General features: G+C 44.4%; 3 protein-coding genes, 1 non-coding gene and 1 pseudogene across 8 annotated transcripts in view; 3 read left to right on the top strand and 2 right to left on the bottom strand.

Moving 5' to 3' along the window:
- Positions 1-124,574: 124,574 nt before the first annotated feature.
- Rxylt1 (ribitol xylosyltransferase 1) lies at positions 124,575-139,719 on the top strand. Of its 2 annotated transcripts, XM_028869592.2 has the most exons (6): positions 124,575-124,860; positions 125,686-125,841; positions 129,535-129,637; positions 133,764-134,078; positions 136,077-136,247; positions 139,286-139,719. In XM_028869592.2, exons 1-6 carry the CDS (start codon positions 124,680-124,682, stop codon positions 139,701-139,703), a joined length of 1,344 nt encoding a protein of 447 aa, XP_028725425.1. In that variant the 5' UTR covers positions 124,575-124,679; the 3' UTR covers positions 139,704-139,719. The 2 variants fall into 2 exon arrangements, with proteins under 2 accessions (XP_028725425.1, XP_028725426.1); XM_028869593.2 differs by lacking the exons at positions 124,575-124,860; positions 129,535-129,637 and having other exon boundaries at positions 125,753-125,841.
- Positions 139,720-146,880: 7,161 nt separating this feature from the next.
- LOC114693344 lies at positions 146,881-146,987 on the top strand. The gene has a single exon (XR_003734535.1). It is a non-coding gene; the product is annotated as a U6 spliceosomal RNA (small nuclear RNA).
- A 6,848-nt stretch (positions 146,988-153,835) lies between these two features.
- Positions 153,836-155,489, bottom strand: LOC114693336 (annotated as a pseudogene).
- A 14,487-nt stretch (positions 155,490-169,976) lies between these two features.
- Srgap1 (SLIT-ROBO Rho GTPase activating protein 1) lies at positions 169,977-439,320 on the top strand. Of its 2 annotated transcripts, none has more exons than XM_028869595.2 (22): positions 169,977-170,478; positions 297,756-297,951; positions 304,175-304,337; positions 336,186-336,248; positions 361,592-361,774; positions 362,255-362,383; positions 377,268-377,489; positions 380,069-380,170; positions 393,129-393,326; positions 394,199-394,283; positions 401,449-401,476; positions 404,020-404,122; positions 407,879-407,939; positions 408,095-408,172; positions 410,260-410,394; positions 420,994-421,099; positions 424,185-424,409; positions 426,770-426,849; positions 430,330-430,510; positions 431,318-431,452; positions 431,589-431,928; positions 438,130-439,320. In XM_028869595.2, exons 1-22 carry the CDS (start codon positions 170,412-170,414, stop codon positions 438,508-438,510), a joined length of 3,261 nt encoding a protein of 1,086 aa, XP_028725428.1. In that variant the 5' UTR covers positions 169,977-170,411; the 3' UTR covers positions 438,511-439,320. The 2 variants fall into 2 exon arrangements, with proteins under 2 accessions (XP_028725428.1, XP_028725427.1); XM_028869594.2 differs by lacking the exon at positions 404,020-404,122 and adding an exon at positions 404,639-404,672.
- A 29,523-nt stretch (positions 439,321-468,843) lies between these two features.
- The window catches only part of C18H12orf66 (chromosome 18 C12orf66 homolog), a 16,272-nt gene continuing 5,115 nt past the window's right edge, over positions 468,844-480,000 (bottom strand). Inside the window, exons 2-4 of one of the 3 annotated variants that reach the window (XR_003734527.2) lie at positions 478,841-479,126; positions 471,169-472,876; positions 468,844-471,125 (exon numbers count right to left, since the gene is read on the bottom strand). Coding sequence is in view for 2 of the 3 variants with exons in the window: in XM_028869597.2 (XP_028725430.1) it covers positions 472,060-472,876; positions 478,841-479,126 (1,103 nt within the window). In the remaining variant the exon portion in view is untranslated. Of the gene's footprint in view, positions 472,877-478,840; positions 479,127-480,000 lie in introns of all 3 variants that reach the window. The other 2 variants (XM_028869597.2, XM_028869598.2) reach the window with 2 other exon arrangements.

Below are 480,000 nucleotides of genomic sequence, written 5' to 3' on the forward strand. Positions count from 1 at the left end.
TTCTGACATTCTTAGGTGTCCCCTGTGAAAGGGTCATTTGACTCTCAATGGGGTCGTGACCCACAGTTGAGAATCTCTGCTCTATGCATTGGTGCCCATGTAGTAGATTAGCCTCTGACCCCATGTTCTCAGTCTGAATGACACTGATTATTATACAAATATCTCTGTGTTAAGAAGAAAACACTGTAATCTACAATCGGCCCTAACGAATGAGCTAACCTCCATTTGACAGAAAAACAGGCCTTTTTTTACTAACCACACAGTAGGTAAAAACAACACCCAAGCATCATGATGTGGTGTTTCAAGAGAAATGCCTCCAAGGGAAATGACATGTAAAAAGTCAAAGAAATGTTTCTGAAACTGAATGCAAACGCTGGACAAAAAGCAACCACCAAGCTAATGTCAGAGAAGTCTGTTGGGAATTCTGATTTGCTGTGTTTTACTACATGAAGAAACACACTCTTCAGACTGGGAGAAGATTCCTAAAAATGAAGTCATTTGAAGAGAAGCAGTCTTTTACCCAGATCATTATCTAGTACCAAAGGCATCTTGTAGAGACAAGATATACCTTTAATGGGGTGTTAGTGGAGGTACCCCATTAAGTTTATCAGAATTTCCATTAATGACTATGTTCAGCTCCTTCAGTTGCCTAAAATTATATAACTCCTTTATTTGCAGCTGGAAATTCAGGAACATTTCCAGAATCAGATGCAGGTTTCCTCATTTCACCCAGATCCCGCAAACCCATTATAATCTTACGTAAGACAAACGAATGCATTCTGCGGTTGTTCTAAATCCTGCAGTGCATAGACTATTATTGTCCAGGCCATTTTATGACTGGTTAATCTTATAATATGTGGACTTCTTTGATCTTTTGAGTTATAAAGATAAAATTTGACACATTATCTTATCTTGCTGTGTTCACAGTGAGTGTTACATAAAGTTCTCTCCAAAGCCCATCTCATGTCCCAAGCTTTCAAAAACAAAGGATCATAGATGCATTTTAAAATGAGGAATGGCATCCCATCTCATTTTGATTAATGTATCAAATTTCATTTAAAACAAGGGAGAAATGCCATGAGTGGTGTGTGGTGGTAATCTAATTGTACTGAAATGTGATTTTGATTGTATGTTAATAAATAAAGTTGCCTGGGGGTCAGAGCTATTAGAGCCATAGCAAGAGTGTGGCGGTGGTGGCACAAGCCTTTAATCCCATAGATCTCTGTGTGTTCAGGGATACAGCCAGCATTGGAGACATACGCCTTTAAGACCTAGGGGGCTGTACATTCAGACAGTGACGAGGCAGTCACGTGTTTGGGTTTACAACCAATGAGAAGGCAGAACAAAATACTATAAAAAGATGAACAGACAGGATATAGCTCTCTTTCAGGAAGCTGGGACACCGCAGGAGGAAGGGTGAGATTTTAGCTCTGAGCTCTGACCTCTTGGCTTTCTCTTTTACATTGTTTCTGTGTTTCTTATTTAATAAGACTGTTGGATACATCTACAGTGGTGGCCCACACCTGTAATCCTAGTGCTGGGGAAACTGAGGCAGGAGGATCAGGAGTTCAAAGCCAGCACCAACTATTTAACAAGCTTAAGGCCATCCTGGCTATACAAGGGTGTTTTTCTCAGAAACATTAAAAATGAGAGAAAGAGACAGACAGACATAAAGAGAGACGGACAGATGGGGGGCTTTCTTGCTAACAATAAAAAGCAGGACTTGTCACTTGATTCTTAAGTCTTCCATCCTGTATAACAATGATGCTTCAAAACACAAAATGGAAAATGGAATGTTAACTAAACACACTAGTGCTTCGAAAGAAGGAAATTGTGTTTTCTCTCGACAGTCCCAGTGAACCTTCAGGGTAATGTGGTTGTAATAGAAAACTTAATAGCTAAATGGTTTGAATTGGGAAGAACTCCACAGACTTCTTGAAGGTGTGTGTGTAGTGAGGTGAGATAATATAAAGAAAATTCAAAGATAAATACAAATGAAAAGCTATTCTTTCTGTGAATCTCCCTTTTGAATGTCTCATTTACTATATTGAGGCTCCATGTCTGCTTTTCTAAAATATCATAAACATGTTTTTCATTTTTTTATTAGCTGTAGATAACATGTACCAAAGACGAGAACACGGGATTTAATCCTCCCTTGGCCATTAACTAGCTGGGTGGCCTCAGACCTCACTCTCTTGATCTCCAAGTATAAATATTCATAACATATCTTCATAAGACCAGAGGACTGTGCCAAATTGTCTCCCAAGGTCTTCCTAACTTTCTCAGTTTTGTTTTTATTAAGATTGACCTCTAACTCACTGTGGAGTCAACACTGGCCTTGAACTCTTGGTCTTCCTGCTTCCACTTCCTGGAAACTGGAATTAGAGGCATGCACCACCACATCTGGCTCTAACCCTCTAACTCAAACTTATTTCTACATTTGATTTACTGATTCTCTATGCATCTGAGTTCAAACTATTCCCTGAGCTTGCCGTCAAAATTTACAGAGAACATTTCCAGTATTTGTCATGTGGTAAAGTTGGAGACAACAGTTTTTCTGGTGTAAACTCTTCCAGAATCTCTTGTTTTGGTCAGGTCTTTGTAGTCCCATTTTAAGGCAACTGGCTCTGTGGTTTGGCTCACTAGGCCAAAAGCATCCATTAAAGAAGTCTACTGTCAAGGGTCATTGTCTTGTGTCACTAAATAGGAGGATATGCAGAAATGTCGTAGCTGTAACCAGTGTTTGGGGGTCCAAATTAAGAGGAGTAGAATGTGTTTCTGAACTAACAAGAAATTTTATTAGTACTGATCGCCAGCAGCATAACCCAAAGGCACACAGACACCAAAGAAGAAGTTTCTCTGTGTGGTTTTGGTGCCTGTCCTGGATCTCGCTCTGTAGACCAAGCTGGCCTCGAACTCACAGAGATCCACCTAGCTCTGCCTCCTGAGTGCTGGGATTAAAGGCGTGCGCCACTACCCGCCCGGCGATGGTGGCAAGTTTGCTTTTATTTCCCACTTCTAATCTGTCTCCGAAATCTCTAACACTACCTCCTGAAGAACCATTCCCTAGCTCCGACAGCAATGTCCATACGACCTCACACCCCTGCTCTCTTCTCTAGACAGCGTAAGGTTTTTCACAAGGAAGGTCTCTAATTTTCAGCCAGTCCCCATTATTGATTCCAGGACACCTAGCCACTAGGTAAAGGTTAACAACTGAACTGTCACGAATGCCTGCCAGAAGATGGAAAATCACTTTTCTCCAATAGAAAGAAAATGGATAGATCAACCACCCCAGGATAGGCAGACTTCACGTCCAGGAGTGGTTGACTAACACATAATGGACTCCGCAGTGTTTTTTTGGTGTGTTTTTATTTGGTTATAGTTTGGTTCCTCCCTCCCCTTTGGGGGCATTTTGTTTTTATTTTGTTTTCTTGGTTGGGGGGGGTATTGTCATATTGAATTATTTATTTATTTATTTGTTTATTTATTTATTTATTTATTTATTTATTTTGAGAAAGAACTTCAAGTTGGATGAGTAGAAAGGGGGAGAGGGTCTGGAAGAACTTGGGGGAAAGGAAGAATACAATTAAGATATATTTAAATTTAAAAATTGTTTTAAATAAAATATAAAAAATAAAAACAAAATGCTTCTAACTCTAATGGGGGAGGTAATACTTTTTTTTCTAGATTCAGAGTCTAACTTCCTCATTTCCATCATGTCTGACCAACCCTCTTGCCGAACAGAAAACCCATCAGGGTCTGAGTGTTCACAGTAGTCCTGCTGCCCCTGAGTTCTTCCTGTGAGCATCCCTGTTTCCTCCTTCCCTGGACAAGCTCCAGCTCCATCTTTAAATGTTCTGATGGTCCTCACTCCTCTCCTCGGCAGCCTTTATTGGTCCCTAACCCCCTGAACTGTAGAACTGTATAAACTGAATAAACAGGCTGAAGGTGACCAACTCCACTTACATCTAAGATGTCAGTAATACCTTGATCACTCACTTTGCGTTTTTAGTTGTTGTTTTGGGGGTTTGGTTTGGTTGGTTTGGGGGGGGTTGACTTGTTTTTGTCTTGTGGTTTGAGGGATTAAATCTAGGGGCTTCAGTTGAACATGTGAGTTTTACCAGTGACCTACATTCCCAGCCTTTTCCTATCTCCTTCCTTCCTCTCTTCCTCTCTTCCTCTCTCCCTCCCTCCCTCCCTCCCTCCCTCCCTCCCTTTCTTCCTTCCTTCCTATTGTATGTGATCTATGTGTATGTATTTGCATGGCCTGTGTGTGTGCATATATATATATATATATATATCCCTGCAAGTGTACACACACACATATACATGCTTATGAAGGCCTCAGGGACCTTCCCCTATTATTATTTATTACATTATTAGAGACAGAATCTCTCACCAATCCAGACATGAATTGCCTAGACTGGCTGGCCAATGAGGTCTAGGGATCCACTTGACTACCCCCCCACCCCCAGTGCTAGGGTTACAGACATATGTCACTATGCCCAGATCTAAATGAGTGCAGGGAATCTGAACTTGGGTCTTCATGCTTGAGTGGTAATTGCTTTTACTGGCTGAGCCATCACCCCAAACCCCTGAAAAGCAATAATCATGATGGACATTTCTGACACTAATAATCTATAGAGGAAAAAAGTGGGGTCAGCAGAATCCTTCAGGTACCCTGAAAGACGAGACATTTAATCAACCAGGGTGGCTAGAGGTAATCACAGTGAGACACTTTCCCCAGATAAATTAGGTCTATTTTTGGTTTTGTTTTGACAAGGTCTGATTGTGTAGCCCATGCTGACCTCACTCATGTGATCCTCCATCCTTGGCGTCCTAAGTGATGGCATTACAGATGCGCCCCCACCGCTCTGAGGTGGTAGACGAGTTCTGATGGGAAAAGGACGTAGTAGCTGCAGCCTTGCTTCAAGCAAACTGAGAAAAGAGAGAGAACTGGCCTGAATCTGTGAAAGTTGGACACCAGAATATAGACTCTCGTACCCATAGAGACTCAAGTAGGATGAACACTGGTGGCGTCCTACATGTAGAAATTCAGTAATGAGACATTTTCTTCCCCAGTTCCCTAAGGATGAATACCCCTGAACTTGCTGTTCAAAAAGAAGTCAAGTTTTGAAGCGCATGTGTGGACCTGGGCCCTGATGCACTGTAGATACTGCCCTAAGAGGAACTGTCTATCTCTAGCTCAAAGGTGTACTTACAAAGCAGAGATTTCTTTACTAAATCACAACAGGAGAAGCCACAAGAATCGTCTAGATGACAAACTTCCTTTGGGATTCTTTCCAAGTTGTCCCCGTATTTGCAATTTCCAAGATGAAGAACAGGAATGAAGTCCAGTGTTGGGAACATCTCACCATCAACTTCCCAGTTTCCCTGCACACATGGACACCCATGGCTGCCTTACCTCTATGCTTTTTGCCCTCTGCTCTTGTCTTCTGGAGCCACTGTTATTTTACAAAGAATCTTCCATCCTCCATCACTCTGCAGATTGAGGTTATATGAAATAAAAATACAAGAAAGATCTAGAAAATGAATGCATTAGGGTAGCTGGAGATAGCAAACAAGTGGGGGAGAGGGAGAGAGAAGGGGGGAGGGAGGGAGGAAGGGAGGGAGGGAGAGAGAGAGTTTTAAAAGTGGACTTGGTTTAGTGTGGGCCAGCATGTGCTGGGGATTCAGAAAAGACAAGCTTGAGTCGCAAGACCAGCTACTGAGGTAGGTTGACAATGCATTTCTAGCATAAGGGCCAGGAGTAGAGACTCCAGAGTTAAGTGTGGAGGTGGAATACAGAAGCCACCTGCTGGAGAAGGGCTGTTGCTCAACAGAGAAGAGGCTATTGTCCTATTCAGGCTTTGAACTCTTTGGAGGGACCTGCCACATTCATTACAGAGAAAGCAATCTGTTTACTCAACGTTCTCCACTTGAAATGTTATTAATGTCAGCCAAACAGCTAAATCTGATGGGATGGGCCTGTGCTCCCAGCTACATGGGAGGCTGAAGTTGAAGGATCATAAATTCAAAGCTTGTCTGGGCTACTGGGTTTGAGTAAGTTAGTGAATCCTGGCAGCAGCAGAGGAGAAAGGGAAGGAGATGGAGTCAGGGTCATCATTCACTCCTTGTCGCCTCAGCATCTGTAGCCATTGCCACCAACTGTGCTGATCCCTCATAACATCATAATTCTACCAAACATGAAACAGCTATTCCCATGTGCAAGCAGCAGGGCACCGATGCTTCTCTAAAAGAGGATGTGAAATCCTTAGATAGTGATTAATCGACCCTTTGACTCCTCAGATGGTGGTTGGTCTTCCCTTTGACTCCTCAGATGGTGATTGGTCTTCCCTTTGACTCCTCAGATGGTGATTGGTCTTCGACGGTGATTGATCTTCCCTTTGACTCCTTGGGTGATATTCCTTCTATCCTTTGATTCCCTGACCCGTGAATCACAGGATGAGAGAAACTGCAGCATATGCAGGATGCTGATTCGGAGCATATGCACCTTCCCAGAGGAAATTTTCCTGCCCTTATAAGGTATTTCCACCTTAATGGCATTTAAAACCTCCCGAAGCTGGAGTTGTAGGAGGTTGTGATCTAACCACTCATTGTGCGTTCTGGAAACCAAGTTCAGGTCCTCTGTAAGATCAGTACACACTCCTAACCAGTGAGCCACTTCACCAGCCCCCTTTCTTAATTATTAAAAATCCTTCTCTATCTTTTGTTGGAATTGATTGACATGAAACACAAGTGTCTTCATACTGTTCACTCATTCCTTTGCAAACAATGCCTTCATTTTAGTAGTACACAACTTTCAAGCCTGGAAATTCAAGCTACACTGTAATTCAGTCACTGGTGGGATGAGATTTTCAGGTTAGTTTTTAACCACCCAAGCCCTGTAGTTTTGGAAGGTAAGGGCCTCTTTCAGGACAAACCTAGTTACTGAAGAAGCAGTCAGGTATGAAATCCAAATCCCAGAGTTCATTCATTTCCTTCCTCACTCCAGGGCCATCATCTAGTATTCAGAAACAATCATATAATATTATATTTGTTAAGGGAAAAGGTTTTAAAATACCATACCTTGTCTGATCATGCCATGGACCAGCAGTGCTCCGTTTACTACTGGAAATAAGGCCATTAGTAGCTCTGATCAGATCAGATTAGGGAGCAAATTCAAGTCACCTCAGAACCACTCAGAACCACCGAAGTCTCAGTAAGTCAGACTTCTTCAAAGAATCAGAGCTGATAGGACAAATGTGTGTAGACGAGATGCACAGACTGATACAGAGAGATTTATATATTTATACAAAGAGATTTACCATAAAGGTTTGCATCATGGAAACAGAAAGGTTCGAAGTTCAAATTCTTCAGTAAGGGCCAGCAAGCTGAACATCAAGGAGAGCCAAAAACAGGTACAGCTAACAATTGCTAGAAAAGTCACTCGAAGAAGATCAGTGCATATTCTATTCAAAACTTCAACTGACTGGATGAGGCACCATTATCTTGTTCCTTCTTAGTATGGTCTATTGTCTTTCTGACTTGTAATTTCTTCATATCTATCTCTCACCTCTCACTGTGTTTTCCATTTGGACAACAGAAGCCAAATTTTTGAACTGCCTAGGGCAGCAGTTCTGAACATCTGCCCCAAATGTGCTGAGTGATAAAACATAGAGGAAGCAGAATAGTTAAATTGACATTAGGAATGCAAAATTAATCGTAGTGGCATTCCTACTGAGCTGTCCCTGGTCTGGCTCCAGAGAGTAGCACCTAGCCCTAATCCATCTCTTTTTTTAGCAGACACCTTTTGTTTCCCTTGTTGCCCTCTATGTGAATCCTGTCTTGGAGTTTCCCAAGGATACAAAGGCCTATGCAAAACTTGATTCAGGAAACCTGGAAAACCGAGGTACCCGAGAAATTGAGGAATTTGCACTTGGCTTTGTATTCGTGGGGGCCCCTTTCAGGTTGTTCTGAGCATATGGAAACTAACTGGCTAAACTGTATTGGAGAGAACTAAAACTGCCCTAGGCGAAGGGTTAGTGCTTCTGTACTTCCAGGCTGGACCCCCCTGCAGCCATGATAGGCTAAATTCATTCTTAAGATGCCTCCGTGTCTTCATTCCACAGACCCGCGGTGAACCCACACACTCGTGTAGCGACCACACAGCTACAAATAATGGCATGTGCCACAGTGTGCATGCATCTCAAACCCGCAGGGTGAGTGAGCAGACAGACATCGAAACTACACAGATGTGGTTAATGTGTGTTGCTAGGAGTCAGAGCTTCCTGGCTGTGAAGTGAATTAACAGGAGCATGGAACACTTAGTGGGATGCTTATAAAACTCAGTTTCTCGACCTGTATGTTCCTTCAATAAAGATTTATGAAGCTATATTCCTATAGTCTATACATACCTTTGTACTTTATAATATACAACCCAGAATGTGAAAGCTAAGAGATTGTAGCCAGCATGGTAATCTATTCTATAGACAGAAATATAGGAGGAAAATTAAGACTGACTTGAAATACTATCAAGAATGTGGAGACATGAAAACTGTTCTGTTTTTAGAAGTCTTTGAAAAACATTTTAGCTTTATCTTTTAAGGTTGAACATGTACGTACACTACAACCCAATAATTCCATTCTTGAATCTGAGACTATTTGTGCATATCCACTTCAGAAAGCATGTGCAAATGCTCGTAGAGGTTTTATTTTTGAATTAAAAAAATAAAATTAAGCCGGGCGGTGGTGGCACACGCCTTTAATCCCAGCACTCGGGAGGCAGAGGCAGGCGGATCTCTGTGAGTTCGAGGCCAGCCTGGGCTACCAAGTGAGTTCCAGGAAAGGCGCAAAGCTACACAAGAGAAACCCTGTCTCGAAAAACCAAAAAAAAATAAAATAAAATTAAAAAAGACACGAAAACATTTGGGATGGCTCAGTCAGCAAAAGAAGGTAGGTTAAAAAAAATATGTGTCCATATAACAGCCACAAATACAAAAGAATATGACTGCTCACAACAACAGAGATGATCTCATAAACAAAATATTATATTTAAAAAAAACAAGTCAAAGAAGACTATATATAGTTGGATAAATCAAAAGTCTCCAGTGTAGCAAAATGAAGATCCCCACAGTCAACAAAGCCTGAAAAGAAGATGAAAGGAGAGGAAAGATACATCCAAAAGATTAGCCACCTTCAGGTAATGGAGGAAGACACAGCCAGGCTGTCAGAGCATCCTTCCAGAATTTTTTATTTATTTGTTTGTTTGTTTTATTAACTTTTAAAATTTATTTTACATAGCACCACAGTTTCCCCTCCCTCCTCTCCTCCTTTTCCCTCCTCCCACCTCCCATCTACCCCCTCTCCCTTCAGAAAGAAGCAGGCCTCCCATGAGTTGGAACAAAGCATGGCACATCAAGTTGAGGCAGGACCCAGCTCCTCTACCTGCATCAAGGCTGGGCAAGGTAATCCAGCATGGGGAACAGGTTCCCAAAAGCCAGCTAAACACCAGGGACAGGTCCTGATCTCACTGCTAGGAGCCTTACAAACAGACTAAGCTACAGAACTGTCACCCACATACAGAGAGGGTCTAGGTCAGTCTCATGCAGGCTCCCTAACTGTTGGTCCTGAGTCCATGAGCTTGCAGGAGCTCAGGTCAGCTGTCTCTGTGGGTTCTCCATCATGACCTTGACACCCCTGGCTCCTACACTCTTTTTTTTTTTCATTTTATTTATTTATTTTTATTTTATGAACATTAGTGTTTTGCCAGCATGCATGTCTATGTGAGGGTGTCAGGTCCCCCTGGAACTAAAGTTACAGACAGTTGTGAGCTGCCATGTGCGTGCTGGGAATTGAACCTGGGTCCTTTGGAAGAACAGTCAGTGCTCTTAATGGCTGAGCCATGTCTCCAGGCCCCCTCCTCCCTTTATTCAGCAGGACTCCTGGAGCTCGACCAAGTGATTTGTTGTGGACCTCTGCATCTGCTTCCATCAGTTACTGTATAAAGGCTCTATGATGACAGTTAGGGTAGTCACCAACCTGATTACAGTAGATGGCCAGTTCAGGCACCCTTTCCACTATTGCTAAGAGATTTAACTGGGGTCATCCTTGTGGATTCCTGGGGATTTCCCTGGCATCAAGTTTCTCCCTAACCCCAAAATAGTACTCCCTTCAAGATTTCTCTTTCATTACTCCTTCCCTCCTCCCTACCCCCCACCTCAACCCCCAGCTTACCCAAGAGATCTCTTCTATTTCCCCTTCCCAGGAAATCCATGAATCCCTCCTTGGGTCCTCCTTGTTACCTAGCCTCTCTGGGGCTGTGGATTATAGGTTGGTTATCCTATACTTCACTCCTAATATCCACTTATGAGTGAGTATATACCATGTTTGTCTTTCTGGGTCTTGGTTACCTTACTCAGAATGATTTTTTTCTAATTCCATCCATTTGCCTGCAAATTTTATGGGGTCATTGTTTTTTTACAGCTGGGTAATACTCCATTGTGTAATGTACCACGTTTTCCTTATCCATTCTTTGGTTAAAGGACATCTAAGTTGCTTACAGATTCTGGCTATTATGAATAATGCTGTTATAAACATAGTTGGGCAAGTGTCCTTGTGGTATGATTGAGCATTATTTGGGAATATGCCCAAGATTGGTATAGCTAGATCTTGAGGTAGATTGATTTCCAATTTTCTGAGAAACCACCATATTTATTTGCTGTGGAATAATCTGTCTGTACACTGTAAATATGTGTTGCTCTCATTGGTCAACAAAAAATATGTGTTGGTCTCACTGTCAAAAAAAAAATAGGTGTATGGATTTCTGTCAGGATCTTTGATTCAATTCCATTGATCTGCTTGTCAGTTTTTATGCCAATACCAACCTGCTTTTATTACTATAGCTTTATAGTAGAGCTTGAAGTTAGGGATGGTAATATATCCAGAATAGTAATTCCATGGTGAGAGGTCAGCACAACATGAGGAACTGTATTAAAGGGTCACAGCATAGGAAGGTTGAGAACCACTGTGCTAGAGGAAACAAATGGTTATAGAGTGAATCTAAAGACCCTGTAGTTGCTATGCCCACCTGGAAGACTCTCACATGGCTGCCCCAAGATGTCAGCTGTCATCAGTGGAAGATTGTTCAGAACTGTGCAGCTACCATGGCTGAGCTGAGGATGTTGGCTCTGGTTGGAGATCAGCCAAGACCGTCAAGACCTATCCAAGCATAGTAATTCCTGGTGCAGTAAAGTCTAAATGCAAAGGGAGCTCAAAACAGGGAAATTCTTGGGACCTCTTTAGGTAGAGTCTAACCTACTTTGTGTCTCTCCTCTAGCCCAGGTAGAAAATTCAGAGAGTTAGCGAATGCAGTTTCCAAGCTCCAGCTGTGATTAAGAGTCTAGCCTGAACTAAGTAGCACTTCTTTAAGGGACCTCAAGACCTCCCTTCTGAGGGTCTTTCTGAGTGCCTGAGAACAGGGAACTGTCAGCCTGTTAGCTTCTGCTGATGTTGCCATTATTTGCCCACCTACTGAGCTTTGAGAACATTACAGACTTCTCCCTTTTGCCCTTATGTGTTTGCTTTTTGTTTCAAATTATTTTATCATGATGTGGAGAAAGGAGAAATGTTATAGACAAGTTCTCAACTAACATTCGCTTCTGACTTTTACACGAACAATAAATATGATTGAATCAAGAAGGTGAACTACATATTCCTACATGCCACAATTCATTTTAAATCTGAGATATAAAAGAAAATGTTGGAACACATGTTGCAAGGATAACTTGCACAATATGAAGCATATTGTGTTTTATTTAAATGTAGTTCATTCTGTGGGTTGCAATTTTTTTTCCTTTAACTTTGAAAAACATTCAATTAAGCACTGGATTGTTCCCAGAGGCCAGGGCTTCCAGCTGCGGAGATTATGACCATTTCCTGGATCATGAAGCTGGAATACAGCCAGACACACAGTCCTACTAAAACAGCTCCTTGCTGCTGGTGTAGAAGCACCCATGTGAGGAAGGCACAGTTTGTGTGTGTGTGTGTGTGTGTGTGATCTTTAGAGCATGCATATCCTTTGTAAGAAATATTATCTATTCATAAATAAATAGCCTATTTCTAAAGAGGCCAACGTTATTGTATTAATTTTATAAACATAGTTATACTCATGAGACATAGTATAATAATTCTATACATGTTTAATAACCAGACAAAGCACCTAGCATTTCCATGTCCACAAGCATTATTTGCTTGCACGTGAAACTTTCTACATCCTCATCATTTTACAAATAAGCGTGTGTGTGCATTAGGTGCACATGCATGTTGATGTGAAGGCCAGAGGACAACATCAGTTTGTCTGCCTCAGTTGCTTTCTACTTTACTTTTGAGACAGGGTGTCTCGATGAACCTGGAGTTCATTGACTCAGCTAGACTGGCTGACTAGCAATCCCCAGAGATCCTCCTGCCTCAGCTTCAGTGGTGCTGGGGCTATAGATGTACACTGCTGTGCTCAGTAGGCTTTTCGTCTGCTCTGAGGTCTTCATACTTACACATGAACTTTATTGACTGAGCCTCACCCATCCCAGCCCCCTTCACCGCCATGAAATACAAATAGATAGATAGATAGATAGATAGATAGATAAATAGATAGATAGACAGATAGATGATAGATAGATGGATAGATGAATAGATGGATAGTTATGCTACAAAACAGTAGAACTAATTCCTCTTGCAAATGTTTTTCTAAGTTGATTGATTGCCTACAGTGTGCCAGACATTGCTTTGGGGTTTTCCCAAGAAATTACTCTAGGAAAGAAAATATTGCATCCATGAAAGCATAAGATGGTATGATAGGGTGAAAACAGTGTTATTCGGCAATCATAGAATCAATAAAGTGCCTAAAGCCTGTTTGATTATGTTGAAGGAATTTCAAGAGAGACTAGAACTAGATCATGGAGAGAAAGTATCCTGACAATAAGGAAAACAATACAGTTTTAATGTAAGGTGAAGTCTCTACAGTCTGTGGTCCTAGCAGTATGGGGAAGTTAAGATAGAAATAAGTTCATGGGTGTGCTTGCTGGGTAATATTTATTCTCTCATATTTTGGAATAGGATTCTAAACAGTCTTAAAGGTTGAGATATTTCCCAAGCTCCAGAGCTTTGAAAGGTCAGCACGGCAGACCGCAGAGTTTGTTGCTAGGTCTGACAAATCTCTATTTATCACATCATCTGTACGATGTAAGTTTTGTCACGGTCTTCACCCTGGATGTCCTTACCTGCTTTCTCACTGATAGCTGTAGACAATGGGCCGGGATGTTCTCTAAGATGCCCTCCAGTGCTAACTGTGGAGCACCTCCACCAGCTGATGTAAGTGATTCCACTTTTCCCTTGAGATGATCAACCAAGCCATAGGCACGACTCCATCCTTCCATCAGTTTATAACCACGAAAGCTGCCTGGAATTATGAAACTTCCCATGGCTCCCAGATCAAAAGAAGACAATTTCTACCGCAAAGTATTTCTGGCTGCTTTACCAATCATTGGCACACTGCTATGCCTAAGAAAACACAAGCCACATACCGTAATATTTCACTGACTTTATAAAACCCCCAAATCTATATCTGTAGTCAAAGATGAACTTTGAATACATAAGAAAAGTGAAATCTACACAACAGAAGCTTCATGTGCTGAGTTCTGAAAGTAAATTGCTTATAAAGTTTTGCTAACAAAGGTAGGTCTGAGTAGGTAAGTACATCTTGATCTCACTAAAAAAAATACATAAATAATCTGCCTATAAATGGGGAAAGGCTTCAGATTTTTAAATATTGAAGGGAAGTAATGGGCTTCTTAACTTTGTGGCATAATAAAGGTTCTATGAGGAGATAAGTTCACTTCAAGAACTCCTTTTTAAAGATTGGTGAATTTGTCCTCATAAAAATTTTGAAAAAAAACAAAAACATGTTTAGGTGAACTCAAAACTTAAAGATTTATAACTACTGAGAAAAATACTAGTACCACTTTCATAAACAGATGGAAATGTGTTTTTATAAAAAAAAAGAGTAAGGAGACCAATAGAAGAGCAGAGAAAATGTACAGGGTGGAAAAAAAAACAAAAACAGCTAAACAGTGCCTGGGATGGGTCGGCACCTACACAGCCCACGTGCCCAGCTTGTAGGAGATGCCCCTGGTTTACATTTCCAGCACCACCTGCACACACAAAGACACCGCAAGTGTTGACATGTGAGAAAATAGCCATTCAGACCAACGATGTGGCACTTGGGTGACTAATTAATCATTTCAAATTCCTCAGTTCTAATACACTCAGAAGAACAATTCATGTACGCATCAAAAGGGAAACTACGCAAGGACTCTGTGTTTAGACTCATCCTTCACGGCTTATGGGACTTTGATAGATTTTATTTTTGATAGACGATGGTTAGAGCTAGTTTTCTGTCACGTGTGGTTGCTGGCTGCCTCTCGCATGCTACTGCCTCTCAAAAGCACCAATAACAGTTAATGTAGAAATAGTTTTAAATATGCAGAGGATTATTTGTGATTATCTCATGAACATGTTTTTAAATCTAACCACTGAATGAAATGAAAGCTTTTTAAAAGGGAGAGAAATGGGGCTTGGGGAATATGGAGAGAGGCAGATTATAAACAGCAGCTTCCAGGTATGACATTAGTGAGGTTCAGATTGCATCGCCCCAAAATGTAGCACACTGGCATTTGAGAAAAGAGAAGTTCAGGGAAGTCAGGCTGACTCCCTCCCTCCACACACCCATGTCCTTCTCCCATGGAGCAGATCCTGAGGCTCCTCCAATAGGTGCTCCCCCTACATGGAGGAAACACATCTTCCCTTCTGAAGACAGAACAGAGTCTGAGTGTGGGGTTAGCTTTTGTCAATCTGACACCAACTGGAGGCTCTTAGGGAGAGGAGCTGCATCTGAGGAAAGCCTCCATCTGATTGGCCCGTGGGCATGTCTGTAGGGGCCTTTTTAATTGTTGTAGGAGGGGCCAGCCCACTGTGGGCAACACCATCCCTTGCCAGGTGGGCCTGGACCATATTTTTAAAAAGTAGCTTAACAAGCCAGGGGAATGCAAGCCCATATCATCATTCCTTCATAGTTTCTGCTTCAGCTTGCCTCAAGCTCCTGCCCTGACTTCCCTCAGTGATGAACTGTCATCAGGAAGTGTAAACCAGATAAACCCTTTCCTCCCCAGTTGTGGTGTTTATCACAGCAACAGGAAGCAAAGGAGAGCTTTGATCAAGTAAGTTTGTCAAGTCTCCTCCAGTTTATGACCACGAGATAACCTTCTTTGATCTAATCAGACTTTTCTATGACTACCCACTCCATCACCACACCCAGCAAAACAAAATACAAGGATCAAAGCACATCTGGAGTCTTCATTTCTTTATGAAGAGTTCTGTAGGAAATGAAGTTTACATTAATTTATGTGCATTCTCCTGTTAACTTGGCTTTTGTTACGTAGTCCTCAGCTGTGAACAAAGGATGGGCTTGTATAGGTGAGAAAGAGGAATCTTCCCTGACTTACAACATTTTCAATTAAAAGTCATAACGTTGAGTTTTCTTCATGTTATTTTGAAAAGTAAGAAAACAAATATTATACATAATTTAAAAATTAATTATAGCTCATATCCAAAGAGTCATGTCATATTTTTCATTAATCCCAGAAAAGAAAACTTTTTGGATGAGAGTAAAATTAAAATCCAGCAATGGAAAATGTGCAATTTATTCTCAGTAAGGAGTTGAACACTTTTTTCTGCTAAATTTGGGGTGTGGAAGAAGAATTGAAAGAAATAAAATCTGGAAGGTTTACTGGTGTCTGCAACATCAAAGTAACTTTGTCTACATCCTATGACGAAATAAGATAACAAGACCATTAGTGAAAAGCATGGGCTGAGCAGTCACAGCTCACACCTTTGATCCCAGCACTCGGGAAGTAGAGGCAGATCTCTGAGTTCAAGGCCAGCCTGGTCTACAGAGAGAGTTCCAGGACAGCCAGGGCTACACAGAGAAACCTTGTCTTGAAAAATTAAAAGGCATAGATGATTTAGGCTCTGTCATCCTTGATCCATGCAACTGATCCAAACATGGAGGAACAAAAGGTAGACAGATAGACCAGTTAGAGAGCACTGGGTTGATATAAATGAGAAATAGCATGGCTGGATTTAGACAGAGGCACCGGAAATGAGGAGATATGGTTTACTTCATTCGTGTTGAAGGCAAAGTGTTGTGACGACTCAGCATGAAAATCCAAAGGCGTGAAGAACGTTGTTATCCCTCTTTTACAAATAAGGACTCTGGGATGGAAAGGTCCGGGGCCTCATTCACAGTCACATAATGAAGACCTAATAGATGTCGGGGAGAAGTGTTGGTAACTGATGAGTTGTGAGAATAAAAGAGATGAGTAAAAGATGTTGTCACCTGACAGAGTTGAGTAGTCAAGCTGGCATAAGTGGCAGGTGAGGAGGCTGAGCTGCTCTGGGCGGCTGATGTCTACGTCACTACTGGACTTCAGTAATGTGCTATTGATGGGATAGTTGGTTGACAAGTCAAGCAGTCTGTTAAAAAAGAAAGAGCGAGAAAACTCTAGGTCTTAGGAGAATGATCAGAGAGACATATGGAAAGTTCTAATATAATGAAGACACAAGAAATAAAGAATAAATAGGTCCAGAAAAAAATCAAAATTATCATATAGAGATAGTGGATAAAAAAAAGAGCAGAAATACATAAACAAATTTTTATTGCTTAGTAAAAGCATTAGTAGATATTTTCTATATTTTCTAAAATAATCCATGGTAAAATAAAATAATCCAGATGTTGAAGTTAAGATGATTAACATCTCTGTTAAACAGAGAGGAAGTAATCACTCAGCTCCATTCCGTGGCCTCAAAGTCTTCCTTTTTGGCTGCATTTAATTTCAGCTGGAGAAGGGCAATAAATCAATGGAAATCTGTTCCCAGCTCTGTGTAACCATCAGTGGGTCCTCTCCATGACTCAAAAACAACATGGGAGGGTATGGACATAGCTCAGTGTGGAATGTTTGCTGACCACATACGTTACACTGGGCTTGAGTCCACAACAACAACAAAAAAGTTACGGATGATTTGGAAGCACAATACGCGGACTTTAATTTAGTCTTTGTTGAATTATTCCATGTGTAAATGGCTGTCTGTGATGAGTGAAATCATGTGAGAAACGCCATGGCTGGGAATCTCGGGTGATAGCTGCCATGTCTGGGCACAGGGAGAAAAGCAGTTATTTCTACAAAGACGGTCCAACCCATGGAGGTTATTGAGAAGGAGGTCAGCATCATTGAAGAGTACGGAAAGATCCCGTGGACCTCAGTGCTGCCTTCGCTGTTTGGGGAACCACACAGAGATCATTTCTATGAAAAATTATGAATATCTAGTTAATCGAGGTTATTGTTTTACTTGAAGAGTAAAAGGAAAGTTGACTATTCAATTTAACTTGCTTTTTGTTAACTTTCTCCTATCTACTTCAGTGTAAGCTTCTATTACCACTAAAAAGAAAAAAGCCTGAGATTACCAACTTAAAAGGAAGGAAGGGGGCTCAGTTTCAAAGGCATTCTATTTAGCCCCACTGCTTTGGGACCACAATAGCACAAACATCAGAGCAAGAGAGTGAGCAGAGGAAGTCTTCTCAGCTTCTGATGACCAGGGAACAAGGAGAGAGGAAGAAGAGGGGCCTGGGATCCTAATATCATCTTCACAGGCATGCACCCAGTGACCTAACATCTTGCCACCATGTCACATGTCTTAAAGCTTGCACCATCCCTCCATAGTACCACAGGGGTAACCTCTAAGAGCATTTGATGATTCTCAAAGGCAGGTCAATAGAAGAAGTCTTAAAGAACGTGCAGAGATGACTGGCCACACTAGTGGAAGCCCATGAACTGTGGACTGGTGGCTGTGGAGCCCCCATGGGACTGGACTAGGCCCTCTGGATATGGAAGATGGTTGTTTGGCTCGAATTGTTTGGGGGGCACCCAGGCAGGGGAATCAGGATCTGTGCCTGGTCTAAGGGCAGGCTTCTGGAACCCGGTGCCTGTGGTGTGACACCTTGCACAGCCTTGGTGCAGTGGGAAGGGGCGCGGACCTGCGTAGGCTCAGTGTGCTGGGCTCTGCTGACTCCCCATGGGAGACCTTGATTTGGGGATGCAGGGTGGCTTGGGAAAGAGGGCTGGGGGATGAGAGGAGGGAGGAGGGGAGACCTATGGATAGTATGTGGAGTGAGCAGAAAATTTCTTAATAAAGAAAAATGAAAAAAAAAAAGAATGTGGCTCAGAAATGCCTTCCATATAAATGATGCTGCTTCATAACAGTTTGTATCAGGTGAGGGATAAGATAATAAAATGGCAGCTGTCAAAACCACTACTGTAACATTGTATACTGAGTCAAAACCACTACTGTAACATTGTATACTGAGTCAAAACCACTACTGTAACATTGTATACTGAGTCAAAACCACTACTGTAACATTGTATACTGAGCACATCCAGGGAGGGGAATAGAATTGGACACCCAAAAAGCGCCACAAAGGGAGGGCTCAAATAAGAAGCCCTATGACCCAGCAGAATGAGCTCAGGGGCACTCAATAGAGGTCGGAATCTAGCTGTGGCACTTCCTGTGTGACTTGTGAAAGTTCCTTAAGCCCTTCTGCAATGACAACCAAGATTAGGAAATTTCAGTACTAAGATGTCTGGCTGATACTGTGAACAAATTACTGTTAACATTTACTCATCCTACAGACTTCGTGGGAACAGGGGGCGGCGCGGGGGAGGGGGGATAGAGAATGGGGACTAATGAGAAGAGCAGTCTTCAGACGAAGGACCAGTGCTGAAAAGGTCATTATTTAAATGCCTGCAACAAAACAAAGCACACAATGCTGTATTGTGGGACTTAATAAATCGCTATCATTAGGCAATAGCATTCTCACAGGAGTTAATAGATCATTTTATCTTTGAAAATCTGTAAATAGTCACTGTAGCAAAAAGTAGAGAGAAGTGGTTTTCAGGGGAAAAATGGGCTTCTAAGTGCTATGCAATGTGTGCTTATGAATAAAAATGACGTGTTTTGGGGCAACAAGTCTGGGTGTTTGTACAATAAGATGGTAAATCTTCATTTCCAATTATAAATTTTCACACACACACACTTAAAGCTTTTCCAAAGACCTATTAACATTTTGGCTTGAACTGCTAGCTTCCTCGTGTGATAAGACAAATCCCCATCATTGAGAGTTCCTAGTCTGTGGTGCTCTATTATGGTAGCCCTAGCAAATACATACACCTGTGAACTTCATTCCTTACAAGGACTCACGTCTCAAGCCATCGTTATTTGTGAATAATTGGCAGCTGCCTGGACTCTTTAAAAAGACACCTAGACAACAAGCAATGACAGTTTAGAAGGCAGTGGAGCTCGTGATGTGTTGACCAGTCTAGACATGGACTTGTGTCATGAACAGAAAGGCTAGCAAGAGTCGGGAGAGATTCGTAGTACAAAGCCTTACATCATTAAAGTGATAAAATAGTGAGATATTTCTGCAAAAGTAAGAGGTTACCCATGTGTACAGTGAAATTTATCATAGCTTCTAGCTGTTCTTGTTGTAATAAATATTGAGATTAAACCAGTGTACCTGATCCTTATACATCTTGTAATCTATGTTACAATTAGCTAGAAATCCCTCTAGACACCTCTCCCTTCTCTCTATGAAAAAAAAAATAATAATAAGAGCCTGTGTGTCCATGTGGGATCTCATCAGTCATGTTGATCTTCTCTTTTGGTCTGATGTGGCCTCTAATTATATCACTAAAAGATACGCAATTGTCCTAAATGACAAAGTGCATCCTCTTCATTGAAGGCCGCCTTTGTCTGTGAACTTCCAGCTGGGATTCCCACCAGCATAGGTTCTGTCTTTGTATGATGATTCTCTGAAGTGAGTGAGAAGATTTCCTGATAAGTCGGGTTTCCTTTGATCATAACTCTGCCCAGCAGTCCAGTCTGTATCAATCCTGAGCACAAAAATGAGTCCCCTTGTTTCTTCCAGCCTCCCATACTGTACAAAGCCGGTATGAATAAATGCTCATGGCTTTTCTTCTCATGTTCATCGGCTGCTTCTTAAAGACATCCGTGCCATGAACCTAGCTAGGGGTGAGAAGTCTTCCCTCTCCAGCATGTTCAGGGGGTACACATGTCATAAAACTTCTCTACCTTTAGCCTCCTCATCTGTTTTAGTAGGATGTGTGGAGGGTAAAGAGACAATTTCCTGTCCTGTTCTACACAGTTAAAACAGTGAACCCAAATGAAGAGCATGGGCCTGTGCCAAGCCCTAGAGAGTCAGGGAGGATGGCAAGTTCCATTTCTTTCCACAGTTCGTGGGGAAACTGAGGACCTGACCACAAGGACCTGACAAAATAAAATTTAAAAAAAAATAGAAAGATCCTTTTTTAAAGACCTCTAGTAGAGGATAAAGAGATGAGAAATGTTCCCACCAGGGTTCAGACAGTGCCCTGAAAGACAACCCTGTGGTATTCCCTTCTTACCTCTGCTGGCCAACGGTTCTTCCTCCTGGGAACACGGCTTGTACTGTTAAGCCTTGCAGTTGGACAGGTCTACATTCACTCCTTACATGACACCCTTCAGGTTCCTGGACTCATATTGCTATTCTAACCACTTGGTATTTAGCAACATTCTGAGGTATTAGTGCATTTCCCCATAAATGCAAACTTTGACGTGTGCTTATTTCTTTTTACAAGTTGTCTGTCTGCAGAGTCCTAGGCTAGAGGTCCAACTCTGGGGGTCTCAACCACTCAGGTGTGGCCACTCATCCAAAACCCAAACAGGAAACAAGGACCGTCCATCATTATGGCTATGCCAGTTACCCAAGAAGACCTCTGGGACTGTCTGCAGACAACGGACAGAAAATCTTGAAAGTTACTATTTTTCTAGTCGATTTGTTGCTGGAGGGCTTCTCTCCAGGTTCCCCAAAACCCACAGTCCCACAATCCACTTATAAAATAATCACTCAGACGCTTATATCACTTATAAACTGTATGGCCGTGGCAGGCTTCTTGCTAACTGTTCTTTTATCTTAAATTAACCCATTTTTATAAATCTATACCTTGCCACGTGGCTGGTGGCTTACCAGAGTCTTTACATGCTGCTTGTCCTGGCGGTGGCTGCAGTGTCTCCCCCCTCAGCCTTCCGCTTCCCAGAATTCTCCTCTCTCCTTGTCCCACCTACTTCCTGCCTGGCCACCTACTTCCTGGCCATCAGTGTTTTATTTATATAGAACGATATCCACAGCATTTGGGGGTTGAGTTTACTGACACAGGCCCTGAAGAACATTAAATGGAATATATATATACACAGGGAAACTGCACCCATGAAATTCCAACAATATTACCGCCTAGACAAGACCTACTCAATTTCAACACCAATTGACATGCCAAAGTGGATGTGGGGAACCTCACAAGCCCCCCACCCTTCAATGATGGCTGAGACAAGGAGAATTAGTCTTCTCCAGAGACGAGCTCCCTGATAGGTTATCCAGTCTGAAGTAGTCATCTCTAAGGGCACATGCATACAAGGAACACTAAATGGACTGAACAGGCTGTATTTATATATACATAGGTGTATATAGTATATGTCTATACAATAATTAAAGGAGAGGAGGTCGTGAATTTCAAAGGGAGAAGAAGAACACGAGGAATTGGAAGAAGAGAGGGGTGAAAATTCTGTAAATGGAGTACTCACGTATGAAATTCTGAAAAAATTTTAAATAAAAAAGTGGTAGCTTAAAACAGGGACCAGTCTGATTCTCTCTTCCTTTTGTGCATTTAATTAAATTTATATTCTATTATAGAAAAAACCCACTAGAGCTGAAGCCTCATGATTATTGCATTTTATTTTCCTACAATTCATAGATGCATGGATAGGGCTCAGCTGTTAAGCTTGTAAGAGGAATTAAAATTACACATCTACTGAGATTTTAACTTTGCAACCAAATAGCAAACACTCCTGGGAAAAGTGTTAAATAAAAGATGGAACAAATTCATAGCAAAATTCCAGGAAAAGATTTTTAGTTACTGTCAGTAGGTGTTGGTAAGCCTTCATTGTTCATTTATCTATGATTATATAATATTCATCTAACTAAGCTCAACAGGCAGAGATTTGCCTTCTCCAGGTAATAATGCATAATAAACAATGTATTTGATAAACTCCCTGATTTCTGACTCTCTCTCTCTCATTTCTGTGGTTATGAAAGTTTCTGTAATTGCTTCCATGTTGCACCATATTCTTCCAGGGTAGTCCTAGTCCATGTTCCCAGGCCATGGTCATTCATATCCAGCACAGAATGAACCCTCTTTTCACTTTCTGGGGCCAAAGCTGTATCTTGCAGGATAGGGTTATTTTTCATTTTCTTTTGATTAAAGTTCAACTTTACTATGTTTCGATAGTAATAATTAACCATACAAACACAAATGACTTCAATCAAGATGTATGCTCACCCTCACGTGTGGCTATCAAGTAACCTATGGTTAGTAAAATAATGAACGCAATTTAGACACATGAATAAGCCATGTCACCAGAATATGTAATGAAATATTAAAATGTAAAGTATGAAAGTTATATACCCTACAGAGAAAAGCAACTCTTCCTTTTAAACCTTGCTTAGAAATGTCGGCCTTCTCATACAGACATCACGAATACATAAAAGGTCTTCAGAAAAAATTTGTAAACCCCAAAGGAGTGGTTCTAGAATTAGGGCTCTAAGACCATCTTGAACTGAAACAAAGAACAGGGTTGGGGTGTGATGGTGCAGATAATGGGGTGGTGACGAAGAGAGGTGTGATAAACAAGGACAGTACTGAAGTACTGAAGCTGCTTCATTGGTAAGAATGTCTCCAGATCTCAGCCATCCCGCTCTTGGCGGATGGAGGAGATTCCCTCACCATCTTTGTGGATGTTCATTTCCAGTACAGAGTGAGCTTCTTTGTTTACAGAGTTTCTCCTGTACCTACCAGTTCTCACAATAGTAAGTTTATGTTTTAGGGGGTGGCATCTTCTGCCCTCCTGTACCAGCATCCTCTTTCTGAAAATAACAACAACAATAATTCTTGTGGGCCGCAAGAATGTATCATAGAGATTTAGCTGTGTATTAAAGCTGAACTTTGATCGGCCAAGGGTCTGTCAAAGGCAAAGCCATTTATTATGAATGTTTGGTGTTACAACCCAGCCTTTAATATTCCAGCTGTTTTCTGCTATGAAATCCTTGTGTGCCCAGACCTATTGGTAAACAGTTCACCATCCCAGACCTGCTGAACCTACTAAGTTACTAACTGCCCTGCTGAGCTTAGGAGACAAGCTAGTGGGAGACACATACCTTTGTTTCCTGTGCTAATGAAGCTCAGACCATCCCCTTTGCCTTGAGGAGGCCTAGTGATTCTCTAGAGCATTTTGACTGAGAACAGACGAGGTTTTTACATATCAAGGTGAGAGATAAAACAGCATTCCTGAGGAGGCGGGGACTGGTGTGTCCAGGGAAAGAAAAGGCAGGCATTTTCTGTAGACAGGGGACAGAACAGCATGGCGAGAGAGAAGAGAGGATGACAGAGGTTCCTAGAGGGTAAGGAGATCTCTGAGTTCCAGGAGTAAAGAGCAGCAGAGATGGAGAAAGAGGATACAGAGGATGAAGATGAGGCTGGAAGCATAGGAGTTTAGTCGTTAGCAGCACTATGAGCTAGGGAACTGGACGGAACTGCAGTTATGGAGACAGGATTTCATCCCAGAGAAATAAAGTAGACGGATATAGAGCTCGGTATGTCTAGAGTTATTCCTGCTTTGAATGCCTGGTGGAACTATAGCTGAATTGATAGAATTTTGTCTTAGAGGAATAAAGTTAACAGTCATAAGAACATAGTGTACGTAGACTTTTTCCCTGATATCCCACGCCAGACATGGCAAAGCCCCCTTGGACCCTGGGGAATCAATAAATAATAACAGAAGGGGCTGGGGAGATGGCTCAGTCGGTAAATGTGCCTGTTACACAACCAGAAGGACCTGAGTTTGAGTCCCCCAAACACACATTAAAAAGGCAGATGTTAGCCGGGCGGTGGTGGCACATGCCTTTAATCCCAGCACTTGGGAGGCAGAGCCAGGCGGATCTCTGTGAGTTCGAGGCCAGCCTGGTCTCCAAAACGAGTTCCAGGAAAGGCGCAAAGCTACACAGAGAAACCCTGTCTCGAAAAACAAAAAAAAAAAAAAAAAAAAAAAAAAAAAAAGGCAGATGCTGCATCTGTGAGCCAGCTCTGGGAGAGGGAAGTAGAGACAGGCTGATCCCAAAAGCTCATTGGCCATCCAGTCTAACCTAATCAATGACCTTTCATTTCGATGAGAGAGAGAGACTTTGTCTCAAACCCTAAAGTTGGGGAAAAGCATCCAGTGTTAGACGCAGTCTCCAGGCCCACAGGCACACCTATGCACACACCTGCACCACACATGAAAGTAAAATAAAAGAAAGGTGTTTGTAACACAAATCTTAAATGGTCTTACTAATTTAAAAAAACAAAACAAAACAAACAAAAAAACAGAGTCAGATATTGGGGTGAAAACCAAGAGATCAGAGGAATAGACAAGCCATAGCCAACCTCACCTCACCAACTCCTCAGCTGATCCTGTTTCCTCAGACTGGAAACCCCTGAGTCCTCACCTGGAAGGGATTTCAGATGAACTGCTTAAAAGCCTCTAGTTCCTGGTCCTCACACCTTATATACCTTTCTGCTTCCTGCCATCACTTCCTGGGATTAAAGGCGTGTGTCCTTCCCTAGCCAAGACATGAGATCTCAAGTGCTGAGATTACAGGTGTGTGCCACCACTGCCTGGTCTGTTTCCAGTGTGGCCTTGAACTCACAGAGATCCAGATGGATCTCTGCCGCCCAAGTGATAGGATTAAGGGTGTGTACCACCACTGTCTGGCCTCTATGTCTAATCTAGTGGCTGCTCTGTTCCCTGACTCCCAGATAAGTTTGTGAGGGTACACTATATCAACCACAGGTGTTCACTTTAGGAAGTGTTCAGAGAGCTGTTAAAAGGCAAAGCCAGAAAACCCTCCTAGTGCTTTGACCCTTTAATACAGTTCCTCACGTTGTGCTGACCTCCAACCATAAAATTATTTTTTTTTATTATTTTATTTTATTTTATTTTATTTTATTTTATTTTATTTTACAATACCATTCAGTTCTACATATCAGCCACGGGTTCCCCTATTCTCCCCGCTCCCACACCCTCCCTTACCCTCAGCCTACCCCCCATTCCCACCTCCTCCAGGACAAGTTCTCCCCCGAGGACTTCTATCAACCTGGTAGACTCAGTCCAGGCAGGTCCAGTCTCTTCCTCCCAGACTGAGCCAAGTGTCCCTGCATAAGCTCCAGGTTTCAAACAGCCAACTCATGCAATGAACACAGGACTCAGTCCCACTGCCTAGTTGCCTCCCAAACAGATCAAGCCAATCAACTGTCTCACCTATTCAAAGGGCCTGATCCAGCTGGGGGCCCCTCAGCCTTTGGTTCATAGTTCATGTGTTTCCATTCATTTGGCTATTTTTTTCAATAATTGAGTAGAACCAAAATTTATTATAAGCCACAGTCGTCCTAGGGACCTCCATGCTATATATATAGCATCTATGGTTCTATGGGCTGTGGTCTGATTGTTCTTTATTTTATATCTAGAATCCACTTATGAGTGAGTACATACCATGACTGTCTTTCTGGGTTTGGGTTACCTCACTCAGGATGATTTTTTTCTAGTTCATCCATTTGCCTGCAAATTTCATGCTTTCATTGTTTTTCTCTGCTGAGTAGTACTCCATTGTGTATATGTACCACATTTTTTCCATCCATTCTTCCGTTGATGGGCATCTAGGTTGTTTCCAGGTTCTGGCTATTACAAATAGTGCTGCTATGAACATAGCTGAGCATGTATCTTTATGGTATGAATCAGCATTCCTTGGGTATATGCCCAAGAGTGGGATGGCTGGGTCTTGAGGTAGTTCGATTCCTAATTTTCTGAGAAACCGCCATACTGGTTTCCACAGTGGTTGTACAAGTTTACATTCCCACAACAGTGGAGGAGTGTTCCCTTTGCTCCACATCCTCTCCAACATTGGTTGTCATTGGTGTTTTTGATCTTAGCCATTCTGACAGGTGTAAGGTGGTATCTCAGAGTCGTTTTGATTTGCATTTCCTGATGAGTGAAGATGTTGAGCATTTCTTTAAATGTCTTTCGGCCATTTGTAGTTCTTGTTTTGTGAATTCTCTGTTTAGCTCTTTAGCCCATTTTTTAATTGGACTGTTCAGTATTTTGATGTCTAGCTTCTTGAGTTCTTTATATACTGTGGAGATCGATCCTCTGTCAGATGTGGGGTTGGTGAAGATCTTTTCCCATCTGTTGGCTGTCTTTTTGTCTTATTGACTGTGTCTTTTGCCCTGCAAAAGCTTCTCAATTTTGAGAGGTCCCATTTATTAATTGTTGTGCTCAGGGTCTGTGCTGTTGGTGTTTTATTTAGGAAAAGGTCTCCAGTGCCAATGCGTTCAAGAGTGCTTCCTACTTTCTTTTCTATTAAGTTTAGTGTAACTGGATTTATGTTCAGTCTTTGATCCACTTGGACTTGAGTCATAAAATCATTTTTGTTGCTACTTCATAACTCTTATTTTGCTACTGCTATAAATTGCAATGTAAATATCTGTGTTTTCCAATGCTCTTAGGGTACCCCTGTGAAAGGGTCTAAAGGTTGCAGCCCACAGGTTGTGAACCACTGTTCTACGGGTTACTGGAAGTAGGCAGCCTTGAAGTGGCTAGCACTACATCGGTGTGGCATTGTCTCAAACAATCAGAGCTTTGTTAGAGAAATAACCAAGGGGCCAATCCAGAGAGGCTGTTTCATGGTTGTTGTTGTTCTTAAACCTGGTTTACACAACAAATCACATTTCTCTAGTAGCTTGAAGGGGGAGGAGTAACCGTTTTTCATTTGTCCTAAACTTATTTCTCTGGCATGGCACCGTAAGACATTCTGCAAAAGCATCGGCTGCAGCCTGAGGGCTGGTGACTCAGCCATTAAAAATGGCATGGACAGGGGCTCTGAAGTGAGACCTGGGCTGTGACTTCAGGAAATTGCTTAACATTTCCACCTCTCGCTGTCTTCCTCTGCAAAATGACAGTCATAGCTCCTGAGTTGACAGAGCTCGGATGTGATTACATCACACCGCCGGCCTCGGCTCTCACACTGTACGCTTTCATTTCCTCTCCTTTCGGCATCATTTTTGGTTCCACTCTGCTCCCTTCATTTTCCTCGGTCCCTCAGATTCTCAACGAAGAACTTAATAGTCAAAGTCCGTCTTCATTTAGCAGCCCCTTAGGGCACCACAGCGAGTTCAGGAGATGATTGCCACCACTTGTCAACAATATTGCAAGTGTCTGGAGATGGAGAGATTAGTCTTGACCCGAGGACGCCTGATAATTACCACGAAGTTGGACTGCTTGTGTTTGTTACTGATCCATCACTTCAAAGTATGGAAGCTCTTGCTTGCAAACCCTCCTCCATTCAGAGGGTCAGACATGAGGATCGCAAGTTCAAGGCCAGCCTAGGATAGAAATGAGGAAATAAGGATCCGTTGTTACCGATTTTGCTCATGGCTGAGGCGACGTTTGTGTGCGCTCAAATGCATGCGGGTGCCAGGATGTGCGGCTGTTGCCTCTCTTACCTATAGGAGAACATTGGGTAGAGAAGGAGTGACTGACCATTGAGAGGCCTGCCCCTGCAGAGCAGCTGAGAAACCTCTCATCTTCAAGCACAAAGTTGTTTTTCCCTAAGCATCCTTACCCTCTCTCTCTCAATCAAACACACAACACTCCACTCCACTCCTCGGTCCCTTGAGATATTTCTGTCACATCAATGTTCCCTTTTGCAAAGAGGTTTCTATCCTCTGCATCCATGGAAATTACCCTGTGTATCCCTTGAAGTGAGAACAGTGCCAAAGGAACTCATTAATGATACTTGAATCTGTCTGGGCAGCTGGTCGGGTTTCCTATCCTGTTTTTTTTTTTTTTTTTTTTAAAGCTGTTTCATTTGTGACTAAAATTTCTCTGAATCCCATTCACTAACTAGAGAATACTTTGAGTGCCAGCTGAGGGCTCCATCCTAGATGGGTTTGATTCTAGACAGGAGTCACATGGAAAGGAACTCGAGAAGTTGTGGCATTACAGGTTTTCTCCCTAGTCATCAGAGACTGGTGGCAAATGAGTCAATATGAAAATAAACATCTTCAAAGTTTGGTATATATATACATAATATATATTATATATATATATATATATATATGTATGTATGTATGTATATAACCAAATATGTATATATGTGTGTATATATACTATATATGTATGTATATATATACTATATACATATATACACACATATATACATATACATATACTATATATATAAATATACATATATATATGTGATATATATATATATGTATATATATATATATATTTAGTCACTAAGTCTAATGAAAGAAGCAAGGACGAGTGTTGGGGAGGAATAAGAGCAGGAGATTTCAGGGCCTCTGCTCTTCCCTCACCAAAGCCGAAGTGGGGTACTGAATAGAGCTGTAGATACAGGAGATGTGGAACTAATGACCCACATCTGGAGAGAGCACCAGAGAGAAGAGAAACTGTGGGGATCCCTGGGCTCCAGCCTATTTCAGGAATAAAAGAGAATATTGGTTTGTGGTGTCTACAGATAGTTTAAGACATTTCCACCAAGCACTGTATTCCCCAAGATAGTTCACCAAAATTTGGAAATGCCAAGAGTCATGATTATAGGTAGATCAACAGGTCAAAAAGTCCTTGTGGTTGAGGCTTAGAGTTTGTCGTTGAGAAAAGCACTTAACTTAATTCTAACCCCCACGGGTCATGATGGGAATAATGCCGATGTCAGTTTAGGAAGCAGAAGTCACTCCTACATTTATGCAAAACACTGAAATAAAATGGGAAAACACTAAACAATTAAAGGAACTAAAATCCACAGTAGCCTAATTAACCTTCAGCACATACAAAACCCCATACAAAATTGACTTCTAAATTGCCAGTCCCTGCACACCCTTTATGACCTTTACAGAGAAAAGATCTGCTCTCCAGCACCCTTTGGACTCACACAAAGCCACAAACAAGTGCAGTGAGTGTGTGTGCACCCACACCTCCCACCTAGAAAATCAACACTTCTGTGCAGTTGATTAACTCTCCGTGTCAAGAGGGAGGGTTTTGCAGATACAAGTGGCTTTTATAATCAGTTGTGTCCTGGGTGCTTTTCCAGTGGGTTTTCAGGCAGATGGTTTGTTGGAGTCATGGTGTAGACTCATGTACTCTCCTCTCTGGGCTGGAGCTGGGCAAGTGACAGACAGTGCCATGAGCTGCAGTGGACCCAGAAGCAGTAGACACAGCCCCGTGCGAGTTGGATTTTTGTTTTGTTTTGTTTTGCTTTGTTTTAAAGGCTTCAACACATGCTTTAGCAACCTTGAGAGACAAGATTGGTGGACTCTTGGATGTGAGCGAACACTGGCCATGTGATTGGGACAGGCAGTGGCTACGTTATTGTAAAGATCTGCACCTGCCGGCAAGCTCGGACCATTGCTGAGTCCTGGTGGCCCAATGGTTAGAATTCACACATACGAAGCACGCGTAAACTTTAAGTGAGACTCTAGGCCCTTTGCCTATAGGTGCTTATGGTCTGTCTATGTTCATATCTCCAGCTATGTCGTGACCTTGAAAAGTCTACGCCTTTTCCTTAATTATCTGAACATTTACAGTCCAGTGGTTTCCCCTGCCCTGGGTTCCAGCACAGCATGTTATACAGTCATCAAATGGACATCTCCACTGCATTAAAAAAAAATAATATATTCTAACATGAAGTATGCAAATACAAAACGGATGTGTGAAGGTCAGGAGAAGGTGAGCATTATCGTGGAATATTTAGCCTTTGACTTTCAGTCTTCTCACTTCTTCCTTCCCTCTCACAAATAAAGATTATCCTCCGCAGTTCATGGCTAGAACTAACCAACTATTATTGATGGCAAGAATATCTCGGGGGTCTCATTTTGCACAGCAATGACTTATTAAGGTGTGATATCTCTTATACAAATAATGTGCTGTGTTGTGGGTAGCTGTTCCAGCTTTGACCTGGAAATACTACCCCCACTGAGGCTTTGATAACTGTCATGCCTACAAGGTGGGGCTGAGACAGGAGCCCTGAAGACCCGAGAGGATGTGCCAGCTCTTGGTTCCTGGACCCTGGACGCTGGAGGTAGACCGAGCAGAGTTCTCCAGAGAACACTGCTGGACTGCGCTACACCTTTCCCGGGCCCTGTAACCTAATCCTTTACTTGTAAGTGACCCCACAAAATAAACCTCCCTTTTAACTACGTGGAGTGGCCTTAATACTACAACCAATAGTGCTGTCTCAAAAAACAGCCATTTGTGAGTAAAAGTGCGTGTCTTGTTGCTTTCTTTACCCATGAGCTCCTAGTAGCCGCTACGTTGCATGCAATGCACTTGCCCTGTTCGTGTTCCTGGGAAAGACGGACAAAGATACTGAGCTCACAAAGCCTGGGGTTCAAATGAGCGACGAGAAAAAGACAGACGGCAAAGGGGCACGTGTGCAGAACCGTGCACAGATAGAATATATTGTCCTGTAGTGCTTATCGCTGCTCAGAAACACAACAGGGCAGTAAGACAGGGAGTGACTGACAGGTCGGAGGAGGTCTGGGGCTGTCACAGATATGACCCATAGGAGAAGTGTTCTCAGAAAAGGTAAGGGCTGCATTACACATAAATGTTGAAGAAGAAAAGTCACATGAGACTGCCCCGCGACCAGCGGGATGGAAGTGAGAATTGCAGAATCAGGAAGAAACGGGTCCGTGGAAGTTGGATTTTGAGATAGAGTTGTACAAACTTTGCATCAAAGATGGCCAATTCGTGGGTGGCCAAGGAATGAGCAGGCTCCAAAATGGACTCCTGTGTCTTCCTCACATGCCACAGAGAAAGAAGCGTCGCCAGTGCCACACTTCATGTTCCACACAGCAACGTTGCAGTTCCTTCGTATCAGAAACCTGCGCCTGGATGTGGTGAGCGTGCACATCAAGATGGGTGTGTGCTGTACATGTGTGTCATGTCACAGGAGTTGCTTCCCAGTCTGGGGTCGGGAGCTTGATTTTCTGAAATTAGCTGAGGATGGTGGGCTCAGCAGGTGACGTCACCTGCTGCTGAATCTGAGACCTGAGTTCAATCCCTGAGACTCATGTGAGAAGTTTAACTGATTCATGAAAGTTGTCCTCTGACCTCTACACGTGGTGGGCATGCACACGCACACACGCACACTTTCTAAATAAAGTGGTGAAAGATAACTTATGACCCCATACTTTGAAATAAGAAATGCATACTTTTCCCCCAACATCTACCCAGTCCACTAGAGAGAGGGTCCATTCTGAATATATAGGAGGAGTAAGTATCTATTAAAGCCAGGAGACTGAAACCAAGGTTGGATAAAGCACAGGGACATATAGCCAAACAAATGGAAACACGTGAACTATGAACCAAAGGCTGAGGGGCCCCCAGCTGGATCAGGCCCTCTGAATAGGTGAGACAGTTGATTGGCTTGATCTGTTTGGGAGGCAACTAGGCAGTGGTAGCAGGTCCTGGGCTCGTTTGCATGAGTTAGCTGTTTGAAACCTGGGACTTATGCAGGGACGCTTGGCTCAATCTGGGAGGAGGGGACTGGACCTGCCTGGACTGAGTCTACCAGGTCAATCTCAGTTCTCAGGGGAGGCTTTGCCCTGGAGGAGGTGGGAATGGGGGGTGGGCTGGGGGGAAGGGGACGGGAGCAGGAAGGGGGAGAACAAGGGAATCCGTAGCTGTTATGTAGAACTGAATGGTATTGAAAAATAAAATAAAAGGGAAAAAAAGCCAGAAGACAAGATTGGATACAGCCCATCTTCTTGAATAGTCCATATTCTCTGACTGGTCCCTTCTGTATCCATGTTGTTCCTGCATGATGGAGATCACGGTTCTTGTTCCCTTTCTAATTACTAGGTACTTGCTCAAATGTCACATAAAGAATGACCTTCTTCCATTGTGTCACAGAAGGTGCTATTTTCTCCCAGTTCTCAGCAAAACTCTCGCTAGCAATTTCTTATTCTTCTGTGCCACACTTCCTTGATGAATACAGCAATCAGCCTAACCTTTTAGTACAAAGGCAACATCCACATTAGTGCCCATTTGAGAGTGGAACAGCCATGGAAAGTGGAATGCAGACACTGGCTGGCAGCCGTTCTCCGTGCTCTCTGGCTTCTAGGCTCACGTGTCCACAAATGAACCTTCTCATGCCCCTCTGTACCATGAGCTATAGCAAACGCCCTTTTAGAATGTAACCGAAAGCTATGCATTCACACATAGGTTCATAAAACATTTGATGTATACATCAGAGGTTCTTACGCTTTTTCCACTCATGACTCTCTTTTTTTTGCACAAGAAATTTCTACACAAACTTTATTATATAGGTAGATAAAATGTGTCAATCAAACATGTTCTGATGATAATACATAAATTTATTTAAAACAGTCCCTCATGCATATCCTTTTACCAGTTACTAAAGAAAGCAAATTTGCAGCCAGGTGTTGGTGGCGCACGCCTTTAATTCCAGCACTTGGGAGGCAGAGTCAGGCAGATCTCTGTGAGTTCGAGGCCAGCCTGGGCTACCAAGTGAGCTCCAGGAAAGGTGCAAAGCTACACAGAGAAACCCTGTCTTGAAAAAACCAAAAAAAAAAAAAAAGAAGAAGAAGAAGAAAGAAAGCAAATTTGCATGCTGACCAGATGGACATGCCCATTTATTTTACATAAATAAACTGTAGCTAAATGTTTGATATTGTGGGACATAGAGCATTTCAACATTTTTTTCAGAAAAGATCAACTTTTTTTATTTTCTAATTGCCAATGCTACCTTGCATAAATACGTAGTATAAAAAAAGTATACTTGGGCCATTTCAGAAATCTGTCCTAATCCCAAACCAAAATTCATTGGAGATTTTTAGGATGCTCAAGTCAATGGCTTAAATAGCATTTTAAAAAACTCAAACATTCTAAAACAGTACACCCCCAAGATACAATAAACTGATATACGCATGCTAAGGAATGAGATGACACTAAGAAAACATTTAAAAGTCTTCGTTTTTCAGATGAAGCCATTGGTGTTTCTATCAGAGTAGAATGAATGAACCACCACTGCTCATAGCACAATAGTCTCAAATCAGAGCCAACATGTTTCAGGCAATGTTCACTGGTGTTGTGTCATAACAGTGAGAGAAGTACATGCATAGGATGTTCAGCCTGAGGCTGAAGAGAATCCATGGGCAAGAGCTGGCAGAAACATTGTGGGTCCTTTACATGTTTAGCTTTGAATTATTTGTTTTGTATTTTGAGCGTTTCAGAAACGTTTTGCTGTTGCTGTTTCTTTTCACAATACCCTTGCTCAGTCATGTGACCTAATATGCTGTCATGATCCACAATTTTACAAGCTGTGATACAGATGATAGAGAAAGATAGATCCATCTAGAGAGATGATTGGTAGATATATCGATAAATCAATAATGGTTAGATTGACAAATAGGTACATAGGTGATAAAGAATAACAATTTGGAGAGCTATTAAACAAACAAACAAACAAAAACAAAAATGTAGACCAAATATGGATAAAGGTGCAGCTGAAAATGCTGTGGTTACAAAGGATACAATACTGCATATATATATATATTAAAGACCCTGCAGTGAGCACACACTTCCTAGACGTGAAAACCACAGTTCTGAAGTGAAAACTTGATACGGCTGAACACACTAAAAAGCATCACTGAAGCCAATGGGCTCTGGAAAGATTTGATCTGTGCATCCTCATTGCTTATGCTTTCATAATTATGTCTATTTCAGGGGACATGCTTGCTGTTCCAAAATCCGTCTGCCGACACTCCGTGATTCACTTTAACGTGCCCTCCAGGTTGCAATGGTGTGTCTGTGCCCTTTAGCCTTGGGCGGAGCACACTCACAATGCAGGCACTTCACCTGGACAACATGGGTTGTCTCCTAGGCAAATCGAAGCCTCCCCAGACGGAGGTCTGAGTAGGTACATCCAGAAACCAAGAATACATCCCCAGTTTCTTCTTGTCCCCTCTGCCACAAGCGCTCTTACACTTGTCTTCTGTGTCCAGCTTCTGTTTCATTCCTCACTCCTGGACGGTGTCACTCTGTCTCATATCTGGTCATTAGTACAATATTCAGATCATCTGTCTATTTTGTACTTTAAACTGTCTCAAACTCTGTCTCATATCTGGTCATTAGTACAATATTCAGATCATCTGTCTATTTTGTGCTTCAAACTGTGCACCCTGAGTCACCCTGTGTCTTGAGATATAACTGAAACTCCCTGAGAATAATATCAGTTCAACCACTCTAGGTCCACAATGGTCTAAAAGGACTTTAGTCATCATATTTTCAAAAGACTCCAGTGGGGGAAGGCAAGCTCTTCTTCATTCTCTTTCAATACTTTCCTCACCAGTGTGAAGTTTGCTCTCACACACATATGCACACATACACACACACACACACACACACACACACACACACACACACACACACACACCATAATTAAATCATTCTATAAATAAGATATCCTAATGCGATGAAGTTGGGTTTTTGTATTTGTCATCCTAGAACCTTTGGTACCTGCTAAAGGTTAAAACATACCAGGCCTGATGTTTTCAACAGCCTGGGAAGATTTTAATGAGGAAGTGGAACCTTGGGACTGGTTTGCAGGGAGAGAGTATCTAGGACACCAGGACCATAGGTGGGTGCGCTTTCTGTGTGCTCAGAATCAAGCTTCTATTTCTGTCCCCAAGTTTTCCTTCATTTTGCTGCAGTCCTTTATTTGTAAGAAGTACAGACTTAAATGAGTCCAATTTTTAGGATAAATTATTTGTACAAAGAGGCTGGAGACAGTTAGTCTAATTGCCGCTCATTCAGGCAACATGGTTTCCTAGGAAGGGAGCTTGGGAGCCAGCATTGATTAGGCACCTGGACGTGTCAGGAGCATCACAGACATTATCTTAATTCCCCAACAACCATGGAAGGACATTATTATGGCTGCCAATTGAGCGAGAGGCAAATTAGGCAAGGTCACGGATCTATTAGTGGTTACAGCCATGATTCAAACCAAATCTCTCTCACACCTCATTTTGTGTATTTTTTTTTTTTACACTCTGTTTACAGAAGACTTAATACAGGCAGCCAGACCTGAGTTCTGCCCTCATTAAAATTCTCAGATCCAGGAGATGTCTGTTTATTCGGGTTCACGTTCTGTGCATCTTCCTCCTAATCATCATCCTGGGCTCTGACCCCGTCCCTTATCTTCTCCACTGTTCATTGTCCGTATGGCGGTCATCGCGGGGGTTGCATCTTTGACATTTCCATCATTGTATCAAACTCACAATTAATAGCTAGTGTGTGTTGGTGCTTCTGAAGTTGAAGAATCGGGTGTTTCGACATTGTTCCCACTGTCGTCTTCATTCATGCTAAAGGATATTCATTTTTAATCGTTAACATTTTTAGTTTTAGTTTTAATTTTTGACCGTTAACTTTTTATTAATTTTTGAGCACTGAAGTATTTTTATTTTAATCTTTAAACCTATTTCCTTTATTTTTGAGATTATAATGACATCATTTTCCCCTTCTCTTTCTCCATTCAAACTCTCCCATATACTCCTTTTTGCCCTTTCAAATCCATGGTTTCTTTTTCATTAATATATATATATTCCTAAATGCATAAGTACAGCCAGCTCAGTCAATATAATGTTTCTTGCATGTATGTTTTCAGGTCTGATCATTTCACATTGGATAACCTAGTGGTGAGCACTTCCATAGGTAAGACTGTTTCTCCCACTGGTAACATTCCTTGGTTGCCTGTGGTTGTTTGTGTAGAGTTGAGGCCTCATGAGTTTTCCCTTAGCATGTCTCTTGTTCTAGTTCAGTTCGTGTGCAGGCTGCCATGTCAGCAAGACTTCATGGGCGTAGCTTCTGACCTTACTAGAAAACACACTCTCACAGCAGACTCCCTTTCCCTGGCTTTTACACACTCACCCATTCCACAATGATCCCCAAGCCTTCGGTGTGGGGATTGTATTGTAGAGACACTTCTTCAGCCATGTCCATTGCTTCCCTAGTCACAACATCTGTGAAATGGAACCTAAATGTCCTTCAAATGATGAACAGATAATGAAAATGTAGTATATATACTCTACCAAATACTATTCAACCGTAATGTAAAAGTGAAATTTGAAAGTAAATGGATAGAACTAGAAAAGATCATACTGAGTGAGGTAACCGAGACACAGAAATACAAACACCACACGCTCTCTCTCGTCTGAGGCCCAAAACACAGCGCCTTTTCACAAAAAAAAAAAAAAAAAAAAAAAAAAAAAAAAAAAAAAAAAAAAAGCCCACAGAGCCCTCGGCCATCCCCCACTGGCATGTTAAAAAGACGGGCGACAACAACCACGAAGCGGGAACACCTGACACGCGAAAGCAGCCAGCCAAAAGGAAGCCGATGGATGGTCCGAAGGCCAGGGTGGGCTACCAAGTGAGTTCCAGGAAAAGGCTCAAAGCTACACAGAGAAACCCTGTCTCAAAAAAACAAAAAAAAAAAAAAAAAAAGAAGAAGGCAAGGCCTCCCATGGGGAGGCACATCCAGTAGAGGCAAGTCCAATCCCCTCCCCCTGCCTCAAGGCTGCAGGAGGTGTCCCATCATAGGTAGTGAGCTCCATAAAACCCACTCATGCACCAGGGATGGATTCTGATCCTATTGCCAGGGGCCCCCCAAGCAGATCAGGCTACACAACTGTCTTGCCATGCAGAGGGCCTAGCCCAGTCCCATGCAGGCTCCACAGCTGTTGATCCAACTTTCATGAGTTCCCACTAGTTTGGTTTGGTCATCTCTGCAGGTTTCCCCTTCATGATCCTGATGCACTTGCTCATAGAATCCCTCTTCTCTCTCTTTGACTGGACTCCTGGAGCTCTGCCTGGTGTTTGGCTGTGGATCTCTGCATCTGCTTCCATCAGTCATTGGAGAGAAGCTCTGTGATAACAGTTAGGGTGTTCACCTATCTGATCACTGGGGTAAGCCAGTTCAGTTCAGGCACCCTCTCCACTATTTCTAGTAGTCCAAGCTGGGGTCATCCTTGGGGATTCCTGGCAACTTCCCTAGCACCAGGTTTCTCTCTATCCCCATGATATCTCCCTCCATCATGGTATCTCTTTCATTGCTTTCCCACTCCATCTTGGTTCCAGCTCGACCATCCCATTCCCTTATGTTCTCACCCCCCCATCCTCTACCCTCCATTGTCCACCCCTCATCCTCAGTTTACTCATGAAGATCTCATCTATTTCCCCTTCTGAGGGCAATCCATGTGTCCCTCTTTGGGTCTTCCTTTTTAGCTAGTTTCTCTGGAGTTGTGGGTTGTTGTCTGGTTATCCTTTGCTTTACATCTAGTATCCACTTATGAGTGGGTACATACCATGTTTGTCCTTCTAAGTCTGGGTTACCTCACTCAAGATGATATATTCTAGTTCCATCTATTTGCCTGCAAATTTCATGATGTCATTGTTTTTCTCTGCTGAGTAGTATTCCATTGTGTATATGTACCACATTTTGTTTATTCATTCTTCAGTTGAGGAGCAGCTAGGTTGTTTCCAGGTTCTGGCTATTACAGATTATACTGCTATGAACATAGTTGAGCATGTATCATTGTGGTATGATTGAGCATTCCTTGGTAAAGCTGGGTCTTGAGGAAGATTGATTCCCAATTTTCTGAGAAACCACCACACTGATTTCCAAAGTGGCTGTACAAGTTCACACTCCCACAAACAGTAGCAGAGTGTTCCCATTGTTCTATATCCTCTCCAACATAAGCTGTCTTCAGTGCTTTTTATTTGTTTCTGCAATCACTTGAAATTAGGACTAAAAAGCACCTTGGGATTTCTCCTGATGTGCTTTGCTTTCATTTTATACTGCTGGGCAGGGCCTGAGTTTACAGGAGCTCTTCCAACATACTGAAGATTTGAAGACAGCAATCTTTAAGATATCACAGCTTGGCCAGCTGTTGGATTTGATGTTAGAGTGTAGTTGTAAATAAAAATAACAAGATCTCACCCCTGTAGATTTATATAGTCTAATGAGAGTGGTGTTTTTCTAACTTAAAAATAAAGCCCATCATATAACCACCACTATGAACAAAGTATATAGGAAAGGGGTTGACCTCAGCATGAAAGACCCTACCTAGAGAAGCTTAACATAAAGTGGGAGGTCAAAGAAGGTCCCCTTGAGAAGATAAAAGTTGAGCTGAATTTCATGAGGAATTACCGACTGCTTTCTCTTTCATTGTCTTTTATTTTCCTTGTGTTTATTCTTCAACATTATCGATGAGTTAAAATAGATTTTAAAACATTGAAAGTAGGGGCTGGAGAGATGGCTCAGAGGTTAAGAGCACTGACTGCTCTTCCAGAGGTTCTGAGTTCAATTCCCAGCAACCACATGGTGGCTCACAACCATCTATAATGAGATCTGGTGCCCTCTTCTGGTGTACAGACATACATACAAACAGAACACTGTATACATAATAAATAAATAAATCTAAAAAAAACCAAAACATTGAAAGTAAGCTGCCAGGTGCTAGTGTGCTACTTAACAATGCAATGGAGGCAGAGGACAAATTCTCTTGACTGCTACATGAAGCCACCCACATTCATGTATGAACCACCCCAGACTCAGTGGTTCATGACAGCCAGCATGTGTTCGCACTTCCCTGACGGTTGTCTCTCAGGTTCAGCTGACTCAGGCTGGATGTGGCTAGGGACTCTACTTCACACTGGACTGGCTTTATTCCTCCTGCTTCCCTGTAAGACAGCAAGCAGGGCGATGAGATGGCTATGCTGCTTGTATCTCATGCTTCTTGGATCTGCAGGCCATGTGAGCCTGTTTTTCACATAACAATGTAAAAAAAAAATGCAAGGAGGGAATCAGAAATATGAGGGGTCTTTTAAGTCCTAGTAGACTCAAAATTTTCACAGTTGTAGTTCTTGCCCTGATTCCATTGATGAGAACAAGTCAATGGCTAACCTCAAAGCCGAGGAGAGGAGAAGCATAATCTACAAATTAAGGGGCTCCACCAGGAACGCAGATGGAAAAGGGCAAAGTGCTAGAGTTAGTAATTTGACCTCTGCAACTGCTATGCATTTCACTAATAGATGCATACCTGATAAGATTCTGTATCTGCAATATGTCCCATTGAAATAATTGGCTTCAATAAATTCATGGAAGCATGGTTTAAATATGTGCTGAGTATATTAAAGACTTATGATTGGTAATCATGAATCACCTTCAAATGATAAGAGTCCTAAATTATAATTTACACAGCAGCTATTTGTTGTTAGTATGAGTAACATAACTTCTAAACAGGTTATCACTGTGATTGAACTTATAAAAACACTGGTTAAGCATTGCAGAGAATACTAGAAAATATGAGAGAGAAAAAAAGGCACACAAGTTTGAAAATGTATCCGAAATTATGTATCAATATCCCAGACAAAATTAGCAAACACCAAGCATGTATATGCATTCTCTGAAGGACAAAGACAATGGGATAGACATGTGATGGATGCCAGAAGTGTAGAACATTAGTATAGAGACAGGCTGTGCTGTACAACCAGTCAACTAGATCTTCATGGAACTCAGGAAAGACATTACTGTAGATTGAAAGGTGAGTCCCTGGCACAAGCAGGATTTGTACAAGCTGAGATTACATTTGAGAACAACCAAACAGAGGAACTGGAGTCAGCAAATGCACATGGTTACATTTCACATATCTTAACCAAAAAGCATAGGGAACTAACTGCCCAGGGTAGATAGTTTCTTGGAAATAATAATGTTGACAGCAAAATAGCTAGTCATATGTAGTGCATACTGTGAGCTGGGGACTCTTGGCGTCTTTTACACATACTTTGATGTCATGAAGGTACCATTTAAATAAATATTATGCAATTGGTTACGAGGTTTTTTTTCTATGATATAAACTAGTCTACTGGATCAAACAAGTAGAGTAATGACTTTACTAGCTAGCCTTTGGTTGTTCATGTGTCTCCGAGAGTGTTCTAAAGACTTTGTGTAAGCTAATAAATTTACTTGAAACTTCAGAACTTTAATTTCCATGATCAACTACACCCAAATAACTCTTATAAATGGAGGAAAAGAAGTAAAAAGAAATCAACTCTATTGGCATACAATCAAACATGGAATAAACATGATCATATAGTAGGGACCAGTGAGTGATATGTTTGTCAGGGAGAGAAGAAAGAGTGGCACAAGAGAAGAAAGGAGAGAGGGAGGGAGGGAGGGACAGAGAGACAGACAGATAAAGGGGGACAGAGAGAGAGATTCTAGGGACTTGTCTAATAACGTTATGGTGTTGAGAAGCTTTATAGTCTTCCTTAGACAAGGTAGGGAACCTGGAGACCCCGTCTGGGTACTGGATGGCACGTGAAGTTGACACATTAATTAACACAGGGGTGAAAAGAGCTTTGAATCTGCTCTAAGTTCTTATTCAAGGACCATGGCTGAGTAGCAGTGTGACCTTGGGAGATTCGTTGACCTTTCTAAACCCAGGAAGCGAACATGAGTTTGTTGATATAAGACAACACATACAAACACAGTGCGGGCCCATGCTAGATGAGTACAATGCTCTGGCTTCTAGCTAAATACATGCTTCTCTAATCACCTTAAAGCTTAATTATGTATAACATGGGCCTGTTTTGAATCCCTATGGTGTTGTGGTAGCCAAGACAATATCACGAAAGAAAAACTCCATGGCAATTCCTTGTATATGATCCAAATGGAAGGGCTTTGGAGGAGGTTGGGGGGCAGTGGAAATCAAGCCCACATCCTCATACAAGCTACGTACTTGGCTAATACTCTACTACTGAGTTATACCCCCAGCACTTATAAAGAAATTCTTTAATTGAGATGAACTCCAACTATGTCTCCCAGGTTGTCTAACCTTTTTAAAAACTAAAGAACCACTCAAGAGGCGATCTCCTCTACTCAAGAGATCTTCCCTACTCAAGAGATCTACTCCATTCAAGAGATCTCCCCCACCCAGGAGATCTCCCCACTCAAGAGATCACCCCTACTCAAGAGATCACCCCCACTCAAAAGAACTCTCTACTCAAGAGATCTCCCCAAGAGGCAGGAGAAGTAGGTGTCTACACTTAAGAATACTGAAAAGAACCATAACACTGGGAGTGATGTATTTCATAGCATTCTCTCATTCAAGAGCAGAAAAACACACTGCAAGCCAAATTAGAGTTTCTGATTGAAGGAAAACTCGAGGCAAGAACTGCATTTTCACTTTATAGTTAAGCAATAGAAAAAGGATATATCAAGAAAAAAGTAAAACCATGTTTAGTTTAAAAGTGGGGACCAGATTAAGTCAAGCAATATTGAATATTTGATCTTATTTTAAAAAGCATTTGTTTTATATTTATTTGTGTGTGTGTGTGTGTGTGTGTGTGCGCGTGCACACACGCACGCACATGCACACAGATGCCCAAGGGGATCAGAAGGAAATTGGATCCTCTGGAGCCAGAGGAACAGGTGATTGTGAGCTGCTCAATCTAAGTGTTGGAAACCGAACTCAAGTCATCTGAAAGAGCAGCAAGCAGAGCCATCTCTCCAGCCCCTCATATTTGATTTTTTTCAGACTATGTTGGGTAACAAGGCTGTTGTGTGCTGACTAATATCTGTCACCACTGTTGGCTGGATACTGTGTGGAGGGGGGCAGGCTTTACAGCTGGATGTGACTGTAGAAACCAGGGGGCCTGCTGAGTGCCCCCACTTGGCAGGTGACAAACTGAAATCACGAAGGTCAAACTCAAAGTCACATGGAAACAGCAGAAGGTGGAGCCTGCATCCAGATGCCTGGACACATTCCTGCTCCACTATTCATGAAGCAACTACTAAAAACGTATTTCAAAAATAAGAATATTTAATATAATTTGGATTACCTGAAACATATACCAGCTTTGTGACCTCATGTAAATCATTTGATTGCTCTTGGCCTCAACTATACCACAACTATAAATAACCAATAACCAAATAACCAAAATATTTCATAGATTCTTAATAAAATTCAATAAAGTAATGGATGTAAAATATCTATAAATTATCTAATGCAAGGTCTTGAACTGATAGTTCAAGGTATTTGGTTAGCCTGGACTATTTTGGTTTGGTTTTATTTTGTTTTAGTTTTACTATGTAGCCCTGGCTAGCCTAGAACTCACAGAGATCCACCTGCCTCTGTCTCCCAAGTGCTGGAACTAAAGGCATGTGCCACCATATCCAATTCTGGACAGTTTTCAGAAATTTTTAAAAAATAGTTTAAATTTTCAAAAATCAATATTTTTCATATAAAATATAGGCGTTGAGTTTATGTTTAAAATTGAGAAAGTCTGGCAGGTTAAAATTTACCTTTTCGCATAGCCATGATTAACCAGGTAAGAATTACTAGCCCATCCCTCTACAGATTCATTCAGTCTCTATTTCTGACAAATGATATGTCAGGGTACAGACCTGGCCCTGGTTGGTATGTAAAATTCAAAGTTTTCATTGAACATCAAATTTTATTGTAATTTACCCATTTGGGCCTTGATGCTTAACACAAATTGCTACACACGTTTCATGGACTCAAGTAGAGTAAAATTAACATAAAAAGAAATATAGAAATTAAATGGTTGAGTGTCAAAGAAACACTTAAAAAAAATTCTTGCAAGAATTATTCCTGAACATTACACCCCAGCGTCATATTTACTGAAGATTAAACTATGTATAAAAGAATGAGACACTGGCATACCTTGCTCCTCCAAGTTTGTGAGCTAAATGCTGCTCTTGGGTGATGGAGAGAATTTTCTCACCCGCACTCAAGGAACCAATCAGGGTGCCAGCATGTCTTCAGCTCTGCAGCACCATCTCCTGGTTTCAAACAGCCCAAGACCAGCGTGACACCCATTAACAGGGAAATGTACAAAGCACAAAGGAAAAATTGCTCATCTCTTTCAACTGTAACATGGTTGGTTTTTCTGTTGCTGCATAAACTTGATACTTGAAAAATATCTTCCTGAAGCATAAATGAAATGAACTTTTACAGTGTAAAAATATTACCAAGTGTCTATAAACATGGACTCCATGATCATTGAACTTGATCAAAACAATGTTTCATTTTCAAGCAGACTGTGAGTTTAGAAAAACACTACAAAACTTTCAAAAGATGACCTCTTTAACCCACATGGTTTGAGTGACTAGAATTCTTTGTAAGGGTGCAGAAATATTAGATGTGTGGTACACCTAATTTGTTAGCAACCAAGAAGTTCTTCCTCCACTGGTCATCCAAGTGAAATACACACCTATGCCAAGAAAGAACCGGAAGAAAACAGTGCATACCATTACAAAAATTATTTATTTACTGGTGCTAAATATTCTATTTAATTTTTCCCCTTTGCATTGGAGGAGAAAAAGCCCCCAGTGGTCCCATTATGTGAATGACTAATGAGGAAGCCATTTCTGCTAGCCGATCTCTGATATGTGGGAGGGACTAAACAAAAAAACTCTATTTTAAGTTATTAAGAGGTGCTTGTTATCACAGCATTGTGTGACTAGTTCTGACTGGTATAGATATGCAAGATGGGGCTTTTTAGCTGGTTCTTTGAGTTTAAGGAATCTAGCAGAGATTGTATTTTCTTTTATTTCTTATCTGTTGATATTGGACAATCTCTAAGATGAAAAGTATACCATGATAGAAGGAAATATCCATCCTGATATATATCCAAGTATGATTAGCCTTGTTACATTGAAGACCAGCAACCTATGGAAAGATGAGAGTATTATTAGCAAGGCTGTGTTGTATGCACCTATGTCATAGTCAAGCTAGCAACTCCACTCCTGGGTCATTCCCCTAAAGAATTGAAATCAGGGGCTCAAAGGCATAATAGCATGCCAGTGGTCACAGCTGCCATTATTCACAATATCCAAGATGTAGAAACAACCTGTATGTCTGACAGAGGACAAGTGGGTTAACACAATGTGGTATATACACACAATGGAATATTCCTCCTTGAAAATTAAGAAAATGTTTCAATGTGCAACATTTGAAGTATGTATAAGATATTATGCTAAGCAAAATAAAACCATTCAGAATGACAAAAACCACATAATTTCCTTTACATGGGAATTTAAAATACTCAAACTCATAAAATTGGAGAGTAGAATGGTGGTTACCAGTGACTCCAGAGGAGGGAGAGATGGAAAATTCCTAATCATGGAAAACAGCTAAATTTCCATCTTGGAAGATATAAGTAAGATGCCATTATACTCTGTTTCATTCATTAACTAATCAGGGCATTCACTATTAACTTCAGATATCATCTTTTCCTTGACATACATTTCATTTTTATTATGTTTCTTGCCTCTCTGCTCTTTAATATGATTTGTTTTCTTCTCAGTACTATGGTGGATTATTATAAATGTATATGTTTTAATATTTGATAGTGAAAGTTCCCACACAAAATTCTTTCTCAAAATATTCCGGAACATTCTTATCCATTTATTCTGCCAGTCAATTTTAGAAACAGTTTCATGACTTCAAAAGAAAAGTTAGTCTAGATTAGTATTAGAATTATATTAAGCATATAAATTATATTGCCAAAAATCGCATTCATGAAATAGTTGGTCTCCTGGGCATCCCTACTGGTATTAAATTCTAAGTCATTTTATTCCAGCTTAAGACTATTTTTGTCAATCTACTAACTTAAAATTAAAACTTCCCAGGGAATATTTCACAGTCCCGCCCAAAGTCTGAATGTACTTGGCCATTGTCATTTCCTTCTCGTTACAGCAAAGTATAGCAATAGATAATCATAATAATCATATGGTCATATATGGCATCCTTTAGGTTGGCCCAGCATGCTCTTCTGATCATCAAAATTCAGTTGTTCCATGTTCTTTGAACTTGACATGTGCCATAGTCAAGGATTCCACTGATGTGATGAAACACCATGACCAAAAGCAAGCTGGGGAGGAAAGGGTTTATCTGGCTTACACTTCAGCATCACTGTCCATCACTGAAAGAAGTCAGGACAGGAACTCAAACAGGGCAGGAACCTGGAGGCAGGAGCTGATGCAGAGGCCATGCTCCTCATGGTTTGCTCAGCCTGCTTTCTTATAGATCCCAGGACCACCAGCCCAGGGACAGCACCACCCGCCATGGGCTGGGCCCTCCCCCATCAATCATAATGAAGAAAATGCCTTACAGCTGGATCTCGTGGAGGCTTTCCCTCAGCTGAGGCTCCTTCCTCTCTGAGGACTCTAGCTGTGTCAAGTTGACACACAAAACCAGCCAGCACAATATGTAAAGAACAGATCAAGCTAAAAACCTAAATTCAAGTCATTGAACAGTTCTTAATTTGGAGGATTTTAAAAATGACTGATGGTCTCCTTTAGTTTTTTCTTTACACTGTGAAGCTGTAGTTCTCTGGAAAAACCTTGGCTGACTGAAACATCGTGAGTGTGCAGGTCTGGAATGTTGTAGCTTAAGAATCAAAACCATTCTGTGCTATCATGAGTCCCTGAGAAAACAGCCATTCACTCTCAACCTCTGAATACAGTCTAACTATCTGCTTTGATTGTTGCTTGCTTTCTCGCTTGGTTTTGAGACAGGGTTGTTGTTGTTGTTGTTGTTGTGGTGGTGGTGGTGGTGGTGGTTCCCCAGAGTGTTTTTAAACTCATGATCCTACTGCTTCAGCCTCTCAAATGCTAGGATTACATGTGTGCACCAGCATGTGTGGTCCCATAGGACTAATTTTTTCACAATACTGGGTGAACCCCTCAGAAGTCATTAAGCTTAGAAAACCTTCATCCTTCACCAACTCTAAAGTTAAGAATGATATAAAATAACTCGTGAAGCCTGTAGGAACGACTGGCCACTTTGTTCTAGCCAGCCTACCCAATGTGCTCACCAATGTATTTGTCGAAATTTTGATTTATGGCTTTCTTTGCTCTTTGCCTATAAAAGTTTACGTCATCTCTTCTACAGTTGAACATGTCATTACATTCCCAAGTCACAGTAACTCATATTTGACTTAAAATAAACTGTTTTCTTATTTCCTCTAAAGCAGAGTTGTTATTCTATATTAGCTATGTGAAACTTGGAATGTTTTTACACTGTTTTGACTTTCTCATGATCACTTTGTATTTCTTTCTCATAATCCTACATAGTAAACAGATCACTCTAAGGGTTTCCCATCATGCAACCTGGGCCACATTTGCTTTATCCCAAGTCAGAAAAGTCTAAAAGGTGAGTAATCCAGAACGATGTATAGCAGATACAACTTTCCTGATGAATGCCTGTTGTTGCCACATCCATAAAAAGAGCTTCCTAAGAACTGGACCCACAAAAGCCCAAGAATGAATTAGATGTCTTGCTTCCCAAGTACTCCAAATCCCCAAGCTTCTTTGTGGCTATTTGACTTCATGTGTGCCATGCCATCAAGTTTTGGATCACTCTCATCAAGGAAAGGCTTCCTACGGTATTCTGTTCAAGATGCACACATAAAGGTAGTTCTGTGACTGGATTTGATCAAGTCAGGTCAAGCGGAGCCACTCTAAAAAGGGAATGTCTCACACACTTAACATAAAATTATGTAGTGTGAACCGGTAGGACAGGAATGGACTTTACCACTCCTCCAGACAATTGATACAGAATTCTTTTTAAGCCTTTCAGGTCATCACTAACACTTCAAGGTACATTTCCAGGAACAATGAATATAAAAGCCATCCTCTCCGTATTAGAAAGTTCCTGATTTCCCCACAGAAGAGCAGCTTTAATTCAGAACCATAAATTTATTACCCACAGAAAACACAGACGGAATTACACACTAGCTGGATTCATTGGAAGGTTGTATCTCTGAGCTCTGTTCCCGGCCCTGTCGCTTCTTAGCTGTGTGTGTACTTTGGAAATTGCCCGGTTATTATAAGCCACTGTGTGTGCATCTACCTGGCAAAAGAAACAGTCACTTTCTCATACAGTTTCTGTGAAGGCGAATAAGCAATGGACATAAAAGGGACTTTTTAAACTGTAAAACGTGGTGTCTATATGTTATCATAAACTACCTATTTATCTCCATTAAAAAAATAGACATTTACCCTCGAAAGCCGTATAAGATAACACAGGATGAAATTACTGTCTTTCAGAAATTGTTAATGAACTCTGTAAGGAACATTAAGAGTAGATGCACCTTTAAATCTGTCAGAGTTCTATTATCATCCCTCTCTGCCCCAGCATTCATTTTATTTATTCTATTTCATTACTGTATGTGTTCTACTAATAGCTGAACTCATTATACTTTATTAATTGCCCAAAATTCAGAATAATAGTGGAAATATAGAAATGTCTTTGTCTCTTACCCATGTATCTATGCATCTGCGCCTGAGAGTAACTGCATCGGCTGCTTTTCTCATTGTGGTGATAAAACATCCGAAAGAAGGGACTAAGAGGAGAAGGAATTACTTTGGCTCATGGTCTGAGATGGCACAGTGTCACAGCCAGGAAGGCATGGTAGCAGGAAGCTACTGTGACAGAAAGGGGATTAGGGAATTGGCTATCTCACCATGAAAGTCAGGAAGCAGATAGCTTGGACAAAACAAGGATAGGGCAATAGCCCTGTGCCTGATATCCAAATCCATGTCCAACAGGGTCTACAACCTCCCAGACAAGAGCCACCAACTGGGGACCAAATGTTCAGCCTACTGGGGTCATTTCACATTCAAACAATGGCGTCCCCCTCCTGTTTTCTATAGGCCCCTGGGCATCTCATACAGCAAAGCGTTCAGTCTGTCCTCAAAGGTCCCCATAGTCTAATAGTTTCGTTTGTTCCAAACTCTAAAGATTCTTGAGACTCGGGGGAATCTCTTCACTATGAGCCCCTGTAAAACCAAAAGTCAGGTTTCCTATTTCCAGTAGACAAGAGTACACAGAAAGCAACCCTAGTCCCAAAGGGAAGAATGTGGACATCACTAGGAAACGCCACACCACAGCAGGGCCAAAATCCATCAGAGCAAACACCAAACCCTGGAGCTCCATGTTCAGTAACCAGGGCCTGCGGTGACATCACTTGGTGTGCCCGTGGACTTTGAATTTAAGTGCTTCCCTCCGGCTCTGCCATCTGCTGACATGTGGGCTCACTCCTGGGCCAGCAGCACTCAGTACCTACAGCCTCTTCAGCAGACTTCACGCATTGCTAATATCTACCACATCTGGAGGGTTTCACTGCATCTGAGACTTCACCTTCACAATGCCACACACAATGCTGACTCGGGAGGTCCATGTCTGCACCTGCATGGCTTTTTAGAATACTGGAGCGCGAGTCTCCACCAACCCCATAATTCTTTCATGTTGCATGCTTGGAAATCAGCATCGCATGAAAAATGTCAAATTCTGCTGCCAGCTCAACATGAAGCCCACCCCTTCATAGCAGCTTTCTATAACCTCCTTATCTGAATCTGAAAAAAATACACCCTTATGTAGACTTCCTTGAATACAGTACACTGTCTTTCCAGGAACACTCCAGCCCTTGCTGGAGAGGTCTCTCTATCAAAGCACCTTTCCTGTTGTCCTAGTGAGGAGTGACGAGTTTCTCTTTAATTGCGCTGATTTATTTAACAGCACAATGTATTTGTATCAAGCTTTATCTGCAGCTACTTTGTCTGCAACTTTAAACTCCTTTGTACTGCCTTCTTTGCCAGTCTGAAACTTCTCATCTTTCTACTCTATCTTTAGTCTTCGAATTGAAACATACTGGTCCATTCCTTTTCTAACTCAGCTTCACTTAATTGCCAGGACCCGGACAGAAAAGAAGGTCGACTCTTGCCAGAACACAATGTGAATGGCTTTCCAGCCTTACTTCCAAAGAGCCCTTGTTCCCCTCTGAAACCTCAGAGCACATTTCCAGGGCTTCTCTAGCCCTTGGCTCTACATTTTCCACACGTCTCCGATAAAACAATTCTGAAGGCAGACATGTTCATATTTCACACTTTGAAGCAATGACATCATGTTGTCATCATCAATTTTCTGTGTTAGCTGCTTCTCTTGTTGCTGTGATAAAATACTTGACAGGAAAAAAGCGAAGATGGGGGTGGGGATGAATTCGCTCTGGCTGGTAATTTAAGAGGACAGAGTCCACTGTGGCAGAGGAGTGATGGGAAATATTCATTCTTGCCATTGATGTGTGTGTGTGTGACTAAGAAACTGAATTTCTAATCTTACTTAATTTTCATTAATGCAAAAGGCCATGTGTAGTTATTTGCTATTATATTAGAAATCACAGGTCAAGAATCATATGTGCATCTATGAATTTATGCGTGTATGTATATGCATACATTCAATGCCATTCATCACGTGGGGCAATTTTAGGTTGAGGAAGCATGAGCAGACACATAGTGAACCTGAACTGAGTCCTAGAGTCATACAGAATGGGAACTCAAGCAGCATTTCGAAGGAGATCTGTGTGTGAATTGGGTACATCAACCAAATCCATCAGTACTGACAGAAAAAGAAACAAGGAGGAGGAACACTATCCATCACATCACTCAAAATCAGGGAGGCTTTGTTTAGTTTCACTCATTCAGAGATAATGGTCCATTGCTCTAGAAAGTGAAAGTGATTGTACAGAAAAATGAAATATAATATGATATATAAAGGAGGCTGCATTTCATTCCGAGTGAATAGAGGAAAGGAAAAAAAAAAACCACAGAGAATTCTTTAATCTCTGCTATTCTGACCCCTGAACCAATGTGAGGGCCTATGTGGCTGAGCTCTTTAAATAGCTAGAAAAGAATTTGTTATGAACTTGAAAAAAATCAAGCAGTCTTTAGAAAGGAAGCTCTCTATTGAGATATGGCAACTTTCTATTTTAAAAAATGGCATGTGGGAAAGAGAGACACCCTTCACTCAATAATTTGTCATTGTGTGTGCATCATGTTTATTACTGTACTTTAAGAAGATATCATTATTAACTAAAAGTATTGAGGGCTGTATGGTGGTATTCTATTTGTACTGAAATGTGATTTTAATTGTATGTTAATAAATAAAGTTGCCCGGGGGTCAGAGCTATTAAAGCCATAGGTGGCGGCGGCAGCGGCGGCAGCGGCGGCAGCGGCGCATGCCTTTAATCCCATAGATCTCTGTGTGTTCAGGGATACAGCCAGCATTGGAGGCATACACCTTTAAGACCTAGAGGGCTGTACTTACAGGCAGTGACTAGGCAGTCACATGTTTGGGTTTACAACCAATGAGAAGGCAGAACAGAAAGATTATAAAAAGATATACACACAGGAAATAGGTCTCTTTTGGAGAGCTAGGACCACCGCAGGAGGAAGGGTGAGATTTTAGCTCTGAGCTCTGACCTCTTGGCTTTCTCTTTTACATTGGTTCTGTGTTTCTTATTTAATAAGACGGTTGGTTACATCTATACCGCTGGGGTATAGATCAATGATAGAGTATTAGTTTGTGTGAAATCCTGGGTTTAGCCACTAATACTACAGTTTTTATTTTTATTTATAGAGAAGAAGCTCTGTTTACTTTTCAATTTTTAACAAGTCTCTGCCTACGATTTTTAAGTAAGGTGGTCTGCTTCATTCAAACATCTTTTTAGTAAGATTTATTTTGTTTTTAATTACATGTGTGTGGCGGGGGAGATGTGCATGTGAGGACAGGTGCTCACTGAGATCAAAGATGCCACATCCCCCTGAAGGTGGAGCTACAGGCATCTGTGAGCCATCTGAGGCAGCTGTTGGGAACTGAACTCAAGTCCTCTGCAAGCAGTACCTACTCTTAACAGCTGAGCGATCTCTCTGGCCCTCAAACATCTTTGATCAACTTGGCGCAGACAACATTATTTTGTCTTAACTATCAGCTCACCTTACTTTTAAGCTTTTTCTAAGCCCTGACAGACTCTTCTTGGTGGCCCTTCTTTACATTTGCTGGATTGTGCCTATAGATTGAAGAGCAGTTATGAAATACTACATTTATATAAAACAGAGAGTACAGAGACTCCAATATCTGGTGAAATGAGCAAATTCTTCCAGGTCTGGACATAAAAGACTTATACAGAGAACCGATGGGATAAGATGAAAACACACCATAACAGCTTTATGGGAAGAGAGAGCTAAAGTCCAGAAGTGCAGCAATCGCCAACCCATAGTTACTTTACCATTTTTTAACTGTCAAATAGAAAAATGATAGTCTAGTTTTTAAATTTCCATATTCCTAGAAGCCTTGGACGAACGCTTACTTCTCAAACTTCCAGGCCTCCACCATCAAAGCTGTTATCTTTCATGTAAAAGCTGCCTCCATGTGACCCAGCTACAGAGAAGAGCTGGTGTAGGGATGAGCAGCAGACTCCATTCCAAGGACACAGAGAGAGGAAGGGCTTCGGAAACTCACAAAGGATATGGTAGAACCTTAGAGAAGAATGAGGAGAAAGAGGAAGGGGAGGAGAGGAGAAGGGGAGGAGGAGAGGGAGGAGGAGGGAAAGGAAAAATAGGTGATGTACTGAACGAATCCAAGTCCAACAAAGCTCAGGGCTCATAGCTTCCCACTGCTGGCGTTGGTGGTGGAGGAGCAGAAGTCCCATCCTAAAGACAAGCCAGATGTCTCTGGCAGTCCCACCCTCCGGACAAGCACACAGCCCTCCAAAGCCTCAAGTCTAGCTGTAGGTTCTGAAAAACGGATTCCTCAGGTACATGGAGCAATGGGGAGGAACTTCATCTCCTGGCTCAGAGTCCAGTGCCCAGCCTCTGACTTCAGAGACATCTGGTTTACAGCAGAGCTACCTTGGGAACCTGAGGACAGAGAATAGCCACACGTCACGAGCCCCAATTTAACTTGTACCAGCATCAGAGTCAGACACAGCCCTGGGAGGAAGTTGTACAGAGCCAGGGAGAGCAAGGGACGAGGACACTCACAAGCTGGAAAGTGCCGGTGTCGGGGGGTCAGGCTCAGGCATGGAATCCACAGGAGAGGGCAGCTCTGTCTGCACTGGCCATTGTGGATTGAGACTTCACCAGCAGAGAGCCGCTTTCGAGTCTCAGTCCTGAGCCTGTGGTAGGGGGTAGCCAATCTCTGGAGCCACCGACTTCTCACTGTTATGGACAAAATACTTTAAATTGCATCAAGTACTATAATTTATGCCTGGCTTATCAGCCACCATAGGTAAGTAAGTGTTATCAAGAAAACATGAGGACTTTTGCCCCAACAGCCAAGGGCATGATTTACCAGGCTTGAGAGCGAGAAGGATGGGGGAGAATTCTCAGAATTCAGGGCAGAGGGACATGACTATGAAATCTGGAACATGTTTAATCCAAACTTATTTGCAGAAAGTGAAAGACAGCTTATAAGCATTAAATGTAAGTGCACTCCTCACGGATGAGGAAGGACTGAGGTAAGAGTCGGATGTGAGCCGATCTGTGGGGACGCCTCAGACACACACACGATGTGCTGCCATCCGAAGACTGGAGTGCAGCCTGAGAGAAGAAACGGGGAAGGAATGGACATCAATAATTAATATCTGCTGGTCAAGTACCAGATGGTTCAATTTTATCCTGCCAACTTCAAATGTTGAGTGGTCCCTTCCGTCTGCTTACACGTACATCAGGATTTGTCCTGTATCTCAGTGTCCCCAGGAGATACAGCCCAAGGCACAGGCTGCACTCTTGGCACAGTGTCTCCTGAGCTGGCCTTCTATTCTGATGAGCCAGACTTCATGACCCAGAAACATGGAGCAAGCCTCGGAGCTTTCTCCCGTACAACCAGGGTCCTCTGTTTTCATTCCAATAGTTTCCAACGAAGTCCCACCAAGCCACCCAAACAAACATCGGCCACTGCTTCGATGTCTTTTTGCCCCATGAACCACACGGCTGCATCTGTTCCCTTTCTTCTCTGAGGCCTCAGCTGAAATGTCCCTTCATCAAGATTAATCCACCTGGATTAAAATATATCTTCCATTCTATCTCATAACGTTTCCAAAACTGTCCCTCTCTGGCCATGCCACCATATTTGTCCCCAGAGCCTTGTGACTTCCCGGGCTCTGTTACATTGTTTTACAGTATATGAGTGTACATATGAATCTGTGCGTTGGGTTGACTGGCTCTTCTACAAGTCCATGAAAGTAGAAATTGTGTTTTATTCATTATTATGGCCCCAACAATTCTAGGCACCTAGTAGACGATAAACATTGATTGGATAAATGATTAATCACATTTAACTAGTTAGAGAATGGGGTTGGTTTTTTTTTTTTTTTTTTTTTTTTTTTTTTTTTTTTTTTTTTTTTTTTTTTTTTTTTTTTTTTTTTGCCACCAGTTCCAAAATCACTGCTCTGGGGTGGAGTCCTTATTCTATCTTTTGATGCTTCGTGTCTGACTTTGTTAAAAAGAGAACCATGGCTGCCAAGTACACATAAACTTTGAATCATTTGAAGTTACTGTCTTGGCCTTTAAAACATCAACAACTCGGGAACAGATGGCGCCATACCACTGGATTTTTAAAGATATGGTCTGTTAGCAAGTTTTAGTTATGAAACTTGGAGTATCTTCATCATAGAGGGAAATTTAATTTTTTTTCTTGAAGCTCAACTTTTTTTTTTTTCTTTGGTAAGGAAAAATGGCATCGAAAAGCAAGTCCCAGGGCTCGAGAATTGGGGGTGTATCTGGGTTGGCGATGTGTTCATGTAGCATACATTAAGTCCTGGGTTTGATCCCTAGCACTGGATAAACTGGGCGTAGCAGCACGTGCCTGTAATCCCAGCACTGGGCAGTGAATGCAGAGATCAGAGGGTTGTGGTAACCCTTGCTGCACATCAAGTGTGAGGCCAGCCTAGAATAAATGAGACTTTGTCTCCAAAAGGAACAGGAAGAGTAACACGAAACAGAAGAGGAAACAGGATTTGAAGGAGAGGGAGATAGCAAACAATAGTGGGATTTTTAAAAGCATATAATGAATATTTTCTGGTGATATAGAATCAGAGAAATGCAGAGTCTCTGATCTGTGAAATAAGAGAACATTGGTGCCCATGTCACAGGTTGGTAAACACAGAGCATCATGTTCCCCTCTCTCACTAAAGAGAAACATTAAATTGTATCATAATGGTAAGTACATTTGGTTTGTTTTATCTCCCCTTTTTCCATTAAGTAGAATCATCAGAGCATTGTCTCCAGCATGGTTTCACAGTCAAAGCACACCTGCCTGTTGTTTTCATTATGTGTACCTTCTCCTAACTGACAAGAAGGAGAGATTTGAGTAATCATCATTACAGGGTACACAATAAATTCTGTACTGCTATCACAAGCAGGGGTCCTAAACCCAACTTAGTACTACTCAGACCAACAACACCAGGGAAGAGAACCCCTTGTTCACAACCCATGCACCTTTGGGCTCCCTTTAAATCAGGGGTTCTCAACCTGTGGGTCACGACCCCTTTGGGAGTCAAACAACCCATTCATAGGGGTCATGTATCAAATATCTTGCATATCAGACATTTATATTACAGTTCAAAACAGTAGCAAGATTACAGTTATGAAGTAGCAATGAAAATAATTTTTATGGTTGGGGGTCAGCACAACATGGGGAACTGTATTCAAAGGTTGCAGCATTAGGAAGGTTGAGTGAGAACCACTGCTCTAGATGAACATATCCAACATCATCTGATGAGGAAACCCACAGCAGAACGGCCTTGATTTCCCAATACCAGACTCCTTTAAAATTCTCAGCATGCTATTTCGATGTTTTTCCCAACATTTCCCCAGAAAAAGAACATGTGTGTATTTAAATAGTTGTCATTAACACTGTCTGGATAAAAGAAGAAATTTGTATTCCTTTCTTGCAATTAACAACTTTCTCTTCTCTTTGGCTTCTGACATTTTGCCAGTTTGCTGTTTCCAAACAGGCAAGTGCTATTCCTATCTCCCTTAGTTAGAGGACCTCTTCAACCTGAACACTAGACAAGGGTTACTGGGCTTCCACTATATGTCAATCAGAATGAGAGATGGCCAAGCACTAGACAGGCAGACTCCTGCCTTTGTGGTGCTTAAACTTTAACAAAACAGAGGAAGAGAATCAACAAGCAGGTAAGCATGAAAATTATGATGCCATCAAGCAAACAGCTAGTTGTCTTGATAATGAAAACAGGGAGGAACAAAATTAGGAACACTGGCTGTGAATGGCCTTCCAGAGAGATTTGAAAATGCAAGGACAATAATAACCAGCCACACAGAGGGTAGAGAGTCGTTCTGATGATGAACATAGAGTCCACAATGATGCAAAGCAGGAAAAGCCTAGGCTGAAAAAAGAACACATCTGGATTTCTTTTTCAGAAGTATATACTGGGGTCTTTTGCTCATTATTCCACAGACTGGTCTTATAATCTTTAGCAACCAAGTAATGCAAATTAAACCCATAACTGGGTTACATTCTACTACTAGATGATTGGCCAAAATCTTAAACTATTGTTTTGTTCTATTTTGTTTTCTGAAAATGTGGAATAAACGGAATCTCTTATTCTGCTTGTTGGCAAATGAATAGGTATAACTACTTCAAAAAGAGTTTGATGGTGCATAGTTGAGTGTGTGTGTGTGTGTGTGTGTGTGTGTGTGTGTGTGTGTGTGTAGAACAACCATTCATGAGCATGTATAGAGGCATTACCACTGCACCAAAATGTGACCATTCAAAAACCATCTATAGGGAAAGGGATGAATTATAACATATTCTAAAATGTAATACTACATAACTAAGAAATGTATCAATTGTAGTTATGAATGAATGCATGGAAGACTCTCACAAAACCTAATATTAGTATCAAGAAATAAGATACAAAATATAAACCAAGTGATTTCATTTATCTCAGTGACAAAAGGTAAAAACATAATTTAAACAGAGGTTGTTAAAAGTATAAAGAACTGCTAGAAATGATCATCATGGCAGTGTGGTGGTTATCCCTACAAAGCAGAAGGTATCATACTGAGGAGAGGGTTTCTGGGACAGTGGCGAGGTTGGTGGAGGGGCTTCATCTCAGCATCAGAGGGCATACAGCTACGGCAAGTACTCTGCTGTGCCAGTAGCTGGGTGGCACTGAAGGTCTTTTTGCTTATTGGATCACTTGTTCGCTTCAACCAACAGCTATCTTCGTTTTATCTGTTTTCTCTTTGATTCCAGATACCAGACTTTTAAAATTTCAGTCCCAAGAACGCCTTGCCAGGAGATTCCTTTTAGAGGATGCCAATGAAAAACAAGAGGCAAAAAATAATCCAGAGCTATTGCTGCCTTTGGCCCAATGGGCACAGGCCTGGGCCTCGGAGGGCAGCCCCTTCATAGGTCACACACTTGATGAAGATGCCAAGATCAGTGAGGGCAGTTTCCCAGGGTCTCTGCAACTTTCTGGTTTCCCGAAGGCTAGTGGCAGGTTCCTATGGCTGCCACTCCCCCATGTTTTCAGATCCACTCCCACTCAAGTAGCTAGAGACCTTTGGTTTTGGCTTACGTGTAGTTATGTTTCAAAAACTTTCGAAGTAAAACTGGGGTTCTTTTACATAGTTTAAGGTACCAGTTGCTCATAGTGGTGACATTCAATGCTTCTATAACTTCTATATGCTTCTAATCTAGGCGTGTATGACAATATAATTTTTTCTGAGATGTTATCTTATTTAATGCTGTATTTCTCATTTTACACAAAAATTAATCTCTAAAAACTACAGAATATGAATTTAGTGAAACTTCACAATTTAAAATGTCCTCTTTTCTTCAATCATTTCTACCAATATACCGATAGGCAAGCTTTATTGGTTTCTCCATTTTGTAGCAAATAAATCGAATGTACCTATATCATAATTTGTATTATTTCAGTGAGCAAAACACACAGTGTCTCAGGCATTTCTATACTTTGGTAAAGTGAGTGTCTCAATCTACATTAACTTAAGATAGTCCTCCTGATATTCTAAAATGTCAAGTACATTTGGCATATATATTAAGAATTGTAAATAATTTAAACTTTTTGACCTGATTAAATCTAGTAAGCAAATAGTTTTTGTCTACAAAGTAGTGAATTTGGACAAAATTGTGTGTGTATGTACATACATGAATGACTGAGTGTTTGTCTGTCTGTGTGTCTGTGTGTGTCTGTGTGTGTGTGTCTATCTGTGTGTGTGTGTCTGTGTGTCTGTTTGTCTGTGTGTCTGTCTGTCTCTGTGTGTGTTTGTCTGTCTGTGTGTCTGTGTGTGTCTATCTATGTGTATGTGTCTTTGTGTCTGTCTGTGTCTGTGTGTCTGTCTGTGTGTGTGTGCACGCGTGCGCCTGCGCATGTGCACGCTTATATTATTTGCTGACTTAGATTACTGAAATTGAATTCAGATTTAGGTGCAATATAGTTTCAGAAAATTTTTTTTTTGCTAACAAAGGCATACACTGAGAGAACACTTCCCGGGAAGAGAACAGAATGGTCAAAGTAATGCCTGTCCTATTTGTCCCCTACATACTTCCTGCAGGGCATCTAAGCCAGGTCCCACTTTGAAGAGTGAGAATCACCAGGACTATTTCTTTGCATGCTTGGCTTTGCCATCAGGCCTCAGGTTTATTTTGATCTCCTTCTAGTTCAAAAAGAAAACAGAACATTTTATTCATCCTCAATGCAAAATTCTGATCCAATGACTTTGCCTTTTAAACAGCATTCTTTTTATTTTATTTTATAATTTAATTTAATTTTACATATCAGCCACAGGTTTCCTTGTTCTCCCCCTCCCCCCCCACCTTCCCCCAACCCACCCCTATTCCCATCTCCTCCAGGGCAAAGACTCCTCTGAGGATTGATTGAGTTCAACCTGGTAGATTCAGTCCAGGCAGGTCCAGTCCCCTCCTCCCAGGCTGAGCCAAGTGTCTCTGTATAAGCCCCAGGTTTCAAACAGCCAACTCATGCACTGAGGACAGGACCTGGTCCCACTGCCTGGATGCCTCCCAAACAGATCAAGCTAATCAACTGTCTCACCTATTCAGAGGGCCTGATCAAGTTGGGGGCTCCTCAGCTATTGGTTCATAGTTCATGTGTTTCCATTCATTTGGCTATTTGTCCCTGTGCTTTTTCCAATCTTGGTCTCAACAATTCTCGCTCCTACAAACCCTCCTCTTTCTCGCTAATTGGACTCCTGGAGCTCCACCTGGGGCCTGGCCGTGGATCTCTGCATCCGGTTCCCTCAGTCATTGGATGGGGTTTCTAGCACAACAATTAGGGTGTTTGGCCATCCCATCACCAGAGTAGGTCAGTTTGGGCTGTCTCTAGACCATTGCCAGAAGTCTATTGTGGGGGTATCTTTGTGGATTTCTGGGGACCTCTCTAGCACTTTGCTTCTTTCCTATTCTCATGTGGTCTTCATTTATCATGATCTCTTATTCCTTGTTCTCCCTCTCTGTTCTTGATCCAGCTGGGATCTCCCGCTCCCCTAAGCTCTCTTTCCCTCGACCCTTGCCCTTCATTACCCCCACTCACATCCAGGTTGTTCATGTAGATCTCATCCATTTCTGTGTCATTGGGGGATACCTGTGTCTTTCTTGGGGTCCTGTTTTCCAGGTAACCTCCCTGGAGTTGTGAGTAGCAGTCTAGTCATCTTTGTTTTACATCTAGTATCCTCCTATGAGTGAGTACATACCATGTTGTCTTTCTGAGTCTGGGTTACCTCACTCAGGATGATTTTTTTTTCTAGATCCATCCATTTGCCTGCAAACCTCATGATGTCATTGTTTTTCTCTGCTGAGTAGTATTTATTCCATTGTGTATATGTACCACATTTTATTTATCCATTCTTCAGTTGAAGGGCATCTAGGTTGTTTCCAGGTTCTGGCTATTACAAACAATGCTGATATGAACATAGCTGAGCAAGTACTCTTGTGGTATGATTGAGCATTTCTTGGGTATATGTCCAAGAGTGGTATAGCTGGATCTTGGGGGAGATTGATTTCCAATTTTCTAAGAAAGTGCCATATTGATTTCCAAAGTGGTTGTACAAGCTTGCATTCCCACCTGCAGTGGAGGAGAGTTCCCCTACTCCACATCCTCTCTAGCATTTAAACAGCATTCTTTGTCTTAACTAACACCCATTAAACCCATACCTTAGATAATAGCAATTCTGACTCAGTTAAACATCAGAATTTTTTCATAAAGTACACAGAGAGAGAGAGACAGAGACAGAGAGACAGAGACATAGGCAGAAATAGTTAAGATGCCAAAGAGTATGCCCTCTGCACTCTGGTAGTTAGTCTGACACATTTTTATGCAGTTATCTGTGGCCTGCTCTCTGGCACTCTTTTTCAGGCACTTGAGAGAGCTGAGTTCCAAGCCTATGAGTCAGTTTCGATGCTAGCAGTGTTTAAGGAGTAGCAATTGCAATATAAGAATTATGAACTGCTGAACACAATGCTAGAAAGTTCTTTAAGGATATTTCGACCAGGGTAGTCACCATGATCATATACAAAGGTTTCGCTGGTCCCATCCCTGTAAACAAGGGCCTTAGATCTTAAGTGCATTGCTCTAGAAAATGGCAAAGCCAAATGATAAAGCAGGTGTGCTGGGATCCAAATCCTCTAAATGTTTCTGGGCTACTGTAGCCCACTGCTACTGAATGGTTCCACCACCGCATCTGTTACCTAAGGCTGCTGTAGCAAACAGCCATATATTTATGGGTTAAAATCACAGAATTGATTCTCCTACATATCTTAAGGCTCCTAAGCTCAGTGTCATATTTCCAGGTTGAAATCAAATGTGCCCCAAAGGCTGTACATTCTTATGGTTCTTGTGGCTCCTTGCCAGCTTCCCCTCAGCTTCCAAGAGCTTTTGACATTCCTGACTCATGGCTATATCACTTCAGGCTTTGTTTCATCCTTTTACAAAGGCATTTAGGGCATCCCTGGGTCATCCAGGATAAGCACCTCATCGCAAGATCCTTAACTGAATCAGATCTTTGACGATCCTTTTCCCACACACAATCATGGTTATAATTTCCAGGAAGTTGGACATGCTATTTGGGCACCATTAATCAACCCAGACTGCACCAGCTCACATTCCGACTCCAACCAGGGGGAAGGTGGGGTGGGGATAACAATAAAAATAAGGGCATGAAGAGCAGAACTCTACTCTACCAAAATGATAAGTGAAGAGAACTCAACAGACATCAGAGATAGGGTACTTTTGCATTAATGGAAGAAAACCCCAACATTTATTTTACCATACAGGAGATAATCAGAAAACACTTGCTAAATCAAAATTATCAAAATACAAGAAAAGTAGAATATCAGTAGCAAATTATGCTACTTACTGATGAAAAGCTTTAATTTTTTTAAAGAAGTAAACAATTCTAAGGGTTTAGATTTTAAAGTAATAAAGATGGATTGGGAACTTAAAGACCTATAAAATTGTAAGTAATGTTAAAGTATATTTAGTAATTTATAAGAACACTATTATAAAGACTGTATGGCTTGTTTCCCTCATTATAAAGAAAAGGCATTTATTCTAATCACCTCCCATGATTTAGACTCAACAAGTAAAGGATTTTTTTTATGACTATGTTAAAACAGTATTCTCAAACGACTAATTTATAAAATAACTTGAAATTTACATGCATACATAATAAAACTATTCAAAACAGACAGAGAGTGTAAGAGTGCCTATACTCCATCAGAGTGCTGGTGGAATGTGTTTGATTACACTCAGAAAATCCTAACATCAGAAAGTGGCGGCAAATGTTAACTGTTGGGATAGCGATAGTCTGAGTCCTCATCAAAGATACTTAGACGGAAAGAAAACTCTGCTATCCTGGGAAGCCATAGACATCAGTTCTCATTAGCTTCTTGCTTTAGAGAAGTCTGTCCCTTTCTCAGGGATCAAGTGGGCGTGGCCATAATTTATGACAGTGAGCTAAGCCAGATAATTAGATGATTTCTTTCCAGTGGGAATATCCCTGAATAGACAACCCAGAAGAACATGAGTCACTACCATAATAAGAGAAACTACGTTACAATTTTGAAAGAAGTACAGTTCGGGATCTTATGGAAATGGTTACAGGACAGAACAAAGGAGGGTTTGCGTTAACTTAATGAGACTTAGAAAGAATAAGAGTAAAGGGCAGCCTCTGATCATAGTAGAGGTTTAGGGGATGCAAGTGAGCTCACTGTGGAAGAACAAAGTGAACAGAGAATGTATGCATACTTCTCACTGGGTCCTCCCTTATCAGTTCCTGGAGCATCGCTCTGTGCCAAGGTAGCTGTTTCGTCTGAGATTCTGGTGAAACAAACCAGTACATCTCAGGCTTAAGAATCCTTCCAATTTCACAATGTATTTACTGACGACAGAGATGTGGGGAAAGATGTGATGATCCCCACATTGGTGCAAAACCAGACAGGAACACTAATTTGCTACCACTGGGGAATGAAACAAAGTCTCAGATATCTGAAAACATTCAAGTGTTTAATAACCTTTGCAAATTACAAAATTTGAAAACTACCTTATAGAGAACGTATCTGTGGGACACTGAGATCTGGGGTCCTAGTTTTCAGAAATACCATACTAGGCCACATCAGCAAAGAACTAATCTTGAGGGATTTTATTACATCCATATGTGACACTCTTGTACAGTAACCAAAGCCAAAATGTGAACATAGCACTTAAAATAGGTTTTGTGGGAATGCTGTGAGTGCCAGTGGCATTTGGAATGGTGGTATTCAGTTAAATACTGATTTACCATGGGAATACGAATCAACCACTCACTCGTTTGTTAATGTATAACTTTTGTGAAAATATTTCACAGATATTAATACTTCAGTTTAGGTTCTGATCCTTCCAGACCTAAAATACACCACGAAAAACTACTGGCACATGCAAGTTTGGATGCCACCAAAAACTAGTGTTTGAAATGGAGCAGGCATTTAAGCAAACTTTCCAAGGGAAGCACAATGCAAAATAATAGCGAAATCCAGGCTGACTTCATTTGTGAGCAAGCTTAGTCAAGCTGAGTGGCACCCATCACTCAGTCTTGAACTGCCACTATATTTTTTGCTTGGATTAAATTTTTCTGTGTCTTTCAAAAAGCAAATCAAAGTGAAATGACATGTCAAAATTAGATAACCACTTGCCAGTGAAGTTACAATGAAGAGGCTGATGCTGAGACCGTGTAGCTCACCTTTTTGTGTTATTTGACCTATTTCTATGAAAGCTGCATGTACATTAGGATGTGCTGAAGTATGCATCTGCACATGAATTAATTGTGGATCTCCACCCCAGGATGCATCAAGGGAACCTTCTCAAGACACCTCAAAGCAGACCTCATTCTGGCCTTCTGCTTTCCCTGCAAATCTGTGGTTCTCAACCTATAGGTTGTGACCCCTTTGAGAGGGTCTTGTATAGAGTATCCTGCCTCTCAGATATTCACGCTACGATTCATAACAGTAGCAAAATTACAGTGATGAAGTAGCAACAAAATAATGTTATGGTTGGGGATCCCCCACAACATGAGGAACTCTATTACAGAGTCGCAGTGTTAGGAAGGTTGAGAACCACTGTACTGCATACTGGATCAGTAAATGTCAGGACAAGATCAAAAGTTATGAAACTCTCATTCTGAATGAAATAAATTTTGCTAAAAGGTAAATTTCTCTCTTTTTCTTTGATTTTGGGCAAGGATTAAAAGTGGATTACAGTATAGTATTAAACCAATCCCTAGTGACTTATCTCTACACCCATTAATGTATCTCTCAACACCCATCAGAGAAGCTTCTATTCTATTCTGTATTCTCCATCTTCTGAATTCCATTTTCCTCAAAATCAAAACATACTCCACTAACTTGGAAATTTTACAATTGCGGCTTTTCGACACACTGATTTTTTTTCTACACAGAGATGAAACAAAATCTTGGGAGTATTGGTTCTTTGTCTGTAACAGGATGCTTACGACTGAGTTTCTGTTTTAAAGTGAGCCGCTGAGCCAGGCGGTGGTGGCGCACACTTTAATCTCGGCACTCAGGAGGCAGAGCCAGGCGGATCTCTGTGAGTTTGAGGCCAGCCTGGTCTACAGAGCAAGATCCAGGACAGGCACCAAAACTACACAGAGAAACCCTGGGAGAGGGGGGCAGGGGAGGGGGGGAAGCCACTGAAGACTTCTTCCTGATGATTGCATTTTTCCATTGTTGTCAGTTTACAATAACACTTTGCTCTCCTACCCTCTTATTCCTCTGTGAAATTAACTTGATAGCGTGCCCTTCATAAACTCATTTGGGCATTCTATTCTTACTATTTAGGAGACTATTCTGAAGATTTCTTTCTATTTTATGTGCATGTGTGCTTTGCCGGCATGTATATAAGGGCACAGCATGTGTGCCTCATGCCCACAGAGGACAGAGGAAGGTAAGGTCCCCTGGATCTGGAGTTGTAGATGTCCAATCTTTGATACCGATATCACTTCCCACTCAACAAACATTTCACTAGACTAATATCAAGGATTTTTTTTAAGTAATTGCAGTTTTTTAAAAAGATGTGCATGGCTTCTTAAAATCAATATTGCCAAGATAATATCCACCACAGTCATCCCCCAGGAAGCATGGGTTTTCAATTCTTGTGTTGTTTCATGATTCCTCTTTATTCTTAAATATATGTATGCTGCTTCTTCTCTGTGTACTGGCTTCATCATTAGGTTTTGATTGCTTAGTGTGGTCCCCTTCACCTCCGTCCCGGTCGCCACCATCCTCGTGGGGCCATAGTTGGTGCCTTAGTTGCGGTGAGCTGTAAGTGTTGGTAGCACCATGAGTGCGCTATCTTTGGTTTTTCTGAATTATGTAGCAATTTCTCTCTTTTTGGAGATTTTAAATTAAAACATAATTATAGTTACAACATTTTCCCCTTTCCCTTTCCTCCCTCCAGACCCTCCCAAGTCCCTTCCCTACAACTCTTTCCATGTAGATCCCTCCGCACTCTGAAAATGGTAGCTCCTTTTCCATTCATTATTATTGTTACAGACATATGTATGCATATGTGTGTGTGATAGATATATAAATATAACCTGCTGAGTCCATTTTTGTTGTTTGTGTGTATATAATGTTCAGAGATGACCACTTTGTATTGGACAACCAATTGGGGGCTTATCCTCCACAGAGGCTAATTCTCTCCCTCTCAGCAGTCATTATTTGTCTATAGTTCTTTGTCTAAGGGTGGGACCCCAAAATATTGCCCCCCTTCCATGTTAGCATATCTATATTGCCTTTGTTCTGGTCTTGTTTGGGCAGCCATTTCTATGGGAGACTGTTTCACAGCAGAATCCTGGTATCTGGCTCTTACAATCTTTCCAGACCATCTTCTGCCAAGTTCCCAGAGCTGTGATGCAGAGCTGTGATGTAGATACATCCACTGTGGCTGGGTTCCCGGAGCCACAGACACAGACCTGTGACATAGATGTATCCATTGGGACTGGGTTCCTGCAGCCATGGACGCAGAGCTGTGATGTAGATAAAACCATGGGGCTGGGTTTCCCAAGATCCATGGTGTTGTTTTTTATTGTCCTCCTTACTGGACGCTCCTATCTCCCTCAGTCAGGACTCACCTTGAGCCTCAACATGGCGGCCGTCCTGAGCTTCCCTGTGCTACATTCTTAGTTTCCTTCACCTTCGGTCTCCCTGTCTCTGATTTTAGTCTCTCAATTTGTTAAAGCATTTAAATAGTAATTCTTTAAGAGTAAGGTAGAGAGGAACTAAATGTTGGAGTTTTTACATATAAAAATACTTATTTTTCCCTCCTCATACTTAATTGGAAGCTTCTTGAGGTAACACCCTAGCTTAATAAAGCCTTTTCTACTTTTCCTCTGTTTTCTCGTATTGACATGGAAACATCTGATAAATAAATGCCAAAAGGCCACTTGTTTATTTGTGTTCCTTACCAGCATCTTTTCCTTGAAGCTTGTAGGCCCTACCTTAATTCTTCGCAAGTTCACACGATGTGAAACTAAATGTGGCTCTTTTGATTATATGTTGTCTTGGATACTTGGTGTGACCCATAAGTCTTGACATGGGTGCATTAACCTTTTGGAAATTACCTTGTTGTTGTTTTACATTCTCTCTGTTCCTGTTATTGCTGGTGGTCAGCTCTTGGCCCTCCAAAACCCACCCTCAAAGTTCCCTATCTATTCTTACTTATGTTTCAACTTCTGTGACATGTGATCCATCCTTTACACTCACCTAACCAATCTTCTATTGAATCTTCTGTTTTGCTTCTGGTGCTTCTTATGAAGAATTACTTGTTCTTTGGTTGGTTCTTTTTCAGGACATGTTTACAGCAATCTCCTCTCGTTTTGTATTTATTCTCAAGAGAAAGTCTCGCCCAGGCTGGCCCAGAACCAGGGGTCTTCCTGCCTCAGTTTTCACTATTCTGGCATAGCGTTGGGCACCTTCATGCCTGCTATTGTTCATAATGTTTGTATTTCTCTTGAGGACTATGTTTATACAGGCATCCAGCATTTCACAGTAATCTAATTATTTTACTTTTTAACTTGTTTTTTTTTTAATTTGCTGTACCCACCCTCTAATCCCAAACCACTAAAAATATCTAATGGTAGTTCATTAGACATTTATATTTAAATGTCTGGCATGAAACCACATTTTGAAAGCTCTACATTCATGGATATAGCTTTAGTCAATCTATTAGCTTGATTGTGGCTTGAATGAACTCAACCAGTCATTGCCATTGAGGTGCCCCAAATATTAGAAAATCTTTTCTCAAGAAAATAACATTCCAACCTCATGTCTAGGGATATAAGAATACCAGAGAGATTAAGGACAAGGCTTTTATCAAAAAGGCAAAAGATAACAAGTGTTAGTAAGGAGATGGACAAAGGGAATCCTTGTGTACTCTTAGAAGCAATATTAATTAGCACAGCAATTCTGTAAAGCAGTGTGGAAGCCCCTCAAAAATTTGAAATAGTTCTACAGCAATCACACTACTGGTTATGAAGCCAAAGGAAGTGAAATTAACTGTCAGAGAACTGTCTGAACTCTTGTATTTAATGTAGCATTGTTCTGAAGAGTGAACATATAGAAGTTAACAACCATTAACTAATGACCTGGATGAAGAAAATACGTTGTTAATAGACAATCTACAAACTTTGTACCAGCTAATGGTATTCTACTGTACAGTGATGAAAAAGTAGTACACATTCACTAAAACTGTCCTTCACAGCTTGAATTGTGTCCTTTCCCAGGCTGCTAATATGCAGTACAATATTCTCTTTTGCTAGGAAAGAGCAGTTTGCAGTTTCCAGGCACATAACCATGAGGTCAACAATCATTAGTAAGCAACAATGTACTATGTTGCTAAGCTCTGATGCACAGTAACATGCTTAAATACATTTTATGGTATTTTCAATAAACAAGGATCTCTAACACCATTGTAAGTGAAGGAGCATCTGTATGTGCAACAGGTTACTACTGTGCCTTCTTCATTGCTCATAAAGACGTCACTTCTGAGAACTGCAAAGACTTCTTAATGCTGAAGACATTTGCAATTGTTATTGATGTTGAGTGCTTAAAGAAAAAGTTATAAAACAGGCAATTCGGAGCCAAGAAGATGTCTCAGCGTGTGAGGGTGTTTGCTGCACAAGCCTGATAAGCTGAGTTTGAGGTCTGGGACCTAAAGCTGTGTTCAGTGATGTGCATCGATAATCCCAGCACTCCTAGTATAAGATGGGAAGAAGAGACAGGAGAACTGACTGGAAGCTTATGGGCCGGCTAGCCTAGAGTATGACCTACGTCAGAAACAAGGGAGTCTGTCCTTCCACAAGGTAGCAGGCAACACCCAAGCCCTAAACACTGTCTATTCACCTCCACACACACATGTCATGGCACACACACACACACACACACACACACACACACACACACACACAAATAACTTTTAAAAATAGAAGAAAAGAAAAATAGGACTTTGCATTTCCCTGTGTGGTAATGTTAATAACAACCTTAAAGGCCAGTATTTACAGCCAATTAATATGTGATGACATGCATGGATCTTAATTTACACACTAGTCTTAAACATTTTACTTCACAGAAGACTTAAGACCTTAATATTCTGGTAATGTACTAATCCTCAACTCTGATTCAATCTTGATTTCTATCTTGATTCAATCTTATTACACCTGAAATGACTAAATAAAAACAGAACTTCCATTCCTAAGCTGAATCTCAGTATTCTTGCATACATTTTGTCATACATGTCTATAAATATAAGATAAACAATTAGTCTATGTTTTTACTATGTGTATGTATACACTTATACATTCAACACTTTGACCAACAAGGCAAGGAGTCTATTTCACACCTCCTCTACCTATACACTCAGAGCTCTGTTCTATATATAGCCATGTTAGTCAATTTTCTATTACTCTAAATAAATGTCTGAAATTGAGTGACTTGACTTTAAAAAGAAGTTTATGTGGCTCATAGTTTTGGAGTTTCAAGGGCTGAGGTCCTCATGGTGATGACATCACTGTGGCAGGAGCACGTGAACAAGGAAGGGACAGAAAGTCAGAAAGAAGTGGAGGGGCCAGGCTTGTTTTTTTTAATAACAATCTTCTCTCAAGAATGACCCATGACATCCCACAAAACTACTTGAATTCATTTCAATGCCCTAAGGACCTCCTAGAAGACCTGGTCTCTTAAGACTCCAACCACTGCTCCATCACCAACAGTGAGGACCACACCTCTAAGATACGAAATCTTGATGGACAAATTCCAACCCTATCTATACCATAGCAACATTGTATCAATAAAATAAGAAGGATCACATTTCCACTGTGCTCTTCATCAGTAACTGTAGCGCGGATCTTAAAAGGTCTTATTAACAAAAACAAACTCAGCCAGGTATTGGGGTGAACACTGAAAGATCAGAGAAACAGAACCAGCCACAGCTAACCTCACCTCGCCAATTCCTCAGCTGATTCTTTTTCCTCAGACTGGAAGCCTCTGAGTCCCCATCTGAATGGATCTCAGCTGAACTGTGCTGCTCAAAAGCCTAAAAGCTTAACTAGGCCTCTAGTTCCTAGTCCTCATGCCTTATATACCTTCCTGCTTCCTGCCATCACTTCCTGGGATTAAAGGCGTGAGTCACCACGCCTGGCTGTTTCCAGTGTGGCCTTTTAACTCACAGAGGTCCGGATGGATCTCTGCCTCTGGAATGCTAGGATTAAAAGTGTGTGTGCCAGCGTTTTCTGGCCTTTATATCTAGTGGCTGTTCTGTTCTCTGACTCCAGATAAGTTTATTAGTATTCACAATATATTGAGGAACACAATATCACCACAAGTAACACTGTGGATGAAAGACAGGGGAGCAGCAACTTCCAAGGAGCGAGTGTCACAGATGTGCTGTGTATGGAGCCACTTCCCCAAACAGAACCTTGAGGTGATAACAGACTTATTTAGGGTCTCTGTACACGAGCCGCCCACACAGGCTATCCGAGCCCCATGTTTCTTCGGGGTTCAGCTGTGCTCACTCACCTGGCTCTCAGCTAATGCAGAGAGCTTCCTCTGGGGGAGGTCAAGTGGGTTGGCTCAGTCGTAACATCACAGCAGTGGCTGAGAACAAGAGATGTAAAGTCAACCGAGACACGTGCTTGCCAATGTTCTCACGCTGTGTTTGCTGGCATTCCACTCATGCCCAAAAGACGAGGTCTGATGCCTGTCCTCGACCAAACTCATGTCGTCCATGAAGTAAGAGACATTTTCAAACGTTCAAGCACCCCTTAACTTTTACCCACAATTTGTCTTTAGAAAGGTAGACTAGGAAATGTTCCCTAGCAAGAAGAAAAAAATGAAGATTGTGGATTGTAAGAAATAATCACAAGAAAAACAACAAAACAACGGCATTGCCACCCCAACTGACGGGAGCCCTTACTAATTAAAGCGGCGCGCACAGAAGCTCTGAATTCGAGTTCAAAATACTTATGAAATCACAGGTTTGAGCTGCTCCTTTAATCACCATCCAGCAAGGAGTCATTCTCCACTTGAACAGCTGTCAAACATCTGTTTAGGTCCTACTATAATTTGACCAACGATAATTCGGTGATTTCAGCTTGAGAATGTTAACTGTATTTAAATATGTGTTGATTTTGGTATCTCGTTTTTAAAACGCTTATGTGCTAACCAGCTGATCTTTATGTGAATTTTAGTAAATCAAATAAGAGGGGGAGAAATGTATCTGACATCAAATCGTGCCCGTGGTTAACATTTTAGAAGACAGTAACCTCAGAATAATGTCAACAAAAAAAATCTGAAAGCAGACATCTTTATAACAAAAACTCACAATTCTCCAGACATTAAGTGGCCAAAAAAGATCAATAAGCTGTTTGCTCCAAATGAAACAACGAAGCTGAGACATATTTACAATGGAAGAGAAAAGGTGTGTTGCCTTGTTGAAATTAGCACAGCCTTTAAGGTCTCCACCACGGGGGCTTCCTGTGTACACAAACTTTTTCTGCGTCCACTACTACCATCTAAAAATTCAACATATCCCTTCTACATTTATTTATTATTTTGTATTTATTCATCTAGGGGGAGGTTGAGACAGGGTCTCAGTCTGCAGCACTGGTTTGCCTGGAATTTGCTATGTTGACCAGGCTGCTCTTGAACTTAAAATAATCCTCCTGCCTCTGCCTCCAAATGCTGGGGTTATAAGTATGAGCCAGTTTACATGACTCTCAGTTATTAAAATGATAGAGCATGAAGGAAAAGGAGAAGGTCCTTATCAACAGTGGTGGACAGCTGTCACAGCTACTCCCTAAAAATCTCAGATGCACAGTTACCTCATACACATGAGTAGAAAATTGGACATCCTCAGAAATTCGCCTTGGGTTGGGTCCTCACTGGAAGCTGCGTCATAGTCACATGTTGGCAGAGGAGCTTATCACACTAGAGGGGAAACACTGATACCCAGGGGTCCTGAGTCTCAACCAACTCCTTAATTGGATACGTCATAGCATAGCTCTAACCTGACTTCATTTGTTCAAGTTCGTACGTACAACAAAGGTGTCGAGAGCAAATACATGATGGCTGTTATTTGCCAAGCTTGCACTGTACAAATCTGTAATGTAGCCAAGAGGTCATTCCTTATCGTCTTAATCTTTCTATACTCAATATTAAATCTTTCCCCCTCTGGGGACTCATGCTTCCTAATGTAGGCAGTTTTCGTTTAGTTCATTGTTCACTTAGGATCTTCTAGACTCTAGAATCTTCTGGACTCTAGAAACTGGAGCTTGAGGCTTCCATCGCAATGCCCTTGAGGTCAATGCCTGTGGAAATCAACCAAGAATTTTATCTTTTCCTACTGGGAGAGGGTGTGGTTGTTGTATTTGTCTTTTGTTGTTGTTTACCTGTTTTGTTTCTTGAGACAGGGTTAGCATGTACCCAAAATGGCCTGGTAATATAACTGATGCTAGCTTTGGATTTCTGATATTCCTCCCTCTACCTCAGGGTGCTAAAATGTCATGTGTCACCATGCACAGAAACAATTTTGTTTTTCTGTTATGCGGCTGTCCTCTCACAGATACCATTTTGCACTTAGCCAGAATGGAATTTTCCCAGTGCCCTCTCAGATGCTTCATAATCCGATGGCCAGGGAGCCAAAGAGTGGCTGTAATTTCTATATCACTAACTAGTTTCACTGTTACTGTCATCATCTGGCCCTGAAAACTTCAGGGGAAAAATTTAGAACTCCCATCCCCACAGAAACACATCAACAACATGCCTCCATTCTGAAAGAGTATGTCACACATCTGGAAGTTTCATTCCAGCCTTTCAACTTCAGAAAACTTATTATGATGACAAATTCAGATGTGGGGGAAAGTTTCACAGTCCTGTTATTTTTAATAACTGTGTGGCTTTTTCACCCAACATAGACCTATACTGCAAACTCAAGGTATGATAGAACACGAAGCATCCAGTATGTATCAGTAGCATACTGTCTGATGGGGGTGGGAAATGAATAATCCATGGTGGAGCACATGTCCAACAATGCTATTTTTTTTTTTTTTTTTTTTTTTTTTTTTTTTTTTTTTTTGGTTTTTCGAGACAGGGTTTCCTGGAACTCACTTGGTAGTCCAGGCTGGCCTCAAACTCACAGAGATCTGCCTGGCTCTGCCTCCCGAGTGCTGGGATTAAAGGTGTGCGCCACCACGGCCCGGCCCAACAATGCTATTTTTAATAAATGTGTAGAAGTCAAAATTTCTATGCTAAATGCCAGTTTGTCTCCAACCTGAAGACAACTTAAAAACTGTGCTAAATTGACAGAGATTTGACTACTAAAGATTTGGATTTTTCATTCAATATAGACCAAAAAAGAAAAAGGTAAAAATCAGTGGAAGTCATTAGCTGTGGAAACAATTTAGACCTGAAACAGAATGTAAGTTTATATTTCCCTTTTGATGACCAAGGCAAAGCAAAGCATTAGGAAGGTTTTGGTACACTGATTTAGTTTAGTTTGTCTTGACAGAATGCCATTTTGCAGGCCATCTTTCATTAAGCAGGATGGTGCAGTTAACTGTCTTAATTGTGGCTAGGACACAATGCCTGTCATTGGAAATGTCAGTAGCTAGTTATGATTATCATTATTTCTGCTTCAGCTATACAACCCATAAAAATTTATAAGGCTAACCACACTATAAAGTTTGCAAATCAGTTTGCAAGTGATATTTCAAAGTAATCCTTAAATTAGAAGACAGCTTAATTAAAGTTTAGAAGCCCACACATCTGAAAACAATTGAAAATTTGAAAAATTGCATTGAAAAATTGAAAAATCTAATGCCCTTCCTGAATTCAAGACATATTTAGAGCCAGAATACTTTAGTGGATATTATCTATCTATTATATTTTATTTAAAACACAAATCATAAAAAGCAACTGATAGCAGAAATAATTTTTGTATGAACACCAAGAACCACTATATCAATAGGCCATCTCTTCCCACTGAGACATGGGCAACCTCTTAAGTGAGCTTTGGAATGATGTGTTTCCAGCATACAAAAGGCAGAGGCAATTGTAGATGACAGTCAAACACATTGGTTTTTTTCCCCACACTGGGTCTCTGCTCCTGCTCTTGATCAGTTTTGGGAAGAAAAGGGAAGGAAGAAAAGCAGAGGAGAGAGGGAGGGAGAAGGAGGAATGGGAGAAGATGAAAGCTGGATAAACCTAGCAGTTCAGGTCTTCTTGAGGAACAACGTAAAATAACATGAGTTTCAACGGCCCCTGTGAAGTGTAAGGATTATTTAATAAAACAATGTGAAAAGTTAAGTCTCTCAGCAGAAACAAAAAAGACAAAGAAAGCCCACAAGATTCACATCCTGACTTGTTAATAAAGCGCGTCTATCATGAAGCGCCCTTTCTCTGGGGCTGTTCACTGTACCAATCTGGACAAATGCACAGACTGACTCACTGGGTTGTTTCCAAGAAGAATTAGCTCAGCCTTTCAAAACAAGTTCATAGGAGAACTTGCTTAGAAATTCTGTCGAGAGAAACAAGACCTTTGCAAGATGGAGGGGGTGTCTGAAGATGCAAACCACTGAAGCCATCGCCAACTTTAGGGCTCTGTTGTCAGGGAAGTGAGAGAACACCTTGTAAATCTCTAATACAGAAACAACATTCTCCTAGAGCAGTGGTGCTCAACCTTCCAAATGCTGTGACCCTTTAATACCATTTCTCATGTTGTGTGACTCTCCCAACCATAAAGTTATTTTGTTGCTACTTCATGACTGTGAGTTTGCTACTGTTATGAATCATAATGTAAATATCTGATATGCAGGATGTATTTTCATTGGTACGAATTGACCCAAAGGGGTTGTGATCCACAAGTTGAGAACCACTGCTCTATTATGAAATACCATGAGGCAAAGTCCAATTCTAGAAAACAGTCCCAGTGAAAGTAAGAAATTTCTAAGACCACAGACAATGCCTGTTTCTCAACACCAGGAAAGCCTAATTATAACAAAACTATAAGGTCCATGATAGCAATATCTACTGAATGACTGCCATATTTGCAAGGCATTGTGCCCACTTAATTTATTTCCTTCTCAATTTTAATACTATAAGCATGACTCAATTCCCCCCCTTTTTTTTCATTTTTTGAGACAGGGTTTCTCCGGTGTAGTTTTGGTGCCTGTCCTAGACCTCGCTCTATAGCCCAGGCTGGCCTTGAACTCACAGAGATCTGCCTGGCTCTGCCTCCCGAGTGCTGAGATTAAAGGCATGTGCCACCACTGCCCGGCTTGATTCACCCCATTTTTTAAAAGAAATATCAAGTAATATGGGGTAAATATGCTACATGCCTGATAAGCAAACCCCCAAATCTATAAAGCTTAACACTAGAAAGGCTTATATTACCTGACATTCCTATGCAGATGGATTTGTTGAGTGACACTTGATGTGGTCATGAAGGGATTCACAATATTTCTGCAATATTTACAGATCCTTGGGCCTCAATCTGTGGATCACATCACTTCCATGTGTTTCATGGGCAAAAACACAATCACATGGTCATGTCTAATGTTAAGGACAAGTAAGAAATGAAGTCCAATGCCCAAAGAAAATAACATAGAAGGAGCCTATGTCTGTCACCAAACAACTTGATCACAGTCATAGAATTGGTGACTACAGAGGGGGGGACCTGATCAGTTTAAATTAAATGCCACATGACAGAGAACATAGTCTTTCCCTTTGCAGAACTGATCGTCTATAAATCCAGGGCACTAATTATACACAAAGGTAAGATTTCAATTCTATGGCATCTAGTAAAATAGAACGGTGTGGGCTAGGAACACTCACAAAGAGTATCTGGGATGAGGGGTAACACCAGAATGAAATTCTGTAGGATGTTTTCAAGAGGCAAAGGAAGCCGTGGGAGGCAAGGTCTACGAGTAGGACGGAGTCAGAATAGCAGGTATGGTTGAAGAGAAACAAACCCAAGACAAAGAGTTGAGGATGCTTATTTTATATGGCTATTTAAAAAAGAAAGAAAAAAACACTGCCTGGAGATGGGCAACTTGTGAAGAGGTTTATTTGACTCCCATTCTAGTTGGCAGGGTGCAAATGATACAGCATTGGCATCGCAGCAAGAACCCGCTGCCTGCATCACACCATCGTGGAAAAGGCAAGAACGGGCAGGAAGTGGCTACATGTGGAGGAAGCTCCGGTGAGAACTGGGGAGCAAGGCGGCAGCAGGAGGGGCTAGCCTGGGTCTTCTTCCTTTCCCATTAGCATGTATTAGTTAACATAACCGTGGTTTCATTAGGCCATTTTCATACACGTGTACAAAGTATCTTGATCGTAATCACCCCCATGGTCCTCTCTTGTCCCCACTGATTCCCTTTCTCTCCTCAGCTCCTCCCACTTCGGTTCGCCCACACTCACCTCTCTGTGATGCTGTGAGTTTAGTTAGAGTTGCTTACAGGGATCTAGGTGAGGGAATTGATGCGCACATGGACAACTCACCAATGGGTACATCCCTGAGAAGATGGTCTCTCCCCTAACTTCCACTAGCTCCTCCAGGAGGGGTGGAGCCTCATGACCCCCTCCGTCCTCCAGGATGGAATTTAATGGGCCAGATTTTGTTCCGGTCTTGTGCAGATAATCAAAGTAGCTGTGAGTGCATGACGATGGCTGTGCCCTGCCCAGTAGACAACTTCCTATCCCTTCCTCCAGCACCGACAATTTTTCTGTCCCCTCTACTGGGAGCCTTGAGGGGGACAAATGTCCATTTATGGCTCATCATTCAACAGTCACTTGTTTTCAAAACATTGACCAGTTATTACTCTCTGTAATCACCACTAATCACTGCAAAAAAGAACCTTCTGTGACCAAAGATTGGTACAGCACGAATATTAATCTACGGACAGAAATAAAAATATTTAGAAAATAACTAGACAGGAATAGCATGTCTATTTAGCATGAAGAAAAAAAAGACAGTACTAACTCCCTCACTAATGCCTATAGGACCTGCTTAGGCACCGCTTTCTCACCAACTTTACAGTTCCAAATGTGAATCCCCTCCTGTAGAGCAGACCTCAGATCCAGTCAGTCTTGTCTAACGCTCTCTTGTGCCAAATAATGCCCTTTTACTAGACCTATGTCATTCCCGTGAGGAAGCACTTCTCCATCCAAGATGGCAAAGCACCCATCACCTAATTATCTTCCTCTTGACCGAGCCTCTTAAAAGTTGCACCATCTTGGAGCTGGAGAATTGGTTCAGCTGTTAAAAGCACTTTTTGCTGTTGCAGTGGACCAGGGTTCAGTGCCCAGTGGGTCCAGAGCCATCCATAACTCCAGTTCTAGGGGATCCCATCCCTTTTTTTTTTTTTTTTTTTGAGCTCAATAGGCACCAGGCACAACTGTGGTACACATACATACATACATACATACATACATACATACATACATACAGGTAAAACACTCAAACACATAAAATAAATAAATCTTTAAATTTTTGTAATAAATAAATATACATAAAGAAAGAAAGAAAGAATTCCACACTCAACACTATCACATTGAGGACCAGGCTTACAGGACATAAATATTTTTTAGAAAAACCACATCCAAATGATAGCAGGAAGTAAATGGACCTTATAATAGGTCATATTAGTCAACTCTGTGTTCATCTTCAGAAGAAATGTTTTCACGGTTTTCAGCAGAAAATTGGATTGACTAAATCTGTTCATTGAAAGTATTGATCTTATGCATTCTAGAGACGGATTGATATGGTACCCAGTGGCTGCAAAGGCACGTAGGAGACAAGTAGATAATCAAATGAAAGCTGACAGGAGCTTTGACCAGTGCTGGGGTGGGGGTGGGGTGGGGGATGGAAGGAAGAAAATGAACTTGAGAAATCTTGAGAACTAAAGTATACAAGTCACTGTGACTGGGTAGCTAAAGATTCTATCTAGAGGACAGAGATTTACCAATAGTATCATGATGAATCCAACAACATAACAAAGTAGATTTGCTCAAAGAATTTATGGTATCTTTTATACAAAACAGAAACAAATATATATCATTTTAAAATCAGGACTTATTACTAGAAAATATTAAAATAAGTATGTCTCGTCAGCCCCTCTTTTCTTCTGTGTTTTCTTTTCCTCTATGTTTCTTTAAATACCAGCTTCCCCTGTGCTGAATCATCTTTTTCTTTTTTATAAGATCCTAATGTTTTGTGTTTATTGCTATTTTGAGGAGAGGTCTGCACTGTTTTTGAGTCAAGGTCTCACAGGCTAGCCATGATCATCCTGCCTTGGCCTCTGCAGATCCGAGATTGCAGATGTGCACCACCATGCCCAGCTCCTAACACTGTAATTTAAGGCAAGAAGTGCATGTGAGATCTAAACCCGTTTATAGAATCTATAGGAGAAAATAAACAGCATCCTTTAGTTGCATCTGGCTATTCTAGACAGATAAAATCGGGAAATTGTGTGAATGGAAAATGAATGGGAAGAAAATTTCTCTAATTTTGTTGTGATTATCAAAACTGAATTTGTCATCCTTTGTGTCCTTCTAAATAAGTACTGCAATGCTCCGAAGAACAATAAAATATATAACTTCTTGTCATATTTTGGCAATGGATATGCAGAGTCATTTGGGTCATGGCTATGTGATTCAGAACTGACCCAAACTGATTTATGTTATATTCACATTGAACTGCCTGACTCTTCATTATTTGCATGTATGTCTGTAGGAGGAGGATTGCTGAAAATTCGAGGCCAACCTTAGCTACAGAGTGAGTTCCAGGCCAGCCTGCACTATACATTGAGACACTCCCTCTTCTTTCAAAAAATAAAAATAAAGACAGTGAGACACTGTCTGGAAATAAGAAAGTAAAACAAGTTAACAATAAAAGTAATGCATGCTTCTTGGAAAAAAATCAAAACACATCAGAAAACCATAAAAAAAGAAACTATGTTACGATCCACCTAGCTTACCATTGGTTTTGGTTCTTTTCAGTAGAGCTTGGTTGGACATCTGAGGAGATAAATCTTTAGAGCACTTCACTGACTAATTCTCGAATCTTTTCATGTGCTGTCAAACTGTCATCCAGAAAATGGCACCAGGCACCTTCTCTGCGTGATGCAAGAACAGCTGCTTCAAATATCCCAGACTAAGAGCATCTTTACATCAACAAACATCCTCACAACAGCAAACCTGTAGACACCAAGCACACAGACAGCACAACTTCTCAGAATCTCTAGTATTCAGGAAAGCTGTTCTGGGAGATGAAGTTGTAGCTATGAGGACTGACCTGATGAAACCCCAATAACCTCGTGGAGCATCTCAAGGCCTTAGAACGTAAAACAAGAACAAGCCAAACTCAAAACTAGCAGAAGGAAAGAATAAAAATCAGGACTGACATTAATGTATGGAGAATAAAAGAATAATACCAAGTATCAATGAAGCAAAGAGACTTTCAATAAATTGCTTTTAAACTGAATTCAATAGCATGCTTTAAAAAAATCATATGTTATCATGATATACTGCTGGCTTCATTCCAGGTACACAAGGGCAGTTAATTATAAATTAGTAAACATACTACAACATATAAATACAATCATTATCAAAAAATCACATAATAATATCATGGATATAGAAAACACTTTTGACAAAATTCAACAACTCTACATGATAAAAAAATACATGAGAGAATCTGAAATGGAAGAATTGCACCTCAGATAATAAAGTGCATATATGATAAATATATCCAGCATTATACTGAAAAAAAATCCAGAAGTGATAGTGTTTCCTCTGAGATCAGGAATAAGATAAGGATATCTATTCTCTTCATTCTTACTCAATACCGCTTTAAATCTCCGCAAGAGCAATATAATGGCTTGAATGAGAATGGCCCCTTTAGGATCGTGTTTGATTAGTCCCAGGTTGATGGAACTGTTTTGGAAAGATTGGAAGTGTGGCCTTGTTGGAGAAGGTGTGGCCTTGTTGGAGAAGGTGTGGCCTTTTTGGAGGAGTATGTCACTTGGGGTGGGCTTTGAGGTTTCCAAACCCACACCAGGCCTGGTGCTTCTATCTGTCTCTGTCTCTGTCTCTCTCTGTCTCTCTCTATCTCTCTCTCTCTCTTTCTCACTCTCTCTGCTGCCCAGGGATCAGGATGTCTCAGTTACTTCTCCAGCTCCATGTCTGTCTGCTTCCCACTCTGATGATCATAGACTAACCATCTAAAATTGTAAGCAAGTCCCTGATGAGGTGATGCCCTGTGGTGGTTTGAATAGAAATGGCCCCCATGGCTCAGGTATTTGAACGCTTAGTCATCAGGGAGTGGCACTACCTAAGAGATATTAAAGGAATTAGGAGGTGTGGCCTTGTTGGAGGAAGTGCGTCACTAGCAGGTGGGCTTTGGAGTTTCAGAAGCCCAAGCCAGGCCCAGTGGCTCTCGCTCTTTCTGCTGCCTGTGGATCCAGATGTAGAACTCTTAGTTACCTTTCCAGCACCATGTCTGCCTGTGTGTAGCCATGTCCCTGCCCTGCTGCAAATAAACTAAACCTCTAACTGTAAGCAAGCCTTAATTCAATGCTTTCTTTAATAAGAGCTGCCATGGTCATGGAATCTCTTTGCAGCAATAGAATAGGGGCTAAGACAAGCAATAAGGCAAGATTTTAAAACTGTATAAACAAGGCTGGAGAGATGACTCCATAGTCGAGAACATGTAGAACTCTTACAGAGGATCCAGTTCACAAATTAAAGAAGAGTTTGTTGTGGCTCACAGTTTGAGAATAGTCCATTATAGCAGAAAAGTCATGTTGCCATGACTTATTCCTTACTTCCTTACATTTTTAGGTTTCAAAACAGACACCAGGCCCAGTCTCTCTCTCTCTCTCTCTCCTCTCCTCTCCTCTCTCTCTCTCTCTCCTCTCTCTCTCCTTTTTCTCTCCTCTCTGCCTGCTGCCTGGGGATCAGGATGTATGTAAGGAAGCTGGTCACCATTCATCTCCATTTTATTCTGTTTGGGACACCATCCCAAGGAATGGTGTCACCCACATTCAGGGCGGGTCTTCCTTCTTCAGTTAAACCTTTTTGTGTTGCCGTGGTGATTCTAAGCCCAGTCAGGCCAACCATGACGATTAGCCATCATATTTTTCATAGGCCTATTCACAACAGACAACTACAGAATCAGTCTATGTGCTCACTAATGGAGTCCCGATAAAAGAAGATACAGTAAGGATACTCAATAGAGTATTAATCAATGGTCATCCCTAAAGAAGAGCAAAATCATGCCATTTGCAGGAAAATAAAAAGAACTGGAGATTGTAATGTTAAGGGAAATAAACCAGAGTACCCTTACATAAATAAACTGTAGACGAATTTCTAAATGGTCTTATTAAAATAAAAAACATGGAGGCAGAAATTTGGGTTAAAGCCTTAGAGAGATCAGAGAAAGCCATCAGCCAACCTTACCTCACCAACTCTGCAGCTTCCAAATGTGAGTTACTTCCTGTCTACCCACACCTTTATTGCCTTGCTGTTCTGCCCTCTCATTGGCTCTCTTAGCCCAGCTACCTCACTACTTCTTCCTACACAGCTCTGTCACTTTCTGTCTGTCTGTCTGTTCCAGACCTCCAGGTCTCTATGGTTGGCACTGGGATTAAAGGTGTGTGTCACCACACTTGACTCTGTTCCCTAGTGTTGCCTTAAACACACAGAGACTCTGCCTGCTAAGTGATAAGATTAAGGGCGTGTGCTGCCTGGCTTCTTGTTTACTTAAAATGGCTGGCCTTTTCCAGGCAAGCTTTATTTATCAAAGCACAAATAAAATATCACCACAATAAACCATATAAGTATCACATGTTTTCCTCACATGTGTAATATAGAAAATAAAAGGCTCAGGAGTGGTGGCACATGCCTTTAATCCCAGCACTCGGGAGGCAGAGGCAGATGGATCTCTGTGACTTCGAGGCCAGCCTGGTCTACAGAGCGAGATCCAGGACAGCCACCAAAACTACACAGAGAAATCCTGCCTCAAAAAAACAAAATAAATAAATAAATAAATAAATAAATAAAAACATCAAAATAAAATGAGGCAGAGATAAAAGAATGGCTCAACAGTTAAGAGCACTGGCTGCTCTTCCAAAGGACCTGGGTTCAATTCCCAGCACCCACATTGACAGCTTATAACTGTCTGTAACTCCAGTTCTGGGAGATCCAATGCCCACTTGTGACCTCCACAGACACCAAGCATGCACGTGGTGCACAGACATACATGCAGACAAAACACTCATACACATAAAATAAATAACACAGTTTTAAAACTTAAAGTAAGATGGGCTGTTAGGGGACAGGAAAGGACTCAGTGGGAAAAGGAGAGAAGACAAATGGGAGGGCTATGAAGGGGTGTATGTGTGATCAAAATAAATCGTGAAAACATCACAATGAAACCCATTATTTTACACAGTTATTATAAATAACTCAATAATAAAGAATAATAACCAAATTCAAAGACTAAAGTAAAAATGAGCAAAAAGACTAATGTCTTTAATGTATCGGTATCCTTTATAAACACTGTACAAGTCCCATGCATACACAGACAGTCCAAAGGAGTATAAAAACGTATGAACATAAAAATGACAGAGACTAACAGAGTGACAACATATAAGAAAAGCCTTAAGTCTGCTAGTAGTGAGAAAAACACAAACGAAAGAGAGTGTGGTCCCAATCTTTATTCACAGTCTCAGGAGAGTTGTAGAAAGTGTTCCTGAGACAAATGCAGAGGAAAGTGTGATTCTGTGTGTTGGCAAAGTTTGCAGAATTTCATCCCTAAGGAAAACAACTTTTCAAGCCATTAAAATTAAAGCTGTATATAATCTGTAACTTAGCAATTGTGCTCCTGGGAATCCACCCCATAGATATGAAAGATAGTTTGTGAAAGCATGCTTGTAGAGATGTTTATTGCAACATTAATCAAAAGCGCATAGGCATGGAAACAAAATGCCTATTGTTCACAAATGACTGAGGAGCATCACCTAAAAGGTTTTTATATAAACATTATAAATAACAAGCCAGTATGTCACATGATTCAAAGCAATTTAAAGGAGGTATTATTGAGTCAAAAATCAAGAAGTATCAAGTTGTATGAAATGATATTTGTGGAGAGGAACACAGAGGGGAAAGATAGCCTCATTTAAAAATCCTGTATATTTGAACAGTGTGGTGTTATGAGAGTTCAAATAAACTATAAGTTGATTCACTGGCCAGCTTCATAGGATTGGCTGGACTGATTCGTGCTAGTGTTACCTGTTATCCAGGAGATGGGTGGAGGAACTGATGCAAGGGATGAAGGAGAGGGGTGAGAGAGAAACGAGAGAGTGGGTCAAGACTCAAATATAAACTGATCATAATTTATCATGTTCCTAGCTAACACTCAGTTTATAACAAAGATTTTTAAAAAAAGCTTCAAAATGCTTTTATAGGAATTTTACAAACATGTTCCATGAAAGAAAATGTGATTTGGAGTTCCCAAAGTAGGTTAAATCTCTAAAGAAATCTTTAATAAATTAACTTGCAAAGCAAAAGAGAAATGGCATTAGCAGCACTAATTTTAACATGCATGATTTATAGTCCATTCGCAATGATTAAATTAAAATGGTAATTACAAATTTCAATACTAAGATGTAGGTCGAGACAGGCCCAGGCTTAATCAAAAAATTATGTTTAGACCTTCTGTGTCTGAGTTAATTGATATTTTTAATGGAGATGCCACATAAGATATGATAGTAATACAATTCTGAACAAAACTCGAGCTACAGAATTCTTTATCTTCAAAGTTACATGTGTCTGGCTATTGAAGACAATTTGAAAAGAAAATGGTACTGAGAATGTCATCTGAGCTTTGTAAGAGCCAAGCACAGTGTGGGGGGTGAACCTACGGAACAGAAGGTCTTGAGGGGCGAAGCTAAACAGTGAATGGGAATCCAGAGTGTACATCTTTTAAGATGGTGGCATTAATAATAGTAGTGTGGCAATAATATAGTTCATTCCTCAAAATTTGCCTCCAGCTCTCCTGTGTTTCAAATATGGATGTTAGCTATCTAGACCTCTAGAACTGCACTTACTTAGAAGTATATGTCACAAAACAAAATAGACAAAGACAAACATTTTGCTGCTGTTCTGTGACAGGACAAGCGTTCACTCACTTGCTTCATAAGTCTGAAAACTGGAGTCATGGCACCACAATAGAGACATTGTATTTATTAGATGGTGAAATTTTCTCTGTGTCTGATCGTTTTCTGAATTTGCTCACCGCCATCTTGAAAGGCAAACAAGAAATCTTTTTCAAAGGGGGCATTATGATGTGTACGTTAACGGACAGAAGAAAAACGGCATCCCTTGGAGCCAGGCTCTGTGATCCTGGAATAAGTCTGTTCAAGCTGAGTCCAGGGCACTCACTGAACCTCCCTGGAGACAAATTGAGCAGAGGGCACCCTGACTTTTCTGTGGAGAGTGGACAGAGAGGAGAATTCAAATGTCACTGAGCTTCCTTTCTCTGAGTTTCCAGTAGGGAGTCACTACTTTGGGGAGCTCGATCTTCCAGTGCATCAGCAACTCTCATGATGGAAAACAAACCCGCATCCCTAAAATTGACCAAGGAGAATGCATGGTGCTTAGTCAAAGTCAACTCCGTTTTCCCCAACACCTTTGGCAAAACTGGGTTTTACTCTGACCTCGGAAAACTTTAGGCAAGGGATATAACTCTGATGGTCATTTTTTTTTAACCAATAAAGCATTCCCATCATTCCTAGGCAACGCATTGTTAGAGTTTAGTTAACGATGCTCAATCAAGCGAAATACTTCAAATCTCCCTGAGCGTGGACCATCTAGGAAAGTGGGATAATCTATCCCCCACCTTCAAGAAGATTGCTGATCAAGTTTATGGCCATAGAGGCTTCTAGTTTGATGAGAGAAAGAGACCAAAAAAAAAAAAAAAAAAAGTCTTTCTTGGCTTGATACCACTTGCCATGACTGGATTCCTCTATAGTCCTATCTCATTGGCTCCTTCATCTTTCTTCCTTTTGGGGAATAAAAGTTCTTCTGATTGGTTACTTTCTCCTTTGATCCTGGAGTATCTACCATATAGCTCCAATTACCATCCTCTGTTCTGCCCTTTCTCTATTCAGCTCCTGAATGGGATAAATGTAATCCCACAGATGGAAGAAAGTAACACATGTGTGCAAGCACACACACATACCTTGCACACACACACCATGCACACCCATTGGTCTTGGGGAGAGGATGGAAGACTTACCCTACCCTCTCTGTCAGAATAAGAACAGCTCTCCCACTTGGAATCTACTCAATATCCAACCCCCTAACTCACCTGTAAGAGTAGGCCTGTGCAAATCCAATATGGCAACTTCATATTTCTTGCTAGAATGTAATGTCTATCATTTGGAACCTTCACCAAGACAGAAGCCAAATTAATTCCATTTGAACATCTTATGTTTTTGCTTGAGTAAGCAAAAGTCTTGTCTAACTTGTATTTAGTACCTGCTGTGTTCTGATGCTCGTATGTAAAGTATTGTGTGTGTTTTGAAAGTTGGTTTGGGATTTTTAGTGGTGGTGATCCAACCTTCCAATGAGACTGATATATTTTAAATATTATACTAACCATTTCGTTATAAGATGGCAATAATCATTTGGTCAATTAATTTAACCCCTTCTGATGAGGTCAATGATCACTTATAATTGTTTAAAATGGGTACCAGTCTTCTTTACTCACTAAATGGCTAGCAGCAAACAGGGATTTTGGTGTTGTAACAACCAATCTGGTAGCCTGCAAATGTTGGAAATAGTACAGAAAAATGGAATAAATTAGAGAACAGCAATGTTCTACACATTTGGGCTACATAGTCCATACATTTTATGACTCATGTTTGTTTTCAACAAGTACACAGAGAACTATAGTGTCTGGAGAAAAGTGATGAACAACCATGGTTAGAAATTGAGGATCCAGGAGAACACTCGGGAAGGACTAGCCCAGCCAAGGTTTTCATCCTCAGGACCTTTTTCGTTGGCCCTCATTGTACCACCAAGTGGCCTAGAATCCAAAGACCCCTTATCCGGTCTCTTAAATTTTTTGGAGATATTGGCTGCCTTGATAGATATAGACTCCTGCCACTGATTGCGAACATTGAGTAAGTGGAATTAACCAAAGGCGAGAATCACTTATCTCAGACATTTTTCCTAATTCTAAATTCATCTTGATTACTCTTAGAACTCAGTCCACTGGAAAATGCCCCTTCTTTCTGCCCTGTGGTGACTGGATAGTAATCAGAAAATTACGTTTTTGCTATTAGAATCATCTGGGAACTTATTAAAATTCCAGCACTGAGGCTACACTCCAAACCAACTCAAAGTCCCTAGAGTGGAACCAGGCAGCTGCGTGCGTGCGTGCGTGTGTGTGTGTGTGTGTGTGTGTGTGTGTGTGTGTGTGTAATCTCCCAAGTGATTCCAATAGAGAACCGGGGTAAAGAATCTGTGCTATGAAGGAAGTGATGCTGGACTTTGATGAAAATAAGCAAGGACAAATGGGGATGTCCTTCCCTGGGAATGGGAAACCAGTTCCCATCACTAGTGTATAACACTTTCAAATATCTAAATAAGAAACCAATTTTATTAAATATAAAAGCATCACATTTTTAAAACATGTTGCAAAAAGGTTCCTTGCAAGACCAACCATCTCTTTAAATGATATTTCCTTTTCTACTCATTAACAAGGGCTACGTTTTTACGAGTATAACTAGCCGAGTATCCTAATGCTTCTCCCTGCTTCCTGAATCACTGATCTTCTTAGCATGTCACTGCTAGCATGCTGTGACCTCCTTGCTCTCGGGATGCCCAGTGCCATGTAGAATAAAGTGTCTTCATCTTACCCGCTCGAGTTTCCCTCACACTTGCTGCTCTCACTCCTCCCTTGCTTGTGGATTCCACGTTCACTCTGCCCATCTCTGCTTCTGAAGCCCTTTGCCCACAGAGTACCTCTCCACATTCCTCTTATCTTATTCACACACCGTGTGTGCATGTAAGTATAGGTATGTAGGTAGATTCAGACAGACAGACAGATAGATGATAGATAGATAGATAGATAGATAGATAGATAGATAGATAAGATAGATAATAGATAGATAGATAGATAGATAGATAGATAGATAGATAGATAATAGATAGATAGATAGAAGATTTGGATGAGAGAGAGAAAAGATAGATAGGCAGGTAGGTAGACAGACAGACAGCTAGAAAGATTCCTAATATATGTATTGTTTTGATATTTAAGAGTAGAAGGGACCTAAATTCACATTATCATTTCTCTCTTTTCTTATTCAAGTTAATACATCATGCAAATTTCCAAAAAGGGGAAGTCTGGAAAGAAGCATGTTCCTATAATCAAAATAAGACTTCACAATCATAAAATAATATGAGATAAACAAAATATATGTAATTAACATAACCAAAATAGTTGTCTTGTGCAAGTTATGAAAACCAAACCTAAAAAGCATTGCCTATGGGAGAAAAAATTCACACAAAGACTTTAACTTTAAAAATATTCAGTCCCTAGGCCCTCTGCATAGTGAGACAGTTGTGTAGCTTGATCTGCTTAAGAGGTCCCCTGGCAGTGGGATCAGAATCCATCCCTGGTGCATGAGCAGGCTATTTGGAGCCCACTTTTATGATGGGACAGCTCACACAGCCTTGAGGCAGGGGGAGGGGGTTGGACCTGCCTCTACTTAATGTACCTCCTCATGGGAGGCCTTACCTTCTTGTAGGAGGGAATGGGGGGTGGATTGGGAGGGGGAGGCTGGAGGGACAGGAGGAGGGATCTTTGATTGGTATGTAAATTAATTAAAAAAATTCTTAAAAAATTCAGTCCCACCCTAAATAAATATTGATCTACAGAATTATAATAGCTGATTATGTTCATAATTATGGAGTGTCATGTGTATGTATGCTTTATCAGTGGGAACATGTTTGCAGACGGGATTTAGAATGAAGTTGCTATTCAGTTTTCACATCATACTAGGAGGTCCACTTTGGGAAATATATTATAAGAAAACAACTCTGAATCTGAGACAAAAATATCTATATAACTATTTTTTCTGGCAATATCTATTATAGAAAAATGAGAGCAATTTACTAACTCTGAGTAAGGGGGTAGACCCAAAGACCACATATGACAGAGAGTAGATAGGATAATGTCGGCGTGGGTAGAGGGGGAAGTGAGAGGCAGAAACAACAAAAACACACGTTGTTTGAGAATGCCATAGGAAACTTAAGCTCATAAAAATTAATTCATTAATTAAAAAGAAACAAATTCACTATTCTACCTTCAGAGATACAGACATATATACATATATGTATGTATGTGTGTGTGTATATACATATACATACATACACACACACACACACACACACACACACATATATATATATATATATGATGGCCTATGGCATGTATACCTTTCCATGATCATGCAATCAATAAAATCTATGTTATAAAATGAAATATTAAGTCATAATAAAGACTGGAGGGCTGATTCACATAACATGAATTAAACTTGAAACATCAAACAAACAAAGAAACAAAGAGCTGAGAGATGGTTCAGAGGCTAAGCTGGCTCGGCACCATGAAGACGGGCACAATCCAACATTCACCCATGACCCCTAGAGCAGGAGGCAGATGTGGGGGTCAACAGGGCTTTCTGGCTGCCAGCAAACCGAAACCTAGCGTGTTCAGGCTCAAGGAGAGACACTGCCTCAAAGGAGCAGGTGGAGAGCAATAGAGGAGGGAATCCAGTGACCTCCTCTGGCCTCTGTGCACAGTTACATATACAGGTACATGTGTGCACATACATGTACCACACATACCACACACACACACACACACACACACACACACACACACACAGAATCCATACAATCTTTTAAAAGCACATGCTTTATAATTCCAGTCCACAAAAAGAGAAAACAGGTTAATGGTTATTAGAGAGCAAGGGACTGGCTACTGCTAATAAGTATAATGTTTATTTAGGGGCTAAAACTTCTGGACTTAGAAACATCAGTAATAACTGATCTCATCAAATTGTGTTCGTGTAAATGGTGGATTTTATATGATCTGTTTCATATGGTATATTAATTATCTGTATTATGCCAATATTGACTATACTTACATAAAAATTGAGGAAAAGAAGAAAATTATATGAACATTATAAAAAAATTCTCCTAAATATAAACAAAATTCAACAAGATGGAAAAAAAACTTTTATATAGCAGAATGTAGGAGGAAATAAGAACTGGAAATTTAATTACACAAAGGTGAAATATCTTTATTGATATAAAACCAGCTTGATGGTAAGTTGTATCTCATGGGCATTCCCGGAATGAACCCATAAAAGGATTGATTTAATCTTCCTGAACAAATGACCACGCAAACTTCAACTGCTCTGAGAATCACACTAAAGTACTGAGGCAAGTTGCCTGAGGAAACAACGTAGTGTGGCTGCATTAGTTTAGGCATCTACTCTGTGGCTGAGTTAGGATGTCGTTTGCATTCACTAAATATTTTAAAGTGATCATTAGTGCCTGACAGACAAGTCCTCAGGTCCCTGGTTAGTCTAGGTAACTGTCAGAAAGAATGCTTACTGAATGTCCCAACACCATAGGGATGGTCAGTGCCATGTTGTTCGTAAGCCTGAGGGAACAGTGTCCATATCACACCCATACCTCTTCTGTCAGTCAGTATTTCTCCATCTTTGATAGGAGTTATTCTTTTGATCCAACTGGGAAGTCTCAGTGTCCTATCCTCTAGAACCTCCTATACCCCCGAAAAGATCCAACCTTCTTCCTCAATGACATAAGTTAAATTTTCCCTGGAGTAAGAAGAAACTAAAGCCACCATATTCTCTTTTAGCTGACACTCACATCTCTCTGTTCAAGGTGTCGAAGAGGATGCAAATGCAATGAAGCCCACTGGCTCCACCCATAGCCCCACACCTGTATGTTGTGATTTATGAGAAACTGCACACGGTTATTGAATCAGAGAAATCGTATCCTCTGTTGATTATGAATGCCTACACAGATCACTCCCCAAATGGAATGGCATAGAGCCAGAAGAAGTAGCTTGTATTTCCTGTTTGTGTCTAAAAGGCACACTGTATTTAACTTCACCTGTTACTAGAAAATTATTTATCAGAGTACTGTATCTAAACTTGCCTAAGCCGTACAAGTCCTAAAATTGAGAATTTTGTGGATTTTTTTTTTTTGGTCAATAACACATCTTTATTTTTTTAATGCCCTTTTAGAGAGTCCCCTCAGCTTTCCAGACATATTATGATTTGCCAAGGCCAAAGAGAGAAACATTAAGTCAACATTTCCAGAAATCACAAAGTAAAACTGCTCCTGCCGTGATATGAAGAATTTGACAAATGAATGGACAACACATGCTGTTGTGTCACTTTTATCTTGAGGGCTTTATGAGAAGTTGTGACATCACCAGACAGGCATCAGCCTTATTCCCGAACTTTCACCTACTGGTACTAAATTAATAGATTTAAATCTTCCATGCTGTATTAAGGCCCCAAGATGTATCTTAAAGAATGGAAGAGTAAATGTTGAACCCAAAATGAAAATTTCTGTAGGAATAATAATGCATTTCATCCATTATTTACTAGTAAGTAAAAGGCTCACTGTTCAAACCAGAAGGAATACTTTCCTTCATCAGAGATCATGCCCCTGGATGCACATGTAGGTTCATGTATGTCAGTTCTCAAGTTTCCCAATCCACTAAACAAGAGAGTCCCTTTTTATACTGATGTGTATACATAGGCATGCATACACACATTGTATGTTTATGTCTTTATGTATGTGTGTATGGGTGTATAAATTTTCCTTAAGTATGATATTAGTCACTTAATCAGAATTCTCTTGAGAAACCTAGTCAAGAGGATAGATGCACATATAGAAGATAGATAGAAGATAGACACAGACAGACAGATAGAAGATAGATGGGCAAAACAGGTAGATTTGTTGTTAGAAATCGGCTCTTACAATTAAGGGGTCTGAAAAGTCCCCAAATCTGACAATTACTAATAACTAGGCAGGCAAGTCTCCGAGTGGGAAGTTGGAGATCCCAGAGAGCTGGGTGTATATTTTCTACCAGAATCCAAAGGCCTGAGAACCAAGTGAACTAATGATGAAGCTCCCTTGAGGCAAGCCAGTGAGGAAGCTGAGGAAGAGTCTGTGTTTGGGGTTCAGTTTGATAGCAGTAAGAGACCAGTATCCCAGTTCAGAACCCAGGCAGGAAGAAGAAAGGACCAACAGCTCCTATTGGTTATTATTGGAATAACCATCTGCTTTCCTCAGACTATCACTTACATGATAATGCCATTAAAAAAAACTAGCATCATGGACACACAGAATAGCATCTGAGCCAACACAGTTAGGGACTATCTAACACACTGGTCAATGATGGACTGTGTATATGTTGATGGTCTCAAACCACTGCAGTGAAGCTAAAAGCTTCCTATGCCAAGTGGTTTAATAGTTGCCATGGTGTTGCAAAGCAATGCATTAACCATGTGTCTATGGAGGTGCTGCTGCTCACAAACCCCCTGTGTGGGAAGCTCCTCCCTTGGGAGGCTTCCCATCAAGCAGTAGCTACTTGCTTTCTTTGCACTGGAAGTACGACATGAGTATTTTTCTTTTGTTATTCAAATCCCTGGGAAAATTAACTCTCAGCTGAGTTATGGAAGTCTGGTGTCTCAGAAGCAAAGATTCCTTCCAGCAGAGATTTAAATTGATAATTATCTGCATTGAAGTACCCTTTAATAACAAAACACATGTATAAAAATGCAAATTTATTTTGCCTATCCACTATGGGTGGAGAAAATCTTGCTCTGTTGTTATAAATTATAGTTGTCCCTTCTTATCTGTGAGGAACATGTCCAGTTTCACTACCTGAAACCATGGTTACAGAATCTGTGGAACCACAATAGTCTCTCTAAGACACAGATGGCATGGAGACCAATGGGCAGTTATGTGTACAGTATAAATATACTGGAAAAGGGGTGGTTGATACCCCAGGAAGAATGGAAAAGAAAGGTATGAAGTTTCATCACACCAACTGGAGCCACAAGCAATTAAAATTCATAAGTTGTCTATTTCCAGTGTTTTCCAGTTCATATTTTTGGATTGTGGGTAACTGACACCATGGAAACCTCGATTATGGTGAGACCACGGCAGAAGCATGTAAACCTAGAAACGTGCCCTGTGGCTTCTCTGAAGCAGTCTTTGAGAACAAAGATTTACTTTATTTCTTAACTGTGCGTATGTGTGTGCTGTGTGTGGACGTGGGCACGGGTATGCAGGTGCCAGCAGAGATATCAGACCCCTCTAGAGCTGGGGTTACAAGTGGTGGTGGGCCACCTTCTGCAAGAACAGCACACATTCAGGACTGCTTCAGCCATCGCTCCAGCCCTTCCCTGAAGCAATCTTAAAATATCAAGAAAAATCCCTGTTTTCCTTGTATAAAATTATGAGTGCGTATGTAGGTAGCACTTCCAGTTTCTCGTGTAATCTATTATTCATGATTAAATCCACAATAAAGTTATCCTTTTATTTCTCCCATGGAAATAGACTATCATATACTATTGAGTACCATTTGTTTGCATTACAGGCGTTTCATATTTGGCTTTCAAATGCATTTTGTGAGGGGATCAAGATGATGAGAAGTGCATCCTACCACATTTTCTCAATTTGCAATGAAGTTATAATATGAAAGTCCCTGATGCTAAGATATACAATGATGTAAGACAGGGCTAAGATTCTTTGCCGGGGTTTAAGAAGAATGAACTTTTTAACTTCTGAGTGGCCTAAAACACGCTCTTTAATTTTATCTTGCACCTGTCTTTCATTTGTGAAGTAAAATTAGTAGAACCTACTGTTTGGTGGATGTAGATGTAATTTTAAACAGTCTTATTAAATAAGAAACACAGAGCCAAATAAAGAGTTAAAAGCCCAAGAGGTCAGAGCACTAGTGAACAGCCTTTAGCTCATGCTGTCCTTCCCCTGAGAAAGAGACCTACTTCCTGTGTGTCTGTATTTTTTAATTGCCTTTCTTTTCTGCCCTCTCATTGGCTGTAAACCCAATCACATGACTTCCTCATCACTGCCTGTCTATACAGACCTCCAGGTCTCTAAGGTTGGCACTTGGATTAAAGGCACGTGTCACCAAGCTGGCTGTGTCCTTGAACACACAGACTCTGCCTGCCATGTGATCCAATTGAGGGAGTGTGCTACCACTGCCAGACTTCTGCTAAATGGCTCGCTATTTTCTCTGACCCCCAGGCAACTTTATTTATTAACATACAAATAAAATATCACCATTGGTGAATGCATGCTTGCTTGTTTAGAATGTGCAAGGCTCTGAGTTCCTACCCCAGCACTTCAAGAAAACAGAAACCTTTCTAAAGATAATATAAGGTGACAAATATAAACTGTTGTGCACACTGTCAAAATAGCTAGATGGAAATGATGGACAGTCATGGAGCAACCCTCTCAATGTCATGAGCCCTGAGATCTTGAGTGGCAGATGCTTGTAGCTCCAGGCTTTAAAACCCACAGGCTCATCACTCTACATGTAGAGACAGGACACTTAATGTTCTGGGCTTTGCATGCCAACAGCCCAGCATCCAGTGGTTAGCATTTCAGCTCCCAGACTTGGGTTATCAAACATTTAGTTCTTAACCTTCAGCAGTACTCACCACTGTATAACTGGAAAGGGGTATGGCATGCTGCCAAACAGATTGCAATTCCACCAGTTACATACAGCCTTGCATGGGAGTGTGTTAGAGTCCTGGAGAAGTCGCACAGAAGACCATCATGAATGTAGGCAATCAGTAAGAGCATTCATTATCTCGAGAAAGATTCCAGCATGCTGGGGCTAACCATCCTACACAAAGGCAAAATGGCAATGACCCTGAGGGGGATATGTGGGCTCCTTTTAAGCACAGGAAAGGGGAGGTCCTAGGGCAGCTAGGTCATTTCAGATATGATTGGCTTGAGCAAGTGACAATCGCATTTATACATTCTAATTGGCCAGAGCTAGTTAAGGGCTGGTCAGGTCTACAGTTTTCCATTTTGGGGCAGGCCTGGACAAGTTCCATGCTTTGTCCTTGTTTAGTTGTTACCTTGAGGTATTGACTGTGTAGGCTGGCTGGCCTAGGACATGCTGACTGTGAGGGCTAGCTCAGGCCTGGTACTGCACGTCCCAGACCTCCTCCTCCTTGCTGTTGGGGTGTCGGAGACTGATTGTTCTTTGTTGGTGGCTCTTCCTCAGAAACTGCTTGCTCGGTCTCAGGACACTGAAATTAAGGCCTGATCTCTGAAAGAAGACTGAGCAGCCTGTTATGGTGTCCGCCCGGTCCTCTCAAATGTGCAACTTCCAGTTCCACCCATCATAAAGCCTTACATCAGCTGCAACACAAGTCTCGCCCATGGGCCAAACATAACCCCACACTGCACAATTGCAAGCTTTCTGGTGAGTCACTGGAGAAGTGCCCTGCCCCCTCTCAGAATAGCTACAGCTTGAGAAAGGTCATCTAGAGTTGACCAAGACTTGTCCTTTGGCGGGAGTGGCCTTCAGCTCCCTTCCCTAGAACACTACTTTCTGTAAATTCTGTGAGCGCATACATGACTTTCATCCAGAATCATGTTTCTGTTGTTTATAACCGAAGACCCCACCAATATATCAATTCAGTTTCGTCAGTGTTTTCTCAGAAGAGGCACTACAGGAAAACCGTGGTAGCCACAAAGTCATAAAGCATGGTACCCATTCCAGACTCACTGGGAGGAAAGAACATGTTTCATAAAATAAATAACAGGTAAATAAATAGCTGAATAAAACAGTAAGTAATAAGTGCCGAATGAGAGACAGTAACAGTGTCCCATAGAATTTCAAAGGAGAAATGTGGTTCTGAGAGGTAGCAGTGCTTTGTTGCGGTAAAATATGGAATCTGGGATCAAACGATAGGCTTTTAAGCCCCAACTCTGCCCCTTCTTACTTTGCTTCTGCATATCTTTCAATGACTCCGGCCTCTCTGTTCTGTTGTATCAAATGAGATAATGGAATTGAAAGCGTGCTGGAACCTCAGACCCCCAACACAGGCATTAGTTGCTGATTACAGTTCTGCAACTGGGCCTGGTCAGCAATTTCCTGACTTAAATTATTCTATGCATTATAGCTAACATTCACTGCATACCTGAACTATACACACACACACACACACACACACACACACACACACACACATCTACTAACTATAAATTTTGAGTCTTACAACACAATGTCGTGCATATATTTATTTCTCTTCTAAAACTCAGAAAACTCTGACCCCTGCCCATTTGGTGATTTGCCAAAGACTTAACAATTAGTAATGTTCAGTTCCAGGATTTCAACTGCATCTGGCTGACTTCCAACTCTACATCATTTCCACAAAATTCTGCCTCCCTCAGTACTTTTCGGAAGCATAATATTCCAAAATTTTAATACTCGGAACAAAACATGCTAGGCACATGGGCTTCTCCACTCTGATTTCCTAGATGTGACAACATCCTTTTGACAGCCACCCAGACCTTACTTACACTGATCATCCCTCAAACAATCCTTGTCAGTCACGAGAAACATGGGCTTTGGGGCAACATCATTGGGGGCAAAATGGTCCAGATTTCCAGATGTGGTTCCAGTTGGGGAACAAAGAAAGTATGTCACCTCCAAAAAAAACATAGGTTAAGGAGGAACTCTGTCAAGTCACAAAAACTCTACGCTTCCAAGATGTGTGTCTGCTTGATTTCCTCTTCCCTCCAACTGAATGAAAATCCAGTACAAGCTCAGAAATCAAGACTCCCAACTGAGAAAGATAAAGATCACCAGGTGAACTACAGCAAATGACTAACACAAAGTCTTTAGCTCAGATTCAGAAAGACACCACAGGAAGTCACCACAGACCCAATTATAAAGGACATGAGAGTCCAGAGTCCAGGTATTTTTATATTCCCATAGCCATATTTCCACAGGTATTTTTGTTGTTGTTGTTGCTGCTGTTGCTGCTGCTGGTGGTGGTAGTGGTAATGGTAGTGGTGGTGATGGTGGTGGTGGTGTGTGTGTGTGTGTGTGTGTGTGTTGAGTTGGAGGCCTAGGCTTTTCCCAAAAGTCTCTATGGATTGTAATTCTCAGCTTTCGAGTCGATCCAGTACAAATATTTCTTAGCTGATTGACTCATGTCTCAGAGCCTTTCTCCCCTGGATCAACTTTATATTGCTGCTAATTAGTTGCTGCAACATTTCTTTGTCATTCAAATACTTGAAATGGCTAACAATACAGCTATTTAACAACAAATCATATGAACTGCGCTGTACTGCTTGTCCCTTGCAGGTATAAAAATCTCAATTACTTAAGGACACACCCTCCCATTTTACTGTGTTACACTGATTGCACAGTTGAGCAGAGTAACAAGTCATTGCTTAAATTTCCTGATTAACATCAAACTGTTTCATGTATTAAATAAGCCAGTAATGTATCACCACAGAATTTAACATAAATACCATGGATAAAGATTTGTGGTTCCCATGCTAGGTATCACAATGGGTTCAGAACTAAATTTAGTAACCATCTGACTTACACTGTGAGAAGCAGTGGACCGTGGGGAGTGAAATGCCTGTTTTTAAAATCCTCTAATACTTGTCAGAGTCCATGATATTCACACATCAGATTTGCTCACAGTTATAAGCAGTAGATTGACAGTTTTGGGTACTGCTTTCATATGGAAAGATGAGGGCAAATATTTTTTATTTTATATTAATATTTAGTTCACCTTATTTATGTTTAAGAAACTTTTATCTGAAGCAATTTTATACGTTTAGAATACCTGCAACAATAAAATCTACCTCCTTACATGGATCTAATGTGAACATTTTACCCCGTGTGTTGTACTGCGTCTCTTTCTCTATGGACATGTGTTTGACATTAACATTTATCTGTTGTTCTTAACAGCTTTATGAAATTCTTCCCTGTTTCATTTCTTACCATTAGAGTCTTTAAAGATTTGATATAAGCCATGGGCTATGTGAGTCTGCTTTCTAAAGCAAATAATTCTTTGGGGGCAGGTTGTTGTAAGACTGTACAATTATGTGTAGACGAATTTCTAAACAGTCTTATTAAATAAGAAACACAGAGCCAAATATGGAGGTACAAGCCATAGAGATCAGAGCAATAGCCGCCAACTAACCTTAGCTCACCACGTTGCCGTAGCTTCCCAAGCAGAGCCTCTTCCTGTCTAACCTGCGCCTTTATTGCCTTCCTGTTCTGCCTTCTCATTGGCTCTTAGCCCAGCTACCTCACTTCCTCATCACTGCCTGTCTATACAGACCTCCAGGTCTCTATGGTTGGTACTGGGATTAAAGGCGTGTGTCACCACACTTGACTGTGTCCTTGAACACACAGAGACTCTGCCTGCCATGTGATTGGATTAAGGGCGTGTGCTACCACCGCCTGACTTCTGTTTATGATTCACTATGACCTCTGATCTCCAGGCAAACTTTATTTATTAACATACAAATAAAATATCACATTTCAGCACAAATAAAATATTACCACAATTACGGTCATGTTCTAATTTCAGGATGTTTGCTTTTTACATGAGCACATAGAGTAACGGCTTTCCTGGTGGCATTCTCACACATACTTAGTTTGGCCTGACCCCTGCCCTACTCCCCCAAATCCTGCATCTCCCTTGCCCCTCCCCCGTCTCCACTTGTGTCCATCCATCCTCAAGAGTGTCCCTTCCACTTTCATATAATATTTATTCCCTCTCATTTACAGTCTTTTTTCCCACTCTCATGAGCCACGATCTAATTTTCTGGCCTCTGGCCACACTGACTCCCATATGAATATACATATATAAAAATTAGAAGCTAAGGTCCACATCCAAGAGAGAACACAAATCTATCTTATTTTAATAATACAGTCTACGATAGTTACCCTTAGAATTTCTTTTCAAATACCTAAGTGATGACTGATTTTCAAAAAGTTGAATTCTCACTATAAAATCTAGCGTACAGGCAAAGAAGAAATGGGCAGTAAAGATGAGCTGTGTGTTGTGTATTTGCTGAACTCCTGCTCAAGACTGCTTCCTAACCTCTGGACCATCAATTTACATGAGGTTTAATCATCGCCCAATACCACATCCTCTATAAAGTAGCATTGATCTATGAGCATAATTTCAATAAAAGATGTTTTTCATTTATTTAATGTTCCAGCTTTGAGTTACCTATATATGGGTTTATTAGCTTTATAATCATCTTTTCACCTACAATTTTACCAAATAATCCGTTAGCAACTAAGAGTTTATACAAATCAGGGATCTTGCCTGGTGCTTTGGGCTCAGGACCTCTCTCCATGCAGCAACCAAGGTGTCAACGGCAGCGAGCATCATTCAAAGGCTACTGAGGAAAAGACCTGCTTCTAACCATCCTCCCAAAGTCGCCGGTAGGACTCAGTCCTTCAAGGACTGCTGTTGAAGGCCTCCTTCAGTTCCTTGACACCTGGGCCTCTGTAAGGCAGCTCACAAGACAGTAGCTTGTTTCCATCAAATCAAACAAGTGTTGAGAATCAACCATGCTGAGATGGATGGACACCAGATCTCTCTGTGCTAGAACCTCTGAACTGATCGACTGTCACTGTTCTTCTGGGAGCAATCACCAGTCCAGCCCACACTCAAGGGAAGAGGATTACACCCAGGCATGAGGCCCCAAGATCGGGAGTCATGGTACAATCTGCCTTTTATATCCACCAAGGACAATCCCATATCCTGTACTCAAAGTCACACTGAAGATGCTTAATATACTGGAAAATGATGAAAGTTTTTTATTTACTCTGAACTCAATTATGTAAGATGAATTGCTAAATGGTCTTATTAATAAAAAATAAAAAAAACAAAACCCAGAGCCAGATATTGGGGTGGAAACTGAGAGATCAGAGAAGCTGAAAGAAGACAAACATGTTCTTACTGCTAGGAAATCCTCAGCCAACAGAGCTACTACCTGTATACCCACACCTCTAAACCTTTCTGTGTTCTACCATCTTACTTCCTCTCTCAGCCCAGCTATATCACTTCCTGTTTGTCTGTACAGACCTCCAGACCTCTATGGTTAGTGTTGGGATTAAAGGCATGTGCCTCCATGCCTGGCTCTGTTCCCAGTGTGGCTTTGAACTCACAGAGATCTGGGTGGATCTCTGCCTCCCTAATGCTAGGATTAAAGGCATGTGCTACCACTGCCTGACTTCTATGTTTAATATAGTGGTTGGCTTTTTCCTCTCATCTTCATGCAAGCTTTATTTATTAGAGCACAAATAAAATATCACCACACAATTATAACATAGACTTTTAGTGTCTATCTCTCTCTGTTTCTTGTTAGCTGCTCCCATACACAATTCATGGTTTTTAAGCAGCTCAAATGCAATACCAAGAGGAGTTAGAATATAACCTAAGCATCTTCTTCTTCTTCTTCTTCTTCTTCTTCTTCTTCTTCTTCTTTTTTTTTTTTTTTTTTTTTTTTTTTTTTTTTTTGCTTTTTAAAGACAGGGTTCCTCTGTGTAGCTTTGCACCTTTCCTGGAACTCACTTTGGAGACCAGGCTGGCCTCAAACTCACAGAGATCTGCCTGCCTCTGCCTCCAAGTGCTGGGATTAAAGGTGTGTGCCACCACCACCCAGCTGCTAAGCATCTTCTTGAAATAAAAGGTTAATAACTGGGTTTCGTAAATAGAATGACAGCCCTAGGTCAATTAAAATATGGTATACAGATTGAGTTTTCCATTACTCTTGTATTATTGCTTTTACTATTTCTGCTAGTCAAATTTTAATGCCCAATTTTAATAAAAAGAAATTGGGATTATGTAATAGGGTGATATAGGAGAAACAGGGTATTCTGTGTGGTAAAATTTTTACATTTAATTACAAGTACTTTCTTGCCACTCAAGGAAAAGGGAGAGATTATACAGAAAAAAAGGAAAATGGAAAGTCACTCTTTGGGACTCTGTCTTTCCAGTGCTGCCTTTCTCTTTCAACTGGCCAAGGGTGTCACATGTGATCTAGAACACTCCCACCAGTGTCAGCCATGGATGGATGTCACGTATCCTCTGGAACACCCCCATCGTGTCTTTTAAGAATCAAGATATCCCTGAAGAAAAATCAATGGTTATATCATTTGACATACATGGCAGTATTTATTATACAATCAATGGTTAGATCATTTGACATACATAGGAGTATTTATTATACGATGTACATATGAATAGCCTTCATGCTTCACCAATGTGTGTGATACATGAAGCTCTTTCCCCCTACTTTCCACCCTAGAAAATGAAGAAAGTGTGATCAACACAGACCCAAATCTGTCAAAGGAAATTGTATATTAGGATATTATAACTAAGCAGAGTCATAGCCTAACCCAACAAAAGCTTGTCTCTTCTTCACCTTGGTATTCGCTGCCTCACTCAGAGGAGGAAAACCAAACCCTGCCACCATAAGAAGAGTCACCGTTGGCTCCCACAATGAAACTTTCCTACATGGAATGTCTGGAACAACCGAAGAAACAGACTCAGTGTCTTAGTTAGGGTTTCTGTTGCTGTGAAGAGACACCATGACCTTGACAACTCTTGTAAAGGAAGACATTGAATTGGGGCTGGCTTATAGTTTCAGAGATTTGGTCCATTATCATCATGGTGGGAAACATGGCAATGTACAGGCAGACTGCTAGAGAAGGAGCTGAGAGTTCTACATCTGGATCCCCAGGCAGCAGGAAGAGACAGTGAGCCAGCTAGGCCTGGCTTGAGCTTCTGAGACCTCTAAGTTGGCCCCTCATGACACACTTCCTCCCACAAGACCACACCTACTCCAACAAGGCCACACCTACTCCGACAAGACCACACCTACTCCAACAAGACCACACCTACTCCAATAAGGCCATACCTCCTAATAGCTCCACTCCCTATGGGGCCTCTAGGGCCATTTTCCTTCAAACCACAACACAGGAACTTTATCTAACTTCAGAACAGGCACAGGGCAGTTTTAGGACAATCTGCTAAGGCAAACCTGTTGCAACAGGTCATCTGGCAGAGGGAATTAAGTGGAAAGCCTTCATCTATCTTCAAATATGAAAAGTAGATCATTTCTATCTCTATCAACGCTCGTCTAAAAACTATAAATGTCAACAGGCTTGTGTCAGTTTGTATGAAAACAAGATCTTCCACGTATTTATTTTTTTTTTGACAGGCATTTTTCTCAGCCCTTGGGCTCAGTGAAATAGTGTGTCCTCTACTTATTAGTCATTGTTCAGAATGCAGAGGAAAATATTGAGAAAAGCTTGGCAAGTCAGCTTATTATTTACTATATGGTTTCAATAATCATAACTCTTAACATGCACTGGTACTTATATAACTCAGGCATTTGAAAAACAATGTCTTAACTGTAAGTAACTCTGAGTTTAGTTCCCTGTCCTCTTCAGGGAAAGGCATTGTTATAGGAATAATAGCAAGTGCAACTTCAAAAGGCTTTTTTTTTAACTGCAGAGGAAATAGTCATCTCCATTGTTGCCATACCCAGGGATGCTGCAGATCAAATTCATCCCCTGCCAGTCGGCTTCAATTTCTCCTTCTAATATTGCACACATTTCTTTTCTGGGCAGAGATCAAAGCCATAATGTACCTTCCACTGGAGTTTACTCATGAATCCAAAAGAAAACCCAGTGCACAGACTGACTGGGAGTTCTTGAATCGTAAATGAATAAGCTGCTATTCTCTGTATATTCTACAATGGCAGAAACCAGAACTTCAAAACTTTTACAAATGAGGTGAATAATTGTCTTGAGAAATCACACCAAGAAAACTGACTCGGAAGCATTTCTTTTGGAAGCTCATATCCTAACATGTTACTTATTGATACTTTATAATTTAAAAAAGATAATTTTTCTATACACTTGCACTACTGCTGATCTTTATTTATTTATTTATTTATTTATTTATTTATTTTTGCCAGCTGGTAAAGAGTTTAAATATGGATAAGCCCACTTAAGACATGAATAACAGTCCCAAATCATCCTGAAAATCTACCTCACTCACTGATTGTCACCTGTAATCTCAGCACTTGGAAGCTGAGACAGAAGGATTACCAAAAAGGCCAGCCTGGGCTACAGAGTAAATTCCAGGGTGGTACTGGCTGCACACGGTAAGGCCCTGTCCCCAGAGCAAAAGGACCAAAAGGGATCCACAGATAGGGGTGTCTCCTTCAGCAAAACAGAGTTCTGAAGTAGGATGCTGCAGGCTCATGTTCTCTGTCTTTAGCCTACCGAAAACAAACAGGAGGGACAGTAAATACTTGTAGATTGTTTGCTATGCAGTGTTACCACAACAAAGACTGGTTTCTACAGAAGCAAGTCCCTACAAATGAGGCCTTGGTGGAGCAAACTTTAAACCACATTGAAGGGGCTGGAGCTGGGAAACTGTCATATGCAACAGATGAAACATTTCCTGAAGTTATCACAGGCTTTGCCTTTCTGACTTAAGGTCACTTTCTAGATTTATTTATTTGACTTTGTGAGTATGAGTGCTTTGTCTGTGTATATGTGTGTGTACTAGGTGTGTGCCTGATACCCACAGAGGTCAGGAGAAGGCATTGGATCCCTTGAAACTGAAGTTAGGATGGTTGAGACACAACATGAGTACGGGGGTCCTCTACAAGAAGCAGCCAGTGCTATTAACCACTGGGCCATCTCTCCAGCCCTTAAGGTTACTTTTTGTGGTGAGGCTGTTGCTCTTTCTAGACCTGTGGATTGGCCTTTTGTGGCGTGATTCGGAAGCGACTTGGTTTCCTACCTCGCAGTGCTGTGGCTCCTTATTACATATGCTCCTCGATTTACAACGGGTTGTATCTCAATAAGTCAAACCTAAGCTGAAAATATTTTAAATTTAAAGTGCACTAATATACATCACGGCTTGACAACACTGTGGTATTTATGCCGAGGTGGCATGGCTGGCTAGAGCTACCCTTGCTGTCTAGAATCTTGATAGGTGTTGTGTGTTACTATCCTGAAACAAAGATCAGACTTCACGATTCACAGTAGGTTTTCTCCTTTATACATACATATCACTTTTGCTTCATCATAACACCCAAAATTCACCATTGGAAGCATCATTAAATCAGAGCCACGTGTGTTGGTTAGTTTTGGGTCAACTTGACAGAAACTGGAGTCATCTGAAGAGAGGGAACTTGGGCTGAGCAACGCCTCGCTTAGACTGGTTGAACTGTGTGTGATAATGCTGCCTCCTTCTCCAGCCGTATGCTGTAACCCAGCCTTCCTGTCCAACTCGGTATAATACATACGAGGAGAGATTCCAGGATGCGGAGGCTTCTCCATCAGAGAGCCCAGTCCACAGGATCCCAGCTTTCCCGTGTGTCCACGTGTTTACCCTTTCTTCATTCTGTTGTCGTCCCCGAGTCAGGTCAAGTCCTTGAAACCCCTGCAAGGACGTGGCATTTTGTAAATGAGCTCCTCGTCCTAAACGCAGTGACCTTGCTTGTCTCTATTGAAGCACTTCAAGAGTTTGGCCACATAGACGAACGCAGAGATTGAAATTGGGGAGGACTAAAAAGATGAAGAGAGATGGGGGTGAAGAAATGGAAATCCAATTTCAGGCTCCCCGGGAAGTCTAAGTTGAAGCTTTGAGGGTTAAAAAAAGAAGCAGAAAATAAAGGCAGACAGAGCACAATGCTGTTTCCGTGGCTACGGTCACAGTCGCCATCCACAAACTTCACGGCTTAAAAATAACAGCTTCATTATTCGTGATGGCTGGCGTGAGGCCGCAGTTCAAGCAGGGATCCACGGAGGCTGCTCTCCTCCGGGCTCACAGAACTCACTGTAATGCTGAAGGTTAGGACCGCAGACTCTGAGAGGGCCTCACTCACATCCGGGGATTTGTGCCGGTGTCAATCTGCGTGCTCTGTGTCTGCCTCTCCTTCCGTGGTCTGTGGATAGAGAAATGCATGTCACACTTTGTACACCTCACACTACTCTGGGCTCTGTCGATAATGAATAACCGCATGACACTTCCGCAGTGGGTGATAAGTTGGGTCTATTTTTGGTATATTCCTGGGGAAAAAAACGTGAAACTTGAGCACCAAATAGATGGCAGAAAGCCATCTGCAGAGATTGTCAACCGCATGTATGTGGCCGCTCCCATCCACAGGTGGAGTCTGTTTTCTTTCCCTTTGAGCTCATTTGTGACTTGTTTTGACCAATAGGATGTGCAGCGATAACAAAGAAATATTTCTAAACAGTTAACAATAAAATAAAAGTTTCAGTAATTTATGACAAAAATTGTATTATCATATTGTCTCAATAGATAATAATATAAAGACATTTTAATGAAAATCTAATCAATGTCTGCCAAAAGGCGCTCTAGGGGCACATTTGACTCAGTACCTTCTCGCAGTATTGATTCTTTTCTGTGATTTTTTTTTTTTTTGGTTTTTATATTGATCCATTCATTTTTATTTTTAAAAATCTCTGCAAAAATTGCTGAAACGATAGGTGTGTAAAACTTGCACTAACCCCAGTCATATGTATTTATTTAATCCCACCCTGACGGTCTGCTGCTGTTTGTCTCCATTTTGTAGCAGAGAAAAACCAAGGGAACGCTTACGATCCCAGACATAGCAAATGGTTAAACCTGGATTTGAACCTAAACAGACTGATGACTGAGCCTACGTCTTTCTCCTTCGGTCTTTGCGGTTCATCTCTAAAGATAAAACTGGTCCACTGCCCTGAAGGAATTCGAAAGGCAACAGTGAGCCCAGACAACAAATGTCAGTATAATGACATGTGATAGACATGCTATACAAGCTAAAGATTGCATCAGAGAATTTAAATGTCTAGGATAATAGGGAAGGGTTCAAAGAGAAAAGGGCGCCTACCTGGCAACAGTGAAGCTTGCAATGTTGTCTTAGGGTATCTGCCGAGGATTGGCCCTGTGAGACCCCGTACTAAAACCCACAGATGCTCACATTTTCATGTTAAAGGATGCAGCATTTACGTCGCTTCCCCATATATTTTTTTCACTCCAGATGAAGTGAACTCTGTTTCTCCATAGCTGAAAGTGACGAGGGAATGGTGTTAATTTAACGGTAGGACAGGGGAAGAAATGTGAATAGGAAATCCTTCCAGTCACTCAGCTTTGATGAGGTTCTCCATACCCCAAGAAACTGATAAAGGAAGCAGATTATTTCCTGTGAGATCTCCTGGGAATAGTAAAACAGGCTCGTTGAAATTTAAGTTTTTGAAATAACACCGAGCAAAAGGCATATTACTCAATCAGATTTAGTCAAGCAGGTCAGTGGCCCAGCATTAGTAGTTCTGTTTACTGCACTGATTTTAGAAAAAAAGACATTAGAAAGGGGTGATTAATGAAAACAAACGGCTTTCTAAAGGTGCCAAAAAAATGAAGTGAAGACAGATCTGAACGACACGGAGAAAGTGCTCCCCTGAAAAATGAGTACGACACCACCTTCCTCTGTGGGTCGCCAGCTTCACCTTCACCCGGCCAGACCTGCTCAAAGTCCCGGCCAAACCTGCTCAAAGTCCAGGTCCTGCTTCAGAGCACGGCTCCCTTGCCTCATGATTCCCTGGCGGCTTCTCTGTGTGCTCCCCCAATGAACTGTCATGGCTCATTGTCTTTAATTTAATTTGTATTCATCACCCCCACCATGCCATGTACCTTTTATATATATTCTTGGTACTCCAGCGCCCATGAGAGGAGATGTTCTAAGACCTCCCCCAAGTACCTGCCTGAAATTAGAGGTAATATTAACATACTGTTTTATCCTAGATATAAATGCCCTTGATAAAAAAAAAAAAAGCTAGGCATAATAGGAGATTTATGACACCGTTAATTAAATAGAGCAATTATAAGAATATACTGTGGGAAAAATTAAATTTTATGGACTCGTTCTTCGTGGAATTTTCCATTTCGTATCTTCAAATCACTGTCAATGGCAGCTAACGGAAAACAAAACATAAGGGGAGTGTACTAAGCCTTTCCTCAACAGAAACGGAGAAGGAGTGGATTGGGCCTTGGGAACAGAGAGGGGGTGGGGGAGGGGCTGAGAGGAGAGAAGGGAGGGGAACTGCAGCTGGGGTTAGATAGATAGACAGATAGATAGATAGAGAGACAGATAGATAGATAGATAGAGAGAGAGAGAGAGAGAGAGGATGGATGATGATAGATAGATAGATAGATAGATAGATAGATAGATAGATAGATTTTTTTCAAAGAAAGGTCGTGCAAAGATGTTAACTAAAATTTGATTTAAAATTTCAGTAGCAAAATCCAGAAAAGCCCAGACTGGAAATCAAGATTAGGGTTGGGTTAGCATAGGGTCATTCAGCTGACGGCTAAAGTGTGGAAAGGGGATCAGAATGAACTGAACTATTTCAAAATGCGTATTACTCGGCGGTGGGATCAAAGTGGAGATGCATTTACACCTGTGGTCGAGACTCTTGCCAGCAGGGAATAGTGGAAGTGGCCCCCAACCCCACACTCAGAAGACTGAAGCAGGAAGACCACAAGGTCAAGGCCAGCCTGAGCTATGTTGGGAGACCCTGTTGCAGAAATGATGAAGAGACCAAGATCTCCTGTTTGTGCCTCTCTGGAAGCTCTGAGGAAATGAAGACGCGGAAGTGTGGGCGGGACATTCATCACAGACAGCAAATGCTACAGAGGTCTGGGAAGTATTAGATGATAGACTTGCTATGAGTGTATGACATAAGGGGCCCAGCATAGGCTTAAACATTAGACAAATCATTTTTACTTCCTGAGGTGTTATAGTCATAACTAGAAATGCTGATTTTTTAAAAATGTGCATCGTCAAAGAATTTACTTCCTAACACAGAATCCCATCCCGACCTCACGTCTCTAGCTACACCTCATGCAGCCCTCAGGAGTAAGTGAGGGCTTACTTACTTGTGCAGAAGACCTCTTGCACATCCACATGTCTGGGACAGTGCCTCTTTGTCTGGGAACCTATAGCAGCCAAGTGCCCCCAGCATAGCATGCAATTTACTGTGCAACAATTTCTAAGCTTTAAAATTACTATTTTTCATTTTCTTGTTTTTAATTACTAGATATAATTGCTCATAGTAACAGGGGAAACAGTACAGAGAAGTACGATGAAAAATTAATAAGTTTCTCCCACTGGCTCTTTATAGACTTAGTGCATTGTGGTTAATTTACTCCATTTTAGCTCTGGTTGCCTGAGTCAAGATGCAGGACTCTCAGCTCCAGCACCATGTCTGCCTGCACACTGCCATGCTCCCTGCCATGATGATAATGGACCGAACCTCTGAAACTGTCAAGTGGGCCCCCTCAATCAAATGTTTGCATTTATAAGAGTTGCTGTGGTCATGGTGTCTCTTCACAACAATAAAAGCCTAAGACACAAAGCAAGTCTCAACAGACACAAGAAAACTGAAATAAACCCCTGCATCCTGTCAGACCACCATGGATTAAAGCTGCATTTCGACCACAGAGAGCCTACAAACGAAAGGAAACTAAATATCTCTCTATTGACTGAATTACCACTGTGTCAAGGCAGAAATCAGGAAAAATTAAAGACCTCTTAGAAGTCAATGAAAGAGGGATTCTAGGAGCGAGGGACATCAAGATCATGTTGGGAAAATCTACAGAGACAACTGAACCAAGCTAGTGGGCACTCATGGAATTTAGACCAACAGCTGTGGAGCCTCCATGGGACTGGACTAGACCCTCTGCATAAGTGAGACAGTTGTGTAGCTTGATCTGTTTAAGGGGTCTCTGGTGATGGGCTCATGATCCATCCCTGGTACATGAGCTGGCTTTTTGGAGCCCATTACCTATGCTGGGACACCTTGCAGTGGGGAGGGGCTTGGACCGGCCTCAACTGAATGTAGCAGGCTTTGCTGACTCTCCATGGGAGGCCTTACCTTTTTGGAGGAGAGGAAGGGGGGAAAGGCTGGAGGAAGGAGAAGGAAAGAGAGGGAGATCTGTGGTTGATATGTAAAATGAAAAAAAAATTTCTTAATAAAGAATTCAGTGAATTCTTTCTTTTCTTTATTAAGGGGGTTGGAGGTATGCTGTTAGAAAAGCTACTTTTCTGTGCAGTGCTTTTATCTGTAGGAAGACTGGTTGGCCTCTGTGAAACTGTAAAGTTAGACGTGTTCACCTACCTCTGCAAGAGCTTTAAGGCAGTAGTGACTGATTGCAGTACAGTTTCTAAGTCAGTACAATATGAGTTCTTCAATTATTTAGGAGTTGGGATTTCTGCTTACCACAGCTAAATTATTATGGTCAAGAAACCACATATTTGAATGTAGTCTTTAAAACTGGCTCTGCAGTTACTTAACTAGAAATGCTGATTTAAAAAAAAAAAAAAAAAACCTCTGGGAATGATGAGGTGGTTTGGGGATTAAGAGCACTTGCTGCTCTTACAGAGGACCAGAGTTCAATTCGGTCAGCTCACAACTGCCTCCAGGCCAGGGAATCTGACACCTTCTTCTGGCTTACAACAGTTCCTGCACACACATGTGTATACACACAGATGCATACACATAAATAGAAATAAAATGAATTTTTAAATAATCCTTTACAAGTTGGCTTTAAATATACACAATTATTCAACTGTATATATATATATATATATTTAAATATCTATTTATTCAAATACATATTATTCAACTTAACTGTGTATATTTAAGTACCTATCTACTAATAATATATGTATTTATTTATATAAACTATATTATAACATGTGCATATATAAAGTTGAGTTGCAGAGGTCAATTTTGTTTGAAATACTCTGTATCCATGAGTTGCTAGGCAGATCTAGGTTTTGCTTTGGGCATAAGAAGATGGGAAGGAAAAACAAGAGATGGTGGAGGAAGGACACGGAAGGAAGCAGATTCACGAACGGCTTCATGTGTCACTGATAGTGAGGAGGACAAGGCTGGTGCCGTACTGACAAGATGCCGAGCAGGGGTGGTGGGAGAGCACTCTCCCCAGGGTTTGGTGCAGATGCAGTACCTCGGAGCTCCCAGCATCACTAACAGGGGGCCTAGAAGCTGTCGTTTTCTGCGTGGGTGTGCACAAAAGAAACGGTGTCGAGGCAGCACGGTCAGCAGAGATGGCGAGAAACTGAAGTGAATTTATTCAGCAGAGCATTCCGAGAGGGCTCCTCACTCCTCCACCCGAGAACATCAGAAGCAACCATCGGCTGAGACTACAGGGTGGCAGGAACTTGGAAGAGCAAGAGGCTAGAAGAGCTGATGTCCCTGGGACACAGACAAGCCTTGTTTACACCCAAGGGCTGGCAAAGCCTGTGGGTGACAGTACAGGTAATCAAACCATAGTCAAGAGACCTCAGTCAACCTGCCAAGGGTTTGCCAAGATGAAGGCACAGCCAGCGCCAGCAACCCTCCTGGTCTCCCAGCACAAATACGGGGTTGCTAGTGGGACAGAAAGTCATTTCCTCGAGCCTTGTACAGTCCTGTAAGTCACTAATAATGAACGCACATTTTTTTTTTTTGGTTTTAATTTGGGTAACTGGAAGCCCCTGTATAAAGAGGGTTTATTCGTTATTATATTGACCTAAACCTTTACATTTTCAATTCAGAAAGCTCTAGTTAGAATTACTGGATTTTGACAGATATTCAAATAAATTAATTAGTATGTGTCAAATCAAATAACACCTCACCAAAATAATTTTAATAATCACAGAATATGCATGATGGCATATCCAAAACCCAGGAGTCCAGGAGGACGATGCAGGAGGATTGGCAGTTTGATGCCAGTCTGGGCTGCATAGCAAAACCAAGTCTTAAAACACAATTAGATAAAAAATGAAATAAAATAAAAAATATTGTTACAAAAAGCATAATTCACTGAATAATTATTGTGTAGGCTCAGCGCTAGTGATGTATTATCTAGTTTATTCCTTCCTCAGCTCCATGGCATAGGAAATGTTACCTTTTTAAACCTTCAGATAAGAAATAAAACCCAATATTTTGAGCCTATGCCAAGGTCAGACTCAAAGAAATGACATCACTCAGGTGGCTGGGCTTTTGATCTCTGTACTTTATGGCTTTATAAGATGAGCCTTGTTTTCATAGAGGAAAAAAATATTAAACACTTTTTATGTCAAGAAGCATCAGTCCATTGCCACCCTGTGTTAGAATGTGACTTGGTGATGGGGGAAGTCTCCGTAAATCCCTGTGAAAAGCACATGGCTCAGCTCAGAGGCTCTTGCTTTTCTAGCAACTGAGTCTGCAGACTCTTCTCGTCATTCTGCTGACAGCTACCTCTTCCAGGTCCCATCATGCCTCCCTCTGGTACGTTCCATTCTGCCTCTGTATCTGGTAGTTTCGTCATGCCTCCATGTGGTAGGTTCCATCATGCCTCCCTCTGGTAGGTCTCTTCTAATTTCCCATTTCTTGATTGTTGAAAGAAGCATAATGAAGTCTGGGAAATCACTGGCAAACATAGTTGAAGTGCACACAAATGGAGAATAGATGTCTTCTCTCTGAAGAAGTTTTATGCACTCTTCTAGGCTGAATAAAGACACTTTAATGTTTGGGTTAAGTGGCATAACTTTTTTGGCTGCATATAAATTTTTATTGACTAGTTTGTGCTACCCACCCAGTGATTTTCATGAATAAATGAACTGCTGTATGACAGAATGTCAGGTACCCAAAATCCAAGTCCAGGGACCAAACACAATCATCCCATGTTAGGAAGCTGAATTATATGACTATGTTATCATGGTGCCATTTATAAGAATGAAGAATGTAATAATTATCCAACTAACCAAATATAAGAAGTTAAATTATGAACATCCTCATAATGGGCATCCATGCGGTGTAGGGAGCTACTGAAGTTGTAAGTGAATGAGCATTCTTTGGCACAGACACAGACAAACCAAGTACTCCTGTGCCTCAGTCCATGAGGGTGGCAAAACCTTTCCTGGGTAAGCCTCAAGAGCGGTGGTAAAGCCTTCCTTGTGTCTCAAGGCAAATGTTAACAGTGTGTGCAGAAAATGTCCACCACAGCTTTCTCCTGTTTATGTTTATGGCCTGAAGACTGCTCCCCAACAGAGACTGCTCCACTGAGGTTAACTAAGTCTGCTTCCTTATTCAGCTGTACCTTATAATAACCCTGCCTCTGTGTTTATCTGTATGTACTAACCCCACCTCCATGTTCAGCTGCGTGCAATAACCCTGCCTCCTGGTCAACAGTATAGAATAAACATACTGAATTTCCAGGGGGCTGTGGTCTCTCCATCAGAGAGCCCAGACTGACCAAACCCAGATCTTCCCATGTGTCCATGTTTCTGCCATCTCTTCATTCCCTCAGCACCCTGATCAGGGTTCTAGGACCCGAGAGCAGCAATACAGCATTAAATAACTTATAAAGCGCTAGTTATGGCATGAGGAAGTATTATGTGATCAAAAGTAGCTAAGAAGTGCTTGAAAATAGTGCGACAGAGTGATGATGGTTAGCCTATACTGAGCACCTTCTGTACCTTGTTTTCTTTAGTTTTTCAAGACAAGGTTTCTCTGTGTAACAGCCCTGGCTGTCCTAAAACTTGCTTTTCAGACCAGGCTAGCCTTGAACTCACAGAGATCCACCTGGCTCTGCCTCTCGAGTGCTGGGATTAAGGGCGTGCGCCACCACCACCCGGCACACCTATTGCATCTTAAACCTCCTTCTCTTGAAAAGGTGTCTTACCTATTGTAAGAACTGTACTTAGAAAACACGACCAGAAACTCACCAAAAGTATTGGAGAGGGACTGGCCGTGGTTTATATAATCCTGCGAACTCACGGAGCGAAATCTCCATCACAGAGGTAAACCTTCCCAGAGAAGAAGACTGGAAAAGCAAATACTTACCACTTAAGTAATCTATAGATCGTTTGCCCTCCCACCAAATTAGACTAATACCATTTGCATTTCAGAATTTTCCATTTCTATTCTAATGGTTTTACATTTAATAAGCAACATTTTGCTCATTAGGAAAACATTTGTATCTTTAAACTGATTTTATTTTCAGAAACTCTCCAGGTCGTGCAAAACAGCACCAGAGCAGATTTTTGTTCTCATCTACCCTGATAAAAGCCACAAAAGTTGCCAAGAGGATCACTTTACAGTTTCTCATGTATTTTTACTGATCTCTGAATAGCCAATAAGCAAAACTCCATCCTTATGCTCTTCTCTTCATGAAACTCCTTCTTGTAGAATATAGTTCAAAAAAAATTTTTTTAAATACTTGACACTGGCAAGCGCATACGCAATCACTTACCCTTTGCCACTATAAAATCTTAAAACATCTGATCACCCTGCTTTTGGGGGCAGGTGCTGTGTATAAAAAGGAAGAACCACCAGTTCTGAGGCCAAATACATGAAGCGAACTGTCTCACAAATTAGCTGAAATTGTTCCCGCAAATTTGCTCTCCTTGAATAAATTTAGTTTCTTATTCTGTCCTGTGCCGTTCTCCAGCACAAGTCAACGCTGCTTAGCAACAAGCCCGATTGGCGCTTCCTGTTAGATGGACCAGGTTGATTACCCCTGAACCACTTAAGTCAATCCACAGAACGCCAAAAGAGAGACAACCGGCCATTGTCTGCTTCCTGAATTGTGGCAATCGTGACAGTAACACCTACAAAGTATTCTGGCCAAAACTCAAAAATCTGGATGTGATCTCTCCTTCTGCGGGTTTGGAATTTTCAGTTAACAGAAAAGTGATAAGGAATATAAGCGTGGTGTTCTCAACGCTGAGAGGGCCCAAAGCAGAGCTAGCTGCCAGCCCTACCTCTGTGCCTGAGCAAGAGAGAGCTTAGCCGCTCACAATGGAGTGCTCCATGTTGCTTCCTGCCACGGTCAGCTGCGGCGCCCAGAGCAAATGGGCGCTTCGATCACTTAAGTGTTAGGAACTTGTTACTGTCCCTGCCAGTAGAGGGAAGACAGCTTCTAACTCCGCCTTTTTGTGACACTGGTTTCTGATTTCGGGGTTTAAATTTATATATATTATTTATATTATATAATATATATATTATATATATATATATATATAAATCTTACATATCAGCCACGGATTCCCCTGTCCTCCCTCCTCCCACCCCTTATCATGAGATCGAGCCTAGATCACAAGCTGACCCCTCATTCCAATACAGACTCGGAAAGTACATATTTAGTGTGTGTGTGTATGTGTGTGTGTGTATGTGTGTGTGTGTGTGTATCACAAAATCCTATAAAAAAAATTCTCTACAAAGCAAAGAGTTTAGGCATTTGACAAACAACATAAAAAAAGATCCCTGAAACTATTTATATAGTTATATATACATATATATATATATATATATAATGCAAATATATAAAATGCAAACTCCTTAGTCTCATCATTTGAATGTAACCCAGGCGACTTTTTCTATCTTGAGTCCATCAATCCCTCCTCATATTCTGCAATCAGACAACCTAGATGACTCACAGCTAGTTTAGGAAACTCTCTCTCTCTCTCTCTCTCTCTCTCTCTCTCTCTCTCTCCCCCCTTGCTAACGTTAGCTCACCTCTAGAACATCAACTCTGCCCCCACAATCTCCTGCCGTTTCAATGCTTGAGCTTTCAGTCACTGTGCCCACGACCGTTTCTGTGTTTTCCCAGTCTACTATGATATGCTTTCCTGTACACACGTTTCTCTGACATTTCACTGAAAGCCAACTACCATTTGTTTGGAGTTACAATATTTCTCTACTTGTTTGAATTCCGTATGTATGATACTCCAAGCATTTTTAGTGTTTTGTATGGATGTGATGTATGTGTGTGTGTGTACATGTTTGCCTATGCACACATGTGTGTGCATGTGGAGACCAGAGAGCCACGTCAGGTGCTTTCCTCCACTGCTCTCCACCTTAATTTTGGAGACAGCCTCTGTCACCCAGCTTGTGAGCACTGGTTCAGTGAACTGACTAGCCAGAGATCCTCGTATCTCTGTCACCTCAGCACTAGGATCACAGATACATGCCCCTATCCCTAAGCATCTTAGGAACGCCTAATGCTGGGCTGGGGAAACGGCTCAGTGAGGAAAGGGCAAATGTAAAGACTTGAGTTCAATCCTCAGAACCTACGTAAAAGCCAAGTGTGGTTACAAAAGCCTGAAACTGCAGCCTCAGGGAAGCAGAGCCAGACGGATCTCTGTGAGTTCGAGGCCAGCCTGGTCTACAGAGTGAGATCCAGGACAGGCACCAAAACTACACAGAGGAACCTGTCTCAAAAACAACAACAACAAAAAAATCGCCTTTGCTTATAGATCCAACGTTCAACACGTTGGAGTTTTCAATTTTTGGCAAGAGCAATATGCAATGATAAAATAAGAATTCAGCAAGTTTACCTTCACAAACCCACAATCCAACCAAGACTTCACAAACTGTTTCCAGATTTCTCCTTTCCCAGATTTCTTTCTTAAATATTTGTTTCACTTTTGATTGTGTATAATAGGGGGTGTGCATGTGAATGCAGAGGCCGGAGGTAGGCTGTCGCTCTAGTTATAGGGCGGTGTGAGCTGCCCAAAGTGGGTGCTAGAAATCCAGCTCCTCTGCAGAAGTAGGATATGTTCTTAGCCATTGAGCTCCATCTCCAGCCCCCATTCCCTGATTTCTATAAAGTCAAGATGTAACTGAAGGTCTTTTTCTCAAGGCTTTATAAGGTTTTCGGTGTCTATTTAATGCCTCTTATTTCTGTTAAAATAAATTTCTACAACCTCAAGTTCAAGCATATAAATAGCCTTAAGGAAAGTTATATTACCCTTGGGACACAACCATTTTGAATTAAAAAAAAAAAAAAAAAAAAAAAAAGGCCAGTTTAGACCAAATAGAAACATGCTACCAGATTTCAAGGCTTTCAGGAACACTTTAATGCCTATTGATTTGAATTGGAGCACAGACCACAATCTATATTCAGAATTTGCATTTGAAGGCATAGAGGGACCGATTTTGCCATTGCCCTGGTCAGCGAGCAGAGTCAAGTGGCCTGAGTTGTTTGAGCAAATTATACTACTTAAGAAATTGTAAACAGCCGTGGGGGGGGGGGGGGCGGCGGCGGCGGGGGGCGGCGGGGCGGCGGCGCACGCCTTTAATCCCAGCACTCAGGACGCAGAGGCAGGCGGATCTCTGTGAGTTTGAGGCCAGCCTGGTCTACAGAGCGAGATCCAGGACAGGACAGGCACCAAAACAACACAGAGAAACCCTGTCTTGAAAAAACAGGAGAAGGAGGAGGAGGAGAAGAAGAAGAAGAAGAAAATAAGTAGTGAACAATATAAAATACTGTAATTCTCAAACTACCTGGGTTGCCAAGGATTCAACAGTAATTCTAGAACCATGTTCCCCACAGTCTCCTCCCAGAATTGACTTCACTCTGGACGTGGGAGTACTGGCAGACATCAGTAGAGGTATTCCTGTAGAAAAGGAATCCTAACTCAGTGTTTCCTAAAGTCGGTCACTTGTGCCACTTTTTATTTTTTTAGGTATCACCTAAAGTTTCAAAGTCTTTTGTAATTTTTTTTTTTTTTTTGGTAAAATAGCTCAAGTTTTTGTAACTTCTTTTCTTTTGAAGACATGAATGCAGGGGGATGGTGGCCTGGCAAGAATTAGAAATAGATGCACAAAGCTGCTGCTGAAAAAAAAAATGTCTCTATCTTTGACACTGATACACAGCCCAAAAAAAATCCTGGAGACCCCACACTCCTAATACAAAACAGAGGGCTATCAAAATGTCCTGATAAGCCAGCAGCACAAATTCACCAACCCCACAAGGATGACGCCATGTTTTCCCTCATCACTTTCTCCCGTGATGAACCCTGAGGCATAATGGTCTTCCTCACATCTTGGCGGCAACTTCCCTCTGCTCTCATTCAGAGCATCGTTCCCCAGGGTAACAAGACATCAACTGCTCTTCAGTGAAACGTTGTAAGGCATGCTTTGGGTCCAAGAGGCAAAGCCAGTCATTTCTTGTGCCGCTGAAATCCTAACAGTCTCGACAACATTGACCTCACCCAACAAAACTGTCTGCGGATAATGAGCAAAACAGTTTGTGAAAAAGCAGTTAAAAATGTCTACTACATTAACAGAGTCTCAATTTCCCTCTGGATTGGATTTGTGATTTGAAAGCATTTATAAATCGAATCACATTTCCTGTCACTTGCTTTAATTACAAGTTACCCGAGTGCAGTCGTTGTATGGAGCCTAACTACTATAACCAGCTTCTTGTCTGCATTTCTCAATGATTTCCGCTGGTATCCGAAGTTTATAACTTCATAAGGAAGGCAGAGAAGTAGAGTATGTCTACCTTCTGTTCTCTGCCGTGCCATAAGACACAGTCATACTATTCCTGACATGGTTCTGAGAGGATATTTAAAATACAGAAAGCATCCCATCCCAAAAGCACTCGGAACACACTGCTCTGTGCATCATGGTTGCATATCTTTTCAAACAATCCATTGATTAAATAGATGAACTCTTTATAGCCTACAATAAACAGAAAGAGTTCAGTTCGGCTTCACACTCACCAGTCCGTGCCTGAAGCATTACATTCTGTTCTGGTCCCAGTACCATGTCTTTAATTAATTTTTTTTTTATTTTAAACAATCTTTATTCAAATAGAGTTTATATACTCAAAGTTTATCCTTGAGCATTGACAGGTTTTGACAAATACACACAGCTAGGAACAACTCTCCAGCCTTACCAACATATGTGTGTGTGTATGTATTAAGATTAGATGGTGTGAGTGTGTGTGTGTGTGTGTGTGTGTGTGTGTGTGTGTGTGTGTGTGTAGGTGGAGGTGGAGGTGGGAGCTGAACATGGGCTATGAATGTGACTGCAAACTTGAGATACTGTTTTTGGCATGCAATCCTATCAGCTGGAGGACCAGTATGGAGACTGAGCAGGTGGTCCAGTGGTTAAGAGTCCAGCTCAAGGCATGCAAAGGACCTGAATTCAAATCCCAAATTTAAAAACTACATCTAGCAGCACACAACCACCAACAACTGCAGTTCCAGAGAATCCTATGCTCTACTGACTTCACTCACTCACACACACACACACACAGAAACACAGACACACACACACAGACACACACACACACACAGAGACACACACAGACAGACAGACACACACACAGAAACACAGACACACACAGAAACACAGACACACACACACAGACACACACACAGGCACACACAACAGACACACACACAGACACACACAGACACAGACACACACACATAGACACACACACACAGACACACACACATAGACACACACACAGACACACACACACACAAACACACACAGACACAGACACACACAGAGAGACACACACACACACAGACACACAATTTAAAAATAAAGCTCTTTTTAAGATCAGTAGAGACTCACATAATCATCTCCACAATTGGTATAGACAATAACTGATATCTCAGGTACCAGTCTTCATATGCATACATATTATGGTATCTGTCTTCAGTAATTTAGGCCTTTCTTTCTCATTTTGTTCTCATATTTAAGCAATCAGATCCTAAGCATGCTTTGAGTTGGACCTAAGTTATTTCCCATTTTGGAACTATCATAAGATGAAAACTTTATTTTCTTCAGCAACTATCCGTTGCTAGCTATAGAAATAAGACATACTGTATTTCTCAGTGGCTCTTTCTCAAAGTATAGGGGAATGATTTGACATTATGTCACGTGAGGAATAGTCCAAAGAACTGGAAATGTTTTCACACTAGTAGAAGACTTGGGTAACCAAGATAAACTATATGAGTTAGCTTCTGACATCTGCAACATTTTGGTAGGGATCACCAATGAAACTGATCCTGTCCACTACAAAATTATAAAAACAAACCACAAGTCTGGGAGTAGATTAATAACACGGAAATTTAGTCAGAAGCCCCAGAATACTCACTTGGAAAAATCAAGCTGTCATCATTAAACCTTGGGGCATTTCTGGAACTTTTCATTCAACCACCAGTGTTTTTTGTCTTCCAACGTGTCAGGAATAACTGACAGAGGGAGGTGAATCTTGGTGCAGCTTGGTGTGACAGGAAGTTAGTGCCCAGAGGTCCCAAGTGTCCTGTCCCTTTGTGTGAGAGCTTCATATACACATCACAAAGATAAACATTGCTTCTAGAATTCAAGGTTGAACTTCTGCAGATACACAGAGCAGAGTCTGTGATAACTGAACGTAGTATAGTTCCCACAACAGTATTTATTACACAGCCTTGTCTGTATATGAAAGGAACAGACATTTTTATGGAAATAGACCACTGGCGATAATCCTCATCTTGACCTGCATGAGCAAGCTCAAACTACAGAATATCTCAGACCTACACAGGTCCCCTCCATCTCTAGCAAGACAAACTGCCCTAACTTTTTTTTCAGATCCAAACTTGATTGTCAAACGTCTTTCTTCTAGATGACAGGCAAGACCAGGCATATTTTGAGGCTTGTTCAAAAATAAGATAAAAGAGCTTTGTTTGTGTTGAAAAATGAATCGGCATCAGAAGAGCTGTGGTGACATGTTGTACAGTCAGTGCATGTCACACCAGCAGAACTGGAAGTGACAAGTGACCTTGGTTAGTAGCATCTATATCACTGCGACAAGGCAGCGTCCGTGTAGACATCTCAGAGAACCAGGGGCAACGGTACTTTTCCTGGGTTGTAACCAGGGATGGCGCATGGAAGACATTACCACAGCCAACCAGGGTAAAGGAGGAGGTAAATTGCAAGCCTCATGGGACAGGAGACATTTAGCAGAAACAGCAAGAAGGGGACACACCCCAGCGCACAGCTGATGCGCCAACCCAGATACATCTTTCTTTTTTCTTGTCACTTTGATTCCATTTTGACCCTCAATTGAAGTGACCTGGAAACACAGCTTGCTCATAAAAGATGGGCCACATTTATGAACAGTTATCTTTAATAACAAACCCAGAAATTCTCTTTGTAAAACTTCTTTTTTTTGAACTCAAAACGAACACCATCAATTCATAGATACATAAAACACCCAACTTTTGTAATATATTTTTAAAAGAAAGAACACCATCAATTCACAGATACATAAAACAGCCAACTTCTGTAATATATTTTTAAAAGAATGTTAGCGTTTATGTTAGGACATATCCGAAATCTCTGCTACATAAGTAGCGTTGATATATTTAAAAGTCTTCCTGCAGTGCCCTCTTCTGTTCACTATAGATAAGTGCAGTTTCCCATCTGCCCTTTAGAATAACCTATCCTGGCAGTGTTGTTTGATTGCGAACTTTATAAAGAATGTTCAGATAGTTTACTTCTAGTAAATTTTTTTTTGCTCTGTTAAGAAGCTACTGTGTCAAAGAAAAGAGCACGAAATCAATTACAAAGATTATTTATTTTTCCCCCAAACCCCAGGATTTATGATTTTTAAATTTAAACTGTAAGGTTGGAACGTATACTTTGAACACCGTTTCTCCAGGTCGACTGTTACCCATCTTACACCTACATAATACCTGTTTGTAGGACGACCTATGTCACTAAATATTAATCAAAAACTGCTCAGGGTCGACTTCAGGCAATGAGCAAGAGGAACCTACCAGAGTCTGCTGTCTTGCAGTCTGCTGTTAGCCCTACAGAGGTGGGAACACACATTGTCATTTTCATATAAAGATGTTTCATTTGAGGAAGAGCTCTGTTTGCCCAAACCTAGTGCCACATTGCTAAAATAAGTGATGAAGATGTGAGGTGGTAAAAAACTAGTTGTTGCCTACACAGATGTTTAAGAACATTCTCCAGATTCCAAATGTCTTCGAAATAAAACGCAACTCAATTACTGAATGTTGGCCTTGAGAGCCAATATTAACTCCATATCTTGATGATGCCACTGAATTCTGTTTTTTGGAAATGAAATGGTTTGCTCTGGGGCAATCTTTAACATCCTCAAAACACATTTACAGATCAACTCTTTTGACTCCTAAATCCCATGTGTCACCAAATTGTGTGTATATTTTGCTATACTAATATTCAGGATATTAGTTGTTTGGTTCTTGCCAGTTGGTTCTCCAAATATAACTGTATCAGTCAGAGCCAGCTAAGCAATGCTGGGTCACAAACAATGTAAAACCTTTAGAGTAGTGGTCCTCACCCTTCCTAATGCTGTGACCCTTTAATACAGTTCCTCATGTTGTGGTGATTCCCCAACCATAACATTATTTTTGTTGCTACTTCATAACTGTAATTTTGTTACTGTTACGAATCGTAATGTAAATATCTGATATTTCCGATGGTCTTAGGTGACCCCTGTGAAAGGGTCGTTTGATGCCCAGAGCTTGTGACCGGTAGGAGGTTGCGACCCACAGGTTGAGAACCACTGCTCTAGAGGCTTACAAAAAGTGAGGCTTGTTTCTTTTTGACTCTGATCATCACATTTGACCTCAGCTCTTCAACAGAGGAATCCTGTTCCTGATCATCAACCACACAGTTAGCAGGGAACAGGCGCATGCAACCTTTCCTGGAAGCACAACTGCTGTTATCTACAAAGTCGACGCCCTACAATATAGTTGCCCCCCCAACCCCTGCTGCCGCCACCTCCGAAAAAAAAAAAATCTTGTAATGTTTTGAGTAAGTTTACAGTTCTGTGTTGGACCACATCTGTGGCCATCCTGAGCACAGCAATCATGAATCACAGAGCATTGCTAAAACTCTGCCCCAAAGTGCCATAGATTGGTCCTGTTTTAAAAGTATTAGCCAGAGCAACTTATATGCCACAGATGAGATCAACCAAGAGGACAGGTACATAAAGATTCTTCTGGGAGGATGGAAAAATGCTAACAAGACTAAAATACTCTAACACCACAGGTACTGGAAAATAGAATGCATTGTAGCAAATCAATAATTTGGTTGCTCCCGGGTCAAAATGCCAGTTATTATTACCAAGAGGATGGGTAAAAATAATTTAATGTGTGATTTAAATTTGAACTTGGCATTGGAGAGATACAGACTAAAAAGCCCCCCTCCTGTTGACAACATTTACAAAAGGTTATTGTGCTGCTGAAGCGGACAGAGCTCCTCAGACATGACTACAGAAAATAATTAACTAAAGAAAACTCATATGACAAAACAATCAAAACTGAAACAAAAAGGTCAAATACGCATGAAAATAAACAGCTTAACAAAAGATATCGGGAAGATCCCAAGCCTGCAAAATGGCTCCGTCAGTAAAGCGCTCCCAAGAGAAGCAGAGGATCCCAAGTTTAGTCCCAGGACACAGCAATCCCAGTGCTGGAAAGGCAGAGGCAGGGGGATCCCTGAGGTTCCCTGGTTGTCCTGGCTAGTTTTAGGTCAACTTGAAACAAGCTAGGGTCATCTGAAGGGAGAAAGCCTTAATTGAGAAAATGCCTCCCTAAGATTAAGCTGTAAGACATTTTCTTAATTAGTGATCGATGGAGAGGGCCCAGCGTATGGTGATTGGGGCCACCCCTGGGCTGGTGGTCCTGGGTTCTATAAGAAAATAAGCAGAGCATGCGACAAGTGCAAGCCAGTAAGCAGCTCTCCTCCATGGCTTCTGCATCAGCTCCTGCTTCCGGGTTCCCACCTTGCATAAGTTCCTACCCTCACTGCTTTTGATGATGGACTGTTATATGAAACTGTGAGAAAAATAAAACCTTTCCTCCACAACTTGCCTTTTAATCATGGTGTTTCGTTGAAGCAGTAGAAACCCTAAGAAAGGTCCATAAACAAAGGATTCAAGGTTTTATAAAAAGTCCATCAGCAGCTGTGTGTGTGTGGTGGCGCACGCCTTTAATTCCATCGCTTGAAAGACAGAGGCAGGAGGATCTCTGAATTCAAGGCCACCCTGGTCTACAGAGTGAGTTCCAGGACAGCCAGAGCTACACAGAGAAACCCTGTCTCCAGAAACAAACACATATGAACAAGTCAATCAGCACCCAAATTATTCTTTAAATGTAACAAAACTTCCACGGCAACTCTAGAGGGTTTTAAGGGAAATGCCGCAAATTCTAAACTTAACGGAAAACTAAATGAAATGAGAATTGCTACAGTTTAAAGGTTATCCATCTTCACTATTAACCGGGGAGATGAAAAATATAACACCATTTCAATCATCACATTGACAAAAAGCCTGACCACAAAACCTTGACCATGTGGTAACTAAAACAGTACATACTATCTCTCCTATTTTCCTCTTCTAGGCCAAAAAAAAAGAAAAGAAAAGGAGAGAGAGAGAGAGAGAGAGAGAGGAAGGAGGAAGGAAGGAAGGAAGGGAGGGAGGGAGGGAGGGAGGGAAGGAGGAAGGAAGGAAGGAAGGAAGGAAGGAAGGAAGGAAGGAAGGAAGGAAGGAAGGAAGGAAGGAAAAAAGACAAGAGCAAAAACAGCACTTTCAGAATGTGGCCACTCTAGTGGGTAGCTGTTCTAGCTCTGACCTCGAAGCACTCACTGCCCCTATGACCTGCCCCTGGGGCGTGGCCTAAACGAGACCCCTTAAGTCCTGGGAGCTGCATGTGCTTGCTCTCTCTTGGCTCCTCGTGATCCTGGATGCTGGATTGCAGACCAAGTCAGAGCTCTCCAGAAAACCACGCTGGACTGCACCTCATCTCTCCTAGATCCTGTCACTGACCCCTTGTTGGCTGTGAGTTACCCCTGAAATAAACCTCTTTTAGTTCCCGGATAAACGACGTGGAATCGCCTCGTTAATTGCCGCGATGGGCCACTGCCAGTGAGGAAACGGTGGATCTCTAGGTTTTCCTTATGATGAAGGAGCGGTGAAAAGATTAAGCCAACTGTCCAATCGAAATTAGGAGAGAATAGCAAACAGGCAAACACAGAGCAAAATAAATAAAAACCAATGCACGACGTAATAATTACCTAATGGTTTAGACATATAAACCCAAATATTGAGAGGAGAGATAAGAACAAATAATAAAGTGCCCGAATTGAATCTAAATTTTGAAAACCTAATTTGAGAAGCCAGAGGATCCCATGTACAGTGGCACACAGCTGCAGTCTCGAACTTGGGAAGGGGAGGCAAGAAGTCGTCCTCCACCAGTTTGCATTTTTCAGGCAAACCTGAGTGATGTGAAAGTGGAGGTTGGGGGAGGAGGAGGAGGAGGAAGAGGAGGAGAGGAGATGGAGGACATCCCTTGATCATTTTAACTCTAGTGGACTAAAATGTAGTCTTAAAAAAATGAAATTTCCAAAACCAGACTCAAAAAGATTATAAATATGAATAAATAAAGACAGTGTTCCTAAGGAATGATCCCCACGAGTAGTTCTAGTACTCCTGAAAAGCCCAATCAAATTTTGAAGGAGCTAGACATCATCAGACATCATTGTCCATGTTGTCAAACCTGATTCAGTGTAGCAGAGTATTATTGTAAGGTGTGTTACTTCTGTTTATGTTGCATTTGTTGAACTCTGTGAAGCCGTGTTACTGTGCCTGTCTAAAACACCTGATGATCTAATAAAGATCGGGACGGCCAATAGCAAGGCAGGAAAAAAGAGGCGGGGCTGCCAGGCAGAGAGAATAAATAGAAGGAGAAATCTGGAAAAGGGAAAAAGAGGAAAGAAGCAGTCCTCCAGAGAAGGACTCCAGGGGCCAGCCACCCAGCTACATAACCTGCAAGCCACAGAGTAAAAATGAAAGTAGGATTTACAGAAGAGAATGAGAAAAGGCCACAGGCAAAAGGTAGATGAAATAATTTTAAAGTTAAGTAAAGCTAGCTAGAAACTAAGCCAAGCTAAGACCGAGCATTCATAATTAAGAATAAGTCTCCGTTTGTGATTTATTTGGGGGCTGGGTGGCACTCCCCCCCCCCAAAAAAAAAAGAGCAGAAAACAAACAACAATCCAGGAACATTTTTTTAAAAAAGCTGGAGTGTTATCTGGTCCAGCCAGCGGATGCTAACAACCTTGACATAAAACAATAGTAGGATCTAATGACAATTGAAAAGAAACTTCAGACTAGTGAATAGGCATTATTTTTCCTTCGTTTTTTAAATTTGTATTTTATGGGTGCAGCCATGTAGGCTTACGCGCGCGCGCGCACGCGTGTGTGCGGGTGGAGGTCAGAGCCAACTTTCCAGGAGTTGTTTCTTTTCTTCCAGGGTGGGATCTGGTTTGTGGGACGATTGTTTTCACTAGCTGGGCCATCTCACAGGCCTGTGGATGCCCACTGTTAATCAGAAGTTATCTACTGTCCCGGTTTGGTTAAGGAAAGCATTACGTTTGGCTCGCTATTTTCCAAAGCCAATAAATTTCTAGAGTGTCTTCGCTTATACTTACCAGCATTCTACGCAGAAAACCCCCTCTTGCTGGGTATAACGAACTTAACATACACATTTTACACACCCGTTGATTGTGTCCAGGGAAACAGCGCAAACTCTCCCGCTCTACGCTCAGCACACATTGGTTGTGGGGTATCAGGAGGTGTGGGGTTTGTCCCCCGCCATCAAGCAAGGGATGGTTTGCAACGGACACCAGCGAGGTGTCCTCTAAGTTCTGGCATGTTCTGCGTGGTGATCACACTAAAACTCACAGGCTGAAGGTTCAGTCCCCAGGGCAGCCCGTACTCCAGACCCAGCCGCAAACCCAGCTACAAAGGCATTTCCATGTTCCCATCCCAGTGGATTTGCTAGAGTGCCTGGCAGAACTTGGGGTAACCTAACGCTTACCTTTACTGTTTCATTTTTAAGGGGATGCAAGAGAGGCGTCCAGTTGAAGACCTAGGTGGGGTGCGGACTTTGAAGAAAGTTGAGAACAAGAATCCCTGTCGTCCACCCCTGTACAGGAGAGGTGCACCATCCTCCAGGCACACGGGTGACTTTGTGGACCTTCCTGGAAGCCGCCCTCAAGCGCTGCAGAATCCTGTCCTGTGGAGATTTTTTTTTAATGTCGTTCATTGATAAGGTATGATTGAGGGATGGACGATCATACGCAAAAATGATCGGACTAAAGCGGTCTGATCTAACGCTAATGGACTGAGTGGAGAAGCCAGCCGGGCCTGTCTAGAGTTTTCTTTTCAGCATGCCTGCAGCACTCCGTCTTCCTGGACGTGGAAGTGGAAGTTGTGAGGGCTACTGTCCAGCAAGGCGGGTCGGAGGCGCTCTCAGGGACCAGCTCCAGGTCATCCAAGTGGGATGAGATCAGAGCTCCTGTGTCTGTGGTACCCGAGGAGGAAAAAGAGCAGCTCAAGAGGGAAGGGCCGAGAGCTTGTGCCTTCGGAGACCTAAAGCGCCCCGCCAATTCTAACAAAAATGATGCGTGGTGTCCCTGTAAGTTGGGAAATAACTAACGGGGCTGGAAAGATACACACAGGCATGCGTGGATGTATCCTAATTTCACAGCTGTCCTTAGTGACCTGGGGCGGTGGAACAGGAGGCGGGGCCTGCAGGAGGCTGGCCCAGGAGGAGGCGGGGCCTGCAGGAGGCTGCCCCGGAGGAGGCGGGGCCTGAGTGAGGCTGGGGGTAGTAGGCGGGGCCTGCAGAGGCTTCCCCAGGAGGAGGCGGGGCCTGAGTGAGGCTGGGGGTAGGAGGCGGAGCCTGCAGCAGGCTGGCCCAGGAGGAGGCGGGGCCTGAGTGAGGCTGTGGGTAGGTGGCGGGGCCTGCAAGGAGGGCGCCGGGAGGAGGCGGGGCCCGCAGGAGGCTGGCCGGGGAGGAGGCGGGGCCCGCAGGAGGCTGCCCCGGGAGGAGGCGGGGCCTGCAGGAGGCTGTGGAGGCGGGCCCTGGCAGGTGGACGAAGAGGAGGCGGGGCCTGCCGAGGCTGTGGGTAGGAGCGGGGCCTGCAGGAGGCTGAGAGGAGGCCCCTTCCAGGAGGAGGCGGGCCTGAAGGAGCGGGCTGCGCAGGCGGGGGGGCTGACGGCTTTAGGCGAGGGCCTGCAGAGGGGAGGAGGCGGGGCCTGCAGGCCTGCGGGGCCGCAGAGCTTCCCCAGGAGGAGGCGGGGCCTGCAGGACACCGCCCCGGGAGGAGGCCTGCGTTTCAGGGGCCGTCAGGCGGGCGGTCTGTCTTGAGGAAGGGCGGGGCCGAAGGAGCCGGGGGCGGGGCCTGAACGGTGCAGCCAGGGCTGGCCCACACCCGGGCCGCAGGCCCGAGCCGGGGCTTTTCCTGAGGACGCCGGGCCGGGGAGCGGCAGTGGGATGCGGCTGACGCGGACGCCGCCTGCTGTGCTCGCTCTCGTCGCCCTGTACTGCGTCTTCTCCATCTACGCCGCCTACCACGTCTTCTTCGGGCGCCACCGCCGTGCGCCCGCCGCGACCTCTCGGGGCTCCAGGAAAGCGGCGGCGGCGGCGGCGCAGGCCAAGGAGAGGCTCGGCCGAGGTAGGGCAGAGGCGGCGGGGGCTGGGGCGGCGGGCGAGCCACGCGCGCCCCCGGGCTCGCCCTGGGATCGCTCGGGCCTCGGTGCGAGCCTCCCCCTCCGCCTCTGGAGCCGGCTCTGGGTTCGGCTCGGAGGCTTTTCTCACCCCGGTCCAGCTCCCTGCCCGGTCGCCACCCGGAGGCTGGAGGCGTGCACGCCTTTAAATCCTGGAGTAGACCCTCGCTACGCCTCCAAGGCCGGAGGTTTGCAGGAATGCCGCGGGCGAGCCGCAGATCACCGCCCGGTTTAAGGCATCTCGACCCATGTTAAGCACGGTCCTTTCTAATCATGAGGCTTCAGAAGGCCGTGCTTTCTATTTCCAGCTCCGAGTCCCATCTGGTATTTTGACATGTTTGGGAATGGCAATCCTTTTCCACCCCACCCCTGCTCAGAATTTTTGCCCAGTTGTGTTATGACACTGGTGGAGACGGCGTGCTAAAGTTAAGGTTTTTACTAGTAGCTTCCTTATATAAAACCGGTGAACAGTTCCAGAACTAAAACGTGTAGCTTGATATGTGTTCTGCAGGTGTTTCTAAAGGTTTGTGGGGAAGACATACTTGTTCTAGCTCACGTTAAAAGTTTTTAAATCTTTAACAGAGATGTTCAGTAAAATGTTGGTTTCTTTTATTTTCCTTTTTTTTTTTCAATCGTATGCCTCAAGTTCGATTGTTTGTCTCTGAAACTTGAAGGTGAAACTAGTCCCCTCTAGCATCTCACTCAAATGACTTGACTTTGTACCAGCTGTTATTATTTCTCAGTGGTAAACGCAGTCACTCTCTTTAAAACAGAACGGTCAGCTCTGGAGAGTGAAGAGTGGAATCCTTGGGAAGAAGATGAAAAAAATGAGCAGCAACACAGAGTTAAAACTAACCTGCAAATATTAAACAAATCCACAAAAGAAAAAATAGAGCACAGGGTCCAAATTTGGGGCAAAGCTGCTATTGGTAAGTTAATGCAAAGAGGAAAAAACATACATAGGTAATGTAAAATGTGGACTGTAGAGGTATTGAATTGACTAGAGTATTTATTTCATCGTTTAATGAAAATACGTTCTTTCACCTTTTGTCAGAATTTCATTTGTCTTTCCCCTTAGGTAACAAGTATGCAAATGCTCCCATATTGGTTATTTACATTTGTGAGTAGATACAAAGTAGATTGTGTAGCATCATTATATTGTAACTCATGTGCTCACTGAATTTTCATTCATCTGTAGTTAATGGTCACTTGATATATATGTGTAATATGTGGGCCCTCTCCTTAGTGAGCAGACAAGTTTAGGAAATGCTAAACAGGGCAGTGTTCAACAAGGTTCTTCATTGCAAGCCTTCCTTGGTTTTTAATATGTTCACTGTGTCCAGTGAGGGGATACAGTATATAGTTAATTAAACTCTTAACATGTACAATGCTGACCTCAGTTCAATCCCAGCACCAAAAATAAATAAACAATAACCTTGTTCAAAGAGCTGCCTTATCAGGAGTCTAGTGTTCTAGGATATACATTTCGCTCAGATAAGAGAGTAAGGCCCTCCGTGATTGAGATTTTATATATATATATATTGTATATATTTATAGTGTACGATACTGATAGGGTGATTAACATTTGCATTGTGAAATTGTCAGCAGGCTATCCATCATATAACATTTATTTTTGGTGAGAACATTTAAAATTTAATCTCTCAGAAACAGCAAGTATACGGTATAGCATTAATAAGTACAATCATAATATTGTACCTTAGATCTCCAGAGTTAATCCAGTCTATATTAATGAAACCTTAGGCCCTTTGACTGGCGTTTCCTCATTTTACATAGTCCCTCTTACTCCTGCAAACACCTTCTGTAGAAGAGGCTCATTTGAACATGAGTTGGACTGAACATAAGGTGAGAGATGTAGTTGGAAGTAAGTACAAGACGACAAAAGGGTAATAATAATAATAATAATAATAATCCCTCGCACCTGACTTGTGGTATTTCATAAGTTTGTTTATGATGAGTTACCAAAACGACATCTGGAAGATTCCTGCTATACCTGGATTTGTAATGACTCAATCTTCATAGTCTGGAGGGATTTTTCTGGTGGTGGAGGTTGTGGTGGTTTTTCTGTTGTTGTTGTTGTTGTTGAATTTTAAATTAAGTACTGATTTCTTCCTGTAAGTCTCCATGTTCTCATTCTACTTTAAATTTTAGATGGGAGTGGGTTTTCATGTCTTTAGACTTTATTTGGTCCAGTAAGCATCATAGCGGCCCTTTATCAACCACTTCTTTCATCATCAGCATCTACCCCATGTGGTCATAACAGACCAGTTACAGAATTCCCATTAAAAGGGGAACGTGTGTGTAAAAAGGAGTCCTTGGTGCAAACACATTGGAAACTGAGGGAAATCCCATGAGATTTTTCTGCCTCGGGTGATCTCCGGCACGGCTTTGTCCTCTGTCCCCTCAGCTCCGCCTTGGGAGCCGTCCTTCCATCTGCGTGAGGAGCATCGTGTGTTAGCAGCTCAGTCGATGTATCAGCCTTCCCTGCTGGTGAAATTTTTGAGCCAAAATGGACTCATTCGTTTCAGCCTCTCTGTCACAGCTGATCTAGGTGGCAGGACTCCTAATAACACAGCGTTCTCTAAAACTTCGGAGGTCTCTTGTGCTTTGTCACAAGAATTCACTCTATTAGGAATAGAACTCCCCGACACATCTTTCCTGGATAGTCTCGTCTCGATTTCTGGCATCTGCTAAGGTGGCTGAGGAGATCCACAAGTCACATGCATTATCTCTTCCAACAGCCTCTTGTGCTGGTGACTATTTTAATTTCGTTTGAGGCACTAACAGAAAGTTAATTACAGCCACCACATCTTCGGCTTCTCCACAGCATGGTTTTCTGACAGGAAATGTGGCTTTTTCATCTCTTTTAAAATCTGAATAGTCCAGAACGTTCCCATTATCAAATCCTGTTATCTTGTTGCTTGACATTTCATCCCTCAGTCGCTCTTTCCTCCTGTATTTTACTGTAATCATAAAAGAAGAACAAAACCAGGCAGTCAATACTTTGCTTAGAAATCTCTTCAGAGCAATGCCCGAGTTCATCACTTACAAGTTCCATTTCACACATACACGGGACACAGTTCGGCTAAGTCTGTGACCCTTGTGCACACAGGTCCCCTTTCCTCGTTTCTAGTATCACAGTCCTCGTCTCCTTACACGCTCAGTGTCCCTTTGAGACGCACGTTCCGCCAGCAGTCAGCGTGTGACAGTCTGCGTGTTCATCAGACAGTGTCGTTTTTCTCTCCTGTGTTCCTCACTCTCACCTGAGTCTTCCTCATGAAATGAACTCTGAGCATCTGCATTTCTCTGTGCTCTCTGTTTAAAGCATGTTCTAGTGTAGACTTGGTTCAAAATCATTCTCTTCCAAATTCTTCCAGCCACCCCCATGTCCCTATTTCAAAGCCACCTCCACACTTTCTTGTTTTGTTTTGTTTTTGTTTTTTCGGGACAGGGTTTCTCTGGGTAGTTTTGGAGCCTGTCCTGGATCTCGCTCTGTAGACCAGGCTAGCCTCAAACTCACAGAGATCCGCCTGGCTCTGGGATTAAAGGTGTGCATTACCACTGCCACCTGGCCACTTCCACACTTTTAACTCTTTGCTACAGTAGCACCTCACTTGATACCATGTCCTGCTCCCAGAACACATAGTTTTCCATGGCTGCTATAGTGAACTACTGTATTTCATGATTCAAAACACTTCAACTTTACTTTCTGCCTTTTCAAGGGGAGCGTTTCACATGTCTCTGGAATGCTCACCGTCTCAGCACCTTAGTCACACTGAGACACTCTTTTGCTGTGTAAGATAATATTCACAAGTTCTAGAGATGAAGATAATGGGCATGGAGAAGGAGGGAATTATTCAGCCTGACACATTTGGAAGCTTAATCTGATTGCCCAAATTCTAAAACTGGTGGTTAGGGTGACTTTAGTAACATGGCATAATGGGAGTGGAACAGAATACGTCTGTCAGTGTAACTGACACAGTGTTCTCAAAGGTGTTGTATGCTAACGTTACCTCGTGAGTGCTGCTGACCTTGTCCACTCTAAGAGCTTTCATTCGGATGACACCCAGACCAAGCGTCGTGGTTGTCCTAAGGAGAAAGGATGAGCTGCCATTTGTCTATGAGGGGATCGTGCATTCAGGGATGTCTGATGAAATGGGGAGGCAACATCCCCTTGACATCCTGAATGTGTGGTATACTGATGAGCTCCTCTGGCCTCAGCGCAAAATGTTTAGTCCCTCCAGTTACAATATTAAGTTAATTCTAAAAAGGACAGTAATTTAGTTTGTAATATACATTTTTTTTTTCAAAATATGATGGTCAGTAAGGGTTCAGTGACATTAGGGGTTCCTCAGTGTAAAATAAAAGATTCTGTTGTCTTCACTGCAACCCACTTTTAACACATACAGCCACTGAAGTCTGTCCCTTGTACAGTTAGTTGCCATATTGCCTGAGGTTTTGCTTGGTAGCACTGCTCGCCAGCAGACGACAGCAGGAAACTTCTAGGCTCATAGTCAAAATAGCAAGAAACAAAAGATACATTTCTTGGACATGCTAAACTGGATAAGGCAGCAGATGTTTCTGTTTTCTTCCTTTGTTACCAGGCTTGTATCTCTGGGAACACATATTTGAAGGCACTCTTGATCCCGCTGATGTGACTGCTCAGTGGAGGGGAGGATATTCAATTGTAGGAAGAACACATTACAGGTATCAGTTAGACAGCATTAACCTTGTGCTACTACATGATGATTGATGTAACTCCTAGAGGGAAATAGACTTTTGTACATCACTTCCATTTCAGCTTGGGAAAAATACAGAAATAAATCTTGTGGCTATGTGTTCATAGTTCAAGCTTCATTAAACATTTTCTTATTAAATTGGACATTACAAAATAATTTGGGAGGGAGGATTGTACCACTGAGGTACATTGGTACTTGCCTGCCGTGTGCAAGGCCTTGGGTTCTGTCCCCACTACTGAAAAAAAAAATGAAATAAATTTGGGGGAGTCTTATTTCTGTTTTGTTTTTAGCTGATGATTTGGAAAACTTCATATTCTGTATTTTATACACTTGACTGGTAAATGAATATTTAATGTTCTTTGCCTAGGAGGACTAACATGTAAACAAGTATTACTTTCATTATTTTCTTTTCATTAATAGATATATTAGCCTTGTAATATTCAGATAGAATCCAACTTTTATTTATTAAAACATTTTATGTCATATCTACTATGATATGTTTAATGATCTAGATTCCCAGTTTTTGCAAAATTGAGAACTCTTTCTATTCTGATTTTTAGATTCTGTAAAATGAATTCATTGCCTAGACATTTAGGGGTTTTACTTTCATTTAATTTACCTATCACTATATAATTTCTTAATTGTTAAATAGAATTAACATGACTTTAACTAGAAAAATTGTAATTTTGATATGAAAGTGCTATTTCCATTTTGGTTTTTACTGGGGTAAACATGAGTTGTTTTTACGTGTCTATTTCTTGTGACAGTTCTGTTGTTGGGGTGGGTGTCAACAAGAGATTCTGGGGTTTATTGCAAATCCAGTCTTTTTCCACATAAACAAGAGAGGAGAAGCTCTCCTTGACTTAGGTTCATTTGAACCTTCACCGCTGCCGTGGTTGCCGACTTTACAACACTTGGCAGGTTTATTGCACTTGGCTGTGTTTTCTAGCCGTGTTCCTTAGGAGGAGGGTGGTTCCGAGTGGAAGGCAGGCCAACCGTGGGCATTCCTTATGAGGAGCTGTAGGCCTGTGTGTTTTCAGTAATGTTTTATTTAATGTTAGTACGCGAATGTAATGTGTTTGCCCCCCAGCCAGCCTGCATTGCCCACCTTCCAGTTCCTTCTCTACAGCTCCACCACTCTCCCCTCCTGACTTCATGTGCACATGCGTCCACATGTGCACTCTCTCTGTCTCAGTCTTTGTCTGTCTGTCTCTCTCATTCTCTTGCTCTCACTCTCTCTAATTCAATACCCACTGAGTCCATTTAGTGATGCCTGTACATGAGACAATCTGCTGGAGCATGGGTAGCTTCTCAGGGCCCAAATCCCTGAAGAAAAATGGCTCTCTCAGTCAGTCTCTCTCTGTCTCTCTCTCTCTCTCTGTCTCTCTCTCTCTCTCTCTCTCTGTCTCTCTCTCTCTCTCTCTTCCTCCCTCCCTCCCTCTCTCTCCCTCCCTCCCTCCCCCAGTAGTAACTACTGCCAGTTGATTTTTGGGGGAAACGGTTTCTCGTGGGAGTTCAATGATTAGGATAGGCCGGCTGGACAGTGAGACCCAGGGCTACACCTATCTCTGTGCTATATGTAGCTTTTCACGGTGGTGCAAGGAATTGCACTTCCGTCCTCCGGCTTGCAAGGCGAGCACTGAGCTTCCTGACCCATCATTTCACGAATCCTCTCAGAGGAGTGATGCTTAAGGAGTAAACAGATACTTATACTTGTTGCTCTTTGTAGATCATGTGTATATTCCTAAGCGTTACAGTATTTCGATTTCACTGTTTGAAAGTAAATGTGTGACTGGACATGGACCTCGGTGGTAGGAAGGCTGTTCTAGAATGTGCAAGGCTCTCAAGGTTCAGTTGCCAGTACCAAAAAAAAAAAAGTGAATGTTTATTATGTGCATAAGTAGCATCCTTAAGCTTACAGTTATGTGCTATTACCACAGTGATAGAAAGGGGATTAAAGTAGACACTGTTAATTCTCAAGAAAGGCTAAACCCCAGTTTACCCTTCTGAAATTTTTATATGAGATTTTATGTTAGCATCAAAAAACAGTGCTATTTCCTCTTAGAGAACTGTGCGTTCAAGTGCTGTAACAAAAATTTAAAATATCTTATTAAACAATGAAGAGTAGTATATAATTTATCCAAAATTAACAAACTCATGGAATTGCAAGTTGTAAGCTCGATCAAGTTATGTAGATACTAATGATTTAAATGATTTCTCTGGGCTCTCTAAATTGAAGTATTTACTCTGAAGACATTTTTCTTTTTTCTTTTCTTTTATTTTATTTATTTATTTATTTTTTTTTTTTTTGGTTTTCTGAGACACGGTTTCTCTGTGTAGTTTTGGTGCCTGTCCTGGATCTCGCTCTGTAGACCAGGCTGGCCTCGAACTCACAGAGATCCACCTGACTCTACCTCCCGAGTGCCGGGATTAAAGGTGTGTGCCACTGCTGCCCGGCTTGAAGACATTTTTCGATTGAGGCAAGCAGTGTGAAAAATATATTGAAAATTGTAAGTTGTGATGCTTACTCATATGCTCACTTACCTAAAAGAGTAGATTACCTTTTAGAATTCTACACATGAGCTCTTTAGATACAATTATTCTGAGGACATTAATGAGTTTTCACGATAGACACTTCAGTGATAACCTTAGTTAACTAAAACATAGCATTCAACCTGTATATTATACTAAGCCATACAAAAGCTTTATTTTATAATGTTAATATGTAGTAGGAAAATTCAGCAGTCTTTATAATCTCATGTTGGAAATGCAGTAGCAAGGAGCTGGAGATGCAGCTCATTAGTGGAAGGCTTTCCTAAAGCGCACAGACTCCAGGCTTGCTTCCCAACACCACGCACACAGGGAGCCGTGGCACGCTTTCTTCCCGCACTCAGGAGGAGGAGCAGAAACTCGAGGAAAAGCAAGGCCATCCAGACTTACCTCCCTTAACTCCGAGCCCCGGCGTTCTCGGGTGACAGAGCCTTTACCTGCGCTGAGCACGCTGTGAGGTGATCTCTCCTAGTCCCACATCTGTGCACACCATCTTTGTCTTCCAGGACTGCCCTTCCCAGGACTGCCTTCCTTTCCTTCCTCTCCCCCTGCGCTCCTCATCCTCATCCTCCTCCGTGCTTCCCAGACAGTTGTGCACACTCACTGTTTCCCAGCTGCTCATTTCTTCGCACTTCCACTAAAGTTCAAAATACTTCCGTGGCAGTGATTGTTTGGGGCAACATAGGACAGTGCGAGTTTTGACGGTGGAGCATGTTTATTCCTCTTATGAAAACCTTTTAAAAACTGTATTCAAACAAAGAACTACAGCGTATTCCCACATGCTAACCACTCACAACATATTTCAGCTGTCATGAATTCTTTTTATTTCACTTTCCTTTTCAAAGAAATGTTTCCAATGAAAGAAGACCTTTCTTTGTTTCCTAGTCCTTTATTCTTCGTTCTTCAGAGAGAATTGCTGTTAAGAATCTGGTGTCTGTTCTCTCTCAGAGTTTTACATTTCTGCTGATAGAAGCGTATAAGTATTATTTTTTTCAATATGTACTTTCATAGTTACATAAAATTATACTTTAAGGGCTGGGACGATGGTAAAAATGGTTGCCTCAAAGCCAGACAACCTGAGTTCAACCCCAAGACCTGCATGGTGGCAGGAGAGAGCCAGCTCCTGCAATTTGTCCTCTGGCCTGCACACACACCTTGGTGCACATGCATGCATGCATGCATGCATGCGTGTGTGCATGCATGCGTGCGTGCACACACATGTACACAAATCATTTTAATTGTGTGTTAAGCATATCCTGAAACTTGATATGTTTTCCTTTACATTATATTTTGATACCTTGCCTTCAGTGAAGACATGAGAATCCCACACAATCATTTTCATATAGTAGTTGAATTTTACATCCAATGCTTTCTATTGATCTGTAGCCCTGTCCTAGACTTATTCAGAAGAATTTGTATTATACAAATTTCATCTCTAAAGAGAGTATGAATTAGATCTCATTCTGGATTTTATGTAAATTGATTGAAATTTTCCTCTGTTCAGTTTTGTTTATCTCTTGTTTGTGGTGCGTTGTTTTCTACAGTTTCATCACTGGCCCAGCAGTACTTCCAGGCTACTTCTCCATACATGTGGACAACGTGGTCCTGGTTTTAAATGGAAGAGAAAAGGCAAAGATCGTCCATGCCACCCAGTGGTTACTTTACGCACAGAATCTCATGCGAACCCAGAAGCTGAGGCATCTGGCTGTTGTCTTGCTTGGAAATGAGTACTGTGACAATGACTGGATCGTGCGGTTCCTCAGAAGAAACGGAGGCTTTGTGGACCTGCTCTTCCTAACCTATGACAGCCCCTGGATTAACGGTGTGGACGTTCTCCAGTGGCCTTTAGGTGTAGCAACGTAAGTACGAGATAAGATTGTGCGTCTCTAGACCCCAAAGTCTGATTTCTCAATCAGGAACAGGGTGTTTTAAACGGTGCTGGGCTTACAGAGGATGAGGCCAGGGGCCATCTTTCCTACAGTCCAAATGAGTGTGGCCTCGTGCCTCAGTGACAATAGTGAGCAGTTGTTGTTGTTGTTGTTGTTTGGAGAGTATTTTACCCTCCTCTGAGGAGAACTGATGAGTACTTTTTTGTTTTCAAATGAATATAGGATCAATTTTTAAGCTTATTAGAGTCCTAAAGAGATGTTTAACAGAGAATGAACACAGAACCATAATTTCTAGTGAAAACAAATACTTTTGTTGTAATATTTTCATATAAAGAATACATTTACCCTTGGGTTGTGATTTGCTGACTTTATATAAATGTCAACTATAAAAGCAAAGGTTAATTCAATGATAATTTAAGTTCTTAATATGTAATCATTCCCCAGGTTAAAAATTTGGAAAACATTTTTTAAACTTTTTATAGATAGGTTTTTAATAGTAAGCAAACTTTAAGCCAGGCTCCTTCTAATATATAAACTTTCTGAGGGCAGGAATTTTCTTCCCTGCTCTAAAAGTGTACGTGAAGAGCTACAGCAATAGCCCAGCAGTTAAGAACACTCCTGCTCTTGTAGGGGACCCAGGTTCAGTTCCCAGCACCAACATGGTATAGCTTACAACTGTGTATGATTGTATTTCCAAGGAATCTGACACCCTTTTCTGAACTCTGTGGTCACATGGCTACACATGGAGATGAGCAGGCATATGCCTATACACAGAAATGAAAAATAAATTTTAAAGTAGTGCTTATACACTGTAGGTACTTAATTATTTGTTGAGTAAATGAATCATCTCACCAGTAGTCTTAAATCAGACATTCATTATGTCACTGGTTACCACCATTTGTACCCTCAGGCTTAGCTCTATTTAGCTACACAGATGTCACCAGAGAAATACCATTGGCACATTCCCACCCTGACATGTACAACATTTCAGCTGAATAGGTTTGGGCTAAGACCAGTCTTAAAACTTCAAAGACTTGTTAAGTATACCCACCCTTAAGACCTTCAGAAAAATCTATTCCTTGAGAAGAGCCTATATTTATAAAAATACTACTTTTTCCACTTTGTATGACATCACCTATTTGTATAATAGAAGATAGAAACATAGTAATTCTGGTATTGCCAGATCCGTCTTGTCCCCAATGAGGAAAGATGCAGTACCAACTGGAAACTTTTGGTTGTCTCAACTAAACAGGAGGAAATTGTCACAACTGCCATCAAATTGGGTAGATCCCAGATGTCTTAGTCATTGTTCAGTCCTGGGAAGAGACACCATGACCACAGCAACCTTTATAAAGGAAACCATTTAATTGGGGCTGGCTTATAGTTCAGAGGTTCAGCCCATTATTGTCAAGGTGGAAAGCATGGTGGCATGCAGGCAGATGTGGTGCTGGAGAGGTAGCTGAGAGTTCCACATCTTGATCCACAGGCAGCAGGAAGTAAACTGAGACACACTTCCTCCAACCATGCCACACCTCCTAATAGTGCCATTCCCTATGAACTTATTGGGGCCAATTACATTCAAACCACCACACTAGGGATGTTGTTAAACATGGCACAGTGTACAGGACTCTTCTAAACAAAGAATTATGTGACCCCCAAATGCAATAATGGTCTGTACAGCGTAGTCACTTGCAGTCAGTGACCCACATTACTTGTAGTCAGCCTCCTTGGTGTATACAGATTTTATTTGTTGTTTGTCATAATATACTTGCAAACTCCTTGGAGTTAGCTTGTCAGAGCTCATGACTGTAACAGTATATTTTCTTTTTAATGGATAAATGATGATTTTACATCTGTGGTGGACAGTGTGTTTAGAAATCATGTTTTAAATGTCCTTACTATACATAACCTAACAAGCCAGGCTGTGGGATGATCCTACCTACAATAATTCATAGCTTGTTTTTATAGATACAGGAAGTTTCCTGTGGCTGAAGCCAGCTGGTCCATGCTTCATGATGAGAGGCCCTACATATGTAATTTTTTAGGAACCGCCTATGCAAATTCATCAAGACAGACACTCCTGAACATTTTGAAACAAGATGGAAGTGACAAACTTTGTTGGGTTTCTGCAAGAGAACAGTAAGTTCTATATTGGTGTGCTTCCTCCTGTTGCTCTCCAATCTGAGTGTCACTTTGAGAATCACTGGTAACTCCACTTAGTCTACTGTCCTGTCAGAAGCTACAGTGGTAACTAAAGCTGAGAAACTGGCTTCTCTCTCATCTTCTACATGGTAATCCAGGAGGTGTTGATAAAGTAACAGAAGTCATTTTGCGATCATTTCTTTTGCTTTTAAATAAACACATGGAATACAAAGCAGAGGGCCAGGGAACAAACGCCTAAAAGATATGCTTCTCGATCTAGAGATTTATTTTTAATTGTGACAGAAATCGCCTTCTAGATGGATGTCATTACTGTTAATGTAACTATATTAAATTCATCACCCAACAGTTGCCAAACAACTCTCATATGCCAGAAACCATTGTATCATGATAATGTCAACAAAAACAACACACAGGCCCATTGCACTTAAGTGTTCATTGGAGGAGACAAGTGAAATGTAGCGTGTGTCAGAAGATGATAATGCCATGTAAGCAAAGAGTTAAGCAGAAGAGGACTGGGTGTGAAGAAGGAAGCATTGGTTTTCAGATGGCCCAGGAGAGCACCAGTAGAGGGCTACATGAAACACAGGCCTGAAGAGGTGCAGGGTCCGCCTCGTGCTGGCATGGGACAGCAGTGTCCATGTAGAGGGAGGAGCAAAGGTCATAAGGCAGGATGACGGGCTGGTATGAGGGGATGAGTGAGGGTGGTATAAAAGAGGAAAGGCCTGCCAGAGGAATAATGCGAATAAAATGGTTCTCATTGCGTTGAGCTAGAGGTCAAGTAGTACCCTCTGTGCCCCTGCTGCTTCCCGACCATTCTGTCCTGCCCTCCCGAAACCCCAGTTCTTCAGTCTCATGCCAGCCTCTGCAGCAATGAGCCTTGGGCTTGCCACCCTAATTCCTTAAAGTCGCTTCAACCCAAGACAAGATGTGTCCAATCTGATCTGGGTGGTGAGACTTACCAAGGGTGACAGTAACCATTACCCAGGCTATCTGAGAATCAAAAGTACCCTGGGAGCACTAGTCGACCCCAGATGTGGGCCAATCAGTTTCACAGAACATTCAGAAGAGACTCTTGATGATAGGATAATCATAATCCTCTGTAACTGTAGTAGAGTAAAGTTTGTCAAGTCTTAAGAACACAGGTTAGAGGGCTGTTAGTTAGGCTTGCTAGTCTTATTACCCATACTATCCATCAGTTCAGTCGCCCCAAGTCCAGATAAACGGATGACCACAGAAAGTACAGGAGGGAGAAAGAGGACCGTAAAAATGAAGCCAAAACCATGACAAGACAAACGGGACATGAAACCAGACTAAGACCCTCAGGTGGGCAGGGGGACGTCTCGCTTTTTGCCCTGGGCCAGAGAATATTGGGATGCACCCCCATCCCAGATAGGGATCCCACAAAACAGAACCAGATTATGACTCACCAGGAGGCCTCCGTGGATGCTTGCTGCTTTTCTCTGCAGGAACATTCACCCCAGTAATCCTTGAACTGAAGGCAGCCTCGGAACCTTGGAACATCTCAAGACATGTGCCTCCTGAGGCAGCCCCCAGGCCCCTGGAGTTCCAAAGCGAAGGTCAGGGTTTAGAATTTGGGTGGTTGGTCTGAATGTCATGGGGCTCTTCAGAAAACGTTAATCCCGATGGCAAGAATAAGACTGCTACCACAACTGAAGCCAAATTTGAAGCAAGCTTGATTTCTATTGGGGTGCACCGGTTAAAGAAAGGAGCCCCGAGTCTATCGCTTGTGTCCCTTTTAAGGAGTAAAATCACGAGTAGTTTTACAGAAGGGAGACAATGGGGCAATAAGGAAATATAAAAGCCTTAAAAAAAAAAAACCTCATGTGGCCACCCTCATCTAGGAAACCCCCCCTGCTGGTCTCACCTGCCCACCCCATACCTGCACTTACGCTCCTGCATGAATTTGCACAGTTTGGAAGCTGAAGAACTCCACACTTGCCCAACTTCCTCCTAATGTATCCTCCCTCCCTCTTTGAAGGTTGTTTTATACCTTCTCTGTCCTAAATTCTCAACACCTCCTCCTCAGTCCCCCCGACTTTAAAACCCATGCTTATTTCACTAAGAAAATACAAACAGAACAAAATGCTTGGCTTCTAAGTGAGTTCTTACTTAGCTTCTACACGTGTTATGAATTATGCATAATTGGGGAACCCCCAGCTGGCCACACCAGGGTACCCCAATCGTGAGAGAAAACTTGCTGGCATGCGGTGCAGATGCAGTGGTGGGCACATGCGGTCTCACGACCTTCAGCCTGGTCTCTTCTACATCCTTCTCCACATCTGCATAGCCTGCCTGTCCGCATCCAGCTCTTGGGTTCTGAGCGCTCAGCAATGAAACGTTCTCTAGTCTGCTTGAGAATGCCACCCTGCTGCTTCAGACCCTCTCTTCTTCTCTGCTTTAATTTTCCTCACAGATCTTCAGACTTTCTAGAAAATGTCCCGACTTTAACTCAAAGACTTAATGTCCACTACTAGACTGCTACACAGGATAAGACAAGGAGGAAAGAACCCAGCACTTGGGAAATACAGGTTGGATGAATACTACCCACTCAAAAATTGATCACCAGATATTTTAAATATATAACAATAAAACATTCAAATTCTTTTTTTTTTTTTAAATTGTTTTAGGCAGTCTCATGTAGCACAGGCTGGCATCAAACTTATTGTATAGGCCAGGATGACTCTGAACTCGTAATTCTTCCTACACCTACCAACTCCTATGATTACTGGTGTCTACAACCATACCCAGTTTTTGGATGGATGATGATCAGTACTAGGTCTGAATGCTACCAACTGGGCTATATACACATCCCCCGATTCTTTAAAAGTTTTAAGAAATATATTTGGTCCAATGTTTTCAGTGTCTCTTACATTTATCATCTCTGTATTTGTTCACAATTTTGACAATTGACATTAAAAGGTTTCCTTCAGAAAAGATGCCATAGGAAAGTAAAACCCTACAGCGATTTCTTTGTTGTTTGTTTAATTTTCTAGGTGGCAGCCTCAGGAGACAAATGAAAGTCTTAAGAATTACCAAGATGCTTTACTTCAGAGTGACCTCACATTGTGTCCTGTAGGAGTGAACACGGAATGTTATAGGATATATGAGGCCTGCTCCTTTGGCTCCGTTCCTGTAGTAGAGGATGTAATGACAGCTGGCTACTGTGGAAACACATCCACTCACCACAGGGCACCTCTGCAGTTACTCAAAGCCATGGATGCTCCCTTTATCTTCATCAAGAACTGGAAGGAGCTTCCTGCTATTTTAGAAAAGGAGAAGACTCTAACTTTACAAGAAAAAATTCAAAGAAGAAAAATGTTACTTCAGTGGTACCAGCACTTCAAAACAGAGCTAAAGTGGAAATTTACTAGTATTTTAGAAAGTTCATTTTTTATGAATAATAAAGGTTAATCATATCTAATACTAAGAGTGTGCTCATAAGTGTGTATATTTATAGTGTTTGCCAAGGTGCCTTCATCCACTGTGTTATATAACAGACCAGATGTTCTCCTGTTTGGCTATTACTATGTATAAGATAAAAGAGATGGTAGAATTTTACTCAGAGCTGGCAAGGTGATTGAGTGGGTAAAGGTGCTTGCTGCCAAGCCAGATGACCTAAATTCAGTCCCCAGGAAGCACCTGATAGAAGGAGAGAAATGAGTCTCGCAAGCTGTCCGTGACCTCTCATTAGCATGCGCAGTCTTCAGATAAATACCGTACTCAGATTCGGTTCTACCAAGATGAGCAAGTCCACCTTTACTAACTTTTTTCATTGTCTTTAGCCCACATTAGGGACTGGAGAGTTGCCTCGGTGGTTAAGAGTGCCTACTCCTCTTTCATACAAGCTGAGTTTAGTACCCAGCATCCACGTCAGGCATTCAACCATCACTAAGTATTTTTCCATAGGCCCTAACACACTCTACTATCCTCCATCGACACCTGCAGACAAGCACACATGAAATAAAAATAAGAATTAACATAGAGTACTATCTACTAGGACTGACGTTGGATGTGAGAGTTATAAGGATAGATGGCTACCAATGGCTACAAAATTACAGTTCGATAGGATCAATGAATTCAACAGCTCTATTGTGCAACATGATGATTACTGTAATGCTATAATTGAAAAGTGCCTGAGTGGATGCTATGTGCTCTCACAAAAGTCTTAACTCTGAGCTAATGTATATATTGATTAGGTGCGTATGGCCAGTCCACAATGTATATATTCTCATCACTTGATGAACACATTCAGTTTTATCTCTGAGTGTTAAAAGTAATAAACTCTGGGGAATCAGCATTATCTGCCAAAAGACTGGGTATTGCAGTCCGGAAAAACAGATTAGAAACTGCAGTCTCCTTGACATTGCGGCAAAGCTCCTGGCTGAATCAAGTGGGAGAATGTCTATTTGCCTCATAGTTTCACACTTCCGCAGTGTACCAAAGTCAGAAGGAAGGGAGGGAGGCATTCCAGGCAACAGAAACGTGAAACATCTGTGGTGATATTTTATCTGTGCTTTAATAAATAAAGTTTGCCTGGAGATCAGAAGAAGTAGCAAGCCATTCTAAGTAAACACAAAAGTCTGGCAGCGGTAGCACACGCCCTTAATCCTGTCACTCAGGAGACAGGGTTCTATGTGTTCGAGGCCACGCTAGGGAACAGAGCCAAAAGTGGTGGCACACACCTTTAATCCCAGTACCAACCATAGAGTCCTAGAGGTCTGTACAGACAGACAGAAAGTGACAGAGCTGTGTAGGAAGAGGAAGTGAGGTAGCTGGGCTAAGAGAGCCAATGAGGGCAGAACAGCAAAGCAATACACTGCCTAACCTATAGACAAGCGGGACACTAGAGAATTGACTGCCTCTCTTTGTCTTGCCAAGGTAGGCCAGTCTCCCAGGCTCCTCAACCACAGAAACTCTTGGATCTTCTGGGTCTGTCAGCTGAAGGCCAGTTCTGCCCCGTGTGGCAGTTAATGAGTTAATGCTGTCTGGTGTGACCACTGAAGACTGAAACCACTTGGCTTCCATCAAGATCACCGAGATGGACTAGGAGGAGCCTAGAATTATCATCCAGGTAGCTGGTAAGTCTCTGTCATTTTAATCAATACCGAGGCCATTTGGTTTATACTTCCTATTCAGATTTATTCTTCTCAGGTCTCTGGTCCGTGTTGACGGCTAACTGTGGCTTCATCAGTTTAGTAGCAGCTGCCTGATCCAATCGTTTCAGATATGGAAATCAGGCCTTGCTGCTTCTAGAGCCATTAGGTCCGCTGGTGAGAGAAACAGATACAAAAACAGGTTTCAATGTAACTTTTTACTATTTATTTAAAGAAACTTGCTTTGCAACGACTGTTCTCAGAAAGCAACCATTTCGGTCTCATGAGAAATGATTGGGTGGGAAAAAAAAAAAAAACCGATCTGAGGATATGGGAGTTTAAGTAAGTTGTAAACGTTCAAAAACTAGTTTAAGATATATAAATGCAATTTGTGAGGGCCTGAGAAAATAATTTAAGATTATATAAAAAGTAAAACTTAAAGATGATACATGATTCCAAGACTTCAAAAATTCAGAATTTTAAGATATTAATCAGTGGAGTTCTGATACTTAAAAGTGTTTCTCATTATGCATAAAACACATACATGTATATATGTGTTAGTTCAGTAATATTCTGTTGTAGAAGTTGGCATGTACACTGTGGAGTATGTAACGACATCCCTGTGCTCTGTCCACTAGAGGCCAGAGTGACAACTCCCTGAGGTTGTCCTAACCAATAATAGTCTAGTCGTTATCAAATGCCTTCTGAGCTTGTGCTGAGAGAGAACTACTAATCTCACAACTGGACTTACAAAACACCAAAATTTTCATGTTCTTATCTTCTACTATATAAATGAATGAAGCAATATTCTGTGAAAAAGTAAAATATTTCAAGATGTTTTACAAATACAGGCTCTTCTCATGGAATAGATTTTTCAGAAGGTTTTAAGCATGAATCTACTTTACAACGTCCCAAGACCAGATCTATCTCAAACCTACTCGATGGGATCTCTGTACAAGCAGAGGTGTGAATAGGTGTCCTTAGTGTGGTATCTGGGGACATCCATGCAACTCACTGGGCTAAGGCTGTACATCGTGGTAACCAGTGAAATGATAATGAATGCCTAATTCAATCAAAGGCTCTACCAGGGAGGCACTTCATTTACTCACCAAGTATTTATTGTCACCCCATGAAGCACTTTTTTAGAGCAGGGAAGAAATGAGACACAAATCTCCGGGTTAGTGGCGGCTTATTGTAAAGGCTACTTAGTGTTCATTCAAAACCTATGACCAGAAAGGTGAAAAAGAAAGAAATTCTCGTTCAGTAGGAGGAGAAGGATTAGATATGGAGGAAACTTAACTACCGTCAAATTAAGTTTTCCTTTTATAGATGAGATTTGCATAAGTTCATCACAGCTTCACGCCTGAGGATATAGTGTGGTATCTCTAGAGGTTCAAGAGAGGGTAGGGGCGGGGCTGGGGGGTGAGTGTACCAGCTCTGGAGGGAGAAGTATCCTGGCTGTCCCAAGCCAGGCAATACCTTACAGCTCTGTTCTGGTGGGGGGTGGTTTTCCCTCAGGAATGTAGCTCTTCTCCTGCTCTCTGGGGAGAGCCATTGTAGCTCCGCTCTGCCAAGGAGTTTCCGGGTCAGAAATGTAGCAGTTCTGCTCCTGCTCCAGCTAAATTGTTACCTCTCTGCTTTGCTCCACGCCAGCGAAGTCGTTACCCCAAACTTCATTCCAGAGATTTATCGGAAGTGAGGAATCCAGGAGAACGGCTGCCTCTGCCAGGGTAGAAAAAGACAGCTTCAAACTGATCAGGTTCAGGGCGTAGAGAGCGTTTCTTAGGGGCGGAGCTTTTCTGCGGTGAAGATTTTCAGGGTGGGAATTGGTCAGATTTCAGTCCCTGGACTTGGAAACGCTCAGCTATTGGCTGGATTCCATGCTCAGGGATTGGTTGGTTTTTACGCTCAGGGATTGGTTGGTTTTGTGCTGAGTTGGTCAGGGGCAGGGTGTGTTTCTTTGGCTCTGGTTTCAGGGTCAGGGTGTGTTTCTTTGGCTGGCCCTTTTACCCTTTGTGGGAGAGGAGAAGGCGGGAAGTGATGGTGTAGTTCTATTTCAATTAAAAACTGAGGGAGACCGGCTCCCTCTAATTCTCCCAGGGTACTCTTGAGCAGGGATCAATGAGGAATGTGTAGATAGAAATATAGAGGAGAGAGACAGAAACACAGAATAGCCTCGGGAGGGCCTGAGTCAAAACCCACCGGCCCCTTCTGTCTCTACTAAAGGGCTTTTTAAAAGGAATGCCAAGGGGTGGAGTGAAAGACCGCCCCCCAGCACAGCCAAGTGCAGACCATCCCAAACACCTGGTGACCATGCACGTGGTCAAGCCGTCCTCTAATGCAGCCCTGCTGGGTAAAGCAAGCTCAGATCTCACCAGGAAACCTTGTAGGCTCCCACCAAAAAACATTTTTAAAATGAAGAAAAAAGTACTCATTACTATAAACTACACAGACTTTTGGCTCATTTTTGTTTAAGCCTCTCTTCAGGAAGATTTTTTTTTTTTTTGGTTTTTCGAGACAGGGTTTCTCTGTGTAGCTTTGCGCCTTTCCTTGAACTCATTTGGTAGCCCAGGCTGCTCGAACTCAAGAGATCACCTGCTCTGCTCCGAGTGCTGGATTAAAGGCGTGCGCCACCCGCTGGCTTCAGGAAGATCTTAATAACCTTGATAATCTATACTACATCTTTCCTAAAAATCAACAACAACAAAAGACACTTTTCAGTTCTCCTTGGGAAAGAGTAAAATATTCTAAAAAAGCTCAGTTTTTGTTGTATTTATACATATTTATGCATACACATACACACATAGATTGTATGTAACAATAATAAAAAAGAAGCTATCAGTTAGGGGAGTACAGAGGAGGGATTCAAAGTGGTAGCTGGGTGCTGAGGAGGAAAGGGAGGGGAAAGAGACATAATTCTAGTTCAACATATTTAAAAATAATAAGTAAAAGTAATAACTTACTTGAAAGGCTCTTCTTCATTTTTTTTTTTTTTTGGTTTTTCAAGACAGGGTTTCTCTGTGTAGCTTTGCGCCTTTCCTGGAACTCGCTTTGGAGACCAGGCTGGCCTTGAACTCACAGAGATCCGCCTGCCTCTGCCTCGAGTGCTGGGATTGAAGGCGTGCGCCACCACCTTGGCCTTCTTCATTTTTAAATCTCTGAATTTTTTTTAAAACATCCACATGATCCCATTATAAAAGGAAAATCTGCCGGGCGGTGGTGGCGCACGCCTTTAATCCCAGCACTCGGGAGACAGAGCCAGGCAGATCTCTGTGAGTTCGAGGCCAGCCTGGACTACCAAGTGAGTTCCAGGAAAGGCGCAAAGCTACACAGAGAAACCCTGTCTCAAAAAACCAAAAAAAAAAAAAAAGGAAAATCCAAGCCTATTAATGACATTTAACTAGATCAACTCTTTTCATAAAGCACCCAAGAAAACTCAAAAAGTGACATGTGAAAACATCACTATTTTCACAGAGGCACAAGGCCATACTCTTTTGGCCCCTGGCCTCATCCTCTGTAAGCCCAGCACCATTTAAAACACCCTGTTCCTGATTCAGAGCATCAGACCTTGGGGTCTAGGGATGCACAATCTTATCTCGTACTTACGTTGCTACACCTAAAGGCCACTGGAGAACGTCCACACCGTTAATCCAGGGGCTGTCGTAGGTTAGGAAGAGCAGGTCCACAGGGCCTCCGTTTCTTCTGAGGAACCGCACGATCCAGTCATTGTCACAGTACTCATTTCCAAGCAAGACAACAGCCAGATGCCTCAGCTTCTGGGTTTGCATGAGATTCTGTGCGTAAAGTAACCACTGGGTGGCATGGACGATCTTTGCCTTTTCTCTTCCATTTAAAACAAGGACCACGTTGTCCACATGTATGGAGAAGTAGCCTGGAAGTACTGCTGGGCCAGTGATGAAACTGTAGAAAACAACACACCACAAACAAGAGATAAACAAAACTTAGTATTTGTTATCAAAACTTCCAATCACTCCTGTTCATTCTAGAAATGATATTTCTGCAATACCAATTCTTTTGGTTGACATGACAGGGCCTTGAATATACCAGGCTAGCATTTCAACCACTGACATCCATGTTCAACCACATATTTACCTTCATGCAATATAATTATTATACATTTAGCACTCTGTATATGATCTAGAATGAATTTAGCTCAACAGAGGCCTGAGGAGAAAAGAAAAAAATAACCATTAGTAATGATCATTATCAGAATCTGTTATTTTTATTTTTCATGTATGATTACTCTGAAATGATATGTGATGAAGCGGATAGGAAACAGTTCAAGAAGCAAAACGCCTTCTTCATAAGCATGAAGTCCTGAGTTCAAATCCCAACACCTCATAAAAAGCTGCTCTTGGGATGGGCTTAGTGAGTAAAGGTGTTTGTCAATAAGCTTGAACCCTGAGTTCAATCCCCAACGCCCACACTGCAGAAGAAGAGAACCAGCTGACCTCCGCATGTGTTCCTACACACACACACACAAATAGATCAGTAAACAATGTGTTTTTTCCCAAGGCTTTGGTGACATGTGCTTATATTTCCAAGGCTGGGGATATAGGAGTAAAATACTTGGGGCTCACTGGGCTGTGTGTGTGGTAATTTGTTATGGCAGCTACAGGAAACTATGGTTATGTGGGAGGATTGTGGGACCTGGAAGTGAAGTGCTATTATAGATACTTAAACCTGGGGGATTGGCTTTGGCATTGGAAAATGAGGGAAGGCTGGAAGAATTCTGAAGAGTAAATACATTAGCGTCTCCAAAGTGAAAAAAAAAAAAAAAAAAAAAAAAAAAAAAAAAAAAAAAAAAAACTGACAGAGTAAATACATTTTAAAGGGGGATCTGTTGTATTGGCTTATGGATACAACTCAGGTAGTCCGACCATGACTGTGGCACTCTGGAGAGGTCGTGAATTTGGATTGTTTACTGCTCTAGTTGGCAGCAGAGCCTGGGAGAGCAGGGCCTATTAACAAGGCAGACTAAAGTCTCATGCAGTAGCCCTCTTCGTTCAGAGCATCAGACAGTTTATACTCTGAGTGTTAAGAGTCACCTGAGTAAAGTGTACAATCACAAAGACGAGATACTTGTGACAAAAACATGTTTTTCCATAGAGGCACATGAACAAATAACAACAGCCAGTTGTAATGAGTAATCTGAAGTAAACTCCTATCCAATACAGCTGGGAGGGGTACAAGAGCACATTCCAAGAACAACCCATGTCATGGGGGAACGGAGATGACAGGACTCGTCTTATTTACTTGGTGTTTTCTCACAAGGTCTCAGAAGTCTTGCACAGCTTCGTTCATGGACCATGTCCCTGTACTGCATGTCTTAGTTTACCACAAAAATGCCGACAGATTGGTGGAGAGCTGCTGGTCTTCAGTCTATGTAGGTATCCTGAAGAAATTTGGTTCTAATATTGGTAAAGGGATGCAGCAACAAGGACAGATGGACTTGCCGTCAAGATTGAGGGACAGTGCTCACTTTGGCATCACATAAACTAAAATTGGAATGATACAGAGAAGATGAGCATGGCCACTGCACAGTGATGACAAGCAAATTCATGAAGCATTCCATAGTTTTAACCAGAGAAGAAACAGAAACCAAGGGTTAAAGTACCCACCCAACAAAGGCAAGACCAGATATTAGTACCTAGAATTACAATCTTCCCAATCCACGCCAGCCACAAACCCTTAATCCACCTGAAAGATATGCTCAGGCAATAGTGGCACAAAGCTTATAGGAGCAACCAACCAATAACCAATTTGACTTGAGGCCCACCCCACAAAATGAAAACCATACCCAACACTGCTTGGGGGACCAAGAATCTGAAACTAGGCAGCCCAGGGACCTATGATAAAACCAAATAATACTGGTCTAATAAAAAGAAGAAAAAAAATGTAGTAATAAAATGACTCCTCATGATATTCTGCTATATTCATAGATTAGTGTCTTGCTCAGCCATCATCAGAGAAGTTTCATCCTGCAGCAGATGGGAACAAATATAAAGATCCACAGCCAGACATTATACAGAGAGGGATACCTTGAAACACTCAGTCCTAAAAGGTATGTCTCTGTCAAGCCCTTACTCACAGAGCTCAAGGAACCCATTAGAAGAGGAGGCAGAAAGATGTCAGAGATGGAGGACACCAAGAGGACAAGACCTTCTAAATCAACATGAGCAAAGCTCAGAGGAACTCACGGAGGCTGAAGAAGATGTACAGGGCCTGCGTGGGTCTGTGCCAGGTCCTCTGCGATATATATTATGGCTTCCCATTTATGGGATTCATGAGTGTGCGAACAAGTGGGTCTCTAGTTCTTGTGCCTTCTCTCGGGCTCCATCCCTTCTGTTGGTCAGTCAATCTCATCTAACTTTGATGTGATAGTTTTTGTCTTATTGTATTTTGTTTAGTTATATGAAAATGAATGAATGAAATATGAAAACATAGCCCCTCCCCCACCACTTGTTTCTCCCATTCAGCTCCCCCGCCTCCACCCCATCCAAAACCTAGCCACTAGGATGAAGCTTAACAACTGAGCTGTCACTTCAACCTTTGGAGAGGGAAAAATCAGTTTCTCCAGTGGAGGGACACTGGGTAATTCGACTACACCAGTTCAGGCCTCATGTTCAGGAGTAATTAACCAACATATAACAGACTCCGCGGTGTGTGTGTGTGTGTGTGTGTGTGTGTGTGTGTGTGTGTGTGTGCGCGCTTTTATTTGCTTACACTTTGATGGTGTATTATTTTGTTTTCTTGGTTTGGGGTGGTCTGTTGTATTTGTTTTTTGTTTGTTTGTTTGTTTGTTTTGTTGTTTTGTTTTGTTAAGAACTTAAAGTTGGGTGGGTAGGGAGGGGGAGAGGATCCGGAAGGACTTGGGGGAGGGGAAGCATATAATTGAAATATGTTTAAATTTCAAAATGGTTTTTAAATGACAACAACAACAAAAAAGAGTTCGGGCAAGCAGACAAAAACAACGTTTCTTTCTTCTATGTCCTTGTACCTGGGCTGTCACCAGAAGGCGGCACCCACATTTAGGGTGGCTCTTCCTGCTTCAATTAATCTGATCAATAAAATCCCTTCCATGAGAGCCAGTGGCTTGTTTGAATTGATTTCAGATGCAGTCAACTTAACAACCGAGGTTAGCCATCACAGCATCGTTTTCTAAAGAAAGTCTAGATCAGACTAATTTGAACAGACTGCAGGGGAAATGCAGATGCTCAGAGTTCGTTTCGTGAGGAAGACTCAGGTGAGAGTGAGGAACACAGGAGAGAAAACCAACACTGTCTGATGAACACGCTGACTGCTGGCGGAACGTGCGTCTCAAAGGGACACTGAGCGTGTAAGGAGACGAGGACTGTGATACTAGAAACGAGGAAAGGAGACCTGTGTGCACAAGGGTCACAGACTCAGCCGAACTGTGTCCCATTGGAATGTACGTGTAAAGTAGATTCTATAATTGGTGACATCATGTAAGGAACTGAAAATTTCTAAACACGGTGTTTAAAATGTGGACTAGTCTCTCTCTCTCTCTCTCTCTCTCTCTCTCTCTCTCTTTCTCTCTCTCTCTCTCTCTCTCTCTCTCTCCTCCCCCTCCCTCCCTCCTCCCTCCTCCTCCTTCTCTCTCCCCCCTCTCCCCCTCTCCCTGCATGCTGATTTTTAGTAAACTATCAGACAGAGGAGGGGGTGGAGAGAGGAACCCTAAGCAGTGACCAGCACAGCGAGATGTCCCCACAGGTGTAAAGTGACATAACTTGGAGAGAACAACAGACACCTAACTAACTGGACTTAAGCCCTTCTCAAAGGAAGGAATTCATGCCAGACACTGAACCCAGCCAACCACCATGGCTGGGGAAGCCATGGAACCTAGAAGAGAAAACTCCTGCCACGACCCCAAACCAGCATCATTATAACTGCACCGTAAACACTAGTACAACAGCTGGGAAAATGTGCTCTGACGTCTTCATTAAACAGTGGTGGCCACAGCACAGCAAGCTGCCTGCTAGTGCAGCACATCTTACATTGCTTTTGCACGATTTCCCTCGTTACACTAACTTAGCAATGGCAGCTTTGCCCCAGGTTGGGGGAGCTGGGCCACCCTGTGCATTCCCACCATAGTGAGGACCACCCTGCGATCCTGAGCTCAGGGCTGCCTAAGGAGGCCGAGGAGAAACGGTGCATCCTGGGATGCGGGACCTGAGTCATGCCCCCAGCTCTGAGCTCCAGTGCAGGCCAGCTTCTGGGCACAGAGCCTCACTCAGGCCCTGCTCTGCCCCTTCTGTTCCAGCCTGACTCAGGCCCTGCCTTTTAACTCCCCACAGCCAGACGCCTTCTCTCAAACCAGGCTCCATCCCCACGCGGCCTCTCTCAGGTACCACCCTGTGCCCTCTAGACTCACTCAGGCCTGCTGCTCCCTGCGAAGCCTGACAACCTGAGTTCGATCGCGGGAGCCCTAAGTAGAAAGAGAGAATCAACTCCTTGGAGTCTTCATCCGATCTCCACTTGTAGGTTGTGGTGTGCGCACTTGCACACACACATACACACACACTTGCACGTGATTGTGCACACATTTGCGCACACACACACTAAACAAATGTAAATTTTAAAAATTGTTAAGAGAAGCTGGAGAGCTGATTTAGTGGTTTAAAGCCCTTGTTGCCCTTAGCAGAGGACCCGAGTTCAAGTCCCAGACCCCCAAGGTGGCTCACAACCACCATAACACCAGTTCCGGGAATCTGACATGTTTTTCTGACCTCTGCAGGTGCCAAGCATGCATGTGGTATACATGTATATACATGGGCAAAATATTCATTCTCATGAAATAAAACATATCTAAAGAAATACTTTTAAAATGTTTTTAACAACGCTCTCCTGTGCCAGAATGAAATAATGAGTCCATACTTTGTGTGATAAAATTAATATTGGATAAAATAAGTAAGACAAACAAATATTAATAATTCTTCTGAGTCTACAGAATAATAAAACTAGGAAATTTTAAAAGTATCTTTGCTTTTGGTTAAAGTTCATATATTCATATTGATTAATTTTTTAATTACTTAATCGTGACAGCTTTTAAAACAGTAAACATTCTTTTTTGGGCAATAACAAATTTCAACTGCAGAAAATAGTTGATACAGTAAAATTAATTCTTTTTTTTCTCTTTAAAACATCCAATCTCTTTAATAAATCCAAAATCTTTTTTAAAAGTTCAAAGTCTTTCAGCCGTGGGCTCCTGTAGAAATCAAAATTAGCCAGGCATGGTGGTGCACACCTTTAATCCCAGCACTCAGGAGGCAGAGGCAGGTGGATCTCTGTGAATTCAAGGCCAGCCTGAACTACAGAGTGAGTTCCAGGACAGTCAGGGCTGTTACACAGAGAAACTCTGTTTCAAAACAAAACAAATCAAAATTAATACCTTCTCCCTTCAAGAGGGAAGAACCAGGGCACAGTCACTATCAGATCAAAGCAAAACAAACACCACCATGTAATAACTCAAGGTCCAGTTATCTGGAATTCACTCACAGCCTTCTGGGCTTCTCCGGGAGGGTTGGGTCACTTCTCCAGCTCTGCCCTCTGCAGCACACACCGTTTGTCCTCTGGGTTCTAGCCGGCTCCTCTGCTGCTGTTGTTTGTGGTGATCATCCCATGGCAAACTGCTGGAGTCCCCTGCTACAACTGGGCTGCACTTTCACCAGTAGCCTCTCTGGGGCGCTCACAGTGCCAAGCCTCAGCTGCCCTCCATGACCCCTTCACACCTTCAAAACCAGTACCACCTGGATGACACTACCCGGTTCAGATGACAGCACAAGGTACAGCCTCGTCCACTTCTCGACCACAGCTTCTGGGTGCTGACTCTGAGGGAACACTTCCCAGAAGGCTTCCTCTCAGTGATGCTGGTTCTTCTTAATCACCGCTAATTTCTTAGCTCCAGCAAGTCAGCACCAATTGACCCAGTAACACAAAGACTGCACTTCAGAGGTGCTGGTCTCTTGTTAATCATGCTGACTCTTCAGCCCCAGCTGACCAGAATGACAGACTCTGAATTCAAAATAGCAAACAGCCCTGATAAAGTCTTTACACATTATAACATAGTAAAAATGGCAATCTTACCAAAAGCAATCTACAGATTCAATGCAATCCCCAACAAAATCCCAACACAATTCTTCACAGACTTGGAAAGAACAATAGTCAACTTCATATGGAAAAACAAAAAACCCAGGATAGCTAAAAGAATCATGTATACTAAAGTAGCGTCTGGAGGCATCACCATCCCTGACCTCAAGCTCTACTATAGAGCTATAGTAATAAAAACAGCTTGGAACTGGTATAAAAATTGACATATGGACCAATGGAATCAAATTGAAGACCGAGACATTAATCCACACACATATGAACACCTGATTTTTGATAACCCCAAAGTATACAATGAAAAAAAGAAAGTATCTTCAACAAATGGTGCGTGGCATAACTGAATGTCAACATGTAAAAGATTACAAATAGATCCATATCTGTCACCATGCACAAAACTCAAGTCACTCAACATAAATCCAGTTTACCCTGACTTGATTAGAAGAAGAGAAAGTAGGAAGTACTCTTGAACGCATTGGCACAGGAGGCAAATGGATGGAACTAGAAAATATCGCCCTGAGTGAGGTAACCCAAACCCAGAAGGATAAATATGGTGGGGAGTGTTAGTGTGTGTATGTTTGTTTGTGGGTGGGTGTGAGTGTGTATGACACTTGTGAGTGTGTGTGAGAGAGTGTGTGTCTCTGTGAGTATATGTGAATATCCAGTTGTGGGGGGGGTATGAGTGTGTGAGTGTGGGTATGAGTGTGGGTGAATGGGTGGGTATGAGTGTGTGTGGGACTATGTCAGTGTGTGTGGGTGTGTGTATATGTGGTTGTGTGTGAGTGTGGAGGGGTGAGTGTGTGTGTGAGTATGAATGTGAGTGTATGTGTATGTGAGTGAGTGAGAGTGTACGCATGAAGAGTGGGGGGGTTGTAACAGTGAGAGGGTGTGAGTCTGTGTCAGGAGGAGGGTTGTATGTGTAATGTGTGTGACAGTGTGTGTGTGAGTATGTGTGTTTATGTGTAAGAGTGTGTGTGATGGTGTGAGAGTATGTTTGTGAGTGTATGTAAGAGTGTGTGTGAGTATGTGTATAAGTGTGTGTAAGTGTGTGAGTGTGTGCACATGCATGGACTTGCCTGGCCATGCACTGGGAGTCCAGAGATCAGCGCTCCTGTTCACTTTAGACTGAGGCTGTGCATGCTGCAGCTCACGGTGCTGGCGTGCTCTGCTCTGCTGAGCGGCTCCATCTGCTCACACCCAGGACAGAGTGAAGAGCTCACTAGTGTTCTCTTTACATACCGGGGCTCAGAACAGAGAGCAACCACTGACACACAGATGTGTGAACAGACTCAGACACACTGATGGATTCCGCCCTGGGTAACTGCTTCCCAGTTCTCTCCGACACCCTCATCACACATGGAAAGACCGTCAGGCACAAAGTGTGTTCAGACAACACTCAGCTTTATTCAATCAAAACTCCATGAACACAAATGTAAGATTTACAATTCACAGAAAAATTGACTCCAAGTTTCAATATAAAATATACTTTTGTACATTTGCAATATCAACACTAGACACCATTAAGTCTACATTAATAGTAGAGGTAGAATGTGTATACTAATGACAAAAACATTTAATTTCAGCTTCTTATATACAAAATATACATTTAATGGCTGCAAATTGAATATTTTATGAATAAACAGTTTAGCACAGCACTCAGAAGGGTGAGTCTTATGTTCACGACAGCCTGCATGTAATCTGCACATTCGCCATGACAGTCACTTCATGTCCAAGAATAAAACAGATCTCCTTAGTCCAGGCAAAGTGTCTTGAAATGTCTGTGAAACTTTTGCCGATGCTCCTGGATGGCCCAAGTCCTGGGTCCCATGGTCACAGTTCAGAATCCTTTCACACTCCTGCAGTGCCCCACATGAGTGACAGACAACCAGCCTGATTCATAGCACAGACTGGCAGTCAGATTGGCATTGCTTTCAGAAATCAATAGTTCAAACAAGCATTTGAGAATTAAAAAGCTCAGGGAAAGAACTGCTGCCAATTAGGTAGAACTTGTGGATAAGAGCAGCAAAATTGATAAGCCATGAAAAAAAAAGGACGAATCCAACATTGACCTGAGTGGCAAATAAAATCTTTAAAGCAGCATGCTTGTGAGCATGTTTGATTTTGCTGGTCAAATAGTTTATAACTTGTGGGAGTACAAATATGTATAGGTTGCATCAGATGCAGCTCTCCCTTGCTCCAGAGAAAAGTGGGGCATCACCCATTCTTACTCACCCTGTCTGAAGGACGTGAAGACTTACAGTCCATGAAAGAATGCAGAGCAGCCTGAGCAGCCAGGGGGGGCCCCTACAGTAAGCGCTTGTGCAGGATTTCCCACACCATCTTCTTCCTGAACAGAGGCATGTGCTGCTGAGAGAAGGTGAGGCCTGGCCTCTGGAAATATAATCTGCGTATTTACAGGTAAACATTCCACAATCGCTCCCACCCTTTGGAGCTGTATTGCCTCCACTCCAAAGGGTGCAGATCAATATTCCTTCGGGCTTTGCTCTCGTCCTACAGGTACTGAAAAATCATCTTGAGGACATCTGGTCTTTTCTGTCCCATCGAATCCAGGTAGACAATATGCTTCTTTCTTAGGTCTACTACCACCAGGCTCCAGTGCACATCCAGGTGAAACGGAACCAGAATAAGTTCCTTGGCGAAGAAGTTTACTGCCTGGGGGGCGTACCACCTCCACATCCCAGAGTTTCTGATCAATCAGAAATAAATAAAATTTATAGCAGAATCTGCGGAAAAAGAAGAAAAAAAGGATACTCAGATGACTTTAATTCGATGTTTTGCCAGGTTTATAGAGACGCAATGAACAAAGACCTCCTCCCCAGCACCAATGCAGACATCTCGAACCTGCACTCAGCCGTGGTCCTGATCTCTCTTTCGGACTGTGGAAGCACGAGGAACCCGAAATGGCTCCCACCTTCCTTTTGACTAACCTGTAGCCTCCACACTTGAATTTGGTGTATTGAATGCATGAACTGATGGGTTTCCTTCATTTTGGTTTCTCTCCATGAGAAGATTCATGTAAAACTTGACTTTATCGTTGAGCCACTGGGTCTCCTTCAGTGTCTGGATGTCTACTCAAGTAATTCGAAGTTTGAAGGCACAACTCAAGATCTCATCTTCTGGCCCTGGGCCTAGGGCACTCCTGATTTCCTTTTCCATGTCTGCTGTGACATCAGGGCCATGGTCCAGTCCTCTGCCCTTCTCTTGATGTCAAGAGCCTTTTCCTTGGCCTCAGGTATTGGGATTTTGTTGTTGAGAATGCGGTTGCTGACACTGTCTGGGCCAATTTGGACCTGGGCTCCTCCCAGAAAGTTGGGCTGGGGGTGGTGTCCCTTGCTGTCATTGTTGAGGTTTGTTCCAACTATCTCCTCTGTATTAGAAATTTTCTCCTCTGAAGACCTCTTCTCACTCTTGGTGACTGACCTTCTCTCGTGACAGCACAGGCAGATTGCTCTGGCTCAGAGTGAATTGGTTCAGATCTGTGAATCTGTCCCTCCACACGGCCTTTGATCTTCTTCGAGGTGTCCACAGGGCTCGTGTGAGCACTGTGAGGGTCAGAGCTCACATGATCACCGGGTTGAGCAACAACCCGGTACTTTTCCAACAGCCTTCGGTACTTTTCTTTGTCATGTTCCTGAACACCTTCCTCTGTGTTGCAGCAGGAATGTTTGCGACCCTTCCCACCATCCACAGACTTCACCTCAGTCAGGGCCTCTTCCTGAGAGTCTTTGGCGCACTCTCCGGGCTTTAGCTGTGATCGATCCTCTTCCTGGGGTTTCCGTATCTGACCCTTGCCGGGCTCTTCACACTCAAGCTCAATTTCACCCTGTTCCTGTTTCACCCTCCTCCTAGGCTCGGCTGGCTCTTGAGTCTGCTCATCGGTTCCCCACTCTTCCTGGCGTTTCCTCTTTTGCCCTTTCCGGGGGTGTTCGGGGCTCATCGTTTCACGCTGCGGACGAGGTTGCCACCCACAGGGACCGACTGCATTGCCTTTGCTCAGGTGTCTGCTGTCTGCTGTGGTGCAGCCTTCTGATTTCCAAGTCCAAGTGCAGGTCCGCCGGAGTCTTGGTGGGTGCTCTCGGGTTGTTGTCTGAAGGATCACTTAGTCCACTCGGAGGCATTTTATCGAAACTGGGCATGTTGGTCCAAGATCAGCTACTGCAGGGTAAAAAACGCTCCTTTGGACTATGAAGACAGATGGCGGGGGACGGTATCAAAGGGTACTCCCCTCTTGGTGAATAATCAATTTAATCTTGTCTTTAAGGTGGCGATTCAACAGCCCCGGTGTAAAAAAACAAAAAGAAACCCAAAAACTTTGTAGTTCAGGCTCTGCCTTTTGTCTTGGGGGCTCCAAGACACAATGAGCCTCTGTAGACCCCAAAATTGTGGAAATCACAGTGAATGTGGGAGACAGTCGCTCAAAAACACCGGACCGCAGGAGCGCAACCAACGCACTGGAGGTAAGACTTCTGTCTCCTCCACCTGTCGCCTTGGCTCTGGCCTTCCAGGTTGCGCTGCTGCTTATACACAGTTTGACGCATTCTTGAGTTGAGGCCCCGCCCATTATCATCATCCGGATCAGGGGTCTGACAGCTTATTTCCATCCTTGGAGTTCCTATTGGTCTGTGCTCGGCTGAAGAACACCCAATCAGAACTCAGGAGGGCAGAAGTCTAGCTCTGTCCTCAGAACTGGCGAACTACTGGGAAAAACCGTAGATTCACTGCATTTCACAGTTCTGAAGGGTAGAGTCTAGGAGAGAGGCTTGGATCCTTGGAAGGATTTACGCACATCTCCTTTCCCCTCTGCTGAAGAGAGTAAGGTCAGGCTCAAGATGGGTGTAGGTGTGTGGTTTGTTTTGGCAAAAATGTAGCTCAGGCATTGCGTGTTTGTATAGGCAGAAACTAGACGCCAATGCAAAATCCACCTCACTCCCTCTTTCTAGCCCTTCAGGGGATAACCCTGCATCAAGGTGAATTCTGGCCAGCTCCGACCTGAGTGATCAAATATCAGTGAAAGCTAAAGGGATAAACTTTGGATTTGTTGGGCACTGAGATGTGAGGGATATTTACTGTCTTATCCTAACTATGGTGGTTTGAAAGAAAATGGCCCCCAAAGGGAATGGCACTATTAGGAGGTGTGGCCTTGTGGGAGGAAGTGTGTGACTGTGGGGGTGTGCTTTGGGGTCTTTTTTTTTTATGCTTCACTCAGTGTGACTATGAATGGACTTCCTGTTGCCTGACTATCAAGATGTAGAACTCTCAGCAACAGCACCACATGCTATGGGTCATGATGATAATGGACTGAACCTCTGAAACTGTGAGCCATCTCAATTCAATGTTTTCTTTAGTAGCATTCCGATGGTCATGGTATCTCTTCACAGCAATTTAAACCCTGTCCAAGACAAGTACCTTGCCCTTTCCATGACCCTTGACTCTTAGGGAAGAGTCTCCTCTTCTGTCTAATGTGGTTAATGGTGGAAAACAAAATAGAATTACTCTTCCATGACTTGGAGTCCAGTGTTTCTAGCATTAGTAAATTAAACTTATTTGAAAGGGACATTTACACAGGGACGTTGTGGCTCCTCTCAATATGCTTAATAATTACTATGGACGTTACAGCTCTGAGACCTGGTTCACATGAACTAACAAGAACCATATCCTGCCTCTCCTGCTGTTTTTTTGGGAGTGTTGATTTGAACATGAGCAAGTCATACTCCAGAGCATATTTTCAACAAATGTATCCAACTTCATCCCATCAGCAAACACTAAATCAATAACCATCAATACAGCCTGTTCTTTAATATTTTGTTTTTTTGAGACGATTTCTCTGTGTAACAGTCCTGGCTGTTCTGCAACTCAGAGAGATCCACCTGCCTCTGCCTCCCAAGTGCTTGAATTAAAGGCTTGTGCCACCATTGCCTGCCTCCATGTTTTGTATTTTATGATGGGGTTGGGACACAGAATCAGGTCCTTGTGCTTGCAAAGAAAGCACTTCACAGCCCAGCTCTTTCTCCAGCCTGAGACTCACTCTTCTTCCTTGCTGTTCTGGGCAAGAAAATAACAATAATACGAGGGGCTTGAGAGCTCTCTCAGTAGTTATGAGCCCTTCTTTTGTAAGCTTGAAGATCTGAGTTTGATTCCACAGCACCCGAGTAACAAGTCAGGCATGGCTGAACACACATGTCAGCCCCACATTGGGAAGAGAGACAGATGAACCCTGAGAGCTACCTGGGCAGTCAGCCTCACCAAAATGGCGTGCCTGACTTTAGACAGTCAGGTGGACAGCAATTGAGGAGAAAACCTGATGTTCTCTGTTGCTGGAGAGCTTCTCTCCAGGTTCCACCAAGCCCCGCAGTCCCACAATCCACATATAAAATAATCACTCAGACGCTTATATTGCTTATAAACTGTATGGCCGTGGCAGGCTTCTTGCTAATTGTTCTTATATCTTAAATTAACCCATTTCTATAAATCTATACCTTGCCACATGGCTGGTGGCTTACCGGCCTCTTTACATGCTGCTTGTCCTGGCAGTGGCTGCAGTGTCCCTCCCCCTTCTTCCTGTTTCCCCAATTCTCCTCTCTCCTTGTCCTGCCTATACTTCCTGTCTGGTCACTGGCCATCAGTGTTTTATTTATATAGAGCGATATGCACAGCAGTTCTCCTCTAGTATTTGTATGCAAATCTACACACACACACACACACACACACATGCACGTGCATCATCATAATCACTTATGTGCAGACAGTCACATACAGACCAACTCAACTCTTCTTCCAAATTGGGCTAAGCCCTATCCAAAGAGACTGAGCCATGAAGAGAGGGTAGGCACCAAGAGAGGCCAGTTGTGGCCGGAGAGCTTTCTTGGTGTCCCCCACGCACACCACACAGGGAGTTCCTCGCTTTGTTTGCCTTGTCTGCCACTTCTGGTAGTGTTGTCTTGGGGCAGACACATCCTATCCTCCTGAAGACTGTCTGCCTTGGCTCATTAGTACTCAACTACAGCAAGTTAGCAACACTAGAAGAAGCAGGATAAGGGTACTCCAGCTGAAAAAAACTGGGCTCTGATATCGTTCTGGTAGCCCATATGTACATTCCCCTGCCAGGACAGACTGGGAATTTTACTGCTGACGAAGATTTCATCAGGATCTTCCCTAGTCTGATTATTTAGGATCCTCTAAGTGCTGTATTAGTCAGGGTTCTCTGGAGCAACAGAACTTATAGAATGAATATGTGTATGTGTTGTTTATCAGAATGACTTACAGACTTCAGTCCAGCTAGTCCAACCATGACTACCCTATGAATGGAAGGTCTAAGAATCCACTAGCTTTTCAGTCCATAAATCTGGATGCCTTCAGTGGATGCTGGAGTCCTAAAGAAGCCAGCTCTAATACCAGGGAAGGGAGGCCTCAGCAACAGGATAGATGAACTTGCCAGAGAGGGGGGGGAGAGGTAAGCAGGAAACAAGCAAGGGCAAGATTTGAAGATGTCACCATTATTTAGGGTGGGTCTTCCTACCTCACATGATCCACTTTTATGGCAAGCCTTCCCATCTCATATGATTCAATCAAGAAAAATTTCCCTTCATCTGGAAGTGGTCAGCTCACCAATTCATTGCCCAGTGTCAAATGGTCAGCCCTGAAAACATACATACAAGTAATATTATAAGGACTGAGCAGTATATCCTGCTCAGTGTGTGTGTGTGTGTGTGTGTGTGTGTGTGTGTGTGTGTGTGTATCTGCATGTCATGAAAATCAATGGAAGAAGAGACCATGAATTTGAAGGAGAGTGGGAAGTGGGGGTAAATATGGGGTAAATATGAGGGTATGTTGGGAGGTGTGCCTAGCTGCTTGAGTTGATTCCAGATGTAGTCAAGTTGACAAACAAAATTAGCCATCATATATGATAGGTGCACACAATGAAAGTTTTTTTTCATGCAAAGAAAAATTATGGCTAAGTATGGAGACAGTATGCCAAGTGAAATAAGCCTGATAAATGTTATGTTATCTCACTTAAAGAGATGTAAAGTGAAAAATCCCAGGCTCATGCAAATGGAGACTACAATAATGGTTGCCCAGGTTTGGGGCAGGAGCAAGAGGAGGAGATGATGGTCAGGTCTGCACATTTGATGAAGGTCTACCAGGAAGGTGTCACACTGCAGGGTAACTGTGGTGAATAAAGCTGTATCGGAAGGGCCCTTCGGGTCATAAAACCCAGCTCATAGACAGCACCACCTGCCAAAATGAAAATAAAGACCTAATCAAAGTGCACAGTTTTGGGAAATTCTCTAAATGTGCTAACCCTGCTTTCAGCTTCTGGAGTTTGCTTCTGGCTAACTGTTCTTAATTGAAGTATGGCAACCTAGGATTTTTTTTTTGGGGGGGGTTGGGGATGTTTTTATTGATTATTTGGAAATTTCACATAATGCACCAGGGTCACACTCACTTTCCAGTCATCTTAGGTCTACCCCTCATCCTTGTGACTTCCCCAAAACAAAAGAAGAAAAAGAAAAGAAAGGAAAAAATACCCAGTCCAATTTGTGCTGCCCATTTCCTCACTGGAGCATGGTCTAACTCCCAATGGCCAGCCCCTTAAAGATAGCCAACCCTTGGACTGTGAAGAGCTACACCAGCCTCCTTCTCACAGATTTTAGGAGTGCTCTTCAATGGCTTCCTGTCTAGGCTGATTCTCTTTTTTGTGGGGGAGGAGTTGGGGGGAAGGTTGTCATAGAAACCATCTATGTCTCCCAACTGTGAGTCTGCACTCATTGGTACCACTGCAAAAGAAGCTTCCTGGCCTTTCACAATCAAGGGCAGCACAGATCATGGACTTCCCCATGGATCCTGGCTATTCACTGAGTAGAGTACTGAACATGAAAAACAAAATGAAGAATTATGAAGACACAAGGGAGGGACAAGACACACCCTGAAGATAGGCATGTGACACTTGTAACTCCAACTTTCACTTTTATCTGTCTTTTACTGTCTTGTACCATTCATGTGAAATATCTTCTGGCCCCATTACCTCTCTTATATATAAATTCATTCATTATAAAAGAAACCAATGGAGCTAGAGAAGTTGTTCAGTGGTTAAAAGCACTTGGTGCTCTTTCTAAAGACTCAAGTTCAATTCCCAGAACCTACAACTTCCAAGGGATCTGGTGGCCTCTTTTTTTAAAAAAAATTTAGTTAGTTTATGTATTTGAGTGCTCTATCTGCATGTATGACTTTATGCCAGAAGAGGGCATCAGATCTCACTGTAGATGGTTGAGAGCCACCATGTAGTTGCTAAGAATTGAACTCAGGACCTCTGGAAGAGCAGCCAGTGCTTTTAACCACTGAGCCATCTCTCCAGTCCAACCTGGTGCCCTCTTATGGCTTCTGTGGGCACCAGGCAGGCACGTGGTGCACAGACACACATGCAGGCAAAACACCCACACTCATAAACTAAAACATTTAAAGACAGTGTGGCAGCATGTGTCTTTAATTCCAGCACTTGGGAGGCAGAGGCAGGTGGATCTCTGTGAGTTTGAGGCCAGCCTGGTCTGCAAAGTGAGTTCCAGGACACCCAACATAGTTACCCACAGAAACTCTATCAAGAAAGAAAGAAAGAAAGAAAGAAAGAAAGAAAGAAAGAAAGAAAGGAAAGGAAGAAGGAAGAAGGAAGAAGAAGGAAGAGAGAAGGAAGGAAGGAAAAACAATTTTTTAAAATGTTAAAGTAGGCAACAGTCCATTCCTATTTCATTATGACTTGCAGTATTCAACAAACAAACAAGCAACAACAACCATAACAACAATAACAGCCAAAACCCATCAAGGCTCGCTCGTAGAAGCTTCAGCTAAGGACTATCTAAAGGTCCAATCTCTGAAAACCATAGAATAAAACTCCTGTTTCTTCCACGGTTTCTCTTTTGAGACAGATTCACTGTGTAGCTTCCATAGCTAGTCTTTGTTGTCGACTTGACTACATCTGGAATGAACTAAAACCACGGTTCTGGGTACACCTGTAAGGGATTTTTCTTGACTGGATCACTTGAGATGTGAAGACCCACCTTAAATCTGGGCCATCCCTCCTGGTGACAAACTATACAAAGGACATGGAAGAAGGATGCTTTTCCTCTTTGCCTGCTTGCCCTCAGTCTTATTGGCAGGTTCATACCTGCACTGGTATTAAGGTCTACTTCTTCAGGATTCCAGAATATACTGAAGACCAGCTGAGATATCCAGCCTTGTGAATCAAACAACTATTGGATTCTTGGACTTTCCACTGTGAGACAGCCATTGTTGGAATAGTCAGACCATGGCAGGTAAGCCACTCTAATAAACCCCTTACATATATATATATATATATTCATTCTATCAGTCCTGTTTCTTTAGAGAACCCTTCCTAACACAGTAGCCTAGGCTGGCCTCTAACCTGGGCCATCCCTTTTCCTTCTGGGATTACACATGTAATCCACTCACATCTCCACCCTCTTATTCACAATGGGGACTGAATTTTCCCCTTTAGGACCGCCGCAAGTCCATTTTCAAAGCCCAGTAAGCAAATATATCTTATAATTGTATTTACTCTTACCATGAAAATGGGATGTCACAGAATATGATAAAAAAAAAAAGGAGGAATTAATTAGACCATGCACCCAGTCTGTGTTACGCTGCCACTGAACACTTGTGAAAACCTGTGGAATACAAGACACGGTGTGCAATCCAATACAGACCAGGAGCTTCAGTCGATATGGATGCTGCCAGTGGTCAGGGCTCCAGGCCAAGTGTTTCTAGGATCTTGATCCCTTCTTCAAGGATGAAATAAAGGCACACAGAGATTGCAAAGTAGCAAAGATACTTGACTCAAAAGCCAAGTGTTAGTACTGATGAGAAAGAAACCTGCTGCCAAGAGTGATAGCAGGCTGTAGGCGTGAAGGTACACAAGCGCCCCGGTTATTATTTGGGGCTTCCTTTTCTGGGGTTCAGGAGGAGGAGGAGCTTGTGCTCTAGTTACCAACCTTAGACTTTCATCACTGAGCACATATCGATGCAGCCAGTGAAGACTCAGTTCACAGCCTGTGTCTCTAGGGAAAAGCTGAGAAAAGCCAGCAGCCTCCCTACCAAAGCAGACGGCAAAAGAGAGCCCAGGCTGTCCTCCACTTCCTAAAATACAGGCAAGAAGGGATCCGCATTTGCCAGGACATCTTTTTGTCACATTTCGCTCTATGCCTGTACTATTCCGCCTTTCATTCTGACGGCTGAATTGCAGGTGACATTTCTGGTCTGGCCTAGCTTTTTCTGTCTTCCATTGAGTGCTAATACCATCTTTTTAAAATAAGTGATGGGGTCTAATATTTTCATCACTAAGGGCTCATGGGATATTCCTATTCCAGCTACATTGTGCAGCAGACGCATGGGACGCTCTGGTAGAAGTCTAAAAGCGGGAAATGGTTGTCCGACTGAGAGGCTCGCCGGCGTAGGTGTTCAGAAGTTACGGATAGGAGAGGAGAGCAGGCAGAGCTGTTGTAATTGTGAATTGTGCGAAATGGAAGCGGGTGATTCTGAGCACATGCCTGGAGCTATGACAAAGCAGCTTCTGTTCGAATGAAACGAGGGTTAAAATCCTCATTATTTCAGCTTTAAATACTTCTCTTGAATATCAGATTCAAGGTTTTGGCAGGAGAGCAGAGCTGAATCATCCAGTTGAACATTTCAGAATAACGATTCACTTTTTTTTTTTTTCACGTCGCCGCTGAATACCGTCCCTTCCTTCACTTTCTGCCCTTTTCTTCCGTCTCGCCTCGGGTCTCCCACGCCATCAGTGCAGAGCTTCATGCAAACTCCCTGTTATGGTTTTGTCCTGTGCTCTTTCCTGCCCCAGAAAGCGAATCAGAATGGAGTTGATAAGACTTTTTATCAGCTTGTCTTTCCTTCTCTGCCACCTCCCCCTCCCCGTCACAAAACAAAAATGGGTGCTTACATCATTTCAACAAGCTACTGTTACTATGACCCTGGTGTCTTTTAAAATAGTGACTGACATTTCTGGACCTGGATCCTCGATAAGCACATTGGACTAATCCAGCCTGAGCATCAGTTTGCTCTAAATCTGGGCAGGGGTCAACACAGCTTTGGGACAAGAGGGAATTGTTGGATATTGCATTTTGTTTACAGCAGCCAAAGAGGTGCTGGGTTCATAGTTCATTCAGCTGGACTACATGGCCATCTCTATGTTCAGAAATAATCAAGCATTAGGAGTGCCATGTGGTTTAGTCTCATAACTACCCAGTAAATATTGATTAGAATTGAGTTGAAGAAGCTGGGCACAGTGATTAACACCTGTAATCCCACACTTAGGAGGCTCAGGCAGGAGGATTGCCACAAATCCAAGGCCACTCTGGGCCACATACGAAACACCTGACCAGCCAGGGCTACCTAGCAACACCCGGTCTCAAACACCACCACCAAAAACAATAAAAACAACAAAAAAACAACTCCCAAGCTCAAGGCAGTAAATAGATTTTGTTCTGCGGAATATTTGAAATGGCGTACAGAAAAGGCAGAAAAACTTATTAAACAAACACATTACATCAAATCGATTCTCAACTATCACCGGAAGTTCCAAGATGAAGATAAATAGGATCGGGAAGCAGGCCCTGACGTCTTCTATCTCAGCAGTGGCCTTAACCTCCTGTATGAACATAGTCTCAGTGGCACTGAAAACAGCCTGTGTTTCCCTAGCACATAGTATGTGCCAAGATTTGGTGCTAAGTGCTTTACACACATGACATTTAATCCCCATCATAAACCTATGAGGATTATTGTTTCAATCTTACAGATGAAAAGGCTACAATGAGAATTTTTCTGAGGAAACAATGTTTCTTAGAGACACATTAATTGGAAAAAAAAACAGTCTGGACAACATCTTCACCATCACTCCAGTAATAAGATTCTTTTATAAGGATATTCTTGTAATGTCCTTTAGTTTTGAGCAAAGATGCGCACGAATAGACTCACGTGGAGAATTTCTTTCCACTCAGTCTTTGGACCTTATGGTTTCTTTGCTCCTCAAAATGGCTTTTATGCCAGTGTCCCTGACATGGCCTCCTAGAGCTCACCAGAAATTCAGAATCTCAGGCTTCCCTCTGACGGCACCAGGAATGCATTAGGACAAGATCTCCAGGTGGCCGGTGTGCACATTAGCATGGAGAAGTGTCACTTTAAGTGTGGTGTGTCTGAATTTTAAACCGACTCTGAAGTGGTTCTGATGTTAGGGATCAATACTAACTAAGGCCACACATTATAAAATGTCCCAGGACTTGATCCCAAAGTGCAATCAGCCGAAAGCCTAAGTGAAACAGTTTGTTAAGTCAGGGGTTTCAGGGAGTCCAGACAGTACAGTATGTATGTTCAGAGCACTCTGTGTCCTGAGCTCAGGCATGATCCATGAATATCTGTGAGCATACTGCAGGGCTTCACCTACTTTATTTTTAACCCCTCTTGGGGGGGGGGACACGACAAGAATGTCCCCTTTCATTGAAGGGGAGTCCCAGAATAGTTCACACCAGATATGAAATTCACTGAAGCCAAATTTACAGCTAGGAAAATGTATGCAAACTTGGCAACGGCTCTACATTTCCACCCACTATTTTAAAAAGTTGTTCCCGAGTCTGGGAAGATGGACCAGCTTTGGCCAAGGGCCCACTCTGAAGGCATGCGGACCTGACTCTGGAGATTCTCAGTGTGATGGCCTGTGTCTGTCATCCCACCGCCAGGAAGGCAGAGTCAGGGGAATCCCTGGGCCCACTGGCCAATCAGTCTAGCAAAATGGGTGCACTCCAGGTTCAGAGCCAGGCCGTGTCTCAGAAAATGAGGTGCAAAGTGATTGAGGATGTCAATCAGATGATGTCAACATAGTTCCTCCACAGGGGTAGGTGCATATATACACACACATGTGTATGAAAATACATGTGTGCACGTACACACACACACACACACACACACACACACACACACACACATACACACGCCGTTCAGTTATTTACCACTGAACCAAAGCTAACACTTCAGTAAGTGATGCTTTGTGGCTGCCAGGCCCCTGGTGAACATTTGCTCCAGGGGCAAATGGTCAGATGGTAAATGAAATTCTATTTATGGAAACTTGGACCATCCAGAAAGGGCAGGAATCTCACCATGGGCAAATTGTTAATAACTTTCCCCTGAAGAGAAGCAGCAGAGGACTAAGGAAATAGCCACCACCAGGTGGAGCAAGGTCACAGAGAACTGATGTGAGAATCAAACCTCAGGTGACCTATCCAACCCGGGTCACCTGGCTTTCCAGGCTTTAAATCCCGGCTATTCACCACATTCAGGGTTGGGAATAAGTTTGGTTCTCAAACATGAGAAAGATAACTACAATGACGAGATGAGAAACAGATCCATTGAAATAAAACCAGGGTAAGAACAGCTCTTCTTGGTGGAAGTGAACCCACTTCCTTCCAGAAGCAAGGAATTACAGGCCCACGGGAAACAGTAGACTGTGGGAAAGAAGACACACTCCGGATGGAGGAAGATGTGCACTGGACTTACGTTCTTGCGAACCTCAGTTACTGAACCTTTTGTCTCCAGATTCTCATTTGTCATGCGAGGGCAGTAGTGCCCACCTGGCGGGGTTCTTGTGAGAATGTATGCAAAATGCTCGCATTAGAGAGTAATGTTCCAACATAGTATCAAGCCGTGAACACTCAACAATACTATATTGATGGTTGACTGGACGCTGTGATGGTTTATGTTGTCAACTTCTAGGTTCTAGAAGCATCCAGAAGACAAGCCTCTGGGCGAGTCTGTGATGGATTATCTCGATTAGGTTAACTGGAATGGGAATACCCACCTTAAACCTGTGTGGCTCTATTCCATAGGCTGCGGCCCAGGGCTGATCAAAAAGGTAAACAAAAGGCTGAACCTGAGCATTCGACCTTCTCTGCCACTCTACAGTGGACAAAATCCCTCAAGCTCCCGCTGCCATACCTTCCCCCAGGAAGGACCGGCCCTCCAACTGGAAATCAGAACGAGTCCTTTATCTCTCTTGTGGTATTTGTCAAGATATCTTATCCCAACAGGGAGATAAGTTTGTAATACAGGTACCATGATGTAATCAAAGAAGGGTACGGTATTTTCTCTGATTTTTAAAATGTTTTCTATTAAAGTTGATTAAAACTGGGTGTGATGGTGGAGGCAGGAGGATCATCTTGAGTTTGAGGGCAGCTGGGCCACATAGCAAGACTCTCAAAAGCAAGAACAACAGCACACAGATAATTAGAACGGATTATAATGATGATGGTTTGCACCTGGTGTGTACAAAAGCTTTTCAGCTGGCTGTTGGTGTTGTAGGCATGCGCTTACTATGGTACCAAGGGTGGTTTCAATCTCCTGAGAGGAGTCGATTATCCTTTCTTAATCTCTAGATATCTTGAACTACAGGCCTGTGGTGGTTTGAATGAGGATGGTCCCCACAGGTTCTAGTGTTTGAGTGCTTGGTCCTCTCTCTGTCTCTTGGTAGTTCTCAGCTGCTGCTCCAGCCCCGTGCCTGCCTGCCACCATGCTCCTCATCAGGGTGGTCATGAACTTGCTCTCTGAAACTGTAGGCAAGCCCCCAGTGAAAGGCTTTCTTTCCTAAGTGGCCTTGGTCACGGTGTCTCTTCACAGCAACAGAACAGTGACTAAGATGAAATTTAACCAGGGGCCCTTCTGTTGAAGAATTTTAAAGAATTATCTCAGTAAAAGCTTATTTCATTTCAAGGATCTAGGAACTAGCACATTTTAAAAATGAAGAAACTGAGGTCTAGGGAGGTACAATGATTTTATATATATATACATTTATATAGTGAGCCCACTGTGTCTGGGGCTCAGTTCTAGGCTCTGGCAACAATTCCTTTCTAATGGCTCCGTCTCTTCTACCACATTGCTTTTCTCAGTACAAATATGGAATAAACTCCAACAGCACCATGGGTGATAGGAATTCCAGTCAGATTTGAAGGAACCCCATGGAAATGTGACTTTGATTGCCAGGCACATGGACCACCTGCCTCGGGGTCTCCCTCTCCCATCCTTCTGCTCTGCCAGTAGTTATGACAATGTACCAACCTAACCGTGACACTTCTCTACTTAAAAGGCTCCCTGCTGTCCAAGGACTGTGTCTGGAAGCTCAGTGTGGCACAGGAGGTCCCTCTCGGTTGGCTCTGAGCTTCCTCTCCAGCTTCTGCAGGGGACGTTCCGGAGCTTCGCTGTGTACTGGTTCCTAAGTCAGATCCACATGCAGTCAGGGCAGCCCAGACCCGAGTTCTAGACACAGAGGGCTCCGTGGGGAGTCCTAGTCCACTGCTTCCTTGGTATCTAATCTTCCTTAGTCTAATCTCCTGGGTAGGAAAACAGAAAAACATGCTTGGGAGCTGGAGCTCAGCTGGAGCGTGCTTAGCTGGAAGGCACTAAACCCTAGGTCTAGTCACCAGCACTGAACAGTTGTGGGGGCATCTGCCTGTAATCTCAGCATTCAGGGTAGAAACTGGCATCAGGAGTTCAAGGTCATCCTCATCTACATGGCAAAATTGAGGCCACCCTGGGCTACTTGAGATCTTATCTCAAATAAACAAACAGAAGTTCAAGGCCAGCCTGGTCTACTGAAGACCCATTGTGTCCAAAACAAAAAAGAGCCTTCCTCTTACATTCTGTTCTGTTACAGAATGGAATATCACTAAAAATTTAATCGATGCAAAGAACGATTTTAAAATGCCACTGCATATATATGGCATCTGCATATGTTTAAAAATTTTAAGTATTTTTCACCTTCTATCCCACCTAGTATTTGAGTGCATCTCTGGAGATCTTATTTGCAGTTAGCCAGAGTAAAATATGTCTTTTTTCTGGAATGCATCTTCTCCTTCTCACCAAGATTACCTATTACTTACTAGTCAAACTTTAAACTCAGGAGCTGGGGGTGTAGCTCAGGGATAGCCTTGCATGTATGAGGCCATTGGTTAATTCGCCATTACTGCAAACTAGCAATTGAAGTCCTGTTCCTCTGTGATTTCTTACTCCCCAGCTGCCTCATGCACATAGTTCATTTTTCCTTCGTTCTGTCTCCCCAAACCCTATACTTGATGAGAGTATTTTCTCTACAGCATTACCACACTGCCTGTAATTATTTATTTATGCAGTGTGTGGTGAGATCCCTTAGGACAGGTGCCTAACGCCGATCCCCCCTGCTCTTAGCTTGTGTTTGGCCAGCACTAAGAACTAATGTTTATCACTGACTACGGGAATGAATGATCAGAGTCTAAAAGTCTCCACGACCTTTAGATCTCTCAGTGGAAACATTTTGGCAACAGGTATGCCTTGGCCTTTGATAAATCAGGACCACAGCATTTAGGAAATTAATTTGAGAGGATCCAGGAAAGGTCCTAAAGGGTAAACACAGCTGGGTGAAAGCTAGCAACATCCTAAATGTGGGTGATTCCTAATATACCACCCTTTCTCTGCCATCCTAGCACCGAGCTGTATCTAGGATGGAGAATGTGTTGTGTCAAGAAGTTTTCCTCGCTGCCTGAAATGTAGAGCTTCCTTCTCCGATTTTTAACAGGGAAGTCCTTCGCCATCCAGTGTTCAGTTTTCCTCCTGGGGTCCAACATCTTGGGGTCCATTACGGTGACACCCAACTCTGGACTTCAACTACTGAGCATGGCCAGAGCCCAGTTGGAAGGCGGCAAGGGTTGGGGGAGTCTGTTCCCAAGTTCAGAGGGGTCTCCCAATGTCGCCCACCGGGCAGAGCCCGGGCAGAGCGGAGGCGCAGGGGGCGACGCCCAGGGTGGCAGCCTTTGGGTGCGCAGGGCCCCGCTCGGGTTGGCCACAAGGAGCATCCATCTTCCAGGGCGAGGGCGGAGAAGGGGTCGGCCCAGGAACGCCGTCCCCCCCCCCCGGGCGACAGGACCCCGCCTCTCCTAAGTCCACGCGGCCGGCAGCAGCAGCAGCAGCAGCAGCAGCAGCAACAGCAGCCGCCCTCTGCGAGCGGTGGGCCGAACGCGCGTCGAGGACTGGGCGGCCGCCGGGCGGGGGGCGCGGCTCCGGGTGCGCGTGTCGTCGCGGCCGCCAGGGGGCAGCAGCGGCCAGTGGGCGGCGGAGAAAGAGCCCAGGAGGCGCCGGGCGAGCGAGGCGGCAGAGGACCCTCGCGGCGCCGGCTCCGGAGACGCCAACTCCACCGGGGCTGAACCGGGCGCGTCCGATCGTCGCCGCCGCCGCCCTTCGAGTCCCGCCGAGAGGACACGCGTGGGGACTGCCATCCCTTCGGCCTGCCGGGCGTCGGCAGAGGCGGCGGCATCCCAACCAAGCTCAGGGCGCGGGGCGCAGGCAGGAAGGGAGGCGGCGGTGGCCGGCGGGGCGCGACCCCCGCGCGCGCGCGGGTCTCAACAATGGTGCTCCGCGCTGGCGCGATCCCCGCGTCCGCCCCGCGGCGGCCGTAGAGGAAGCGGCCGGGAGACGCCCCCCCTTCTCCCCGCCCCAGCCACACACGCTCGCCCGAGTTTGCGCGGCTCGCCTCCCCGGCTGGGGCTCCGCTCGCCAGCGCCCAAGGCGGCTCAGCCCCGGAGCATGGTGCCGGCGCCCGGCTCTCTCTAATCGCTCCTCTCCCTCCTCCTCCTCCTCCTCCTCCTCCTCCTCCTCTCGCTCCTCCCGTCCCACCCGTCCCTCCCGAGGGTGCTGCCTCCGGCTTCCTTCGGCGAGAGGGGAGTGAGTGCAACTCTGTGCCTCTCCAAGGAGACGGGCGACTGGCCGGTGACCACCCGGCAAGAACTCGCCCCCCATTTGAAAGCCAGCCCGGAACAGCCGGAGAATGTCCACCCCGAGCCGATTCAAAAAGGACAAAGAGATCATAGCCGAGTATGAAAGTCAAGTGAAAGGTAAGGGTGGGAGCGGCCGCCTCGCTCCTTTTGTGTGCCTTCCCTTGTCATTGTGTTCCTGGAGTTCCCGTGTGTAACTTGGTTGTCTGCGTGGGCGGAAGGTGGCGAGGGGACACAGCTCGGCTCCTGGCTGACCCCCCACCCCACCCCAGGGCGTCCTAGAAGCCGGTCTTAACCTGATCAGACCCACTGGGACAGGATACCAGGTGGCTTCCCCAGGCTGGAGCTCCCACCTCCAACACTGAGACAACTGGCTGGAACTTAATCACCTTCAGCTGGCGATTTACTCGGCCAGGCCGGCAGCGCCCAGAGTTCCTGCCTGGTTGTCATCATTACCATCAACCCCCCCCCCCTTTTTTTTTTTTTGATGTGAAATCATTGTCACGGCATATTTTTTCTATGGAGTCATTTGGTAGAGTCTGAACGCTGAGTGGCCGGGCGCTTCCCCGAGCGAAGGCTGTTTCCGACAGGCACACTTTTCCCTGTTCATTTAGTAGGGCGAGTCCCCTTTTATAAAACAGCTCTCTCAAAGCCTTGCCAGTTAAACCTACAGCGACTCCTGGAATCTGACTCCTCCTTTGGAGCAGGAATCGGGTGCCATCCTTCACACTCACGGGAGGATATTGCTTTATCATTTGCTGGAGGGCGCTTGCATATGAAATGAAGGCGTGAGTATAGGAATAAGTAGTTTCAGTCCATTTGCATAGTCAACTAACGAAGGCAACCCAATTAAGGTGGATCAAGTCTTTCTTACTTTCTGTGCTTCATACTTTTAAAAATATTTTTTCCCCTCCAATTCAAGTGTTTTGTTTGGCGCTGGGGAGTTTTAATAAACATCTGTGTGTTTGCTGCCCCCGCCCCCATGTGTGGTCTCTCTGTATGTTTCCTGAGGAAGACAATGGATGGAGTGTTGGGATCTCTGCTGTTCAGTGGTGCATTTAATGCAAAGTTCAGAAAGATTGTTCTAGCAACACCTATGTTTATATACCCTGCTGTGGCGGCTGAGGCAACCTTAACTGCGCCTGCCTGGGGAAAGGCTGGCGCCTCAGTGTTCTTTTGTGTGGTCAAGTTGGGAAAAGGCTTGGGGACCTGGAGAGGACATGGGACCAGGGAATCCTGGGTCACCTGAGTGGGAAGGTGACTTGAGACCAAGTTACAGTCAAACCGGACACACGTTTCAGGGCTGACCTTTAGAGTGGTTTTAGGAACACAGACTTCTTTCTGCCTGTCATGAAGATCACTCCCATGAACTCTTTAGCGTTGATGTCCAAGTTACATCAGCAGAGAATTATCTCCTCCTCGTCAGGTAAACTTTCTAATGAGGATAACAGTTTTCCCCAGGGCAGTCTAAAACCTTTCATTCCCAGGAAGGGCTCCTGCTCGCAATCACCATTTTCCTGGGCAGGTTTTCCACATGGCTCTTTGTGGCGGGTCTTCCAGAAGTGGCAGTCTGGCTTTCTGACTGCTTGGAGCCCCCCTGGCACGATTCACTCCCATAATCCTCTCCTGATCGGGGTGTCTCACTTTAGGCCATTTGACTGTAATTGGCCCCTTCTCTGAAAAAGGAATCGATGACAGGTTTGAATATTACCTTAATTTCTTCGAGGGTGTAAGTTCTGTGATAGGTGATAACGTGAGTATCTGAGAGTTATGCACCTTCTTTATTAAAGATCCAGCCAAATGGGATTTGTTACAATGTATCTGTCAAATCTAAAATTAAGCAAAAATCATGAACATGAAAATTCTTTCTGAAATAATTTAGCCCCACAAAATGTGACCTTTGCCTATACTCCCTTCCACCGTCCACACCCAGTTCTAGGTTTAGGACTTTAGTGAACCTGCCCTGCCTTGCCTGGCCCTGCCCTGTGGCCAGACTTTATCCAGTCCCTAGGAACCTGGCTCACTGTACTCATATGCAAACGTGGGAATTGGGTATTTTAATTCAGTCAGGTCACTCCCAGCCACAGATTCACCTGTGTTCCTGGGCAAAAGCTAGAGTGTGAGAGATGACAGTTCACAGTGCTGAAAGCCGGCTGTCCTGGGAAGCAGACCCCTTAGGAAGGAGAGCCGGAGAGAGAGCACCACCTCTGGGCTCCTAACCTCTCCGCTTCCCTGCTACCTCGTGAAGGGGTGTGCAGCCGGGCACCAGGCTGGGATTTAGATTTTCGATTGTGGAATAACCTACTCTTTTAATTCCAGCTAGCTACTTCCTCTGATGCTAAACAAAAGAAGCCGGCCTCTTCCATTGCTGGAGGAAAAACCGGGCTTTGGTGGAGAATTAAGTCTGTTCCCAATGAATGAAGCCCATGTGTGAATTCTGGTAGCTTAGGTGAGCGAATGGATGATTCTGAACCATTTCCATTAGAGATGATTTTTTTTTTTCTTTTCACCTTCCAACTTAGAGCCCAAGACTCTGGGGTATTGTTCTTTCTTGCTGTCTCCCACTCCCCTGACAACAACTGGATTTACCTCAGAATTCCTGGGATAGTATTTTGATCTGACAGAAAACTCAGCTCCTAGATTTCATCGCTGTGGCTGCCTGCAAAGGTTCTGAGAACAAGACTACCTGGGGGTGGTCCTCAGTCTCTGGTAATAATGTGTAATTTCATGTGTGTGGCCATAACTGCATCTAGTTCTCTCATTGGTGTTGGGTAGGTCTCTTGTTTGTCTCTGGGGTGTGGTTTTTCTTATCTATGATGAATTTACATTTTCTCAGTCCTTAGGGTCTTTGAATCTAATTGAAGATGTCATGAAAATTCATATTAATTGCTTCATAAAATGTTCAAGCTTTTCACTTTTTTTTTCTCTTCTTGGCTGTCCTGATATGGATGGGATCATCTTTGCTTTTAATTTTTTTTTTTCCGTAATGAGTCAATCGAGTTCTTGGGAAATCCCATTATAATTCAATAAAGAATATGGAAAACTAAAACCATGATCAGACAAATATAGAAGAAATTTGTAAGATGAGGTAGGAGTTATCCACATAGTTAAAGAACAGTTCATTCCGGCGCAGGAGCATACCAAGCCACGTTGAAAGACCCGTGTTAATTTGGAGTAGAGGGTCCAGCCATGTCATGTTGGTTAGTCAGCATCTCAAACCCAGAATCAAGAGAGCACTTGGAGTGGCTGAGGCAGAGACCCTATTTTTTAGAAAAAGGAAATAAAGAAAGGGCAGGGGAAGAGAGGAGAAGGAAGAATGGATGAAGACAGAATCCAGGGAAAAAATGTCTTTGGGGGTTGGGCATTCAAAAGCAAGCATGGTGGATAAGTGTATGAAATTCCAAACGGCTAATGTCTACTCGTTATCGCCTCTGGCAAATGAGCAGTGAAAAGATTGATTGGCTAACAGGAGCCTTGGGGATTACCTGGGGGTCTCTCTGAGCAACCTCGGTAATTCTGTAGAGAAAGGATCGGGGAGTCACCTAAGTGAAAACCCAAAGCGAGAAGTGATGCGTTTTATGAGGTGAAATTAATGAGACACGTCGGTTTTTAGTAGCGCGCATTGGTTGTTCAGAATGGACAGCCGTGGCTTGCAGCATCTCCTAGGATGGCAACCTGACCCCAGCCCCCACATTCTGCTCTGTGGGACGTGTTCAGGAAGGACCGGGAAAATCTGTTGTCCCTTGGCCTCTCTGCTACCTGAGCTACACAAAGTACACTTCAGTACCTCATGGAACATAAGGAAATAGCAGTTTAAGATATGAGTCCATGTCGTGCCGTGGGCTTTACAAGGGAGGTTAAAAAGCATTAAGTGTTCTTAGAATGGTCATGGAATCTGCTTTACCGTTGCCATATATAACCTGGGAAGGGACAACTGTTTCAGTTTGGAGCTAAACGTTTATGGTTGGGAGGGATTTCAGACATGTTTTTGACCAACCCAGTCATTCATAGGACGTGGGGAGGCCTCCTGACCGCTCTAGAATTGTATATGACTGGGACTTCCTTGAGACTAGAATCGGGGTCCCCCTCATTTGAGGAGTGACCGTTTGCTTTCAGGTCTCTCTCAAAGTAGATGGAGGCAGGATACTAACCCACTGAGGATTTAGTCACTGAAGGACTCGCAGTTGAACCAAAGGGAGTCGGGGGAGGATGAACAATTCAAGTTAGTAAATGATCTCTAACCGGGTGGTTTTTTTCCCCCTCCTCGCCAAGATCATTTCAACAGACCAGCACTGGCCCAGAGAGCAGCTTCACGGGGTGGCCTTTAAGGTCAAGAAAAGCAGCGTGGTGAATGTGCACACCCACACTTGGCTTGCTGTTTGGTTCAAACGAATGGCAGTGACTATCATGGGCTTGCTTACCTGACTAACTTTCCTAGCTACAAAATCCATTGACCGACACTTGTGGAGGTCATTTTGAGCAAAGCGTGTCCTTCTGCAAGACCGTGAAGGTTAGGGTCCGACACGAGGTGGGAAACCCCAGCTCCCTCCGTCTCCATTGCTTTGCCCCGCCTGGGTTGACCAGGGGGAGCCAGGCTGCCGGTTTCGGGTTTTGGAGCAGATTGTGTCAGACTTTTCTTTTCCACCTTCCTCTTCTTCCTACTCCTGCCTTTCTTTGTCTGTCTCCTTTTTTTTTTTTTTTTTTTGGCTGGCCTGGAACTTCCTCTAACCGAGGATGACTTCCAACTCCTGATTCTCCTTGCCTTCGCCTCCCAAGAACTGCGATCACAGATGGGGAGCACTGTGTTGTAACATTGTTCCCACCTCCTTAGTCTTCCTTTGTTCACGCTACTGAGTTGATCCATGTAAACAAGTAATCATAAACCGCGTTTCTTGTCTGCTGCTTTTGATAGATACTTATGTGAAAACATTGTTACTTCTGGATCCAGAGTTACTTTCTAATTTATTGACAACCTTCCAGCTCAGCCCTGTGGACATCTCCTGGGAAGAGATGGGGCACCGCGTTCTAAGTGCAGGCTTGGTGGTAGCTATCTGCCTCGCTACTAATTACTCTTGTGACATTGAGGATGCAATCTCTTCATCTACAGGACAGGGATAATAATAGGACTGCCTTGTCTTGGTGAGGCCGTCATGGGGGTGATTTGTGGGAAATGCGTAATGCAGGCTTGGCATACAGTAAGTGCTCAATAAATGTTTGTCATTGTCACTGTATAATCATTTCATTTGTGTCTTACCTAACTCTTGTTATGCTCTGATTTAAATAACCCTTTTGAAATCCAGATACCTAATCTCCAATCTCCCGACCTACATGGATTGTATGCGCGGTAGCTTTCAAATTAGCCTCAGAAAGAACACGGACCTTAGAATGGAAGTGTTTCCTGGGGGAGTTAAAAATAGGAATTCTATGGGCGTGAAAGATCCCAGGCTCTTTAGAAAGGTTGGTTTATTTATTTTTATATATGTGTATGTGTGTGCTTGCTTTGAGTTTATGTATACCACGTGTATACAGGAACCTGCAGAGCCCAGAAGAGGGAGTCAGATAACCTGGAGCTGGAGTCACAGGCCATCCAGTGTGGGTGCTGGGAACTGAACCTGAGTCCTGTGCGAGAGCAGTAAACACTCTTTTTTAAAAGAAAATCAGATTTTTACGTTTTATTTTCCGTGTATTGGTGTTCAGCCTACATGTGTGTCTGTGCACCACCTGCATGCAGTACCTGCGGTTGCCAGAAGAGGGTGCTGGATCCTCTGGACCGTGAGTTGCAGATGGAGCCATGTGGGTGCTGGGAAACAAACCAGGCCCTTTGCAGTGCCCTTAACCACTGAGTCGACCCTCTAGCCCCACAAAGCGCTGCATAAAGGTGGACTTTGTTCTGGGTCATTACCTTTTTTTATTCAAGGGCACAGAACTAGCTCTAAAAGTGATTTTTCTGAGACTGGGCGGCCATATTTGCTTAGGACTTTGCTTTAGAGTTTTCTCTCTTTCTGTTTAATGGTGCTACATGGAAAATAAAAACTGGAGGCCACTCACTGGGATTACCTGTGAGTGACAGCATTCTTGCGATGTCAGTAAAGTCACTGACTTATTTCCATAGTGTCTGAGAAAGGACCTCACTCTGCATCCTCGGCTGGCCTTGCCTTCGCTCTGTGCCATACATGGCTTAGAGACTGGATCTTCATGTCTCTGAGATGTGAGATTACAGCACGCACTACCACACCCGACTACTTTTACAGTCTATGCATATTTTTTATTTGATAAATTAGTTTAGAAATGAGAATTTCATTCATTGCCAATTTGCTTCTGATTCACTCGAGAGCAATTTCTTATAATGTCATTGTTGATTCAGCTCCCCAACCCCCTGTCCCCCCCCCTTTGTATCAGGGCTTCATGAAACAGTTACTGAATGAAGAGAGTAGAATGTAAAATAAAAATTCATTTATAGTCCAAATTAGCATGGTGATCATTCAGAATTAGCTAGAGTTCCCCCACCAAGTATGACTACAACATTAAGTAGAATTAAAATTGTTTTGTAACTTCTTTAGAAAGACTCAGGGCTGCGGATAGTGTCAGTGTCTTAACAGTGAGTAATGGCTGAGTAGATTTCATTGGCGTTGACTAATTTGTACACGTGGAGTGTTATGCAGTCACTGATAATGGTTTTTGAATAGTAGTTATTACATGGTGAATTATAACAGTTGAAAAGAAAAGGTCTATAAAAGGATGGTGATGCGAGTCATAGATAATCATAACCAGAACTAACATTATTGGGTACTTAGAGTGTGGGGTTGCCATTGTGGCCTCTTCCCATGGGGAGACACACTTCACAGGTACACAAAGAACCGTCATGGGCAGGAAGTAGTTAGTTACTTGTTGGGTAATGGCTCTTCGATCCTGCATTTGAGATCCTGCTATGCCCTTCCCACACTTTGAGACTTAATGCTGGAATACCAAGTTCAGCCTCACTTTCCTGGAGGAAGAGGGTGGGCAAAGGAAAGTATGGTCTCTGTGTTGGTGACAGTCAAACTTACCCACAGGGACTTCCACACCTCTTGCTTACTTATGACTCGGTGACACGCTTCAGTTCTTTACATTGAGTTTAGCTAGCAGGAGCTGGGTGCAGGGTGGGTGGTGGCGGGGCTGGGGTAGTGGGGGTGGCGGGGGTGGGGGAGCACACTGTCCCTTTGCTCCCCCCTTCCCCCCATGCCTCCTTCTGAAACATACACGAGGTTACAGACTGTGATCATTGACAGTTAAAGGAGTAAGAGGAAGATGATCTCTGGGTACCAGATATGGCCAGTGTCATAGAAATTCCCATGCTTGTCTTTGGGGACATACTTCTCTTTTTCCCACTTTTACCCAACAGTTTAGAACTTAGTATTAATCATTTGTTTTCTTTAAAGGCTCACTATAGTTTTTATACTTTGCATTTTTTTTTTTTTTTTTTTTTTTTTTCTGAGAGAGGGTTTTTCTGTGTAGCCCTGGCTGTCCTAGAATTCACAGGCTGACCTCGAACTCAGCGATCCACTTTCCTATGCCTCCTGAGTGCTGGGATTAAAGGTATGCACCACCACCGCCTGGCTAAATTTTTTTATACCTTTGATATATGGTACATTCATATATGAAGAATGTAGAGTTGTTTGAATATGTACTGAGTTTTTAATGGTATTGAGGAATTATTAAATTTTGAAATGTGGAATAATATAAATTTGGCATATCTAATAACTATCTTTTAAGGATATATGCTTTGGTATTTACGGTTGAAATTATGACATTGAAGTTTTATATGTGAGATTCCTCACATTTCTGCGCATGCGTGTGTGCGTGTGTGTGTGTGTGTGTGTGTGTGTGTGTGTGTGTGTAATTTTCCTAATATGATATTTAAAGGTAGCTAAGGCTGTAGGTGTCAGTGACAAAATGTTTGTCTGGTTTGGACAAGAACATAGTTTTTATCTCTAGCACTAGAAATAAACCAGTATATATTCTTATGACATCCATTTTTAAGTTAATATTATGTCAACACTTAATAATATCAGCACCTATAACTTCATTCCTACCGGAAATATTCTCTGGTATATAGTATTACAGTAGTACATGGAAATACCACACGCTGCTTGCTCTTTCCATGTTACATTTGAACTGTTTGTAGTTTTGCTGTCCTGAATAACAATAACGTACCAAATGCTGTATGTGTCTGTTAGACTTACAGGATTTATGTTCTTACCAGGGGAGAATGGGAAGACCAGACACATGAAAAACATGTAGAATTGACCACATTAGTTAAGGCACAGGCTATACTGTTATAATAAGGAGAAAGAAAGGGGGACGTGGTGGCACACTTGGGCGGCAGAGGCAGACAGAACTCCATGAGTTTGAGGCCAGCCTGGTCTACATAGCAAGTTCTAGGACAGCTAGGGTTACATAGAGTGACCCCATCTCAAAACAAATGAACAAAACCCTATAAAAAAAAACAAACCTTGAAACCCACAGACCTAAATAACAACAATAATAAATAACAACAGTGCCTTAAAATATAGATGTTTCTATTATTATTATCATCACTATCATTATTGCTATTTTGAGACAGTCTCCCTCTAGCTCGGGTGGCCTGGAACATACTTAGTAGCCTAGGCTGGTCTTGAACTCACAGCAATCCTCCTCCCACAGCCTCTATAGTGCTGAGATTAGAAATGTGCTGTCCCCATGCCTCACTAGAAGCCCCTTTCTAGTTCATCTAACTGTGCAGGTGTTTAGTTCAGGCCACGAGGATCCATTAAATTACCCAGTCTTCCTTTACTTTGTAGTGCTACCAGAGCCTAGGAGATTGAACATGGTGCCTGTCTGAAACCAGGTCTTGAATATGTATGTATTCTGGCTTGTGGCAAGGGAAAAGCAGGTACAAGGTTTTGAAATCCAACTACTCATAGGACATATAAATTCCTGATGTAACTGGTAAGAACTGACAAGTCATATGGCCATACCTTGCTGCAAAGGAGGCTGGGAAATGTAGTCACCTGTCATAGCTAGATATCCTCATAGCTAGGCATAGGCTAGTGACCTCAAAGGAGAGAGCCAGCTTAAGAGTAAGACAGGCAGTTGCCAGGAAGACACATGTTTAAAGAGGCAGTCTTCAGAGTGAAATGGTATTTTGTCTTAATTTGTATGACTCAGATTGCTAATGAGAGAAAATCTTTTCACATATTCACGGCCTATTTGTTTTCGTAGCTGAAGTACTTACTCATGTCTTTGCCTCTTACTGATTTGTGAGTTTTCATTTCTAATACGTTCTTCATATTAGTCTGTTGTCTGTTACATTACAAACATAATTCTCTCAGCTTCTAGCTTATGTTTTGACATTTAAAAATTATGTTGCTTGGCAAACCGAAGTTATTTTGATTTGTTCAAGTGTCAATTATTCTGACTTAATTTTTTTGTTGTTGTTTTTTTTGTTTTTGTTTTTGTTATTGAGGCAGGGTCTTAGTATGTAGCCTTGGCTGGCCTGGAACTTGCTATGCAGACCATTCTGGCCCCAGAATTACAGTGATTTTCCTGCCTCTGCCTCCCCAGTACTTTGACAAAAGATAGGTGTGTACCAACACGCCTAACCTTAATGTTTATGTTGGTGTTCAAGTAACCCTCTCCTACTCTGACGTCAGAGAGACATGTACCTTTATCATTGTTTTTCCAAATGTTCTTCACTTGCTTTGGATATGGAAGGGTTTTTTTTGTTGAGATAGGGCCTTACCATGTATTCCTGGCTGTCCTGGATCTCACTCCTTAGACCAGGCTGGCTTCAAACGCACAGAGATCCGCCTGCTTCTGCCACCCGAGTGCTGGGATCAAAAGTGTGCACCATCACACCTGGATAATATGGAAGTTCTTAATTGAGCTGAGATTTATTTTTGACATTGTGGACATTAAGGATATATTTTGTAGGTTTTTAAGTATGGACAACTTTCTTTTCTTCATTTCTTTAATACATGTGTCTTTTAAGGATTTATTTTTCTATTGTTTATAAATTATGTGTGTGCATATATGTCTGGGTGGGTGTGTATGCACATGGGTGCAGGATCTCGAGGAGGCCAGAAGGTTCTGAGTACCCTGGAGCTGCAAGATGTGAGTGTGGGGAACTGAACTCAGGTCAGTGTGCACTCTTAACCACTGAACCACCTTAGTCAGGTGTTTGAAATGCATGATTATTTCTGGCCACTCTTGTGTTTCAATTGTTAATGTCTTCTTATACCAGTATGACACTATCTTAATTACTATACTTTTTCTTTTTTTTTTTTTTTAAACAAGGTCTCATGTGACCCAGGCTAACCTAGAACTCTGGCCAGATACATAGCCTTGGATAACTGAGTTCCTGATCCTCCTGCTTCCACCTCCTAAGTGCTGGGATCCCAGGCAGGCACCACCGAGCTACATTCAGTAGGCCAATCTTCCCTCATTGTTCTCTTCCAAATACATCTTATTTTTGTTTTCTTACGACACTGGAGATAAAACCGATAGCCTTGTTCCCGCTAGGCAAAAACATGACCAATGGGTCACCGTTCCCAGCCCTCAACACCTTTTAGCGTCTGTTCCCCTTCCTTGAAAAGTCATTGGCCTTTTAACTGAGACAGCGGGGCATGCGTTATAAGTCAGCCGGGGGGCCGTTAGCATCTGTGTGGCTGTAGCTCCTCCTCTCCATGGGATGAAGGTCACCCGTGTAGCTGATTATTTAAAATATCTCGCTGTAAAGTTTCACGTTTCATGTGCTGCTGTTACATTGCCGCCAGGATCCCGTCTTTCGTCCTCACGAGTGATGGTGCGATCTCTTTTAAGACTGTCTTCTGGCTGTTTCTGTGACAGAGAAGTGAAGTCTCACCCGATGAGGTGCCCAGCTGTAGTTGCAGCTGTTGGGAGGCTCCGTCAGGCTATGTCGGGTTTGAAGCCATCCTGAGCCACGTGTCAAGACCAACCACACCAGGGAGGACAAGAAAAGGAAGGAAGTGGCCTCTGCCCTATTGATCTGGCTACTCTGTTAGTCTGTTGCCATTTTTATGGGGCTCAGAAAACAATACCCCAAACCCCATAGTGCAACACAAATTGCTAGATGGTTTTATTTAATGAAAAACCCAGAGCAGATACTGGGGTGAAAGCTGAAAGATCAGAGGGAGAGAAGAAGCCACAGCCACAAGTTCTTACTGCTAAGAAATCCTCAGCCCAAGAGAGCTGTATTCCCACGCCTATATTCCTTTCTGTGCCCTGCCATCTCACTTCCTCTCTCCGCCCAGCTGCATCACTTCCTCTTTCCACCCATCTCTATCACTTCCTGTCTGTCTGTACAGACTCTCCAGACCTCTATGGTTCTCTAGTGCTGAGATTAAAGGTATGTGCCACCACGCCTGGCTCTGTTCCCAGTGAGGTCTGTGTGACTCTCTGCCTCCCAAATGCTAGGATTAAAGGCGTGTGCTACGCCTGCTTGTTTAATTAGTGGCTGCTTGTCCTCTGATCCCCAGGCAAGCATCATTTGTTAGAGCACAAATAAAGTATCACCACACCATAGTATGGTCACTTTGGATTCTGTTAATTTCTCTTTCGATTTCTAGTACAGAGAAAGACCTTTTGACTTAGAAAAGATCCCTTCCCAGGAGGAACCATGATGGAACCCCATTCATTAGCCGGGCAAGACAGGCTTTCCAGAAAGGAGCTATAAGGCTGTCCTCTCTGGCGTCCATGCAGACTTTTCTTTTTTTTTTTTTTTTTTTTTTTTTTTTTTGTTTTTTCGAGACAGGTTTTCTGTGTGCTTTGCGCTTTTTCCTGGAGCTCACTTGGTACCAGCTGCCTCGAATACAAAGATCGCTGTCTGCTCAAGTGCTGATTAAGGCGTGCCCACCCGCATGCAGACTTTTCATCTGGTCTTCTGAGGACTTCCTGAGCAGCTTTGTCTGCCTTAGGAGGCAACATTCATTCACCTCTGTAATACCTTTCTTCATCTGTCTCATGGCTTGTGGTTACCTTCTACTCTTCCAATCTTTTGGTCCTTTCTGTTGCTATGAATAGCTTGGTTCATCTAATCTGTCTTGAAGGCACGTACTTGGTTTATAATTCCCAAGCTATGGTTGGTTTTTCTCCTGGGTACGTTAATAAATTCTGTTACAAGCATGTATCACCCAGGGCTTCATGTATGCTGGGCAAGCACTGTACCAACCATATCCTCAGCCCCCCACAAAAACCATTTAAAAGTATTTTACACTCAGTGCACAGGGGCCTATATTTTTATGATAGGAAAATATGATATCATAAAAAATCTATTTAAAATATGTGAAAATGGACACATTGCTCTAATAGTCCAATTTTTAAAAACCGAGTTGAAGAAATAGAAAGTGTAAATAATCCTATCATGATTGTATTAGTTTTTTTATTGTTGTTGTTGTTGTTGTTGCCATAATGAAAGGCCAGAGGCTGGGCATTCTATGAAGGAAAACAATTTATTAAGCTCACAGTTCTGAAGGCTCAAGCATGGTGCTCCTGGAGAGGAACTCACAGGGAAGGCCTCCCTGTCGTGGAACAGAGGGCTCTGTACGAGAAGAAATCATAGTTAGATCGGAAGGCAGAACGAGAGGATGGTTTGCTTTGTTGTCGTGACCCCTCTCAGGCATCTACTCAGGTAGGTTCCACATACAAGACTCCACTGCTCTTACGCTCACATTCAAGACTCCACTGCTCTTGTGCTCACATACAAGACTCCACTGCTCTTTCTTACGCTCACATACAAGACTCCACTGCTCTTATGATCACATTCAAGACTCCACTGCTCTTACACCAGGTTCCAATTCCTCTTTCCGCCCATCTCTACACACAGCCACACTGGGGCTCACCCCGTCTCTGTTCATTGCCTCGGGTTCCTGCTTTTTCTCCTCAGCATCACAGACAGTGGGTGGCTCCTTCCCGGTCATGTGGTAACAGAAAGCGGTGAGTTTGCAGATGTGGACACTTGCAGAGTTTTATGGACACTTTCAAATGTGTTACCCAAAGTCTGTCTTTGGAAGATTTCCAGGCTGCCACCCCCCCTCCTTTTTTTTTAAAGCTCTGTAGAGCTTTAATTATACACATCTATCTGTGTTCCTCAGATACCTGATCTATAAATAAATATCCACCTTTTTGTAATTAGGCCCGCATTTTATTTAAGTTTCGGTTGGGCATCTCATTTCCTGTTGCGGTCCCTGGGATCACATCATGAAGTAATGTACACAGAGCATTGTGTGCTGTGACACACTGGTTCCTCTCGTTGTTTCTGTGGCCATTCATCTTTTGCATGTTCCTGGCATTCTCCCTAACAGCAGGACACTCTGCAAGAAAGAAGGTTAGCCAGGTTTGTACCTGTTGTTTGGGGCGTGGTGGGTCAGAGCACAGCCTCGGGGTTTAGATTGCTAAAGATGGGCATCCTGGCCCACTCACTCTGCGACCGTTTACCCTGGGGGTAATTTGATAGTAATACCTACTCCAGAGTGCTGTTGAGAAGTAGCATGTCAAGCAAGCGAGCTGGCTAAGTGGAGTAAGGACCACCTTACCAAGCTGATGAACTTGGAGTATTGGTTGGAGTGGTGTTTGCTCCGCCCACGAGTGAGTCACGAGCAGGAGGCACCGCCCACTTCAGGCCCTATAGCCCAAGGTCATGGGCAGAGCAAATACCACTACAAAGGGTAACCCTCTTCAGGTTACAGAAGGCTGTGACAGAGGGACCCAGCGAGAGGACTAAGTGTCCCCTGTGTCCTGGATGGTCTCCCGGAGCCGGATAGAACTAAGGGGCTGTAATGAAGAGCTGGCCTTAGAGCTAGACCTACACCGAAGAAATGTGATGTCTGTTTTTAAATGCCCCACGTGTGTGACATTTTTACCCTCTTCTCTTAATTTCCCTCCCTCTCCTCTGCCCTCTCCTCCCTCCCTCCCTCCCTCCCTTCTCTCTTCCTTCCTTCCTTCCTTCCTTCCTTCCTTCCTTCCTTCCTTCCTTTTTCCCTCCCTCTCCTCCCTCCCCTCTCCCTCCCTCCCTCCCTTCCTTCTTTTTTCTTTCTCTGACATAGTTCCACCATAGCCAAACTCAATATATAGCTAATGCTAACCTAGAATTACTGATCCTCCTGCCTCCACCTCCTGGGCGGTGGGCTCTGTCGCACTTGGTTCCGCTCATAACTTTCATGATTATTAAAACACTGTGCACGGAGATCTTCAGCTTATGCCTCTCACCGTGAGGTTGACCATTTTAGAGTCTAACGAGGTAACAATAGATAAGAGTCACCGCAGCAAAGGACACCCCGGAGCCACGCCCATTCAGCACGAGAGACCCAGCGAGGAGCCTGGTGCCAGGCCCTCATGAGCTGAACAAAGGGATGGGGCTTGGGCTTCTAGGGCAGGGGAGGTGTTGGCAAGGCTCGGAAAGATGCACCCAAGGACAGGTTGTAGTGCTTATGACATCACCCAGGAAGCCTGTGACTGTTTCTGCCTGGGCCAAGTGTCAGACCCCTGTCTCTCCTTCCTGTGAATGGCCTTCCTAGCCGAAAAGGAAGTGTCAGAGAGAGGAACTTTTGTACCCATGGGTTATTAAGGCATTTAGATTCCCCTTCCAGAAGGTCTGTCCTTCCTGGTCAACCCTGTGTCAGGAGAGGCCTGTAGTTTCTCTGAATAGCCAACTTGAAACATGCCAAGAGAAGTGTCTTAGGGTACCATGTGAAAGCATCTTGCCCCCTACAAATACAGAGTTGAGTAAATCAGAAAGTAAGTTCTCTTCTCTGCAGAGATAACCACGGTGACTATTTTGGAATATAACATTCCAAATCACATCATTCGTATTTATTTATTTATTTATAGACCAACAAGTCTCACATTGTAGCCCAGGCTGGCCTTGAACTCACAGCATAGCTCAAACCAACTTCATACTCACCACAATCCTTCTGCCTCAACCTCCCTCAAGCGCTGGGACTCTAGGCATGCACTTTCATATCTGACTTGTATTCATATTTATAAAGTATTTGTGGCGGTTTGGATGAGAAACGCCCCCCCCCCCGTAGGAATATTGGGATGCTTAGACCCTAGTTAGTGGAACTGTTTGGGAAGGATTAGCAGGTGTGTCAGTGGGGGTGGCTTTGAGGTTTCCAAAGCCCACGCCAGTCCCAGTCTCACACGCTCTCTCGCTTCCTACCACCTGCGGATCAGATGTGAGCCCTCAGTTACTGTTCCAGCAGCAGCATGCCTGCTTCCATGCCCACCATGCTCCCCACCACGATGAAACCAGCCCTCTGAACCTGTCAGCAAACCCCCAATGAAGCGCTTCCTCTCAGAGTTGCCTCCGTCATGGTTTTCCATCACAGTCGTAGAACAGTAACTAAGACATATTCATCAAATAGATAGGGTCTTTTGTAGGGTATTGAATATCAATGTGTTTGATGTCTTTGTGTTTGTTTTCTTCTCGATGATATATCATGGTTCTCATCACTATGCAGACATGGTCAGTAGTTTGGTACTGGTCAGCAGACTGCTTGTCCCCAGTCTGTGGGAGAAAAAGGTAAATCAAGACACTGAGTTCTTTCTTTCTTTCTTTCTGCCTTTCTTTCTTTCTTTCTTCTTTCTTTCTTTCTTTCTTTCTTTCTTTCTTTCTTTCTTTCTTTCTTTCTTTCTTTCTTTCTTTCTTTCTTTCTCTCTCTCTTTCTGTCTGTCTGTCTGTCTGTCTGTCTGTCTGTCTTTCACGTGCATTGGTGTGACGATATCAGAGCTCCTGGAACTGGAGCTACAGACAGTTGTCAGCGGCCATGTGGGTGCTGGGAATTGAACCCGGGTCCTCTGGAAGGACAGCCCATGCTCCTAACCCCTGAGCCATCTCTCCAGTCCCCAACACCGAGTTCTTTATCTAGATAGTCTTGCTATAAATGAGCGTAGGCTAAAGCAGAGCTGAGAGATCTATGCTGTGGTGTAAGCTCCCAGCATAAAGGAACAAGGTCCCCAGCCTGTGAGTGGTACCCACCTGTACCATCATCCTCCTAGTGGGATGATGGTGGCCACCTTCCCGTCTGAATCTGCCAATCTCCATCAGTTTCTGCACACAGGCTTCCTGTAACAAGGCATCACACTCCTCAATGGAGATCTTGGATGGCCCATTAACCATTATGGGAGCTCAGCTTTTCAATCTGAATAGCCAGGATGATGAGCAACCTTGTTTTCTAAGCTTATTGTGAGATGGAGGTCAGGGCGATCATGCCTGTAGAGTCGAAACCATTTGGGATTTCAGTAAATGCTCAGGAACAGGGAGCTGGTGTGATAATACTGCTATTTAATACTATCAGAAGCTGTGGTCTACATTAGTGACAAATCCACTTCCTTCATTTATGGCGTGCTTGTCTCTAAGAAGTAGATATGTGCATGCACATGCTTTTGTAAAGCAGGATCTTCCTGTGCAGCCTGGCTGGCCCAGAGCTCACAGAGATCTACCTCTGTCTTCCAAGCGTGGGCATTAAAGCCATATGCCACTGAGCCTGGGAAGTTACACATTTTAAGGAACTTTTTTCCCTCCCTTGTTGCTCATTTTGTTTGGTTTTCGGAACCCAGGGCCTTGAACATGCTAGGCAAGTGCTCTGCCAGCCACATCTTGAGGCCAGGACACACCACTCATCTCTACAGAGGTTGAAATCACGTACTGGGGTTTAAACTTCACAGAGCAAACACTGAAGATGTAGAGCTTTAATAGTTCCTGAGAAATATAATGGGGACCCGTTCAGTCCGTCAGCAGGAGCCACAGTGAGCCCGTCTTTCCAAAGAGTTCTTAGTCTTTCTGTGACTTCTACCGACGAGGGGGGATACCCTTTATCGGTCGCCGGCATCGTTATTAACGGGGAGCCTGAGAACTAATGAGGGTTATTTTCTCTGTGTATGTGATTGCAGCAATAGATGGGAATTGCCCCGCCAGCAATCTCCCCTAGCCGCTCATTCATTAAGAGTTGCCAAAAATAAACCATCCACCAACCAAATGAAGGGAGCCTTCCGTCAAGCCACGCGTCCATCGAACGCAGAGTCTTTTCCAGGGCTTCTGGGTGGGATGCGCTGGTGTCGTGTCCGAGTGCCGCTGTCATAGAACAGCACAGACCAGGTGATTTCCTGAGAGGCAAATTCATCGGCTCATGGTTCTGGAGATGGGGAGTCCACGATGGCTTGGGGCCCCAGCTTTTACTGCTTCATCTTGTGCTGGTGTGATGGTGTTGTTGGTGGTAGACGCTTAGGTGGAGACACAGAGGGAGGGGAGGGAAGGGGGATAGGAATAAGCATGTGTACAGACTGGGGGATGAGAATTAAGCTTCACCTCTGTGAGGAGTCTCCTCCCATGATAAAGCTGTTGGCCCACTCAGGAGGACATGGCTCCCATGGACCAGTCGTTTCTAAGAAGTCCAACCTCTAAACATTTGCATCTGGAGAGGGGGAAAAAGTCTTGGCTTGTTTTTCTTCTTTGGCTGGGGCCGGGACTTTAGGGAGCACCTCTTAAGAAGCACACCAGAGTGACCCAGAGTGACCCAGAGAGCTGTTCTAAGCTGCTTGCTGGGCCGTCCTGAAGTCCCCAGAAGTCTCCAAGTCATGCTGTCCTGGCGAGTCCGGGTCTGTACTAGAGACTCTTGGCTGTAAAAAATCAAAGCAATGGTGTGGATTCCTTAAGTGAGTCGGTTGAGATGGTGGTTCCCCCTCAACTTCCACAAGCTCAGGTCTGCCCTGTAGCAGCTGCTCTAGTTCCTCTAAGTCAGTGGTTCTCAACCTTCCTAACGCTGCGACCCTTTAATAAAGGTGACCCCCCCGCAACCGTAAAATTATTCTCGCTGCTACTTCGTAACTGTAATTTTACAACCGTTATGAATCGTAATGGAAATATCCGTGTTTTCCGATGGTCTTAGGCGACCCCTGTGAAAGGGTCATTGGACCCCCGAGAGGGTCACGACCCACAGGTTGAGAACCACGGCTGCTAAGTGGCCATCTAGTCGACATGGCAGTTTGATATGGAGTGCAGTGCCTCTCCTGGCTTCTGCCTTGCTTCCCTTCTTCCCCCTCCACGTCCATGCCTTATTTCTTCTTCTCCTTGTTAAAGATCCTTTTTCGCATCGTGTACCTGACTAAATTGAAAATTAAAGTAGGGATCATTTGAGGGGTCCCCCTGTTACCTGCATATAACTGAACAAAAGCAGGGAACTTGGGCATAATGTCCTTTATAGAGAGGGCTTAAGCTTTTTCTACGTGTCACCTCTGTCCCCCCGCCACCCCCAATACTTTTTTTTATGTGATCCCGGAGATGCTAGTATACAAAACAGGTGTACAAATCAAATGATGACTACTAGCAAGTCGTAGATAATTCTTAGGGGTATATATATATATATATATAATTTATTATCCATGGGATAAAAATTTCATACTAATGAGATGGATGTGAATGTTTATTTTTATATACAGAATTAGATCTTGGCTGCAGGATATGGAACTTCCTCAGTGTTTTTCGGCAGAGATAGATACTTGGATTTTTATACTCACCAGTGCTGAGATAGTTGCTTGGCATAAATACATAATACTAAACGGCAGAAGTATATGCTTCGGGTCGTTGAAATTGGTGGGGATTCTGTCCTAACAAGCCCTTAATGTTTTCCTTTTGTGACACTCAGAGTCAGCAGCTCAGGAAGCAATTGTTGGGTTCCCCATTTTCGTTAATGAGATTTCTTTTCAAAAACAGCAATCTGGGGAAGATTTATATTTCTATTTTATGTATGTGAGTGTTTGCCTGCTTTTGTGTGTATAGATACAGCCAGCGTGCTTGGTACCCACAGAGGCCAGACGAGGGTATAGGATCCCTTGGAACTGGAGTTACAGACTGTTGTGAACAGCCCAATGTTGGTTGCTGGGACTTGAACCAGGGGCCCTCTGCAAGAGCAGCCAGTGCTCTTAACCTCTGAGCCATCTCTCCAGTCCCCACAAAAAGCGTTTTCTAAAACCGCATATCCTAAACAGTGTAATCCAAAACTATACTGACTTGGTACTTACAGGCTGAGGGGTGACAGGTAAAAAAACAGTGACAGCCACAGCAGTCGATAGCATGTAGCTGTCTTGAATCCGCGCTGATGTGTTTCAGGCACCGTTCATTGGTGCCGTGTATAATGTGTGTGCAGAATGAAGTCTTCAGTGAAGTAGACCATCTAGAGGCCGAGGGGAACATCATATTCATCCCTGTGTTCGGTTTTGAATGTATTTCGGTCATTGCATGTCCAGAAACCTTTGCTTGCTGCCAAGATTTTCATGATTCCCCACATGAATCCTCACACAGCCCTCGTGGGGGTCATGACTCAGAGCTGAAGAACCTGGGCTCTGTGGGTCTTTCTCATCAATGTCTTCCGCTTTCCTATTCTCACTGCCAAGTCTTAAGAGACTTGACACTAGACTCGAGAACAACTCAAGTGTAAGTGTTTTGTGGCCTATGGCTCATTTGAGGGGCGCTGTTCTAGAAAGAGGCAATTTTATTTTATTCCGTGAGAGCTCTCCGTTGATTTGCTTTTCAAATCCTAGGTCCACGGCAGTTCGTGAATCGCTTTAGCAACAATTACATGGGAGTAACAGTGCATATGAGGGTTAGCGCTCGAGTCTCGCGATGGAGAAGAAGCGTTTCAACAAAGATCCTTGAAAATTCTCAAGCCAGCCAGGCGCAGTGGCATGCCTGCCTTTGGTCCCAGCTACTGAGGGGTCTGAGACAGAGGGCTTGCCTGAGCTCCGGAATTCAAGCCCAAACCTGGGTGACATCGTGAGTGAGACTCTACCGTGCACACTAGAGAAAGGACAAGAAGAAAGAAGACAGCAGGAGAGTGGGGGAGGGGAATGTCACCAAGAGCTGCATCCAGTGATCCTCAGCAGCCAGGCATGAACCCACGTTTCACTTCATCCGTCCACCGGGCCAGTTTCCAGCTGGAAGAAGGAAGAGTTGTAACCCTTTCCCCCTCCCCCATGCCAAACAAACGCATGTGGACGTGGAATTAAATCTCCCAATCCATTAAGTGTGCTTATGACACATTGCCATGGTGGTGTTGACCGGTTTGAGGTTCTTTAGTGATGGTGCAGCTAGATGCCATCCATTCTCTTGCCCATTCAGCGGCTGTCCAACTCCTGCTTTGCCAAAGGTGGGCTCCGCAGGGGCATGGCTGGGCAGAGCTGATTATCCACCCTCCTGGACTACATGACGTGGCGCCATCACCCACAGGGTCTTTCATTTCACTGACAATAGTGGTCATCTCTGACATAGGCAAACGCCACACCCAAGGCTCCTGATTTGGCTTGCAGTGTTTGCGAGGCAGTGTCTGTTGAATAAAAAACTTGTAAAGAAAGACGTGCCCTTTTCTGGCTCGTATCCTAGCATTATAGGTGAAGAAGTAAACAGAGACTCGCAGCTCATTAGAAGCATCTTGAAATGACTTGAGGAGGGTTGGTTCTGCCTGGGGGAGTGTGCGGCACACTCAGGGAAGGCACTTGATCTAACTTTGATGGGTGAGTGGGTGTTCCCTTGGAAAACGAGGGCATTCCAGGTAAAGAAGAGGCTCCAATGACTCTCAGATATTTCCTTTTTAGGAATCATTAGCTTGACATTTTAAGCGTGTGCAACCGAGGTAAGTGTGGAAAGGCAGTCCTGGCATAGTTAACAGCCATCACGTGTGTGTTGTGTGCCTGGCAAAACAAGTGTCCTTTACCCACGTTGCTTAAATATCACAAGAAGTGCAAGAAGTTGAGGTAGAGCCTGCTTTCCAGATTCGAGTGTGGTTGAGGAACGTTTAATTTGCTAGGGATAACACAGTTAGCGAGAGAGTGACCGTTAAGTTGCATTTGCCCTTCTTGAGTGCCACAGAAGTGGTTTAGGTGTGGTCTGGAGACAGTGGGGAGCGCCTGAGAATGATGGAGTAAGAGAGGAGAATGTACGGGCTAGACTCAGAAACTCTGAGCAGAGGGAGGCCAGCTTTCAGAGTCTTTTTATACTCTTCATTAGCATGTTGGAAGACTCGGTTCCATTAACGACCATGGCAGTAGAATTCTTGACAGATGGGGGTGGGGGGGGATAGAAGATATGAAATTACAGGGAAGGAAAGAAGTGACGGATCCATCAAGTGTACAGATTGGAGCATGAGCCACACACACAGTGATGTGCTGGAATAGCGCACGCGTGTGTACACATATGTGTGCACAGGTGTGCATGCAGGTAGAGATCCTAGGACAACACTGGGTGTCGTTCCCCAGGAACACCATTAGCCTAACTTATATTTGAGGACAGAGTCTCTGACTGGCTTGATGACTGGGCTGAGCTGGCTGCTCAGGTCCTTATTCCTGCAGAGTAAAGAGCTTTATTGACTGAGCCATCGTCCCAACCAAGAATAAAGTATTATGTGGTTTTATTATTTATTTTAAACGTTTTGGGTACGTTCATTGTGTGTGTGTGTGTGTGTGTGTGTGTGCGCGTGCGTGCGCGCGCGCGCGCGCGCATAGATCCTTTTATATCTTTGTCAGACGTCTTCCAACATCACATCTCTTCAAAGATGAAATCTTTGTCGGCATCTCTTGTATTTAACTTTTTCCCCCAGTGAGACCAGCCACTCATTTCCCACCAGCTTCCATGGCTTTGAGAGACATGAAGCTCTTAAGAACTCAAGGCCAGACAGAGGATGAGGGGCATCTCATTATGAAATCTGGTGTTTTCCCAAAAGCACTACTGAGTCAGTTGGGAATGGTGGGTTGTGTATGCTCTCTCTTCCTCTTCCTCGTGGCGTCTTTTGGATTTGTTGTTGTGGTTAGCACTTGGTAAATGCATCCTTCCGTCTCCCTTTGGGTACCGTGTCTACACCATACTCTGCGAGCTAGAGCACTAGTTCACCTATTTGTCCACCATATTAGTGTTTAGGTGCCTCAATGTGCAAGCAATCTGAGGAAGAAAGTCTTCAAGACCTCGCTTCCAGCTGGAGGGGTTTGCATTAGAGAACTCCAGGTTTTTGTTGTTGTTTTTTGTTTTTTATTTTTCTAGAAAAATGTCAATTTGCCTCTTGAGCTTTTCTAAATATAAATCCCTATTTAATGTAATTAAGCTGTCATCTGAAAATAAAACAAAAAAACCATTTAGCCCTAACCAGAGCTCTTTGCTGCACAGGCTGACCGCACACAATGAGGTGTGATTTTTTTTTTCCTTCTCAATTTGTATTTTATTTTTAAGAATTGTATTTGATATAGCTGAACATGTAGTAGGGTGCTCAGCCCAATTTCTCATTAGGGGTGGAAGTGGAAGCTGGCAGAATCTTTTGGGAATATAATTAGAACATTTCATTTCACTTTCTAGAAGCCCTATGAGTAGCTCACTGGTAGAGCATGTGCTTACCGTGACTGAGGCCCTGGACTTGAGTCTTCCACCCCAGCACTTTTTGTAGTCTAGAAAGGTATTTGGGGAGGACAGTAGGGATATCTTTGGCTGGGAAGGACCCAAAATTCTCTGAAAGGACAGTCTCTGGTTGATCTTAAACATTATCTAAAGTCTCTTAGCCATGTGTAGTCACTCCCTAAGACTCACTGATAAACTATAAAACTCAAAGTTGCCAGCTGCTGTTTGTAAAGCCAAACGATAAGAATTCCCTTCATGAAAATGTGCCAACAGAAGTAGCTATTGTTTAAAACATCACTGTCGTGTTTACGGTATCTCCCCATGACCACTTTGCAGGGTAAGTCTCAAATGCTTGAGATAAAGTTGACAGTAACATGCTTTCGGGAAGAAATGTGGATATTTTTACACAAAACCACCATAATATTTTAGAAGAGCCTTTTTTTTTTTTAAATAAAGATCTCTTATTTTATAGAGCTAAATAGAGAAGACTGGAAATGTAGGAAGTGTCATTTTTTTGAAACACAAGAAATTGACAAGTGCTAACTTAAGAACGCACAGTTGAGGGAGATGGCATCATGAACTTGGCTTTTGAGCTCCGAGAGACCTTCCCATCCCTTTGATCGCAATCCGTGGCGTCTCAGAAACAGTGTTGTACCATCCTCGGATAGAAGAGAATAATCAGGAACTTAATGCAATCAGAAGCCTTGAGACTGTTATGGGAAGCAGCATTTGGCAAAGCCCACCGATCTCCTGTAAATGGAAGTTAATCTCATTTATCAGTCGCTGGTGCTATCTTTATTACAAAATTTGCATATTGATGACCCCATAAATATGTTTAACAGTAAAATTACAGTGTTTATGGAACTCAGCTTCTAAAAAGCACACACCCCTTTGGTGGAGAAGAATTATGTTTAAAGACTGTGAAATTCCAGATGCTTCTACCGTTTCGAAGTCTTGCGTATCCTGCGGGACAAGTGGCCTCCTAGAGCTAACTGCTCTGGCAGGTAGCGGGATGTATGAGAAAACTTGACCTCAGAGACAGATGTGATTCAGACAATCTAGTTTGTGCAAAAGTAGATCACCACTAGAGCACGATTAGCCTTTTGGGGCCAGGTATAGCTCACCCCATTTTAGTTGACTGATCCACACAGCTGTGCTTGTAGCCTGTGGTGGTTACGTTTTTGTTACCTTGACGGGAAGGAGAACCACCTGGGAAGGTAAAACTTCAGCTGAGGAATTGCCTCCAGCAGACTGGTCCCCGGGCACGTCTGTGGGGCATTTTCTCAATTGATGGTTCCTGTGGGGGAATCCAGCCCACTGTGGGTGGTGCTAACCCTGGTCAGGTGAACCTGGGTTGTATAAGAAAACAGCCTGAGCAAGATTAGGTAGTTGGTGGTGTTCTGTGGTCTCCGTTTCAGCTTCCTGTCCTGGTTGGCTTCCCTGGGTGATGAACTGCAAATTGTAAGACTTGCAAGCCCTTTGCTCAAGTTGCTCTTGGCCAGTGTTTTAACCCAGCAGTAGAAAGCAAACAAATATAGATACTGTTTGGTTTCTTTGTTTTCTTTTACTTACATTTATTTCTTTCTCTCCCCCCCTCCCCTCTCGTGTGTGTGTGTGTGTGTGTGTGTGTGTGTGTGTGTGTGTGTGTGTGTAGTGTGTTAGGAAAACTTGACTTCTTTGCAAAGGTAAACCTATGAAAAGGTGTTAAAGGTATTTTCCCCCTCTGGAAGGATTAAAATATGCTTGTTGTCCTGGAGAATATGATGTAATTGGAAAATACAGTTCATATTTGACTTCAAAAAAGAAAAGAAATAAAGTCTGTAACTGAGATGTGTCTCGGTCATTTTCCCCCTCTCTGTCCTTTGTTGAAGTGGACACAGGGACTTATTCAAGTAAGTAGCTCATTGGACAGGTACAACATTGTTCTCGGAGCTGGGGCAGGATCATTCTCATCCTCAGCCTGCTTCCTTTGGAGTCCCTTAAAATAGTAAAAAAAAAAAAAAAAAAAAAAAAAAAAAAATGTCATTTCCTAAAATTGGGTACAGAGTTTTTAAAATACTTTACCTTTGAAGTTAATTCCGATGGGTAGTGTTTTCGGCTGCTGAAAGGTTCCTGGGAGGGTGAGCTTTGGGTCACCATGTTGAAGCCAAGCTCTGCTTTACAGCAGTAAGGGCAGCTACCATTATCCAGCTTGGGCCTCGGGACCTCGTTGCCGTGGATGGGGAGGATGACTGAGAGGTGCCAAGGCCGGTCACCAGCCCCTCCTTTGGGCAGTGGACAGGACAAGCACCCAGTGAGCCAGCCAGTCTCTTTGTAACAGTCTCGCTGTAACAATGTTAAAGCTTTGCCCCATCAGGTACCGGGGATGGGTGGTGGGGGGTGGGTGGGGGGTTGATAAGGCTGTAAAGCTAGGGCGGGCAAATTCTGTAAAGAGCCAGAGAGTGCATACTTAAGGACTGGTGGGCTAGTCTCTGTCAGTCATAGCTGTGCTAAAATTGTTGCCAAGACCAGGTGTAGATACTTTGTAACTTTAGATGGTGGCCGTGTTCTGCTAAGACTGTTTCTCGTGGGAGCAGACTCTAGCCTGCGGACGCCCAGTGACGAATAGAGCATCTCCTCCTTCAAGTTCCTGGTGAGTTCTTGTCCTCAGCCTCGTAACTGTGTTTATGTGGTTCCTCTATTCATTTAAAATGGGGGGGGGAGGCAGGGCTCAGCTCCTGAGTCAGATAAACCCAATCAACTGTTGCTCTCCAAACTCCCAGGAGGCCCCTGGGCATGATGACCCCCCACCTGCAGTCCCAGAACTTGAGAGGTTGAAGCGGGAGGATTGTTACAAACTGAAGGGCAGCCTGCAGGACACTGGAAGACTCTTTCTTAGGCCAAGGAAAACAGAACAAAGTAACCTTGGGTGACAGTCATGTTGTGGCTGTTCAAAAAAATACTTTGTCATTTTTGTTGTTGATGTTCTTTAAAACAAGTGAATTAAAATTAGACAGGGTCTCATGTATCCTGGACTAGCCTGGAATTCACTGTGTCTCTGAGGATGACCTTGAACTTCTGATCTTCCCGCTGGGATTGGAGCGGTTACAGGTGTGGTTTGTCATGTTGGAGATTGAACCCAGGGCCTTATGCATGCTGGCTAGTAAGCAGTCTACCAACTGAGATTTCTGCGTACTTATATACTAAGAATTATTTGGAGTTCTGCCTTTTAGACTGTGGTAAACTAACTTCTTCTTCTTCTTCTTCTTCTTCTTCTTCTTCTTCTTCTTCTTCTTATTATTATTATTATTATGCTCCGATGCTTCCATAAACTGTAGTAAAATTAATATAAAAATTAAATAAGCAAAGATACTCAGCTATACAAGTCCTTGGTTTTTTCAATAAAACACACACACGTTTCTTTTTAAAAACATTTTCATTACATTTATTCATCTTGTATGTGTACATGTGCCCATGCAGGGGTCAGAGGTCAACTTTTGAGCACTGTCTCTCTCCTGACACCACAGAAATACTGACTATTGAACTCAGGTACCAGATACTTTACTCACTCAGCCATATTGCCAGCCCGAGAAACAAGGTTTCTGAAGGCTTGCTCTCAGTTTTTCTGATTTCCTTAGCAGGCTGGTACAGGTCATGGGCCACACTTGTATAGCACTGGATTGACAGGAAGCAAGTTCATGGGAATTCATTGACTATGCTATACCAGTCACCCCTGGATTGAATTAGCCACTGACCAGATGAATTTATCCCCTCTTTAGTAGATAAGTGAAAGGTATCCTTGACCCCAGCACATCTTTATTCAATTGCACTCTCCAATGCTGGGTTGTTTGTCTTGAGATACCTGAACATTTTTATGGAGACTAGGCCTCAGCAGTTCGGTCCATACAAAGGTGGCCCTGGCTGGCAGCATCTCAGTCAACAGGGAATCCCATGGGTCCCAGCCCTGAGAGTCCACATCTCACAGGTTGCAGGTCTGTAGACCGCGGGTCCTCTCCCCTCCCCATTCTTTGTTCTGCAAACATCCCCCATCACCTCTGTTAAGCCCTGTATTCTATTGCCGTTGTCTTCTCTGGCTCCCTCATAGATCCATGGCTTTGCAAAGAACAGGGGATACCTTCTCCTCTTTCTGTCTTCTTGACTCTGGCAGACCCTAGGTACACCCTGAAAAGGTGCTGATGTGTGAACGAATGAGTGATGGTGCTTTCCAGGCCTCTCCCCAGCCCGACATCCTTTATCAGGGCTCTCTTCAGTCAGTGAGGATCCCTCTCAAAAACATAACCAGCTTGGACTTGGGGGAGGGAAGGGGAGGAGTCACTCCCGAAGAACACATTGGCTGTCAACACTCTTCCAGTGCCGTAACCCAAACAAGGGCTGTGTATTTTGGGAAGTCAAGTGCTTTTCTCTCCCCTCGGATGCCTGACAGCCTTGGAGGGGGGCAGCCAGCATGGTGCCACACTCCCCCCAGACCTGTCACACTCATCTTCTGGAACCTATCAAGGGCACACCTCCAGTTGGTTGAAAGCCAAGGCCCTTGAGCTCTTGAGAATATAGATAGTGGGTTTGTGGGTCAGACAGAGCGATGTGTGGATGCTGGGCTGGGCTGGGACATATTCAGTGTTTGCATGAATATGACTGATCGCTGGTGTAACCATCCTTGCCTATTTCATGATACATACACTGAATGATAACTGTGAGGGGAATCGGAGAGGGTTTTAGGATTTAACTTGCATTGTAACAGGCATCTGAAAGGAAACAACATCTTCCCCAGATAAACTGAAGAGTCTCTGGGGGGCTTAGTCTTTTTGGTTTTGCTTTGTTCGGGGGAGAATGGTAAAGTTAATAACATATCGACTAACCACTGGCTTGGATCGTGATGTCTGGATTTCTCTCCCACCTTTCTGGCCTTGTTTAGGTTACTAAACAACTATTTCTCTTGCCTGTGGAATGGGATAGAATATTTTATCATGAAGTTACATATTATAATTCGTTGAAAGCCTTCAGTGGTGCCAATATTTCTTAGCATGTTTTATTATCACTTGATGTGCAGAGATTGCTAGTATTAGAGATGTTTTTGGAAAGAAATGACTCCCTTCAGAGAATCAATAACAGTTGTATTTGGAAGTTACTTATGTGTGCAAAATCTTAATTTGACATATTTCTGCCTTTCTCACATTCTTTATATGCATTAGCTTCTTATTTGGAAAGTTAGTTTTGACTTATAAATACTTAAAATTAAAAGGTGGTTTATAGTTTACAAAATAAGTCTCACACCTGTTATTCCAGAAATCAGGAGATTGAGACTGGAGGATTGTTGGGAATTCAAGGCCAGCTTGGGCTACATAGGGAAATCCTGACTCAAAAACAACAAAATTACCCCCAACTTTGGTAAACAAACAAACAGAAACACATGGAAATTCTAATTCAATGGAGTTAAATTTAGAAATGTAGTGTTGGGGGCAGGGGGTTACTTGGTTGATCAAGCACTTGCCTTGAAAAATTATGAAACCTATCAATATAAAAAATAAAAAGTTAGTATAGAGTTGAGTAGATAGCATAAATATGACTAAGCAAATACATGTATTTTTGATGAACTATTGTAGTGTTGTGATTCAAGCCCCTCCCCACTTCCCTCCACTTTCATTGTTTGTCATATTACTGTGATATTTTTATGATTGAATAATTTAAAAGGCCAAACTTAAGTTGTTCTCTCCAATTGGTTAAAATAATAAGGCAGGGCACACGCCTTTAATCCCAGCAGCACTCGGGAGGCAGAGCCAGGCGGATCTCTGAGTTCAAGGCCAGCCTGGACTACCAAGTGAGTTCCAGGAAAGGTGCAAAGCTACACAGAGAAACCCTGTCTCGAAAAACCAAAAATAATAATAATAATAATAATAATAATAAGGCAGTAAAAATCATACTGAATCTGAGCATATCAAACATATAGCAACTTTGTTTGTTTTACTGATAAAATGTTGGTTGAAATCAAGTGATTGCTTTGTGAATTAACTTCCTAGATGGCTAAGAACAAGCAGGGTCCCCACCCAGACTGCTCATTATCCAAATATTAATCATTAGACAGGACCAGGAGCGGTTTCTTTGAACTGCCTCCTCTCCACACTTGTAGGCATTTCATGAAGGACCCTTGCAAGGCCAGAGAGAAGGCCACAAGGCAAGCCTCTCTTGTGGCCCGCGATGAGGGGATCAAGAGCATGTGTGGGCTATCTAGTTACAGCCCGTGGACAGGCTTCCCACGTGACCACAGGCACAGAGATAGCCTGGCACACACCTGCCATGCAGGGGATGCGGGTCCACCTGCCAGCCCTGTTATTCCTATTTAGTGTCAGTCCGTAACAGGCTTTTCTCATTTTACCCCAAATGTCTTCATTTTGGGGTGACACTGTCCAAACGGAAGGATGTGACAGAGCTTCTGGGGGGTGGGATGGAATCTGCCTTCGCTTACTCTACTGCAGCACTGTTCTGTTGGATGGGTCCGCCCTTGGCCCACCCCGGGCCACCCCCAAAGCTGCCCTTCACCCTCCACACTGTTATAATAGCAAAGGCAATTGACCGTGCTCAATCTTTTCACCAGAAAGCGAGAAGCAAGCCTGGTTAGTGTTCGAAGCGTCAGTAAATGTTCTTGTTCTGATAGCCAAGCGCCTTCCCAAAGAAAACACTCACAGATAATTCTGACTGCAAGCAGGTGACATTTGCACAGACAGAGCTGTTGGGCATGTAGGAATGCTTGTGGTACCATGGTGTGGCCTCACATTTGTAGCCCTCCCCAGGACTTGCTCGCCGATCAGCAAGTGTGTGTTTTCTGTGACATTTCCTTGAAGGTGTATAGTTAGAAATATGGAGAGCATTAGTCACCAAGAGTTTTATATTTCCGAGTTGAATACTGCTGTTGGTTTTGATGTTATTACAGTAGACTTTAAAAAAAATCTTTAAAAATATTACTATGCCTGTGTGGGGGTGGGGTGGGGGGTGAGGGTACACATGCCACAACACGTATGTAGAGGTGAGAGGCAAACTTTCAGGAACCTTTCACTTTCCGTAGGTTCTGGAGCTTGAACTCGGGTCCTTAGGTTTATGCTGCTAACGTTTAACCTGTAAGCCATCATGCCAGCCCTCCAGTAGATTTTTCACATGTGATTTGTTTTTAATTGCATTTCTTTATCTTGTTTCTATGTCTGTGTGTGTGTGTGTGTGTATGTGTGTGTACACATGTACACGTGTTTGTAGGTGGCCCGTGTGTGCATACGGAGGTCAGAGAACAACTTGTAGAAGTTGGTCCTCTCCCTCCACCAAGTGGACCCGAGGGGTTAAACTCAGATTGTTAGCCCCTATGGCAAGTGTCTTTACCCAGTGAGCCAGCTCACCAGCTCTCCAGAAGATTTGATTTTACGGAGACCAGCAGGGATGTTCAGCTTTCTCCTGATACTATGTTACCTCTAATAATTTGGCAGAGAAAAACAAAGAATTTGGTAGAAAGAAACATTTTACTATTTTAAATGCCAAGGTGCCTGAACTGCTGGAGGTGATGTGTGGTTTAGGGAAGTGTTCTGGCTAATCCAAATTAAGATGAGTCAACTCTGTTTTCTAGGCATATGATATAATGGGAACAATCTAATCTCTTTTCACCGAAAGAGGCCCTAAATTTATACTGTTTTAATTTGAGGAAAAGTAAGAACACTTACTTACAAGTCTGTTGAATTAAATTAGAAATATTTCAAAAAATCCTTCAGAAGAAAAGAGTCGACAGGAAACGGCTAAATGCCCTCCTTCAAGACCTTGGGTTGTGTGGAGATACGGGAAGGCGGCTCACTTCCGGTTTCTCCATGGAGTTGTCCAGGGAGAACCCAGTCCGCCAGGGAGGGTGAGGGTAAGAACTTGCTGACGTGAAGCCAGATGGAAGCAAGGGATGCTGGCACTGATGGACAGGGAGGAGACGGAAGAAGAAATCTGCCTAAACCCTGCTCCCATCCACTGGGGACCACGGATTGGACATGGAGGAGGACAGAGAAAGTTGGGTGGCCAAGAAGAGAGACTGAAGTAAAGGATACACTGGGCTTCCCTGTGTCAGGAGTGGTGGCACCTAATGTCCAAGTCCCTAGGGCAGCTACCCACGGTCACCTGGGTCATCAGATGCTTAGGTTCCATGCTTAGAAGCAAGTCTGACCTTGGAGTTGTCTCAGCACCTCACCCTGTTCCAGGGGATCACGAGCTTTGATTCAGACCCTTGAACCTGCTTTGAGACGAGCAGGGGTTCTCCCAGCCTGTTTTGAAGGCCCCTGGGTTGCCTTTGAAGATGTCCTGCCCTTCATCCCTGTGGCTCACCAATACCTTCTGCTTCAGAACTTGCAGGTAACGTCCCGAGAAACTCCGTGTGTTCTGACAGAGTCCTGCCATTTCGTCTCCCACCAATGGCGACCTGTACTTCCAGCTGAGGCTGGTTCAGTGTGGAAGTTTTTCCGATGGTCTGCCAGGCCAGCCTTTGTGTCCTCTTTAGGTCTGTTACCTACAAAGTTGTTGATTGCCCCGTCCAATTTGGGTGGAGAGATGCACACCAATCCGTGTCGCTTCGGTTGGCTCCCTCATCCTTCTCTTTTTTTTTTCTAATATTATTATGTATACAGCATGTATGACTGCAAGCCAGAAGAGAGCACCAGATCTTGTTACAGATGGTTGTGAGCCACCATGTGATTGCTGGGAATTGAACTCAGGACCTCTGGAAGAGCAGTCAGTGTTCTTAACCTCTGAGCCATCTCTCCAGCCTCATCCTTCTCTTGTCGGTCACGAGCACAGTGTCTTTCCCGTTTCCCTGTGATCTTTTCTCTAAGCACAGTGACCGGGACTTCCGGTTTTCACACACATCCCTTCAGATCCATGGGGAGGTTGAGGTGTTTTCTGTTGCCCTTAACACTGTCCAGTTTTTGTATAGCCCTCTCCTTATGTCTGATACAGTTTCTGCCTACAGAATTAGCTGCTGCTTGAAGCATTAGACTCAGAGCCAACTTAATCTGAAGCCTCCCCCCCCCCCCCGTTCCCAAATTGATTCATTATAAAGCATGATAGACCAGATCACAGAGCTGGTGATATCCAAAGCGTCTTGCATTCCGGAATATCGTATTCTCCCACGGCAGGATCAAACTGGACAAAAGCTTTGCCTTTTGCTAGAACTGATTTCCTGCATAGAATGGTGTTTTGTTACTACCAGTAGAAAAAAAAAATGCCTGAAAGTACCATCATCGTTGTTACATCAGCTCTGCCAGAACACAGCACCGCCTGCCAGTGGGATTCTGGATGTCAAGACTTGAGCTCATATAGTTAAGAAATTCTGTTGCAGAACCATAACGTCTCACACGGTCCACAGTGCAGCTCATGGCCAGATCTTATCCTCATGTCCTTGATGTCTGTATGACTGGCTGTGCCATACTATAGTCAACACCAGGCAGCCATTATGGGATGCGGATGGAGAGGGTCAATGAGGCACAGGCCTGGTTATGAAAGAGACGCCATGCCAGCCTACCTACAAATAATTCTTCCCTTTTTAAAAACTTCTTTGTTTCCTATGGTCCTTGAGCCCACACCCATCATGGGAGTACATTCTCTCCCATCCATCGGGAAGGCTTTCAGTGTACACAGGACAGGAGGCGTGGCAATAGCCATCCCGTGCTCATGGCAGCACCCCGGTGCCCAGGCCAGGGCCAGGCCCGGAGTGGGTGGTCATTGCCTCCACCCATGTCCGTGTTAAAAAAGGAACATGCAACAGACAAAGCCACATTTGTGGTCCCGTAGACTCACACAACATTACACCCTGCTGACTCATCATACAGTCCAGCAGGAAAGCCTTGAACTCCTTCCAGAATTCTTCCGGGAGCACTTGTGGCCTGGGCTCCGATCCCTGCCCCACCCTTCTCCTCCAGTAGATTGGGAAGTGGTGTATCTCGTGTGAATTCTCCAGTCTAGGTCATAAGTCACGGGAGCAGCTGCCGCTGTAGCTGGGAACCGTGATGCCATTCGAGTGCGGAAAGATTCGCTGCGTTAGAAACGTTGGAATGTCATACTGCAGCACTAATGTGTGGGCAGAAGACCAGTGGCCTTAGAGAGTTAAAAAGAACCTTAATTGTTCCTGAGTGGATGGGGTGGTGGACAGTACAACTGACCACCAAGCTAGAGCTTCCCTGTGAGGACAATAATTAGTGCTTGACAAGTCTATGCAGCCACGTCCAATCTAAGCACCTAACCCGTGCCTGGCACGTAGGCATGTAAGATGTATTTGCTGAATGAGTACACATGGTAAATGCTCCAGTTCTTAAGTAGAAGATAATCGAAATTGAAAGCGTAAGAATGTCCACTGGTCATTTCTGGGGGATCGTTGGCTTTATTTGCTATTTCTTGACCTGACTTCCTAACTGGTTTTTGCAGTGGCTACTCCATTCATTCCTTTTCCAAGTGGCTCCAGACTCGGATTTATGCTTCTCGGATTTGCAGGCACGCTCCAGCATCTGCTTCTGGGGCCACAAGTACTCTCAGGGCATCTCTTGCCCTATGAGACACAGGAAGCCAGCCAGAGCTGTGTGACCGTGAAAAGAGGGAAGGGCCTGGTGTGTCAGGAGCCCTGCTGATACTTCAAAAATAAATGTTGACAAATCGAGGGCCAGGGGCCGGGGGGGGGGGGGGGGGCTTGGTGGGGGATTGCAGGTGAGCGGCACACACAAGTAGAGTTTGTCTTTACGGTGTCTGTTTTTCCTTCTTCCGATTGCTACAGGACCCAGTAGCAGAAGTTTGAATTTGAGTTCCATAGTAGAAAAATGAAAATCGACGTTAATTTCAAGGACTGTGGTTTGGTTGGTTGTGGGAAGCCAGAGTAGCTGCTGAACATGGCACTGAAGCTGTTGAAAGCGACGCAAGGTTGAGCTCTGTGTGACTGAGCCGAGGGTGTGTCTTCTCCCTCGCCCCCAATGGTAGCCAGCTGCGGCTAAGATGAGGAGGAGGAGGGAGAGCAGACCCGATCTGGGTGGCACCACCCAGCCCTTCAGGGCGACTCGAGGTCCCCTCAGGCACTTGTCCTCTTGGAGGCTTTCTGCAGAGTCAGGAGTTTCCTGCTCTCAGGGCTCTCAGTGTGGAACTGGTTACATTGTAAGGCAAGTATCCCCAGTTTGGGCAGTCTTCACAAGCGGCTCCCACAGAACCTGGTTTCCACCTAGTGTCCCCAACGCTCAGTCTCAGGGATGACTTTCTTGACATCCTTTTCTAGAGGGAGCTCTGAGTTCTCCTGCTAGGATGAGGCAAAACCTCTGCTTAGGGCCATGAGGCGGAAACCAGCCGCTGTGTTTTCTTTTGATGGAGCCCTTCCTCGGCTGGGGAGCCAGACCTCACCCGATGCTTCTTTCCGGCTCTCACATTCAAGGTTTCGGTTCGCTTATCCACGCTCTCATATCTCTGCCAGGCATCCCGACAGCCAACCCCTGTGCCCTTCACCTCCTCCCCTGAGCTGTTTCCAGAGGACATTGGCCTTGCTGTCCCCAAAGCAGAGGACAGTGCTCATCACTGCTGCTCCTCTAGCCCGCCCGTACACTTGGGCGTGGCTCCAAGGAACCCAGTCTCTTGTCTCCTCTTGCCCGCCATCTCCAAGCCATGTGATCGTCATGCCTGTCTCCCCTTTCTCAGGAAGTTTTTCGTGACCCCCATCAAAGCCGATCACTCTTCCTATTGCTCCTGATCGTGGGGCCCATTTCTTTCTTCCTCGGTACCTACAGGTCTACAGTGGGGTGGGATAACCATACCTCTTCAGATTCTTGGCACATAGTCAGTCTCTCCTTTTAGAATTTCTGTGGATGGGATGCATGTTGAACTGATGGAAATTACACATAATTTTTTAAAAAATTTGGAGCATATTAGTATATTCAGAAAAAAAATATTGCCAGTAGGGGCAGCTCTTAAATGTTTCCAGGTGCCTTCAAAACTCGATCTCTCTCTGTCTCTGTGTCTCTGTCTCTCTGTCTCTCTCTTTGTCTCTCTCTCTCTGTCTCTGGTGTGTGTGTGTGTGAGAGAGAGAGAGAGAGAGAAAGAGAGAGAGAGAGAGACAGACAGAGAGAGAAATATCTTAGGTGTCCTTCCTCAGGTGCCGCCCATCTTTCTTTTTCTGAGACCCCACCTTGAAGAAAACTGTCAGCCAGAGCCATGAAAGCTGTTGGAAGAAGTTCATTCCAGAAACTCTGATAGACATTCCTTCCCCAAATTCAATCACATCACTTGAAACAAACAAACAAAAAGAATGTTACTGTCAAAGTAATACACATGCGTAATTATTCTGTGTGTATGCCGGTTCATGTGTGACTTTGTGTGAGCGTACATGTGTGTGGAGGCCAGAGGTCAACCAGTGGTGCCATTCATCAAGTACGGTCCAGTTTTTATTTATTTTTTAATTTTCTGTGACAAGCTCTTTCACTGGCCTGGAACTTGCAATGTAGGCCAGCTGGCCAGGGAGCCCCTTTTTGCCTGTCCCCTCAGCACAGAAATGGCGTGCGCCACCGTGAATGTTTTGGTTTTTAAATTATTTTACTTGAGAATTTCATAATGTATATAATGCATTTTAATGAAGTCCATCCCCCGTTCCCTCACCTCCAGCTCCTCCTCTAGGCCCCCTCATCACTATTCTCTCCTAATTTCATGTACCTTTTTTTTTGGTTTTTCGAGACAGGGTTTCTCTGTGTAGCTTTACGCCTTTCCTGGAGCTTACTTTGGAGACCAGGCTGGCCTCGAACTCACAGAGATCCGCCTGCCTCTGCCTCCCGAGTGCTGGGATTAAAGGCATGCGCCACCACCACCCAGCATCATGTACCTTTAAAAAAAAAAAAAAAAAACAAAAACAACCCACTGAATCTTCTCGGTGCTTTCCCTATGCACATGGCTGCAGGGCCATCTTTTGGAACATAGGTAGCCTCTGAGGGGCCACAGACCTGAAGAAAATCCACTTTTCCCCTCCCAGAAACCATCAGTTGCTTAGAGCGCTTCAACCAGCTAGGGTGGGACATCCTGCCGCCCCCTCCGATCCATGCTGTGGCTTTTGTTTGATCTGGTGTGTGCGGTCCTGTGAGTTCACGTGAGCACCTGCCCCGTCCTGTCTGGATAACATTCCTCCACCGTAGGCATCACTTCTTTCTAACCTTTCTAACCCTTCTGACCTTTCACAAGGATCCCTGAACCTTGGGAGGAGGGTGTGATATTGATCTTCCATTTAGGGCTACATGTGTGGCTTTTGTATGAGGGTTGAACTTGGGTCTTCTGGATTGCAAGATAGTTTATCTATGGCACCATCTCCCCACCCTAGTCTAACAGTAAAGTGAATAACCATATGAGGAGATAATGTTTTCCTCCGTCCCTCAATTTGTGAGCTAGAATGCCAGCCATGTTTCTTCAACGATTATAGTCTTTCTGGTGGTGATTCTGTCTCTGAATCCTACAGTTGGATCTTTCACGGGGATAGTGAAAAAATGGCCGCTAAAAGTGGAGAATCAGGGTTGAGTATAGGAAGGTGGGAATAAGAAGTAGGGGTCTCAATATGATTAAATACATTGTATACAATTCTGAAAGAATTATTAAAAGTATTATATTAAAATGAGAGTGATAATCTATGCAACAATGAATTAGTGTCGATGTTGCTTTTTTTTTAATTTTTTTATTTTACTTTATTTTTAACCAAACTCTTTATGAAAGTTTCTGGAAAAGTATTCTAGACCTATTCCTTTAAGCCAGCATATCGTTTCTCTTATTTATGGTTGTGACTGCAGTGTGGGGGTTGAACCCAGAGCTTTGCACACGTGAGGCAAATTCTTTACCAGAGCCAACACCCACCTCCACCCCCACACCCCACCCCCTCCCGCTTCCCATGTTCTTTGCCCCTTATGGGTACACCGTATGGAAAATTTATCGCACCAGATTTACAAAGCCACATTAAACTCTTCATGGGACTCTGTAAACCTCCAACTTACTCTCTCTGATGGCGGACTCAGAAAGCAACTGTGTCTCCACCCTGGGCCAGCCGGCGTTCCAGGAAACGGTGTTGAGGAGGGGGCATACTTTTTTTTTTTAAAAAAGGGGAGGGGCATGGTCTACATGCTTCGGGTCTGAGAGCAAAGTGGCTGCCTGTGGTAGAAAATCAGTTGGTAGGTTGCGAATTTAACGCATTTAATTAAAAGTACTACGCTAAGAGAAATTGTAGCAATTATATACCATTAAGGTAAGTGGTGCCGGGGCTTTGAAGCTGTTTGCCATGTCCCATTATTTCCCTTGATTGCATGCCGGGATCTGAGGTGGAGCTGAGCCATCCGTGATGCGGCAGGGATGCTGTACGGTAAATCCTGCCATCAAATTAGCATCTTCGGGATTCTTTGCTACCCACCTCAACTATTGCTAAGTGAATCCAGTCGTTCACAGTGAACGGTGTTTTCTGAATGTGCTGTTTTCTGTGCCCCCCACCCCCCCAAGTCAGACACTGCTTAGCTTATTGAAAAAGTGCGTGCTACATATTCAGCTTAAAAAAAAAAAATGGGGTAATGGTTGTGAGCTTCAATGGGGCTCATGTCTCAAGCTGAAGTAAACGAAGAAGGAAATTGGAGATCTGAGAATAGTCCTGTGTGTGTTATCATAAGAAGCCCTGGCTAGACCGACCATACATGGCTTAGAACATTGGAAGGGTGGCAGACAGCAGGGGACACCTGGCTGAGAGCGCAGAAATGCACGTTTCTGTCTTAGCACCCCTCCCCTGCAAGGGACAAGGACTTCAGTGAAAGGAAGAGCACTTCTGGACATGATTTCACATTTTCTTGAGCTCTCTCGGGGTCAATCATCAAGTTGAAAAGGCTTCCTGAGTGCCTATGGCATATCTGACGACTGGAATTTGACCGATGAAAATGCCTAGCCATGAATGGCTAGCAATCCTCATTCTAGAGAGGAGAAACCAATACTAAAGAAGCCAAGAGAATTGCATGAAAGTCATTGTTCTGGCTAGTTTTATGTCAACTTGACACATCGTATAGTTATCAGAGAGGAAGGAGCCTCAGTTGAGAAAATGCCTCCATAAGATCAGGCGGTAGGCAAGCCTGCATGGCATTTTCTTTAGTGATTGATTTGGAGGGGCTCAGCCCATTGTGGGGTCACCTCTGGGCTGGTGGTCCTGGGTTCTATAAGAAAGCAGGCTGATGGAACCATGGGGAGCAAGCCATTGAGAAACACTCCTCCATGGCCTCTGCTTCGGCTCCTGCCGTTGGGTTCCTGTCAAGCTTGAGTTCCTGCCCTGACTTCCTTTGTTGATGAACTGTGATGGGTAGAGTGAGCGGAATAAATGTTTGCCTCCCCAGGTTGCTGTGGTCAGGGTGTTCCATCTCAGCAATACTAACCCACCTAGGATAGTCGCCCTCTATGCGACTTAGGCCATAGCCTTGCACAACTGTCTGCGGCATTTTGTTACTATTAGATCTGAGCATTTCTGTGCATTTTAATAGCCATTGTTCCTTAGAACTTTGTTACTAGAGACACATCTGCATTATCGTGGGGTCTTTCACAGGGGTAGGAAACAGCCATTTGTTCATTGAAATAGACATTTTCTGAGGACTAGCTCAGTTCCAACATTATCTCTTTTTTAAAAAGATATTCTTGGATAGAGTGATTTTTTTTTTTTAAAGTCAGTGTTCAGACAAAGACAAGAGCCTCTCCTTGTCTCTTTGAAATCCGTAACTTAACCCATAGGGAAGCTGTCAAGCCTTCAGAGAAAATAGATTTCATGATGTACAGAAAGTGGGGTTGAACGCGCCAGGGAACTTTTGGCCCTGGGCTATCCAGTGTCACAGCAGTTAGCTGCATTTGACTATTTAGGTTGGGATGTCTGCCTCGACTGTTTCTCTCTCATCTTAATTCTTCTGAGATAAATTTTCTCACTGAACCTGCAACTTGCCAGCTCACCTAGACTGGCTGGCCAGCCATCTAGCTGCCTCTACCTTTCAGCACTGGGGTCACAGGGTTTTTAACGTGGGTTTTGGGGATCAGACTCCGGTCCTCAAGCTTGTACAGCCATTTCTGCAGCCTGGTCCAAGCTCGTTTGATCAGACTTGGGCCTCTGAGCACTGTAATGGTTAAGACTGTTCTTTATCAGTCATTCGTGATGTTACCTCTGTGAGCCTGTCTCGTCTGTAAATGACACAGTTCCGAGGAAGTGGAGCATATGACCCTGAGTTACAGGGATGAAGTGATCTATTAGCCTGGTCTAGAGCCTAGTTCCTGGAACACAGTAAATGCTCAGTTAATCATTCTTGTTAATAATAATGGAATGATAATTCAATGGTGCCTCAAATAATACCCATGCGTAGTGCCTATTTATAGTACACCAAACTCACCACAGAACGTCCTGGTGGAATGATCAGCTGAGAGGAGAAAGCCCAGGTGATGGATTTTGAGCATCAGAAGAGAAGGTATGGATGTCATCAGGAAGTTTGAGTTCTTCTAGAGAGGGGCCTTCTCGCATGGCTATACTTGGTAACTCAGTTGGGGCGGGGGCCAGGCCTGTGTTTCCTTTGAGTTTGCTGTCCTGGATACAAAGTCTTGGCAGAAGCAGGCAGGTAATGTCCACGCATCAAGTGGGCTGTGGATGGGAGACTGCTGTGTGGGGAAGGCTTCATCAATCGGACAGCGTGGACTCCAAGGGACCTCTGTCTATTGCTCTGCCTGAACTACTTAAACGGTACGAGAGACGTGTTCGTAAGCCCAGATGTTTCGGTGAAATCTCCAAACGCTCAGTGCTGGCTGAGTTTTTGTTTAAAACTCTGTGTCTGGCATACAGAATGTGTCTGGGGATAAGAGTCGATCGACATCTAAACCACTGTTGCATGGTTTCTTGCTTAAAGCAGCATGCATGCCCCAGGATCTTGCTAAAAGTGCAGACTCTGTTAGTAATTTGTAATTGCTTTTTTTTTTTTTAAAGATTATTTATTTATTATGTATACAGTGTTCTGCCTGCATATACACCTTCATGCCAGAAGAGGGCACCAGATCTCATTACAGATGGTTGTGAGCCACCATGTGGTTGCTGGGAATTGAACTCAGGACCTCTGGAAGAGCAGCCAGTGCTCTTAACCATTGAGCCATCTCTCCAGCCCCCTTGTAATTGCTTTAATGGGAGTGGCTATAGTCAAACTCCAAGAAAGCCTTCGTTCTGTGATCAAATTCATCGAGAAAGTACTTCTTTATGAATTTGATTCTCAAATTGTTAACTTGATCAGATAATGCTGTGTCCCCAAACACAGCCCAGGAGATCTTCATGGGAGCACACTTCGTGAGTGTCAGTGTTCTGGACCGTAGACTGCTCTCTCGGACCTCTCTCTCTCTTAAGAGGGATCGGATCGTAGGAGAGAGAGAGAGAGAGAGAGAGAGAGAGAGAGAGAGAGAGCGAGAACTGGTTGTTCTTACACAGAACCTAGGATTGGTTCTCAGCACCCACATGACCCCTCACAGCTGTCTCTAAACTCCTCTTTCAGGGCCTCCAGTGCCCTCTTCTGACCTCTGTGAGCACTGCACGCACATGGTGCACATACGTTTGTGCAGGCAAAACACACACGTAAAAATCACGTATTTTAAAAGTGGGATCTTAGTTAACATTGGGAAGGAAGTCATAATGTTAAGTCACTGATAATCCTTTTTAATGTTAATGACACATTTGAATTGTCCATTTTGACAGTGTCAGATTTTCTGCATTCATTGATTGATTGATTGATTTGATTGATGAGACAGTTCCAGGCAAGTTTGGGGAAGAGTGAGACCCTAACAATGTGAGCCAGCCTGTCCTTAAACTCATAGGTGATCCTCCTGTCTCAGCCTCCAGAATGCTTGGTTTGAGGTCTTGTGCTATCATGTCCAGATTCTGATTTTCTGTTTCAACATGAAAGATCCTATTACCCCCAAGCTTCTCACTAGAACGAATATACTATTTGGCGTTGCTCTCTGTAACAATAAATATGGAGACGTTTACTTTTCTTGGGGAATTAGGCAACTGCATGTGCTAGCACAGGACTCTGCTGCCAGATGTAGAGAGATGACTGTAAGGGGAGCTTTGAACCTGTAGCGGTGGTGAGGAGAACACCGTTTGGACATTCAGCTTCTGCCCTCAGTGTCTCTGCTTCTGCAGTGTCAGAACAGCTTTGTCCTTTAGAACAAGGGGATATTTTTACCTTATCAATAAAATCTGTGCATGGCCTACGGCAGGAAAGCAAACTTTCTTGAAAGAAATTCATGGAACCTCCTCTTTACACCGTAACTTGTACGTGCACTCAGGAATTCTTTGGGTAGCACCCCCAGTTCCCCTTGCCTGCTCTTTCCAGTGTGTCTTAAAATAGCACGATTTCCCACAGTCCTGTCACCACGCTGTAAACTGTTGCTGCAGTAGATTTCATTTAGTTGCATTTTCAGGTGTCTGCGTTCGGAGGCTCCATTCGAGGACATGGTTAACGCAGATCTTCTGGGGATTTCAGTTTGGTTAGCATTTGGATTTGGGGGAGGTTTGCTTCCCCCCTCCCCCAAGGTACTTTAAGATATTAATATAGAAATCAGAGAACGAGATGGTACAAAAGATCCACTCACTTGAAGCAGAATACCTCTCAAACACTCAGGAAATGAAAGGCTTGAGTGTGTCGGGGGCGGTGGCTGACACACTCAGCCCAGCTGCTTCAGAGTGATAAGAAGGCAGAGCTCAGTTTATGCCAATCTTGGGTCCGAGACCGAAGCTTACTCCACAGAGTTGGTGGGGGAGGGGAGAGGAAGAACTTCCTGCGACATACAGCTAATGTGGGTCTTTCCCAGGGCACAGATGCAAAGCTTTGAGTGTGACGCATGCTCACCAGGGGAACTACAGCAGGATTTCCTGTGCTGGGAAGGGAAGCGGGTTGGAAACCTTTCATTCATTCAGAAGCGTAGAGGCCAGTTTGACAGAGAGCTTGGCTCCTTGGCTATGGAATCCGTCACAGTGTGGTCACACACTGCAGTCCGCCCCAGGGATCGCATTTCCAGGGTGCTCCATTAGGTATCCTGTGCCCAGTCATTTAAACCATCTTTTTGTTAGACTTATGTATTTCATGGGTCAGTGTTTTAGCTGCAGATATGGATGTTCACCATGTGTGGGCTGGGCTTGGTGCCAGGAGAGGTCAGAAGAGGTGTGTTGGATCCCCTTGAACAGGAGTTATGGATGGTTGTGAACTACCTATGTGGGTAATTGAACCCAGGTCCTCCGCCAGAGCAACAGAGACTCTTAACCACTGAGCCATCTGCCCAGTCCCCCCCCCACTCTAAAACAGTAATATTGTTGCTTTCAGTGAGGGTGTTGTTTTCTTGGGCATTTAATGTTTTCCCTTCTCATAATTTCAAAATGTAATTCTGGCAGATGAATGGACATGTTATTGGACCTTTCAGTGTCTGTTCTGAAAGAGGAAATCTCTTCAAAAACTCTAGGTTCTGAACTGTAATGCTGAGGATGTCGGGAGTTTCCCATCACGTGGGCAATACAGAAAAGTGAAGGAGTTACCAGAGCCAGTGTGGCGCTCCAGTCTGGAATTATTTGAAAGAACTGTGAACTAAGACCCACAACAAAAAGCATGAAATGTTGATTATCTTTCAATGTTATATTAGTTCATCACTTTGCTGTTGATACTGTTTCGGACTTTTCGTACACTTAATCAGGCCTTTGTATTTTATTTTAAACAGAAAAAATAATTTGAATCCACACACCTTTTGACAAAAGGAGTGCAGAGGAAAGCTTACTTGATTTCTTCGAATTATCGTGAGCCGATGTAGTGGTTGTTAGAAGACATTTACAGTGTTTCATTTCCTCCTCCTTCATCAAAGAAAAAATTGATGACGTCACACCGCTGACACCCTCTGTTGACATTAGTCATGGCTGTTATTAATAGCTATACTCTGTGCTTAGGACAGACCCAGTAAGGGGCCGTGAAGTGACTTCTTACATAACACATTTAAAATACCTTCGTTCTGGCACGTCAGGCTTTGGAAAAAGTCATTAATAAATGTGAGTCACCGAACTCAGGGCAGAGACAGTGTGAGTGACAAAGGACTTCCGAAGTCTCGGGGCAGCTCCCAGCTCCCAGCAGAAGGTAGAGACCGGTGGGGAAGAAAACACAGAATAAAGGTGGTCTAAAAATTGTACCAGAGGATGCCCCGGTGTCTCCAGGGCATTGTCTTCCCTCCCGGCGGCAAATAAAAGATGGAGCTGTTCTGTAGCTTCAAGCGGCGCTTCATCTTTTCACTTTTTATTTAAATTACAAAAGAAGTTATTATTTGTAATTTCGCAGTCATACCTGAAAAACTGTCATGCATAGTTTAAAAAAAAAAAGAGGCTCTAGGCAGAGGACTTAGTGGTAGAGGTAACCAACCCCATTCATTGGTGTTTATAGATGTGACACCCAATTCTTAAAATTAGAGATAATCACAGTCTGCTGATTTGGATTACGGCTATGGGACTGTCCTGTCGTTTGGTTGACAGACAACTTAAAGATGCTCTTTACTAGTTACTGACCCAGGTGCCAAGAACTCTTAAGGACACAGTCATCACAGTCGCTCTTTAGAAGCACAGCTCCTTACGTGGTTCGTTCCTGCTGCTCCATACTGAGAGATGAGGAGCCCTAGAACATCCGACTCCATTGATGGGAAAACTCTTAGAAGACTAAAGAGTCACTCCTACGTGGGCCCTGGGTTTCACTGTGCAAGTTTTTTTTTTTTTTTTTCTCTCTCCAGTTCCCCAGAATGTCAGCTCCCTTTGCCGAGTTCTATGGTCTGGTCTCACAGTGGTCCACTGAGTACACGCCTCTCTGGCCTTTCCGGCAGTGTATTGCCCTTTACTGTGTGGATAGTATGTGAGCTTGAAGGCCCAGCAAGCTCTCACCTTGTCTGTGCACATCATCATCATCATCGTTCTGCTGGCTCCTGTTCACACTGGGCTCCACTAGCCCTGCACTAGGCACGGTTGGTATCCCTCGGTTCAGCCACTTACCACATACGACTTGCAAGGTGGGCTTGTTTCAGTTTTGTTGAGAGCTTGGATGCCCAGCTGTCCCGGGAAGAAGTCTGAACTCTGGCATGAAGTATGTGCCAAGAAAGGACCTGAGATCTAAACTTTATAAATGCTCATAAAGGCATATATCCCACAGGAGGAATAATCGAACTTAGATGCATCGAAGTATTTTGACTTGTGACTTCGCAGGGTTTATTTGAATATTCTCTGCCATGCTGGAAGTCTCTTAAAGCTGTCTTCTGTAAGAAAGTGAAACGTGGAAGTTGGAGAAATAGCTCGGTGGTTAAAAGTAGATACTGCTCTTACAGAAGGCCTGAGTTCAGTTCCCAGCACCTTGGCTCATAACCCACAAAAATTTCAGCTCCATGGAATCTGACAGTTTCAGCCTCCATTGGCACCTGCACTCAAGCGTACATACTGCCATACAGAAACATACATAATTAAAAATAAATCTTAAAAAAAATATTAAATCATGCATTGGTCGCTCACTGGAATTAGCTTGCATATCTACCTTGGTTGGCCTTTGTAGTTTCTGAAAAGTCAAGAAATATCCCAAAATATCGAGAGTCTCCTTCATCTGAAATAACCACCCCCCAGCCCCCAGTGAACTCCAGGGGACAGGAAATAAATGAGCTCATTTTTAAAGAGCCATGGAAGAGGCAGATAACACCAGCAACATACTGCAATGTTTACTGTGTTCCGGGCACTGTTCCAAGAGTAGTGTTAACCCTTGAAGAACCTGTCTGAGGTCCCTTCTCTAGCGATGAGGGAGCCTAAGTCCAGAGGTGACGTAACCTGTTTCAAGCTGTGCAGCATGCACGCAATTCCAGAAAGATCTGCCTCGGGGAAGCGGCGGCTACCGGCACCTGTGACCACTGCACTTTGCTGTCTCTACAGAGGGACCAGAAGCACTTGCTCAAGAAGAGTTCATCCCTAAAATGACAGCCCAGATTTGACCTTAAAGAAGGTAAAAACAGACCCATGGCTTCTTTTGGTCTGCTCAGTTTGCATTTAATTGGCCCTCAACTTTGAAACGAGTCCACCACTTCACGAAGACAGTGTGGCAGATCCAATGGCTGGCAATGAGTTTGCGTGTTTACAAAGACTTGGAGCTGCTTACTATCTCCGTCACATTGGCTCGTTTCCTGGGGAGGTGGGAGCCCCCTTCTTCCTCACCACACCAGTTTCTCCTGTGGATGGTGTCTGGACTTCTCGTTCGGGCCCTTTTGTGTCTCTGTCAGTCTTGATCTCCCAGTTAGATTTCAAACGTTTTAAAGAGAGCACGGCCTTATTATTTCCCATGGAAGTGTGACATGGCATTTAGGACAGTCATCTTTATGTTACTTGTATTTGGAGACTAGGATGACCTTGAACTCCTGATCTTCCAGGCTCCCCCTCCGGTACCAGTTTACAGAGATGTGTCACTATGTCCAGCTATCAGAGCAATTCTTTTTTTTTTTCCCTTGCCAAGTAGGATTTTAGTAAGTACTGCGTGCCTAAAAGGATATTAAGGTAAAGTCATGAATAAATAAATGTATGTGGGCAAAGTTACGTATGCAAAAAAGAAAGAATAATATAATGAATCCCTGTGCACTTAAACCCAGGTTTAACAACAGATTTTAAAATTATGAAATATACATGACATGTATGTATGTATTTGTATATTTGTGCATGTGCCTGACTGTGTGTCCATATGCATGTGTGTGTATATATGCTTTGTGAGTGCATGTGCATATTTGTGTACTCACGTACACATATATTAGGAATGACAATGTAAAAATAGAGCCCGTGTTGGAACCACCTGGCTAACAACACAGAATGCTTTCAACACATCAGATGTCCCTGGGGCACTTTCCTGCCTCTCCTGCCGGAGATAACTCCTGCTCTGAATTTTGTAATTAATCACTGTGTCAGGAATCACGTACCAACACCCCAAACACCCGTGTGCCTTTTTCCTTTAGTTCTACAACACCCTAGTCATTGCTGCAGCTGGAAACGTTGCTTTTACAGACCACATCTCCCAGCTTCCCTTGGCTGTTGTTGGTGATCTCGTAACTCAAGTTTGATCACTGTGGTATGAATAGAAAGGAGACAGACAACTCTCATGTGTGTCCCTAGGCCAGATGGACCCTTTTCCCCTCCTCTTCCTTTCTTATGGGTTGACAGGGGTAGTTTCATCCTTCCAGATCAAGAGGGTGAACTGTGCATGGGATGCCCTTAACCATGTGACTTCTCATCTGCCTGGGTGACATTCCCACACAATGCACAATTTGGAAAAGAATATATTTGACAGAGTTATACAGTCACATGCTCAAAGTCTGAAAGGCATTATGATACAGAGCGGTACCTATACATTTCCTGCTGCTTCTTGCTCCCCGCCCCCTAAAGCAGTGGTTCTCAACCTGTGGGTTGCGGGTCGCCTAAGGCCATCAGAAAACACAGATATTTCCATTACGGTTCATAACAGTAGCCAAATGACAGTTATGAAGGAGCAACAAAAATAACTTTATGGTCGGGGGTCCCCACAGCACGAGGCACTATATTAAAGGGTCACAGCGTTAGGAAGAGTGAGACCCGCTGCTGAAGCCAATAGTACAGTCCTTTCCTTTCAAACTCGTCCAGGGAAATTTCTGTAATGATGCATATTTTAGTGCAATTGGATTACAGAAGTTGGAGAATAGTTATGGTGCCTAGATAGGAATAGATGTAGACCCTGCTTTGGGTCATGCTCCTGAGTTTTAGTGACAATTCTGATATGGTTTGTACCTTACTCTAGGGCTGCCAAAAAAGACTTCTGAGAAGTATGTTCTATGCAGTTATAAAATAAATTGCCATGGTCGTTTGTCAAAATTGGCTTTGGTCACAGAAAGAGATAGTGGCCACGTGTGTCCAGGTTATCTGATGACTAATCTCAATCTCTCCTCTCTCTCCTGATCTCTTCTAAGATAACGGTGTTGGTGTAGCCCAGGTAGCCTCCACTTTGCTGTGTAGCTGAGGACGGCCTTAACTCGTGATCCTCCAGCCTCTACCTCCCCAGTGCTGGGATTATAGGTTTGCACCACCACGCCCAGATAATACAGAGCAGAGGCTTGCATCCCAGGCTTCATCCATGCTAGGCAAGCACTTTACTGAATCTCACCCCCAGCCCTAAGCTGTCACCGTTTTAGGTTCTTTAAGAAATGGCCTGATGAGCACCGAGCAGAAAATACACCAGTGCAGAGATGATATGGTCCGTCCGCTTCTCTAACTGGCAACCAAGGAAAGCCTGGGCTGTGCACCAGAGCTTATGTATTTTACAGTAGGCATGGGGGCACTTGACTCACAGGCCTCTATATCCACAGCTCTACACCAACGAGTTTACTCGTCAGCTTCTTACCTCATAGAACCTGTCAGTACGCCAGAAAGGGAAACAGCGTGATTGCAGTGAGTAAGCCTGTGGACGGACGTGAGTATTAGCAGCAGGCAGGAGAGCAACATGGGAAGACCTTGGGGCCCGCTAGCTAGCTGAGGCTCAGGCACTTCGGCATTTCCCAGTAAGGCCCCCCCAGTCCTATGCTGGAGCTGGAGCTTGAAATGCAGTGATTGGCATTTGTGGAGACAAGCCTGAGCCACCCAGCAGTGCGCTCACTGTGTTTGGAGGAATGACAGCTTGCAGCCTTGAGCATAGAGAAGGAACAGCGAGGAACACTGACTGTTTCAACTCTGTCGAAAGCCAATAACCTCTACACCGAGAACAAAAAATAACAAAACAATGAAATCAACAAATCTGGACGTTTTATATGGACATCCGTGCCTGTGCTCTCCTGTGATTGGGACCATTCTTGCTTTGTTTCCTGTCCTATCCATGTTGTGTGGTGAGTGCCTGCTTCATTCCTTTTTAGGTAGTCCATTGTATACAGATGCCACGTTTTATCTACCTACCAGTCGATGGACATCTTTGTACAAATGTTGGTACGGAGATATGTTTTCAGATCTCTCAAACATATATGCTGAAGTAGAGAAGGTAATTCTGCGTAGGATTTTCAGGATCACCACACGGCTTGTCCACACAGCCTCGTGTTCTCAGCAGTGACAGGCGTGCTCTGATTTCCCTGTGTTCTCACCAGCACTTGTTATTATCTGACTTTTTAATTTAGCCTTCCATGTGAGTGTGAAGTGGCATTTCATTATGTTTGTGTGACATCTCCTCAGTGGTCAGTTCTGCTAGACATCTTTTCATCATTTTGTGTTCTCATGGGCCATCTGTGTATCTTATATGGAAAAAATTCAACTAATTTTTTTTTGGGGGGGAGTCCATTTTAAGCTAATATAGCTTTACTCTTTTTTGAGGGGTTGTAAGAGTTCTTTAGAAATTCTAGGTACAGATTCCTTGCTAGATATGCAATTTTAAGATATTTTCTCCCATTCGGTGGGCTGTAATTTTTCACCTTCTTAATGACATCCTGTTTTGAATTCTGATGAAGTCTGTTCTGGCTAGTTTCATGTCAGCTTGACACACGCTGGAGACATCAGAGAGGAGGGAGCCTCAGTTGACTAAATGCCTCCATAAGATCAGCTTGGTGGCAAACCTGTAGGGCATTGTCTCAATTAGTGAGCAGTGGAGGAGGGCCCAGCCCATGGTGGGTGGGGTCATCCCTGGGCTGGTGGTCCTGGGTTCTGTAAGAAAGCGGACTGAGCAAGTCAAGGGAAGCAAGCCAGTAAGCAGCACCCCTCCATGGCCTTTGCATCAGCTCCTGCCTCCAGGTTCTGACTTCCTTTGATGATGAACTACAATGTGGAAGTGTAAGCTGAATAAACCCTTTCCTCCCCAGCTTGCTTTTTGGTCTTGGTGTTTCATCACAGCGATAGGAACCCTGACTAAGACAAGTCTAACTCCCGCTTTTTTGCTTTGGCTGTGTGTTTTTGCTGCCTTGCCTGATAAACCATTGCCTAAGCCAAGGCCATAAATATTCACTTCCACGCTTTTTCCCAGGAGTTCTAAGGTTTCAGCTCTTGAAGTTTCTAGCCCTATTAGTATTAATTTCTCTATAAGCCATGAGTATACGTTCAAGTCATTTATTTGCTTGTAGATGAGTTGTTATGCAACACCACTTGTTGAAAATAGTTCTTTGCTCCATCGAATTGTTTTGATCCTGTGTTGAAAATCAATTTACCGTGAATGTCAGATTTATAGCTGTATTATGAATTGTGTTCCAATGAGGCATGTTAACATACTTGTTTATTCTTGTATCATTACACCTTGGCCTTGGTGCCTGTCTCTTTGCAGTGAAGTTTGAAGTATAATCTTCTGACTTGTTCTTTTCAAAAATTTCTTTTTTGAATCCCAGCATTCAGTAGGCTGAGACAGGAATCAGATACTCAAAGTCAGTCTGGGCTATGTAGTAAGTTCAAGGCTATCCTGGGCTACATAGAATGACTTTGTCTCAAACAAAAAACAAGGGCCAAGCACCCCAGTTCTTGCCGAGTTGTCTACAAGGCTCTGAGGTTCATCCCAGCAGCACAAGGAAAAGAAAATATTCCATAGTAGGTAGCTTGTGCGCCTGTATGAATTTTTGGATCCACATGTCACTTGGTACAGGAGTTATTTTGATAGAAATTGCATTGACTCTGTATTTCACTTTGGAGACCATGGGCATGTTTAGCCATGTTGTGTGACCTAAGATACTGTGACCATTAGGGGTTTTGTTCTGTTTTGTTTTGTTTTTGTTTTTGCTTTTTCTTCAACTTGACACAAGTGAGGGTCATCTGGAAAGAGGAAACCTCAGTTGAGAAGATGCCTCCATTAGATTGGCCTGTAGACAGGTCTGTGGGAGTGTCTCCTAGATCAGTGATTGATGTAGGAGGGCTCAATGCACTGGTGCCACCTCCAGGCACATGGTCCTGGGTTGCATATAAAAAAAAAAAAAAAAAAAAAAAAAAAAAAAAAAAAAAAAAAGCTGAGGACAGCAAGCCACACACACAGCAGTGTCCCTCCATAGCTTCTGCTTTAGGTCCTGCTACAAGGTTCCTGCCTTGAGCTACTGCCCCGAGCTTCCTCCATGAGGCCTGAGAGCTGATGAAGCAAATCCTCTCTTCCGCAGCTTGCTTTTGGTTGTGGTGTTGATAACGACAATAGACAGCAAACAAGGCTTAGTGTCTTTCCATTCACTTTGACCCATCTGCTAGTTTTCAGCAATGGCTTTAGGCTGTTGTCTGTCTAGGGGCTGGCTACACCTCCCCTGGATTTTCTGTTCTTTCTGTTTCAGAATATCGTGCATGGGATTATCCTCCTAATTTCATTCTGAGGATTGCTTATCATCCTAGCGGACAGGGGGAATCACATCCATTCTCATGGTCTGGTCTTGCAGTCTGTCACACTGCTATCTCATATATTTCATTTCTCTTCTTGGACTACACACCTTTACAGTAAGAAACCTAATGGAACCCCTAAAGTATTTATATATCTGTGCGTCCATGCATCAACTAAAAATAATCGAAGTACTTAGAAACATGTAAAAACACCTCACAACCAGAGCCTTAGGTCCAGGGTCTTCCTGTTTTTCTGGGTAGACACCTGCCCCTACCTCTGCATTCCACGTGCCTGGCTCCCCCCCTCACTTGCTACATTCATTGTCACATCCTGTCATCTTTCTACTTTCTGTAGCTCCATCCAGTGTCTTTATATCACCTGTCAACTCCATTCCCCTTTCCCTGTACATCCCTAACTTTTTTTTAATGACTCCAGGCAAATGTACCGCTCTTCTACGTCCCTCCCCGACTGTCTTTTGTGCCTGGCTTCCCCATCTTAACTATAGCACATGCTAGAATGGGCTGAGTGTCTTTGAAGTCTTGGGCGTGACTTTCAAAGGCACTTTGTCATAATATTAGGACACCAGAACGAACCATGAGAGGTTTAATTTCTGTAAGGACGATCCTCTGCCTTCATTCTCTTTCCAACAGGGAGTCCGGCATAATACCACTTAATCAACAGATGTTTCGTAAAGGCTTGGTTGAATGGTTATGTGACTTCATGGGGTTAAGCCCCAAATCCAACCTGACTACTTGAGGATCACAATTTTGGCAAGATCATTTCTGCTTAGTGCGTGCTTCATTATTGGATGTTATTAGCTGGAAAGTACACACACACAACACACACACACACACACACACACACACACTCACACACACATACACGCCCCATCTCTCTGGCATCCCAGTTGGTTTGACTATGGCATGCCTTTTGTCTTGGGTATCCTATGCCCACATGGCACTGGTATATAAGCTCCTGTGGTATTTTCTTGAGCTGACCATCCTCCAGCTCTACATGAGTATTCAGTACACATGACAGTCAAGAACACTGTAGCTCTTCCTTGCCTGGTCTCTCCACCCCGTCCGTCTCCAATTTGCCAGCCTCTCTTGCTGCTTGCGCGTGTCCGTCTCCAGGAAGAGCAAGGCCAGGCGTTGTGAAACAGCAGTGATACCATGATGTATGGTGGCTAGTGAGAACATTTTTACCGTTCTGTTTTAATCATATCTGTGAGCCAGGGTAGCAAAGCCAAAGGAAAGCTGTTAAGAAGAAATGTAGCAGAGACAAAGATAGGCGGAGGGGCGTGGCCGTGTTTGTGAGCGCCACACTCATATTTTTTTTTTTAGTCTCCACAGGTGACAGTAAAATGAGTGTAACTTCTGTGTTTGAGGGACAGTGCCTTTTGGAGGAAGTCATCCTCCTGTCTGATGTTTAAAGGCGGCCTCCTCCGCCATTTGTCTTAATAGCTAGGGAGTGGTGAGGTGTAAGTACTTGGAGTATAGTGCAGCCAGGAATACGGCTTAGAAAGCAGCCCTGCCTCCACACTTGAAGTGGAAGAGAAGAAGAACACACACCTTAATAACTTCAAGCTTTCTTCCTAAATCATGGGTTTGCAGAGCTGCTGGTAGCCTTAGCCTCAGGACCACCATGTCCGCGCTGCTACTGGGGAGCTCGTGGGCCCCACAGTGCTGGGATGTGGCTTTGTCCAGCCTCCTGGGCCCTGATCTCCCTCAAAAAGGTTTCCCTAGAGGTGGCTGCTGCCTGCTCTACAGCTGCTAAATTAAGATCACCCCTGACATTCCTCAGCTCAGATCACTCTCTTCTTGCTCTGAGCTTTCAGGGTTCCATCCACGCTGGCTCTTGCAGCCCCCAAGAGTCACACTGCCTGTGAACTCCCCGTAACCATCTCAGACGTTAAAATATTTAAGCAGCTCCCTGATCATATTTCTAAGAGGTGCTAAATGTTTTAGAAGCCTGCCTAAACAGTCCTGTCTAATTCTGGTTTCCTCTCACAGAGGAAGTGTCTTTCAATAATCCTAAACCACTGGCTTCTAATTTTAGGGATAACTAAGGTAGGATCCGGAGAGGAAATACAGTCTTCCCTATTGATTTTTTTTTTCCACTGTCATTTTGCTCCAGAGGCCTATAATTAGCTCTATTTTCTCCACCTGTAATACCTGTTTAGGTTTCAGACGATGTTGACAAGATAGTGGGTGACGTGCCGGGCTGGGAATTAGGGGGTTCACTAGGACCTGCTTTTGGATACTTGGATGAATGAAATTGTAATGGAAGAAGAGGTGAGCCCAGCAGTCCAATTATCTGCAGGGGACATGTTGCTGGGACCTCTTCCCCCAGTGGGTGCCTGAAATAGCAGATCCTGTGTGTGTGCTATGTTCTCCCCGGACATAGCTAGCTAGCTACCTGTGGCAGTGCCCTTTATAACGTGATACAATCAACCTAAGTAGAGAGGAGCGTAATTGTAGCACTGTACTATAATGAAAGCTGTATGAACACGCGCGCGCGTGCACACGTACTCAAAATATCTTCCTGTCCTTTCCAGTGTTACCTTGGGGTCATTATGAAGTAAATGAGTAGCTTCTGGAGCAGCCAGGCTCTCCCCAGAAGGATTAAATTCAGTGGTGAGAGGCTTTCCAGTTGTCGCGTGTAACACTATCCTAAACACCCTGTAGGAGAATTAACTGCTTCCCTTTTTTAGTTCTCGATGAAATCTCACCAGACTCCGGGGGGTGGGAGGTGGGGGGTGTGCTGATTCCCCTGGATTTGCTGTTTTTCTTTCTCCCTGATGCAATTGTGTAGAAATCCTTGCTGTTGCTACCTCTGCTGCGTCAGCTACCTGGAATGCCCGTCCCTTCTGCCCTGGAGTGTGTTTTTCTGGTAAGGGTTTCCCACGTGGACTGAAAGCTGCCGCCTCCGTGAGGATAACTAAGTGTTTGAATGTTATTACCGCCTGCCCTACGTTATCGCAGTTCTTGTCTGTTGACTGCAAACATCCTGTTCCTGGTTGCTCTGGTTTGCTTCTCTGTTGCTATGAGAAACACAGTAACAAAAGCAACTTGGGAGGAAAGGTTTTAGCTTGCATCTTACGTTCTACTGTGGGAGAATCCAAGGCAAGAGCTTGAAGCAGAAACCATAGAAGAACACTGCTCTCTTGCTCCCTAGGTACTAGCTTTCTTAGCTTACTTGCCTAGGGATGGGTCCACCCACAGTGTAACCATCTGTCACCAATCAAGATGATTCTCGGTGGACACACCCACAGCCCAGTGTGAAGGAGGAAGTCCTCAGTGGAGGCTCCTCCTTCCCAGACGAACCTAGCTTGTGTCAGACTTACAATAAACACCAACCGTAACACTGCTTCTTTATGAACAGTATGAATTTTGAAAGTAAGCATTTAGAAACTTTCTAACAATTTGACAGGCTAATTTTATGGGAGCTTGTGTCTTATGCCTTTAGCCTTTATTTCATTTTTTCTGTTTTTACAGAAAAGATCATTAAAAAACAAAAAACAACAACAAAAAAAACCCTGTAGTTTGAGAAATACTGTGTGAGCTGGGCGGTGGTGGTACACGCCTTTAAGCCCAGCACTCGGGAGGCAGACCAGGTGGATCTCTGTGAGTTCAGGCCAGCCTGAGCTACAGAGTAAGTTCCAGGACAGGCTCCAAAGCTATACAGAGAAACCCTGTCTCAAAAAAAAAAAAAAAAAAAAAAAAAAAAAAGAAGGAAGGAATACTGTTTGCTTTTCTTCCTCCCCACCCCCTAGTCTTCTGTACTTGACTGTAGGCACCATGAGGGTAGAGTTGGCTTGAGAAGCATTTTTCGGTTATAACTTTGGTGTCCAGAGGGATTGACCCTGTTGCTCTCGTCAAACAGGCTGTGGGTGTCACTTGTCTGTCTGTAAAGACAAAGCTATGGTGTTCTATATCTCAGTGACCGCTTCCCCATGCTGTTCATGGTTCTCGCTTTCCTGCTAAATCCTGTAGGGCTGTGGAAACCAGCTTCCAAGCACGTTTTGATCCCAAGGGTCCATGCTCGTGTCTGGGTATATGTTGCTGGAGGGTTTCTCTCCAGGTTCCACCAAGCCCTGCAGTCCCACAATCCATGTATAAAATAATCACTCAGACGCTTATATTACTTATAAACTGTATGGTCATGGCAGGCTTCTTGCTAACTGTTCTTATATCTTAAATTAACCCATTTCTATAAATCTATACCTTGCCATGTGGCTGGTGGCTTACTGGCATCTTTACATGCTGCTTGTCCTGGCGGTGACTGGCAGTGTCTCCCACCCCCCCCCCTTCTTTCTATTTCCCCAAGTCTCCTCTCTCCTTGTCCCACCTATACTTCCTGTCTGGTCACTGGCCATCAGTGTTTTATTTATATAGAGTGATATCCACAGCAGGTGTAAGGATAAGGAATGCTCAGTACAAGCCTATAATGCTTGGACATACAGAGGAATTCTGTTTATCCACTTGCTCTTGTTTTATTTTTCACTAATCCCCACTTTTGATTCATTCGCTCACAGTTGAATTAAATGTTTAGAGCAGGCATTGGAGGAGTAAGATCCGGTGTCCAGCAACAGAGCCTGCTGGATGTTACCGTTTCTAAAACAGGAGAGTTATTACCTCCAGCTTAGGTAGCACTGGTTCCCCCCCCCCCCCAAACAACATGAAGTTCATACTCATTTACTTCTTTCTTATACTGCCAACAGGTCTTGGCATCATGCCACCGTGATTGCCGGTGCCATAACCCTACTACTGTGGGCACACCCTCCTTTGTAGGTTTCAATTGTGGCAATCGTCTCTGAGCTTCTCTTTGCCCTCCCAATATAGAATCACTAAAGGAAAACCCCTCAGGTTTCTAACAGTCCTTTCCTATGATTTTATATATATATATATATATATATATACACATATACATATTATTCTTTATGTTAAATGATTTATTATTCCCCAGATCGATATACTTAGGAAGAGATCCATTTTATAACTTTTGTTTGAATTCTACATCTCCTTTAGCCATTCTTGGGACAGGAGGTACCAGGACTTTTAGGATGTTACATTTTATTTTTTCCTGAATATTGGACATTTAGTATTATAGTTTTAGTCTACTTATCATTTCAAGTTTTCCCTTTGTATTTGTAAGGAACCTCATCATGTAATAAGTCAGACATTTAAAATGTGACTACCAAATACAGAGTGAATGGAAAGTCTGTTTACGTCAACTTTAGTAAAGGGGAAATGATGAAAATTTTCACACATTTAAAAGGTCCTCTGAAAATACTCTACAAGCCAAGAGCTTGTTCCATGAGCCACATGAAAAGAATCAACCAGATTGGGTGTCTTCACTCTTGGTACTTGCTCCTTTTAGGGAAGGTTGGGGGGAAGGAGGCAGGACCAACTTCCATATGAATAATTTGCTTTCAGAGAAGCAGGTAATGTAAAAATATAAATGGTATTCCACGTGGACCGGACTGCCCCATGTTACAACCCAAATGACCTAAGACAGTATTCATTCTGTTTATAGGTTAAAATAATGGGATAAAAATTAAAACTATTGAGCTACATTCTTAGAGAAACTGTGTGGGGCCAAGGCAGCTAATAGAGGAGACAAGAACATAATAGCACTGATCCACATTTTGAAGATTTTTCACTGGAGACACGGAGTGATCATAGCAACCGTCACCAAGGAGACCTGTGCAAATGCGAAAAGCACCAAGGTCACGCAGATGCCCGGAGAAATTCCATATGGATGAACAACTTTGAGATGTTCCTTTCTCTCGTCACCTCCAATGCCTCCAACCTCTTAAGCAGCATTTATTAGAAAGATAAAGGAAAACCAAGTAGGACTTGCCCCGAAGAGGAAAAAGTAATTTTCAGAACAGAAGCTCCGTTAAAAACGCTGTGAGCGGCCTTTTTTTTTTTTTTTTTTTTTTTTTTTTAAATATAAAACTTCAAATGCCATTCAGAAACTTGGGTGTGAGTGAAGTTGAGGAGTCCCGGGATTGAAAGCTAGCCTTGGTTGTAGGTGGTGGCGGCAGTGGCTGTTTTATTGGAAATGATGCAAGCTTAGGTTTTTAGAGCTTGGAAATGAGCCCGCAGAAAGGGCTCTCTTGTGATTGCTTCATCACAAGATGAACGCAGAGTTCCACCAAAGTGCAAGGCTTCCTTTCCCTTCTCCGTCCCTGCTGTTATGAGGGGTTATTGGTCAGGTAGACGGTGAGGGATCCCGTGGCAGCCACCAGGTGCAGAAATTCCCTTGGTTTATTTGCTCAGGGACTTCTTACTTCTTGTTTACAGCAGCCCAACCCACTTTGTAGCAGAGACAGGGAAAAGAAATGTCACCCATACCCCGAGAGGAGAGGGATAGAATAAAATCAAACAATTAATTCAGGGCTGGCGAGGTGACAGAACCAGGAATGGCACTCGTCATGAAGAACTGGATCCCCAGAACCCAAACCAGTTCCACAAGGCGGCCTTTGACCGCCAAACAAGCGCCTCCCCGACAAAATATTAATTAGGAAAATTAACCTGGTAATTACATGGTGCAGGAAACATGCCAACTGTTAGTATTGAGAGGGTCTAGAGGAGGTGACATGGAGGGTCTGAATCATGAAATTCCAAGAAAATTCTGGAGAAAGGTGAGAAGTGGATAAAGATCGCTGGATGATAGGAAGGATGAGGACTGGAGAACTGCCTAGACATTGGGTACAGGCCACTAGCCCTATGACCCATAATGACCTCCGTCCACTGTGCTCCACCCCTTCTCATTTATTTCTGATTCGTTAGTTCTGGAGAATAGCTATTGAGATTGGAGAAAGTGCCGCCCCACCTGCTCAAAGTCATGAGGCCAGACCATGGGAGTGGCTGACTCTCTTAGTTGGGACTGTTTGGACATTTGAGGTGGACCGCTGGTTTCTGCTCTGACCTTACCTTTCCCTGCTAGATTTGGTCCCATCTAGATGCCAAGTACTCACTTTAAGGGGCCTCACTTGAAGAACTTAGTTATGTTGCAAACTTCATGCCTACCCTACAGACTAGTTAAATCAACAAATATACATCCATCTATCTATTTATCCATCCATCCATCTATGAATAATATATATTATAGATATCTAATATATATATATATATATTAGAATAAATCCTATAAGATACATACCAGCACTGTATGAATGGCTAATGTTATTGTTTATATTTCATTATCATTCTTAATCTGGAGTCCTCCCAAGTTACAGGAGCCTCTGGAGTGTGCTTTGAGCCTGAACAACCAGGTAATGCAGATATTTCCGAACTGTCTAGAATTTAAGAGTGTGTGGTCCATCTAGAGAGAGGGATATCAATGTCTCTGGCTTGGGTCCAGAGTTGAGAATACACAGGTCAATTCACAGAGAGATGAATGGTTACTGTGAGCATGCCAGCCAGCAGCAGCATGGGGCATCTGAAAAGTTCAGTCTCTGAGGGACAGGTGTTACTCTTGGCATTTTTTTTTTTTAAATCCTTGGACTCGACTGCTATAAAATAAGATGTGTGTCATATGGAGGACTGTGCTTTAAAAGTCCAGTTTTTTTCATTTGTGTATTACACTGGAGTACACAGGTCCTTGGAAGACCTGCTGTTTCCTATTTGAATGCAGTCTCCATTCTAGAACCCGCTCTGGCCGAAGCTGATGGTGAGCTGCTTTCTGGGATTCCTTCCTGTGTGGCCTCCCCAGGCGCCATGAGAAATCAATGACACAATATGTCTCTGTTGTTGGCTGCGCAGCAAGCGCTCAGAAGGGTAGGTGCTGTTTGCCCTTGCTCATCCTGCTGTTTTCTGTAGCTCACCAACTAGAGAAGATACAAGATTACATTGTGCCATCTTCCCTGGAAACCTGTGGTTACAGGATTTCCCTGGCACAGCTGACCAAACCGCATAGCTAACTCTAGCAATCCAGATTGGTTTGTGCTTTCAAGTTGGGTGTGGAAGAAATGGATCATGGGAGAAGAATCACATAGTTCAAAGGTACCAAGTACAGGTATCTTTTACAGGGTTTGGGGGTGGGGTGGGGATTGTGTTATTATTATATATAATAATAATAAGCAAAATTTCTGGGCAAAGTAATAAAGTATTTCTTTAGTTGCTACAACCACTCCATTCCCTAGTTTTATAGATGAGAAAACATTCAACCAAGTAACTCACTTAAGGTCAGTTAGTTGAGAAGACTAAGTAGAGATTGGATTTGAATGTCAAGGTCTGTGACTTGTGGTGGACTTAACTATCCGTCTAAAGAGCGTGGTATGTTCTGTTGCCTTGCTGGGGCTGGCTGGACTGTTCATCTGTTTATCCCCTTTGTATTGATTGTGTATGCCACGTACTCTTGGGGCCTGTGCATGCTGTGGTGGACAAGAATGTCAAGGATGCCACAGCTGGGAGCTTCTGTTCTCCTGGGAGAGGCAAAGCAAACAAGAAAATGAATAAGCAAGCATGAGAGAGAGAGAGAGAGACAAGAGGCAGAGGGAAGCTATAAATACTTGTTTCCATATATACTTTCCAGACTGATATACACTATCATGAAAAATACATTCCTGGAAAGGGTGCTGTTATTTTATATTTACATAGGTTATTTTATATAACAGCACCCTTTCCAGGGGAAAAAATAACCTAAAACTTACCTATGGTTGTAACTTTTTCCTCCTGTTGGTTCAACTATTACTTTTTAGGCTTTCATATTGAGTTAATATAGAATGCAAATGCTTTAAAACTAAAAGGCAAAACAGTATATGGTCTGTATGTCTACCACCTAATCTAAGATTTAGGTGTGATCAGTTCCATTGCCCTTTTTTGTGCTCAGCCCTTCCCATTAGGAGGCAACAGTTTCCCAACCTTTCTGTTTGCCTTTGTCTTGCCACCAAGCCTTGCTGTTTAGTTACGCTTGCTTGTTTTGATTTTTAAAATAGTATCATCCTTCCGTGTGGCTGTGTGACCTCAGTCAATTCATCTCGATGGCTGGATTCTGTTCTGCTGGGCGCACGTGAACAATCAATGAAGTCATTGCCCTGTCGCTGGATGTTTGGATTGTTTCCAATTTTTTTGAGCTGTCTGAATAGGGCTGCTGAAGTTTTTGTGTGTGTTTCCTGATGCACGTGCTCAGCAGCTTCTCCTTGGTGTGTTTCTGGGAGTGGAATTGTTAGGTCATAAAATATGTCAATATTCAACTTCACTTGAGGTTATCGTATTGTTTTCCAAGTGGGTGGTTCCAGTTTACCTTCCCACCCGTACGTGACTAAGCATCCCAGTTGGTCCACTTGTCACTAGAGAGAGAGAGAGAGAGAGAGAGAGAGAGAGAGAGAGAGAGAGAGAGAGAGAGAGAGAGAGTGAGTGTGGAGTGTGTGTGTGTGTGTTTTTCAGTTTGTGGGATGTCAGATCAGTACTAATTGTGGTCTTCACTGACTTTTCCCAATAACTAATGAGATTGAGCTTCTGAGGCAGTTTCAGACAGACATACAGATGAGATGGAAGAGCTAACCGTGTATAACTAGTGGCTGAAACTCGTGTGAGGTGTCCATAGAGCAGTAAGACAGCCATGGTAACCAGAGAGGTGAGCAGGAAGATGACGTTGGGAGGGAAAGCAGAGATCTTGTGTCTCTAGCCTCATCTTTAGTTTTTCCTTGGATGGCTGAATAGGTAGGTGGGTGGGTGGGTGGGTGGTGGATGGATGGATGGATGGATGGATGGAGATAGAGATAGATATGTAGGTAGATATGTAGGTAGATAGGTAGGTGGGTGGGTGGGTGGGTGGATGGATGGATGGATAAATGGATGGATGGATGGAGATAGAGATAGATATGTAGATAGATAGGTAGGTAGGCAGATAGGTAGGTAGGCAGATAGGTAGGTAGGTAGATAGGTAGAGTATAGATGATAGGTGACAGGTGTGAGGTAAATGGATAATTGATAGATGGTAGGTAGACGATGACTAATAGATGGTACATGAGTGTCATGGTCATCTTGCCCATGCTACTGTATGATATTCCATGCTTACATCATTATTTTCTAAAGCTTTTATATTTCTAGTTCATAGTTTAGAATTTTAATTGGACAATTTTAAAGTTTAAGATGTAATTAGGACGTGGAAATAGTTCTGGGTTTCTAACCAGTTGTTTAAAAAAAAGCGTGATTTTACACAACACAAAAAGCCTGAGATTATAGCTACATAATTAACATTATTTAATAGCCAATGTTATTCTGTCTCTGTAATGAAAATCATTTCCCTCCAAATGCTCATTTAAAAATCCCTTCATTACTTAATATCAAGATGATTTCCTCTTATTAGGCTTTGTAAGATACTATGAGTTTCTTAATTTTATTTGAGAAGTGTACATGGGGTTAGAGAGATGGCTCTGTGAGTAATATCACTGTCTGTTCATCAAGAGGACCTGGATTTGGTTCCCAGCATCCACACTGCAGCTGACGTCCACCTGTAACTTCAGTCTCAGGGTATCTGATGCCTCTTCCAGCATCCCCAGGCCCCAGGCCTGGGCTTGGTGCACAGGCCTGCATGGAGACAGGATACCCAGACACAAAAGAATAAAAAGTATGCATGATGGTTGCCAAAAGTGTGTTGATTTCACTGGGAAGTCACTTGAAAAGAGGATCCAATTGTACCACTGGCTCTTAAGAAATTGAACTTAATTGGTAAAGAAATTGAACTTAATTAATTGGTAAGTTGAATACTGACCTCCTATATCATTTGTACAGTTTGATACATGGAACAAGGAAAGTGAGCATTGCGGAACTAACTGTCTTTGGATTTCAGTAGCCATACTATTTTTTCATAATTTCAATTAAGAGTTTAAAAAACACCAGCATGGTGGCACATGGCTTTAATCCCAGCACACAGGAGTAGAGCAGAAGATTCTGTGAGTTCAATGCCAGCCTGGTCCACATAGGGCACTCTAGGACATCCAGGACTACATAGAGAGACCCTGTCTCACAAAAAACAAAAAACAAAAAGACCCACAAAAAAACACCCTGATATGGAAAGTGGGGTTGGGGAAGAAGGAGTAAGAAAGAAAAAAAAAAAAGAAAATGTACAATTTCAGTCTGAGTTGTAGGTAAATTGTTCCTATAAAACCACTCCCGGTAGCCGGGCAGTGGTGGTGCACTCCTTTAATCCCAGCACTTGGGAGGCAGAGACAGGCAGATCTCAGTGAGTTCGAGGCCAGCCTGGTCTACAAAGCGAGTTCCAGGAATGTTACACAGAGAAACCTGTTCCGAAAAATCAATCAATCACATACCCCCAAATCCAGCTCTATTTGCTCAAGAATAAAACATACCACAGATTATTCAGTAACATTTTGTCATGGTAGTATTTCATGATTCTATATTTTAATAGATCATTTAATTGAGGCACTGTATGAACAAATTTTTCTGAGAAACATCAACATTAAAAAATCTTTTTATGTGTTTTGTTGTGTTGGGCTCAGGGCACATGCCACAGCCATGTGGAGTCTGAAGGACATCTCGTGGGGGTCATTTTCCTCTCCTACTGTGTGGGGCATCGTGGATTGAATTCAGAGAGCATTCATTCCACTCAGGTTGTTAGGCTACAAGATATGAATGCAAGAAATCAAACTGGGGTCCTCTGCAAGAGCAGAGGGTGCCCTGAACAATGGAGTCTTCTCTTCAGCCCCAACTTCAAGATTTTTGAGGTCAACAATAGCTAAATTATATAATTTTCTTTCTTTGTTTTATTTGATTGTTTCCATTATTTTTGAGATTATAATTATATTACCCCTTCCTGTTCCTCCCCCACAAACCCACCCACAGACCCCTCCTTGATGGATTTGAAATTCATGGCCTCTTTCTTCAATAATTGTTGTTACATGAATATATATATTTTTAAACCATAGTCTGACCAGTCTGCGTAGTGTTACTTGTACGTTTGTTTTTAGGGCTGACCATTTGGTATTAGACAGTTAGCGTGATCTTCCCTGGGGAAGACTGTTTATTCTGCTCTCAGCACTCCTAATTGCCCAGAGTTCTTTATGCATGTCTCTTGTTTTTATCCTTGGTCAGCTCACGCCTAGGCGTCATGTTGGTGAGAGTTGATGAGCAGCTGCTGACATCTCTAGGAGACACAACCTCAGTGCCTCTGATTATTCTAATCTTCCTGCCCCCTCTTCCATGGTGTTCCCGAGTCTTAGGCGCGAGAGGGTTCTGCAGATGGAGCCCCTGTTCCTGGGCTCTACAACTCTGTGTGTTTGGTTGGCCATGGTTTTCTGTCATCGTCTCCATCTATTACAAAGAGAAGTTTCCTTGTTGAGTGAGGGCCACACTTAACTGTGTGGGTATCAGAGGGTAGTTGGAGATTGTGCTGGTTCAGTCATCAAGTGGTGGTTGTAGGTTCTTCTCCAACGATTTCATGAGCTCTGTATTGTCAGTAAGATTTCCACTACCAGGCATGGTTTCCTTCTTGTGGAATGGGTCCTAAGTCCAGTTAGAGAGATGTTGGTCACCACTAAGGTCTGCCTTCCACTACTGCGCACCGAGGGTGGTTGTGCCAGGCTGGTCATGGCTGCAGTTCATAGGCGTCATAGCTGGGTAGGACTCTGGGTTAATTCACTCCCCTGGAAGATCTTTGATCAATTTGAAATGAGTTTTTTGTGCACGGTGATGGACACAGATCTTATTTAATTCTTCCCCATGTGGGTATCTAGTTTTCCCAGCACCATTTGTTGAAGATGCTTTCTTTTCTCCTCCTTATATTGTGGCATCTTTGTCGAATATTAAGTGGTTGAAGTTACATACCCTCGTGTCTGGATTTTTTGTTCCATTGATCTTTGTGTCTGTTTTTGTACCAGCGCCATACTGTTTATCTTACTCTGGCTCTGTACTGTGTATCCTAAGATCTAGAGTGGCAATCTCTCCAGTATTTTTATTTTTGTTTAGATTTGTTTTGGCTATCCAGGGTCTTTTGTGGTTCCACATGAATTTTTGTAGACTTTTTTTTTCTATTTCTGTGAAGAATGAGAAGGAGATTTTGATTCGGGTTGCATTGAATCTATAAGTAGCTTTTGGTAAAATAGTCATTTTTATAACATTAATTCTACCAATCTGTGAACATGGGGTCTTTCCATTTTCTAGCGTCTTTCTTATCTCTCTATTCAGATGTGTAAAGTTTTCGTTGTAGAGTTCCTTCTCTTCCGTGGGTAGGTTTATTCCCAGACAGTTCTATGTGACTTGTGTTTTCTTCCTTTTCAGCTTTCATTGCACTTTCTCTGTGCTGTGTACTTGGCGTTTAAACTGTGGTATATGATAGGGGTTTTCCTTTCTGGTCTTGTCTATTTGGTACCCTGTGCACTTCTTGTATCCGTATGAATGTGTATTTCCTCAGTTTGGGGATGTTTTCTTCTATACTCCTGATGACTATTTGGTTTGTGCCACAGACTTGGGATCCTTCTCCCTCATCTGTGCCTATAATTTGAAGGTTTGGTTTTTTTTTGTTTTTTGTTTTTTCTTGATGTTCCACATTTCCTGTATTTTCATTTCCTGTGTTGTAAATTTTTTTTTTTCTAGTCTCTGCTTATTTGGTCTAGCTCCTCTGCTGATCTTCAAGTCCTGATATTCTAGCTTCTTCTCTGTTCATTCCGCTTGTAAGGTTTTCCTTTGAGTTCTCTATTGAGCTACCGAGTTTTAATTTCACCTTCATCTCAGCTGCCTCCTCTTCCACGTGTCTCTCGCCTTATTTAATTACATTTTCAAGTCCTGGATTGTCTTCATCATTCCTGTCAGCCTTGTGTTTGTGTTATCTAGGGCATCACTCACACCCTTAGTCTCCTTAAATTCTTTTCCTTAATTACATCGAGTTGTTTCTTGGTGTCTTCTTTGAATTCCTTGAATTCTTTGATGTTTGTGATTCTTCTCAATTCTCTGACCTGGGGTTCTTCTAGATAATTTTCTTTGGCAAGCATTTCCACAGGGCTGGTCAGTTTGGGAAGGGAGAGACTGGTTTGGTATTTCATATTGTTTTGCATTTTCTGTGATGAGAACTGGGCATGTGGCTCTTCTTTGCTCTGAGTCTGCTATGGACGGAGCAGGTTGGGGCAGAAGAGAAGAGGCAAGGGCAGATTGGACCACAGGCCAGAAATGGCTTGGGTGGGATGACGTCAGATGGACAGAGGGGACTGGGCTGGTGTGCAGGATGTGTCCCCTAGTCCAAGCCTGGAGGATCTGGCAGGGAGGAAAGTTTAGATCTGTCATGTCCAGGAGTCTGAGGCTTGACTCTGTTGAAGGATGTGTATGGAAAATCTCTCTGGATGGAGAGGTTGGATGTGCCACAGAAAGGACCTGTGAATGGTCCCTTCCTTCCTTCCTTCTTTCCTTCCTTCCTTCCTCTCTTTCAAGTATTTTTTATTTTATGTTTTGCTTTTTGGAAAGGTCTTGTGTAGCATTGGCTACTGTAGTACTTGCTATGTAGCCCAGGCTGGCCTTGCATGAGAAACCAGCCTCAGCCTCCCCCACCGGGATCCCAGGTGTGCACTACCATACCCAGCTTCTGTTTTGTGGTTTGTAACACAGTACATTGGTAACCACTATGACAAGATAGAATATGGGGTCAAGTAGAGTCCAAGTATACCTCGAGACTTTTCTGACCTGCTTCTTGGGGTAAGACTGTATTCAGTGAGGATGGAGGAGGGAGAAATGTGGAGACCTTTAAGGGACCAGCCATACTTCTGGGTCTTACTCGATTGCTTTCTGCCTTCATCCTTGATAGCCAGACTTCTCATGTGAAATTTTTTTAAAGTAAAACTGTCTCCAAGAGTCCTTGTCTTTAGGCACGCTGGCACTTTGCATCAAGGCCATACACATTTGCCAAATGAACGATTGAATTGAGGAATGAATTAATTCAAAAATTTGTTTCAAAAACTGGGATCACAGCTCAAGCCAATCCATGCCATCTGGTTGAAGACTATTCATAGCTCTTAAGTGGTATCGTGATGCCATGGTGAAGAGAAGGGTGACTGGTACTGGATGTGGTGTTTCCTGGGTGACCATGATGCTTGTAAGAGCAGATGGCTTCAGATGGGTGTGATTTATTTACCTGGATCCTGACATAGCAAAGAAAATGCTTCTAGAATAAGTGGCTCACCTCTCTCACCTAGAACCAAGGGCTGCTGTGCTGGGTGCAAATGATGCTGCATTCAATGTTAGTGGATGGGTTGCTGATAGACTCCTTTTATTATGAATGATTTACCTAGAACATCAGTGACTTAGTCCCACCAGTGCAGGGAAAGTGCTAAGCCTTCACATCACATGGCTATTTGAAAGACTAGACGAAGATGTAGGGTATCTTCATTTCATTGAAGGTTATGCCGATTTGGGGACTACATTTGCAGCAAAAATAATTAAAATTTAGAAGTCTTCATACCACTTTGTCTTAGAATTAAAGTCTTTGGGGAAAGTGTCATAGAGCAAAAATGGAGGGAAGTGAGTTCTCGTCAAGGGTTTATCTTACTTAATTTGTGAAACCACCAGTATGTTAACATTAGAAGCAGAAAATTCCAACCAAGGGGAACAGAGAAGAAAGGAAAGCTGAATGAGACAATAATAATAATAATAATAATAATCTGGATAACTTTAAAGCAAAAATATTTTGACATGTAATCACATGTATTCAAGGAGTACACTATATTTTACTGCATTATGTGGTATGTGGTGAGTAAATCCACACTGTAGGCATCTCTGTCGTGCCTGAATTTTTCATGTCTTTGTGTACAAACCCGTTAGGTTCCTCTCTCCTACCTACTTTGAAGTGTATAGCTAATTGTTTCCAGCCATTGTTACACAACCATACTGTAGAATATCAGAAGTCACACCTCTACTATCCTCTCTCTGTTACACACCTGAGGGTGGGTAGAGTCTCAGTACCCTACACCCCTTCAGCCTTTGGTCACCACTGACCCACTTTTCCTTCTACATGATCAGATTCTTTAACTTCCACATGCAAGTCAGAAAAATGGGTCTCTGTGCTTGACTTATTTCTCTTAACACAGTGTCTTCCAGTTCCGTCCATATTGCATTGGCAAATAGAATTTCATTCTTTCTTGTGGCCAGATAACATGATATGATGATATGTATGGCCTTTTCTTTACCCATTTGCCCCGCCCTGGACATGTAGGATTATTCTGTATCCAACCTAATGATCTGCAATGCGTACATAAGAAAGTGCAGATTTCTCTCCAACATGATTTCTTTACTTTGGGCATGTGCTCTGTGTTACTCAGCTTCCTTCCGCTGTGACGAAGACCTGAGGTAAATCAACCTCTAAGGAGGAAGAGTTCATGCTGGCTCATGGTTTCAGAGCCCAAACCATTGTTCATGGTTCGTTGGTTTGGCTTCTGCTTTGGCACATGTGTTGGAGAAGAATGCCATGGTGGCGAGCATGTGATGGATCAGTGCTGCTCATCTCATGGCATCTCGTGGCCAGGAAGCAAGGAGAGAGACGGCAAGGCTGCTGTTCTAATGGCTTCTTCAAGGGCCCACTTCCAGTGACCTCCCTTTAAGGTTCCACCACCTAGGCCAAGGACTGGCCACCAAGTGTTTAGTGTATAGGCCTTTGCGGGGACGAGATTCAGATATCCACCCAGCAGAGAAATTGCCTACTCTTGTGGTAGTGCTATCTGTAGTTTTTTTAAGGAGGCCTTCGACACCTTTCCACAAAAGGCCTACTACTGTACCACCCCAAGGACAGTGTGTGACGGTTCCCCATCCCTTTCTTTCTGACTACACCAGCGTTACTGTCCATCATCCTCTTGATGGTCACCGTGGGTTGGGGAACGGTCAGGCGACCGTCCACTGTGGTGTTGGTCTGTATTTTCCTGATGATTATTGGTGCCATGCATGTGGGTGTGGCGGGGAAATGTATGCTCACAGAAGTTGTTCCTTCCCAAAGCAGATTGTTTGGGGCTTGCCGCCGAGACGTTTGAGTTCCTTGTCCAGATTCTGGATATTTAGAACCCTTTTTGGAGAACATCGGTAGCTTTCTCCACTCTGTAGGTTGTCCGTTCCCTCTGTGGTCTTTTCCTTTTCTGGGTAGACGTTTGTCACAGGTTGATGTGATTCCCTGGTTGATCATGCATATGCCTGTTGTGCATGAGGTCCAGGTTTCAAACACCGGTACTGGGAGAAGGCAGACGAAACCACTACAGGTCTCTGTAACAGCAGTGGGGACAACTGAGGGTCTAAGGTTATCTTTTCACCGGAAGGGTAAATATACCTGAGCTCTGGACAAATCTGAGCCACGAGAGATGGGAGGGAAAGACGTAGGGCCGTCGGTGACTCCCATTTCTGTGATGCAATCCTCAGTCTATCCCTCCACAAGAATGGCACCAGTGCGGCTCTGCCAGGTGGCTGAGGGCGGGGTGGGAGGCGTTTCTGAGTCATTCTTTTTTGTTTGTTTGTTTTTTGTTGTTGTTGTTTGGTTTGGTTTTCGAGACAGGGTTTCTCTGTGTAGCTTTGCGCCTTTCCTGGAACTCACTTGGTAGCCCAGGCTGGCCTCGAACTCACAGAGATCTGCCCGGTTCTCAGTCATTCTTCTAAGGGGACATTTGTTCCTCCTTTATCTGGTTGAGTTTTGTGAGGGGAACAGTGACAGCAGTTCTAGGCCGTCGTTACTAACGTCACTCAAGAAGTTTTTAGGGAACAGATGGGACAGCTCAGCAATAAGAGCTTGGCTTGCAGGCGGATAACCTAACCTCGATCCCTGGACAGTTCTCTGACTCTGCGTACACCATGGTGGCCCTTTGGGCAAGTGAAAAATTAATTTGAACCAAGAGGACCGCAGCTTGGCTGAAGTCACAGTGTGATTTCCTTTTTGTCCTTTTCTCCAAATCTACAATTTTATTTTACATTCTAAAAATTATTAGAATGGAGTGTGTGTTTATATAGTTTGATCTATACCAGGAGTTTAAGAACTTTGATTCTCTCTTCGTACTTTTAGGAGCAATTACTCACACTTTTGGGGTGTTCCAAAACTATCCTTTCTAATTTAGTCTCTTAACAGATGAAAATGTAGAGGGTTTTTTTGTTTGTTTGTTTAAGGTAGGAATTAGCTAAACATTCCCAAGCCTCTACTGTGCCTTGGGTACTTTGTTATCCTGTGTCATCCAGGTGTGACTACCTTTATCACACCAGCTTTCAAGCTTAGAAAGTAAGGCTCAGAGAAGGTATTTCCTTGGTTGATGTCCCCCAGATTGTAAGTGGTCCAGGAGGGATGCAGATCACTGTTGTCTACCTACTGAGGCTGAGCTCTGCCAGGGTAAGGCTTGTGTCTTTTTTTTTTTTATCTATGTGGTCTAACATCATCCTGGGTTTCCTGTGATTTAAGAACAGTTTTTTTTTTTTTTTTTTTTTTTTTTTTTTTTTCGAGAAGGGTTTCTGTGTGTCTTTGCCTTCCTGATCATGGTAGCCAGCTGGCTGAATCACGATCCGCCTGGTCTGCTCCATGCTGGATTAGCGTGACTTTAAGAACAGTTTTTAACTGATTTTGAAGTCATTCCATTTGTCATATGCGTATTTATTAAAGTCTGTCTAGATCTTTGTCTCCTGACCGTTTCCACCCATACTTCAAATTCTTCTCAGTGCACCCCCACCCACTAAGATCCAGTATGGAGGGGTGAATAACTATTTCACATTTCCTGTTATAGCTGTGTTAATATTATCTTCTGAAGTTCCTGAATAGGCTCTGTTCCCTGGTCTTAGGGGATTTGGGATGCCCATCTATTCCTATTCTGGAATTTTCTCTTAGTAAGTAGCAGCACATCCATGCTACACCCTAAGCTTCACAAGAGTGGACACTCGTGTTGGCTTTTTATGTCAATTTACACAAGCCAAGGTCATCTGGGAAACAGGAATCTTAGTTAAGAAAATGTGTCCATAGGTTTGGCGGAGGAGGTCAAGCCTGGAGGAGCAGGTCAGCAAGCAGCGCTCCTCTATGGTGTCTGCATCAGTTCTTGCTTCCAGATTCCTGCCCTGCTGGAGGTCCTGATCTAACTTCCCTGGATGATGGATTGCAAGCTTTAAGATGAAGTAAACCCTTTCCTTCCCCAGTTACCTTTGGTCCTAGTGTTTTAACCCAGCACTTTAGTCCTAAGATAACACTGTATCTGTTACTTTGGGACTTACACTGGAGTCTGGTGCAGATCTTGGCTGGCCCAAATTAGGTACTTTGTAAATGTTTACTGACTGACATGGCAGCTGTGGTGTTCTTACAAGCTGTCAGGCTAGCTAATCAACTGTAGCCAGATAAACCTTTCCCGCCTACCCGGTACCCGAATAACCAGTCGGAGGCTTAATATTAATTACAAACTGTTTGGTCTATGGCTCAGGCTGCTTGCTAGCTAGCTCTTTCATCTTAAATTAACGCATTTCTGATTAATCTGTGTTCTGCCACATTGCTGTGGTGGTACTGGTCTATTGACAGGTTGCTCCTTGACTGGCAGCTGCTCTGACTCCGCCCTTCTCCTCCTTGTATCTCTCTGGGATTTCCTGCTTGAATCTTATTCTGCCTTACTATAGGCCAAAAACAGCTTCTTTACTAACCAATAGTAGCAACACATATTCACGGTGTACAGAAAGACCATCCCACAGCAATCAACAGACAGAGAGGGCATCCTCATGTGATGTGGGAGGATGCAGACTGATGCCTGACTCTGGTCCCCCTTAACCCAGCCAGAAGTTCAGTAAGAAAATTAGGATTTATCCCTCTCACACTTCCCACTTTTATCTTTTTTGTTTCTCCCACTGTATTTTGAGACAGGGTCTCTTGTAGCAGGTGTTGTTGGCCTTGGACTCACAATGAAGCCATGGGTAATCTTGAAGTCCTGATCCTCCTGCCTCCACATCGGGAGTGCCAGCGTCACAGGCATGCACCACAATGCCCTGCTTCTCATTGTGTCCATTCATTCGCATCCTGTCTTAAGCTTGAAATGGAAACCTTCTTTCTCTGTGTCCCAAGTTTAAAACCTCATTATCTAACAAGATCTGTTGAAAATCCTCTCTCTTTGATGAGTCTCTGTTTCTCTTCTCGGCGGCCATGCTCTCCTGACGGTGTTCTGCAAATGCTGTAGCCCTGGTCTTCCCACAGCGCGTGTGTATTTATTTCTCATTTTGGAGAACTGGGCACCTCTGAGAAGAGCTGAGACAAGCCTCATTCAGCAGTTGGCCGATGTCCCCATAGAACCTGTACAGCTGGACTTCGGCGCACCTGTGTCTGTTCTGTTTGCTGCTGGGCATCCTGAGCCCGCCTGCTTTCGCAGAACTAATGTTTTCAAGTTCCCAGTCACAACGTGAGGCAACTTCCTGTTTCGATCTCCGTGATAGCAGTCTCCAGGTTGCCTTCTCAATTCCCCTTGGTCAGCCAGTCTTTGACAAATGTCAGACTTTACCTTCTGTGTGTGTGCACTATGAATATGGCGACGGGATCTTTCTGCAAGGTATTCCGGGGTACACACTGCAGATGGGGTGGATGTAAAGTAGTAAAACCACTTTGGAAAATTGGTGTGGTAGCTTCTCATAGAGTTACATATATGTCTTCTCTGTGATCTAGCAGCTTCTCCTTCTTACATTCAAACGAGAGAAATGAAGGTACACACCCTAACAAACCTCCAACAAAAATATCTTCAGCAGCCTTCTTCATGATAGCCCCCATGGTAAAAACAGTGTAAGTGTTCCTTAGAGGTTGGCAAGGTGAACAGATTTTAGAGTTTGCTAAATCTGCACCAGCCTGCTTCTAGTTGAGAGAGACATACAGACCAGACAGAGCAAGCAGACAGAAGGCTCTAGAACACCGCTTGTATAGTGAACAATGTGGAAAAATCTCAGTATTGTTTTGGGCGGTAGCCTCACGTGTGTAGATGGCTGCTAAAGCTGGTAGAATTGACAGCATCAAGTCTTGACCTTTTATTGAGCTGCAGGGTCTTTGACCAGCACCTCAGCGAAGAGACCAGAGTTTGGAATCGGACGCCAAGGGTAATCGTGTCACTCACTGTCTTTGGAGTCCCCAGCAAATTGCCTGAGTGTCTGCTTCAGTTTCCTTCCCCCCCCCCCCCCCCGCCACCCCATGTGAATGAAATCAGCAGCTAACTTACAAAGATGTTAGGAGAATCACATGCATCTGTCTGCTTGTGTTATACTTGTATCAATTAAACTTTTAAAATAAAACAAGCTGATCTTCAAGACAAAATTTCACCGGTCCTCACCCCCGGCTTCATAGCGGGGCTTCGTAGCGGGCCTTCATAGCGGGGTCTCCAGGGGAGATTTTGTCAAGAACAATGTTTGGGTACCAGGAGATTGACTGGAGGCAGGCTTTGAACCGATTGTTGTAAAGTTCCTACACTATTGCCTCCCCCCACCCCACCTTGGCGTTGTGTTGAGTCATCATTCTGCATGGTATCATAATTATTTTCTCAGTTATCATCATCACAGCACTTTGCAGCAGGTGGACTGTATCCCCTGCATTTCCAACAGCATTAAAAAGCCTCTGCAGAGGAAATTACAAAAGCAAATTGAGTAATGAGCACCCATAAGAATTGTCCATGTTCGCTTCATTTTATTTTTCTCAGAGAGCTAACAGGAAGCCCTGGTGTTCAGGAGAGGGGCCGTCAGATCACCCGTCTTCATTCAGACCATCCTTTTCTTTTATGTGAGAGAATTATAAAGTGCTTGAGTGGGGCATGGCGGGGGGGGGGGGGGGGAAGAGCACTACTCAGAGCTGGGATGATCAAGCAAGCGAGGACACTCTAAAAGATGGGGATAGTACACTCGATCTGCAGACCATAAGACTCCCGGCCTGGCTTTGCTGAGCTGTGTGGTGGATGTCGTTTCTCTCTTTGTAGCTGTGCCTTCAGGCAGCACTGGGAGCCCAGGACCTTTTGATGAAGACTAGGCGTGGGCTACAGCAACTGTGTCTTGGAGGAGAGACACCAAAAGGGCCTCACTTTTGGTGAATGACTTGATAAAGTTTGGGGGCTTGCCTTGGTGGAAAAGATGATCCGATTCGTTTGGGGATCGGAAGGAAAAAATTCAAAATTGTCAAGCGTGTCATGAACAAAAGAAAAAAAAAAAGCCACACGTGGCCCTAGACTAACTTTTGGGTATTATCATAATGCTATTTTTACATCGGAAGATAAATACAGCCCGATGAGGTTGTGTACAAATGTGTGATTGGCTTCTTTTTGTTGAAATGTCTTTCTTTATACTTGTATGCCTCTTACCGATAATGACCTGCTAGTGGACAGCTTTACGGTTTTGCCAGTTCAGATTTTGTGGCCAGCACACCCTCACCCTCTCCACCTTTGTTTATTGTGGGAAGAAACCCAGTCTTCAGCTATTGCCACACTGTGTTCCTTCATCAAGAATGAAGTCATGTGAGGAGTTTAATTTTTGTGGTTTTTATTGGATGCATCCCATGTGTGCTGTCTTGGCTCACTCAAAATTCTATCATCCGTGGGCCAGAAGTGATGAAATGAGACCGAGAGTGTCTTTCTTGCTTTTCTTCTTTTCTCTGGGACTCAGTTTGTACATCTTTAAAATAGATTCGGTTGCTTGTATTTTGAGCAAAAGAAGATACAATAATAATCAAAGTAATACTGATCAATTAATAGAATTCTTTTCCTTTTTGTGATGAATGTGTCCACTGGTTGAATACGTTTTTGGTGTACAGTTAAAGGATAAACTGAAATTTCTTTTGTTTGCTTTCTTTCCTTTAACATTTATTGAGGGCCCATTCCTACCTATGGCTAAAGTGTGATATGATACTGCAGACAAGACATATCAACTGGGAGATTTTTAGACACAGCGATTAGGAAATTTTTCTGCTCAAGTCACCTGACCTACTCTCTGTTCCACAGCTGTTTCATTGTGAGTCAGAGACAAGATATGAGACCAGGAGTGATGTGTCTTATCTAGATGAATAAATCCAAAATGCTGTGTCTAGAAAACCAGAAATGACACTTTATTGGGGGAACATTCAACATTAAGGACTTCCTTACATATTAGAACATTTAAAATCCCAGCACTTGGCAGGTAGAGGCAGACGAAGCAGGAGCTCAGAACCAGCTTTGGCACACAGGGACCTTGAGGCCAGCTTAGAGCAGTCGCCGTCTCCAAGAAACTGAAGGAGTAAATACATGAACAACAAAAACACATTTGCGCTGTGCCTGTGAATAAGAAAAGTAAGAGTTTTAGGAGGTGCATATGGGAAGTCAGTTCTGGGAGGGAAGAACAGTATCAGACACAGAATGAGGACTCTGGTGTACAGAATGAGGACTATGGGGCAGGTGCTGATCCATAGGGACCACTGAGCACAGGGAATCTAGCAGGCATAGGACCAGGAGTTGAGAGTGTACAGTGTACATCGATGAGGAGGAGGCAGAATACAGAATGCTTTGGGGATTTGGCTTTGTTGTTCTTACCTCTATTTATTTATTTGTTTATTATTTATTTATTTGTCAGAGCCTGTGTGGGCCTGCCCAGGTGTGGCTGTGTGTGCCTGCCCAGGTGTGGCTGTCCACGTAGGCACAGCTGACTCCTCCCGCCATGTGTGATCTGGGATGGAACTCAGCATCTCTTTCTTTTGGTTTTCCTTTGGGTCCAGGCTTCAGCTTGGCCTAAAGTCATGGTCCTCTCCCTGCTCCAGCTCCCGAGTGCTAACGTACTAGGCTTGTGCCTCCATACCCTGATGACCGTCTTGAACATGCCCCCCCCCTCCAAACAGCTGGGATAGCATCCCCTGTCCACGGGAGAGTTTTTCAAAAGCAGGAGAGCACATGAGAGGGTTCCTCCCCAGAACGAGCCGGAGAACAGTTGACTGTGTAGCCATACAGACTTTGGAGTTTTATCTTTAGACCTTCTAAATTTATTTTGACTAGTGAAAAAAAAAATGCTATACCAAAAAATACACTCTGTAGTTTGGAATATTTTTTTTTCTGACAGACCTTTTACAAATTTAAATTGAGTTCCAATCTGTAGCAGATATGTATGATCATTTAAAAAAAAAAAAACTTGGCTAGCAAATAATTCAGCTCTTCCTCATTTATTGGACTCTGACCATGAAGATGAGCAAATACAATTTTCAAATTAGTCACCCTAAAGCTTTTTGTGTTCTTCTGTCTTTCCCCCTCCATTCTGATATGAGCCTGGTTGATGTGGGCAGTCAGTCACTTAACAACTAACACTGGGCCCAGGTTATTACTCAAAAGAGTAAAACTTGCAGATGGAACAATAGATTTGCCAAGTCTTGAGAAGACACAGTTTGAAAGAGGGTACCATTTATCTACCTATCATCCATCTACCTATCTATCTATCTATCTATCTATCTATCTATCTATCTATCTATCTATCTATCTATCGGTACCATTTATCTACCTATCTATTGCTGTGGGATGTTCTGTATGTCCTGTGGGAGCCCGTTCTCAGGTTCCTCGTGGCTTTACCCAGCAGGTCCGTATAGAGGATGATTAGGACCACAGGCCTGAGTGCAGGTGTCTGAGATGGTCTGCACTTGGCTGTGCTGGGCGATGGTCCTTATGTCAGTTGCTCTGAATGGTCAATAAATAAAACCTCATTGGCTATGGCTAGGCAGGAAGTATAGGCGGGACTAGCAGAGAGGAGAAATAAAAGAACAGGAAGGAAGGCAGAAGGAGTCACTGCCAGCTGCCTCCATGACAAGCAGCATGAAAACATGCCGATAAGCCACGAGCCATGTGGCAAGGTATAGATTTGTAGAAATGGATTAATTTAAGCTTTAAGAACAGTTAGCAAGAAGCCTGCCACGGCCATACAGTTTCTAAGCAATATAAGTCTCTGTGTTTACTTGGTTGGGTCTGAGTGGCTGTGGGACTGGCAGGTGACAAAGATTTGTCCTGACTGTGGGCAAGGCAGGAAAACTCTAGCTACAATCTATCATCTATCTATCTATCTATCTATCTATCTATCTATCTATCTATCTATCACCTATCTGTCTGTCTACCTACCTACCTACCTACCTATTTTTGGTTTTTCAAGACAGGGTTTCTCTGGGTAGCCCTGGCTGTCCTGGAACTCTCTCTGTAGACCAGGCTGGCCCCGAACCCATAGAGATCCATCTGCCTCTCTCTGCCTTGCGAGCACTGGGACTAAAGGCAGTCGCCACCACCGTCCAACTATTCTTTGGTACCTACGGAAGCAGTAAGTGGAAGAGCTCATAGCTTGAGCTGGTGAGGGGGCTCAGAGGTGAGGGGTACTTACTGCTCTTGCAGAGGACCCACCTTTGGTTCCCATATGATGGCTCACAACCACGCTGGAACTCCAGTTCTAAGGCCCCTACACTAGCTTGGGAACACAAGAGTAGATGATGTCTTTGTGTTTGTACACCACACAATCAATCCTCTGTGTCCGGCACATAAATGTTCAGTAAACAAATGCTGATTGGTAATAATGAGTCCACGAAGTCTTATGAAGGGTCTGGGCAGTAGAAGGTTTTCTGTATGGGTTGTCTGCCACATAGAATTGTGTCTTAGTTTTAGAAAATATTGTTGGTCTCAAAACCTGAGATTCAAAAGCAGATAAATTGGCAGAGACATTGTCCCTTTTAGTACAATATTTACACTGTATTTTCCATAGCAACTTACTGCAATGTTTTGGAAACATGATTCAGAAGTGTAGGAGCAATGATTTGCATAGAAGTCGTAGTGAGTTTATCTGTTTTGTGGGTTTGAACCCAGGTCTTGTGCAGGCTTTCAAACATTGAGATACACACCCAGCCTGAACTTACTTTCATGAACTGACTTATCCAAGAATAATGATTCCTAAAATTATGTTTATCCTATCTATTTTGCTATCATATCATTATGATATGGAAACCTGAATTTAATGATAGGTATAAATGAAATTTGAAAAGATGAGCAAAACCTTGGGTTTCAAACCAAAAATCCTCTAGTTTAAAAAATAAATTTATTTAGCCAGGCAGTGGTGGCGCACACTTTTAATGCCAGCACTCGGGAGGCAGAGGCAGGCGGATCTCTGAGTTCGAAGCCAGCCTGGTCTACAGAGCAGGTTCCCGGACAGCCAGGGTTACACAGAGAGAACCCTTGTCTGGAAAAAACAAAGAGTTGGATTCACATCAAACAATGTATTAGTTAGGTGTCTCAGTGCCAGAGGGTTGGCTGTGCTCCCCTGTGTTGCTTAAAAGGAGCATGAGAAGAAGTAGGGGGCATGTTTTGGCATGTTGAGGTTATTAATTTTTTTTCTTAATCCCCTAAAGAAAAAGCATTTTTTTTGTTGGTAATGTACGTAAATATGAGTCAGTATGTGCCTTTTGAGATTTTGTAGCTGTTATGGAGATTGGTTAAAAAGTACTTTTAAAAAGGCCAGCTGTTAATGAGGGTCCATTTTAGTTAAGGAGGCCAAGACCATCTATACCAAGAGCAGGATAATTCTCTCACATGGAAACGGAAGTAGAAAAAAGAGGGAAGACAATTTTGTAAAATACTGCTTGTGACTGTCTTTCAGAATAAGGTGGAGTTTTATTTTCTTTGTATGTGTCTGGATTTTCTTCCATAAACCCATGTTGCTAGGAGAGTACAATGAAAATGTTTGAAAAGGAACTGCCCAGCAGTGTGCGGGGAACAGCAATTGGGAGCCTGCCAAGGCGGAGAGCAGATACACTTGGACTTGGACAGGAGGAACACACAGACCTGGGGTTAGAGACGCACCTCAAAGTGTGGGGAAAACCCCAATAATGATGACACTTTTTGTACATTATTGTGCCCACAAGCAGCTGCTTCATCTGCTTGTCTTTAATGAGAAGAGCCCTGGTTTCATTTGGTTCTGGTCATTCCTTTTCAGTTATCAGCAATCAATGTGATGTATTGGATACCACCTTTTAGCCAATGAGATAAAAAGGAGATGTGTGTTCAGGTAACTCTGTTCCATTCCACCCCCCATTATCTCCCTACATTTTAACCATTAAAAGTTTTATACACTTACAGATTGTCAAAAGAAGAGAACCAGGGGCTGGAGAAAGAGAGTTCAGCAGTTAAGAGCACTTCTTACAGAGGACTGAGGATCCATTCCCAGCATCCATGTTGGGCAGCTCACAAGGGCCTATAACCCCAGATCCGGGGGAACTGATACGTTCTTCTGGCCTTAATAGGCACCCACACACCCATGTGCATCCTCACACAAATACATATATATAAATAAAAAAAATATATATATATCTTTAGATAAAAAAAAAGACTAGAATCACAAATGTCTCCAATTTAGAGTTGATGGTGGTTAATGTTTTGACCTTATGCTTTCTCTCTTCTCCCCACAGACACATGGACACTTAGACTTTTTAAAAAGTAAATTCTAGGCCAGGCATGGTGGTGCATGCCTTTGATTCCCAGCACTCGGGAGGCAGAGGTGGCAGGATCTCTGAGTTCAAGGCCAACCTGGTATACACAGTGAGTTCTAGGACAGCCAGAACCCTGTCTCAAAAAAAAAAAAAAAGTGAATTCTAAATATGACCCAATGATCCAGTGATGACCACTAAATGCTCTGATGTTAATCTCCTAAGAACCAACACTTTCTCTTACATAATGATCATGCTACTCTACTGTCTTACCTAACAGCTATTCTAATAATAACCCCAGTGAATACCCGAGTCATATTTAAATTTTCCTAACTGTCCTTTAAAGATTGTGTGTGCCCTCTGTCGATGATATAATCGAGACTTGAGGGTTCCATCTGGCTGTTACTGTGGAAGACTGGGCGTCCCACCGACACTGTCCTAGATGATCTGTTGTCTGAGGACTTCAGTCTGTTCTGAGCAGCTGCAGGAGAGGGGTGAGAGTTGGGACAGGCAGGATCTAGAAGGAACTGACTTCAGTAGTATCAGAGTGAATGACGTCATCCGCTGGGCCTTGATTTCTTCACCTTAGACAGCCAGCTTCTCAGTTTGAATTGGGATGAAAGCATCTCCGCTGATAACAGTAATTCTGCAAACAGCCTGCACTGACTTTGATCTGAACAGCAACCCTGTGAAGTGAAGGAGATACATATAATTATTCCCATATACCGAAGGCGAAACTAAAGTCGGAAGGCCGCAACTTGCCTAAGGGCCGAAAACCAGGTTTTCAAATTCCAGCTCTGTCTGTCTCATGGATGGGTATAAACAGGATGAAGTGCTTGCCAGGCCAAACCACGGTCTAGGAGCCGAGGGTCTAAAGTGGAGGAGAGGAAGGAAAGAAAATCCGGAAAGCTCGGAAAGATGCTTAGTTGTTCACGTAGGAATCTTTTGTGGGCTTGGGCGGCTGGTGCAGGCTGGAGTGTCAGGATAACTGGGTCAGAGAGTGTGGATCGCAGCTAGCAAGGGCTATTTCCTGCCATAGCAGGTCACACCTTCTGTGATCCCCATGATGGAAGGCGAGAACTGACTCCTGCAAGTCACCCCCTGATCTCCCTCTCGGCCCCGTGGGCACCTCTGCATGCATACACACACACACACACACACACACACACACACACACACACACACACACACACCACAAATCCATCCAATAGTTTAAGAAAGAGAGTTAAAACTAAGTTGTGAGGACAGGAGCCTACCAGGGCAGAGTTAGCTCTTTATACAATGGGAAAATCTGTACTGTGAACATCATAAAATTAAATAAAACGGGAGGAAGGTTCAAAGGTGTGTTTTTTTTTTTTTTTTTTTTTTTATCATGGTTAAGTATTTGCATGAGTGTCGGAGAGCATGTCATAGCACCCATGTGCTGGTCAGAGGAAAACCAATAACTGGCGGTGTTCTTCTTCCACTGTGTGGGTCCAGGGATTGAACTCAGGTTGTCAGGCTTGAGAGCAAACAACTCTCCTGCCAGACCATCTTACTAGACCATTTATTTTGTTGACCAATGCTATGACCTGCATACATTCCATTTTATATAGAAACTACCATAGAATGTGGTTTTTTTTTTTTTTAAATTTAGAAACCAGGCTGGGTATTTTTTTTTTTAATATACATGAATAACTTGGCGTTCTCCGTTGCTCAAAATGAAATTTAATAGTGTATTATTATATGAATTACTTAGTTGAAATCAAACTTGCCTGTGACATCTGGGCCCCATCTGGTGGATTAATTAATACAATGTTGCTGAATTGGGGTCATGTGGTATATTCTTCAAAGACTCATCTCCCATCTGGACTAAGACGGGAAAATCCTGACATTTTGGTTTCTCTGCATACAGAGAACTTTAACGTGACAACAATAGACAGTCTTGTAGATCCTTAATGAGATAAGTAGCCTGTCACTTAGCATCCGGGAGCTTTCCTAAAATTGCTCTCGCTAATAGCTAATAACTTGGGTGCATTCCAAACTCGAGTCCACCACACGCTTACTTTTCTTTCTAGCATCTTCATTTCTCTTCGCTTTAAGTCCCTCTTCACGCAGTGTGGAAACGGCACAAGGGTCTAGAAGCGCCCGCTGATGTGGGATTCCCAGCAATCTCCCACATAGTGGAAAGGGAGCCCAGAATGGCCAGATGAGCCAAAAACGCAAGCTGACTGTTCTGCACATTATTAGCACACCATGTGTGTGTGTGTGTGTGTGTGTGTGTGTGTGTGTGTGTGTGGAGTAAGCAAAGTGTGATAAATCCCCAGAGGAGTTCGCTAAGAAGAGGAGCCCACGGATGTGGGGTGTGAGAGGCTTGGCCTGTAAAAGGACCCAGAACAATGGAGCTCACAGAGGTGAGGGGGGGAGACTCAGGGCCTTGTAGAAGGCCTGCCCTCTCCCAGGGCTTGGGAGGTGTGTGTTGGGGGGGGGCATTGGTGCCTTGCCCGCTTCCAAATTTAAAAGCTCGCATTTTCATCCAGTTCACATTTCACTTCTGTTGAGCCACATACATTATGCAGGGACCTTAGAGCCCTCGCAGGTGTGGAAGAGCAGATGCTACTCTGGTTTGGGGCAGAACCACTCAGGCTTGAAGAGGTGTCGGGTTGGGCCTGCCTGGCACCTGTCCCCCCTGAGCCATGGGATTTGCCTATTTTCCGCCATTGAGAAAGGACCTCCCAACCCAGACCTAACCCCATCATAGAACCGGGTAAGAAATGGCAACAGTGGCCTCACCGTCTCCCCCTTCCTTCCCTCCTTCCTGGTTAGTATTATTAAAAACAATAGCTAAGCAGTTGGGTAGCTGGGAGATGTTATACATTTTTATGTCATTTGTACACATGTGGAAATGAATGAAACAGTAAGTTTTACCTTATCGGTGCCTCTCTGTGTGTGAAATTCTTTGAGAAATTTGTTCTTGGTTTTGCCCGAAGTCTCTTTGAGTGAAAATACACCTCAGTGGCACAAGGTTTACTAATACTCTGAAGAAGAGGTCAATATGCTTTTTGGGACATGGAAGCTATGTACTCAAGTGCTCTGTGAGTGCGCCGAGACGTCTCACTTAAGACGAGGTGCGTTCCGAGGAGATGGGAGCGCCAGTCTCAAGACCCGTCTCCCACTCTTAGTCGGACCAGGCCAATTAGCACGGGATTTTTTTTTTTTTTAATTACTGATAGTTGATGTGGAGGGTATGTGAGTGCCTTTGTCATGGGGCACATGTGGAGACCAGAAGACCACATTGTGGAGTCGGTTCTCTCTTTCCATGTTCACGTGGGTTCCAGGGATTGCACTCGGGTCTCCAGGCTTACGTGGCAAGCGTATTTATCTGCCACCCCACCAGTCATCTTTAAGCCCGCCCACCCTCCTGGAGACTATAGGGACAAACGCCTAACACATACGTGGTCACGGTTTTAAATTTGTCACACACTGGTTTTGTGTCAGGAAATTTGCTTGCTGGCATTTGTGTTTCTGTTTTTGAGACCGGGTCTTGCTACGTAAAACCAGATTGGCCTTTCTGGAGATCCTCCTGCCTCAGCCGCCAGTGCTGGGTGATAGACTGGTGCCACACACCACCACATGGAGCCCCAAAGCCTGCTTAAGGAAGCTTACAAGGACCCATAAACCAGGACAGAGCAGAGATGTGAAATGAAAGCCTCGAGAGAAGGACCAGGAAGAAGGCATTAAAAGGTCCGACACATGGGCTGAGAGACTCGTACCCCATGCCGCCTGGGACCGGCCTAACTATCACCTTCTGGTGAAGGTTTGTCTTTCTCAGAGAAAGGAGAGCTGGTCTGCTAACCACATCACAGTGACCTGGAAGTAAAAGGCGAGGTTTTTTATTTTCTTGTTTTGTTTTCCAAGAGGAGGGAGGGTAATCACGCCTCGAGTCAAGACATCACTTTCTCCTGAGGGTGCTCATGGTTAGAGATGCTGCAATTACGATAACTGCCTGACTTTGTGCCCTAGGAAAGCCATGTAATGGCTCCAAGCCTCTGCTTCCTTCCTCCGCGGTTGTGAGGTTAAAATGGAAGCTCCATAGAGCCGCTTCAACTCTCCAGTCCGGACTAGGTGCCCCCTTCTCTCTTCACCATGCTGTGCTCTAGGAAACATGCCTCCCTTCCCTGCAGAGAAAAAGTACTTCCTATGACAGGCTAAGCAGAACCTCATCCCAGACGCTTGGGACCAGAAGCGCTTCTGATTTTGGATGTTCAGAGGTCGGGTATCTTAGAAAGGAGACTCAAGTCCAGATGAGGCGATGACTGGCTCAGATTTCATATACAAATACTACACTCAGCCTCCACGTCACTTCATACAGTATTTTAAATAATTTTATGAGGTTTAAATGGGGGATTTTCCACTAGGGGCTTCTCGTCTCCACTCACCTTGGGTTCTTAGAGCACTTTGGATGTTCTGACTAGGAATTCGGCACGTGTTTCCTCTTGCCTTTCCTCCACTCCAGCTTTTCCTGGCCTCACATCCTGGCAAACTTGTCTTCCTCATGTCGCTGCTTATCTATTTCCCTACTTGAACAAGACAGAGCAGCTGAACAGAAGACCAGGACAGAGGCATGTTTGTGTCGGGAGAGGAAGGGACCGGGTGGGGTGGTACTGGGGTAGAGGACTGCCGTCTGGTCACGCCGGAAACGGGAAGTGGTCTTTCTGTTTCCTTCAGTTGCAGGATGGTTGGGCATTCTGTTTCATGGCCTTTCTGTCGTTGTTGTTGTTGTTGTTTGAAATACAGGCCGAAAGCCGAACTGAGCCGTCTGTGTCTAAGCCACTCAACGGCTAATTGTTGTTAATTGTACTCTGTGTTCAGCAGACCGCTAACTACAGCATCAGCTTAAACACAGTATTTAGGGAAATGGTTTGTGCCTCCTTTTGTTTTGAACAGGCCAGTGTTATCATAGTCGGAGGCCGTGTGCCTTCACGGTGTCACCAGGAAGGCTCACAAGGGAACTTGCTGTGCGGCAGCCCCTGTGAATTATGGATTGGCCAACATCTGGACAACGGGGGCTGCCTGAAGAAGAACCTGACCAGACAGACCCGCCGTCACTGCGTGGCTGTACACTACCTTCCTGGCTCTACACACAGGCTACCGTTGTCCTTCCTGGGTATTCCCTGGAGGTGGATGTCAGACGCTTAATGGCCTCCTCGTGGAGGTGACATTTCGGAGTCATTGAGTGTGGCAGGTCTACAAAAGATAAGTTTGTGATGCTAAGGTAGATACTGAGAAGGACCTAATGCCTGATACATACACGTTAGCCTGCTACATCCCCTGGCCCCTACTGTGTTGGACTCTGCAGTTTGGTGTATCTGTCAGGATGGATTCTCATCCCTTGTCCTTTGGTCAGGGGGAAAGGGTTGGGGGTGGCAACCGTTCTTGACAGCGTGTCAGAAACAAAAGAGAAGAAAAACTAATTCTCCTTTTAAAACGAGGACCTGGCTAGTAGCATAGGGCTTTCACGGGCAGGAAATACCAGTGACGTCCATCGGACCTGACAGGCGCTGATCTCGAAGGAGGCTGGGGCGTGGCTGTGAATCGCTGGATCCACGACTAATCAAGAAGCTAAATGCACAGAGCCCGACGTTCACAGTTTTCTCCCAAACAGTCACTGGCATTTTTTTGTTTTAGCGTTTTACTTAGATTTCAACAACTACGTTGTGCTTTTAGCAGGAAGGTGTAATCATTCTTCAAGAAGCCCCTCAGTAGGACCTTGATTGTAGCAGCAGTGGATGCCTAGCCCTGGCTTTCAGTGTGCCAGCTTAGGCATAGGAAAAAAATAATAGTAATAGTTGGCTCTTTGGACTAGAAAGCTGCCCCAGAGTCTTCCAGCATTCACTTGTCTCGGGTCTTAAATTTAGCTGAAATTAAATTAACCCTGTTCTTGGCATCCCCACACCAATGTGGATCCGTTGAATGGAATGACTCCCCACCCAGCTGTGAGTTTTTAGCTTCTGCGTGGCCTTTCCTCGGTGGCATCCTCCTCCTCCTCACCACTCTGGCCACATTTAACCTGTCTGCAATCCAGGTTTGGGAACCGGAGCCCAGCGTATTGGAACTGGAAATGAGTAGAACTCATTCCAGGTGACAGTGACAACCTGCGGGGACCTCTGTGAGTGAAGACTCTGAACCCCTGCAGGCTTGTGACCACCCCACCAACCTAGGAATCCCTGCCGCTCAACCCTGTGGACTTGTGCCGAAGTCAGGGGCTCTGAAAGCGGTGTTGTTGTTGAAAAGATCGTCTATGGGTGTCCGTGTCGTTCTAGGAGTCACGTCACTGACAGGTGCGTGCCAAGGAAAACACATGGTTGTAGTTCTTAAGTTAAAGAGAAAGTGAGGGGTGGGTGGATGGGTGGCGGCGGCGGCGGCGGTGGCGCCGCACGCCTTTAATCCCAGCACTCGGGAAACAGAGGCAGGCAGAGCTCTATGAGTTCGAGGTCAGCCTGGGCTACAGAGCGAGAGCCAGGACAGGCTCCAAAGCTACACAGAGAAATAATGTCTCAAAATAAATAAATAAATAACAATAAAAATAAAAAAATAAGAGAGGGAGAGCAAGCGAGGGTCGGATAGTAGTCATACGCAATACATCTTATATGGAGACTTCCCATGTAAACAAATTAACCATATGCACTGTGTGTGTGCATGTGTGTGTGCATGTGTGTGTGTGCATGCACGTGTGCAAATGTCATTGGGAACTAAAATCATACTTGTTGCTGGTGATTGCACGCCACCTGAGAGTATTTGGAAGACTTGGTAACAGTCTGTTAGAAAAGCAGATTCTTCCGCATTCATTGCTCGATCTGCGTAGGCGGCTCTCTTCCTTTGACCCCAGTTGAACAAAGATCTTGTTGCCAACTGCCTGGATAGAGAGTCTTTGCACTTTGTCTGATGTTACGCTGTCTAAGCTGCCCAGCAGCAGAAAGATGTACTTAGCGTGGCTGGCATACACGTTGTATTTTCGTTCTGTCATTTTCTTGCACTATTGTGAGCATTCTTCTGAATCAATGCTGTTTTTTTTTTGTGTGTGTGTGTGTGTGTGTGTGTGTGACCATTATGGTGCCACAGTGGAGAATTCCACACCTGACTCCACAGGATGGGTCACAGTCAAAATACAAGCATACTGAAAATATCGTTTAAATTGCTCCCATTATGTGTGTGAGGCACATTGGAGACATAATTGAATTTCATGGTCAAACTTGGGTCCCATCCCCTAGAGATCTCATGATGTATGTGGAAATACTTCAAAATCTGAAATACCTACAATTTGAAATATTCAAACTCCTGGTCCCCATTTCAGAAAAAAAAAAAAAAAAGATGCTTAGTGTGGCTGCAATTAACTTCCCAACTGATTCCCCAGCTACCATCCTTTCCACTCTTCTTTTGTTCATCTATTATTTTTTTCTTAGTGCTTTATCTGACACAAATGTTTTGCTATATTGGTAGTTTTTTTGTTTTTTTTTTTTTTAATTGAGTAGATATATTAGAAAAAGTTATTTTGGCCTAAGTTTCTAAGAGAGAGATTTTTTAAATATGAAAAAAGAAAAGAAAAAGGAACCCTCAAAGCACGTAGGAATCTATTTAATAGAAAATCTAGGCTAAGTGTAGTCACTACCCAGGAGGCTCAGATTTATCTCTTGAAGGTTCAGAAGGAGAGGAACAATGGCCTGTCATCCATTATCTGGTGGAGGAAGCGTGCTGGTGAACCAGGAAAACCAGCTGCTCTTCTTTAGGACTTGACTTGGATGGTTGTCTACACAACATAGCGATGGACAGCCTCTTTGATGGTGATTTTGCAGGAAAGTACAGCAATCCTTTTTTTTTTTTTTCTCAGCAGAAACTTCCACTGAGAGCTGGGCACACGAGTCCATGCTCTTAGTCTAAGCTGTTCAAGGCTAAGATGGGAAGGTCATTGGAGTTCAGGCATTCAGAGCCGGCTGAGTAGTGTACATGGAAGCAACATACCGTGCAAAGAACTCAGCATCTCTACAAAGTTAGATAGGAAGTATCTTGTCTTTATCATCAATGAGAAGTGTTTGCATTTCACTGACTTATTAGTGATCGTTAATATTCATTGAGTTCATAACATGCCAGGACCTATCCAAGTGTATGCATTATCATATTCCTATAAGAAACTACTATTATTATTACACCCCCCCACACGCACACGCTTAAAGTGGTGCATAGCTTGTAAGCAAGTGTGTGAACCCTAGTGAAGGTGAATGGCTCTTGGGCCTCCACTGTACGCTATTCTGTTTCTCCTGCCAGCAGGGACAGTTGACGGGACATAGAGACAGTCCAAGCGGACTGGCTTGGATCATGTTGCTCTCCGAGGGCTTCAGAAATGCAGGTACCTGATGGCTAATGGAGTATGAATGTCCTCAGTAGGACGGAAATAGCAAGTCACTCGGGTGATTTTACCAGTGTGGAGTTGGTGTGCAGAGCCTCGAGGAGAGAGCCTGTGAAGTGTATGCAGTTCACAAATACCCTAACAGTTTCCCAATCCATGCCAAATACTGTGCCGTAAAGAGGTCAGCTCGGGGGACTGACGTAACACAGACAGAGAGGTGCAGCTCTTTGGTGTATGTTAGGTCCTGGGGTTGAGCTTAGCAAATTAGGAAGGCAGGGTGGTAAGCGTTTTGTTTTTTTTTTTTTTGTTTTTTTTTTTTTTTTTTTTTTTTTTTTTTTGCATTTGTTACTACAAACACATGCAAACCGTATGTTGAGGAGATACATGACCACAGATTCTTACAACTTTGTCACTGCGTTTTACAATGGAGATGACTGAGGTGTGCTATGGAAAGCTTGCCCAGTGGTAAGTAGCAGAGAGAGGGCTTTTTCTTGGTCACTTGGGACTCCTATGACAAGCCACCAGAGACTAGGTACTTAAAACCTATATATAGTCCAAGATGAAGCCTTGTCTGATGAGGGCCATCCTTCTGATTCATAAATGAGCGCTTTTTTTTTTTTTTTTTTTTTTTTTTTTTTTTGATTTTTCAAGACAGAGTTCCTCTGTGTAGCCCTGGCTGTCCTGGAACTCACTCTATAGACCAAGTTGGCCTTGAACTCAGAGATCTTCCTGCCTCTGCTTCCCGAGTGCTGGGATTAAAGGCGAGTGCCACCACCATCCAGCTAATAATCCTCCTGTTAATGAAGGCTTATACGCAGAAGTAGTGAGAGATCCCTATGGGACCTCCATATCCTCCTGACCCAACCTCCTCTCTCAGGCCTCATCTGCAGACACCATCAGCACGGGGCCTTGGGATTCACTCTGTGGGTCTGAGGATGGAGCACAAACTATACTGTATTAGAGCCAGGGCCTTATGCCTACCGTGTGCTCCCACCGCCGTTGGAGAGAGTTGGGACCCCAGGAACAGTAGATGGATGAAATGCTTGTCTAGACACAAAGGTCAGTAGATGAGGTTAGCAGCACTCACAAATGCGTAAATAATTGCCTTTGGTTACATGCAAAAGAAATAAGCACAGGGGCAGGGACCTAGACATGGGCTGGGTGACCGAGTAAGGTACCTACATAGCTCCTCCACTTACCCTTACCTGCAGCCATGTTACCTGGAGAGCAAGCCCCACCCCCTCGTTAGCATCTTCCACCTCCTGTCCCCTCTGTACAGTGACATGGAGAAGCCACCAGTGCGCTCTTTTCTCGAAATCCAGTCATTCTGGCAGAAAAGATGACCTCCTGCAGAGTCCCAGGGAGCCCACCCACACCCCCTCCTCAGTGCCCAGAAACTAAGTAAATAGCACTCTTCCGACTCCCTTGTTTTGATATCCTCCCTGAAACAAGCAGCAGAAATCTGGACTCAGCACAATGACTTTTAACTCTTTCTTGACATCACTATTAATATTAGGGAGATTCTTTCAGGCCTCCAAACTGGATAGGAACTTTATTCTCATTGTCATGGGCGGGGGGCGGGGATGGAGATGGGGATGGGATGTCAGCATTGCGGGGATACCGCCTCTGCGTGATATATGCAAACCGATTTTTTGTGGACTTTGTTGTTATTGTTTATCAGTCCTAATAATGATGGTTTCTTTTTATCTACCGGAAACCATGCTATTTTCCTCTTTCCTGCTCAGCTTAAGGAAATGGGTTCTTTTGGTCCTTGATTCGCCAAATAAGCTTTTTTCCCAGGATGTTTGCTTTCCTATAGTAGACTGCCTCAGAGAGATGACTAAGGTCTTGCTCCTTGGAAAACCAGAGTTTTGTGTGCAGATGTTTTATTGGGGTTTGTTGGGGAGTCCTTTGGGCTAGCACTCCTAAGAGGATGGAATTGATGTCACAGGGGAACTGGGGCTGGAATGGACGTAGGAATGGAGCAGAATAGGAGGTGAGGGGTCCCCTTGAGCCAGGTCAGTTGTTGGGGGGTGCCCTTCAGACAACACCATTGGCCGCTGTGGGATTGGGGACCTTTGTCTCAGAGGGAGGGATGTGGGAAGGACCACAGCATCCATGGCAATGTGCTTTCTGTCTGGTACTCACACTCTGGTGTCTTCAGTCTTTGAGGTTTTTTTGTTATTGTTTTTGTTGGCTTGTTTTTTTTTTTTTTTTTGCTATAATCACCTTGATAGGTATTTGATTACAAACACCTGCAATGGTTTTTTGTTTGTTTGTTTGTTTGTTTGTTTTGTTTTGTTTTTGTTTTTTTTTTTTGCCACAGAGCTGTGTTATGACATGGAGGGTGTAGCAAGCAGTTGAGTCATAGTTAGGGAGATCCAGGTCCCATTTCTTCATTATCTTGCGCTTCTTAACATCCGAATAATTGGCCTTAATAATGTTTATTTAGATTTATAAATGGTTTCCTTTTCTTCTGTAGTTTTCTTAGAGTAATGGGCACACAGTAAATTCTACATATTTATGGTATACTATAACACGAATCTTAAAAGGCCTTATTAAATAAAAAAAAAAAAAACTCAGTGCCAGCTATTATTGGGGTGAATTCTGAAAGATCAGAGAGACAGAAAAAGCCACAGTTAACCTCACCTCACCAACTTCTCAGCCGATCTTGTTTCCTCAAACTGGAAGCCTCTGAGTCCTCATCTGAATGGATCTCAGCTGAACTGCTTTAAAAAGCCTAAAAGCTTAAAAGCCTCTAGTTCCTGGTCCTCACGCCTTATATACCTTTCTGCTTCCTGCCATCACTTCCTGGGTTTAAAGGCGTGTGTCACCATGCCTAGCGGTTTCTAGTGTGGCCTTGAACCGGATGGATCTCTGCCTCGCAAGTGATAGGATTAAAGGCATGTGTGCCACCATTTTCTGGCCTCTATGTGTATCTAGTGGCTGTTCTGTTCTCTGACCCCAGATAAGTTTATTAGGGTGCACAATATATTGGGGGACACAATATCACCACAGTATACAGTCTAGAAAGTTCTAACACATGTTCATTTCTGATTCCTTCTCGTGCCACTGTTCCTAAATTTTGCTATGCCCTTTTGAAAACCTTTTATAGTTTCCAGCCCCCTCTTCCCAAGCAACCTCAGATCTGTTTTCTTTCCTTAGATAGGTTTGTATTTCCTGGGTTTTTTTGTTGTTGTTGTTTGTTTTTTAATGAGATAACAGTAGTTACCCTCGGTTGTGGGGATGTAGGGGAGTGTGGGGTGGTGGACTGGCTTCTCTAACTTAGAAGAACTCTGAGATTTGTCCATGCTGTGCCTGTTACCGATGATGGACATTTGAAGTGTGAAGCTTTAGAGTTTTTCCTGCCTTGCCTACAGTCATGACAAATCTCTGCCACCCGCCATCCCACCGCTCACCCAACCAATAACACAGAGACTTATTGCTTCAAACTGTATGCCGTTCAGCTTCTTGCTAACTGTTCTTTATCTTAATTAATCATTTCTACAAATCTATACTGCAGTGGTGGTGGCTTATCGACTTCACAGCTGCTGTCATGCGCGCTGCAGCCTCTCTGTCATTGCGCGCTGCAGCATCTCTGTCATTGCGCGCTGCAGCAAGTCCTTCTGCCTCCTTCTTTTATTTCTCTCTTGTTAGTCCCCTATCTTTCCTGCTAGCACGCGATCAGTTTTATTTATTTATCAATCAGAACAACTGACATACAGACATCCCCAGCACAGCCAAGTGCAGACCATCTCAACACCTGCACTCAGCCCATTCCTAATCACCCTATACGACTGCTGTAACGCCACAAAGAAAAAAGGTACAACAACAAATATCACAGCAAAGTGTGGTACTACAAAAAAAAACAACATCGTACATACCCATCATGTAGACACCCCCTTTCATTTCTCTTGGGTACTCAGGAGCGCAATGGCCCGGTTATGGGGTTGGTTTAACCTTGTAAGAAATTTACAAATAATTTTGCAAAAGCAGCGCCATTTGGCATCCTAACTGGAAGTCTGTCGTTACATTTGCTCCATATCCTCATCAGCTCGGTATTTTGATTCCTTAACGTTGTAGCTGTCAGGTGACTGTGTGGGAGTGTCTCATTGTGGCTTGGCTTTGCCTATTCTTGTTCAAGGTCATTACAATTTTTCCCTCCTATGTCTTCTTGCAACGCTTATGTGCTCCAGCTCTTATATTTAGTTCTGTGACCCACTTTCAGTTAATTCTGGTTTGTGATGTTCACTAAGGGTTCCCTTTTTTTCTGTACACAGATACGTGTTGTTCCAGGTTACGTGTTTAAAATACCTCCCTTTATTGAAGCTTTATTAAAAATAAATTGACTCTGCGTGATCCCATTTCTTGACTCTGTTCTGTTGCACCGATCTGTGTATTTATCTTCATACTGATACCGTACAACATTGATTTGTATAACTTTATAGTAAGTCGTGTAATAGGTAATGTATAGAATCCTTCAACTTTTTTTTTTCAACATTTTTGGCTGGCTGAGGTCCTTTCTACTTCTTCATTAGTTTGAATCAGCTTGCTGCTCTGGCATCCAGCTTAGTGCTGAAGAGAGGCAGTGAGCGGTTCCACTCCAAGGATAACCTTCTTCCCTTTAACCACTAAATGGAGAATTCGTTGTAGGTATTTCACAGGTGCCCATTGTTAGGTCACCAAAGTTTCCTCCTGCTCTTGATTACTCAGATTTTGTATTGAATTTTGTCAAAAGACTTTTTTTTTTCATTTATTGCGATGATCTTATGGTTTTGTCATTTATTCTGCCATCACGATTTCCGCAATAGAAAGAGTCTTTTTAACTGAGACATACCAGCTGCTTTCCTTTGCCCTAAGTTACACAATTCCTAGAGGTCTCTATGATTCAAAACCATCAGCAGAGAAGACCTGGGTCTCATTTTCTTCCTTAGGTACCAGTGTCCGCACCCTACACTTGGTCTAAGGTAATCTCGTTTTGATGAGTAGCCCAACATCTCTGGTGTCTTTATACCTAGTCTCTCTCCCCCTTCCTGTTCTAATCCGAGAAAAATCTTCCTGAAGAACACCTTTGACCTTTGTATTACCTTTTCTTCTAACAGAGTCCACCTCTGACCCTTCAGCTCTCCAGAATAAGGTTCCTCTGCTCAGTGGACAGGTATTAATGTCTCCCTCAGGCCGGCGTCTTCTACTTAGGCATCTGTCAGGGCTGAGAGTTAGATGTGGAGAGACAGTAGGTATCCCCATTGGTACAGTGCCACCTGGACCCGATCCCTCCCCATAGCCATGTGTTCATACTTTAGAAGAAAGTTCATACTTGCTTCTTCCTCTTGTATTTTCCAATTCTCACAAGACTGTAAGCACCTGACGATCCAAACTATGCTGTACTTTGTTTTCGCTGTAGAGGAGAAGAGGGGTGGGAGAGGGGAGGGGAGGGGAGGGATGGGGGGGAGGGCATTTTCCATGTATGCGTCGAATGGCTAGATGAGCATAACTCATTCTATTTCCACAAACGCACACCTCTTATAAAACAAGAGCCAACGTCTTTGATGTGAGTGGAAGGTAATTTCTCACGGTGCTTTTCCTGAGGGCCCCTCCCTTCTCAGACCGGTGCTGAATCCATGCTTGTCATTTTGAGCTATTATGTAGCAAATGTTTTGATTTTTAAGGACTAGTACATATTCTAGAAATGGAATAGGCCGCGCGTATGGAAGTGTGTGGCCCTGAGATAGTTGTTCAATTTCTGAGTCGTAAGTCATGGTTACTGACAGTTTACTTTTCTGACCCTTGGCAGGGGGATCCAAATATTCTTGGGGAGGGGGGTGATGGGAGGGTGGACAAAGGGGGTCAAAGGGGGTTTGCATTCGATACAGCCGTTCCCTTCACTCTGATACCGGTTGACCCTAAGAGCTCTGGTTTTGAATTTCATAATTCTAGACGAGTTGAACTTGAAAATGTATCTCCGGAACAAGGACGCCTCTGTTCTCCACCAAAAGGCGGCGATTGTGTTGAGCATTTTAACTGGTTATCAGACCTGAGGCTGCCGGTTTGAAGAGTGAACTTTGGCAGGAGGGACTTGGCTCTCACCCCTGTTTTGCAGCTGGCTAGAATGTGAATAAACTTATTGAAAGAGAGACATATCTTCTCAAAGGAGGAGAGAAAGAAAAACCCTCAACCTCCATAACCCTCCTCCTTTCTGCCTGCCCGAGAGCCTCCGTGTACTCTTTTGGAAAGCATCTTCCAGGGTCAGCGGTAGCTCTTACCCCCTGGTAATCCTCTTCCTGTGAGACGTGTTTTCTGTCACTGCTCTATACCTTAACACTGATTTTCCTTCTAATGTCTCCCGCTTTCAGGGACTGGGCGAATAGTCTTTAGCTCTTTGTGTGAGTCAGCTCTCTGTCTTTGGCTATTATTAGGGTTCAGACAAGGCGGTGACCTCAATGGTACATGGTATACAGGTGGCCCCATGTTACCAGCACAGGGCCTGCCTCTGACTCCCTCCCAAGGGCTACTGGGTAGCCTCCTATGGAGTCTCTACAAAGGTTGCTTCTTTTTGTATCCGCCTCTGACCTCCCTTCACCCCGGAGCAGGTCAACTTAACCAAAACGAGTTTCCCTGTGATAAAGGCTCTCCCGAGCCTTGGCGCTCTGCAGAAGCACGGACATTCCACCAGTAGCAGTGACATCTGAGATTGAGGGAAGCCTTGCCTGAGGCTGATAATGAAAACAATGAACCATTCCAGAGGTCCCTTATGCCATGTTGCCTCCTTTTAAAGGAACAGCCTGCCTGTCCTGCGTCCTCCATTTCCTTACTCTGCAGGATGAGGTAGCCCACGTCCTGTTTCCCATTCCCTTCTTGTTGCTGGTTTTGCACTTAGCTCGTAGTTCAGGGGTGAAGAGACTGTTTGGTTTGGTTACCTTGCTTGGGCAAGTTCTTAGAGGACCGGGAGGGGCCATCCATAGTCTTACTTCATTGGGTTTCTGACGGATTAGCACACAGTAGGTGTTCACTCACGTTTGTAAAGAGACCAGTCTGTAGCATTTATTGAATTGGTTATTAAATAATAATTAGTTATGAAACCAACTGGTTTAATCAACTTCATTCCCCTGGCGTATTGGATTCAGAATGTATTCCAGAGATCATAGTAGTGAGACGGATCTGGAGAACTAAACGGTTATCAATATTTGGAGAGTCTCTTGCCATAATCTTGCAAAAACAATGAAAAAGAGTTGTGTACCTTACCAAAAAAAAAAAAAAAAAAAAAAAAAAACTTAAAAGTAAGAGGAAAATAATTTTCTCAATTTGATGTTCTACCTCCCACCTATAATCCCAGCCTTTTGGAGGTGGACACAAGGAGGATCAGGAATCTTAGACCAGCCTGGGCTACTTAGCCAAGACTATGTCTCCGAAAATCAAAAACTTTACATTAATTTTTCTAAGGAAGCTTCCTCTACCCTGGCCCCTTTATTTTACTTTTCGGTCTTTGACTTCTTTTTACCCTAGCTTTTAGAGTGTTGATGTTGGTGGCATTAAGATCAACGTTAAGATTATAGGCACTTTGGTTTTCAGCATGCTCTTAATAGTATGATTTAAAGCTTCTCACTCAGCAGAGATGCATCACGGGGAATCTGCCTCTCAGAGGGCTCAGTCAGTGAGGAGCTTCTGTAACCGTAGACTTCATGAAAACGTTTTCTCTCTTAGGAAGAAGCTCCTTTACTTGGTGCATCTCCAGCCTCCCCTTTCTCTCCTCTTCCCTGCCTGCCTTTCCTCAGCATTGATTTACCTAATCTTCCTACCTGTGGGGAGCAGGATCAGAGCAGCTTCTGACCTATGACTGATGAAGACAGTGACCTCATTAGTATCTGTGACTTAGCATCCTCAGACAAGATAATTCCAGACCCTGCATTTTCCCGACTCATCCCATTCTTCTACTTTCTATGGCCCTGATGAACCACACTCAGGCAAGACCCACAGTGCTGTGCCTGCCTACCGCCTTCCTAACAAGAATTAGAAAGTGTCGTGCGTTTGACACTCCAAATGGAAGTTAGCTTCAGAAGACTCAGTACAGCCGGCCACAAACAGAATTTGCATGGCCTGACCTCAAGGATGGAAAATACATAGATTCCAGCTCAAAAAGAGCCTTTGCTGAAGTACTGTGTAATGCTAAATGATATGCTTAATGAAGTAAAGTTGCTAACATCAAAAAAAAAGTATAATCTCATTTGATTTTTAGAGCAACTTTGAAAGCAAATGTTATTCCTAATTTGCAACTAAAAAGAAAAAGAGAGAGAAGAGAAGTAGTTTTATCTGGAGTCATAAAACCGGCAAGTGACAAAGTTGGTTGGGTTTCAGGCCTAGAGCCCTGTGCGGCCCAAGCCTGTATGCATTCCAGTCCATCAGATTTCCCAGTGCCACAGTGAGTGTTAAGGGAAGGGGTGCCTCTGTCCATTACTAATGTCTGCCACAGGGGTCAGGAGTCAGAAGCGAACCACATGTATGGTGACAATGCCTGTCACCTCCTGATACTTGATTTTTTTTTTCTACACAGAGAATAGGGGAAAAAAAGCAAAAAGATCTGTGAAGTTCTACTCTGTTGTCTTTGCACAGGTTTTTCACTTCATTTCTCAGTGAATGGAAAGTCCATGATTCATGCGGAAACATATAAACTCCTAAGTAAAAGGGGACCCAAAGATTCGTCCCTGTCTCTCTCCTCTGACAGCCAGCTGTAAGATGGCCCGGAGCTGGTCTTCTGTTAGCGTTTCCAGCGGCGACGTGGCCAGGGACAGGGTGGGTGTACCGGGGATGCCATCATTGGCTTCCCGCTAAGCCCTAAGCTATAACCAACAGCCTTGATAACGTATGCATCTATGGTAGTAGTTCACATGTAACTATAAAAATATATATAAATGAAATGTGAGACGTGGTGCTGGGTGTCGAACCCGGTCTTCATGCCTGCTTAGCCGAGGCTCCGCCACTGAGCTATATCCCTGGCCCGAAGATACATTTTTTTTTTTTTTTTTTTTTTTTTTGCTCTGTAAGACATTTTACTAATTGTTTTTCCTATATGGCAGACACATTGTCCTGCCAACACACATGCCTCCATATCTGTCCATGGGAATGTTTCTTACAGAATCTTAGAGAAAACAGTTTTCCTGTTTGTTCAACATGATGGGGTTTCTGAGTAGCTCCAAAGTTTTTTTTCAAAAAAATGAAAATTTCACTATCCCGGGAAAAAAGGACATAGGTTTATTCACGTCTACTAAAACAAATTTCAATTTCTTTGGCTCTTGGCCAGTTTTGATGGGATTCCCCGCCACCCTCTTTCTTGTTAGTTTTCAAAGCAGTGTTCAGGGATCATGGCGATGACGGGATCTGACGGGGTGATCTGGGGTACTGTGGGTCCAGCTGGAGCTGCAGCCACGTTGCTTCTTCACGTGCGGGACTTGAACAGGTTGCGTCTTCTCATGGAATCAGGGTGTTTTCACGTCCTAAATGTGGGTAGAAACTGCCTTCGAGATCATTTTAAGAGAAAGGCAGTTAATCCGCTTACCTAAGAGACAAGAGACCTGGGCTTTAATCTCCAATACCATTAAAAAAAAAAAAAAAAGAGCAAATAAGTAAAGAAAGAATAAGTGGACGGGATATATGAAGTGTCAACAAATAGTCATACCTTTTCTTTTTTTTTTTTTTAATTTAAAAAAAATGCTTTTTTTTTGCTGGAGAGAGGGAACCAAGATGGCGAACCCTTGTTGCCTTTGTAGAGAACCCAAGTTCACTTCCCAGCACCCACGTCAGGTGGCTGGCAACCACCTCTATAACTCCAGCTCCAGAAGGATCTGATGCCTTCTTCTGTCCTCGGAGCATAGTAACTCTGCACACGCACACACACACACACACACACACACACACACACACACACACACACACAGATGTGAGAGAGAGAGAGAGAGAGAGAGAGAGAGAGAGAGAGAGAGAGAGCTTATACCGTGAAACATGGTCTTTTGTTGTATCACATCAGGCAGTAAGTGGTTAAACCAAGTACATGAACCCTCCTCCCTCACGTGCTGTGTCCTGCCTTCCTGTCTTCCTGCCTTCTCTTCTCTCTTTGCAACAAGGTCTTGCTACGTGACCTTGAGCTCCTGATCCCCCTGCCTCAGCTTTGGAGTACAGGAATTACAGGCGTGTGCCACTAGGCCCAGTTATGTGGCTGTTCTTACAGACGTAGACTCAATTCTCCAACCCGTTACAAGTCTCTACCTCACTGAATAAATGAAAATGAGACTTGAGGGGGAAGCACATTGAGTTGTAAAGCAAGATCTTCTGGTGAGAAGGTAGGCAGCGGGTGAGAAGGTAGGCAGCGGGTGCCAGGTGTTAGCTTTCCTTCAGCTGCTGCTTTGAGTCATGTGAAGTTGTTTGTTTTCTGCTGGGTTTTCTTTTCCTTTTGAGGAATTTTTTTTTTTTTTTTAAAGAAATGCCTAAACCTCAGCTATATTTGAATTAAAAGAACAAACTGTGTGTGGATTTGAGTTTGGGGTCAGGAAGAAAGTCTTGGAACAATGGCAGATGCTTTGGTTCAGCGACGATGATGCCTGCACCCACTCATTTAAAGTCAATGGGAGATGCACAATGCTGGCTGTGAATCACCTCCCTGAGAGATTATGAACTAAGAGAACCAAACCTCGAGTTCTCTCTGGAGAAGGCCAGAGATGCTGGGTCTCTTCACAGAGGCCTCATCCGGTGGTGGCCATGTGCTTCAGGATTTGTTGTGAATGAGCTGCTTGGCTGTGCCACATGGGCCAGTCATTGATGTCTGTCTGGCCTATTTGCATAACACATAGTGATGAATCCTCTTAGGCAGCTTTGTTTGTAAGAGAGGGAAACCCCTAAAGGTGGTATGAAAATCACACAAACGTGTGTGGCACTCTGTACATTTTTAAGTGGCCTTTAGTGATTCTATTTTTATTTTTAATTATGTGTATGTATGTGTATCTGTTTACGTATATGTGCACCTAAGTGCCAGTGTCCAAGAGACCAGAGATGTTGGATCCCCTGGAGCTAGAGTTACAGATAGTTGTGTGCTACCTAATAAGGGAACTGGGCATCAAACTCAGGTCCTCTGCAAGAGCAGAAGTCACTCAACTGCTGAACCATCCATTCATCTATCCCAAGCTCTGAGATTTTGATAGTGATGTTTAATTATAGACAAGGAAATACACTAGAACTCTCTCTCAGATAACAGAATGCCTCAGTGATTGACATTCTTCATAAAAATGTATTAGGCAAATATTGACTGCTTGTCTACTATGTGGCAGGCAGTGTTCTAGGCTCTGGGAGAAAACAACAAATAAAATAGACTACTACCCCCTCCACCCATGGTGTTATTGAGGAGGCAAAGTTTGATCTGAAATGTTAAGGAGGAAGACAGTAAGCTATGGAAATGTTCTGGGAATGGCCAACACCAAGGCTCTGAGGTCAGAGCACCCTTGTCGTGTTGATGTGTCTGGAAAAGAGGATGATCAGACTAACTGTTGTCTTAGGTGACGGGGTGGGACCCGCCATGGCTTCTTGCCTAGAAAATACTATAGACCCGCATGGTGCTCTTCTGTTTGTAAGGGTCACTGTGGCCTGTGTATTTATGGTGACCCCTAGGGAACAAGGTCTCAAGAAGGACATTTTCCTACTTTGATAAGTACAAACAGTTGGCTGACTCTCTAATGAAGTATATAAAGAATATGTGTATTCAAAGCAAAAAACCCCATAGGAATGGGTCATGTTGATCAGGCTGAAATCCAGTTTTCATTATGAATTTGTGTATTCAGCAGTTTTTGTTCACCACACACTATTTAGTAGGCATTATGTGAACCTCAAGGCATACTTAGTAATATGACACACAGACAAGATACAAGGGTTAAGATTAGTTTGGTTGATAAGAGTTCCCTAGAATGCTACTTTGTTTTTAAACTAAATGTTGCCAGTCCTTGAAATTAAAATTTACCATGTCTAAAAACAGAGTTTCTAGGAAATAACCTAACATTGAAATCTTTTACTTTTTCAGGTTAGTCACTCAGGATTCCATACTCTGCCATGCGGCATGATAGGCTTCTGGTTATTGAGGGTTATACATCATCCATGAAGAGCAGAAGCACAGTGTGCCGATCTGAAATGTGTCAAACACTGTGCCCAGTGTGGAAGGCATACAGATGGTGGAGAGTACAGATGGTGGAGAGTGCGGATGATGGAGAGGACAGACAGATGATGGGGAGTGCAGATGGTGGAGAGTACAGATGATGGAGAGTACAGATGGTGGAGAGTGCAGATGATGGAGAGTACGGATGATGGAGAGGACAAACAGATGATGGGGAGTGCAGATGACGGAGAGTACAGATGACGGAGAGTACAGATGACGGAGAGGACAGATGATGGAGAGTACGGATGACGGGAAGTGCGGATGATGGGGAGGGCAGACAGATGATGTCGGGGAGGACAGACAGATGACGGGAAGGACAGACAGATGACGGGAAGGACAGACAGATGACGGGGAGTGCACATCTTCCTTGAGCTCAGACTTCAGGTAGAGGTCACATGCCTATTGACGTCTACCAACTGCAGCTTCAACATAGGCCTTCCAGAGATCCAAGAAGGTGGATGAGTCGCGGGGAGACACTATTTGTGGTTGTGTGAATGAGCATGGCCCTCACGGGCTCATATATTTGAGTGTTTGATTCCCAGGTGGTGGCCTGCTTAAGAAGGACTAGGAGGTGTGGCTTTGTTGAAGGAGATGTGTCACTAGGGGGTAGGCTTTGAGGTTTCAAAAGCATATGCCGGACCCAGTGTCCCTCTGCCTTGTGCTTGTGGATCAGGATGTAAAGCCCTCAGCTACTGCGCTAGTGCTATGCCTGTCTGCCCGCCTGCCCGCCGCCCTGGCACATTCACAGCGATGTGACTTCTTCCCACTAGGTCCTAATAAATATCTCCACTGAATGGCCACCAAACCTTTAACACATGGTCCTTGGGAATGTGCTTCTAACCATTAAAAATGTTCATGTTTTTATAGGATTAATACATACTCATAAAGAGTCACAAAAATGTAGCGGGTTTTTTTTTTTATCATATATTCAGAGTTGTGCAGCCACCCCCACGGATGTAGACCATGTCAGTACTGCCACTTTTAGAAGTCCTCACCCATCAGCCCTTACTCTTCTCTCTCTCCCCCTCCACCCCTAACCTCCCATTCTTTCACTTTCCACCCTTAAAGATAATAGACACAAGTGAAATTCTGTTTGTCCTCTTGTGTCTCCCTTCTCTACTTAGGCATGGTTCCAAGCTCCAATCACAACATGGTGTGTACCATTTCCTAACTCTCAAACATTATCCTACTGAATAGATAGTCAGCATTTTGAATATTCGTTAGTTGGTAGACAGTTGAATTATTTTCACTTTTTAGTTCTGACAAGTTTTGCTGCTGCAAAGATTTGAAGGCCCAGTGCTTTACCAGATCCAGTTATCATCGGAGGTTAATGACCCATGAATGGGTTTGCGTCTTTATCATCAGTTAGCTGGTCCGAGTGAAGTCATTGGCCATTGATGGAGTTGGTGATCTCATATATGTAAACCCTCTGCAAACACACTTTGTGGATCTGTTGCTCATGGTCAGGCCTCTAGCATATGCCCACAGCTGGACCCCAGAGCCAGAGCTGTGCCTATGATAGGACCTCATGAAGTACCTGAACTGGCAGAGAGGAAAGGAAGACTCACCCCCCACACTACCACCACCCTGGAGCACATCACAGCCTGGCGGGAGCTTGGTTTGACGTAGGTGTCTGGCTCCCCAGCTCCCAGAGTCTCGGTATCTGAAGCAACTTTTAGAGACAGAAAGTGGGTGCATGTCTGTTCCTGCCCTAACCCCATCCCCAACTCCATACAGTAAAAGGAAAACCATATGGGAGCTGTCAGTGAACATATGGGTGCGAGATAAAACATACTGGCGGAGAGAGACGGGCCTGGAGCATCCATCTGCTTCTTTGTTACTCGTCTGCCGGCTTCTTCGTGTGTTCTTTTTCCTCTCACCAATTTTATTCTGGGAAGACTGACTCCCCACCCCCCACCTCCGTATGATTTAATCTTGAATGATATAAATGATATTTAAAAAAAAATCAGACCTCTCCTGAAATGATTTCTTGCTCAGATTTGCACCAGTATCCTCTGTGCCTCATTGGGCAGCAGGACTTGGGCGATAACAAATGCAATGGCCAGCCAGTGTGAAAGAGCAAGAGGAGGACAAAGGTTAGATGTCACCCAGGCCTGAGGCTGCTCAGGGTCCTCAGTGATGGGATGGCGGCCTCAGAGAGGCGGTCTCTGTGGACCTGTTTGAAATCTTTGAAGGGTGATGTTCCTCTGGCTCTGAGTTTGTGCCAGAATGGCACTGGGATATAGGACACAGAGTTATATTGTTGTTTTCCAGAGTCTTACTAACATAGTTCAGGACATTCTTAATGGTAAGGCTATGTCAGCTCCTAGGAACTAGCATGGCACCCCGCGGTATTGTTGTGACTTCTAGATTCCTTCTCAGTTAACCATGGGGTGGAGGTGCCGAATCTCTGCATGCCTTGTGTGTAGTGTGCCACCTCCCTCCACAGATGTGTTTAGCTGTCTGGTGTGAATCCTCCCCTCATTCCCCAGAAGACCTAGGGAATGAGTGCCTCCGCACTGGAAGGCCATCCCACGCTTGCTCCTAATTACAAAATTATCCCTTAGGCGGTTCAGGCAGGCTTTCACAGCGGCCATTAACTATGATGGATATCCTTGTTGAATGGCTGGACTTTACGGGCAGCCTCGCCGTGTGTTTAATAAGGTGAAGGTGCATCCAGAAGAGGCTGTCAAAAAAAAAGCTGGGTGTGGACGGTGAAGATTAGCACCTAATTTGCTGTCCTTTGGTAATGAGAGTTTGCCAGGAGAAGGCCGATTGTCCAAACTGCGTTCCTTCCGGCACCGGTACCTCAAACTGTTGGCCTGCTTTCTCTAGATGCTACTTTAAAAAGACAGCTATGGATTCTATGTGTTCTTAAATGTCTGCATCACATCTACCCATAGGCCTCCATGGCATCACACTGATATTTAGTAGTCTCTTCTGTTCAAACCTGAGCTTTTCCTGGCCTTTCCCTGTGGTCTGAATGGGATGACCATTCATGTGTTTGTCTCATTCACCCAAAGCATCAAGCAAGGTTGGATGATTGATATCTCCAGTGTCTTGGTCCAGGAAGGTACAGCTAAACACACCATGCGTGAGTTAGAATGTCTTCCAAGCTGTCAGTTACAGGGCAGGACGCTTTGTCATTACAGAAGCTGGGGGTTGCGTCTCAATGTCAATCACATGACCCTACCAAGATCCAGGATTCCATGTGCTACAATCTGCTTGACTGCACCTTTGCCAAGAAACCAAATACCATCTATACCAATCCTGTGGCTGGCTCCCCAAAAAAAGTTATTCAGCTTTTCCGGAGAAATGCATTTCGGTACTTATCATTAGGAAATTAAATTTCAGTTTCCCAAATCCAGTTTGCAACACGTATATTCCTTCAGGGATATAGTTTGTAAGTTGAGGACTCCTGTGGGGTTTTTGTTTGGTTGGTTTTTTGTTGTTGTTGTTGTTGTTGTTGTTTTTTGGTTTTGCTCTGGATGCCAGGACAGATGATTAAACTTGGGGTGAGTTTTACTCTGTTCCTTTGTAGTGGAGCCCAGTGGAACATTTATAGCCAGAGTAGAAGCTCAAAAAATCCAACTCAGCTGGCACCTATCCTGCATCAGATTTAAAGACCCGTGTCGGGAGGTTACTCAGTGATTTCATGAGGAAACTGATCTGTTTCTTTCCATATTTGAAATCCCTAATTGTGGGAGTTCTTTTTTTTCTTAATTAAACTACTTAGCCTTATTAAATTTATTCATAATAAACCTATGCTTTTCCAATTATGATTCTTCTAAATAGGGTTTTCAGTTAGGGATAATTTCCTTTATCAATTACGCAGTATTAGGTATGTCATTTAAAACCCTGACAGCTGCTCTATAATATCGATATTCTCTCCTTTAAAGATGAGGATGCCGGTGATCAGAGAGTTAAATAGTTTCCTTAAGGGTCACAAAGCTAGTAATGATGAATTTGGACCTTTGAGATCAAAACTGGGCTTAATCACTCTAGTGCAGGCAGAGGACTCCATCAGATTTAGCTTCTGACTTTGAAATTTCCAACGTCATTTGCCTTTTAAACTTTGAAAACTCCCAGCCCTTAATGATCTCTCATATTAAGGGATGTGATTTCAAAACAAAGACATCCAGAGGGCAGGCCAGCCCTGGTACCTCCATCCACATTGTCGATCACCTGGTAGACGTTTTTTCCGTAATGCCTGTATGATGGGCCAACTTCTCACATCATTGATGTTGTAGAAATCACCCTCATGTTTTGGCCCATGCATAGAATCGGCTTAAGGTGACTTTTGACAGACAGGAAAGCCACACAAACATTTCTGGAGGTGAACATTGAAGGTCTCCCTCTCCCCAGTCTCACTCCAGCATCCTTCTGAGCTGAGGATTCCCTCCGTGAATTCCACCCACTGCTTATCGAATTCTTTCTCCGTGTTTACTGCAGCGAACTAAAGTCTTAGGCTTCTGCCCTCTGCTTCAGTGGACGTCGCTTCCTGCTTTCTGCCGTTCTGCTAGAGAAGAGATCCCCTCCAGGACACACGAAAACCCTTCTGTAAAGCTCCAGCTCTCATTGCCCTGCTTCCCAACTCTGTCGCCTCATTGTTCTCCGTAACCTGTGGTAGGCTTGATAATGAATGCCTTGCCCTAAGGATGTGCACGCCCGAGGTCGCCAGAATGAGTCACCTTGGGATGAGTTTCAAGATCTCGAGATGAGCCGGTTTTTCTGGATTATCTAGGTGCGCCGGTGCACCAGGTGGGCCTTTAGAAGAGGGGTACAGAGGGCTTCATGAGGATGTGATGGTGCAGGTGGGAATGGTTTGGATCCCCGCCCAGCCGTGGGAGCAAGCTCTCTGGCAGTCAGAGGAGGCTAAGGGAGGGATTCTCCCGGGAAGCCACCTCGCCAGCCACCCTCACAGCATTTCCATTTCAGACCTGTGCTGGTTTGTTTTATCTTCGTGACACCAACTGGAGTCACTCGGGAGAGGGTCCACACTTGGGGAATTGCTTCCATGGGCGTGTCTCTGGAGGATTTTCTTCATTAACGGTTGATAGGAAAGGGCCCAGCCTCCAGCCCAGTGTGGACGCTGCTGTCCACTGTCGGCATGTATGTATTCCTGGGTTCTAAAAGAAAGCAGGCTGAGCGATCCATAGGGGGCAAGCAGTAAGCAGCTCCCCTCCAAGGCCTCTGCTTCAGCTCCTGCCTCCGGGTTCCTGCCTCCAGTTCTTGCCCTGATGTTGTCCCTTGATGTTGGACTATGACCTTGTAGGCGGAAATGACCCTTTCCTCCCCAAAGTTAGCTTTGATTAATGTTAGTGCATACTTCAGAATTTCACTTCCATGGCAGAGTCGTCATCTTCTAAAGTTTTTCTTCTAACTTAACATTTGTTAGCAATTGTTCCTTCGATAAGAGTGAGGTGTGATTTGTGGGGGGGGGCTGTTGGAGGAAAATTTAATGAGAACTTTCTTTAAAATCGTTACTGTTAAATCCATGTAGAATTTCCGTGTGAAGTCACCTGGTGTATCTAATTATAGCGCTGCTGAAATAGACAAAATTGTTTTTTCCCCTCGTCAACAGGTTTGTGAGAATAGTCCCAAGGTTATTTTCCTGTTTTCTTTGTTTCACAGGAGAAGTTGCTGAGGGAATAGACTGAGTCTTGGTATTAATTTGTCTCTGCAGGGGTGGTGCAGCAGATGTTGTCAGAATTGAGAAAATAGGAAGCTAAGGGTTGTGGAAACCTCTGTTTCCTGTGGGGGGGGGGACAAAGAGAAAAAAAAAAACAAAGAAACAAAACCATTGACTGCCTTTACCATGCCTGACCTCGGAAGCCAGCTTCACCTGCTCATCTGGTAACCACGGGCAAGTTCTCAGCCTGCCTTTGCCTCAGTTTACTGAGCTGTAGAACAAGATAATAATGAAAGTCCTCGCCTCCCTCGGAAGAGCCGTGAGACGTTGATTGAGTCCTTATAGCATAGGATGGTGCCGAGCCGGTTTGTACTCACTGACGTTCAGCATTCAGTGAGGCACTACTGCTGTGGTTACCACTTTGAATGAAAATGTAAATCTCCCATGTGCATCCTTCACACACTCACTCCTTTCCGTGGTCCTTCCGTGTGGATATTTTATTATGCCTGTTTGAGTTCCTCAGAGACTCCGGTATTTAGTGACAGTTCTGGGAATGGCATCTAGAGATCTCTTGCTTTCCAGTGTGTCCTTTCCCACAGCCCGAGAGACGAGCCTTCAGAAGCCTCTACCCTGTGGTGTGCATTGAGGCCTGAGTCCCTCCTCACATCGAGGTCTCCTCTTTACGCTGTACTCCTGAAATAGCTCACCAGTGGTGACTTATGGGTAGCTTGTGGGCATGTTTATTTTAACTTGACCCCCAGTAGTCTTGAAATGTTAACAGTTCCTAGCGGAGGGCTAACGCTGTATGAAAATGATAATGTCCTCCTCTGTCTTACTGTGTTTGAGGCTCAACTGTACCTCTGTCCAGCGTGTGACCCTGAGTCTGTGCCCTGCTGTATAATGAGAGTCATATTACTTCACTCCTAAAACAAGGAACCGGCTCAGTTGAGGCCTTGAAACTGTTTTTAGATTCGGAATGTGTCATCTTGCTAACTTTCAGCCAGTTTAGGGATAAAATAATCAGCTTCAGAGCCATGCAGAAATGGACTGAAAGGGACTTCTGTCTCTTAATGTCCTGTGGCCTTTGTCCACTTGTTAAAGCATTCCTCATCCGCAATGTAGAGCTGTTGACCTGTATATTGGGGACTGTTGAAGCTTGAGAAGGACATCCTCAGGGGGGACCAGTGCTGGTGATGCTGGTGTTTGGGAAACGTTACCAATGTAGCTCAGTGGCATCAGGTCTGCCACACGAGAACATGGTTTATGAGTAAGTTAGTAGGTGCTAGAAACTCTCATGGATGGGATCTCACTGGGGCTTGGCACATTAGAAAATCATTGGGTTTGATTTTTTTTTTTTTAAGATTCATTTATTTAGTTAATTAGTTTGCATGTGTGGTTTTGGGTTTTTTTGTTTGCTATTGTTTTATTTGAGGTAGAGTATTACAGTCACGTGACCCCTTGGCTAGCCTAGAGCTTACTGTTTGGGCCAAGGTGACCTTGAACTTGAATCAAACCTCCTGCCTCTGCCTCTGGAAAGTTAGGATTACAGGCCATGCCACCATGCCCAGCTAGAAAAATATCTGGGAAGAAATGAGGTTGAGGTGGAGCACGTGGCTAGCATTGGCAAGGTCCTGCCTGGGTTTAACCCCCAGTGCACAAAAGAAATTGGAAAGGAAGGGTTAAAATCTCTAGGAAGCGACAGAAAGCCAAAGGGTGCTCTCTCGAGATGATTTTCTGTTTCTAATGTACGTGTCTGCTTTTTGTGTTTGCCTCCTTTGATTCTGCAGCATAAGATTATTCTTAAGTTAAGAGAGTCATTCGTGTTTATTAAATCACAGCCGGTAACCAGACCACGTGAACAGTTGTGTCCTTTAGGATGAGCATGTTCAAATGAATGATGGAAAGATAAAAGTGCCTTTTAATAGGTGTGAGCACCACTCCAAAATGAAATTGGGATCGTGCTTTAGAACTCACAGAAGTATGGATCCTCAGGAGATATATGAAGGTGCCTGAGGACTGAGAGACATAATAATGTAATACTAATAACAGTGTGTTCCCTTACTGAACATTTTCCTGTGACACTCTGCATTTGAACTTTTCATATGCACCGCACAGTTTAATCCTCATAGCAATTTAATGAGATTGTTTTCAATTACATTTTAATTAGTTATTAACTAAATTACTCAAGGTGGGACTCAGAATTTTAAACTTGTGCTTTCAGAGGAAAATCCCAGTTATGGTAAGAGGAATCTTCACTTGTGTTCATCTGGGGAAACAAAGGCCTTCACAGAATTGTGAGCACATTCATAGTGAACCAGGTTTTCTCCGCTGTGAGCGGCCACATAAATCTAAACCGCTCCCCACGTCCGGATTTTACTTCCAGGGTCTCTTTTAATGAGGCGACTTGGGAGTGTGAGAAAGAATGGGGATACTTTTGATTATCTTTGTGCTCATTTTGACTTGAGGTGGACGGCCTCAGAGAAGAAGGTGTGTGGGTGTCAATCAGGGAGAGGTTTGTCCAGTGATAGTAGCCGGTGTTACTGGAGTGCAGTTCTAAAGACGGGTGAGTCAGCCGGCCTCTGTGTTGTGAGTAAGGAGTGTGACGGCTGCCTTCCTTACCGGCTTCCATTCTCAGGCTACGGGTGTCAGGTTCAGTCTGGAGGAAGTTTCATGCGTGCATACTCATAACTTCCGTATAGCCATCAACCTTTCTGTTCTAGTGAGAACTTGCACATTTTCTTCTCAAGGGTTGTCGTATGTTCTAGTCTTTTCCTAGTTGCTTTGTCCGTGTGTGTGTGTGTGTGTGTGTGTGTGTGTGTGTGTGTGTGTGATTCATATATTTAAATATATGAATATATATTTATTTAAATATATATTTAAATCATGTGTGTTCACACACATGTGGAGGTCAGAGGACAGTTTGGGAGGGGTGGTTCTCTCCTTCTACCATGTGGGGCTCAGGGATTGAATTCAGATCATCAGGCTTGGCAGCCAAGTTCCCTTATCCAACGAGTCATCTCACCAGGCCTGTCCCATATCTTGAGTACACACCAAACAGTCTTTGGGAAGCCTGGTGTCCAATGTAATAATCGCTTCATCCTTCCCCTGAGCTCTCGGAGGAGGGCAGTGCCATAGCTTGTGCCTCTTTACACTTAAAACAAGTAGCGTGGGTCCTGTTGAGCTAGTGGATGGGCGTTTGTTTTAGTACAGGAGACTTTTCTAGACAGGAGCTGCCTGGTGGGGCAGAGGTGGTTGCTATGAGCTACGGAGAATTCCAAGCAGGTATAGATACAGGGGAATTTGACCGCTAGGCAGGAGCTAGGTCCCACAGATGTCCAAGAATTGTCAATGTGAGGCTCTGTGATTCTTCTGTTTCTCACTTCCATCCAGAGAGGGAAGACTGAAAACCAGAACCACAGGTGTTAGAGGGAGGACTAAAAAGTTAACCAGCACCACGGATGTTCTTGGGGCCTCCGTTAGCGATGATGGTTAACAGGGTTTGTTCCAATACGGGGTTAGCATCAACGGTACATATTCAAAGAAGTAGTTACGGTAAGAGGCCCTCAAGCCATCATCCGGATTTCAGCCAAACCAGGGAGAGCAAATGCCTGAGTAGAGACTTTTGGAGTGTCTTAAGTGCAGTGTGAAAAGTTTTAGGTGAGTTAAGTCCCTCCAAGTTACAAATAAGTTTACTTAGAAGTCAGAAAGTAATAGACAACCTAAATTCCAGACTTCTGGGTTCTCATTAAAAGTAACAAAAATTAAAACAAACAGACAAACAAACCTCTGACATGACTTCATGAAGCCCTTTACATACCAGCTATCACCTAGAGCTTGGTGGCCAGATGAGGCACATCCCCCAACTAAGTCACAGTCATTCCTGTCCCTTGTGATATCATACTCTGCCTGTTTCTCTCCTCTCCAAAGCATCTGGCCTCCGAAGAGGGCCGAGTCTGTGACCCTGGCTTTATCTGTAATGCTCACAAGCAGGTCTCAGACAACTAGTAACTATTAGTTCCATCCCACAAGGGGAATCGCTACGCCGTGTGAATTATTTCACTGGATCTGGGCAGCGCCTTCCGCCTTCGGGACCATCCCGGGGAGCCCCCCGAGTAACCACAGCAAAGAAGAAGAGGAATGCATTCATCGTGTGCTGCTCTGCTGGCATCCAGAGAGCCCTGGTCTAGCGGACAGGGCTTGAAGTACCCCGCAGACTGCTCGCTCGCTCAGCTCAGCTCAGGGTTACTTGGCACCCGAGCTGTTAGAAGCATCCAGTGGGGGTGGGCAGCAGGCGCCACGCCATCCATTCAGAGAGTCTTCTGAATGCCGCCGGCAGCCAAGAGAACATCAGCCGCGCCTGTGAGGAGTGTGGGCTCCTGCCAGAAACATCTAAACTTCAAAGAGGGGAAAAAAAACCCAACTCCATACTGTGGGCTGATGTGCAAAGCACTTGGTGTTACTGAATTGGGCCTGTTCATAGTAGAAGAAGAGGGCATGAAGCATCCTGTTGGACTCTACCTGTACTTGACCGTCTTCCACTCTGCCTCTGGGGTTGCCAAGACTAGTCAGAAGCCAGGGGAGTTGAATTCACAGTCGCGAACGGAGGATGAATACAAAGAATTCCTGTTTGGTCCTAGAGGCGCCGTAGATGTAGGGCTCGGCCTCGGGAGATCACGGGTGCCTCTTAGGGCAAATTGTATTAAAATTGAAGCTGCAGCTTGATCAATGTTACTTATAAACTAGATTATTAAAGGGGTTGAAAGTGGGGCCAGGGGCATCTTGTAACCAACCAAGTAGCTTCTATGTGTGGCCTTGACATCTGATTCCCACACTGGCCCAGGACTGAAGTCTAAAACCTGGAATTTGGTCAAAGCATGGGCAGACTGAAGCCCCCCGAGTAGTCCCTCAGACAGCCAGGTCTGATGTGGTGACTTTGCCACACTTTTATCACCTGTGTTGGTTTCCTTTTTTAACCCACCCCTTTTTTTCCTCAAATGACCTTTCTACATTCTCCAGCTCTTCGGCAACTCTTTCCCTTCTTGGCTTTTTCTCGTTCTCTTTTCCTGATCTCCGTTTGTCCTTTCTCCAGTCTGTGGGCACGCTGTCTCCTGTGTCGTCTTGTTACGTCTCCCCCCTCTCACCCACAACACAGGGACCTTAACAGAGTGGAGTGCACGGGCAGAGAGCCAGTGAAGAGAGAGGAGACGAACATGTGCTGAGAGAGTAGCTGGAGGAGCGGTGATGGGAACTGGCTGGTATTCGGGATTTAGATCTGGAATGTTCTTTCTGGAGTAGTCCATTCAGCTGGTGTCTGTGCCTCTGATCAGTGGGTTTTTATCGACGAGTCCCTTCCAGGTAAGAGGAGATGTGTAACAGAGTAGGTGTGGAGGGGCCATAGCATTAATGTAGTTGACTCTGACTAAGGGTTTACAAAGAAGTTAATGTGTAAGATTAGACAAAAGGCTAACGTTAACGTAGTGTTTTCGGAATGCTGTTTGGTGGCAAAGATTTAGTGGTTCAGTGGATTTACATCTTGTAGGACGTAGGCCTTTTCAAAGCCCAGCGCAGGCTGAGCATGGTAGTGCAGACCTGTATTTACAACCCAGCTGAGGCAGGAGGATCCTGAGTTTTGAGGTTGGCATGGGCCACACCCAAGAGCCCTTGTGTCAAAAAAGAACAGCAGGGTGTGTGTGTGTGTGTGTGTGTGTGTGTGTGTGTGTGTGTGCGCGCGCGCGCATGTAAAAAAAGTAAACCTTAAATTGAATAGATCATAAATAAGTAGCAAAGGTACCAGGTAGCTATTTAATATCATTTTTAATTTAAGCCATTTTAATTCAAATTTGAAATGTAATTATATTGAAACAGAAACCAATTTTTTTATTCATCTATTTACATTCTGACCATAGCCTCCCCCACATCCTTCCTTCCCAGTCCCTCCTCCCTCCCCCCTTTAATCTGCCATTCCTTTCTTCTTCTATCCAGATAAGGGCAGGTCTTCTATGAGTATCAACAAAACATGGCAGATCAAATTGCAGTAAGACTAAGCACCTCCCCATGATTAAGGCTGGGCAAGGCCACCCAGTATGAGGAGGAGGGTCCTAAAAGTCAGTAAAAGAGTTGGAGACAGCCCCTGTTCCCTCTGTTAGGAGTCCCATAAGAGGACCAAGCTACACAACTGTAACGTATATGCAGAGTGTCTAGGTCAGTCCCATGCTGGCTCCCTGGTTGTTGGTTCAGTCTCTGTGAGCCCCTATGAGCCCAGGTTAGTTGACTGTGTGAGCCTTCCCGTGGTGTCCTTGACCCCTCTGGCTCCTACGCTCCTTTTCCCTCCTCCACAGGATTCCCAAACTCCGCCTAATGTTTGGCTGCATCTGTTTCCATCAGTTGCTGGATGATGCCTCTCTGATGACAATTGGGTCAGGCACCAACCTGGTCCCAGGAGATAGCCAGTTTGGGCTACTTATCCTCTGTTGCTAGGAGTCTAAGCTGGGGTTCTCCCTGTAGACAACTGGGAGGTTCCCCTGCGCCAGGCTTCCACCCGTCCCCAAAATGCACCCCCAGCAGTCTCCCTCAGCAATCTCCTTCTGTGCCCCACCCCCAACCTGATTACTCATGTTCCCATCCCCACCCTGTCCTCAGTCCACTCATGAAATATCTGTTTCCCCTTCCTAGGGAGATCTGGGTGTCCCCCCATAAGCCCTCCTTGTTACCTAGTCTCTCTGGGTCTGTGGATTATCGTTATCCTTTATTTTACCACTAATATCTACTTATAACTTAGTGCACACCATGTTTGTCTTTCTGAGTCTGGGTTATCTCACTCAGGATGGTTTTTTTTTTTCTAGTTCCATCTATATGCCTTCAAATTTCTTGGTGTCCTTGTTTTTAACAGCTGAGTAATACTCCATTGTGTAAATGTACCATATATTCTTTATCCATTCCTTGGTTGAGGGACATCTAGGTTGTTTCCAGGTTCTGGCTATTACAAATAAAGCTGCTATTCACATAATAGTTAAGCATGTGTCCTTGTGGTTTGATTGAGCATTCCTTGGGTGTATGCCCAAGGATAGCTGAGTCTTGAGGTAGACTGATTACCAGTTTTCTAAGAAACCGCCACACTGACTTTCAAAGTGGCTGTACAAGTTTGCACTCCCACCAACAGTGGAGGAGTGTTCCCCTTGCTCTGCATCCTCTCCAGCATGAGCTGTCAGTTACGTTTTTGATCTTAGCCATTCTGACAGGTGTAAGATGGAATCTCAGAGTCGTTTTGATTTGCATTTCCCTCATGGCTAAGGATGTTAAACATCTCCTTAAGTGTTTCTCGGCCATTTGAGATTCTTCTGTTGAGAATTCTCTGTTTAGATCTATGCCCCATTTTTTACTTGGATTATTTGATTTGTTGATTTCTAGTTTCTTGAGTTCTTTATGTATTTTGGATATTAGCCTTCTATCGGTGGTGGGGTTGGTGAAGAACTTCTCCCATTCTGTAGGCTGCTGTTTTGTCCTATTGACAGTGTCCCTTGCCTTACAGAAGCTTTCCAGTTGCATGAGGTCCCGTTTATTAACTATTAATCTTAGTGCCTGTGCTATTGGTGTTTGGTTCAGGAAGCTGTCTTCTGTGCCAGTGTGTGAAGCCAATTTTTATGACATTGTAGTACTTATAAATTCTTTCATTCTGTATCCTCAGTATTCTGATAAGAACATTTCATTCACACTGTTCTTTCTCTTCTAAATAAGTATAACACAGTGTTAAGAATCTGTTGTCCAATAAATGTAAAAGAAAGGAAAAAGAAATAATTTAAAAGAAAAAGAATTTGTTGTCCATAATTTGGCAGGAAGTCTCATTTCATTTTTGTAGACAAGTTAGAACTAATTAGTTATAATTTCATTAGTTAGAACATATTCTATAGCTTTCATGTCTAACTATGAATAATCAGCATTCGTTTCCAAATCATTAAATAAGTAAATAGAGGCATTCCCTATAACTAGTGAGTGAAGAGCTAAGTAGGATACCATTCTGTATCATGCTAGGGTATTTGCTCTTGAATCCCTTTATCTGTGGACCAGCCTGCTCTACTGGTTAGCTTTGTTGATACAGTGACCATGTGCCTGAAAGACACAACCTAGACCAGTAAGGTTTATTCGACTGTCAGTTTCAGAGGTGTCAGTCATCACGGTGGGAGGGCCTGGTGGGGTAGAACAATTTAGCAATTTACATCCTGGCGCTGGGGAGCAGAGAAATGGGTACAGAAAGAAGCCAGGGAAGATGTAGGACACATTCCCATGACCTACTTCCTCCAATGGGGCTCCGCTTCCTCCCTCTGGCCACGTCCCAATAAGGCCATCATATTATGAATCCATCAAGGAGTGAATCTGCTCCTTAGGTCAGAGCTCTCAGGATCGAAGCATCTTTGGGGAGAGCATCCCAGACTCACCCAGGGATACACTTTCCTACTCACTAGGGTATCTCGACGTAGTTACGTTGACAATTAAATTAACCATGACACCAGCCTGCATTGCCACCGTCCAATCCAGAGCAAAATGTCATCGTGTTGTAATACCTTCACCCCTCCAGACCCTCCGCCCCGACCTTTGCCCAGGAGATCCTTCCTAAAGCAGCCCCACCTTGGAAAACGGCAGCTTTTCAGTTAGGGGCGAAGTCGGAGCCTTCTCTCTTTTACCTGGGCAGCATTTACCGTTCCTTTATGCATTCTCTTCTCCTGCTCCTTCACAGGGCTCATTGCATTTATTTGCACTAAAATGTAAGTTAGAGAAACCTCAGTAGCGCGTCTCCCAGCTGCAGACCAGCGACTAGTCCAAAGGCCCCAAGGCAGGGTTTTCTCTTTATGTCTCCAGAACCCTGAACCTGGAGGTGCTCAGTGATGTCACCGGAGCAGCACAAGTATTTCTACCTTTGGTCGTTCCGTGTTAAGTAGACCTTGCTCAGTGACCATTATTGAATGGAATCTGTCTTCCTGTTCTTTGTGGAGAAGCTAGGCGTCCGTGAAGAGCCATAAGTACACTTGTCATTGAGTTTTCTTATCTCTAAAGATGAGTTTTCTGCTCTGGTACTTTGTAGAGATAGAAGAGTGAACAGACTATAATCTAACAAAGATAGGTGATGTTCTGTTTTTGCCAGGGCCTACAACGTCTTTAACAAGCAAGTTTTTGTGACGTGAAGGCTGACACCTAGCTGTGTGCAGTTTGTCTTCACTCTTCTCAGAAGGGCTGGTGACAGCAGGCACTATGTCTTGACGGTGATGAGTGGGGGTAGGAATTCCTCAGTGACTTAAGTCGGGAGCAGGATGCTGATACATGGCTCTTACACCCACTACCACAAGTGTACAGATGTCTTTGTTAGAAAGTGGAGCAGTAAAGCACTATATACTGCCAAGTAAAACCAGCAGCCGACGCCACAGGGGTTTTCTTAATCATCAGGCAGCTTTCCCTCCAGTGGACTCCTCTGAAGCTTGAATGAGGAACCCAACCTTGAGCATCCTGTCAGTTCACTGCTAATGCCAAAGCAACATTTGAGGGACGGGAGTGTGCCCCCTCCCATACCCCCTCCTACCCCACCCAGTATGCCCACCCCAGGGTCCTTCTCTTCTTCAGGAATTTCCGCGACTTCAACTTCTGCGGTGGTTAACAGAGAGGCTACCACAGCAGCAGCATCCAGCAAAGCAGTTGCTCTTACAACCCATTTGGGGTCCGTGATCCCCATTCCCACCACGGTCACTAAGTCTCCAAGCCGCAGCATCATAACCAACTTCTGGGGAGCTTTGCGGAATTTCCTCCGTTATCAAAGGTCTTTCAATACCCACATCTTTTTGATTGATCTTTTAATGATTTCTATACCTCCCCACCACCCTTCATTAGCAAGCTTGAATGTGGCCAAGGCTGGAAGCAGAGTGAATCTCCCTCCTAGAATGTCTTCTTCGGCAGTTAAACTTAGCATGGAGGGCCTCCAAGGCTTTCCTGCTCACCAGGACAAGACTTGGCCCTCCAGCCTTTGGCCCAGCTGCTCTGTCATTGGGAGTAGCCAGCCCTTCATCCCGGTTTCCTTGTTCATATTCCCTAGTTGTGACGTCTAACTGCTCACTGATTCCTTGAATACTCCTTTCCGTTGGAACTGTGTCTCCATTTCCTTTAAAAAAAAAAAAAAAAGTGACATTGTTGGTGACAGTGACCGCTCTAGTTTTTCCTAAGACACGAGTCTGAACGCGTTTAAGGTGTAAGTTCATCCTTTCTTTTCTAAACACTGTACCACCAGTAGCAATAACCACATCTCCTCTGTCCTGTCCCCAAATCCTGGAACTTAACTGCTACAACTAACTAACTAACTAACTAAATAAATAAATAAATAAATTTTAGCCTCTTCAAAAACCAGTGAACTTGGAGTGTCTCTACCACTGTTTTCAGTGACGACGGCAATTTCAAAAGCTGGCGCCGTGGATGGGGCATTAGGAACGGTCTTTCAGTTCAGCACAATACAGGCATCCTGTAATACACATTTTCACCTTTTTTCTGTGTTAATAAAGCACAGGGAAACTGTATCCTTGATCAAACTCTGTGACTTCAATGATTTCAAATTCACCATTCGATGTTGTTGTTTTTTTTTTTAATCCTTTCTTCCAATCTTTTTCATTGCATCAGAAGTGATGTTTTTAATTTTTTTTTTTTTGTCTCCATTTGAAGAAATAACAGCAACCTATACAATTTCTTTAAGGGTCATCCCAGCTTAGACCCTTCTTAAGTTCAGTCAGTACAGCATCAAGGGCCAACCTCACAGCTCTCCAGATTTCCACAGGATTAGCACCGAAAGCCACCCTTGGCACTAGAGAGTATGGGACACTAGTGGTGGTGGTACCAATCCCAGCCTCTCCGTTCTTGGCAACACCTCGAACAAGTTCAGCTCCAATATTTTTATATTTCTCCTGTAACTCAATTGACTTCGCAATGGTCCACCACCTTCTGTTACCCCGGGACTTTCCCAGCTCCACACAGCAATCACTGTCCTCCCCGTTGTCTCCTCTGTGAAATGGCGACACTGAGAATATGAAGTTTGGGCATCCCCTTAGACTTCACATCTTTGGCATAAGGCCCGGAGCAGGGGTCTCATGACTCAGGTGGACAGTCAAAGCATTTCCAAGTAGAACTGAGCCAGCGAGTTGTGCCCTCGCCCACCACCATAAACCATATCCCAGCTCCCGGGCTGCCGTCCATTCCAGAGCCTTCTGGAAAATGTGAGCATCCTGCGGGTTAGGGGCCAACCTGCATCATTTCTGAGAGAGAACGAAGGGGTTCTCTTCAACTTTGGCTGACTGCCTGGAAAAGCCTTGAAGAAAAAAAATCTTTAAAATTGTTTAAAAGTGTGTGTGTGTTGGAGCGTGACTACGGTGTGTATGTATGCCTGCGGGAATATATAAAACTATATGACCAAATCATGTCATCCATGTGAGGCCTTTGTAGCCTCCGGCTCGGAAGCTGTACATCATTAAGAGCCATGGCTCTAAGTTGTTCGAGTGGATGCTGAGGAGTTACAAAGCAATTAGAATGTCTATCATTTTGCTCCACCAGCTCCTTGATCCCGGAACCCAGGTACTTCATGCAGTCTGGGAGGTTGTTAGAGACGTTTTATGGAGCTGCAATTAAATCAGCCTAAGAAATAGAGCTATCGGTACAATCTAAAGTCTCTAACCAGGGTCTAAAGAAAACTAAATGAAATTATTAATCTTCCAATTGTTCCTTTTCCAGTTTATGGTATTCTCTTATGGTAGAGGTAGACTTTTTCTGTTTGGATTTTTTTTTTTAAAAAAATGTATTTATTTTTATGTGACGAGTGTATGTCTGTGTACCGCAGGGAGGCCAGCAGAGAAAATCAGATCCCGTGGGACTGGAGTTACAGGTGGCTGTGTGCCACCATGTGGAGCCTGGGAATTGAACCTGGGACCTGTGGGAAAGCAGCCAGTGCTCTTAAACACTGAGCCATCTTTTTAGCCCTGAGGTAGACTTTCAAAATAGATCTGTGTTTGAGAGAGATTTAAAACATATGAAAGAGATTTACCTGGAGTATTTTTCCATCACTGATTAAAGAAGGCACTTTATAGAGGCAAAAACATAGAGCTGGGGACCAGGAAGAAGACAGTGAAGAAGGCTGGTCAGAGCAGGACAGTGGAAATGGAGAAGAAAAGGGAGTTTATGAATTAGCAAATATTGGTTACTAAGTGCATAACCATAACTAAACTTTTGACTTTTCCTCTTAGGACCAGCACATCAGAGCACCTACTGTACACTCCTTGGAAGCTTAGAAACATTACTTGTACTTCAGGAGTTTATAGTTCACGCAGCTCAAGATCTCATAGTATGTGTAGAACATAGTAGCAATAGTAAAATTATGACTGTAAACTAAGATAAATACAGTTTCATAAGAAGCCATGACATTCAAGAAAATGTTAGGAAACTCAGACAGTGAGCTAGGCTTTGGAAAATAATTCACGTTTTAGGGGGATCTTTTGGTTTTCTTTAAGTGATGGAGATGAAGGGCACTTGGTACCTGAGCTCTTAACATGTGATGTGTGAACTCTTTGATTAAGCTCTAGAGGCCCATGCCTGAGACACTCAAGTAAACTTGATTTCTGTAATTACACATGTAATTGTTGGACTTCATATTTTGTGGTATGGACCTTGCATTGAGATAAACTTGAATGGAAATCTAAGCTCTGATCCTTGTTAATTACCTGACTTCAAACAAGAAAGATATACTTACCCTTCGGTTCTGTCACCTGCAAACAGAGGGTACCACATGATGGGATGCTGTCAGAATAAAATGAGGTGAGCTTCTTAAGAACTCATCACAGGGGGTGGAGAGATGGTTTGGAGGTTAAGAGCACTGAGACTGCTCTTCCAGAGGTCCTGAGTTCAATTCCCAGCAACCACATGGTGGCTTACAACCACTTGGAATGAGATCTGGTGCCCTCTTCTGGCCTGCAGGGACACATGCAGGCAGAATACTGTATACATAATAAATAAATAAATCTTTTTTTTTTTTTTTTAAAGAACTCATCGCAGGACCTAGATCATAGGAGGAAGTTACTGTCTCCTTGTGGATGTCAAGGGTAACTTGCCTGGGAGCCTAAGTTGTTTTCTAGCCAGCACTTTCAAGCCCTAATAGCTATGATAAGGAAAACAGCTTTCATTTGGGAAAGCATCATTGTGCCGTGAATCCAGTACAAAGGACTTAAACTAGTTTTAAGGGTCTCCATTCCTAAAACCTACGTAGAGAAAGCCTGTGTGGACTTTTGCCCATGCTCCACAAGACTCCATCTTGAATTATTACCAGCGTTTAGAAGGGCGCCATTAGGAAATGGAATCTTGGTATTCTCTACAGATCAATGGTGTCCACACTCGTTCTTTTTTCTGGTCGTGAAAATCGATCCACTAATCAGGTCGTCAGTGTCCTTGCTTAATTATGAGGGAGTTAATGAAACTCTGCCTCTTCCTCACTCTAAGTAAGAGCCCCGCAGTGGACCGTCACGCGTCCTGAGTTCCTTCAACTGCCCTTGGCTGTGAGGTAGTTAAACTGCAGGCATCCATTACCCGGATTTATTGCCTTTTATCCTGGGCAGCATTTGAAAAAAATGCAAATTCACTTTTCTGCATTTTCTGAAAATGTTAATAGGCCAAAGTATACTTACTTTGCTTTCAAGAGCTATTCAAAACTGATCTTTAGTAAAGCTTAGGCTGATGCCACTTCACATCAGGGTAGATGGTGAAGCTGTAGAAAGCCAAAGCCCGCCTTCCCGGTCAGCAGTCGTGAGAATGAACCGCACAGAGAGCACTGCTCCTTGCTCTGTTTAATCCAAAAGAGGCTACTCACTTGTTTTCCGTTTTTGTGGTTGTTTCTTTTATTGAAAATAGATTTCAGTTTCCATAAGTGTCTAGTGTATCCCAAGTATGGTTTCCCCTCCCCCCTCCCAGCTCCTCCCTACCTCCGCTTCCATCTAATACACACACACACACACACACACACACACACACACACACACACACACACACACACACACGCTTCTGTCTCTCCTTAGAAAACAAACAGGCTTCTAAGGAATAACAACAAAATAAGATAAATCAAAAACAAATTAGAAGATGAATAGGAGCCAAGGGAAAAAACACAAGAAACCCATGTAGCTAAGGAGACACACACGGAATTCTGTAAAAACAAACTAGAAACTATAACATATACACAAAGGACCTGTAAAATTGTGTGTGTGTGTGTGTGTGTGTGCGCGCACATATAACATTATGAGACACAGAACCTCCAAAGATGCTGTTGAGTTCATTTTGTGTTGACCCTCTTACTGTTGGACATGGGACCTACCCTTAAGAATGCTTTGTTTCCCCAGTGAGACTCCCTTGGAGAAAACTAATTTTTCCTTGCCAAGTGGTTATCTATGGGAGAGAGCTTCTGAGTTAGGGGTGGGGGCATGTGTCCACTTCTCTTGCAGCTCCAGGGCTCCATCTGGTGCAGACCCGTGAGAGGCCCTGTGCTCTCTGCCTCAGTCTCCATGAGTCCGTTCCTATGTATGGCAGCCCTGTTGGACACTCTTTCCACCTCCTCTTCCACAGAGTTCACTGAGCCCCGAGAGGAGGGATATGACGGAGACCTCCCTTTTTAGGTCTGAGTGTTCCAAGGTCTCTCGCTCCCTGCATACTGTCTGCCTGTGGGTCTCTGTATTTGTTACCACCTGCGGCAGGAGGAAGCTTCTCGAGTGACAGCTGAGCAAGCAGAATGCCACTGGAGTCATTGTACCGCTACATTCCTTTGCAGTGGGATTTGGTTTTCCCCTAGGCCCCTGGGCTATCTGGTCTCAGGCTCTTGGTTGCCCAAGCAGTGTGGGATACAACAAGTTCCATCTCATGGGGTGGACGTTAACTCAGATCAGGTATTGGTTGGTTACTCCCACGAGCGTTATACCACGATGGTACCAGCATGTCTTGCAGGCAGATAACTCTTAGACACTGAAGGGTTTGTGGCTGGGTTGGTGTTGACCTTTCTCCTTTGGTGGTGTGCAGAGTGCCTTCCTATACCATGAATACTAATCAGTAGGGAGGAGGCTGGAGATAGGCATGACTTCTCCATGTTCAGTGAGTCGTGGAGATGTTGTCTTCAGCAATATGGCCTTACCCTCAGTTTGCAGAGAACCAGTAGCCTTCAGTTAGATGGGACCCATTCCTGGTACTGGAAGCTTCATTGGGTGATGTGGGATGTCCTGTTGGGCCTCTGTCTCCTCTGGTGCCTGGCGATTTCATGTAGCTTGCTTTCATAGATGTATATATATTGTAGGAAGATTTTGCTGTATTAGGTTTCCATATGACCCTAAAAGGGATGGATCTCTCTTAAGTCTGTGTTCCTAGAGATGTTAAGCATCTCTGGACTTCAGGGAGGAGACTGGTTTTCAGCATGGAGTAGAAGCAATTTGACTCCATCGAGATCTGTTGTAATACTTAGTTTGCTCGAGCTATTAGTGATACGATTCTAAGGCAGAAAGGACCACAGGGAGTCCAACACTGTGGCAGTAACCTGAAAGATTACTTATGGTCCACATATTATAGACTTCCTTCCCTGAAACCCTACCTCAAGGCCAGGCTGAAAAAGTATTTTGAATCTATTTAAAAACTGTATCTACACTGCTCAGATCTGCACTACCTTCCAATCCTGTTTTTTGGAGGCAGCGCAGGACCGAGCCCTCTGAAGGCACCATGGATGATGACGCCATGGTGTTTCCTTTTCAGAAAGCTTAGCTCAGACCAGACACACACCATCAATTCTCAATTTGCTTTTTCTTTCTGCCTTACCCATTTAATAAGCAGCTTGCTATGGTTTGAATGTGAAATGTTCTCCTAAAAGGCTCATGTGTTGAGAGCGTGGTCCCCGAGCTAGTGGTGCTGTTTGGGAGTTGACTGGATCAAAAGGGTCTTACCTTCATCCATTAACCTACTGACGAAGTCATCCTTGAATGGGGCGTTAGAAGGTAAGACCGAGTTGGAGGAAATAGGTCCAACGAGAGTGTGCCTTTCCTAGCATATCTTGTCCCTGGTCCCTTCTGTGCCGGCTCTCTGCTTCCTGACTACTGGAAAGTGGATATAGCTTTGTACCCACACAACATACAAGGCACACTCTCCACTGGGATGCTCTGTCGCAACCCAAGCCCACAGCAACAGGCTCAAAGAACACGGACTGAAACCTCCGAAACCGTGGGCTCAGAGAGGCTCTTTCTCTGATGTCGTTCTTTGGAGGTCCTTTGTCACCACAGTGATGGAAAAGCTGACTCACAAAGCGCTCCATATGGTGAGGAGGTCTTTTCCTATCTCCTACATGGCGGCCTTGCACTATTTGGGGGAGGGGACTGACAAGCTAGTGGCCGTTTCACACTTGAGGAAACGGGCGTTCTAGGGCGATTGTTACTCCTCCGACGCCACACTTCTAAGTGGGGCCCTTCATGTTCTGTGTTTGCCTCGTGCATGAGTCTTGTCTTCTGACCAAGCCTGCTAAGTCTCTTCAAACTCTCATGTGATGGGCACTCTAGATCCACTCACGAGAAAGCTAGTCTCCAGTTTCCTGGGATCTTGGAGGAGCACTTTCTCTTAGATGGTAATGATATATTGATAATTTTGATGAGTTTAGTAGTTACATTTTATTTTTAATAGTATTTTAATAATACCTGAAAAAGTAAAAAGATGAGCAAATAGATGAAACTAGTTTCATATTTACAAGACATGGCATATCTAGTTTATAATTTTAAGACTCATACACAAATTTTTTGGGATGTTTTTCTCCTATCATATTAAGATTTTGGAATCTGTAGCTTTAATCCCAGCACTTTCAAGGTAAAGGCCTGAAGATCAGGAGTTCAAGCCTAGCCTCTTAGTGACTTCGGAGGCAGGCAGTCTGGGCTACATGAGACTCTGTCTCTCGACGCCAAAACAAAGGTTTGGGAATCTAGGCATCTTTCAAGTGTGCCGTGTGACTGATGGCCACATCGTGGGCTGAGCAGCTCCCTTGGATTTCTCTACAATGTAACTGAAAATCAATTTCTATTCTCTATAAGAAATTAAACGGAAATACAGTAATCATTAGTTCTACACCAGAAGGCAGAAGGAAATGATTCATAAATAACTAAGCTAATGGGAGGCTTAGGGGGAAACATGAACACCGTCCATTTGTGCAAGAGTTCTATTGTTTTGTTTTCTGGCAGGTTTTTTTTTTTTAAATATTACTGTATTTTGTTGTTGTTGTTGCTGCTGCTGCTTTTTCCCCTGTAGTTTTTTTTAAATATGTATTTTTTTGTTGTTGTTGTTTTGTTGCTGCTGGTGGTAGTTCACTTTGGCCACTAATTCATCATTGGAAGGAGGACTTTAAGCTTACAAAGGAAATTATTTCATGAGGTGTAGGACACTTAGCAGCTTATGCACTTGTTTACTTACGTACGCCATTTTCTGGAACGAAATCTGAGTCTCTATCTTCCTTCCTCAGAGTTGTTTTTTCAGTCTCTTCTCAGGGAAGCTTCTAAAAGTTGCCAGGTGTGCGTATTAGTGTTTCTTAAACAAACTTGACCCACACTAGAGTCACCGGGGAAGAGGGACCTCAATGGAGGAATTGTCCCCATGCTACTGCTCCGTGGGCATGTCTATGAGGAATTTTCTTAGTTAATGAGTCACATGGGAGGGCCCAACTCCTTCTGTGTGATGCCACCATGGGCAGGTGGTCCTGGGTTGTATAAGAAAGCAAGCTGAAGCCGGGTGGTGGCGGTGGCGGCGGCGGCGGCGGCGGCGGCGGCGGCGGCGGCGGCGCACACCTTTAATCCCAGCACTCAGGAGGCAGAGCCAGGCGGATGTCTAAGTTCAAGGCCAGCCTGGGCTACAAAGGAGATCCAGGACAGGCACCAAAACTACACAGAAAAACCCTGTCTCAAGAAAAAAAAAAAAAAAAAGGAAGCAGGCTGAGCAAGCCAGTGGGCATCACTCCTATGATTCTCTGCTTCAGAGCCCCTCTTCAGACCTTGGGTTTCTGCTCTGGCTCTCATCGATGACAGACTTTTACCTCCCCCAAGCTGTTTTTGGTCAGTGTTTGATCATAGCAACAGAAACCCAAGTAAGGCATCTAATGAAAAGATGTACCTCAAAACTTACTGTGAACCCCCCATTCTATGTCCAACTAGACCAACAAAATCAAAACCTCCACCCTGAGCCTGGGTGTTGGTTCCTGTCATCAGCCTGGTTTGGGAAATGGCCGGTGGAGTGTTAATAAAGCCTTACTCCTAGAATCCTCATTCAGTCTGTTCTGGGCTGGCTCATGACTGCGCCTGTGAGCACGCAGAGTTCGAGTCCAGCAGTTGAGGTGTGGGGTGGCGCCCCTTTTCCTCCTCTACCCTCACCCTAGAATGTGTCTTTCCTATTGTGATGCCCCTGACCCAGGACCACCTCCATAGTTGGATCCCTCTGTCCCTCAGTGTCCCCTCCACATTTCTCACTGTTCCCACCGTTCCTACTTCGAAGTCCGTGAGGGTCACCAGCCCTTACCGTCTGCATTGCCTGGGACTCCTTCCTAAGATAGGGTCCATGGCTTTCGATGTCTTCTTCAGAGCCTCAGAGTATGATACAAGGAAATGATCAATAAATGTTTCTCCTTGCCTTTTCTTGTGTGTCTCTGTGTGTACACGTTGACATGGGTGCGTGTGTGTGCATGTACCTGTGTCCATGTGCATGCCTGTGTGTGTGCAGGACAATTTGTGGGTGTTGGTTCTCTTCTTGTAGCATGTGAGTCCTGGAGATTAAACTCAGGTCTTCAGGTTTGGTGGCAAGGATCCTTACCCCCCCCCCCCCCCACCCCCCCCGAGCCATCTCACTGGCCCAGTATTCCCCTAACGGAAGTCTGCTGGGACTAGCAACAGTCTGCCTGTCCGTGTCCTAGTTCACAGATGCAGCGTGCTTTACACTTAGGTCACCACATTCAATTCTGACCATAACCTTGGGTGGGGGGAGCATTTTACAAGAGGAAACTGGGGGGCTGAAAGCCCTGTCTCACCCATCCGACTTGTGACCTGTGACACTCACTCCAGCCTGCATTCATCTTGTCGTTACTTAATTTCTGTTCAGATTATAGCAGAAGGATTGGATCTATCCTAGAGAAATGGCTGGGCACTGATGGTCCACGCCTTTAATCCCAGCACTCACAAGCAGATCTCTGTGAGTTCGAGGCCAGCCTGGTCTACAGAGGGAGTTCCAGGAGAGCCAGGGCAACACAGAGAAACCTTCTTCTGGAAAGCCAAAAAGAGAAAGGGGGCTTTTGTTTATTCAGTCCATTGTTCTTGTAAATGTTTTCCTTTCTGCTCTAAAATTTCAACTTAAGCTGATCTCACAACTTTTACGACTGGTGTTTAATTAAGGCAGCAGTCGCTAGGTTATCTAAACACTCACATGTTGATCATAGCAACAGAAACCTAAGTAAGGCATCTAATGAAAAGATGTACCTCAAAACTTACTGTGAACCCCCCATTCTATGTCCAACTAGACCAACAAAATCAAAATCTCCACCCTGAGACTGGAAGTAACCAGTGGGGCTGTAACCAGCAGGGCTGGCTAGTCTGACTCGGTTTTTAGTCTCTTGAAGACAAGAGGCTGGCATGTCATCTGCGTCATCCCTAATTTCCTTGGCGTGAAGGTTACTAACTCGTTCTAACAGAATATAGACTCCTGATGTGAAGGAAACCTGACCTGACCACATGAGAAAAATGAAATTGCCGAGGTGGTCTTGGTGCCTTCACAACTAGTACTGGATTATCATTTGCCAGGTGACGGTAGTACCCCCTGCCCCGCCCCCGTTCCGTCCTTCCATCTGTTTACACCAGAAACCGTCATCACTTAGTAACATATAGAGCAAGGGTGCATCAATATTTCCCTGTCACACTTACCGTTTGCCACAGATGTTTATTTTAAGAGTTGGACTTCCCATTGTCAAAGCAGTAGCCGGACACTCCTCCATTTCCTCTATTTCTGGGTAATATCATTTAATTTGGTGTTAGCGGACTTTTATAACTTAGAGGGACTATCTCTTTTTTTTTTTCCTTTCCCCTCCCATCAGTTACAGTGGTTGAAAAGCCTTGTGCCTTGTACTTATTAAACTATTGATGTTTCTCCATTTTGTTTGATGCTCAGTTGGAAAAGAAATGAATAACAGTCATTTTTTAAAAAAACGACAGGATGCCAGGTGTGGTGGTGTAGACAGAGACAGTGAGTCCAAAGCCAGCTTGGTCTATGTAGAGAGTTTCAGGCCACCCAGGGCTGTATACTGAGACCCTGACTCAAAACAACAGCCCCAAACTGGAGGTGGCTTGGTGGTTAAGAGCACATGCTGCTCTTCCAGAGGACCTGAGTTCAGTCCCCAACACCTACTTTGGGTGACTCACAGTCACCTATAACTCTAGCTCCAGGGGTCCAACGCCTCCGGCTTCCACTTTACCCTGCACCCACATGCAGACCAACGGAGGGGGGATATAATTAAAAATAAATCTTTAAAATTACAATAGTTGAGACTGTATTATAACAGCCATTATAATTTTTTTTAGGAGGTCCCAGCCTAGACTTTTAAATAATGACCAGCAGAACCTGTCCAGAGACACCACAAATTTTACATTTTTTCTACTGCGTTTTGCAGTCCTGGGGGAGTCCTGGTAATAAATCCTTCCCAGCCCTTGGTTAGGTAAAGCATTCATATCCTATTAGGAATGATAACAGCAAGCATACAAGTGATAGCTGGTGAGGACATTCACTGTCCGGCTTTGGATAAATTCGGGACAAAAACAGAAGTAGTGAGGAAAGCGTCACCTTGTGCGGACGTCACTCTAAATCCTGTCTAATTTGACAAGAAGGACAAAAAGAAAGCGCTGAAGGATGGCATCTTGGTCTCCACTGTTGCCGCTGTCATTTAAAATGTGTCAACAACCGAAATTCTCAGGACTGGGATGCGTCTGTCCTTTAAAAATGGAACAGCTGGTTTTGAGATGTAAGTTGTGTGTGCGGTTTACTAACTCGAAGATTTATTCAGAGAGTTTCACAACTATCTGATGAATCCACCACTCTGGTGGATCCTTTTCATCGTCCCCCAAAAGAACCCCTCCCCCAACTGCAGTCACTTCCTGTGACCCTCCGAGTCTCTCACCCGCGCCCCCCCCCACCCCCCAGCAAAACTCATCTACCTTCTGTTTCTATGCATGAGTATATCCTGGACACTTGGCATGAATGGAACTACAGATGGTGTGGTCTCTCTCATGAGAGTAGTTCCGGACAGTAAGCTTTCAGGTCTGTAGTTTCTCTGTTTGAGACAGGGTCTCTGGTAACCCAGGCTGACTTCAAATTCAATACATAGCCGAGGATGATCTAAGATCCTTTGCTCATGTTTTAAGTTGTATTTTTTTTGTTTGTTTATTTTATTGTTGAGTTAGAAGAGTTCTTTGTATAAGCTATATACAAACCCCCTGTCCAGGGTATGATCTGCAAGCATACCTCCCACCATGTGGGGCGCTGTTTTCCTTCATGCTGGGTACAGCTGTGTGTCTTGTCATCTCCTTCATTATTCGGGACATTGTATCTTATATACCCTTATAGTTCATATGCCTCCTTCCATATCTTATTCGTTGTGAGCTGATGTTGGCACTCGAGGGTCTGTGTGCCACTCCAGAGGAAGCTGAGTGAGAACAAGGCTGTGCCTCCAGAGCCTGGGACTCTGCCTCACCTGTGATATGAGCGAGATTCTGGTGTGCTCAGCTAAATTAAAATGAAACATGAGTCCGACCGTAACAGTCCCTCTCAAGGCTGGCCCAGGAGAGTGGCTGGGAAGGGCCTTAATGGACTGCCCAGGAATCTGTGGCTAGGCAGAGACTTGCTGTCCACGGTACAGAATTAATGGCATTTCTGGGAGTTTTAATTATTTATACCCAGTTGACGAAAGCCCATATAACTGCTGAGTAACTCTGATAAGCTTTGAGGCAGGGCCACTTTTATTTCCTATTGGATACCAAGGTGAGAGGAAGTGGTGGGTGGGGGGGGACCTGATAGGATTGATTCACTTTCTGTTACGCAGCGGGATTTGCTAAAAACCACTTCATCTCCAAAGACTTACTGGAATTCCTGAATGAAAAATACTCCTCCCATCCTTGATTTTTTTTTTTCTTTCTTCTTCTTCTTCATGAAACAAAAATAGCTGTGTATTTTTAGGAGAAAACGTTTGGCAGCCCTACTGGTTATAATACTATATTGGAAACCGCTTACTCGATTGACTGGGGAAACAGATGCCCTTCCTTGTGGTTAAAAGCCTGTGGGGGGTGGTTTCTCTCCAGCAACCACTACTCTCCTGAGAGGTGAGGGGGAGGATCCCTCAACCCAGAGAGAACATGAGGTGTGCCTCCCTGCCTTTGCTGAGTCCTCCCACCCCCCCACCCCCAACATAGCAGTGCCCAGAGCACAGCAGACCCCAGGGCAGAGCTCTTTAGGCCATTCCGCCAAGCTGTTGCTGGGGAATAGGACAACTGCTCAGAACCACTGGATGGATGGAAAGATGACAGGAAGTATTCCATTGGTCAGACTGGCAGAGCGGAGACAGAGTCCCGGGAGGTCCCACATACTAACTGAGAAGACTATACTAACGTGGATAGTGAAGAAGTAAATGTTATAGCTCAGTGTAAAGCCAGCACATTTCCTGGCCTGCCTCCTGCCCTCCCACCGTAACCATCCCGCCATTAGTGAGTTTAACTAGCAGGATGAAATCCCTGCATCTCCGTCATCAGCTCTGTCTAGAAGGGATCCCACAAAGACCTGAAGGAAGTACTCTCGGACAGGATTCCTCCGTCTCCACTGAGTTAGGTTGGTGCCCTCTTTTAGGGCCTAGGTGTGGACCCTGGGGAGGAGGACGGAGAGGTTCTCTGCTGGCCGATACTATTCTTGTCTTTGGGAGTCAGCCTTAGCACAAAAGCCAGTCACTGGTGTGTGGTTCGGGTAACTCTTTTTTCCCAAGCACAGATTTCTCTGCAGTGGCCGCTTACAACTAATTGGGCATCTGTTGTGTTTGCTTTGTGCTCTTCCTGAGTCTGTAGACACACATCCTAAGATATTAAAATGGTCAAAGGAGTCTCAGGATGACGTGTGGCAGTAAAGGTGTTGGTTTGAACAGTGTGTACAAGGTCAAGGCTGGGAGAGCAGCCTTGGTGTTATGAACAGAATAATAAGTTGGAGTCCAAGAGTTGCCCTGTTATGAATGGATTATTTGGATATAGAAAGAAGTTATTTTTAGGTCCGGCATGCCTATAAACCCCGAAGTGTTTTACAAAGGAGGAATGTGGGCCCTAAATAAAAACTGCCAGATGTCAGTCTCCGTGTGTGCCAACTGACGAATGTGTCAGCTCCGATGTCTGGAAGAGATGATGCCCACGTCTTTTCCCCTCCAGCTCAGAAGGATAGTTAGCATGAAATACCACTCGAAGTTTACAATGCACTGGATACCAGCAGCACCCCAGTGTCTGGAATTATCTAAAAGGCTGTAATTTCTCTCCCTCATGACTCAATGTGTGTTTGTGGTATTACAAGTGTGAGACATATTTCTATTCAAATTTGCTATATTTGGGGTCTCATCTCATTGGGGGAAAAAGAAGGCCAGCAGATTTTTTTTTTTTAAATAGCCAAGAAGGGTCAGTGAGAAAAGCTGAGCTGAGGTCAGTCTCTTAGACATACATGGTGGAGGGACAGAACCAGCTCCCACAGATTGTCCTCTGCTCCCTACACCCGCTCTGTCTTGCTCATGTGCCCGCGTGTGCGCGGTACACATCGTTAGAATGAATGAACGGGATGCAAGATAAAAATTAAAAACCAGCCCGCATACGGGACTCCAGCAGAGGCCATCGTCGTAGGGGCCACCTGGGTGGTAGGGGTCGCTCTTCCTGCCTTGCCTGTTCGAGCGCGCCTTGGTCACTTTGGTGACGTCATCAGGTGGCTTCTTGTCTCCCCCTTAGAGATCCGAGCCCAGCTGGTGGAGCAGCAGAGATGCCTGGAGCAGCAGACGGAGATGCGAGTGCAGCTGCTGCAGGACCTGCAAGACTTCTTCCGGAAGAAAGCCGAAATTGAGACGGAATATTCCCGGAACCTGGAGAAGCTGGCAGAAAGGTTCATGGCCAAAACCAGAAGCACGAAAGACCACCAGCAGTTCAAGTAAGAAGCTGGTTCCCGCTGTGTGGGGGCTGAGTGCGAGCCTAGAGTGCGTGAGGTCATAGGTTCAATACCTGGGAGTGGGGATGGGGAAGAGAGGGAAGGAGGAAGGGAGGGAGGGAGGGAGGGAGGGACAGACGGATGTAGAGAGACTTGATTCAGGGTCACTTTTCCAAGGCGATTGGATACCCCACTTTTTCTCCAAACATCCTCGGTTCTGGACATTTCCTCTTTTGTCTAAGAAGTTGTTGGCGATCAAGTCCCCATAAATGGAGCCACCTTTCTCCTTCCCACCCATACTGCATAGAATTAAATTTATGTTTTGAATCAGTCTTTATAAAACTCCCAGCTACAGAAAAGCTGATATTGGCCGTAGGTAGACATTTGAACAGGGTGTGTTTAAAGAGCTGCTTTAAGCAAAGGCCTCGAGGTTTCTGTGACGAGTTGTTGTTTGTTTTTCTTTCCATGTCTTGAGACCAGGTCTCACTCTGTAGCCCAGGCCAGCCTAGAACCTATGACAGTCCTGCCTACCAAGTGCCAGGATTATAGACTTGCCCCACGCTCTAGTGATTTCTGTATGAAGAGAAGCAATAACTTTGTTTTGGGTTTAGTGTTCCGGGAAAGCACCCCATCCCACCCAACATGTTTGTAGTAACGAGAAAGAACATACAGGTTGTTCTGTTCATGAAATTTACTTCATAATTTAAAATCTCGGGGTCAGAGAGACAGGTAGATAATTACGCATAGCGGTGTGAACAGGGGCAAGCACAGGGCTGCATTGACAGACGGGGTTGAAACATACTATGTTATAGAAGTCGAGAAGTAAGGTCCTGGAAGAGCGGTGTGTGTGTGTGTGTGTGTGTGTGTGTGTGTGTGTGTGTGTGTGTGTGCATGTATGCCAATGCATGTATGTATAGTGGTGCACAGACATTAGTGTGTGCTTGCTATGGAGGCCAGAGAACAAGCTAGGGTTGTCGTCTCTTAGGTGTTAACACACCATTCACCTGCCCATCTCTGCCTCCTCAGTGTTGGGGTCTGTGGCTCAAACTCACATCCTTGAGCTTACAGGGCAAACACTACCACCTGAGCCGTCTCCCTGGCCCCAAGAAGAGTGATATGTGAGTGGACACATAATGACTAGCCGACGAGGAAAAGAGGCTGAAAAGGGAACCCCGTAGGTCAAGGACCGGAAGGAAAGGGCTCTAAGACATGTTTGCAAAATAGTAGTTCTTAGGGAGTTCATGGTAATGGGATGGCAGTGTGGCCACAGGCATCAATGGGAGCACAGCACAGATTCTTACACATCTTCGTGGGCTTTATCCTGTAGACACAGGAGTCTCTGGAGTATTGTAAGTTGAACTGCCCATACCTGCATTTAGATGACAGGTCAGGCTGTGGGCTGCAGGAGGCTGTCAGTGAAGGAAGAACAGCAGGGTCTCTCAGGGTGTGTCAGTTTATGATCTAGCCAGCCTAGAGGGAGAGGGGAACCCCCAGTTGGGGAGATAGTTTAAAAAAAAAAAAAGCAGCATGGGTGGGCTTTTGTTTTGTTTCAGAAAGCAAGGTGGGCCAGGGACTCTGGAAAACACCTGTGCCATAAAACTCCCAGAAACAATGGTTAAAGTATAATGGATGCCCTTAGAAGTATACACCTGGATCCATAGGAAGACAAGGAATATTTCAATGGTCAGAGAGAGAGAGAGAGACAGAGAAACAGAGAGAGGGAGGGAAAGAAAGGAAAAAAGAAAGAGAGAAGAAGGAAGGAAGGAAGGAAGGAAGGAAGGAAGGAAGGAAGGAAGGAAGGAAGGAAGGAAGGAAGGAAGGGAAGGTCTAGGTATTGTGCAAAGGTACCCATTCCTTAACCCAAATGGTGCCAAGGTCTACACAAGATGAAGATGTGGAGCAGTAAGCTTCCACTCTCGGCCCCTCCTTATTGTCCTGCAGTTCCCGAGGATAGCCCACCCCAGTGATGGAGAAACAAAAATCAGGTGTCCTCCTACCCAAGGGCAACAAAGAGACTGCCCGGCCTGCTCAGCCTGGGTGTGAGGATACTGCTGAGGACCGGGCCTCTTTCTCCTCCATGATCTTGAAGTTCGCTTTCATACCCTTCCATGACCTGGGAGCCTGCATTTAAAAAAAAAGAGTACCCAATTTGGCAAAATGGCTTATGGCAGGTCGAGGACAAGCCGATGACCTGAGTCCAGTTGCCAGAACTCACATGGTGGACAGAGAGAGAACTACTGAAAGTTGTCTTCTGACCCCTGCCCCCATGAGCGAGTGCGCCACCAAATAAATACGTGTAATTCGATATGTATACATGCAGCTTCAAATTGCCTTTGACCTGAGCAGTATTGGTTACTGAATGGAGAGCCAGGGAGGAAATGGATCAAAAACTTAAAACCTGGCTTTACCAGCCATCAGCCAGACCTGGGTCGGAATGGTGACTTCAGCGTGGCTGGTTCACTACATGCCGCCTCTGAGCTTTGGTTTCTCTAGCAGGAGGCGTGACAAAGTCTTGGCTGTGGCTGGTGGCTGACATGGGAATATGTGTGCCGACTCCTTCTCCTTTTTCCAGACAATTGAGTCTTTGGTACCGTCATACTCACACCATTGAAGCTAGACCTCGGAGCCTGATTTTACTCCGTGTGGGGTCGCTGTGTGTGGGAACAGTCCTTGGCCTCAAGTGGGCTACCGCAGATGGAAGGCCCAGGTCGGCCGTCAGCCTCCCGCACAGACTCCCTGTGACACCCACTTTGGTCCTTATCAAACCCTTGGTGAGCTTTCCATCTCCTGTTGACAGTCAGCACACAGCGAGGGGCTGTGGTAAGGGATTAAGCAGAGTTAATGTCAGATCTCGATCGCAGCAGCCTCGGAGACAAGAATAGCTAACGTTGTTCTATGTGCGGCTGCTTCCTGTGTGCCTGGGGCATGATGGCAGGCATTTCCACGTAGACAGTAGCCCAAGTCATCTTCATTAGAACCTCGGGAGACAGGTTCTGTTATTTTACCCACTGTGCAGAGTAACTGAAGTACAGAGAGGTGAACAGTTACCCCACAGTCACAGCAGATAGGGGGTGGGAGCAGAAATGAGAGCCTAGAGTAAGTACAACCCCCAATCTTACATTCACCTTTAGGCGACTTTGAGGCAGGGTCTCCCTGGGTTGTCCAAGCTGGCCTCAAATTTGTCATCCTCCTGCCTCAGCCTTCCAGGTTGCTAGGATTGCCCACCGGCACCTTCCCAAACTGGACTTGAAGTCCCCAGTCTCAACCTGCCTCCTGCTTCTCACTCAGTAAATGATAGCTGCTATTATTATTATTATTATTATTATTATTATTATTATTATTATATGATTATTAGTATTGTGATTGGCACTAATAACAAGGTAATGATAATAATGTGTTTGCTTACTCAATCAATGAAATACTATTTCATGCTTCCATCTGGGGGCATACTGAGGACACAAAGATGTATGAAATAGTCTGAAGGAATTTTCTGTCTACTTCGGGCTAAAGGATAAGCATAGTTCAAATGGACAGCGTGGCACTTGCTTCTGGGGCTAACTAGACAGGGGCGTGACAATAGAAAGACTCCGCTCACCTGCTGTGGACTCTGTTCCTTCTCGATGGTTCTAAGAGAAAAGACGTCCCAGGTCAGAGCTAGAATCCCAGTGTACGTGAGGATTTCTTCCTGGGCCTTTTTCTGTTCCTTTTCTTGCTTTGTCTTTTAAACAAGGATTGTAACTCAGTGTTTTGGGAGTGGTGGATATTTTTTTCGTTTTTTTTTTTTGTTTGTTTGTTTGTTTTTGTTTTTTTTAAGACAGGGTCTCATTATAAGGCATCCCTTGAACTCGCTATGTAACCCAGCCTGGCCTTAAACTCTTGATCCTCCTACCTCGGCTTCCCGGATCCAGTGCAATATTCAGTGCAGAGTCTGAGAAACCATATGGTAGAAAGGCGTGACTTTTTTCTTTCCCCTGACTTAATGTGCAGTCATAAATGCTCATGAATAATGAACTGTTACATCATCTTGCTGGGAAGTTGACTGAGTGAGTTAAGTGCCTCTCACGCATGCCTGGTGACCTGCATTCTGATCCCAGAACCGGTGCAGAAGCCAGACATAGCAGCATGCATGCATCTGTCATCCCTGCATGCCTGTGAGAAGGCAGGGGGCAGAAACCAAGAGAGCCCTCAGAAATGGAAAGGCTGGTAGCCTTTGGGAGGCGAGAGCCCACATCAGAGGCTGGCCTCGGACGTCTACATCTGAGCCATGGCACATGGCTTCCCCCTCCCTCTCCTCCCCCATCCCTTCCCTCTCACGGACACATGCAAATTAAAAAGAAGAAAAGTTAATAAAACCCCACATCCGATTACCTGGCACCTCTGTGCCCGAGTTTGGAGAAACGCTGCCATTTTGCCATTTCATGGTTAGTCTTTATGGTCAACAACAACAAATTGTAGCTCTAATTTTTTTAACTTTCTTTTTATTTATTCCTTGTGTCTTTTCATATCGTGCATCTCCATCCCATTCATTTTCCCATCCCTTCATATCTGCCCTCTGCCCTTGTGACCCTACCCTCAAAAAAATTTAAGAGAAAAAAAGAAAGGGGGGGGAGGAAAAATCTTGTCGTGGAAGCTGTACTGTGACCCACTGAATCACGCAGTAAACCCTCTTGTCTACATATCTTTACTTGCAAGTGTTCATTGCAAAGAGTCATTGGTCTGGTCCGAGGCCTCTGGTTTCTGCTACACTATTGATGCCGGGCCCTCACTGGAACTCCTCTTGAATATTCTGTTGTTGCCCGGTGTCATGGAAATCCTTAGCTTTGGGTCTGTACGACCAGCCCCTTCACGTGCCCCCATAGATCATAGATGGAGTGGATATTGGGGTGGGCCAACTCATACCCCTGATTCTGGGCCCGGGCAGTTACAGGGTTGGTCAGCTCACTAGCTCTCCCCTGTCCTCACCACCAGGGCGAGCTCTCCAGCACTGCCCTGGCTAGTTCACCCCTTGCAGCAATGAGCAAGGCGTGGGGCCAGTTCTCCCAGTTTCACGCCCTCAGGGCCGGCTCTCCTGCACCTGGACCATCAGGGTCAGCTCTGCTGCATTGTCCAGGCAAGGTACAGGGGCCACTCTCCTGAGTGCCGCAGCTGCCGAGAGGTAGGGACAGCTCTCCTACTCTTAATGACCTCAGGGCCAGCTCTCCCACCTGCCTCGGGTTGGGGGGGGGCATCTCTGCATCTCTTCCCCCCACCACACACACACCACCATAGAGCAGATGAGGGGCGGGGCCCGATCTCCCACGGTCACATTCTCAGCGCGGTTCACCTGTCCTCTGTCAATAGGGTCAGCTCTCCTGCGCTGCCCAGGCGAGGTGCAGGGCTCGCTTTCCCAAGTGCTGCAGCTGGTAATAAAGGGAAGGGTCAGCTCTCTTGCCCGCGGCAGGCGGCAGGAGGGGAGGAGGGCATCTATTTTTTTATTTTTTTTAGCAGTGGCATTCTGGTTGCTCACCATGTTGGGGTGGAGTTTTTCTTTGAATACATATGTATAGACGTCTAATTTTGTGTGCTTTGCAGTTCATTTAGTTTTATTATCCAAAATAAACCAGGAGCATTTACGAATCTGAGATGGCTCAGTAAGTTTCAACAGGACATGTGACCCATCATGAGCCAGTACACTTTCGGGGTCCGTTCACGAGCCTCGAGACAATCCTATAAAGTTCAAGTTCCCCGGGAATGCTTTTTTGGAGGCCGGAGGTTATTTATCCAGGGATTAATAAATAACCATCAGATTTGTGTCCCGTGGAAAGCATTGCCTAGTGAAATTTCTTTTCCAGCAGTAGACTGAAGAGTCAAAGGAGACTTTGTGAGCTAGGGCAGACCAGTCTGTGTGTGAGACAGTAGCCGATAGATTCTCATGTAAACATGAGTGCTTTCCTTAGTGGCGCACTAAACCCTGGGGGCTTCCTCAGCACTATCTGCGTCGGGCTCCCGGAGCCCCAGTCAGGGCGGGAGGTTGTACCAAGGGTTTTTGATTCAAGTTTTCTTTCCAGGCTTAGTAAGTTGCAGGATCCCTGCAGGCTGTGGTATGTCCTGATCTTAGAAACGCTCGGAGCAGAGAGAAGGATACAGCACCTCTCTGCCGTGGCTCCTCCGCCCGCATGGGTGACCTCTTCTGGCTGACCCGGACTGCTTAGACCCGATGGTAATTCTGTCCTTCTTTACCTCCCAGGAAAGATCAGAACCTGTTGTCTCCAGTGAACTGCTGGTACTTGCTCCTGAACCAAGTGAGGCGAGAAAGCAAAGACCACGCCACCCTGAGCGACATCTATCTTAACAACGTCATCATGCGGTTCATGCAGATAAGTGAGGATTCCACCCGGATGTTTAAAAAGGTAGAGTCCATCCCTCCCTGCCATCCCAAACTTCCAGATAACCACCTTACCTACAGCTACTTAGGAGGAAGTGCCTGAAAAGAATGAAAGGCGCCAATATTCTGAACTCGTGCGTGTGTGTTTATACTGTATGTTTGTGCATGGTGTATGTGTATACATGTGTGTGCATATGTGTAATGCACACAGCATTATCTACTGGTTATATTTATTTCTCTTCAGTAAATTAATGAATATCTGACCTAAGCATCATGAAGGAAGGGATTTGGGGGGGAGGGGACAAAGGAAGGGGGGGGGTCCCTGCAGGGGGTGGAGAGGTGGCTCAGCAGCTAAGAGTTCACACTACTCTTGCAGAGGAAGTGAGTTTGGTTCCCAGGACCCAGATTGGGCAGGCAGCTCACAATTCCAGATCCAGGGAGATCTGATGCCTCTGCCCTCCCTGAGCATGCGCATTGATATGCACATACCCATTCTCACACACACACACACACATACACACACACACACACACACATACACTTAATGAAAATAATAAACATCTTTTTTTTTTTTTTTTAAAGTACCTGCAAGTCTTATCTTTGTCCTTAGAACTGACCTCCACACTTAGAAAAGAGCCGCACTTGGAGAGGAGAAGCCTCGGGTTCTGGTTTTCCCAGCTCACACGTGACCAGACTTTTTTTTTTTTTTTTTTTTTTTTTTTTTTTTTTTTTGGTTTTTCGAGACAGAGTTTCTCTGTGTAGCTTTGCGCCTTTCTGAGCTCACTTGTAGCCAGGCTGGCTCGAACTCACAAGATCCACTGCCTCTGCTCCGAGTGCTGGGATTAAAGGCGTGCGCCACCAACGCCCGGCTGTGACCAGACTTGTAAAGCACATCACGTGTGTTGCCCTCCCAGGAAAATGTTACCACACTGTCTTCTTACTCCCGGCTGCAGGGTCTCTGAGAGTGAAATGGGAAAAAAAAAAAAAAAAATTATACTGGGCCCAGAAAAATTCAGTTTCTAATGTGTGAGAGAACTTCCTCCTTCCTGACTCCATTTATAAGAAACAAAGAAACGGGGTGGGTGTGGGGGTGACGGACGGAGGGACGGACGGACATGGGACACGGCGACTGGGCTTGTAAACCTTCCTGAAATGGTTAGCTCCAGTCAGCTCTCAGCAAATGTCTTCGTTGTTTGGACACTTCTGTTGAGAACAACAACAAAAAAAACTTGGAGCATTTCCTGTGCAAAGGACACACACAGCGCCTTACCCGGCTTTCAGTTTCTGTGCTGAGAGCCGGAGTCTCCGCAGACCTCCTCAGCTTGGTCTGGATAGTGTCCTGTGCCTAGATTTATGCCCAGACCTTTCTTCAGTGGGTACTGTTTTAGCTTCAGAGAAGGAGGTGCACCCTGTTGATTCACGATGCATTTGTGTTTCAAAGGAGCCTCTTACAACAAGGGTACAGTGTCATGCGGGCCAGCTGGGCTTGATGTGGCCACGTTCGTTCGGTTTGATGTCTGACCTAGAAATGGAAATTTAGCAAGCTCTAAGTCGTTGTGTGCTGGGTCCAATGGAGGGGGAAGCTGTTTCCAGCAAAGAACTTTCTATGCTGGACCTAAGGCTAGGTAGAGCAATATCTCCACATCTTAAATAAGAGCACTTCAAAAATATGTATTAGTAGGGTTGGGGATTTAGCTCAATGGTAGAGCGCTTGCCTAGCAAGCGCAAGGCCCTGGGTTCGATTCTCAGCTCAAAAAAAAAAAAAAAAAAAACCTTCAAAAATATATATTAGTTTCCACAGAGCTAGGAAAGTGACGAACTCTTCTGGCTCCGCCATGAGCACCGTCTGTGGAGACTGCATACAGTTTTGTGGGATCCATGAGCATCTGCAGTGGTGTGCAGATGTTGCATGTCAGGCAGCCACGATGGAGAAAGGACTGACCTCAGGAAGGTTGCAGTGAATCCACATTTGGATGCTACTGAAAGATGCTTCCCCGACATGGGGGTTTTGGCAAGGATTCAGCCACGACCTACATGGGCATCTCCTCGTGTATTCATCCACCGAGCAAAACATCTGTAAGCTGTGTGGCTGGCAAAGCTGAGTGAAAAGACATGCCCGGGCTTGCAAGGAACTCGTTATAGTCATTAAGCATTCCCAAGCTAAAGGGGCCTGGAGGATGGGGAGCTTTACTTCCCTAGGGGACAGGGAAAGCTTCAGAGAAGCAGCTCTGGAAACGAAGGGGCCACTTTGGTGAGGCAAGAAAAGGTGAGCCTTTCTGGGGCCTGCGGGGCATGCGTGTATGGAAAGTGCAGAGTGGTGTGGGGCTGGCCTGGGCTGATAGGACAGGGGATGGGTGATACAATAAAGGCTAGCAAAGACGACAATAAGGAGAGACCTCGTATGACAGGGGCCAGGGCTTTAATGACATTGGTAGACACTAGGACCGACAGCCACATGTATTTGGGTGAGAACTTGGCTCTTCCGCTTCCTTATTTTGTGATCTCGGGAGATGTTCAAGACACTCTCTTCCAGAGAAAGAACGTAGCAAGGTCGGGCAAAGGGGGAGGGGCTGAAGCTGTGTGAGCCCCTGGACTGGGAGCGCCCCTGGAGTTGTCTCCTCTCCAGGCAGGGAGCCCCAGGCTTTCGGTTTGGAGCCCTTGAACTTGGAGTGCTCTTGAGAAAGGCGGCCCCCTTTAACGGAGGGGAATTCTCAAGAGCGGTTCTCAGGGAGAGCTCAGCTCCTTAGTTCCATCAGTCCACGGTCAATATTCCCAGTAGTTGGGGAAATGAATTCCTAATTTGTAAGGAGGAATCTGGGAAATGCACAGTAAATAAAAAAGCAGACACATGCCTGCTTGTTTGCTACTAGAACTCATTACTTATTTAGATTCTAAGGCTTACCGTATGCGCAGTGGGTTCCTGCTAACTTGGTTGTTTAGCGAGAGTGTTCCGTACATCTTGAACAGCCTTCTCTCTCTCAATCATGGCAGATGAGCTGGAAAGGACCAGTCATTACAACCACAAGGACAAGGCTTACTGGGAGACTGTTTCAGCCTACTCACATTCGGGTCCAACTCATAGCCCTCCTGCAGTCGAGGACACCACACATGTGGCCCAACACAAAATCATCAACTTACTCAAATCGGTCCTTCTCACTTGATGTGAATGGCCGAACGCATCTGACATTAGGACACTGGTTTGGGCTATATTCCTTTCTTGCAAAAATCTGTGTCACAACTGGGCAGTGGTATCACATGCCTTTAATCCCAGCACTCAGGAGGCAGAGGTAGGCAGATCTATGTGAGTTCAAGGCTAGCCTGGTCTACAGAGGGAGATCTAGGATAGCTAGGACTATTTCACAGAGAAACCTTGTCTCAAAAAACTTTAAAAAAAAAAACAAAACAAAACTGTATCACCCCTAAGCAGAGACTAAAAGACCGTAAGGTCTCCGTATACAAACACAGAGACACTTGCTCACCCATAGTTTTTTGCTGCTCTCTTCACAATACTAGGGAATGGAATTAGCCTTGGTGTCCACCAAGGCTATGAATGAATAATAAAAATGTGGTACGTACACCCGACAGAATTTCTTCATCTGCAGAGAAAAATGAAATTTGCAAATAAATGGATGAAGCTGGGGGAAAACATCTTATACCCCGAGGTGACCCAGGCGCTGAAAGACAAATGCCATGTGCTGTCTCTCATATGTGTATCCTACTTTTGGATCTTTAGTGTTGTGTATTTAACTTGCAGTGCCTGCTGAATCCAGGGAACTAGGAATGGGCCATTGGACTGGGGGATGCCTTCGGGAGGAGGGCCAGGGGTGGGAGGTTTCAGTGGGCATAGGGGTGGGGGTGAGGATGATGAAGATAGAGTAGCAGAGAGTTAGCCAAAAACCACAATTGTATGAAAAAAAAACTGTTGCTGTGTAAGCTAATTAAAAATATAAGTTAAGAAGAGTGAGAAGGAGATGCCCTGCATGGCTGACTAGTACTAATTCTAGAACCCCAGGATTATTGTAAGTGCAGCTGGAAGGCCTCACCGGAGGAGCTTCCTGTTTGCAGCAGATGGCTAATACAGAGACTCACAACGGACCAAGGTGCAGAGAAGAATTCATCAGTGCCAGAGTGCTCGGCTCTAAAGGCAACATCTATATTACTCCCACCGCTCCCAAGGCTCCAGGAACGTAATCGGAGGGGGAAACAGAAATATTTTAAGAGCCAGGGGTCGAGGAAGACAGCTGTGAAAGAGTGAGTTCTGGATGTGACAAAGCCATCGTCCCCAGGAACACATAGCCGCTGTGGCTGCCTGCGTGAGCCCCACGTGAGATCAAGCCAGGGAATAATTCAGCCGTGGACGGCGGGGAGAGCTGTCGGCGGTTGAGAGCGGCTGGGGGAAGAAGAATCGTTTTCTTCAGGAATATGCTTCAGGGTAGGTCGCTCGAGCTCCAGGGGCCGGCCCTGCGCCCATGCACATATGGGCACACTAATTGGACTCAGTGAGTTATTTTAAAAGAAAGAAAGAGAACATGGAGTTTGGAAGGCGGTGCAGTAGAAGGGTCCATGGAAGGAGTTGGAGGAGCAAGAAGGAAATTTCAAGATAAATGTCTCAGTGCCAAAAGTCCCTAGTGGGATTCTCCTTAGGAGTTGTTGGTACAAAAAAACCCCAATACCCACAAAACAATATATGCGATTACCATTCCTCCCAGTTGCCTACTGGTAAGTCCCTGTTGGTGAGGACCTTCATCACCGTCCACCTCCATCACAAGACACAGAGAAATCAAGTTCAAACTGAGCTGGAAACTTCCTCCCTACTGGCTAGCTTTCTTAGACCCTGAAATACAGGCTAGTAGGGGAAGAAAACCATACACAGCCTTAACCAGCTGTGACCCCTCTGAACTGCCATGCCAACCTGCCAAGCAAGATGTACCCACAAGGGCACCATTGGTATGACTGTTACATGGGTAACCAAGTGGTCTCTGATTGGATTCGAGGCCAGTGTCACAGGAGGGAATTAATGCCTGGTTCTGTGAACTCAGTCAAAAATCCATGGCTGAGGAAGTCTTGGGCCCTCGGGGTAACTTATTATTGTGTGACTCGGGGAGGAGGGTTATAGACCCTTATCACTCCCCGCTGAACGAGAGGCTACTGGTGAATTCTCAGGGAGGAGAAGCCATTGTCTTTAATTGGGTATCCATAGGTGAGCCCACCAGGCTCCCGGGGGCAGTTCCAAACCCATGCTCAAGCAGGTGGTCCTTGGTAAACTCAGTGGGTCACAAAACAAAAAGACACAAGCGTGAAAGGGGGGTTGTGGGGGGGAAGAGGAGAAATTGGGGGAGGGGCACGGGAGAAGGTGGGTGGTAAGAGCAACCAGAATGTTCTGTACATGTTCGTGAAATGGTCAAAGAACACATGTAATGGAATGGTTTTTTGAAACCCTAAAGAAAGCTAGTTGCGGATGAAGCCAGAAAATCCGTCAGTCATCTACACTCAAAAGGCTGAGACTGGCCTTGAGGCGCGGGGACTCACTTTCGGCTGGCCTAAGTTCATAGGTCATCAGATTCAGACTTGAAGGTTAAATTAGCCCACTTTGTCACCACTGATGGTGTGGCTTAGTCTGGCAGGAAGGCGCAATTACCACTAAGATCCATAGTCTTTCATTTCACTTGTATCAAAAAATAAGCCGTATCTATTTACGTGCTCCAGTTGTGAAGAACAGAGTTGTTTCTTGGGGATAAAGCTGTGCCGACACAGAGAACATTTAAAGTGAGTCCCTGTCCGCACAGATGCTGTAGCTGAAGTTAATTAAAAAATAAAAATACAAACAAACCACTCGTCGACTGCCGATCTCTAAGACTCTGATCTTGTTTGGAGAAAGGCTGTGAGGGGCCGGTAGGATAGCTCAGTGGAAAGCTCAGCAGATAAAGGTGCTTGCAGCCAAGGCTGATGAAGAAGCTGAGTTCGATTCCCAGAACCCCTCTGGTGGAAGACTTGACTCTCAAAGTTGGACCTCTGAACTCCACATGCACACTACAGCACGTATGTGATGGCACACACACACCCACACCCACCACACACAAATATTCTTCTAAGAAAACCAATACATTCTGAAATACTGCCAACTGCCAACCTGCTTACGCATAGCCTTGTTTATTTTTTTTTAAATATAACCATGTATGTTCCTTATAGAATGTAGGAAAACGCTAAAAATATTTTCTACATTACCCAGGTTTACACAATCAGTTAATTCTTTTTCATTCTCTTTTCACTATTGATATGTCTCTTCATATGTCTCATATGCAAACATTTTATGCTGTGTGTTTGTAGATATTTTACAGTTGTGTCTATGTTATTGATTCGTATATTATAGATTTTTTTTTTTAATTAGAGAGACCGTGTTGCTTGGCAACCTGCCCCTTTCATGTAAAACATCAGCATTTATCATGTCTGGAGGGAGCCCCTCAGAATGGGGTCTTTGATGCCTTCCTGGTGTGCAGCACTGTTTGCATGGTTCCGGGCCTCTTCCTGGACCTGGACGTTTGAATCTCTCATGTGGCAGTGAGAGATAACTTATGTTGCGTAACTGAAAAAGAATTGTCAAGTCAAGGGTGGCCTCAGACCTTCACAACTCGGATGCCGTTCTTAACCTTTTGAGTTTCTGGGGTGATGACAGACACGGCTGTGATTTACCCTGGAGTGATGATGGTCATGGCTGTGGCATCCGGTAATACATTCCCTGAAAAGTAAATGGACTGGGTTTTTTTTTTGTTTGTTTTTTAGCAGAGAGCTACCGGACATGAGTTAGTATGCTTATGCAACATTCGTAAATAATATAACAAGAACTTTTCCAAGGCATTTTAGTGCACTGTAGCAGAAGAATTAAATGGTATTCTGGTGACCTCGGGGACAGCTTAATTATTGATACGGCCTGGATAAATGAGTAAGAAAAGCACAAGCTAGCACTACTTGCTGGCTCTCCTGAGTCTTAGCCACCTTACGGCCTGCTTGTTTTCTAGAAATAAATAAGCTGAACCATTGTGTCGATGTATGATGGCCGAATTTTCTCAAGTATTTTTACAAAATATTTGCTATTGGTTTTTGTGAATTACATACCAAGATGGCTGGCCCTAGTGAATGCTCTGTGAGTGGCAGTGGTTGGTGGTGTTTTTCTTGGAGTCTTCTCGTTGCCTTGTTGCCTAGCAACATCACGACACCTATGATTCACCTGGCTGGGAGTTAAGCAGGTGAGCCGCTACAGACGAGCAATTTGCCATCTGTTCAAAAGCTTTATCAAAGTCTTAGGGTGAGTTAAGCACGTGATCCATGTGTGTCTCGTTGAAAATGCATTACATAATGATAAAAAAAAAACAATTGATGTCAGCAGTGTTGCAAGTTTTGTCCATATGGTGTGTTCCTTTGGTACCAATGCTCAAATGTCAGTAGTTGAACCAGTAATTAATTACCTTGAGAAGAGTTGCCAAGAAACACTTGAGAACTTGTTGGGGTTTCTTTTAAGTTAGTTTTATCTTCTTGCATCTACCTCTCTGTGAATTTTGGATTGTGTACATGAGCATTCTGTATAAAGGAGATGCCCAATATAGTTAATTATAATTGTTTTATAAGCTGAAACCTTAAGAGAAACAGCATGGTCCAGCTCATACCAATGTTTGGTGTCTAGAGAAGTGGGAAAGTGATATATACAGTAAACAGTTTGTCCCCGAGTACTGGTTATGAATGGAGACCAGACAGATTCTCCAGGCCCCGTTAAAATGTATACTTTGGAATTTCAGTATTAGGGTGAAGAGTGAAGTAAGGTCTCTGGATAAGAAAGCAGTTGGGTGGAGGCTTTAGCTGCCTTCCTCCTCCGTAGTCATGAAATGACAAGGCTGGAGTATAAACAGGATATAATGATCCTTTTGATTTCAAGGGACTCCCGTTATTCCTGTCAGAACCTTTCACAGACATACCCCTAGTTCCCTTTCATAGCTCTCTCTCATCTAGATAGAGATAGATAGATGGATGGATGGATGGATAGATAGATAGATAGATATAGATAGATAGATAGATGGATATAGATAGATAGATGGATATAGATAGATAGATAGATGATAGATAAATAGATGATTGATACATAGATGATTGAAAATTGATAGATGATTGATAAATTGATAGAAGATAGATAGATAGATAGATAGATAGATAGATAGATAGATAGATAGATAGTACTTAATCCCTTTCTAACATATTCTATATTTGCTTGTTGGTGTCTGTGCTTTTTGCATATAAGCTCCCAAGGGGCAGACTTTTTGTATTGTTCACAGTGACTATCACATGCTAGGTGTTAGCAGATATTTCATGAGCAAATAAAATAACAGATAAAAACTTACATCTGTATCAGAAACAAACAATGAATGGCATCCACATGACATAAAGCTCAGAGTGTGTTAGCCCAATGCAGTACTTAAAGGGCCAGATTTAAATGACACCGTGGTCTGAACTACTTCCCCAGAGAAAGAGATTGTAGGTGGGCCTGGGAAATAGTCCCCCCTTCAGAGGCAAGGGTCAAGTAAGAAGACTCGTGGACTTCATCGCGGCACTGGCTGTCTGTTCTTGCATGGGCCACTGGCTGTAGCAAGTTATACCATAAAATACCGATAGTATTTTCTAGAAAGTTGCCTGTAAAGAGAAAGGTGGAAGTGTGTGGGTCTTTTAAAGAAGCGTGTGGGTCCAGGAAAGGTTTTGTTTTCAAGTGCATGTGTTAGTATCTTGCCTTGGATACTGTCGGTGTTTTGTTTGGCTTTGTGTTTTTGTTTGTTTTTAAACAGAACTAGTTAAAATGGCGAACAGAAGGCATCATAGAAAAAGGGAAACCTAGGCTGAGGAGATGACTCGTTTGGTAAAGCACTTGCCTTGTAAGCACGAGAACTTGAATTTGACTCCCCGAGAACCCATGTGAAAATGCTGGGTGCCATGCTTGTCCAGAGTTGGGGAGATGGAGACGTGGTGCAACCCTGGGACCCACTGACTAGCCAGCCTAACCTTCTTGGTGAGCTCCAAGCCTGGGAGAAATCCTGTCTCGGAAAACAAGGTGGTTAGCTCCTGAGGAAACATCTAAGATTGACGCCTGGCCTTCAGGAGCACTTGAATACACACACACACACACACACACACACACACACACACACACACACACACACCACACTCATTCACTCACCTCACACACTAGGTTTAAGGGCAGGAGACACTCCAAAGGCTGGGCTGGGAGAAAGCAGGTATAACTATGGCAGATAATAATACAAAGGACAGACAGGAAAATCTCGGGAGAGCAGATGTCACAGTTGGTAGGAAGAGAGCAAGGTGTTGTGGGGTTCTCGGTTCCAGGTTCTCTGTGCCTGGGGAAGTGTTCCCATGACCTGAGGTGTCTGTGGGGAACACGGAATTTGCAGAAAGTAGAGAAGATTCTATGAACAACCCCCTGGGGAAATTGAGAATTAAAAATAAAATTCAATCTGAGACTAAAAGGAGAATACATATTTTATAAGTAAAAGTGTTTTACATTTAAAAATGTTTTCTAACTTTATCTTAGTGGTACTTTCAGGCTTGACTGAATTGACCAGACACACCCTCGTTCCCCCAAAAAACACAGACTGGGTCTTGAGGTGATGTTAAATGTCAAAAGACAGCAGTGTGGAGCTTGCCAAAGGCAACTGAAGAAAAGTGGTGGCCCTGCCATTTTCTGTACGATGAAGATGTTACTTTAAAAAACAGAGGAGTAACAATCTTACATGTATACCATACTCTCCTGAATATGCACTTGGTAGTGATATGTTGTGCACAGAACTGTCCTCCCCTGTGATGGTCTCTCATCTGCTGTCAGCAGGCCTCAGCCACACTGACTTTAGGCTGTGTGACTCGGGACACCAGTGAATGGGAGACAAGCAGGTTGTCAAAAGTTCTTTCTCCCTGGATCTCACCCTCCCGTGATGCAGCTGGATCCCTGAGACCAGCGTGGAAACAAGTCCTAGTTAGCCTTCAGGGTGAGTGAGACCACATGAAGGGAGACAGACAGCCTAAGTGACAGCTAGCCAGCGACTAGACATACAAATTAGAACATCTGACATCATCCCACTGGCGCTGGACCGCAGGTGCGAGCGAGGACGCAGCCCCGCCAGCCCAGAACAGAGCACTCTCCCAGCTGATGGGAAGACTCATGAGCTAAGTGAAATGCTGCTTTGTGCCGCTGAGCCCGGAGTGCTTTGTTACACGGCGAACGCTAAATGATACACTAGGTAAATACCCGTGCTCACCCAAAGGAAAGACGGAGTCAAAAGGTAAATACAGGCTCTAAGGAACCTAGTCAGCACAGTCCACCAGGTCCTTCCCGCTAAGTGCATCCATAAAGCCTAAACACAGTGCCTGCCGCAGCGATATGAAGACGTAAGTAATAGGAGGCGGATGAAAGACCAGACCTGAAAATTCTGCCAGATGGGCAGTGTTTCCCCCACGTTCCCCTCCGTGTCTCCCAGCCTAGATGCCTGAGAGCAAAGAACCTGGGAGCAGACAACGAGACATGAACACACAGACCCATACAGGAAGCCTTGGGCTGTGAATCAAAGACCAGAAAAAGGAGAGGAACGTGTAACTCCAGATTTTGCTCTTCCAAGTTTTCTTTGCTGTTCCTTACCCCCTGAGAACACAAACATCTTGCAACAGGGACCACAACCCCCTAAAGATCTTTTTGGAGAAACACGCTCCCTGGGAGCGCCACTGTTAACCGTGGTTAGCAAGACTGCGGTCTCAGACATTCAGTATATGTGGAAGAAATGGAATGAAATGGAACGGAATAGAACAGAACAATAGAACAGACAACTGGTTCTCAAGTTAGAGGACCAGAAGGGGGACCCTAGAAAACCAGAGAGTGGTGGAGATTACGGTGACGACGCTCCTGAATCCAAACATTGTACACAAGCAGATCTGATCTTAAAGAGTGTCCCCACAAAGGCTTGAGGGCTGAACCAAGTATCAGTACCACTCCAGGGCCCTGAGTGGTCACTGTGTAGTAAATACGATGAAAGATGTAAATAGTACCCCAAGGATGTTGGCAACAGAATTAACATGGAAACTACAGCTTATATGAGGCTGGTCAGAATTTGTAACCCAAATGTAGGCAGCTGGGTTTCCTGATAAAACCAGAAGTATTAAAGTCTACAGCTGATTTAAATAGGGCCCAGAGATATAATATTGAAGATATCAGGAATACAGTACAAAAAATCACTCAACCTTAAGGAAACCAAGAAAGCCGGAAAGGCTTGGAGAAAAAAAATGAGAGCCATGCTGAGCTAACATAGATGCTTGAGCTAGCTAAGGTTTTTATAGCAGTCATTATAAAAAGCATTCTGAGACGGAAGATCAAACACTCATAAAGTAAGTAGAAAATATAAATAAGAATCATTGGAAATAGTTTTTTAAATTGTGTGTGTAAGGAAGAGATGGGGGGGAACGCATGTGTGGTGGCATGTATGTGGAGGTCACGGGACTCGGTTTTCCCCTCCACCATGGGTTTCAGGGACTGAATTTGGGGTGTAGAGCCTGCACAAGTCCTTTTAGCCGCTGAGCCCATTTGGAAAATTTTAAGTGAATAAATACAGTAACCAAACTTTCAAAACGGAATAGCCGGGCTCTCTAGTAGACCAGAGCTCATAGAGGGTTTACTGGTGAGGTTGAAATGAGCAAAATGATCTAATCTGAAAATCAAGAAGGAGAAGGAAAATGAAAGAAGAGAATGAACTGTTCGCACAGTATTTCCAACATTTACACCATCAGCGTTTCTGAAAGAGAGAAGAAGTATGGTACAGAAATAAGTATTTGAAGATAATTGCAAGAAACTATCCCGAATTTAGCAAATGACACAGCCTATACATTCAAGCTTACTGAATCCATCGAGATAAGCCAGAGAAACCCAGATGCAAGGACAGATAAACTGAAAACTAGAGACAAAAACCGCTGGAAGCATCCAGCAAAATGGGAACCATGCACTTGAGGAGCGCCAGCTCAGACTGTGGGATGCTCCGCTCACTCTGTCTGCAGCACCTCCCAGCACTGACGACCAAAGATGCCTTCAGACGTCGCCAGATGTTTTCGTAGGCACCATTGGCCCCAGCTGAGAAATAGTGATCTAAACTGAGTATTGTCACTTTAAAGAATTTTTCTGGCTTGGTTTGTTCTGTCGTCATGGAGTTTATAAACTTAAATTAATAAACAAGAGACAGGTTAACAAATTGTCTAATCCCTCACTCCCCATTTAAAAATGAAATCTTAAGTAGGTTTTAGTACCAAGTTTATTTAGGTGTTGCTATCTATCATAGATCAATCCCTAATCAAGCTCATTATTATAAGGTCATGGGTGAGCCAGGAAAACTGCTTAGGGGGTGAAACACTTGCTATGCAAATGTGGGGGCCTGTGTTCAGACCCCCAAAACTCATGTGAACCCTGAACACATAGTACTGTCTGTGACCTCAGTGTTTCCTTGTCAAGATGGGGGGTGGGGGGAGGAGTCCCTGGAAGTGTGGGCAGCCTGGAGGATGCAAACATCGAGAGGCCCTTCCTCAAACAGTGGAAGGTGAGGGCTGACAGTCCCTCAAGGTTGTCCTGAAACCTCTACATGTGCAGCATGGTATGTGTGCATACACACACATACACACACACACACACACACACACACACACACACACACACACACACACAGAAGTCACAGACAGGCGGAGTCCTTCCCCATTCTTATCTGGAAAGGAGGCTGCCATGTTTAAAAAGGAACTGCTGAAGACAGAAAATTCCTACCAGATGTCAAAATGTCCACAGTCAGAATCAACAGATTCTATGCAACCTAGGAATAGGCATCTTTCCTGTTGAAGACTGCTTGATTTTTTCACATGGTGGGATTCTAAAAGGTCCCCAGCAGCCGCAGCGAACGCCATATTGAGGAAGACTGTACCTATAGCACATGTTTGCATGAAGAAACACTTGTGAGTCCTTGGATTATAGCAACCCACACGATACATTTGCAGAACACGTACTAAACATGGGTGTTGAGATTTAAGACCTTTGAAAGCTCAAAGAAAAACTTTTTCTTTCATTACTAAATTTTTTTTAAAAAAAAAAATAGGAAATTTATCAACTTTGTTACGAGATCAGTCTAGAATTCAATAGATTTCTCCATTGGGTAGGTGAACTATTTATACTGAAAAGTAAAGTGAAATGCAACAGGGCTTTCATGATGGCTTAGCTTGCTGCATAAGCTTCAGGGCCAGAGTTCGGATCCCCAGTACCCACAGAGCTGGCAGGGGAGCATGGCAACCCATCTGTGATCCCAGCACATGGAAAGCACAGACTAGGAATCCTGAAACGTGAGCTCTGGGTCCAGCAGGAGATACTGCCTCAGCATATAAGATAGAAAGGGACTGAGGAAGACAGCCAGCACAGAGCTCTGGTCCACATATGTGCACCACACAGACATGTATTTGAGATATCCAGTAGTTAATAGCGTATAAATAGCATTTTTACTTTGCAAGCTTTAATAGTTTTCAGTGAACTCAGAAGTATAATTGGCTAGCACACTGGCGACTTAAGTCAGCTCGTCCACAAACTTTTTAACCCCTTTAGTTTTAAAGATAAAGATTGTAGGAGTCCACAAAAAAAAAAAAAAAAAAACTTTTTAAAAACTTTTTTAGCCAAGTATACTGATTCAACTAAACAGTCATGACCATGACAAATCTACTAGAAACTCCACTCCCTTTTCATTTTTTTCCCCTGAGATCTGACTTTATCAAGATCAGTGGCTTTCCCAAAATCTAATAGAAGTTTCATTTCATTATTCGTTCAGCAAACATTTGTCGATTGCCTTTTCTGCAACAGGGTGTGGTAGTGAGTGCTGAGATCACGAAAGCAAGAAAGGAATCCTTAGCATGGCGTCCTGCAGGAGCTTGGACTCTAGCACCAGCAGGAAACACAGAAATAAGAATTACATTATAATTCAGTAACTGTTCTTAAAGATAAGACCTGAGCTCATGGGAAGACAGGATGAAGTCATCAAGCTCTTAAGTTTGAAGTTTATTGAAAAATTGGGTAAAATCATTCTTCTATGCAGAGACCAGCAGGAACAAGACCAGAGACTGCTGACCAATCCTTCTGTGTATTTAGGAAGTAAATTCCAGCAAAAAATGATAGGAGAAAGTTCTCTTGTGGCCCTAAGTAGTCAGGTGCTTTGCTGGCTGGTTTTATGTCTGTGTGACACAAGCTGGTGTCTTCTCAGTTGAGAAGATGCCCCCATCACATTGACCTTTGGGTAAGTCTGTGGGAGATTTTCTTGATTGATAACTGATGTGGGAGGGCCCAGCTCACTCTGGGCAGTGCCACACCTGGGATGGTGGTCCTGGATACAATAAGCAAGCAGGCTGAGCAAGCCAGTAAGCAGCATCCCTCTGTGGCCTCTGCATCAGCTCCTGCCTCCAGGTTCCTGCCCTGACTGCCTTTGATGATGGACTGTGAATGTGGAAATGTAAGCTAAAAATAAACCAAATGCTTCTGGTCAGAGTTTTATCACAGCAATAGTAACCCTAACTAAGGCAGCCGTACAGACGCTCTAAACCTCCTCTGCCTGGACCAGATGCTATACCTGTTGCTCTTCTGGCTGGGATGAAGAATGTAGCATCATACATCCACACATTCACAGCACACCTGCACACACCAAAAAGAAAATTAAAAATAGCAACAATAATAAAACAGGCTGGTGAGATGGTTCCATAATTAAGAGCACATGTTGCTCTTGCAACAGAACCTGGGTTTGGTTCTGAGCCTCTGTGTGTTGGGTCACAATTATCCGTAACTCCAGTCCCAAGGGATTCACTGCCTTCTTCTGATATCTGTAGACACCAAGCACATGTGTGGTCCACATACATACATGCAGGCAAACACTCCTGCACATAGAATGAGATAGATAAACTGAAAAAAAAATTATCAAAACCAAAAACAGATGTGGGCTTGTGGGATAGCTCAGCTGTCACCCAGTCAATTATCTCCCACCCTGATGATGGGAGTTGGATACCCAGAATCCTCAGGGTAGAAGGAAGGAACCTGCCCTCACCAGTTGCGCTCCGACTTCTACCCACAGGCTGTGCTGTGGGTGTTTGGGTATGAAATAAACATAAATGTAAAACAAAAACAAACCCCAGAGGAGTGAGATAGGGATCCGTGTAGCTTGCCTTGGAGAACTCGGGAGGAAGCTATGATAACTTAGGAACTGGGGGGGGAGGGGGGATAGTTTACCCTGTCATGTGAATTGTGACCTGGACATAGATCTATATCTATCCTTCAAAAAGTTCTTGTCCTTATCAACTAAAAGGGAACAGCCTGGATGGCTGCTGTTTTAAAGACCTCTTAGTACTTTAAATGTTGCTTATCAGTCAGTCCATCCAAATCCGAATTTAAGATATCCACGGCTTTAGCTGGCTGCTCTTTACCCAAGTAGGAAGGGGCCGGGGCACTCGAACCATTATTTCAAGATTCGTGGGCTTTTACTGACCACACAGATGTAGATGGGGACCGATCCCACATGACGGGGCTGTTAAAAGTGTGTTGTCTCCAAACCCTCCCAGTATCTTAGCCTCCGCCCCATGACATACAGAGCAGGTGTGGTGCAGGGAGCTGCAAACACAATACACAGTCGTCTGGGGGTCAAGGAAAGCTCATGCCGCCTTCTTCCCATCATGCTATCCAAGGAGCAGAGTCACTGGGAATGGTAAGCACAGAGAATGGGAGTCTTAACGAGGGCCCGATACCTGTCTCCAGGTGGCTCTCTCTACAAGGAGTTGAGAACTAGGGTGGCTTGTTCATGGAGACAGTTTTCCCCTTTCTCCCAAGGCAGACCTAGCAATTATGCAGTCTGAAATGTGCCTCCGAGAGACTGCTTCATTGCAACTCTGGAATGGACGTCGGTCTCGATAATGTAGTAGTCCAAAAACACTCATTTAGACTTCAATTGAATCGACTAAAATGCTCCGATTTGAAAGACGATATGAAGAGCGGACCGTTTTCACCAGTATGTTGAATAACAGAAAGCGGCTTCCTAAGATAAAATAAGGACACGCTGAGCTGATGAGACATCACAGGGACAGCAAGAGGTAACGACTATGGAATGCTTGGTGTGCGCCAAGCAATCCGTCATACTCATGACAGTGGGCAGCTCCTCTAATCCGTGCAGCAAACCCAGGGGCAGGCTCTGAAACTTTTTCCACTGCAGCGATGAGGAAACAGCTCAGGGAGAGTAAGATTTCCAAATGTGCTGACCCCGGGCCTCGCGTGGAGATCTGGGATTCTTGTGTTTCTCTTTCCAGTCGGCTGTCGTTCGCTGCACATTGACCGGCTTAGCCGTGAATGGTTGGCTTTTTCATTTGGGGGGATGTTTTGTGGTTTTGGTTTCTCTGGTTGTATTCAGTGATTCGGTTCTTGGTGAAAAAGGGGGCTGTTCCAGGAATGTTTTAGTCTCCTGTCCCTGCTTTTCCTGAGATCCACTGTCTGCTTAGTGGACTCATGAACCACAGTATTTCTGAGATGCTTCTGTTGACCAGCATCAAATTCTAAATCAGTGATTCTCAACCTTCCTAACACTGCAACGCTTTAATGCAGTTCCTCATGTTGTGGTGACCCCCCTCCCACTATAAAATTTATTTCCGTTGCTGCTCCATAACTGATTTTGCTGCTGTTATGAATCATAACATAAACATTTGATACTCAGATGGTCTTAGGTGACCCCTCCATGACCCACAGGTTGAGAACGACCAAGCCGGTTGAATTCTTGAAGATGAATACTGAAAATCAAGTGTCTTGTTAAGAAGTGATAAGGGTACTTTCTACATTGTTTGAATAAACACAACTGAGACCAGACTGAAGCAGTTTTGTTTGCCTCTCACACTAGATGGTATGCCCTTCCCCCACCCTACCCCCATTTTCTGTTTGTCAACTGCATAGTACTCATTAAATTACCAGTAAGAGTGAGAGGACATCTGACTGAGTTTGAGTGATTGAATTCATATCCGTGTCTCCAAGATTCTCTGCCCTTTGCTTTAAGATGAGCAAACCTGCTCACCAGCTTCTTTTCATGGATGGCCCATGCATTCTTGCTGTGATGCTGTGGAGACTTAGATCACTGAGCAGCCTACACCATGTACTATAGTTCACTTTACCATAGGCTGTGCTCCTGAGCCAGCTAGCTGTGTAGATGGGAGCCTTGAGTCACACTTGGAGCAGTCACCTCTGTCACAGGAGAGAAAGCCCTGACTTTCCCAAAAGTAAATACCCAGATTCTTGTTCTGAAGAAAACACATGGGAATAGGTCACTAATAAAGCAGTTGTTAACTTTTTGCAACGTTTTGTATATTTAAAAACTAATTAGAAAAATACATTTGTGATTTAGTTGGTTATATTGTGGACTGAACTAAAGCATTACTAATTTGTTCTGGTTTGTTTGTTTGTTTTGTTGAGACAATGTCTCACTATGGAGCCCTGGCTGGCCTGTAACTCTCTGTGTAGATCAGGTTGTCCTTGAACTCACAGAGATCCTCCTGCCTCTGCTTCCTGAACTTGTTCTGCCTTTAACTGAGTAGGTTTATATATGTGGTCACCAAGAGTTTGCACTTAATTGATTATTCAGTTAGTGACATAGAAAAAGTATTTCTAATTTATTACCATTTTCAATAAATCTAGCATGAAAAGTTATGCTATTTTTCAACCATGAAGTGTTTATTGTATTAAAACCTGGCTCTCAGGCCTGATCATACTTATTTTTGTTTGTCTTCTTGAGACAGGGTCTCACTATGTAGCTCTGGCTGTCCTGGAACTTACATACACCAGGTTCGCCTCGAATTCAAAGAGATCCACCTGCCTCTGCTTCCTGAGTACTGGCATTAAAGGTGTGTGCCACTTGGCCCAGTCGGCCTAATTTTAAACTATCTATATTTCAATATTACATAAATTCATATAAATTCCATGTATTTCCTAATTAGTTATTAAGTCACCCAAACCTTGGCTGAATGTTAATGAGTAACAAACATGACAGGGGGGGTCTCCGTGACATAGTATATGTGGCTTTCATTGTCTCTATGTGTTATATGCATTTTAGTGGGGTCATTTGAGCAGTTACAGCAGATCACAGAAGGACATGCTGGAGTGAGGACAGACAACAAGATGGAAGGGACTGTGAGGAAGGAATCATGGGCTGGTCTAGGAAAGGCCAGGATTTGTGATGAGCCCATATCTCTTTATGAGGAAAACACCTAGGAAAACATTTTCCAAGAACAAAACACAAAGAAAAGTATAAAGTCTGAAAAAAGACACCATCAGATCTTATTTATCATTTGATAACACCATTTAGAAATAATTTGTTTAGAGTTCATGTCTCAGTCAGTGACTTAAAATAGAGGGAACAGACCTACAACCTACTTATATCCATGCCTACCTCTGGTTCATGTTGCCTTTATCTACTTACAACACCCATAGACACATTGGTATGTGTGGATCAAATAGGCATTTAGTATGCCATATGTCAGTTTTAATCTTCATATCTTAAATACAATTAGACATCTACAAAGTAGAGATCTTGAAACAGATTTTCATTGTGTTTTACGCATGTGGATGGGTCTGCCTCTCATGGTGCAAGTTCAGGGTGAATTCATAGAAGGGCCCTGGAACACCACCAAGAGAGGCCTGTGATTCTTCACTTTTGCCTCTGCTCTTTCTGGATTAAAGACCCCCATGGAGCAGAGAGCAGAATCAGAGACGGAAGGCATTTGGACTTATTGACTTCCGCAGTACGTCCTCCTCAGCCTTAGATCCAGGGAAGGGAGCACCCAGCTCACCAGTGATGTGTGATTTTATATGACATCCCTTTCCTGTGCAAGGATTTAATAAACATGGTCATGATGATGTCCTCATTGTTTAAAGCTTTGTTTATTCTCAGGGGAGCCAGGTAGACTCTATAAAGAGATCATTGTTTAATGAAAAGTGCATTCATGTCATGGACATATAATTGAAAAACCAAAAATATAAAAATCAGGGTAGATTGAATAAAAATGACACTCAGATATTTGAATGCTTAGCCGCCATGAAAAAAAACTATTTGAAAAGATTAGGAGGATTAGGAGATGTGGGCTTTTTGAAGGAAGAGTGTCACTGGGGGTGGGCTCTGAAGTTTGAAAAGCCCAAGCCAGACCCAGTTTCTTTCTCTTTCTGCCTGCCTGCCTGCTGCGCATCAGGATGTAAAGCTCTCAGCTCCTTCTCCAGCACCATATATACCACCACACTCCCCACCATGATGGTAATGGACTGACCTCTGAAACCATAAACGAGCTCTCAATGAATTGCTTTCTTTTATTGAAGACATAAACCCCCTTTCCTCTTAAGTTGCTTTTGGTCAGGGTATTTTATCACAGAGACAGAAATGAAACTAAGACAATGAGGTTTACAGTACGAGACACACATTCTCTCACAGTGTGTCATCTTCAAAGGCAACCAGAAAGTAGTTGGTTAGCCGCTAACAGTCAATGCCACCATTTCAGTTATGGACACACCGTGCCTGGAAAGGTCAGTATTATAACATTCAGTGCTCACCACTGGGTAATATTATTGGTGACTTTCCCCCTATTGGCCTGCATAGACCCTTATAGCATGGTGAAAGCGAGCCCACAGGAAGAAGACGTTTCCAGACCAGTTCCAGCTTGATTTCTTTGTCTTACAACCAAACAGTGTTTTCTTGAGAAGCAAGGTCTTAAAACAGCCTGTGTTGTGTGGGGGACCTGTGGGGTCTTTCTAACCAATAACTTGTTGAAAGAGATCCCACACCTGACACTGAGATTTTTATTTAATAACTCATGTTTTCTGGGGAAATACTGTCCACCCACGCAAGTGACCTGTGTTCGTGTCTTTGTAAAAGTATACTTTGTATTGGATAGTGCACGCATTCTTGTTTGGTGAGGACCACCTGTCTTCTCTTCTCCCTGCCCCCACCAATCCCATCTGCATGTCAACCTTAACCCTCCGCTTTACCCCCACCCTCCCCATTTTAATATCACATGTGTTCTATCCCCTCAGTCCTTAAGACCACCTCCTCTACCACTGTCTGCCTTTTCTAGCTTCCTGTCCTCTATAGACATTCCAAGCGAAACATACGAAACTGAAAGTTAGAAGCTGGGTTCCAATAATGAGATAGGACACGTGCTGTTTGTCTTCTGGGGCCTGGGTCACCCCATTCAGTGTAATGTTTTCCAGTTCCACCCACTTTCCTCTAATTTTTATAATTTCATTTTTGTTTATAACTGAATAAAATCACATTGTGTGGTGGTACCACATCTTCAAAATGCGTTCTTCAGTTCATGTCTTCTAGACAGATGCCATGTTTCCGCTATGGGGAATACAGCCGCAATGAACAATGATGTGCGCGTGTCTCTGTGGGTAGGAGATGGAATCCTTTGGTATATTCCCAGGAGTGATAGAGAGGGATCGAATGGTTGTTCTATTGTTAGTTTTTGGAGAAACCTCCACGCTTTTCCAACAGTGGATAAACAGTCCCCTTTCCCCTTATCCTTGCCAGCATTCCTTACTGTTTTCTTGGTGACCATCATTCTGACTGGGGTCATCTGGAATCTGACTGTGGTCATCTGGAATCTGACTGGGGTCATATGGAATCTGACTGGGGTCATATGAAATCTGACTGGAGTCATATGGAATCTGACTGGAGTCATATGGAATCTGACTGGGGTCATATGGAATCTGACTGGGGTCATATGGAATCTGACTGGGGTCATATGGAATCTGACTGGGGTCATATGGAATCTGACTGGGGTCATATGGAATCTGAAAGTCACCTTAATTTGCACTTCTGATGGCTATCGATGTTGAGCACTTTTTAAAATATTTGTTGGTCATTTGTATTCCTCTTTTGAGAATTTTCTGATCAGTTCTGTGGCCCACTTTTAAATTAGTTTTTTTTTTCCTTGATGCTTAGTTTTTTTGTTTGTTTGTTTTTAGTTCTTTGTATATTCTAGATATTAATCCTCTGTTGGATGTGCAGATGGCAAATCTTTGTCCTCACTCTCTAGACTCTCTTTCCTATTGAAAAGCTTTTTAATTTCGTGAAACTCCATGTGGCAATGACTAGCCTTGGCACCCTATTCAGAACATCCTTACCTGTGCCTATCCTAGAGTGTATTCCCTTCTTCCTTCCCTGATGGTTTCAGGGTTTCTTGTCTCAATCTGTGGTCCTTGATTCACTTAGAACTGAGTTTTGTGCAGGTAAGAGAGAAGGCTCTGGATTCATTCATCTACGTTAGACGCACACTTTCCTCAGCAGTATTTGTTGAAGATCCTGTCTTTTCTCCAGTGAGTTTTTTTTTCTTTTCTTTTTTAATTTGTACATTTTTGTCAAAAATCAGGTAGATAGATAGATAATTTCTGTTCTATTCTAGTCCATCAATCTACAGGACTGTTTTTATATCATTATGATGCTGTTTTTAATGCTATGGATCTTGCTTCCAGAATATTTCTTTTGCCCAGAACTGCTTTGACTATTTGGGGTCTTTTTTGCTTCCATACAAAGTGTAAGGGGTTTTGGTTCGGTTTTTGTTTGTTTGTTTCTATTTCTTTGAAGAACTGGGTTCTCTTTAACTGGGGTTGTACATAACTGGAAGGTTGCTTTTGGCACAAAGCCATTTTCAGAGTATTAATCTTGTCAGTCCATGACCATGTGAGGCATTTCACTCTACGGGTGTCTTCCTTGAGTGTTTTAAAGTTTTACTAAAGAGCTATTTCAGTAGCTCTGGGTTAGGTTTGTTCCAGTCTGTTTGTTTAGTTAGTTGGTGTCATTATTTTGAGACCATTGTGAACGGAATTGTTTCTGTGTCTTCTTCCTCAATGTGTTTATTTGTCTAAGAAAGCTGCTGATTTTTGTATACTAGTTTTGTACCTCCATCTTGATGAACATGTTCACTTCCTTATTTTATTCAGCTGTCTGTGTCTGTTGTCACAATCATTATTTTGAGTTCTCTGCCTGAGATTTCAAATAGCGCACTCTTTTGAGACAAAAGGTCTTGTTGTGTAGTCTAGGCTAGCCTGGGTCTCACTGTGTCAACCAGCCTGGCCTCAAACTCACAGAGACCCAGCTGCCTCTGCTTCTGGAGTGCTAGGATTAAAGGCGTGCGTCACCATGTCCAACCTAACACCCTCACGGTACTGTAGAGTTGATTGTGTTTGGAGACAGTGTGTGTATGTGTGTGTGTGTGTGTGTGTGTGTGTGTGTGTGTGTGTGTGTGTTTCATATGTTACTGGATATATATATATATATATATATATATATATATATATATATATAGAGAGAGAGAGAGAGAGAGAGAGAGAGAGAGATCTAGATATAGATAGATATATTGTCCTTTCATTGTTTGGTTTATATTTTAATCAGCTATCTTCTTTCATTTGGAGTATTCACATCGTTCAAGTAAGATTTGGATTAATAAAGTTAAGTGTGTAGTTCTGAAATAATTCCTCAGCTTAGGAGCTCAGGGGGCCTGGTGTGAACTCCGTTATTCCCTGAGTAGAATGTTGAGTGCAGAACATCTAACTAGGACTGCTGGACGTTCCCACTGCACACCTGTGAATGTGCTTACCAGTTAACAGCGGAGACCCCTGAACTCTACTACCTGTTAGAAGATGACCAAGGAGAGTGTGGAGCATAGTCAGAGTTTGGTTACTAGGAATAGGATTGGGAATTAAGTAGTTCAGGTAAGGTTAGAAGAAGTACTAGATATTCTCTAAAAGATGGGGGGAGCTACTAGTAGGGACCACGGCTTTTTAGAGATTAATGCGATGGATGATTACAAGTATGAAATCTAAAGAGTCAGGAATAAGGATGAGAGAGAAGGAAAGACACAGGAGAGAGGGTATATTTGGTGTGCGGAAGAGGGAGGACCTTGAAGAATGCCTTAGCCTTTATTATCTGGAGAAACATAAACAGGGTCCTAAACCCCGATTGATGTACAAACAGAGCATGAGACATCCACAAGAGTGGAAATTAAATAGGAGTAAGAAGCGAAAAGGACACTTAAGGCGTGCCTTGTTGGCACAGCTGCACTGAGGTGAAAGGTGATGTTCTCAGATGCCTCTAGCCACTCAGCATGCTGCTGGGGCAGGATGGGGGAGTGGGGGTGGGTGGTGAGAGCGTTGATCTCTGCAGCCTCCATGTTTCCTGGGGTTCTGGCCTGTGGGAGAGGGGAGGTTGTGAGTCCTTTCCTGGCAGTTCCCTGGGGCCCCTGCCTTCTCCTCTGCTCTTCTGGGTTCTCTCCTCCTGTAGGTCTGGTATATGTGAGGAACATCACTTCCCTTGGGGGAAAAATTTTTGCTGATTTTTTTTTTAATGAGAAAAAGATAAAAATAGAATTTTAAACTTCTGAGTGATTTGACCTGTGTGTTCAGGGACCGCTCGCTTGCTCGCAGCCGGGAGGTCCCAGATGCCTGAGTGACTCTGCACCTTTCGGTCTGTCACTTACAAACTGAGTGGCTTTTTTCTGCCTGGGTGTGCAATGTCACATCGGCCTGACTGTTCCATTAGCAGATGTTCTAGAAGATGCCCTGGACGTCTCCCTTGGGATCAAGTCTTGACTTGTTTCTGGGGAACAAGGTCCACTTCCTGGTTGAGTCTTGGGCGCCATGTTTTCTTCCCACATGGAGTTTCAGTTGAAGGAGTACACTCATTTTGCCCCTGTCTGGGATGAAATGTGCCTGCTCTGATCTTTGCTTGATGGTTCTGGTTTTTGTGACGTCTTGCTTGTGTATGCCTGGACGTCGGGTCTTGCTTGTGTATGCCTGGGCTGGCCTGTCACTTATAGCCAAAGCTAGCCTCAAATTCATAGCAGTCCTCATGCCTCAGCCTTCCACATGTTGCTGTAATAGGTATGAGCTACCATGCCCAGCTCTAGTTTTGGTTTGAAGCAGAGAAGCCACGTCTCTTGCCAGGGAGGAGAGAATCCTGAAGAAACACTGTATACACTCTTTTGAACCTGGGCTCAGGCCGTTAAACCCAACCCTGTTCTCTCCACTGGGTGTTTCTGGAAGAAACCCTTTCCTCTGTCCTCAGAGTTGATGTGAATTAAAGGGCTCTATTAATATAAAATCATTCGAATGAGGTCGAGAAAGTTAAAAGCGCACACTCTGTGGAAACGTGACCCTGACCGCTTTACCCAGAATTTATATTCCCAGCCCAACCAAGTGTGAGACACTAAAATCATTTGAAACACTCATTAAATATTTAATCTGCCTTTCCTCTCTGTCTCCCTCACTCCCACTCTGACTCAGCGTAAGGTCAGGATTCCTGGGTTGGTCATCTCAATATTATTTGCTTCAAAACTTCCTCCACGACAGCCAGAAACCCTCTGAGTCAGCAGCCATTTCATCCAACCACACAGGTCACTTGATTAATTACTCAGTGTACCCACTGAGTGGCTCCTATTAATTAAGCCCTGTGTTCTGTCGTCTCCTCTCCTTTCTGGAATGTTTCAGACCACATGCCTGTAGGCCTCTAGTAACAGAGCTCTGGCCAGCACCCACTGAAGTGGCACTTAACTCCAACACTCTTTACAGAGCGCTGTGTAACCCATGCCATGGGATGAGTTTGTTCTGGGGGGGGGGGGGCTCGTGATTTGGAGGGTTGGAACTACTCAGTGTGGCCACGGGAGGGGAGGTAGACTGCTAAGAGGCAATGCCTAATGGAGGTGCGTAGGACTTGGGGAGTTTCACAGGGAAGGGATTAAAATTACTCTGATGGGACTCCCGGGCTGCTCTGAGAATGAGTTGATCCCTTTCTGACTTCTTATCTGGAAATGCAATCCCTTCTTCCAAGTATCCTTCTCCCTGCTGTTGGTGATATCCAGAGCCAAGCTGGGCCTTGTACACTCTTTGTGTCTCCAGAGCTAAGAGCCAAATAAACCTTTGTGTGTAAGTTTGGAGGGGATATATGAGTATGTGTGCGTGTGAGTGGTGTGTGTTGTACACACATGCCTTTTTTCTTCCCAGCTTCAGGTAGTTGCCATTTTACTATGGCAACAGAAAAGTAAGCCAATGCATACTGTCTGGTTCCTCTGTGAGGTGGTGGACTCTGGAGAGCAGAGGGCAGATTTGAACCCCTGTTATTCCCTTGAGGGGGGAAAAGGAAATGTCATTAGCATAATAACTTGTGTTCAGTGTTTAATGAGGACCATAACAATAAAACCCTGTGGGATAGAGAATATTCACTATCCCCCCCACCTCCAGTGGAAGAAAAATCCAAGACCTCTGAAAACTTATCTACTAACTTCAACAAAGTAGTTTGAACATAGGCAGTTTGATTTCAGACTCTAAATTCTTAATCACCAGACAGTGTGTCCAGGGAACGGTGCTAAGTGAGTTAATCATGAAGTCACTATGAAAGAAGGGTCTGGTTTTTCCCAGGGGAGCAACTTGGAAGAATGATTTCAGAGCAACTTGTAGGGTTCCATCTGGATGAGGGAAGAAAGCAGAGTCCAGGCTGAGGACAGAGCCTGGGAAAGCACCAAGAAGCAAAGCCAGACCCGAGGGCCAGCAGCAGTGGCCAGGCAAGGTGTGGAGAATGCAGGAGAGAGGGTGCCCTGGTTCTTGACACATGAACCAGGACATATCTGGGAAGAGGGAATCCCAACTGAGGAATTGCTTCCATCAGACTGGTCTGTGGGGCATTTCCTTAAGTAATGGTTGATGTGGGAGGGCAAGTGGTCCCAGTTTCTATAAGTAAAGTAAACTGAGCAAGCCAAGAGGGCAAGCCAGTAAGCACCATTGCATTCCTCCATGGCCTCTGCCTCATCTGCCGCCAAGTTCTTGCTTGAATTCCTGCCCTGACTTCCCTTCATGATGGGCTGGAAACTGTAATGTGAAATTGACGCTCCCCCTGCTCAGGTACTTTGGGCCATGGTTTTTTCACAGTGGTAGGAACCCCCAGGGTTGAAGGAAAGGTATCGATGAGACAAGACATCTCAGATCCATCGTAAAACATATCACAGGTCTATGCACAGTTTCAGCCACAGGGAGCCTAATTAGATTTTTCTTATTTCTAATGACATATGGAAAAATTAATCAGCCAAAACAGCTGAATTGGTAAGTATTGCTTCAAGGAGAGGCAGCAAGTCTCAAGTGAACCTCAGATTTCTGACTTAAGAAAGGGATATCATTGTCCTGACAGCAGCATACATTTAAAAAAAAAAAAAATCCAGTATGTGTTGAGAGACTTAAACTCAAATTTTCATTCTTAGAAATCTCACGTCCAAGAAATGCCCTAAGCAAATAACACAAAATATGAGTGAGATTGAGCTGCCGAGGAAACTGGCTGGCCACCTCAGTTCTCCTTGAAGTCCATCATTTCAGAACGAATGGGATGTGACTGGCCTGGCCTCGCCCGTAGAAATTGGGTATTCCTGGCCTCTGCCTCCTCTGCAACAATTCTGTCTTTCAGAACTGCCTATGCATCCTACATCTTCATTGTATGGAACGTAACAAGAAGGCTTTGTGCCAACCCAGAAGGTTGTGCCATTTTGGCAAAGGAACAAATACCAAGAACTGTCTTGGAACAGATGCCTGAGTGGGATATGCACCAAGATCCCACCCAAATGACCTTGAAACACTGCTTCATCTCTTGCTATGACCTTCTGTATGCATTGTCCTGAGCTCACTGCAGCCAGCCTACACACCACGCAGTTGCATGACGGACACCCCTCCCCGCCCAGCTGAGCTTTGGCCCTTTGGTTTAGCGACAGAATGACTTTTTCAATGGCTTTCACATAATAGAGCATGCCTATAAAGAAAAATAATATAACATCAATTAATGTTTAAGAATTTCAGATTTCTAATCTGTGATGAATACTCTCTTTGTTTTTAGGAGGATAGAGAGCAGAAAAATTACAAATTGAGAAAAACCTCTTTAGAACACTAGCTTTGTTGAAATCTTTTATCCTTGCTTTATATTAAAAACAGCATAATTCCTGTCTTTTGTCCTTTTTTAAACTACTTGGTTGAAATTTTAAATTATCTTACAATTTATACAACATTCATGTATTTCTTGTTTTGTATCTATAAATAGAGTGATTACATATATGGGAAACTTATATGTCAGTACTGATAAGTGTCTGAAATTTAAAAAAAAAAAATAAGGCATGAAAAAGGGAAGAAAGTTTCATGGGGCTGAGGCAAGAGTGTGAATCTACAGCCAGCCTCGGCCACAGAACAGGTTTAAAGACAGCCTGAGCTAAATTGGGAAACCTTGTCTTAAGGTGAAATCAAAGGAATAAGCCCATAAACTGGACATTTATGGCGTGATTGGTGAGAAACGATGATGAAAACATTAGAAGTCATAGCGTCAGGTGGATGGGGTACACTCCTGGGTGGTTGTGGGAAATCAAATTATGACGACTCCGAACATGGTATAAATACATGAAAAAATTATGGTAACTAAAAAAAAAGGAACAATATTCTTGATTATGATAAGATAATCATAGCTCAGAGCCATGATTGAAGGGAAGACATCATGTCACAGTCATGGTCACTTTGTCCCATTTTTCCCAGTGACCTTCACTCATGAAAATAGAAGAAAACCTTGGAAATGTTCATTTTGAACTTATGCTTGGTGCATCAGAAATACCAAAATGGCATTTACTACATAATGAGAAAGGAGTTTAGAATTTACCCCTGGGTGTATGTATATGTATATGAGGCATTTAACAAGTGTTAACTGAACTGCAGTTCTGACCACTTTCTCTCCCCTTGGATCAGAATCCCAGAACCCTGTCAAAGCCCACTCAGAAAACTGAGCGTCATTTCAACGCCTGTAGGCATAGTGTAGGGCGCGGGAATGGTCTTTTCTCACTGGTTCTAGGGGGTCTGGGCAATCAAGGGGCTCTCCTTCTCTATGGAAAAGTAACGCTGACTACCCTCATTTCAAGTAGCAGAGAAAACATTTTATCCCTCACGAGTATAATTTGTTAGTATTTTTCATATACAGAAGGAACAGTCGTTACTCTCCTTAAGATGGGTTTCATTTTTTTTTTTCCCACACAACAGTTCTTGCTCAACTATCAAGGGTCTATTCCATTTTCAGTTCTTAGTGAAATAGAACCCAGGTGCATGCACACCCTACTGAATTTTGATGGCTTTCAACATCCAGGAATTTTCTAAAAGCTCATTATTTTATATGCTAAGTGCTAAGAAGGATTTCAGTTTATCAGTCTAAGGTTCTTAGATACTAATTGTGCTCCAACTACTGTTCTGATTGAAGAAGTGACTTTGGGGGGGGGCTGTATCTGGAGTATTATTTAAAGGAAGTCATTACTTCTCACTGTGACAGCAATAAATGGAAGATGTTTGGACTAGAATGAGGGAGGGTGATGAAGTGACCCTTGAAAGGGTCCCATGCCATGAGAACAGGAACCATGCCTACAGCTTTCTGATTAGCTATTGATGTTGTTCTGGGCCATGGACCTCTAAACACAAAGACGTTTGAATTCATGTTTCTCACATTAGTCAACATAAAACTAGTGTTGTTCAAGGCAGGCAGCTCCTTGTCAATCTCTCCAGATGACAGGAGTGGAATGGTGGTGAACCCCAGTGTGGTGACTCATGAGGTTGAAGGAGCATGTTCATGAGTTCAAGGCCAGCACCGACTACATAATAAGACTTTGTCTCAAAAAAAAAAAAAAGATGGTACGAAGAAAATGATGAATTGTAAGTTTATCTACTAGGTCAGGACATGTTTGGATCACAACTCAGTGAAAAAATGGAAACTGTGAGCTGGCGTGTGGCGCACTAGCTGGAGAGACAGGGAGTGAGGACAGCTGGCAAAAAAAAAAAAAAAAAAAAAAAAAAAAAAAAAAAAAAAAAAAAAAAAAAAAAGAAAACTGTGATACTGTGCCCTGGGAGATAGCTGAGGATCTCTCTACTGAAAGCAATGCTGTATCAGCTTTCCACAATCACTAAAATTACCACTAGAGACAGGTCCCTAAAGGCTTTGTTCATGGTATGTGTAGATCATGTCATATTGGCTTTAGGGGTTACCCGTTTTCTAACATAAGCTCTATGAATTCATTCCCTGTCACTAGCAATAAGACGCCCAAGTGTATAGCACATAGGAAGCTGAGTTGAGTCCTTGCCCATGATGAGGAGGTAGGGAAAACCCACACTGGAACACAGTATGTAGGGGCCAGTCAAAGTCAAGAGCCCTCTGGGGAAAGTAAAATCCTCAGGCAATGGGGAGTGGCATCAGAATCAAACCAAGCAGTTTCTAAGAAGCCCCTCTTACACTGAGGTCAATGGACTTGAAATCAAGGAGCTGCCATTCATCTGTAGACCACAAACTGAGACAAGGCCAAAGTCTCCGAGAAGTCAGAATAGGTCTTCTGACGATAGAGTCCTTCCTTTTAAACATTATGACATACTGCCTCCTAGAAACACACACACACACACACACACACACACACACACACACACACATATGAGGGTAGAGAATCTCATGAAAAGATGGAATTAAAATGCAAATGTATGCCGGATTCCTTCTACCTCATCACCTGGAGTCCTTGTAAAAATGTACAACGTGCCGAGGACCGTCCTGCTTGTTCTCAGATGTTTAGCCAAGGGTGACACGGACGACCCTTAGCGCCTCAGGCTCAGCCTTTACTCTGACCTTAAATATGTTGGGGTGAGGTTAATTGAACCAATGGGATTTTTTTTTTCTGTTATGGTTTGGAAATCTTAGCCAAGAAATATTTTCTTTTTGGACTTGCTACCTGAAACGTGGGTAACTGAGCAGGACTCCTTGGTGGCCTTTGATCCCATTAGAGAGTTTAAATCGATGGGCCAGTTCTTTGAATGAAACCTGATATTAAAATAACACCAAGCTAAAGTCACAGGAGAGTCTAGTGTAATGCATACATTCAGAGCCCCAGCTAGGGGGAACAGAGTTCCAGTTGACTATAGTAGCCCACATGCAGGTTCCCTTTTACTCTGAAGTGATTCTTAGTCTCCACATATTTATAGATCAGACACAGAGCTTTATTTAAAAATCCTAAATCCAATTTAGAGATTCAGACACTATCAGAGCCTGGTATATACAGCACAGCTCTGTCCAGTACCCCAAAGACACCCAGTGACACACGCTGCTAATGAATTTGAATTTCTCAGCACTCAAGTGCAACTCTGATGTTTTCTTCCCAGGATGTTTTATCGCCCATGAGCTTCATCAGTTTGGCCTTTGGTTGTTGTTGAGGCCCTAACCAATAACCTCACCGAAACAGACCCAGTTCTGTCTGAGACCCAGATTCTTTTGGTTTTTTGAGACAGGGTTTCTCTGTGTAGCTTTGCGCCTTTCCTGGAACTCACTTGGTAGCCCAGGCTGGCCTCGAACTCACAGAGATCCACCTGGCTCTGCCTCCCAAGTGCTGGGATTAAAGGCATGTGCCACCACTGCTCGGCCAAGACCCAGATTCTTAAGACTGGCCATGGCCATCCCCTCTCCACAGTGGTCTGCAGATGGTCCCCGTAGCCATAGCAACCGCCTCGCTTCCCTCACACAAGGTCGTTCAGCTTGCTCTTGTTGTCATCAAAGGCTTTAATCCAAGCTTCCTGTGCACCTAGCCAAGACGGCCAGGCTGGGCGAGATTAAGAGCCATCTTAAATCCTATGTCCTAGGTATCCATTCTCATAGGTAGCATGGGAAACTGTGCAGGCCAGTGTGAGAGCCAGGGGTGGCTCCTGTTACTGTTGCACACTGTAGATGGAACACACTGTACACACTCTTTCCATTTTCTATAGATGCCAACAGGATGAACTCAAAACAGAGATAAATAAGTGCGAATGAAAGAACTTTAAAGTAACCCACAGCTTGGTGAAAGCAGTGTTCAATTCTCTCTCCATCAAACTCAGGATAAGCAGAGAGAAGAGTCAACTCTGGTGTTTGGTCTTCATAAAAAAAAAAATAAAGCAGACGAAGAAATGTGTGGTCCTTAAGTGAACTCGCCCAGTGACAGTTTCGGAAGTGTTTTCTTGATGTTGTAGTGAACCAGAAGAGTTCATTCCCTCTAACTTTGCGATTTGGGGGAATCGCCACAATATAATCAATCCATGGTGATTACATGGAAGAGGAAAACTGGTTGCTCAAATTTACTCTTTTTAGCTTTTTTTTCCCATTTGTTTTGCTGTTGTTAGTGTGTGTAGGGTGTATGTGGGGGTGCACGTGTACCGTGTTGCGTGTGTGGTCAGAGGACAAGTTTGTAAAGTCAGTTTTCTCTTCCCACCTTTAGGTGGGCAAACGCAGGATCTTCGGCTTGTACTGTAAATGCCTTGTCGCTGGCCTCTGCTGTTTGGGTTGAGACAGTGGCTCAGGCTGGCCTGAAACTCACTGTCCTCCTCCATCACCCTGCCTAAGGGCAGTATTATTATAGGCCCCACCATGCCTGGCCTGCAACTCACCGTCTAAGCGAGCATGACACTTCACCCTGCGCACACATCACCCACCCTCCCACAAGGTCTGACGTGGCTGGTGGGGAAGCCCTCTGGGCTGCCCGTTTATTTGTTCCTGCATGTCCTATAGAGACCATGAGCCAAGCTCCTCAATACGAGAGAGGGCTGTTGACCGAAGAAGGTGTTCTGTGGTAGTGAGAACACATTGGCCTTCTGTCATGTTTCAGACATCCTTCTACCTTCAGTGAGTGGGCTTTAAATACGTAAAATTTCAAAACAGCATTTCTCATACATTGTAATGTTTTTCTCTTGTTTTCCTCTTTGTAGAGCAAAGAGATTGCATTCCAACTGCACGAGGACTTAATGAAGGTTCTTAATGAGCTTTACACGGTAAGTTAAGTATGCTGTCTTTGTTTGTGGGCTTCTTGGTTTGTATTTCTGGCCCGTGGGAGCTGCTCAGTTTAGACCTTCCTCCGAGCTGCAGTGTTGACGGATGGGCTTCTTGTGAAAATCTGGGATGAGGTAGCGGCGTGTTGGGTGCATTCCTCTGTCAGTCCCTCCACACTCAGCGACCTCATGAGTGTGTGAGCACTAGCATGCACACGCGCAGTTAAAGACGTTAAGGAAACAGAGTATAGAGGCCTCGATTAGATGTGCTTTAACTGGCTGGATTCTATGAGACATGCAGTCCATGTTTGAATATTTTATTTAAGATTGCCATTCTTAGATGTGAGCAGTTTGGAGTTGCTTGATTGTAGGTAGTTTCGTTTCTGCCTTTCTATTTATTTGTATCTTAAAGGGTTGGGTCTGACCCTTGGACCTTGGCTAGGCAAGTGCTCTGTTACTGAGCTGGATCCTAAGCCATTCATTCCCTCTCCTTTTTTTTCTCTTCCATGCCCCTTCCTCCATTTCAGTTCATTTGACTATTTGGTAACGGCACTGCACTAAGATTATTTGTGTGTGTAGGGGGGGGTGGAATGGTGATATCTTTATGTCCTTCCTTATAATAATTTGTCTTATTTGACTTACATTTCACTTAGGGTACTGTATATCATCATAAGAAATTAAATAATTTAGAGCCACTCTCTTTTTTTAAACTACTAATATTTTTCTTAACTTTAAATTTTATTTGCTCCTTAAAAGACAAGATTGTAAAACGTAATTTGGTAAATTACATTTCTAATGCTCCATTAATACTTGCTGATTAAAGGAGTTTGTTAACTAATTAAACTTTTAAAAAATAAATAACATTTTTATAAAATGCACCAAGGTTGGTTTGTCTTAAGATTTATTTTTATGTATGTGTGCATGTGTTCATCTGAGCAAACATTATGCATTTACCTGTACCCATGCTGGGCAAGTCTGGAAAAGGGGTCAGGTTCCGAAGAACTGAAGTCACAGGCAGTTGTGAGCTGCAGTGTGGCCCTGAGAACTGAACCCGGGTCCTCTGGAATAGCAGCCATCGTTCTTAATTACTGAGCCATCTCCTTAGACTCCTAAGATTTTTGTATCTAGATGGGGGGGGTGTTGAATAGGATGATTTCTATATGCTAATTTCTCCTTCAGAAACTTATTTATGTGCAACCTGCAAGACTTTCATGTGAGAAGGCCTAACTGTACACCACGTCCCTTTTGAAATTGAGTTTTAGGTGGTAAAGGCCACTTAACTGCCTGTGCTTTATGTGATTTGTCAAGTTGTGATGACCAGAGATTTCAACCATTTCTAGAAACTTTTTCATTTAAAAGTTAAATGAGCTTGTGCCTCTGAGGAAGACAGCAAACAGGGTGTCTGCTGCCTTTGAGTATTTTAAGGGGAGTCTTCTTTGTACTTTCCATGAGCTTCTCATGCCTGGAAATCCAAACCCGCTGCTCATACTTCACCAAGCGAGTCCACTGGTTTTCCCAACACCACGGACAGGGTCAGAGATGCAGGAGTCAGGTTAAACTCCATCGCCAGATAGATCCAAGAGAAGCCAGTTGGACAGCATGGGAAATGGAGTGCGGATGTAGTCTAATCTCTCCAGTTTCTCCAATTCCTTCTGTCCACTGGGTTTGGATATTTAGCAGGCAATATTTGGGTCAAGGCAGCTGACACATGTCCTCAGGACTCCAATCAGCATCAATCTGAAGTCTGAAGGTCCTAGAAAGGTAACTAGAGACTGGATGACCTTGTCAGTCATGTAGCCCCTCAGAGTCAGTGATGGATTGAGAGAGAGGGGGAAAGGCAATGAGGTACCATCTATAGATCGTTCTGAGCTCCCAGAAAGAAACTTCACTTCGAAGAGCACGCTCAGTGGAGACCAGAGATCACCTTCAGTGAACCTCTCCACCCTCCCACACTACTCCCCCACATATGCACACTACACCACACAATCACACACACAACACACACAGAGGTACAGACACACACAGGTACACACACACAGAGACACTCATATACACAGAGACACACACTAACAAACACAGAGACACACAGACATACACATACTCACACAGACACACACACACACATACACACACACACACACACACACCACTTACCTTCAAAAGAGATGTTACTTGGCCTCTTCCTACACTTTATACTAAACGCACAAATTCTGACTTGTCCAAATGAAATCTATGCATTTTACATATTCCGTTTACATGAAGAAAGAGTAAAAGTGTAGGATAGTTGATCAGCGGACTAGGGGTTTAAGGAAAATGCTTTACTTTAACCGCTGACTAGTATTTACTCAGGAACAAATAACCTCCTGGTATCTTGTGTAGAATTTTGAGCCGCTGATGACATCATCACGGTTAGAGTATAAAGCACCTAGCCCCAGGGAACTTGGTTGCTATTTAATTTCCTAGTCAGACAGATACTCAGTTCTCCTTTGCTCACACATCCTTGAAACTCTCTGGGAGTAGGGGGTGGACCGTTGGGAACTATATTAACTTATTTATGAGTCAACCTCAGCAGGTGACACTCTTAGGCACGTGCTTCCTGACTCCAACCTGTTGTTCCCACAACCCTTGTTGATCATTCAAACATTCCAGAAGGCTTTGGTTCAAACACGGAACTGCTCAGGAAAACAGTAGAAAAAGATGCCTTACAGTCAGTCACTCATCTGTTAGCCGGAACTGAATCTGAGGGGTCCAGGTTGTATGGTGATGTCGTAACACACGATAGAACGCTCTCATCAGTGGATAATATAGAGCACAAGGTACGTGGTGCACAGAGCAGGAAAGCCCTGGCGTTCTGCGCAGGAGAGAGGGGATCGTGGCACAAGACTGACTTCGGAAAGAGGCTGCGTCCTGAGCGTTTTGTCTCTGTGCTGACGGACACCTGAGAGAAACGATTTAAAGTGGAAAGGTGATGCTGGTTCATGGTTTCACTTGGGTCCGTGGTTGCTTGGCTCCACTGCTGTGAGCCTGTGGTAAGACAGAACGAACATAGTAGAGCAGAGCTGGCTCACTTCCTGGTCGCTAGGATGCAGAGAAGGGAGCTCCTGCCTGCACTGGTGAGCTTCCGTCCCATAGTCTGTTTCATCACGTGATTGCCACCCATGGTTGGTCGGGTTAAGCATTCCCACCTGCCTTAGTGGATTATCTCTAGACACGCCCCCATCGGCACAGCCAAAGAGTTTCCTTGACAGTCTTCTAGGCACTCTTGGGTCCAATCAAGTTGCCAGTCAAGATGAGCCATCATAGGAGGAGAGGTCTTGAAGATGCGCTGGCTGGCTCCTTTTCTGTGTTTGTCCCACCTTGCCTTTATCTGTAAAAACATGGACCCAAAATGGGTTCGAGCCACTAGGTGGATTTTTAGACTGCCATGAGGGACAAACCAAAGCCCTTAGTTTGGCCTTGAGTAACAGAGATGCCAGAAATAATAGCAGGAACACATTAGAAGTTTATGCTTTCTCCTAAGAGTTTAAAGATTGGCGGCACAGGGCTGATATCCAGAAAACCCTTCGGGAACCAGGCTGCATCTAATCTGTTGTTCAGAGAAACCCAATTGCTGCCTCCGTCTTGGAGCTGCAGATAGTTACGGGAACTCTAGCCTCTGCGTTCCTGGAAACAGAACGGAGAAAGGGAAGAGCAGGCCCCCATCTATCAGGAAGACCTGATGAACATCCTACATTATGTTTCCATGTGTATCTCCTTGGCCAGAATTCAGAATGGTCCCTGGGAGCTTCAAGGACGTACGTCTGGAAGCTGCAGTCTTTGGCTAGCCAGTGTATTGCTAGCGTATGTTTGTTTCTTTGTTTTATGGGGACTTTGTTCATTTGGAAGAAAAAGGAAGTTACTCGTAGACAGTCATACCTCCCAAAGTGGCTCCCATTTATTGCAGACTTACTGTGTATGTACTTGTTACTGTGCTAGCGTGTTACGTGAGCTCCACACAGCATCCCCAGAAGGTGGTTATCTCATTATCCTGACTCTAGTTGTGGGACCTAAGGGCATAGAGAGGCTTGCCCTGGCTTGCGTAGTCTCCAGTAAAGTGGGAACTCTGGCACCGGAGCCTGTGTCCTTGACTGCCACCTTGTTTCTGTGGCTATAGTCTTAGGGGATCATTCTGCGACCGGATATCTAAATGTAATGGTCTCCCCCAAATAAGGATAAATTAAGTTATCACCTGCCCCTTTGTCCTTTTTTTTTAAAGAATCAATCACATTAATGTTGCTTTAGTTAACAAATGTAAGTGAAAAACTAAACGTGTGTCTGGATGGCAAACTGTACCTCTTGGAAAGGTTCAACTTAGTGGGCCACAAAGTAAGTGGCCCCTCAAACTCTGTGTCTGAGTCTTGGCTGCTAACGCCCTTCCCGAGTTGAACGTTTGCCATCAAGCTAAACAGCAGCGTCAACAAGGTTGACAGTGGGGTCAGGAAACCAGCAAGAGTGTGTTCAAATGAAACAGCCAAGGCTCGCCTGGCCATCGGCACACTGTGCTGGCATCCCAGCTCCAGCTGCTGCTCGTTGCCATTTGTATAGTCCTGGGAATGCAGCTCACCTCTCTGAACATCTGTATTAGACAGGGTTCTCCAAAGAAACACAACCAATGGGGTGGCGAAGCTGCCTGTGTGAGTGTGTGTGTGTGTGTGTCTGTCTGTCTGTGTGTGTCTGTGTGTGTCTGTGCACACATGCGAAGTAATTTTGAGACAAGGTCTCATGTAGCCCAGGTTGGTTTCAAACTTGTTCTATAGTAGAGGTTGACCTTGAACACCTAATAGAAAGCAGAAATAAAGTCACCTTCCAAAGGCTGGGAAAACAGGTGTGTGCCACATGCCTAGCTTAGTTGACTGTCACAATTGGGGAGAATGAAAGCATCCCAAGATCTTACTAGGAAACTGGAGACACCAGAGCATTGATGGTATAGTTTCTAGTCTGAGTCCAAAAGCCTGGGAACACCTGGAGGGCTGGCCCTGTAGGTCCAGTCAGGTTCCAAACGTGAGAGCAGAAGTCCCGTGTCTCAGCCTCAGGCCGTCACACAGCAAGTGGATTGACTGCTCCCCAGCTCTTCTATTCGGTGCAAGCCATGGCTGGATTTGTAAGACCCAGATGTGAATTGGGAAGGCCGTCTGTTCTACACTGTGCTCTGGCTTACGTGGCTGTTCCATCTAGAAACACCCTCAGACACAGACCTACAGTGACATTCAACAAAATAACCAGGCAGCCCGTGACCTTGTCAGGTTGGCGCTTAAAACCAGCCACCCTAGCATCTAATAAAGCTTCAGAGAAGGGGAGGGATGGGTAGCTATTACATCACAGCCCTCCCACCATTGCCTCGGTTTCTCATCTGCGGCGGCGGCAATCATAATACCCAACCCTTGGAGTTACTGTAAAGAGGGAGTGTGACCAAGTCTAATTATTCATTCAAGACTCTGTGGCTGTTTCCTGTGCGAGGCACTGTTCTGTATGCTGGAGAGAAGCCAGGAATGTGAACAGATCAAGTTCTAGTGAGAAGAAATAAACAGGAAAAGCAGATGGATGTGTGATACGGTGGGCTGAGGTACTAAGAGGACGAAAGCATTCAGGACGTGGGTAAACACCTGCCCGTTAGTGTCATGTGCAGCATCCTTGTCTTGGGCATCAGGAGGGCACGGATGGGCACGGATGGGCAAACCAGTCCTTGTCCGTCTCGTGGATTAGTTGTAGAGATCACCGGTAATCATGGGTGGTTTTTCTATATATTGAGTCGTCCTTATCCACACTGCTTGGGGCCAGGTCCAGTTTTGGAATATTTGCAGAGCCTTCAAGCACTTGAGCTCCAAAAGGTTTCCAAGTCTAGAATTTTTAAAAATCATCAGGTTGACACTCTAAATTGGGAAGGGGAGGAGGTTTCAGATTTTAGTGTTTTTTTTTTGAGTTTTTGTTTTGTTTTATTTTAGAGTGAATTTTTGTTTAAAAAAAACAGGGAGGTAATTTGCTTAAGAAAATGAAATCAGTAGTAACAGGACTGTGCTAGGGAACTGGGCAAGGGAACCTATGACACGGGTTAGAGGGAACACTGAAAACCAAATTACTATCAATCAACCCAATAAGAGCTTTGTCCTAATACCTAAGCCTCGAGAGGTTATGCTGTATTTTAAATTATATGTTATAAGCTCATGGTTTACAATTACTTGCCTCTCGTTAATGTTTCTTTGCCTTCCATAGGCTCTGTGGACTTAGTGTCTGTGTAAACTAATTCTAACAGAGATTAACACAGGCATCGGGATACATACATGTGTAACCGATGGTTAACTGTGTGTAATTGATTCTCCCTCACTTTGTGCCTCAATGGCACGCATAACTAGTCATGCTCAAGAAGTTGTCCATCCTCTCAGGGTCTATAAAATCACAAGAAAGAGAACTGAGAAAATGAGGTGTTACCCACCCTGATGTTCAGGCGGGAACCTCTTGATGCTGACTTCACATAGCAGCTCCATGACGCAGGCAGACCAAATCTCAGTTTTACAAACAGGGACTGAGCCAGAATAATTAGCTCAGGGTCACACAGACAGTGAATGACTCATCTAAAATCTAATCCCAGCTCTTTCTCCAAAACTCATCAATCAATAGGGAGGATGCCAAGAGAAGCAGAGGGAGAAACAGTGTGTGTATGTGTGTGTGTGTGTGTGTGTGTGTGTGTGTGTGTGCGCGCCTGCCTGTGTGTATGCGTGCATGTGTGCGTGACCTGAAGAACAGAGGAATTCAGAGGTAAAACATTTTTTGCTTATAAAACCTTGACAGAGTTTCTGAGACTATTATGTGGTTACTGACTGATCAAATTTCTTTGTCTCTTCAACTTTGGTATTAAGGTGTGTCCATTTAGGGTACCTTGAAAACGTGGTCTTTCATTTAGCTTGGCATGTACTGTCCGTGCCTGTGTCAAGTGTGTGTTCAGACAATGGCTACTGCTGACATCGGCTGTCTCGATCCACGCACCCCTGTTTCTTCTCTCTGAGCCGAATCCTATTTGTCCAGCAACATAAATGGCAGATAGACACTGTCCTGGACACCATCCCAGAGGCTCTCGGGAACTTCCAGGGAGCTGTTAGGGACACTTGTGAGGACTTGTGTCCACCCTTGGCCTTCACATATGTTTGAAGCACATAGCCCTTAAAAAAAAAAAAAAAAAAAAATACAAAGAGCTCATTATTGTTTTATCAGGAATGAGAAAGATGGTGATGTTATTTTGACCCTTCCTTGAAAATTTGGCCTCAGAGAGCTGTGGAGGAAGCCTCCCATTGGTCTTGCGAGCTTACGAAGCTGGAGCCAACAGACTCCTGAAGAAGCATGCCCCAGGCGAGGTTAGAGGTTCCCAAAAAGCCCAAGACTCTGGCCTTATATCAGATTTTTCTCAGAGAGCCTCAGAGAACTTTTTTGTTCTTTCATTTTTTTTTTCATGAAGTATTTCTTTTACCTCAGGGCATTTTGAATACTTGGAATATGTTTCTATAATGAAAATGAAAATTCATTCCTTTGAGATGAACTACAAAAAAAAAAAAAAAAAAAAAAAAAAAAAAAAAAAAAAGGACTGAGTGCTTGGAGCAAAACCCTGAACAGAGGGAAATAAGGAGGAAGGAGCATGTAAAAAAATCTCCTACACTGAAACCCTCTTTGGAATACCACCTTCCCAGTGAAGCTACCTGGAAAGGTTTCTCAAAAGCAGCCTGTCTAGAGATCATGACGGCGAACTCTTTCCATGATGTGCCCCCTCACTTTGGCTGCCAGCGACTTGGATAGAAACGAAAAGGTGTAGGTATCTATCCTGTGGCTCTCTGTCACCGACCCCAGAACTGACTTTGAGGGGAGGTTGGCAAAGTTAACCTGCTTCCGTTCCTACCCAGAGGACTGCAGTTGATAAAGTCAGCATTTCACGGGTCCCGGACGACAGCTGTTAGGTAACAACTTCACAGAGATATTATTTGGGACACTCCCCTGGTTAATGATGCTGAGCACTCCCTTGGTTCCCGCTAAGAGTTTTTGTTTTATGAATGAGATTTGAAAATTACTTTTGGTTGGTGCTTCTAAACTACAAACACACAGACGCAAACAGGACAGTCTCAGTGAGCAGTATCAACTTGTTTCTTCCCAAATCGTTTGGGTTGGAAGTGAAAAAGTGCATATTTTACTAAAACAGAAATTTAAACACTAAAGGATGTTTTATATTTAGGATATTTGCCAACAACAAAGTATTTTTACCCAACTGTTATATTCTGAAATACAGAATTATGGCTTTTAAATGATTAGAATCTGCTAATGGCAGATACCTTAATTGGATTTATTTTTTATCGGGTAACTAATCTGTTTGCTTTCCATTGTTCTTCAAACCTATATATGCATGCCCATAATATACATATGGCATAAATATAATATTAAATATACTTAGTACTAACCGGAACATAGAGTTGTAGTTGGACTTTTCTCTATGCCACCAGCTCATAAATAACAACACAGAGACTTCTTATTTAATTATGAAAGCTTGGCTTTAGCTTTTTCTCAACTAGCTCTTATAACTTCAATAACCTGCTTCTAGTAATCCACATTCTGCCACATGGCTCCGTTACCTCTCCTCTGTATTACATGTCCAACTTGTTTCAAGGCTTACTGGCATCCCCACCTCTCTTCTTCCCAGAGTCCTCTCTCTCCCCAGAAGTCCTGCCTATTCTCTCCTGTCTAGCTATTGGCCATTCAGTTCTTTATTAAACCAATCACAGTGACACATCTTCACACAGTGTAGACAAATATTCCGCAACAAATAATAAACACTTTCTTCATTCAATCACCTGAAAAAAATGGACAAGAAATGATTCTTAGTAGAAAGAAAACAAAGCATATCAAAGAAATCAGGATCTAAGTCAGTTGTATCTGGTGATCCAGTTCAACCTAACTAAGTACATATGATTTCTAACTCATGTGGCATTCTGGATTTAATATGCCATAGGCTGATAGAATTTTAGTACTAAATTGGTCTCTAGAAATGACCAGCTTAATCTCTCGTTTTGGAAGTGGATCACCAAACCCATGGTTATTATTCACTGAAGTCCCAGAACTAATTCGTGACCGGGTTGGAAATGAAACTCAGGGCTTAAATCCAGACTAGCACATAGGTTCCTGTGAGGTGTGTGCCTCTGCCAGCCCAGGAGAGACTGTGCCAGCCCAGAGGCTTTTAGAGAAGCGGTTATACACAGCACCATTGTAATAACAGGTAACCTTCCTCCTGGCACTGGTCTGTGCCATTTACATAATTAGCTCTTTAAACTCTTCTGGCAGGCAGCCCAGGCAGAGACACAGAAGTACTTTGCCCGAGATGACAGGAGATCTCAGACCAGACCGACTCTGCGCTTTTAGCCCACATCCGGTACCTTTTTATTAGTGATTATACAGTCAAGCACGCCATCACAGTTGGCCGCCATATCCATGTGGAGTCAACCAATCATGGATCAAAAATGGTCCAAAACCTGGCATCTCTACTGGACCTGTATGGACCGTGTGTTCTTACCACAGTTCTCTGAGTAATATACTATAGCACCTCTATACTCAACATTTGCGTTACACTGGATATAATAATCTAGAGATTACCGTAATAATCTAGAGATGATTTTAGGTCTATAGGAAGGTATACAAAGATTCTGTGCCAATACCATGCCCTTTAATGTAAAGGACTTGAGCATCCAGATTTTGAGAGCCATTGTGGAACCTGGCGTCTGTCCGTCGTCCGTCCGTCTGTCCGTCCCCCCCCCCCAGGGATGCTCTACACAGTCAATCTGCACTGGTCAGCGTGCCGGCACCGAGAGAGCGCCCAGAGCGAGCGCTGGCCCATCCAGCTCTCGGGTCCCCGGCGCTCCCTCGCCCGCTCGTAGGCGTGACAGTTGCAGAGTCTCAATGGGGGTTGGAACTTCCAGATCCAAGCTGGAATGGCTACCCACTACAGTGGAGCAGCAGGGTCAAAGGGCAGACCTGGGAAGAGCAAAGATCCATTCACGGGTTTCCCCCTGGAGTCACATCTGGGCAGATCAGTGGCAGCACGGTTTCAAGACAGGTACTAAAAAGGAAATTGTGAAACAAACAAAACTAGAGGCAAGATCTAGGAAAATGGCTTTAGTGGGTAAAGTGGATGGCACACAAGCATGAAGTCCTGAGCGGGGTCCCCCAGCACCCACATAAGACACCAAAAACAGTGGCCTCGGCCTGTAATCCCAGCTCCAAGAGGGGGAGTCAGAATGGCTTGCCGAGCCACCGGAGAGATTGGGGAGGGGGCTGGAGAGATGGCTCAGAGGTTAAGAGCACCGACTGCTCTTCCAGAGGTCCTGAGTTCAATTCCCAGCACCCACATGGTGGCTCGCAACCATCTGTAATGAGATCTGGTTCCCTCTTCTGTGTACATAATAAATAAATAAATCTTTAAAAAAAAAAAAAAAAAGAGATTGGGGAGACAGCTGGCAGAGGCCCTTGGCCTCCACACACATGTACTTGTACACACATATGCACATCCACGTGAGCACACACACACATGCAGGATTGAAAAAGAAATGGTTAGATTCCCCTCAAAAGCAAGCTGAAAACTCAAAAGGTTTCCTTGCTCAGATTAACAGAGGGCGGTTGCTTTCTTCTTGCCTTTCATCTTCCACACAGACTGAGAAGCGTTCAGTTTGAGACTTTGGGGCTAGGCGTCAGATTCCAGACTGTTGTTCACTGAAAGGAAAGGATTCCTGTGTCGAGTTTCCACTTTAAAGTGGAAGTGCTGGGGGGTGAGTAAGGCTTTTATGACTTCTAGAGCCCAAGTGTTTTGTGTCCTCGGTTAAGTATTTCATCTATAAACCTTTTTCACTCAGATGCCTAGTGCGTGTGAGTGTGCGTGCGCGCGCACGCACACACACACACACACACACACACAAAAACAGTGGAGGCCTCAGAGCTATTTCCCTAGAGAGAGTTGTCTAAGTGGCAGGTGTCTCTGAGATTCTAGTGTATTTGGTGGCCTTTCATCATGCATTGGCTTTTCCCTTCAGCATCTCCAGATGCTCAAAATGCGTTGCTCGCCACCACTCTCCAGGGTGGTCCTGATGAATGTGTATTCCGTCTACAAACAATAGATTGAACTTGTATTCTAGTGCCTCTGAGAGCTTCATATCAAAGCCCTTCTCCATGCATGAACTTTCTGAATGGCTCTATTACTGACTTCATCCACGGACTTCTAAGGCAAGGATTAAGTCCCTTTGTAGGTCAATTTCTTTGATCCGTAAAACAAAACAAAACAGCAACAACAAAAAGAAGATTTCCTTGCTCCTCCCCAGCCTCCCCCAGGTGTGTAGGAATAGACATGTGAGCATTGCCTGGCTTAGGGCGCTTGTAATATAGTAACTGTGCTGAGTCCGTCTGGTCAGCTCTAACAGAACTCTGGTGCCTCGGAAACTCATTTCTCACGGCTTGAGGGCTGAAGGCAGTACAAGCCGGCTAGTGCCTCCTGGCCTTTTTCTCTAGCTCATAGCACCTCACGGTGTCCTCATGTGGTGGACAGGGCCAGCCTAAGACCTCGTCTATAAGCAGCGATCCATTTATGACAGCCCTGCTCCCCATGACATAATCACTCCAGATCGTCCCCCTAATCCCATGACCTTGGGAGGTAGGATTCGAAAATACGAATTTGCATGGAGGCAGAAAGTAGAGTCACAGCAGATATGAAAGAAAGGTGAGATGTTTTATTAATTGCAATAGTATTTATTAAGCATCCACTGTGCTGGCTACAATTTGAAGAGCTTTGGGCTACATTGGTTTTATAGCCAGAATAACCTTCTCTCTACTCTATCTTATTCCTGGCTTAAGGATGCCAAAACTAAGAGGCAAGACTAAGCTTTGGATTTGACAGCCTGATTCCTGAGCTTAATTATCAAATTCACTCAGAAATAGAATGCACAGTCTTTAAGACAGAGTGCTTGTTTTCATAGGGGGTATCTGGGCTGTAAGTATGTGCAGAGAGGCTCTGATTTGTAATATCACAGGACTTGGAGACTGCAATTATTTTCCATTCATCGAAAATCTCAGAGTCTGTGCCCTAAGTGAGTTCAATGGAAGGCACTCAAGGTGTTATTGCCTGAGCTCTAAGACTGTTACAGGGTTGTCTTTGTTGCATGCAGGTCATAAACACAGACTGACTTGGGGAGCCTCTTAGCAGACATGAAAGTCCCGGGAGCAATGGGTGGCTGCACGGCCCTGGAGGTGCTGAACCAGGCTGGTGTGGGATATTCCTATGAAAGGTGTTAGGTGCTAGGCTGCCTAGATGCCTCCCTTCCAAAGACCTCCCGAAGACACCAACACCTTCCTCTAGAGATAGAGGACAGGTGGGGAGCCATTCCACACAGAAGGGATGTGTGAGCAAAAGCACGTTGCCGCTGAAGGGGACTCCATGCCCCTGTGGGATTGTGAGACTGTCGACCAACTTGTGATTTAAAAATGAATGTTGAATGAGCTGGGCTTTTTACAGAAATCTCCAGCCCTGCCTCTGTACCCATCCACAATGAAATACTTAAGAAGCAAAAAGAGGGAAATGATCTTGAAGAAAGAGTTTCTTAGGTAAAACGGCATCTCTTATGAGAAATCTCCAATACTTCTAAAGTAATACAGATTTTAGTATTATTTATTGTACTTATAAAAATTACCTTATGTGCTAAAAAAATAGCAGAAACAAGAATAAAACATCATGTGTTATCATATATATGCTGCCTCGCATACATCACAACACGATGAAGTCATATATTAATAAAGTCGTAGGACAAGGATTCTCTGTGGAATAAGGAAGGGGCTTGAGAAGTTTCTGCTGAGTACGCATGCTCGTCAGGAGTCCCTTGGAGATGAATAGCACCAATTACCCTTGCCCATGACTCAAAGCCTTAAATTAGAAACCGCCTCTAATAACTGTTGAAAGTAGCTCAAGCTCAGATTAAGATTAATAAGTACAGTTTTCTCTTGTTACAAATAGAAACATTTTCTTTTTAATGAGGCCTGAAATAATTTATCCTTTGTAAGCCAAATTACCCATTTTTCACTAAACAGTTTTAATAACGTGGCAAAGTCTTATCAACTAATTGTAATTAATATTAACACTTTAAAATTATTGTTCAGTTTAGCATTTTGAACGTGACTAACAGTCCCCTTTCATTCAAATGTAGCAGTCGAAAACAGAAGCCCAGCCCATCTCTGTATGTCAGGCCCACACTGCCAAATAACTCTGGGCTTTCCTCCCTAATGAGCCCTTGATGATTGATCAATAATCAGTTTGGGAGCTAATTAAAGTCACCAGAATGATAGATATCCCTGAGGAAGGTTCATCAATACAGCAGCGAGCAAGACAGTGTGCAGAGCAGGGGCATTGTTCATTTCTGGATGTGTTCTGTGAAACAAAGTAGATGAATTACAGCATCAAAGCCCTCAGAGGGTTCTAAAGAAACCCTGTACCCCCAGCACAGTGTGGTGGTCTGCTTCCTGGCTCAAGTCCTCAGAGGCAGAGACAGAGGGAGATAATTAGTATGTTGTTACACCAGCTTTTCTTTTGGGCTAAAATGTATCCACTATCAACCCTGACGATGAAAAATAATAACATGTCTTTAGCTACCGGGAAGCATATTGTTTATTGTCCTGGTTTGAGTGAGAACATCCCCTATAGGCTGAGATGTGTGAATGCTTGGTCCCCAATGGGTGCTCTGCTCCAGGAGGTTCAGGAGGTGCAGCCTTGCTGGAGGAAGTATGTCCCTGGAGATGGGCTTTAAGAGTTTGGAAATGACACACCACTTCAGTCCCCTTTCCCTGCTTTGTGCCTGTGAGTGAGATGTGACCTGTTGGCTTCTCCTCCAGACGCCATGCCTGCTGCCTGCTGCCACGCTTCCCCTCCGTAATGAACTCTGTCCCTCTGGATGAAACCGTAGCCCAAATCAAACCCTTTTACTTGGCGTTTTAGCACAGCGACTGATCCATGTATGTTCCTCCATACAATGTCTGCCACTGTCTGAAATCTCGGACTCAAACTCAGCAGCGTTTTAGTTAGAAAGGTCGAACGGGTTCTGTGGACCACCCATGTCCTTTGTAAGGGAGACAGCTGTGAGCCAGCACAGATCCACAAAGCTGTGCCCGGGGCACACAATGCACACAAAGAGCAGCGAGCACTCCCACCCTGGAATATCTGAGACTCGTGAAGTCCTTCAGGAACACTCCCTGGCATGGGGGAAAAGGCATCCAGTCTCTAGGAGGGGGGAAAAAATACAAGCATGGCCATGATTTTCATACTCAGGGAACCCCTGACTTACAGTGATTCCACTTAGAATTTTTGGACTTGAGGATTGTAGGAGTCACTGCTAGCAACATGGGAAGGAGTAGTGACCCAAACTGGCATCAGCCACTCTATCCAGAGGAACTGTGTTTTGGTTAGCTTTACTTTTCAAGTTAACACAGTCAAGCATTATCTGAAGGAGACTGAGGAGCTGGCTGAGCATCTTCGGGAATTGTCCTGATTATCAGCTGTGGCAGGAGGGCCCAGCCTACTGTGGGCAGTAACATCCCCTAGGCAGGTGGTCCTGGGCTATGTGAGATAGCGAAGTCAGCATAAACATGTAATCAAGCCAGCCGGTGAACCAGCAAAGCAGTGTTCCCCACGCTTTCTGTTCCTGTCTTGTTGACTCTCTTCAGTGACAGATTGTAACCTGGAAGTAGATGATTAATAAAACCTTTCTCCCCTTAAATTGATTTTTGGTCTGACTGTTTAATCATAACAGAAGGGAAGCTGGGACAGGCAACATCCAATTCTATGCAATTTATTTCAACACCTTCTTATATCTTGCTTTGTTTTCTCATGCTGTTGTGTCTTCAAAGCATCCATCTATCTGTCCCACGACCCTAAATTATAAAATCAGCTTCGTGTGAGATGATTTTTGCCTCGGGGTGGACTACTGTGCTAACCACCTTTAAGGGAGCCTGATGGAAGTGAAGATGTCCACTCGACCAGGTTTCCTAAATGCGTTTAGACTTAGGATATTTTATTGGCAATGATGCATTTCCTGGGACAGACCCACACTTAGGTTAAGGAGGGTCTACACTGCTCCTCACTGTCATCTCCTCTGTGACCTCTAGGCTTTATCTTATTCTCCTTACAGTGGTTCTCCACCTCTCTAATGTCTCGACCTCGTGCCGTGGTGACCCCCATTCATAGAATTACTTCATTGCTATTTCATAACTATAATCTTGCTACTGTTATGAATCGTAGTGTAAATCTCTGATATGTGACCCCTAAAGGTTGTGACCCACAGGTTGAGAGCCACTGTTAGAAGCTCTACTTACGATTCCTTCTGACAGAGTCTTCTGCACCAGAAGTGACTTCATCTTTTTTGCTCTTTATCTTTCGTTAGCAAAGGTTCTGAGGTAGTTCGACTAGCTTTCTAACTTTGGTACCTTGGGGAGACCTTGTGTGGTCTCCTCTCTCACAGATGAGGCCTCCTGCAAGAGTCACGAAGGCTGAAGTTTAAGAGCAGTTTTGTAGCCTCATGAGTACCAAGCCCACAACTGCTGTTCCACAGACCAGTTCTTTCCATTAAAAATGCTGCCCTGTGCAATTACTCCGAAAATGAAGTCCTTAACGCTACACCGAACCGAATGTAATTACTCTCATAACTTTTATAAGCCTTGTAGCTCCTTTTGCATGCGGGCTCTCTGTCTTTACCTATATCTCGTTTATTCTCTGCACCTCCATTAGTTGGCCGTCCCTCACCAGCGGGGTCTAGAGTACCAGATGGTGTCATTTGTGTGAATTCTAAGTATAATTGGATGATAAAGTCAGACTGTGCTGTTGAGTCCATGCCGTTGGAGCCATGGTGCACGATAAGTTTTCTCTGATAAACCAGCTTCGCAGACGATCTTTCATCCTATTGATCGTTCGATAAGATCGTTTCCATTTGTTCATTCACGCGTTCAAAAGAGTAAAATTGCTAAAAATTCTTAGCATGCACTTGGAGATAATTCTCACCCTCCTCCTTTTGCCCCTTTGGAAACAATAACCCCCCCTCCCACAATTGTGGAGACGTCATGGCATCGTATTAAAATGAGTCATCTCATGGCACTTTCTTCAAACGTCGGCAGCTGGCATCTACCGTGGGCTGGTCCGTCCGCTTTTCTTCATGCTGTTTGTTAGTGAACGCAGGCAATCCTCCCACAGCCCCGCACAGGGAACAGTATTGCAATTTTACTTAACAGCGAAGACACTGGGGGCACAAGCTAGATTGTATAGGGACAAAAAGGAAATCTTTCAACCCTCCCCTCCCTGAAGTTCAGTGATCCCAACCTATAAAGCCAACCTCTAGTAAACGATTAGCAGAAAATAAAAATGAAGCGTGTAAACTTACCAACATGCAGGCATGCTAGAGCCACGTGGGAAGTTCCAAGTTGAAACTTGAACAGCATCCTAGGGGAGGAGGGACAGAAGGCCGTGTGCCGTTTTGGAGCCAGAGCAGGAGGTTTCTGGAGGAGCTGAATGAGCCTGCAAGTAACAGCGTGGGGCGAAGGTCGCCTGCGCTCTGGTGTGATGTTTGACTTTCGGTCCATTCTTCCGTGTTACGAATTTTATCGTGTTGGTTAATGAAATAGCAAGAAGATGAAAGGCAAGTGTGTTCCCTTTTGGTGGGTCCAGTCTTGAGAGAGAAGGCTCCCCAAAAAAGACCATTTGTTTCTCCGGGTATTTGTTCTCTGTTGGAAATCTAAATGGCATCATTTGGTGTGTTTTTTATTCTGAGCATCAGGATTTGAACTCGGGCAGTCTGTCTTATGAGTCTGAGCTCATAGCCCAGTGACCTCTCCTATAAATTTTACTTAGAAAATGAGTACTTTTGTAAATTGCTTTTGTTAACCTGGAAAGAGGCATACAGACCCAAGAAGAGAAGGCGGATTTACGAGAGCTCACCATGACAGTCCTCCTAACCAGTTGTTTGGGACATAGCTACCAGCAACCTGTCTAGCCTTGGTGCCACAAATGATAAAGGGAAATACAGTCTGGGGCATTGGTCCTCACCCATCCTAACACTGCGACCCTTTAATACAGTTCCTCATGCTGTGTTGACCTCCAACATAAAATCATTTTTGTTGCTACTTCATAACTGTAATGTTGCTACTGTTATGAATCATAATGCGAATATCTGTGTTTTCCATGGTCTTAGCCAACCCCTGTGAAAGGGTCATTCGACCCCCTGGTAGAGAACCACTGATACAGCGGGTTGGAATGGCAGGTAGGGATGGAGTGAGAGAGCTGTGTTACTGATAGGGACTGACTAGCATTCATGTTGAGGACTGGCCTCTCCGAACTTTATATTCTGTATATAAATGAAACGTTTTCCTCTCACTTCCTACATGGGCTCCCAGAGTTAAATATAAACTAATTAAAAAGGCCCCTGAGAATCCTTCACCACCCACTTCTGCTCAGCCAGCCCTCACATCCACACTGCCTGCTCCCACCTTTGCTTATGGGCGGCTCCTGTTAACTTTACGGTGTGAGTCGCCCGGCCTGTGCCTGCCCCATCGGCTCCACTCTGGCCTCAAGCCTAACACAGCCCTGGAATCTGGGTGATCAATAGCTGTTAGGTAGATGAATATGAGCCAACATACTCTGACACCCCCTTTAAAAAAAAAAACACCCTGGTCTAATGTCCACTTAGTTTTAGAGTTAGCTGTTACCGTATGTTGAATGTGCGGGGAAGGAGGGCTAATTGTGGGATGTACACTCCAAGGGAAGCTTTTATGAATTCACATGTTGTGTGACCGTGTAGATGTCTACGCGGTCATCTCCTGGAGCTTCCTCGCTGGTGTGTGTATGAGTTTTGAAGAGGTTTTGGCTGGCCTGGCTGTCAGCATGTAACGATCCGAAACACCTCCACCACCGACCTGTTTTTTGTGGCGCCTCAAATTTCTCAGCTGCCTCCAAGAGACGGCGGCCTGTGCCTCTCTGCGTCAAAGCTGGGTCATGGGCCAAAGCCTCGACCTTTCTTTCCCTCTCCAGCAGTGGCTCTCAACCTTCCTCGTGTTTCAATCCTTTAACACAGTTCCTCATGTTGTGCCGGCCCCCAACCCGTAAGATGATTCGTTGCTACTTTATAACTTTAATTGTGCTGCTGTAATGTAAATATATGATGCGCAGGATATCTGACAGGCAACCCCCAAAGGCGTTACAACCCACAGGTTGAGAACCATTGCCCTACACCTTGTCTTGGACATTGTAAGGAGAAGGGCTACCCACACTGCTCTGTGCTCTGGGCATTCTACCACTTCATGATAGAATGAATGAACCTTAGGATAGACTAGGATCGGATAGAATTTAATGAAGGATGAACAGGGCTCAAGGATCTTGACAAACCTGCCCAGCTGGGCAGTGGCAGCATTGGAACCCCGGTCCAGGTCAGCCTGGCCCTCAAAGCTGTGTTCTTACCGAAGTTGGCCCCATTTACCAAAGAGCAGGAAGGTTAGAGATCGCAGGAGAAAGGATCGTGGCACACAGTGGCCCAAGTGTCCCTTAGAAGGAACTGCTGTCACCCTGGTTTCCAGTAAGTCTTTGGCATCATCAGAGCTGAGCGGAGGCCACAGTAGAAGAAGAGGATGAAGCTCCCTGAGCCCCTGGAGGGCCCAGGCTTCCCAGACTGTGGTTTCTGGTAGAGCTGAAGGTGTCTCAGTGGTCCGTCCTTCACTTTGAACCTCGGTGCTTCCAGGGAGACAGCAGTGATAGGCTTCCACAGCTGTGGTCCCGCCCTGGTGGTGTTGATAAGACGATGACTTGTAGAAACTCAGTTATAATGGAGCGCGTGCGATGTGGCGCGCGGTGCGGCGCGGTGTGTGTGTGTGTGTGTGTGAGAGAGAGAGAGAGTATTGAGTGTATGTGTGAGTGTATGTATATGTGTATGGGTGTGTGAATGTGTCTGAGTATGTATTGAGTGTCTGTGTGTGTGTGTGCATGAGTGTGTAAATGTATGAGTATTGTGTGTGTGTCAGCGAGTATATGAGAGCATGTATGAGTGTGTGCACGTGCGTATTACATGTGAGTGTGCAAATGTGTATGGGTGGTGTGTGTGAGAGTATGTGTGAATGTGTGTGTGTTATGTGTGAATGTGTATTGAGTGTGGGTCAGTCAGTGTGTGTGTGAATGTGTGTATGAGTGTGTGAATGTATATGTCAGTGAGTGAGTGTATACGAGTGTGTGTACATGCATGAGTATGTTACGTGTGAGTGAATGTGTATGTGTGGTATATGTCAGAGTGTATGAGCGTGTGTGTGTGTGTGTGTGTGTGAGAGAGAGAGAGAGTATTGAGTGTATGTGTGAGTGTATGTATATGTGTATGGGTGTGTGAATGTGTCTGAGTATGTATTGAGTGTCTGTGTGTGTGTGTGCATGAGTGTGTAAATGTATGAGTATTGTGTGTGTGTCAGCGAGTATATGAGAGCATGTATGAGTGTGTGCACGTGCGTATTACATGTGAGTGTGCAAATGTGTATGGGTGGTGTGTGTGAGAGTATGTGTGAATGTGTGTGTGTTATGTGTGAATGTGTATTGAGTGTGGGTCAGTCAGTGTGTGTGTGAATGTGTGTATGAGTGTGTGAATGTGTGTATGTCAGTGAATGTGTGAGTGTATACGAGTGTGTGTACATGCATGAGTATGTTACGTGTGAGTGAATGTGTATGTGTGGTATATGTCAGAGTGTATGAGCGTGTGTGTGTGTGTGTGTGTGTGTGTGCTTTTAAAAAAAAGGCTTCTACCTTAAGCGGTTGACATGGAATGCTGAAACACATTTCTCAGAACTTTTAGTGACCGGTGGGTAGTAAAGCAGCCGGCTGTGGAGTTAGGAAATACTGTCAGGAACATACTTGACGTCGTCATCTTCCCCCGCCAAGCAGGTACACATTTTATTTGGAGGGGCCCCAAATTCCCGTACTAGCTCTTTGTGGTGGCTTAAATGAGAAATGTCCCAAAGGTGCAGGCCTGTAAACACCTGGTCCCCACTTGGTGGCTTTACTTGGAGAGTTTATGGGGAGATGCTCCCCTGCCGGAGGAAGTACAATACTGGGGTCAGCTTTGGGGGTCCAAAGCTTCGGGTCACCTCCAGTTCATGCGCTGCCTCGCCCCTCCCCCACCTCCCCGCTCTGATTTGTGCTGGAGATTAAAGATGTGACCCCTAAGACCCCTGTCCCTGACACCACGCATGCTCGCTTGCTGGTGTGTCTCCCCGCACCATCGTGGACACTCACCTCTTGGAACCCTGAGCAAAATTAAACTCTCTTTTCCCAAAATGCACTCTGGATCGTGGTATTTTTATCACAGCCACGGAAAAGTAACTAACACTGTGTTTCACAGATGGTTTTGGACTATTTGTCTTTTAACCCTGGTCTGATCGCAGGTGTTTAATAGTGTGCTAATTTGGATGCCAAGGATGAAAAAAGAGCCAGACGTATCGGAGGCATTTAGTGAGCGAGTGTTTGTTAAATGAAAGAGCAAGCTGTGAAATGAGCGCCCACCCTCCATTGTTTCTCATCCAGTGTCTCCATCATCTACGTTGTGTCTGAAGTAGAGTTAAGGATCTGAAGGCGCATAGGGTTTCTCTTGTTGGCGTCCTACCTGATTCTACAAGGATCAGCCAAGAGACTAGATGGCACACAGAACTCTAACGCATGGCAGGCAGCGTGAGTGCCATCAATATGGAAGGCGAGAGAGACTTGAAAGGAAAAGGGGGTTTCCACCCATAGATCAGGTAACAGGATTTAAGGTCGCCTCAGAGGATGGGTTGAAATATTAGCAGGAGGAAAATAAATGTACCTCTCAAAGAGTGACTAGAAGAATTAGCAAAGCGCTTAGAACTGTGTCTAGCAGGCAGTAAGCATTTTATAGTGCTTAATAGGCTAAATACATATGTGTGTGTGCACCTATCAGAATTGATGGTGTTTACGTTGTAAATAGAGACATACACATATATCCTCAATAAAGTCTAGTGATGGTGGAATCCGCAATAACTTTGTGAATTGAGTGGGAGGGTATGTAATGGTCTCCACCCTGAGTAATTGGTGATCCACCCTTCCTGTCTGTGTCTCTACTGTCTGAGCCAGAAATCAGAAAGTAGAAACCATAGCTTCAACCCACTGGCCTTCCCTAGCATACTCATCGCTTCAGATGTGTGATAACTTTCTATATAGAAGGTTAAAATATAGCACAGATATTTTAGTTATTATGATTTAAAGTACAAGGCTGGTGTCAGTTACATGGCCTGGGCCTTTCAATAAGAAAAAAAAAAATCAACAGTATCTGTGCAAAGGTTCTGTTGTAAATTTTCCCAGGCTCACAAAAATATGTGTAACGTGGGTCTGGGGAGATGGCTCAGTGGCTAAGTCCTAAGGAAAAAAATCCCCAGGACCCACGTAAAAGCTCAGGTGTGCTCACACATGCACCTGTAACCCCGGCACTGTGGGAGAACAGGGACAGAAGGGTCACTGGGACTTGCTGCCTTCCGGTCCAGTTCCCCTTTCTCAAAAAAATGAGGTGAGAAGTAATAGAACATGCTGTGTGCATTCTTCTGGTCTCCACAAGTACACCTGCACATGCCGTACACAACTCACACACGGCGGACACACACTGACACACAAAAACACAGAAACAAAAAGCAGTTCTCAGTCAGGATATCCTTCTACCGGACTGTATTTTTCCTGCAGTTCGGGAATGGTAACTTGAGGATACTGATTGCAGAATTATGCATGAACTTTTAGTAGAAAAGCATTCAAGTAGGAAAATGGACTCTGAGACTCCATTTAAATAGGTATGTGTCCACGGGGTCATTCGGTATGCAGAGGATATGTCTGCATTAGCAGAAGGAAACGCTGATGTTTTCCTTGCAGAACCTATTCCAATTGCAGCTCAGAAATATAAAAGTTCTTTTTTTTTTTCTCTCTCTCTCTGAAAAGCAGGAGGGCTCCGTGCTGCTCTATTTTAACTACAGACACATTTGACTTCTGTCCACTTACGTTTTGAACCATGAAATTTGTGCTTGTGTTCATTATCCGCAATGAGAATTCTCAAAGGGCTTTTCGGGATATTTTTTTCTCATCTTTTTTTTTTTTAAAAATTCATCCACCCTGACACTTAACACTTAAGAGTGGCAATCCTGAGTCGAATTGGAAAACCAAACAAACAAGTTGTTTATTGAAGTAAGTAAAGTAACCCTGAGCTATCATACTAAATGCCCATTACGGTGAGATACCTGCCCCCATTCAAGCTATCTCGTGATAGCATGACTCAAGTGTGCTCCTTTTAACACACACCATGCTAGAAGTAGGCTTAGTCTACTTACCTGTGCTCTAGGCTCAGTTTGTGCAAATGAAACATGCTTAATCTAGCCCCCCCGCAGCCAAGTAACGCAAGACTTACGAAGACAGGTCTCTTTCTTAGTGGCGTATTAAAAAGAAATTCTCAGATGCCCAGCGCTGTCTGGGCTGCCGTTTCATCCAGCTGGGGCGGATGTTGTTATTTCTAACTTGGTATTAGCCGGGAAAGTAGAGAGCTAAGCAGTTTCTGAGAGTGGAGTATGTGTCCATGTGTGGAATTATTTTTTTTTTTCCCCTGTCATTTTAAGATGTAAGTGGCACTGTGGCCTACATGGTATGTGGCTTTGCTCCAGGCAGGGAGTATAAACAGAGCCCAGCCTTGAAATGCAAGGTGTGTCGTGGATTCATTGACTTCGCTGTTTGCCCAGCTGCAGGATAACTCCCTTCATATACCCCCAGCTGCCCAGCTGCTGTTGTCTTTGCTTTTAAACTGGAGTGGCCAACCAGACTTCCTCCAGGTCCAGTGCCGACTGAAAACAGACAATTTTCCAATGGCACAGGGTTCCACAGAAGCCGCCACTGCTCGGTCGTTAAGCTTTACTCGGTACTGACTGCACAGTTAAAGAGATAATCACAGTAGATGAAAGCAAGACTCTCCACCAGCCCCAGGCTTTACTCTTCCGAATGGTCAATCCGCGAGTGAGCTCTGGGACCTCAATGGAGTGTTCGCATCCTACCTTTTCTGCCAGCCTAGAGAAACGACCGCTTAACTGAGTTCATTTATTTTAATGATACATCCAGGTTCCAATCGATTTTAAAACTCATCTTTCCAAATGAGGAAAGGAACGTTTATTACTTTAAAACATTACTATTACCTCAATGTCTTAACAACACTTTAGTTACGAAATTGAATCTGGGTAACTTTGTTACTTGTGAGGGAAAGAAAATCTGCCTTCTGTAAATGCAGACCTTCTGGGTTGCTTTGGAGCATCACACCTACGTGTTTCTCTCAGCAAATATAATTGTACACAAAGTACAAGCCTTTGGAGTTTTCCCAGATACCTAACCCTGCATACAACACTAAAATTATATGGGGAAACTGACATTTTCAGGGAAATTTTCTTAAATGTTGACTGCCACTGTTCTTCTGTAGGTAGGAATGTGGAGATTAGAAATAGATATTATGTGTGGAGTGAACGCCAAGACTTGAGCGAGGGCTCAGCAATTGAAGGGCTTCCAGCTCTTGCAAAGAACCGGAGTTCAGTTCTCAGCACCCATGAAAGATCGCTTACCCCTGCTCAGAACCCCAGTTCCAGGGCGAGCCAATGTCTCTAGCCTCCGGGGCAGCCGCACAAACACAATACATAGTAGTACTTTTTTTTAAATTTAATTTAAAGAGTAATAGTATACCTTTATTATCCAGGAAGATGTTTGTTAAATATCTAGGCTATTTGGAGTACTTTGACAGATTATCGATCAGCTTGGTTTTATTTTTTTTTTTAATTAAAGAGTATAAACTTAGTAATGTGCTTCAAAGTCACACAAAGATATGTACATGTTTTTTCTAACATTACAGTTTTTCCTTAGGAAAATTGCCCTAGGTGACCCAAGTGTATTCATGAATGTTCTTGTAGTGATCATATACCCAAAGCTTTTAATAATTGAAGATTTAGTATGTGAGTTTATCACATCCACAGAGAAGATATACTATAAAACTTTAATGTTCCATTTATTCCTGAATTTTGCTAGCATACTAATTGTGTGTGTCATTCCCAAGAAAAGAAGTAAGACTGTGTACACGTGAAGGGTTTTAGTGTAACCCATTCTCAAGACAGCCAACAGTAGCGAGTTAGTCAGGTATGGTACAGGCACTCAGGAACTCCGTACAGCCTTAAACGTACATCTCAGAAGTACCTTTGGTGATTCAGATGGAGAGATGACTCAGTCAGTGAAGACCTGAGTTCACAACCCCAGGATACACGTCAAACTTAAGAAGCTGTCCATGGAAGGGAATCCTGGGATCCCAGTACTTAGAGGAGTGTATCAAGAGGATTCTTAAAGCTCATTGGCCAGTCAGGCTAGCCAAATCACTGAATTTGGGGTTTAGTAAAAGACTGTGTTTCCAAAGAATAAGGGTAGGAAACATGTGAGGGAAAAACAGCTAACCCTGGCCTCCACATGCGCGCGCGCGCGCACACACACACACACACACACACACACACACACAAACACACACACACACACATGCCCACACCCATTCTAACAAATACTACACCACAAAATATTTATTCTAAAACACATTAAAATTATATATATTGGTTGATCCCAAATTTCAACTGGAGAGATAATATGTGGTATTTTAAAATGAAGGATATGTACAAAGGAAAAAGACTTGACTATATGCCAGATCTTCACAGTGTTATTATTGATTTCTGTTTGTTTTTGTAATTTCCTTTTTGTATCATTTATTTTTCTAGGATGATTATAAAGTATTACTGTATAATTAGAAAAACCATCTTTATACTAAGCCTATCTATATATGAGCCTTAATATTAATGTCGGTATTTTGACAAATAGATTTTGTTCAGTAAATATTGTACTAATGTGGAATTCCAGCTAGACTCAAACTTATCCATGAATAGATAGCTTATGCTGACAATTCAGAATGTAGAAGAGATTTGGGGAAGCATGCTTTTGCATGGAAGAACACTTTGCATACGTTGAAAAGCGCACATGAGCCCCGGCAAATCATTTTTTCATCAGAGACTGTCCCCTAAGCTCCTCTTCCCAGCAGGTGAATTTGCATATCTGTTTGGTTTCTACAGAAGCAGAAGCCAAAATTGGTCTGTTTGACTAACAGTCTGGCTTTACCCCACCCCTGCCCCATACCAGTTGGAACAGGCAGACATCTTTTCACAATCTGGGTCACTTTCTCACCTCACAGGTGATGAAAACGTACCACATGTACCACGCGGAGAGCATCAGCGCGGAGAGCAAGCTGAAAGAAGCCGAGAAGCAAGAGGAGAAGCAGATCGGGAGGTCGGGCGACCCCGTCTTCCACATCAGGCTGGAAGAGAAGCACCAGAGGCGCAGCTCTGTGAAGAAAATCGAAAAAATGAAGGAAAAGGTAGGTTTGGAAGTACGTCGCAGAGCCCTGGGCTCCTCATCGGAGGAGACAAGGCAGTCCTAAAAAGCCCTGATCCACCAGCGATAGACACACACATGGTGAATTACTGTGAAAAGACATGCATTTCCTCCCGGGGGAGCGAAGGATGTTAAGACACATGAAATTATGTCATAACAGCTGGACATCATTCCGTGGTGAATGCCAAGTATTCAGGACAGATCTGGAGAACTGGGATCATAACAAAGGGAGCTCGGTGGAAATGGGCCCGGAGCCCAAATGCGTTGTTGTTATTCCCAGAGCCGGGGAAAGTTTAGTTTGTTATTTAAATCACATTCGAAATGTACTTTCCACCAAGGACCCAGAGGATCGTTTTTATATATGGAAGAAATTGCTTAGATTAATGAAACCCCGCGTGTGTTTCTGTCTTATTAAAAATGACTTCACTTCCATTCCTGATCCCTGTGTCTTCTTCCTTACCAGAGACAAGCAAAATATTCAGAAAATAAGCTGAAATCGATTAAAGCCCGGAACGAGTATCTCCTAACACTTGAAGCAACCAACGCCTCGGTGTTCAAGTACTACATTCACGACCTCTCCGACCTAATCGATGTAAGTACTTGAAGGTTTACGTACAGCGACTATCGTTCATTAATGAGGGAAAAAGGCCATCGTTTATTGGAATAATGCATTTTTATGTAGTGCTCAGAAAAAAAACTCCAACCTAACCACGCGTGATACTTTGACAAGATCAGCTGTGAGATGCATATGATAAAGCATAATTGCAAAAAAAAAAAAAGCCAGTGAGAGCCAATTGTTGTCCTGGTGGATTCAGCCAGAAAGGGTACACTAAAGTTTTCAAACTATGCCATAGCACCGCTCTACCTTGGTATCAGCTCAAACCAACTTACTGGGGCTGGGACTGTTGCTCATGGGTAGACTATTACCCTAGCATATTGCTCATGGTAGACCATTATCCTAGCATATTGCTCATGGGTAGACCACTACCCTAGCATATTGCTCATGGTAGACCATTATCCTAGCATATTGCTCATGGGTAGACCATTACCCTAGCATATTGCTCATGGGTAGACCATTACCCTAGCATATTGCCCATGGGTAGACCATTATCCTAGCATATTGCTCATGGGTAGACCATTACCCTAGCATATTGCCCATGGGTAGACCATTACCCTAGCATATTGCCCATGGGTAGACCATTACCCTAGCATATTGCCCATGGGTAGACCATTACCTAGCATATGCCATTAGACCATTACCCTAGCATATTGCTCATGGGTAGACCATTACCCTAGCATATTGCTCATGGGTAGACCATTACCCTAGCATATTGCTCATGGGTAGACCATTACCCTAGCATATTGCTCATGGGTAGACCATTACCCTAGCATGTGTAAAGCCCTGAGTTTGATCCCCAGCCCTACCAACTGGCCTCGAGCACTTCTTTTCCGGGTTGGTTTGGGGTTATTGCTTGCCGGTGCCGGGAAGCAAACCAGAGGCCTCAGAGCTGACTACAACCCAGTCCCTTGATGCATACACACATAAGTATATGCCGATATAAATCAATATAAGTATATGCAATGCGTATATAAACACATGCAAGGTTTCCAGAGTCTCACATGTTGCACACCCATGAGTTAAGTGCTGAGTGCTTAAGTACTCATGAGCCAAGTGCTAAGTGCTTAGTGTACAGTGAATAGTGCTGATTAGGACTAAAGAGCTGTACATAACCTCCCTCAAACATTATTCTTGACACTGGGAATTCATCAGTGAACAAAACAAAGTCCTTATCGTTGTGCTCTTTAAATTATGTGTTGAGAGACAAACTATAAATGTGTGTGTGTGTGTGTGTGTGTATGTGTGTATGTGTGTGATGTTATGTGTACACATTTAAAGTAAGTACCGTTAAAGAAATATGAGATAGCCAGGCACAGTGGCGCACACCTTTAGTCCCAGTACTGGGGAGGCAGAGGCAGGTGGATCTCCATGAACTCGAGGCCAGTTTTGTCTACATAATGAGTCCCAGACCAGTCGGGGTGACATAGTGAGACCCTGTCTCAAATCAACCAAGCAAAAAGAAATGTAAGATATTGCCATGAGTGCTCTTTTTTTGCTGGGAAAAGACCTGATATTCCAGCCAAGCTGTAAGCTGAGAGGTACACAGCACCCAATCCAAGGACAGAATCCCTCCACGGAAGCACTGGCTGGGGAAAGCTACAGAGGCCGACGGATGTGCTGGAGACGGATGTGCTGGAGACGGATGTGCTAGAGACGGATGTACCGCTCTCTGCAAGCATGAGGTGCTCATGGGATACTGAAAGTGGACGATCTAGTTGGAGCAGAGTGAGTGAAAATGAAGAGTCTGGAGGCGAGGGCAGCGTGAGACTGATCACAGTCACTGAGACAGTGAAGGGTCTGGCCTCGGTGCTCAGGGTGATAAGAAGCCAGCGAAGGGTTCAAAGAGAGAAACACCCAGTGTTTATGTTGAAGACTGGAAACTACGTGGGAAGAAGACGAAGTGCTTCTTCCTATTTCTTCTTACTGTTTCCTCATCATGGAGCGACAGCACCATTTGAAAAGATTAGCAGGACTAGGAGGTGTGGCCTTCTTGGAAGGAGGTGTGTCCCTGGGGGTGGGCTTTGAGGTTTCAAAAAGCCCATGTCAGGCCCAGGTTCTCTCCCTCAGCCTACAGATCAGGATGTGGCACTCGGCAAACTTCTCCAGCATGCCGTCCGCCATGATGGTAATATACATAGCCTCTGAAGCTGGAAGCCAGCCCCCAATGAAATGCTTTCTTTCATAAGAATTGCCGTGGTCATGGTGTCTCTTCACAGGAGCAGAACGGTGATGGAGACAGCTAGCCAGCAGGGATCTTCCTCCCCAGTGCTGGGATTTCAGGCATACGCTGCTGTGTCTGCCCTTATTGTGTGGGTTCTGGTGACCCAAACTCTGGTCTTCATGCCTGAGCAGCAAGCACTTTACCTAATGAGCAGACCCCAGACTTAGATGTTTTCAACCTCCAGATCTAAATGACGCTGTTCTAAATAGATGACGGTTGAATGTGCCAAATGATTTTCATTTTTTTTTCAAAAGTTAGACTTCTAAAGATCAGCCTTAAATTAGAAAATGTGAACAACTCCCAAAAGACGTGACTTAAACGTGAAGTTTGAAAGAAATGACATGAAATCGGTGTGCTGTCAGAATCTGCTGAAACCGAACACTCTTAAGATGAAAGAAAATGATTTTTCTGTGCCTTGGTTCACTTTTTTAAGGCAGTGTGAATGTGGACATTCTAAAATGGCCGCTTACTTCGTAGGATCCCATTTTGCACATATAGTGGTGATCCTGAGATCCATTAAGCTTGACCCTTCCTGGTGGAAATGAAACTGCTTGACTATTTATTATTCAAAGGTCCCTCAAACCCTTTCTGCCGTGTGAGTTTATTTAATAATGTGCATATCATTCTGAGCTCTCTGATATTCATGGGGAGACTTGCTCTGTCTCCGACGAGAAGTCAAGACGGCGTCTTTAATGCAGTTGAGCAGACATGGAAGTCAGTAAATGCATCTCTATAAAGTCAGAGAATTGAAGGGGAGACCTCTTGATAAAAATCTTCAGTTCGTCCATCTCTTCTCACACCCTTATCCAACGAATTTGCTGTGACGGATGATCATAAATAGGTCTATTCACAGGACAAAAAGTCAAGGACTTTCCATAGAATATGTACTTTAAATTATTTTATTAGTACAGCACACACAGACTATGGAAAATTTAAAATGCTTCCAGCTGTGATGAAAGCGCCATGCTCATACACCTGAGATTATCAATGATAAAACTCAGATTTATAAGGCCGAGCAGTGGTGGCAATGCACGCCTTTAATCCCAGCATTCGGGAGGCAGAGCAGGTGGATCTCTGTGAGTTCGAGGCCAGCCTGGTCTACAGAGCGAGATCCAGGACAGGCACCAAAACTACACAGAGAAACCCTGTCTCCAAAAAAAATAAATAACATCAGACTTACTGTACCCTCCTCCCCCTACGCACGCACGCACGCACGCACGCACGCACACAGCTAGCTAGACAAGGAAGATGTGGAGTCATATTTTACATACACTGTTTAACTTGTTTTTTTATTTTCCCATCAGTGCCCTTGCGGGGTGCATTCCCATATCTCACCCCAAATTGTGTTTCACAGCCATTGTATCTAGATCACACCAAATTGAGGACGGTGCAGGACACTTCCCTGGGCCACATCCACACATGTCCATTAAGTCTTTTCTGGACAAAACCCTTATTGAAGAGACAGCAACTCCTCAGAATGCCTCGGCTTCTGGATTTGTCTGATCACATCTCTGATGAGGGCTTTGCTGTGTTTCTCTACCCACTTGATATTTTCTACAAAACGATCTGCAGAGGAAGGCTCCATGAACTCAAGCTGGCCGCTCCACAGTAGGCTACGTCATAAATGACGCGACTGCACCTTGTGTAACGGCTGCGGTTTAACTTCCCGAGAGCAATGCTAACATCAGCTTAGCGTGATGTGGCTCTGATTCCCCCATCACAGAGTTAAGTATTTTCCCTTATAATGGATCAAAGTATGCCAAAGTCTCTTAAGTCTGGAGTTTGCTAAAATGTAGTATTATGGAACTCGGCAACACCTGAGCTATAATTCACTTCTGGTTAGCAAAACACATCCTTAGGTTGTAAATTAAAGGAAAATCAAGGTTGTTGGTTTGTTTTTCAATATAATTGAAGCACAAGATTAATCGATTTGCATATATACCAATGATGCCTTAACTAATTCAATATCCTCCTTTTAACTACTAAGGCTGAAAATTTTAATAGTTAATTCAACACTTTCATAGACCTGTTCAAATCTTTTTTTTTATTTATTGGGAGATTTGGGGATACTTAAAAATTATTTAATAATGCTAATTTTTCTGTTTTGAATGAGTAGTGCCTTTATTTATCAATATTGGAATTGGCAAGTTTGATCTTTCTCTTTCAGAAACGCCTAACAGAATAGAAAAATCTAATACTTAAAAAGCAAAATGGCTCTTAGAGCCTTACTAGGATTTCAGTCAGTGTGAGGTCCTTGATTGTGCTTTTTGAGATCAACGGATTCATTTTAAGATGACTTTTGTCACTGAGTACATGACTTTAGTAAGTATTGGAGGTAAATGGGTGTCTTAGTATAAATTTAAAGTATTAAATAGTATAACTCAGCTTTTTGGTATGAAAGATAATGTGAGGAGAAAATGATAGCTTGGTTATTATCCAAGCATCTGGTTTTTGTTGTTGTTGTTGTTTGTTTGTTTGATGGGGGATTGAAAATACATGAATGTGCTGGGCAGTGGTGGCGCATGCCTTTAATCCCAGCACTTGGGAGGCAGAGCCAGGCGGATCTCTGTGAGTTCGAGGCCAGCCTGGGCTACAAAGTGAGTTCCAGGAAAGGCGCAGTACACAGAGAACCTGTCTCGAAAAACCAAAAAAAAAAAAAAAAAAAAAAAAAAAATGAATGCTAAGTATAAGCAATGAGTAGAGATCTCTGGCCCCAGGCAGACTCTGAAGGGGTGGGTGGACACAGCAAGTGTGAGCTTTATGGGTGATAATGTCAGCTCTTCACAGAGCAGCAGCCATGCAAAAGGAAGGACACAGTCTCTTCGTTCTTGCTTGGAACATGTTTCATTTTCTACGGTGTGCATGTGTTATTTCTATCCTTGTCCGGGGAAAGGCAGAGGAGGGGTGGTGAGTAGGAGGAAGAGCGTGGGGAACTCCTGAGACAGCAGCCATCGCTTGTTTTAGATTTATTTATTCTATGTATATGACTGTGTTTTGCCTGCATGGATGCATGTGCACCACATGCATGCCTGGTGTCCACTAAGGTCAGAAGGTGCTATATCCCTGGAGCTAGAGCATGGGATGGTTGTAAACCACCATGTGGGAGCTGGGAATTGAACCCAGGTCCTTGGCAAGAACAAGTGGTGTGTGTGTGTGTGTGTGTGTGTGTGTGTGTGTGTGTGTGTGTGTACGCGCGCGTGCGCGCATGCTCATTGGTGTTTTGCCTACATGTATGTCTGCATGAGGTGTCAGAAGCCCTGGAAGTGGAGTTATAGACAGTGAGTTGCCGTGTGGGTGCTAGGAATTGATCCCAGGTCCTCAAGAATAGTGGCCAGTGCTCTCAACCACTGAGCCGTCTCTCCAGCACCCCCCCAGCCCCACCCCATACATGTATGTTAAGGCAAAAGAAATTGTCTTAGAAAATGAAGGCATATACATGGATATTTTGTTTTCACAATGGACAGGTTTCATGTCCTTGATCATTGCTATCTCCAATATTAAGGGCAAAAGACCCTACAGTTTATTCTGGGGGAAAAAAAAAAATCAAGATCTTTTATAACCAGAAGACCAATCCTGCAGGCCGTATTTGTCCTTGAATACCAAGTTACCAGCCATTTCCTTGCTGAAAGATGTCTGTTTTGTGTGTTTGTGTGTACGTGTGTGTGTGCATGAGAGTGTCTGGGTGTGGGTGTGCAGTGGTGCCTGTGTGGGAGTCAGAGAGTGACCTTGGGTGCTGATCCTCGATTTCCATGTTGGAAACAAGAGTCTTTTGTCCCCGCCTGCCTTTGCCAGGCTCACTGGTCCACGAGCTTCTGGGGACTCTTCGTGTCTCCGCATTTCATCTCGCCATAAAAGCATGGGGATCACAAATGCACCCGTCACTACACCCAGCATTATGTGGGTCCTAGGGATTCAGGCGCAGGTCCTCAGACCTGAGCAGCATGCACTCTCCTCACTGGGCCTTGAACTCGTAGAGATCCACCTGCCTCTGCCTGCAGGGTGCTGGGACTGAAGGTGTGCTCTGTCTGCGAAGCCCAGCTGAATACTCAACGGTAGGATTCCCTAATCTATAATTAAATCCACCATCCTGTAAACTTAGAATTCTTCAAAATATCTGGCTCTAAGACTTCATTTCTGCCACCATGGCCTCTTTCCAGACAGGCCACACGGCTGAGATGGACTCAGAGATACTAAGTCCTCGACGATAAAATGCGATTGGGCCCCTGTCACCAAGCACGTTCCCCGTGATAATTATTTGTCACCCTTTCCATGCAGTTTCGTCTCCTAGCTTCTCCCTAGAAAGGTTGCGGCTCACTGGGAAGCTTGGAGGCTAAGCCTTTCTCGTGGAGTGTTTCCAGGAGATTATCCCTTACTCCAGCCAATTTTCTCCATCCAGATATCTGTCCCACACGCTTTCCTGGCCATTTATACAGAATGAGACTGAAATTAAATTGCAGCCCAGAGACGCTCCCCCCCCAACTCCCTTTAGTTTATCATTTCTGAATAATCAGTTGTGCTAAAGCTTTTAGCCGTATCTTTTTGTCTCTTGGGACCTACGCTTCATTAAAAAGCAACTTATTCAGAGTTCAGCCTCCTCAATTAGTCAGATTTCCCCCCAACACACACACACACACACACACACACACACACAGTGGTATTGAGAGTTATCTGTGGAAACCCGCCAGAAAGAGATACTGTATTTCCCCATCAGCCCTGAACCCTTATTAGAAAGGTCACAGAGATCGTGTTCAGCAGGTTAGCATATCGTAGCGATCATATAGACTAATTGTGGCATGGTTTTAGTCCGTTGTGATTGTTAGGGGGTATTTAAAAACTGAAATGAGTTAGAGGACTGAAGAAATGGGTATTCAAAGTTTTTTCCAGTGGTGATGCCGTGGGCATATGTTCCTGGAATGAGAACTGGTGGTGGTTGTTGTTATTGTTGTCGTTTCTGGTCTCCAGTGATTTCTTGACTATACTCCTCTGGAGCTCTGAATGGCAAAAGCCTCTGAAGAGTGGTCCCAGCTTTCTGCCTCTTGCTTTATTTTCCCTCGCCTAAGTACCATCTGATGGCCCTTGGTTCCATCTCATCAGCCCTGGTCCTCCTCCTGGGTTTCAGGAGTGTATCAGCTCTCCGGCTAGCGGTCCTGCAATTGTAAAGGCATTCTGACTCCACCTCCCTCCCTAAGCAGCATTCAGGTCTGTTTGTTCCCGCCTCCTCTACCCTCTACACAGGCAACTCTCTTCTGACTAGTTTTTCATGCCCCAAGAAAGGCTATCGCTTCCCACCCAAGCACACAGGCTAATACCCAGTTTCCTGATTCCGCCCATATACCGGGTCACTCCTAAAGGTCCCAAACCCCCCTCCCACCCCCAACTCCCACCCCCCACCCTGCCTCCGTACCACTTCTTATGACAACCTTGGACTCCTAGGCGGAGACTCTCATCACCCGCCTGCATTGTTTCCAGTGCCTTCCAGAAATGTACCCCCACACACACACAACCTGCCCTCACGTCCTCCAAAGCTCTATCCTCTTCCCAGACGATCCGAGGATGAAAACTCAGAAATCAGACCCGGCAGTCATGTCTGAAGTTCTCCAGAGGCCCTCCTGTGTCCTTAGAATAAGAGCCAGATAGTCACAGTCACCCATTAGGAACTGGCACCCACCTGCCCTCCATCCTGCCCCCCAGTTCCATCTATGTAGTGCTTCCGCTGGGCTTACCCATCCATTTTGCAGAACCACGTGCGCTTCCTTGCTGGGGGGGGGAGGGGGCAGCAGGGGGGCTTCGTGCTTTGTTACAGAACTTCCCAAGGTTGAGTCCATCCTCCTGCACACATCAGACCTTCACACCCTAAATGAAAGACGGGCAGCCCTCCCCCCAGACCCATGCTGCTCCTCTGACCCTTTAACATTTACCCCCTGGCCTGTGCTTATCTGAGGCTGCTGTCTTTGATCTCTCTCCCATCTCCTGATTGTATTTGCGTTAGTTACCAAGATTTTTTTCCCCCTTGAGAAAAATGAGTCGGGTGGATGGGAATGCATCAGGTAACGGGTGATTATGAAGCTGTTCCTTAGCCAGACCCATCAGCGGCAGCACTGGTCCTATTTGCTACTTTGTATCCATTCCTGTTACAGAGACGGGCTACTGTGACCTTCTCGTTGCTCAAGGGAAAGCGCCAAACTGGGTTTTTATTAAGTGTTTGGCTACAGTTGGTACAGTAGTAAACAAGAACGGAATTGCCAGCTTTCTGTGGGTGCCCAGAAACCCTGACATGAAAATGGGTGTATGAAATGTGCCTGTGGGAATTAAGGTGTCTGGCTTGATCCCATGGGACGCTTATTTCTTACCAAAAAAAAAAAAAAAAAAAAAAAAAAAAAAAAAAAATGTGTTTATGGTTTCTGGGTTAAAGTAATAAACAGAGAAGAAAATCGTGGAGGGCATGGAGACAGCATTCCCAAAGCGGTCCACACTCTCCTCACTTGACGAGTAAACACGAGAGCACTGGACTCACCTCCTTCAAGCCCTTTGAAAGCCACTCGTGGGCAAATGAAAGCTGCTTTTTTTAGAATCCTGTCCTTGGCTTGTCCTACTTTTCAAAAAGACTCAGACTGAGGGGTAGGAAAATTCTTTATCCAATACCCACTGCAGAGGTAACAACAGTCAGAGGTGCGAGTTACACCTGCCTGCGGTCAGCCACGCTCTCCCCGGGGATGCGGGGAGCCTGCACCTGCCCGCTTGCCCGCTCTGGGGTGTGGGCTACCGCCCTTCATCTCTTTCCCCATCTCAAGGCTCACATTTAGCTCTACACGGAATCTTAATAACGTTAGCTGCGCTTGGTTACAAATGAAATCCAGAGGTAGGAATCAGGACAAAAGACCACTCCCATCTCTCGGGCTGAGGCCAGAGTCCAGGACTGAAAGTAGAGTACTTCTCGGAGAACAGGGAACCCCCATCCCCTCCCTCCCTGCTCAGGCCCCATGGCTGCAGGAGTCACGGGGGCTGGCACCTGGTGCTGTCCTCTGTGCTTCTAGGACTGCCCCACAGATGTCATTGGCTATGACGTGGGGAAGCAGGAACGTCAGACTTCTCTCCACTCTGGGCTCCTGGTGTCCTGGAGTCTGGTGGGAAAAGGGGGTGCAGAGAGGAAGGGGCAGGAAAAGGCTTTCTGGGGAGCTGGGGTCCACTTCACACCTGGTGTGATACCACCCTGTAAGCTTCAGCTGGTTCTCAGTGTCTGGGACAAAACAAAGTGACTGTGTTCGTCCCTGCCCTGAGTGCGTGGGTCCCCTCTTTGGTCTGGTATTGGTTGCAACCCTTTGGGCTGAGGAAGTTAGCCTGCTAGGATTAGACTAATGCCTAGGAGGCTGGATCTTAGCAGTTCTTAGGATCTTTTTCTTTCTTTCTTTCTTTCTTTCTTTCTTTCTTTCTTTCTTTCTTTCTTTCTTTCTTTCTTTCTTTTTTAATGCACACTTTTGATTCCAACAGTCTTTCCTCCCCCAATTTTTTGGTTCATAGTTTTTTGTATTCATCTAGAGTTCTCTCTTCAGAATAGCGGTGCTTTGTCGGAATGAAACAGTTTGTTGGTTTCCTGTGTGTTTTCATCATTAAATGTGCTCTCCAGCTCTCTATGCAGAAGAAGCCTTTCAGAGCTCATTAATAATTCATCAGCCCCGCAGAATTACTTGAGACCGTCTTTAACCAAATATCTTGAGTTCTAACGTATCCAATGTCATTTCAACTTCTAGTTTGGGGGGGGGGGAGTGGCTTCTGTGGCTGGCCTTGCTCTCTCGGGGGACCTTAAAGAGCTTTTCTTTCCTGTTCCTTCTTTCTTCTGAGTTCAAGATGCTTGAGAACCCTAGAATTTGGAAATACTACAGAACAGGCGGAAGAAAATCATGCCGACTGGGTGACTTTACAGACTGATGAGCACCCCGGAGGGGGGGTCAGAGAAGACCATGGCCCGTCAGAAGCCTCCTGAACACAGGAGGGCAAGTCCTGAAGAGCCGTCACGGCGTCTAGATGAGTGACTAAAGCCACGTCTGCCCCACTGGCCTCTTAGGAAGCCATGGTGAAACCAGATCTCCCACTGACCGAATCCACGTGGCTGTACGGGGAATAGGAAACAGACCGGGGCTTCTGTCATTTTGTGGAGTGAAGTGTTCAAGTCGGGGAATAATGGAAACTTAGTAGGTGTTCTTCAAAACGCCAGGTCAGCTGCGGTTAGAATTCTTTCTGCCTCCTCTCTCTTTTTTCCCTTCTTCCTCTTCCTCCTCCCTTCCTTCCTCCTCCCTTCTACCTTTTATCTCCGCATCCTTCCTTCCCTCCCTGCTCTCCTCCCTCCCTCCCTTCCTTTTTCCTCTCTGCCATCCATCCTTCCCCTTTTAAAGAACGCGGGTTGTGTACGGAATAAAAGGTGATTCTCTATTGCTTCTTTCTATTGCAGCTTTTTTATTAACTCCCCCCGCCAGATCAATACTTATAAACTAAGCCAGCAGGGTCTCCTTGCTTCCTCAGAGTCAGGTAGAAGAATCTGTCTCCTTTTTGAATAGTGGGCTGCTTTGTAGCACTCGTACCTATTAGAGAAATGAGGCCCATCTTCTTTACAAACCCGTGTCTTTATACACTAAGATGTTATTGAAAGACAGAATGACTTTTTCAATCCCTCTGATGTATACAAAACTGTAGGGAGCCATTTTGGATTGGGAGAAGCGAGCGGAATAAAAGAAGGTCTTTGTTCATGTGAGACTCGAGTTTCCAAATTAACCAAAATGAATCATTCTCTGTATTTGGGTGCAGCTGATTTCACTGGAGATGGGTGGTGGTTGGTGAGCCAATGGCTGCATTTCACAATTGTATTGTTTGCCCTTGTGACATCACAGCTGTTTTTCTGATTTTGCAAATCAAATCATATTCCATCAAATCCTCTTGTCAGGTTGGGGAAACAGCGCCCCCCAAAGGGCAGGGTCCCAAGACCCTGTCCCTGGAGTCTTCTGGGGGAAGTGTCGCAATCATTGTTTCAATCATTCAGTGTTTGAATCATTCAGCTATGCATCCTTCTGAAACAGCAGATTCCAAATTAATAGGTCAGGGGCGGGACCAAATATTCTGCATTGTTAAAGGCGTTCTAAGTATTTTTATATGTGATTTTGTATGTATGTGTGTGGGAGCACAGGCCGAAGCAAGCATGTGGAGGTCAGAGACTAGCCTGTGGCGGTCGGTTCTATCCTTCCACTGCGTGGGTGTCCTGGGACTAAAACTCAGCTCATCAGGCTTAGCAGCAAGCACCCATACCTGCCGAGCCATATCCCAAGCCCAATATTCTGCGTTTCCAACAAGCCCCTCATGAAGCTGTTGCTGCCGCTCACATTTTGAGTAACAGGATTTCACAATAACTTTGTTTTAAAGTCGCCGTTTTAATAATTGGGGGGGGGGGATGATAATATTTTGATCATTGAATGTGGAAAGACAAAATTTGGGTTACACTCTCGGAGAAGCACACCTAGGGCCTTGGGCATGCTAAGCAAGCACCCTGCCACTGAGCTATGTCCCCAGTCTGGTGTCTGGCATTGTTTCTAGGTGCCTGTAATTCGATATGTCCCTTTGCAAAGGCTGGTTGATGCCTCATAGCCTGGAGGACCTGCTCTCTCTGCTGGGGCTCCTTCCCATGTGCCCCGCTCTCCTACAGACAGCTTCAATTCCATCTCCTGGAGGATGGAAGTGTTTCACCGTGTCCCAGCCTTAATGTGCCTGGAGCCCAGCGTAGTCCCTGGCACCTGGCCAATTAATGATTTGAATTGAATCAAGCTGAGTTGATTGACTTCATTAGAGCAATATGGAGATGACCTGGTTTTGTCTATTTAAAACTATGTGTTTCCTCTTTAAGGAATTTATCCGGTTTCTTGTTTCTTTTTTTATGTAACAAATTCTGTTGTCAGTAATTGCTGGCCCGTTTCCAGGCTTACATCCTTCTTTTAAGTCATTTGCTTAAGATGCATGAAGAATTGAACAAAAGTACAGAATAAAAGTAGTAAAGACTTGGGGTGTGTGGGGGGGGAACCTCAAAGCCCTTTCCTTAAAAATTGCTTTTAGCTGGGCGGTGGTGGCGCACGCCTTTAATCCCAGCACTCGGGAGGCAGAGCCAGGCAGAGTTCGAGGCCAGCCTGGGCTACCAAGTGAGTTCCAGGAAAGGCACAAAGCTGCACAGAGAAACCCTGTCTGGGGGAAAAAAAATTGCTTTTATTTTGAACTATGTGTCTGTGTCTGTGTGGAGGCATGTGCAGGTGAGTGCAGGTGCCCACGGAGGCCAGAGGCATGGAATTCCCCTGGAGCTGGAGTTCCAGGGAGTTGTGAACCACCCAGGTAGATGCCGGCCCTTGAACCCCAGTCCTCTGACAGATAAGTAGGTGCTCCTGACCACTGAACCGTCTATCCAGTCCTCTCAAAGCTCTTTCATTCCTATGAATATGAAACAAATTCTGTCTATAATAAGAGGACTTCACAACCATTCCTTATTTAAGAATTTTATGCTTGGGAGTTGGAGGGAAGGGCTTTTCTGGGTGTTTTGACAGATTCAAGCCTGCTCCCTTCAACAATTCTGATTAGTCTCAAGTCATCAATAAAATATGCAAATCTGGAATCTCGCTTAGCATATTTGTCTCCTAGAAGGATTTGAATAAATTGCTGTATCAGTCACAGCATTGAGTGAATGAAACTCGGATACTGTCTTCATTGTTCCCTTTCACTAGGCTGGGTTCTATCTCCCATTACATTTTCGAAGGCTTTCTTATGTATCATTCACATACCGCTCCGCTCACGCACCAAGTCTCCAGTTGGCATTTAGTATATTCAGAGAGCTGTGTACCCGTCCCTGCAATCAATTTCAGAACATTTCATCACCCCTAAAGAAAAGCCTGCTCCCCTCAGCAATCACCCCCTCCAATTCTTCCATCCCCCAGCAGTAGACAGCCACTAATGTGTCTTCTGTCCCTGGATTTGTCTTTTCTTCACTTTGTATAAAAGAATTCACACAATGCATAGTTCTCTGTGACGGGCTTCTTTTATATAGCATAATTTTTTTTTTCGTTTTTCGAGACAGGGTTTCTCTGTATTGCTTTGCGCCTTTCCTGGAACTCACTTGGTAGACCAGGTTGGCCTCGAACTCACAGAGATCCACCTGCCTCTGCCTCCCGAGTGCTGGGATTAAAGGCGTGCACTACCTCTGCCCGGCTTAGCATAATATTTTTAAAGTTCATCCATGTTGTAACATGGATTCATATTTTGTTCCTTTCTTTTTTTCTTAATTTTTTTATATTGTTCCTTTCTATGACTGAATACTATTCCAATGTATGATTATATGACAATTTATTTATCTATCCATTGATTGGTAGATATTTACATTGTTTTGGGTTGTTGTCATGATTAAAGCTGCTGTAAATATTCAGGTGCGAGTTATTTTCATTTTTCTTACATCTAAACCTAGGGAAAAACTTGCTGAGCTGTGAGCATGAGCACATGTAAGCATATGTGTACATGTGTGTGTGTGTGTGTGTGTGTGTGTGTGTGTGTGTGTGTGTGGTAGATGCATGTAGAAGCCACAGGAGCCATTACCTGTCACTCTTCACCCAATTCCTTAGAGCCAGGGTCTCTACTGAACCCAGAGCTGGCTGGCCCTACCATGTGTTCTGTCTCCACACACTCAGTGCAAGGGCTCCAGCCACACTCTGGTTTTCAGGTGTGCTGGGGTGTGAAGTCTGGTCCTTCTGTTTGTGTGACCAAGCGTGGCTACCCACTGAGCCACCTCCCCAGCCCAGAGTCTTAGAATCACAGTGTGTTTAGCCTTTGGAGGAACTGTTCACAAAGTGACGGTAGCACTTTCCGCTCACTCCCACCAACAGTGTGTTAGGTTTCCACTTGGTCCACATCCTTCCTGGCACTTGTGGTCATCCCTCGTTCTGAATATCCACCCTGATGTGTGTGAGCTACTTTCTCCTTGTCTTTATCTTATGTGTATGTGTGGTTTTGCCCTCACGTGTGTCTGTGGACCATGTGCATGCAGTACCCAGAGAGGACAGAAGAGGGCGTCTGATCCCCTGGGACTGGAGTTAACAGTTGTGTGTGCTCTGAATCAAACCCTGATCCTTTGCAAGAGCAACAGGTGCTCACAACTACTGAGTCATCAATGACCGGCCTCCTCTAGTTCTCTTTTTCTCTGTTTCCCCAATAACCAATGATCTCCGTCTTTTGATAAACTCGCCGACCATTTCTCGACCATTTCATCATCGCTGGTCTCTCTGTTCAGAGACGCTGCCTTTCTCTCCTACTTTGACAATGTGAGTTATTGAATTGCAGGGGGTTCTTTATATATTCTAGACTCACATTTATAAACATTTTTCTCATTCTGGTTTGTCCTTTCAATTTTTTTAAATGTGTCTTTTAAATCAGAAAGGCGTAAATTTTGATGGAATACAAATTAATTTTTCTGTGGTTGCTCATGGGCTTTTGATGTCATCTCCAAGAAACCCGTGTCTAATCCAGCGTCATGATCCTCTGAGTCTTATGCTCGCAGGTCACACATGTGGGTCTTTAATCGGTTTTGAATTAACGTTTCTATCTGCGCTCTTGTCTTTTCTCAAGTGCTGTGACCTTGGCTACCACGCAAGTCTGAACAGAGCCCTCAGAACGTATCTCTCCGCCGAGTACAACCTTGAAACCTCCAGACATGAAGGCTTAGACATTATTGAAAATGCTGTTGACAACTTAGAGCCAAGGAGTGACAAGCAGAGATTCATGGAGATGTACCCTGCTGCGTTCTGTCCACCCATGAAGTTCGAGTTCCAGTCTCACATGGGTGACGAGGTCAGTGACTGATTTCTTTTTTTTTTTAGAGTCAGCTGTTTCTTCATATGTTATTTATTATATCATATATTCTTCTTTTGAGTCAGCGTCTCAAACAGGCCAGGATGGCCTCAGACTCACTCTGTAGCCTTGGCTATCCTGATCTCCTGATCCTCCATCTCCCGACTGTTGAGGCTGTAATGTAAAAGTGACCACACTCAGCTGCCTTGACTGCTTTTTAAGATTTAGTGGTGTGTGTGTGTGTGTGTGTGTGTGTGTGTGTGTGTGTGTGTGTGTGTGATGTGCACCTGAGGGCGATGCCCACAGAGGTGAGAAGAGGGTATCAGATCCCCTAAAGCTGAAGTTATAGGTAGATGTGGGTGCTGGAACTGAACATGGATCCTCTGCTAGAGTGGTGAATGATCTTAGTCACTGAGCCATCTCTTCAGCCCCTGCCATGTTTTCTTTATATGAACTTAAGTTTCTATCCTGTTTTACCAGAAAGAAATAAAAAAGAAAGGGAAGGAGAGAAGGAAGGAGGGGGGGAAGAAAATCATTTTAACTGATCACGAATTATAGCAACATATGTTATCTAGAAACAGAGGAAAACAGAGGGAAAATATAGAGCATGTTATCAGTGATAGATGGGTAGATAGATAAGTAGACAGATTGTTTGAGTATATATTATTAATTAATACATCATAGATATATGGATAGGTAGATATATATAGATAGGTATAAAAATATGTCTATACCTACTATGTTTCTAATCAGTTTTATTTTTATTTAGTAAATTACTTAATGAGAAGTGATGAGCTCAGATCAAGCATCCTTCATCCCCAAATATGAAAGAGATGGTACAAATCTGCTCCAACATTTCAGGTTTCAGAACATTGGGCATTTAGGATTTTCAGATTAGGGACACTCAACCGGTAAAGGCTATGTTAATAGCCCCGAGTCCACAGACCTCTGAAATCTGAAGTATTTCCAATAGGTGCAGTTCTTATACAAACATGAAATTTTCACTTGTTTTTAAGACAGTGACTCGCCTTGAACTCTCCACCCTCCTGCCTCAGCCTCCCGAGTGCTGAGATTACATGTCCATGCCAACACACCCAGTATCACACATACATGCCAATAAGCTGAACGTTTATCCTACCCATCATCTTTCCAAAATCAAATAGTTGCTGTTTCCCTTTTCCATTGTGGTCTGCTAAACACACCATGGTAAAAGTCACAGACATGCATGCCATCAGTCGGATGGTAAGAGTTTCCTTACTGATCTATTAATGGGGTGGGTCTCTTCCCTTCCTTACACCCTATCTCTGCTAGGGAGCAGTAGCCTCTAATGTTTGGCTGCCCCATGAGAAGGAACCTTCGTCAGCCAGGACCATTTCTGTGGCAAGAAGGATAAAAAGAAAGTGCTTGTTTCGTGTGCCATTTTAATGATGCTTTCATTTTGCCCAAATCTATCATTGAAATCTTGCCCAAAATATCTCCTTCCAGTAATCTAATTTGCCTTATGAAGTCTGTCGTGAGTCATGTGGTTTAACTGATACTGGCTAGCAGCCATGATTGAAAGATGGCTTTGGAAAAAAATAATAAGGCACTTTTTTGAATGGTCTGTATCTGTATACATTGTATCATTTCATTCTCACAGCAGTCCCAGGATTAGGGAGTCCTAATGTCCTCTGTCCCCTCCTTACAGAGCAGGAAACTGAAATTGCACAGCCTGCCATGGGTAGAAGGCAGAGTTCACTAGCAGAAACATCTGCCTGGCTGCAGAGGCCACACCCTAGCTGGCAGGCCCTGTAACACCCACCACCCCTTTCCTAATGCCCGTGCAGTCTACCTGGGCCATCCTTTACCCACTGCTCAGGGCTCATTAGGATTCCAAAAGTAAGGCAGCAGCAGCAGCAGATCTCAGTCTCCGGCCCTGCTGATCACGGAGCAAAGCTTCCTGCCGCCGCCGCCGCCGCCGCCGTTCCCTTCCCTGAGAGCTCTAAGCCATAGCTGTGTTTTGTGCTCACTGCTTATGTCCAAATCTCTTTAAAAGTGGACACTTTAAGGTGGCTGTTAAAAGTGAAGACGTAGCCAGGCATGGTGGCATATGCCTGTCTCAGCACCTGAGAAGGAGAAATAGGATTCTAAAAAGAACCTTTCTAAATGGAACAGTTGGAATCAAGAGAGTTGACATGACTCCTGTATGAGGCATTTAAGTATGAGATTCATGGGCTCAATGGGCAAAGATCTGCAGGCCCCAGATAAAGAGTCAGGCCTCATGGACCTGTCACCCCATGGCCAAGGGTGAGAACAGGGTAGGTAGACAAAGACACATAGGTCCCAGGGGCTTCCCAGCCAGCCCCTCAGTCTAGCTGACATGGTAAACTCTCAGTTCCGTGAGAGACCATCTCAACACACTCTGGAAAGCAATAGATTAAACACCCCCAAGTTGACGGGTGGCCTCTCCAGGTGCACACAAACAGGCGAGCACATGCACACATAGACACACATTCACATCCAAAACCGATAAATAATCCTCATGCTTCTGAGGCTGGTGGTGGTGCCCGTCATAACTGCACTTTCTGCCTCTGCATCAGGTGTGTCAGGTCAGTGCCCAGCAGCCGGTCCAGGCAGAGCTCATGCTCAGGAACCAACAGCTGCAGTCCCGACTGGCCACACTCAAGATCGAGAACGAGGAGGTGAGTGTGCTCCCTGGGATGAGGTGAGCGTGCTCCCTGGGAGGAGGTGAGGGTGCTTCCTGGGAAGAGGTGAGGGTGCTCCCTGAGAGGAGGTGAGGTGAGAGTGTTCCCTGGGAGGAGGTGAGGGTGCTCCCCAGGAGGAGGTGAGGGTGCTCCCCAGGAGGAGGTGAGAGTGCTCCCCAGGAGGAGGCGAGAGTGCTCCCCAGGAGGAGGTGAGGGTGCTCCCTGAGAGGAGGTGAGGGTGCTCCCTGAGAGGAGGTGAGGGTGCTCCCTGAGAGGAGGTGAGAGTGCTCCCTGACCCACTGGGTTCTGAACTCACACCTAAGCTGGAAGACATTCTCACATGGCCTCAGCATCATTGTCCTTCTGAAGGCCATCTCCTTCAAGTGCTCTTCACTATCAGGGTTCCTCCAAGACTCTCCACAGAGGATAAATGCAAAGGTCCTGCATGCTTCTGTAAATGAATACTTTACCAGGGTTGACTTCGTGTACGTATAAATGTAATTTGTCTTCTTAAACGATAGCTCATATTGAAAACAGCTCCTTGAATTACCTAATTCATCACATATGTCCAAAAATACAGTCATATGTAGAATACAAGTTAATTTGATCTTATCTTCTAAAATGAGAAATTCCCCCTCGCCCCCTGCTTATGCCTTTCCATAGTTTCTAAAGTTTTGGTAACTGAAAGTGGACATTGGTTATAAAATGAATGCAAAAAAAATTTGCATTTGAAATAGTACTTGAAGTGGGATAGAAAAATGATTATTTGCGGACATACTTAAAAATATAGACTATAAAGTGTGAATTATCAATATGTAGTGAATCTGGAAAACAGTTGCACAGTTCAGATGCTTGTTTTGGCCACCAACTGTATCAGACTCATGCTCTTCTGATATAAAAATAGGAAGCACAGATGGTTTTCCATTATTCAAGACTCGCAAAGGTGATTTATAGGAACCCAGAATTGGTTCTGTATTTGCAACGGCCTCTGATGTTACTGGGTTTGTGACATATGGGTATTGGTAGGGTTTAGGTATGGTTCCAGAACTCCGTGGTTCTACTGCTTACCATCTCATTCCATGCCAGCATCCTTATCCAACACAGAAGATTATCTCTTCAATGGCTGGGCTAAAGTCTGGACCAACCATTACATCCAGGAAATGGAAATCTCTAGTTGGCCAGACTTGATGCGGTCCTGTGATTGACAGCTCCGATAGAGGTTATGTAGAAACAGATAACTTCCAGAGTGTAGAATGTGGAATAAAAAGAACAGACTCAGACCAGCAAAGCAGATCCCTGGGGCAAGGGATGTAGTTCACTGGCGGAGTGTTTTGCTTGCACATCCATCTCCAGTGCCAGATGGATGATGTGTGCTGACTGGACACTATTACTCCCGCACTCAGGAGATGGAGGCGGCATAGAGGTAAGGGGATCAGAAGGTCAAGGTCATCCTGGGGCTACATAGTGAGTTTGAGGCCAGCCTAGGATACATTAGGCCCTGTGTAAAAAAAAAAAAAAAAGTAAAATGCAGAGAAGGGGCTGGACAATTCATTAAGTGGTTATAGGATGCTTGTGTTGTCGTGAGAACCAGAGTTCACATCCCAGCACCCACGTGGCGGGGGGTAGGGGTGGGGGACTCACAAGGGCCAATAATGCCAGCTCCGGAGTCCAGCGCCACCTTCTGCTACCTCCATGGGCACCTGCACATACACTCACGTAGATAGATAGATAGATAGATAGATAGATAGATAGATAGATAGATAGATAGATAGATAGATGGATGATAGATACATAGATATAGAGATAGATGCATAGATAGATAGATAGATAGATAGATGATATATAGATAGATAAATGATAGGTAGGTAGATAGATAGATGATAGATAGATAAATAGATAGGTAGGTAGATGGATGGATGATAGATACATAGATACAGAGATAAATGGATAGATAGATAGATGATATATAGATAGATAAATGATAGGTAGGTAGATAGATAGATAATAGATGATAGAAGATAGAAGATAGATGATAAATAGAAGATAGATGATAGAGAGTTAAAATTATTTATTTTTATCACTTATCACTGCCTGGAACTCCAGGGGATCCAGTGGTTGTTGTGGGTTCCCCAGGCATACACACACACACACACACAAAACATGCAGAACACAGACCCACACACACATAAAAACAAAAAAAGGACAATGGGTCTCTACACCATTGAATTGGATCAAACCATACTGTTGAGTGTTTTCTTTTCTTGCCTCCATTCTACCCAGAGAAACCAAACCAGTCCTCACTCCAGATGCAGTTTGACTCCTTTTCTATGTAAAGCAGTGGTTCTCAACCTGTGGGTCGCGAACCCCTCTGGGTTCGACTGACCCTTTCACAGGGGTCGCCTAAGACCCTCTGAGAACACCGATATTTACATTATGATCCATAACGGTAACAAAATCACAGTCAGGAAGTAGCAATGAAATCATGTTACGGTTGGGGGTCACCACACCATGAGGAACTGCGTTAAAGGGTCGCAGCGTTAGGAAGGCTGAGAACCGCGGGTGTGAAGTCAGTCCACAAATGAGCCTTTACAGAGGACGCCATGACTCTCCTTGACGTCATGATTTAGAGCTACAGTTTTGGCTAGGTACCAGGAATACCCACTGGCCAGCTGCAGAGCACTGGCTCCCAGTGGATCCACCATTTATGTCTAGGGCCTTTCAGTGAGATTTTGTTTGTTTGTTTTTATGTTTTGTCTTGTTTTGTTTTCATATCTTTCTGCTATTTCACTTGGGAAATGCTTTCTAAACTGCAGGAAAATGCTGTGTTATACACAGGATCGAAGTTGCCTGGCTATAGGCTTATTTTATTGGGCTTTGAAGTTTTGACTTGTTTAAAAAAAAATCAGCCAAGCAATGGTGGTACATACCTTTAATTCCAACAGTCAGGAGGCAGAGACAGGTGGATCTCTGAGTTCAAGGCCAGCCTGGTCTACAGAGTGAGTTCCAGGACAGCGAAGAAGACTACAGAGAGAAACCCTGTCTCATGCGGGGTTTTCAGAAAAACCTGTCAAAAAAGAGAAGTGAGACGCCTCATCTCTACTTTGCCATCTCATTCACCCCCCAGTTCTGTGTCTGGCCACTGCACATTTGAGTTTGTGACCCTTAATATTTACCACATTAGGGCTAGGGAAGAGAAGCCCAGCCTCCCATGCCGGAAGAGGCAGGTGGTGTCTTTTCATGTTAACGGTGAAAGGTTTGCTGTAGAGTCAGAAAACTGGAAACCGCAGGACGGTGAGCCTAACTGGCGGCCTCTGGCTTGCTGGGAACTGTCAGGAAGTGAGCGTCCCCATAAAGAATGACTAAATTGGCCTCTTGGATTCAGATTTCCAGCCGTCCTGAGAGAGGAGAGGGATTCTGCGCTAGACACAGAGGCCTGGGATGATAAAAGAGTTTGGCCATCACCCCAGTTCTCCCTGAGGATGAGAGAGAGGATGAGGAAGCTGACATCATATAAAACAGGGAATTTTGTTTTCGGGTTCTCTTCCTTCCCTGAATGTCGAGGAGCATGCGTGACATTTCAGGTATTTTTCCAGGTGTGAGGGGTGGAGCTGATTCCATTATGGTGAGCTCTGACTACCAGGAGATGCAAAGGTAGGAAGTGTTTTTCCTGGGAACAGCCAGGCTCTCTTTGCTGGTTGAGGTCCCTCTGTGGTTCTTTTCTCTACCGGAAATTAGGAATTTGCTTCTGTCTTCCTCTGATAAGGGACATAAAACTGACATGTGGGTATCAAACCAAAATATACAGGGAACGGAACACACAGTGATTCTCTTGTCTGTGCAGATGGTAAGCCCAAACTTGGATGAGAACACTTTAGCTAACTACCTAGAGTTGTGAATTCCAGAGACAAGATCACTGTTGAAGGGTAACTTCAATTGTGTAGACATTTAGTTCAGTTAAGCAGATTGTGGACCATTCGCCGCATCTATCGGCCAGCACTTGAAACCCTATGAGGTCACCCTAGGAAGAGAGATTTTAGACTAACCCTTGGAGGCCCTTTTTGGCCCAAGGACAAATTGCCTTTGCCCTATACTGCTTCGTTTTAAAAACCCAGTCGCTCTCATTTAAAAACTGGAAGTTGTATTGAGCATGGTGGTAGCACACCTGTGATCCAGCACTTAGGAGGCTGAGGCAGGAGATTGACTGTGAATGCAAGGCCACCCGGAAATACACATGAGATACAAAGGGAAGAAGATAAATAATATAAAGACAGGAAGTTTTGCATAGAGTTATCAATATCCTCCTCCTAAAGCCTCGGAGGACCTGGGCACACTGGAGGCACATCACCCCAGGACAACCGACGGGGGCGGGCCTTCCTGTGTCTCTCACCTCAGTCTCTCACAGCTCTCCACTCTGTCCACTCTCCTCATTTCCACTCCTAATTTCTTTTTTTTTTTTTTTTTTGCAATGTCCGCCCTATATATGAGAAGAGAGGAGCAAGAGATGTTTGTAAAAATGCACAAAAATGTACATCAGCTGAAGGTAAAGGTGTGGGAAGGGATCCGTTAGATTTGTCTTGGACAGACATGCACAGGGGCTGGTGATGCTGGCCGTCACTTCGCAGCTTTACTGTTGACGTCTTAAGCTTTCTAAAGCGTTTCGGCTTCACTGCGCCTGCGCACCTTCATCCCGAGACCTCAGCCCCATGGCCACATCCCCTGTAACCCTCACTGTGAACCAGCGGTTCTCACCCTTCCTAATGCCGCGACCCTTTGATGCTGGCCTGCAAACTTTTTCTCAAAGTCCCCTGTGGTCCACTGCCCAAGTCACAGGTCACATGAAGATGAGTAAATCATACCTGGCTTCATGTTGCCCCACTATAGGTAGAAACATAGACCTCTAAAATTCTGTCTCAGATGCTTGTGAACAGTGGATTTGAGGTCATCCTCTCGACCACAGTGAGAGTCCAGTCTATCCATCAGGACTATTAAATCAGAGTCAGGGTGGGTGGACTTCAGGAAAACAGGCTCTCTGAGAGACAGCTGAAGGCAGGGACTGTGTTCTAAGAGCCTCTGGACAGTAACACTGTTGCCATCCTTAGGATGAGGTCGATCACAGCTGAGAATGAATTTTGTTAAAAAAACAAAAAAATCAGGGCTGGAGAGATGGCTCAGAGGTTAAGATCACTGACTGCTCTTCCAGAGGTCCAGAGTTCAGTTCCCAGCAACCACATGGTGGTTCATAACCATTTGTAATGAGATCTGGTGCCCTCTTCTGGCCTGCAGGTATACATGCTGTATACATAATAAAAAAATAAAATCTTAAAAAAAAATCAGTGCCCCCTGTAGCTAGAGTTTTCATGCCTTGCCCACAGTCAGGACAAATCTCTGTCACCCACCAGTCCCACAGCCGCTCAGACCCAACCAAGTAAACACAGAGACTTATATTGCTTACAAATTGTATGGCCGTGGCAGGCTTCTTGCTAACTGTTCTTATAGCTTAAATTAATCCATTTCTATAAATCTATACCTTGCCATGTGGCTGGTGGCTTACCTGCATCTTCACATGCTGTTGGTCATGGCGGCAGCTGACAGTGTCTCTCTGCCTCAGCCTTCCGCTTCCCAGAATTCTCCTCTCTCCTTGTCCCACCTACTTCCTGCCTGGCCACTGGCCAATCAGTGTTTTATTTATTGACCAATCAGAGCAATTTGACATACAGACCATCCCACAGCAGCCTCCAGTGTTTATAAATACAACCTCAGATGCTGGCAAACAGAGGATTAATGTGACTCCCTCTACACCACCCCCTCAACAAAAAACACACAGAGCAACAAAGGCTGGATGTTTTTCAGCTCTGTAGTATCTTATCCAACTCAGACAAGGTCACTGGTGTCTATACCACTGTTAAGGGACGAGGAGAGGCCAGGGCAAGATGCTGCCTCTGCTCTTGCCTTCTATGGCTCGCACTGACATAATTTCCATAGCCTAGGCAAAAATCCAATCTCCGTGTGTATGTGTGTGTGTATGTGTGTGTGTGTACATGTGTACGTGTACGTGTATATGCATGCGCACGCATGTGTGTATGGTCCCTTTCTTCTGTTTTAAATCCATCTGTAATGATACAGTGGTGTCATAGAAAGACAGTGTCAGTGAAGTACCTTCGCAGAGAGATGAGTCAATCCCGATGGATATGGAGGTCTTCATCCAAAACACGCTTCAGGGGCACCACACCATCAGAGAGTCCAGGGTATGTTCCAGCATGGATTGTGTCCCCCCCCCAACAAATTCCTATGTTGAACTGCTAACGTCCACGTTCAGTGGCTCAGAATATGACCTTATTTAAAGAAAAGATTTTTAAAGAGGTTGTCAAATTAAAGGCTGATCGTTGGGGTGGCCCCTGAGCAAATGTGGCGGATGTCCCTGTAAAAAGGTAGAGTTGGAGCCCAGAGACACCAAGCGAAGGTGGCATTTTTATAAGCCACGAAGAATGCTCTGAGACCAATCCTTCCCACCCAAGTCTGAGAGGAGCTCTAACCTGGAGACCTACATTTGACCTTGAACCTCCAGCCTCCCTGACTGGGCGATGATTGGTCTCTGTTGGTTATAGCGGGATGACAGCTTGCCTGAGCAAGCTAACACGGTATATTTGGAGATGGAAACAAGCAAAGTGACTTTCACGGTCTCTCCAAAGACTGTCGCGAGGACAAAGCCACCAAGAGCCAGCGTGCGTAAATCCTACAGAGGGGATTTTTTTTTTTTTTTTGACAGCTCAGAGTAAGTGTTCGCTGTGCAAGGATGGAGACCTGACTCCAAATCTCCAGCTCCCACAGTATGAAAGCAGAGCGTGGTAGCACATGCCTGTACCGCCAGCATGGGGTGGGTGGACACAAGTGGATCCTAGGCGTTCACTGGCTGCCTGGCTGGCCTTGCCAACAGGATGAGCGTCCAGGTCACCAAAGAACCTGTCTCAAGACAGGAAGACAGCCAGCGTCCTCTGCTGGCCCCTACATACTGACACACCGACGCACACACACCCCCCATACAACACATACATACGCATGTACAAACTCACTAATGGTGATGATGATCACGTTTCTAATCCCACAGAAGTTACCCATCACTCATTTTTATCCACAGGCTTGAGGAGGAAAAAAATAGGTTTGTGTCTTTCGTGTGTTCCTTGTCAATTATTTGGAATTTGCTTCTACCGAACCCACCCACGTTTCCCCCGCAGCCAGTGAGGAGTCAGTACGAGCCCTGTGTTCGCTTTAGTATGTTTATTTCGGTGAATCCCCTCTGCGACTTATTATCATGGCTTATGTCAGAAGCCGGTGTTATTCTTCACAGAGAGCAAGCATCCCACGGGATGAGATGGAGTCCCAGCCAGGGTGTCTGGTGGCTTCTGTCACTCCCTTCTTCTTCTTCTTCCTGGCAACTCCAAATTTGACTGTGACACCACCGTGTCTGAGAAGGGAATTGTCACATGCAAAGAAAGCAGTTGATTTTGGTTCCTCGGGCCCCCGGTCTGTTTGGGTGAATTTGAGAACGCTGCTACCCCTGGGTATCTTCGCCGTCAAAGCACAGTTCTAGTGAGATGTTGTTTTAGAACTGTTGTATTATCCCAGTGAGCGTACTTTAATGAACAAATTCCAACCCCCTCACAGGTCACTTAGGACACACGACAGGCAGGCGTGGGTTTTAATTTTCATCCGTGGTGACTTCTGTTGGTTTAGTTCGAGGTCGGGTCTTCTTGGGAGGTTGGGGGAGTCTCGCGTCTTCTTGCCTTCGACAGCTGGCCTTTGGAACTTGCTCTTCAGTGATTGTTTTCATGTCATTGTCCTCATATTTTAAGCACCTTCCCCTCTGCCGGTGTCTTAACATTTCTATGTAGCTTTTGAAGTTGTGCTCCACCTCACACTGCTATTTCTGGTCTCTTTGGTTTTTTGTTTTGTTTGGGTTTTTTTTGTTTTGTTTTGGTTTGGTTTGGTTTTTTACCCACTTAAGACAGCGCCTTAAAAAAAACGAACTCTCCACTTCTGGTGCGTGAATGTTTTTCAAATGTGTCCTGGCGGCTTCCTGCCAGCTGTCTCTTCCCAACTCTCTCTCCACTAAGCTAAGGTCTCCTGACTATTTTCTTTCTGTCTGTCTTTTCCTGTTATTGCTCATCAGCCCCGCGATATTTTAGAAGCAGGAATCTGAGCCGACACTCCAGCTCTTACAACTTTCCGCGGCTCCCTCCTGCCCTTCCACTGGGCGTGCAGAGCTGGGCACTTGATTGGCATGTCATTCTCCCCCTGCTCATATGAAACTGCATGTTGGTGCTCCAAGAGGCCAAGCTTGCTCCCTCTTGCATCCTCTGCCTTGAGTCCTAGTGCCCCCCCCCCAACACATGTCTCAGAATTCAGCCTCCCCTCATGCCTTCCCTGCCTCCCTAGAGAACGGCACAGACACTCACACACATCTTGGTAAAATAAAGGAGTTTCCATGAATAAAGAGGGGGTCCCGTTTATTTAATAGTGTTTCATTCGAGTAACAGACTTTCCATTTCCTAACATGAATATAAAACTCAGGGAGCCATAAAAATATATCTGCCTTCAGTAATTACTGTTTTGTGTATGCATAGATACCTTAAATCATATAAAAAGTGTGTTTTCATTTAGAAAGATGATTTAATTCTCATTCAACTAGTTTCATGAAGGCTCCTCCCAGGTCTAGCTATTCTGTTTGTCACTGTATTTTTAGTACTCACGTGCACCCTTTCATGTCTGTTTAAGATACAATATTGTTAAAGCATGGGCATCGTGCCCATTTTAGAAATGTTTCCACAAATAACAAGAACACACTGGTCTGACCTGAGGTAGTGAGTCTTCTAACCCTCATAGGTATAGGTATATAGTCATGACCTTTGAGGTTGCTGCCTGTAGTCATGGGTTTTTTTAAACCAATGTTCAAATATGCTTTTTCACAGAAATACCTATTTTCTACATTGTGCATATTCCAGGAACACCAAAATCTATTACATTCTCTGCATCTTTTTTTTTTTTTTTTTTTTTTTTTTTTTTGAGACAGGCTCTCACTGTATAGCCCTGGCTGTCCTCAAACTCACTTTGTAGATCAGGCTGGCCTCGAACTCACAGAGATTCCCCCTGCCTCTGCTTCCCTAGTTCTGGGACTAAAGATGTGTGCCACCAGGCATTCTCTGTATCTTCTTAAGAGATGCCGTAGCGTGCTCATTTTCTGGTATCCAGACTAGTATTGATTGATTGCTCTTATTTCCTAACTACCCAATATGATGTTTTTTTCCTGCTCTGTGCGCGCACGCGCGCGCACACACACACACACACACACACACACACACACACAATGATACACATGTGGAGGTCAGAGGACACCTGACAGTAGTCACTTGTCTCCTTCAACCAAGTAGGTTCCACGTATTAAACTCATGTCCTTACACATGATGGCAAGCACCTTTACCCACTGAGCCTCAATGGCCTTGGGTTTTATTGTTTTACGGAATTCAAAAGATTCCCGCTTCTCATAATGATGGTGTGGCTCACTCAGCTGCATCTTGCATTCATGTCTCATGCATGGTCCAGGACAAAGTACATGGCAAAGCATGAAGCTCATGCCACAAGAGTCAGCCTCCCAAAAGGAAGCGCGTCCAGTACTTTGAGCAGTCATAAAATCTGGTCATTCTAAGTTGCTGGTGCCCTGTAAGCTTGGAAGAACAAACTTTGTTTTTGGAGGCTGATGAAATTACTTTAGACCTCAATTAGCTCTCCACAGATGTCTAACAAGGGCCAACAAAATGGCTCAGTGCGTAGAGGCACTTGCCGCCAAGCCTAAAGACCTAAGTTTGATCTCTGGAACCTACACAGTGGAAGGAAAGAAGTGAGTCCCAGAGTTTGTCCCCTGACGTCCCCATGCACGCTGTGGCTCGAGCGTTCCCACACACATACACACAATAAATAAATAAATGCAAGGGACATTAAAATTTTTTTTACATGTGTAAGAATGATAATTAGGTACTTGAAGCGATTTGGAAAAGCCATTAGTGATAGCTAGTAGAAATAATAAATACCAGAGACAGACCACAAAAGCTGCAAGTAACATGCTGCCGAAGAATTGCTTCCTGAATCCAGGGAGAAGAAAACGAGCTGACGTCTCAGCAGAGAAAATGAGCAGTGAGATGAGAGACCGGGATGTAACCGCGTAGAAACTGGAGAACTAAGAATGACGGGAAAACCGCTCCGAAGTGGTGGGTGGTCTGTTGATTAGACACGGCTGAAGAGTGAATCACCAAAAGGGACAAATCGGGAGGCGGGGGGGGGGGGGGGACACTCATCAAAATACTACCTGCAAAATCAAAAGAATAGAAAATACAGAAGAGAAGGAAAGGATTACGAGGCAAAGAGAACACAGTGCAGTGTGCTGTTGCAAGTGGACTCTTCGAAAGGAAATTGCAGAAACAGAGGCAGCCGCTTAAGAGAGAAGGAGAAAAGCCAGAACTTAACAGATCACTCTTTAAAAATCTGTGCCTGTGCGGGACTGAGTCTGACAGCCTGAGAGTCTCCCTGGGACACACACGGTGGAGAAAGAGAGAGCGGACCCTCTCGGAGTTGATCTCTGACCTCCATACTCTTGTAACACAAGTGCATTCACACACACACACACACACACACACACACACACACACACGTATGAAACATATAGATATGTACATATCAGTGCCTAGACATTTCATTGTGAAACTATAGAACCCAAGGGTGAGTAGAAAGCTTTAAAAGAAGATGGATGGGGGGAAAAAAGATTTCATTCAAAGCAATGACAGGTTAATAGTAAAATTTTTACTCGGCGGAAACGTGAAAGCCACAAAAAAAGTGCAGTAACACATTCCATAGTCTAAAGAACTGTCCAGCAGGGAAGTATCTCTCATAAGTGAAAAGAGATAGAAGACTTCAAGTGGATGAAATAGACTCAACTACAAAGAATTCCCCATGGTTACTTTTAAAATATAAGCAATGGAGATCAAGGAGCCTATTAAATACCTGGATAAATCAAAATGAATATTGAATATATAAAAGTAATAATGTCTTGGTTAAATATGTCTAGCTACTTACCGAATTTCCTATTGTAATGCACTATAAAGTAGTATCTGAATTAGGAGAGGCAAATGGAACTAAATTCTCTAGACTCTATATTATATGAGAAAATGAAAACCTGTTCATTTGTGATAGTCTTTGATAAGCATAAACTCTGTGATCTTTCTTAAAAACTGGATCGTGAGCCGGGCAGTGGTGGCGCACGCCTTTAATCCCAGCACTCGGGAGGCAGAGCCAGGCGGATCTCTGTGAGTTCGAGGCCAGCCTGGGCTACCAAGTGAGCTCCAGGAAAGGCACAAAGCTACACAAGAGAAACCCTGTCTCGAAAAACAAAAAAAAAAAAAAACTGGATCGTAAGGCGACGCTAGAAGATAAATTTAAAAGCACCTAGGACGTCATATTAAATATCCTTGTGACTGTGGGGTAAGAAAATGTTTCTTAAGTAGGACACAGAGAGCAGTAGTCATAAAGAAAAGGGCTGATACACGGGCAGTATCAAACATAGAATCCGGGGTCAGGAGGATGGCGTAGCCATTAAAGGCGCCGCCGCTAAAGGCTCTTGCCACAGAAGCCTCAGGACCTGAGCTCAAGCCTCAGAACCTATAGAAAAGTGAAAGGAGACACTAACTGCACAAAGTTGTCCTCTGACCTCCAATCGAATGCTGGGCATGGTGTACACACACACACACACACACACACACACACACACACACACTCACACACACACACTCACACTAAATAAAACATAAAAAAAGGAGAAACTGTGTTCATCTAGACGGTAATGAAGCTGGAATCAAGAAGGAGAAAATAATTAGTAACATGAAGAAAGTATTCCCACGGGAGAGGTGCAGGGTACCTTTCACATCTGGTAATAGGCTCAAGCTCGTGCAGCAGGGAGGTAGTTACGGAAACCACGTAAGACCACTGCACACCAGCACCGTGGCTTAAATTAAAAAGACTGACAGTGCCAACTGTTGACAGGGATGTGGAGCCACAGGAACTCTCCACCAGGCTGGCGGGAGCATAAATAGCATCCTTGTGGAAAGCAACTGGGCATTTTCCAGACATACCAATTCTCTCCATGTATGTGTAGCCCAGCAAGATTGTGTTCATCACACTATAATTAATCCATTAAAAAAAAAAACCCAGCTAAAAGTTAGTCATCTGTCAATCACGGGTGAATTATGATTTGTCCTGGCAATAAATACTAAGTAGTGAAAGACTATATTCACGAGAAATGAATCTCGCTGACATTGAGCAAAAGAAATCAGATTTAAAGACATATGCTGTACTATTCTGTCTCTATCAAGTACCATCAAAATATTAGAAGCCGGAGTAGTGGGGGGTTGGATGTACGGCTTCATGGCAGAATGTTTAGCACATAGGAGCAGAATTCTGGCTTTGGTTCCCAATAAGGAAAAAAGGAAGTAAGGCAAGAGGGAGGTTAGTACACATATTGAGAGGAAGAAAAATGTGGGGTTTCTACGTGAAGGACAGTCAGGGTGTTCATAAAGTACACTTTGGGTCTGAGAGGTATTTACATAGGTATGTTCACGTTGAGATTATTCATCGGGCTATATACTTAAGGTCTGTGTATTTTTTTTCCTGTTTGTAGTCTTACTTTAATTCAAAAGGTAAACAAGAATGAAATTGAGAGTCTCTAGTGGTCTGTGAGGTTTTTAAGGGTACCGATGGCTTATAAGGGTCATCTGAGGTCCAATTGGCCCGTCTCTCTTCCCTACCCACCACGCTCTGAAGTAATCTCTCCCTGAGGGCAGACAGAATCTCGCTGAGAAGTATAAGGCTCACAGAACAATATGCCAATGAGTGAAATGTTTTTTTCTGTTCCCAGGTCAAGAAGACGACAGAAGCCACCCTCCAGACGATCCAAGATATGGTCACTATCGAGGACTATGACGTGTCTGAGTGCTTCCAGCACAGCCGATCCACGGAGTCTGTGAAGTCCACTGTGTCTGAAACCTATCTGAGTAAACCCAGCATCGCCAAGAGACGAGCCAACCAGCAAGAAACCGAACACTTCTACTTCATGGTGCGCCCCCTCCCACTCCCCGGCACCTCTCTCATGACACCAGAGTCTCCTGGAGGTCTTGATTTAAAATATGGTCACCTGTGCACCCTCAGAGTTCCAGATGGAGGCAGTCTGGGTAGATGTGAGGAGTTGGGATTTCTCTAAAACAGACTGGGAGGTGGGGGGCGGGGGGTTGAGCAGATGTGAGGATGTCTTACTCTGTGGTTCCTCCAACTTGTTTTTTTGTTTGTTTGTTTGTTTTTTGTTGTTGTTTTGTTTTTTTGGGTTTTTTTGTTTGTTTGTTTTTCAAGACAGGGTTTCTCTGTGTAGCTTTGCACCTTTCGTGGGACTCACTTGGTAGTCCAGCCTGGCCTCGAACTCACAGAGATCCACCTGGCTCTGCCTCCTGAGTGCTGGGATTAAAGGCATGCGCCACCACCGCCCGGCTCCAACTTGGTTTTTTGAAACAGATTTCTTTCTGAACCCGGAGTCAACATGGCCCATAAGCACCTGGGATCTTCCCATCTCCCCTCCACCCTAGTGTGGGGATTACTCATACACACACTGCCACACTCTGTGCTGGAGATCTGAACTCAGCTCCTCCTGCCTGCACAACCATCCCTGTTTTCCCAACCCAGGCTTTTTCTAGTTTCACATAGGTCCATATCACGAGGGAGTCTGCTAAAATGCAGCCATTTCAACAGGTCTGGGGAGGAAGATTCCGGAGCCTATGTGTCCAGTAGGCTCTCAAGGTCTGGCTGAGTCAGCTAGACTATGGATCACACATAGAGTAGCAGAATTCTAGGAAATACATAAAGCAACAAGGCTCTAGTGCCCCTCTGGGAAGTCCCGGGACCCTGGTTGGTTTTCAGTTCTTACCTTGCCTTTTGCAGAAACTCCGGGAGTTCTTGGAAGGCAGTAATCTCATCACGAAGCTTCAAGCTAAACATGACTTGCTGCAGAGGACTCTTGGAGAAGGTCGGTCCCCGGGAGCGAACAGGGAAATGATTTGGCCTGAGTGTTGTGTCATGAATGTTCTTTGTAGAGTGTGAAGTAAGAAAGTGTGTGTGTGTGTGTGTGTGTGTGTGTGTGTGCGCGCCGCGCGCGCAAATGCATGCATGCATAGCCTCAACTTATAAATAGAGAATGCTGTCATATGTTTAGATTCAGTTGACCTTTCTCACTGATAATTATGATCTCTCTTGAAGCCATTTCAAGCTTAGAGGTAAATTCAAGGAAGAGTAACTCCAGTGAAGAGGTTCCTTTGGGGAAGGACCCATACCTACTGACCCCAATGTCTGCTTCCTCTACCTTGGGCTCCTCTGCCCTCCAATGTCACCCCCGTCCATTTGAATGGACTGGTACCTGTCCCATCTGTTACCATTGGAGATTCTAGAACCCAGTTTGATTTTCTTTTTCTTCCATTAGGCATTGTTGGTAGTTGAGAAATGATCTGAAGGTGTACATCTAGATTGCTGTGTGTGGTAACCAAAATAATAGCATTAATGCTAACAAAGATTCTCAGAGCCACAAACTGTTCTGAACTACAGTCTTAACTGGGTACCGTTAGCTTCCTCGTCTTTACAAATGAGGAAACCGGGGTGGGGTGGATACAAGCTAAGGGGATTATGTAAACATCATGGCTTCCCCCTTTTTGTCCTCATAAAATGCAAAAAGGAAAAACAATTATATGCAGGCAAAGCTCTAACTTAGTCAAGTGTCCGGGGTCTAAAGCTTCTTTGGACGGGTTTTTCTTTACGCTAGAACCTGATGAATGTGGGGAAAAGTAAAAGAGAAACTGCAGGATGGGGTGGGAGATGAGAGGATGGACTTTGTGGGTGACTGGGTTCAAAGGAGATCCCCAGGGCTACAAAGGTGGTTCAGCCATTATGAGCATTCACGGGCATCTGAGTTCAGCTCCCAGCACCCACATGGTGGCTGGCTCCAGTTCCTGGGGATACGATGCCCTCTTCTGGCCTCTTCAGGTAACACACACACACACACACACACACCACACACACACACACAGTGCACTTACATATGTACACTCCTGCACATAAAATAAAAATAAATCTTTTTTTTTTTTTAAAAGAGGTTTCCGTCTTATACTTAAGTCCTTGCCTCCTACATTCTGGAACCTTCCTTGCCCACAAGGCAGTGTATCTACCACTTTACCTGATGGTTTGCTTCAAAGGACCCGTCATCCTCAGGGAATGGCCACAAGGCAAAAAGTTGTCATGCATGATCTTGGGGCTCCCCAGGGTCTGAGTTGAAAGGCAGTCATATCTACAAAAAAAGTTTTTGTTTGTTTGTTTTAACTATTAAAATCATCCAAGAAAAATAGAATAACCAAATGCAATGTGTCAACTTTAAAATCTGAACCAAAAGGCAAAAGTTATGAAGGCCATTTTAAGCATAATGGGAAATGGATATAATCTATATGTTAAATATTATTGACTTAATTTTCCTATGTGTTATGATACCATGGTAATGAAGAATGTTCTTATTCTTTAAAAAAAAAAAAAAAAAAAAAACTTGAAGTGTCATATTGTTCAGAACTTACTTCCCAATGGCATGGCTCAGAATTTTTAAAAGGAGACAGACAGACAGATAGACAGACAATTATGAAATCTAAGTGAAGACGGTCAGTGTATTCCTTGAACTATTCTTTAATTTCTTCCATAGGTTTAAACTTTTTTTCTAGTCTTTTTATCTCTGAATAGTTTTCTTGTATAATCATGTCCTAGTTTTGTGTGTGTGTGTGTGTGTGTGTGTGTTGTGTTTCCTTTTCTCTCGTAATAAATTCCCTGTTTTCCTCCCATTTTTCACATGTGCTCAATATTTCAAACAATCCCTCAAGGTCCCTTGCTGACCCCTCCCCCCAGAGTATAACATCTCCTCAGTGCAGAGAAATGCTTTGAATGCTTTCAGACCAAACTCTCCCTCCGAGACTGACAGCCACCGTGGACATGGTGAGGTGGAGGGGACTGAGCCATGGGTGTGCTCTCTCTTGGCTCTGTGCTCAGGCGAGTGTTAATGTGGCTTGGAGCAGCACTCTGAAGCTTTTATGGTCGTCATTCAGGATAAATTCTTTCATGTCTCCTAGAGAGAAAAGCCCCGCTGGTTAATGTTATTCTCCATGTCATTCTTGGATCGGGCTACATTTTGGCTTTGTAGACCGAGACCATTTGCCAAAGGCTGCCCTCAGCCACTCTGTAAAGCTGTCACACCTTGTGGACACTAAGCCAGGAGTCCTTTGTCTTGGAATTTCTTTCAGTGGGCTCCAGTGTCCCCCGTGACATAGCTCCGTCACACTCGGTTAAGTCTGCGGAAGGGACCTGGGTGGTTTTCATCAGGGTAGCGTGCACGAACGCGTCCAGACCTCTGCCGCTCTTAGCCCAATTCACTTGTACCAGCTTGCCAGAACATCAGCGGCTGGCCACTCACCGCTGCCGGCTTTGACCCTCCAAGTAAAACGGAGCACAGGAGACACACCCCACTTTTCAAGAAGTTCGAGCCGTGTAAGCCGGCTGGCTTTCCACGCAAGCCCTGTTCGTGTTAATAGGCTTACAACAGAGGAGACCAGGCGGGTTAAGGGCGCCTGTCCCGTGGAAAAACAGTCCCATGGCGAGCCCTTGGGAAGGGATCCAAGTCCCCATCTGGTTAAATAAGGTTAGTAGGTCCAGGATTAAGTGGTGTGTTTGGGGACTGGCTTGACATTTCGGATCGGAGTACCTCTGAATTCTCCCAGACCAGCTGCTGCAAAACTGCCTTCATAGCAAAAACAAATACCTCGGCCCGGGGATTTAGCCGTTGATAGTGCACAGATGAAACTCTAACGGCAGACATGTGTTTGGCCTGCCTTGCCGCCTGCTGTTGGCAGGGCTACCCGTGGCCCTGTCAGTTCGTCAATTTACAGCACAGAGAAGCCACTGAATCGGACTCCCAAAGCGGCATTCTCCAGGCTCAGACTCCCAAGACTTTAAAAAGCCCAGAAGTAAAAGAAAGGAAACATGTGGACTGTGGAAGCCACGCTCGTCTCCCTCTCCTAGATCTTTTTAGGGAGATCGTTTCTTTTTTGAATAGAAGTTAAATCGGCCACAGTAAATGAGATATGTATCTATAAAACTGGGGCATTGAATTTTTTTTTTCTTTCCATCTAGTCATGAGCCTTCGTGGTCACATCAGGTTCTTTGTGTGAGGTATTTGGAGATAAGAGGGTGGAAATGGCTGTACAATTTTTGCTAAACAGAAAATGTGACAGTGGAAACCAAGCTCTGAATTACATTGTTTCTCATCCTAGGCATAATGTTTTTGACAAAGGAATCAAGTAGGTTATCTTGGAATAATCCCTTGTCTGCCTTTGAGTAGAAGTACAACTATTCTTTCAGAAGAGAATCAGATTGTGGATAATTATGGTTTTGTTTTGTTTTGTTTTGTTTTAACCAAATCTCTCTGGTCGTCGATGGAGTCAAGACAGGAAATGGGCTGGAAAGCAGCCACCACAGTGAGCAGCCACCACAGTGACTTCATCAGCCCCTCATTAGGGGACAAACCAAAGGTCCAAGTCAAGCTAGGCGTATTTTAAATATTATTCTCTAGGGTTTTTTTTCCCTCTTACCTCAGCTTGCCCCCAACCTTCATTTTGAATAAAATGCATTTAAGCGTGAAAAAATAATTCACTTCAGAATTCTGAAATAAAATGTAAGAGGATTAAAAGAAGCCAGTGATCCTGGATTGCAGTTCCAGAACTTGAAGGGGGTAGTCCCAGAACTTAGAAGACTTCAAGGCGAGCCTGGGATACAGAGCAAGGCCAATCTCTACCTCAGGAACAACCCTCGCCCACCTCCCTACCCTCCACCGAATAAATAGTCCAAGGAGCTGTTTGTACCAAAACAAAAAACTTAATCCTGGATCATTTTTTTTCTCTCCAAGTGGCTTATATGGAGGAGAGGGGTGGGCCGTAGTTTTTAATAATTAAATAAGCTTCCAAAGAAAGTGGCCGAAATCTAATCCTCAGACCACTAGAAGCTTCAGTATTTCTTTAGGAAGGCGAGTCTTCCTTGTTTGTGTGTTATTGATGATGATACTTATTAAACCTATTAATGATGATACTTATTAAAAAATAAAGCGCCGCTCATCCGTGGAGATGCACTCAGGACCGTTATCTGGAAAAGCTGTCCATGTGGCCATGGAGTTACATGGTAACTCCCATGACATTTGCTCTCGGCTCATTATTCAAATTGTATCTTGTATACATTTTTAATTTTTTATCTCAGATGGTCCACCATCAATGGAAGAAGCAAAATAATAGAATTCATCTTATCATTTATCTTTTTCTCAATCTAGAAAATAATTGGTTGGGATATTTGAGCAAAAAAAACAACAGAATTTCCCAGCTAGTAAAATATTTCACTCATAATAACATCAGTTTCTCTAGTATCGGACCATGCAAAAGTGATCGGACGGTGCGCCTCACCTTAAATGTGTAGATAGTTACTAATCTGCGCAATCACATATCTGGGTGATTTTTTTTTTATTTAATCGGTTATATTTATTTTAGCCCTAGTGGGCAGATAGAAGTATACACCGGGTCCATTCCTTCCTTCTAGGATGGTTCACAAAGTGTCTTCTGGTGAGAAAACAGAAGTCAGATTTAAGTGTGGATGTGCAAGTAGTCTGTGTGTTTGTCCTTGTGGATATGTGCACGTGTGTGCAGGCATGTATGTCCACAAGCCTGTGGAGGCCTCAGAGGTCAGCAGAGAATGGCTTTCCTGATCACTCTGAGACAGGATCCCTTACTGAAGTAGGAGCTCACTGATTGGCTACGCTGGCTGGCCATGAGCTCCAGGGATCCACCTGTCTCTACCCTGAGTTTGAGACTGACCTTGCTCTGTATCCCAGGCCCGCCTTGAAATCTTCTAAGTTCTGGGACTGCAATCCAGGATCACTGGCTTCTTTTAATCCTCTTACATTTTATTGCAGAATTCTGAAGTGAATTATTTTTTACACTTAAATGTGTTTTATTCAAAATGAAGGTTGGGGGGAAGTCGGGGGGCTAGACGTGTGCCCCCATGCTTAGTGTTTACATAGACGTTGGGATCTGAACTCAGCTTCTCATGCTTGCCTGGCAGGCACTTTACCAAATGAACCATCCCCCCGCCCCAATGCCGAGACTTAGCTTTGCGTGCGTGCGAGCGTGCGTGCGTGCGTGCGTGCATGTGTGTGCGCGCACATGTGTCTGGGTATGTTGAGCATTGCATTCACAGCCTCTTGAATGCTCAGTGAGTGCTCTACCACTGAACTACATCCCCACCCCAACCACTACATTTTTTAAGATAGTATAGCACAGTGCTCGGGATTTCAGAACTGCAATTAAAATAAGCCTCAACCCTGGTGCCAGACCCACGCCACACTAACGCGGCCTGGGATGGGTCGTGTTCTTAAGATGCTCTGTCTCTTTTATAAAATAAGAAAAATAATAGAAGCGACTTTGCGAAAGTTATGAAAACTGTGAGTTAACATACTGAATATAAAGTGCTCAGGCCAGGTGTGGTCATACACACAAATACTGCCAGGGGCTGAAGCAGGAAGAACAGGAGTCAGGAGTTCTAGGCTACCCTGCATACCAAGGTTACACAATGTCACTCTGTCTCAAAATTAGTAAGGAAATATACAGTGCTTCTAACACTGGGCAGAACTCGTTGCTTATATAATGCTAAGGACATTTATTCAAATAGTTTCTTGCCTGTTTTTATTAATATATCTCACCAATGTCATGATAAAGCACCATACATGGCCATACAATACAGACAAGCCAGATAGTGTCTCTGCCCTCAATCCTCTGCTCATCCACTGCTTCACGCACGCTAGGTGGTCTCCACCAGCTCCTCCTGGCCTCAGCCCAACCAAAATGATAGACACTCTCTGCCTCGTCTGCCCTCGCCCAAACCCAGTCCAGCCCAGCTTCCTACGGGCATTTCCATTAGGATAGCCATCAAGGTACCACATACCACACTCAGCTCACTCCAACTCTGGCTAGAATCGGATCTTTGCCAAAAACATGGGTTGGCTCAGATCTGTGTGAAGAAGGGTGACCTCTGATGATAGCATGCCGCCCCCGTTTAATCGACCCATATCAAGTATTTCATGTTACTTGTTATTCAAGAGCGGATAATAGACAGAGGGGCTCAGTGGTGGTCTAGGAGGGTTCGTTGACCATCCGCACCTCCCAGTTGTCCAATCTTGTGGGTCTGAAGCACTGTGTCGTGTGATGGGCAGGGCTCACCTGTCCGTGCTCCACCGTGGCCTTTCTCTGCCAGCGGTAGCTTCAGACTCCTTCAGAACCGTGACGTCATGTTTTGCAGACAGACCATTTTGCACGGTTCTCCTCTCCCGCACCTTACCACACTGTCCCACCCTGAGTGCATGAAGAACAGACAGCCTCCGTGGATGTTTGCACACTTGAGGTGAACGCAGACTGTGAGCACGCTAGAACACGTCGGTCCTGTTAGTTACAACAAGAAGGTCATATGTATGTGTGAGAAGCAGCGGGTGGTTTAGATGGCGGAAGTCTGTGAAGACGTGGAGCTTACCTGGTGGTCGATTGTAGAACAATTTAATGCCCTTGGATGATGCTGTCTGTGTCAGTTCAGAATAGGGAACCCAAACTCCCTCCTAATGCCATGATTTCATACCCCAGAAAGAATACCAACACAGTCTATGGGAAACTGAGTTGACCCAACGCCTATTTGCTCTTCTGTCAATCAAAACAGCACAAATCACTGGCAGGAGCAGGGAGCTTTTAGATATGCTTTGGTGTGTTTTGTGTTTGAACTCAAAGCTACAGTCAGAGAGCTATTTCTTGTTTGAAAAAGAAAAAGAAACTACCTCAAATTGCCAAATGGAACATGTTTCTCTAGCCTATAGAATTTGTTAAATTTTGCATTGAGATTTTGTGAAAATCATGACTTTGAATTATTTGTTATCATACGCCATTCACATCTTCTCTACCACAAGATCTGTAACTCATTCTTAACTCAGTATCCTGAGACAAGGGGACCAATGATACACAGGATTATCAAATCGAACCCACTGAATCCACCCAGTTTACTAATTTATTTTATTTTTTATTTTTTGGCAGGTCATAGAGCTGAATATATGACTACAAGGTAGGAAAATATTTTATCTGTAGTCTGTCTCGCTTTCTTTTCTCCTTAACAAGAGCAGTTGATAACTCCAGAAGATAGTCTGGGCATGGCAAAGCCCAGCACCCTAAGATGCTTGGGTTCACACCAGGTGACGTGTGTTGTATCTGACACAGCCTAGGTTGCCCTCAGCGGTATCACAAAGCTCCTTAGTAAGCATTTGTACCCAGAGCTGGGTGAGCTTAATTGTTCTAATCCCAAACACATTAACTTTTTGGATAGACTGATGACACTTTTGACCCGATAACTTAGTTAACATGTGATATGGGGTGTGTACCACCTGCGTTAGTAATTAGAAAGAAGGGCCAACTTCCAGCTCCTGTGAAAATGTCACTTCTAACATGGACCGCCTATTGCATATCCCTCTACCCATCCCTCTACCCACCATGAAGGACTGACTATAAAGCTTCTTGCTGGAACATTTGGAAGCAGATTCTGACTTGAGTTGAGGGACGTTTGAGGCAACTTTGGTCTCCCAATGGTGTCATCCCTATCTATAGCAGGATGACGTCATAGGGGTTGGTTGACATAGCAGGACTTCACGTTTGAAGCTGAGTTCTAGTGGACACAAGAGGCACATGAAGCCTTTCGAGACAGCCCTCTAGTTCCGTATCTGATGCTTGGATGCCCTGGAGTGGTGTTCATCCCAGGGACCATGGATGGCCGGGTTAGCAGATTTCCAGGGATGGTCAGAACCGCCTTCCAAGTGTAACTTTCCTGTGCAGGTTAGCCAATCCAGAGCCTGCTTTAATTGGTTCTTGCACACCGACCTACAGGTCTGCCTGCCTGGACACCCCGCTGCTAGGTACCAGACAACCAGGAATGTCCCCCCTGCTGCAGAAGCCACCAAAATCACCCCAGCTCTACAATTCAAATGTTGCTTCCCATGCTCTTCCCATTCCTTCCCTTGAAAACCATGGCGAATGGGGGGTTTACACACATACCTGCTCCTCCTCCCTGTCTCCTGCCCAGCCTTCAAGCTGTCCCCTGTTCACACCCACTCCATGGCAGAGTGCCAGGGCACACCTGTGCCTCTGCGCACTGGTACGCAGCTCTGTCTCCTCAGCGCAGTCTCTTGGTAATACAAAATCGGCATTAGACAACATTTACAAGATAATGGAAAAGGTGACGACGTCATCCGGTAGAGCTGATGAAACTTTTGACGGCTAGTGTGAGTTCCTCACGCCTGCCACACTCCTTCCTTCATGCGCAGCATGGAGTTTAGCGTCTGAAAGCACTTCAGAAATGTTCAGTGCGGAAGGACAAGGTGTGCTGCCGGGGAGAGGTCTCCACACACTTCTGTGTCTTTGCAAAGGCTCCTTTTTAAGCGCCTGAGCACCAGGGGACTTGAGCTGCTGCTGGCTGTACACTCCATTAGTCACAGCCCTCCTGCCGGGAGATTCTGAGGGTTTTAGCCATGAAAGGCTGGATCAGCAGGTTTGTCCCGTACACGTGTTGATTACTGTGCCAGTAGCTAATGATGCTCTTCAGGGTTTCCCATCAATTCTTGGGATTTTTTATTTCTAACCTGGGCTTTGCGAACTTGGAGCCAGAATGAACTTAAAAGGCTGCCCATCTAAAGAACAGGCTCACAAAGGGCTTGCACAGCCCACAGGCGTGGCGAGCCTTCTCCGGTCTGCCTTGCGGAGTTAGTTAACCCGCAAAGATGCAGGAACTGAGTCCGGCCATCTTGGTCCTCTAGAGGAGAGAGCAGGAGTAGTAGCCTCCTCATTCCGATGATAGTGCAAGGGAAGTGATACGGGGTTTGCCAGCTTAGCCCGTGGCACACTGGATGTGTGCTAGCAAGCCTGGAAGCTTATCCACCAAAGCCAACAAGCAGGAGAATCCAGAGCAGCACAAATATGTGTCATCTACTGCTGCACGAATGATATGCGGGCAGGGGCATCCTGCGTTCTACCAAAAAGGAAACGGTCACTCGGACACTCGGATGAATCTGGGCTTCACACTCCGAAACCACATTGAAACCAATCCCTAATTTTCTCAGGGATGACCTGTTAATGAAAATGTTTACGTAAAATCAAATCCCACTAGTGCATGAGGAATACTGAACAGATGTGATGTTACCTGCATTGGAGAATTAGGAACTGACTTAAAAACATTTAAATTCTCATTTGGAAATCTCTCAGAGCCCTATTATAATTATGTTTTGGTGTGTAATTCACCAAACAAAAACCTGGCTGTATAACATTTGTCTAAATAGCTCCCAATAGCAACTTATAATACCATTTTTAAGTAAGCTACAAAATAAAAAATAAAAACGCTAGTTCTTGCACATAGGAACACCGTAGTCCGGATGAACAGCTCCTGTGCTTCTGATCCATAAATAAAATCAAACTGAAGGAAAATGATGGGGGGGTGTTTGCTCCTGGGCTGGGGTGGGGAAGGAACCCAGGATCCTCTGGTTTTATTATTTTGATATGACCTAAGGGTATTTCATTTATTGTCTGATTTCTGCCATGCTCAGTAATTATATTCCATTCCCTTAGGCCTCCAAACGTCCCCCCTAAGCCCCAGAAACACAGGAAGTCCAGGCCCCGCTCCCAGTATAATGCTAAGTTGTTTAATGGGGATTTGGAGACATTCGTCAAGGTACTGCACCAGCCACCCTCCTGGCTGGCCTCCATGCTTCGCACTATAATGGTCTCAGCCTCCTGTGAAGGGGGCAGGTCATTATGTCGAGTCTGTCCTGGGGCTCTTTGCTTTCCCAGAAAAAAGCAATATAATATTTCCTGAAGTCAGAGAGGAATGAATATTTGGATTGAGAACCTTCTGGAGAAAAAAAAAAATTAATGCGGACAATATTATCATCTGGGTAAAAGAAAATGCCCCCCCTTTTTTTTCTTTTTCCAAGCCAAAATCTGTAGGAAAAAGAAAAGATAAACTTGATAAAATATTTTCTCCTTACTTGTGCACATGAGACGGCACAGTGTATATGTTTTTAAAATCTGTCGTAGCCTTGCTCTGAAGCAAGGCACGAGTCTGGCTTTCTCGTGACTTAAGGAATTCATTATATTGGACAAATTTTGTACAGCCCTGAAGTCTGTATCTCTGCTGTGTTTACTCTCTGCCTTCTTTCTCATCCTGTATTTCTGATAATGCTTCTAGCCGGGGACGAAGGAACTCTCACGCCAGACATCAGGTATTGTGCCGGAGGGAAGCGAGGGTCTCTCTGCGCTGGCGTCATTTGCAAGTCATACCCATGCTTGGCTTTCATTAGAGTTTTTAAGGTCTTTAAGAGAAAAATGTTTGCACTTAGAAATTTGACAGTTTATAAATGGGCTTTACTTAGTAAAACCTGTGGGAAGCAGACACTAATTGAAACGGAATAACACTTACCAGTTAGAGTGGACGTATCAGCTTTTACCTGATGGCGTTTGGCAAATGCCTCCAATTTCAGCTAGGGAAAGTCAGTGACAAATACTAAATGCATATTTAATATTGAATTATGGATTTTTATGTAAATTGTATGAAAAAGAGATGTTCCCATTAGAGATAACATTTCATGAGATGGGCTACAGTGGGGTTTTTTTGTTGTTGTTGTTGGTTTTTTTTTTTTTTTTTTTTTTTTTTTTTTTAAGACAGGGTTTCTCTGTGTAGTTTTGGTGCCTGTCCTGGATCTTGCTCTGTAGACCAGACTGGCCTCGAACTCACAGAGCTCCACCTGGCTCTGCCTCCCGAGTGCTGGGATTAAAGGTATGCACCACTGCCCGCCGCCTGGCAGGCTACAGTGTTTTTGATGACTAACTATAGTAGAAAAATGACATTTTAAATATTTGATAAGTTCATAATTTGTATGTTATAGACATCTTAACTTCTCTAAAGATAGATCTATTTGTTAAATCTGTGCACTAGCAATTAAAAGGCTTGCATTGATGTATGTGTGTGCCGTGTACAAGGCACTTTAATACATTCACACTTGTGTGCATACAGAGGGAGAGAAATCAGAAGCCACTAGAAGCCTTAAAAGTGAGACCTAACCCTGGGATAAAGTGAAGGGCCACTGAGCAGTCTACACAGCAAAATCACCAAGCCATTGCCGAGTCTCAGCTCCTATAGACTCTAATTGAATATAAAATTATTGTCGAGTTTTGACTTGATTAACTAGCGTCCCAGCCCCTAGCTTATGGCAGGAGCCAATTAAACAGAATGAGGGCAAACAGTCAAAGGAAGACAGTAGGCTGTGCCCTTGATGGCCTGGCAGAGAGGGAGAAAGAAGGCCGACAAGCCACAGAGGCCAATGAACCACTCTGGTCCCTTGGCTGGCGTGGTGTGGGGACAGCTGCTTCAGACGATGCACGTATTAGAGACTTTGAAAATTCCTTGCTAAACACTATCAGTTAAAGGCCAGCAAACTGAGGAACCAAAGGAGGACTAAGGTAGTTAGTTTGTGAAAAATCCGTTGTGTGAGCTGTGCTCACTGGTACCCGGGAACCCAGAGGGACTGAGATCTCGCTCTGCACTTCAGGAAAGTGTTCCTGAGCTCTCCCAAATTGCACCACAAAAAGGCAAGAGCAAAACCATCTTCCCATGGGGAAACGGAGACACAGAGAGATGTTTGGATGGAGGTGGCAGAAAAGCAGCCCATAATCTCACTCCTTGTGAAATATTTTCAGCCCAAACATATGGCACCCATGAAATTAAAATGCTCGTTATATTTTTACTACAAAGTGCACTATGTCTTAAATGGGATGCTGATCTTTGTTAAAAGATTAACTGTCATCTAAGTGGATGTCAAGACGAAAATGTTTAGTACAGTACCATGAAGATAGAAGACTTTGTTCAGAACTTTCTGAGTGCAAACAATTTTCTTTTCATCTTGGGTTCTTTGTCTTTATGCTGAGTTCGGCAGAGATGTAAACTAATGTTCCCTTTCATCACTCACTCTTAAGTGTTTGTTGCTCTTTTAAGTTGTAGTGTGACATGAACCGTCTGTAAAATGTTATTTCCATTAAACCATGCTTGGGTCTTACAGAAAAAGACCCCTTCGTGTATTCAGTAAATTTTCATGTCATTACCCCACTGTTCGTGAGCCAACTAGCCTTCACTAAAAATGTGTTTTCTTTTTTTAAGGCTCTTCTTTAAGGAATTCATAAAACGTATGCTCCTCAACCAAATTAATGAATTGGAGAAACCGAATGCAGTCTCCAGAAGTAATTGGAACATTAAGTGGTTTATACCCTGGTTGCCTTAAAGCTTGAAAATAAAACTGTGTCTTAAGAAGCACATTGCCCACTCTGGAGACGATAAAGACAGTGGGAAGAGTTTGGGCTGCCGAGATGCATTATTCCCAGTGTCCCCTGCCCAGCTGGCCTGGGAAAGTCAACCGGTCTGAATTGTCCTAGTGTGTTAAAACCAAGTTCGGAATGAAACTCCTCAGGAGTGTGTGCCCGACACCAGCTAATCCCTTTCAAGTCCCATGTTTCCTGGAAAGATCTAATTCCTAAAAGAGTGGTCTTAAAAGTCCATGAGAAACATCATCCCTGGTCTTTCTTTTTAACTCACAGAGTGCATGCCATCAGTACATGTTTAACTGGCCTCTGGGCCCCTTCATCTCATCTGCCATCCTGTACACGTGGCTTTTAAAGCATTTCCAGCATTTGGTAGAAGATAGTGACCATTTTACAAGGTGTGGACCAGGAAGGCCAAAGCGGTCTTCCTTGTCTTCATCCTTAAACGGGCTGAGTGTATGAAGCTAAGTAAGTTCTGATGCAGACTAAGTAACCATGTAACACGCTTTCATTACCTACAAGACAGTTGGCGACTGCCGTCATCCAGGTGGCGTGGTCTTATCGATGTGTGGTGGAGAGGGTCCTAAGAATCCTGAAGCAGCTAATTAGACACAAGATGCCGCAGTTGAAACCCACGATATTCTCCCGGCATGCTCCACACTGACTGTCTTGAGTAATAACCTCTTAAAATGAGTTACTCATTTTTGGGCATGTGAGGTAAAGATAAGGAAAAGACATGAAGTGAGGTCTTGATGTTGTGGCTCTTGTCTGAGGCAGTGGAGTTATCCATTCTAGCCTCCAACTCAGCCTCCTGGCTCAGGGGATGACGGCCACCATTCCCAACATGAATTCGCTTCTCAGCATACGTAGGATTTCTTGTGTTAAATGCATCTAATTTAGCTTGCTTCAGAACTGAAATACACCTTTGTCTACGTGTATATTTTTTCACTCTTTTTGTTGTTATTCGTTCTTTCTGGAGGATTTTTAGAGGGGTGTATTCGGAAAAGGTCACCTGACTAGGGCAAAAGCCACGCTAATGACTAAACTGTGAATCTTATTTCTCCATGGGACTCGGCCTTCTCCTCTGACAATGGCTGGTTTCTGTCTCTCTCCCCAGGACTCAGGCCAGGTTATCCCTCTAATTGTGGAAAGCTCCATCCGGTTCATTAATCTCTATGGTAAGCCTGTCTTCACGGAATCCTCATTTAAGAGCAGATAGTGGGTTTGTTTCAGTAAGCCTGTCCTTTTGCTGGCGTTTTATTCTTGAGGAAAAAAGAGATTTGGGGGGGGGGTGAGGAGGGAGTTTCTCACGCTCTTCCTCTGTCACCCGTAGGTCTCCAGCATCAGGGGATTTTCAGAGTGTCTGGTTCCCAGGTGGAGGTGAATGATATCAAGAATTCCTTTGAGAGAGGTAACTGTATGTCTGTACCCATAAGCAAAACATGGTAAAAACCCACTTTTCAGAATTCTGTGTTCTGCCCGGCGCACTCAACTCTGCTCAGCCCCCCCCCCAAAACCTCCGTCTTGCACGGGCTTCACTGTGGGAGCCGTGGGCAGTGAGTTGTTCCTGTGAAAAGCAGAAAAGCCAATGAGATTTGTCCCCTGGTTTAGGGTTCACAAAGACTGTCCATGACGTGTGTCAAGGTGGCACCTGACGGGGTTCTACAAGGGATAGGCTGGCCCAGCCTTCATGGTGAGTGGGTGGGACATCTCCTTCCCACTTCCTGTGAACTGGCCTTCTCTAGATTCCTAATTGGCTGAAACACAAGTTGTCCGAAACCATTAATGAGTACATTATCATTAGCAAAGCCATACACCGACCTAGCGTCAGGAAGACCCGGAGTTGAATCAGAGTCTCTTTTATTATTGATGATGGGATTTGGCCAAAAAGCTCCAATCTTAATTTGACCTGTTTCCTCATCTGCAAAACTGTAGGGTTGTTATGTGGTTTAGATTTGACCTGTGAAAATGCCTGGCCCTTTAACAAAGCTGGTGGTTATTAATGTTCTCCAACTGTCATGATTTGTATTGCATCTACTTCCGGGTTCCTCTGTGTCTTCCCTCTGCTTGGCAGTCAGGGCAGAAATGCAGAATGGTGATGGCGTGGAGATGTGTGCCGTGTGTGTCCCTGTGTGTCCCATTCTCCCTGACCTAGAGTTGCCATAGAGCCCTTTGAAGTTGGAAGCCTTGGCTGAGGAGGTCAACTAGGCACCACAGTGGATTTTTCTGGTTTCAAAGTCTCCGACCAGTGTACATGGGACAGACCAGTCTCCGGGCAGCGGCTGAGCATGCCACACTTCCTACACTGCGGTGAAGGCCAGGTGGAAGTGGTTAAGCATAGGCTAAGCTCTTGGTGGCCACCACAGACCAGTGAATGCTTTATTATTTACTCCTGGAAATTCCTTTTGTTTTTGAATACCTAGGTGAGGTTTTTCTCTCAAAGGGCAAAACAAATAATAATAATAGTAGTTAATAGTAATAATAATAATACAAGTGATTCTGCTGAGCTCCTGTTTGGCCATTCCTTGGCCTAGAAAGCAGGGAAGGGAAATAAGAGGCCCCTGAGAATAAGCTCCCCCAAAGGCAAGCATGTGTTGAAGTGTAATGACCGCTCTGTGAACTGTGGGAAGGAAACCCCTGCCTGCCAGTGTCCAGTGGAGTTGGATGGTGCTCTGAAGACGTCCAGTTCAGATTCCCAAGAAGGTAGGGTAAGGAGCCGACTAGCAGCTTCACCCATTTGCCATCAAGAAACGTATAATTCTGTGTGTGATCAATTTTCTTTTTTTTTTTTATATTCACTTTCCACATAAACTCCTGGGTACAAGTCAGGGTACATTTTCAAATCCCTTCTTCTGGTCCCAGAGCCTCCCACTGTTGAAAGCAGCTTTCACATACTCTGTGCCCACACCATGGCACCTCTGCAAACCTGCTATCACCCCACCATGCCACCTCAGTAAATCCCTGCTTATTTAGTGCAGGTGTTCAGTCCGTGTTGGATATTTCTGGTAAATTTTGCTGACCCATGTTGCATAGCCAGACCAACCTCAACTATATCTTTCTCCCAGAGGAATAAGAAACACTGAATGTAGGTTTTTTTTTTTTTTTAGTTCATGTTAACCTAAGCTTACTGATTTTAGCTTTAAAAAAAAAAAACACTGGGTAAAATTATAAACCCTACAATATTTTATTTTAAGATTTGGGCAAGTTGTAAGAGAGTGTTTGGTAGCATAAGATTTTTTTTTTTAAGCTTTATTTTAGCCAAGTATTTTTAGGTTAATCATGGGATAGGATATCTAAACCAATTATTTCAATTTTAGTACCATGTAATCTTTCAGAGAGCAAAATTAAAAAGACTCATATGCTCCTGTGTGTGTGTGTGTGTGTGTGTGTGTGTGTGTGTGTGTGTATGTATGTGTATGTATGTGTGTGTGTATACACTCAGATTTTGTTGAGAGAGAAAAGGAGTGCCGTGTATATAACGAATTTTCTTTTTTTTAGGTGAGAATCCTTTGGCTGACGACCAGAGCAACCATGACATCAACTCTGTGGCCGGCGTTCTGAAGCTCTATTTCCGGGGGCTGGAAAACCCTCTCTTTCCTAAGGAAAGGTTTAATGACCTGATTTCTTGTATCAGTAAGTAAGCTTTCCTCTCTTTCTTGTCTCTCTGTCTTTTCTCAACAGAACTCTTTTCCTCATCAACTCCCTGCAAACACCAACTACCCTCATTCACCTACACACACACACACACACACGCACACGCACACACACACACACACACACACACACACACACACACACACACACACACACACACCCCACACACCACACACCCATTGACTCCATCACCACCAAACCTCTGAGGCCATCTGTTTCCATTCTGGGTCCCATGTGAGTCACCTTCACCCTAAGCTGAGTGGACTTTGCTTCTGAACACCCTCAGGCTTCATAGATCTGGGTGCTGATCGCTTGGTCACCAGAAAAAAAAAAAAGAAGAAGAAAAAAAAAAGGTGCCCGGTGAGAGGAAAACAATATAGGCTTGGAAATGTAGCCTTTTCATTCTTGATTTTCTCAATTGACATTAAAAGATCTTTTACTATTCCTTCAAGGAATAAGGTTGAGATAAAAGGCCATTTGTACGGTACAAGAACACCCAGTGCCTATTACCTGTCAGCAGGGAGCCAGAGCCAATAGACAGATTGTGTGCAATATATTATGAGGCCCGAGTTAGTCATTAGCCAAGCACTGGTATTTTTTTCTTCAGTGGGGGATTTTGACACTTCACAGAGGAAACTGAAAATCATGACAGCAAGCATTAGTTACTAACCACAGTCGGATTTCGTGAGTCTGTAAATGCAGTACCTCTCCAAGTCATGTTCCCAGGGAGGGAGGTCAGCTGACCTCATTTCACACATAACAATGAAACCTCCCCTAACTCCACCCCCCCACCTCTCCCACACCCTCACCTTCCCTCCCACCCCCACCACCACCACCCCACCCCCACGCCCGTCCACTGCCAGCCCTGCTGCAAAGAACCGAACTGAAGGTGTCTCTAGAATTCTTCTTTGGCCATGCCGAGAAAGCTCCTCATGCCCTTGCCAGAGAGGTTAAGTCTTTCTGTGGTTTCCTGAGCATAGACATCACGCCAACCAAAACGCAGCAACTGGGCAGTGACCCTGAGCCCGCGTCACCAGCTAGCGTTACTGAATCATCTTACACTTTCACGGGTGAGAAATGGTATCCCATTGCTGGTGTTAATGACTGGGGGTCACTGGGTCAGGAAGATCTAGGTTCAGATCCTGGCGTTGCAGGCTTTGTAAACCTGGGTGGAATGCATGCTTCATCTTATTAAAGAGCATGTTTCTTTAACTTCATAAGAGTCTATGTGAAGAACAAACGAGGTAATTCAGGGCAAGTGTTTAGTGTTTACTTAGACAAAGTAAGCCTCCATCCATGTCGCTAGTCCTCGTCACTTCTGTGACGGCTGTGCCTAAGGAAAACTCAGGTCACGCGTGCCGATACCTAGTACAACCACGTAAGCCATCAACTGTTCTGCCGAATGTTTCTGGCATAATTCTTTCAGGTGCCTTTAGAAATTAAGTTGCTGTGTCCAAAACATACTGGTTCCAGCCTGACTTTTCTGCAATAATCAGTCAAGGTTTTTTCAGCAAATCAGACTTAGCAAAATAGGTAGACTATGAAAGAGAAAATGAAAAATACATAGAATTTTTGTTTACCATTTGTTTATGTGCTCATATGTGTGTATGTATGTATGTGTGTGTACAGATGTGTGTACAGGTGTGTGTACAGGTGTGTGTGCATGTATGTATGTGTGTGTTTGTGTGTGTGTGATGGTAGGGCACACATGTCATGGTGATCATGGAGATCAGAGGACAGCCTTCAGGAGTCAGTTCTCTCCTCCACTGTGGAATCCAGGGGTCCAGCTCAGGCTATCTGGCTTGCACGTCTATACATCTTCCTGGTCTTGGTGGGTTTTTGTTTTGTATTATTTTTTTCCAGTATTGAGGTTCAAACCCAGCGCCCTGCATTCTACCACTAAGCTGCGTCCCGGTTCCAAGATGCATGTCTTGCAGCAGACACAGGAGATGTCAGGGCTTCAGATTTCTGGGTACATTTGCAGCCTGAGGTTTAACTGAGCTGGGGTTGTGACTAGGATGTGAGTGGTTTGGGGAACGCTCTGCTTACAAACTCCCATCTGTCCTCACTGAGCAGTCTTCTTCACTCCCGTTTTCCCTCACAAGTCTGATGATGTTTAGTGGACCGTTCTTCAGAATGGGAGGACTTTCAAGGACTCGGTTTTGGACCTCCCCTTATATAACATGCCTTGACATAAGAAGCCCTTCCCTTCCAATCTCTAACCTCTTTAAAAGGAGACGACTCCTGGCTAATACTGATGGATCTCCCGATCAGCGGTTGTTCTTTCCAGCATGACTGTGGCATGCCTGCATTTTCCCCTAACTTGCCAATGAATTCTTCAAGAATGGCATACCACTCATTATTAGATCTCCCTCACCGATACTACAAATTTGTTGTCATTGCTGCTGCTGCTGTTATGTGTGTGAGAGACAGACAGACAGAGCTATGGAGCATATATGGCGGACAGCTTTCAGGAGCTGGCCCTCTCCTTCCCCTCGCTTGAAGCAGGATCTCTCCAGCTGTTTCCTTGCCGTCTACTCCAGGTCCGCTCTTCTGCACACTCGGGGACAATCCTCCAGTCTGAGCCTCCTGTCTCCCCGTAAGGTGATGGGTTTACAGAGTCTCACCACCGCAGCCAGACTTCCGATCTTTTAACTCAGATCCAGAGGTTGAACTCAGTACATCTTGCTTGCATCCCTGTACCCAATACTATAAACTTTTGACTCTTTAAATCAAACTGGCGTGTTTTCTGCAATACACAGAGCTTTCTGGCGACTCGAAGACTTGATTCTTGCTCTCAAGAAACTTAAAATCTAGCAAGAAAGAGACTATGGTTATGAGTGTCTGCAGCATAAGTCGGAATTGCTGGGGATGCTGGGGTGAGCATCTCAGGGTAATAGCCCGTTTTTACCTGTGACATCGTAAGCGCTGTGGCAGTTGAGTTTGATTTTCCTATTAAGGTCATTTCGTGTGACGGCTCACGTGGGAAGGTCTCGCTCTCATCGTTCCTAGGAGCTTATGTAAGTTCCTAAAGCCCCGACGGCTTTCTGCTTACCTATTTCTGGATTGTTTGAAAGAATCCTGTGTGTGTGCACGGGTTGCTATCCTCTCTCTGTGTCTCTGAAGAGCCTTACTCCTGGGAAGCTTAGATGTGTGTAGTAAAGGGGGGTGGTGGGTTGTAACAGCGTTCTCTGTGGCTAATGTACACGATCCATTCCCCACCTCCCTGGAAATTTCTTTGAAAGAATGACTGACTCATGATGAAGTCAAATTAAATAACACGTTGGGAAATGGCGGGCTTCCTTGTTTCCCTGGTTCGCACCCAAACATGGTTTTGGTTTTTGCTTTTTCAAACTGGCTGCTTTCTAAAAGACTTTGTGAGAGCTCCAGGTCACACCGCAGGTCTGGGCAGCTTGCGGCAGGACCATGCATCATGGTTCTGGATTCCTGAGGTATCCAGCCAAGCAATTATTCAAGTAAGGCATGGATGTCTTTTTCCTGGCCTGGTCGTGGGCCCAGGACACTCCATTTTGCATAATGTATTATCACTTAGGTGATTTCTTAGACATGAGAAAACATTTTTATAGCAGGAGATTTTTTTCTGTCACAGAAATAACTCTTAAAAAATACACAAAAAGCACACAGGACAAAATACTGTCCCCCATAAGCCACACCACCCAAAGAGAATCGGTGATGTGTTCCTTCTGGGCATTTATGCATCCGTGTGCACGCAGTGCTTTTGAAGCCAGCGTGGAGCTATTCTGTCCTTACCTCTTATGGTGTTCCATCTTCTTAGCATCTACAGGAGACGGTAACCCAGTGACCTCCCTATAATTAATCACCCAGCTTTAACAATTCCTGCTGCTCGCCTGGTCCAGCTCCACCGGCCCCAGCTGTCTTCCCTGTGGCATAATCTCCTGTATCAGTGTATATGTGTCTCTGGGAGATTGGAAATTCTCCTCCTTTCTTCATCAAAGTTCTTATCACGAAACGGTAGTTGATCATTTCAAAGTGGTTGGAAACGCCTTAGAAACACGTAGAACAAATGATAACCCCACTGCCCAGAGAGAAGCAGTTGCGTGAGAAACATTTTGTGTGTGATAAACATCCTCACATTGTCTGTTAACACAGGAGATGAATAACCCTGAGACCAGTTTTACCCTACAGTCAGCGATTTCTCAGAACCATCAAGTAGGCAGTCCGTGCTTTTTTACAGTTAGTTTTTATTACGCAATTAATCTATGATCACTGCTGAAAATTATTAAATAAACTGAGAACATCCATCGGTCCTCTATGTGGGGAGAATGGCGGCTCTTTCAGTGCCTCCCAGATGGTGCACATAGTACCAATGTATGTAATACATGCGTCCAAAAGCAGCTTTATGTCATAGTTCTCATAGTGTATGGTTCATCCACTGAGGGTAGTTTTAAACAACCATCATCATGATCGACTTCAGGATGTTTTCATTGTCTCAGAAAAAAAAGCCCAATTAGCAAACCTTGGCATTTGCTTTCCATTCACCTGTAACCACCCCCAGACCCCGCCACCGCTAACCTGCTCTCTGTAGAGAGATTTCCCTTTGTGCTCATTTCACATAAATGGACTGGCACACCTGTGGTCTTTGTGAGTGGATCTTTCACGTAGTGCGTGTCATAATCAGACATTCACCCTATGTCGTTAAAAAGAGTCATCCCTTGTCTGAGTATATCCCTACACACTTTCAGTAAAAAATCATCCTACCACATCATAGCTAGACAGTATGAAGTTTCTTTTCAAAATGATGAAAATATTCTAAAATTGATGGAGATGATGTATAACGCTGGCATATCAAGTTCATTAGCTTTCTCATTTAAATGGGCACATTATGTGATGTGTGGATTGTAGCTTAGTAATGCTGTTGTAAGTTAAATTATGGTGTGCTACCTTCGTGAGTTTATACTTTTAATATGGTTTTTAGTGGTCATATGGTGGCTTCTATTTTATGTAACAAGTCCTACTTTTACACATTTGTATTGGCTCTGGAGAGTTAGGAACATACAGAATACTCACTTGTGTTTCTTTGTGTACGTAACTATTGTCCATTCTTGGTTGTTTCGTGGAAAAAAGCCTTTGAACTCTTTATTATTATTTGTGTGTGCCTACCTGCCTGTATCTGTGAGTGAAGGTGCCCTTAGAAGTCACAGGGCCCCCTCTGGAGCTAGAGTGAACCACCTAAGCATTGAACACAGCCCTCTGCAAGAGCAATAAAGCGCTCTTATCCACTGAGCCATCCTCCCAGCCCCCCAGCTTTTGAACTCTTCAGACACTCTATGTTGCGGCTGGCATAAATTGTCGGCTTTTTCTGACGTACCCTGCGGCTCACGCTCTCTCTCTCTCAGATTCTCCGTTTTTATTTGATGACATAGAATTGTGTTCTTGAGGTTTCCTTGATCTCTGAAAATGCTTGCCAGCTCAGTGTCCCATAGGTGACGCTGTCTGGGGATTTCTAAAGGAAGGACTCGGCTTCTCTCCTGTGCTCGATATAAAGTCAGCAGATCAGGAGTTATTATTTGTGATTTATATAAACTACGTACTTTTTTAAAGTGCTGCTGGTGAACCAGAGGAGAAGACATCAGCTGTTTACAGAGCTTTCCGTGTGTGTATCTCTTCCCTCGGAAAGCTAGCGGTAACTCGCTGAAGATCCTCCTGAATGCATTAGCACACACCTCTGCTCTTTCTTTCCCTTTTAGTCACACAAGCGACTGAGTCATGCCTCGCTGTTGGTAGTGTGAACCTAAGTCTACCTTGAGACTGGTCACCTCACCCTGAAAGCTGATGGTGGGTCCCTGGGGCTCAAACACTTGCGTGCCTGTGCCTGCTTTCAGAGCTCCTTCCTGTATGGGGCCACCAAAGGCTTCCCTTCCCTCGTCTTCACGCCCAAGGAGGAATTGCTGCCTTGTGGTGTATTATTTGTTTCCTGGCAGATGGATCCTTTAGCAAAGAGTGCCACCAAAGAACCCACATGAGGGGTCAGTGGCCACTGGGGCTTGTCGTCTTCTCAGCCAGCTCCAGTTTTGTGGCGTTTTTTCACACGCGCGCACACACGTTCCTGGAGCTGTCACCTGAGGCACTGTGGAGCTGGGAGGCTGGCGTGAGCGCCCTGAGTTGCTAGGAAGAGAACATAAATTCACCTTGGGAGCTTTGCATGCATGACCAAGGCTGCCACTTTCACTAACTACGTGAGGTCTTCGATTGTGGGAACAAAACCCAGCTTGAAAGGAGTCCAGACGAGGTCTGATTTTCCTGATGCCTCCTTGGTGGAGAATAAAAGAGCCGTCTTTCTGTCCAGTACAGCTGAAGGGCCATAAATTGCCAACCAGAAGCACACGTTAATCAGTGTGTTGGTGGCACCCCCAAATTCAGCCCTGCCAACTGCACGCGGGAGAGGAAGTGGGCTGTTTGTAACAGAGCTGAGCTCCTGGAGGCTGCACACACAAGCCTCCTGCGCAGCCCACCAGGAAACAGCTAGGTACCCATTGTAGGACTGAGTGAGGCCTTGGTACGGATGCATTTGCATCAACTTCCAGAACACCAACAATGGTTCTCTCTGTGTCTGTGTGTATGTGGACTGTGGTTGCAGGCATCATACATTGGCATTACAAAATCTATTGTCATCTTTTGGGGGGTCCCTCTTTTAATCCCCATTGCTGTTCACATCTAAACCTTGCATTTGCACCCGAGGGGCTCCCCAGTTATTCTTTTATGGTGAAATGTGCGACAAAATTCACCGTCTTTGGGTGTGCGGCGAAGTCAGATGTCTCCCCAGCATTGTGAATCCATTGTCACTGTTTATTTCTAGAATGCTGCTTCTTCCCAAACGGAAACGTTGTGTCCATCAAACAAGAGCTGCTTCTTTCTTCTCTTCCCCCAGGCCCTTGCATCTCTGTTTTATGATTCGGCCTCATAGAAATGGTACCATGTCATCATAATGGTCCCTTTGTGTATGGCTTGCTTTGCTTAGAGTGGCATCCTCATGGTTCATCCATGGAATGACCTTCCTCTTCAGAGCTGAGTAATATTCCAATGCATGTCTAGGCCACATGATGCTTATTCATTCATCTGTCTATAAATATCTGGGTTGCTCCCACTTTTACAAATAATGTTACTGTGAATCTCGTGTAAATTTTGAAACTGCATCCAAAGAGAAGGGACTGAGTTTAGAACAGATTAAGAGGTTCTTAACATCAGACTAACACTTCTGGAGGCTGTGACCTCACCTTGCTTCACCTCTGGAGTGGCATTCCCTTTACAAGATATGACAGACATTAACAATAATTATACATGCTAGGCAGTGGTGGTGCACACCTTTAATCCCTGCACTCAGGAGGCAGAGACAAGTGGATCTCTGTGAGTTCAAGGCCAGCCTGGTCAACTGAGCGAGTTCCAGAACAGCCAGGACTACACAGAAAAACCCTATCTCAAAAAAAACCAAATAAGAAAAAAAAAAATCTTCAATAAAAAGTGGCACATGGTCTTCTTGGTTTTATCAGAACTGGCAGGTGCCTTTATACATAGCCATCCAAGAGCAGAGGTCGCTGCCTACCTGGGAATAATAGTGTGACAACTTATCTCTTCAATGTATTATCTCCATGGGTATAGTAAACTTTGTAACTGTTTGGTTTAGAGCATGAATATAAAGTCGATCAACCCAAGTTCTCTGATGGGTAGTGGGGAAGTGTTACTAAATTCCACGTTGTTTGAGTTTTGTGACTTATGTGTCTGTGTGTGTGCCTACATGAGTTGATGTACACCACATGCATCCAGGAGCCCAGAGGAGGGCATCGGATCCTGGAACTGGAGTTACAGGCAGTGTGTGCTGGAAGCCGAACCTGGGTCCGCTGCAAGAGCTCTCAAAGCTCTTTAAGCTCGCTCTCCGGCCCTCAGTGTTAATTTTTAAGAATGGAGCATAATGTATACGATTTTACCTCGGGGAGGGATGGTTCTTTTCAACAGGAAACAGCAACCACCTTAGACTCTCTAAAGTCAGCTGCTCGGTTAATAAGCCTTCAACCAGTTAATCTGTGACATTAAAAAGCCTGCAGCAGCCTTGGTGCAGTGGGAAGGGGCTTGGACCTGCCTAGGCTCAGTGTGCCGGGCTCTGCTGACTCCCCATGGGAGACCTTGATTTGGGGGATGTGGGGAATATGGGGTGGCTTGGGAGAGAGGGCTGGGGGTAGGAGGAGGGAGGAGGGGGGCTCTATGGGTGGTATGTAGAGTGAGTAGAAAATTTCTTAATTAAAAAAAATGAAAACAAAAACAAAAACAACCCTGCAGCATCCAGTGTCCTGGATACACAGTCCCCGACTTAGCGTCTCCGTGACTTGCAGACCACCTCAATTCAAGTATTTCATCTTCCGTCTCCATCCAGTATGGTCCCCAGGTTCTACTCCAGGTTGTTATAGGAGGTAAACTGCCTATTCTGAGCTTCTGCTTTGATCCTCCTGGGACTACAAGCATGCCAGTATTGACAACTTAATTATTGCATTCTTGTGGCCTGAATTTCTATACCTGCTTAAAACTTTTAAAAAAATGATAAGTATGTTACACTTTTTTTTCCCCAGAAGAAATAATCAAGACCACTACTTGGAAAATATATTAAACATGTATTTATATTCAGTAGATGTTGCCTCCCCCCGAGTCCTATTGATGGGTGGATTTTTTTTTTCCATTTCAAAGTACATTATCAACAAGAAAGTAAAATATCCATATCTAATTCATGATAACTACACTCACTCATACTTTTAGTTACTGATTCGGGTTAAAAGAACAAAAATGTTACAGGAATGTTAATCATATGATGATATTTTCACATTCCAGGGAGAGGGTTTCTGAACTCCTCTTTTCTGGGAGCTGAGCAGGTGCCATGTCCAGCTGAGGCATCCACAGTGGTTCATTCCCACTCACCCTGATAAACTGTGTGCTGTGCTGCAGACTGATTTGTGATTGAGCAAAAATATTCTGATATTTTTCATACCTTTCCAGCCGCATGGAGTATATATAAAACAAAATGCCCACTTTAATACTGAATAGAAGGCGGCTTGAGTCAGCACTCAAAATTCCAGGAAAACGAGCTTGCTATGAGTAATCAGGCCCACAGTCTCCAACCTTGGCTGCCCAAAAGAATCCCAGTGATTTTGAAACCCTCCTCATGTGAACCCAAGTCAAGGTCGAGCCCCACAACTTAATTCGAAAGAGAAACTAGGTGGGAGAGATCCATAGTCAACCAAGGGAGAACTGCTAAAACTTCCTAGGGAAATGGGCAGTGAGAAAATCAGTGATGGGACCACCAGAGACGGACTGAAGTAGGGGAGCGGGGAGAGGGTCGCCACGTTAGAACTGGCGATCACAGCCTTGAGACTGGATGAGGTTGCCACTAGCAGGAAGAAGGAAACAGCCTGAAGGGAAGCCTGTGGCATGGTGTCGGCCGCTCAGGATAGAGTCTGATACATCAGTATCTCAGAGCAGTTAAGGACCAACCGTAATACAAAATCACAGGAAAGCTTCAAAGTTATTTCAGAACACTGAGGTAGGTAGGTAGGTAGGTAGGTAGATACATTGATATGTGTGTATATCTACATATAGATATATATGTTGATATATATAGAGATTAATAGATGCAATATATGTATGTTTCTATGTATATAGATATATATTGATATATATGTTGATATTTATTGATAGATGGATAGATACATTGATATGTGTTTGTGTGTATATATCTATATATTCATTGATATATATAGATATATATGTTAATATATATTGATAGATGGGTGGATGAATGGATAGATAGATGATAGATAGATAGATAGATAGATAGATAGATAGATAGATAGATAGATAGATATGTATGTATTGGTGTGTTATATCCCAGAAAGCTGGCTTAATTCACAAACAGCAAGAAGGCATTGGTACCGCCGGGCGGTGGTGGTGCACGCCTTTAATCCCAGCACTCGGGAGGCAGAGGCAGGTGGATCTCTGTAAGTTCGAGGCCAGCCTGGTCTCCAAAGCGAGTTCCAGGAAAGGCGCAAAGCTACACAGAGAAAACCTGTCTCAAAAAAAAAAAAAAAAAAAAAAAAGGCATTGGTACCATATGAGTGGCCAAATATAGTGCTCACAATATAGAGAGAAGTGGGTTCTAAATGCTAAAGGACTCTAAATTACTCAAGGCCAAGACCACGGCCATCACACAAAATAAACCAGTGTGGCTCATACCTGTTACCCCAACACTTGTAAAGACCAAAGGATTTTGAGTTTGAGGTCATCAGGGTTACATGAGACCCTGTCTCAAAAAAAACGAGGTAGAGAAAGGGGCAGGAAGGCAGGTAAGGACCACAAGCAAGTCAATTCCGGGAAAACAGTGAATGCTGACAGGTCAGAGGAGACACCACCCCTGGAGACGTGGCCCACACCAGCGACTGCTTCCTGCGATGGTCAAGGTGCCGCTGAGGTTTGAGCGTGTCCCTGTAAGGGGTGCTGCAAAGATCCGCTCCAAATGTGACCTGAAGGGACTCTGACCGTGTCCTCTCTGTCCTGCAGGAATAGATAATCTCTATGAGAGGGCGCTTCACATCCGCAAACTCCTCTTGACCTTGCCCAGGTCGGTCCTCACAGTGATGAGGTACCTGTTTGCCTTCCTCAATCAGTAAGTACCCCAGTGTTCTGTCACAATGCCCGTCCGCATTCTGTCTGTGTTCTTGGATGCTATAAGATGTGTGTTGAGTTCCATTCATCAGCAGAGTCAAAGGGGGAGGGATTGAATGTAAGCTGAGGGACCATTCTTTACCTCGGGAGATCAAGGACTTTTTATGATACATGAAAAATCTGGAGAAACTGTGGCTGGCTGTACATGCAAAATATCCAAAATGCTGTTATAAATAACACTTTGTAGTGAAATATGTGGGATTTTTTCCAACTTCCATCCAGAGCTCATGTCAAAAATGTTTTTGTCAAAATGATGTAAACCACCTTCTCCTAGCAAAAAAAATTGTCTTTTTTTTTTTTTAATGTTGTAGTCGGGATGGAGGGGGACTGTAGATGGCTTAGATATCCATCCAAAAGCAGCATTTTCACAAATTCACTGTAATGAGGCCTCGTCAAGCCGGGCGGTGGTGGCGCACGCCTTTAATCTCAGCACTCGGGAGGCAGAGACAGGCAGATCTCTGTGAGTTCGAGGCCAGCCTGGGCTACCAAGTGAGTTCCAGGAAAGGCGCAAAGCTACACAGAGAAACCCTGTCTCAAAAAACCAAAAAAAAAAAAAAAAAAAAAAAAATGAGGCCTCGTCAAGAAGAAAGTATTTATCTTGCAGTCGCTCGCTACAATGTTGAAACAGGAATCTTAAGAAAGCACTAACATTGTTTACAAAGAAACTTGATTCTTGATGGGGCAACTTGGTTTTCTGTTGCACTGTTTGCTGATGAGTGGGTTCCATAGGCAAGTCTCCCTCAGATCCCATCTAAACGTCTTCCTGTTCCACATTTCAGTTAAGCAGCTAGACGCTCACAATTCCTGAGAGTCAACACCTAAGTGAGCAGAGGGACATGCCTTCTCCCTCTAGTATGGATTCTTCCCTTCTTCAAATGAGGATTTTTTTTTTTCACCTGTATTTCACTCACAGGAGCCACGGAGACTCATGACAACCCTGCTGGCTAGTCCTAAAATCAAACCCACTCAGATTGGCCACAAGAGCCACAGAGCATACACTAGGGAATTGCTTACAGGGAGAACAGAACTAGGCTTTATGGCTCACCTTAGGGTACCTAAAACATTCCCAAAGGACAGTAGGAGGCCATTTGGACAGAAGTGCTACCTTAAAAAGGGATATGAAGTGCGTCTACCATAAACAGTTCCTGCCCACGGGCTAACTTTGACTAAGCCTGGTCACCCAAAACATTGTCAGAGCCCAGGATCACCTTGAAAATGCATGCTTCCCCTCCCCCAACAACTGGTGTGGACCCCCAGGGGGTCAGCAGTGCTGTTCCTGTCCAGTTTTTCTGACACTCTAGAGCAAAACCTGCTGTGAACTATTGACACCCACCATGGCCTAGGAAAGCAGTGTTCCAACCAAGGAAGTTCTCCAGGCTTTAATGTAACTCTTGGCGAAGCTCAGGTGGATGGCAAAGGCCTCACCCGTCGGGCAGCTGGCACTGCGTTTCACTGGTTCTGCCCACAGATGCCTGCGCGGAAAGATGAACCCCGCTCCCCCACCTCCACCCCCACCCAGGATGCTTGAAGCGGGAATCCTGAAAAGGGGGAATGAGCGGTTCTTTTCTCCTCCTATAAAATCAAAACTGGGAAGTCACAGTTTAACTGGAATTTATGTTCTTCAAGCCAGGACTAAAATAAAGACCTGGAAAGATTAAGCCCGACTCTTCCCACTGAGCTCAGGTGTGAGTTTTGAAAACTGGGCAGTTCTTATTGCAGGATCTCGCCTCTTCCCCTAACCCGGTGTTTCAAGGTGTCACTCGGTTGGTCGCCTGGTGGCAGTGGGAGGCCTTTTTTTTTTTTTTTTTTTTTTTTTTGTATACTTGAGAAATGGCAGAAGGGAAGGACATCTGGTAGCTGTGGGGATCATTCTTTGCATTTTCCCTCTCTCCACTATCTCTTGATCTCCATTAAAGGCTGAGGTACCCCGTCAGGTGGTGTCTTGGATGCTAAGTGTCTGTCACTGCCTCACAAAGGCGGTGGAGTCTCCTTTTTGTCTCCCCCCCCTTGTGTTCTGTTCGCCTGCATTTTGCATTTCCTTTGGTGGCTGACATGCTATACTCCAAACTCTCCAGAGAACTGCAGATTCCCTGTGTGTTAGAAGCCGAGCATTAAAGAGCTGGCTGGCTGGCTGGGAGTCGCCTGTGAAGTATCGTCAACATCTGGGAAATTAGTCGCAGACAGCCAGCACTGGGCCCAGAGCTTTCCCACCTTAGAAGGGACAATAAGAGAATTAAGATTTGCCCTTTTGTCTTGTGCCTTTCAGCGTCTTTGGTGGCGTGAGTTGTCACCTAGGGTGCAGACACAGCGGCAGGCTCTCAGCCCACAGTTCTTTTGCCTCCCTGCAAAAAAAGATGGTTTGCTTTTATTCTGCTTTTTTTTTTTTTTTCAAGATGTATAAGGGGGAAAAGTTGAAAGCTAAGATGTCTTGGAGTGGTAGGGCAAATGTAAAGATATAATCGTAAGGCTTTATGGAAACTGCACTGCCCAGATTCGCATGAGCTGCATTTATGGGCCGAGACCTTAATATTTACCAGTGAAACTCATCTCGGTCCTTATCTCTATTACAGTTGATGTCGTTTTTAAACTCAGGGCTTCAGGAAGCGCCTCTGACTCACACACCGAGGATGTGTGTTCCCCTCCTCTCCTACCTAGTCGATCTTAGTCTGTTCAGGGTTCGATTAAGTGGGATGGCATATCATTTTTCCTCTAATGATTAAAAAAAAGAAAACCAATAGTTTAATCTGTGCTTTCAAAATACGAGGTAAGGGTGCTGGAGAGATGGCTCAGTCGTGAAGAGTATGCCCTACTCTTCTGGAGGATGTGAGTTCAGATGCCAGCACCCACCACCTGTAGCTCCTGCTCCAGGAGACCTGACACTACCTTATGTCCTCCATAGGGCACCTGCACTCTGTGTACACACACACAGATGCACATACACAGGTTTTTTTTTTTTTTAGTAAAATAAATTCAAAATATGAAGTATCCTGTTAAGTACGTTCCTTTCCCAAACCCCGCTTTTACAGTCTTTCCCAGTACAGTGATGAGAACATGATGGACCCTTATAATTTGGCCATTTGCTTTGGCCCGACATTGATGCCTGTCCCAGAAATACAGGACCAAGTGTCTTGCCAGGCGCATGTGAACGAAATCGTGAAGACCATCATCATCCATCACGAGACGATTTTCCCAGACGCTAAAGAACTGGATGGTCCCGTGTACGAGAAATGCATGGCTGGAGGCGACTACTGGTGAGTCCACGAGCAGGGGCCTCCCTCTCAGGGACCCGTAGCTAACTGACGGAATGATGCACGAGAATTATCCAGCCCTGGGGAGGTGAAAGTGCTCGCTGCTGAATCGTGGGGACCTGAGTTCAGATCCCCAGCAACTACGTAAAAGTTAGGTGTGTCTGTAACTCCAGCACTGAGGCGCAGAGGCAGGAGGATGCCAGGAGCTCACTGGCCATCCAGCCTCTCCGAACAGGGAGCTCCAGGTTCAGTTAGACCCTGTTTCAAAAAAATAAGAGGGGAAACAGCCGGGCGGCGGTGGCGCACACCTTTAATCCCAGCACTTGGGAGGCAGAGGCAGGCGGATCTCTGTGAGTTTGAGGCCAGCCTGGTCTACAGAGTGAGATCCAGGACAGGCTCCAAAATGACAGAGAAACCCTGTCTTGAAAATAAAAAAAAATAAAAAAAAAAAAAAGAGGGGAAACAAGAGAGAAAAACATTAGTCTCAGGCTCTAGCTTCTACATGGACACATGAGGCACTACACCAGCATACACACAAAATAAAATAAAATAAAATGCCCATAAGCTACCAGTGCTTTTCATTTATTTTTAAAAGGAGAAACAGCAGCAGTAACATTTAAGTTAGAACAGTGAAGTCCGTGGCACTGGGGGCTTTCTTGTGGAAGCACACTGTTAGCGGACTATTGTAGATAATTTTGACCTCTCTGGGCCTCTGTAAAGAATAAGGGTTTTGCCTTTTCAGAGTCTGCTTATTTAAGGGTGCGCCGGCCAGCCTGGTCTACATGGCAAGTTCCAGGACAGGCGGGGTGACAGAGAGAGACACAGAGACAGAGCATGAGGTCTTGATGCCAGAGAGAGCGATGTTAATATTTTATTACTAGACTAAATGAAGAAGAGATGACTTACTGAATTCACAGATTTCATTTCCATTCTTGGGTTTTATTTGGGCCTGCCTGGGTTTTGGTTTTTCCGATGCCGGGGATCAAATGCCTCGTGCATGCGCTTGGCAAACACTCCGTGCGTCCCCAGCCTAATCAGATAGGTTTATTCCGTGACAAGTATCTTCATGTTCTCTTTTCACGGGAGCCCCATCGAGCAAATACATTTTTAGTCTTGTTTATTTTGACCATCACTCTTTTTTTTTTGGTTTTTCGAGACAGGGTTTCTCTATGTAGCTTTGCGCCTTTCCTGGAACTCACTTGGTAGCCCAGGCTGGCCTTGAACTCACAGAGATCCGCCTGCCTCTGCCTCCCCAGTGCTGGGATTAAAGGCGTGCGCCACCACCGCCCGGCTTTGACCATCACTCTTACAAAGAAGTATTATAGTAGTGCGGGTCAGTGTGAGCAAATTCACATCAATGTGTTCTGAGACAGTTTTAGCATGGTGTCCTTTCCCAGCCACGTACGTGAGTGAGAGCAGAGTCCACAGAGTGACCGTAGAAGGCAGGAACCTTAAAGATGGTTGATATGTGGGTTCCGGTCATTTTTCCATGTAAATAACGAAAGAAGTCTCAGTCCTTGAGGCTCTCTGCTATACCAGTTAGTCAGAGTGCTTATTTATCAATGACTCATTGTGAATACAAGAGGTCAGTCAGGACACCCAATGGTTAGTGTTTAATATTATTTAATGGGAACAGCCCAGGTACCTTAGTCTATTTTCTGTCGCTGTGACGGAATACTTCAGACTGGGTAATTTTGAAAAAAGGAACTTCTCATAGGTATGGAGGCTGGAAGGTCTCATGGGAAGGCGTGTATGACCAGAACTCCATGGCACCTCTCGTAAAAGGTGGATTCATACATACACACACACACACACACACACACACACACACACACACACACACACATGTATTATACACATACCCATACACATAGGTACACACATCCAAATACACATATGTATACACACACCTACATATGTACATGCATATACTCATGCACATATGCAAATACACATGTATACACAAACGCACATACACATGTGTGTGGTAAAACATCTTGACATAAGCAACCGAGGGTGGAGGGTTTGTTCTTGCTCACCGTTCCCAATGCAGCCCGTCATGGCAGCAGAGGCGTCTGCACACGTCTGCACTCAGGGAGCAGAGGACGATGGATGCTCGTGCTCATTGGGACCCCACTCTTGGCGGGTCTTCCCACCCGAGCCAACCAGGGAATCCCTTGCAGGCGTGCCCAGTTATAGTAGCCGCCGTGCACCTACATGTCCGTGTGCACATACATAGAATGAGAGTGACGGAGGCACTGGCGTTCTGAGCTCGGGTTCTCCAGGCCTGTCCCTGCATGGGAGTCTCGTGTTTCCTGGCTCCCGTGATCACCCTTTGGTTTCGTGTGTGTTCCCGCCAACAGCGACAGCCCGTACAGCGAACACGGCACGCTGGAGGAAGTGGACCAAGACGCGGGCACGGAGCCGCACACCAGCGAGGACGGTGAGTCGCCTGTGTCTGTGTGTCAGCGCCACGGTCCCAGGCTTTTTATCCCCAGTGCTTGCTGGGTGTCCATCACCCTCGTGTTCTGTCTCAGGATGGGTTACATGCTCCAACACGCCTTCCCTGCTGCCAGGACAGTTGATCAGTCTGTCAAGGTTCTGTTTTCGCTCTGGGTCGGCTTCAGTACAATGGGAACACAGGACTTGAGAGCACCAGGCCATCCAGGCCGCCACTCTGCCGAGTCCGCTTCCCCTTTGCACAGTTCTCAGAGCCATGCAGAAGCACTAAGTAGTCACATTACAGCCTTGCTATTATTGGTATTGATGTCAGCATTAGCAGCATTCTAAGAGGTCGCCACAGGACCCGAAAGGACCATATGGCTCTCATTATGAAAGAAGCATGGCGCCCCATGCCCTGAGATTGATTTGCCATGCAATGCCCAGACTGAGATGCCTATAAATACCTTATTGATTGACACTTGACTGTGAAATGGCTCCCAGGAGAGCGCAAAGAGTCAAAATAATGAAATTGCTGAAAATGACTTGTTGATCCACCAGGATCACCAATAAAATGGTCTTCTGATGCTTGTGGCCATCCTGACAGACCCTGCCACCTGTGGTTCAGATACTCCTGGTGCCCGTTATATGAAAAAGCAGTCACAAAAAGATGTGACAGTCACAGAGGTCGTGATTCTAAAATTGTTTGTGTATGTGATATACATGTTGTTCTAGAGAGCCTTTGGCCGGCGTTAACATTGTAAGCCTGCATGCATGCAAGAGGCATGATGAGCCTTTCCCTTCTCCTTGACACATCATGCATGGATTATATATCCTGTCCTCTGATGGTAGCTTTTCATTTTTTAATTAAAAAATAATAAGGGCATGTTGGCTTGCAAATCCTATATCGTGAAGTTACTTTTAACAAATTAGCATGTCTTCACTCCATGAACAGACTTGTTTCTATCCTCCAGGGAAAACTGGAGTACAGATTTTCGTATCTCATCATCTCAGATCAAGCCGGATTGATTCTTTCTCTGGAAATTTGGAACAAAGGGTCACTCCATTTAAATAGAAAGTCCTATAAATATTTAATAGTACTCCCACTTGCAAAGTCTTAATAAAATGTGACTTGAGGTGGTATGCTATTACTTTTCTCTTCGCTCTGACAGAATTTCTCAAAGCAGCAACTTGAGGAAGGGAGAGTTTGTTTTTTTGACTCATAGATGTGGAGATGTGGTCCACTGTGGTGGGGAAGACAGGGAGGCAGCCTGGGTGACAGGTGGCTGGCTACCCTGGTATTCAGGAAGCAGAGAATGCGACTGTTATTCTCTCTATAGAGAGAATTCTCACCTACCTATAACTCCCTAACCCTGCCCCCTACAGGTCAGCATCTGCCAGGCAGGCACCATATCTAGGAGGTTCTTTCATTAAAGAAAGAACAGTGTCCCAAAACAATGCTACCCAACTATGGACCAACCATGAACACCATGAGCCTTGGTGACATGTCACAAACACCCAAAGCATGAGCATCTGATCTCCAAGTTTTACCCAGTTGCCACATTGTTGTTCTGGAAGCTCTTACACCTTTTTCCACTCAGGTTCTAGTGTTATGGTTGGGCATGATGACATAATATTTACCTCAAACACGGTCTTCAAATGATTTACTGTACTTGACACACGCCCTTCCCATAAAGGTTCTCAATGTGCATTGCTTTTCTCGCTTCTGCTGTACACGTCCCAGAGAGTTTTGAATGTATCAAGTGAGAGAGAAGCCGAGCTTTCTTTATCCCCAAATTTCTCACACCGTCATTATCCGTAAGTACGACAGATTCTGTGGTGAACGCTGGGAAGAACGAGCTATTCAAATGAGTAGGTGTGTTATCAGGATAGGTAGAAAGCAATTTCCTGAGCTGTTGAGAGATGGCTTGACCCCACCACGTTGCCTGCTTGTTCTGGCATATGTGAAACGAACCCATGCCCAGGTTTTAACAATATACACGTTCCTATAAGCATACACTCCTTGCCTTTTTCATTTCCACTTACTTTTTAGTAGATGTCCAGTCACGCCTGTTGGACAGCAGGAACAAGAATGGGGGGCTGGTAGGAGAGGAGGAGAAAGGCTTTGAATGAAGGACATTTCTACAGTTGTCTAAATCACAAAGCAACCTTTAGAGGGGTTTAATTTACTGTGGTCTGTCCGCCTCTCCTTTTAGTATTTAATCACAACTAAATCAGAGCTGGATTCTCATCCTAAGCCCAAAGTTTGATAGTTCGTTCTCTCTCTCTCTCTCTCTCTCTCTCTCTCTCTCTTTCCCTCCCTTCCTCTCCCTCTCCCTCTCCCTCTCTCCCTCTCCCTCCCCGAGATTACAGATTTGTTTGCAGTTGTAAGAAGTATCACAGAGCTATGTGTACGCATCTCTGTTTCCTCCAATGGGAATATTGTCCATACACACCTCTGGTACAATGCCACAGGCAGAAAACTGATGCCGGCACAGGCCGTGGACCATGTCCACATTGCACGAGTGTGCGGGGTCACTTGGCACTGTGTCGTTTATCACACGGACAGATTTATGTGACCACAATCACAGGCAACATCAAGGCAGCCTGCATTGAAAGGAAACTCATGCTACCCTTTCTAGCCACAACGACTTCCTCCATCACCTCATCTACCACAGCCCGTGGCAGCCACTGGTCTGTTCTGCTTATCTACAGTTATGTCATTTGAATGAGTGGAATTGTACAGTCTGCAATCTTTGAGGTCTGGCTTTTTCTTTACTCCGTCACAGTCTCTCCCACCAATGTCTCTTGGTTCCCAGAAAACAGTTTTTGAAACTGAATATTACTTCAAATAGAGGGCCGTCTACTGTATGAATGCTTGATAATTAAATCTAAAATTTTTATGAAGTGAAAGAAAGTTTTCTTGAGTTTTAATGGTAACTTTGAGATTTCATACCCCCAAAACAAAAAGAGCCCACAAGGAAAATAAATGTATTTAAATAGCATTTATCATGATGATTTTGTGTATCTTTTTTTTTTAATCTAATAAAGCCTGTTTGCTGGGATCATGTTTTTTGTGTTATAAATGCTACTAACATGTTGCAAGGATACTCCATCAATGTCAAAAGAAGATTAGAACCACTGTGGAGGATATTACAACCAAGGAGAGGTTTTCTATATCATATTGCAAAGTCAAAATCTTTTTATTATACTGTCATTGTTTCTCAAATAAGGGGTTGAGGAAATTAAGACCTAGTGTATAATTTTTCTTTGCCTAGAAAACTGGTGACAACTAGAGGTATTTCTCCCTCTCTCCCTCCCTCCCTTCCTCTCCCTCTTCTCCATCAACTGCCTCTTATTGCCTCCAGAGTGTTGGTTGCCCTGTTCGGCCTGCGTCTAAAGCCTCACATTGACCTTTCAGAGAAAGCATCATGCCTTCCTGACTTCCCCGTCCCTCTGCATTTTCTGTCTTTGTTTTCTGTAGAGTGTGAGCCAATCGAAGCAATAGCCAAGTTTGACTATGTCGGGCGGTCTGCTAGAGAGCTGTCCTTCAAGAAGGGTGCGTCCCTACTGCTGTATCACCGCGCCTCTGAGGACTGGTGGGAAGGCAGACACAATGGGATTGACGGGCTTGTGCCTCATCAGTACATCGTGGTGCAGGACATGTGAGTAGTCCCAACCTTTCAGTGGCCCAAGTGGAGTTAGTTACACAACATAAAGTGAGTAGAAACACTTAATGACATACATAGCTTTAGAAATAAGAAAGTGTGTACGTGGCAATTGAATAAACATGTATATCTAAACGACTAAACAGAGGGGCCTGTTATCCCTAATGTAATAATGTATATATGCACATACTCATAGACATTCTAGACACAGGAGCAAAGTATTGAAAGCTATATTCCTAAAATCTTAACCACAGTTGCCTCTTGGTGTGGGGGGCGTTATTGTTGTTGCTTTCAAAACTCTGAGCTCTGACTGCCCTGGAACACACTCTGTAGCCCAGGCTGGCCTCAAACTCACAGAGATCCACCTGCCTCTGCCTCCCGAGTGCTGGGATGAAAGGTGTGTGTCACCACACTTGGCTGGTGTAGTGTGTTATAGATGATGACTATTCTTTTGTATGCCTGAAATTTTCTGGCAACATTATTATGTTTAGAATGAAAATCTACTTGAGGGTGCTGGGAAGACATTCAAGGTCAAGAGCACGTGCTGGTCTTGTAGAGGACTTGAGTTTGTGAGCCACCAAACCTGGGTGTTGGGAACCAAACACCTGTACCTCAGCTCTAGGGGCTAGAGTGCCCTCTTCTGGCCTCCATAGCATCTGCACTCACATGTACATACACACACAAACCCCAAACCTACAAACCAAGGAGAGTGGAGTTAGCAAAAGACCTACATAAATGCCATCCCTTATTTTTCCCCCACTCATCAAATCCAAAGGCTCTCTCACTCGCTTCCCGTTGTTTCAGGGATGATACATTTTCAGACACTCTGAGCCAAAAAGCCGACAGTGAGGCCAGCAGCGGGCCGGTCACCGAAGACAAGTCTTCATCCAAGGACATGAACTCTCCCACCGACCGCCATTCTGATGGCTATTTAGCGAGGTGAGTGACGTTTGGTCATCGGCTCCTGACCTCCCTTCTGCAGGGGCGATGAGGAGCAGTCATACAGTCAGCCTTAAAGTATTTTCCCAGTGCCGTAAGATTTTCTGTTTTCTTTTCTTCTTCACTGGACGTCTAGGCAAAGAAAAAGAGGAGAACCACCCCCTCCAGGAAGACGTCCTGGCAGGACCAGTGATGGCCATTGTCCCCTCCACCCCCCACATGCTCTTTCTAACTCCTCAATTGACCTGGGGTCCCCAAACCTAGCCAGTCACCCCAGGGGTCTGTTGCAAAATCGTGGCCTCAATAACGACAGTCCTGAGAGGCGGCGCCGGCCGGGCCATGGCAGCCTGACCAACATCAGCCGGCATGACTCCCTCAAGAAGATTGACAGCCCACCTATCAGGAGGTCCACGTCATCGGGGCAGTACACCAGCTTCAATGACCACAAGCCACTGGACCCAGAAACAATTGCTCAGGTATAGTGCTTCTAACTGGATGTTGTGTTTTAAGTCCTTAAGCGTGTGATAAAGGCAATATGAAACATTTAAAAATGTGCAAAGTATATTTTTATATAGCCATAACTAAAGAAAACAAAGGAAGTCATCTCACTGACTAGTTTAAAGCTTGGCCGTGAATCTCTTGATGATCCATTTGCTGCTGGAAGATTAGATTCTAGGCATATTAGATTCGTATTGATTTAAGTAAATGTGGGAGAAATGGAGGAGCCCAGGGCATTCATACCCCTCCGCAGTGAACAGCCAGGAAAACACTGAATGAATAAGGACCTCCTAACAGAGCATATACAATCTAAAGCTTGCAGAACAGACAACCCAGAAACAGAGTAAATTAATATAAACCAAAGATGACACTTCCAACTTGGCAACCGATAGATTTGTCAATAAATAATGTAATCAACAATGGTTAGCCATTTAAAGACCCGTAATGCTGGATCTTCTGTACCTCTCTTCTCCCCTTCCCAACACTGACCTCACAGAGGGGCTCTGTCGTTCATCTCTAGGGATCAGAACTGGCAAAGCAGAGGTAAAGCAGTGTGGATGAGTTTCCCCATTCCACCACTGGCCCTCTGGTCCAGAAATTGTTATCTAGCAACAGAGAAAGTGGATAGATTTGGTCCTGGACATGAGTAATCTCAACCATCTCCCAGCTCTCCAAAGCTTTAAGATTAAGTGGATCAAGAATGAGTGAGAAACAAGAAAATGGATTAGTCTTAAAAAAAAAAAAAAAAGGACCCAGGAATCCTTGGTATGACCCATTCCCAAACTATTTTGAGTATCCTAATGATATGACAGAGAATTTTGGATGGCAACTCAGGCTATTTGAGGAGTGTAAGGCATTTGTAAACAATTAAATGAATTTTAAGTATCGAGCAATTTCTCGGCAAAAATCAAAAAGGCTTTTGACCTTTGAGTTTTTCTATTTAGAGGGTTCTGCAAAGCCCTTCAAGACCTGTTTAGAACCAGTTCCATTTACTCATAGCTGAAAGTCATGATTGGAGAAACCCCAAACATCACTGCTGTAATAAACAGGTGAAATGTGATTCGGTTTAGAGACAGATCTAGGAGCTTGAGGAGGGTAAGAAGACATAATAAAACTATTTAACCCTTTTACTGCAAGGACCAGGAAATCCTTTCATTGTACATCATAAAGACAAAAGTCACAGATAGACCAGTTTTTATACATTCCGTCTGGGGCAAATATTTGGTTTGTATGGTTGGGTTTTATCCCTGTGTTTAACAGTAAAGGAAATCACATATGAAAGTAATTGTTTGAAAATTAAGTATTATGTCACCCTCAACAAGACGGCTTCTAGCTCTGTCCTTTGTCTGCCCATCTCCAGCCTTCAAAGATTCCCACGGGGCCAAAAGAGCATCACATAGTGATGTTCATACCTACAAAAACATGCAAGTCCTTTGACCGAGCAAGTCAGTGGGATCCTTGAGTAGACTGGGAGAGCGTGCTGTCTACAAATGATCATCATATCATGATTGGCTTTATTCTGTATTGGAGACTGTAATTTAATATCATGTCTTTGCTGATTCATTTAGCAAATACGTGTTGAGCATTGACGATGCAGGATCTGGGAAAGGCTTTCTTGACGAACAGGTTAAATGCTGCCGTTTTCCCGAGGTGCCGGCCATATAGTGGGGAAGGACAAGGGAGGCCGTTACACTGTGGGGGAGCAAGGATTGTGGTCCAGGTGCATGGCCAAAGTCCCGGGGATGAAGGGAAGAAGCATTTCAGTCAGAACATGGCAGGGTTTTCACCCCATCACAACACTGCCTGTATTTTGAACTTCGGCTTTAAAAAAAAAAAATCATAAATTTTGCTATCTTAACCAAGTTCAGTAAAGAATATTTCTATTCTCATGAAATAACTCTCCAGAACTGTACACAAGTGATACTTTCTACTCATTAAACAAGGGTCCCCAAGTCCTCCTGGCATCCACTCTCTGTTCCTGTGAATTTGACTAATTCACATACCTCGAATGTGTAGATGCATACAATATTTATATTTTTGTGACTATTTTGTTCCCCATAGCACAAGGTTCTCAAGGTGCACACACACAGTTGCATTTGCCAAGATTCTTTTCAATTCTGAGTGGTACTCCATTTTTTATGAGTATGTATTTATATACATATATGTATATGGAGAGAAAGCATGCATTATCTTTATCAGTCCTTCAATGGGACACACTTTGCCCTTTGAAATAAATTTTTATAATTCTCCATTTACACTGAACTGGATTAATGATATATTTGATAAATATAAGGAAAACGGTATTTTTTTAATTAAATGTATTCAATTTCAATTCTTTTTCTTTGTTGATATAACAACTTTACATATTTATAGGAGGCAATATAATAATATGATATAGGTATGTGTAGTTATCACATCAGCATTGCGGCTCACTTAGTTTCCCTTTATAAACTATGGAACTATGAACTACAGCTGCCCGACTGTGCTGCAGACCACTAGAACTCCTTTGTATCAATGTTAGTTAACGACTGTGCAAAAGACACAGTGAAATGTTCGTAGACCCACTCGTGGAATTTCCATCAGTTCAGCAGTGAAAAGTGTGCATTGGCAGAGCAGTACCGATTTAATTAACTGATGTCCCTGCTAGCGCTGCGGTTTCTCTCAGAAGGATGGACAGCCTTTGCTCAGTGTTCCAGTCACAGGGCGATTCGCATAATGGTAGCCCCCAGAGAATTTTACCACTGTGCAAAAAGTATTTCATGTTTCTAGATCATCAGCCTAAGTGACAACCAGAGGCATTCTTCAAAGAATGATGGTGTTTATGTGGGAATAGCAGAGACATTGCTTGGGAAGATGTTGCTGTTGTAAATTGGGAGCATATCCTAAGAGGTGGAGACACAAACATTTGAAAGGCGGAAGAGGACCACGTTATTTGGAAGAGTCGTCCTTGGCTACAAGGGCTCATAAATGACAAGGCTGGTGTCCATCCAAGGTTGGACAGACAGTTGCGAGGCAGATGTCCCTGCTGAATCGATGTCCTTGTAGAAGGATTTTCTGTGTAAGAGCACAATGGCCTTTGTCAAGGTTATAGATCTGGCAGGGTTTTTGTGCATACTTTGGCTTTTTTTTTTTTCTTTTTAAATCAGGCACACATGCGTAAGATCCCTTCCTTTACAAGCTTCCATTGCTTATGCATGACAAGTGTGCCTCCAGTTTGATCCTCAGATTTTTCATGATAGGAGAAAATGACAAAATAGGGTTACCTGTCACTTGTCCCTGCCCCCCCCCCCAAAAAAGAGGAAACCATGAGAAAGAATAGACAACTGTAATCCATCCCACTAAAATGACTAAGTGTCCTGATGCCTCAGGAAAGCGCATGACCCCTGTGGATTTTCAAGTCTAACTCACCACCTCTGTCTTACTGCTTCTGTTTCTGCGATGAAACACCAAAAGCAGCTTGGGGAGGAAAGGGATTATTTTATGTTACGGCTTGTAGTCCAGCATCCGGGAAGTCGAGGCAAGAATTCAAGGGGAGCAGGAACTAACGCAGAGGCCATGGCAGAGTGCTGTTTACCGGCCTGCTCCTCCCAAGACCACCTGCCTAGGGGGTGTACCACCCACCCGGACGGGGCCCTCCTCCACCAATTACTCATTAAGAACCTGCAACAGAAGCTTGTCCACAGGCCAACCCAGTGGAGGTGTTTTCTCAACTGAGGTCCCCTCTTCCAAAATTACTCTAGCCTGGGTCACGGGTACATAAAACTAGCCAGCTCATCTCCTGTCTCCCCCATGTAGTGGATTCAGAGTTGAGATGGACTTCTCATGGGAGAAGGTGAGTTGACTTGGGAAGTCCCCGTGGCTGCTGCAGATGACTGCCTGGGAGAGTCGCCCAGAGTTCACAGAGCTGTGCTGCCACAGAATAGTAACATATAGCCATGGTGACCTAAGTTGCTGTGACATAGGACCCTCCTGCTAGAGAGACATCTATAGTGCCCGGGGACCACACAGTATCTCCTCCTTTTCTGTGTCTCTGCTGCCATCTACCATGCTCACCTGACGGGCTGCAGCACCATACTCCTGGCTGCTCAGAGCCTAGGCCCCATAGCCATCCAGGCAGCATCCTGATGTCCCCATCAGTCCAACCCACACACCGCTCATGGGACCCACACCTATGCCACGCTGGTCTGTAGACAGCCAGGCACAGTTCTGCCCCCCGGCCCCTGCAAGAGCCATGTCCATAGCCAGGTGGCAGCCCGGCCTACCAAAAGGCCAGGCAGACAGTGTCAAGCCACTGCAGTCACAGGCGCCTGCATCCTGGACCAGGGATGCCATCATAGACCTCGCTGGCAAGGATTGTAGATGATGTACACAGGAGCCACATTCCTGAGTCCGTCTAGAATCAAGGTCAACAACATCCAACAACAGGTGTTAGGCCTCTCAACAAAGAATAACTAACCTAGAAAATTTGAAAATGTGAATATTGCACCAGATGTACAGATCATCAACAAAGCAGGGGGAACCAGCAAAATACAAAGGGGATGGGAATCACAGAAACTCTTGTTAGCTGACCCTGAAGAAAAGGAAATTCACAGCCTTGAAAACAAATTCAAAATAATGGCCATTGTGGAATTGAGAAACAAGTGAAGACAATTCAGAAAATACAGTCTTTCATGACCTAAGAGATAGAAATCATGAAACAAAACCCAAGCACCTCAAGAGTTCAGTAAGTGAAATTAAAAACACACACACACAATTAATTGAGAGTCACAGTACAAGAGTATGCTGAAGCCATAGAATGAATTCCAGGAATTCGAAATGGGGCTTCTGAATGAGGGAGGTCAGTCAAAGCACAACAGTAAATAACAATACATTTTTTAAGGTAAATTAATAGGTTTTCTGTCTCCCGATCATAAGTTTCTCCGCCAACAACGCAGTAAGCCAGATCAAGCTGAGATGGAGAAGTATAACAACAGGTTTATTGAGAGCAACTCCCGGACGGCTTCTCTGGTCCCAGGGATTGAGGCCAGAGAGTTATGTCCCCACATGAAAGCAGGGAGATTTTTATGGATGATAGGTGAGTTTGTGCCCAAGTCTGGTCAAAATCGAGCGTTCAGGCGGGGACTTGGGCGGCTGGCAACTTCAGCGGAGAAAGCTGCTAAGAACTAGGATTGTGAAGTGGGCTTTTTGGTGCCTTTCCTTTGTTCGGAGACTGAGTGGGTGGGGTTTGGGAGAGCGAGCGAGCCCGGAATGGGGCTTTCTGGATCATATAGAGGCAAGCTGGAGGCTCCTAATAGTGCCATTCCCTATGGGGGCCGTTTTCTTTCAAACCACCACAATTGGTTAAAATCAAATATTTAAGCATTATCAATTAGAAAATAATTTGAATGTTCCACACACAAAGAAGTAGTAAGCATATGAGGATCTACATCATAACCTAAACTGGTCATTACACACACATTTATGTACATGTGAGATATATATAGAGAGATATATAGATATATATCTGTAAACATCACACAGAACTCCCTAAATATGTGCAAATTTCTAACTAAATTTTCATATCAATAATTCTGTTTATTATAAACAGTTCTCACTTTTCTATACATCTCAAGAGGGGCTGGAGAGCAGGCTCAATTGGTAAAGTTCTTGACACACTTCCAGGAAGATGGCTGCTCCATTCTCAGAACCAACTTTAAAAATCAAGGTGTGGGGGTGTGCGCTTATAAACAAAGCCCCTGGGGAGGCAGAGACAGGCCAGTCAGCCTACCTGAAGTCAATGAGTTCCAGGACAGTGAGACACTCCTTTCTCAAAAGAAAAAATGGACAGCACCTGATGAATAACACCTGAGGTTGACCTCCAGCCCACACATGCCCACACATACACACACACACACACACACACACACACACACACACACACACAGAGATGAAATAGAATTCTGATCAATACCGCACAAGTTAGAAGAGACCTCAGTAGGTTGCCTGGTACCTCAGAATGGCAATTGCTTGACCATGTGCATTGCTTCTGAAGTATCATTTAGAAACACACTAAAGGCTTAAGGTGACAGTGTACACACACTACAGACTATAAAGTTAAATCTCCATGCTCTTTTTACCTGTCTGTTCACTTTGTTTCTATAATTATGAGCCTATCCTTTTTTTTTTTCCCTTTCCAACAGGATATCGAAGAGACCATGAACACTGCTTTGAACGAACTCCGTGAGCTGGAGAGACAGAGCACGGTGAAGCACACCCCTGACGTCGTGCTGGATACGTTGGAGCAGGTGAAAAACTCGCCCACCCCTGCAACGTCCATGGAATCTCTCAGCCCGTTGCACAATGTCGCCACCCTCAGGGGCTCGGAGCCCCAGATCCGCCGCAGCACGAGCTCCTCCAGTGACACCATGAGCACTTTCAAGCCGATGGTGGCGCCCAGGATGGGCGTGCAGCTGAAGCCCCCCGCCCTAAGGCCAAAGCCCGCTGTTCTTCCAAAAACAAACCCCACCGTGGGCCCCGCAGCACCTGCCCAGGGCCCCACAGACAAGTCTTGCACGATGTAGAGAACCCGAGGTCCTGAGGGGAGGGGGTCTGGAGGTGGGGATGGATCGGTGACATGAGTCTGTGATCGGTGACGTTCCTTCGTCTTGCGCTTATAACTGGAGATCTTTGGACTTTTCTATGTTGTCGAATGTAATGCTGTCTGGAACTAGCTAAGTTAACATGGGCATTTGTATTTTGTAACTTTTTTTAATAACTGGACACATGTCGTTTTAAAGACAATAGAAACACTTAGACTTACTTGAAAATCCAATGCTGCGCCCCTTGTCACCAAGGCTGCACACCTCGCCCCACATGGTATATGGCTTCGGATTTAGTGTGGCCCAGGTGAGCGTCCTCCAAGCCAGAGAACCTGCCTTCCGGGTCTTACTGGAGCATCGCCTGGCGCGGTCTGTGACACTTGTGGGAAGAGCGTCCAGTGGGGGTCCAGCCCCTGTTAAAGGCCACAGAGGGAGGCTCCAGGGGACCCTCGGTCCATGGCGTGAAGGGGTTCAATGATGGCCCCTTCCCTAAGGGTCATCTCCCTGGATCTGGGTTAAAGACTCAATGGAAGAGGATGGAGAGAAGAAACTTAGATATTGCTTGGCGTGAACCTGGATAAAGGCAAAGGAGACTACGTCTTCCAATCCCTCCAAGAACGCGATCAGGCCCTGGAGATGCCCAAGTCCACCGCCTCCATTTACAGAGGACTAGAGCCGTCGAATAGTAAGGACTTTCTGGTTGCCCCACAGACTCCTGCAAAATTCTTCAATAACTGCCTAAGAAGTATCTCTACCTTCCCTAGAATCCCACGTTCCCCTTGATGGCCATGGGAAAAAACAAACAGGAAACGAATCCTTGGTTTGCTGATGATGTGATGAAATTACCTTGATTCCTTCACACCACAACGGCCCAGTGCTCCCCAAACTGACCCCACCCCCCCTCGCTCTGCTGCCCGTATCTTTTTGAGCCAAGCCAGATCTGGCTACGGTACCGAGGGGGAGCCGCGCCAGGACACCATGGGAAGATGACCTTGGTGGTGGCCGGGGTGGGTTCTTCCCAGTTTTGTACCTCAGCACCATGACTTCTGTTCTTGTCCCATTTCTGTTTGATTTGCTGTTTGGGATTTTTGCCTGTGACCTCTACAGAACTCAGAGAGTCAAAAGGACTCAGTTAGGAGCTTCTTCCTCTGACCTTTAAGCTCATAGTCAGTTTTCTTTATCGTTATATTTACTATATTTTTCCTCTAGCTTAAAAAAGAAAAGGGTAGATCCTGTGTGTGTGTGTGTGGTGCTGGGATTGAACCGGAGGCTTCTCGCTTGCTGAGCACACACTCTACCACTGAGCTATCCCGCCCCCCCCCCCCCCCCCCCATCATTCTGAACACGACTGTTTTTACTAAGGTACAAATCACCGCTCTAGCAGCAGCAGATGTCTACACTAGCGCTGCGCTTCCTCGGGAAGCAAGCCGATGTCTCAGAACAAAGCCCTTTGCACATACCATGCACTGCCTTCTAGGTTTAATTTCAAACTGGCATGCCCACCTCAGTAGCACAGCGTCGACCATAATTCACGCGGGAACAAATTAAGATCTGTACTAAAATCAGGATCATGACTGATCGCTACCTCAGTTTGCTGATCTAATCCTTCTGTTGCAGAAAAAATATATATATATGGATGAAATATCCCCTTTCAAAGTCACTCTCCTCACTTCACAAGTGTAGTGAAGACATACTCCCCACCCCCAGCTACTTCCCGGTATGGTTAGGTCTTAAACCTCAAAGTTGCCAGGCAATAGTGGTGCGCGCCTTTAATCCCAGCACTCGGGAGGCAGAGGCAGGCGGATCTCTGAGTTCCAGGCCAGCCTGGTCTACAGAGTGAGTTCCAGGACAGCCAGGACTACACAGGGAAAAAATAACTCAAAAGTTTCAGAACCATAATTTTTGGCCATTTTAAAAAAGAAACCATAGAGACCCAGCCAGAATTGAACTACGCTGGACACTGAGCCTTTTCAACAACCCACCCCTGGCTCCCTTGGAAATGTATTATCTCCTAAATGAACCCACCATTTATTAGAAAACAACACTGATTCTTTTTTTTTTTTTTTTTTTTTTTTTTTTTGAGACAGGTTTCTCTGTGTGCTTTGCGCTTTCTGAGCTCATTGGTAGCCAGGCTGGCTCGAACTCACAGAGATCCGCCTGGCTCTGCCTTCCAAGTGCTGGGATTAAAGGCGTGCGCCACCACGCCCGGCACAACACTGATTCTTAAAACCATTTTTCCTTCTTTGATGGACGAGGCCAGGCACAGGTCTAAGAAGCTAGCAGCAGCCTTTTTGAATTTATTTGTAAATGCCTTTCTTAAGCTTTAATGTTAGCTTTTCCGATCTTACTCCTACAAAACTGCCACCCCAGTGTCTGCTGCCTGCTGTGTTGATCAGGACTCTGCTGCCTTAAAGGACAAAGGACATGCTTTTGTAGACCCCCCTGGGGCCTGAGAGCTGGGCCTCTTCCTCCAGGAAATGGCTCCCACTTTCCTCCCATCCTTTTATTTTTTTTTCCCTCCATCTTCTTTCCTGTAGACAATTCCAGACTGACTTCTGTCTCTGAAATGAAAGCAGTCGCCTGTCCTTCCTTTGTTTAGCCGATGAGATAACAGCTTTGCGTTTTCCCATCTGACATGGGTACCCTTTGAGCCCTGCACAGGGTAGTATCTGATCAGGTGTCCCCTCAAGGATCCTAAAAACCTGTCAGTAGAGCTCACTGAGAGCTACAGTTGCTGTCACGGGTCACCCTGGCGGGGTTTAAGCCACAGATGTAGCACACAGCAGGAAGGCACAAGGAAAGGAAGACATGAACCCCAAGGTGCTCTGACCTCTCCCCAATTCCCAGGTCTTGGAGTCCATACGCAGTTCAGGAAGGGGATCATCTGATGGGCAAATTCTAGTCCACAACAATACCTTGACTCTCCACATTCACAAAATATCCATGGTTGGTAGGACCGTGTGTGTGTGTGCGCACCTGTGTGTGTGTGTGTGTGTGTGTGTGTGTGTGTGTTCGTGTTCCATAGAACCCAGATGCAGACTGGCAAAGCCCTTTGGTGTGAGTTGAGGGTCTGAGGGATGAATTGTTAGGACGGACTGCACATTTTTTGAAGAATGTCACAGTAAACTTTCAAACAGTTGCGGGCACTCTGTGGAGCTCAAGTTCCTGTTGCAGGTCAACACCATTGTCCAACAGTTTTACTTGTGTTCACACAACATAATCTGACTTGGGTGCCCCTTGAGCTATCCATGGAATAATCCATAGTGAGGTCCCACTTACTCTACAACCGAAGTCAGGAGTAGTTATCAACGGATCAAGAACTCCCAAGGGTCAGATGGTCTCTCTTGAGTTTTCTGTCTCTATATATTTGCCATTCCTAAAGTGGCTTTAAAATTTAATTAAGAAAGGGGAAAGAGCTGGGCTGGTGGTGGTGGTGGTCTCAGCGTTCAGGAATGGCTTGGCCTCTGATATCTGCAAACTGAAGGAACCGTGTTCTGACGTCTAAAATCCAACAGTAAAGAGACCGTGTCCGTGAGAGTTCAGATTTGGGTTGATATTTATTCCTGAACACAGCAGAAAAGACCAGAAATGCAAGGAAATGCATTTGGGATGCCATCTCTCTCCTATCTGCCACTGAGACCCCGAGACACAGAGAGCCTAGAACTGAAGGTTCCACCCATGTGCAAACAGAACCCCCTCTACTTCAGAACCCCACCCCCACCCCCAAGCTCCAGCTGGGCTGGAGCATCAGGCTTGCGTCAGGATGACCTCGGCAGATAGCGAAGCCAGAGAAGCCAGAGGCTGAGCTTAGCTTTCACTCACTCATCCTAGTATACTTTATTTAAAAAAAAAAAAAAAAAGTCTCAGTGGTACCATCTAAATGGATACCTGTATCTTTAAATTATATAGGGAATTTTGTATGTTGAAATAATCGTACTGGGTTCCATAATGCTTATCTTAGAAACTAGTAAAAGAAAAAAAATATATAAACTGCGCGTCTGTGAGTGCCCCTCCTTAGAGTGTTCACCTAGGTTCCCTGTGTGTGTAGTGTGATGGTTATTGTGGATATTTCCAAGTGTCGTACGTAGGTGGCTGTGTTAACGGGAGACTGCTTAACTCTTCCCCTGCATTCTTAATGGTAACTCCTGCCCACCGTCATTCAAAGCAGTATTGTCCCTTCCTGTCAGTTCGGTCAGTCGCAGTACCGGTAGCTCCCTGCTTGGGACGGTTACCCAATGGTGTCGATGTACATCTGTAGTATGTACATGTGAAAGTGCCTTCCTATCTTAGAGAACCTTTAGCCTTGCTTTTGTACTGTTGCCCACTATGTCCCGCCCACCGGACTGTTCCAAGACGCCCTCCACTTGCTCCCAGCCTCCCCACCACCCCACCCCACCCCCCCCCACCGCCATGTCTCCCTGCGCCTCCGTGCTCAGTCGTGTGTGTCTTGCATCCATGTGGCTTTATCGGACTGTCTTGTTACCCTCCTAGATGTGACCGTGCCTTTCTCGCCTGTCCACAGCGACTTCCTGCCATCCGTCCCAGGCTTCTCCCCTCCATGACCCCATGACCCCACTCACACTGCAGCCTGCCGTCCCGTCCCTCTTGCTCTAGAATCCTGGCTCTCCTCTCTGAGGTGAGGAGAACGGGGATGCTTTTACAGTCCTGGAAGAAAAGGAAATGTTGTTGTTAATCTGTCGTGACAATGCACTTTTCTGTATAGTACTGTACTTCTTGGCATGTACCATTCCAGGCTTCAGTATACGGTTGGGTTTGTTCAAGGTGTAGCTTTATAATAAATATGATAGTTCGGGCCACTTTTGTCTGCTTCTGAGTTACTGTGACTCTGAAATGTCCCCTTTTTCACTTTGCTCTCCTAGAGAGGAATCTAATGGGTTGTATTAAAGAATGGGAAACTAGAACCTTTTTTTGTTTTGTTTGAAACAGGGTCTCTCGTCAGATGGTGGTGGCGCATGCCTTGAATCCTAGCTCTCGGGAGGCAGAGCCAGGTGCATCTCTGTGAGTTCAAGGCCGGCCTGGGCTACAGAGCAGGATCTGGGACAGGCACCAAAACTAGCAATTTGTGTTACATTTGGCGCCCAACATGGGGCATGGACACCCCCCCCTCCCTGAGATTAAGAGTCTCATGCTCTACTGACTGAGTTAGCCAGGTGTCCACCACCCAGAACAAGAAATAGCACTCCAGCCACTGTTAACCAGTATACTGAGGAATCACACCATAAATCACACCATAGCCGATTTCACCCAGTTTGACTGCCCACATGAGGGCTCCTGCAGTTCTTATATCTGGTTCTTTTTGTTGAATTTTATGCTAGGAACTGGAGAATCAGCTCAGTGGTGGATCTCCCAACAAGTACAAGCCCATGTCCAGTGCCCCCAGCACTGGGTAAATTGAACAACCGAGAGAGAAAGTTAAGCTACAAGTTCTTCCATTTTTATTGGTACATAGAACTCTATCTCAGGCGGGCTTCCTAGTTAAGCTTTGGGCTTTACATGCAAACGTCATTAAACCTAGAGAGATTAATAAAAAATAGATAACCCCACCAGTTAAAATTGATTCCCAGACCATGATGGAAGGGTGTTTAAACTGTCGGTTAGAAGGCCCACCCAAAGGTAAGGTGGGAGGTGGGTTTCTTCCCATCTGGAGGCAAGAGCTCATGCTAGAAGCCACTGAAACCACTGCAGGATTCACCTGATACTACTGTTGGGGGCCTGCCTTCAGTGCCCACTTTCCTTACAGAAAGTTGGACTCAACAAGCTCCTCACCAGGAACAAATGTCCAAATGAGACTGGGAGATTGTTCTGGAAAATCGCCCTGTTCTCCATCTTCCTCCAAGCTACGCATCACCTCACCCTGCCACAACTGGCTGCACACGCCCATTTCTACCGCTCTCTCTGGGATCCGTGCCCCCATCCAGGTGTGTCGGTGGGTCATCCACAGTTAGCATGCCTGCACCCACTAAGATTACACCTTAAGTAGTCGGGATCCCAGGGAAGAAAATTTCCCCAGGCTTGACTTAGGAGTATTAAAAATATTCCAACAAGCCTGAGACTATGGCAAATCCCATTTCAAGGGTTGTCTATCACCACTTTGTTAGTTTGGTTTTGGGTTTTGTTATGTTGGCTTTTTAAGACAGGATCTTGATGTATATATAGCACAAGCTGGCCTTGAACTTGCAATCCTGCCTCAGCCTTCCACTGCTTAGGGCTAAAGATGTGACCCACCATGCCTGGCTCTTCGATCCCTACTTGGATTTCAGAATATAACTTTGGAAAATAAGCACCATGAAGTTCATCAATTCCTTGGTAGTCTTTCTTTAAATAGCAGATAGAAAACCTGCTTTTACAGTAGAAAAATAGCTGTTCTGTGAAAGTCATTGCCCATTCTCCAGCAGGGACTGAACTGGAGGAGGGAGGGAGGGAGGGAGGGAGGGAGGGAGGGAGGGAGGGAGTGTGTGTGTGTGTGTGTGTGTGTGTGTGTGTGTGTGTGTGTAAGGATGTGGGAGGGGGAGAGAGACCACACCCCCTGGAATCTTAAGCAGTACGCTTTGCTTAATATAAATACCTTGTTCAACATAAATTCTCCAGTCTTTTTTCTTTCCGATAGAAGGTCCTCAGTGCCCTGGTCCCTCTCATGCTGGGGTTACAGGCATGCTACACTACCCCTGGTTTATTCAGTGCTAGGCATCCAGCGCAGGGCTCCTTGCATGCTAGGCAAGCACTCTGCAAGCCCTCTCCCATCTTCGTTAATATGCACACCCACGTTTCCAGCATGCACATATTCCCTTCTTGCTTGCCTTGGTGTACTAAACCTTGCCTGACTCTTGCTGTTGTTTGGGCTGGGCAGCAGCAACAGTGATTTTTTTTTTTTTTTTTTTTTTTTTTTTTTTTTTTGGTTTTTCGAGACAGGGCTTCGCTTTTGCGCCTCTCCTGGAACTCACTTGGTAGCCCAGGCTGGCCTCGAACTCACAGAGATCCGCCTGGCTCTGCCTCCCAAGTGCTGGGATTAAAAGCGTGCGCCACCACCGCCCGGCCAACAGTGATTTTCCTTGGGCATCTTCAGCTCAGCAGACCCCAAAACTATTTTCTTTCATTCCAAGCATACCCATCCCCTCCCCCACCCAAACTGTTCTACTTTTTTTTTATCTGCACTTTACCCCAGCTCCGGGCTTCCCATTTGCCTCAGCTGTTACGGTGATGCAGACAGATGTCTTGCACCCATCAGCTCTCCTTTGGAGAAGCTGCCTACACCCTGTTCATCTTTCTTAACAAAGTTGAGTCTTTGGAAACACATGGATGCAGACTTTGTTTTTTTTTTTTTTTTTTTTTTTTTTGGTTTTTCGAGACAGGGTTTCTCTGCGTAGCTTTGCGCCTTTCCTGGAGCTCACTTGGTAGCCCAGGCTGGCCTCAAACTCACAGAGATCCGCCTGGCTCTGCCTCCCGAGTGCTGGGATTAAAGGCGTGCGCCGCCACCGCCCGGCCAGACTTTGTTTTAAACATGCTACATGATAATAGCTAACACATACTGAAAGTGAAACCCACCCTACTAATGTTGGTTCATTTAATCCCCACAAGAAAGCCCTCCCCGCCCCCCCAAAAAAGCTGGGTGATGATGGCACACACCTTTAGTCCCAACACTCAGGAGGCAGAGGCAGGTGGAACTCTTTGAGTTTGAGGTCAGCCTGGGCTACAGAGTGAGTTCCCGGGGGGCCAGGGCTACACAGAGAAACCCCGTCTAAGAAAAATAAAAAAAAGAGGAGAAAGGAGGGGGAGGAAGGAAGAGGAAGAAGAAGGAGGAGAAGAAAGAAAGAGAGTGGGGAGGAAGGAAGGAAGGAGGGAGGGAAGGGAGGGAGGGAGGGAGGAAGGAAGGAAGGAAGGAAGGAAGGAAGGAAGGAAGGAAGGAAGGAAGAAAACAACGATGATGAGAAAAGAAAAAAAAAGCTGGGTGTAGTGGCTCATGCCTGTACTTCAGCATGCCTGAGGCTGAGGCTTTGAACTTGAGGCCAGCCTGGGCTACATAAATTCGAAGCTAACCTGTATAAAGAGGCCCAACACAGAAAAGAGGAAGGAGAGAGCAAGCCTACAATCTACCATCCTTGCTGTCCTCTTTACAGAGGAGGAAACTGGGACACAGAGGAGTGAGCAGCTGCTGTGGTCCAAGAGCTAGCTCACGGCATGGTCGGGATTTGATCGACAGCCTCCTGCTCCTGCAGGCTTCACTTAGAGCAGCTGCCCCTTGTCAGAGAGCTGGGTTCCACTCAGGAGTTGTACATGGCTCCCACTGCTAACTCACAGCTAACAGAATAGCACGTGAGTAGAATGTAAATTCAACACGGTCTGCCCTCTGCCCACCATGCCAGCTTCCTTGTCCACCATCACCTAAATGAAGCCTTAGTTTCAGACATATTGGGTCCCCTTTCTAAACAGGGAGCGTGCTTCACGGGACCAGGGAGCGTGTCTCGTGTGCCGTGTGTTCCATTCCCTGTCCTGGGCCTCAGCCTCCTGTCACCATTCACTTTTCAAAGCCCCAACTGAAACGCTACCCTCTCCACGAAGCACTCCCCAGATCTCCGCCGCCGCCGCCGCCGCCGCCGCCGCCGCCGCCGCCGCCTCCAGTTACACCCTCCAGGCTTCCGCTGCACATCTTTCCTTCAAGCCTGTCCCTCTTCCGGGTGTCAAGTGTGAACAAAACACATGTTCCCCGATCTCATGAAGCTATAAAGCACGAACCGAGTCAAGAACTAAGTCAGCAAGTTCGTGTCCAGTCTATGACTGCTATTGGAACCAAAACCCTAAGTGAACAGGTGACATGGTTAGACCATCTGGGAGGGAGAGTCTAGACGGGGCCACTGGAATGTCGTCTCTGAAGTGGTTGGATCTGAACTAATATCCACACATAAGGAGAAGAACCTAGCCATGTAAGATGTGAAAGACTCAGGCAAAAGGGATGCCATACGCAGATGCAGTACCACACTCACAGATGCTGAAGATCAAAGATTGTCACTGTGGTTCAGGCCAGAGGAGCCAGAGATAAAAAAAAAAAACAAGGGCCATGAGTGGACAGTGACTGAGCAGACTTGGAAGTAGGTACTGAGATGGTATTTCAAGCAAAAAACATGACTCTGTTTTTAAAATCAGAATGAAGTGTCACCCCTTGTTTATTGTGGGAGTCCATCTCCCGCCTTTCAAAGGGTTCTTGGGGTGGGGAGGAGAGGGGAATGAAGAAGGATTAGATAGAAATATAGGCAGAGACACAGGATAGCTTCAGGAGGGCCCTGGGTCAATACCCAGCTGACATGAGGTTTATTCTAAAGGGCTTTTTATAATATTCCGAGGGATGAGGCAAAAGACCTCCCCCTTTTGAGATCAAAGCACAACGCACAGCCAAGTGTAGACCCCCTTCAAGACACCTGGTTACCACGCCCGTGGCCAAATCATCCCATTATGCATCCCTGCTGGGTAAAGCAAGCTCAGATTCTCTGACCTTGAGTAATTTGAGCCCCCAGAGTCTCTATTAGGACAGTCACCATCGTGTACACATATGCATGCACGTACGCGCGCGCACACACACGCACACAAATATAATAATTGTGTCAAGGATGCAGGCAAACTGGAAACTTTGGCACCATTGGTGGGAAGATGAAGTAGAAAACAGCATAGACAATTCTCAGAAACTGAACAAGACTTTTCATAGGGTCATATTCTCATTTCTGGATATTGATCCCAAACATGGAAAGCCAGACCTAGAAGACACACACACTTGCACACCGCTGTTAGTGACAGCGACCCAGGTGTTGGGTAGCAGAAGAGGTTATAAGCTGGGTGGTGTAGACTTAAAATGTCACATTATTCAGGCTTTTCAAAAACAAAGTCTTACGGTGTGTCTCACTGTGAATGAAGCTTGAGGATACTATGCTACATGAAATAAGCCAGTCATCAGAAGTTAAGAGAAATACCCATGATTCTACCTACACACGTGTCTCAAGTACCCAAGCACTTAGAGGATAGATTCAAGTCCCCAGACCTGGGGAGGGAAGTTGGGGAAGAGGAATGATGGATAATAAATACGGGATTCTTTCTTTTTTTCTTTTTTTCTTTTTTAAGGGGATGAAACTTACTGTAGGCAAAGTTTCAGAACTCTCAGTTTACTAAAACCCACTGAACTGTGTCCAGTATCAGAGTGAAGAGTATTGCTCCATGAAGTACCCCTCAATAGAACTGATGGGAAACTCTGTAACCTAAGAAGGATAAACAGTATCGCCTTTGAGTCACATGATGACTGTGGGTCTCTGCAATGGCAGTCTAACCTGCTTCTTACTAATACACTCTGCTCCATACCCTCCAGAGAGATCATCTCCATTCTCCTGCTGGGTGGGGGAAGGTCTCTCAACCATGTGATGGGACGCTGGAGAAACTATGGAGACCTAACTACTTCTTGGACCTACAATGCCTCCCAGGATCAGCTCCACCTTCCCACTTGAAATCAAGTTTTGGGGCTTTAGGACACTTCCTTGTCTAGCTTAGGACCCAACTTTTTCCAGATGCTGAATCGGTTTCCCCTCTCCTCCTCCTCCTCATTTAGTGTCACAAATAAAAACAGACTGAAAAGACCCAGCCAAAACTTACACCCGATTGATTGCATTCAATCATTTTTACATTTAGAAACCAACAGTGGTAGAAAATGTTTCATTTTATCTTAGGGCCATTTCAATGTTTTTTGTTTTTGTTTGTTTGTTTGTTTTTTGGTTTTTTGAGACAGGGTTTCTCTGTGTAGCTTTGCGCCTTTCCTGGAACTCACTTTGTAGACCAGGCTGGCCTCGAACTTACAGAGATCCTCCTGCCTCTGCCTCCCAAGTGCTGAGATTAAAGGCGTGTGCCACCGCCGCCCGGCTTCAGTGTTTTTATTAGCAAAAAGTATATTTAGGGCTGGGGAAATTGTTCAGTGGTAGTGTTTATACAGCATGTGTGAGGTCCATTCCCTTGCAGCACACATACACACACGCATGCATACATACACACACACACACACACACACACATGCATATACACACACACTCATACACACACATGCATATACACACACACACTTACACACACACATATACATACATACACACTTACACATACATACACACATACACATATGCACACATATACATACACACACATATACATACACACATACATACATACATACATACACATACAAACACACACATACACACACACATATACACACACATACACACACACACATACATACACACACCCCTGTTCAGAATGAGAATGATCTGACATAAGACACACAACCAATCTTACTGAATAAACCAAATCTTATTTACTAACCAAAACAAGTCAGAAAAACACGAGCACACATATGTTCTCTGTTCTATTAAAGAGCTGCTGAGATCTAGGTTGTTAAGAGTGGGAGTGTGGGGCGCACCCCTTTAATCCCAGCACTCGGGAGGCAGAGGCAGATGGATCTCTGTGAGTTGGAGGGCAGCCTGGGCTACAGAGTGAGTTCCAGGATAGTCAGGGCCTCAAAACAAACCAAGAATGAGAATGTGTTAATGACAGAGCATATTAAGGTTCATCACCAGACAGGCAATTGCAGAGATATGAACAGAGGAAAGGTTCGTCCAAGTGTATCCCATTCTGTGTTCCCAGAATCACCTTTGGACTCTAGGAGTGGTTTACATTAAATAAGTGAAATTTCAAAACAAAATTCATATAGAGGCTAAACGCAAGTCATAAGTTTTAAAGGCCAGTGAAATTGAGAAATATATATAGAAGGAAGAATTTTATAATTGGGTCAATATTGTACAAAATAATTCCCAGAAAGTTCTAGACATGGAAAAAATACCAGCCACCGTGAAGACAAGTGCCACCACCCACTAGAGTGGTGTGAGTGACCCTGATGTCCTTCTTAAAGTGGCTGAGCCCCCAACCTTCCAGCTGCCAAGCGCAGTCAGATCTGCGAAGGTGGGTCAGCTTGGTTGGATCTCGAATCAACGAAGACAGTTGTTGCTGGGCAGATGTGGAGTTTTCCCGGGAAGGATAAACTGAGAGGAATCCCCTCCCCCAGCCAGCACCTCCCACCCGAAGCCTGTATTATATGAGCTATGGCTGAGGGAAAGGCTGCTCTGGCCTGCCTGCCTTCATCCTCCGCTAGTATCTACACTGTTGCTCACATCAGAACTCCTAGGTTCTTCCGCCTTCTCACACGGGTTTAACCACGGCTTTAAAAACCTCGGGTCTGTAGCTGTGTAGTTATTGACCTTTGATGGCCGGGTCCGAAGCCCGGAACTGGAGAAAGTCCCTGCCCCCAAGGGGCTAAGGTGGCCGCATGCTCCAAAACAGACAGTTCCGCACAAAGACATAGGCTCACAGGCACAGATGACTGAACCGCCCAGGTCCACTGGTAGTCTTACAGTAACGCCTGCCTGTAACTGGGCCTACCAGGTGACGGGAATGCCCCCTCTTCTTCACACCTAGTGGTGACAGTTATTTCCTAGTCCAAGAGGCAAAACAAATGAGATTATGTTCTCCTTTCCAGATATGCTGGGGAAAGCTCTGGAGAGCTGACTTATGACATAACGCTATTTTAAACTATGCAAAGTACACCATCGCCTTATTAATGTATTCATGTTCTCTGTCCCTTTGCCATTTTGTCATGGGCACAGGTAATGAACGAACTGTGTTCAAGTCAACTTCAGCACTGCCGTGTGTTTGAGAGCCCAGGCTTCTTCCTAAGGAATCTGGAATGAAGCGGAGGAAACAGGGTTAACACCCCAGAGCTAAGCTGCTGTGTGCCCCGAGAAGCAAGACTCCCTTCCGAGTGGTCCTGGACCTTGAGAGTCAATACAGGCATCCTCTTCCTTTTTTTTTAAAAAAAAAAAATGCACATAGTGTGGACCCGTGTGTGATGCAGTTCTTACACTTTACGACAGTCTGCTTGTTCCTGGCTCCTCAAATCCGCATCTGTCTTAGATCTTTGCTAGGAAGAAGCTTTAGGGTGGAGGTTTAGTCTGCCCTTAAGAAAGAACCTGTCTACTCCAAAGAACAAGGACAAGTAAGACAAACAAACCCCTAAGAAGGAAAAACACATCGCCTCACTTGCTCCCATGACACTGTTGGAACTGTTAAATGAAAATGAGCCAAAAATTAGATATAACCTTAGATTCAGAAGTTATATCCCGGTATACACCTTTCGGCTCATAGCAACTATCTTCCGACGCTGAAGACTGTTGGCTACCATTTCCTCCTCCATGGTTTGTTTGTTTGTTTTGTTTTGTTTTGTTTTGTTCAGTACTGACCAAAAATTACTAGCTTTGCAAAAAAAAAAAAAAAAAAAAAAAGGAAAATAAACTTTTATTTTAATGTTTGGATGAGAGAGAGATTATCACTGGGGTGGAAGACCCGGCTGATGCCCCACCCACTGAAGGGAGGCCTTTGGAGACTTCCTGCTCACTTCAGGGTCCCGGTGTGCCCCACCTCACCCCAATCTCTGTCCTTCACAGACTTCACAGCACTGATGGCGCCCTGATTCCTAAGGCCGCTCACAGGATGGGCATTTTCAGAATGGCTTCTATTTCTGCTTGGGTCACAATTTGATTCTCATTAAAGTTGATGTCGGTACTCGGGTTTTCTTCGCAGGAGGAAAGCACTGGGCAGGATGGATCCCTGTCTTCCAGCAAACGTTTTCATGAAGAGGAGGCTCAGCAGGATGGCTCTGCCGGGGAAAGACCGGGCTGTGCAAGCCAGACAACCTAAGCACCATCCTGAAACCCACGGTGAAGGGAGGGAACTCTGGAAAGCATGCACCAGCATGTGCACACCTGCATTCACACATACACACACACACACACACACACACACACACACACACACACACACACACAAAATGCATGTACTAGCATGTGCATACCTGCGTTCTCACACACACACACACACACACACACACACACACACACACACACACACTAATGCATGCACCGGCATGTGCAAATCTGCATTCACACACATACACACAAATGCATGCACTGGCATGCACACACCTGCATTCTCACACACACACACACACTAATGCACGCATTCACACACACTAATGCATGCACTGGCATGTGCACACCTGCATTCACACACACACACACACACACACACACACACACACACACAAAATAATTATGAAAGAAAAAGACACTATCACTAAGACTGGCAATTCTATCAAAGTTAAGTGTGAACCTAGTGAGTCCGCTTGTGAAAAGCGTGCACACATCCTCACTGTGCTGCTCTAGGAGTGTTTCACAGTTAGGCTCGAACTTGTAAACAAGGACAGATGTAATTCTTTCTCTTGTCTGTGTCTGCGACGTAATGACAAAGAGACAAACAGGAAGTTTATAGGATGACGTCAAGGGATGCTGCAGCCAAGAGGAATTATGGGATGAAGCTTGGGAGCCACACCTGGAGCCCCAAGACAGGCTTGGCATCTCCGGGAATCTATCAGTTTGTCTGGTGCCTGCTCACTCGCTCTCCCAGTCTCTCTGCCTCTCCCCTTGACCCCCTCCTTACCTCCCCTCTCCCTCTCATGCCCTCTCTCCTTCCTTCCCCAACTCCACACACATACACACACACACACACACACACAAGCATATACATACATACATAAGCATATATACACACACACAAGCATGCATACACACACACACACACACACACACACACACACACACACACACACACACCAGATTCTTCTCATCAAAGTCTCTGGAGAATACGGAGGAAATCAGCGTTCATGATGACAAGCAAAACAGACCGACTGGGTAATGTAAACAAAAAGTGAGTTGCTGATAACCTAGCTGTTAGTTTAGAAGACTCCATAAGAATGAGAAGCTGAGGTTAGTGTTCCAGCTTGCTTTCTGTTGCTGTGATAAAACACTGACCAGGGCAGGGGCCGTCCCGCACCGGATCCCCACCCTCCCAGGCAGAGAGCTCCGGACGCGCTTCTGGCTCACACGCTGGCCTTAGCTGGGGAGCTCCACAGAACCCTGCCCACCCATGCCATCTCCACACCCCAGTGTGGACGATGCTCCCAGTCCTGCAAGCTCATGGACTGGTTATCTCATGGTTCTGGCATGACTCTGCTGGGGTCTCCACGGCACCCGCACCCTCATCAATTACCTCCCCTAACTTTTTCAGAGACTTGGACCACATCACCAACCTCATCTTATCTCCATGACCCCTTCAATTCTGGTGAACCTGCGCCTTCACCAATGGCCTCTCCTGGCCTCTCAGAGTGCTACGCCTCATCTGCTCTCTATGACGCTTCCATTCCTTCAAAACCATTACCACGTGGTCGATTCTTACACATTGCCAAATTTGCCTTAAACTTCCACCTCATGGTCCGTGGTTGAGGGAAGTGGAGGCAGGCACTGAAGCAGGAACCTGGAGGCAGGCACTGAAGCAGAGACCGTCCAAGAGTGCTATTTACCCGCTCACTCCCTCTGACTTGCTCTGTTCCCTTTCTTGTAACGCAGGTGGACACTACCCCTTGTGGGCCGGGCCAGGCTCCATCAATTAGCAATGGAGAAAATGCCTCCCCCTCCCCTCCAGACATGCCCAGAGGCCAAGCTGATGGAGGCAGGTCCCCAGCTGAGGTTTCCCTCTCCTTCTGTGGATCAGGGGACAACCAAGATTAGCTTTCACAATGAACCTTTAGGAACTCCCTCAAAACTGTGTCATGATTAGAAGACACCACTCGCTGCCTCCTCCTGTCCCTGGGCCCAGACCTTCCTCGCATACCTCAGGCCCGCCTGCTTAGAGATAACACACACACACCACGCCAGCACTGCCACTTGGAAGAAAGGAAAAGAGGGAGAAGGCGTCGGGGATAAAGGAGGGGAGCGAGCATCTAAGCTGGACCACCCTGTGAATTGCTGGTGGCGGCGTCACAGACGGATTTGCGGTTTCTGGGTGGATGGAAAGCCTTGAACACACCAAGTCCACTTCAGCCAGATAAATACCTCCATTTCCCGGGTACTCACCTCCTTCGAGGCCCCAGCCACAGAGAGGTCAGTGGCTGAAACCTATCTCCCTCTGCTCCTCGGAGGACAAAGGAAGCTTCGGTAATGAAGCCTAAACGGATTAGCAAGAAACTGCTTCCACTCGGGAATGTCAGCCTGGTCGCCGTGTGTTGCCAGAGATGCTGGAGAGTTAGATTTTGGTGTAGATTGGGTGTTGTTGCTGCCTGCCACTGCCCTTGGGTTTTAACCCTTAGAGAGGTGGTTCTCAACCTTCCTGATGCTGCGACCCTTCACCGAAGTTCCTCTTGGTGTGATGACCCCCAAAGATCACATTATTTCGTTGCTACTCTGTAACTTTGCTATTCCTATGAATCACAATGTAAAATCTCTGATATGCAGGATATCTGATTGTTGAGAATCACTGCCTGAGAGGGAAGTCAATCTTCCACTGAGAGGCGGCCTTGAGGCATGCCTTTTCTCCCATTTGCTCTTCCTACCTCACTTACTAATGCTCTGCTTTCCACAGATTCCTCTCCAATGCCCATCTTACTAGGCCAAGGAAACCCAACTGAGCTCTTAAATCCATTAAGAAATGCCTTAGGACAGTAGTTCACAACCTGTGGCTTGTGACCCCTTTGTCAAACCTCCACCTCCACAAAAATAAAAAAAAATTACAATTCATAACTACCAAAATGACAGTTATGAAGTAGCAACAAAAAGAATCTTATGGTTGGGGGTCACCTCAATATGAGGACCTGCATTAAAGGGTCGCAGTATTCGGAAGGTTGAGAACCACTGTCTTAGTGGCTAGGGAGACGGCTCAACAGTTAAAAGCACCTGTTCTCACAGAGGACCAGAGTTTAATTCCTAGAACTCATATTGGGTGGCTTACAAAAGCCTTAACTCCAGCTCTAGGGGATCTGACGCCCTCTTCTGGCCGCCTTGGGTACCAACACACATACAGAAGTCTACACTTTGCATAATAAAAAACAAACATAAATCTTTAAAACAAAACGGCCTCACACACGCCTTGGGCATCCTCCTGGTGTACAGGGAATGGTAAAGTCTTTCTTCTCTTCCATGAAGCTTGCCATCATTTCTTTTAAGCCCTAGACAGAGAGACGACAGAAACAACTGGTGAAAATATGGTGTTGTGGTCTGTTGTGAGATAGCATGTCACCACAAATGTCTCACACTGAAACCAACCTCAGAATGCGGCTGTGTTTGGAGATATAGGGTATCGCTAATCCTGTCGGACTGGCGTCCTGTTAAGAGATTACTGGAGACACATGGCAGATGCCAGGGATCTCAGTATTCAGAAACAGTATACACCCACAAACAAGGAGAGGAGCATCCGGAGATATCAGAACCGCTGATGGCATGATGCAGGACTTCCAGACATAAGTCTCTGCTGCGATGCCACCTGCCTGAGGTGCTGTGTGGTGGTGTGGGGACAGGGACCGGAAGGAAGCTCCAGCAGAAAAGAATTCCAGACAAATGCCCAATCACACCCTTGTAAGGAACAGGAAGGCCTACAGTCACACCTGAGTGTGGACGGAGCCAGGAATTGATTCAAAAGATATCCTGGGCCTCTTCATGGGCCTTGTGTGAAGGGTGTGTCTGAACTGATGCAGAGCTCCGAATTATAGGAAGCTCTCTTAGGAGTTTCCCTTCTAAATCTCCAGGGACTTTTCCAGCACAGTGCACTTGGAGACTCGCTATTAATAATAGCATGTACAACTCCTATGGCAGTAAATTCACACAACAAAAAACACACCAAAATGTCTTTCCCCCAGAACTCAACAGTACACCAAAAATAATCTAGAAAAACCAGGTGAGATATTTAATGCCTGTAAGCTTAGCACTCAGGAGGCTGAGAAAGGAGGATGTCTGTGAGAGGAAGAGGTCAGTATGGAGTACATAGTGAGTTCCAGGTCAGTGGGTTACAGAGTGAAACCTCATCTCGATAAAGACTAAGAGAACTTGAGCTCTGTCAATTCAGATTTTTGCAATATATTTTCATCTCCGTTTCCTTGATTCTCGTTTACATGTATGTATGTGTCTTTGTATCTGCTCATGTGTGTGGATGCCTGAGGACAGCAGAGGGCATTGGATCCTATGGATGTGGAGTTATGAGGCACCCAGTGTGGGTGCTGGGACCCACACTCTTGTCCTCTGGGAGAGCATGAGCCATCTCTCCAGCCCCTAAATGTTCTATTGAGACCCAGAGATTTAACCAAACTTCTGATTACCATTCTCTATTCAAGACCTAAACATGAACAGCTGCCTCGATTCCTTGGGCGCAACCAAGAAAAGGATCTGCCAAGGCTGTGTGCATGTGAACGATGTGCACCTGCCACCAGCGACCCCACACAGCGAGGCCTCGGCGGAGAGCTTTGAACCAGCATGAGGAGGGGAAGGAGCCGGGCTCCTCCTTCTCAAAGGTTCTCCTCAAAGAGTGACCCCAATAAACCCTTGAGTGTCGGCGCTGCTGAAAGTCTCTCCGGCATTTGGAGTCCATTACATCTAGTCTGACCCGCTCTATTTCACCCCAGGATAACTTTGGAGCAATCTAATAGAGTTTGGCAGAAATATTTTCTGTGGTGTAAAAAGTAATCCAGCTGTTGCAATATCATTCTTTAATATAAACCATAAAAGACTGGAGGGGGGAGGGAGTGTCTCCTCACATCACAGAGTTGAAAGGATTTAAATCAAAGAGCCAAGAGTAAGAAAAGACTGTGTTAAAGCCTGAGATGTATGCAAAGTCGAGAAAAATAGACCCACGGCAAGGTATTGTGCGGCATGATGGTCAAGTTTTAAAGGAAGAAAGACGGGGCTTAATGAATCTACCTCATCTAAAGAAAACGGTCCCCCAAATTTCCATTCCGTTGTCATGACAACCAGTACTCCATCGTTGCCACAGTAACCAGCTGAAAAGCCACGGTCTTAAGAACAAGCTGTCTGATTGGGTGGCCCTGGGAAGCCATTAGAAGAAGCCATAGGACCCTGAGAAGGCTGCTCTGCCATCAACTGATCTATTTCTAGCTCCCAGTATGTTTCAGGCTTTCCAGTGAGCTTCCCTTAGAGTCACATGTTGGGAGGGGAACCAATGTCAACAAGTGTCTAGTAATTACACTCCAGTAAATTCACGACCTACTTGGTGTCTAATAGCCACGCTGTGCAGTCTTGTGAGAGAGCCGCACCCTCTCTGATGCCTTGTCCTTCAATCCTGCTGCTGCTCTCCTGCTTTACCATCAAGGCACACTAGCCACAGCTCAAGCCAATTACTGGACACCGGTGGCAAGCTGCTGTCTTTGTTAGCTGAGGTACTGACAAGCTGAATGGAAGAGGATGTTTTGAAGGTTGGAAGGGACAAGACCGTAAAATAAGAGCCTGGGGTGGGCTCTCACAGACTTCCCTACATGCATATAAACTGGCATTTGCAACATTAAAATGCCTGCTTTCGGATTCATTTATTCACGTGTCTGAGTGTTTGGCCTGCGTGTATGTATGCGCACCACAAGCATGTCTAGTGCCCTCAGAGGCCAGAAGAGGTCATCGGATCCCTTGGAACTGAGGTCAGGGATGGCTGTGAACCACCACGAGTGTGCTGGACACCAAACCAGGTCCTCTCCAGGAGGACCAAGTGCTCTTAGCTACTGAGCCATCCTTCCAGCCCCGATGTCTTGTTTTATTTTTATTTTTATTTTTTATTTATTTTTTTTTGTTTTTTTTGTAACAGGGTCTCACTATGTAGCCTTGGCTGGCCTGGCACTTCCTCTGTAGACCAGGCTGGCCTCAGACTCAGAGATCCATCCACCTGCCTCTGCTTCCTGAGTACTGGGATTAAAGGTGTGTGCCACCACGCCCCAGTGTCTTATTTTAAAACCCGTGCTTGCTTAAAGCTGTCGAGCTTTTTAAAGACTTTTTTTTTTTTCCACCCAATAGTCTTCCTTGATACTTGCTCAAAGCAAACTGTTCACATATTTGTAGACAATCCTAGAGTGCTCTTTAAAGCAGAGATGCCTTGCATGTCCCGTCCCCATTCCAAAGCCTTCCTCTAGTCGGTCACACTTTTAATCAGCGCGCACTGTTGGGAAAGATGTTTTAAACACCCAGCTGTGGGCTCTCAGGAAATATGAACGGAGCAGCTCCCGGTGAGCAGCACCATCGCTAAAGGAAGGGTATGAAAACGCACCCTGGCACAAGGTACGGTGTTGAGGACAGGAAGGGGACCTGCATTGACACTCGTTTTCAGATCTCGTACAATAAGTTTTTAAGATGCCTTTCTGAATTCAGCAAACATTTCACAGCTATTGCTCTAAGTGCTCAGCATGTGTAAGTAGACAGCTGACAATAAGCCTGCCTTTCACAGTATACAAGGCTGAGTAGGTACCGAATGCCCATATCCCAGAATGGAGCTACTCTGTAGTACCATGGAGATAGTCGGGGCGCACCAACCCCAGGCAGCCTTTGGCGCTGCTGCTGCTGCTGCTGCTGCTGCTGCCGCCGCGTGATGGATGCTCCAGGTTCTGTGCTAACGGCAGCAATGTTAGTAAAAACGGGCTGAGACACCGGAAGTTTGCGGGACAGAGAGGAAGTGACTCGGGGGATAAATGTCCATCCACCTATAATCACAGTCGAGGCTCCAGGGCCAAGCCTAAGAGCCCCTTGTCGACAGAGACTGGACAATGCTGGGGGCACAGCGGGCTGGAGAATCCTGACAAAGGATGGCTGGGACTGGATGTGGGGGGATGGCAGAGTGGGTTACAATAGAAGACGGTGGGTGAGGAGGACATTGAAGACACAGGGAACAGCATGGGCTGTGCTAAGGACCCTGGAGAAAGCCAGTGAAGAATCACAAAAGGAGACTGGGGTTGGACAGGGATTGTATACCCCCCCGACAACACACAGCAGTGTTCATTACAAAACACAGCCTTCAGTCCTTACACCATGTACCAATGCACCGTGTGCTATTTACTGTGCTCCCCCCACCAATGACTTCAATATGATTTTAGTTTGAACGTATATACATGTGTTTGGGGGTGGGAATATCCATAAAGGAAAACTAATTGCGTAGGAGATTCAAATAGAGGAGTTCGACTCCACTCACAATGGCTGAGTCCCATACGCGTCAGGTGGTAAAGAAAAAGAGTTAAGATCCAGTTCCTGAGGGTCGAGTCCCACAGCCAGAAATGTGTGCAAATCATCCAGAATATTCGGGGAAATATTTTATGTAAAACACCTGCACTACGCATGAGGACAGAGTAAAGGAGGCCACTTCATGGGGTCTCCTGAATTACCTGGCAGGCACCACGGCGGCATTGGGGGGCGGGTGTGTGTGTGTGTGTGTGTGTGTGTGTGTGTGTGTGTGTTTATTTGCAGATCTGTTCTGAGCCTCCAGAGACAATGCAGTTCTCTCTTTTAAGAAAGAAGTTTGCAATAGTTCTTCCGGATCCAGCCACAGTGGCGGCACCAATTCTTCTTAAACTCTCTCACAGGAGCAGAAATGGAGGCACAGTCGGTACCAAGAGGACAAACGTAACTCGTAACAAGTGAGAATGTAGGACTTTTTATAGTGTGTGAAAGTGCAAACGCCACAGAGGTAGATCAGTGGAGAAACTCTCTGACCCGGAAGAGGAATCCTACAGGCCGAGACATGAACATTAACAGACCCACGGGTTCTCTTCCAGCCACTTAGAAATGAAAGGGCTCCTACAAGGGCTCCTCATCATGGCTGATAATAATGGCGGCTTGGCTGTCAGGGTTAACAGAGCCCAAGACTGATAAGAGCACAGGAAGGTTGGGACAACCCTGAACTGAGACCTTGGAGCATCCCACGGCTTCACAGAGGTGACTTCTGTGCCAATGAAGGAGATTCAGAGTGCAGGGCCCACAAAGGCGCGGACCCAATTTCCACACTGTAAGGGGATGGCGGTCCTACTGTGGGATCGATCTGTTTGCCAGAGTCTCGGGGTCCCGTTTAGAAGGGACCTTATAATTCTCCATAGATCACTCTCTAAGCTACATTATAGCTTTCCTAGTCCTTGGGGAGGGAAGGAGAGAGGAAGTGGAGGCATCTGAAGGGATTAAGTGGCTGTGGGGGGAAAATTCAACCCTTCCCCAGGCAAGTCCTCTCAAGGTGACTTCTCATTAGGGATACTCAACGTTCAGGTCTGATCAGGTGTAAATAAGCCTGAGGTATACTTAAATCCACCTGCATTTATTCTGACTTTAACATTGCCCCAGGGGAACGCTATTAAAGACTTCGTTGAAATATCCAGAGATGCTCCCAGGGTCCCACCAAGGTAAGAGCCAGTGACTAAGTTGCTTATACCATGTAATTGCCATATGCCAGAAGGTCATTGTCACTGGAGGGCCAATATGTAACCTACCTCTCCTTCTATGTAAGTTTTTGGATCAGAATAAAGGAAGGACTCTAAGTGATAACCAAGAATTCTTTTCCGTGACTAATGTCTACGCTAAGGTCAACTTCCCAAATGTCTCAAGTCTCTCTGTCCTCCTTGGTCCCTCCTTCCCTGTTAAGCCATAAGTCATACCTCATAAGGTAACAAAGGAGAGAAAACATTCTTTTTATTCCCTTTGGGGGTTCGAAATCTCATAGCACTTCAGGATCATGAATAGTTTAGAAGGCTGGAGTCCACTGTGGGAACCAGCCACATTTTACCCCCGGGACCCTGATACAAAGAGCAAAGCTGAATGTCAGAACATGGGTATGCAGCAGATGAAACCCTGGAGGGGAATGCCGTTCTTCCAATGGGGTAACAAAGGCAGACAACAGAAAAGGAGGTGTTCCAGAGCCTAAGGAGGTAAAGATGGCCATGGCGACGTAAGTAGTGGTTTTCAAAGGACAATCCTAGGATCTGCCACATAGGCAATTCCCAGAGAAAGCAAGCTGCTGACCTGCCTACAGTACCAGAAATCGCTTGTAGTTGGTGGCATGGCGGTGCTGGAGTTACGTCGTCAGCTTTGAGAATCAGCTCCCTAGATTTCAGGTTCTCGGCCTGAGACTTAGAACTTCAACAAGGAAAGACTCTAGCCTCCGGGATAGAGAGATGGCTCAGCTGTTAAAAGTATTGGCTGCTCTTCTAGAGGACCGTTCCCAGCAGCTCACAACTGTCTGGTTTCAGGGGAGCAGACAGCCTCTTCTGTGCCCCACTGGCACCAGGCATGTATGTGGTGCAGACATGCATGCAGGCAGAACATTCACATACATAAAATGTTTTTAAAATTAAACAAAAACATGATACAGCCTCGTTTTCCCTAACCTCTCACAAAAATGTAGTATAGCCTTCTATTGTAAAAGGCAGTACAAGTATGATAATTATTAGGACCAAGTGTTACATCTTGATAGACACTGCATTAACAAACAACCCATGGAAGGCCAGGTATGGCCACCTACTCCTTTGACCCCAGCACTCAAGACGCAGAGGCGGGAAGATGGATGTGAGTTCAAGGCCAGCCTAGTCTACATAGAAAGTTGCAGGCTGCCCAGAGGTGCACAGTGAGACCCTGTCTCCAAAACAAACAAGCAAACAAAAACAAACACATGCAGTATCACAGATTTCAGAATACTTTTATAGGGCCAGGTGGATCGGATCTAAAGGTGCCTGACCCCAAGACTGGCAACTTGAGCTGATGCTTGGGACCCACATAGTATAGAGAAATGACTCCTGCAAGGGGTGTGCATGTGTGTGCACATGTGTGTGTGTGTGTGTGTGCATGTGTGTGTGCGCGTGTGTGTGTGCATATGTGCACATGTGTGCGTGCGTGTGCACGTGTGCGTGTGCATGTGGGTGTGTGTGCATGTGTGTGTGTGTGCGTGCGCGCGCGTGTGTGTGTGTGTGTGTGTGTGTGTGTGTGTGTGTGTGTGCATGCGCGTATGTGCACATGTGTGCATGCACGGGGGTGGGTGGGGGCTCAATGTAAATTTTAAATAAATTAGGATAAAATATTTTTATATTTCATAGGTGTCAGTGTAAAGAATTCCTGCCTAGTCTAAACAGATTCCAAATAAAACTGAGCAAAGGCTTAGAGATGAGAAAATACAGAGCAAGGCAAGAGTTCAGTTTGACAGAAACCTGAGATAAAGCAAGAAAACTGACCCTTCAAAGTGGACGCTCCCCAGCAGGCTCCGCAGAGCTACTTACTCGGGATTTTTTCTCTTTCTTTCCTTCTTTCTTTCTTTCTTTCTTTCTTTCTTTCTTTCTTTCTTTCTTTCTTTCCTTCTCTCTTTCTCTCTCTCTCTCTCCTTTCCTTTTCTTTTTTAAAGAAAACACAAGAAGCAAAGTAGACATATAAATCACTAGGGCTGGAGCGAGGGCTCAGCAGTTAAGGTGTATAAATTACTCTGTCAAGTAAGTAATGTGGCTGAAATGCAAAGAAACAGAACACGAGAGACCAGGTAGAAGACCAATTTTCTAAAAGTTGAACTAATAAAAACTCAAGAGTTGGGGCCTCGGAGATGGCGCGGCGCAGCGGTTAAGGGCATGTACTAATCTCGGAGAGGACCTCAGTTCAGTGTCCAGCACCCGTCAGGTTCCATCGCCTGGAACGCCAGCCCCGGAGCATCTGGGACCCGCCCCCTGCTCTAGCCTCCACCGGCTCCCGCACTCACACGCACACACCCACGCACGTGTGTACATCAGGTTACAAAGTTAAAGAGACGCTGCTGAGGACTTAGCACAGAGAAGAATCAAAGTGACTCCAAAGCTTCGGGAGTCCCGGCGGATTAATATGGAGGTCGGCTGATATGGATTTGGGGAGGGGGCCACTGAGCTGAAAACACCCTGAGTGTGGAGGCAGCAGAGAAAGTTCAAGACGACCTCCAGTGCCTCAGCTGCCACCCAAGAGCGTCTCCCACAATGGGGTTTTGACCCTGAAGGCCCCTTGAGGGGTTTCAATGAACCCTGCAATTACAGTCGAAAACTTTGTGCTCATGGATAGTGGGAAAGAGATGTCAATTTTCAATATAAACTCAAGAAGTGCATGGATTCCCGCCCTCCCACGTGAAGACATGCTCTCTGTTTATCCTTCTAAGTGCCACAAGCCAAGTGCTCCCGTCACTTTTCTGAGGAAGAAATACTTAGTTGGGTTCATAGTTTCAGAGATTTTGGTCCACAGTCGGCTGGTTCCATTGCTTTGGAGCCAGAACACGAAAGCTGTCTCTCACTTTGAGGTCATACAAAGCAGAGAGAAAGAAAGGTCAGGGTCCCGATATCCCCTTCAAGAGCTTGCCCTGTGACCTCACTTCCTCTCTCTAAGTGTCTCTTCCTGATGTGGCCACCACAGGCTGACGGCCAAAAGCATCTAACTTTGTAAGAGGTAAACCAGCAGAAGGCAAAGCCTCGTGTCTGAAAACTTGAGGAAGGACGTGAGTCCCCAAATAAACTGTCTAAGGGACGAAGCCGGCGATCACGGTGTCACAGCCGGCTCTGAGTCGGTAGAGGTTAGCTGCATAGTCACCAGCGCAGGAAACAAAGTCTTGGTTAAAATTCTGAGTGTGGTGGCACCCGAATTTAACCCGAGCACACTCAGAGGCAAAGGAGGATGGACCCAGGCCAGTCTGGTCTATGGAGCAAGCTCCAGGCCAACCAGGGCTACACAGTGAGACCCAGTCTCCAAAAAAAAAAAGAGTAATAACAATAAGAGATTGGGACTGGGGAGCTGGCTCAGCATTTAAGAGCACCCAGGTTTGGTTCCCCGCACCCACAAGGTGGTTCACAGCCATCTGGGACTCCAGGTTCCTGGAGAGCTGACACCCTCTTCTCACCTCTGAAGGCTCCAGGAAAGAATGGGGTGCACAATGCACACGTGTAGGCAAAAAACGTTCCCACACAGACACTGAAGTGCAGCGGAAATGACAGTCCTGTTTCTTACCCATTGCCTGGGCCAGCTGCATGACTATCGGTCTCTCTACAAGAGTGGCTGGGAAATCTCCCACTGGAAACGCTAAACATGGTCATTTTGAAGTCACTGCGCTACAGCTCGGGTTTCTGCCGTCCTGGAGAGGCCAAGTGGCACCCACTGTGCCTGGATAGACAGAAGCCACAGCTCCGGGGCTGGGTGGTTTTTCTAGCGCCCTCTACTGGCTGTTCCCAATATACGCCTATTCTCAAACTTACTAAAAGATTTTGCACTTTTTAAAAAAAATGCTGCTTTTTGATAGAAAGCCTTTTTCAAGAGTTTGGATGCTTAAAGAAGCCCTCCCCACCCCCTGAGGGGGGTGGGGGAACAGGGTGGGAGGGGGAGGGAAGGAGGAGGAACAGGAAGGAGGGGGGGAAAAGGAGAAGGAAGAGGAGGAGGAAGATGAGAGGAGGAGGAGAAATGCTGCCATCTCCAAAATACAAATAAAATACCAAAATGGTTTCTCTGTGTAGCCCTGGCTGTCCTGGATCTCGCTCTGTAGACCAGGCTGGCTTCAAACTCACAGAGATCCGCCTGCCTCTGCTTCCTGGGTGCTGGGATGAAAGGTGTGAGCCACCACCTCCCACCAGCTGCTCTGAAAGTACAATCCTTGACCAGCAATATCAGTAGTAACTGAGAACAAATTCCAGGGTTCTCCCATAACCTACTAACTTACTCTCATGCTGGATCTGCCACACAGGTGATTCTGATAGACAACGAATCAATTAAACACAGGCAAGTTTCTCCCAAACCAAGAGTCACAGTTCTGGTAAAATGTAAAAGGAACGTGTATGCGTAACAAATTGAGATCTATTTGTTGCTGTACTGGGTACAAGCCCTTCCAGTGTCTGGCTGTCTGGCTGCCGGAGTGCTTGGAGCAGGCTCCACTTACTGGTATGCCCAACCTTAGCACAGTTAAGGTGCAACAGCTACTGCATGAATGAGTGAAGAGATGAAGGAATACATGGAAAGGAGCAGTTCTCACACACACACACACACACACACACACACACACACACACACACCATCTGCTCCTACCTCGGGAACAGCCCTAACACTGAGCCTAGACAACCCTAGAGCCACTGAAACCAGGATGAGCCCAGAGGGACTGGAGTGTCCCTCTGCAATCTCAGATCAAATCAGACGGTCAAATATAACAGCATTCCAGCTCCACTTTTCAATGTCCAGACCAGTAAAAGCACAACCATCCGTAAGGACAGAGTCAGCGGAAGTCTCAAGGACCACTTTCCTCCCATCATCAGGTCCCGCTCCCTCTGCCCTTCACGGTACACTCCGATGCAGTTGCCCCCAGGACCCACCCTGAGCCACCATTCAGAGCCCCAGCCCTGGCTCATCTCAAACAGAGGGTTACCAAAAAGGGGGCCACCACTTGCCTCCCTCTGTTCTTGGGCATTGATATCTTACACATACCATATGGTTTTCAAATTCAAGCACCCCAGCAGCAGGCCTTGTCATCCCAACCAGATTGAGAAACTCGGCAGACAAGTCATGGGGCATCCATTTACAAAGCCGTGTGGGGTTACACAATACCAAGAGGAGTCTGCAACAGAGGAGCTCATCCAGTCCGTCCCTTCTGACTCATTTCCTCTGGAGAACTTACTTAGAATAAATCGGGCACAGGGCCACAAAATAATGACATTGGCAATGGGAACCCAGTAGAGAAGTCGAGAGGAACAAAATGACTGCCTACAGGGCTTCTGCAGCAGGCTAGTCACCTAGTGTGGCTTTTTTTTTAAATTATTTATTTATTTATTATCTATACAGAAGAGGGTGCCAGATCTCATTACAGGTGGTTGTGAGCCACCATGTGGGTGCTGGGAATTGAACTCAGGATCTTTGGAAGAGCAGTCGGTGCTCTTAACCTCTGAGCCATCTCTCCAGCCCCCCTAGTGTGGCTTTTAATTCCTCATTTAGAAAGGAAGGGAGAGAGCCCAGTTTCTTAAAACTTTAAAGGGTGAAAAAAACAATCAAGAGACTAATGCAATGCTCTTATACACTAATTAGAAAGAATAGTCCAAGCATAATCTTTAGCTTTTAAAAATATACCGCAAAAATACACGTGCTAGTGGATTTCTGTTGCTGTGATAAACACCATGACCAAAAGCAATCTGGGAAGGAAAGGGTCTACTTTAACTTGCAGGTTCCAGTCCATCCTTGAGGGAAACCAGGGCTGGAGCTTGAGGCAGGACTTGAAGGGGAGACCAGGTAGGAACGTTGCTTACCGACTTGCTTCCAAGCTTACGTTCAGGCACCTATCTTGGACCCACCTGCCTAGGGATGGTTACCGCCCACAGTGGGCTGAGCCCTCCTACATCAATTAGCAATCAGGAAAATACCCCACAGACAGGCCCACAAGCCAATCTGATGGAGGCGATTCCTCAGCTGAGATTCCCCTTCCCAGGTATTGTCAAGTTGACGACCACGATCAGCCATCAGTCGCGGCCTGGAAAGATTTTTGTTTTAATTAGCTTTCACTGCCAAATTATCTGCTGGATGCAAGCAGTCCTGCTTTGCTGTAACTGGCTGAAGGGTGTGTATTCACGAGGGGGTGAGGCACCATTACACCCATTCCTGTCAACATTAACCTTTCGCCGGCCCCGTCTTCCCGCCTTACTGAAAATGACCAACTCGTTGTTAAAAAGAAAATAAAAATAAAAATGGTTAGTCTTCAGATGTGGCTTTCTTCAAACTGGGGCAAATCACTGGGCCATGTTCCGGCTCCGTGAGAAACACCAGGTGAAGGATCATCAGGTGAAGGATGGAGCGAAAGTAGATTAGTGGACCAGCAGGAGGGAAGGGGGGTGGGGAGAGGGGACAGGCGGGGGGGTGGGGGGGGAACAGCACTGGTGGTGAAGGGGAGAAAATTAGCCAGAAGCAAGACGGGAAAGTCATAATATTTAGGTAGACTCTCTCGTGTCAAGGGGGAAAACGGCCCTGTTTTATTTCAATTCTAAAGTTAAGCCGAAGATGCAAAAAAATCCTAAGGCATGCTGAGAACAGGAGAAATAGTCTTTCTCGGGGAAGAGCCCAGGTGGGCTACCCAAGCGCTCAGCCCTGAAATCATATACACACAGGTAACATTATATGGACTGAGCAGGTTGTGTTTATATAGGAGTGTGTGTGTGTGTGTGTGTGTGTGTGTGTGTGTGTGTGTAAGTCCAACTAAAAAAGAGACCATGAATTTGAGAGAGGGCCAAATGGGTACATGAGGGGTGTTGGAAGGAGGGGAGGGAAGGGAAGAATTCTTAATTATAATTGCAGAAAAGTTTTAAAAATTAAAACTGAAAAATGCACAGGTGCCTCTTAATGCTGCTAAGAACTGCTTTTAAAACTGCTTTATTTAGGACAGGGGCTACAGAGTCAGTGACCCAGCCCTTGCTACCAGGTGGGAGCTAGGCTCACTCTCCGGCACCAGTAGGGAAGAATCTGGTTTTTTCAAAGGTAAAACGAGGGCTGGAGATCCGGCATTTGCCCAAGCACCCGTAAGGCCTTGACTCTGATCCCCGGCACTGCCAAAAGGGGGTGGCAGGTAAAGGAGTCAGAAGTCAAGCTGACTATATTTCAAGGTAACCCAGTAACTGAGGATGCTCTCTTTATAGACATACATATTCTGGCTACTAAATCATAAATAATGAGAACATCACCACTTTAACCTCTGTCATTGGAAGAATAGGAAGAAAGTCACAGTCAGTCACAGATTGCAATTGTGGTGGTATTCTAATTGTACTGAAATGTGATTTTGATTCTATGTTAATAAATAAAGTTACCCAGGGGTCAGAGCTATTAGAGCCATAGACAGAGTGTGGCGGTGGTGGCGCAGGCCTTTAATCCCATAGATCTCTGTGTGTTCAGGGATACAGCCATCATTGGAGACATGTGCCTTTAAGACCTGGGGAGCTGTACTTACAGGCAGTGACGAGGCAGTCACATGTTGGGTTTACAACCAATGAGAAGGCAGAATGACTATGAAACGACTTACACACAGGAAATAGCTCTCTTTCGGGAAGCTGGAACCATGGCAGGAGGAAGGGTGAGATTTTAGCTCTGACCTCTTGGCTTTCTCTTTTACATTGTTTCTGTGTTTCTTATTTAATAAGACGGTTGGTTACATCTACAGGCAATTTGAACACACCTCTGTTATTTCAGAGCAGCCCCGTAAAAGACCGGTGGGACAGATCGGAAATGAGACTATCAACCAACCATAACAAACCAGGAACAAGGAGCCGCGAAGATTTGGAAATGTGAGTGTTACTTTGGCGTTTAGCTGCCCATCCTGAAACACAGACGTTTCTCAGACTCGAAGAGAAGGAAGAGAACACGAGGATTCGCATTTGAGACAGAGAAGACAGTTCGCTTTTTATTCATAAAGCTTTCGAGTCCATTTCCAACATGTTTTCACAACGCAAGACCTTCTCACAGTCCCACCCCGACCCTTGGAAAAGGCAGCCCACGTTTTCTTGGGCCACTTTTCAAAGCTGTTGAGCTTATAGGGCTGACTTGCCAGGGTAAAAGATCCGCAAGCTGCCTGCGAGATTTAAAGATGACCTGAGGGAGCGAGCGGGGAGGGAAGGCCTGCTTTTTGTTTTGTTTTGTTTTCCTCAAAGGGTAAATTTTCCAGTTTTCAAAGGGCCTTGGTTCCCCAGTTAACAATCTGGCTTCATTTGAACACATCCCCCAGAATGACACTGTCAGATACCAGGCCGGACCCCATAGAGGACAAAGGCGTTAAGGGTTCAGCCATTATCCAAACAGCACCCTAAAATTCGACACTCAGCGGACCTCTGGACAAATTCAGTGTTGGACACACTTCCAGTTACCTAGAATTCATCGGCTGTGGTCTAGAAATAAACGCCAGGGTAGGCAGTTCACAGGAAATGTGCATACCTCCTCTCCAACCAGCGGAACAGTCATGACAGACCAATCTCAATCCTGCTTCCAGGGGGCAAATCCCAATAAAAAACACTTTTCTTCTTGACTTGAACCAAAATCTGGGCAGCTTATATCTGTGTGTCCATCTCTGTCACCACTGGTTCCCTGGAGGCCTCCGTCCTGCCTATGGTCACCATGGCAGTGTGGAGCTTCCTCCTCCAGTGACTTTAGTCTGGCTCAGGACCTGTCTTCCTCACTGGCCAGGAAAGTTACAAGACTTCAGACCTACCTTGGGAAGACGAGGAGGAAGAGAAGGAAAGGAGAATGTATCCCTAGAGGACACACCTGTCAAACGAGTCAAAAGCCTGGCTTCCCAGAAGCAGAAGAGCTTGGCTAAGAAAAAAGAAAGCTAGAAAAAAACAGAGTAGGAGGCGGTAAGGCCAGCCCTCGGGACAAGCGGCCCTAGAGGAAGGAGAAACCAACACAGGAACCTAAGCAGCCAGTGGTGAAGAAATGCAGAGTTCACCTTGGCATCCCCTGTGCCCAAGGGAGGGTGCCCACCAGCTGTGATCTGGCACAGGTGTCTACACCTGAGTCTAAATGTAACAACGTGTTCTGGGGGGCCACACAAGAGCCCACAGCCCAGCCCGCCTATCTCAGGAGGCTCTTGGAGAAGAACCCTGCAAACATGCATATGTACACAATAAAATTTGCTTGATCAGAAAGAAAAAATATATATACATATAATTAGAAAACTTTATTGCGGCACTTCAGAAATAAAGTATCAGTACTGATCTCTGAGGGTCCTCCAGGACCGCCTGACAGCACACAGGGACTTAGAGTTCCTGTTGTCTTAATAGTCACATCTGCTTTCTGTTCTTTGTAAATACCTCTTAAATTACTCAAAAATACATTTAAAAATAAATATATTATTCAAATATGTATATATTTGACTATTTTCAGTATTTTATATATGCATGTCTTATTTACATTCCTCCACAGTCCACTGAAGTCTATAATTTTTTATTTACCTAGGGAGCCATATCATTAAGGCTAATGGTGGTTTTATCCAGGTTAAAAAAAAAAAATCATACCAAGGGTTATTTTTCAGTATCTCGGCAAAGCACAAAGCAAGGAAAATGGCTTGGCTTTTAATTTCAAATGTTTTCAATTTAATGTAAGGTCACTATTATAAAATTTGTTCATATGTGTATAGAACATGGAGAAAATGCAGAGTGAATCACTACTTTCTGTTTAAAGAAAACCGGCTTAAGATTATGTGACAGAGGGGGGAGGCAGAAAACCGGCCAGTAGACTCTTCTACAGGTAGACCTCACCTGCCCAGGAGGCCTTGGAAGGGCTCCATGACTCTGCTGGTGTGGCCATCGTGCTCTGTGGACACCCCACAAGACAGTGGCGCCATACAACCACGAGGAAAGCACGGATCTGACCAGGACATTCACACAGCTCTGAAGGACATACATATCCAGCAGAAACAGCTCAATTCTTCTTGGTGGCTTCTTCTCCTTCTGAATCAATAAGCCAGAAATGCTCCCCACGTTGATCCCTCTGCTTTCCTGGGAACACACTCAGAAGGAAGGGACAGAGCAGCCTGTCCCCAGACACCTGGTGCTGCATCTGAACATGATCTGCAGAGGGCAAGGAACCAAGTCCAGATGTGCTGAAGGGCTGACCTGGCCACTGGACTATGAAGTCCAGATGTGCTGAAGGGCTGACCTGGCCACTGGACTATGAAGTCCAGATGTGCTGAAGGGCTGACCTGGCCACTGGATTATGAAGCACAACTGATTTTGAGCAAGCACGAATAGTATCAAGACCATCATTTTGATTTTACAGAAGCTGTGCTGTGTGAGAACCTAAAACAGGGCTGCAAACACATGGCGGCATGCTTTCTATAAACCTGAGAGTAACCGGACAGGGCCAGATGCAAACACAGTCGGGCAGGGAAGTGACGTCAAGCGGGGAAACCCGCGTGGAGAAACCCTGCACGCCGCCTTGGGCTGACTTCAGACAGAATAACACCAAGCGTCTTAAAGGTAAAAACAACAAACGCGGGTGGGTGTGGCGGCCGCCTGACAAGAGCCTGCGGCTGGCTGAGGTGCCATAAGGGTCGATACCAACCCATCACCTCCCACTTCACCGCCTGATGGGAATGTCTCACAAGGTTCTGATTACAGCACAACACTAATTAGATGAACTTGTCACACGGGTTAACATGCGCGTCGATGAGACTGGAACAGTCCCATCTGGTATGGTATCCTGGATACTCTTCAGGGACAAGAGAGAGAGGATGCCGAGAAGTGAGTTGGGGCACAATGTTCAGAATAAGAACAGAAAATCTGGAAAGGTACATGAAGGACGGATCAACTTCCCGTCTACGGGAGACACAGGACATGGGAAAATGTTGACACTACTTTGCTGTACCACGGTGACTCCGGGTAGCCACGGCACTTCCTAGACTACTCTCTGGAGATTCCATCCTTGGTCTTAATTGCTTACGAAGTGTGCAACATGATTAGGGAAGATCTGTCTTTAGCTCCGCTCCCAAAGAAGCAGGAGTGGACGTAAATTCTAGTCACAAACGACCGTTGCCCCTCGGAGCAACGGGGAACACCGTATCCAGTCTTGGAAATCCCCGGGCAAGCTCCTGCTAACCTTTGGATCCAGGTTTCAGACTTGCAAACACTTTGGGGTTCTTAAGGGCAAGCGAGAGCTCGTTGAGGAAGGAAATGAAATGGGAGTCTCTCTCAGATTTCTTTGACTCAAAAATAACCACGATGGTGAAATGGGGTTCTGGGCGGGTCAGGAAGTAGGTACTCTGGACTTTGTCATCGTAGAAGTGGACCACTTTCTCCAGGCTGTTCAGGTCGGACGTCCGGTCTGTCATGATCATGATGACATTGGGCCAGTGCATGACGGGCCTGTCACTGGGCAGAGACACCACGGCCGGGTACTGGTCCACCCCTTTCGGGGCCTCTCGGTAGGAATGTGGGTGGTGGTAGCCGTGGCCCTGAAAGCTCTCTGAGCCTCGGTTGTCAAAGATTAAGGACACGTTGGCAGCGTCGTACTTCCTGATGAAACTGGAGATCTTTCCGAAGAGGTCTGGGTTGGCCTTCGCCGTCAGCGCCTTCATTTCTGAAGCCGTCGTCTGGCGGCTCAGCGCCTCGTGGAAGTAAAAGCTGAACTTGGCCAGGAGCATGGTTTTGAGTTTCATCAGCCAGAGGAAGAGGTGGGGGGGCTGCACGGCCTTCTGAGACTGCCCCCCGAACAGGTGTTTCTTGGTCTCCCGCTGCTTCTCAAAGGTCTGGCCCCAGCTCTGAAGCTTCGTGTGAGCGCTGTGCAAGGTCACCAGGGAAGGGAGGAACTTCCACTCGGAGATCTGGGCCTGCGCCCTCAGGAGATGGCTCAGCACGCCCACCTCCAGCTGGAAACTGCTCTCCAGAGGGCTAAGGATAGGGTGGTGAAATCTAGGGGGAGGGGACGGACAAAAAGTCAGTGGCAACGTCACTTCAGTGAGAACCTTCACAAACAACACACCAGCGCCAGCACAAACCCCCAAACGCGCCGCCGCTGCAGGACAAGTGCAGCCCGGGTCACCGCACCATCGGGCAGAAAGGCACAGTCTAGGTGCGCTGATTTTTTACAACTCTGGTTTAATGTGGGCATTTCATCTTATTCTCCTAAGAAAATACCCTGGGTTTTGTGGGTTTTCTCTTCAGGAATGTAACCATCTTCCTTCCAAATAAGGAGAAATTACATTGACTATAATTATTTATAATTATTTATTTACTCTGAGAACTGTAGGACTAACACGATCATCAAAACCAGGGGTCCTCTTTTCAGGGCATGCAACCAAAAGACAATACTAAGACATCCGCTGTCCACAGACACACTATTTCATAGACCCATTTTACAGATGAACATAAACACTATACACCTGTATCTGAGGCTCAATGGGTAACGGACACTTAATAAAGGAATACAGCATCCACCAGACAACTGTTGTCCATTCTGCTCCCAAAGTCCCTTCACAGTGAACCGTGATGAAAACAAAATGGCGGCCAAAAGGAGGCAGGGAAAAGAGCAGGCTGGAACAGCGCAGCGAAGAGCAGAAAGGACCTTCTGGGAAAAGCAGCCATGTGGAGGGGGAGGGGCAGGCCAGGAGAGGGCAGTGGGGAAGGGGGACAAGTTCAGACAAAGAACAGTGACTCCTATGTAAGAAGACGCCACGATGAAACTCATTATTCTGTAATCAAACCTAAAAAAATTAATTTTTTTTTAAAAAAAAAGGTAGCCACAAAAGAAGACCTAAAATCTTTTAAAAATCACTTTCCTCATATCCTCAGAAGGTATTTAAGACCTTGACTATTCTGGTCCCTACTCAAATTGAGCCACATTCCCACCCCCACCCCCCCCCACCCGTTTCTAGCTAGTGTGAAATGATAAAATTATACCACTTCAGGGGCTGCGGAGGTAGGTGGCTCAGAGGTTAAGAGCACAAAGTGCTCTTGTAGAGGACTTGAGTTCAGTTCCCAAAATCCACGTCAGTTACAGGTGGGTAACTGTAACTCTGGCTCCAGCAGATCTGACGCCCTCTGCTGGCCTCCACTGGCACTGCACTCATATGCACATACCCTCCCCACATACATATACATCTAGTTAAAAATTAATAACTAAAATATACTATGTCAAGGTATACAGTAGTGCAGTTTTACCCCCACCTACACAACGTGTTTTAAGTTTTCCTTACCATGTGCTGCGGTGACAGTTTATACTGTGACCAAGTACTGCACACATGTGTGTAAGTTGTACTCCTTACCATGCACAATGCAGCTGGATATTTTGTAATATATACATGTACATATAAATGTCATATGTCCCATTTCTGTTTAGTAAATGAATTTATGAACGTAGACTGTTGACTGCCCTCTGTAAACGCCGTCCCATTTCACAACAATATTAGGGGAGGAGACAACAAGATGTGGAGTGCCTTAATTTCTCAGCAGAGGAGGACGGACAACTTAAGAAGAGTAGGCCAGTGAGAACACGGCCCTTCCGCATCCATGTTTCTCAATCACTCTTCTGCTCTCCTCTGCAGTCACTGTCTTAGAGAAATCTGCTTCCAAGCTAGGTCAGGCCCCAGCACCAGCCACTCTTTTTTTTTTTTAAGATTTATTTATTTATTTTTTATGTGTGTTTTGTCTGCATTTATGTATGTGCATATATGTATGTATGTGTCTACATGTTCTATGTCTGGGGAGGTCAGAAGACAGTGTCAGATCCCCTGAATTTGGAGTTAGAGATAATTGTGAGACATCATGTGGGTGCTGAGAACTGAACCCAGGTCCTCTGCAAGAGCAGTAAGTGCTCTTAACCACTGAGCCATCCCTCCAGCTCCTGAGCCAGCTTTCAAAGCCCACTTACTTAGACACGGCTCTGCCCAGAGTAGGTTGGGCCTCCCCTATGTTGTAGAATATTATTGTAAGGTGTGTTACTTTTGTTTATGTTGCGTTTGTTTAACTCTGTGAAGCTGTGTTACTGTGCCTGCCTAAGACACCTGATGGTCTAATAAGGAACTGAACGGCCAATAGCAAAGCAGGAGAAAGGATAGGTGGGGCTGGCAGGCAGAGAGAATATATAGAAGGAGAAAACTGGAGAAAAGAGAGCTAGGAGCCAGAGAAGGAGGACTCCAGGGGCCAGCCATCCAGCTACACAGCAAGCCACGAACTAAGAGTAAGATTTACAGATGTAAGAGAACGGGAAAAGTCCAGAGGCAAAAGGTAGATGGGTTAAGTTAAGAAAAGCTGGCTAGCAACAAACCAAGCTAAGGTTAGGCATTAAGTAAGAATAAGCCTCTATGAATGATTTGGGAGCTGGGTGGCAGCCCGCCCCCCCCCCCCAAAAGAGTCAAATACCAAAACAACACCCATAATAGCATTCGTCACGGCAATATCCCACAGATACGCCCACATACCAAACTGATCTGGACATTCCCCCAATTCGGACCCCCAGATGACGCCGGGCTGTGGCAGGCTGACAGCTGACTCCCGCAGAACAACACTGGCAGAAAATCCTACTGCAGATGCTCCTGGACTTGCGGCCCCATCAGCCCGTCCTAACTTTAAAATATGCTCCATGCTCCTAGCCTACCAACCACCACGGCTCCTCCTGCAATAACACCTGCAGTGTGGGCCGCTGCCACACCCCAGGACTGCTTGGCCAGCTGACATCGGGCAGCCCCGGCTGCCCGATGTCACCCATTCCACAACCTGGCATTACAGTGATTATCCTGAGAGAGAGATGAGGACAGACCACTGGGTGCTGAGAACTAAACTCGGGTCTTCTGCGAGAGCAGGGCGTACTCTTAACCACCGAGCCCTCTCTCGGGCCTCTGTAATTAACTTCAGGGCTGGAGAGATGGCTCAGAGGTTAAGAGCACTGGCTTCTCTGCCAGAGGATCCAGGTTCGATACCCAGCACCCAATACAGTGGCTCACAATTGCCTGTAACTCCAGCTCCATGGGATTTCATGCCCTCTTCTGGCCTCCACAGGCACCAGGCATGCACACAGCGTACATAGTATATATGCAGGCAAAACACCCATAACATATTTTTTTTAAAAAGCCAGGAACTAAGTGTGTATGCATACACCACAGTCTTAGCACAAGGGAGGTTGAGGGAAGAGGATGGAGATTTTAAGGCCAGCCTTGGCTACATAGTTTACATCGTGACATCCTGCCTCAAATATAACACACACACACACACACAGGGGAAGAGAGAGAGAGAGAGAGAGAGCATAATCACTACGCTTGGAAGCCTGAGGCAGGATCCACATGAGTGTGGAGAGAAGCTGGACTACACAAAGTAAGATTGCATCTCAAAAAAACTAAAATAAAGTAAGAGGGAAGGGGAAAAAACCGAATCACCATGTCTTGTGCTCAAGCACGCACGCACGCGCACACGCACACAGGCAGGCAGGCACAATGCGAGTCTGCGCAGGAAGCGGTCCTTATTCGCAGTAGGTGAACGTGGAAAGGGCCTGCTGTGCAGTCTGGCCAGCCAGTCTCATCTGCCGAATGCAAACGTCGGCAGAGAGAAATTAACCACTTGGGCCGAGTAGACAGCAGCCCAAGTTTTACACGGGCTCTGCTGTGCTCTGAGCTTGGGAGGCGAGCACACGCTTCTCGGGAGAGAGGCCTCGGCTTCCACCTCCAGCTCCGAAAACAGAAAGACAGACAGACAAGACTCTGAAGTCAGAGCGGGGTGAGTTCGGAGCCAACTGCCTCACTGCTGGGTCTTCAGAAAGGGAGTGCCATCTGCACCCGTGACCCAAGTCAGGCAACAGGAAGAAGAGTCTTGCAGAATGCACGGCTCACCACAGCTGCTCAGCGGCTGCCCTTTTCCTTCACAGGGGATGATTAGACGCCAGGCATGGTAATGCATGTCTTTAATCCCAGCGTTCAGGAGGCAGAGGCAGGAGGATGGCTACGAGTTTGAAGCCAGCCTGGTCTACAGAGTGAGATTCTCTCTCACAAAGCAAACACAGAAATAATAGATGCTATAAATATTATACTCTTTTGAAACCTACAAGCTACAAAATCAAATGATGCTTTGTTAAGTAAACTTGACATTTTCCTCTTGAAACAGTTTTAAATTGGGTGGGTTTACTTTCTCTGTTTCCTTGACTGGGGACCTTTCAGCTGAGCTTAGGCCTCTATTTTTAACCTGCCTGTTGAGCCTCACTTGAAAAGCAGCTACTGACATCCTGACCTCAGGTTTAGCTTGGTACCCTCCTTCTAAAGCAGCCCAGCCGTTTCCTCGTCCATCCTGTCTGCGATACTATCATGGGGAACTTCCAGACCCTCTCCGGCAGGAACGGCTCACCACGCCTACCGTCTGGCTGCCGAGAGTGTCCACTCCTTGTCAGCGCCGATTTCACTGTCCTGCAGCCACATGAACCACCAGCCCGCGCCGGCCCACCTGCCCCAGCAGCCTGCCCACGGCCCTTCCCTCCTGCGATCACATCTCCACTAACCCATTCCGTGACCTGGTGCTACGGTCATTAGCCCAATTAGAGACCAGAAGATGGCGTACCCCTGTTGACAACCTTTCATGGTTCCCCACTATTTACCAAACTGGGTAAAACGTTCAGGCTGAACACAACTATTCACTAATTTATTCAGCCGGTTTCAATTTAGCAGCTGCCACGCAGTGGGTGCTGTTCTAGGATTATAAGCACGTGGCATCTTGTCCGGGTACCTTTCTGTTTAATCAAACCTATCTGAATTAATATGCCCAGATGTGCAATATCCTTCAAAGGTATCTTTCTAATCCGAGTAGTACCTCTACTGTGCTAGGCTCCCAGGAAGCCAAAATAAAACCGGGCCCTTCACTTCGGTGATGTTCTTAAATTCCTACAGTTCTTTGGGCACCGTTTCCAGGGTCAGGCAGTGGCAGTACATCACAAATAGCTTCATCTCTTTGTAAGGAGCAAGTTTCTTCAAATAGACACAATTTTCCAGTTCAGCAAAAAAACTTTTTTTTTTTTTTTTTTTTTGGTTTTTCGAGACAGGGTTTCTCTGTGTAGCTTTGCGCCTTTTCCTTGAACTCACTTGGTAGCCCAGGCTGGCCTCCAACTCACAGAGATTTGCCTGCCTCTGCCTCCCGAGTGCTGGGATTAAAGGAGTGTGCCACCACCGCCCGGCTGAGCAAAAAAACTTTTAAGTTACACTGGCCTTGAAATAATTTCTTAGCTATCCTAAAGAACTAGTGTGTCTTTCAACAGCAATGCATGCCTCCACTAAGAGTTGAAAACAAAACCAAAACACAATTCCTGACACATCTTAATGACCACATGAGTGTTAGAGAGATACCTCCCAGGTTATTACTCTGAAAAGAGCATTTATTAGACAGGTAGCTAGTCAGTCACACTGTTCTCTGTACTACTGTGTGTGTGTGTGTGTGCGTGCGTGTGTATGTGTGCAGGTGCATGTGCCTCGGTGCCAAAGCCAGAAGATGACGTCAGGCGCCCCGCTTTATGGCTCCCTGCCTTGTTCCTTGGACAGGGGTCTCTCGCCGACCGTCAGCAGTCTTCCTGTCTACAGCACCCACAGACTGGCATTACAGGTGCATGCAGTGGCACCTAGCTTTCTTCATGGAGGCTGAGGATCCAAACTCAGGGCTTCATGCTTGCAGAGCCGGGCTCTTACCCACTGAGCCATCTCCAGGCCCTCTACAGCCATTCTGTTGCGTGACTTCCTGTCTTCCCTGATAACACACGGAGGGGATCTGCCCAGCATGGTTAACTAAACCTCACAGTGCCGATGGACCCCTGCTGTTTAATGAACACATATAAAATGGAGTACAGGGACCTTCCCAAGAGTCAGGGAAGACTCGGAGCCCATGACAGACCGCCACCCTCTCCACACTCACCTGGAGCTGTATTTCTTGAGGATGGCATCCAAAACGCTGACCAGCTCCTCCGTGTTGATGAACTTCTGCGTGCTGAGGGCGTACATCTTCTCGTAGAAGTCTGCGATCTCCATCCGGGCCTGGACAAAGAAACAGAGCTGCTCGGACAGGTGGGGGAGAAGCTCCTCCACGTGGGGAGCCGTTCCGCCCGGGGCGCCTCGGCCCGTCACCACTTTCTTCAGTTCGTTATGCAGGGAGGTGTAGATGGTGCGGATGGAATCCTTCCTGCTGAAGAACGACTGGCCCCCTGGCAAGCAAACGGCAGAAGAAGCACAGGACCGGTAAGGCAGGCAGACTGAAGCACCAGGCACCTCCCAGCACCCACATGGAAAGAACTGGAACCTGTGGAGCTCGGTGAGCTTGCGTCTCCCACATTCTCCGACCCCAGGAGTGGGGTACGGATACCCCACGTCAGCACTTCACTGAAGAACAGGTCAAAAATGAGCATGTGCTACAAATCCATCTTACTCACATAACCATTGTCGCCCACTCCACAAACATCCAAAATTATTTTAGAACATAATTACCCTAGCGTATAACATAAACCCGGATTAAAAACTCTCTTTTTTTATAGACCATACTTTTTTAAAAAGGAGAACACAAGGATTATAAAACACTGCCATTAGAACTGGCAGCCCGGCACACATTGTTTCCTCTTCAGAGGTGCATTTTTCTTGAATCTTATCTTTTAGGCCGTGCCGGGAAATGAGAATGCATGCTCACACGCATCCTCCTACAAAAGACCACACACTGGGGTCTCGGAGCTGGGGACTGCCGTGCTCCTGACAAGGCTGACAATGTGGGCGTCATAATAAGTGCCACAGTGTGAATTAAGACCAAGAACCAATTACAACTGCCGCTCTACCGCAAAGGGAACCCGCCCGAGAATCAGGGCAGCCACATCGTCGCCGACGGTTGAAAGGGACCCACCAGTCGAGGAATCGCTTCCTTACTTTGAATTTGTACATGACTAACTGTATCTCTAATCGCAGAGCCGGCTGCACGGGTATTTTCCTAAGCTTTAGCTCCCCCACCGAAGAGCCAGACACGAGACTTCAGCAGAATGAAAAGAAACAGGAAGTGCTCACAATTGTGATTTCTGCAAACGTACAAAAATCTCG

This window comes from Peromyscus leucopus, chromosome 18 (assembly GCF_004664715.2).
Source record: "Peromyscus leucopus breed LL Stock chromosome 18, UCI_PerLeu_2.1, whole genome shotgun sequence".
NCBI lineage: Eukaryota > Metazoa > Chordata > Mammalia > Rodentia > Cricetidae > Peromyscus > Peromyscus leucopus.

Excerpts from the sequence above, each read along its gene's own strand:
- Rxylt1 (XM_028869592.2), top strand. The coding sequence starts at position 124,680 with ATGCGGCTGACGCGGACGCCGCCTGCTGTGCTCGCTCTCGTCGCCCTG. Across the intron at positions 125,842-129,534 it reads TTGGGGCAAAGCTGCTATTG|GCTTGTATCTCTGGGAACAC; the intron begins GTAAGTTAATGC and ends CTTTGTTACCAG. Across the intron at positions 136,248-139,285 it reads TGGGTTTCTGCAAGAGAACA|GTGGCAGCCTCAGGAGACAA; the intron begins GTAAGTTCTATA and ends TTAATTTTCTAG.
- Srgap1 (XM_028869595.2), top strand. The coding sequence starts at position 170,412 with ATGTCCACCCCGAGCCGATTCAAAAAGGACAAAGAGATCATAGCCGAG. Across the intron at positions 394,284-401,448 it reads GCAGAGGACTCTTGGAGAAG|GTCATAGAGCTGAATATATG; the intron begins GTCGGTCCCCGG and ends ATTTTTTGGCAG. Across the intron at positions 404,123-407,878 it reads ATTTGGAGACATTCGTCAAG|GACTCAGGCCAGGTTATCCC; the intron begins GTACTGCACCAG and ends CTCTCTCCCCAG.